This window comes from Meles meles, chromosome X (genome assembly GCF_922984935.1).
Source record: "Meles meles chromosome X, mMelMel3.1 paternal haplotype, whole genome shotgun sequence".
NCBI lineage: Eukaryota > Metazoa > Chordata > Mammalia > Carnivora > Mustelidae > Meles > Meles meles.
This window is the reverse complement of record NC_060087.1, coordinates 6,165,683-6,690,026: the sequence shown is the minus strand read 5'-3', so window position 1 is coordinate 6,690,026 and position 524,344 is coordinate 6,165,683. Positions and strand designations below refer to the sequence as shown.

Genomic DNA, 524,344 nt, shown 5'->3' with positions numbered 1-524,344 from the left:
CCAGTGAAGACAGACGGGGGACCCTCAATGAAAAAGCCTTGTCCACACACGCGCTCGTGGTCCCTCTGACTTGAGCCAGGCAGCAAGCCTAGTGCTTTTCTCTTCCCCAACTGAGCTAACTAAAGCAGAAGGCCAGAATTTGGGGCCCCCAAGGCCTGTTGACTGCACCGTTAGCCCTTTTTGACTGGTAAGATTTGCCCCCGGCAGCCTCTGGCGGTCCCTGAAGACCCGTGCCGGGAGCTGGGGCAGATGAGAGGCGGTGGGCGAGGAAGGGAAGCCGGACTCCCCAGCCCCGCCAGGAGTCGGGAGAACGGTCGGCACGTGCGGGTCGTCCGGGAGAAGAAGGCTGGTCTTCCTACGCTCGAGCGGGGCTCTCCGCGTGGGACGAAAACCAGAGGCACAGTCACGCATTCTTCATTACCTCTGTATTAAAGCCACAGCCTCGCCAAAGCCAAGCGCCAGCATTGTCATGACCTATCCTCTCCCCAAGGTTTCTGATGGAAAAGCAGCTCAGGAAAAATCCACTTAGGCTCTGGGTAAGTGAGGAGCAGATGCTTGTTCCCTGCCCCGACGTTCTGGGAAATCCCTTTTCTGAACCGGTTAAAATGCACTCGAAGCACAGCTTGCAGATTTTCCTTAGAATGCTTGCTGAGGAGTAAAAGCAGAACACCCTTTGCATGCCGGGCAAGCCTACACGGAGCTCGAAGATTTCCACTCTTCCCGTTAGAGTCTGCCTCTGTCCCCATTCCTCTTCCCAAAGGAAAGCCTTCATTTTAAAAAACAAACTGCGGAATTGCATCTAGACACATTCGATGCTTGAGAAACTTCTAGAAAAGGGAGTACCGTGAAGGCCACAATCGTCGCATCCAAAATGAGAGAAATAAATACTGCCAAAGGAGTCTTGCTTACTCGTGTAAACAATAAGTGTTCTAGGAAATGACACATTGGCTAATTCTGCACATTGTGCTGAGAGGAAACCGGAAGTGGGAAAGATTGGGTCTGAAGAAGAAACGGCTCATTGTTTGGCATTCTTTAAATGCTGGAATAATTACTCAATTATGGGCACTTCCCATATATTTAAATAATGCAAATCCACAGGCTGTGGAGGACATTAGATGGAGTTCCTGCTAATTCCTGTCTGGCGGGCTTGGGGACTGCAGAGGAAGAGACAAAATGCCAGAACTCTTAACCTGGGAACCCTCTGCGGGCTCAGGGACTGGAATGGGGACAGGGTGGGGCTATTCCCTGATGTTTTACTTTGTGGCTTTATGACTTCAACTTTAGACACTTATTTGACCTGTGATCAGAAAAGCTGTTGTTTAGATCTTGAATGTGGTCTGAGAGCCTGACAGCGCTTTTTCCGAAAGGGTAAGTGAGGCCAGTTTGGAGATTCGGGGTTTTCCCATCTCCTAATCTCCCACTCCAAAGACGTGCAGGATCTTCTGGAAAAGACAGCCGTGTGGTCAAGCCGGGCAGTCTGTGTTTGGTCCATCTTAGTGCATTATTCTGCTGTGTGCAGGCTTCTCAGCCCCAAGCAGTGTTCTTGGGATTGATCGTGGCTGTTGTGTGGACCCCATTTGTTTCTGAGTAATTAAAATTCAGATTAAAAAAAAAAGGTTAGACCGATTTCTCTCCCAAACTTGGAACGCTTGGAACCACCCACTTCCTTCCTCTCCAAGTCTCCCCTCCCAAGGCTACATTTTTACCTCTTTTCCTTCCCAGCCCGTGGGTTATGTTCAACAAAATGCTAACGAGTAAACTGAAAATGTATTCCAAGCAAACGGTAATTTTAGGAAAACACAGCCTCCGTGAGCCAGCGTACTACAGGACGCTTCCTTCTGGCTGGATTCTCCGGTTCAGGATTATGACTCCGGTCCCCTGTGTATTTGGAAAAACAGATTCTTAAACTGCAGACCTCTGCCTCGTGAGCCAAGCCAAGCAGCTTGGAAGTCTCCCGCTTACAGAAACAAGAAGGGGGATTTATGCAACACAGAAAGGAGCAGCCTCTGGGTCATGAACCATTTTTTTTTTCCATTTGACAACACTAGTGTGACGAATGAGTCTCTTCTGCAACATGAATGGAACAGTTTTGAAATATGGTTAACCTCGCTAGATCCTAGAGCGACAACCCGGCAAATCCACAAGATGGTTGTTATGTACCCGTGATTCTCAGCCAGGGACGACCGTGGCCCCCGGGGGACACGGAGCAGTGCCTGGAGACAGTTTTGGAAGGAGGTTGCCCTGCGCCCAGTGAGGAGAAACCAGGGAGGCTGCTCAGCACCCCACGGGGCACAGGACGGCCCCGCCGCAGACAGCGATCCCCACCACGTGCCACTAGTGCCGAGGCTGAGACACCCCCTGCCCCCGGCAAAGGGGTGACGTAGGACGACACTTGCACTTCCCAAGCTTTTCTGGCGTGGAAACCAAGGCTCAGAGAACGTAAGTAACGAGTCAAGTGTGACCTGACCACAGCTATAAAGCATTGCCCTGAGCCGGAAGCTCAGTGTTCCCAGCTGACCTCCGTAGTACTCGGGGCTTTCCAGAGACACGGAGAGCTAGACAAAGAGATTCATTCTAAGGAATTCGCTGATGTGATTACGGAGGCTGATGAGTCCCCGGACCGGCCATCAGCGCCTGGAGACCCAGGAGAGCCAATGGTGTAGCTGGTCCAAGGCCAGCGGGCTCCAGCCTCACGAAGAGCTGATGCTTCAGTTCAAGTCCGAAGGCAGGAAAAGCGAGGTCCCGCGCCAACGGTCAGGCAGGAGGAGTCCCCCCTTACTCACAGAGAGTCGTTCTTTCTGTATCATTCAGGCCCTCGACGAACCGTGGGAGACGCACCTACATCTGTTGACTCAAGCCTCGTCCAGAAGCAAGCTCACGGACACGCCCAGAACAACGCTTGGCCAGATATCTGGGCACCGCGTGGTCCAGTCAGGTCAACGTGGGAATGAGCAATCGTATCTGTCCACTTATGCCCAGCCGCTCGGCGTTCCCACAACTCCTTCTGCTCTCAGAGTGGTTCATAAACCGGCAGCAGCAGCATCGTGGGGAGTTCCCTGAAGCCCCCAGCCCAGAGCCGTCCGTGCGCCAAGCCCCGTGTTACACACACGGAAGGGGATGGGATGGGGAAGGGGCCGTTTCCCAGTATTGATTCCAAGAGCCATCTGGGTAATGTTTTCCTTAACTTCATAATCAATAGGGGTTTCTTTATCATTTAAGAGGTGCCAAGCCCAGGGGCACCTGCGTGACTCAGTCGGTTGAGCATCTGCCTTCTGCTCAGATCATGAACTCAAGGTTCTGGGATCGAGTCCCACATCCGGCTCCTTGCTCGTCAGAGTCCGCTTCTCCCTCTCCTCTGCCTGCCGCTCCCCTGCTTATGTGCATGCGCGCTCTCTCTGTCTCTCTCTCTCTTTCTCTCTCTCTCTGAGAAATAAATAAATCAATCTTTAAAAAGAAGAAGAAGAAGAAGAGATGCCAAGCCAAGCCCTACTCCAGTCAGTGAGCGAAGTACGATCACGGCCACGTTCACACTTTCTCCGCGCGATAAACACATTTAAGAACTGGCTCTGTTAGTCACTCAACTTCAGGCCGTGCCTCCGGGAAGTCCAGCCGGATTGCCTGGCACAGAAGGAGAAATGGGCAGGAAGCCAGCCCCAAGCCAGCCATGCTGTAAACAACGTGTGATTGTTGCCTTGCTTCCTATGCCTCTCCCTGCCACGTGTCCCTACCCAGAACTGGCCACATCCCCCGTGGTCTGGGTTCTGTCGCGCACAGCGGAAGGTGAGGCCCTGTCTTACCCCGTTCAGACTGCTTTCACAAAAGACCACAGACTGAGTGGCTTATGAACAACAGAAATTCATTTCTTACAGTTCTGGAGGCTGGGAAGTCCAAGGTCAGGATGCCAGCATGGCGGAGTGCAAGTCCTCTTCTGGGTCTCTGTGTCCTCCCATGGCAGAAGGGGTGAGGGAACTCTGGGTCTCTCTTAAAAGAACATCGATCCCATTCACGAGACTCCAATGCCATGAGCTCCGTGCCTCCCAACGATCCCACCCCCGATGCCGTCACACGGGGGGTTAGGATTCCAACATATGAATTCGGGAAGCACACAAACATTCAGACCATAGTAGATGCCTCCTTTAAAAAAAAAATACGAAGAATTCCAAGACGGCGACAGTAGAGCATTAAATCTAGCACGAGTCCTCCGGGGCACAGGGCCCTGTCCATACCTTCGAGTTGCCATGTCCTGTGAACATTCCACAGGGACACCAATTTTCGGTGATAGCACCGAAGATCGTTTGGCGGGGCGGGAAGACCTTGTCTCTGCAAATCAAACCACTTGCTCCCCAAGGCTTCTTTGCCAAGCCAAGTACCTCCCCAAGGTCAGCATGACATTGCCAGCAGGAAGAACGTCCCGTGCTCCTACGCCCTGAGCTCCCTGGTGTTGTGGGTCGAAGTATGCTCCCCAAAACATACGTTCAAGTCCTGTGCCTGGTCCTAGTGAACATCCCCTTGTTTGGAAATAGGGTCAGATGTAATTAGTTAAATTGAGATGAAATCATACCAGCAAAGGGTAAACCCTTAACCCCATATGACTGGTGTCCTTAGAAGATGAGAAAAGACGCAGACACACAAGGAGAAGGCCATGCGATGCAGGAGGCAGAGACCGGGGTGATGCGGCTGCAAGGCAATGAATGCCAAAGACTGCCGGCAACACCAGAAACTAGGAGAAAGACCTGCAACAGAGGATTCCCCCGAGAGGCTTCAGAGGAAGGGAGCGTGGCCCTGGTAACAACCTCATTTCAGACTTCCAGCCTCCAGAACAGTGAGAGAAGAAATTTCAAGTTTTTTAAGCCACCCAGTCTGTGCTATTTGGTTACTGCGGCCCCAGGAAACCAATACGCCTGCAAATTAGTCCCAGGCTCCTGCTGCTTTGGGGTGGGGACACACAGCCGTCTCTAGGACTCCGTCCACAGAGTCCCAGCCAATGCTAGGAAATCCCAGAAAACAGAAACCCACCTCGACAGCCCCCAGAAATCCCACCAAACCCAGAAGCCCCAGGTGTGTCATGCTCGACTCCAGACCCCCTTCCATAAACAGAAATGGCTGGCACGCCGTGCGGACCACGAGCAAGCGAGGCCGCAAGCGGCCCGAAGCTCACAAGTACCTTGAACCACAGGGTGCTCAACCTGTCGTTAAGAGAAGTGTCTCTTCGTGAGAACATTCAGCTGATCCTCAAGTAGGAGTGATGGAATCCGGATGTGAATGAAGCCCCCCACCCCCACGGAGGGACTGGATCCTGGCATTGAGCTGCGGTGGCTGCTATGATCCCAGACAGATAGCCAGCCGGCCCTGACGGGCTTCGGTGGAAGAACACACCACCTATGACGCAATGTTGCCAAAAAATCAAACCTGAATCTGATCAAAGCCTGCAGATCCGATTACTAGCTTCCAGGAAACGCAGACATCACAGGACCATAGTCACATCTTTGGGGGTGCTATCAGCAAAATCCCAGCTGGGCAAACTCCACCCAACCAATGACCTTGTTTCTCCAAGAAATACACTTCTGGGTGCACGAAAGTGATGGAAAGGGAGCCTACAGATGAAAAAGAGACTAGAGGGGCACCTGAGTGGCTCAGTGGGTTAAAGCCTCTGCCTTTGGTTCAGGTCATGATCTCAGGGTCCTGGGATCGAGTGAGCCTGGCATCGGGCTCTCTGCTCAGCAGGGAGCCTGCTTCCTCCTCTCTCTCTGCCTGCCTCTCTGCCTACTTATGATCTGTCTGTCAAATAAATAAAATCTTTAAAAAAAAAAAGAGAGAAAAAGAGACTATAGAGACATAGCAACTGGTAACATGGTGTGGGCTATATTTGAATCGTGATTAATAAAGCAGCTGGAGGGGCGCCTGGGTGGCTCAGTCGGTTGGATACCTGCCTTCGGCTCAGATCATGATCCCGGGGTCCTGGGATCAAGTTCCGCGTCAGGCTCTTTGCTCAGCGGGGAGCCTACTTCTGCCTCTGCCCCTCTCCTTCACTTGTGTTCTCTCTCTGGCTTTCTCTCAAATAAGTAAGTAAAATATTTAAAAAAATAAATAAATAAACTGGGAAAAAAACCCTCTGTGATATTTATGAGGCAACCGGAAATGGCAACACTCCTTGAGAGTTGATGGTATTAAGAATTCCTTTTTTTTAAATTTGGGTAGGAAAATGATATTTCAGGAGTGCCTTGGTGGCTCAGTTGTTAAGCATCTGCCTTCGGCTCGAGTCATGATCCCAGGGTCCTGGTATCGAGCCCCACATCGGGCTCCCTGCCCGGCGGGAAGCCTGCTTCTCCCTCTCCCACTCCCCCTGCTTGTGTTCCCTCTCTCACTGTGTCTCTGTCAAATAAATAAATAAAATCTTTAAAAGAAAAAAAAATGATATCTCAGTTATTTTTTAAATAGTCCATACATTTTAGAAACGCATTTGGAAATAATTATGGGAAATATGATGTATCTAGGATTTGTTTAAACATCATACGGGGGATGGAGAGCAGGAGTGAGTGGATTTGAAACAAGGTCATCGTGAGTCGATAATTGTTGAAGCTGGTGATGGGTCAAGGAGGTTCCATGCGCTGTTCTCTGTCACATATACATGCTTAAAATTTCCATCATAACAAAAAATGTTTTAATTAATTCCATCGGAACTTCATAAAAACGGCTGAGTCAGTAGAATCTGAATTTTGGATATTGGATTGGTTTTCTCTAGCTGCTGTAACAAATTACTGTAAATGTCGTGACTTGAAGGAACAGAAACTTACTATCTTACAGTTCTGAAGGTCCAAAGTCCAGAATGGGTCTCTTGTGCTACCATTAAGGTGTCAACTGGGCTGTATCCCTTCTGGGGGTTCCTGGGGAGGTTCTGTTTCCTGACCCTTTCCAGCATCTAGAGGCTGCCTGTAGCCCTTGCCTCATGGCCCCTTCCAGCAATCGGGTCCCTCTTCTGCCTTCAACTTACATCTTACCCCTCCTTCCCTGACCCTGACCTCCCGTTTCCTTCATAAGAGGACCCGTGTGATTCCATTGGGTTCACTTGGATAATCCAGAATAATCTTCCTGTCTCTTCAGATCTCTAATTTAACCACATCTGCACAGCCCCGGTTGTGTCTGGACATCTTTCGGGACCTTTCTTCTGCCCCCACGGATGTGATTCAGACCAGGTATTTCGCATTGACCGAGATGTAACACGCTTTCGTTCAAAACCGGGACACGCTGTTATGGTTCCTGCATGCCTCAGGAGGGGTGATTTTACTTCCCAGGGACATTCAGCAGTATCTGGAGACATTTTTGATTGTCAAGATGCGGAGTGGGTTGGGAGCTACTGGAATGTAGCAAGCGGAGGCCCCGCATTGTAGCACTGAGGTTGAGAAATTCTGGGCAAGAAGAAGCGGAAAGGCAAAGGGCATCTTCCGTTCTCTGTTGTACATCTACAAAGAGCAGGTAATCGATGAATATTGTTGAATGAATAATAAGTCTGCTCCGCAGACACATCACACCTTGCCGTCAAATGGCCTCAGATTTGGTGACTGCAGCTCAGACAGGGCCCTGTGAGATGCTAAAAATTGAATGTAATTCGGAATATCCGAAAAAGTATGCGTTCCTGCTGAAATCACAAAAAGAGAGGCGCCCAGACTTGATGGGCCTGTAGGGAAAAAAACACACCACCTCTTAAGCAATCTTGCCCTAGAATCCAATCCCAGTCTGATCAAAGCCTCTAGAAAGATTCCATGGATTCTCAAGGTCTTATTAGCAGATAAAAGGGTATTTACACATCTTAGGATTCCTCGAGTGCAAAGGTCTTTGGAGCTAGAGAGAAAAGTATATCGTGAGAACCACCTAAATGCAAACTCCAGTCAAGGGATAGAGCTTAAAACTAAGGAGGGGGCGCCTGGGGGCCTCATTTGGGGGATTGTGTGACTCCTGACCTCAGGGTCGTGAACTCAAGCCCCATGTGGGGTGTACAGTTTACTTAAAAATAAATTCTTAAAAAAACAACAACAACAACTAAGGGTCAGGGCCTTGAGACCACCTCCCGTGAAATACAGCAATACATAGCAATCATTAATAGCCTTCGAGTGTCCCATTAGGGGCATTGACAGGAATCTAGCTAGGGGCCAGCTCAAATCTTGGATGTATATGCAGGCTCGGGTATGGGATGGTAACTGTCGTCTGTGATGGGGATACACCTGAGCCCGAGAATTTAGAAAAAGGACAGAAATTGAAGAGAAGCAAAACTATGGGATTCGTATTTGGGGTGAAGAGGGAATCTGTGCATATTTGACATCTTATGCATTTGTAAAGTTTCCAAGATTTTCTGAGCTTTGGAAACCACTGTAAAATGCATAATTAGGTAATTAATCTAAACTTGTCGTTTTAGTTGAAAACTAATTTTATCCACAGTATTGGAACCTTTTTTTTTCTTTTTCAGTATTGGGACATTTTTTTTTTAAGATTTTATTTATTTATTTGACAGAGAGAGAGATCACAGGTAGGCAGAGAGGCAGGCAGAGAGAGAGAGAGGAGGAAGCAGACTCCTTGCTGAGCAGAGAGCCCGACGCAGGGCTTGATCCCAGGACCCTGAGATCATGACCCGAGCCGAAGGCAGAGGCTTTAACCCACTGAGCCACCCAAGAAAACATGAAAAAGGAATAATGAAGGTTCCATGGTGTAGTGGTTATCACATCTGCTTTACACACAGAAGGTCCTGGGTTCGAGCCCCAGTGGAACCAGGGATGGGAAGTTCTTTTTCTCTGGGGCACCTCAGTCCGTTGGGCATCTGCCTTCAGCTCAGGTCTTGATCCCTCCTGCATCGGGCTCCCTGCTCCACGGCGAGTCTGCTTCTCCCTCTGCTTGCCACTCACTCCTATTCAGGTTCTCTCTCTCAAATAGACAAATAAAATCTTAAAAAAAAAAAAAAGAAAGAAAACTTAAGCTTCCCTATATGTTTAATTCATTAGACTTAAAAGTTATTTGCGTACTTGGAAATGGACTTGTTAATTGAGACAGTTGAAGTGATTAAAAAGGAAACTGCAGTACACTGTTGTGTGGGGCGTTTGGGGCTTTTTTTTAGGATTTTATTTTTAAGTCATCTGCATGCCCGATGTGGGGTTCAAACTCACAACCCCGAGGTCAAGAGTCGCATGCTCCCCTGACGGAGCCAGCCGGGCGCCTCACACTGAGTTTTTGTTTTGTTTTAAAGATTTTATCTATCCATTTGACAGAGAGAGAGATCACAAGTAGGCAGAGAGGCAGGCAGAGAGAGAGGAGGAAGCAGGCTCCTCACTGAGCAGAGAGCCTGACGTGGGGCTCGATCCCAGGACCCTGAGATCATGACCTGAGCCGAAGGCAGAGGCTTTAACCCACTGAGCCACCCAGGCGCCCCTAAACAAGGCATTTAAACCTGCAACTTAAATCAACTATCAAATCTGTAAAAATGCATAAATCTTTCTTACACACACACACACACACACACCACTTTTGGGGGCTCTAATCGCCACTTCCAGAAAGCTGTACGATGGACAAATCACAAATTACTATATGCTCACATTTACAAACGCACAAGTCCGTCTGCACAAGCCTCCGGCAATAAAGTGAGCAAATATCAACATTGTTTACCAGATGAATTCCATCCGACTCAGGAACCTTACTCAGCCCTCCAGACCCTTCTTAGAGCTGATGAGGTCCAATACGAGCCAGGCTGCCTTCCTCCCGAGGCGCGGCGCTTCTGCTCCTTTGGACAGAATCTCACTTTTAATAGTCTGCCCTTGTCATGTTCTCATCCACTACAGACGTGTGTGTGTGAGATGGGCCGTCATTGGAGTCAATTATTTCCCCCCGGCCAGCTTGTTTAGGTTCCTTATAAAGCACCAGCTTAGCCCTGTACTACTTGAACTGGGGACTGTTGATCCGGTCCCAAGAACCCTGTTTGTGGCCACTGTGTGCTTTGGAAGTTCCGGATCTCTGACTGTTTGAATTCCGCCGTGGTGTGATTGTGCCCGAGCATACCGAGTCATGCCCTACGGTCCGCAGGGCAGCCCCATCACCCCGCACTCCAGACCTACGGAAGCAGGATCTGCTTCTTAACAAGATGCCCCCTCGAGTCCCATGCAGGTGACGGTTTAGGAAGCAGCCGCCTGGAGAAGAATCCAAGAAGCACTAACAGCTTTTGCCGTGATGCTGTGTTGCTTGGGTTTCTGCTCAACAGAGTACGTGGTAGTATTTGGTTTAGTTACTTATTTTTTATTTCTCTTTTTATTTTTTCTATCTTCTATTTTATTATTTTATTTTATTTTCTACTTTTATTTTTATCATTTCTATTTTTTATTTTATTATTCTCTCTTTTTATTTTTTTTTTAGATGTCAAAGGTGAAATCTTTATTTTTTCCAAATTATTTTTTAGGGACGCCTGGCTGACTCAGTCATTAGGCCTCTGCCTTGGGCTCAGGTCATGATCCCAGGGTCCTGAGATCGAGCCCCGCATCGGGCTTCCTGCTCTACGGGAAGCCTGCTTCTCCGTCTCCCATTCCCCCTTGCTTGTGTTCCCTCTCTCGCTGTGTCTCTGTTAAATAAATAAAATCTTCAAAAAAATTATTTTTTAAAATATTTTATTTATTTGACAGAGAGAAATCACAACTAGGCAGAGAGGCAGGCAGAGAGAGGAGGGAGCAGTCTCCCTGCCCAGCAGAGAACCCGATGCGGGGCTCGATCCCAGGACCCTGAGATCATGACCTGAGCTGAAGGCAGAGGCTTTAACACACTGAACCACCCAGGCGCCCCCCCAAAAATTATTTTTTTAATTAAATTCAATGAATTCACTTCTAGAGCATTCTTGGTTTCCAAGGCAGAGGTCAGCGGCGCGTCAGTCGCATAGAACAGTCCGGGCGCATCCCGTCAGGTCCGTCAGCCAGTGCCGTTTGCTGGAAATGAAACTGTCAGTTTTCTGCAAGTTTACTCTATCAGTCATTCAATTATGTGTATATTTGTTACTGAGTTAATGCGAATGGCACTCGGGGGGGTTGGAACACGCTGTTTCCACGGGAGGCTCCGGGGAGATGGAAGGGGCGGGACTTTCGGCGACTGTCATCACTGCAGTCCTGGGCCACAGGACGCGCGCTGAGCTCCAGCCAAAGCCAGTCCTATCGCTCTAGATAAAGTTCTGGGCGGATTAAAGAAGGTCACAAGCGCACTTCTGTTCCTTGTATCAGGAGGAGAGAGTTTGTTTACCCTCTTACTTTGACCAGTGTAACTGGATGGAAGCGACGGGCTAGGCCTTCCGTTCCCGGGCTTAAGAGAGAAGGGGCCCCGTTCTGCTTTGTCGCGCTGGGAAGCCAGCCACCGCGTAAGGAGTGTGGTTACTCTGAGACCGCTCTGCTCAAAGGTCGCCCAAGATAGCTCTGTGGCAAGGAACCCTGAGGAGCCGACTGACTCAGTTTAAGGCTTCTCGAACCTTCCATCTTGGCCAGCATGAATGCAGCTGAAGCCACAGACCCGGCTGACCCACAGAATCACGAACACACCCGGAAATAGTGTCGTTGAAGCCACTCATTTGGAGGTGGTTTGTCACCTGGTGGTAAGTTTCTATGACAAACGCTCAGACCTGCCCACCAGCCACCTCCTTCCTGTTGCCCACAGGACCCTCTGCGAAACCAGAGAGGAGTTTCCTCCCGCTCGAGCGGGGGACGACACGTAGGAAACGATGAAAGCTGAGAGAGAGAAGGCGAGCCGAGAAACAGAAAGTGAGCACGCACGGCAGAAACTCGGGCCTGCTTTGATTGACCCAGCGGTTCCCCGACGCGGCCCAGCACCGCCACCCCTTGTCTTCTCCGCCCAAGTCGGTGGCCGCATCACTTACTACAAGTGTGTAAATCCTAAGTGTAAACCTCAGGGACTGTTTACAGGCTGAACACAGCCACTGAGTCAGCCCCTGAGACGCCCCCGCCTGGCCTCTTCCACTCACCCAACTGTCCCTCCCGGGGACCAGCCTCCTGAGTCCTGTCCGAGTGGGTCGGCCAGGCCTGCTTTGAAATGTTCCGTCACTAGGATGCGCTCCATGTGTCCTTTTTGTATCTGGTTTCTTTTTCTCCACTTTATGTCGTGGGATTCCTTCCTGGTGTCCTGTGTCGTCTTCGCTCATTCGATCTCGAGGACGGTGAGTCTCGCTGCCGGGACAACGTGTTTGTGTGTGCGCTGATTTACTGAAGCCAAGCACCGGCAGACCTTTTCCGTAAGTGGTCAAGCTGTAAATCTTTTAGTCATTGCGGGCCGAGGGTCTGTCACAACTACTCGACCCTGCCATTGGAGCCTGAAAGCAGCCACATTACGTATTTACCTAATCCGTAAGTGGATGGATACGATCACGTACCTATAGGTCTGCCTTATTGATGCTGAAATTTGAATTTCATGTGGCTAAGTGTAGGTTTAGCCTTTTGAGAAACTGCCAAAATGTTTTCTCCAGGGGCCATACCATTTTACATTCCTACCCCTCATGCAGGACTGCTCAGGGTTGGGGCATCTAGGCAGCACAGTGGGGTACGTGCCGGACGCTTGGTTTCCGCTCAGGTCATGATCTCAGGGTCACGAGATCGAGCCCCCCATCGGTCTCCACACTCAGCACCAAGTCGGCTTAAGACTCTTTCTCCCTCTCCCTTTGTCCTTCCCTGAGCACTCTCTCCTCTTTCTCTCTCTCAAATAAATAAATAAATAAGATCTTTAAAAAAAAAAAAAAAAGGGAACAGCACAGGTTTCTCCACATCCTCATCAACATTTGGTGTGGTCACTACTGTTGCTGTTTTTACATTTTAGCCTTTCTGATAGGTGCACAGTAATATTGTGGTTTTGATTTGTATTTTCCAAATGGCTAGTCATCTTTAGCCCCTTTTCATCTGTCGTCATTTGCACAGCCTCTGTGGGGAAGCGTCTCTTCAGGTCTTTGGCTTAGTTTGTGATTGGATCGCTTGGCTTTTCCTGGTGAGTTTGACAGTTTGGTCACCTGTAGCAAAGGCTTTGGTTCGCCTGCCCAACACCCACCTACTCTCCTTTCCACCTGCGAGAATCCGAATGCTGTTCAGGGATCCACCCCTGAACTGCACAGCAGGTCTCTTGAAGGGAAAGCCGACTCCTTGTCTTGCTCCGAGAATCAACAGCGTGAGTAACCGTATTATCTCCTGCCTTGCTAGTCCTGTTTTCAGGAAAACCAGTGCGACCCGATCCTAGCCACGTGACGGGGAGTAGGCTAGGAAGGCTTCTGGGAGAAGTCTCCTCTCTTTTTAAGAAAGAGCCACAGGACGATATTATTTATTGTTATAGTTTATTTATTATATTATGCATCTCTTCCTCTCGACATGGTCAGGTTTGGATGAGGTACCCAGCACTTGCTCCCAACATGTTAATCAAACTAGTATAGTAGAGAAGAGACATGGAAAAGTCTAGATCCGAAATGACATCGCGAAGATGAAGATTCAGCCAACCTTGAAGACAGCTACATCTGCCTTTGCTCAAAGAGCTCTGAGTCTCCTCCCTGTCTGATCCCCCTGAGTCATGGTTTCTGACATCACAGCCCAGAACATTCTAAGTCACAGAAACGCCTGCCTTCTTGCTTATGGTTATTGTCGAGTATCATAGTTCCACTTTTTTTTATAAATACATCTTTAGTTAAATATGTTTTTTTAAAGATTTTCATTTATTTATTTATTTGACAGAGAGAGATCACAAGTAGGCAGAGAGGTAGGCAGGCAGAGAGAGGAGGAAGCAGGCTCCCCGCTGAGCAGAGAGCCCGATGTGTGGTTCGATCCCAGGACCCTGGGATCGTGACCTGAGCTGAAGGCAGAGGCTTAACCCACTGAGCCACCCAGGCGCCCCCATAGTTGCACTTCTTTTTTTTTTTTTCCATTTTATTTATTTTTTCAGCGTAACAGTATTCATTGTTTTTGCAAGTTTCACTTCTTTTTAACCAGCCCACAAACACACCCTGCGCCAGTTGCTTACGGGGACTGGTGTGCATCCCGAGCTCACTGGGCACACACAGAAGCAGGCATATGACATGAAGTCCATGCACGCATGGACCATTTACAAATACGGGCCCGGTAAAAGTACACAAAGCAAGTCCGAACGCATCCCCGAACTATCAATATCAGACAGACCATACTTATGGAGGGAAAGACAAGCCACAGTCCCAGAGAATACATTTGCAAGGCGCAAAAGCGTTCACTGCGCTGCGCTCCTTTCCTGGGCCCCTGGCCATTTCCCACGGGTCCCCAGTTTGCACCTCCGCCTGGAGTCCTCGCTCCCTGTGGTTTCCAGGCGGAGCCTCTGGGGGGACATCCGAAGGCAGGTGGAGTGAGCTTGTCGCCCTAGGGGCCACCCTGTGGAGGAAGCTGCCCGCGTCCCTCCAGCGGAGCTTAGCTCCGGGTAGTGCAGTCACTTTCCCAGGCCCTGTGCATTCCTATCCCGTCAGAATCCGCCAAGGCTGAGATTTTGTGCGAGCTGACAAGTCCGCCTGCCCCTGTTTCACGTACACATCTTTTTTTTTTTTTTTCCATGTACATATGTCGACAGAAAGCACCGAAGCCCTGGTCAGAGACACAGACTTTATCCCAGCAAAAAGCAGCCCGGAGCACTCCCCCGAGTGGGTACCAGCTCCCCGATTCCCACAGGGTGACGTGCACCTGCACGTGGGGGAGGGGCACCGCAAGAGAGGAATCCTGAGTTAGGACACCAAGCTGCTCTCAGGCTGCTCGCACCCTCCCCTCAGGAGAGCTGTTATCAGGCCGCTCCCACCCTCCGCTCGGGAGAGATGACCGTGTCTGGAATGCAAAACTCCCCAGGGCCGCACGGGAAGGTAAGCTCAGCGAAGGTCTCGGGATGGCAGGATAAGACTTTAGGATCCTGGAATGTCTCCGGGGAGGGCACTGTTCTTCCCTATCATCCTGATGTCCCTATCCAGCTCTCAGCGGGGGCTGCAATCCCGCCGTCCTTACCAAGCTCGCCAGTGCCGGCTGCTCGGCAGAGCTGGGCTGTGTGCAAACACCAGAAATCCAGGGAGAACTGTTGTCCGACATTTGTCTGGCCGCCCCAGGCCTGAGGTGGTGAGCAGGCCCACTGTCGCCTGCTTTGCGTGGCGTCTAGCCCTCGTCTGCTGCCCCCAGTCCGTGCATGTTTCTGTAAACAGTCCCCTTCCTCGCGCTCTCCTGAAATTACTGGATTCGCGCCTGGCCTCCGGCACCTCCTGCAGACTCCGGCTGAATCAGAAACGCGCACAAAACATACGCACATCAATAAGGGAAAGATAACACCCCCAGTGGACCGCAAGCAAAGGCTGTAGGGAGGAAACTCACAAAAGACAAAACCTGCTGGCCTATGACCACGAAAAGATGCTTAACCTGGAAGATTCTCAAAGCTGTGCGTCCTACCACACAGGGGAGGTGGAGAAATGGGGCTCTCACGCCAGACTGGCTGACCTGCGGCGCCCCGCTGGCTCGGCTAGAGGAGCGTGCGACTCTTGATTTTGGGGTTGTGAGTTCAAGCCCTACGTTGGGTGTAGAGACTACCTGAATAAATAAATTAAAAAAAAAAAAAAAAAAGACTGGCTGACCTGGAAAACGCAGTCATTTGGGAGTGTGATTCAGCGGTACCTAGTAGAGCTGAAGAGGCTCAGGCCTTTGAATCGGCCCTTCTTGGAACGCCGAGCTCCTCAGCTCAGTACGTTCGAGCCTTCTCTGGGCCTCTAGAAAAACTCCTGAGCTGCTGCCCCATCACAAAAGTAGCGATTCTCAATTATTAGAAATAACCTAACTGCTTATCAGTAGGGGGATGTGCTAGTGCATTCTATTTATAAATGACAATATCTTAGAGCAGTTAAATTAACTGGGTCTATAGCAACATGAGTAAATTTCAAAATCATATTTTTAAAAAGATTTTACTTATTTATTTGACAGAGAGAGAGACAGAGAGAGAGAGAGAGCCCAAGCAGGAGGAGCTGCAGGCAGAGGGAAAGCGAGACAGAGAAGCAGACTTGCTGCCGAGCAGGGAGCCCGATGCAGGGCTTGATCCGGCGACCTGGGGATCATGACCTGAACCGGAGGCAGATGTCCAACTGACTGAATCACCCAGGCGCCCCTCGAAATCATAATGTTAAGTGAATTAAGGGTATGCCCTCCTGATTACATTATGCGTAGAATTTTATTTTATTTTTTTTAACTTTTTTTTTAAAAGATTTTATTTTATTTATTTGACAGAGAGAGAGATCACAAGTAGGCAGAGAGGCAGGCAGAGAGAGAGGAGGAAGCAGGCTCCCCGCGGAGCAGAGAGCCCGACGCGGGGCTCGATCCCAGGACCCTGAGATCATGACCTGAGCCAAAGGCAGCAGCTTAATCCACTGAGCCACCCAGGCGCCCCGTGTGTAGAATTTTAAAACTCAGAACAATACTATGTTGTTCATGAAACATACTTTTGTAATTAAAGTGTAAGATCAAGGATAGGAAAAACAAACACCAACTTCACGTTAGAGGTGACTAACTTTTTAACTGGACAGAGGTACGTTCAACTCTACCTGTAAATTTTTCTTTCTTAAAAATATCTGAGGCAAGAGGGCGCCTGGGTGGCTCAGTGGGTTAAAGCCTCTGCCTTTGGCTCAGGTCATGATCCCAGGGTCCTGGGATCGAGCCCCACGTCAGGCTCTCTGCTCACAGGGAAACTGCTTCAGCCTCTCTCTCTCTGCCTGCTCTCTGCCTACTTGTGATCTCTGTCTGTCAAATAAATAAATAAAATATTTATTAAAAAATATATATCTGAGGCAGGGGCAGCAGTCAGGCTCAGTTGGTGGGGCATGCGACTGTTAATCTCAGGACTGTGAGTTCAAGCCTCACGTTGGGTGTAGAGATTCCTTTAAAAAAAATGTTTAAGAAATATATCCAGAGAAAAGATGACAAAAAGTTACATGTATTGGTGCTCCTGGGTGGCTCAGTGGGTTAAAGCCTCTGTCTTCGGCTCAGGTCATGATCCCAGGGTCCTGGGATTGAGCCCTGCATCGGACTCTGTGCTCAGCGGGGAGCCTGCTTCCCTTCCTCTCTCTGCCTGCCTCTCTGCCTACTTGTGATCTCTGTCTGTCAAATAAATAAATAAAATCCTTAAAAATAAATAAATAAATAAATAAAATAAAAAATAAAAACATGTATCTTCCTCTTTCATCACGCATCTATAAACATGAAGATAAACGTTAGATTGTCAATTTTGTCTCCATTTGGGGAGTGTGTCTGAAGACTATTGGTGTTTTCTCCTATATATCAATTTTTACAATGACTACATAGTTGTTTTAGCATGCAAATAAACAATTTAATGAACCTTTTTTTGGTGCAACTAACACATCAAAATGAACAACCAGGGACAATCAACTGCCCGGTTCAATTTCAGACCAAACACCTTGAAGGCATTTTTGCTATTTGTTGTACTTATGCCGCCCTCTCGTGGAGAAATGGAAGAACGCTTTATGAATGTGGAGTAAGTTATAAAATCCCAAAGTATTCTTTGCATTTTAACAAAGATACTATATATAACTTTATTATTAAAATTGATACACGCTCACTACAGAAGAACACCCAGAAAAGTGCAGAGAAAGGGAAAAAATCACACAGACTCTCGCTTCACCATTGGCTCCAGATTCTGATTCCCCAGGCAGGGGATACAGAAGGATCAGGGACGCTGTAGGTCTCTCAGTATAAAGTCTACTTTCCTGCTACTTGGGTGCTAACCTTGAAGTTGATTTCTGTATTTGATCCTTGCTTTGTTTACCTATTTTTAAAAATATTTTTTTATTTATTTGACAGAGAGAGACAGTGAGCAAGGGAGCAAAGCACCGGGAGTGGGAGAGGGAGAGGCAGGCTTTCTGCTGTGCGGGGAGCCCGATGTGGGGCTCGATCCCAGGACCCCGGTATCATGACCTGAGCTAAAAGCAGACACTTAACTGACTAGGCCACTCACGCGCCCCAGCCTCCTCGTTCTTGCAAATACCTAGCAATCTGACTCCTGTTTGGATACTTTGGTCTCTTCAAGTTCTTGGTTTTGTTTTGTTTTCTATGATAAAATATGTTGCAGTAAATATCATATACATATATAATCTTGGTGAAATAACATGAATATTTCTATAGCGTAAATTCCGCACAGGGTCGTGCTCAATGGCTACGTGCCTTTATACATTTCATCAATATCGTCAAATCGTCCTTCAGAAAGTTGCATCCCTTTGTGCTTTCACCAAGGCGTGAGGACTCATTTCCTCGACCATCCTCAATGCCACCCAGTATCACTCACCTTCTTCAATTAACTTCTGGCAATTTGCAAGCTAAGAAATTCTATTCCATTACCATTTTGGTTCGCATGCATTTTATTACCGTGTCTTTTTTTTTTTTTTTAAAGATTTTATTTATTTATTTGACAGAGAGAGATCATAAGTAGGCAGAGAGGCAGACAGAGAGAGTGAGAGGGAAGCAGGCTCCCTGCTGAGCAGAGAGCCCAATGCGGGACTCGATCCCAGGACTCTGAGATCATGACCTGAGCTGAAGGCAGCAGCTTAAACCACTGAGCCACCCAGGCGCCCCTATTACCGTGTCTTTTATTGTTGTAACTAGAGGTACAACCGTTTTCTCCTGTTGCTTGGTGACTTAGGTTTCTTTGTACCCTTTCATTTAATTCATCTTTTTTTCTATTGGGTTTTTCATTTGCTTTTCTTTGTCTTTTTTTTTTTTTGAGCTCTGCATAAATTAGCTAAATCAGCCTTTTGTTATGTATGTTTCCATTTTTTTTTTCTCAAGGATCATTTTATAATTCTTTCTTTCCCTTCCTTCTTTTCTTCCCTCCCTCCTTCCTTTCCCGTGCAGGGATTTTATATCATCACGTAGAAAAATTTGTAAATTCTTCCTTTTCAGTTTCTGGACAAAGATCATTTAAAATAAGACATTTTGAGGCACCAGGGTGGCTCAGTTGTTGAGCATTTGCCTTGGGCTCAGGTCATGATCCTGAGGTCCTGGGATGAGGCCCCCATCGGGCTCCCCGCACAGCAGGAAACCTGCCTCTCCCTTTCCCACTCTCCTTGCTTGTATTCCCTCTCTTGCTCTCTCTCTGTCAAATAAAAACATAAAATCATTTTTAAAAAATAAATAAAGTAAGACATTTTAGGGGCACCTGGGTGACTTAGTAGAGCATCCAACTCTTGATCTTGGGGTTGTAGGTTCAAGCCCCACATTGGGTGTGGGGATTACAAAAATAAAATCTTTTTTTAAAAAAGAGACACTGTAAATAACTGACAAGAAATATAGAAAGCTACTGGTATGGTTGGAAGAAATGGCTGCAGGGGGCGGAGATGAAGATGGGCGGGGCTGTGGCCTGAGAACTCAAAATAAATGAGTCAGCCATAGGTTTGGTTATCTCCTGAGAAGCCAAGGTGGTCAGATGCCTAGAGCTGTGTTTAGAGGACTCTGGGAACTCAGGAGGTGCTCAAAGTCATGGCCAGGAAGGAGTGCACCTGGGAGATGCTGCCGCCCAGTGGGCTTTTCTCGCTGGGCCAGGGGGCCAGTGGGTGGGTAGCGATACCGCTCCCGTTATGTTGAATATTGTACTCAACATGAATGCAACAATGCGCTGGGTATTGTAAAAAAAGAAAATCTGGTCATGGCATGGAATATGAAAAAACCCACATATGACTTCACCATAGTTAATATTTTAGTCCATTTCCTCCCCCTCTGTTTTCAGCTCATATTTTTAAAATTGGACTCATACTATGTAAGCATTTTTGGGTTTGTTATTCTTTGCTCCGTATTTTCCCCAACCTTTTATTATGAGCATCTCCAAATATTCAACAACGTTGAAAAAAATCGTACAGCTAACACACCAATACTTACCTCTTACGTTCTACCGTTGCCATTTTACTCGATTTCGTTATTCACGCATCTATCCTGCGTCCGTTCCTGCCTCCATCAATCAATCCATCTGATTCTTCGCTGCATTTCGCAGTAAAATGCACACACCTGTGGGCACGTGTCTCTAAGTCTGTCGCCCAGAATGCCACCTACTAGTGATCCATCTTTGTTAACAGTGGTTTTCTTGGCAATAAGCTTGACACATAGTGAATTACACCCGTTTTTGTATGTGTGGATTTTACCCATTTTTTTCTCATTCACTGTTTATCTTGAGTTTTTGCTTAGAATCACATTAAGTCAACCAATTAATCCAAAAAGGGTGAACAACTTTTTGAGATAAGACTCTCCCTCCAGGGTGCCTGGGTGGCTCAGTCATTAAGCGGCTGCCTTTGGCTCAGGTCATCCTGGGGTCCCGGGGTCCGGGGATCGAGCCCTGCATCATGCTCCCTGCTCAGCGGGAAGCCTGCTTCTCCCTCTTCCACCCCCCCTGCTTGTGTTCCCTCTCTTGCTCTCTGTCAAATAAATAAATAAACAAATTTTTTTAAATAAATTAAATCTTAAAAAAAAAAAAAAAAAAGGAGAGTCTCCATCCGGGAGCAGGGTATGCATATCATGCCTTCTCACTGGCTCTTGGGAGAGCTGAGGAATTTTCAGAAAGCCTCCTGCACTTTTTACATCAAGCTCATTGCTAGGTATTTGCGAGTTTGTTGCTTTTGTGAAAGGACTTCGTTTCAATTCTAATTTCCAAAGGACTACTGTAGGTACATAGAAAGGAGGCAGATTTTGTGTGTTTTGTGCAGAGCAGCGTAATGGAAGTTTCTGCTGGGTTGCAATGGCTTTTTCAGACATTCTCTTGGGCTTTTTTAGGTCCAGAATCCAGTTAGCCGAACAATAATTTATGCACCCCTCTAGGATAATTACACCTCATTTCTCTGTCTCTGACTTGCGTCACCATGGCCAGACCTTCCAGAACAATCTTTCGTAGCAGTGGCAATGATGAGTGTTTGAGTCTGGGAATTCCTTCAGGGAATTCTTCCAGTGAGGTGATTCCCCAGCCGGACTGCAGGGCCGCGGAGGGGTGCTTTGCAGGGGGCGGAGGGGGAGGACGGGTAGTTTGAAAACATCCCACAGGCGGTTCTAAAGAGCGCCACCTCCCCCGGGTTAGGTAAGACGACTTTCATGTTTCAGCGAAGAGTTAAGTGTTCATTTAAAATAGGCGCCGTTGGGACGCCAGGGTGCCTCAATGGGTTAAGCATCTGCCTTGCGCTCGGGTCATGCTCTCAGGGTCCTGGGATCGAGCCTGCGATGGGCTCCTTGCTCAGCGGGGAGCCTGCTTCCCCCTCTGTCTGCCCCTCCCCATGCTTGTGCTCTCTCTCGGACAAATAAATAAAAACCTTTCTAAAAAAAAATCAAATGGGTATCATCAAATGAAGTGTCTTGTGTTTCTTAGTTTACAAAGAGTGTTTATCAGCAATTCATGGTGTGATGGTGTGAATCTCTCAGATAAATAGAATCGTTTTATTGAGCTATTAGGCATATGCCATACAATTCACGCATCTGAAGCATTCAAGTCCATGATCTGTAGTACATTCACGGGGTTAAGCCTCACCACAATGCTTTTGGAACATTTCTGTCCCCGCAAAAAGAGCCCCCGTCCCTGCTCGCGGTGGCTCCCCTCCCGGGTCCCAGCCCCCACGCCCGCAGCCACCAGCCCCCTCTCTGGCCCACGCCCCGCTCTGGACAGTTCAGGCAGGTGTGGCCAGAACCCGTAGGGTCTTTTGTATCTGGCTTCTTTCACTTAATGTCTCCTTTTCAAGGTTCGTCCACGTGGTAGTAGGGGAAAAAGAGCCCTTTCCTGATTTTTTTCCGCCAAGTTCAAGGGGCTCAGCGAGGGGAGGGCACCAACAGCGTGGCAGCCAGTACCCTGATGGCCGTGGCCTTCCCCATTCCTGCTCCCGCGGGGTCCTAGCAGAGCCCCATTCATAGGCTTGGTGACTTTACAGCATCTCTGTCCCCGCTTTTGTCTTGACTCTATAAACTCGTCCTCTCCCATGTGTGGTTTGCTCGCTGCCCCGGAACTCCAGCCGGTGCGAGCAGCCAGGACAGAGCAGGCTTCGGGTGGATTTTCCAGCCGGGATCTTCGGAGCCCAGCTGTGACCAGCCTCAGCAGCCCCCCTCCCCCCAAAGCCTCTGCTGCCCAAGGGCCGTGCACGGCTGTCACCTCTAGTCAGCGCACTTGCTGGTCCTCTCTTTCCCAACAAGCCCCAGATCCGGGTCCTGCTGCGACCGTCCCCTCTTTTCCCTCCGTTCCTGCCGCCACGCCCTTGAATGGGCTGCGGCCTCTCCTGAGCTTCGCCGTCCCACCCAGTGGCCCTCTCCGCGTCGCCCCCACGGCCGCCTCCGGCGGGGCCTAGCTGGGCATCCGTCCTCTCTCTCCGCTCCGGGAAGCTTCCCTCCCACTGGGCCCCTCGCCCCCCGCCCCTGCCGACGGGCACTCCTTTCCCTGCGGGCCTTCCCCGAGCCCTTTCCAGCCCGCGGGGCCGGCCGCGCACCTCTCTGGTGCCCCTTTGGCGGCTTCTGTCTCCCCCTTGTGGCTCTTTTCGGGCTGAACTCCCTTTGCTGAGCCAGACCGTCTTCCCCGAGGCTACAAAGCCTGAGACTGACTTCCTCACCACCGCACTCCCCGCCCCTAAAGCCGGCCCTCGGTAGGTTCGCAAGAGAAGTTTCTTTAGTCTGGGGCTGCCTGACCTTGAGCTAACGACATTGGGGCCCAGAGGATGCTGGGCGGAGGGGCCAGCGAGGAGTGCTGTCCTGCGCACTGCGGGCCGCTGAACAGCATCCCTGGCTTCTACCAACCAGAGGCCAGTAGTCCCCTGTGGCCAGGACACCCTGAAATGTCCCCAGGCATCGCAACTGTCCCTTTAAGACATCAGGGAGAGGTTCTTGTTGAAATGGACTCCGCTGCTGGCGCTGATTAAACGCCAGGGGGCCACTTTGCCTTTGCTCCATCTGCTTGAGTCAGAGGAGACAGAGACCCAAGAGAGCAGGGGGAAAAAAATCAACCATTCTCTTTATTCTATTCACATCCGCACAGCTCTCGGAAACCAAACCAAGCCGGAGCCAGGGGAACTCGGGCAACTCGTTTACCTCATCTGCCCCACGGCTCCCACATCCCTCCCCGCTCTCCTCATTAGGGCTGGCAGGGGCGGTCTGCACCAGCGCTGCAAGCCGCTGAAACCATTGCCCCAGGGCCTCAGTTATCCCCGTCCTCCACCTTCTCGGCTTCTCTAACACGAGCTCTCCCCTCCGCCTTATTTGCCCCCCGCCCCGCGCACAGGCTGATCCCCCTTACTGAGCCCTCCCCATGGGCCAGGGGCTGTCGCACTGCACACCGCACCCCGAGGCGGCTCGGGCTGAAACCTTCGCAGTTGGCCCCAGGTCCCAGCGCTCCTCAGCGACAGTAGCAGAATTCGAACCCCGCTCTTTCCTGGCGTGGGCCCTTTCAAGGCTCAGTGACATGCCATTCCGAGAGAGCTTCTCACACTGGGGCACGGGCGGGGGTGGGGGTGGCGGGCTCAGGACAGCCAGCAGGTGCAGGAAGCTTCTGGCATGCCTGGTGCTGCTCCGCTTCCAGTGGCTGTGCCCCCCACCCCCCCCCCCCGTTCCCGCCTCCTCACCCCTGAAGTTGCATTCCTGGTCACCAGAAGCTTGCGACAAAAGCCCCTTCTCAACTGTGGCCAGAAGGGCCTTTCCAAACCGCTTGTCTGGCCGTCAGGCGCCCTCCCCGCTCCGGATCCTGGAAGGGGCCTTCTCTGTTTCCTCGCTGCCTCCCTCTGCTGGCCGCCTGCTGCCCGCCTTCCACCGCAACCCAGTCGAGCCCTGAGTCCCAACGCCTGCGTCCCTCTGTCCTTACTTGAGTGCTACCCTGGGTCGCTGTCCTCCGACCTCAGATCTTGACCTATTTGCCTTCCCAGTGCCTAGGACTGCACCTGGAACGCCGGAAGTCCTCAACAGATGCTAACAGCTGGAAGGCATGAATGAGTGGCTGGAGGGCTCTGGTGGGGTGTTTGGTTTTTTTTTAAAGATTTATTTATGTATTGAGGGCAGGGAGGTGCAGAGGCAGGGAGGGAATCCTGAAGCAGCTCCCCCCTGAGGCTCAATTCCAGGACACCCCCCCCCCCCCACACCGCGAGGATGCAAGCTGAAGTCAAGAGCAGGCCTGCTTAACCAACTGAGCGGCCGCGGTTTTTAAGTAGTGAACACGAGGGGCGCCTGGGTGGCTCGGGTCCTGATCCCAGGGTCCTGGAATCGAGCCCTGCATCGGGCTCTCTGCTCGGCAGGGAGACTGCTTCCTCCTCTCTCTCTCTCTCTCTCTCTGCCTACTTGTGATCTCTGTCTGTCCAATAAATAAAAAATTAAAAAAAAAATCTTTGCATAGTGAACACGATCATTTTGAACGATTCGGCTTTATGTGACAGCACTATTTCAGTCTGCCCAATGGCTTTCGAAGAGACACAGTTCGCGATTCCACCCTCATTTTTGTTACATCCATCTCTCCCCGCCCCCGCTAAAAAACCACCAGCATAATTGAAGGGCAATTTCTTGGAAAACTGGACTGAGACGGTTGCAGGTTATGAATCAGTCTTAGTCTCCTCACCTTTAAAATATGGAACAGAGTCTGACTCCTACCATGGGGCCTGCCGTTTTGTAAGTCTTGTGCATGCTGGTGCCCCATAGGAAGGAAAGGGTCCTGGAGCCTGGAATCAGCCTGCAGGGGAGGCTGTGGCAAGCGAGGCATTTTGATCCTTGCACATAAGGGAAATCGCTGGCCGGCTGACTCGTCATCATAAGAGCCCGTGGTGTGCGGCATGGTAAAATTTGGGTAAAAATCTGGGTAAAATTTGTTACTAATACTTCTGGGGCTCTTGGGTGGCTCCGTCTGCGAAGTGTCTGCCTTTGGCTCAGGTTGTGATCCTGGAGTCCTGGGATTGAGATCCCCCCAACATGTATCGGGCTCCCCGCTTGGTGGGGAGCCTGCTTCTCCCTCGCCCTCCGCCCCCCCCTTCTCGCTCTCAAATAAATCAATAAAATCTTAAGAAAATACTTTTGTGCGTCTCTGAATATAAATGTCGACGCTATTGAAAGCCTTGGAGCTGTAATTAAGCTGCCTGCGACGGCCCGGCTTACACACAGCAGCCCCAGGAGATGGCGCCCGCTCCAGCTTGCCAGGCAAGGTCAAGGAGAAGCAAGCAGGAAGACAGGAGAAGAGCCCAAATGCTTGAGACCACACACCGATTTGACACGGAAGCCGCTTGACAAGGACAACTGCCAGGGTCTTTGGTTCCTGATCCGAGCTTCTCCCAGCTCTGAATCTCGATTTGTTCCAGGTTAATATCGGGGCAGAAGGGAAACAGTGAGCTCGTGTCTACAGGGCTCAGTCTGTGGGGCAGCATTCCCGAGCAGGACATCTTCATCCTGAGGTAGGCGCATGAAGGATTTCCTGGGGGCCTTATAGGAAAAACCTACAGTTAACATCGTCCCCAACGGGGGAAAACCGAGAGCTTTCTCCCCAAGGTCAGGAGCCTGCCAAGGAGGCTCACCCTCACCACTCTCATTCCGCATGGGACTAGAGGGCAGAGCCCCAGCAATCAGACAACACAAAGAAACAAAAGATTTCCACACTGGTGAGGAAGAAGTCGAGCTGTCACTACTTGTGGATGGCGCGATACTACATACAGGAAACTACTAGAATTGGAGTATTACTCAGCCATAAAAAAGAATGAGCTCTTGCCGTTTGCAACAACATGGATGGTTCTAGACAGTGTAATGCTAAGCAAAAAAAGTCAGAGAAAGACAAATACCGTATGATTTGACTCACCTGTGGAATTTAAAAAACAAAACAAAGAAAAAAAGAGACGAACAGAAAACCCAGACCCTGGACACTAGAGAGTGCACTGACGGTGACCGGAGGGGAGCTGGGTGGGGGATGGGGGAAGCAGGTGGTGGGGATGAAGGACGGCACCTGTCACCACGAGCACTGGGTGACGGACGAAGCGTTGGCTCGCTGTATTGTACATCTGAGACTTAGTACAAGGCTGTATGTTAGCTACACTGGAATTTGAAAATAAAAATCTTAATAAAAAACAAAATGAAAACGATTCTAAGAATTAAATAAAGAGCCCCTTGGAGCAAGAGACATGGGCATCTTGCCGGAGATGCGCGGCTGTTTTGCGATCTGCTCTAACCCGCGTCGGTCCTGGGTGGGAGGCGTCGTTGGGCCATCAGAGATATGGGCCAATTAGCTCAAGGATTTTGTTGTCACGAATAATGTTGCCATTTTGGCGAGACTTGTGTTGACATGGTTTTCTCTTCTAGGAAGCGGATTAATTCTCTTTAAGAGACAAACACGGTGTGTGCAACGCCCTTGCACTGGCTGTCAAAAGCCAGGCCCTCTTGAGACTTGTCCCAGAAGAGTGAGAAAGCCACCGCGAGATGCGGGGTTCCATAAAACCATTGAATAAAAACGTCTAAGTGGGGGATTTATGTTTTTAAAAGAAGTTATTTATTCATTTGACAGAGAGAGAGCACAAGCAGAGGGAGCGGCAGGCCGAGGGAGAGGGAGAAGCAGGCTCCCTGCTGAGCAGGGAACCCGATGTGGGGCTCAATCCTAGGACCCCAGGATCATGACCTGAGCCGAAGGCAGAAGCTTCATCGACTGAGCCCCCCAGGCGCCCCAAAGCAGAGGACTGCAATCTGGGAATTCGCCCTAACGTAATCGGCTGTGACCAGCGTGGACTCTGCTTACACCAGCTCCCTGTTTGGGCTTCACCAGGGTTAGTCTCTCTGTCCTTGGCCTTGGAGCGAAGGATCGGGCCTCCCGACAAACCAGAGATCCATTCAGACCTGTGTGTCCCTTGGGCTGTAGTGACCATCCTCTAGACGGTCTGGAAACTAGGAATGGGGACCGGGTGTGGGATAATCTCACCGTCTTCCTGGCGAGATGCTCCTCCCCCCAGCAGGTCAAGGTTTTTTCTTTTCTTCTTTTCATTTCTCACAGAACAATATGCATGTGCGTGTGTGTGCTATTCCTTCAAGAGCTCGTTCTAGAAGGGGGAGAAACAGAAATCTCCTTGATTCTTGTTAGTATAGAACAACGGGAGGGCTGACTGTGTTTCTATATTTTCTCATAGTCCCATGTCTCAAGCCGGGCCAGACACAGTCGGATTTAGGGGTGGATTTCTCTTCCATTTGACAAACCTCTGTGACAGCAGAAAGGAAGGGGCAGCGTGCCAAGAGAAAATGGTGTGTCCCCAAGCCCCAGAGAAGGAGAATTCGGAAGCCCCAGGGGGGTGCGTTCTGCTGGCGGAGATGAGATGCGTGGAGAGGACAGCGCGGAGCATTTCGCGCCGAGAGGGGCACTGGAACCCAAGCATTATTTTGGAGTCAGCAGACAGACGGTGGAACATTCTTCTTTACCAGTGGTCATGAGGACTCCAACTGGGAGCTGGAGTGATAGATAATAGTCCCCCTCTCCATTGTTTTAAAAGATTTTTTACTTATTGATTTTTCAGAGAGAGAGAGAGAGCACAAGCAGGGGGAGGGCATCTTGGTTGCTTCCAAATTTTGGCCCTGATGATAAAGCTGCTGTAGGTTTTTGTGTGGACATAAGTTTTCAGCTTCTTTTTTTTTTTAAGATTTTATTTATTTTTTAAAGATTTTTATTTATTTATTTGTCAGAGAGAGAGAGAGAGCAAGAGCGAGCACAGGCAGACAGAGTGGCAGGCAGAGACAGAGAGAGAAGCAGGCTCCCCGCGGAGCACGGAGCCCGATGTGGGACTCGATCCCAGGACGCTGGGATCATGACCTGAGCCGAAGGCAGCCGCTTAACCAACTGAGCCACCCAGGCGTCCCAAGATTTTATTTATTTTTTAAAGACAGTGATCACAAGCAGGCAGAGAGGCAGGTAGAGAGAGAGGAAGGGAAGCAGGCTCCCTGTCAAGCAGAGAGCCCGACGCGGGGCTCGATCCCAGGACCCCGGGACCATGACCTGAGCTGACGGCAGAGGCTTTAACCCACTGAGCCACCCAGGCGCCCCCCCAAAAAAAGATTTTAAAAAATGTTTGTTTATATATTTGACAGAGAGAGAGAGACAGTGAGAAAGGGAACTCAAGCAGGGGGAGAGGGAGGGGGAGTAGCAGACTTCCCACTGAGCAGGGATCCCCTGGGATCATGACCTGAGCTGAAGGCAGATGCTTAACGACTGAGCCCCCAGGCACCCCAAGTTCTCAGCTTCTTTGCGCAGATGCCAGGGAGTGCAATTACTGGTCCATGAGACTCTTTTTTAACTCAGGAAGATCCCAATCTCCTGTTTTAATGGAAGGTGTGGATAATGAGAGGCTTCCTGGGAAGTTTGGTGTAGGAATGATGGAACCAGATACCAAACCTTGGAAGAGATAATATTATAGGAATTTAAACTAGTTAAAAATGAAGAAATAGTCCTTAAAAAATTTGGCCAGTGGTTGTAATGCTTCATAACTTCCGGTCCCAACTGTCTCCTTTTTGAAAATAAGACGGCTAAAGTGGGTACCGCTTACACCTGGGAAGAATTCTCCTGAGTGTGTGCACCTGTCCCCGCCTGCCTGTCCTTCCGCTCGGCTGGCAGTGGCCGCCCCTTCTCTGTCGGGCCTGTGTGCGTGACAGGTGCTCAGCTGCAGGAATTAAGGGTGAACACGGCGGCCGTTACGGAGGCACCTGACGGAATAAGCAGCTGCTTTCCGATTGGCTAATGAGGGAGTGAGGTCACCCTTGCGATCAGGTGGCACCAAGTGCTGCGGATTCTTCAAGACTGGCCTGTAACGAGGCGGCCCGGGTCTCCCAGGAGACGCGGTCTCCCCGGGGTGCTCGGGCCCGGCCAGCAAGACGAGGAGCGGAGCGCTCGGCTCGGTCAAGAACGCGGGGCTCCCGGGCTCCGTGGCCGGCCTGGCGTGCTCCCTGGGGACACTCTGCGCCCCTCGGTGGTTGACTGTGTCCTCGGGCTTGCTTGAGAGTGAGCAGCGCGTGCCGGGCCTATGGGAAACGGTGGCCGTGTGTGCCAGGCCTCCAGCGGCCTGCAGAACCCGGCCAACGACGTGCTGGTGGCCTGCGTCCTCGTGTGGGCCGCCTGGGTCGCCGCCTCTCTCGGGCTGGTGGCCGTCCTTCTGGGACTGGAGTGTCTGAGGTCCTGGGGCCGCCCGGGAGGTTCCTTGGAGAGAAGCACGAACGTGGCAGGGGGAAGCTCTGTTCTTCCTCGCTGGACTCACCACGTTAGTGCCCGTGTCCTATGTCACCCGCGCCACCGTGCGGAGCTTCTGGGGCCCTGACTTCCCGACCCATGCGCCCCGTGGGACGACGGCAACGCCATGATTTGCGGTTGGGTCAGTGGATTTTTCCTTTTGACTGGAGGTCTTCTTATCATCGTGTCGCAGCTTTATGCCAACAGATGGATTTTTCGAGAAAAGTGCCTTTTGCAAAAGTAGACTTTGTCTGAAAATGGACCATTGACCTCGAGCTTTCTTAAGAATGTTTCCAGTGGGGGCATCTGGGTGGCTCAGTCGTTAAGCATCTGCCTTCGGCTCAAGTCATGATCCCAGGATCCTGAGATCGAGCCCCGCATCGGGCTCCCTGCTCAGCCAGAGGCGTGCTTCTCCCTGTCCCACTCCCCCTGCTTGTGTTCCCTCTCTCGCTGTCTCTCTTTGTCAAACAAACAAACAAATATATATAAAATAAAATAAACCAATAATTCTGGGGTGCCGGCTGGCTCTGTCGGTGACGTGTGTGACTCCCGATGTCGGGGTTGTAAGCTTGAGCCTCACACTGGGTGTAGAGATGACTTAAAAGTAAAAAAAAAAAAATTTTAAGATTATTTATTTATTTATTTGACAGATAGAGATCCCAAGTAGGCAGAGAGGCAGGCAGAGAGAGAGGAAGGGAAGCAGGCTCCCCGCTGAGCAGAGAGCCCCATAAGGGCCTCGATCCCAGGACCCTGGGATCATGACCTGAGCCGAAGGCAGAGGCTTTAACCCACTGAGCCACCCAGGCGCCCCTTGAAAGTAAAATCTTAAAAAAAAAAAATTCTAATAACTCAACCAGGTGTTCAATACTTTGAACTTTTGGGGGAAGAGGGGAGGCTCCGGTTGGCCATGGATCCCCGCAGGGCTTCTGGGCCAATAGGGTCAGCTTTCAGAAATGCAAATTCTTAAGTCCCAACCCTGACCTACTGGGTGCAGGGAGGGGGGTGGGAGTCTAGGAACCTGTTCTACAGGCCTTCCTTGCATTTTCTGAGGCACTCAGGAGGGAGCCCAGCTTTGCAGCGACCTGAGGCCTGGCCGGAAGCGGGAAGACATCTGGTGTCCGAGGTTGCCTCCCACAGGGCTAGCCGTGGAGGGGGGTCATCAAATGTGCAGTGAGAAGTGCTGGAAACCAACTCTGCTATGTCAGTGCAGTTGAGCCAGGAAAATTCTGGACATTTCGAGGCGGAAAGATTTAATACACGGACTTAGGTGAGAATGGGCTGGCCGGAGGAGTGCAGGGCAAGAAAAACTACTCCCAGCTTTCCGGAGCTCGGGAGGCTGACATTCCAGGCAAGGGCATTTGCAGGAGGGGATTTGCAGGAGGACAACTGGACGGTGGGAGGAGAGTGGACAAGCAGAGAGGGTTGGACGTGGGTTAACACAGACGACCTTGCAGGCTGACTGTGACTGGTTCTCTGCCGGATTTCTGCCCCCTTCCCCGTAACGCTATCACGGCTCACAGGAATGGCCGCCAGCACCCATGGTCATTCATTCATACAGGAAACGCCGAAGGAGTGTCTCCCGTGTGGCCCCCCCACCCCGTTTCCACCATACAGCTGGCTGGAGCCGAACCTCCTGAGAGTGCGCTTCGACCCTTACTGGGCCAATCAAATTTTTTCCTGACAGACTGCATGTTGGGAAGGCAAGTCATACGTACAGCAGACCTTGGCAAATGGCCATGAACTTCTACCCTTCTGTTGCCCAGGTGCTCAGGATCATGGATCAGCACTGGTATATTCTTTTTTTTCTCTTTGTCTTTTTTTTGAGGCTGATTCAGCTTCTCACATTCTGCGAACTTATCCCAGGACTATTCCAATAAATTGTTTTGCTTGTTTGTTTACTTTCTGGTTTAGGTCAGGGTTTCGCAACAAGGGCTCGCAGACACTGGGGGCTGGATAATTCTCTGTGTTGGGGTTATCTTGCACCTTGTCGGTTGCCGAGCTGTATCCCTCTCCTCACCAGGTGCCAGTAGCACTCTACCTCCTAAGCTGTGACTATCAAAAATGTCCCCAGACATTGCCAGATGTCCCCTAAGGGAGAGAATCAGCCCAGCTGAGAATCGACTTAGACAAATGCATGTTTGTTTCTCTTGTTTGGGTGAAAGAGTCTTCACGTCCCTCGTATGTCCCAACATCTCTGGAAGACACGATTCTCTTACTCGGACGAGCTCAACATCGAAGCAACAACTGTAGGACGCCAGCCATATTTAGATGGCTTCTGGCCTGAGGGTAACAGTCATACCCATTCCTGTCAAGATCCAAAGGGTCATGATTCTCAAGGTAGGACGAGGGTTGCTGCCCTGAAATGAGAAACCAGTCCCGACGTGGGAGGACTTACAGTGGCAGCTTGTGTCCACAGCCAGTAGGGTCTAGAAACATGCTTGTAGCCCTGGCCTTCCCCACACCTCCCCGCAGGGCTGACTGGCCTTCCTGCCAGGCTTCTTCCCTGAAGCTCCTTTTCTGGCCCAGCTGCAGGCCTGGTGTGCAGGGTGAAGAGTTACCTCACAGAACCACCGTGTTGGCCGACCGAAGCCACCCTTTGTGACCTCACCCATACTTCCCAGCCCTTGCTCTGCCAGGACTGGACTTTCCTTCTCCTAGAGGTTCAGTCACTCACGTCCCACAATGCCTTGCAGCCCATTCTGTCTGCAAAGCCCAAATGAGGGTAACATGAGGGAAAGTGGAAATCAGACTAGTTAGATTGTTTCTAGAAGATTCGTTCTGGCCACTCAAGATCACCATCAGCCTTGGAGTTCATAAACTGTTTATCTACCATCATATCCTAATACTTTCGCAGATTGTGGAATTCAAGTTTGTTACCAGACATCAGGGGTTGCTTCTTTACCTTTCGGAAAATCAAGCTAATCCTTCCTTGCCTTCAGCTGACACACATTTTCTTCGTAATTATAAAAAGAGGTATTTTGGTCCATGCCTTGGGCTGTAACCCTGTTGGACCTGCGGAGTAAGTGCTGTGAATTACAAGTTGCTTCTGAGCCAGCCAAGATGGGAGTAAAGGGGCGCTTAGTCAGTATTGCTCGTAACAGAGAACAAGAGAAAACAATCGTTCTGAACAAAAGATTCACAACGGCGGTGTTTCGGTTTCAAAAAGGAAAGACAACTTTATTATTGTTATTATAGAAACCTAATAGAAATAGAAGAGGAAAGGACTCGACACAGAGACGAAGGTAATAGCAGGCAGTAAATGAGAATAAGGCGAGGTCACATCAGATCGGGTACTTGCGGCGTCCAACCTCGCCAGCTGGGCAAGCCGGGCGGAGACAGCCGGGCTGTGGTGCCACTGACCAGTCCCATCAGGGCCATATTTACAGGGCAAATAACAGGGCTTGAGATTAAACATTTGCTCGCCTACATGCAGTGTGGAGCCGGCCGCATCTCTACCTTATCACGTTTCTGTATTTTTAAGGAGCCCGGGCTACGGGTTCTGCCTCCCCTCCCGGCTTTCATTCCGGCGGGCCAGCCTCACCCGGAGCGCGAGGGGATGCGGGACCATGTCTGTAGCTCTTGGCATCCGGAACAGAAGGGCCGGTTCTGACCTGGAAGTCAGAGGTTACATTTAAATAACCAGGATCCCAAGGTCATTGGCACAGCATGAGTCGCACAAACAACATTCCTTAGCCTACCTGTGTCCGTGAGGGTCCAGGCGGTCCGTTAGGCGGGACACATCCCGGCCGTGGGCGCTGCTTAACCAGCCAAGGTCAGACAGTCAGCGGCCGGGACGATGCCGCATTGACGCGCTGGGTGCGCTCTGTGACCCTTTCCGCTTCCCGTGCCTGCCCGCGGGGATCGGATCAGGTCAAACCCTGGCCTGGCCCGGGGTGTGTGTGTGTGTGTGTGTGCGTGTGTGCGTGTGTGTATGCGTGTGCGTGTGTGTGTGTGTGTCTGAGGATTAGGCGAGTCCCAGAAACAGCGGTGCAGTTTCTGTAATGAGGGTCTGATGGACACGCGTCATTCGTAACACGCCCGCGTGATTTCCGTCTTCTGTCACGAACTCCAGAAAGGAACTCTGAACGTTGTTTTGTGACTTCTGAAGGAGAAGTTGATTTCCAGAAGCTAGCTCGGAACCTGGCGTGAGAGGGCTCTCCAGGAAGAAGCAATCCCGCATTGCGCGGCTCAGGAAGAGCCCGGGGACAGCAGCGCATGGAGCTTCGGGAATACCTACACGGACCCTGCTGTGTGTTCCCCGGACCCTGCTTTTCTCTCCTCCCGGCACACGGCAGGGCTCCATTTCCCAGCCACTTGGCTGGTGTGAGTCACTAGTCAACGAGCGGAGATACTGCCCCCGCTTCCGGGCCAACCTGTGAAAGGCCCCATGAGTGATGGCCCACGCTCCTGTCCCTGGATGCAGACAGGCCCAGAGTCACTGCTGTTTTATCTTTTGTCACAGCAACGAATGCTCCCCAGATGGACACAAAAGTCTTGTGGGGCTTCGGTTGGAGTTCTGTCACATGGACGAGAACGGCCAATTTACAGCACTGAGTTATCTCATTCATGAACATGGTCTACGCCTCTATTGAATAACTTGTCTTTCATGACTTTATTTTTTATTTTATCTTTTTTAAGGTTTTGTTTATTTATTTGACAGAGAGAGAGACGGAGAGGGAGGGAACACAAGCAGGGGGGAGTGGGAGAGGGAGAAGCAGGCTTCCCACCGGGACCCTGGGATCATGACCTGAGCCAAAGGCAGACGCTTATCCAACCGAGCCACCCAGGTGTCCCATTTATTGATATGTATATTTTGTAAGATTTTATTTATTTATCTGACAGACAGAGATCACAAGCAGGCAGAGAGGCAGGCAGAGAGAGAGGAGGAAGCAGGCTCCCCGCGGAGCAGAAAGCCCGATGCGGGGCTCGATCCCAGGACCCCGGGATCATAACCTGAGCCGAAGGCAGAGGCTTTAACCCACTGAGCCACCCAGGCGCCCCTACTGATATTTTAGGAAGAAGGCATATGTTTTCTGATGACTTGGATGTGTATGCTCGAGCAACAGTAGGACATCTGTGCTCTGTGGAACCAGGTTTCTGACACGAGTGCGGCCCGTCAGGAATCCAGACGGACTTCGACATTTCACAGAGAACCACACACAGTCGCACACTGCTTGCTGCTCTCCTGCTTTCCTCTGTTGGAGGAGCCTCTCTCTTAGAAGCGGAGACCAGAGAACTCTAGGAAAGACAGACGGATGGAATCTTCTAGGCTCCGGAAGTCACGCACCGTTCTCACAGAGGAAGAGCACGCGGCCTACGGCGACTATGCAGAGGACATCGCGGCGGTGTGTGGCGTCTCCGCTAAGACCCCCAAGTCACGAGAACAGTAAGCTTCCGGAGCAGGAAAACCGCTCTCCAGCGGACGATCCCGTCAGTTCTTTGACTGCTGTGTTGGAGGGACAGTGTTATTAGGCCTCGGGCTTCACGCCAGCTCTACTTCGGACCAGGGACAAGCCGCTTAGAATCTGTTTGGGAGCCCCCCCGCCCCGCACCCTTTTTTCTGCCACAGGCACTCTGCGCTTCCCCGTGCTCAAGCCAACCCAGCACGTTCTCCAGGGCTGCCACAAGGAGAAAGGTGAGAGCAATTCGTGAGCCATGAGACATCAGGTCCTGGCGTTTCCTCAGAGTCCGAGCCGGGACCGAGGGGAAGGCCGGGGAGGATGCGGGAGTTCCCAGCTCCGACCCGGGCTGCGCTCCCTCCCTCGGACAGCGAGTGCTCTCACCGCGTGTGGACTCCTTATTTCCGGGGGCTCAACAACGAATGTTCTGGCACCTTTGATTTCGTCTCCAGCCCAAATGCCATATGGCATCTCTCTGGTTCTTGGTTACCCTGGAAGGATCTCTGTGGGAGAGAAAGGAGGAAAGAAATACCTCCAGCTCTTAACAGGATCCTCTGGCACCAAGTGGAAAACACAGGATCCATCCTCTTTGTGGTTCCTGTGAAAAATAATCATTCCAACAGCTGCTGCAGGTCTTGAAATTCATTTTTTCCTTTTCTTCCTTTACCCTTCTGCCCCGAGGCAAACACTGCTGTGGTGTTCCCCTTGCCTTTTCTTTCTTTCTTTTTTCTTTAAAGATTTTATTTATTTATTTGACAGAGATCACAAGTAGGCAGAGAGAGGAGGGAGCGGGCCCTGCTGAGCAGGATCAAGCTGCGGGGCTCGATCCCAGGACCCTGGGATCATGACCTGAGCCGAAGGCAGAGGCTTTAACCCACTGAGCCACCCAGGCGCCCCAACCCCTTGCCTTTTCTATCTAAGGTCTTTATGACCCATCGCCTTGCTCTTTGTTGAGATTGAAGGCGGCAGAGGGTCACCGCCTCATTTCCCCCAAAGCCAACTCAGTCACTTCCCTCTGTGACCAACAGCTGTCAGATGTGCCGCTCTCTCCATGGTCACCGGCTCTCCTCTGAGCGCGATGGAGTAAGCCTTCCTCATAAGCTTTTCTTCTCAAGCTTCCATTTTCCAGGTAACCCATGGTTTCGATCCCAGGACCCTGGATCATGACCTGGGCGGAAGGCAGATGCTTACGACTGAGGTACCCAGACGCCCCAGGTTTTTTTTTGTTGTTGTTGTTTTATTTTGATTTTAATTAAGTAGTATGGTACAAAAGGAGCGTCATTTTTAAAAAATTTTTATTTATTTATTTGACCGAGAGAGGTTACAAGTAGGCAGAGAGGCAGGCAGAGAGAGAGGAGGAAGCAGACTCCCTGCTGAGCAGAGAGCCCGATGCGGGGCTCGATCCCAGGACCCTGAGATCACGACCTGAGCCGAAGGCAGAGGCTTAACCCACTGAGCCACCTAGGCGCCCCAAGGCGCGTCATTTTTAAAAGGTAAATTTGGCCCAATATCTCACGCTGTACGTCAGGATAAAGTCTAAATGAATACAGTAAAAATGAAGTATTAGGGAAAAATTGAACAAATGCCTTCAGGACATGGGGGTGGAAAAAATATGCCTAAATTATGACTCCAATACCAGAAGCATAAAAGATTAGTAATTGGAGAATATGTAAACTTCACCAAGATCATTTGCACAACAAAAAAATGCAGGAAGCAAAGTTTGAAAATAAAGGACAAATTAAGAGAGGATTAGGAAGGTATTAGTCAGTGAAGGCGGAGAGGGCCAAGGGGAGTATGCTTACTGTACTAAGATCCCCTAAACGTCAAGAACATCGACAAACTCAGTAGAATGGGCTAGAAATATGAGTAGGTTAGCGGTAGGCATCTGTGAGGTGGACTCTAAGGACCCCCACCTTCCTCATATTTGTGACCTTGATCTTCTCCCCTTGACCGTGAGCTGGACCCAGCAACTTGCTTCTAATGAATCGAAAATGGCGAAAGTGATGGGCTTGTGACTTCCGCGATTAGCTTGTAACAAAAAAGCACGACTTCCATCCTGCTGGCGCTCTCTCTCTCTCTCTCTCTCTCTCGCTCGCTCTCTCGCTCTCCCCCTTCTTTGCTCGGATGGAGGCCTCTGTCATGTCCTGAGAAGCTCTCCGGAGAGGCCCGTCCGGCAGGGAACGGAAGACAAAGGCCAAGAGCTGACGGGCAGCTCGTGCAATGAATCCTGCCGCCAACGACGTGTGAACCATGGTTGGGGGGGTCGCAGCGAGCCTTCCAGTGACGGCAGTGGCCGGGCTGGCATTTGGGTTGCAGCTTTGTGACGGACCACGAAGCAGACGACCCAGCTCAGTTACGCTCGAACTACTGATTCATAGAAGCTGGCAGACAGTAAGCGTGGGGCGCCTCACTGCACAGCTGCAGACAACTGGCAGCACCGGTGGAATGAAAAGTTGCCTTGAGTGTTTGAAAAAACGCTCCTCCTCACTAACAAGAGAAATACACGTTGGAAACGATATGGAGATACCGCTTGTCACCTGTCGCACGGAAGAAAAATTAGAAGTTTTACAGTCTTGGGGCACTGCGTGGCTCCGTGGGTTAAAGCCTCTGCCTTTGGCTTAGGTCATGATCCCAGGGGATCGAGCCCTGCATCGGGCTCTCTGCTCAGCAGGGCGTCTGCTTCCCCCTCTCTCTGCCTGCTTCTCTGCCTGCTTGTTATCTCTGTCAAATAAATAAATGAAAAAAATCTTAAAAAAATTAAAAAAGGGGCGCCTGGGTGGCTCAGTGGGTTAAAGTCTGTCTCCAGCTCAGGTCATGATCCCAGGGTCCCGGGATCGAGCCCCGCGTCGGGTTCTCTGCTCAGCGGGGAGCCTGCTTCTCCCTCTCCCTCTACCTGCCTCTCTGCCTAGTTGTGATCTCTGTCTGTCAAATAAACAATAAAATCTTTTTTTTTTAAAAGATTTTATTTATTTATTTGACAGAGAGAGAGATCACAAGTAGGCAGAGAGGCAGGCAGAGAGAGAGGAGGAAGCAGGCTCCCTGCGGAGCAGAGAGCCCGACGCAGGGCTCGATCCCAGGACCCCGAGATCATGACCCGAGCCGAAGGCAGCGGCCCAATCCACTGAGCCACCCAGGCGCCCTAAACAATAAAATCTTTAAAAATTTTTTTAAAATTCTTAAAAACAAAAAGGTTTACCGTCTTTTTTTTCTTCTTCTTTTTTTTTTTGACAAGGCTGTGAGGAAGCAGGTGTTCTCATCGATCACTCATGGGAATGCAAACCGTATGATCCTGTGTGCACGGACCCTGTGCTCCAGGAGTCCTAGGAATCTATCCTAAAGATACACCGGCAGAAAGACAAACATATTCGCCCAGAGTCATAACACATACACACCCGCATGCAGAGACACGCAACGGGCTGAACAAACCAGAGTCCAGCGACACGAGGGCAAGTACTATGCAGCCGTAACACGGTGAGGACCATTTGTGTACTGATAAATTTATCGTCCAGCGAAAAAGCCAGATATATACATACACACCGGGTAATACATGTACTATGGTTGCATTTTGAAAAAGATGTAATAAATACGAGCATACAACATCCATATTTGCAAAAGAAAATATTAGAAAATAAACCAAAAATTAAGAAGTTACCTAAGATGGGGGGTGCCTGGGTGGCTCAGTGGGTTAAGCGTCTGCCTTCAGCTCAGGTCATGATCTCAGGGTCCTGGGATCGAGTCTCTAATCAGGCTCTCTGCTCAGCGGGGAACCTGCTTCTCCCTCTCCCACTCCCCCTGCTTGTGCTCTCTGTCAACTAACTAACTAACTAACTAAATATTTTTTTAAAAGTTATCTGAGATGGGAAAGAATAGAATGGGGATGGAACAGAAGTTTAGAGACTAAGTCTGGTTAAGCACCTTTGACTTGAATTAAGCATTTCACATATTTAAAAAATAAGACTATGTCAAAAACACAAAAGTAAAAACAGAACACAAGATGAAACGAATAAAGTGAATTGCTTACCAACGTGGCATATAACTCATGTCAACAAATGTGACTATTTTGACTATATACACCTAACACAGTGCATTTTAGAGACAAACCAGGGCCTAAAAGAAACCTTACTTAAGCTTTATTCAGTAGTCTTACGGCTGCTAGTGATATCAGTAATATTTAAAAACTTTTATATATCACAGAATAAATACATTAATATTGTTGTGTTTTGGGGGGGCCTGGTTAAGGGCTTGACTTTTGATTTGGGCTCAGGTCGTGATCTCAGGGTCGTGAGATCGAGCCCTGCATCTGGCTCCCTGCTCAGTGGGGCGTCAGCTTCTCTTCTCTCTCTCTCCCTCTGCCCCCTCCCCGCCTTCACACGTGTGCTCTCTCTCTCAAACAAATAAACAGATCTTTAAAAAAAATTGGTGGGGGGCACCTGGGTGGTTCAGTGGGTTAAGCCTCTGCCTTCAGCTCGGGTCATGATCCCAGGGTCCTGGGATCGAGCCCCGCATCGGGCTCTCCGCTCAGCAGGGAGCGTGCTTCCCCCACTCTCTCTCTCTGCCTGCCTCTCTGCCTACTTGTGATCTCTGTCGAATAAATAAATCTTAAAAAAAAATAAAATTAAAATAAAAAAAAACTGGTGGGTTTTCAATCTGGGAGAAAGAAATGTAATCAAATTGTAGCTAAAGATTCTACATGTTTGAAGTGAAAGAAGTTTTATATTTTTTCCTCTTAAAAATTCATACATCCTAGTTCTGTCCACTAAAACACCTAGCTATCAAGACAACCAAAGAATGAGCACACCAGTGCCTAAATTGCTCATCTCTAAATACCGTCTCCATGTGCTGGGCTCACTGAAGGACCGGCATGCCGGTTCAAGGTCTTGGGCCTGAAATGTACATGATGCACCTGGGTCATCTTGTTGAGACCCAGAAAAGCCTCAAAGACTAATGGGGACTGCTGGTGGGGTTTCTTTTTGGAGTGACGAAGTGTTCTGTCATTAGGTAAGCGGTACTGGCTGTATAGTTACGTGAATATACTAAAAACCTCCTTTGTACTTGTGGTTTTTTTATGGTATGTGATTTATACTTTAATAAATTGTTATTAAAATGTTAAAGTATTTTTAATAACAAAAATGGGATGGGAACCATCATCACGACCACTGGGCAGCCCACAGGAATCATGATTGACTGTGAGACATCGGAAGTTTCTGTCAGTTGATGGGGATAGAGACTCAGCTAGTAGATTTTCTAGTGCAGCTCTGGAGTCCAGGAGCAGGGGTATGGCTAATCCCAGCGTGTACCGACCCCACCGTCATAGTGAGGGTTTTCAATGGGCAAAACCTTGCTGGTGTATAATGTAAATCTCAGAAAACTGGAAAATTACAAAAAGAAATTCACTAAGACAGAACGGAACATCTCTGAAGAACATGAAAAAAGTGCTGAATGCAAAAAGCAGATTTTTCAAGCAAAACGCGTATGGAAGAAATATTCCAGAATCCAGTGTTTTTTGCAAAAGTATTCTATCTTCCAAACAGGCGTGAGCCATAAAAGAGCTACATGCTCTGGGAAAAGACTTTTTTTTTTTTCCCCAAATAGACTGGAAAACATGCTGAAGGAGTTGAGACGAAAATATCATGTCCATGGACTTCAGCAACCTTTATCAAAATGACGGCAAGCTCTCCGAGGCGGAGAAGGTTCAAACAGGCGAGCACATGGACTGCAGGTGTAATTACCGACAGGCTGATGTCTCAAGATCCTGGAGACTATGAGCGTGCCATGATTTTACTGCGTTCACAATCTGCTTTGTTCCTGGGGCACCTGGGTGGTTCAGTCAGTTAAGTGGTGCATTCTTGATTTTGGCTCAGGTCATGATCTCAGAGTCCTGGGTTCGAGCCCCGCATCAGGCTCTGGGCTCAGTGGGGGGTCTGCTTGAGATTCTTCCTCTCCCTCTCCCTGTGCCCCTCTCCCCATCATGCATGCTCACTCTCTAAAATAAATAAATCTTTTTTTAAACTTTATTTTTTCAGTGTTCCAGAGTTCATTGTTTGTGCACCACACCCAGTGCTCCATGCAATCCGTGCCCTCCTTAATATTCACCACCTGGCTCCCCCAACCGCCCAACCCCCGCCCTTCAAAACCCTCAGTTTGTATCTCAGAGTCCACAGTCTCTCATAGTTCGTCTCCCCTTCCAATTTCCCTCAACTCCCTTCTCCTCTCCATCTCCCCATGTCCTCTGTGTTATTCCTTATGCTCCACAAATAAGTGAAACCACATGATAACTGACTCTCTCTGCTTGACTTATTTCGCTCAGCATAATCTCCTCCAGTCCCGTCCATGTTGCTACAAAAGTTGGGTATTCGTCCTTTCTGATGGAGGCATAATACTCCATCGTGTATATGGACCACATCTTCCTTATCCATTCATCCGCTGAAGGGCATCTTGGTTCTTTCCACAGTTTGGTGACTGTAGCCATTGCTGCAATAAACATTGGGGTACAAATGGCCCTTCTTTTCACTACATCTGTATCTTTGGGGTAAATACCCAGCAGTGCAATTGCAGGGTCATAGGGAAGCTCTATTCTTAATTTCTTGAGGAACCTCCACACTGTTCTCCAAAGTGGCTGCACCAACTTGCATTCCCACCAACAGTGTAAGAGGGTTCCCCTTTCTCCACATCCTCTCCAACACACGTTGTTTCCTGTCTTGTTAATTTTGGCCATTCTAACTGGTGCGAGGTGGGATCTTAGCGTGGTTTTGATTTGAATCTCCCTGATGGCTAAAGATGATGAACATTTTTTCATGTGTCCGTTAGCCATAAAATAAATAAATCTTAATTTTTTTTTTGGCTTTGTTCCTGGATAGTGTCTGCAGAAAAACTCTTCCCTTTGAAATATTGACATTTTTCTAGTCATGTTTCTTGGAGGGGGAAATAAAAAACAAAAAAAGAAAACAGACAATGGTTTCAGTAAGGATTTGATTTTACTAAAAAAAAATTTTTTTTTTTTAGAGTGCCTGGATGGCTCAATTGCTTGAGCATCAGACTCATTGTTTCGGTTCAGGTCGTGATCTGAGGGCTGTGGGGTCGAGCCCTGCTTTGGGCTCTGGGCTCTGTGGGGCGTCTGCTTGAGATTTTCTCCCTCTCTCTGCCCCTCCCCCAGCTTGTGTGCTCTCTCTCTAAAATAAACCTTTTTCAGAAATGCTTTTTTTCTTCTGGGGTGCCTGGCTGACTCAGCCAGTAGAGCCTGTGATTCTTGATATTGGGGCCATGAGTTCAAGCCCCACATTGGTGCAGAGATTACTTAAAAAAACACTTTTTTTTCTTAAACTTTAAACATAGGAACCATCACTGAAAAATGTTTAATGAAATGATTTTAAGCAGGGTATATCTGTACTCGTTAATATTGTAGGTAGGTTTTTAGCTGGTAAAGTTAATTTGTTTTAAAAATAAGCTGAAGGGGCACCTGGGTAGCTCAGTGTGTTAAAGCCTCTGCCTTCAGCTCAGGTCATGATCTCAGAGTCCTGGGATCGAGCCCTGCATTGGGCTCCCTGCTCAGCGGGGAGCCTGCTTCTCCCTCTGCTGCTCCCCGTTTGTGCTCTCTTGCTCTTGCTGTATCGCAAATAAATAAATAAATAAATAATCTTTATAAAAATAAATAAAATAAGCTGAAGATTATGAGAAGGGGGAGTTTCTAGCATGCCCATAAAACAATAAATCAATTTTTAAAAACTGTCACTTAAATGTTGAAAATGAGATCCACGAATAGGTTTCAAGAGATCTGTGAACTGGTACAAAATTTTTTGTGTGTGGGAATTATACTGCGGAGAATTTCCACGAGGTTAAGGACCACTGGTGTTAAAAGAAATTAGACACAGAGTAAATAAATATACTTTAATTTCAACATTTAACATTTGATGAATGCAGTTGTTAACTCTATTACTGATATATTCTTCTCTCTACTATTTTGTTCTTTAGGAAAATCATCTTATTACAATGAATTTTATTGATAAAGAGTTGTTTGAGGTAAAGAGTAGGTTATGCTTGTCTTGAATAGTTTTTTTTTTTAATCTTAAAATAATCCTGAGAGAGACATGTCAAAGGTCACAGGTTGGGGCGCCTGGTTGGCTCAGTGGGTTAAAGCCTCTGCCTTCAGCTCAGGTCATGATCTCAGGGTCCTGGGATCGAGCCCCGCATCGGGCTCTCTGCTCAGCGGGGTGCCTGCTTCCCTTCCTCTCTCTCTGCCTACTTGTGATCTCTCTCTGTCAAATACATAAATAAAATCTTTAAAAAAAAAGTATTTGATGACAAGGAAAAACTCTTAAATTTTTAAAGGTATAATATGGTATGCAAGGAAATGTCTGGGGTTTCCTTTAAAATACTTTGAAAAAAGTAGGTTAAAAGCAAGGAGCTATAAAGCTAATATGACAGAATCTTGATTGATTGTTGAGTCTGAGAAGGGGTGTGTGGTGATTCCTCCTTTTATTCTACTTCTGCATATTTTGGGGAATTTTATGTGAGAGAGCAATGCTGGGCACCATACCACAGGAAATAAAGTGGGTTGTTTCTAGTGGAAGCTTAAGAGGGAAACATGAGAAACACAGAAAATCTCATTTCGACACACCAGGTTTACAGTACTGCTTATTTATTCAACAATAATTGAAATACAGATCCAATAAGACCAAAAAGCAGGTGAGGAAGATTTTTTTTTTAAATGAAATTTCCTCGATTCAATCAAAGAGCTGGTGAATCAACGAAACAAAAGATACAGAAGGTAAAAGAAAGAGTTGGCCACCTTCTGCCCCAAGCTACCTTTGCCATGGTCTGGAATTTCTGTGAATATCTGATGGGATACTCTGCTAATATTTCTCATCAACTCTTGGCCATTCTGGATTTGCAAAGCCGACAAAACCGGGAATTTCACATGTCGGAAGTCTGAGGATGCACTTGGGTAGCCGCGGAGAACTTGTGGGACAGGAAAATCAACCCGCTCAGCAACATCATGAAGGCGGCCAGACACGCCACCAGAAAGGCACTGCCGATCTCCTGAGTGTTGGGCTTGAAGGGAATCGACAGCGACGGGGGGAAGGAAATGCCCTGCTCGCTCATCACCGAGTGGTAATTCCAGACGACGGCGATGGAGATGCAGACGCCAGAGGCCAGGTTCAGGATTCCCGAGGTGACGAGTGGGTTGAAGTTGGTGTTCCCCCGCACAACTCCCAGATAGGCGTTCCTGAGCGCGAAGATGATGGAGGCTCGCCCCAGGAGGCCCAGGATGCTGGCGATCAGGAGGAGGCTTTGGGAGACGCGAATATCAAGCGGGAGATACGCGGTGCGGTAGCCGTAGCGTTGACACAGGGTGGCTTTGCTGTGGTCGCTGACCTGGTGGTACACGCAGACCTTCCACATGCCCACGCACACCAGGCCCGGGGGCAAGAGGGCGCTGTTCTCGACGTACCACACTCTCCACTCCACGAGGCCCATGGACGTGGTGGTCAGGATCCAGCCCACCGTGGCCACCACAAAGCCGGCCACCTGGCAGTTGGCGCTGTTGATGAGCGGCACCATGGCCGCCGCGCGCCGCGGGAAGCTGCGGACAAACACGGGGTGAGCGGCCACCGCGGGCTGGGACGCGCCCCTGCGCGCCCCGCGCGAGACCGAGGGTGGGGACCCGAGACATTCGCGCTCTGCGGGCGGGACACAGGGCGGGCCGGCTTCGGGAAGGGCCGGTGGCCCTTGTCATCGGAGGCCCGACAGGGCACCGACTTTCAAACAGGCACCTCCACTTCTGGGCACTCGTCCCCAAAATGAGACCGGCCACAGACAGAAAGTGGTCATCACGGCGCTGCGCCTACTGAAAAATGGGACGCGCTCAGGCCCCGCGACCGAGCTCGGCTGAGCCGTCGGTCGGTGCCGTGTCCGTGCCACCAGGCTAGTACGCGCCGTGGCTCAGCGCGGGGCTGGCATCGCGCAACGGGCCGGGTGTCACGTTTGGCTGTTTTCAAGCTCCAGCCCCGCAGGGATGCTCTGCTGCCCCTCACTGGGCCCCAGGCAGCGGCGGGCACGGGCCATCGGCTCGGTGTTTGGACACCGGGACGGGTTGCATGTTTGGGCCGTTAGGAGTAGCGCGGCTCTACGCATCTCCGGGCGGTGTTTCTGTGCGCGTGTGTTCTCGTGTCCCCCGGGTAGATGCCTCAGGCCGGGCCAGGGGCGCGGAACAGACGGCAAGTGTGCGCTCAACCCTTCAGAGTGCGCTACCTGCTACCCGCTACCCGCCGGCCCCGCCATTCTGCGTTCCCACTGGCAGCGCCCGAACGTTCCACGTCCCCATCTCTGCTCCCGCAGGTGTTGGTTTTGTCTCTCGGGTGACATCCGTTCTAATTGCCACGGAGACATGATGTAACCAAAAAGATGGCCACAACGTACCAAGGACAGGCGGTAAGCTACAAACTGGGGCATCTCATCGTGGCTCTGAGAACTGGAAGTCTGTATGCTAAGTTAGTAAGAGACATTTTTAACCGGGTTAGAGGGATTATGAGTTTTAAAATACATATATATAATATATTATTATATTATCTTATAATATTTCAATATACTTGATATATAATTATAATACATATTATATAAACAAAGTATAATATATGAATATATATTTTATAGTTATAATATATAGTATATCATAAAACATATATTATAAAATGTATATACTTATAGCACACAAATCTAAGTGTACAGCTCAATAAATTGTCACGGGACAAATAACCACAGACACGCCTCTTGGTTTAAGATATGTAACATTATCTCTTCCTTACTAGTCTTTACCGATTTTTCACCTCTCAGCATGCACCCGTGAAGCATCTCAGTTCAACTCTGCCTGTTTTCCAAAACAGGGATCATGCAGTCGGCATGCTTTCACTCGACCCTGTTTACAACCTTGGATTGTGATTTTTTTAAATGATGCCCGGCTGTTCAAGCCTTTTAAGGCATTTCTGCCATGAGCATGATTTTTAAAAATAGGAACAATAACTAAGGCTTCACTGACGTTATGAAGCAACGGAGGATGAATTATATCTGGTACGTAACTACACTGTAGGAGGTTATTGGTCGTTCGTTTGCCATGAGACTCAGCAGATGTCACAGTAGAAGAGGATTTCGTAATGCGGGAAAACACCCGTGGTATGTGAATTTAAAGCAGATAAAACTCCCAAGTTTGTAGTGTGATCTTATTTTTGCCCACCCTAAATAAGCAAAACAACATGCCTCTATTGGGATTACTAGTGATTTTTTTCATTTTTTTAAAAGATTTTATTAATTTGATAGCACAAGCAGGGGGAGCAGCAGAGGGACAGGGAGAAGCAGGCCCCCCACTGAGCAGGGAACCCAATGCGGGACTCGATTCCAGGACCCTGGGATCATGACCGGAGCCGAAGGCAGTCGCTTAACGGGCTCAGCCACCCAGGCGGCCCATTGTTTCACGTTTTAAGAGTCTATTACTTTTCCAAATGGGGAAAAACAGGGGCACAGGCCGGGATGCGAGCATAGTGATGAGTATGAGCGGGAGCGGAAGGCGCTTCATGGAGAGCATGGAGGCTCCGGACCTCCCGTGGGGGCTCCCACACTGGCATGTATTTATTTACCACTCACGCGAGGTTTGCGTGCAAGCAAGAGGTGTGTATCTGCAGGGCCAGCCGTTAGAAGTATCTCGCTCAGTGAAAATGCATGTTGCAGAAGCATGTGTATAGAAATGGCTTGGTTGGGGCCTGGGGCATATGGTCGGTTATGTCCGACTCTTGGCTTTGGCTGGGGTCGTGATCTCAGGGTCATGAGATCCAGCCCGCGTCAGGCTCTGTGCTCAGTGCGGAGTCTGCCTGGATTCTCTCTCTCTCTCTCCCTCTGCCCCTGCTCTCCCCTCTCCGCCGCCCCCCCCCCCCCGCCCCGTCCTGTGCTCACTCTCTCTAAAATAAATCAATGGCTCCATTTCAGTGAAAACGAGGGCGAACATCTAACACGTTTAAATATATATAAACACAATATATACAAATAGGAAACATGTTTGCATATGAACAGAGAATTCCTGGGTGGGGGAAATGTTTAAGAGTTGTGACCTCTGGGAAGGAGGACGGGGTAAGGGCCCTGGAGGTCCAGCCTTCCCTCTTGCCCAGCATCCTCTCTGCCACGGTCTCAGTTTTCGGCCAGAAAGACGTAATGCTCTTAAAAGGTAAATGATTAGGTAGTTAACAGAGAAGCAGGACAGAGGCAGGTCACAACACCGCGGACGGAGGTGAGTGTTGCTGGGCCCCGGGCTGAGCTGGACCTCGGGGGAGCAGGGAGAGGGAGGGGAGGGCACGGGAGGACTTCGTGGGGAGCAGCCCGGCCTCCCGAAGCACTTCTGAGCCCCGGAAGGAGCTCAGCAGTTCCTAAACTTCTTGGTCTCAGGACCAAAAAGGTCTCTGCACTTTGCACTTGGAAGCGGGAGAGGCAGGCAGTTACTGGGTCAAAAGTTCTGGAGACCTGTACCCTTAAAAATGGTTAAAATGGTCAATAATTTGGTCATTAAATGGTCAAAAATATTTTCCTGCGATAAGAAACAAACAAAAAAAATGTATTGACTCCAAAGAGTTTTTGTTCCCACAGTTTGCATCCATCCATACTTACCGGATTAGGAATTAAAAGTGAGAAATATAAGATTGCTTATTAATTTATGTAATAAATATTATAGATTAACAAGCAAGTATCAGCAGAAGCACGGTTCAGGAGAGATGCGGACAACCGAAACCACCACCTACAGTAGAAGGGACACAGGAATTGCGGGGTCACCCGTATGATGGAACACTAGCCACTTGCACAAACGGTTATGATAGCATTTGTGGTGCTTGTCCTAAGTACTCGGGGACACACGCCCTCCAGCTGGGCAGGAAACAGTGTCTCACTTACTCATAATTCACTTAGCAGGAGGCCGGAACCCAGGCGGCATGGGGACTTTGTTGCGTGCGCCAGATGGGTCCCCGGAGGCCTCCTCCAGAAAACTCCTGCTCAAACCTGAGCTCGTCTGTAGGATGGAGACCCAGCCCAGCGCTGACGGCCTGTTGAGTCAGAAACTCCTAACAGAACCCCCAGGCTCTCTGTAACCCTGCCAGGAGGCCAAGAGGAACATGAACACATTCTTGCTCTCACGTAACTGTTACAAAGCTCCACGACCTACTGGGAAAAGTGGACACACTGACCCGTTTGTCTTTGGCTCCGGGGGAGATCTGCTTCTCGCCATCGGTCTGGGGTCACTTACCTTCTGCGGTTGCTTGTTATCCCCTTTGCCATCAGGCAGCTGACGCCTTCTCTCCTAACGGGCCACTTCCAACCCACCATTGGATGAGACCACTGGGACTTTGAAGGATGCTGTCAGGACAGTCTGGATCTCAGGACAGTCTGGATCTCATCTCATCAAAGTCCTCTGGCCCCACTTATGAACCACTGGCAAACCTACATCAGCACTTATCCAACATTCTAAAACCTTGGGAGAGAATTCTGGAATAATGGCGCCATTGTGATATGGGAGTTGAGTGGAAAGGACAGCCATTTTAGGGTTGGTCTACTGTTTGCTAAAAGGAGGACTCCCTAAGAGAATCATAAAGGCAATGCTGTGCTCCTTAGGGAGAGGAGTTCCTCCTTACTTCCTGCTCTGCCCCGCCCCGGCCCCTGGTTCTTACAGATTCGCCTGTTCTGGGTAGCTCCCATAAACCGAGTCCTACTGTGTGCGGCCTGTGTGTCTGGCTTTTTCTGGACATCATGTTTTGGGGCTCATCTATAGATGCGTGGGGACTCTGTTCCTTTTCATGGCCCAGTAATATTCCACTGTACAGCTACACTACCGTTTACTGAGCAGAAGGTGGGCACTCGGGTGGTTTTCCTTTTTGGGCTGTTAGGAAGGATGCTGCTGTGAACGGTAGTGTCTAAGTGTGTGTGTGTGGATATGGTTTCATTTCTCTTGGGTATGTACCTAGGAGCGGAACTGCTGGGTCACAGGCTAACTCTATGTCTACATTTTGGGGGACCACCAAATTGTTTCCCTAAGTGGCCGCACCATTTGTTCATCCCACCAGCAAGGTAGGAGGGCTCTACTTTCCCCGCCTCCTTGTAAGGCTTGCTGTGGCTCGCCTATCTGGGTTTGACGACTGTGTATATAGAATCACCACGGGCTCTGCATGTAAAGGACCCTTAGGGACAAGAGGCAGTTTAAGACTGAGCCTCATTGTAGTTTTCTGGTTATCTCCTGGCCCCGGGAAGTTTAAAACAGAGATATTCTTACCAGACTCTGGCTCATAACCTGAACGTAGTTTCCAGCCTTCGAATTTAACAGAGCTTTGTGAACTCTGAAATGCTTTCTCCAAGATGGGAAACCTTTCAGTGGAGTGTTCTAGCAGGTGCTAGTGTTCACTAACATTTGTAACGTACACCTCACACTTTGCCTGACTTCTGACGCGTCTTTGGTTCAGATTGGAAAGTCTCTAGGTCTAAGGGGGAACGACGGCCTGTCCCAGAGACGGTCACGTTTTTTGTTTGTTTGTTTCACTAGCCAAGGAGACCCAATTGGAGGGCTGCATATATCGGGTAATCGGAGAATATGAAAGAGAAACGGGGGAAGCAGAGGGTGAGGACACGTGCAGAGAAGCAGTTTCAGCAGAGGTGGGCCTTGTGGAGGCTGAAAGACGGACCTGAAACCGGGCAATGAAATACCAACAAAATAAGCGGCGGTGACCTACAAAACCCCCGTGAGGCTGTCTCACGACGACGTGCCTGTGGCGTCACAGCACGAAGGCTATGGAAGGGAGAGAAGTGGGATCAGGCCACGCCGAGCCGTGTGCTGGTCAGCCCCGTCCACCGCCCTCGGTCTGCCCCGGTGGGCGACGCTGATGTGCTGCCGCTCGAATCCACGCCAGGAGAGACCAGGAAGGGGCGTCCGGATGGGAGAGCGCGGAACAGCAAGTTCATCTTTGAGAGCGACTGAGACGAACCCTTGTAGGATGATGAAGGAGTCCAAACACAATGGAGGAGGACAGGAGACCCAATAACTCGAAAAATTCAACGTGAAATTACCCCGAGGTCCAGCAAGGCCGGCTCCTGGTGCAGACCCCACGGAAGAGAAAGCAGACACCCCTCCCCCAAGCCCCGACCTTCACAGCCAAGAGGCGGAAACCCGAGCGCCCAGCATGCATGGCTGGATAGACGAAACGGGGTCTCTACACCCCCCCAGTCCCCACCAGCTGAAAGGGAAGGGACCCTCGCGCTGGCTCCGACTCGGACGAGCCGTGAAGACAGCGCAGGGGAACCAGCCAGTGCCCGAGACAAAGCGCGGGACTCGCTTCCACGCAGCACCTAGAGCAGCGGGGGTCCTAGACACGGGAAGCAGGACACGGTGGCCGGGGCAGGGGACAGAGGAATGTGGCGGGTGGCGCTCCCCGGGGACAGGGTTTCCGTTTGGGAAGAGGAAGGGGTCCCGGCCGGGGATGGTGGTGGCGGCAGAGGGCCGTCGTACACGTGCCCCGAACCGCACACTTAGTGGGGTCAAGCGACCCATCTGTGTTCTCCTCCCCACCCGTGTGCGTGTCACACACACAGCGAGAAGGGCCGTACCTCCTCTGAGCAGGGACGCGGCCTCCCGGCGAGCGAGAGTCTGGCAAGAGGGCGGTCAGCTACCCGGCGGGACGCGCAGAAGCCCACGCCGCTCCTCTAAGGACACCCTAGTCGCTTCTCCGAGGCGGCCCTTCCGCAGGGCCCGCAGGAGAGCTCTGCCGCCGGACCCGCCAGCCGCTCGCTTTTAAGGCCGTCGCCCCCGCCTTCCGTGGTCCCCACATTCTGGCCCCCATTGTCCTCGCCTTCCAAGTTCTCGGTTGCTAGGTACGGGGGACGCCCGGGGCGGGGCTCAGGCGGTTACATGGCGGCCTCTGGATGGCAGCTTGGGCCTTGGTCTCTGGGCCTTAGTCTTAGGGTCATGAGTTCGTGCCCCTGTTGGGTCCACTCAAAAGAGAGTAAGAGAACACAAAAATAAAAGCAAATAAAAAAATAAAACAAACCCTTGGTTGTTCGGTCCCCAACGCCAGGACGCACTGTTCTTTTCATTGATCTGCACACCCCTTTGCTTTCTTTTCTTCGTCACATTTCCTCTCCATTAGGTTTTCTTTGAGGGGTAGGTAAGGCTTACCAGTGGACCATCAGAGACCGCTTTTTTTTTTTTTTTAAGATTTTTATTTGACAGAGAGGCAGGCAGAGAGAGAGAGGGAAGCAGGCTCCCTGCTGAGCAGAGAGCCCGATGCGGGGCTCGATCCCAGGACCCTGAGATCATGACCTGAGCTGAAGGCAGAGACTTTAACCCACGGAGCCACCCAGGCGCCCAGAGCCTGCTTTTAAGATATATCGCAGTCAGACCTGTCTCCTACTCGCTGCTTCTCTTGTCCCCGGCACGGCACTAACCCACATCTTCAGAAGGACGGACTGTTTTTTTTTTTAATAGGCTGCAGCAATGCGTGTGGGCAGGTGTAGGCAGAAATGGCGCCCACCAGGCCACGCTGCGCGGTGAAAGACCGCGGGCAGCTAACACTACAGAGGATGCCCTTAGTTCGGGGGCAGCGCCTCCTTTTCTCTGGGCCTGGACTCCGGCCTTGTTGACACACCCCACACACGGGGGAGACTGTCCGGACTATGCGTAATCGTTCCTCATCTGTGAGAAACCGACCTACGACTGGGAACAGCTTCCAATGGGGCTTCTGTAGACATGAGGTGACTGGAAAGTCCCATCAGGTCAGCTGACCGGCACCTAGGACTAGATCTATACAGAAGCCCAGGTTCCTCCAGAACTGCTTAGTGTTTCCACGATAAGGTATTTATCCCAAGAAAATGAGTAGAGATATGTACAAAGATGTAAGTGAAACACACACCCAGTGACCTTTATAGCCAAGGTCACAACTGGGGAGGAACAGGAAAAAACCCCATTCCGAGAATACTTTGGGTGAACCATTTATATCCTTCAAGTGCAATATTACCCAGCAATTCAACACTATGTTGAATAGTTAAGGGAAAAGTTCTCAACACTTTTCTTTGAAAGATTTTATTTATTTGAGAGAGAGAGAGACAGCAAAGAGGTGTGCTGATCAATGAAAAAACCATGTGTCCTGGCATTGGGACTTAACAACCAAGGGTTTGTTTCACTTTTTAATTTCTGTGTTACCTTATTCTCTTTTGACTGGGCCCCATGTGGAGCTCAACTGGTAAGGCTTGGCCTTGTTTTTAAAGAACTTCCCGCACTTTGGGACGCAAACTGCATCCTTCTTAAGAGCCCTCCAGGGACGGCATCTGTGTCCCCCTCCTGGTGCCATCAGTCTCGTGAACACCCCTTGACATGGTCTTCGCCAGGGTGGAGAGCGCTATCTGGCAGGCCTCGACTTTGAATCTGATGACCAGCTGGAAGCCAGCAGAGCTCTACGCTTTGGTCGAATCTGCGAAAGACACTGTCCCTGCGCTGTTCTACCATCTCCGTCCTCTCCGCCCGCCTGTCTCAGGTGGCACTGGCATGGCCACGAGCGTTTGGGGGGCATCTGGTGGAGAGGCAGAGACTGGGACTACACAGTTTGGGCTTCGTGGGATGCTCACATGGATCACCATGACTCAAGACGCACCACGCACAAGAGTGAACACACCGTGCGTCGTGCGCTTTCTTCTCTTCAGTGGGAGATGCAGAAAACACGCTTCCAGAATGCCTGTCTTGTAGGGCACAGACGTGCGACAGAACAGCAGACAGGTCTGAAAATGGAGTGAACATTGGGGTCCCCACGTCCCAGACCGTGTGTCGGGGCACCCCAGGGCGCTCACCCTCAAGACGTCTGACAGGCCTGCAGCAAAGACCACACGGTCGCCAGCGTGGTTCACCAGCCTGAGCACGCAAGGGCGCACTTCGTCACCCGTGGGTCATGGGACACGGCGGTGGGATCGCAGCCTCGCAGCAGAGCGGTAACCCACGGCCGCATCTGAATTGTTCTGTTACTCCTCTCCTGACCAATTCAGAACTCAGATGCCACGACCTGAAGTAGCCCGGGCAGAGGCCAGAAGTGAAAACCAAATGGGCGGTATTCTTCCACTTTTATAAAAGCCGAACTTGTGCGTTTTTTCCCATTCTCAGTAAGTATGAGCTCTAACTCTGAGAAGTTTTATTCAACAGACCCTCCCCTTCCTGTCTAGCCTACAGGTCCCACAAACCTCCAGAACAGAACCTTTCTGACCCCCCCAAGCGGAGGAAGTGCTCTGCTCCCGGATGGTTCTGGCAGGTCGGCTCTGGGAAGGCGCTCCCCTCTGGGTGCAGACGGGACGCGGGACGCCCCAGAGCCGCACTGCCACAGCACTCTCCTGAACCCGGCCCGACGGCTCAGCCTGTGAGCATGGGTGAGCTCGGCTGAGCTCCGCAGCCCTCCCCCAGTTCCAGAGGACGACCCTCGGAGGCTCGGAGAGGCCAAGTGCTTTGCTCACGGCCACCAGGCTAGGGAGCGGCAGAGGGGGCCTTGCTCGGGGAACCTGACTTCTGGGTCCAGGACGCTGGTGTGGGAGATGGAGGCCAGCGGTGATTCATTACATCCTTACCCACCCTCTGGCACATGACTTCACGGTTCCTCCCGCCCAAGCAAGGGGACAGACCCCACCCCCCCAACTCCGTGTTCAGCTGGGGGACTCGCTTTGACAGTGGACTCGCTTTGACGCAAGCGTGACAGAACCAGGTACGTGGGAAAACAACTTTGCGACCACACTGGTTCTCTCACGCACCTGCCCTGGATGTCCCCAGGCCAGACTGCCGGTCCCAGGAGCATGATGCCAGACACGCGGAGCAGAGGGCATCAGGATTTACGAATTCATGAGCTCCAGAGAGGCATTTGCGCAAATGAATTTTCACAGCTGCTTGTTACACAGCATCACGGCGGCAACAGCTAACTGATCCAGCCGGGGTCCCCGGCTTTGTCCTGACTGCAAACGGATGAGCCTGTGCTAGACTGGCACATGGTGACACACAGACAAATCCCCAGCCCCCCAGGTTATCAGAATCTGACCTACGGTGAGGACGGTCTGGTTACTTACAACAGACGGAACACAGGTACATCGGAGACATGCTGCATTCACTCCAAGACACCATTTATTTTGTTAAAGTCAAGCAGAACGATGTGCTGAGAGGTGGTGAGTGTCGAGCATGAAGTACGTACACATTTTCCACAGTGGAAGCGGATAAAAGCCACGGGCAGCGGCCCTGACTGAAATCGCGAGGTGCAGGGCACTGCAGCGCCGAGCTAGGGCGGGGGAGGAGTCAGCCAGCTCCTACGAACGCCAAGGGCAGAACGTTAGCACCAGGTTGTTCTCGTATGCAATACCATGGTCTTCACAAAGTGACGGCCACCGACTCACTGGACTCTCTGGGCCCCCACTGACCAGACGTCTAAGAGGCCAACGGGAAGGGCACAGGACCGTAACGGTGACATGTGCTTTGCTGAAAGCGCAGTGGAGCGTTCCATGTTGCCACGTACAAGAGAACGTCCTCCAGAGACCTCAAAAGGCTGGACACAGACACATAAATTCCATTATTCACATTTTACATATTTATCATCAAAATGGTTCACAATACTGTGTTTGAGGGGAAAGGATCACAGATAAAAGCTTTGTGTAAATTGAAAGCAAAACACAGTCAAATTACTGTGGTTGTCCCCGTGGGGGAGAGTGACAGAGGTCCGGGGACAGCCGGCCTCACCTTTTCTGAAGTGACCAGTTTTCACAGCAAGGGACTACACCAGGAGGCAAGGAGGACACTTCATTGGCAGAATGGGCATTCTTCAAGTCAGAAATAGCTTAACTCGATAGGAATGACAACTTGGGAAAAGGCATCTGTCTCTTTGGCATGGCTGGGTTGCCAGGAAGAGTGTTTATTGCCTGCATGACTGAAGCCTGCCAGTTTGGACCCCTCTGTGCGGGGGCGCACAGACATCCGTGCCGTGGCTCAGGAGTCCAGCTCACCCCGCGGCGCAGGAAGTACAGACATCGGTCAGGTAAGACACTCGTGTGTACGTGCGTTTCGGGAAGGGAACACTCTGCTGACAAAGGGACGTCCCCCCATCTGGCGGAAAACTTGCACAGCAACACAGGGAAACGAGGATCCAAGTGATCCTTTTATCAGACAAATATCTGGATATCACCCCAACACGAAGTCATCACGGGGTTCCCCTGCCATTTACCAGGCACCGAATCAGAGGAGTGGCTGGGAAGCGGCACGGCGGGTCTGCAGCGACGCAGACGCAACACCGGTGGCAACCAGGCCGTCGGCGGGTGGACGTCGCTCCACGTGCCGGTTTGCCGCATGCCCGCGCCCTGTGCGGGGGAGCGCCAAGTCCGGTCTCTTGCCCACGGGCTAACGGGGCTGTGTGCGCTCTTGCTGTGGAGTTCTGAAAGTTCTCTGCATGGTCCCGACACAGATCCTTTGTCACAGACGTGACCGGCAAATCTTTTCTCCCAGTCTGTGACTTCTCCACCGGAAATGGACAGCATGACAGTGTTTCGTGAGTGAACAGACTCGTCAAAATCTTGTCATTTCAACCAATGAAAAGGGCACAGAACCTCTAGAATCTGTGGCCAAAGGTCAGGTTTAGGGCTTGTAGAGTCCATGGGCCTCTGAAAAACCAGAGAAAAGTTCTTACACGTAAATGGAACGGAACCCTTACACGGCATGGTAGCGGATTTAAAGAGGCAAAAGGGGACAAGAAGCCAATTATCGTTAATGACCCAGTGCACACAAAGGAAGCGTTCTGGGGAAAAAGGAACTTGAGAAATCTGCTGCCGGTCTCAGGAAACAGACGTCTAGCGAGCACATCGCACTACGGGACATACTATGAACTGAGTAATTTCTCTTTGCAAGGAAAAAGCCCTTGCACCGGGATACCAGGACTGAAACTCTCTGCTCTGGGCCTGTGTTTTACAGCATGCACGCTATTTCTCTAAGTGGCGAGTTCAGAATGAGTGAACCCAACACGTCGGTGACTTGTTCCACGGTTGGTTTTTAACCACTTGGAAATGATTCACCTTTCCAAAATGTTAATGCATGAGCATCACAGATCACGGATTTTGCTGGGGCCAAGGAAGGAGGACAATGAATGGTCCACACCACCTGACGAACAGGGAAGACACGTGGCAGCCCATGCTTTGGATGAATCACAGGACAAGACGTGCGCCACGGTCTCCCCTCTCATGTACCTTACGGACTCGCTCGGCTTGCTTCCCGAGCGGCTGCTTCCCGACGTGAAGATGGGAGGAAGGGCAGACCCACCCGTGGAATGACCCCTTGCATGCACCGCGCGGCAGGAGCCCACAGTCTGGACTGCACCCAGTCGCCATCCGCTGGAGCCCGCTGCCACGAGTGCTGACTTGCAAAGGAAAGACGGCTAATGGGGAGACATTCTGCGGCGCATCAAAAGGGAAACCAAAAAATTAAATAGACCATCGCAAACACACACAGAGTTATTGCTTTCTTAACAGCTGTTTTGCTACTGGAGGATTTGCGCTACAAGAGAGAGAGACAGGCTGGGGTTCCTACTCGCCTCCTCGGGAACGGAGCGCCCGGCGCCAGCTTCCGTCCTCCGCCAGGGAGGGCTCCCCTTATTTGGCTCTTTCGGGCTGAAGGCTGTCGAACAGGCACTTCAGCTGCTCCTCCCCCAGGTGGATCTTGTCCTCCAGTTCCCGCTGCTCGATGATGAGAGCCGACTTCATCTTCACAAAGTGCTCGTAGTCGGCCAGGCTCTCCTCGCTCAGGTAGCTGGCCAGGATGTCGAGCACGACGCGCTCCCGGCGGTCCAGGTTCTCCTTCAGCTCCTTGGCATCCTCGTGCTGCTGGATGAGCATCCGCTGCTTCTCGAGCAGTGACTGCTGTGGAGAGAGAGAAACGAGCCCGCTGAGGAGCGGGGCTAGAGCCGGGCTCTGGGACACCCAAGTCAGCGACTGGAGATTGCACGGGGGCTGGGACACACAGGCTAGGGACTGGAGACCGCGCCCACGTGGGGATCCGCGGGACGGGGGCGAACGCACTGGGAGGCCACGGCCGGCCCCAGGCCCGGCCGGCCCGTAAGCACCCCTGGGCCTGTCCATCCCACTTCCACTTCTTCCCACCAGCCGTGGCCTTGACTGACTCAGAGAAACAGCCGGGATGAGAAGAGCGGTCCAGACACAGACAGCTACAGAATTCCGGGAAGCTCGAGAGGTCTGACGGACTTAGGAGACGCCGGGTGGGCCACAGGCCTGTCTGTGACAAGACTGTGGGGAAGTCGGCAAAAGGAAGAGATTCTGAAGAACTCCCAGAGCAGGATCCTGCACACTTCGGCAGGAGGAGCCTCTGTGCAAACTTGCTGAACGACGCGGTGACGGAGCGAGGACAGGCAGAAGAGACAGGGTGACGGGGGACACTCCCTGGGGGGCACAGACAACCCCATTCCCAAAACGTGGACCTCACAGTCACTCTCTGCTTATAAGACACACACGAACCAACCCGACCCCCTTCGAGATTAATGAAAACTAAGAAGGGAAGCGCTGGGCACATTCTGCAGTGTCTCCCCGCGTCCGCCGAGGGAGGCGGGGATTCAACGCCCTGGAGTGACCGTCATGTGGCCACCAGGACAGCCCCTTCAGTATTCCGCCACTTGGCATCTTGGCCACGGACCGTTCCCGACAGCGGCGCACGAGCGTGTGGGACGTGGCAGCACTTTGCAAAATGCCCGGACACAGGGACAGCGCTGGGACGCAGCCCAGACCCCGCTGTGTGCAGGGCCTCCCGCCCACTCCTGTGGGACACCTCCACCTCCAGGTCAAACTAACGTTCGCAGTTTTCACGGAAAGAGGAAGGCAAAGCAACTGGTCCCAAGGCAAAGGAAAACAGACGTCAAGCGGTTCTAGAAGTCCGCTTGGGCAGTTAACGCCATCTGGGCTGACCGGTGACAGGAAGCTGCAGAGGTTTCGGGGGGAGGACCCGACGTGTTTGCGTTGACCCACGTATTCCATTTCTCACTGCAAAGATGGAGGGAGACTTGTAAAACCTGCCTCCGTGTCTTCTAACTGGTTACCATGTCCGTCTCTGAAAACCGTGGCTTCCCCAAGCTGCAGCTGCCTGACAGGCTCTCCTCCGCTGGCGGCGTGGCTGGACACTGGGGCGCTGCACCGCACCCGGCCGGGCAACGAGACCCTGCGTCGGAAGACCCCCGCGACGCAGCGAGGGCTGCTGACGCTCGCTCCCTACAGAGCCTGGTATCCGGGAAGACCACGGCCACGGTCCTTGGTGCTGTGACTCTTTCTAGCATCCGCTCAACTTTTTTAAAGAAGACTTTTTAAATTCATTTGAGACAGCACAAGCAGAGGGAGAGGCAGAGGGGGAAGCAGACTCCCCACTGAGCACGAGCCCGACTCGGGGCTCGATCCCAGGACCCTGGGATCATGACCTGAGCCAAAGGCAGAGGCTTAACCCACTGAGCCCCCCAGGCACCTCTATCATCCCTGAATTCTAAATGAAGTCTCTGTCCGTTGCACACAGAGAGGGAAAGATGGATTAAAACGGGCTGAGCTGCGAAGACCACACTACCTTTTCCCTCAAATTAATACCCGAGAACATTCCAATTACATATAAATAAATCTGTTTCCTATTTATGTTACTTTCCTGTTTCTAGATAGACCTGGCGAAGATGGGCAAGAGAGCAACACAGAATCTGAACACCACCCAAGGGTCTCCGTTGTTTAAATGCTCCTGTAGCACGTTCAAATGGTGGTTACTAATGACTCAGCGAGGCCCAGAACTACAACAGTCTGAAAGCCACACTCCAGAAGATCTACGTGGCCGACCCCACTCTCACGGGGAGGAAGGGGAGAGGGCTGCCTCTTCTGCCTCCCTTTCAGAGAAGTTATGGCGTCTTATTAATATTCAAGATGACCATATGAGGACCTACCAAAGAATCGAACTCAATGTTTTACTGGTGTTGGACCCAGGAAGGAAAGGCAGCAAAGCACACATGACTTCCCGTGTCTTGCATGTCAGAAACGGACACAGGAACCTGCTAACAGACATGCTCCAAGCTACACACCTCGAGCAAGGGAGGCAAGGCAGACAAGGCTGCTGGCTCTTTCCAGACTGCCGTGTGCACTCCCGTTAAAAGCAGCAACGACAGCGAATTCCATGAGCACCGAGTGCTTGTAATTTGTCAGAGCTGCTGAGCTCCACTTCCGTGTGGTCAAGCGGAAAAGATAATGTCCAAGAAAAAGACCGTGATCAGGAAGGATCCCTGGGAGCGGACGGAAAGGCGTCACAAAGAAGCCACAGTTCTTCCCCAACAGCACGGCAGCCCTGCCGTCCAGCGACAGCGGCGCTCAAGGCCCCGTGAGCCCCGGCAGCCCCCGTCGGTGGCATGTCTACGGAAAGAGAGGGAGAGCCCTGGGCACGCTGCCTAGGAACTGCGCGAGGCTTCCCGGCGGGAACTCCCGGCACCCCACACACGACCTGCCCACGGGCCCCCCGACGTCCAGCTCAGACACGCCGCACCTACCCGGTCACCAGGAGAAGTGCTGTCGTCCAAATTATTGAGGGCGTTTTCCACGCGGGCCAGGCGGCCGGACAGCGACAGCAGAAGGTTCACCACTTTGTCCAGATCCCCGATGAACATCCGGAACTTGTCGAACTCGTTGGGTTTGCAGACATCTTTGGCAATGGCCTCCACCTCGTCCCCAAGTGCACTGTTGGCCTGGATGTCCTCCAGCAGGCTCTCCCGGGCCTCCCGCAGCACCTGCAGCTTGCGACTGATGCTCTCGATGAGCTCCTGCTGTGGGGACAGGGGTGGCGTGCAAGCGCTCACCAGGGTGGTCCCGACCCAGCCCCTGGCCACAGCGGCAGTCCGTGGTCTCACCTAAGCGGCCTGTGTGTAATTCAGCCTAACTTGGTAAGAGTTCATTTTGCATCAAATGAGAGAGGATTTATGAGGCCAGGAGAAAGGTGACAGCTCCTGGTGATGTCCCCGGCATTTCATCGAGAACGGAGATGAACTACCTGCTCTCATGCTGTGGCTGTCCTCAGAGACCCAGCAGGCGGCCCCCCGGGGCTCCTCATGGTTCCCCTCGTTTCACCCTTTACCTCTGCCAGCAGTCTTGGGGCCCACGTGACACTCTGGGCTTCATACTTTGGAACTTTGCAATTCACTTATTTATTTTTAACGATCTCCTTTTTTTATTTCAGAAAGAGACAGACAGAGAGGGAGAGAAGCAGATTCCCCACGGAGCAGGGAGCCCGATGCAGGGCTTGATACCAGGACCCTGGGATCATGACCTGAGGTGAAGGCAGCAGCTTAACCCGCTGAGCCACCCAGGCATCCCTGGAGTTTTCCAATTTAAAGACTCGCATGTACAGAAGTTACTGAGTCTCACACCCAGTACTAAATTGCATGATTAAAAAGTATGTTCTAGGGGTGCCTGGGTGGCTCAGTGGATTAAAGCCTCTGCCTTTGGCTCAGGTCATGATCCCAGGGTCTTGCGATCAAGCCCCACATCGGGCTCTCTGCTCAGCAGGGAGCCTGCTTCCTCTTTTCTCTCTGCCTGCCTCTCTGCCTACTTGTGATCTCTGTGTGTGAAATAAATAAAAAATCTTAAAAGATTCTTTAAAAAAAAAAGTATATTCTACGTGGAATAAGCAATTTAAAATTAAAACAAATAAAGGGCTGTCAGTAAAATTCAAAGTCCTTTAGAGACACCTGAGTTGAATATGACCAAAGTGCAAATAAACTACTCATTTTTTTTCGTATGGCGAAATCCACGTAACACGATTTGCCCTTTTACCCATTTTGAAGCGTGCCGCTGTATGGCCCGAAGTACGTCCACATGCTTGGATGGCCATGGCCACAACTTTCTCGTGTTGCCCAACTGAAGCTCGGACCCTTCAACACCAACCCAAACGACAAACATAAAAAAACATCTACCTGGGCCGCCCTCCCAAGATGAAGCACCCTGTGGTCTGCCGTGAGCGGCAAAGGTGATCTGCCTCCTGCCCTACCTGGGGAGAATCCCAGGGATGGCTCTCCAGGAGCCCTGACTGGGAAAAACCACGTTGTGACGATCACGGGCATCTCTCTGTCACCAGGTCCACTGAGAGCCGGACCCGGTGAGTTCCGAGAGCCACCGTACCAGCAGCATGCTGCCAGGCTGACCCCGAGAGAGTCTGAGAACCAAAGCAACGGTCAAGGGCACGAACCCAACTGAAGACAGTATCATCTGAACACTCAAGTACAGTCAGGATTTTTAGCACACTCTGCTGTCACGAGCGACACTATGTGCACAAAGCAGACCTGTGGAAGTCACCTGAGCCGCCGTACCTCGTCCTGGGGCCATTTACCAACTGCGACCCCAGAAGGAGCCTGCAGAGTGCGGGAAAGAAGTCTCCCCAGCCCCATGTCCACGGCTCCACGAGAACAGGCGCCCCCGCCTGGAGGGCTGACGTGAAGGCCGAGTGAATTCCCCGCCCATGACGCAGCCATCGGCAGCCCCTGGCGGTGGCCCACACTCAGCAGGTGTCAGCGACTCCCGGGGTGCACCGAACACATGACAGGCAGGCCCAAAGCGCCTGTCCCGATGACTGTTCCGGTGGGAAAAGTCCACACACATGTATAAAAATTAGTGCCCGGATCCGAAAGCCATGGCCTTTCGTCAGAGCTGCCCACGATGCTAAGGCATTTTCGTCCCTCGGGCAGTTAAAACCGTACGCGTCTACACATGGTCGATGCTCCGAGTGTGGGCGTCTAAGCGTGCCCCGGCTTGCGTCTCCGCGCACCTAGCTATCTGGGGACGTGCTTTATGTGGACCTGGAATCCCACGGCTAAGATGGCTTTTTGGCAGATACCCATGACTTGAGGGAAAAGCACAAAATAAATTACGGGGATTATGGGGAAGAACTTTCCAAATTCTTGCCTGAAGCCAGTGCGAACCGGAATGAATACCTCCGGAAATGTGGAGGGCTGCGCGTGGGTGAGGAGGCCTGGCCGCTGTGACCGGTCGTTCCCAGTGTCACTGTTCTTCAGCAACTATCGTACTGCAGATCTCATGCTGATGCACGGAAACGTGCCTTCGAACCTGCAGTACCAGCTGAGCTAACGTGGAACTGGGCATTCTGGAAGGAGCCCAAATTCCTCTAATTCTCTTGTATGTCTTGCATAAGGTTTTATTAGAAACTCCCTCCCCTTCCTCCTTAAAGGGCCACCAGAAGCAGCACAGACAGCGACTTTCAAAGACCTTGGACGAGGCCTGGTGCAGGCAGCATGGGAACCACTCACTCAGCACCGGCCCGGGTGCGGCAGGCCTCACCTGCCACACCAGCCGAGCCTCCCGCCGGCCCCTCGGCTCACGTTCCGCAGCCCGCGGCACTCAGGGAGCCTGGGAGGAGAGCGGCACGGCAGAGGCCAGTCCCCAGGGCTCACAGCAGGGGCAACGCTGCCTCTCACCTCTATTCGGATGGCCCCAGACACCTAACTGTGGTCCCACTCCGCGGAAAAATGAGGCCTTTTCTCTCTGGGCATTGCACCCACCTCTTGGGTCCAGGGAAAAACCCTCAGAGAGGCTTGACGTTGACCCATGGGTTTGTGTGGTTCTCCTGAAGAACCCCGCGAGTCTACCAGGGCACCCTCGGGAAGTCGGCCTCAGCTGCCCCACGTACAAAAATGTATTTATTAGCCTTGCCGGGGTCCTGCTTTCAGCCGGACACGGAATTCTCCCCTGCCTGCCTGCGTGGGGTCCTCTGTTCTCTCCTGCCTGTGTCCTCAGTCTTCCCCTACAATACGGGGATCCCCGCTCTGGCACTCGGTTCTGGGAGCACGCAGTGATGCCGTGATCATGGCAGCCGAGGTCCCTCTGGTGATATCTGGCACACGGGGGACTCGGGGTCTTGCTGTTCTACCGTCATGGCCCATCAGGCACGCGCGCACAGCTCTCCGCTCCTCCTCTCCCCCGGGCAGAACCACGCTGCCAAAGCAGGGGACACAGTGTATGTGTGGGTGCTGGGAGGAGGGTGCAAAGACAGGGCAGCAGCTGGCTTTCTCGACTCAAGCCGAAAAGCCGGATTCCTGAGCTGCAACGCTGCACAGAACTGTGATTTCTAGTCCTGGTCGTTCAGGGTGGAACCGCCTGATGGGTGCACACGGAACCCAACAGATCGACCCACTGCAGAGTTCAATCACGGTGGGGCAGGCTGTCAGGAGGCAAGTTCACAGGGATTCCTCTTTCTCTCTCTTTTAAAATTAGTTTTTATTTATTCTTTTGAGAGAGACAGCCAGCGAGAGCGCAAGTAGGAGAGAGGGGCAGAGGGAGAAGCAGGCTCTCTGCTAGGAGGGAGCTTGATGCGGGGCTCGATCTTGGGATCCTGGGATCATGACCTGAGCTGAAGGCAGATGCTCAACCGACGGAGTCACCCAGGAGCCCCACAGGGATGTACCTCAATCCCAAAGCAGCCACCTGTGGGAAGGCGGCGCCCCAGCGTCTCGCGCCTCCCAAGAGCAAAATGAGAAAGCGCCACAGAGACGAGGGGAGCAGGACACAGCACGCCGTGCCGCACCCCGCATCGGCATAGCACGACAAACAAGGGCATGTCGTGGACCACACTGTCCTTCACATCCAGCTCCAGGACTGAATCAGAATCGGGTAAAGTGTACATTTTTCTCCAGTTTCATGAGCATGAAAAACATTTTTGGTTCTTTATTTAAAAACAACAATAGAAAATGCAACCCTAAGCCTGATACGGGGCCTCTAAAAGGCACCTCTGAAAGGAAAATGCTTATCTTTCATTTCCCTCAACTCGTTGAACCAAAAAGCGACCGTTTCCCAAACTGAAAGTAATTTTCTTTTGTGCGTGGACCACGATATTTCTTTTATTGTATCTGAAATCGACCTGTGGTATTTTTAAACCATTAACGATACAAGCAGACTTCAAGCAAAATCTTTTGCAAAGACTAAAAAAAAAAAAAGGCGTTTTTTTATGAAAGCTCTTTTCCAAAACGGTAAGCATAGAGAAAACGTTCGCAGAATGCTGGTCCTCCCCTTTTCTTACGATGACTGACACAGGTTCCAGCCCCTGGAAGAAACAGTACATGGTCTCCTCCGAGGCAGACCTTTGGCACTTCCCTGTCCCCCTTAATGCGGAGGCCTTCCTAACAAGAAGCCAGGTCATCCCCTGGATGGCACAGGTCTGGCATGCCGACACACCACGAGGAATTAAGGCTAATACAGTGGTGCTGACGTTGACCCTGACGGCAGTAATTCTGTCCCTAGCATGACCTCATGGGCACTCACTCGTCCCCGACCTCACCCCGACGTCATCTCCAATCCTCCATTCCCTGTCCACACGGTGCCCGCCACTGGCCCCTGCTGCTTCTCCAACATGTCTGAGGCTCCCGCTCAGGACTCAGCACTGCAGGCCCCTCGCCCCCCAGGGCACGCAGCCGTCCACACGGCTCTCCCGCACACGCCACCCAGGTCACTGTCCAGGCCTCACCTCGGGCCCGCTCTGGAACCGCATTCCTTTGTTCGCTCCATCCCTCCAGCCCACCGAACTCTCCCACCGTCCAACGTACTACGCGACAGCCTGGCGGAGTCCTTCCGTAAGGGGCCGAACAGCGAAGACCTCCGCCTCTACAGGCCGCGCAGTCGGGGCAACCACTCACGTCTGCGGCTCCGGGTGGTGTGGAGGCCAGCGGAGCGCAGAGCCCGACAGCTCGGTGCGGCCGTGTCTCCGTGAAACGGGTCTTATTGAAGCAGGAGGTGGGCCGCGTGTGGTGTGCAGCCGATGGTGTGCTGAGCCCGGACCGCATGCGTGTTTTTGTGCGGATCGTAAGCTCCCCCTCAGGGAAGGCGGGGCTCTGTTCTGTTTCGTCTACGGTTGTATCCCCAAGTGCCTGAGGGGTTCTCTGATTTAACAAGTGATGCTTTTGGCCTGACAAAGCACTTGCCACCTACTGCTGGGATATTCCGATCAGCTGGTTAGGACACCGGAGCTGGATGTTCCCACAGTACGTGTGACTCACGGCACGACACACAGCGAAGTCCCTAGATAGTATTTTTACTTATTATTTTTTGAAGATTTTATTTAAGAAAGGGAGAGAATGCACAAGGAGGGAGAGCAGCAGAGGGAGACGCAGATCCCCCACTGACTAACGTGCCTGACGCAGGACTCGATTCTAGGACCCTGGGATCATGACCTGAGCCACACGCAGATGCGGAACCGAATGAGCCCCCCAGGAGCTCCAAGTCCTTAGATTTTAAACGGGAGAGAAGAGACGTACCGACTGAACTTTCACTGAGTGGTACCCACTTAACGTGACTACATCTTACTACGCAGGATGGTGATGGGCGCCCGGGTGGCTGAGCGAGTGATACGTCTGCCTTTGGCTCAGGTCATGATCCCAGAGTCCCAGGACCAAATCCTGCATCCGGCTCCCTGCGTACTGGGAAGTCTGCTTCTCCCTCTGCCCCTCTTCTCTCTCCTGCTCTAAGTAAATAAATAAAATCTTAAAAAAAAAATGGTAAAGAAACTGTGAGGAATTTTAGACGAGACCCACTTAGCCAGGAAGGGCTTAATACTATTGCCCCGAATGTCACCGTCCCACACAGAAACGGACCACACACGGCCGTGGACACGCGGCGCAGGGCCCACGCCACGCGGTCACTGACGACGGGCTCTCCTACCTTCTTCACGGCCAGGTCGTGGTCCACGTCACTCCCTGCGTCGTCCTCCGGCTCCTGCTGCTGCTGCAGGTCCTTCATCTTAATCAGCAGCTCCGCCTTGGGGGCCGACGTACTGTAGTAGGTGGAGTTGGTGGCTAGGGACGTGGCCGCGGGCGCGCCCGGCTCCTCTCTCCTGGGGAACAAGGTCCGAACTTCAGTCGGCTGTGACTCACGCCGGATGTCCCCCTGCCAGTCCATAGTCTGCTCTGTGACAAGCAAACGGTGCTGCCAGCGCGAGGACCATGGCCAGGGGCACGAGACTGCTAAAGGGGGCCGGCAGTAGGCGACAATGTTAGAACTAAACCATACGTCGCCAGAGGGCTACTCCAAGTCTACACAACGCCATTTTTTTAAAAAGGGGAAAAGTCCAATAAGCAGGGATGTCTAAAAATCTCCACCCAGGAGGGAAGGGAGCAGCGGGAGACTTCTGGCCGGGGGCCTGAGCTCTACGGGGAGCACGTGCATGCAGCTGTCAGCAGGGCCCCAAGGTCCCCAGCGCAACCTGCGCCTCTCCGCCTGCCGCCGTGTCCCAGTCCCCACCTCAGGCCTGCCTCATCCGCTCTGTCCTTCTGTCCTGCGTTTCCCCGCAGTGCCCAGCTACTGTCCGTGCAGGGTGCTTACGGAGACAGCGGACACGAGCAGGACAGGTGCGACCACACACGCCCATGCAGGCGGCCTGTAAATGAGGTTGGCTGCAAAGGACAGTGTCCCAATGCCATGGCAACGCACCCGCTCGCCGCGCTCCGTAACCAGGAGCACAAAGCCTCCTCCGTCACCACGGACGTCCAGAGCCTCCAGGATGGACATGTGGGGCCTTCTCTGCTACGGGGGAGCCCTGGACACGGCGGGGGGGGCAGCCTCCCCGGTTTCCACCCACAGGATGCCGGCAGGACCTCCCGGGTGTGACAAGTAAACACGTTGTGGACACTGCCACCTGTCCCCTGGAGGGAGAAAGCGTCCCAGCTGAGAGGCGCTGTCCTCACAGAGAGGAGCCTGTGGACCTCACCCCGAAGCCCGCGGGCCTGAAGTCAGGAATGCCCGGGGGCTGTGGCAATGTCTCAGCTTTGCCGGCCCTCCGGCTGGCACCCCCAGAGACGGGCCTCTGGGGCTCTTCGAGGAGGGTCACCCAGCAGCCAACGTGGGCTGCAGCACGGGGCGGTGCTTCTGAAAATGCGCCCCTGGAAGGCCACCGCGAGAACAGATGCACGGGGCAGCCCCGGCCCCCTGTAGCCCGGAGCCACGAAGACGGCGGAAGCTGGGAGGGAAGAGGCCCGCCGCCGTCCCCCGCAGCCACACTCACTTCTCGTCCGCGCCTCTCGGAGACGGGACTTTGGGCAGCAGCTTGCGGCGCTGCTGGGCTTCCTCCAGCAGGTGCTCGTCTTTGGGGAAGATGCCCTCCATGAGGTCCATGGTGGTCCTCATCTTCACACCGGGGTCCAGGATCTCGGCCAGGGACCGGTCCTTCCCCACGATCTCCCGGGCCAGCTCCTCCGACTTCAGGTCCTCGGCCGTCCTCTCTTTGGCCCTCATGTAGCTGAGGCCGGAGGGGGAGGCCCCGCCGTCCTTGGCGCCGGGCGCGGGGGCACTGGGGCGCGGGGGCTCAGGCTCGGCGTCCTCCCGGCTGTAGAGGCAGAAGCGCGAGTAGGACTGCTCGGACGTGCGGAGCGTCTTGATCTGGTCCTTCTCCAGTCCGCTGGGCAGCGCAGGCAGCTCGGCGGCGCGGGCCAGGCCCTGGCGGCTCTCCTTCTCGGGCCGGCTCTCCGAGTGCACGATCTTGACGGGCACCCTCTTCACCGTGCTGTTGCCGTCTGCCATCCGCTCGATCCTGGAAAGAGAAGAGCCGCGTGCTGACGACACCAGGTGAGCCCCCGCATGGCCGGCTACGTGGGGCCGAAACCGGCGGGCCCCTTGCCTGCCCGGACGGCTGGGGGACATGCGGCCACCGTGGGGACGGGAGCCTCTGTGATCCCCCGACCCAGGACTGGGAGTGGAGGCTGCGGAGGTCCCGATTCCTGACCCCCAAGCGTCAGGGCACCTTCCACTTTCCAACCACGCAAACACCTGCAGACGCCTGGCGCCGGAGCCCGGGGCGGACTCACTGAGGCGGGTGGCAGACCGCTCTTCGCGGCCGGTCAGCGCCGTCCACTAGCCCCGCGCAGGTGCGTCTTCCGTGGGCGGGGAAGCCTGCGACAGGCAGCCTTCCCGACGGGGCAGCTACGTTTGGAGCGGACACTGAGTGCCCGCCGCCACCAGCCCCAGCGTGAGCCTCCTCCCGGGCCGTGCGCTTGCACTGCCGCCCCCCACCGACCTCCCACCGCTCCGCGCTGCAAGCTGCCCCTCATGTGGCTTCTCAAACAGACACACGAGCATCCGGCTGGAAACACAGGGCACACGGCTTTGGCATTATTTTAAGTGACTCACTGAGGACACACTCTTCCTTGGGGGGAAAAAAAAAAAACGTCAGGAGCTGGCGCCTGGGGGACTCAGTTGAGCATCTGACCCTTGATCTCTGCGCAGTGAGTTCAAGTCCGACACTGGGCTCCCTATTGGGTGTGCAGCTTACTTTAAAAAAAAAAGGGGGGGGCACCTGGGTGGCTCAGTTGGTTAAGCGTCTGACTCTTGATTCGGTTCAGGGCAGGATCGATCTCAGGGTTGTGAGACCGAGCCCCGCATGGAGTTCCGCACTGGGTGTGGAGCCTGCTTAAGATTTTCTCTCTCCCTCTCCCTCTTCTGCCCATGTACATGCTCTCTTAAAAAAAAAAAAAAGAAAGAAAAAAATTAATAAAGAAGGTTTTGCAGTGAAAGAAGCTGTGGGGGCCCCCACACCAAAGGGAGAGAACATGGAATGGGTCAGTGCGACGGGCCTTCACGCAGGGCTCCCCAAATGCCACTTCGTGCCCTCAGCTACACCTCGCTGGACCACACCCAGGGACCCCGTGGACCAGGGTCACAGGGACAAACCTGTTTCAACTGTTTTTAAAGGACGTACTGGAGAGAGAGAGCCATCTGCTGGTGCCCCCAACGGAAGGAAAACACAAGTCAAAATCACAGAGCCAAAGTTCCACACTTGTCTCTAACTTAGTGGGCCAAGATCACTTCTACAGTGTGACCCTGATGGACCGAATTTTGTGTAGCACAAGGATCATTCCAATGCTCTCAAGTCAGTCCTTTTTTTCACCTTCTGACTGGTGGCTGAGAACGTAGTATTTTTTTCCCCTGTTTACTGCAGTGTATGGGCTAAAATAATTTTGTATTCTCTTCTCTCCTCTAAGTAGAAATTCTTAGATGTTTTACCTAGGTATTCATGTACAGTCACCCCCAATGCCCTCTTTGTGAATAAATTTTAAAAGACTGGCTCTGCGGAAAATACCGCTTAAATGTGCTAAACTGCAGAAGGAAGCTTCTGGCATCTTATCCAGGCAAAGACAGAGACACAAGAACCCCCCCTTCCCCTTTTCATTCCTTTCATTCCACACTTAGAAACCCAGACCACCTATTACTGAAAAAAATTTTTTTTTTTTTAAAGTCAGCTCTATGCCCCAGGTGGGGCTTGAACTCATGACCCTGAGATCAAGAGTCCCATGCTCTCCCGACTTAACCAGCCAGGCGCTGCCCTCCTACTGACTGCTAAGTTGGCCTCTATTAATATCTTCACCGACTTGTAGAGAAACTGGATTTCCAGGGCAGGAAGACAGAAAAAAGAACACAATGAGAACACGTCCTTTGCATGCTGACCTATCACTTCCCAGCAAAGCATCTCTTCCTGGTGTTTTCTAGCCATACATGGTCTCTCCTCGTGAAAACTGTCCAGACCTCCACATTTGACAAGCCTGATGAACTTTTACTCCAAAGTCAGGACAGAACACAGAAGAGACCTTAACGCAACCAGATCTCATCAATTCCTAATCGAAAGGCAAGAGCAGAGAGATGGAGAAGGTAGGGTACGTTGAGCCGTTCTCCAGCTCTTTGTCCCAGGGCCCCTCTCAAAGCGCCGGCTGCCCACGGGAGCCCGGCCCCACAGCAAGCACCCCACGTGGCTCTGCTCGTGCCCGCCGCCCACAGGAGCCCGTCAGCTGCACGCCGCTCTGGCTGGGATGAGCTACAGGACCCACTCCGGAGATCCTCACACAGAGGCTCAAGGTGCACAGATGCTGTGCACATGGCCACGAAGGAGGCCTCCCGGCACTCCATGGTCATACGCGCCCAAATGGAAACAGACTCTCCGGAAACTCCCCTGAGAGCGCTTCTAGGACGGACCACGTGTCTGTTACTGGCCGAGACCCAAGAGGCTGCTGGCCAGCATCTCCACTTTGTAGTTAAAAACAAAAAACCTGCCGAGAACTTTTAAAGATTCGAAAGTAAGCTACCTAGCTAGAGGACAGGAGCTGATGCATTTTCGGGGGGAGCACGAGTGCCCATTCCGAACCCCCCCGGGGAAGCGACGCTGCACCCTGCCCTCGGCATCGGCTGCAGCCCCACGCCGGCCGCGGCACCTGCTTAGCAGGCGCGTGGGTGCGAGCACACCGGTGGGCGGCCGGCACATGCACACACGGGACCGGGGAATACCGGAAGGAGGGAGACACCAGACACAAAGGGAGGGGAGGGGAGCGGCTCAAGCTCTGGAACCCCGAGTCTGCAGAGGGCCAGGTAAGGACAGCAGCCCTGGGCCGAGCTCTGGCAATAGGCAGCGTGGGCAGCCCCGCCGCGGCACGCTTTCCTTGCTGACCCGCCGCCAGTAGCCAACTGTGGACACCGACCCTGGGCTCTGGCTTCTCCTTTGTCTCTTTGGTCCCTGGGATTGCACATGTTCCTACCAGGTCTGACCCGCAACACACACTGTGGGGAATGTAATTCGGGACCCTATGAGCGACTCCCTCAATAGCAACTTCCAGAGGCCGCACGGGCCCCTGCCTCACCGCGCTTCCTGAGACAAACAGAGAGGACGTATTTGGGTGTATGGGTCCTGATGGCGACCAGAGTTCGGCTCTCTATGAGCACTGGTACAACAAGAGACGTGGGCCCAAGACGGCCACCAGCCGTACAGGGCTCCAACTGACATGTGGAATTTATTTTATTTCTCACTAACGGACGTGCGCATGGCCACAGGTGACTGCTGGCGACAGTGTGAGACAGCTGGGGACATTCTGAGTGCTCCTGGCTGCAGGGCGGACCTGGGGACGTGGAGAAGTACCGCTCACGTCTGCCCATGAGATGCCAGGAGCAACACGCCCTCTTCAGCGGTGACACCCAAAATCTTTCCCAACACAGCTCGATGTGCCCTGGGGACAGACCGGCCCTCTCCCAGGTTGAGAGCCACTGCTCTAGAGAACAAGAGGAAAATTCTCCACTTCTGCCACTTCTCAGTTCTTCACAGGCCCTCAGAGAGGAGGGGGAAAGGAAAACAGTCCGTGCTCTGGACTTGTGAGTCCCCGGCCTGACACGCACCGACGTCTCAGTGGGCACGGCGGACACCCCACGCCTGAAATTCTCACCGCAGCTCCGTGCACCGTGACAGACAGTTCCTCTGCTGTAACGACAGGTGTACAGCAGGTGGGCTCTTCACGTAAGATACAGGAAAAATCACTGTGGAGGGGCGCCTCCGTGGTACAGTCAGTTAAGTGGCCGACTCTGTGGCTCAGGTCACTACCTCAGGGTCCTGGGATCGAGCCCCACGTCGGGCTCCACAATCAGCAGACTCTGCTCTAGTCTCTCTCCCTGCCTCTCTCTTTGCTCCTCCCTACCCCGTGCCTGCTCTCTCCAAATAAAGAAAATCTTAAAAGAAAAAGGAAAAACAGTGTGGAAACACTGGACATTATGAAAAACACCAATTTCTCCTGCAAGTCTCCTGCTTAGTTTAAACCGGATTCTAGTTACAAACAGGTGCTTAGGGAAAACACAGGCCTGATGCGCAGCTGCCTGTGCGGAAGGCGCACATCCACACCCACCTTGGGTGAAAGGGGCAGGGGACGGTCCCCCACCTCCGTCACATCCCCCTCACTCCTGCGGAACAAGACAGTCCCCCCACCTAGCTCAAGATTCGAGTGACCACTGCAGCTGTGCATTCCCCCATTGTCAGTCGCCAGGAGCAACTGAAAACCCCACATGCGGAGGCAAAGCAGGGCCCCCGGCGTCCAGCACCCAGGGGAGACGTGCCGGCAGCCTCCTGCGGGAGCCCAGGAAAGGGAAGAGCACACGCCCGCCGGCCCAGAACAGTACCGTGCGCAATTCTCGTCCTGGATCAGCAGGGGTGGTTTGTCGGTCAGCTTCTGGGGCGCGAACTGAGGAGAAGGGGAGCGAGAAGTCTCCATGGCGGAAGTCTGCAGGGGCCGGAACCTGGAAGGGAGCTGGGCCTCACGCTTCGGACAGGTTGTGTGCTCATCTACATGCCGCTCGCCATGCTCGCCAGCCGCCCTCACGCCGTCTTCGGGCTGCACGCTGCTCAGCTTCTCCACCAAGGGACAGGGGCTGTGGGACAGGGACAGACGGTCCACACACGCCTCGAGGGCTTCCGGGGACAGAGGGGCAAGGGACCGGCTGGGGGCACCTAGGTGAGCGGCCCCAGGCAGGCCACCGGCCAGGCCCTTGAGTTGCCTGGGTTCACGTTTGGGCGGCGGCGGCCTCTGTGGGGCTGGCTTCTTGGGGAGCGCTGCAGTGTTCACAGGCCTTGGGTCCTGCCCCCAAGTGTGCAGGGCCGAAGGGGTGTCCGGCACGTGTGGTGCTGGGCCGAGTGTTTCCTCTGGGTATCTGTAATCTCGAGGTAGGGTCCCCGCTCGGCAGCGGGCCTCCTGGGACGGCTCTGGAAGGTCCTGCTGTGCCGCCGAACCGACCTCTGGACACTGGGCATCTGCTTGTCTAGAGGGAGAAAGTATACAAATGAGCAAACGATTGTAAGTAATATCTTCCCTTCAAATGGGACTAGAACCCAGATCTGCATAATCTGCAACTGTCTGAAGGAATTAAACCCGTGTACGTTTTCCCATACATGTGCACACACAAGTTGCATTCTGGGGCAAAAAAATGCACACAAACATTTTAAAAAACCACACTGATGAAAATTCTCCTACGGCTAGATTCAGAAATCCTTATTTCATGTCACAACAGTATATTTATGTGGCTTACTTTGGGAAATTGCCACATACAAAGGGCTAGAACTTTCAAACATGAGCCACAAATCCATTTATTAATAATAACCTTAAAAAACAAACTCTTTAAAATCAGTCATGTGTTACTAAAAAGGAGAAAAACAGACTTTTGGGCACCGCGAGTAGTTCACTGATGTTTCCATCCTGTGATCTGTTTCCAGTTCTGTCTTCACTTTCTGGGCACATCTGTGTGTGTTTAGTATGTGCAGACACACCCCCCCATGGAAAGACCCTCCCCAACACTCCCACCGCAGGCTTCCCGGGTGCGCATCTGCGCTCTAGCCAACTCTCATGGGCTAACAACGACCAAGCCTGAAACAAAGCAGGGGCACACCTTTGCCGACACCTGGTTTCTTTCCACCGGAGTCACAAAGTGAGCTTCCGACGGGATCTCCGGTTCAGGGAAGAGCAGTTTTGCACTGAGGAGACAACTGTGCTGTTAAAGGAAACTCTACGAAGGGCAGCGATGGGGGAACCAGGACACGGAGCACCAGCGCTCAGAAGCGACGGACCCTCCTAGGTAACAGTCAGATAAGGCTTTCCCTTGACACGCTGGGCAGGAGCCTTGGGACCCAGGAGTGAGCCGGCCCCTGGGACAGGATGCCTGGCCTGAGTGTCACAGACGTCCCAACCATCCCCACCCCCGGCTGCCGTCCTGCAAGTCCAGTGTCCTGCGCATGTCCCTCTGACCATGTCCTCGGGAGAAGTGGAAACCCACACCATGCCCAATTCCCTCCCCTTCCCCATGGTCCGCCAGCTGGGGCCAGCCCCCCAACCCTGCGCTGTGGGGGACACAGCCAGACCCTGCCCCACCTAGAAGCTAGAGGCTCTCCGTATCTGGAAGAAGGCACAGGAACTCAAGTCCCAGCAGGGCCCAGAGAGAGACAGGGCAGCACTGATGTCTGCGGGCAAGACGCTAACACACCGCCTCAGCTTAGAAGACACACGGCAAAAGAGCCAAGCACAAGAGCTTAAAATATTAACCCAGTTCCCGGAAGTCAGCTATTTCAGAAAAAACAAAACAAAACAAAACAAAAAAAAACATGATCAGGTACACACTAAAAGAAACTAGAAGTTTTCAAAATAACTTGAACACAGCAATGAATGTTTGCGGAACAGAGTGGAGCAGCTGTTTGGCTACCGAGTCACACTGAAACCCCGTGGCGCTGAGAACGCAGTGCGAGACGCGCAACTCACGGTTCAGGCGTGCGCGAGGGGGTCTGACCCGCTGCGGGCGCGGAATGCCTATGTCTCCCTGCCATTCAGCCACTGGCCTCTGAAGACCATAAAACGTTAATTCACGACAATTCACAAATGCCTCCCCAATATTTCGTTTCAAAGCGCTGAGCCACCTTTGCATCTTTTCTCCTCTCCTACCAACATGCTTGGAATACAGCATCCACAGACCTGCAGGAAAGCACCAGGTGCTCCCAGACACACACAATTTAGCTACAATGTACTGCTTCAATCTAAGTGCTTTCGGGCATGTGGATTCACATTTAACATGTTATCCATATAGGGATCTATCTGTAGCGTGGGTTCTGGACAGAAGGGACGAGGTCTTTGCAGAAACACGAGAGAACTCGCAGATGCGGAAATAAGGACTCAGAGAGAAAGATCGGCTGCACAGAGTGTGCCCAAGGGCTGTGTCCCGGCTTCTGTCAGGCACAAGGTCCCACGGGCTCCATCCTGTGTCCCCGGTGGGGCATCCTTTGCCGTGCTCTCACTTCAAGTATAAAGTCAATGGTGATAGTAAGAGCCACAGATAAAGTAAGGATGTCTGAAGGATCTGTCAGCGAAAGCATGGAAGCCTTTTGCTCCCAGACATTCCCAGAGCAGTGCGTCAAGCCATACAAAGGCACACTGAGAAGGCAGCTGCATTCTAGCGTCCCAGGAATTAACATGCAGCATCGGTTGCTCACTGTCATATAGATCATGCTAATGACACGTTACGAAGGGGAACGCTGCTCCCGCGGGTCCAGGACGAGGGAGGCCTGGCGGGTTCCACGTACCGGAGACTCCCCAAGCCCTGCCGCCCGCTCTGGGGCTGGACCCTGCCTGCGCCGTCCTTTCTCCTGGGCCCGGCCGCTGTGGAGGCAAGTGGAGCTGAAGCGTCTGCAACAGGGCAGCGACGGAAACAAATCCGAGGAGGAAAACGCCCGAGGAAAGGCCACGGTGAACACCGCTCAGTGGCCCACATACCCTGTGACAGGGCAGAGAGAACCAAAGGGCCAAAAGGAAAAAGATAATGTAATATGCATCCAGACACACACACAGCCAATGCTCTGGAAATCCCACCCCCACGGCTCTCACATGGGCAGTTTTTGATCTGGGTATGGAGAGGGCCAGGCTCACGTCTAAATGCCGTTTCCATATCAGAGAGGTAGCCGCTTTACTTCCAGACTCCACCTGCTCATGATGAGCCCTGTGGCAGCCCTGGATTTGTCCCTCTGGGTCCCAGTTTTCTGCTCCCCATCACACAGGCCCTTGGTTCCTGGCCGCCCCCAGCACGGGACAGGTCTCACTCTCCAGTGACTCGTGGTTCACAGTCTCTGCTCTTCACTGGGCTTGTGCTCTCACTCTTTCTCTCCCTCAAATAAATAAATGAATAAAATGTTAAAAAACAAAACAAAACACAGCTTGTCTGCCCTGTATCTGTGCAGAACACAACCAGCCAGGCTCTCTGAGGAACAACAACGCCACCAGGGAAGCAGACGAGCCAGGGCTGGGCACGCACGGGACGCTCACAGCACAAGTCCAAGTCTCCCGAAGGAATCCCTGGCATCCCCGCTGATCTTCCCGTCCCCCCACGGAAATCCCAACAGACGCACATCACCTTGGGGAAGCACAGGCAGAAAGGTCTTCTGTCTACACAGCACCGCACAAAGGCCGAATGATGTGGGAAAAGATGATGGGCAAGGCATGGGAACGCTGGGAGCGCCAGGGAGGTAATCAACCGATCAACTGACTGATTCACTAATGACCAGACAGAAACACTCTAGAAACGTCTCACACCGCACGAACACCCAGCAATGATGGCACCACCCGCTCTTTCCTGGGAGACGCCAGATGGGAATAGGACTTCGCACACGGTGAACCCCTGTAGGTCAGAGGCTGTCTGGTTGTCCTATCCCAGTTTCCAAGCATGCAAACAGTATCTGCCAGACGAGCGGACAGATACGCTCGTGACGATGGGGACAGCAGTTTCCCTACGTCCTGTTCCCACTCTGTGTCTTGGAGAATCATGTTGTGGGAGGACAGGAACCCTGAAGTCATTTTCGATTCAGTCCTTTCTTCACTGTAACATCTCCACTGAAGTTTTTCTCTCCGCACCAACCCCAAATAGGCTCTCTCTTCGTGATTCTAAAGCCATGTGGGGAAAGCAATCACTTTAGAATGAAGACCAATACGTCATCTGTAGTTGAGTGGAGAACGGATTCATAGAGAGATTCCACTCGCAGAAGATCCAAAACCAAGTGTACAAGCACAGACTTCAGGAAGGGCTGGTGTCCAAGCAGAGAAAACACCTATATGTAGCGATTACAATCTGCGACGGCCCAGCAAGTATCCAGCTCTGTTTTCAGAACACGTGTTTTGAATCTATTCCAGGCCGCTTTCGGTTTTTTTTTTAAATGGCTAGAGACCCTCATTCCTGGTTCCAAGATGTGACACTTGGGAAAAATCATGTAAATTCCTTCTGCCAATCAAAGCTCCAGGCCAGTGAGAATCACAGGCTCCGACAGATGGAATAAAAATGACATTTGCATGTGATTTGTTAGCTGTGTTTTCTTCTGGCATTCTGTTTTTGGCTGTCCTAAAAATATGTTTTGCGCAAAGTTCAAAGTGTGGGCAAGCCTGATACCAACTGCGATTTTTTTTTTAGAAGTGGCCGAACTGATGAAATCAGGATTGCAGGGGCGAGTGGGGCTCGCCAATGACGTCACTCAGCGGCCGGCCACAGACTGCACTCAGCCTGCGCTGCAAGTTTGACCTGGTGACTCAGCGGGACGCCACTAGTCTTCTGTGTCCTCGGGAAATGCCACCAGTTCCCCCATGGCCCAGTGGAGACCGGTCATCTCTTCTGATGGGGGTTCGGGTGCTCTGGTTAGGCCACACGTGGAGCACCCAGGACTCCCCTCTCAGCATGGGTCAACCAACGTCGGACCAGAACATAACGGAAGCAGGATACGAAATGCAAACTACGAGAGACACAGGGTAAAGAAAAAGTCCCCTCTGACTTCTGATGCCCTGAATAGCTCTTTCCACAGGGCATGGGACGCTATTACCAATTTGAAGACGATCTAAAGAAAACGGGGAAAAGGTCCTCAATATTCCAGGCTTTTGATCCTCCCAGGCGTGATGCTACTCTATCCATATTTATTTCTGGGGTTTGTAAAGAGGAGTGTAATGCTGCAGGTACATGCAGCCTGCTGAGACTCTATCTGAGCCCAACCTCTCATTCCCCTCTCACCCAGAATAAACCCTGTCCCGATGGACGAGAGCAGGGCAGTGTTTTCGTCTGATATTTTGGTTTTAAAGCTTTTTTAAGGAAGACCATTTCCACCAGATACTGGAGGGCACATCCAGTCAACCCCCAGTATCCACCCCCTAGGCTCATCCACTTTGCACTCCTGGTTCATGTTATTTCCTGAACCCAGCCCTCCAATTCTCCAGAGCATTCTAAAGGAGTGTAGGGGATGACTTCAGACATACAAATCTAAGCTCTCCTCAACCTCACCTTGCAAGAAGCCAGGCCTGGCAGAGGTAGGGGCTGATGAGGACGCGCATGCCTGTGAATCTGTATCTGAGTGAAAGCCTTCCAGCAATCTGGATTTTCTGTCAGCGTGGAGAATCTCGGCTCCATGGGACCCTCCCTTCCCCAATTCTGTATCTCCCATTTTTCTTTTCTTCCCCTCCCTTTTTAAAAAAGAGTTTACTTATTTATTTGACAGAGAGAGACACAGCGAGAGAGGGAACACAAGCAGGGGGAGTGGGAGAGGGAGAAGCAGGCTTCCTGAAGAACAGGGAGCCAGATGTGGGGCTCGATCCTAGGACCCTGGGATCATGACCTGAGCTGAAGGCAGACGACTAATGACGGAGTCACCCAGGCACCCCCATATCTCCCATTTTTCTAACCACTTGATATGAATATTAAAAATTACTCCTGAGCCTAATCCTTGGCTTGGCATGTCGCTCTAAAACTAGATTATCATCATCTGAAAAAACAGCAACATTAAGTGCCCCTGGCTACCAGCCTCGGAGGAACCAATCCTTCCTTGATCCTTAATCCTCCACCCAGAAAGAGTTCTCAAACCCTGGGCCCAGGGGATTTGGCTCTCGGGCTGTAGTTCACCAAACCCTGGTCTAGAAGGCAAGGCAGATATTAATTCCTTAAAAATTCAAGCTCATTTTGAAAAGTACTATGAAGAACGTATGAGGAGAAAGGAATGCCAAAGGGGAGAAGAGCTCTTTACACCAAGAGCAAGGTCTGCTGGGTTCTTTTAAACTGGGCATTTTTTAGCTACTGGTGGGAGCAACGGTCTCTTGTGACCAACCTCATGTGAACCAGAGAGGAGTGTGTCACAAACTGTCACTTGAAATCATTAGAAGCAGTGAGAAGGAAAAATCGGATCAGATCAATATTTTATGATGGCAGACATTCCATTCATCTCAATAGTAGTTTTGGGAACATCTCCGGTGCTTAAGCTTTTATTAGGTATGATCTGTTGTTAATAAGAACTTAAATGCTACTACAAGCGTTACGGCACAGGTAACAAGCAATAAATGAATTTGAGTTCACCTTAATTCTTGCCCCTAGATCTACATGCTTTTCTTCTGACCCACTAAGTTTTTAAAACCACGTGTTTGAATTCCTAGAATCTCGCTATGGATCTGGGAGTTCTTCACGTTACAAAACATGTTCACCTCTTTTCTTCCCCACACCTACCATAATTTTATTAAGGTATTGTTTATATATGATAAAATTCAAGCCATCGGAGGTCTGAGTAAATGTGCAGCGCTGTGTGTTCCCCACCACAGTCGAGTCTAAATACAACTGCACTGTCCCAGAAAGTTCCCGCTTGTTCTCAGGCAGTCATCTGGGCCTGGCTTGAAACTACTGTAAGTTGCTCAGTGTTCTTATCTGGCAGGAGAGCCTACTTCAGGCAAATGTAGATTTAAATTCCTTAGAACTACCAACCAACCCCCCACTAAAATGACAGGGAAATGCCCCATTTCAACAAATTGGAGAGGGGAATCTAACCACCACTTTCACAAATTAAATTTTCTGAAAGCAAAGCCATCTTGCAGTAACTTTTCCAGATTGTTAAAGTATTCCATGTGACAGATCCCCCATGATGGGCATTTCCAACCTTCTTCTTTCCTCCATTTACCACATTTTCCCAACACGCACACATTTTTGTCATGATTAGCATGGAAACTAGAGAGCTTGATCCTCTCCCCCGGAAACCTCCAGTGTCTCCTCTCACCATCACCAAATCAAGGCCAGACTGCAGGCTTGATCTTCTAGGCTCCCCCTCTCATCCTTCCCAAGCCACCTACGAGTCCTCAGGGACTCCTGCAACATACATTTTGGACAGAGGCCCTTCCCTGCCATGGATGCCTTGTGGTTTCCAGATCTCTGCTTTGATCCACACTGTTCAGGAGATGTCCTAGAGACACCATTCCTGTTTTCTTTAAGATCCAAATGAAGCGTAACATTTTCCATGGAGCATTTCCCAGACCTGTTGACAAAGATAACCCTTTCTCCTGCTGAACCCCCATAAGGACTTAATGTGTTTGTCCCCAAACTGTTATTTCATCTGTGTTATTTTCATTTACTATCGATCCTCCTGGGTACATTGCTAGCACCCATCTCTGTCCCTGGCACAAAGCAGCCTTCAGCAAAGACTCAGTGAGGTAACAGGGAGAAACGGAGGCAGGAAGGGAGGGAGTGGGGAGAGGAAGACAACAGTGGCAGGCTGATTTTCTTGCGCCTTCTGACTACCCTGCATCACAGCACTTACATTTATTTCTGGGTCCCTCCAAAATGCATGTGTTAGATGCTAACACCCACCCCCAACAGGAAGGTGTGAGGTGGCGGGCGGGGCCTTTGGGAGGTCATGATATGACGATTGAGTCCTCAGCCATGGGACAGTGAGCTTCTGCGGGAGACAGGAGAACACCTGCTGCCTTGCTCTCCGCTCTCCCCCACCTAAGGACAGAGCGGACAGAGCGAGAACACAGCCGTCTACAAGCCAGGAGGCGGGTCTCAGCAGGCAGCGAATCAGCTGCACTCCCGTCTTGGACTTCCAGCCTCTGGAACCGTGAGCAATCACGGTCGGCCCACGGCAGTCTGTTACGGATTATTCTCCCCAAGAAGAGAGGAGAAGAGCTTTTGAGGGAGAATCTCTCTGAGCCTGATTCAATTTTATAGGCTCTCCGGTGCCTGACCACAGAAATACAGATCCGTTACCAGAAACACATTTGTCCCCTGAAGACTCTGCGGGAAACCGCGCTGCTTCCGGTCTCGTGGTAATGAAAACATAGGCGCAAACGCGCCCACGCATGCGCATGCACGGGCACGCACACCCACGCATGCGCATGCACGGGCATGCACGCACGCATACCAGCGTGCGGGAACGGTGAGACCTGGGAGAGCATCTTCCGCTGCCCCCGGTCTGAAAGGAGAGGAGGACCGCATGCGTCGGCTGTCCTCCGTAGGGCTCCTGCCTCCTTCCAATTTCACGTTACACCGCCGTGAATGGGGCAGAAACAGAAGCGGCTCACGGATTCAGTTACGGTTACTTGTCTGTGAAAGGCCACTGGAAGTCACTCGATTTTTCAACAAAGTGGAGACCGTAATAAAAAATATGAACTCGCGGGGCGCCTGGGTTGGCTCAGTGGGTTAAAGCCTCTGCCTTCAGCTCAGGTCATGATCCCAGGGTCTTGGGATCGAGCCCTGCATCGGGCTCTCTGCTCTGTAGACAGCCTGCTTCCTCCTCTCTCTCTCTGCCTGCCTCTCTGCCTGCTTGTGATCTGTCTGTCAAATAAATAAAATCTTTAAAAAAAAAAACAAAAAAACTCGCGACTGAGTAGCCCTTCGCTGTTTCCAATGTATTTATATCTATAGTTATATGGCTTCTAATTATTTTATTTTGACATACACCACCCCAAAACATTTGACCACTCGGGGTTTAAGTATCAAAGGAAAACACACAACAGGAACATATTAAAATGAACATAAACGCATCACAACGAGAGGAAACAGAAGGGAGAAACACACAAGCATGGACAAATGCTCAAATGAGCAGATGCTAGAATACCCGGAGGTCTGGTGGTTGTGCCTCCACAGACCTGGGGCACTGCGAAGCCAAGCACGTCTCCATTCTTCAGCAGAGACGACCCTATTACTAACCTCCATTTGCAGAAAGCGAGCACGACGGACACAACTCAGCATTTCCAGGACACTGAAGCCCCAAGAGCTTGTTTTCTAACCTGAGCTAGGGTGGAGACTTCATTTCTGACTCCTGCTTTCTCTCCGCAACACCACGTTAGACGTTCTCCTAAAACACTGGGGTTCTTCTCTGCCTGAGCAGTTTTATCTTTGCAAAGCTACTAGAGAATATTGCAGCTGGCAGTCTACAGCTCATAGGAAATTCATGCCCACAGAGCCCCACATGGTTATGCTTTCTACAGCAGGAAGGCAAATGCCAGCACACAACTGCCAGGAGCCAGGAGCTAGCAGAATGGGAATGGATTGCACGCAGCCACCAGCGAGGGGCAACAACATGATCACCACTAGTACATGGAAAAGGAAAAAAAAAAAAAAACTACTGTAACCAACCATAAATGTTTGAAAAGCACACAGCAGATCTTTTGCAACCTAAATAACAATAATCAAGAAGAAAAGTCCCCACGCCCAACAGGAAAACGAACACAAGATGTGAGCAGTAACGAACAAGAGAAAAAAATACAAACAGCTAGGCAACACACAAGGTTTAACTTCGCTCCTTCCTGAGAAAATGCAAGCTAAAAATGAAATAACCAGGAGGTGCCCTGGTGGCTCAGTCGGTTAAGTGTCTGACTCTTGATTTCAGCTCAGGTCTTGATGTCAGGGGCATGGAGCCTACTGGAAGGCAAGAAGGAAGGACGGACGAATGAACTTTTTTGCCTATCGAGTCACAGAATTTTTTAAACATCCACTATGGACAACGTTTTGGGAAGGGCAGGACTGTCCTAGGCTGTTGGGTGGCTGGATGTAAATAGTACACACGTCATGGAAGGCTTCTTGGGCATACTTCCCAAAAGCCTGCCTTGCGATTCCCGATCTAGAATTTTACTCTGAGGAAATCAGCTTGCCGGAACAAGAATATTTTACAAGATGTTTGCTACAGTATTACTTATAACTGTGAAACACTAGAGACAACCCGAAAAGTCCAGAGGACCTCTACTGGCCACTCATATCTCAGAATGCCATGCATCATATAAAGAACTTCCTTCAATTTTTACTAAGAATGTTTTAATTAGCAAAGCAGATTTTAAAATATGTCCTTAAAAAAGAAAAACAACAACAACAACAACAACAACAAACTGTAAGGGTGCCTGAGTGGCTCAGTTCGTTGAGTGTCTGCCTTCAGGTCAGGTATGATCCCAGGGTCCTGGGATCCAGTCCTGCATCAGGCTCTTTGCTCTGCAGGGAGCCTGCTTCTCCCTCTCCTTCTGCCTGCTGCTCCCCCTGCTTGTGCACTCTCTCTCTCTCAAATAAATAAATAAAATATTTTAATATATATACACAACCTAGGGGAGCCATAATCCTCAAACTAGTAAAAAATTTTTTTAAAAAAAGATTTTATTTATTTATTTGACAGAGGGAGAAAGAGTACAAGTAGGCAGAGAGGCAGGCAGAGGGAGAGGGGGAAGCAGGCTCCCCGCTGAGCAGGGATCCCGATGTGGAACTCGATCCCAGGACCTTGGGATTATGACCTGAACTGAAGGCAGTCGCTTAACAAACTGAGCCACCCAGGCGCCCCAAACTAGTAAAAATTCTGACTCTCAAAAATATACGTCAAGCTCATGAAATTAAGGAGCCATTCTGAATGTGGGGTAATTATTTGGTAAAAGATGAAAATAGGGGGTGCCTGGGTGGCTCAGTGGGTTAAAGCCTCTGCCTTCAGCTCGGGTCATGATCCTGGGGTCCTGGGATCAAGGCCTGCATCCTGCTCTCTGCTCAGCAGGGAGCCTACTTCCCTCTCTGTCTCTCTGCCTGCCTCTCTGCCTACTTGTGATCTCTGTCTGTCAAATAAATAAATAAAATCTTAAAAAAAAAAAGATGAGGGCACCTGGGTGGCTCAGTGGATTAAGCCGCTGCCTTCAGCTCAGGTCATGATCTCAGGGTCCTGGGATCGAGCCCCGCATCGGGCTCTCTGCTCCGCAGGGAGCCTGCTTCCTCCTCTCTCTCTGCCTGCCTCTCTGTCTACTTGTGATCTCTCTCTCTGTCAAATAAATAAATAAAATCTTAAAAAAAAAAAGATGAAAATAGAATTATAATAATAGTATATTCTTCCCATAATTGAAGAGAAAATCATTTGCTTTGGTTGTCCTCCTCCCACGACAACTAAATGTGATCCAAAATTCTACAATCTCACACCCAAGGAGAGCGTCTACTTATTGCTACTCGGCTGAACCATATTTGGAAATGGGTGATTTACCCAGTAGGCTTTAGATATATTTATTGTACGTAACAGTTGACCTTCTAGACTGTATTCCTCTATGAAATGTCTCACACATGAGTGCATGTGTATTGCACATATATACACACACATGCATGTGTATATCCGTGTTAAACACCTTCCTAGAATTTCTAATTACTCCACCTTTCGTGGCCTAAGTGTGTTTCAGGGCCCACTGTCTAGACTCTGTAACAGTCATTCAGTAACACACGGTATGCATGTGACCCCGCAGAGCACCTTGCTTATCAGCTGCTGACTTTGTGGGGTGCTGGCGCCCAGCCCCGAGGCAGGTCTAGCTGTTGGGGGCGCCCGTTACGTGTACATGGACCGCAGAGCTACTCCACACATGTGTCTCCTCTCCATGTCTAGGTCCTTCTTTCACAAGTGTTGGTGGCACGGGAGTCAGACAATGTGACCTATGGGCCTGGAGGGTGACCTTAAGGGGAATTCAAGTCCCTGGCTTCTCTCCCTGAGAATGAAACGCTGTTACGGCTTAACGTGACCTTAGAAATCAGTGGCTCTAAATGCCTGCTGTTATGGACAAAGGAATGGAGGGTCAGAAAGGCCGTGTGACCTGCAAATTTACACCCACGTGGGGTTGGGACACGCGTCCCCAGTCTCTCTGTCTGGTGAGGGGTTCTTGGTACTACACACCCCCCATGGGAGACCACACTGGGATTCCTTCTCACTGCACCTTCAGCATAGGGGATGTGGGCCTCGAAAGGTCATAGGAGGCTGGGTTTGGCAACATGCACCACCACCATCCCCACTCAGCCCGTACTCACCTGTAGGACCTTTCCAACATCAGAGGCAGGGGGTATTGATCAGCAGGAACCCACAAGGTGAAAAACCAGCCCTACTGCATATATGGGCTCTCCACTAACCGGCTCTGTGAACCCAGTCACTTAAGGCCCACTTTGTTTATGTAGAATGAACACGGTATGCGATGTGGTAAGACCCAAGATATATGTGGGGAGGGATGCTCTGTGAACTTTAAAAATTAACAGAAGAGATTCCACAATTTTTTTTTTTTAAGGCAAAAAACTCAGTAACTCTAAGATCTTTTCAGACATCCAGTTATGTGTATAAGCCTCCCAGAACGGACCTGACGATCTAGGAAAAGCCAACTAGAAAGCACTAGTGGCCACTAACCAGGAAAAGACAGACGGACCCAGTGGCCACAAAACAGCGGCCCTTGGTTCTGCTACTTCACCACCTTAATCTTCTGAAATTTTAAGGCAGAGACGAGGCAAAGAATTACAAGCATTAAAAGTAGAACAAATGCATTCTAAAGGCCACATGAAATATTTGCTGCCAATACACCTCTGAAATTCAAAGGCGGACCCTGGGGAAGGAGCCAGTCCGTGCAGAACAAGAGCAGCAAGCACGCGCTTCCCAGGGTCACGTCTCTCCGGCTGGGCAGGAGATGCCGAACCCAACCCAGACGGTTCATACCAACATACGCGGTTATTTCGGGCACTACTCGAAACAACTGCTGCTGTGTGTATTCTGTTCACGCATCTATGAGGATACCCTGCACATTTTTCTTTAAGGGGTGTGTGTTAGTGTGGGTGTGAGTGTGTGTGCACACGTGAGAGAAAAAGACGGAATGTTTTTTCTACCATGCATGACAAAAAGCCAGTGTAGAGATGTACCTCTCCCTACCATCTGTGGAATACTTTTCTGCAATGTAACCATAAACAATATTCAGACAATAGCCCCTCAAAGATTCTGCTTTGCAAGGAAAACAGGCCAGCCAGCCAGCCAGCCAATCCGTACCAAATTTTCCAATATTTTATGTGACATGTTTCATTCATTCATTCTCTAAGTCTTCAACGTGTAAGGCTCTCTAATTATTTAATTATAAATGCTGCCAGGCAGATTTCTCAAAACCTTTTTTCCAACCCCTTTTCCTTTTTCCTTCTCACCAGCATGACTGCAAACACATGCATTTTAAAATAACTACTACCCATGTGAGTCCGTAAATGCAGACCGGTCAGTAGATGCAGGTGTGTGCGTGTGTATGCACACACAGACACACACACACACACATATGCAGCAATTTCTCGGAAAATGGCATCCTCCCTCCACACACAAAAGCCTCCATCAGTAAAGGCAAAGCATTTCCATCAATCAGAAATACGGCCACAGATGTTTCTTTTACAATACAAAAGGTCAAAAAAAAAAAGATTCATAGCACATGTCTGCTGAAACCTGTAAAGAGACGACATGCCTCTCAGCTGTCACTATCACACCAGAGAGCAAAATCTAAGAACTGGAAAATACGCAGAGCCACACTAATTCCATTTTCTCCAGTGAGATGTTTTCACTGCAATTAGCAAGCAGGCTATGTGTGAATTTACCCACAGAGCATTTTTTTCATGACTCAACATGCACACCTGATTTTGTCCCCCCCACCCCGCAACCGCCCCTTTTCCATGTGGCTGACTCACCATTTCCTTTCAATATCTGCAGTCAGAGTCTCAGTCATGAAAATGCTAATTTCTTACTGGCATGGAAAAAAAGAAAAGGCCAGACAAGGACCACGGATCCTCGTGCAATGCTGGCCTTCCGCAGGGAAGGCAGAGGTCTGCAGCTCTGACGGGGAACAAGGCTCCCACATGCCACGGCTACCGGTCACACCTGCACGAGGGCTTGCAGCCCGGAACGCCGGACTGAAAGGCACTGCTTTCTAGTTTCAGCGCGCCTTTAGCCGACTGCAGAGACCAAAGCTGCAAAATGTGCATGTATCTATCTGCACACGAGCAGCACACGCGCAACATGCCCACACACATATGTGCACGCGTGCAGGGCTTGAGCTGGGAACTGGACCCCGATTTGCATTCTTTTTCATTTTCAGGCAGAACAATAAACAAGGGAGATATCTGCAGACCTCCCCAGAGCTGACCCACTGCACTGCGAGCTGACAACCTGCTTTTAAAGACAGGAGAACAAAAGAAACACTCTAACTACAAACGCTGGCCAACAGTCCCATCCTGGGCGAGCTGCCTTACCCACAAATGCGGGAGGCGCTTACCGGCTCCCCGCTCACTGCCGTCTGGGTGGTGGTGGGCTGTGAACGCCGCGGTATCCCTCCTCCAGGGACCGGCAGCCGTGCTCTGCCGCAGCCCCTGGGTCTAGCTGCCTCCGGCACAGAGGAGTCTCAAAGCCACACTCACAACAGCTGGCCTGTCTGTGCCTGCCGCCTCGTGATGGACAAGTTCACGCAGGCTCCGTCAACTCTAACCCCCGAGACTCAAACAACCTCAGGGTGAACATTCCCAAGGCTTCTATGCTTAGACCCCTGAAAGACTTGCCCTTTTTAAAACCCCAAAAGCCTTGGGTGTCTTCCTCCTTATAATTTAAAAAGGGGGAAAATACAGGAAAGCCCACGGAACATATTTCATGCAGCTTTACTATTTAACTATGCAAATCACAGAGCATGTGTGATACACGGTTCAATTCAACCGTTATAAAATCAGATGGAACAATGAAAGAAAAAAAATCCCACTGAATAGCCTAATTTATATCTATTTGTATCCTATTTGTCCTCTTGGGTTTATTACACACTCACTGGGAACGTAATCCAGCAAACAACTAACAAAGTATTTCCGGAAGTTTTACTGTGTGCAAAGCATTCAGTGAGGAAGACAAAGAAGTCACAGGCTGACTGTGACTTACCAGCCTGTCACCTCACAATGACCCGTATTTAAAGTCCCTGCCCTCCACCTCCCTTCCTAAAGCAGCCCAAGACCCCAGTGCCACCCCCAAGCGGAAAGCACCCCCCTACCGCTGTCCCTAATAGCCCCTTCCCGTGCTGAGAGCCCCGAGCCCTCCCCGGTCTTGTGCGTACCCTTCAGAACCAGTTTTCTCTTTTCAACCTTCTTCCGTCAGCATCTTCTGAATTCATGATTTCCGAGCCTTGCTCATTTAATCAAGTGACCCCCGCTGCCCTGCAGTATGTCCTAGATTACGGCTCTCTTCGTAGGAGCGACTTGTCCTTTTCTTCCTCACCTGCTCGATCTGAAGCACCGTGCCGATGCATGAACGTTATACCAGTCAGCACTTAGACCGGTCTGCAAGGAAGGTTGCTATGGTACCTCATCAGCCGGGGACATGAGGTTATTAACTTAGGTAGCCTGATGCAATTGCAATGAAAAGGAGAATGAGAATTTGAATCTGTGTCTTCAACCCCAAAGCTTACATTCTTCCTACGACTTCTCATCTCCACTGATTGCTCCACTAAGGACACGATCCCCATCCTGAGAGAGGACACCATCTGCCCGGGGCCATCTCCGTGACCTTAACCCTCAGTGCAGGGTGCATGGCCATCCACATAACACATATCTAGTAAGAATCTGGCAGCTGATTAGGTACTTCACCATACTCACTGCTCAAAAGGCATGTTCCTAATATTTACAGACTGAATAACTCAAAATGCATTGTAAGAATATGATTTTAGGGGTGCCTGGCGGGCTCATTCAGTAGAACATGCGACTCTTGATCTCAGGGTTCTGAGTTTAAGCCCCACATTAGGTGTAGAAATTATTTAAAAATAAAATCTCAAAAAATTACAATTTTATTTTATTTATTTATTTATTTATTTATTTATTTGACAGAGAGAGAGAGATCACAAGTAGGCAGAGAGGCAGATGGAGGCAGAAGCAGGCTCCCTGCTGAGCAGAAAGCCCGATGCGGGGCTCGATCCCAGGACCCTGGGATCATGATCTGAGCCAAAGGCAGAGGCTGAACCCACTGAGCCACCTAGGTGCCCCCCCCCCCAAAATTACAATTTTAAATAAACACTTCATTTTAGAATGTTTTCAGATTTGCAGAAAAATTACAAGAAGAAGAGAGGTCTGATTATCTGCAACACCTGGTCCCCCGACAGTAAACATCTTACACATTAGTGTGGTAACATTTGTTACCATTAATGAGCCAATCTGGGGATATTGATATTCACTAAAGTCCACACTTGATTCAGATGTCTTTTTTACTTAATGTCCTTCTTCTGTTCCAGGATCCTGTCAAGGGAACATTACATTTAGTTGTCACGTCTCCTTGGCTTCCCCTAAGGAACAGCTTCCCAGAATTTCCTTCTTCTTGATGCCCTTGACAATTCTGAGGAGCACTGTCGGGCATTGTAGAGTGTCTCTCAACTGGGATTTGTCTGATGTTCTGGTCAGGATCATAGATTTGGTCAGATTATAGATTTATAACCATGTATCTATGTGATTATAGATTGGGGGAAAATCACAAAGGTACAAAGTGCCATTCTCACAGAAGCTCAACGGTCAGGCTGTCAACGCAGCTACTCTCCGTGCGCCACCTGGCAGGGGTTAGCCTCGGTCAGTTTCTCCATCATCAGCTCCTTCTCTCCCTCCACCTGGCCACTCTGCCCTCTTTGGAAGGAGGTTACCCATACACCTCCATGAACGCAGAGGATCTACAGAGATCATCTGCGATTTTTTTTGTCTCTTCTCTCTCCACTTATTTACTCGATCATATATGTAGACCAGTATGGACTCCGGAATATTTAATTTATACACTGGCTTACAATCTAACACTACTTCATTTCATTGTTTCACCTGTTTCAACTCTGGTCACAGAAAGCTCTGTGTCCCTTTGACATATCCTTATTGTTGGGCTCATTTGGTTTAGTTCTCGCTTACTTTTTGGCATTACAAGATGTTCCAGGCTCATTCTGTATATCCTCCACCCAGGCCTAAACCCAGCCATCCCCTGCACGCAGCACTGGGTGCTTTGATTATAGAAGGGTACTGGGAAACAAGACCTCGATGCTGCCCATGTTGAGGACTTTCTAAAGAATGCCCTCAGCATATTATTTCCAAAGAGAAAGCACTTTTACAACACTCAGATTTGTAATTTGGGTTTTCATACACCCATGTTTACTATAGTAGGCATAATTATCAGGGGATCTAAGACACTCACGTCTTTACATCGCTCATGCTATGTTAGTGCTTTGGAGACTTTACGTTAGAAATACTTGTCATAGGGGTGCCTGGGTGGCTCAGTGGGTTAAAGCCTCTGCCTTCAACTCAGGTTATGGTCCTGGGGTCGTGGCATAGAGCCCTGCATCGGGCTCTCTACACAGCAGGGAACCTGTTTCCCCCTTTCTCTCTGTCTGCCTACTTGTGATCTCTCTCTCTCTCTCTCTGCCTGCCTCTCTGCCTACTTGTGATCTCTCTCTCTGTGTCAAATAAATAAATAAAATCTTTAAAAATAAATAAAAATTTAAAAAAGAACAGCTTTATTAAAAAAAAAAAGTGAACTTTTTAAAGAAAGCTATGTTTAGGGGCGCCTGGGTGGCTCAGCGGGTTAAAGCCTCTGCCTGCGGCTCAGTTCATGGTACCGGGGTCTTGGGATCGAGCCCCGCCTTGGGCTCTCTGTTCAGCAGGAAGCCTGCTTCTGCTTGCCTCTCTGCCTACTTGTGATCTCTGTCTGTCAAATAAAAAAATAAATATTAAAAAAATAAAAGAAATACTTGTTAAGTATATCTATTTATTTGACAGACAGAGATCACAAATAGTCAGAGAGGCAGGCAGAGAGAGGGGGGGAAGCAGGCTCCTTGCTGAGCAGAGAGCCCAATGCGGGGCTTGATCCCAGGACCCCGGGATCATGACCTGAGCTGAAGGCAGAGGGTTTAACTCACTGAGTCACCCAGGCACCCCCTATACCAGTTTTTTAAAAAAAATCTGTGAACACTAGGATGCCACAGGAAAAAAAGTTAATTTAAAACGAGTCTGCGCATTAGTCAGGTCTGAGCAATGCGGCTGTACCTCGGAGATCTACAAAGTTTGTAAAGGGTCAGACTGAATATTCTTGACTTTGGGGGACAGACTGTTCTTGTTATGATGACTCAAGTCTTGTAGCGTGGCGGCAGCCATGAACATATGGGAGTTTGTGGAGCTCGGCTCCAGGAAGACTGGACGAGTTTGCCAGCCTGTGGGTTTGGTCAAGGGACGGCTGTCCGTGAGTGGGCATTCAGGGATGGAAAGGTGGGACCTGGATGTCTAGACATTTCAGAAACTTTTTTTTTTGAAGACTTTATTTACTTATTGGACAGACAGAGATCACAAGTAGTCAGAGAGGCAGGCAGAGAGAGAGGAAGGGAAGCAGGCTCCCTGTTGAGCAGAGAGCCCGATGTGGGGCTCGATCCCAGGACCCCGGGATCACGACGTGAGCCGAAGGCAGAGGTTTTAACCCACTGAGCCACCTGGGCGCCCCCCAAAAACAAGATTTTATGATTCTCTTGCAAGAATAAGATCCATTTCTCTTGTCTTCATTTTACTTGTCTCCAGGGTGGAAGTCGGACTTCAGGAGTTTACACTGTCCACCCAACTAGGCGTGGCCGTGGCTCCTTCACAGCGTGGGAGTAGAGAGTTCGGGATGCTCTGACCACAGCTCCTTTGTGATGTTCTGCCTTGCAGTGGTGGCGTGGGGTAGGGAGGGCACCCTCAGGCTATAAAGTCTGACATGCCGCGTTAGGTGAAGTGACTTGGGAAGGGCTTAAGGTTTCACCAAGACTACCTCAGAGGCTGGGGGGGCAGAGATCTTCTGGAATCAAAGTGCTAGGGTGCTTATCTTGCTCTGTTCCCTTTTTATTTGTGGAATTCTTCAAGCGCACAAATAGTCCATGTCAAGGACAGGGATATGTGTTTCTGTCTGTCAAATAAACAAATAAAAATCTTTAAGAGACGCTTGGGTGGCTCAGTGGGTTAGAACCTCTGCCTTCGGCTCAGGTCATGGTCCCAGGGTCCTGGGATAGAGCCCCGCATCGGGCTCTCTGCTTGGGGGAGGGGAGCCTGCTTTCTCCTCTCTGTCTACTTGTGATCTCTAATAAATAAATAAAATCTTTTTTTTTTTTTAAGTTTTTTTTTTTAATTTTTCATTTTATTTACTTGACAGAGAGAGAGAGAGGCAGAGAGGCAGGCAGAGAGAGGAGGAAGCAGGCTCCCTGCGGAGCAGAGAGCCCGACACGGGGCTCGATCCCAGGACCCTGAGATCATGACCTGAGCCGAAGGCAGCGGCTTAATCCACTGAGCCACCCAGGCAAAAAAAACCTGGTATAGTCTGCATACCATAACATTACTGTATGAAAGTAAACAAAATTCAGTAATTTTAGTATATTCACCAGTTATGCGACCATCAGTACTATCTAATTCCAGAATATTTTCATCACCCCCCCCCAAAGAAACTCCGTACCTACTCCAGCAGGCATTCCCATTCCCCCCCATCCTTAATTCCTGGCAAATGAATCTGCTTTCTGTCTCTATAGATTCTGCCTATACATACGGAATCATGCAGCGTATGGCTTTATTTTTTACTGTATTGTGTAATGTCTAAATGTAAAACATTTTATTTTCCTTATTTTCACAGCTCTTAGGCTAGGAAATACAAAACAAACTTACAATTATATGAGAATAAAACCATAAAGCAAATGTTTAACGTGACAAGTGACGGGGTTTTCCTGGGAACGAGCTGTTTCTGTTGCGGGCCCCCGATCTCAGCTACTGCAGTTTCCCAGATGCCACAGAAGGACTCATTTCACCCATCCCTTTTCTTCTGACAGACAGGACACAGAGCTCCGAGGCGCTGGCACCTGGCTGTCTCTCCCCTCATCTAGAGACAGAGCTTGGTTTCCATGAGAGTGTGGACAGATTCTTTGCTCTCAGCCGGGGACAGTGATGTTATTAGCACTGGCAATGAGACACTGCCACACGTACCAGGTGTGGTCCTGCAAACCATCATAATATTCTGTTATAAACTTAAGGGTTAATATGGAAACAAATACGGAAAATTACACTCACGAGGACAACATGCATATTCCCAAGAATATGCCGCAAATGCTGTTTCAGAAAACTTGAACTAGAGAGAATTCTCAGGCTACCACCGTCGCAATCCATGCCCGCGTCCTCCTTCATCTTCCCTTCCTCTGAATCCTGGTGGAGGTGGTGATGATTTCTGTACTGGGAGGGGGAGGAAACAGGGCTACTAGGGATGGGGGTGCGGGCACAGACATAAAACATGCTCCTGGCTCTGTGTTGTCTTCTATGAATTCTTGGGGGACGTGGGGGTTTAACAGAGATTTAGAAATATTTGGATGCAGGGTGCCTGGGTGGCTCAGTGGGCTAAGCCTCTGCCTTTGGCTCAGGTCATGATCCCAGGGTCCTTGGATCGAGCCCCGCATCGGGCTCTCTGCTCAGCAGGGAACCTGCTTCCCCCTCTCTTTCTGCCTGCTGCTCTGCCTACTTGTGATCTCTGTCTGTCAAATAAATAAATAAAATCCTTAAAAAAAAAAAAAGAAATATTTGGATGCACTTTAGATCACTTAAGGGCAACAAGTGACTCGCAAACCTGTTTTCCTTTTTTCATTCAGATGTGTGGACTGTCAGCAAATTTATGAGTTAAACTGATTTGAAACTAGCTGCAAGAATCTGACAACCACTTAATACTCTGAGTCTGTGGGAAATGAGTTCTGACAGCCAAGCGTCCATCTCCCATCCAACTGATGGTGACCGTGTTCGAGTAAGACACATTCTTGCTGCATAGAAAGGACCACTTCAAGTTATCTTTCAAGTTAAAGAAAGTAAAGTCAGTTCAAGAGTGACTGCTCAGTGGGTAGGTGGTTTTCTTTTGAGGTGACAAAATGTTCTGGAACTACATAGTAGTGATGGCTGCCTAACACGAATATACTAAGTGTCACTAAATGATACACATTCAAATAGTAAATTTTAGGTTATGTGAGTCTTACTATTAAATAAATCATTACAATCCCATAAAAAAAGGCAAAGAATTTAGAGTAACCTCACAGACAAAGACCAGCCACAGTAGCCCTATGTACAGGTACCTACACGCCTGTTGGTCTTAAGTGGGAAGAGGTAGAACGGAGAACCAGGTGGCTGTCCAGTCCTCACAGGCATCTCGTGAGGGACCTCAACATCGGTGGGCCTGACACTCCCTGATGGTCTTCAGCACACACAATGATTTCAGAGTTCTAACATAAAAATAAACGCCAACAAAGGAAAAAGAGCAAAGGAAAAACTTGCTGCAATTAAGCTGCCTTCCCTGGCCCCAAAGTAGCTGCCTGCATTTGGTGCCTCCTTTCCACAGTTTCTAAAAAAGGAAAAATACTGAAGGTGGCCTTGGGGGTAGGCAAGTGTAGAAGGAATGCATTGACTCAGCCGCCTACTGGGTCATCCCTGATGACCTTGCTTGCCCAAACCTTGCCCTTCTCTGTGAAGCAGGTCTGCAGTCTACCTTTATTCTAGAATGTCCACTTTTGCACAATGCTTAGTCTCATTACCATCCTAGGAGGACACTGCCATGCCCTTTCACAGGCTGTACCTTCTACAAGGAAGGGAACACAGTTTATGGATGAGATGTACGTATGTTTAAGATTCATTTATTTATTTGAGAGAGACAGAGCACAAGCAGGAGGAGCAGAGACAGAAGGAGAATCTCAAGCAGACTCCACACTGAGTGTGAGCCCAGGATGGGGGCTGGATCTCAGGACTCTGAGATCACACCCTGAGCAGAAATCAAGAGTTGGAAGCTTAAGGGACAGTTCCACTTAGGCACCCTGAGATGTGCATATATTTCAAACATGGGTTGATCACTCAGGTTTAGCACATTTGGCTTCACCCATTCATGTTAGGAAAGCCAACAATAAAGAGTCGGTAGAGCGCCACATCAGTCCCAGTAGAACAGGAACTGGAGGCCGGATACTTCACTGCCTGGTTCCTGAGTCAAGATGGAAAGCACCTTAACTAGACTACCAACCAGAAGAGCACACAAAAGTTAAAAGGCAACAAAGATGATCTTCAAAGCAGGCAGAGCGGACTTAGCCAATGCTTTAGACGTTACGAACAGCAACAATTTAAGGAGCGTGGAAAGCCGTATGGCTGTCCGAGTGGGTGCTTCCCGGGCCATCTCGGCCCTCGAACGCAGCCTAGAAGAGAGCGGCACGGCTGGAAAGATGGAGAGGAGACGGGTCTCGGTGTGTTTAGATGGATTTCTGGAGAAAGGCAAAAACACGGATGAGCCCCTTTACGTGCAAACTCAACCAAAGCCGGCTGACAAGGGTCTGAGTTCTGAAGAGAGCTGTGAAGTGGACAGGGGAGACAAAAGGGTAAACGTGCAGAGGGTTAATGCATTAGGAGAGCTGTGGAGGGCTCTCCATCTGGGAAGCGGCAGCGTGGCCTGCTGTCCGGTCCGGAGCTGACCGGCCAGCTCGGACTTCCACCGGGCGCGCAGGCGCAGCTGCCCACGGGGCTGCACGGTCTGGCTGGGCGAGTGCCGGAAATTACGCGAGCGCCGCAGTTGCAGCCGCAGCGAGGCCGTCCCACTGTGGCTCCGCGGAGGCCGGAACCCGGAACCGGAACCCGGAAGTCGGGTCTGCGGTCCCTCTGCGTCTCTGTCCCTCCCCCGGGGCCTCCGCCCAGCGCCCAGCGCAGGGAGTGCCGCCTGCCCTCTGCCGGCACGCCTCTTCCTGCAGCGCCGGCTCCGGCTCCCTCCCGCCGCCCCAGCCACAAACCCTGTAACCCACACACGCTAGTTTCCAAATAACGTGTAGCCGCCAGGCCAGAGCAGCCTGGAAGCCAATGTGTGCTCGCGCTCTAGCCCCGACCCCGGGGTTGCCAAAGCCACGTGGCTCTCCCTGCCTCAGGGAGAACTGCAGTTACACCCCCTCCCTCCGCGGCCCCCACCACCCCTGCCCGGTCTGGCGGAGGGAGGGCCCGGGCACGTCGGCTAGCACTCCGCCCACTAAGACCACCGCCCAGGGAAGAAGCTGCGGGGCCGCTCTGCCCCAGGCCCGCTCTGCCCTGCATTACGTCCCAGCTGGAGTGTGCCCTTGTCTACGCCCCCACTGGCGCTCGCTTCGTAATTTCCCGGCGCAGCAGTTCAGAATGGAAAGCTGCAATTGTCCCTTAGCTAATTAAGGGCCAGGAAAAGCGAATGTCTTCCTGAAAGCCGCAAATGAGGGGCAGAGCCTCTCTTACTTTTAAATCTGTCTAAGACGCTTGTCTGTAACTGACAAATCCGTCTTTGCATTTACCTCTGCACACCCAGTCACCTCTGAGGGAAAACATACAGGAAGGTGACCCCCATGGTTTAGCTTGTTTATGAATTTTATACTGAAGCACATTTTCCCTAACGAGCTCCATTCCATCCGGATTCAATTTTACATGTTGTTGGGGTTCGGGATATATTCTCACTCTCCTCCCCCTCGCTCATCTGTCCCAACAACATACAAGCCTGCAGGTCAGTGCCAGCCCGCTGGCAGCAGCTCCTAAAGGCGGAGGCGGAAATGCCCGCAAGGCAGCTATGAAGACGGAGCGTGCCAGCGCCCACAGCCGCCGTGGTCCACCCCCAGATTTGACTTCTTCCTTGGTCTACCGGAGCCTCCCTGAACAAGTACTCACTGAACTCTCAAACTCGAGAGCAAGAACTGACCACAGCACAACTTGGCTTTCTTGCAAGCTTTAAAATAGGATACTACCAAATAAATGTATGTTGAGATGTTTGTCTTGATTCTGAATTTAGGCCAGGACAGAAAGACAAGCCCATTTCCCTTGCTGTTCTGTTAACTAAACTGTTACATAAAATTTCAGCACACGGATTGTACCAACACGGATCATTATTCGCCAAAACCAAGGACTAAACCAAGGGCTGTTAGGTGGATACCCATCCATCCTCATCTACCCACCACCACCCACCAATATCTCCATTCACCCACTTGCCAACTGGTCCATCCATCTTCCTGTCATTGTGCTTACACAAGGTCCCCTCCCCCAGCTGAGCAAGAACACCCAGTTGCCATTTGCTAGGTAGACATCCCGAGGTAGGCTTGTGGTATTTCAAGAACAGCCTTTTAATAACCACCAGGCCTCGAGGGAGAAAGGAACTTGGCTTGTTCAAGGGATAGAAAGATGGCAGTGAGTCCTGAGACTGGATGGGAAAAGAAAAGTCTGATAAAGGCTGCTCCGAAAAGAAGAGGGCCAGAAAGGGCCTTGTAGGTCATGGTCAGGCACTTGCGTTTTATTCCAAGTCCAACCAGAAGCCGTTGCATTGTTTGGGAATGGGGGCAATTATCATTTAATTTCTATTCCAAGACCAGCAAGGAAGTATCAGACATGGTCCAGCCTGGAGATGATGAAAGCTTGGACAAAGGCTTTAGCTTGATCTCAGAGAGTCAAAGCAGAGCTCCTCAGAGAGCAATGTGTTGCCCAGGGGGAGGTGAGCTGTGCCCTGTGCAGCAAGGTGACCAGGGGAAGTGCGGCTCAGATCGGAGCTCCTGCACGGGGGGGTGCCGGAGCGGCAAAGACAGGATGGCCATCTCCGCTCTGTTCGGAGGCACTAGCAGCCATCCAGGCAGGGAGACCAGCAGACCACGTAGGGGTGGCTCTGTGAGAAGCTGGAGAGGTGCACGCACACATCTCCCAGGTGACTGTCCGAGTCCCCACCTCCTCACACCATGGCCACATACTCGGAAGGTCAACGCTTAACAGTGTAATCACTGAATCACAAGGTGCCTGCAATAGCAAGGCTTCGGTTACGTGCCCCCCAAAAACCCTCGAGAGGTTTAGCTGAACTCCCCTCTTCACCAGCCATACTCGAGCATGGCAGCCTCCCTCTTCCTTTTGTTTTAAATGCCCCCACATCAGGTGTGACCTCAGCAGCTCGATGACAGGATGACACTTCCCAAAAGCACGGAGGCAGCTGACACACTGGTTCCAAGGTATAGGGCAGAAAGGAGATTTCCCTCAGGGTTATGGAGTCACTGTATCCCCCCAAAATTTCTAAGTTGAAGTCCTAACCCCCAGGACCTCAGAATGTGACTATTTGGAGACAGGGTTATTAATGAGGTAAGTAAGGTAGAATGAAGTCATCAGGGTGAATCCTCATCCAGTCTCAATGGTGTCCTTACAAGAGACTGGGCAGAGACACACCAAGGGAAGACCACACGAGGACACCGGGAGGAGGTGGCTATGTGCCACCTCCTGTGAAGAGAAGCCCTGGAAGAAACTAAAGCTGCTGACCCCTTGCCCCTTGATCTTGGGCTTCTGGCCTCCCGAAGACTGAGAAAATAAGTTTCTATTGTCGACGCTGCCTAGTCTGTGGCAGTTAGTTAGGACAGCCCGAGCAAGCGGCTCTATCCAGCTTATGAGGTACCCCAGTTGGGGGGTGGGGGGGGCCGGGATTGGCAGGAAGCAGACTCCAGCCGGTCGTAATGACTAAGCTCAGAGAGCTGGTGCAAAACCTGTGGGAAAACAGGAGAAGCTGGGGGTGAGGCCAGTGGGGGTGGGTAAAGGGGGCTGCTCGCCACAGAAAAAGCTAGAAGTAAGCAAACGCAGTGGGATCTGCTCTCCTGGCTTTGGCTTTTTCTCAGCTCAGACACCACCTGTCTTCCCTATGACTCAGGCAGAAGTCACCTCACTGTCTTTCCTCCAAGATTCTGAAGCACCACATGATTTTTTTACAAAAATTCTAATTAACGTGTCATCACTTCCACGGTAAATACTGGTGTCTCGCCTTCCCTCCGACACGGTGAGGTCCTTTGGGAGCAGAACCTTTGTCCTCCATATCTTTACACAGGACAGAATCTTTAATCTCACAAAAATGTTCTCCATGTGATCTGAATGGACAAGTAACTCTTATCTCCATGCTATTCTGTTGTCTCAGCAGAATACAATGAAAAACATTCACTGGGGCGCTGGGTGGCTCAGTGGGTTAAAGCCTCTGCCTTTCGCTCAGGTCATGATCCCAGGGTCCTGGGATCAAGCCCCGCATCGGGCTCTCTGCTCAGCAGGGAGCCTGCTTCCCCCTCTCTCTGCCTACTTGTGATCTCTGTCTGTCAAATAAATAAATAAATCCTTCAAAAAAAAAAAATTCACTATCCTGTACCAGTCATCAGATCAATAATCCTTTTCTTTTTTTTTTTTTAAAGATTTTATTTTTTAGTAATCTCTGTGTCCAGCATGGGGCTCAAACTCATAACCTGGAGATTAAGAGTCGCATGCCGTACGGACTGAGTTGACTAGGTGCCTCAGTAATTCCAATTTTTTTATACACGTTTATATTGTTTTAAATTTATGCAAAACATCAGGCATCTTTAAATCTTGGCATTATAGGATTTTGGTTGCGGTGGCCAAAGAGACAGTCCTTGACCTGAATTTTCACTTCTTTTATCACCAGATTTCACGTTTTAAGTACAGGATTTCTTACTGATACTTGAGAAATCAAACATTCTCCGAGAAAAGAGGAAAACGGCTTTCTGTTCTGGAATTTCAAGGAGCCTCGCCACCCTCTGAACGCACACGCAATTCTACAGATTGCCAGCTGTGCAGTGTGAAAGCAGAAGGCTCCGGTCCTAATTTCCTCGGAGTGCTTGTGCACGCGCTGGGATACAGGAAGCCTGTGGTCCCCCTGCTGTTGCTCGTGAGTCTCTCGCTATGGACAGTGCCGCTGACAGCACGCGCACACACGCGCACATGCACACACACGCACCCACGGTGCTGCTGCCAGCTGCCCGGGAGGTCCCCATTCACAGCAGGGGCTACGCCGCCCGTGGCGGCAGGACTGTGCCCAGGGCAGGTGCGCAGGCACACGCGGCGTCCACACGAGCGAGCGGGCTCTGAGCCGCCTCGTGACAGCGGCAGCACCGGGCAACGGGAGAGACGGGGACAGCTGGGGCCCGGCGCGGACTCACGCAGCAGCTCTGGGAATAAAGCGCCGATTGTGTTTCTCAGGAACGGCTGCGTGCTGTAGGTGCGTTATTCGCCCGGCGTTCGTTCTTAGCCGGGGAGGCTTGGTCTCAGCCACGCAGACCGTGAACTGCAGGGACCTCCTACACAAAATGCCACTCTTGTCCCCGCGGAGCCGCACAAAGATTGGATACTCTCGCTTACAGTTAACAGCACTCGAGTTTACAGCCCAACGAAACGAAAGCACATTCTAGAAGGCCCTTAAAAGCAAACATTTAAATTGGTTATTTCTGCACCCGAACCTTATGAGGTTCTGAATATCACACCAATCACCAGACATTCTCCCAAACAACTGAAAAATCTGCATTCACTGACCCAACTGTGTACACTTATTTCCATGCTTCTACCGGTCCTTTTAAAATAAGGTGACCCCACAGGTCCTAGAGCAATCTACAGTTTTCCCTCCCTCCCTCCTCATGAGTATCAAGGGCGAAACGACAGTCTGTCCATCTACGTACACATCCACGTATCCATCCACGTACCCATCCATCCTCACTACAGCTGAACAGCCACACTGGCCGCGTTTTAGAACTAGGTATTGCACACGGCCCGGAAGCACCCTGCTCTCGAGCATCCGCCGTTCCGTGAGATGCTCTGACCCTCCGAGGGCCCCACGGAATTGGTTTCTATTTTCAGGCTGAAAAGAAGCCCCGTTGAGAAAACCTGGCTTGTTCCTTCCTGACAACCCGTTCAGGCGACTCCGACGTGGACGCGTCGCCCGAGCGGCCCAGCACAGCTCCGATCCCGTGGTCTGCAGGAAGCGTTCCCCATTCCCGCACGTGGCAAGGAGTTCTCATCGTCTCCGCATAAAGAAGCTCGCCGTCCAGGAAACCCAACAGCCATTCTGTGCCCCAAGGATGCCCCGATGGCGTTCGGGCCCGGGGAGCCTGATCCCGGCAGCGGTGCTGGCCCTCGGGCTCTGCCTAGGACACGCTGCCCGCACCGGACGCGCCGCAATCCACAGCTGCTGGCGGCCACTCCGGCTCTGGCAGCAAACAGACGCCCTAGCACGCTCACTGGGCACCCACCGGCCACAAAGAAGGCCACCCCGACACGTCCTCTTTGCAACCCCACACCCAAACTTCACCTACCTCGGACGGGGCTGTCCCTCCTCGGCCCAGACTGCGGAGGAACGTTCTCTGCGCTCACCAGGGTCCCCCACGGGCTGCTGCGGTCCGATGGCAGCTTCCTGCCAAGAGCAGCACAGTGAGACACCGAGTCATCGAGCCGCCTTCTGTACGACATCTGTTATTACGAACCCCCTCATTGTGGGTTTGCCCCGCGGGCCCGGACCACGAAGGCAGTGACGCGGCCTGCCGTCCCGTGCTGACACTCGGCCACCGGGCTGGCCCGCTCAGCTCTCCAAACCGGTCTGTCAAAACAAACGCACCAGACCGTGAGTCCACGTCTGTCCCGGGCAGGGGGCGAGAGGCCGGAGGGAGGCCCGTGGAGCCAGGCAACACAACCGGCCCAAGCAGAAACGAGACAGAAACCAGCCCACACACAGCCGGTGACAGCTCGCTACGGCAAAGCCTCAGGCCCTAGCGCTTGTCAGAGTCCGGGGCTCTTCTCTCCGGCCTGAGCAAGCGTGGAAGGCTCCAAGGTCAGGCCGCGGGTCCCAGCCACGACAGAGCTACATGGGCGGTGGCCGCAGGCCTGTCAGCTTGGGGGCGCCACGGACAAACAGGCCGCCCTCCTTACACGCACAGACACACTGTCGTGTCCCGAGTCCGCGACTCGTTCTTGGGAAAAGAAACCGCATCGCGTCCTGTAAGCCTTTTCTCCGAAACACACAGAGGCAGGTTTAAGAGGCGGAACAGGCAGAGAGAGGGAGGGTGAGCGTGGCACTGACTTTGACCATGGCTCTGAGCACCCCGCTTTTCCAGCAGGCTTAACGCCACCCTTGACTGCCACGACTCTCACCTGACGAGAAGTGCATCGGTTTAATGCACTGCGTGCTGACCTACATCGGCCCTGGAGCAACCTCTAAAAATATTTCGGAAAAAAAAAAGCTGAAAAAATGAAAAGAACAAACACTAAAAATTGTAAGTGGCCCGAAGGCTTGAAGACAGGCCACCCTACACTGTCTCACCCCTTTCCCCAAAGTACCGCTTTCCGGTTCAGAGGAGAAGCAGCCATTTTCTAGCCCTCTCCCCCCCAAATTCTCTGCGTGGTGTTAAGGCTGGGGCACGCTCGTCTTGGGGAAAGACAGCTGTAGTGAGACAGGAGGAGATGGCTGCGGACTCGAGAGTTGCACACTGAGATGGCCCTTCAGTGGTCACGAATGTCCCGATTTGTCCCCAGGAACCTTTCCCACAGGGCCACGCCGGAAGAGCTACAGCACACGGGTTTCAAGCCGCTGGGCACACGTCACACTGACTCGGCTGTTCTATTTCGGGGCCTCTCTCTGAGTGGGGGCGGGGGGGGCGGTCAGCGCCCTTGCTTGTGGCCCCAGGCTTACCTGTGTGTACAGGTCTGTGGATGGCGATGACCGGGACCTTCCGTGAACGTACTGAGGTCTCTCGTGTTGCTCCAGACCCACGTCCAGGATGTCGTCGGCTGAGTGGTACCGCCCGGAGCTCCTGCCTTCTAGAGCTGTCCTCTGTTCCCGCCAAGAGGCCTGATACTCGGCAAACGTCCCAAGTCTCTGGGGCGGTTCCCTTTTTCCGACCTGCCCCGCTTTTCCGTGACCTCTGGGATGCTCTCCAAAGGAGGCAGTGCGGGCCCGCTTCTGGAACCAAGGCTCCGCACCCTCGTACCCGCGGCCCGCCGTCTGCGGCCTCTCCAGCCTCTCCTTCGGGAAACCACAGAGCGCTGGGCTTGGCCCTGGCCTCTGGTGAAGGGGTCTGCTGGTTTCCTCAAAGAACTTCCACCTGTCGGCGAACGTGCCCAGAGTCTCGTCGGACGTCCCGGGGTGCTGCGGAGGGCGCTCGTGCCCGGACAGCCCCACCTCGTTCATCTTCTCTGGTTCGGAGTAGGATTTCAGCTTCTGCTCCAGCGTGAACCGCTTGCGGCCTCCGATGCGGGCAACGTGAGGCCCGCCTGCTCCCGACGGGGACGGCTTGGCCGGGCCCCCCTCCCAGACGTGGGGGACGGGGTCCAGACTGGTGCCGTGGTTCTCAGCCCGGTGCTCCGGCGACCCTGCGTAAGGATCGGCTGGGCTGGGCTCCAAGTCACGGCGCTTGAACGACGTGGCCCTGAGCACCCGGGCCTGGGCCTCCTTCACGTGGTCTCTATAGGTGCCCGTGAAGGCCCCTGCTGGGGTGGCGCTGGCGGCAGAACCGCGCTGCGTCCCCCAGCCAGCGGCCTCCCCCGCCGCATCCCCCGCCCCGGCCAGCGCCACCGCGCTCTTGCTCTGCTGCAGCCTGGCCCGTCGCATCTGGATCTCGTTCCTCAGGGTGGTGGCGAACCGGTCGCTCCTCCGCGTCGGTTTGCCCCCTGCGGCATCTGTCGGGGGCGGCCTCTCCGCGTGGGCTTCCTGCCCATCCTCGGGCCGCCGCGTGCCCTCCCGCGTCAGCGAGTGCAGCATGGGGGTCTTCTGACGGGAGATCTGGCTGCTCTCGCCATCGGCCCACGCGAAGCCGTCCGCAGAGCCCCTCGCGCTGCCCTTCGCCACGGGCCTGGCTCCCCGCGCGTCCTCACGTGCTGCGGAACGGCCCTCTGCCCCTCGGTCCCCCGGGTCACTCCCGTCTCTCTCGGGGGGGCCTGCGGCCACCTCGGGCTGCAGCAGGGAACACTGGGGCCTCTGGCCCGTCGGGTGGGGGGTAGGGTACTCGGGGGTGCCCGGGGCCACGTCCGGATGCCAGGCCTCCTCGTGCAGCCACGCTGCCTGCGTGCCCCCCTGCAGGCACTGTCTGCTGGTCACACAGTAGTAGCGGCTCTGCCCGCCGCCATCCCCCTTCTGGTTGGTGGCACCAGGCCACCTGACCTGAGGGGGGCTGTCGTCGTGGAAACGGCCAGCAGGCGGCTCCTGGCGGCCCCCGGGGACAGCCAGGCGGGGCTGTTCCCTCAGCGTGGTGGACCTGGGGCCCTCGTCACTGCACTGGCGTGGGTGCTGGCCACCGTGGGAAGCCGGCGGGAAGCGCACGTCCGTGCTGGACAGAGAGACCTGCAGCCAGCTGGGGGCCCCTGGGAGGCCGCCGGCGCCGTGCTCAGAGGGCAGCACCCCGCCGCCCAGGGGGACGTCCGGCGTGCAGCCCGAGCTCCCGCCTGCTCTCCCGCCGCTGGGATGCACCGGCCTCCACTGGTCGGCAGCTTCTGTTCTCCAGTCGCTGCGGGGCTGGGCCCGGGTCAGGCCCAGAAAGTGCTGCACATTGGCCACCTCTGAGAACGGAGGGCCCTGGGGCTTCTCGTGGCTCTTGGTGGCCGCGAAGCTGTCACTGCGGAGAGGGGGAGGGGGCGGAGGAGGGGACGAAGGTGCTTTTTTCTTCTCAGGGACATACCAGACAGGCCCAAAATTTGACCTCCCAGCGGTGGCCAGCTTGGCCTCAGCACTGTCCTCCGGCCTGGGGCTTCTGCGGCTGTCACAGGGGACCCGGGCTGGGAAGCACCCGAACCTCTCCTCCAGGCCTGGGGCATCGCTGGCAGCCTGGCCCTGCCGGCTGCCGCCCAGCTTGGAGGCCTCCCACAGGCCCACTTTGTAGATGATGTTCTCTGCGGAGGAGGCGTCGGCCTTGGGCAGGGTGTGGTCAGGCGTGCTGGAGCTGGTGGAGAACGAGCCATAGGCCGAGTCCCGCTTGCTCTGGCCACCCAGGTGTTCGATGCTGCTGTTGGACTTGGCTGCGGAGAGGCGTCCGGAGGGGTAGTGCTGGGTAGGCTGGTCCAGGCTGTCGACACTCCCGAGCGAGCTGAAATGGTCTGAGGTTCGTTGGAGATTCGAGTGCTCCCACGGGCCCGACAGGTCGTGAGACGAAGAGCTAGAGGGGAAGGAGCACAGGGAAGCATCCGCTTTAGAATCGACGAGCAGCGACAGGGACGATCAGGGCAACCGCGCAGTGAAAGCCGCCGGCCCGCACGAGACATCCAGACGCCCAGAACTCTTCCCAGAACAGGGTCATGGGACCTAACATGGGACCTCAGCACAGCATTTTATTATTTTTTTAATTAATTTAAAAAAGATATTATTTATTTGACAGAAAAAGAGAGAGAGAGAGAGAGAGCACAAGCAGGGGGAGCGGCAGGCAGAGGGAGAGGGAGAAGCAGGCTCCCCGCTGAGCAGAGAGCCTGATATGACACTCGACCCTAGGACCCTGGGATCGTGACCTGAGCTGAAGGCAGACGCCTCACCGACTGAACCACCCAGGCACCCAGGAGTGAGAGAGGGAGAAGCAGACTCCCCGCTGAACAGAGAGCCCGATGCGGGGCTCGATCCCAGGACCCTGAGATCATGACCTGAGCTGAAGGCAGAGGCTTAACTCACTGAGCCACCCAGGTCCCCTTTTCAGATTTTTTTTCTTAATTTTTTTTTTTTTTACAGATTTTATTTATTTATTTGACAGATAGAGATCACAAGTAGGGAGAGAGGCAGGCAGAGAGAGAGAGAGGAGGAAGCAGGCTCCCTGCCAAGCAGAGAGCTTGATGTGGGGCTCGATTCCAGGACCCTGGGATCATGACCTGAGCGAAACGCAGAGGCTTTAACCCAGTGAGCCACCCAGACGCCCCTGTTTTTCTTAATTTAACCGAGAGAGAGATCACAAGTAGGCAGAGAGGCAGAGGCAGAGGCAGCAGCACGGCATTTTAGAGTAACTCTGACAACAGGCTCAAAAGACCCAGACCGACCCGCTGGATGCTCTTTCCCCAAACCCGTGCCTTCACGTGCTAGCTGTGCACACTCCTGCCCTCAGGGTCGCCGGAACCACAGCGGTCAGCAGCGGGGAGACTCTGCCCACGGGAGCGCTTTCATCCTCCGTCACGAAGTACGGCAGCTGGCAGGCCACAGCCCGTGAGTACGGGGTTAGGCAGTTAAAGGGTTGGGGGCACATGGATCAAAAGACCATTTTGGGACCCATGAGAATGACAAGAATTCAAATGTCACTGCTCACAGATAAAGTGTGATTAGAACCCAGTTGGGGCCATCCGTGTACACACTGTTTGTGACTACTTCTCAGCTGGGGAACCGGCAACAGACACGGGTCCATGGAACCTAAAATATTTCCTACATGGCCCTTTCTAGGGCAGGTCTGTGGACCCCCGCGGGTTGCGCGTGTGAAAGGGTTTTTGCTCGGATGACTAACAGAGAAGAACTGATCGAACGACAACAGCTTTCACATTGAAAGGGGATATCCAGGGGCCCTTGGGGGTCTCAGTCGGTGAAGCGTCTGCCTTTGGCTCAGGTCATGATCCCGGGGTCCTGGGACTGAGCCCCACATGGGGCCCCCTGCTCTGTGAGGAGCCGGCTTCTCCCTCTGCCTGCCACGCCCCCTGCGGTGCTCACTCTTCCTCTGACAATATCTAAACAATAACAAATACTTTTTTTTTTTTTTAAGATTTTATTTATTTATTTGACAGAGAGAGATCGCAAGTAGATAGAGAGGCAGGCAGAGAGAGAGAGGGAAGCAGGCTCCCTGCTGAGCAGAGCGCCCAATGCGGGACTCGATCCCAGGACCCTGAGATCATGACCTGAGCCAAAGGCAGTGGCTCAACCCACTGAGCCATCCAGGTGCCCTAACAAATACATTTTTTAAAATGCAGGGGGTGCAGGGATGATGTGACTTTTCCACACCTCAACACGCAAGCACCATCAATCCTTTCACCTGTCAGTGAAGGCAACATGCAATCGAGAACTCCAGCGACAGGCGTTTTCAGCAAAACCCGACACCGCGGGGCCAGGGGCCTCATTACACCTGGCAGAGTTCATCGGAGCTGTACCCGGACACCACACATTCCGGTTCGCAAGTAGCACGGGGTCCAGGAGGAGGAAATGCAGAAGCCAGGCTTACTGCTACAAGCTGGGCGATGCGCTCATCACGGAAGTCCGCGTTCTGCCAGGCAGTCACAGCGTACAGCGGAGCCTAACAGCCCTCCGTGGCGAGCTCTTTATCCAGCGATGTTGAAAACACTTTCATGAAAGCTCAACAGAGCTGGAACCTTCAGGCTTCGAGGTCAGAAAAACAAAAAACAAAACCTACTGCCCACATCTGTTGCTACTTTAGGTCTGGGGAGAACGAGGATAAGAAAGCAAGCCGTGTCAGCACTGCGAGGAGACTGAACCGGCTAAATCACTCTTAACTACAGCAGCAACAAGACAAATGAAAACCCAGGGAGAAGGACTATACCCACATGCTCTGAAGGTCTCATGGCTCCCGGGGACGGTGAGGTTTTCCTGAAGGGAGGGGACTGTGGGGGTTTTACACCCTTCTCTGGACGGACACGGCAGGTGCCCCTCAGACACGGAGCAGCGTCCGCTCCGTCCTCCCCCAGTGCCCTGAGGGTGCTCTCCCCATGCGGACTTCAGTCCCGGCGGATAGGAACAAGGCTCCGCACCGCTTCCACACAGATGTGGGCAGTGTATGTGCGTCCTTCATCAAGAAACCACCAAGGACGGGCGCCTGGGCGGCTCCGTGGGGTTAAAGCCTCTGCCTTCAGCTCAGGTCATGATCCCAGGGTCCTGGAATTGAGCCCCGCATTGGGCTCTGCTCAGCGGGAGCCCGCTTCCCCCTCTCTCTCTGCCTGCCTCTCTGCCTACTTGTGATCTCTCTCTGTCAAATAAGTAAATAAGATCTTTAAAAAATATATTGATTTTGAGGTGGTTACATGACCTCCACACACACAGGCACAAATGCACTTACAGAATAGGTGTGTCCGCACGCTCGCAAACACACGCACACACGTGCACACACATGGGCACACATCCTAGGTATGCACCGATGCACCTACACACACAGAGATACACATACACACTCATACGTGCACTCACACACACCGAAACCCACACTAGTGCTCAGCGTCATCCTTTTAATAGGAGACTTGTGACGACGCTGGAGGCTGACCCAAGAGGACGTGTGTGTAGCTGGAGTTTCCTCAAGCGAACACCGCTGTGGGGCTGTCACGCGCGTACCTCATCCAGGAGCACTTCTGCACCTGATATATGGACGCCAGGTCGACCAGAACGCCCCCTCCTTTTGCCGACCTACAGCTCCCACCATCTTGGTCTCACACTTAGTGGGAACCACCACTGGGCCCTCAAGGCTGGCTGCCAGCCTGGCGTGTAGGCCGTGAAGCCCTGGTTTCCTCTATCCCCAGCCACAGGAGAGCCTGGGCGTTGGGGACAGGGTGCTGATGCTTCCCAGGACTGTCTGGGAGCCTCTGTGAACTACACTTGCCGAACCCGTAGGTAGCGCCTGTCTTCCAATCTAGGCACAAAAATCTCAAAAGAATGGCGGTGGCTGAGGGCAAGTGGGTGGCATGGTGGCTGTCCCAGTCAGGTCGGCAGCTGGCCCCAAGGAGTTCAGCCAAGAAGCCCAGCTCCCAGGCTGCCGACGGACTGAGCACCGGAAGGAGAAACACACGTACTCATCCTTGCTCCTGATATTTCAGTTTTTGTTCCCAAAGGCTGGACACGTCCCTCCTCTGAAAAATTTGGGAAGTTTTACCCGTCATGGTGTGCTCGTGGCTTTTCCTCATCAGAAAAACAAAACTGTTCTGAAGTGAACAGAGGTGCTCTCGTGGCAGGGCTGGGAAGCGACGGACACCGCCCATCCCGGTGGGAAACGCGTGCCTACCTGGTGTGGTGTCGGCTGTGCCAAGAAGGGCAGGCGCTGGTGGGGGGGAACGGCGATGCTGACGTCTCGGGGTGGCTGTCGGAGAACTTGGTGGCATGCCAGGAGTGAGGCCTCCAGCTCACCTCGTTCTTCCTGAAAAAGAACGCAGACGGCTCAGGGACTCTGAACAAAGGACACCTCCGTGCCAAGACAGAAGCGCGACGTGGAAAGAAGTCACAGTGACTTCCGCACGGTTCAGAGCATCGCTTCCAGGTGCTTCCCGCTGGATCTGGACATGAACATGGGGTGTGAAATGTTTCTTAATACAGAACTCACGCTAACGCAAAGACAATCTCAAGCTTCCGAATGTGAATTAACCCTTATTCTCCAACATCTATTCACAGTAGTAAATCAATCTTGCTGTCCCCTGGGCCACCAGCATGACCACAGACAGACTTCCATCTCTGTTCCTGCACCGCCGTGCACACAACCCTCGGCCTCCTTGCGGAACACGGACCGCTGGAGAGAAGCTCCAGAGTGCCCAGCTGCGCCGGGTCGCACGGAGTTTAGGCCGCCGCGACTTACTCACTTAACCCAGGAAACACAGACACTGACGTGAACGGAGACATGCAGACGTGTGTTTGCTCCCCTGGGCCCCTCGGAGCGTCTGCGAAGTCAGCTAAGGGTCCCCATTCCGGGAACGTGAGGTCCTCCACCCACAGGCGGCAGCCCACCCTGCCCGGGCTCTCGCCCTGCGGTCCCCACCGCCCCGCGGCGGGCGCACTGGTGTTTTGGCTGCACTGCATGGGCGTGGGAAGGGAACCGCAGTCGGAAGTCTGCAGGGCTGCCGTGGAGACCTCACAGCCTCCGAGAGAAGGCTGCAGCGTGAGCAGGCGCCCACCGGCCTGCTGCTCCCACTCTCCGCTTCTCCCGTGTGCGACAGAACTTGCTCACTCTGGACAGCCTACGTCCCCTTCAAGAACACAGAGAGACCTCAAACTGTGCCTCGCTGGTTACGGACATGTGGAATGTGTTGACTTCAGGAGTTTCCCCGTGAACAAAACCACAGAAGAGACAAATTCATCACACCGCAGAAGTAAAGGGACTGAAAACCAAACTGTACCTCATAGAGTTCCTCAGAATCCTCGTAAGAAAGGTTCTGGCCATGTGAATTTCGTTTTCAGATGTCTTTTGTTGTGCTATCTTATCCACAATTTCTTTCATCTTCTTTTATAGTTAACTAATGAAGGAAAGAAACTAGACGGAGAGTGGAGGCAAAGGGAAACAAATAAAAAAAGGAGGCTAGGAAAGGAAAATGCCTCGTGCTTTCTGGCAACATCTTCCAACCCTGCAACTGGCAAGACTGGGGTACGGGCTGGCTTACTGGGGCAGCAGCGTTCCAAGCGTAAGCATGTTTCCTCCTTTTTAAAAGAATAACCCACACAGATGCAAATGTATTTCAAGAAGACATAGTCAACAGTTGTAGTATGAATTAAGGGCTAAAAAAAAAAAGGAACAGGGGCGCCTGGGTGGCTCAGTCGGTTAAGCATCTGCCTTCAGCTCAGGTCACGATTCTCAGGGTCCTGGGATCAAGTCGTACATTGGGCTCCTCGTTGAGTGGGGAGCCTGCTTCTCCCTCTGCCTCTGCCCCTTCCCCCTGCTCAGGCTTGTTCTCTCTCACGTGCAAATAAAATCTTAAAAAAATTTTTTAAAAAGATTTTACTTATTTATTTGACAGACAGAGATCACAAGCAGGCAGAGAGAGAGGAAGGGAAGCAGTCTCCCTGCTGAGCAGAGAGCCTGATGTGGGGCTCGATCCCAGGACCCTGGGATCATGACCTGAGCCTAAGGCAGAGGCTTTAACCCACTGAGCCACCCAGGAGCCCCACCCTAGGTGTTTTTATAAACTGCTTTCAAAGGGTGGGGATTCAGTTTCCTCTCACCTTCTTGGCTCTCACCCAGGCGCCCCTCATTTGTTCTTTTAAAAAAAATTTTTTTTTGGAAGCCTGGGTGGCTCAGTGGGTTAAAGCCGCTGCCTTCGGCTCAGGTCATGATCTTAGGATCCTGGAATCGAGCCCCGCACTGGGCTCTCTGCTCAGCAGGGAGCCTGCTCCCCCCCCCCCCCCCCCCCCCCCCCCGCCTGCTGCTCTACTTGTGATCTCTCTGTCAAACAAATAAAATCTTTTAAAAAAATAAAAAGAACAAGTGATAGCACAGTGAGGAGGTTACACCTATCAGCTATAAACAAGAATCTCACGGATCTGGGCACAGTGATGTTTTCCTAAAACACAGGCGCTTGCAGCAGGTCTTCTGAACTTCTTAGAGCATAATGAACGTATTTAGCAAGGTTCCAGCTCCTTCCTGCTTGTCAGCCCCTCTCCTGGCTCCTGGCGGGATCCGTGTTGATAAGAGAGGGGAGGATCTTGGGCACCCGCGTGTGCATCCATCCCAATCCTGGGCGGATGCCGGACAGGCAGGCTCTGGGGACCGAGCGCTCTGGCGCCACCCAGTGTGCACACACAGTCACTGCGCCGCTTCAACCAGACCCAGGGGCAACAGAACTGCAAGCAGATTTAAGATCCTCCTTTTCGCTGGATCATGGGGTTTCTTTTCACACAGACACACACTCAGGTGGCTTTATTTATTTACTTATTTGTTTATTTTTAAAAGATTTTACTTCTTTATTTGACGGAGAGAGGGAGTGAGCAAGCACAAGCAGGCTCCCCGCTGAGCAGGGAGCCCGACACCGGGCTCCGTCCCAGGACCCTGAGATCATGACCTGAGCCGAAGGCGGATGCTTCGCCGACAGAGCAAGCCACCCCGGCGCCCCTCGGGTGGCTTTAAATCATCCAGTTGCTCGAGATGATGGGGCCGCGAGTACACAGGCCACACGAGATGGCAGGACAGAGGAGCACAACGCCCCAGCCCGAGCACCCCGCTGAAACCACCCCACCACCTCCGGTTCCTGGCTGTCCCACCCTGGCCCCCGAGCAGAGCCGCGAGCACCGAGTAAGTGCACCGCGGGCACGCGCTGAGCCACCCGGGGATCACTCCCTCACACTGGACGTGGACTGTCGTCGGGACGGCTGTGTGGCAGGGACAGTTCTGGCCTTGGAACGAGCCAGGAGGGGCAGGCGGGCATGCAGCTCACCAGAGCCACGAAGGCCTGGGAAGCCTGTCCCAGTGGCACTCGAGGTCCTGCTTCTGTGCAGGGTGGCGGGGGCTGGGTGCCCCAGACCAAGACGAACAACGCCCCACACTGTGCATCGGGCCCCATAATCCCAGGACTACCAGAAATGGGTCCAGTCCACAGGGACCCCGGACTATGGTCATCCCAGTGTACATGGAAGAAACTCTTTCTATTCAAAGGGCTACTGACATTTGTAATCCTTACGGTGCATGCTTACTGTAGAAAACATGGAACACAGGACGCCTGGGGGGCTTAGTCGGTGAAGAGTCTGCCTTCGGTTCAGGTCACGATCCTGGGGTCCTGAGATCGAGCCCCGCGTCGGGCTCCCTGCTCAGCGGGGAGTTTGCTTCTCTCTCTGCCTCAGCCCCCTGCTTGTGCTCTCTCTGTCTCTTGCTCTATCTCAAATAAATAAATCTTAAAGAAAAGAAAATATGGAACATTTAAAAATGAAGAAGCCACTAAGACAAGAGGAAAGTGGGCCACGACCTACAGAAGACCACAGGCGCCGTGTGTGCATTCTGCCCCATCTCCTTCTAGACGACCTGGAGAATCCTGCAGACAGCAGGTCCGTTCCTTCTGCAGCCTGCCGGCTTCTGTGCACTCCCCCATGCTGCTGTCCCTCTTCCAAAACGTAATCTCTCTTCAGTGCTTAATATTCCTCTCATCTACATACTGAAAAGCCACAGTACTGACATGAATATTTTTTGGTACTCCAGATAAAATTATTCACCCTAATGACGGTTCCCCTAATGCCTTTCCCACAAATTACACAGCAAGATTAATCAAAATTTATGTTAAGTTTTAAAATGATTTTATATGCTAGGTAGTCTCTGAGGGGTGTTGGAAGGACAGGATTTAGATCACAGATATGAAAAATGCTAGGCTATCACTGAAAATTAAGAACAAATCTAGACATCAGAAATCCTTTAGAAAAAAGGAAATATTAAAATAAATGCTTCAATAAAATGTTCAGCATTGCCATAAAGCACAATACCCGCCCCCCACCCAAAAAGAAAAGTCCCGTGAGTGCTGGGTTACTTCCATACGAGCAGCCACCAGGCACTGCCCCACAAGACAAACACAGTCTGCGCCTAGTCACCACGAGCTCCATCAGCCTGACGGGACCAGACCCATCGGCGGGGAGGCCAGGGGCCCTGGCTCTGGGTGCACACTGTGATGGGCCCGTGCATGGGGCGTGAGGGCTTCCAGGCAACACTGGGCTCAGAGAAGGCTCCTGGGGGGAGAAAAGGCAACAGCGCTGCGTGGAAGCATCTCACAGAAAAGCATCAGGGGGCCTGGACTGGGAAAGACCTAGATTCCAGAGAAAGGGTGAGCTGGACAGTGCTGCAGGTGGTCCTCAGGGAGCCCCTGAGTGCACGGGACCGGCCCTATGCAGACAGCCCCCGGAATTCAAAATTCAAGGAGGGGAGCGGGTCCAGGCCAGCACAGGAGGTGCCGGTGGGGGGTGAGAGGTCTCTGCTAGAGGAGGAGTGCCGGCATCCTTCTTACTCCTCCCAAAAGAAACAAAGAAAAAGCACCACTCTACAAACATGAAAGCGACCTTGCTCTGACCCTGCCGCTTCCTGTCTCTGCCAAGCCTAGGGAAGGCCATGTCCTGACTAGCCCCTCCCTCTGCTGGTCTACCTAGCTCCTGCCAGCTCTGCTCCGGACAGCTCTTGCTCTCACTCCAGAACCTTCAACGGCTCCCAGTGGCCACAGAAGGAAGCCCAAGCCCCCACATTCCCAGGCGTCCAGCCAAGCTGTCGTGTGGCGTGTATCCCAGGGCCAGCAGCATGGGCATCGGCTGGGCACAGCCCCGGGCGGGCTGATGCGTTTGTGCTCGCCTTCCTGGCACGGTCAGATGCGGGCTCGGGTCCCACGCTCTCTGACTCTGGCTCCCTTTCCCTGCACTCCTTTGGGTGCCATCTCTTGGGGAGGCTCTGGTATGGCTGACGTGGGACCAGACTGGCGGCTCAGCCCTGGCTCAGCCTTCCAAGGACGGACCAGCGGCCTCTGCTCTAGAAAGACTCTGCTGAGATCCGCTTCCATTCCTCTTGACGTCTTCCGGCTCAGCGCCTGCTCGAGCTTTCCCCGGTCCATGCCTATGAGCATACTCAGCGGCCGGCTAGCTCCCGGAGGGCTGGACCTCATGCGGTGACCTTCACCTCTGCCTGGAGCGCTTCTACCCCCGCTGCGGGAACACACACAGCACTCCATACATGGCACATGGCACAGCACTCTGCCAGTGGCGCGACAACGCGACCGTGTGCTGGGGATGGCATGCTGGCTCACGTCTACTGTGGGGTACGGGGCAGACAGTCCCTGCTTTTAAACAGGACGAGAATTCAGATAAAAATTCCCTAGGGGTCTAAGCAGCCGAAATGGACACCAGACATCAAAGCCGCACTTCGCATAGAGGCCGGGCTCAGAAGCGGCCTTCCCACGGCATGAAAGCACCAGGGTTTCGGTCACGGGGCCGGGCGCCTCGGGTCCTTCCCCCCACAAGGGCGAGTCCTCGTTTCTGTCTCAGCCTCTGGTGCTGCCCCTGCGTGTGTCCGCTCAAAACACCGTGTAGGAAGGTCACGCCATGGACATGCCCAGAACTGAAACAGACCCAAACAACTGGCTTTTTCTAGTAACTTCTATCATCTTCACATCAATAAACCTATTCGTGTCAGAAAAGAGAAAAAAAGAAAGACGATCTCACCCGCCTACGGTCACTGTGCTTACCGCCCAACTGACGAACACACAAGTAAGCCCAAGTCAGGGCTTTAAAAGGGCGCCAACCCAACTTCCTGGTTACGTTTCAAGAGAATGGATTTTTTTGTCCAAAGACATTCAGGACACTCAAATGTGCAGCCATTAATAAAACTGATTACAAACAGCTCTCAGCATCAGCAACAGGGCTGAGGAGTCATATATAAAAGAAACGAAAATAAGTAAAACATTCTCTGCATATTATTAAAACATCTCTGCATAACCTATTAGAAACCTTCAAAGTTTTCACACTAAGTTTTATAAACATCACTTATATGCTTTGCAATGAAAAAAATCTAAACTTTTTTTTTTTTAACCACTTCCTACTTGACTTAGAATATGAAATGTCTCATGTAAATGGAAATTCACGTGATCAAATTGCTCCGGCCATAAGCTGAGCCTACATTTGAAGAGAAACACCTCTTCTCTTTTCCTCCGGATTTTACTTAATAAAAACAACAATGGAAAAGAGCCCAAAGACTCAGGGTATCTGTGCAGGTTAATTTCTGGGTCTCCTCTGTTTAACAAGAAATAGGCATGGAGCAAACAGCCATGATCCCCAAAACGCTCGAAACAGAAGCTTTTCCCCCAACACTGCAGCCAACACCTGCAGACTGGCCTCCGAGAGCACGAGGTTCCACAGACCCCCGCCAACACCCCCACTAAGGCCCCCAGCCTGCAACAACACACAAACACAGAGATTCCGTCCCAGGAAGAGCTCTCAGGAGGGGAAGGGAGGACCGACACACCTGCGGACACGCTGGCCATCCCCGTGCTCCCGCCGCATGGCTGCAGGAAGCTGCTTCCAGAACATCTGTCACTCCACGTCAGGGCCACGCACAGAGCCACCTGCTCCAGGACAGCTCCAAGCAGCCAGGAGCAGAGGGAGCCGGCGCAACACAGGCTCGCTGTGAGATTCGCTGCAACTGAGCGACTTCCAGAGAACAACGCATGTTGCAAGAAATTTGCTCACGGCCAGCATGGCTGCACACACGAGATCTGGAACCCCCCTTCTTCATGTATGTAGCCATTCCACAGCCCGGCCAACCCGTACAACCGCCCGCAGAGAACCGCTACCCCTGGGCGTTTGTCTGCTCCCGGACGCAAGCTTAGTGCAAGCTTAGTGCAAGCTTAGTGGACGTAGTCAGAGTCACAGCCGGCGTCAGGCCGCCAGCTAAGAGGCAGAAGAGTCCACAAAACCCTATCGATACCTCGGCCCTGCTCAAACTGCTCACGACAGTGCTGAGTCTTGGCTGAGGGCTGGGTTAACGATGAGGCAGGCAGCTGGACTCCGTTGCAAGCAAAACTAGGATTGCCATAAGGATTGGAAAGAAAAGCCAAAAGGGCGATTGCAAGCTTTCTAAAATAACAAACGGCATGACATTGAAAAGAAACGTTCCGCAGGCTACTGGAGGTTATCCGAGCTTGTGAGGAGCTGGCCCGGGGCTAGTCCGCCTGGGAAGCAAGAAGGATGGAGGACTGTCCCGGCACTCGTCATGCCCAGCTTGCAGCCCACACTTTATCTAATCTCACGGCAACAGCCCCCCGCTCTGAGCGAGATGCTTGCCCTCCCCGACGCACCCCGTGTGCCCCGGGCAGAGCCGCACACCTCTCCCACCGCGAAGCCCTGTCGTCTTGGCTACGGGGATCAGGGAAACGCCACCTGTGACCCAGTTTCTGGTCTTACTTCACCTTCCCCAAGCACATTTGCTTAAGCCCCTGGTGCTGCCCAGCAAGAGCGCCCGGGGCTGTCTGTGCAGACGCCTGCAGGGGACCCACGGTAGAGCCGCCGGTCAGCCCTTGCTGACCCAGCGCGGGCCCTGGGCAGATGACAAGCCTGCGGACACACATCAGAAATGGTTCCCGTCTCCGCGCGGCACCTTCCTGCGAGCAGCACTTCTGGGTCAAGTAGGAGTAGGACCACAGAGGACCTGGGAGGGAAGGACCAGGCAATGCCGTCCCGCTCGGGCTCTCCTCAGGGTCCTGCAGTCCATCTGCTCCCCCACCCCCGCCCCGGGCCGGTGCCCCCGTCACGCCTCCACGACTGACAGGCGGCGCACACCACCTGGGCCCCGCGCACAGGGACATGTGTGCACCTGCTGGGGATCCCACTTACAGCCCTTTGTTCGCAGCCGACACCCCTCGGGCAGAAGGGAAGCGCTCGCTCCCGTCTGTCTGGGAAAGAAACGTCACCAGGGACGCAGATAGGGATCTGCGCACGGCTCTGGCTCTGATGCGTCACCTCCCCAGACCTGGCTTCCCATCCGCGCTGCCCATGCCCCCTGAAACAGGATGCCGCCGCTTTGTCCCACCGGCCCATGGCGATGCCTTCCTGGCTGCTGGATCCCCTGATCGCCTCACACACTGAAATAAAGCCAACCGAGCCAGCAGCAGGGCGCCTGGGGGGTGCGGTCACCTGGGAGTCTGGGGTTTCCGCTCAGGTCGTGGTCCTGGGGCTGTGGTACCAAACCCCGCGTCGGGCTCCGAGTCCGCTTGGGACGCCGCTCTCCCTCTCCCCCTGCCCGTCCCACGAAAATAAATAAGTCTTTAAAAAAAAAGCCTGGATGGCTCCATTGGTTCAACATCAGAGTCTTGAGCTCCGGGTCCTGAGTTCAAGCCCCACGTTGGGCTCCATGTGGGTGTGGACCCTGCTTAACACAAAAACAAAACAAAAAACCCCCCAAAACTCTGGGTCAGGATTTGACACGGAGGTTCATACTCCCATCCCCGTAACCTCCCAGAAGCACCAAACCCGCGCTGGCCACTCTCAGTCTTTATTACAAATGCCGCCCTTTCTCAGGGCACCTGGGGAAGCGGCAGGTAGTAGCAGAATGAAATCAAACAAAGGTCAGACAAGCTCACTGGTCATTCGGCCACACTCCTGGGGAGGGCGACACAGGGCACTTGCGTGTTTCGGGTTCGGTCTAGGAATAATTTACAGGGCGCCTTTTTATAAACTGGGCACTTTTTTCTTCTTTTTTTCTTTTTTTTTGAACAGCACACGATCTCTTTTGGAGCGCTATCAAACGCTAGACAAGGCTAACGGATGTGTAGGGACAGATGCGTGACTGGCGGCTGCCCGCGGATGGACAAAGAGGAGAATGGCGGGGTTTAGGCATAGATTTAATTTTAGAGAAGAATACATGTTACCCATTTCAGAGAAATTATTTTTATTATTTTTATTTTTTTTAAGATTTTATTTATTTGACAGAGACACAGTGAAAGAGGGAACACTAGCAGGGGAAGTGGGAGAAGGAGAAGCAGGCTCCCTGCGAGCCCGATATGGGGCTTGATCCCAGGACCCTGGGATCATGACCTGAGCCGAAGGCAGACGCTGAACGATTGAGCCACCCAGGCGCCCCAGAGAAATTATTTTGAAAAGTACATTGGGGCCTCTGTAATAAGGAAAATCTAGAAACTCAGTGTGAGGTTTCACTGCCCCTTACTCTGCACCTGCAGGATTTTATAGCAGTAATTCACCATGTGCTGGGTGAGAGCTGCGGGCCCTAATATTAACTAATTAACCAGGTTAGAAAATTTCATTCATGTTTCTCAACAAAGCACCATTTCACACTTTTTTCTATTAGGCAAAAGTAATATGCACATAGAGTATTAAAAATTAATCCAAGGGCACCTGGGTGGCTCAGTCAGTTAAGCACCTGCCTTCGGCTCAGGTCATGATCCCAGGGTCCTGGGATCGAGCCCCCCATGGGGCTCCTTGCTCTGCGGGGAGTCTGCTTTTCTCTCTCCTTTTGCCGCTGCTCCCCCTGCTTGTGTTCCTTCTCTTGTTGTGTCTGTCAAATAAATATATAAAATCTTAAAAAAAGAACAAAACATCATTTCACACTTTTTTCTACTAAGCAGAAGTAATACCCACGTCGAGTACTACAAATGAATCCAGGGGCGCCTGGGGGGCTCAGTCGGTTCAGCATCTGCCTCCGGCTCAGGTCATGACCTCAGGTCGGGGTCCTGACACCGAGCCCTACTCCCTGCTCAGTGGTTAGTCTGCTTCTCCCCCTGCGCCTCTCCCCTCTCGTGCTCTCTTTCTCAAATAAATAAATAGGGGCCTGGGTGGCTCTGTCGTGAGGCCTCTGCCTCCGGCTCAGGTCATGATCGCAGGGTCCTGGGATGGAGCCCCGCATCACGTTACCTGCTCAACGTGGAGCCTGCTTCTCCCTCTGCCACTCCCCCTGCTTGTGCTCCTTCTCTCACTGCATCTCTGTCTGTCAAATGAATGAATCTTAAAAAAATACATAAAAAATAAGGAAAACTAGATGTACAGAATACAAAAGGGGTCCTACACAGTGCTTCCCATAAATCGTTTAAGGCAGAGGTGTGAGCCATGTCCCCAAGAGTCTTTTAGCTACGTGGTCAGCCCCAGCAGCTACGGGCCCCGAGGGCCTTCTCCCTGACCCTCTGTGGACCAGGTCTCTGTGGCACAGATGCTTTGCTTTGGACCGAATTCAGTTTACTTTTATATCCTTGAAGACGTTCCCCTGGCGCGAAAATAGCTTCGATGCGTACGGAACGATGCCAGCTTCAGTCGCAATGACAAAGGCCCGCTGCAGCACCGAGGCCGCGTTTCACCTGTCACACGACAAAGAACAGAACCAACTGAAAGTCCTTCTGCTGGAGCGGCCGTGGGCCGTGGACGCGGTCCCAGGACCGCGGGGGTGGCTTCGCAGCTCACTCTGCACAGACCTCCTGCCCAGGTGCCCCCGGGCTGGAGTGGGCCGTGCCGCTCAGACAGCCCGCCCACGCTGCGGCCCAGCGTGTGACAGGTCCTCCCTGCAAGCTCCAGGAACGTCCGTCTCTAGAGGAGCTGCGACACAGCCGGGGGTCCAGACCGTGTAGCACCGGGGGTCACTAGCAGGAAACGAGGAGGCAGACCTCGGTGCACTCGGCGCACAGCAGCCCGCACGGGTACAGGGGTGTCACCATGTGCGCACGCACCTAACTCGCAGCGGCAGCCCAAGCGATGGGAGGGACGACACTGCTCTCTGGAGAGGCAAAACGTGGCTGGGAGTTACCCATTCCAGCCAGCGCCCTCCTGGACATGGGCCCGCCATGAACTATGCCCAGATACGGCTGTGAGAACTACACTGGGGCGCCTGGTGTGCTCAGTCGTTAAGCCTCTGCTTTCAGCTCATGTTGTGATCCCAGGGTCCTGGGATCGAGTCCCACGTGGGGCTCCCTGCTCAGCGGGGAGCCTGCTTCCCCCTCGGTGATCTCTCTCACTCTTGCTCTCTCGCAAATAAATAAATTAAATCTTAAAAAATAAAAGAACTAAATAAATCAAGAATAAAAGCTTAGCCTTAGAGGCTACTATAGCCAGCGTGCAAACACCCACCCTTTCCAGGGTCATTCTTTTTGTCTTGATCACAGAGTAATACATAAACGCCCTTTGGGGCTTGGCCTGGAACAGAACACGATGCCACATCTGACGGTGTTCTGGGGACCAGACCTCCTGCTGACTTCTAGGAACACAGGCACACAGAACCCCCAAGGCTTCTCCTCTTTAAAAATGCAACAAGCTCAATGGTTCTTATTGTTATAGAAGTAATATGCTACTTTAAGTTACACTTAAAAAACGGTTAAGATACTAACTTTTATGCTATGTGTATCATACCACAATATTTTTAAAAATTCAAACTGTAGGAACGGGTAGCACCTAGGTGGCTCAGGCAGTTCGGAGGCTGACTGCTGACTTTTGTCTGAGGTCGTGGCCTCAGGGTCCCGGGATCGAGCCCCGTGTGGGGCTCTCCACTCAGCAGGGAGTCTGGTTCAGGATTCTCTCTCGTGCTGTGCCGCGCACCCCACGCTCACTTGCTCTAAGAAATACATAAACCTTTTAAAAACACCTGGAGGAATAAGACATACACGGTTCTCTGACTGCTCGGATGCACTGCGCGCAGCTGGACCCCGTGGGGCACCTTCCGTGTCAGCAAACGCTGACGGCACTGGGAACGGCAGCACTTTACACGGCAGGTGGTCTCCCATTCACGTGATTTCCCTTTGCTGAGTATGTGGGGTCCCAGAAACGAACACTGTGCGTCCAAGATACGCCTCCCGAAACACGCTGCCAAACCATCCACCAGAAAGCCTGTCTAATCCGTATCCTAACGGGCAGTATATCAGGTCTGTGCTTGGTTCCCGCAATCTCACCAGCGCCTGGCTACTCTACTCTCTGCCCGCTCGACAGTGAGGTAAAGCTGCAGATTTGTAGGGGAGACATGGAGGGCAACCCCAGTCATCCCAGGGGCCGGTGAGGAAGCCCAGGGATAGTGGATAACGCCTAGCTCACCTCTGCGGACCAAGCTTCCGCTCCCACCGTCATCACTGTGCTGTCTCCGCGGACTACCTTGAGAACACACACTCTGCCTTAGAAAGGTCACTAACACGACCCCAGACGAGTCATTTACAATACGACAGCATCTCTCCTACCTCATCCTCTCCAAATGGCTCCCAAACTGCTACCTTAGTTTATCTTTCTGACTCACAAAGAGGACAGCCTGTACCACTTAGAAATGAGATTGCGAATTCAGTGCGGCAACAGATTAAGAGTTTTGTTTTTTCTTCCTTGTTTTTGAGCCTCCTCCTTCGATATGGTTTGAGTCCAAAAAAAAAAAAAAAGTAAAATCCTTTGGGAACAGGGCCTCCAATTGGTATTAAAAACTGAAGTAAATGCCTGAGTCCACTTAGTTTTGAAAAAATTTATAGTCAGGAGGGGCGCCTGGGTGGCTCAGTGGGTTAAAGCCTCTGCCTTTGGCTCAGGTCATGATCCCAGGGTCCTGGGATCAAGCCCCGCATCGGGCTCTCTGCTCCGCAGGGAGTCTGCTTCCCCTTCTCTCTCTGCCTGCCTCTCTGCCTAGTTGTGATTTCTCTCTGTCAAATAAATAAAATATTTAAAAAAAAATTTATAGTCAGGAGGCGCCTGGATGGCTCAGTCGGTTAAGTGTCTGCCTTTGGCTTAGGTCATGATCCCGGGGTCCCAGGATCGAGTCCTGTGTCAGGCTCCCTGCTCTGTGGCCCCTCTCTGCTCCCTCTCCCTCTGCCTTTGCCTGCTGCTCCCCCTTGTGCACGCTCTGTCAAATAAATAAGTAAATCTTAAAAAAAATATTTACAGCCAAGCTTAGAAAGACTGCACTAATTCTGCTAAAATTAAAAAAAAAAATGAATAAGAGGAGGGTGCAGGGGGCATGCAAACACTTTACTATGAATCAGCCAACTCAGAAAATGCAAGACGGAGAAACAATTCTTTACGAAGACCACAAATCCCAAGTTACGGAGGTCCAAGAGTACTGTTGGAGCTCCCATGTCTGAAAGCATCACATTCCTAATTCCGCATTTCCACCCTCTTTTTTATTTTTTTAAGGAAGATTACCAATTTTTTCTTTTTTTAAGACTTTATTTATTTGACAGAGAGACACAGCGAGAGAGGGAACACAAGCAGAGGGAGTGGGAGAAGAAGCAGCATGCCTCCCGCCGAGCAGACAGACTGATGCGGGGCTCGAACCCAGGACCCTGGGATCATGACCTGAGCCAAAGGCAGCGGCTTAACGACTGAGCCCCCCAGGCACCCCGCTTTTCCACCCTCTTCAAGTCCTGCAAACTTCCATCGCCATCTGATTTGTAGGAACAGGCACCCCCCAGACCTCAGCCCAGCGCTGGCAACTCCTCTGTGTACCGTCAGGCTTTATGTTAGCATAAAAAACGAAAACGCAGCAGCCTGCCACCTTGTGGAAACGACAGGAACAACACTTCGTCTGGAACACAGGCGTGGCGCTCTGCTGCTCTACATATTGTGGAAGAAAAGATAAAAGCCTTCAAAATTCACTTCATAAATCAGATGAACAATCCCTAGGAATACAAGAGGGCATCTTTTGAGATTCTGACGCTGGGTTCATCCTTGGCCAAGAGATGTAATTCTAGGTACACACACACACACACACACACACATACACGCAATCAAGCCCAAGCAGGGACTGCGTGCGGGGATATGGACCCGCCACGCCGGCTGCACAGGCCGCTCCTTCATCCACTTCTGTCTATAAAGACGGCACGAGGCGCGGGTCTTACCTTTTCACTACGAGTTTCAGGGTTTTATGAGAGCCCTTCACCAGGCAAATCGCCTCCTGTCTAAAGCCCGAGAGAGCGATGTCGTTGATGCCGACGATCTCGTCCCCCGCCAGCAGCTTGTCCACCGCCGCCGCGTTACTTCCTTCTTCGATCTGTGGCAGAGAAGCGCGTCTGGTGAGCTTCCAAATGTGCAAACCGAGCGCCCAGAACTCAGCCAGAAACAACACAGAGGCGACGCAGGGGACCCACAGGATCTATGATGGGCATTGGGATCAGCCCGGACCCATCCTGGACGGATTCCTACCTGGGGAAGAAGGGACACACCCCTCGCCCGGGGCTACCATTCGCAGGGGAACGGGAAAGAGTCCGCGTGCTCAGGAACACTCATAGCCTGGAACAGCAGACCCAGAGACACCGGTTCGACCCCTGGATCTCTTGTATCCAAGCAGAAAAGATGGATTATTTTTATTATTTATTATTTCTCGTACGTTAATCCCACACCTAGATTTCTGTGACTGCTTGAGAAAGAACTGAAAAACCACAAAGCTCACCCACATAAATATACAAGTCAACAGATATTAGTTTATTCAGAGAACTGTACAAGCATCCCATTTTAGAACACTTCCCTAAGCCTAGAAGAAACCTGGCAGCCGTGGGCAGTCACTTCCTGACCCTTCTGGCCCTGGCACCCACCAACCTACCACCCATCTCTGTGCATTTGCCTGTATAGACAGCTCATATAGAAAGAATCCTACAGGGCGCCTGGGTGGCTCAGTCGGTTAAGCATCAGCCTTCGGCTCAGTTCATGATCTCAGGGTCCTGGGATCGAGTCCTGTGTGGTTCCCTCATGCTAGCCCGCTGTCTCTTGCAGAAATAAATTAAATAATAAAAAAGACTCCCACAACATGTGGCATTTGTGCCTGGCTTCTTTCACTTAGCACAGAGCTTCAAGGCTCATCCACGTGCCAGCAGTGGTCAGGACTTGACTCCTTTCTGTGGCTGCACGACATCCCGTTCTACGGAATGCCACGTCTGACTTATCCGCTCGTCAGCAGCTGGACACTGTAGTTTTTCCTTTCTGGCTATTACGCTGCTGTGAACAGGGTGCTCTAGCTTCTGGGTGAGCGTGCGTCTTCACTTCCCGTGGGTCTGCACGCAGGAATGAAGCCGCTGGCTCCTAGGGCGCGCATGATGAGCTCTGCAGGAGCGGTCAGGCCGTCCACTAGCGCTGCACAATTTTACCCGCCGTCTGCGTCTGAACGTTCCAATTCCTCCACATCCCTACTAACACATAGCCATCAATTACAGTCCTCATGAGATCATGTCACGCTCTGCATGACTCCGTGCTAAACACGTATGTATGAACATGTAGTGACTCATGCAAAACTTCAATGTTGCCCGTTTGAGAACTTTAATCCTGAGAAATCAGGATTTTCCTTTTTTTTTTTTTTTAAGATTTTATTTATTTGACAGAGAGAATGAGCACAAGCAGGGGGAGCAACAGGCAGAGCAAGAGGGAGAAGCAGGCTTCCCGCTGAGCAGGGAGCCTGATGTGGGGCTCGATCCCAGGACCCTGGGATCATGACCTGAGCCGAAGACAGACACGAAACGACTGAGCCACCCAGGCACTCCAATCCTAGCTGTTCCTATACAGTAATCATCAACTCAGCAACAACGAACCCAGCACGCCTTCTGCACTAGCACTTGGCAAACCAGGGCCCATGAGCTAAACCCAGCCAGTTGCCTTTTTTTTCCCCCAGTAAATAAAATTTTACTGGAATACCACCACACCCACTTGTTTACATACTGTGACAGGACAGAATTGAGTGTTTTGGCCCACAAAGCCTAAAGTATTTACTACTTGGCTTGTTTAAAAAAAGAGAGAAGTTTGCCAACCCCGGCTTTAGACCAAAAAACTATTCTCTTTACAAACTGCTAGGAAAACTAGTGAAGACAGTTCATGGTTGCGAGCCTATCTGTGTACAGCCCGACAGCTCACTGGTCGACGGCTGGCCGCGCCTAAGCTAAGACTGACCTCCACGGCCTCCGCATGTGCTGGAGCGGAGCATTTTCCCTGTGCGGCTGAACCGCGGGGTACGGCGGCCCACAATGCCTCATTTCTGCAAGTGCACGGCATTTTCCTAAAACCTCACCTGCGCGCAAGGTCAGCCGAACCCTTCGGTTCACCAAGCAATTACTCGTTGCAAGTCAACACCACAAACAAACTTAAATGGCTACTGTTCACCGAATGGGCTGCTTCATATTTTTGTTAATAACTGGTTTCAAGAGTCTAGACGATGTTATCCCAAGGTAGTCACAGATTGTAAGGAAGTTTCCACCCACCCAAGATTACAGCCCCTGCCGTGCACCGGCAAGGTGCAGGTGACACGCAGTGGAGAGCCTGGGTTTTGACACGTCCCCTGGGAGACGCCAAGGGGCCATCCAGGTGCAGGGTGCAGCGGGCAGCTGGTGGCGGGAGGAGGGCTCCCAGGGACAGGGGGCGCACACATGGAGAGACTCCCAGCAGAAGGTATTTAAGGACGGGAGGGGTGGGGAGACTGAAGGACATTGCTTAGACAGAGACAGAACCACGGACAGAGAACCACATGGAAGGAAACCCTGGGGCCCAAGTAATTAGAACTTTGGCAGAAAAGGGGCCACGTCAAAGGGCAGGAGATACAGGAGGAAAAGTGAGCGTCCCGGAAGCCGCTGCCACCAGCACCGCCAGAGTCCTAGTGGGGGGACCCCTCAGGGGGCGCTTACCAGCTGGGGTCCCTACCTGGGCCAGCAGCACCGGTCCCCCACACTGGGACCCGCGGGCTCAGACTCTGTCCAAGTAGAGCCTAGATCCCTTTCATCTGCTCCCACCCTGCCTGCCAAGCACCAGGCATGTGACGGGTAAGGGAACATCTAGAATATAAAGAGAAGACATTCCGAGAGTCACTTGGGTCTGTCCGTACTAACTGGTGCCTAAACACTAGCAGCTACATGCTTTGGTGGGGTGAATGCAGAAAGGCCATCACGTGGGTGAGTTCAGACTCAGTATTTATTCTTCTACTAACGATCTAGAGAGTAAGTCCTCCGCACAAGCAACAGGGCTAGATGGGGCGGGGCGGGGGTGGGGGGAAGGTCTTGCAAGATGGGGTTCCTGCCTGGAAGACCTTTCCAGGCTTCAGAGACCAACACTTCTCAAACTATAATGTGCAGACGCATCTCCCAGGGTTGAAAATGCAGATCGGATTCAGCGGGTCCAGGGTAGAGGCTGAGCTTTTGCAATTTTTAAAAAGATTTTATTTGAGAGAAAGAGAGAGCATGCAGCGGGGGGTGGGAGCAGGCTTTTCACTGAGCAGAGAACCTGATGACCTGATGTGGGGCTCGATCCCAGGACATCACAACCTGAGCCGAAGGCAGATCTTTCACCGACTGGGCCGCCCAGGCATCGTGGCCTGTATTTTGAGTGGTTTTCAGAAATGCACATTTACAATGTACAATTCATTCTGTCCCCAATTTGTCAGGACACAATTTTGTCTTGCCCTTTCAACACTCAGGCACTCCAAGTGGAAACCACTCGAGGGTGCATGAGGAAGTGAATGCGTAATGAAAATGCAGTCCAGCCACACGAGGGAAGGTCGGTGAGCCTTAAAAAGGAAGGACGTCCCGACACGTGCTACCACACGGATGGGCCTCGAGGACATGACGCGCCGTGAAACACGCCACCACAGAAAGGCGCTGCGTGAGCCCGCTCAGAGGGACCCAGAAGAGGCCAGTTCACAGAGACAGCACACAGGGCAAAGGTCCGCAGGGGCTAGGGCACTGGGAGTCATGGTTTGGCGGGAAGATGAAAAAGTCCCAACGATGCTTAAGGGTCGTGGTATACGAATGTCGTCAACATCACGGAGTCACACACTTAAAAGTGGTGAAAACGGTTGTTTTGTGTTCCGTACTCTTAGCATCATCACCCCACCCTGAGTCTCAAACAAGGTCTCTGACCCGCTGGAGGAGCGACCCGAAGTGCCCTCCCTACAGGGACTGCTCCGAATCCGAGTGTTACGAGAAAGTCTGGAGGCAAAACCACTATGATGAACGCCCTGCAGGGTCCAAGGGGGGACAGGTACCGGGGTCTGGCTCGGCTACCACGTGGTGGGTTTCTCGGTCTCACCCCCACGAACCCTCCTAGGAAGCAGTTCCGTGGGACTCTCTGAAGCACGGTAGTCTCCGGTGGCCTCGCCACGAAGATCTTGTGACTTCTCGTCTGTAAATGAAGACTGCGTTGCAAAGCGCCCTTCCGCCTCGTCCTGACCACGCTCCACCCACGCTTCCCAGAAAACACAGGTCTGGGTTGGCACATAGAGCAGCTGGGTTCTTAGCCCCTGGCCGGCTTCTTCGCCAAGAGAAAGCTTCTCTTGGGTGTTGACTGTGCTTACCGGGAAAGCAGCTGTAAGACAAACAGCAGCCGTGAAAACTTCCATTCTGTGCTCCTCCGCCACCGCCGAAACAGCTATTAGGTAGGATTCAATAGGCTTGAACTTCGTGAAAAATAAACCCAACGTCTGTGCTCGCCGCGGAGAATAAGGACGCCGCCTGCCTGCACCTGACAGCAAACCACACGTGCGACACGTCTGCAGACAAATCCTTCTGCACCCTCAGTGCACGCCCACGTGCCACGCTCTGCACACGTCCAGAACGGAAGCCCCAAGTGCCCACGGCAGGCCACGCAGGCTGCACCCTGAGTGACCGACCGGCATTCCAGATGGAGGACTGGCGCCCGCCGTCCCCGGGGAGGCTTTCAGAAATGAATATATGCACGCGCACGGTCTGGAACTAAAATCCAACTGAACGAGTGACGAGGCGATGACGAGAGCGCGGTGGGGTCCAACTGGCTGGGATCCGGCCATGACAAGGCATGAAGTGCGGACTCCCGCTGCCCCCCACGCCACACCCCGTGGACCTCGTGCAAAGTGTGACGAGCCGGCGGCAGAAGATCACGGACTGCCTGCGCTCATTCACACGAATTAACTGAAGCGTCTGTAATATGCAAATCCATAGAGACAGGTGGGGGACCCGTGGCTACCTGGGGCTGGGAGGGAGGGGGACTTCCGTGGGGGGCAGGGATGATGTAAGGGTCCAGGGCATGTTCTAAGGGGGATGGAGATTTCTAGACCAACTTTGGGAATACAGTAAGAATCACTTGCATCCACTGCGTACTTTGTATACAGTTTGTGTATCAATTGTACACTTTGAAGCGTAAAGAGTAGAGTGTGTGAGTCAGATCTCAGGAGAGCTGCCCTATATATTTTCAAGTGAGCTGAGGCTCCTGCTCATGTTACCGGGGGCAGGGGCCGGACTGGGGAATCGATCCTGATCCTGACTCGTTCTAAGGGATTCGAGATGAAACGTGCGGGTGTCCCACAACATGCAGAATGTCTCATTGTTCTCGCGGCACTGTTCTGGCCGGAAATGGTAGGGAGAGAACGAGCTCCCGAGAGCCTTCTTGGAACAAAGTTTCTGGACCTGGGGGAAGGGGCGTCACAGATGGTCACGAGCGAAGGCCCACGAAGGCAAAAAAGAATCTAGTCCGGTAGCGGGCTGAGGGGCGCCTCACCCACGGCAGCGGGAATGCCTTCCCCTCCACCTTGGGGAAGGAAATGAGGTTTCGCGCACCAGAAGGGCCCTGGACACAGCCTGAAAGGAGAAGCGTGGGCGGGGGGGGGGGGGGGGGGGGGGGGGCACAGTCCCGGGTGAGGTCTTGACATGGAGATAGGGGCAGAGGCAGGAAGCCTCGGTGCAACCAAGGAATGTCAGTCTGGCCGGGTGTGAGGCTTTCACGAGGGAGTGTTTGAAGATAAGGGCAGAAGGGGGAAGATTAGGAACTTGACCTTGAAACAGAACCTGGACAATATCCTGTAGGCCGCTTCGCCCAGAGAAGGTAGGGCGTGGAAACAGGGCAGTGACATTATTCAAGCAAATCCTTCTGGAAGATTACTCCTGCAGGCAGAAACAAGATGAATTTCTCCTGCCCAAGAACAAAATGGCAAGGAAGAAGATCATTTCTTTTTTTAAAGGATTTTATTTATTTATTTGACAGAGAGATCACAAGTAGGCAGAGAAGCAGGCAGACAGAGAGGGAGAAACAGGCTCCCCGCCGAGCAGAAAGGCTGATGGAGGGCTCGATCCCAGGACCCTGAGACCATGACCTAAGCTGAAGGCAGAGGCTTAACCCACTACTGAGCCACCCAGGCGCCCCAAGGAAGAAGATCCTTGATTCCATCTTGGCACCAGACAGAAACGAGGGCTCACAGCAACATAGGGCAGAGAACGAGTGTGAGCAAGGACTCCAGAATCCGTGAGGGAAGGCCTCACCGTGTGGTCAGAGATGACGCCACCCACCAAAACAAAGAGGCCAGAGGTGCCGAGGTGTTGAGCTCCAATGAGTCAGAAAATCACAATGACCAGAGAGCAAAATGAAAGAAGAAGGGCACGGAGTCCAATATCCTATTTCAAAGGCCATGAATCACACCTGCGATTTTATCAGTTCTCTCGAGAATGCTTCACCGTCCAGACAATAGGCCCTCCGTGACAAAGCAAGGCCTTTCGTTAGACAGGAAAATCCCCGAGTTATTGCATCAGTTTGCTTAATTTGAATATTTTACTCATTCTCCTCAAGCCCGGTCGGTCGCTGCAGAAAGGAAAGCTGACTCACCCAAGGGAAGTATCACGTTGTGAAATAATCTGAGTGTGTATCTCTCTAATAGAGAAGCCCACTGAAAACTGGAAACTTCCACCGAGATGTGTGAAGACTTTCACAGGTAATCATTACCCGCCCCTGTGGTGGGAAGAGCCCCACCAGCCAGGCAGCCCAGCTTCCAGAAGGCTCTCTCTCTCCAGCATCTCGGCACCTGACTGTCACCCTCTCCACCGCCCAAGATGATGCCCAACAGAAAGGTCAACTCAGGCAGACGGGCGGGGAGGGAGGCCCAGAGGAGATCCACAAGTTGTCGGCTACAACCTGCTCCCGCAGAAGAGGGAATGAAGCAAAAAGTCTTCAAAGAAAAAAGTGCCAACATGAGGGAATACAGGCAGAAGGGGCTAACCAAGAAATAGAGATCTGCCTGCAGAAAACAGAGAAACGAAAGCTTGAGCAGAGCCCGGCCTCCAGAAAAGTCGAGACGGAGGAAGACCTGTCTAAGATCATACTCTGTGTTTTACCGGCGGGCCCTGTCTCCCAGTACAATGCAGAAGATTTCATTCCTATTTCAGAAATGTAAGCCTTTTAGTAGCTCTAGGAATATTTCTCTTGAAGACTTATTTATTTGGGAGACGGAGAGAGAACGTGGGCCCGTACAAGCAGGGGAAGGGGCAGAGGGAGAGGAAGAGGGAATCTCGAGCAAGCTCCATGTAGAGCACAGACCCCCTACACGGGGCTCAAGCTCACGACCCTGAGATCATGACCTGGGATGAAACCAAGAGTCAGGCGCTCAACCAACAGAGGCACCCAGGGGCTCCCAGCAGCTCTACGCATATTTTTAAGGAGGGAATCCCACCTCATCCAAGTTAGGTTTAAGTGTGTGTTTTAAGAGGTAAACTCATGTGCTGGTTATTTTCTGGTACAACCAGACAAGAGCGGGATACTGAATCCGGGGAGGCTCTGGCTGTCTGGGGGTCAGTGTGGGGCCACACGTGGGGCCGGTACAAAGCACACAGCATGGCAATTTGGAGTCATGGTGGAATAGTTAACGTTTCCCGAACACTGGAAGTTCCTGCTATCCCCACCGCCTAAACAAAACCATTCCCTGATCCTGGCTCTCCGGGTCCCTAAGCATGTGGGTCCAGTTTCCCTACACACTCTGTCACCGCGCCTTGAAAACCTGACAATCCGAACACGCGTTCAGGACAGTAAATGGTGAATTGTGAGTGAGTGCGATCTGTGACTGAGCACACTATTCACACAGAACACACTGGCCATTGATATCTTCTCAAGGAAAACTTGCCTCCACGTTTTAAGCTGGAAAGTCACCGGAGTAACAGTTTAGGAAAGGACCACGGATGACATCTTCATCTTTTTTTCTTTTTCTTTTTTTAATATTTTATTTGACAGAGAGAAATCACAACTAGGCAGAGAGGAAGGCAGAGAGAGAGGAGGAAGCAGGCTCCCCGTGGAGCAGAGAGCCCGATGCGGGGCTCAATCCCAGGACCCTGGGATCATGACCTGAGCCGAAGGCAGAGGCTTTAACCCACTGAGCCACCCAGGTGCCCCGACATCTTCATCTCTTTTTTTTTTTTTTTAAGATTTTATTTATTTATTTGACAGAGAGAGATCACAAGTAGGCAGAGAGGCAAGCAGAGAGTGAGAGGGAAGCAGGCTCCCTGCCGAGCAGAGAGCCCGATGCGGGACTCGATCCCAGGACCCTGAGATCATGACCTGAGCCGAAGGCAGTGGCCTAAACCACTGAGCCACCCAGGCGCCCCGATCTTCATCTTTTTAGATCTGTGGTATCTGTGTTAAAAACCATACAAAATGAAATGTCCACATACAGATCATCAAAACCACCAACCGAATCCCAGTGGTGACAGAAAAAACTCTTTTCCTCCATAGAGGAGAACCAACATCAAAAAGCCAGAGAAAAGATAAAACAATGCCCCCCTCAAAACTAACCAAATAAATCACAACCCGCCTCACAGGCTTCCGACACTAGATAAGCAAGCTGGGGTTTAGTCCAAGGCTTTTAGGAATACGAAGAGGTGCACACACTCCTTTCAGCTTCTGGACAGGAATGCTCATCCCACGAGGCCCTGCCACAGAGAAAAGCCAATGTGTCCCGGAGAAAGGGACTGCGGCAGCTAAATGGACAGAGCCAGGCTGATGAGATGCACGGAAGAAGAGAGGCCTGGGTGACGAGCCCGTGTGCAAAGGGGGCGCATGGCCAACACAGACGTCAAAGGAAAGTCCATCAGAAGAGGAGGACGAGATCTGGAGGCTGCACAGAGCAGCCCGAGGTCTAGACAGAAAAAGGGAGGAGCGCTCAGCGGGGCATGGGGCAGAGAGGGGCTTTGCACCCAGCAGGCCAGTTGGATGGGAACGGAGAAGCCTTCCTTCTGAGCCCGCTCCGGTGCTCGCCTGGGGCAGGGTCAGGCCTGGGGTACGGGCCTCCTCCAGACTGGGCAAAGGTCTACGGCACAAGGCCGGCATCTGATCACGGCCTCATCACTGCGCTGCAGGGGACACAGCCTGTCTGTGAAAGGGACGGAGTCTGCAAAGCAACACTCAGGGAGCTTCCTGAACACCACGGTGCGGCGGGGAGGGGACAAGCCGGGAGGAGAGACAAGGCTTTGTCGGGGACTGTTCCAACAGTGCCGGGCCGCCGGCCGACTTGCTGTCTTGGGTCCAGACCTGCCCTTCACCACCCGGGCAGCATCCCAAGTCACCGTCGGCGGGGAGGGGTGCGCAGCTCCCTGAGCTCCTCCTTCCCCAGTCCTGCGGGTAACGTCTGCTTCTCACAGCCCCTGCTGGGCCTTCTTGAAGGTCCCCTTCACCTGGGACAGGAAGCTGTGACCACTGGGGAACCGGAAGACTTCTCCGTGACCAGTTAATCACCTTCCGCCCTGGGGACAAACAAAAACCCATGTCCACATCAGGCACCTTCCGCCCTGGGGGCCCACAAACCACGCCGAGTAGAGCCCCACCACGGTAACAGCGTTCAAGGGCTCACCGGCTCCACCTCGCCCGACCAACATGACCACGTAGACACAGTGTGGGGCCGCCGTCTGGCCGGGGTGCCGAACCCCGCTGCAGAGGGAGCGTTTCCTGCTCAAGTTATTTACTGCACGGTCTGTCTCCGAACCCCACCTTGACGCGGATGAATTCCGAGTGGTCAGTGCAGGAACACACACCCCAGCCAAGCACCAAAACGATACTGTGGTGGAGGCAGGGAAAGTTTCAAAGACGGGAGGGCTGAGGGGCGCCGGGCCAGCTCCGTGGGTGGAGCGTATGACTCTGGGTCTCAGGGTTGTGAGTTCGAGCCCCACACCGGCTGTAGAGAGGACTTAAAAATAAAATCTTACAAAAACAAACAAACAAAAAAAGAGGAGGTGTGAGATCTAGTATGAGTCTTGCCTCTGCTACTTAACTACCTGATTTAGAGAAAGTTACTTCTTTTTGTCTGTTTTGTCACCTAAAATAATTTTTTTTTCCAAAACACTTTGTAAGCTCTAGAGCGTTATACAAGCATATTCACAAACTGTTTCACTTCTAATTTGTTGGTGTACAAGGTGGGACGAGCTGGCTAGGCTTCTGGATTCTCAAGTTCAGGGACAAAGGATCCTCTTCTCGGTCTTCCCATCAGGAAGCAAAGCTGAAGCGGTCGGGAGAGCGCGTCATCTACAGCGCTCCATGCTAGTTATGGCGGTAGAATTGTTTCTAAGTCCTTTAATAAGGACGTTTGGGGGAAAAAAATCCCGAAGCTCAGTTCACCAACATGTTATCGTTTCCATTAAACCCAACTTGAAGTTTCCTTTCCCGTCTGTTTAGCGATCATGGCGTTACAGAACACTTTTGAAGTAGAGAAAGTTGTAATTATTAAGTGGGGTGTTTTACAAAAATTTAGCCTAAGTGGATCAGGCAGAAACCAGGCCACATTTCCCCCATTTAAAAAAGAGCCTTATTTCCGTAGCAGTTAAATGCTCAGGGTAAGACCCAAACGCCTCCAGAAATGACTCGTGCTTTAAAGGCTGCCGATCTGTCATGAAGCCAACGGAGCGAAAGGAACACGGATGTCCCCAGGTGGCCCTTCGAACAGAGATGGTAAGTCCAAGTCTGTGTGGTGTTTGTCGCGAAGGCATCAGTCATGGGTCCTCCTGGCTGAAACGGGAACCACATTTTCTAGAATCTCTATCTGAACAGCGCTCCATTCCCCTCCTCCCCCGTCCCCGGCAACCACCAGTCTTTCTTTCTTCCACGACTCGGATCACTCCAGACACTAGTGTAAGTGTAACCATGCGGTGTTTGTCATCTTGTCTGCTCATAGGACTTCAGGTCCATCCGTGTTACAGCGTGGGATGCTCGGCGGCCTTCCCTCCTCAATGCCGTCGTACGCACGTGCTGCCTTCTGTCCACACTCCCGTCTCTCAGCGGACACTCGGCTGCTTCCAGCTCCGGCAACCCCCGCAGACCGGGTGGGTGTTCGAGCCCACACGACCACCCGCGCAACAGGCTGCACCAGCCTAGGTAGCTCAGCCACGTGTCCGTACGGCACCCAGAGACCCACAGAAGGACGACCATGCCCGCGCCATCCGTAACAGCGCAAACCCGGGACGACCCAGATGTCAAGAACGTAAAATACGGGAGAACCGAACGGTCTTGTCACATTGTCTCCGCCTCAGCACTGCCGACGTTTGGGGCTGGAAGATTCCCTACCCGGGGGGCCGTGTTGGGCACAGAACGTTTATCAGCCGCATCCCTGATCCTCTCGTTCGAGATGCCGGTAGCATCTGGCACCCCAAACTGTCATACCCAAAAATGTCCCCAGATATGACTCAATGTCTGGTAGGGGACCCAAAAAACCCAGTCCTTTCTGCAGAAAGGATTAAGTATCCGAGAAGACCATTACCGTTCTCACTCAAAGTGAGCCCCTCCCAAATCTCATTTCAGTGTCCTGCCGCACGAAACGCATTGGGCATGGCAAGAAGCCGGCAGCCCCGCACAGAGAGGTCTCTGTGGTCGCTGGCAGCCCCACAGAAGGCCCGTCAGGCCGGACGGAACCACCGTGTCCAATAAGCCCATCATCACCATGCAAAACAGGCCTTGTTGTTCCGGGTGCCACAAGTCCCACCCTGACATCACACCCCCCGACTAAGAAGCCTTTGTTCTTTCTCCCCAGAAAAAACAGTCCTTCTTGTCCACGGGCCGTGTTGGCCGGGTCCCCAGCAATTCACACCCCTAGCCCCGCCAGCCACATGGACACACACAGCCTGGCTTGATCCCACACAAGGCCCGGACCTCCTCTAGCCCCAGACCACATGCCCTCCCTGGAGCCTCCCGACTGTCCTGGGTGTGTCGTTGAGCACTGCCCCGGACCCTCTCGATGGTCCCCAGTGTAGGCTCCTGGTTTGGCAGCAGGCCCAGCGCGTCTGCAAGAACAGGCCCAGACGGATCTGCGCTCCTTCCCTATTCCAGTTTCTGTTCCAAGGCCGCAGGCAACCTTGCTGGGAAGGGTGAGCAGGGAGGAAGGCGATCCCGATCGCAAGGTTTTTGCCTAAGGCCCTGCCCTTGTCCTAGTGTCACAGGAGGAGAAGCCCACACCACAGTCCTGGTCTTTCCAGGAGCGCTTGGAGCAAGAGCACAGCCGGCAGGCTTCCCCCCACCAAGCCGCCCAGGCTCTCACCCTGTTCCCAGCATGGCCGAAAACCAACGGCGGGATCCTGGCCACGCCGCCTGCAGCCATGGCTGGGAGGACTGCGTTTCACACTTTTCAAAGCAGAAAAGCCATCTGAAAGGGCTGATAGGCAATCACGAAGCAGGAAAAGGAACTGCTGGACACGAGAACAAAGTGTCCCCGCTTTTCAGAGCACACGGCTGTTTATTTTACACGGACGTGCCCAGCCTAGTGCTCTTTCAAAGACGCAGTGCTTGCTGCTGCCAATGAGGCCGTGGCCTGGCCGGGCGAGGGGGGCCGCCCAAACTAGCTCACCTTTCCTTCGGGGACACCCCGAGCGCCCCGCAAGCCTCTGTCTCTTTCCTGGGAAACGACGGATGACCTCAGCCAACGCAAGGGCTTTCTTTTGGAAGAAATCTCTGTGACCTTCCCATGGAGGGTCTTCGTCCTGCCCGAATGCACTGGGGACACCTAATTCCCAGAGGGATCCTGCAAAGTGGGGCCTTTGGGGGACGGCATCAGGTCACGGAGGTGGAGCCCCGAGGAAAGGAATGGCTGCTCTAACAAGAGACCCCACAGAGCTCCGACAGCCCTCCCGCCCTGGGAGGACGCCGTGGGAGGACAGCCGTCCACCCTGCAGCAGGGGGGCTCTCCCCAGCGGCCAGCACCTTGATCTCCGACTTCTGGCCTCCAGAACTGTGAGGAGTAACTTCTCGGATAAGCCGCCCGGCCTGCGCTATCTCTGTTCCAGCAGCCCGGAAAACCCCAGACGGACGGCAGAGGCGCAGGCCAGGGCCCAGCGCAGCGGGTGGGGGGTCGGGAGTGCTGTGCCCCACCACGCAGGAACTCGGCACACTCGGTGCTTGCCCGGGCCCCTGCGGGTGTGCCCACCTGCACGCCGTCTGTCAGCCTCTGTCAACTCCCAAGTCCCGCAGGCCTGACTGCGTCTTTCGGGGTGATGCACCCTTCCCCCTGCTCGCCTGCAGGAGTCCTCCCCAGAGTCGGAATCACCCCAGGAGGGGACAACCATGACATTTCCCGGCAGGGACAGAGGGGATGGGAGCAGGGGACAGCAGGAGGCCGCAGCAGGGGGCAGAAGCGGCTGGTGCTCCCGGACGCTGCAGCTGCTGGGCAAGCGGCAGAGAAGGACCCGGAGAGTCCCGGCCAGGGCTCCAGGGGCGGACAGCCGGGACTGGGGCACAGCATGCAGGACAGCAGACTCAACGGCCTTGGTTGTCCGCTCCCGTCCAGTGCCCGGGGCAAAGTCCTTAGAAAACCAGAACAATCCATTCAGCAGTGACACGGTCACTTTCAAATGAGCCAGAATTCTTTATAAATCCGGATCATTTATCTTTCTTGTAATTTGAAAATCAACATACAGAATACTTCTAAAGAGCAAAAAAAATTTTAATTACAAAAGCAAACAAGGTATGTAGAGGCAGAATTTATTATGTCTAAGAAACAGGCTAAAAAACCCTATAATGTCTTGCTTATTAAGACATATTGCATCTGCCCTAAAAAAAAAAAAATCTAGCAGGAATGGGGAGTCATTACATTTCTCCTCATCTAAGGCTTGTATCCCTTGCTGACAAAGAAAAATGGTATAAAACACTGTAACACAAAAAAACCTTGGAGCGTCTAAAATCTGACTGTTCAAACGCAATGGGACTGCGCGAAAGCAGGTTTTCCTGACACTACACACATTCCTCACCTCATCAGTAATATTATTTCTCCACAGTGAACTGAAGTCAGACTCAAACCCAAATAGCCAAATGATTATCTAACTTGGAACTCTTCTCTGTCACGAAAAAGAACAACACTGAAGGTTTAAGCTACTCTGACCATAAGGAGAGGGCACAAAAAAATCTGAAACGCTTTGCTGACTTTTTCCAACAGCCAACTTGTACAGGCTGAATCTTCGATCCTTAATGTTATTTATTTCTCCCGAGTTCATTCACAGCTTTGCAGCGAGAAAGGGGAAACACTCTTAGGTCTTAAGAAAAAAAAAAGTCAAAATAAAAGGACTTCATTTCCCTAACACAGCAGAGCCATAGCCCACAGCCAAGCTGGGCAAATTCGAAGCTTTGTGTTGTGGTTTGAGGGCGTGCAACCTTTTCCCAGATCACAGAACTGGCTTAGTAGCCCACCTCCTCTTTTTCCCAGGTTAAAGACGGAATTATTCACCAGTTAACTACAAACATGGAGTTACTCTTATGTGCTTAGTTTACGATAGGCAGAGTGTGGAGACGCAAGGCACAGACATGCCAAGAACCCCACCACATCCCCGGGGTTGTGCACGTTGGGGGTGAATGGAATCACCATTTCTTCCTGGTCCTGGGTTTAACACAACGTGGCCAAGCTCAGCAAAGTCATTTTTTTTTTTTAAAGATTTTATTTATTTATTTGACAGACAGAGATCACAAATAGGCAGAGAGGCAGGCAGAGAGAGAGAGGGGAAAGCAGGCTCCCTGCCGAGCAGAGAGCCCGATGCGGGACTCGATCCCAGGACCCTGGGACCATGACCCGAGCCGAAGGCAGAGGAATTAACCCACTGAGCCACCCAGGCGCCCCAGCAAAGTCATTTTTTAAAAATTATTTTTGTTATTTATTTGTCAGAGAGAGAGAGCGAGAGACTACACACACAAACAGGGGGAGCAGCAGAAAGAGGGAGAGGGAGAAGCAGGCTCTTCACTGATGTGGGACTTGATCCCAGGACCCTGGGATTATGACCTGAACTGAAGGCAGACGCTTCACCAACAGAGCCCCCCGCCCACCCCAGGCATCCCAGCAAAGTCATTTCTTAAAAGCTAGCTGCAGCCAGGCTTAATTTTTTTTTAAAGATTTTTTATATCTTTATTTAGCAGAGAGAGAGATCACAAGCAGGCAGAGAGAGGCAGGCAGAGAGAGAGGGGGAAGCAGGCTCCCCGCTGAGCAGAGAGCCCAATGTGGGACTCTATCCTAGGACCCTGAGATCATGACCTGAGCCGAAGGCAGAGGCTTAACCCACTGAGCCACCCAGGCACGCAGCCTGGCTTAATTTTGTCTCTCATGCTTTATGCAGTCCTGTAAGGTCAAAATTAGATGTGTAATATGTATTTGTCTGTTAGGACTGATATAGGACTACTTGGGATTTTTAAATCACTATTCAAAGAAGTAGGGAGGCAACTGTCTCCCATGACAGACTATAAAGAAATTCTATCCAAGGGCCTGGAAAATAGAGTCAGCACAGTAACAGCGACAGATTCCAAATACAGCTCAAATATCCGACACAACCGGCAAAGGTCCTCTTCACTGTGTGTGACATTCAGAACGTAAGAAGTGCATTTTTTTTTCTCTTTACAAGAGTGGACATTTTATAATTAAGATTTTTTAAAAGCCAGATTTAAAACGTAAGTGACAAAAGAAAAAGCAAACAATGTTCTTGGTCTCTTCATTTAAAGAAAGGTCCTTGAGGGGCGCCTGACTGACTTGGTCGGTGGAGCGTGTGACTCTTGATCTTGGGGTTGTTGGTTCGAGTCCCACACTGGGTGTAAAGCTTAGTTAAAAAAAAAAAAAAAGAAAAATCTTTGAAAAAAAGAAAAAGGAGAAAAAGAAGAGTCCTTGAATAGCTCTGTATCATGTATAACAGTCTTTGACGTGGTTTTGACATGAAATGTCATAAAATTATTGGTGCCAATCAAAATCACTGAGGAGGATTTTATAGTAAGACCAGAACCCCGTGTTCCTATTCATTCTGACTCTTCTCAATTTAGTATAATCCGACAATTTAAGAATGGCCATCCCGGGGGGTCTGGCTGACTCAGTCGGTGGAGTGCGCAACTCCTGATCTCGAGGTTGTGAGCTCGAGCCCCACACTGGGTGTAGAGATTACTTAAAAATAATACCTTTAAATAAAATAAATAAATAGGAACGCAAATGGCCTTGCCTCCGTGCTTCAAGTTCGTTTCTCTTCCCCTGCTTGGTTCCTGCAGAACCCAAACTGTTCATCTGCCGGCTTCTACTTCCACTCCTAAAAACAAGGAGCACCTGCGTGGCTCAGTATTAAACGTCTCAGGTCATGATCCCAGGGTCCTGGGATGGAGTCCCACATCGAGCTCCCTGCTCAGCCGGGAGCCTGCTTCTCCTGCTTGTGTGCTCTCTCTCTATCTCTGACAAATAAGCAAATTAATTAATCAACAAAAGAAAGAAACAATTGCAGGGAGGCCAGGCAAGTTTGCCCTCCCTCCAGCTGTCTAGAAAAGCACACCAAAGGCCACAAAGAGAGAGGTGTCGTGCCAGTCACTAGGAGAGGGAGGAATGAGTGGGCACCTTTACTCAGAGAGAAACTCAGAAGAGAGAACAGCCACCCCCGTCCGGTGCTTCGGGCAGCTCGGCCCGCTCTGGCCTCGGCACTCACGCCACGATAGAGGCTAGGTCTGGAGGTGGGCAGCAGCCCGGACCACCCCTCAAGGAGGAGAATCCTCTCCCCTCAGAGATCAGAGACTCAGAAGGGGAATGCACAGCAGCCCGACGTAGGACTCAGCAGCCTTCCAAACTGGCAAAGCAATGCGAGGTTATAGTGGGGGATATGCTTTAGCGTGGCATGGGTCCTACCTGAAATGTAATGAATTTATATTCCCCTGCCCCCCAGCTCGAATTTAAATACGATTACTGCTACTGAGACTAACCGTTTTATACCTATTCCTTGCAACAGAGTTCTCAGGAAGCTACTGCAGACAAAAGGTGAACCTGTTCAGTCTGAGGTTTCCTTAAATAAAAACAAACATATAAATATACCTACCACGCAAGCATTAGGTGAATTCCTAACGCCTGTCATCAGGTGTTTTATTACAGTATATCCGGCCTGAAGTGTCGGCAACATACAAAATTCAAAAGCACAAACGAAACTAAAGAGAACGTGGGCACAGCCACGCAGGGGAGAAGACCGCATGAAGACGGAGCCGGAGACTGGAGCGCTGCAACCACAAGCCCAGGAACGCCACCGGTTGCCTGGAACCACCAGAAGCTGGAAGAAAGCAAGGAAGGATCGTCCCCAGAGTCTTGCTGACGCCTGCTTTCTACCAACCAGCTTCCAGAACTGTGAGACAGTAAACTTGAGTGGCCACTATGCAGTCCTGGGTTATGACAGCCCTGGGGAACTTCTGCATCACATTTTGCCGCAAAGACAAGGCTACGATGAAAATGGACACAAGACCTTCTGGCACAGCGACTTAAAGGTTCCAGGATAAGACCATGTTTGGAGCAAGGGCGTTCTGAAGACCCCGCAGCAGCACCCCTACTAGCCACCTGCCTTCTGGAGACCCGGCAGGAGGAGGGCAACACCCTGCCCCTCCGAGCCATAAGGGATCTCCCCCGACCCAACCAAGGACAGGCTGGGGGGCTCCCTTATGAGCGGGTGGTGCCAGGTCTGATAAGCACCCAAGAAGCAATCACATGAAGATAGGCTTTTTTCTCTTTCTTTTTTAAGGGGTTTACTTATCCATTTGAGAGAGACACAGAGCACACAAGCAGCAGGGAAAGGCAGAGGGAGAGGGAGAAGTAGGCTTCCTGCTGAGCCAGCCAGGAGCCTGACTTGGGGCTCGATCCCAGAACCTGGAGATCAAGACCGGAGCCAAAAGCAGGCACCCAACCATCTGAGCCACCCAGGCGTCCCAGTTTTCTTTTTCTCTTAAAGGAAATCATCTACAAAGCCCAAGAGGTACATTCACAAACCTTTAAAGATGTTTTCTGGATTGTTTTATATTGTATGCGGGGGGAGGAGGGACAGGAAGGGTGCAGGGTAACGCAGACACAGAGGACTACATCATCCTTTGTTGAAAACTCACAGGCTGGGTGCCAGGGACTGAAGAAAGAGCTTAAATGTCCAGCTTTCCCCAGAGATACAAACACACACTTGGGTCAAACCACTGTTCTTTTCTGGGCCTTTGTTTCCTTACCCATCAAAATCAGCAATTCCACCCTGAGTGGATTTCTTTCGGCTTTCCAATCTGGAAACTCCGGTTCTACAATCATTCTTGCGGTGGGGTCTAATTCGACAGTTCGTGAGGATCTGTGCATGACTGAGGGGTGAATTGTGCTCCCAGGGGAGACTGGGGTAACAGAAAGCAACCCTTTGACGACCCAGCTCAAAGAGAAATTCAAGGAGGTGGTAGGAAGAATGAAGCCCCAGATGTTAAGAAAAGCCAGCAAGCAGTGAGACAGATCCTTACAGGATAATTGCACCAGGGGTTGGGGCAGCGGAAGGGAATACGTTTGGTACCACCTAAGCTGCCAAGGCACGGTGGGGGGAGGTCCTTCTTAAAAGCAGAACATGGGGGGGGGTGCATGGGGGGGGCTCTGGTCATGATCCCAGGGTCCTGAGATGGAGTCCCTCATCAGACTCCCTGCTCAGCGGGGAGTCTGCCTCTCCCTCTCCCTCTCCCCCTGCTTGTGCTCTCACTCTCTCTCATGCTCTCTCTGTCATAAATAAATAAAATCTTAAAAAAAAAAAAAAAAAGAAGCAAGTAGAGCGTGGAAAACTGTGCTGTTAAGTGAATACTGCAATCAGTCATCTTTAGTGGAATGTGCTGTCGGGCGCTAACGCGGGGTTTGTGCAGACTGCCACAGAGCCTTTTCATGGACACTAACCTCCCCAAAGGTCTGAATGGCCCAGCCAGCTGATAGTGATGCCCTGCCTTCCCACAGATGTCTATCTTCACGAGAGACTGCCTTTAATGAGCAGGCCCTTTCTACTGGGCGGTAACTCTTGAAAGAAGCAGAAGAAGCCTGTCACTGCCTCTTTCTCTAATTCAGTGAACGCCTGTTAATCCACAACCAGAAGTTGAAGGGATCAAACACACTCTAGTCACTTGGGGAACGTCCTGGGTTCTAACTCCAAGCTGAACAGTCAATAATTAACAGAGGGAAAAGAAAATTTAACAGAGAGTTTCTACAGAGTAAGATTTTCAGCTTTTTATCCTTATAAAGGCAGGACAGAGCAGAAGCTAAAAGCATACACCGTAAGCAAAACGTGAAAGCAGCAGTGTGGACAGGGCACGCTGAAATTCTGTACCTTTCCCCATTTCGGTTTTTTAAGATTTTATTTATCTGACAGACAGAGATCACAAGTAAGCAGAAAGACAGGCAGAGAGAGAGAGGGGGAAGCAGGGTCCCTGCTGAGCAGAGAGCCCGATGCGGGGCTTGATCCCAGGACCCTGAGATCATGACCTGAGCCGAAGGCAGAGGCTTTAACCCACTGAGCCACCCCCACCCAGGTGCCTCTACCTTTCCGCATTTCTACACACGCACCTGAATGACAGCACTGTCTCCACAGAGACACTGCAGGAAAGTTCTGTCCGCATGCCTAGGCGAGGAGCTCAAACATCCGGGTGGCAGGCACGGCGCTGCTGGTTTGAGCCCCAGCCTGCGGGACGGCCAGTAAGCACAAGAGGCGCGGATGTGACCAGGTAACCCTGCGCTCCCCATCACTCCGGGCTCCCACAGAGATACTCCGGCTCTCGATAGCAAAGTGGCATCTATTTCAAGGATCTAGGAAATCACGGAAATCCCAGGACTGAGAACGGCCCCAAAGGTTCCAGAGAGCGAAAAGAGCAGGAAAGCAGGAAGTCAGCAAAGGCCTCAGGGCAGACACCTACTGGTCACGATGTAATGTGTGAACATGTACTATGTAGATGAACGGATACTACGATGTATGCGAAGGAGCCAGGACTACTACTCAGCAATGCGGTGAACTCTTGATCCAGTACCCTGGATGAATCTCCAGAGAATTAAGCTCTGTGAAAACTGCCAGTCCCGAGGGTATAGGATTAGGTACTATTCTTAAAATCCAGTTGTAGAAACGGTGGCTAGGGCTTCAGGGTGGGATGGGGCTGGCGTGAACTGGCATGGATCCTCGTGGTGAGGGAAAGGTGCTGTATCTTGACTACCCACATCAATATCCCGGCTGGGACGCTGCTACTAGAGTTTTGCAAGGCATAACCACCAGGGGAACCTCTATCTTTTTACGTTGGCAACTGAATCTACAGTTATTGCATTAAGTAAGTGCTTAATTTGCGGTGGGGGGAGACGGGCAAAAACATCATGAGGCTACCAGGCTTCAACCAGGGGCAGGAGGCAAAGAGATTTCGTTGACCCGTAGACGGTCATGGTGACAAGTAGGGGGTCCTCCTGACGAAGCCTAACAATGGGGAGATTTTTATAAGGAAATGGGGGTGCCATGAGGAAGGGGAAATGTGAGCCATGAAACCCAACAGTACGGACATCCACTACGCACTGTGGAGGAGATGGGGAACTCTCTGTAGCTGAAAAGCAGGTGAGTAACGAACTGTATGACTTGAAGCTACTTTTACAAGTATTGCCGGAGCACCTGGGTGGCTCAGTCGGTTAAGTGTCTGCCTTTGGCTCAGGTCACCATCCAGGGTCCTGGGATCAACCCTGCATCGGGCTCCCTGCTCAGCATGGAGTCTGCATCTCTTTGTCCCTCTCAGCACTTGTGTTCTCTCACCCCCTTGCTCGCTCTGTCTCAAATAAATAAAATCTTAAAAAAAAAAAAAGTATTTCCAAAAAGACTCTACCAAAGTTCCATAAACACCACTTATTGTCACAGACACTCAGGAGGCTGTCAGCAAGTCAGCCATAGAAAAAATTAACCGGAAGTTACAGAGATCAAAGGAACCCCAGGGGGCGGGGGTCTATAGCACAGGGCACACAGCCCCCTTCTCTCATTCTCACCACAGTGTTAGGTTTCAACAGCATTAAAGGCACTCAGTTTTTATAATAAAGTATATTTTCCAAATTAATTGACAGCTGCACACTAGTATCAGTAATAGTTTACCGATGTGAGTATGTCTAATTCAACGAAACACAAGACCCTGGGATTTAGATGTGGTGTCCCTCTGAGCTTAATAAGAGGTCTTCTTAGTAACATTATATACGTGTGTGTGTATATGTGTGTGTGTGTGCATACACACACACACACACATTTTTTAAGCAGGCTCCAATGCAGACCGTGAACTCAGGATCCGGAAATCCAGACCCGAGCCGAGATGAAGAGCCGGACCCTCAACTGACTGAGCCACCCAGGTGCCCATTTAGTAAGAGATTTTTAACTACATGCTCATTCGAGTACATATTGGGCAGTTTCTAAAGGAACAGGCCTTTGAAGTTGAGAAAGTAGTCCTGCCTTATTTTGGGTCGACTGCTAGTAGGACTTGTGAACAGATGATCAAAAGGCTGAAATAATAACACATTGCTGGAGTTCGGGACAATTATGAAACTGTCACGTGACAAATCCAAATCAGACCCAACTCCTCTCCCTGGAAGTCTTCATGTAGTACACTGCCGAGTACAGAGCCTAGCTAATGGTAAGCACTCAGACACTTTCTGGACCAAAAAAAAAAAAAGAATGCGTGAAAACAACCCAAGACTTGCCTCTCTCCTACAATCCATTCCTTCTCCCACCATTCCTCATATCTCCCATAAACCATTTCTTCTCCCACCGTGCCCAACGGCTCCCACAATCCGTTTCTTCTGCCACCATGCTTCACATTCCCCATAAACCATTTCTTCTTCCATCATTCTTCACTTCTCCCACAATCCATTCCCGTTCCCACAATCCCCTGCCTCTCTCACAGTCTATTCCTTCAGCCGCCATGTCTCCCATCTCCCATAAACCATTCCTTCTCCCACCATGCCCCACATCTCCCACAATCCTCTACTTTTCCCACCATGCTTGAGGTATCCCACAAATCATTGCTTCTCCCACCTTTCCTCACTTCTCCCACAGGCGGGGCATAAAAAAAAAAGCACGAAAAAATAATGCCGCACTTGTATAATGAGTGCTCCCTTGTCATTTACCCTCACCTTATTAAAAAACCAAAGGGCAATACCATGCATAAAGTATTCATAAATGTTTGGAAAATCTTTTTTTTTTAAGATTTATTTATTTGGGGTGCCTGGATGGCTTAGTAGGTTAAGCGTCTACCTTGGGCTCAGGTCATGATCCCAGGACCCTGGGATCAAGCTCCACATCGGGCTCCCTGCTCAGTGGGGAGCCTGCTTTTCCCTCTGCCTACGGTTCTTCCTGCTTGTGCTCTTGCTCTGTCTCAAATAAATAAGTAAAATCTCAAAAAAAGATCTGAGAGGGAGTAAGAGAGAGAACGCGCACGCACAAGCAGGAGCATGGCGGGGGGGCAACGGAAGGGGAAAGAGAATCTCAAGCAGACTGTGCACTGATTGTGCACTCACAACCCTGAGATCAACCCTGAGCAGAAATCAAGCGTCGGATGCCTAACTCTCCATAATGGAAGGAACAAGGTCAACAAGATGAAGGAGAGACGGTGAGTGAGTAGCGTCCAAGTAGCGGCCTCCACCAGGCCCCGTTCCTGCCGGTGGCACGTCCAGGCTGTCCCACGGTGAGCATGTAAGTACAGAGGACGTGACCTGTTTCCTGAGCCCTCACATGGCTGTAGCCTTTAGCATTCTTGCACCAGTTGCCAAAAAAAGCCACCCCGGGATGGTTTAGCGCTGCCGATGGGCCGTGCTTATGGGGCAGGGACAGAGGCTGCATGGTGATCCCATGCTCTGTATTTCTCTCTCTCTCACACACACACACGTGGACGGACAGATGGCCAAGTCTGGATGTACTGTTAGCTGTACTATTGGGTAAACGTTCTTGCCCTGAGGATGGTTCTAAGTGGATGGTCCTTTGCTCTAGCTCTTTAGGTGATCAAGGCAGATGCATGGACCAGAACGTGTGTGTTCCAGGAACAGCAACACAAGACCCTTCACTGAACAGCTCACTTGGTGACGCTGGGCTGGGTTCCTGGCATGCACTATGAAACCTTTCCCCATTGGAAATGTACCTAGGAACACCCCTATCTTGGAGATAAAACAGATTCATGAGGCTAAAAAGTTGGCCAAAGGGCAGTTTATTCAGCTCAGAGATATGAAGTCACTCATTCAAGGTCATATATCCAATTAGTGGTGAAACATAAAACATATCCTATAGTTTCCCTCTCCTGGTAACCCTGTAGCGAAAGATTTTTATCTCCTAGGACTTGCCTCTCAGTAGGCTCCAAGGCATGGGGGGTATTAACTCCCTGATTACATCAGATCCTCGCATCCCTCCCCTACACCATGTGTAAGGAGAAATGCAGCCACAGGTGCGAAGGAGGAAAGAAAAACCATTTTTTAAAAGTTAATTCCACTAGGACATGATAAAAGCAAAGGGGAGAAATCCTTAGAATCAGCCAGCACCCAATGAGACTGGGGAATGCAGTGCACGGAAGGCAGCACAAGCGTGTTGGCAGGACATCAGAACGCAGGCTGCGAACTCACTCGTGAGGACAAGAATACAGAGTGAATCACATCCCAAGTAGCATTCATCCGTCCAGAGCGGCCGAGGCGCCCCCCACCGACTTCGTAGGAACCGCACAGCTGACAGCGCTGGTCGCCGGTCACTTATTCTCTCTAGACCCCCTGGTTCCTCGGCTAGCCCCTCCCTTCCACCCTTCCTCAAACGCCCGCGTGTCTGGACGCCCACTCACCACCGCCCCTCTCGTGCTCACCTGCGAGTACCTGGGTACGTTGGCGTTTTGCACTGGTATCTGGATTCACGCAGCTTTTAGGACAAGATCAATCAATCCCACCTTCCTTTGGAGCACACTGCATTCCAACATGCTGTGGTCACTCACTGCAGGAGCCTTTGTGACAGCATCTCATGCAGAGACCAGGACAGGCCCTGAAAGTCCCTAAGATGAGTATCACTCCCTAAGCACGTTATCTTATGCTTCAGAATGAAGCCCCAACCCGCGGAGGGCCCAACTCCTTGCCCCCAGGTTTGATGGCTATCATGGCAGTATGCCAGGCTTACTCCACGAGGAGAGGCGCCTGGTTTCGTGAATACTGAGCTGAAGCCAATTCAAGCACAGAACAATAAGAGCAGTTAACAGCTTTAGCAAACCTAAAAGACAAAACCCAACAGATCAAAGGCGATATTCTAGCAGTTGGATTATCCTCTTAAAAATGGGAAGTTGAGGGGCACCTGGGTGGCTCAGTGGGTTAAGCCTCTACCTTAGGCTCAGGTCACGGTTTCGGGGTCCTGGGATCGAGCCCCGCATCGGGCTCTCTGCTCAGCAGGGAGCCTGCTTCCCCTCTCTCTCTGCCTATTTTGTGATCTCTCTTTCTCTCTGCCAAATAAATAAATAAAATCTTAAAAAAAAAAAAAGGGAAGTTGATGTGTCTTGGAGTCCAGATTCCATGGATGAAATTCCAGGAAAGGAAATGAAACCCAGAAGCAGCTAGCATGAATCTCAATGCTGTAGTGAACTGGTTACAAAGCGCCTGTGGGAAAACGGAATCTTCTGGAAGGCAGATCCCAACCACAGAGTAGCCAGGATAAGCTCTGAGGCAAGAGATCTCAAATCTGTGTTCAAGATGGCTGATCTCTGGGGAAGGATGAAAAGGGACCACAAAGAGGTCAAGCCACAAAGAATTTTCAAAAGTACCCTGAAACATACACACGTACACACACATACACCCCTGCAGTTCAGGAGACAAACTGAGTGACCTCCTCTAGCCCCAAGCAAGAACACACATACATCTGCTACACGAAGAGTGAAAAACCTAGACCCAGATGTACATGCGCAGTCCGTGTACAAGAACGACCAGCAGAGACCAAAGTAATCTACGGTGTGAAAATTTAAGATTTAGTATCTTTAGGGGCAAGGCCCAATGGTGCTCTGGGGCCTAGTACATGTAGACAGGAAGGTTCTCTCTCTCTTTCTTTTTAATAAATCAATCTTTTTCCCCCCGGAGATTTTATTTATTTGAGAAAGAGTGAGAGCACGCAAGCAGGAGGCTCAGCGGGAGGGGCAGAAGGAGAAGCAGACTTGCTGCCGACACGGACCCTGATGCAGGGCTTGATCCCAGGACTCTGAGCCCACGACCTGAAGTGGTCAGACGCTCAACCGACTGAGCCACCCAGGCGCCCCAGGAATGTTCTGCTTCTTGATGTGGACAACGAATTACACACCCGTGTTTGCTCCGTGAAGATTCACGTGGCTGTCCTAGCCGCCTGGTCACTTTTCTGAATGCAGCTATGTTTCACTCTCAAAATACATCTATTAACAAATGAAGGGAACCCACCATTCCCAACAAATCCTAACAGCAACGACATTCAGAGGACACGCAGCAGCCCGTCCCCGAGAGCTCCTTTCCAGACGGAACCAACTCTTCTTTGGGGTGCGGAGTGGCACCTCCTTAGGCCACAGACATCGGAACACTGGCGTCAGGGAGCTCCCGTCCGAGAGCTGTATCCAGCAACAGGCCAGCTCCTTCCCTGCTGAGAGGCCTAGGGCCCCTAGAGTCAAGGTTATGCTGACGGATAAAAGGCATCTTGGCAGAAGCATCAGGAAACCAGGATGTGGTCTCCAGTTGTGGCCAGGGAGAAGAATGCCATACACCAAGGCATCTGGGTAAGGCACAGGGTCCAGACCAGCAGCCCTGGTCATCCCCCTTCCCCGAGGCCGGACTGCAGCCGCCAAGCATGATGTCCAACCCCCGGGGCAGTGAGTCTGCAGCAGAGGGAGAGACCGAGACTCAGGAGGGCAGAGTAAGGTAGAAAGGCGGGCCGCCAGGAGCCAGGAAGGGCTAAGCATCCAGACAAAGTTCACCCCTGGGCTCTGAGCCCTTTCAACTCTGGAAGCTTCCACCCCCTCATCCTTCCCGACAACTAGAGACAATAAAAGCCTTTGTTTTCAAGAGAAAAAACATCTGGGAGGAGGGGATGCTAGCTTGAAGTGAAACCCTGCCCTTTCAGCAGCAGGCTCTGGGGGAGACACTCCGGAGAACTGTGACCTGGTCTGGTGGCTCAGGCCTGCCCCTCCGTCAGCACTGGCGCGTGGCTCCAGGATCTCGGAAACCGTCAAGAGCCACAGAGACCCCTGGTAAGCAGCCCGGCAGATGCCAGGTGCCTGGCAAACACCTGCACATGAACACACCGGACTGTTACCCAGAGAGGGACTCACCTAGAAAAAAAAGCCTGGGTGGCTCAGTGGATTAAGCCACTGCCTTCGGCTCAGGTCATGATCTCAGGGTCGTGGGATCGAGCCCCGCATCGGGCTCTCTGCTCTGCAGGGAGCCTGCTTCCTCTCTCTCTGCCTGCCTCTCTGCCTACTTGTGATCTCTCTCTCTGTCAAATAAATAAATAAAATCTTTATAAAAAAAAAAAAAAAAAAAAAGCCGAGAAACGAAAGCAAAAATAACTACAAAGCACAAGGAAGAGGCATGGCTCTATGTACTGCCGGAGCTGCGCCAGGGGCGGCACCGACCCGCTGCCACGGCGGCCACGGGGCCCGCCACACCTGGAACGGCAAAGTCCGCTCTTCGAGATGATGCGCCGACTCCCACGCCGCAGAGGGAGCATCCTCTGTCGGCCCCACAGGACGAGATCTGCCCCAACGAGGGCCCCTGCCGACGTGGGGGTAAGAGGTTCTCGGCAGCATGTGCACTCCCGAGATGCCCAACACTACCTGGGAGCTTGAAATCTTTCAGTGTGAAATGAAGGATGAAGGACAGGACGAACACCACAAACACGGGACACGCGCGGCAGGCTCTCCCGCCCCAAACGGTCAGCTCTACCGACACAGGACGGCACAGCAGCACTGATCCCCGGTCCCCCCCAAACCCCAGCCCCCAATACGCGTCCGTTGGGGCTGCCATAACAAATTCTGCACACAGGGTGGCTTAAACAACAGCAATTTATTTCCGCACAGTTCGAGGCTGGATGTCCAAGAACAAGGAGTCAGCAAGACTGCTTTCGCCCGAAGTCGCTCTCCTTGGCTTGAAGACAGCCACTTTTTGGCTGTGTCCTCCCACGGTCTTTCCTTTGTCCGTGCCAGAATCCCTGGTGTCTCTCCCTCTCCCCAGGAGGACAGCAGTCAGGCTGGGCTAGAGCCTCATTTAATTTTGCTACCTCTTCAAAGGCCCTATCTGCAAGCATGGTCACATTCTGAGGGACTGGGGATTAGGGTTTCAATATATGAATTCTGGGGGACAAAATTCAGCCTATACCACCACCCCAGCTGGACCATTCCAGTGAGAAAAGTTTCTTTGCCAGAAAGCTTCCAAAGTTAATTCATTGATTTTCCTCCCCTAAAAGTGTCAAGATTTCCAAAGCACGGAGGTTGTGAAAAATCTTTATTTCTAGAATTAAGAAAACTTGGAAAAATCCAGTAAAAAACATCACACTTAATAGGAATGGTGCTTTAGGGGCGCCTGGGTGGCTCAGTGGGTTAAAGCCTCTGCCTTCAGCTCAGGTCACGATCCCAGGGTCCTGGGATTGAGCCTGGCATCGGGCTCTCTGCTCGGCAGGGAGCCTGTTCCTCTCTCTCTCTGCCTGCCTCTCTGCCTACTGGTGATCTCTGTCTGTCAAATAAATTAAAATTTTTTAAAAAATTAAAAAAAAAAAGAATGGTGCTTTACGTCTGTGGTCTTCCTCCCAGAAAAGCAGAACGTTGGGCTCACCATGACAGAAAGATCAGACAAATCCCTGTCGGTAGAGCAGTGCTGACGACAGCCAACCAGCCCTGCCCCACATGGTCAAGGTCAGCCAGACAAGGGCAGTCTGAGAACAGGTCTCTGTCAAGGAGAGCCCAAGGCAAGAAGAGGACGGGACGTCATGTACCACCTTGGAGGAAATCCCACAACAGAAAAGGACATCAGGGGGAAACTAAGGAGATCTGACCAGAGAACGAGCTTATTGATCATTACCAATACCGGCTCCTGGACTGGGGAAACTTACTGTCATGACATAAAATCCTGACCGCAGGGAAGCTGGGTGTCCCGTATCTGGGAATGCTCTGGGCCAGCGGTGAAATGTCTCTGTACATCACAAACTCTTCCCCAAATCCAGCTTTTATTTAAAGCAGCCACAGTGCACTGTGTGTGCCTAGGCCATGAGCAACCGGCCCCAGGAGTGACCAGCACTCTTCTCCTGTCTGGAGACCCCAGGAGCTCCTGTGTTCCTGAGAAAGGGGCGACAACAGGCCACGGATGTTCTCCAGGGCACATGGGGTTATGGGCTCCCGCCAGGCGGACAGAGGGCACCCTGCATCGCTGACAGGCAGGACAGAGCCAGAAAAGGTCACAGAATCACTGGGGACAGATCTCAAGGTTTCTCTCCCTCCCTTCCAAGAAAAGCCCCATCCACCCCTAGGACAGGGAGCAGGGAAGGGACAGGAAAAGAGAGGCAGGGCAGGCTCATCTAACCAAAGGGCAGGCCTGAAACGTGTCAGCTCCCCTGGCCTTCATGTGGTGGGAGGGGAAGTGGAAGAGATCCCTAAGAAAACCCTGAACCACAGGCATCTGGCCATCAGATTAGGTGCTCGCTTTAGACTCAAGGACAGTAGGTGGGGAGGGGTCTTTCTTCTGATTCGCTCTAAAGAGCCCACCATGTTTATGACTTAGGGTTCAAAGTCATCCAGCCACCATGCACAGGGCCGTGTGAATTCTCTCACAAGGACCTTAGGACAGGCCAAGTGCCTACCGTGGTTCAAAGGAAAAATAAGAACACTTCAGAGAAATCCCTCTGAGTCCCACATGGACCCTCAGAAATTTCTCTAAATAACAAAATCTATTACTAAGTATAATAGGTTAAAAGGGAAACGGTCCAAACTCCCTAAGTTTACATTAACTTTAAGAGGAACTGAGAGAAAGAACTCTCAGGAAGTCATAAATAAGAGAAATTTACAACACAGAACGCTCCTGCCGCCAGATTACAGAAGCCCAAGGACACACACACCCCACACCCACCCCAGCATCAGAACATTTGAACGTGAAGATCGCATTCTGCGGCCTGGTAGAGAAAACAGACCATGTTTGCACACAGCACCTTCTGAGTGATCACTGGAGAGTGCCCAGCGATGCTGGGAAGAAAGAGCCGACAGACGCAGACTCGATTCTCGCGGCTGCCCAGGACAGGAGGCAGGGGGACCCGGAGCCGTCCGGGTGAGGAACGATGCAGCCAGCATCCCCCGTGGGGCACACAGCAACACACTGCTGCTCTCCTACCCTGGCCTCCGGGATATTCTCTCCAGCCCCCTCCCCTCTTGCTCTTTCTGGGGATTCAAGATGGCCTGAATCGAAAACCCCACGGGGCTTTCTCTGGTCTTCACAGAAGCCAGAGGGACGAGGCATGAGTCTTAGCAGAAGGTAGTGCGGTCACTTAGACACTGTTTTATGCCTCATACAAAGCCTTGCACGTGAACTATTTTATCATACTCACTGCAATGGAGGCTACAAAGAATTTCTAAAAGAAATAAATCTTTAAATCTTCAAAGAACCCTACTTGGAAAAGCCAAGTTCTGCAAAGTTGTATACAACATTCATTTTCTTTTTTAAAAATACTCAGTACAAAGGAGTTTTACGTTGTATAAAAGCATGAAGAAGTGTATGTGTGGCGGTGGGAAAACACTCACCCGCATTCCCTAACTAAAAAAATGTAACATCTTGATGTCTTCAATTTTTTCTCTATGTTGTGTAAGCAACTTTAAATTATAAGCATTTGCCCTCCTATAAACTCCCCAAATAGCAGCTTGAATTGCTGTAGGATATTCACCGTTTGAATAATTTCAGAGAACACTGAATCTGTTTTCAGTTAGTGACTGTGGAAAACAGCAGCAACAGATGTTAAGCCTGAGGTTAAACTGAACTTCTTGTCGTCTCACCTGTGCACAAGAATGCAGGATAGAAAGCAACGCCACATGGGAGTTCAATTCATAGAATATTCTGTAGAAAAGTTGATACGATTTTCTGTATAAAAGTAATATACATCCCTTCAAATTTAAAAATTAGCATAGCAAGGGGGCTTAGAAATGATACGTGGGAATTAAGGTGTGCCAGGTTCGTGGAGAGCGGAGTTCTCTTTCCAACGTGACATCATACCCCGTCATCACCAGCCACCTTCCCCTGTCCTCTTGGTGATGATAAAACCAAGGCCTCCAAGGACCTCAAATCTGGCAGAAAAAAGGTCTTATCTCAACTGGGAAAGTCAAGTGAAGGTTGAAGTTAGAGCTCCGTGGCATGTGATGTAAATACGGGAGTCAGAAAAGGCACAAGCCCCCGCTCCCAACCCATCAGCCTGGAGAGGTACATTGGCAGACAAGGGAAAGGGTCTGTTCTCCTGTGGGCTCTCCTTTCAGTGATTTCCTGAAACTGAGCCTCTGAGAGCAAGAAAAAGAAAGAAGCCCACCAGCATCTAACACATGACCTGCCAATGCAACACGACGCAGGGAGACAGGTGTGATGCGTATTCGACAACACGTCACTCACTCTGAGCAGGAGCCGCCAGCCAGACACACGTGCTCCCTGCCACCTGCCCCCCCGGACTCCGTTCCTAGGGGATTGCAGACCACGCACACGGCCCCGCAGTGACAGCAGGTCGGGGGCGCGGCTGGGGAGGTGGTGGAAGGAGACGTGACAAAGCAGGAGGAGGACACTTCCGCAGCGATGGCTGGTGTCCTTCCCTCCATCACGCGGAGTTTCACACATACACACATACGTCAAAACCTACTGAACTGTTCAACTCAACTTTATTCCTTAGAGGCTCAAAAAAAAAAAAAAAATCCCTCTCGAACAACTGTGCAAGAGCTCACGGTTTGGTTCTAAGCAGTTAAGCACTGCATGGGGGGGAGCGCGCACCTGGGTGGTGCAGCGGGCTGAGTGTCCGACCCTGGTTTCGGCTCAGGTCGTGATCTCAGGGTCCGGAGATCGAGCCCCGCGCTGGGTTCCATGGTCAGCATTGAGTCTGCTTGAGATTCTCCCCCCACCCAAAAAAAGATTCTCCCTCCCTCTCCTGTTCACCATCACTCTCAAATAAGTAAACAAATCTTTAAAAAAAATCACCTAAGGCTGCTAAGAAGTTCAGTTAATAGTTTTCAAAAGCTCTCAGTCACTTGTTTTCTGGAGGGCTGGGGGTGCCAAGCCGCTCTTCAACTTCAGGACCCGCCATACTAACGAACAACGTTTTCCCCCAGACTGGGTAAGGACATGTGGGTGACAAGAGAAGGCCACCAACCACTCGAATAGGCCACACCCAGAGCACAGGTGCCCCGTGGAGCCCGTCCTCCTCTTCCGCACACCACCCGGTATGGAAACCCAACAGCTCTTGGCTCGCAGAACACACAGCACACACAGAGGTTGCTGGGGCCAGTACGCCAGTTAGGAAGGGACCGAGAACATTCGGCATATACTGGACACTGCTCCAGGATGTCTATCAACAGCAAGAGCCACGTGGTGAAATTTCAGTCCAGAAAACGATGCCACGATTTAACGCATCCAGCCCCGTCGTCAGGTGTCCGATCTCCTTCCCTGGAAGGCTGATCATGACACCTTAGTGGGGACCGCTTGGGCCCCCGTATGACAAAGCAGAGCCTGGTTCAGGGCAAAGCGCCGGCCCTTTGACCACTGGATGCAAATGCTTTCCAAATTAAGTCGGTATCAAGGGGAGGTTCTCTTCAAGTTTTCTTAACCCTCTCGTTTCCTTCTGGCCCGTTTAGCTGCAGAGGGCTTCCGGCTGTAAGTCTGAGAAGAAACAAAGGATCTACCATGAGGCACTGCTTGCCATTCTAGATGCTTCTGTGCAAATTACTTCGACTCCTAGGAGTGAAGACTTAATGTATGTTGTGGGTGTGTGGATCCCCAGGCTCCCGCTGAGACCTGCAGACCGCAGGAAGACACATTGCTCCTGCGGCGCCGCCCGAAGGCCGCCCTGCATGAAGCCCTGCCCTTTCGCCAAGCCCTGCTCTAAGCAGGTGCAAACGGGTCAGTCCTTAGGGGCCCTGCCGTATCCGGGACCCTGCGAGGAAGGAGCCGGAGCCCCAGGGGCACAGGGCGGCAAGCGTCTGACCCCCTCATTCCAGCTGCACACCACGAAGTAAACAGGGCACCGCAAATCGCAGAGCTCGGCACGGGGACGCGGCCCAGCAGCACACAGAGCCCGAAGGCCTGTCCCCACCGCAACAGAGCTTCCCTCGCTCGGGTCAGTACACATTCCACGCTTTCACGAGGGCAAGACGAGGCATGTGCACACCACACATTTTCAGAAAAAACGACATAGAGAATATGTCTCCTGAAGCCGCTCTCCATTTAGCTGTCAGTTTGATAAAGCTGGGGATTTTTCTCCACATGACAAGAATTTAGAGTTACTTCCTGAGGTCAGCGAGAAAAGACATGAGACACATTTTTCAGATATTTGGTTTATTAGATTTTCTAACAACCCTGATATATTAGGAGAAAACCCCCACCCCTGCTTACAAGGGACGGAATGGCTATTCCAAGGACTCAAGTGGCCCATCCCCCCAGGACACAGAGCCGGACCACCTCCCTCAAGTGCCTGGAAAGGGGGGGGTCCACCTGCACCAGAGCACAGGTAACCAGCAGCATGCCCGTCAGGGGAACAGACACACAAGTGTCGTCTGGCCACACAACGGACCGGGACTGGGCAGGAAAAGGAATGCAGTACCGAGACAAGCCGAGGGTCGGGGTGAGCCTTCACAGGGTATCCTGGGTGAAGGAAGCCAGATACAGAAGGCCAGAGCCGGGCAGGACTACCATTGACAGGAAATCCCCAGAACAGGCCAATCTATTATTGGAGACAGAAGATTCGAGGTCCCCTGAGGCAGAGGTGGGAACAGGGAGGTACAGAGGGCACAAAGGATCTTCCACGGGTGATGGAAATGGTGGAAAATCGCCAACGTCTGAGTTTACTAAGTCCCTGAGACACACAGTCCCAACGCGTGAATTCAGACACTTGCCGAAAACTACGACAACCGGGCGGGGATAGCGAGCGGGGACGGAGAGAGGAACAAAGGGAGCAGACAGCACAGAGGAGCGCGTGGAGACGCAGACTTCTGGGTCATTCCCAGCCCCCTCCGCAGAGCTCCGGCCGCCCCTCAGGCCCTCGGATCCGGGAGCAGTGCTGCAAGGCAGGGCTTCCCAGCCCGGTTCCTGGATGAGGAACCGCAGGCCAACAGCGGCTGGATTTTACCTGAACCACCAGCCAAGAAACAGATACAGGGGATGGAGGAAGTGGGGCGCCCAGGGAGGAGGGACAGCAGCACGGACGGAACAGGGGAGGCAGGACTCCCAGACACCGTGGGCCACACCCCCGCCACGTATGCCTGTACACAGCCCCCCTCCTTCCTACCAGCTGTGCGCCTCTCCTCCAAGCCACAAGGAAGCACAGGTTACAGGTCAAGAAAAAAAAGTGGCAGTTCAAGTCAAATTTCCCGACACCCAGCTCAAGAACAGAATATGAGGTCACCATGTTTACAGTAAATATTGCTGTTGTGTTTTCCAGGGTTAACGGGATGTGACCTACTTTCCGGAACAGAGACGACCTTGACTAGACGACCTTGACTGGCCAATCAGGGAGCAGGAGCGGCACCTGCTAGAGCAGCCACCGGGTGCGACCGGCTGGCAAGTGCCCCTCAATGTCCGAATGGATCTAGCTCGATCTAGCTCGAAGCCACCTGTCCGTCAGCTCTACCCGAGGAGGAGCAGGGAGGGCCTGGCTCCTGGACCTCCCCAGGCTGCGCAGCCTGGCCGAGTGTCTGCGGGTGGCATGCTGGAGCTGGCGATATCCGCTCGTCCCTAGCGGGGAAACCAAGCACACCTGCGCCCTCTGTCCCCGGGCTCCCTTTTCTTCGCGGATGGTCGCCATCGAAACCCCCCCCCCCCCCAAAGAGGCTCCGAAGGCCGTTTCAGGCAAACCACCCACATCACCTTGTGCAGGGGCAAGGAGTCCCACGGAAGGCAAGGTCCAAGGATGTCGCCAGCACGGAGGGAAGAGATTCCTCTCGGACCCTTCCCACACAAGGGCTGTACCACGGTCTGTCCTCCGTGTCTCATTTCCACTCTCCTTTGGCTGCTTCTCCAGTCTTCATCACCTGTTCCTCTCCCCGCTGTTGCCTCCTTCCCCTCTCTGCTGTCCCTCCGCCATCTTCTCCAATCCAGCATCTTTTTGTTTTTTGTTTTTTAAAGATTTTGTTTATTTATTTGACACAGATCACAAGTAGGCAGACAAGCAGGCACAGAGAGAGGGGGAAGGAGGCTCCCCACAGAGCAGAGAGCCAATGCAGACTTACTTGATCCCAGGACCCCGAGATCATGACCTGAGCTGAAGACAGAGGCTTAACACACTGAGCCACCCAGGCGCCCCAGTAATCCAGCATCTTTAAGCAGCAACTTACCACCTGACTGGACCTCCAGCCCTTGCCACGCCCCCTAACCCTGACACCTCCTAGGTGGGCATTTCACAGAGATTTCGCAGGCAATGCTGTCCTACCAGATGTGGGAATGCAAAGCATATCACCACAGCCCAGTCCAGTCCCGGCCCCGCGCTACGGTGTGGGGGTCCGAATCACAAGGAAATGGCACAACAGGTAGAGCCGAGGGGCAGGAGCACCTGGCAGGTACCTCGGGCCCAGGCGGGACTGAGAGCACAGACCGGAGGGTTCCACGGGACAAAGATAAAGACAGACGAACAAGACACAACGATGCACCGCGGACAAGAGAATCGACCTGGAGAGGAGGTGCTGGATGGGGCGCTGGAGAACAGAGCTGTCAAGGCAAGGGGTAATTTAACGAACACAGAAAACACACAGTGAAAGGACGGGAGTAGGTTTTGCATCTCAGGTAGAAACAGAGTTGGTTAAAACCTCTAACGCATTTATGAGAGTGGCTTCTGGAGTGATCCTTGTTCAATCCTGACAGCAACTCTCACGGTTGTGCAAGTGGTCCAGACCATCACAGGGGAGCCTCGGAGATCTACAGCCCGCGCCCTGCCCTCCAGAATGCCCACATTACAGCGTTAGAACCATCGGTGAGCACGGCGGGCCGGTCCGAAGGGCACAGGATCGGGGATGCGAGAGCCTGGATTTGCATCTGGCAGGGACCAGCTTACAGCCTTGGCTCAGCTCCAGCTTCCTGGTTTGTAAACCGAATGACACTACCTAACTAGGGGTTGCTGTGGGATTCAGTGGATAACTGAGGTCCTACACTTGGCAAGGAATCTGGAACATAAAATTCACCGTGTGATACTATTTAGGGGTCATCATTGTCAGAGATCGTGTGCAGGACCAAGCGTAGACTGTAGAGAAGCCACTCACCATTCCGGGAAGGAGAGCAAAAAACCGTCACATAAAAAAAAATATATATCAAAATTTCATGCCGTAGGTAGTAACATAAAACCTTCTTTCAGCACTGAAGAGAACGGAACTCTCAAACCACGAAAAGACATGAAGGAACCTTCCTGCAGAGCGCCCACTAAGTCGGTCTGAGGAAGCCACACACGGCACGTCTGCAGCTCCACGACATTCTGGAAAAGGCGGAACTAGGAAGACAGGGAAAAGGCCAGCGCTTGCCAGGAAGACAGGAGAGGGACGAAGACAGAGCCCGGAGGGTTTTGAGGGCCCTGGGAATACGCGGTACTGCATCCCCACGACGGATACAGGCCGTTACGTGTTTGTCTAAATGCACAGAAGGCGCAAGCCCAGAGGGAATCCTGAGGTAAACCGGGGACTCCAGGTGATGATGAGGGGTCCGGCCGCCACAAATGTCCCACTCCATTAAGTGTCGGTGGTCGTGGGGGAGGCTGCGCGTGTGTGGGCGCAGGAGGGATGGAAAATCACTCGACTTTCCTCTCCATTTTATTAGAAACCTAAAACTGCACGTCAAAAAGTCTTAAAAAATGTTAGCCCTACAGGGGCACCTGGGTGGCTCTGCAGTTAAGCATTTGCCTTCCGCTCAGGCTCAGGTCATGATCCCAGAGTCCTGGGATCGAGCCCCGCACTGGGCTCCCTGCTCAGCAGGGAACCTGCTTCTCCCTCTCCCACTCCCCCTGCTTGTGATCTCTCACTGTGTCCCTGTCAAATAAATAAATAAAATCTTAAAATTTTTTACCCCTGTGATTCACATTATCAGCCCATAAAACTTCTAATTGGAAAAAATACCATGTGATAAGGAAAGAGGCCTGGATTTATTTTGCATTGATCACTGGAAGTCTGGCCGGAATGACTGTAAAACTCAGTATTCATTGCCCTTGTTTTTATGACTCTTAAGATGTAGTAATTTCATAATCATTCATAGTAAGTGTTTTTAAAGACACAGCCCGAAACAGACTTTAAGGCCCTGAGGGTCAGTTAGATATCATCGGGTCTTAGACGAACTGTGTGACCTTGGGGAGCGTCCACCGTGTCCATGGACTTCAGTGTTTTCTCGCTCGCAGGAGGGGGTGTGACAGGAAGTCCCTGCTGGCTGTGACGTCAGGCTCTGCAGAGGACATGAAGACAGTCAGGGCTGTAAGCTCCAGAAAGGAGACCTACTCCCAGGGAAAGAGAAGGAGCGCCAGCACAGTGACAGGAGGAGGGAAAAGGTTTGCACAAGCCAAAGCCAGGCGGAGAGAGGGAGCTGGGAGCCATGCTCATGCACAAGGAGCAGCGGACGCAGGACCCCAGTCAGCAAGGGCTGCACTCCCCCTGCCTGATCTCCTCTAAGCTCCGGGCTACAGCCAGAAACGCTGGGTGAGCCCTCCCTGTTTTCAGGGCCAGACGCCTGGAGGGCTCGCAAACCTGTCAGCAAGCACGGATGGGACACCCCTGTGACTAGTCATCCCTGTAACTGGTCCGGGGAGCAGACACCAGGTGCCTCCAGGGGCCCACACCTAGTGTCTAAGTCGTAAGGACGCTTGTCTGCCGGCATTCCTTCTTCTTGAGGAAACCAGCTCTCCCTGGCAGGTTTCCCCACCGCTCTCCTGCTTCCTCTGCCCCACCTCCCAGCACCCAGGCCACACCACCAAACCCGTTCCGGGGACCCCGGTCCCTGCAAACAGGGATGGTTCCAGGGCCACCGCTGTCTGCGTGGCATTATGGACGTGGGGCGGATCGTTCTCCGTGCTAGGGCGTCCTGTCCGCTGCAGGGTGCTGAGCCCTCCCTGGTATCCACCCCCGAGATGCCAGAAGCCACCTACCCCTGCAGCTAGAGCAACCGAAATGTCTCTAGACATTGCCAGCTATCTGGAGGCAAACTCACGCCCAGCGGCAGTAAAGAGGACGTCTGCGAGGCTGCCAGAAGGCGGGCCTGTGGAACCTAAACCCAGGGCCAACCTTTCAGGTCGCCAGGGGGAAACGTGCTGGAGAATTCAGCAGCAGGGAAGAGGCGGATAGACCGGCCTGCCCCATCTGCATGAGCGCCCCCCCCGCCCCCCGCCTTACACCGGACGCATCTGCGGACTCAGCAGTCTGTTGTGCACGGAGGCTGCTCGTCCGAGCGCCCGAAATGGACTGGGCTCTCTCCCGCTCTCTGCTCCGATAACCGCACACAGAGGAGCATGGGGCGGGGGGAGGGGGGTGTCAGTTCATTGCAAGTAATCCTTGGTATTTAAGTTCTTAGGAAACATGTGTTCAGTTAGGATGTTTGCAGTAAGCTCCCTGGGGAGGCACGGGGGGGGGGGGGCGGGGGTAAGAACTAAAAATGAACAGAGGTTCACAATGAAGTGAAGCAAAGTAATTTGCAGGGGCACCTGGGTGGCTCAGTCTTTGGGCGTCTGCCTTCGGTTCAGGTCATGATCCCAGGGGAACGAGCCCCCCATCAGGATCCCTCCTTGGCGGGAAGTCTGCTTCTCCCTCTCCCGCTCCCCCTGCTTGTGCTCCCTCTCTTATTATCTGTCCAATAAATAAATAAAATCTTCAAAAAAAATAATAACTTGCGGATCATCACCCAACATTTTGACCTAGGAGTGGGGAATTTCAGAAGGGTTAGGAAAAGAGGGAATGGAAGTCTCAGACTTACAGAGGCAAGGCCAAGCCGTGCTTAGGGGGAAAGCCAGAGAGTCGTCCCCAGGGCACCTAGAAACCCCTAGCAGCACGCCCGCCGCCCCCCACCCCCAAGAAGGTCCCGCTTAGGCACAGGAGAACTTGCTGGCACCCAAAGACCATGAGGGGTGTGACGTGACGCTTTCTCTAGGGTGGCTGTGAGCACAGGCGTCCTTTCTCAGCACACAACAGGGTAAGGATGGGCCGCAGGTCTGCTCTGTCAGGACGATGGCAGAACACGTGTGTGAGTGAGCAGGAAGAAGCCAGCCCCAGTGTTCCCGACAAGTCCTTCCTGTCCCTGTGCACAAGCACAGCCCCCGGAAGCCGTCCCATCTGGCCACCTGCTGCTGCAGAAACCAGGACAGTAGGTCCTCACCCTCCCTCTGAACCCATTACGAGGCGGGTTTCTGCGAAGCCTCAACACGAGACATCGAACAGTGGCCGTCCGGACCTTGGCCAGGGGAACGAGCACCCAATATAGATGCAAGCCGGGAGCTGCCGGCTCAAAGCGGGTGACCTGGCCCCCAGTGCCCCGCGCGTCCCGTGACAAGCTGCGGAGCCGGGCCAGTGACAAGCTGCGGAGCCGGGTCAGTCCGGCCGCCGCACATGAGTCTGTGCGGCGTGGATCCCACGTCTGCTCCGGCTCCTGCCGGCCCCTCCAGGGGCCACGCAGGCCCCCCACCCCCCCACCCCTGGCTCGAGCTGCGCCCACCGGTGACCAAAGGATCCCGCCCAGCTCAGATAGCCTTCGAGGGCAGGCTCGCTAACACGGCCAGCGGGTGGTAAGGGACCCGCACAGGTGTTTTGTGCTACAGTGTTCCTAACCCCGGGGTCTGGGATTCTCCCCCCCCCCCGGCCCCCGTCATGCTCACTCGACCACGGGCACAAAGCGGCTACCTTGCCTCTCCCAGGTGCGAACCCTCAGAAGGAGCTGGACCTGCCCCTGGAAAAAGAGCTGGCGATTTTCTGGAGCCGGTAACCCGTGATCTTCAGCAATGCACGGCGGACCTGTTCTCGAGGCTGAAGCCGCCACCTGAATCCTACCGCACGAGCTCTGAGTCCCTGGTCGGCTCACCCCGAAAACCTGCGCCGTAACCAGCCTACCCCAGTGAGACGGGCGTGATAAGCCCATTCTGGTCCCCATGCTGGGGCAGGTGTGCACGGTTTCTCCAATCTGAATCATACTTTCTATCTCAGATGCTAACTTCAGAACATACCTTCATGATTCATCTTCCGCCAAAGGCAATTTCTCAACCCTGAAATTTTTGGCGGGGTTTTCACAGAGGAAAAAAGGTTTCTCGTACTAGGACTGGCTCCCCATCATCCAGCCCTAAAGCCTGCAGGGCGTTCTTGTCCCCCTGAGGCCTGGAGGGGAAGCCGAGTGCGCAGCTACCTGCGGTCTGGAGACAGTGATCCTGTTGCTCCATCTTGGACACGGCATCCCTGGGATTCCACGGCCAAAGGATGCCTCCGGCCACTGCCATCACTCACCCGCGGCATCAGCCACCTGCATCAAACCCACGGCACCCAGTATAAGGACACCCACCCGCTGGGGGGGACTCAGACTAGTGCTGTTTGTAATACCATCAGCAACAGGCACAGATTGCTTAAACATACACGGAACACTCTACCCATTACATAAAGCTCCCTGTTAGCCTCCCAAGTTTACACTAGGGAAAACCACGCAGAGTTCCAAAGACGGTTGGAGGTCAATGCACCAGGAGCCGTCAGCATCCGCTTTCCTGACTCCCACACAATTCTACAGCCTTCACACCTTGCTGAGGTTTTTTGTTTTCCTGTTCACATGGAAACGAGTACTGCTCTGCCGTTTGTAGAACTGTGTCTGAGTAACACACAGACATGATTTTAAGAAAAACCGAAGCACCACAGTCCTGCGTAAGGTAGACAGGAACCCCTCCCCGGCCCACCCCTAAGTCTAGATAAGCACTTACTTAAAAGCTAAACATCTATTAAAACTAATTGCTAGCCCTGCACTTATACACCTTCTATCTCATCTCGTCGGTTCTGGAAAGAGACGCATAGGGGTGAACAGATTGGAGTCAGGGGCTTCCAAAGGAGAAGCCCCGAGTCCCGGAGCCTACCTCCAGAGCCGCGGGGCGCCTGGCCGAGCCCCGTTCACAGCTCTACCATCCGCCAACTCTGCCACTTTAAACGGAGATGCCCAAACTTCAGTTTTCAACACCAGAGCATATAAAAAGCAGGAAGCACTCCCTCAGAGTAGATCTAAGGAGCCAATCAGATGACGCACACAAAGCTGAGGTTCCCACAAAGCGGCCTACGAGCTGGATACCACGGGCTTAAAACAGCTTGCTGGGCCGGGGGGCAAGGCCGACAGTCTGCATTGTGACAAGCTCCTCGAGGAGGCTGATGAGAGACCCCACTCAGACGATCCTGGCAGCAAAGCATTTGGCGTACCACCTGGCAGGTCCCCTACTGGCAGCCGTACCCCATAAAACAGGTGCTCGCCCCACATCTTTGGCTTTAAAACCCCTCAGCTCCAGCTTGACCCTGTCCCCTTACGCTGGCACAAAGGGAACCCATGTGCCTTCCTTGGGTTCGGAAAACACACTTGTGCAGGGCACCCACGGAGCCCTCCGGCCAGGTGGACTGAATTTCATTCGAGCTCTGCAGACAACTCTTGGTCCCTGATTGTAAACCTGCCCGCAAGAGTTAAGGCCAAAAGGTAAGACTGTGATTCTCCACCTTGAGTACACATCTGAATCTCCGGGTGGGCTTTAACATCACTGATTCCGGGGCACCTGGGGGGCTCAGTCCGTGAAGCGTCTGCCTGTGGCTCAGGTCATGATCCCAGGGTCCTGGGATCGAGTCCCACATCATCTGTCTCCCTGCTCAGTGGGGAGCCATCTGCCGCTCCTCCTGCTTGTGCGCTGTCTCTCTCTCTGACAAATAAAATCTTTAAATAAAATAAAGTCACTGACACCTGGGCCCACCCTGTGACCCTGACTGGTCTGGGGTATACCCTGGACATCAATAGTTTCCAAAACTCCCCTAGGTGACTCAAATACACAGCCTGGAATTCAATCCATTGTGTCTGGGGAAATGTGAAGTCATCCCCCTTCTTCCATCTACACAAAACCTGCTGTAACATTTCCAAGAACCAGTTTTCAGCGGAGTTTTAAGGCTCAGTAGAGGTCCAAAGGCTCGGGATGGTTCACGACTGAACACCTTTTCAAAAGCATTTACGCCTCTCGCAAAGTTCCCCCAAATCCTGCCCCTCCTGGGCAAGGAACGATTGCATAGAGTGACTTTTCTTATTGCTGATACTGGTTTTTCAGTAACCAAGAGCTGAAACTACAGTTACTCTTAGAAACAGATCTTTAAGACAACAACACCTATCAAAGAAGGGTGTGCAATCCTACCTAGATGTCACACCAACTTCGTACCATTCCCGTCTGCACGGTCTGGGTCACCCAAGTTCAGCACGGATGGAGAAGGCTATGACTTATGAGAGACATGGCTTGGATGACCATGCTGAAAACCCAACAGGCCAAAATAAATAAATGAATAAAGTTCCGTTGAACCTGACAAAGTTCAGTTGAACCTGACAAATAAAGAAACGAATGAAGTTCCATTGAACCTTGCACATTCGCCGTGGGCTTATCATGCATGAGGCGCCGGACAGTGCTGTGCGGATGCTGATCCCTGGGGAACCCGGGCCCTCGGCGTCAAGCCCTGCAGTTGCTGGTGTGGGAAGCTTGCGCTAAAGGGACCAGTGCAGCCCCAAGAACGTAAAGGCCAAGGTCGAATCACCCGGGAGCTTACACTACAACCAGGGGTTCTGACGGAAAGGCCGCCCGGGCACCCGCCCTTCCGAGGTCCCCAGGTGTGTGGCATGCACGGGGCGGGGGGGGGGGGGGGGGGGGGGGAGTGGTGCTGGCTGCGCCAAGCAGCTTTTTCTCTCTCTATCTCACACACACTCTCACACACACATGCACAAATACCGGGCCTCGTGCCTCGCACCCAGCTTGAGCACGGTGTCTAAAAGAAGACAAGTGTTTCGGAATGCCTGTTTCCCAACGACTGCGCACAATGTCCTTTCATCCACGATCCTGGAGGAGGAGCGGGGCCAGAGAGCATTTTAGCAGCATGCATATAAACACAGGAAGAGTACCGGAAGTTAACGCACATAACCTTCTCGAAGATGCCAGCTCGTTCATTTTCTCATCCCCAGTCCGGTTTATGGGAACAGAACACTGAAAGATTCTCACCATTGTATGAGAACCAAAAAGCTTTAAAAGTTAAAGGAAAAGTTCATGCTGTCATGGGATTATGTACAAATACTGTTTCTGGATGCAAGGATTAATTATACTATGAGCATGGCTTCTACTAGGGAGAAAAAGCCACGTGGCAATTACCCCAGCAAACAAAGTAGGCTTAACACACACTGCCTGCAATTCCTTCCCTCTTTTTTTTTTTTTAATACAGAGCAAAGGGAATTTTTTTTAAAAGTTGGAATTTTCTAGAGTCCTTCAAAACAGTATCCTAAGTACACATTATTCCATAACCATTGTATTTTGATATTAGGGCTTCTTTGTCCAATGCTCCCTATGTAAGAATAGTCAACTCTTCTCCAGGAGAAATCTTTTCTGCCATTACCCCATCAAAGAGACAGCCCTCTAAAAGCAGTGAAACACTCCTCTCACTGAGGCAATCCTGAGAATCTCGGGAAGGTGGCGGTCCCGGTGTGTGTCTGCCCATGCTGGCCCCAGGGGAGACTTCTGGGAACGTTTGGCTTGGAATGTCTCTTGCCTGCACTTCCCAGGTTCTGAACCATAATGCAGGCATCCTAACCGGGGAAATCCGCCACACTGACTGGGCCCGCTCAGTGAGACCCTGCACAGTTCAAAAGGGCAGAATTCTTGTGCACTGGGATCACAGAAGCACAGCAGGGGTATTGATCCACTCGCTGGCATTCCAATACCCAGAATGTTCCTCCGGCTTTCCATCATTGTTCCCCTGCTTGAGCTCTGAATTCCCCGAGCTAGCTGCAAAAAGGGCTCATGCAATTACTTTTGTCCAAATACATTATTCCTGGGGGTGGGGGGATCAATGGAAGATTTCTAGGCTTATGTATCCCAACTCAGATGTTCCTTTCTCTTACTAGAAATCAATCATCTTTTAATGTTTAAACAGCTGAACTAAAAAGATGGGAGGGAAAACTCAGAATGTAACTAGCCTCAATTACCTAAAACCTGAATGTTGCTTCTCCATTAAAATCTGAAACATGATTTCATAGTAATCATGTAGTAATCACGTCATCAGTAATTTTTTTTTTTTGGTGGTGGTGGGGAATGTGAAACCAGGTCCTACTAGGAAAGAGTCATGGAGCAAGAGTCCACACCCTCCCCACCGGGCTCATACAGGGTCTGCTCCCCTCGAATCCTTCGCCTTACAGATCCTGCCTCTGAGAAAATAATGAAGAAGTTGTTGCAGCATGCTATATACTCTACAGGAACCGAAGTCGTATCTACAAATACAAAATCTCATTACTTATGAGGATAATTTGAATACAATCTTATGATGATTAAGAACTTTTTGGGGGGGTAAGATTTTATTTATTTGAGAGAGAACGAGAGAGTGCGCCCAAGCAGGGGAGGGGCACAAGGACAGGGAGAAGCAGGCTCCCCGCTGAGCAGGGAGCCCTACGGGGGACTCTATCCCAAGACCCTGGGATCATGACCTGAGCCATAGGCAGACGCTTAACTGAGTGAGCCACTCAGACACCCCAAGACCACATTTTTAAGAAAGCACTGAGAAGATTCATTCGATCATATCACCAATTTTTACGCTACAGTACAATTAATTTGGCAGTAGTCCCATAACCAGAATGGTTATTAATCTATGCAAAATCAGACAGATGATTCATCTGATGAATTACAGTTTCGTGGTGATTAATACTATTTATTAATAGCTACAGCTTGGGGCTGAATTACAAGGGCAGGTCTGGCTTTAAATGCTACTACTGAAATCGGGTCCCCAAAGTTGAGGCAGCTCAGCCTAGAGCTCCACTCTAAGCGCAGAGCCAGACACGGGGGAGCTCCATCTCACGACCCCGAGATCATGACCTCAGCAGCAATCACGAGTCAGACGGTTAACTGAATGAGCCACCCAGGTGTCCGCAGGGCTGTCTGATATTCACTGTATCTCCCCGTGAAACTTAAATTTCAAAATACCTTCTTCTCGGGGCGCCTGGGTGGCTTTTGATTTCCGCTCAGATCATGATCTCAGAGTCATGAGATCAAGCCCTACATCAGGCTCAGCACAACACGGAGTCGGCTTGAAGTTCTTTCCTTCTCTCCCTCTCCCCCTTTTCCCGCTTGTGTTTTCTCTCTCTGTATTAGATAAAATCTTTAATAAAAAAATGAAATAAAGGGGCGCCTGGGTGGCTCAGTGGGTTAAAGCCTCTGCCTTCAGTTCAGGTCATGATCTCAGGGTCCTGGGATCGAGCCCTGCATCAGGCTCTCTGCTCGGCGGGGAGCCTGCTTCCCCCTCTCTTTGCCTGCCTCTCTGCCTACTTGTGATCTCTCTTTCTCTCTGTCAAAAAAAAAAAAAAAAAAAAAAAAAAGAAAGAAACAAAGACTCTGATCCTGCTTTCCAGAGAAGCCAATCCCATCTTTCCCGAATGTTTATAACATCCTTATTTTGACCCGTGTTTCATTAAACGGAGTAAATTTAAGTTAAAGTAACTCAAATGATGGAGCCAGACAACTTTTTTTTTTAAGATTTTATTTATTTATTTGACAGAGAGAGAGATCACAAGTAGGCAGAGAGGCAGGCAGAGAGAGAGGGGGAAGCAGGCTTCCTGCTGAGCAGAGAACCTGATGCGGGGCTTGATCCCAGGACCCTGAGATCATGACCTGAGCCGAAGGCGGAGGCATTAACCCACTGAGCCACCCAGGCGACCCCAGACAACTACTTTTTAATAATTCTTATTCTTAAAAGGGAATTTTTTCCAACCAGCTGCTCCTTTCCTCCAGAAGCAGGGCAGTGCATGGAAAACACACTTAGGAGCAAGGCAAGCTAAATGCTTGTTGGGAAGTGCTGGGAGACGACAGCGGCCTGTGTGGACGGCCCCTGAGCACACCTGCTCATGGCTCCAATCACACCTGGACAAAGAGAAGGGCCAGGTCCACCCTGGCCCCACCTGTTCCCTCACAGAGTTTCTGGAGGCCTCTCCACTTTTAGGCGCTGGGACTCGCAGACTCACAGCCCTGCTCAGCCCCAGCCGCCAGTGAATGGGCTGGGGAGAGGGGAGATCACCTGCACGCGCAGTCTTAGCTCAGGGGCTATATCCAGCAACCTCCCTCCAAGCACCAGTTCCAGGTGGGACCCCCTGTGCCTTGGGGGTACCTCTCAGATCCCCCGACTTCTCCCTATTGCCACCAGTAGCTGAAAGCTTCCTCCCCACACACGTGAACCCACTTGCCCTTCTGCGGCCAGTGACTCCTGCCACCCCAGCTGCTCTAACACCTTCCATGGCTCCCACCGCTCTTGGAGCAAGGCCTGGGCTCCTGCCTGCCTCGCCTCCCACGCAGCCTTCCCCACTTCCTCTAACTTGCAGGAAGAGACTCTCCCAGCCCAGGAGCCTCCCGGCTGTCAGGAGTGAGTCTCCCTGAAGAGCAAATACTGATGCTCTCCCCGGGCTGTCTGCTCACGGGCCAGACCCAGTACCAACAGAGGAATCCGGTGACAAGCACAATGTGCGGCTCTACCTCTACGGAACTGCCCAGAGGATGGGACTTTCCCAGTTGGCCTCCTGGCAATAAGTTTTTGCCATTCAAGAAGATGCCTGAATGCCCCAATCTATTTCCTTTTATTCAATAACAGCTTTATTGAGCTATAGCTCACATTCCATAAAATTCACCTTTCTAAAGTTTACAATTTGGTGGTTTTTACTACACTCAGTAGACTTGTGTAAACACCACTATTCTGTAATTCCAAAACATTTTCATCACTGCCCAAAAGAAACCTCGAGCCCATTAGCAACCACCCCCATCCGCTCTCTGTCTCTATGCATTTGCCTACGCTGGACATTTCCATCAATGGAATCAGACAGTATGTTCTCAACCGGCTTTTATTTCAAACACTAAATACGCATTAGCAAATGTGGTCGGGTATGCGGCAGTTCTGCTCAGAAGGTCTGAGTCTGAATTCCAGAAATGCCTGGCTTCGGGATACACACGAGGTGTTAGAAATAAATCCACTTCCTGGGGCCACCTGCTGCTCCCTGCTGGCTCCCCATCTCCTCTACTGATCCGGAGAAGTGCTGTTTTAGAAATCCGTTTGTTTTCAAAGATTTTATTTATTTGAAAGAGAAAGAGCAAGAGAGAAGCAGACTCCCCGCTGGGCAGGGAGCCCGACGCAGGGCTTTATCCTCCAACCCTGAGATCATGACTGGAGCCCAAGGCAGACGCTTCACCAACCGAGCCACCCAGGCACCTCAAGACCCTGCATTTCTAACAGGTTTCCAGGTGATACTGATAGGGCTAGTCTGAGGGCCACACTTGCTGGGGGGAGGCAATCCCTCAACCAGCATGCCAAATCCCGCACACCACCTGCTCTTATAGATAAAGTTTATTGGCACCCAGCCCTTTCATTTATGTATTGTCCATGGCTGTTTTCATGCTGTAACTGCAGAGAATAGCAGTTCGGGCCACAAAACCAAAAATGTTTACTCTGGCCCTGTGCAGAAAAAGTTTGCTAACCTCTAGCTTGTGGAGAAAGATCTAAATATTAGAACTATGAACAGTTCTATCACCAAGTTGAGATTCTAGTATTTTATATAGGTTTCAGAGAATGAGGGCACATAACTTTATAAAAATCCTAAGGATTCTTACACTTTATTTTTTTTTAAGATTTTATTTATTTATTTGACACAGAAAGAGAGATCACAAGTAGTCAGAAAGAGAAGGGGAAGCAGGCTCCCTGCTGAGCAGAGAGCCTGATGCAGGGCTGGATCCCAGGACCCTGAGATCATGACCTGAGCCAAAGGCTGAGGCTTAACCCACTGAGCCATGCAGGCGCCCCAGGATTCTTTTTTTTTTTTTTTAAGATTTTATTTATTTATTTGACAGACAGAGATCACAAGTAGGCAGAGCAGCAGGCAGAGAGAGAGGAGGAAGCAGGCTCCCTGCTGAGCAGAGAGCCCGATGCGGGGCTCGATCCCAGGACTCTGGGATCATGACCTGAGCTGAAAGCAGAGGCTTTAACCCACTGAGCCACCCAGGCGCCCCGCCCCAGGATTCTTACACTTTAAAAATTAATCTCAGAATGCCTGGGTGGCTCAGTGTGTTTAGGGTCTGGCTTTTCTTCCCCCTGGCTTTTTTTTTTTTTTTCCTTAAGATTTTATTTGAGAGAGCAAGTGCGAGAGCGCAGAAGTGGGATGTGGGGGGAGATACACATCCAAAGACTCTGGATTTCGGCTCAGGTCATGATCTCAGGGTCAGGGTCAGCCAAGAGTCTGCTTGAGATCCTCCCTCTCCTTTTCCTCTGCTCCCCCACCTCTGCCCTGCACTCCTGCGAGCCTACTTTCTCCTGCAAATAAATAAATAAGTCTTTAAAAAAAAAATCTCAAAAAGTTTTTTAAAAAAGTCTCACAGAAAGGGGTATCTGGGTGGCTCAACTGGTTGAGGGTCTGACTCTTGGTTTCGGCTGAGGTCAGGACTTGACTTGGGATTCTCTCCCTCACCCTCTGTCCCCTCTCATGTGTGCTCGCTCAAGCTCTCTCAAATTAAAAAGAAAGAGAAAAAGTCAGAGAAAAAAGGGCTGTTTAGTTGTGCGTGAAAGGCCCCGGCGGGCTGGAGCCCTGGGTCTCCCAGCCAGCTCACAGGACGGGTGGCAGGGAACCCAGGGCCTTGCCTTCTCAGCCGAGAGCACACACAGCCCTGCGAACCTCCGGCAGGCTTGTTACAAAGCAAGGGGCAAAAGAAAAGTGAAATAAAATAGTTAACAGAATATGTCCTAAACCCTACGATGCTATATGAAGATAGTTTCAATGTCCCCAGCCCTGGAAGTTACGTTTATTGAGGGATTCCCCTACAGTCTGGGTTCAAGAATGGAGGTTTTCGTTTTCGTTGGAAGCTGTGCTCCTACAAAGAGGAGAGCGGATCAGGACCATTTCCCGCAGGAGCGATGCCTCAGGGATCTGTTATGCCCGTGGCCATGGAGGGACCCTGCGGGGGGTCTGCACAGCAGAATCAGCCCAGCAGCAAGGCGCACAGCACCCTCAAATGAATTCTGCAGCAGAATGGAGGTGGCCATGGCGTCGTGAAGGAGGGATGCTCCCTCGACCCCCAGAAGGTCTGTCTGCAGCCACCAAGCACTTGGCTCACAGGCTGCAGCCCCTCCCCCCGCCAGGGCTCTGCACACCCAGGTCGCAGCTCCCCAGGCAGCGGCTCGTGCGGTGGGTGCAGTCCTCCGTTTAGGCAAATCTCTACCCTTGGCTGCAAGATGGGAAGTAACAGTGTCCACTTGACGGGGCCGCTCGAGATGCGCACGCTCAGATGGCGACAGCAGCAGCACCCGTGAGCTGCCATCCTCAGGGCAGAGAGGGCGCCAGGAGGCCTGCACATTGTGTCGCGGCTGTTCTAAGGGCCCAGGTGAGACCGCATGATTCCCACAGCAGGGATCCACATTCCCTCTCGTGTCATTAAGGCAGAAGCCTGTCATGAGTTTCCAAAACTATTCATCTGAAGCTTTTATAAAATTGTAAGATGCGGGGCACCTGGGTGGTTCAGTGGGTTAAGCCTCTGCCTTTGGCTCAGGTCATGATCTTGGGGTCCTGGGATCCAGCCCCGTGTTGGGCTCTCTGCTCCGCGGGGAGCCTGCTCCGCCCCCGCCTGCCTCTCTGCCTACTTGTGATCTCTCGCTCTCTCTCAAATAAATAATCTTTAAAAATAAATAAAATTGTAAGATTCAGGGGCACCTGGGTGGCTCAGTCAGTTAAGCGTTCATCAGACTCGATTTCTGCTCAAGTCAGTCGGTGGCCGCCAGGTGAGTGCCCAGGACAACCCTGCCTGTGGCGTCAGGCCTGTGCTCATTCAGGTCCGCCTGTCACCCACACTGCTCTCGCGCTCTTTAGTTGGGCTCCTGCCTGGTCTGCTCTTGCCAGGCCACCCCCTCCCTAACCTCCTGGCTTACAAAGGGACGCAGCAGTTAAGATAGGAAAACGCAGCCCAGGAGGGCAGGGAAGGAAACTCAGGGCAGGGCTTCCTTTAAACGTGTGAGTGTGCCTTTCAGGACAAAGCGCACCCACCACGTCAGAAGCGATCTGGAAGAGAGGAAAGAACGGGTCACTGTCGGCTCCGGATTCTAACACAACCTTGTAGTCCCTGGCGTATACCTCTCTTGGCGGGCCGGGGGCATGCTCTTCACCCCTGCGGCCAGGAACCCTCGCGGCTGGGTATCCTGACTCTCTGTCCTCTGCAGAGGGCCCAATCTGAGTGATCCCACACTGTGAGAGGCCGAGGCGGCGTCCTTCTGTAGCACCTTTTACCGACACGCACGGTCCTGTTCTTTAGAAACACTGACATGGGCGCCTGGGTGGCTCAGTTGGTTGAGTGACTGCCTTTGGCTCAGGTCATGATCCCGGACTTCCAGGATCGAGTCCCGCATCGGACTCCCAGCTCCTTAGGGAGCCTGCTTCTCCCTCTGACCTTCTCCTCTCTCGTGCTCTCTCTCACTCATTCTCTCTCAAATGAATAAATAAATAAAAAAAATCTTAAAAAAAAAACAAACCACTGATGGTCTGCGTGGTCTCCCCAGACCTGCAGCCTCCCCACGGGCCCCAGGCCCTGGCTCATGGAAATGGGGCCCCGTGGGACCTGTTCGGTCCTGGGCGTACTCTGACCTTCACTGCCAAGGCCGACACCAGGAGTAGCAAGACGATGCTGGCCTGGTTCCAGGCACGAGCTCCTGACCAGCGCGTCCTTACCACGTGGGGGCCGATGGACTGGGCTACCTGGACGAGGGACATCCAGTCTCCAGTCTCAGGGAGGTCCCAGTCGATTGGGCTCAAGGAGGCCACAAGGTCCTTGCTCGCCCAGGGGCCATGAAGAGCCCTGTGGGCAGCCGTGCCCGGTGGGGAGGATTACACAGGGGCCACTTTGCAGGGGAGGGGCCGTCTGAGCAATGGCAGGGGGAGGGGGAGTAAAGGGAGGGAAGGTCTGGAGACTGGACCCCACAGCTGGAGATGGGAGAGGCCTCCGCACGCACCGGATCTGGCAGGGACGCGCTTGAGCTCACCGAGACCAGAGAGGAGACACGAGGCAGAACCTTCCAGCCAAACCAGCATCGCAGCTGACGGCAAAGGACAAGAGCCGGTCAAGGCTGTTTGCGCAATGGACACAAAGAAAGGCAGACACAGCGTGTTCCTGTGAATAAGACACCTCTGTCAGATGACAACTGCGCCCTGGGAATGCTGAGGACTGAACTCTGAAAAGCTGACCAAGCTCCCCGGGCACGGGAAGGGCACCCTCAGTCAGCAGCGGCGAGTGCAGCATGCACGGCGGTGGCTTGTCAGGTTGCGATTCTTTTCTCCTAAACACCAGTCACTGAAGATGCGAAGGAGGACGGAAACAGCACCCCTCCCAAACCCTGGAGGCTATCAGCTGTGACATCCTGGGATCAGACTGGCACAAAGTCAGTACGATTAGAGCAGCAGCAGGCCTGCCCTTCCAAGTCGAGGTTTCCTTCCCAAACTTTCATTCAAGATTTAGGACATCACGATTCAGGCTCAGTCAGTTAACCGTCCAACTCTGGCTCTCAGCTCAGGTCATGAGTTCAAGCCCCACTTTGGCCCCGATGCTGAGCCAGCGTGGAGCCTACTTTAAAAAAACAAAAGGTCCATGGGGGGCCTGGGTGGTGCAGTGGGTTAACCCACTGCCTTCGGCTCAGGCCCTGATCTCAGGGTCCTGGGATGGAGTCGAGCTCTCTGCTCGGCAGGGAGGCTGTGTCCCCCTCTCTCTCTGCCTACTTGTGATCTCTGTCTGTCAAATAAATAAATAAAATCTTAAAAAAAAAAAAAAAAGGTCCAGAACATCTAAACATGAAGGAAAATTAAAAGAAGGGACGCCTGGGTGGCTAGGTCAGTCAAGCACCTGCCTTTGGCTCAGGTCATGATCTCAGGGTCCTGGGATTGAGTCCGGCATCGAGCTCCTTGCTCAGGGCGGAGTCTGCTTCTCCCTCTGTCCCTCATCCCCAGCTTGTACTTGCTTTCTCTCTGGCAAGTAAGTAAATACAATTAAAAAGAAAAAAAAGAAAAGAAAATTAAAAGAAAAGCTTACACGTACCAAAAAAACCCCACACAGTTGTTTTTTATTTTTTTTTTAAAGATTTTATTTATTTATTTGACAGAGAGAGATCACAAGTAGACAGAGAGGCAGGCAGAGAGAGAGAGAGGGAAGCAGGCTCGCTGCTGAGCAGAGAGCCCGATGCGGGACTCGATCCCAGGACCCTGAGATCATGACCTGAGCTGAAGGCAGCGGCTTAACCCGCTGAGCCACCTAGGCGCCCCCACACAGTTGTTTTAAAGAGTGACATATTTGACCAATATAGTCAGTTTCCCAGAAGTTAGGGCTTTGGAAAAAATATGCTGTTTAGAAAAAAACTAAAAAACTCAATATATTCCACAATAACAAAACATGTCACTTTCAAAATTCCAAGTGGCATACACAAAACCAAGCTTCCTTTAAGCTTCCCCTGATTCCTAAGATTGACGACAGTGCAATTCTTAGGAGAATTACCTTCAAGCAATGAATAAGTAGATTACATGGAGCCAAGCAAAGAACTCCAGAGACAGGGAAAATGAATCAGTACAGCCACGCCACCAGAAATAAGATTACTATATGTTTTGGGCTACTGATCAATCATTTCCTTCATTTTCACTTTTTTCAATGATTTTAAGGTTTCTGCACCAAATAGAAATCACTATACTGAAAAATTTACAAGCATGCGTACAAAGAGCACAGATAAACATCTGTGCGCTTGAAAACCTACAAACCCGCACAATTACCCTATGCAGATGTGGCTTCGGTGTCTGCCAGCCACAGGCAAGGAAGCACCTTCCCCTCCCTGGAAAGTCACGGGGGGCTACCCACCTCGAGGCTCTGGTCCCCGTCCTGCCCACCACGCTCCCTGGCTTTCCTGGCCCCCAAGCAGAAGCGACCCTTCTCCTGTCCCTCAGATCTGCATTGCAACGGCACCTTCCTCCTGACACCGCTGGCGGGGACTCTGCACGCATCCTGACCTCCTTTTCTTCTGGGCTAACTCAGGAGTTTAAGTCCCGTCCCCTCTAGGGGACAACCAGTCTGCCGAACGAGATTATAATTCATCAATTTGATAAGGGCAGCCCTGCTAATGAAGACTTAATGTGTAACCCTCCCGGCCAACGTCTCCTGCACCTGAAGCTTGGCGGTTTAGGAAAGGGCGATTCCAGTAGGAGGAAGGTCGCAGCCCTGACATCACACCAGCAGCCGGCCCCCCGCCCTGTCCTCCGGCCAGCCCTACCCGAGCGCTAATTACCTAGACTGGGGATTCTCCTGCCTCTGCCCTACCTCTCCCTGGCTTCCAGGCAATCATCGGCAGCGAGGAGAAGGCAAACCAAGGCATGGTGAAAATTAAATTATCATCTGAGAGGAAAAGCTGAGGTGGAAGGAAGCCAAAACGATGGCACGATGGCACACAGGTCTCACTGTATGTAACAAGGGTGTGGGGAAGAAGCTCATGCTAAATGGATGCCCGCAGTGATGCTTTCTGCAAGGTCAATCACCATTCCCTCCCGTGCGCATGGAAGCTGTCACATACTCGATCTCCTACAGCCAGGTGTACTTGTGAGAAGGAGAACTGTGATTTCAGTTGTTAGAATGGCCTCTGACAGAGGGCACGATCCCAGAAATTCGTAACAGCTCACGCGCAGCACAGGCTCGCTGCTCACATGAGTCCCTGTGTCCCCGGGGGCAATCCTGCTGCAGGCAGCTGCCTCCTCCGCCATCCAGGGACCTGTGCTGACCGGGATCTGCCCTAGGCCCACCTTCACTCCGGACAGCCAGAAGAGGGGACAGGAGGGCAGGCTACAAGGCAGACACCCCCCCACCCCTGTCTGATGGGGCAGAACCATCACAAGGTCACGCCCAGCAGCGTGAAGCTGGGAACCGTAGTCCCGCCGCCAGGCGTGCACACGGAGGAGAACTGGACCCCATGCGGCGAGCAGACTGCGCCCAGGCAAGCCTTCCGGTCCGGTCCAGCTCTGTGCCCCGAAAGGCCTCCTACTGCCGCAGACCGGAGCAGTCCCAAAACAGAGCCTCCTGTTGTAGGGACACTCAGCCTTCATCGTTCCTACTACTTTCATTTCCCAAGGCACTTTTCTGAAATCCTGTTCTTCTGAATATCACATTGATCTGAAAGAGCTACCCTTCGTTAGTATTAGGAAAATGAGAAACACTATTAATAAAAAAAAAAAACAACCAAACACAGAAAAACCCCTGATAGATGGGGCACCTGGCTGGCTCAGTCAGTGAAGCGTGAGAATCTTGATCTTGGGCTCCTGAGTTCGAGCCCCACACTAGGTATAGGATTACTTAAAAATTAAATCTTAAAAACAATTATGGAAAAGAAGAAATAATCGCTTCCAGTGTGGTGTAAAGAGCACAACCAATGTATCATTGTTGGGCAATCGATGTGCATTTTAATTAAATGCTTTCCTTCAAACACCATACCGAACTACCAAAATCAGTAACAGAATCTTCACGAGACAATTAACATGTTGCCACACAAAATCTAGATTAAAGTCTTTCCACAGTGAATTGGTGGTTCAATGCATTAACATTATATTTTTACATTTTTCACATTTTTTTAAAGATTTTATTTTCAAGTAACTTCTATACCCAACACAGGGCTCGAACTCACAACCCTGAGATCAGGAGTTACATGCTCTACTGACTGAGCAATCCAGGCCCCCCAGTTTTCCAATTCCCCCCTCTTTTCCTAAGGATTTTATTTATTTGTCAGAGATTGTGAGAGAGGGTGTCAGGGAGCACAAGCAGGGGAAGGGGCAGAGGGAGAAGCAGGCTCCCTGCTGAACAGGGACCATCATGACCTGAGCCAAAGGCAGCCCCTTACACAATGGAGCCACTCAGGGGCCCCGCAGTTGTCCAATTCTTTTTTTTTTTTTTTTTTATTTGACAGACAGAGATCACAAGTAGGCAGAGAGGCAGGCAGAGAGAGAGAGGAGGAAGCAGGTTCCCTGCTGCACAGAGAGCTGGATGCGGAACTAGATCCCAGGACCCTGAGATCATGACCTGAGCCGAAGGCAGAGGCTTAACCCACTGAGCCACCCAGGCGCCCCTAGTTGTCCAATTCTTAATGAAACAGAATTAAATAGTGCAAGGGGAGGAAGGGGAGAAGATAAGGAATTTACATTTCCCACAGCTAGTTTTCTACTTCACCTCCTGTAATTCCTGTGATACTGTAACAGAATGGTAATGACCCTGGTTTGACAGGCTGAGGATTGGAGACTGAAAAGGGTAACGACAGAGTCAAGATCCAGCCTGAAACGCAAGCACTGCCGCTTAACCCCAGTGACAACCTTCCCCACAAACTGGAACCACGGCAGCCACGTGGTGGGCAGCGGCGACCACTCCCACTGGGCTGATCACAGCAGACATCCCTGGAACTGGCATCCATCACAGCAGCCTTCAAATCTGCCCTATACTGGAAACTCACTTCCAGTTGTGGTAAGAGTTACTGTCTGACAAGGACAAGATGGTCCCAGAAAGAAACCTCGAAGCTATGGCCTTATAGGACTCCCTAGGGAGGCGCCTCAGTGTCCCTCAGCCACAGGCACGCAGCTCCCAAAGAACACTTGGGTCACCTACTCTTAAGTACTGCCAATGACAAGGGTCACGAAACATTCAAGGACAGCCTTCAACAGGGAAGAGAGAAGCCCGAACAAAAAAGCAGCAGAGCTCAGAAACTCAATCTATGCAGAAAGGGACTTTAAAAAAAAAAAAAAAGGGCAGCTTAATTATCCTCAATTATCCTATCTTCTTTAAAATAAGAACCATGAAATAAGATCAGTAAGAGATAAAAAAGGAACATTTGGAACAACAAAAACTTTGGAATTTGAAAAAAAACAGCATAAATTTAAAACTCCATGTAAGGTCTGAAAGCTAAGGCTTTAGAAAACTCCCCAAAAGAACAAAAATGTGGGGCGCCTGGGTGGCTCCGTCGGTTAAGCATCTGACTTCAGCTCAGATCGTGATCCCGGGGTCCTGGGATTGAGCCCCGCTTCCAGCCCTGAAGTGTCCAAGGTGGAGCCCCACGTGCTCAGGGGGGAGTCTGCTTCTTCCTCTCCCTCTGCCCTTCTCCCTGCTTACGTTCTCTCTCAAATAAATAAAATCTTTAAAAGAAGGAAAAAAATATAAAGAAATGAAATATAAATCAGAAAAAATTAGTACCAGTCCAAAGAGCAACAAACACGGAGGCCTGCTCCCCCCACAGCAATCCTGAGCATCGATGGGGAATGAACGGCGTCTGCAAAGCGCCAAGGGAGAACTAGCTCAACAGTACTTCTCTACCGAACGATCCGTTCACTGCGCAGATAAAAAGCCATTTTCAGAGAGAGAAGGTCGTTAAAGCCTACCCCCTGTGTGTTGAAATATATGAAAAGATTTTTCACAATTGGGGAGGATTTGGAGGCTGAATCAATGAGAAGTGTGGAAGAAATCAAGCAAAGAAACAAGAACCTTGGTGACTGTGAAAACTTGTACCGGAAAAATAACCGCGTTTGTACCGCCAGGTTCAGCATCGATAGCACTGGCCGTCAAAATAATGCAAACACCGAATACTGTTAACTGCGTGGTTCTCAAAGGGGGTGATTTTGCACCCCCCCCCAAGAGACAGGTGGTAATGTCCAGAGACAGGTTTGGTTGTCACAACTGGGGTGAGAGGAGCTACGGGCTCTAGTGGGTAGAGGCCAGGGAAGCTGTTCATCTTACAACGCACAGGGAAGCCCCCAAAACAAAGAGTTGCACTTGACCCTTAACACAGGGGTTAGGGGCACTGATGCCTCATGTAGTCAGAAATAAGCGCGTAACTTTCTACTCCCTTGAAGCTTAACTACTAATAGGTGACCATTGGTTGGAGGTCTGTTAACAAGACCTCGGCATGCTTCACGTATTATTACATACTATATTCTTACAATGAAGATAGCTAGAAAAAAGAAAGTGTGATTAAGAAAATCATAAAGAGGAGCTCCTGGCCGGCTCAGTCAGTAGAGTGGGCGACTCTTGACCAGAGGGTCGTTGAGTTTGAGCCCTGCGCTGAGTGTAGAGATTACTTAAAAATAAAATGGGGGGGCACCTGGGTGGCTCAGTGGGTTAAAGCCTCTGCCTTCGGCTCAGGTCATGGTCCTGGGATCGAGCCCCGCATCGGGCTCTCTGCTCAGCAGAGAGCCTGCTTCCCTTCCTCTCTCTCTGCCTGCCTCTCTGCTTACTTGTGATCTCTGTCTGTCAAATAAATAAATAAAATCTTTTAAAATAAAAATAATAAATAAATAAATAAAATGGGGGGGGCTGGGTGGCTCAGTGGGTTAGGCCTCTTCCTTCGGCTCAGGTCATGTCTCAGGGTCCTGGGATCGAGCCCCACATCGGGCTCTCTGCTCAGCGGGAAGCCTGCTTCCCCCACTCTCTCTGCCTGCCTCTCTGCCTACTTGTGATCTCTGTCTGTCAAATAAATAATTAAAATCTTTAAAATAAAGTAAAATTAGAAAAACATAAAGAAAATCATAAGGAAAAGATATCTACAGTACTTTATTGTATTCATTGAAAAAAAATACATGCATAAATGGACCTGCGTAGTTCAAACCCATGTTGTTCAAGGCTAAACTGTATTTGACCCAAAATGTCAGTGGAGCTCAAGTTGAAAAAGCCTCTTCTAACCAAAGATTCTAACTTCAGATCTGAAGTGTGGGGTGGATGGTGGGCAGGTGGTGTGCAGAAAAAGGCTAAGTCCTCCTTTCCCGTGTGGCGGCAAGGCAACAGTCAGGAACAGAAGTAGCAGCAGTAGAGAATGTATGCAAATGCCAGAAGACAGCAGCTAAAAAGCTTCAGTCGCTGTCTCCAGGGAAGGGGAAATGGCAGTGGGGAGCTGCTGGTATGATAACAGGCCCTGAAGAACTATCTGATTATTTACACTGTGCCAGAACCACTTTGATATAAATGAAAACAAAACTCAAAGATACACTAATATTTTGTTCCTTTCCTTCCACGAGAAAGTAAAAATGTTGCCTTGACAGCACACAGAATCCACCAGGCCTGGGATATTATTTGCCTTCGATGTGAACGTGTTAGTCTCTCTTGGCCAGAGAGAGATAATCCCAACCCTGCCCAGCGGGTCTGGAGCACAGTTCTCCCTTCCCCATCTCAGACATGGATAACGGTCCCTAACAATGCCCTCGGGATTTAAAAAGAACCACCCAAGTTAAAAAATGTTACTGTTCTGCTGCAACTCAGAAAATCCTGCCCAGAACCATCATATTTGTTTGAACCTGAAACTAGATTAGTCCAATTATTTTTTTACCCTATTGTCTAAGGCACATTCCCCAAAGAGAAGCCATAACATTCGCATCAGTAAACAGAAAAGGCTCCATCTACCGCAAGACAATGCAGACATTTGTTCCAACAAGGTAACAGAAAAACAATTCTTCCCGAACACAGCCGTGTTAGACGCTGCCTCTGTTTTAATAAGACCAAAGAGAGTAACATGGGACCCTCAGCTCTTTCAAAGTCCTTCATGTGAGCGAAAGTTTTTAGCTTGGAAGAGTGCAGCTGGCAGAATTTCTCCTCCAAGCGCTGCCCACTCCTGACCACAGTGTTTCCAAGTAAAAGAAGACCTGAATAAAAAGCCCATTTAGCCTTTCAATCCTTAAATTATCTTGTCGAATGTTTACAGGGCTCCCTGTGTACAAGAAGAAAAGCCCCAAAGAGGCCCTAAGGAATCCACAAAGCCAGGTGTATTTGCATGCTGACACAAAACAGCTTTGGCAAGAGGGCAACTCCAAGCTGCTTTCCAAATAGACAAACCAGCCCTTTCCCAGCAGGGGGCCCAGCTCCTGTGGCCTTGGCCATGGCCATGGCCATGAGAGAGAAAGGTAAGTTAAGGAATCCCAGTTCACGGGACGAGGTGAAAACGACTATTTTTAAGAACACTTCATTATCCTGCTATGCTACATTTAGCTCTCGGGCAAACCAGCTTTCTTTTTCCAGAAGAGTAAAGTCGGGACGCGTCAGGCGATACTCACAACCGCTTCAGGAAGTGCGAGTCCGACACGGCGTGAAGTGTGGCGCACCGCTCACGTTCACAGCTTGGTACCGCACAGAAGCCCACGGTGGGTTTACAGATGACGATCCGGCTCAACTAACGTCTGGAATAATCCTCAACCACCGAAGCGCGCAGCCACCAAACCCTGCGGGGTCATGTCACGCTGCCCGACCTCCCACGGCCGCCCCCGGTGCACCTGCGGAGGACCAAGGAAGAAGCGGGCCGCCTGTGGGAGGCAGAGACTGGGACAGGGTGACACAGACACGCCGGAGCGACAGCTGGCAGGCCAACGGAAAGGGGTTTCAGCACACGCGAAAGAAAACGCACCTCTTTTTGGTTTTTGCTTAACTGTACTAATGATTCTTAATACACAAATGAGCCTTCAGAATTACAGTCATCCCAACAACGCCGGTCGGCCGCGGGCCTCAGCACGCGTCGGGGCTCTCCCTGCCGGGAGCCGCCGCAGCCCCCAGTGCACCCGCGGCCCGCGGGGCCCAGCCTGGGCCCCGGTGGGCTGTCAGACGCCCAGGATCCTGGAGTGCACGCACTGCCGGGCTCTCACACAGAGATGGAGCAAGAGCCACAGCCAAGGGCACATCTGTCAGCTCCAAATCCCCTGCTGAATTCATCACATCCTCGTCTGCGAAACCTTTACTGATCTCCGACAAAGAACTCGGCTCGGCTCGTGGGGACAAATAACAACAGGTGAGGACAATGACATGTCCTGACCAAGGCTGCGACTAGCTCCAGGCTCTGAGGTCACCTATGACAGCGACTCATTCAGGTCCTGTAAAGTGGAGCCCCTGTTTGGGCCATTAAGGAAGGGACCTCTGGTGCCCGGTGCCTCCCACCCCCTCCCACCACCAACAGTCAGTCTCTGCGCTGGGCCTTGGCTGCCAGGAGCTCTGGCTAATGGTTACACAGGACATTTGCCACCTGGCTGTGTAACCTCCATTCAAAATATGAGCCCTCATCCCATTCCACCCCACCCGCAGTATCCAACTAGAAAGGACATTTAAGGACTTTGTCTCGTATCCAGAGCAACGTTTAAACGGCCCAAAGGCCCCCAAGCCAGAGAGTCAGGCTGGGCGCATCTCAAGCCACAGCTCCGCCGTCCTGCTCTAGGACAGCAGTGTTCCTCACAGGCAACCCAAAAGTCAGCGGCTTCCCCAAGGAGCCACCCATGCGACCACACCAGGCCTAAAGTAACCTCTTCCTTGGCGCTGCTGGTGAGGCTCTGGCATTCTTCAGGGAGGGACTTGGCGAAAAGGAGGATCTGGAGCTTCATTCCTTCCCTCTTTAAGAAACATTCCTGGGACTGCAGGGGGCCTACTGACACCCAGCCAGTGCACAGAATGCTCCCTAGCAAATCCCGAAGGGCTCCTTTGAAATTTTAGGCCCTCCAGGGACATTTTAGAGATCAGGCCCCTCCCTTCCCCTCACTGGGGCTTCAGGTTTGCTGAATCAATGGAGAAAGGAACAGGCCAAAACAGCGACCACATCCGTCCATCGCATCTGATTATCCGGGTCCCCGGACCAAACCCACATCAAAATGAGGCCTTGGAAATACTAAGGAGTCAAAATCTTTGTGGCTTCTTAGGACACCGACATCCCTTCAGCTCGCTCTGGGACAGGAGCATGGAGAAAGAGCAACATTGTGTGTTTTGTAGCCCCAGTAAAATGTCAAGCGAGAAGCCAGCGTCAAGGTGCTGAGCAGATAGAAATCTGGGTGCCACGTCTCAGCAGAGGTCTGGTGGGACTTCACACATGCACTCCAAATTCCAGGAATGCCACTCCTGGGAGGGTAAGTATCCCTTTTGACTTCAAAACTAGACCCAAAGAAAAGACCGTCCTTACCCAACGGCCCCACTGGAGGCTCATAAAACACAGTGCTCGGGACTTCCAGCTTCATTTCCTTTCTCCAGCAACAAAAATGCAGATGAAGCAAGTATTTGTTTGAGTTTTACTATGTAAATAAAGCCTATTATCAGGGTCAGCACTTGGGAAGAAAACAACCCCTCAGGAAAACCTTTCAAAAGGCCAGTGTCTTCACAAAGAAAAATGAACTTGAGTTTTAAAAGCTAAAATCCTTTGAAAAACTGCAGTGCTAACACTGTTCATCTGACAAGGCCGATGTGGCCGCAAGTAACACCTGACAGGTTCCGGAGACTTTTGTTGGCTGTCACAGCTGGTGTGGGGTACCGGGGCGTCAAGGGAGTGAGTGGCTTTAGGGAATGCTTCCAGGATCCTACAAAGCACAAAACAGCCCCCGCAGAGAGGATGATGCAGACGAGCAGATCAGCAGTGACAAAACTGAGAAATCTTCCCGATGGATGTGACGAAGTTACTTCACACGGCACTGCAAGTGTTTGCAGGGGACAGCAGATGGAACCGAGTAGAGGGGCAGTGAGGACATCTGGGATCAGGAGCTGGTCCTTGCAAGCCTTCTCATGACCTGCCAGGTTTGTGACCTCCCCACACGCCATTTCACTTCCCTTTGCTTTAGCTGTTGCAGCTATAAAACGAGCTGATAAAATTTCTTGATCTGCAGATCACGGGTTAAATCAACCTTGCTCTTGGCATTGCTTACAGTTCTAAGATGCGCACCCCATGACGCTTCCAAGTCAGACCCCTATTATCACAAAAAGTGTGTCACCTTACAGCTATTCAAGCTACCCCACATCAGATTCTGTTACATAGAAAACAAGTTGTATAATTTTCCAGGGGTCTTATATACAAAATATTTAATTACAAGTTTTTTTTTAAGCCCAAAAAAAGCCCAATTTTTTAACCCCCCCAAAGTCCTATTGGAACAATTATAATTTGAGTTCCAAATAACAACAACTGTTACAATGAGCCCCAAATATTTTTCAGTAGCTACCAAGGGATAGTCAAAACTTGGATTAATCCAAATTCTGCAGGTGGAACAATTTTTCCTAGCCTCTATTCCAAAAGCGTATGCCCACTCTTTAAGCGATTCTAAATGGACACACTTTCCTTCACCCTTTTCTAATAATGTGGCAGTTAATTACCAGCTGTTGGAGTGTAAGCAAGCATAATTGATGACTTAATCCAAGAGAAAAGACAGGCATGTGAAATAGTGCCAATTCCGTGCAACGCGGAGTTCAAAATCTTTAATACACACGTGCACGAGCACTGATCTCTGCACACATATACAAGTGTACATGGAAACTCAGTACAGAAGGCCCAAACTCCCCCGAGTCCTTTGGGCCTCTCAGAGAGGAACCCCAAACATTTTTATTCCTGCAAAATTCTACAACACCACCTGGAAAGGCAGAGCACTTACGCTGGTACTAGCCTACCCATAAGAAACTTTTCCAAAGAGAAACAAAACAAAACAAAACAAAAAACCAGACCAAAACACCTTAGTAAGTACCATGAAAGCCAACCAGCAGGCCAAATCAGGAGGCGAAGGGCCTCACATGCCCCAAAAGGCCCTGGTACATGTTTTCTGGGTTTTACTGCCCACCTACCACACTCTAGACTGGGAAGTCTTGGACAGAGTGAACAGGGGGCCACTAGGATGTTTAGAACCCGGAGTACCCACAGAAAGGAGGAGGTGCTCTGAGATCTACCTTTCCAGCCTCTGGCTAAACAACTGAATTTCAGAGTTTAAAGTGACCTCCAACTTTCTTATACGGAGTAAAGACAGAAGGCAAGATTTCACCTTAACTAATGTTTTGCAACTTATTCCCTCATTTGTAATAACAAGTCTGAGCAAGGTACGTTGAATTGTGTGTAAACCTCTTTAAAAGAAATACATGAAATGCTAAGGGCGTTAGTAATTTACCTGCTATCTTTTAAACTTTTACTATCGGAATGTCCTCTAAAACCTTTATTAAAAAGGCACAGGGTAATACACTTTAGTACACATACACGCAGAAAACTAACCTCTCTGGGCAAGCTGGACACACTTTGCTCACCATCTTTTCAAAGAACCCAATTCGTTAATGGGTTACACATTAAATTTATAGCAACGACAGCCTCTTTCCCCAGTTGAACATAAATTCAGTGCACATCTAAACAAGCCTCCCCTCAGAGTCTCTGGTTTTGAATACAAAAATGAGAGAAAATACAGAACAGAAAAGTTTGGTGTCTCATTCGCTACCTTGCACAACAAAGCCACACCACTTCCCAAATTCACGGGTGGGGTCAGTAAGGAGTGATCTTACACTTTCCTCCCGGTAGTGAAGCAGGAAAGTAGGAAAAAAACCCAGCAAGTCACCTTCAAACTCCTGTAGTCCCCAAGAATTTTTGCATTTTAAAGGGAACTTTGTCCCTAGGAAAAGCCTGGCCCAACCCTCCCCAGAGAAACGGAGGCTTTTCACCAGAAGAAAACAGGATGGTAGGTTTGTTGTTTTGTTTTCACAGCTCTGTACAAGTTCAGCTGGTCAATTTCAAGATCGATCTCTGTTTATAGAATTCAAAGTCTAAAGCACCCACCTTCCCCTACCACAGACAACGCAAAACATTTCCTGATGAGACACATTAGAAACTTATTATTGGAGCTCAAATCCCACTTTGAAAAAGGACACTGAAAGTTTCGGTACGTGTCTGCAGGTCCCACAGCGCCATGGATCTAGGGCTGGAAGCCGAAAGTCAGTAAATATTGATGGGCTGATGGGAATTGAGAAGCTGAGTTGGCGACAGCTGCTCGTCTGGGTTTCCTAGTGATAAGGGAACGGACTGGTTCAAGGGGGTGCAGAACCAAGGGCCTACGGTGACAAACACAGGTGTGGACGGTTCTGTCCACCCCCCTGGCACGTGGGACTGTTCCTTGGGCAGCCCCCGGTCAGTCCCACAGGTGCAGGCCGCCGCTGGAGAAGCCGGGAGTGACAGGGGACCCAGCCAGGCCCCTTCTCGAAGGGGGAGGGGAGGGGACCCGGAACAGGAGCCATTTAAACTCTGCGCGGCGCTGGGAATCAGCAGCGCTGGGAGCCGCCGCAGAGCAGCCGGAATCACGCACCTTTGCGTGTCCCGGTGATCCCGTCCCCGCAGGTGACCCAGACACACTAGCGCCCCCGGGTTGGGGACACGATTGGCCCGCCCCTCCGGCGCCCCCCCCACCCCCGACGGGACCCCCCGCCCGGCGCCGACCTCTGGGCTGTCATCGTGAGGGTCCCGCGGCCGCCTCACCTTAGTGATGACCAGCGGCTCGCCGTGCTCGCGGCCGCCCTTCAGGGTGAAGCCCCACGGGGCGCCGCCGCTCAGCTGCACCTCCACCAAGCGCCCGCCGTCGGGCGCCCGCGCCTCGGCCTCGGCCAGGCGCTCGGGCCGCGCGCGGGGCTCGGCGCCCTCCATGGCGCGGGACGCGGAGCGCGGAGGCGGCGCGGCCGCTCAACCTCCAGGGTCCGTCCGGCCTGCGCCCATGCACTCGGGGAGCCCGGGCCGGCCGAGGGCGAGGGAAGGTCGGGGCGCTCCTGCCGCCGCCGGCCACCAGCAAACTTGCGCGGCAACTTGGGAGGAAAGTGCCGGCCGGGGCCAGGGAGGGAGTTGGGCGCGGGCGCCGCGGCGCGCGGGGGAGGGCGGGCCGGGCAGGGGCGGGGCCGGCGCGCTCAGGGGCTTGGGCTGCACTTTGGGCAGGGGGCGGGGCGCGCGCTGGGCTCCCGGGGCTGCCCGGAGGCTGCCCAGAAGCTGGGAGGGGCCGGAGGAGGCGCGCGCTCCGGGACCCGCGCGGCCGCCGGGGGATAGAGCGGCGAGAGGGCTTCGGGGCAGGGGCGTGCGCTCGGGGGTCTCATCCGCGGGGCCCGGAGGGTGCGAGTGGACGAGGGCGGGCACGCACTCGGCACCCGTGCGGCGGGCCGGGGATGGGCGTGCGCGCTCGGGACTGCCCCACTGGTCACCCAGAAGGTGGGAGGGGGCGAGGGCCGGCGCGCACACGAACCTGTGCGCCTCGCCGGATGCGGGAGCGCGCTCAGCCCCCCTCCTCCTTCCCCGGCCCCCGCCTCCGCCCCTGTTGCCCCGAGGGTGGGAGTGGGCGGGGCGCGCGCTGGGACCACCGGCTGCGCTGCGGAGTCTGGGGCCCGTGGGCGACTGCGACGCGACGTCCGGCCCTTTCACCCGTGCCAGCGCCGGGCGGCCTTGGGAGGCTCGGGACGCGCCAACCCTCCGCTCTGGGAGGCCGAGTCCCGGCAGGTGAGGTGGCGGAAGCGCCCGCGCGGGGCGGGTAGGGGCGGGGCGGGCGGCGGGCCGAGTCCCCGGCGCCCTCCATCTTGGCGCGCGCGACCGGCCCGGCGCCCCCGCCTTTGTTCGCGCGGACCGCGGGCTGCCGGTGGCCGCCCAGGTGAGACCGGAAGCGCGAGCCGCCAGCCTGTTCCGGCACCGACGCGCTTTGCCCCCAGGCCCGGGCTTGGGGTGGGGAGGGGGTGTCCCGGGTACCCTCCACGCACCCGCACTGCCCCGGCCCCCCGCGGGTGCTCTGAAAGTCGCGGCAGAGGGGACGGCGCCGGACCTGTTCCATGAAAGACTAACCGTCTTCCTACCAATTCCCTGCGGCGGCGCGCCCCGCAGATGAGGAATGGGCTGCTTCTCGGCTCTTCCTATAGTTCCGGTGCAGGGAGTGCTCGCGTTCAGGCCGGATTCTCACTTTGGTGGCGCGGTGCCACGAGGTCTTCCTGTCCCACGTCTGCGTTGCCTGCAAAGGAGAGGTGGGGGTCCGGGATTACTGAAAGGGGGTGCCACCTATGCCTGCCCCTTTTCGGTTTCTGTAAACGTTCGGTGTGAAGAAATATCCGCACTGCTGGGTATAAGCACGCTTTGCCCCCAAACCACAATCTTTTATTTCGTTTGTAGTTAACGAGGCTGGATGCTGGTGATCGCCAGGACTGCCTCCCGGGACTTGGATCAGGTGAATGGGCCGCATGAGAAAGCTCGGAGACCACTGGACAGGAAGAGTGCGGGCTTCCTGTCCTCGTTGAGGAGGGACAAGGAGTCTCAACTCTAGTCTCTCTGTCTTCAGTGGTCAGGTGAGGGATTTCCATTCTGTGGTCTGAATCGTTTGTGCCTCACCCAGGGTGCAAACTTCACTGGGCACTTGTCACGGCTCTGAGCGGTGGTGACTGCCCCATGAGTAATTCCAAGCTGTGGTGCCCACAGTGTTTCCCGTCGGGGAATGACGTGATTTTTTTTCTTCCTAAACGGAGACTGAAGGAGGGTGCCTGTTAAAATCCACCTCAAGTGTATCTTGACTGTCGTGGGCGTGCGGATCTGCACACATTGATTAAATGGCACAGACTTGCGCGCAAAATGAGGAAATGGAGATAAGCTTCGTAGATGGTGTCAGTGTTAATATTCTGACTGTGAGATGCAGGTGCAGAGGATGTCCCTATGTTCTTTTTTAAAACCACATTGTTCTAACTATCTTGATAAAAGTTGAATTAAAAAACTGGACAGACGAGGCGCCTGGGTGGCTCAGTGGGTTAAGACTCTGCCTTCGGCTCAGGTCATGATCCCAGGGTCCTGGGATCGAGCCCCACATCGGACTCTCTGCTCAGCAGGGAGCCTGCTTCCCTTCCTCTCTCTCTCTCTCTGCCTGCCTCTCTGCCTGCTTGTGATCTCTGTCTGTCAAATAAATAAATAAAATCTTAAAAAAAAACAAAACAAAACTGGACAGACATGAGAAACCCAAAGGGAAAGGACCATACAAATGCACCTAGAATTTTTGGAAGTTCCCTGCTTCCAAAACAGCTTCCCACCCCGGCCCGGTGGTATTAACTGAAATCTCAGCTCTTAACTGGGGCTGAAATTCAGACCAGGAGTCACCAAAGCGTTGTCTCCTTAAATCACAGCTAGAGTCATCCTTAGCGTTTTTATGTTGGTTATACGAGATTAGCTATCTGCCACTTGAAGGAGTTCTAGTGTTCATTCCTTAAACATAGGCGCAGGTTTACATTTCTCCTTACTAGATTATCATTTTCCTGCGTTTTTTCTTCATCTTCACTTTAGACATCTCTCCCAGCTTAGCATTATTTGAATATTCATAAGGCTGTTTGTGTGGATGTTAATAAATACACCGGAAGGGACTGGACCAAATCTGTGTGCTCTGCTTTGAGATAGATGCCCTCCTCTCAGACCCTGTCAAATTCTTTCACTGACACTCTTGGGTTTATGTAGCTGAGCGTACCTACTATCACACCTAGACTTCTGTATCATATCCATTATATCCCTATTAGACACAGTCCTATATCTTGGAAAATATCGTTATCTTGTGACCGAAAGGCATTGCCTGAGTATATTAACCCTGCTCCCCTTTTGAAAGTGTTCAGAAAGATTCCGAACCAGTGTGGACTTACAGTGGCGATAGCTTTCCTTTCTGAGAACTCCACTCAGCCAGATTTTCCACGGATATATATTTGTGAACATCTAGCTTTTTCTTTTGGAAAGCCAGGGCCAGATGCTTCTGGATAGTCTCAGCTTCTCATATGTTGGGCATTCAGCTTCATTGCTGTGAAGACCCCAGGGTGAGCATATTCTCTTTAGGACCTGCAGAGCACGACCCTGTGACCATCTGTATCTAGGCATTCAGTAGCCTTGCGTACATACACCACATTTTCAGATCTGAGGCTTGCTTCCCTTGATAGAGAGGAGATAGGTGAAATTAAAGGGAGCTCGTTCACCTGGTTGGCCCAGTCCATAGAGCGGGTGACTCTTTATCTCGGGGTTGTAAGTTCAAGCCCCATGTTGGGTGTGGAGATTACTTAAAAATAAAGGTAGTTCTTTCACTTTACCAATGGTGAATGAATCCATCAATGAATAGAAAGCAGATTGAACGAACTTTCAGAGATTTAATCAGTGGCTAATCCTTTTTATGAAATAGAGTTCAAATTACCTTTGTTTTTTGTTCTAAGGAGAAAAGGGATTTATAATTAGAAAATGTCCTGGAGGGGCGCCTGGGTGGCTCAGTGGGTTAAAGTCTCTGCTTTCGGCTCTGGTCATGATCCCAGGGTCCTGGGATTGAGCCCGGCGTCGGGTTCTCTGCTCCGCGGGGAGCTTGCTTCCTCCTTTCTCTCTGCCTGTCTCTCTGCCTACTTGTGATCTCTGTCCATCAAATAAATAAATAAAATCTTAAAAAGAAATAAAATAAAACCATGAAAAAGAAAAGAAAATGTCCTGGAGGATGGGGTTCCAAAATTTTGCCTTCACCTTTCAAACTAGTAGCTCAGGATATTCAAGCTTTCTAGGACATCCGTGGCAATTTTTTAAAAGGCAGATTTAGCCATTTTCTGCTTAAGCCTCTGCGTATGTGAGTTGGCGTCCCTATGAATTTAGATGGTGGAGAGTGCGTCCAGGTGAGAGCGCAGCGAGGCCCACTAAAGAGAAACATGGACTGAGTGACTTTCTGCTTCACCGTCGTCGCCATTGCCTTCATCTTGGTTTCTCCAGGTGACTCCTGGAAACGGGGGCATTTCATTAGCTGCAGATCTGGGCCCAGTGACAGAAGCTGAATGCCTCACAGGTGCGCCCCCTTCCCCTCCCGCTCTCACCTCAGGGGGATTTTACCCTGGCCGTTAGGATATTTACAGATCTCTGGGGGAGAGACTTCTCTCTGTGCAAGAACGGGAGGCTGCGGGGTCTTTCCTCACAGCCGGCCCCGTTGTCCTGCTCGTGGACTGTGCGGTGCGAGTCTGCATCCGAGCACCCAGCCTTTAGTTGAGAACAAGGAGTAGCGACCAGATAGATAGTCACCACATTCAGGGAACCTGCTTCGGACCAAGCACATGACGTAAATGGACTCAGGTCCTAAGCTTCTTGCAGCATGCGTCACCCCATCTTCCAGAGGAAGAGACTGAGTGCCAGAGGGGCTTAACACCCTGCTGGAGGTGGCTGAGCTCCGTCTTAAGAAGGACTCCTCTTCCTCCCTTACAGGGACCAGTGCCAGACTGGATGTGGTGGGACAGTTGTCACTGAGCCCGTGAGTTGACTTTCCTCTGTAGGACATTGAGACAGTGAGCCTCCTTTTGAGGTTCCCTTGATCTCCAAACAAAGAGGCTAAAGCCTCCTATGTGGAAACTTTGCCTATAAAACTGGATGCTAATTTAGGTTTGGTTGAGTTCCAGTCCTGTTTCCTTGGAGACCTGTCTTTAAATTATACGTAGGGGCACCTGGGTTGCTCAGTAGGTTGAGCTTCTGACTCTTGATCTCATGTCAGGTCTTAATCTTAAAGAAATATATATGTATATAATAATAATACTTTTCAAATTGGGAATACTTAGCCACTACTTTAAAAGTGTTTCTATTTTAGGGGCACCTGGGTGGCTCAGTGGGTTAAGCCGCTGCCTTCGGCTCAGGTCATGATCTCAGGGTCCTGAGATCGAGTCCCGCATCGGGCTCTGCTCAGCAGGGAGCCAGCCTGCTTCCCTCTCTCTCTCTCTGCCTGCCTCTCTATCTACTTGTGATCTCTCTCTGTCAAATAAATAAATAAAATCTTTAAAAAAAAAAAAAAGTGTTTCTATTTTAAAATGCAGTTTGAAGGGCGCCTGGGTGGCTCAGTTGGTTAAGCATCCAACTCTTGATTTTGGCTCAGGTTGTGATCTCAGGGTCATGAGATCGAGACCGGTGTTGGGCTCTGTGCTCAGTGCAGAGTCGGCTTGAGATTCTCCTTCCCTCCTCCCTCCCTCCCCTCTTCCCCTCTGCTGCCTCCTGCCCCTTGTGCTCTCTCTCAAATTAACAAAATCTTTAAAATGTAGCTTTAGAAAGCCACTGGCTATTTTTCATTTTTTATTTTTTAATAAAGTAGCCAACAAGTACTTCTTGAGCACTTTTAACTTGCTCAGTACTGGGGAGTGGTCGCTAAGGAATGTTAGGATGCAGGAAATATGAAACATCAAGTCCAGCCAGTGAAGAAACTAGAATAGGAAGAAAAAACAATTAGAGTACAATTACGTGCAAAATGACTTTAACTGCAAAAGTTCCAGCAGGAGAGAAACCAAAGTGGAGAAGAAAATAAAAACAAGTGATCACAACCATAGGTGAACTTTCTAAATTTTTCTTTTCTTTCTTTTTTCTTTTTTTTTTTTTAATGGTGGAAATTTCAAATGGACACAAAAGCAAGAAGTCTTGTTTCATCCCCGCCCCCTGCCCCCCCAAGTATTTCAAAACACATCCAGGATCTAATGTCTGAGCTGTCTTGGAGGCTGAGAGGAAGTGGAGCCCAGAGTTCGCTGGGTGGGGATCCTGTGAGCGGAGGAATGTTCTTTATAGGGAAGTTGAAAGCATCAGGATAAAAAGGCTGAAACCTTGTTAAGGAGTGCCCCAGTCCGGCTCCTTGGGAATCTGTGCTCTGGGCCTTCACTCCCCCATCCCGGGGCGTGTGCACCCCGTAGGAGGTGGGGGAGTGACTGGGGGCGGGGGCTGCTGTGTGGAGATTGTGGCTGGACAGCAGATGAGAGGCAGTAATGAGGGCAGGTTGAAATGGGAAATGCCTGTGGGATACCCTATGAATTTTCTAAGACTCTTGTAACAAATCAACATAAGCTGCTTAAGACCCATTTTTTTCCTTCCCAGAGGCCAGAAGTCTGAAATCAAGGTGTCAGCAGGGCCATACCCCCTCAGAGGCTCTAGGGGAGAGTGTGTTTCCTGCCCCTTCCAGGGTCTGGTGGCCACTGGCACTCCTGGGTTTGTGATCCGATCAGTCCAACCTTTGCCTCTGTGGTCACCGGGCCTTCTCTTCTGCCTGGGTCCTGTCTCCCTCTGTCGCCTTCCGTGTCACTCCTGTGTCGCCTCCCGTGTCAGTCCCGTGTCGCTCTCTTATAAGGTCACTGTGATTGCCTTCAGGGATTGCCTTTAGGACTTCCTTTAGGAAAACAAGGATGCTCTCTTCATCTCAGAATCCTTCATCTAATCCTGTGTGCAAAGACCCCTTCCCAAGTAAGGTCCCATTTGCAGGTTCCAGGCATTAGGACCTATTATCTTTGGCGCGTGTTAGTCATCTTACTACAGATAGGCCGGTGGAAATCACTGGGGTGTCGCAGGGTGGTGAATGGGACTCCTGTCCTTCGTTTGGAAGCATTGTGGCTAAAGTGCCACTGTTCCTGCTGGTAGTTTAAGTGCTCATGGGAGCCGCAGATCTGCCTGTCCCGAGGTGGGGGCAGGGGGAGAAGGCTTGTCCCACCCTCAAGCCAAGTGAGAACTCCCAGAGAGTCCCTCGTAAAGATTTGGGGTACCTACAGGACAGAGGGTGGAATCTCGCGCTTGGGTGGCACTTCCGGAAGTGCCGTTGATTACTGTGCCTTGTGCAGACACGCACAGAGGGCAGCGGGGGGACAGAGGGCTCAGGAGCATGTGCGTGCGCCCTCCCCGTCCACCGGGGGAATGTCCCCACATATCCGATTTTCCCGAAATTGACCAGCTTACAGGGGCAAACTCCGGCCTGACCCGGGACTACTGCTTAGGCTGACAGGTCCCATTTGCCCAGATCCAAGCAGGGATTTTGAATGGTGACTTCTTTGCAAGAGACAGCAGTTTTACTCAGGGAGTGGGTAGTGGGGGTATAAACCATCTGTTATTGTAGTTTGGGAGATGAAGTCAACGTCTCGAGATCTGAGTGGCTCCCTCAGTCATGCAGGTGTGTAGGCCCCCAAGTCTGCTCTCATTTCTCTCTCCCTGGGGTCCCTGTATGGGGTGGGGGATCTTGCTTTCTGAGAAGCCCGGGGTTCCTGGGAAGGTAGAGACTAACTGGTTAACCCCTGTTTCAAAACTCAATAAGGAGAGTTGATGAGAGGAGGAAAAGCGGGGTAAAAAAGCAGCCCCATGCGTGGGCGGTGTCCGCCACCCTCCATGGGAGCGGAGGTCAGAGGCGGAGCGCGGGCCATGGAAGATCAGAGCTCAGAGCAGGGACTGGCATGCGCTGAGGGGATGGGAGTTTCGACAGCAGCCCGGCAACCTCACCTTCATTTAAAACATTGTATCTGGGAAAGATTCTTTTCAAATCTCAAACACCTTCCCTGACCCAGCCTTCTTGTAATTTGCCAACGAAATCGCAGGATAGAAATATGAGACCTGAGTCCCAGATACTGTCTGAGTGGTTCTAGTGAAAGCCAACAGCAATTTTTAAGCAGCAAAAAATAAGTCTGTGTATGAGATTTCAAGACATCCTTGGATATACTCTTTCCAAATACAGCATAAACCTCCCTTGCTATGATATCGTTTGTGTGATTGTGGAATGCCTTTTTATTTTGTACTCCACATTTTGAGAGAGAAAAACCCAGAGTAGGGACGCCTGGGTGACTCAGTCTGTTAAGCATCTACCTTTGGCTCAGATCACGATCCCAGGGTCCTGGGATCGAGCCCTGTGTGGGACTCCTGTTCAGTGGGGAGCCTGCTTCTCCCTCTGCCTCTGCCACTCCCCCTGCTTGTGTTCTCTCTCTCTCTCAAATAAATAAAATCTTTAAAAAAAGAAAAACACCCATTACTTCTGTGAGGCTCTCAGAGAAAGCACAGGGGACTTGGATTTTTTTTTTTTTTAATTTTTAAAAAAATATTTATTTATTTGACAGATCACAAGTAGGCAGGAGGCAGGCAGAGAGACAGAAGGAAGCAGGCTCCCCACGGAACAGAGAGCCCTATGTGGGGCTCTATCCCAGGACTCTGGGATCATGACCCAAACCGAAGGCAGAGGCTTTAACCCACTGAGTGACCCGGGCACACTGGCACTTGGATTTTTGTAACAAGGGCCTCCACAGGGGCACCTAGGTGGCTCAGTGGCTTAAAGCCTCTGCCTTTGGCTCAGGTCATGATCCCAGGTCCTGGGATCGAGCCCTCTGCTCAGCAGGGAGCCTGCGTCCCCCCCCCCCCCTGCCTGCCTCTCTGCCTACTTGTGATCTCTGTCTGTCAAATGAATAAAATCTTAAAAAAATAAAAAACAAGGTCCTTCGCAACGCCTAGGCGGGCCCTCCAGGAGCACACTTGGGGGGCTGTGGCATAAAATAACAGCAGCCAGGGAAGTCACGCTGCGGAGCTCGGTAAATGTTCCTGCGTTCCCTCCCTCTCACCCGCCAACACGGCCACAGACACACAGACACGGAGAAAGGGGCCATCTGTGCTTCCTTAGCGCTGGGATAGTTCAGATGTCCTGTGGGAAGGAGGGGCCCTGGAAACGGAAGCCACTGCGTCTTTGGTGTTGGAGGGACTGTTGATTCGGATGCGGGAAATTCCGTCGCTGGCCATGGGCCAGAATACTTGTTTCAATTGAATCTTTTCACCTGAACTTCAAGGAATGTAGACGTCTTTGACCAGCAGCAGAAATAACAGGAAGGACCAGCAGCCGGCTGGCTGAAGGGCGGCAGAGTTTTTACTACAATGCGCAGATGTCTTCCAGGCAGACAGGGGAAGTTTCTAAACACTTAACGGGTCGGGATGGTTCCTCTTGCATAATTATACATGTTGGAAGGGCCACAGGAAATACTGTGTGATTAACTTTAAAAGTAAATTCTTCTGTTGGAACAATTTGAGGTTTACAGAGAGGTTGCAAAGGTACTGAATGGAGCCCCTGCGTCCCCTTGTGCCGGTCTGTTCCTGGTCGCTGAACTCCTGTTTGGATTTCCCCAGCTGGCACGTGAGTGTCCTCTTTCGGTCCCCAGGGCTCCACTGTGCGCCTTGTTGTCATGTCCCCTTTGGTCTCCATCATCCCTTTGTTTTTGTGACTCAGAAGTTTTGAGGACTGGCCGGGTGTTTTGTAGAATGTCCCCCAATTTAGGCTTGTCTGATGTTTTCTCATGACTAGACTGGGTTATGGGTTTGGGGGAAGACACGTACACAGATGATGTGGCCTTCTCCGCACACCGTGTCATGGACTCCTGGACGTCTACATGGCTTGTCCCTTGTGACTGTCACCTTATTACATGGGTAAGGAGGTGGCTGCCAGGTTTCTCACTGTCAAGTTACAGCAAGAATTTTCCCTTTCCTGGTTCACTCTTTTAACAATTTGGGTTTGGGGCACCTGGTGGCTCAGTCCGTTAGCGCCTGCCTTTGGCTCAGGTCATGATCCCCGCTGGCATGGAGCCCCACACCAGGCTTCTTGCTCAGCAGGGAGTGTGCTTCTCCCTCTTCCCTGCATTCATGCTCTCACGCTCGCTGTCTCTCAAAAATAAATAAAATCTTAAAAAACAAAAACCCAAGAACTTGGGTTTGACAATGCATAGGTGTTCTGCGGGAAGTCACACTGATTCCATGGTATCCACAAGTTCAGACCTGGACAGGCTATCCTTAAGACCAAATAAAGACGCTTGATTAAGTCAACGTAAAGCACCTTGAGAGAAATGGAATAATTGTGAAAGAGACCTTGTAGCTTGCAAAGGCAAAAATATGTACTGTTTGGGCCGCTAAGAATCAATTTCTGATTCCTGTGATGGACTAAAGACGTGTCCTAAGTTTGGGAAACTCGGGTTATACACATGGTTTCCGCTGGATGTTCAACTAGGGGGAATGCAGTGAGACCCAAAAATACGGCAGGGGAGAGCCATTGCATTTAAATGATCAGAGTCCCTTCAGAGGACTGGCGGACCCCCGTTTTCTGTGTTAACGCCTTTCAGCCCTTCTGAAACAGACACGTGCTGTAGCGTGGGTACCAGACAGATGTTTCCGCAGCGTTCACGGCCAGGTTGACGTAAGGGTATATTATCTCCCAGCACGCTGTGTTTCTAACCACAGACCAAACCCTTGAGGTTAATGTGGGTTTCCTATTCCCTACCCGTGGCCACTCGAGTACCAGCGAAGCAGTCATTTCAAAATTAGCCCACATCTGAGTGTGTTTCTTTCTTTTCATTCGCTATCTGCCGTTTGACACTCTCATGTAGATGAAAGCCGCGGAGTGTATAACAGTCCTCCCAGAAATGACAGTCCTCTCGTTTCACCGTATCAGTATAGTGTGCCGCGAAAGAAACGTCAGATTTGATCCAAGTTTGAAATAGGTGACACGTACCCTACGTGTACCTCCTCAGCTCCCCCCGCCCCCGGCCATACTTCCTTGCGAAGTGCAGTTCCGGTCACACGGCTTCCAATTTGGCCACCCGTGACCTGCCTCCAGCTTCTCCAACGCCGACTCCTTGCTTCAGCGTGGTGGCGTGAGAAGACGCATTTCCGTGGTCCGACTGGTTTGTAGCCGTCCGTGGCCGACCTTCATTCAGGTGCTTTTGGTGTAGCCTGCCTGGATTGGATTCTCACCTCTGCCGCGCCCTGACCTCGGACGCGTTTCCTCACCTCCTCTGTGCCTTCCGGGTGAAACGAGGTAAAAAGCGGAGCCACAGGGTGGAGGGGAGAGTTCAGCAAGACCTTGACTTAATGCTGCCGGCTGGGGAAGGCGGGCAGGTAGCGCCAGGGCCGGATGACTTCTCTCAGGGCACACAGCCCACCGCCGGCTCCCTCCCACGGCCCCGTCTGGTCTCCGTCAGGCCGAGACCACGTAGCTCACGGACTCCTAGTCTGCCTGTTGCAGAACTGGAGATGTGCTCTTAGACACTCTTTCTCAATCTGTGAATTCCCGTGTCTCTGTCAGAGGAAAGGGCAAGGTTCCTTCAAGCCAAGACTCTCCCAGTTCCGTCCGGGGAGGTCCGTACTCCACCCGGCAGCAACCGCAGAGCGGCTCTTTGAGCGCCAAGCCTGGGTTCGAAACCCGCGCACTGTGTGGCCTGTTGCAAAGCTCCTCAGCGCCCCACGGACGGAGGAAGGGCTTCCGCGGCAAGGTGTAAGCCACTGCAGCTCGTTTTACTCTCTTAAAGCTTTATAGCCAACCCTGAGCATTTTTGTCTGTTCTCCAGGGTCACACCGAGCAAATGCAGTTGGGGATGGCGGGCGAGGTCATCCTTCCCGCCCGCTGACACGTTCCGTGAGCTCCAGCGGGCAGCCTTGCGGCTCTCTGAGGAAGGAAGCCCTCGGGGCCGCCGCTCTGGGAGCGCCCGGGCAACCAGACGTTCTAGGATCTGAGGTGCCCCCCCCCCCCCCCCGGGAGCGCCCTTCCCGGTTGACGGACAGGAGTGGGCGCTCCGGCGTTCTTGTGTGGTGGACACACGTGAGGATGCCCTCCCAGGGCACCCGCCTGCAGGCAGCCACTCTGTGTTCCTCCCGCTGGGTGCGAGCGCGACCCATGACCCTCTTCTAAGCCGTAGGGTGCGGCCGAGGGGACGGGACACCCGCTCGGCGATCCTGTTGCCAGACATTGTGACTCTCACTTGCTGGCTTGGACGGACGAAGCCGCCTTCCTGGAAGCTGCCTCGTGGAGAGACTCGTGCGCCAAGGGACGGAAGGTGGCCCCCAGCCAACAGCCATGAAGAGTGAAAAGGCGTCACTGAACATGTAAGCACGCACTTGGAAGCAAACGTTTCCCCGCTTGAGCCTTCGGGTGAGACTAGCCTAGTCAGCGTCTTAACTGTAGCCGTTGAGAGACCCCAAAAGGGGAAGCCCAGCTAAGCCACGCCTGGACTCCTAAGCCACACAAGCTGGGAGGGAGGGAGTGTGTGTTGTTGGTTTCCCGTCTGGCACGGAAGGAGCTTGCGCTCACCGCTTCAGCCTAACAACCGAAACCTCGACGAGCCAAAAAACCGTCTCTTCGTACATCTGTCAGAGAAGTGAGGTCACGGAACAAACTGGAACCCCCCCCCCCCCCCCCCCCCGCCAACTGAAAGGACAGGCAGATGCGGACAGCCACAGCTTCCCGGAGCTGCCACCCATGGGCAGAAGCTTCTACAGGAATCGCTGCCGAGGTAGGAAAGTGCAAACTGTGACTGACCGGTTTGCTGGAGGCTCAGTGTAGACGGTCCCCGCGCTTTTGTGAGTTTCGCCTCGTGGGGCTCCACCAGGTTCTCACAGTGAGGACCGGAGACAAGACGGCTTGTGCGTCCTGCAGCGGGAGGGCAGAAGGGGCCATTTTGAAGTCTGCCAGAGCGTTCTGTCGTTCTGAGCAAGACCTGCCCTCGGGAGAAACTTGACCCTGACAGAGGGGGGTTGCTGGAACCTAACCACCCTGGGGAAAGGAAATCCCCAACCTCAGTCTCCTGAGGCCCTGGTGGGGGCCGCAATGAAGAGTCGTTCACAGCCAAGGGCTACAGGCTAACTACAAGACTGAGACCAATCCCAGAACTGCCTCTCCTCCCCGTCGCCTGACGACACCACTAATGGCCTGTTTATCCCGATTCTTTTTACCTAGCGCGTTATGACATCATGTCCAGCCTCCCCCCCCCCCTTTTTTTTTCTTTTTAAGGGAGTGAGGGGCAGGCGCGGGGGAGAGAGTCTTAAGCGGTCTCCACAGCCAGCACGGAGCCCGGGGTGGGCCTCAGTCTCACAACCCGAAGATGATGACCTGAGCCAAAACCAAGAGTCAGCCCCTTGAGCCGTCCAGGCGCCCCCACATCCAGCTTTAAACAAAGAGCCGCAAGGCATGCTAAAAGACAAACAGTTTGAAAGGACAAAGCAAGCATCTGCTCTGTACTCGGGGATGTTCAATAAATGTCTGTTGCTTTCGGCCGCTGAATTCGGGTCATTTGGTAAGTAGTGTGGATTACTACCATGGCCGAACCAATTCTGCAAGTCCTGTGGGTTGGAACCCAAGTCACCCCTCACGGGACTTCCCTTGACAGCAAATCTGTGCTGGGTCTCCCTTTCAGGATCACATGGTTCTGCTCCTTCCTGCCTTTCCCTGCAAACTTCCCGTGCGTCCTCGCCTCGGGGTCTGCGCGACGGGCTCCAGCCGCTCCCACAGACGCCTGCTGCCGTGTTTGTGCGCGTGTACGATGTCAAATCTTTCTTTGCAGCTCGCATCCTTAGTCACTAAGACTGAACTTCAGAAACCGTCCCTCCTGGCTTCTCACCAGCTAGGCTTTAGACTGGCCTTTTTTCCGGTTTTGGGGGGGTTTTAAAAATGGTTTTATTTATGCATTTGAGGGAAAGTGAGAGAGCACAAGCAGGGGGAGGAGCTGAGGGAGAAGCAGGCTCCCCGCTGAGCAGGGAGCCCGACGTCGGGATGGATCCCAGGACTTTGGGATCATGACCTGGGCCGAAGGCAGACACATAACTGACGGAGCTACCCGGGCGCCCCACTGTCGTCGTCTTTTTTACTTTAGTGGAGATAAGACATTCAAGAACGTAAGACATTCAAGAACATGTATACAGTCAAGACATAATTTCAAATTGGAATGAATTTACTAACTTTTGATTGGATAAGTCATTTCCATCATCCATGATTTTAAAAGCACAAACACAACATTTTTGAAGTCCAATCTGGCTGCCAGTCAAGGGTATGTAATGCTTTTGCAATTGTTAAGAGATTAAGAGATAATCTTGTCTGTGCCTTTAATGTATGTATGTGTGTACTTTGAAAGCCACTCCAAAGACAGATTTATGTAAAAGAATTTGCCCTTAATTGTCCTCGTGTGTTTGTCAATTGAATTCAAATACACAGCTGAGCACTGGGCCTCAAATTTATTACATTCTTTTTTTGGGCATTAGAAATAGTCATTAAAAAGAATTTTCTCTTTTTAAGCTGAAAGGTCCGAATGTCAGCATCTAGAATCTGGTGAATTGAACTGAAAAGCTGGTATTCTGTGGGAAGCCGCGATAAGGCTTGAGACGAGGACCAAACCAGGCCCTGACTTGTGTCTCCTTTAAAGTCCGAGTAGCCTAACAAAAGGCTTAGGACGGAGAAGTTGAGTAGCACTGAGAAAGGGTCTGTGCTACGTGTTGTGTGTTGTGCGCTCGCCCACGTGACTTCCCACAGGTTTACTAGTTAGATGAGAGCAATTTGATTGGGGTCATAAACACTTAACTGATCCTTGCTGTTCCAGCACGGCTCATAGATCACTCTCAGGTTTGTTGTTACTTTTTGTATCAATACGGGACAATTGTACTAACATCAGCCATTGCCTGCGGTGCACCTTGTTTGTTTCTCACTAGTTCTCACAGGAAACCAGAGGGTCTGCAGTTAGACCTTGAGAAGTAGGTAATGGGGAAGTCCGGAGGTTTTTTGTGCATGTAGCAAATTCTTTTGTAACCAGTTGAAAATTGTTACTTTGGCTAAATAATGCCTCTCTGCCCTGAATAAAGTCGGCTCTGCTGGACGTCCTCCTCAGTGCTCCTCCTGCCCCCATCTCTGTCTCTCAAGTCTTCTTCTTTCACCATCCTCTTACCCTCACGTTCCTGGTCGATTCGCTGCACTGGCCGCGTCAGTATTCCTCATCATAAAGAATGATACAGAAATGTCTTCAGACATGTAAACGCAAGGATAATTGTTTCTTACATGAAGAATTGTAGAATTACTTCTGCTTGCATGCACATCCCAAAGAAGCATATAAAATGCTGATATGGATGGAAAACACTGCCCTTGACTTAACTCACCACTGAACTGTCCTTACTAGTTCATGCCTGTCCATTTGCCTGTGGCTCCATTCTTTCAGTTACTAAAACTTTTAAGATTTTATTTATTTATTTGAAAGAGAAAACACAAGCAGGGAGAGTGGCAGAGGGAGAAGGAGAAGCAGACTCCCCGCTGAGCGCGGAGCCTAACATGGGGCTCTATCCCAGGACCCTGAGATCGTGACCTGAACCAAAGGCTGTCAGCCAGCTGAGCCACCCAGCTGCTCCTAAATATTTACTTTAAAATCATAGTGTTCGCTACTCATCTCACAACAGATTCACATACATTTTGTTTTCCTTTTTCCTCCGTGTTCAATCATCAGTGTGAGTTACAACTTTCTCTACAGTTGCAACAATTCTCTACAATTGCTTTTGGTACCTTTAAGGCATCACACTGTTAACTGTTGTATTTTCTTTGCGGAATGGCTGCGCTCCAGCACATCTAGCTGTGAATTGAAAAGTCAGGGACGCTTGGGGGCTCCGTTGGTTGAGCGTCTGCCTTTGGCTTGGATCAGGATCCCAGAGCCCTGGGATCGAGTCCCACATTGGGCGCCCTGCTCAGCGGGGAGTCTGCTTCTCCCTCTCCTGCTCTCCCTGCTTGTGCTCCCTTTCTCGGTCTCTGTGTCAAATACGTAAACTCTTAAGGAAGAAAAAGAATAATCCAGTATCTGTGAAGCAAATCCTGTTTGCCTTCTACTTGAGGCTTACTTGACAGCCAGTTAGTAGGCTTTCAGGAAGACCGCATTTTAGATGGTGTCTGAGGAGGTGGGATCGTTTGCGATAAGATAGGCGGTCTGAAGACACTGAACCACTCACCTAAGCAAAACGAGCTTCGAGCTAGACCCTCGGTAGGAGTTGTCAGAACCCTGGTCTCCAGACCAGGGTGGAAAGTCTCTCTAAGCTACCTGAGAACCTTGTCAGGCCATTCTCCCTTCCTCAACAAAAAATCACTTTTGTTTGTCTCTCGCCGTCCTTAGGCATCGTCTTCCTTTCCCGTTTGCTTCCCTGTCCCCCCAGCATCCTGCCTTCTGTTCCAGGTGAGTCCCAAACATTTCTCAGCCACTGGGGCTTTGGGAACCAGAAGGACAGCGGCAGCTTCTCAGTGTGCACCCTGCGCTTCCGTCCCTGACTGGCCATTTGCATTCAGAATGCTCTTCAGCATCATTGGATGTTGATAGTTTTTCTGCCATTTTGAACCAAGTCCTCCCCACATTTAAATGTGGCCTGGTGGTTCCTGTTTTTAGGTTGAGATACAAGCTCTAGGACCTTGCTGCTCAAGTAAGAGCCACTGAGCAGCAGCATCCACATCTCTGGACACTTGCTAGAAACAGTTTCATGAAACTTGTGGCCTCGCCCAGCCATCCCGACAGGCAGAGTCAGGTTTTCCAGGAGATCTGCAGCAGGATGCACACTGCACTCGATGCATTTTATTCTCAGCTCTGAAATCATTTAAATTTTTTTTTAAGGGGCGCCTGGGTGGCTCAGTGGGTTAAAGCCTCTGCCTTTCGCTCAGGTCATGATCCCAGGGTCCTGGGATCGAGCCCCGCATCGGGCTCTCTGCTTGGCAGGGAGCCCGCTTCCTCCTCTCTCTCTCTCTGCCTGCCTCTCTCCCTACTTGTGATCTCTCTCTGTCAAATAAATAAATAAAATCTTTAAAAAAAAAAACTTATCCTACATCCACATTTAAAAAAAAATTTTTTTTAAGATTTTATTGATTTATTTGAAAGAGAGATAGAGATCACAAGTAGGCAGAGAGGCAGGCAGAGGGAGAGGGGGAAGCAGGCTCCCCGCTGAGCTGAGAGCCTGATGCGGGGCTCGATCCCAGGACGCTAAGATCATATCCTGAGTGGATGGCAGAGGCTTAACCCACTGAGCCACCCAGGCTCACCCAGGCGCCTCATTAATTTTTTCTTTTTCTTTTTCTTTTTTTTTTTTTGAGTACAGTTCCATTTTAAACCATACTCAATCCCTATCTCTTTCCACCCTACACCACTTACATCTTTCATTAGTTCATGAGGCATCGACAATGCCTTTGTCCTCTTGATTAAGGCCTGATAACACCCTTATTCAGTGGACAAAGCCTGTCTCTTGAGCTGTCCAGTTTGCACGTGGCACTCAGTCAATTTCTGTTGAACTGAAATGAATTGGAAGGCCAAGATGCTGCTGGTCACCAGACGGACCCCAAGCAGGGCTCTGGCTGCAGCAGCCGAGATCCTTCCATCAGGAGAGCAGATTCTTAGCCTGGTTTCCTTAGAAAGCAGAGCTTGAAGCAAATTGTGTTCTACGGGAGAACATCCTGGGATCCCTGGACAAAAGGGCAGGAAAACAGGAAAGGAGGAAGAGCAAATTAAAGGTGGTGCATTTCTGGGGCACCTGGGTGGCTCAGTGGGTTAAAGCCACTGCCTTCGGCTTGGGTCATGATCCCAGGGTCTTGGGATCGAGCCCCGCATCAGGCTCTCTGCTCAGCAGTGAGTCTGCTTTCCTTCCTCTCTCTCTGCCTGCCTCTCTGCCTACTTGTGATCTCTGTCACAATAAATAAATAAAATCTTAAAAAAAAAAAAAAGGTTGTGCATTTCTGAGTAGACCATAAATTCCTAAGAAACACAGCTGGTTGCTAAGGGCTGTATGTAGTCTCTGCTCAGAAACTTCCACAGGGAGGGAGGAAGTAAGACCAGTTTCTCTGCCTGTAGCTTCTTGCTTCCCATCCCTCATTGGCTTGTTTGCCTGCCCCACTAGGTGTTAACCTTCCTGCATTTTGGGCTTAGGAACCCATCCTTGTGTGGGGCAACTGCTGAATAAGCCAGAGCCCCTGTGGGTAGACCTACAGGAGCCGAGATGTCTAGGTTTTCACTGGTTTTGTAAATAAAGTTTTATTGGAACACAGCCATCCCCATTAATTTACATACTGTCCACAATCAGTTTAAGGATCAGTAAAACCCACCCGAAAGGCTCATTCTGTATATTAAATAAGACAATGGGGGCACCTGGGTGGCTCAGTGGGTTAAAGCCTTGGGTCATGATCTCAGGGTCCTGGGATCGAGCCCCGCATAGGGCTCTCTGCTCAGCAGGGAGCCTACCTCCCCCCCCCCCCCCGCCTGCCTCTGCCTACTTGTGATCTCTCTCTGTCAAATAAATAAATAACAAATAAATAAATAAGACAATGAACGCAGAATGCGGAGCATAGAGCCTAACCACTGATGGGCTCTGAAGACAGTGGGGTTTTGTGAATTGCCCCCTCCTCACTAGTGCTGCTGCTCCCGGTACATCTCGGTGGACCCTCCATTCTGTGGCAGACCTGAGGTTTTCCCCCAAAATCAGTCCTTTAAATTCAGAGCTCTAGGTGTCAGGGGGTTTGCCGGGAGAAGCAGGTTGTACAAGAAAGCCCCGGAGCCGCCTCCAGCCGTTAGTGTGCGTGATCAAGTGTGATGGCAGGCAAGGTGTAAGCTGCGGCAAAGGACGGTCAGGACAGTGGAGCATTTCCTGGGCAGCCCAGGGTGAAGGTGAGAGATGGAATCTGGCTGGTAAACTGCGGAGGGCGGAAGGGCGTGCACACATCAAAGTTCCCGAGGGTCGTGACACAGATCCTCCCCGTTCGGGCTTGGCTCACTGGCTTGGCAGTAGCACTGCGTTTCTCACATCTGCATATTTCCAGATGTTTCCACCTCCCGTGTGTGTGTTTTACCTGTCTACCTTTTCATACTGTAGTTGCACTCCAGCACAAGTTTGTTATTTTTCCATTTTTATTTTATTTATTTACAGTTTATTAATTTTTAAATTTATATTTATTTAAATTTATATTATTTTTTATTTTATTTTTTAAAGTTTTATTTAAAATCGGTTAATTAACATACAGGGTGTTATGAGTTTCAGGGGCAGAACTCAGTGATCCATCAGTGGCGTATGACACCGGTGTGAGTCACATCCCGTGCCCTCCTTCGTGCCCGTCACCCAGTTACCTCATCACCCCACACTGCACCCCTCCGGCAACCCTTAGCTTGTTTCCTAGGGTTAAAACTCTCTTCCAGTTTGTCTCCCTCTGATTTCGTCTTGCTTTATTTTTCCCTCCGTTCCCCTATGTTCATCTGTTTTGTTTCTGGAATTCCGCATATGAGTGAAATCATACGGTAATTGTCTGTCTCTGATTGACTTGCTTCACCCGGCGTCATATCCTCTAGTTCCATCCGGTCAGTTTTTATTTCTTAGACGCGTTGCAAGTTCCTTCCTCACAGCTGAAGTTTAGTCTCTCATCCAGCCTTCCTTAGGTTTGCTCTGAAGTCCATCTGTCCATAATCATCTGAGCCCATCTGGCCTGGGACTCTTCGTCTGTAGTAATCCCCCCCCACCCCTGCACCCCCCGGGAGCCTCAGCCTTGACTCCTTGGCACCCGAGCCATCCAGAGCCCTCAGGTTTGCACGTGGGTGCAGGGAGGCGGGCTTTGTGCACTTTGGGTGCAAAGCAGAGATGGAAATGCTGTCGCACTTGTGTGTGGGTTGGCCACTCAGACCCTGGGCATCAGGGCCAGGGTACAGACCCCCCATTGTCATTTTTCTCTTTGAAAGCACATTTCACACACTGTCCCCCAGAAGCCATCTCTGCTTTCCAAGAGCAAAGGAAGGTGGGGATCCACAGTCCAAAACCAGCAGGATTCATGCTTTCTGAGGATGTGTGGGGAGAACTCCCATGATGTTTTGCAAGCAAGTGCGTAATCCCCAAGAGCAGTTAAGGTTTTGACTATGTCTGTTCCAGAATCCTATCAAAGCAGCTGCCCCTGCTAATAGACGTGCCAAGTCGGATCCTTTTGAAGTGCTGGGTTCCGCAGCTGCCCATCTGGCAGTGTGTCCCTATATGAAATCTGACAGGGAAGCCCAGACCTGTGGTAGCTGAGCCCAAGTCTTGCCTTACTTAAAATTGCAAAGCTGGGGGTGGGAATGTATTGAGCAGCTGGGTGGGAGGGCATGTGTTTGCATTTAAGTGTCTCATGAGCTGGGGGGTGGGAACAGTGGGAGGTTGCCTTCCCTTTGGTTGATTGGAGAAAACCTGGAGAGGGGCCCACTTATTGGGGTCAGAGATCAAAGGGTGGCTGCTTGGGCTTTGCCAGTGGGCCTGTTAATTTATTAGATGATAAATCTGATAGGGTTTGGGTGGGTTGTTTTATTTTTTTACTTTTTAAAAAAAAGTTAGATTTTATTTATGTATTTGATAGACAGAGATTACAAGTAGGCAGAGAGGCAGGCAGGGAGAGAGGAGGAAGCAGGCTCTTCGCTGAGCAGAGCGCCTGATGCGGGACTCGATCCCAGGACCCTGAGACCATGACCTGAGCTGAAGGCAGAGGCTTTAACCCACTGAGCCACCCAGGTTCCCGGGGTTGGGGGGTGGGGGTTGTTTTAAATAAAGCTTTGGTTAGTGAAGTCATAACCTAGATGGGTTTTTTTTCAACCTTGAAGAGTTTTTGTTTTTTAACTTCACCAGTATGTTTACTGTTGTCATTAGTGATCATGTAATTTTTAAATTTAATTAATTTTTTTTAAGTAATGTCTGCACCCGGTGTGGGGCCGGAGCTCACAAGTCCTTGACCCACAGCCCCATGCCCCACGGACTGAGCCAGCCAGGAGCCCAGTGAGGATATAATTTTGAAACTTCTGTGCGTGCAAAAGAAAGCTTGATTTTCAGTGCGTAGTGAAACACACAGAAACAGTTAAGAAATCGGAATCAACTTGAATACGTTTTTACAAAAACCGTAATTACTCTTGAAAGCTTATTTGGAATGCCCAAACCTATGTTGAAGCTGAGTGAAAACGGAACACCGAACAGTCAGGTGCAAAACAGGTCTGTTTCGTTAGTCGAAGCGTCCCCGTCTTTGTCCAAGGTTCGAATTTCCACGCAGACCCTGCGGCTGCGGGATTGTTTCCGTGGCGCCGGAGCTCGAAAGGGCGCCGTTTGAAGGCCTCGCCTCAGGGTTGACGAACGTGTTCCGGTGCCCGTATCGCCCGGAATGAGGGAGGTCGGCTCCAACCAGGGAGAGGCTGGCAACTGAGGCACGTTTCTCTGGTCAGGTCAGTTACGGCGAGAGGGCCGGTTTGGCGAAGGCTCGGGGGAAGTGGACAGAGCTTGAGCCGCCCGGCCTGGGGCGCTTCTCCTTCCCGCAGCGCCTCCTCTTCCCCCTTCTTCCCCCTCTCCTCCCCCTCCTCCTCCGCCCCCAGCCCCCCCCTCACCCTCGTGAGACCTCGTGGCGTTTGCGGAGGGCGCACAGCCCCCGCCGAGGCCCGCGCCTTCTCCGCACGCGCGGGCAGGGGGAGCGGCGCGGGCACATGATCCCCCCCGCCCCCGCCCCCCGGCCCGCCCAGCACCTCACTCCGGCGGGCCGCTAGGGGTCCGGGCAGACCCGAGCCGCGGCCCCGAGCACGGCCCATGGCCTCCCCACGCCTCGGGACTTTCTGCTGCCCCACGCGGGACGCCGCCACACAGCTGGTGCTGAGCTTCCAGCCGCGGGCGTTCCACGCGCTGTGCCTGGGCAGCGGCGCCTGCAGTCTGGCGCTCGGCCTCCTGCAGCTGCTGCCCCGGCGCCGGCCCGCGGGCCTCGGGGCCCCCTCCCCAGCCCCGCCGGCCTCCGTCCGCATCCTGCGCGCCATCGCCGTCTGCGACCTGCTCGGCTGCCTGGGTAAGGCGCGCGGCCCGCGGGTTGGGACCTGCTGCTCAGCGCCCGGGTGAGGGAGCACTGCCCGCGGGTTGGGACCTGCTGGGTGCCCGGGTTAGCGCGCGCCGCCCCCTGCTCGGTGCCAAGGTGAGCGCGCGCAGCCGGCGGGTTGGGACTTGCTCGGTGCCCGGGTGAGGGAGCATTGCCCGCAGGTTGGGACCTGCTCGGTGCCCGGGTGAGCGCGTGTGGCCTGCGGAATGGGACCCGCTAGGTGTCCGGGTGAGGCGCGCACGGCCCGCGGGTTGGGACCTGCTTTGCGGCCCGGTGAGGGAGCACTGCCCGCGGATTGGGACCTGCTGGGATCCGAGTGAGGGAGCATTGCCCGCGGGTTGGGACCCGCTCGGTGCCCAGGTGCGCGCGTGTGGCCCGCGGGATGGGACCGGCAGGCTGTCCAGGTGAGCGCTCGCGGCCCGCGGGTTGGGACCTGCTGGGTGCCCAGATGAGGGAGCATGGCCAGTGGGTTGGGACCTACTCGGTGCGCACGTTGGGCGGGGTGTCAGCCGCGTGCTAGAAGGGTAGACGTCGAAACGGGAGGGGGCTCTGTAGCGACAGGACAGGATGGCCAGGGGACTCAGCAAAACAGGATAAGCAGTTAAATTACGCCCGGGGGACATTTGGTGAAGGGAATATACCAGTTTCTCATGTTTGTTATTGCAAACGTACTAGGGAAACTTTAGAAGGGGTGGTTAAGAAAAACCCAGATATTGTGAGGGATCCATGGTTATTCTGCTACTGAAACTAGTATTTGTGTATACACACAGAATCGTTTCCAAAACGATTTCGCAGAATCAGGAAGAACACTTGATGTATGTATCTCTAATATATATAAATAGATATATTTTGTCAGGCTTGGGTTTCATCCCACAGGTGGCCAGCTGCAACCCCTGTGCCAAACCCTGCCTGCTGCCTGCCCCTTTCTGAGGCCCAAAAGTTGTTGTTGTTCTTTTTAATCAAAAGAAAAATATTTCCTGGTTTATAAATATTCCGTGAAATGTAAATGCCTGTGTCCTTCAGGACAGTTTGATGGGAGCATAGCCGTGTGTGGCACCTGCTGGATGTCCGCGGAGGTGGATGTCCGCAGAGAAATTGTGGCCCATAAAGCCTAAAATATTTTTTATCTGGCACTTTACAGAAACTTTGCCATCCCCTGCTTTAAACATGCATGACAGTTTTTACAGACTTCTAAGCTAGATAGCGCTGAGCATTTGTTTAAGGGTTTATTTTGGATAATTTCTAACAAACACAAATCACACAGACTATATAATGAACCCCTGGACCCGTGACCTCACTTTATCTACACTCCATCCTGTATCAAACTCTTCACTGCATTAGTTTGAAGCAAATCCCAGGACGTATGTACTTTTGTCTATACGGATCTCGGTATATAGCTGTGAAAGTAAGAAGGAAGTGTGTATGTGTACACACATATGTCACAGGTGGTATTATCACCTTAAAATAATGAAAATCAGTTTTTTTTTTAAAGATTTTATTTATTTATTAGAGAGAGAGCACGCGCGTGCAAGCACAAGCTAGGGGAGAGGGAGAAGCAGACTCCCCACCGAGCAGGGAGCACAATGGTGGGCTCGGTCCCAGGACCCTGAGATCATGATTTGACCCAAAGGCAGATGCTTAACTGGCCGAGCCCCCCAGGGGGGGTTTGAATCAGACCCTGGTTTGAATCAGGATCCAGATACAGCCCACGCTTTGCAGTTGGCTGACAGGTGCTAACCATTTTGGAATTGTATTTTTTGGTAAGTTTGCTTTTTTTTTTTTACGATTTTTATTTATTTATTTGACAGACAGAGATCACAAGTAGGCAGAGGCAGGCAGAGAAAGAGGGGGAAGCAGACTCCCTGCTGAGCAGAGAGCCTGACAGAGGGCTCGATCCCAGGACGCTGGGATCATGACCTGAGCCGAAGGCAGAGGCTCCAACCCACTGAGCCACGCAGGCGCCCAGTTTGCTTTTGAAGCAAAAGCTGTTGTTGGCTTTCGGCCCTGAGGGGATGGCAGCAGCTTATTCCACACCTTGAGCACATAGCAGTACAGGTCACTGTGTCTCAGGGCCCCGTTCTCCAGTCTGTGCTCTTGTGACTGGAGACCCTCAAGGACGTTGACTTCCAGTCAGTGCTGTGGATCTCTAGTCACTTTCTCAGACTCGAGGAGTCAGACAGGAAGCAGTACTTCCTTTCTCTGATGGATAAAATCATCTTGGTGCTCGTTAATTCAATCAGATTGGTTTTCTTCCTGATGATGCTAAAACATTTTGGGAAAGCATCTTTGTTTGTTTGTTTATACGTGGGGCTCGAACCCACAACCCGAAGAGTCACATACCCTGAGGACCAAGCCGCCCAGGCACCCCTAGAAAAGCATTTTTTTAAAGATTTTATTTATTTGAAAGAGAACACAGAGTGAGAGTAAGAGAGCAGAAGCAGGGCCAGAGGCAGAGGGAGAAGCAGACTCCCCACCAAGCAGGGAACCCCACTTGGGGCTTGATCCCGGGACCCAGGGATCATGACCTGAGTCGAAGGCAGACACTTAACCGCAGAGCCACCCAGGCGCCCCTGGAAAAGCATCTTAATAGCAATTTAGGATCCGAGGAATGATATTTGTATATACTCTTGCTTTTAGAAGGGACAACCATGACGTTGACAAGTGAGCAGAGGCAGAATTAAGGGCAAGGCTTGGTGACTGACACCTCCCTGAAAAATAAATACTTAAAATGCCTACCTCATAGGGCAGAGGTTTTTTTCAGTTTTATTTAGATGTAGTTGACATACAGCCCAGGAAAATTTAAGATCTAGAGCATAATGACTCAACATACATGTGTGGTGAGATGTTTACCACAGTAAGTAGAAGCATTCCTGATACAGCGTTCTGCAGAAGAAAAGCATTATTTGTGAGCAGTGCTGGTAACGAGAAGATAGAGCGCGAGTTTTTTGGTGTCCATAGTTCCTCTTTAGTGGTATGTGGCATGATACAGACTTGGTATTGTACTTCACGATGTGTATTTGGTCATACACCGCACATTATGTAGAGGTATTTTTTAAAAGATTTTGTTTGAGAGCGACAGAAAGGACAAGCGGAGGGGGGCGGATAGTGGGCAGAGGCACAGGGGAAGCAGACTCCCCAGAGAGCAGGGAGCCTGATGCAAGCCCCCTGGGATCATGACCTGCGCCGAAGGCAGATCCTCAGCCGACCCCGCTGGCCAGGCGCCCAGTGTGTGCCGGTGGATCAGACAGTGTGTATCGGGCGCTAGAGTGTGCAGGGCGAGCTTGCCGGTGGGTTACAGTGTCTAGTAACGTATCGTGAATTGTGTATTTAATAGCGTCTTACACACGGTGTACGTGTGCACAAGGACACAGTGTGTAACTTCGTAGTGTTTACAGTTACCCTTTAGTATCGGCTCTCGGACCCTGTGCTTCCACAAAGCAAATCACTCACCTGACGAGCAGCCTTCGCATAGACCTTACGGGTGTGTTATGCTATTTTGAGAATTAGCTATTTGGGTCCAGTAGCAAAGAAAACTTAACAAAAAAAGATAAATGTCAAGAGCAAGTCGCCGAGAGCTACTTTGTGAAAATCTTAAATGCATTTTTTCAGGGAATGAAAGAATTATCTTTTCACATTTCAGAATTGTGCTTTTTCAGTCATTTTTTTCCTGTGAGGAGTAGTTAATATGGACATTAAAAATAGCCAAGAGGGGTGCCTGGGTGGCTCAGTGGGTTAAAGCCTCTGCCTTTGGCTCGGGTCATGATCCCAGGATCCTGGGATCAAGCCCCGCATCCGACTCTGCTCAGCAGGGAGCCTGCTTCCTGCTCTCTCTCTGCCTACTTGTGATCTCTGTCTGTCAAATAAATTAAAAAAAAATCTTTAAAAAATAGCCAAGAAATAGATTTTTATCCACATAATGGCTGCTTCGTGTGGAAGAAACAAACAGCAACATTCGGTTAGGACTGCGGCTGATGATGGTTCAAGCTGAAATCCAAGTGCCTGGGCTTGCTCTGTGGCCGAAGTAATTGCTCCCTGGGTCTTCCGTGTTTCTCCGTCTCTCTGCACACACTCGTGTGTGTGTGTTTCTCTCCTCCCTCATTTCTCTGTCCCTTCCTAGCTGTTCATCCCTCCGTCCGTCTGCTTTCCGCTCCCGAGCCGGGGTACCGGGCCAGCTGCCCGCGTGGATTCGGACAGCCACGAAGCGCCGTAGTTCGCCGGCAGCCGCCGCCCGGCTCTCCGCGGGCTTGGTTGCCCCGGGGCACTGCGGTCGGGAAACAGGCGCTCTTCTTCCCCGGTGCTGGGAGGTCGGTGGTGGGCTCCCAGCATGTCACGATGCCCGCGTCCTTCTCTGCACGGGGTCTCGTCACGCAGGCCCCTGGTCCCATCACGCCGTCACAAGAAGTGTGAGGACAGGGCGGTACGATGTTGGGACAGAGGCCCATGACGATGTTGGTCCGTGACCGTCCGGTGTTCCACTTCTATTTTACTGTCATTGCTAGTGTCTTACGGTGTCTAATAAACTGCTCTGTCCCAGGAGCACACGTCGCGGAGAAACGTGGATGGGATTCAGTACGGTCTGCGGTGCCAGCCTCCACTGGGCGGCCTGGAACGCGTGCCCCGCGGGATGACCGTATCCGCTCTTTGTCTCGTAGGTATTGTATTCCGGTCTGCGGTGTGGCTGGGCTTCCCAGACTTCGTTGAAAACCGCTCCGACGGGAATGGGACGGACGTCTGGCCGGCTGCGTTCTGTGTGGGGAGCGCGGTGAGTGCACCTTCCTCTCGCTCGCCGTCTCTGTGCTCCTCTTAGGCTGCCATCCTCAAAGTGTGGTCCCCAGCCACTGGGGTTTGTTAGGAATGCAAGTTCTCAGAGCCCGCTGCTCAGGCTCCCTGCCGCGGGGGTGGGGCGGTCCTCTGCCAGGTACTGAACCCTGCAGGGTCTTGTGTACGGGGCCGGCTGACGAGAGAGAGATCTCTAGTTTTGCAGGGTCCCGAGGTCCTCTTGGCTCCTCTTCAGGGGAGTGTGCTGCACGATTACGGGGGTGCTGCACCCGCTTCCTTCCGAGGACCCTGGAGTGTGGCTGCTCTGTGCCCCCTTCTAAGCACACGTAGGCCGTCCTTACCTTAGTCTGAGCTGCAGCTCAAGCCAGCTGGCCAAAAAGAGAGAGAGAAGGCAGGTACTGATGTATTGGGTGTGCTCTGCTTGATAAAACCTGCGTGGGAATGGACGTCTGTGTCCTGCTCTGTGCACCGCGCCGGAGCAGAGTTCTCCGCTCCTCCCTCCTGCCCGCACGGCTTCCCAGCCGCGTACGGGGCCGCCTGGGTCTCGCTGCAGCGTAGCCCAGCAGACACACCGGCCTGTGCTGCCCGTAGCGCACCGAGCCCCTTCCTGGCCGTTCCTGGGAAGCACTTTCTGGCCGCTACCCCTTCCTTCTCAGCGAACAGCTGCTCCTTCGCAGGTGCTATGAGCCCTCAGGCCAGCGTGGGCCTCCCAGCAGAGGCCTTCATCGCCCTGGCCTGCAAGTGTCCCGCAAGGCAGGCCTGGCCTGTGCATAGAGGGACATCCCACCCTTGCGTCTCCAGACTGTGCACGTGTCTACGGATGGCTTTCCTGTCCCACTTCCCGACGTCACAAGAAAGAGGCGTCTGCCGGCTCATCTCACGGACGGGGCAATCCGCTGCCCGTTTCTGGAGCTTTGATGCAGGCTCTTCCTGATTACAGATGTGGGTCCAGCTGCTGTATAGTGCCTGCTTCTGGTGGCTGTTCTGCTATGCGGTTGACGCCTACCTCGTGATCCGGAGATCGGCTGGACACAGGTACGTGCAGAGGGAACAAGGAAAACTCTATGCCCAGGTTCTGTCATGTGTGGAAGGGCCGGGGGCACCCCGAGGGCTCTGGAATGTTCTTCGGTATGGCAGACACAGAATGTCCGCCCGCCCCTATGTGAGACACCTCTCTGGCCCCTCATTGGTACGAAAGGCTGAAGACAGATTCACTATGATGATGTTTAGACCATGACCAGTCATCCATAAGTTACATGTTGGCATTCTGGACACATGCTACAGAAGAATTGGCAGGAATCCAGGCAGTTTTTGACGATGCAAAGGTTTGAGGAGACAGGTCTTTGCGGTGCGTATTGACATGTTATGCCAAACTTGGGACCGGAGTGCCACAGCTGCCAGGGGCTGCTTGCGGAGAAGGACCCCTGGGTGCGGCCCGTGCATTTGTCACCGGCTGGGGAACTGTGAGCAAGTCGCTTGACCTCTCTAGACGTCCGTAGTGCCGGCCATGAAACGGTAGCCCCCATCGGGTCCCGGGAGACGCTGTGCGATGCTGCGTGTGAATGGTTGAGAACCGGGCCTGGCACGTCGTGGGCTCTTGGGAACTGTGCGCTGGGATGTGCGTGCGTGTTGGGGGACACAGATACAGAGAACCTAAGTGAGCAGGGGAAGCCGCGTGGCAGGGTGGGGTGAGCGCCCAGGTCCCCTGACTCCTGGTCCAGGAAGCATGTGTCCCCCACTTTCCCATGGAACCCTTGTTTGCTTACTTCTTTTTTCTTTTTAAGTTTTATGAAGTTCACCCATTTAAGTGTGTAAAATCCGTTGTTTCTTAGTTGAGTTACAAAGTCGTGCAACCATCACACCAACTAATTCCGTGACAGTAGTCATCACCCCCCCCATCTCTACCAGTGATGAATTCCTCCCCCCAGCGCCTGGCAACTGCCAGTCTGTTTGCTGTCTCTAGCTTTGCCTACTCTGGGCATTGCCTGAAAGTGAAATCATTGAACATGTGACCGTTTCTGGCTTTTAAACTTAGTGGGCCGTGTTCAAGCTTTCCCTGTGTTGCAGCACCGTCTGTTCTGTGAGCTTCTGAATACTGCTCTGTTGTATGGATGGACTACCTTTTATTTAATTTTGAGACACCAAGCATGTGAGCAGGGGAGTGGGGCGGTGGAGGAGAGAGAGAGAGAGAAGGAACAGGGAGAGCGGGAGAATGTCAGGCAGGCTCCATTCTCAGCACAGAACCTGACATGGGGCTCAATCTCATGATGCTGAGATCATGACTTGAGGGGAAATTAAGAGTCAGATGCTTAACCAACTGAGCCACCCGGCTGCCCTTGGGTATACTGCATTTAAAAAATGAGTGTGTGGGGCGCCTGGGTGGCTCAGTGGGTTAAAGCCTCTGCCTTTCGCTCAGGTCAGGATTCCAGGGTCCTGGGATCGAGCCCCGCATCGGGCTCTCTGCTTGGCAGGGAGCCTGCTTCCTCCTCTCTCTCTCTCTGCCTGCCTCTCTGTCTGCTTGTGATCTCTGTCAAATAAATAAATAAATAAAATCTTAAAAAAAAAAAAGAGTGTATGTGAGTGTGTATGTGTATGTATGTTTATACATATTTTTTTAAGATTTTATTTATTCATGTGACAGAGCAGCAGAGGGGGAAGCAGGCTCCCCGCTGAGCAGGGCGCACCTTACAGGGCTGCATCCCAGGACCCCGGATCATGACCTGAGCCGAAGGCAGCCGCTTAACCCACTGAGCCCCCCCAGGCGCCCTTGAAATATATTTTTTAAGACTTTATTTTTTAATTTTTTAAAAAAGATTTTATTTATTTATTTGACGGAGGGAGACAGAGAGGGAGCACAAGCAGGGGGAGTGGGCGAGGGAGAAGGAGGCTTCCCGCTGGGCAGGGAGCCCCGGGGTGAAGCCCAGTCCCAGGACTCTGGGATGGTGACCTGAGCCGAAGGCAGCTGCTCAACTGACTGAGCTACCCACACACCCTTAAAGATTTTATTTTAAAGATTTCCTTATTTATTTGAGAGCGTGCACGTGTAAGTAGGGGAAACAGCAGAGGGAGAGAATTTCAAGTGGATTCCCACGGAGCTCAGAGCTGGTCTTAGGGCTCCACATGGGACGTGATCACAGGACCCATGAAATCACGACCTGAACCGAAACCAATAGTCCGATGCTTAACCAGCTGAGCCACCCGGCGTCCCTAAGGTGCCTTTTCCCAAACTGCACGTGAGAGTCTCACCGAAGGATGTCAGAAGAACAGTCTGTGGTTGTGTGTAGTCGCGAACAGCAAAGACGCTTATGAACTGTTACTTCCAGATTAACCGGCGTGAGGAAGGGCAGGAAGATCAGGCTTAATCTGGAATGTTTTGTTCCAAGTTGAAAAAAACTTGGGAACCAAGCAGAAAAGAAGAGAGTTTCAACACCGTAATTTAGCTCTGTGATCCATTTAAAAAATTTTCTTTTTAACTAATGTCCATAACACCCAGTGTGGGGCTTGAACTCACAACCCCAAGATCAAATGGTCTGTGATCCATTATAATTATTTTTAAGATGTTGTGTATTTATTTTACTGTGAGGGGGAGAGCAGAGGGAGAGAGACTCTCAAACAGACTCTGTACTGAGCATGGGGACTGATGTGGGCTCGATCCTGCAACCCTGAGGTCATGAGCTGAGCTCAAACCAAGAGTTTGATGTTTAACTGCCTGAGCCACCCAGGAGCCCCAGTGATCCATTTTAAGTTAATTTTTATGTAGGTGAGGAAAGGGCCAATGTTCATGCCTTTGCATAGGGATGGCCACTTGTCCCAGCACTATTTGTTGAATAAATTTTACTTTTTTAAATTACTTTTTAAAGTTTTTATTCAAAGATTTTATTTATTTGAGAGAGAGAACGAACCGGGGGCATGACAGAAGGAGAGGGAGAAGCAGGCTCCCTGCTTGATGTGGGGCTTAATCCCAAGGTCCTGGGATCCAGCCATGTGTGGGGCTCCCTGCCCAGTGGGGAGACTGCTGTTCCCTCTCCCTCTGCTGCCCCCCCTGCTTGTGCTGTCTTGCTCCGTCAGATAAATAAATACAGTCTTAAAAGGAAATGATCTTGGGGAGGGTATGTGCTATGGTGAGTGCTGTGAAGTGTGTAAACCTGGCGATTCACAGACCTGTACCCTGGGGATAAAAATACATTATATGTTTATAAAAAATAAGAAATAAATTAAAAATTAAAAAAAAAGGGAAATGATTGTTGGTGTTCCTCGTGTGTCCTCATCATTAACTTGGGTCTCTCTGGCTTGAAGTTTAGTGTTTATTTTTGTGCTTGTTCCTTCCACCTTTTTACTTTAGCTCATAAACTTTTATTCATCTGAACAGAACCTGTATACTCGTGGTTTTGAAAATTCTCCAGGGAAGGCAGTGAAGGTCAAAGGCAGCCAACTAGATACATCTGTGAAGATTAGCTTTGGCTATATAAAATACAGAAAATAATAGTGACTTAAAATAATCTTTCTTCTACTCTAAAGGAGGCCAGAGTGGGGCACATGAGTGGCTCAGTGGTTAGGAATCTGCCTTCAGCTCAGGTCATGATCCCAGGGTCCTGGGATCCCAGCCCACATCAGGCTCCCTGCTCAGCGGGAACCCTGCTTTTCCCTCTCCTATTCCCCCTGCTTGTGTTCCCTCCCTTGCTGTGTTTCTCTGTGTCAAATAAATAAGTAAATCTTTTTAAAAAAACTAAATAAAAGAGGCCAGAGGTAGGCAATACAGGGCCCTTACGATGGACATCAGGGACCCAAGTTCCTCCTATCTTCTTGCTCCATCGTCCTGTTGTGTGACTTCCAACTTCAAGGTGTCATGGCCCAACAGAGCTGCTGGAGCTCTAGCCATCACATCTGCATTCCAGGAAGGAGGAGGAGGCCAATGCATAAAGGTCTGTTTTCCTCTGAGCCACCTCCCTTTAAGCAGCCTCCCTGGGGATTTGACACAACAATTCCACTTCCGTATTATTGGCCAGAATTTAGTTTCATGGCCACACTTAGCTGCAAGAGGAGGTTGGAAGTATAGTCCGTTTGTAAAGCATGCTGCTGCTGGGCATGACATCCAGGGTATGGTACTAAGGAAAAAGGGAAGATGACTTTGCGTAGGCAGCTAGCTGCAATGAGAAGTCTTCGACCCGGAAGCCCAGTGTAAGTGTGTGTTCCCATCTGAGACCTCTCTCACTCAGGTTTGGAGGGATTGGAGTTAGGACACACTAGAGGTGTCACAGACAGCCGGTTGTGGAAATAAGAGGAGCGGTGGAGCGGGAAACGAGGCTGGAAGAAGAATGTGCCTCCTGCTCTCACAGGGTGTGCACTGCTCTGCCCCGGGCCATGGGTGGCTGTGGTCAGACGGGGCAGCCAGAGAGCTTTCTGGACGTAGAAGACAGGTGGGGCCCTTGGAAGCCAGGGCAGGCAATCAGGAGGCCTTCCTCATGCCCAGAAGAGTGTTTGCGGTTCATCATGCAGAGATAAGCGGATGCCGGCGGAGCACAGCTTCCAAGAACCTGCCAATCAAGCAGGAGGCAGACGTCCAAAGATGTGAACCGTCCAGATGCTTCCTAAGGACAAGAGCAAGGGCAGGGGTCCAGCAATAGGAAGACCATTGAGAGTGAAACAGGGTCTCGCATCACAAAGGAGTAGCAATGGGGTGCCTGGGTGGCTCAGTCGGTTAAGCCTCTGCCTTCGGCTCAGGTCATGATCCCAGGGTCCTGGGATCGAGCCCCGCATCAGGCTCTCTGCTCGATGGGAGCCTGTTTCTCCCTCTCCAACCTGCTTCTCCCCCTGCTTGTACTTTCTCTCTCTCCGTCAAATAAATAAATAAAATCTTTAAAAAAGGGGAGGGGGGCTACCTGGGACAGATCCAAGGCAGGGCTCAGACATTGCAGGTAGGGCTGGACTAAATGCCACGTTCCCTTCGAGATCCTTCTAGTCCTCAGCTGTTTCTTTGGCACTGGAGAATCTTTTTAAATCCTAGTCCTAAGAAATGTCATTAAGACTGATTTAGAGTTAAAATTTAAACGGCTATGTTGATTCCTGATGTGGGATGTACAAGTTGTGAACAATAACAGTAACAGAAGGCGCTTGAGGTTGTGGGCAAAGCCCTAAATTGAGTTTTTTGTTTTTTGTTGTTGTTGTTTTTTTTTTTAAAGATTTTATTTATTTATTTGACAGACAGAGATCACAAGTAGGCAGAGAGACAAGCAGAGAGAGAGGGGGAGGCAGGCTCCCTGCAGAGCAGAGAGCCCGATGTGGGGCTTGATCCCAGGACCCTGAGATCATGACCCGAGCTGAAGGCAGAGGCTTAAACCACTGAGCCACCCAGGCACCCCTTTGGTTTTTTTTTTTTTTTTTTTAAGAATTGTATTCATTTATTTGACAGAGACAGCGAGAGAGGGAACACAAGCAGGGAGAGTGGAAAGCCCATCAGGGAGCCCGATTCGGGGCTCGATCCCAGGACTCTGGGATCATGACCTGAGCTAAAGGCAGATGGTTAACGACTGAGCCACCCAGGTGCCCCTAAATTGAAGTCTCTACTTGCTCTGTGGACATGAGTGTGAGAGGAAGGGGGCCTGGGGAGGGCCCTTGCGTGCCTGCACCCGGATACTGTCTGGTGGTCAGATAAAGGGACGGGGATCTGCAGCCGCCCGCTGCCCTTCACTGTGGGTGCCCGGGGGCTCAGACTCATCCCGGGTGCGGGTTTGGGGTTGTATCTGTTACTAAATTGCCTGCCGTCCACGCAGCCTGGCCAGACTGACTAGAGCACCATTGCCCAGTCTGGCCACGTCCAGCCCTGCCTCGCTTGGCCAAGCCCCCTGGCTCCCTCCTGCCCACCTCTCAGTACCCGTGGCTCCCTCCCGCCCACGTGAGGGTCTGGAATGAAGACCTTCTACACTGTTCAACCACCTAGGCCCTCGCAGAGAGCTGCCCCTTTTTCCCTCTGTTCCATGTAGAGCCTCTGACTTCTGGACCAGACACGCCCCACCTGCTCCCAAACCCGGACAGATGGGGCAGGGCCGCTCCAGGACTGGGAGGAGCATACGCTGGAATCGTTTCCTTGCGGCCTTCTGGAGAGTGGGCTGTGGAAGGTTCTTCTTCCTGAAGCTCACCCGTGTGCCGTCTTTCTCCTGTCTCCGAGGAGGGCATTCCTGCGCGCGGATCCTGCCCTGTTCCTTGTCTGCGCAGCTGATCTTCAGAGTTAAAGTCCCGATGGGTTGGGGGTTGCAGTTGGCCAGGCGGCTGGCAGAGTCTCGGGTTGTGGCTGGCGCGTCCCATGGATCGCTGCAGCCCTGTCCCGTGGCACGGGGAGGCACAATAAAGGCTGCGGGCACAGTCCGATCTCGCCGGACCCCAGCTGTGGGGCTGGCTGCCTCCGGTGTGCAGGGAAAAGGGCGCGGTGTGGGGCGGAGGAAGAGGGAGGCTGGCAGTGGTCGGGGAATGGGAAGTGCGCCCTGCATGGTGGGGCGAGGGGGAGGAAGGGAAGCTCCCCAGGCTCCCAGAACAGCCAATGCGCGCGTTTCTTCAGAGACCTTGGTTTGGACTGAGCACGGAGACGCTCGAGTTGTAGGGACCCGGTGCCTCTGGGCAGGTTTGGGGATAGGAGCTCCTCTCTTAGCGGGTGAGCTGCGTCCTTAGGAGGACTGGTGAGGTGTCCGTGCCTTGTTTGCTCACCCTGGCAAGCCTCATGGTGGGAAAGAAGGCAGACGCAGACGGCTGATGCTGTGCGACTCCATTTGCCTGCCTCCTGCCGAACGGGAAAAGTGCAGAGACACAGAGGTGGCCGGGGCTTGCTGGGGGCTGCGAGCATGGGGAACGGGGGAGGCCGCCCGATGCGCGTGGGCTTTCCTGCCAGGATGACGAGGTTTCCGAGCGGGATGGGGAGATGGTTGCGCAGCGTCGTGAGTGTGCCCAGTGCTCCCGGTCTGCTCGCTGGAAAACGGTTACTCCGTGTTCTGTTTCTTTCGTCTCAATTAAACAAAAGCCCAGAGGCGTGGTAAGGCAAGTCTCCGCCAAGGGTTTGCTGGGCGTGCTTTTTCCTGACTCTTGGGATGGCTGGGAGTGGGTCTGGTACTTGCTGTGGCTGGACTTGCCCATCCCTCCTCTGAGGCAAGGCCCCGTCTGCTTCCCCCCAGCACCATGCTGCTCTACCGCCTTGCGGCCTGGGGCCTGGCCGCCCTGCTCTGCGTGGAGGGCGCTGTCCTGCTCTACTCCCCTTCCGTGTCCAGGTAAGCCGGGGCTCCTGCTCCCGGGCCCCGCGGGACCCTGCGGACGGGGCGTGGGCGCGGAGCCAGAGTGGGCCCCTCGCAGGCCCTCGTGCGCACAGCCGCCAGCGGCCCCCGGCGGGGTGGGGGGGCCCACGACTGTGCTCTGCGGCCCACGTCCCGGCCTCTGTGCTTCGTGTCCGGGCGGGCGCCGGGCGCTTGTGCCCGCAAGCACGTGTGCAGAGCTCCAGGGGCGTCTCCTTCGGGGATGGGTGTGCACACAGCCCTAGGTGTGTCCTCCGCCTGGAGGCGAAGCCCCTCCAGGGCTCCTGAGGGGGCTTTCACAGGTACACGCTGTATTCTCCACACCAGCTGCCTCTGCACGAGCAAGGGCAGCGACCATCCTGAGGAGGAGTTCGCATCGTTGGGGAGAATCCCAGCGTTGCTCTTGGGAGACCTAGTTCTGAGCCTCCGCCAGCCTCACCGTGTCACTTCTCTCCCAGCTGTCAGCTCTCCTGAACACAGACACTGGGAGAGAGTGGTCTGAAATGGTCTCAGCTTCTTCTTCAACCTAATGTCTCATCCGTGCAGGGGCGCTGGGGTGGCTCAGTCGGTGAGGCATCTGCCCTCCGCTCAGGTCCTGGGATAGAGCCCCGTGTCTGAGCAGGGAGCCTGCTTCTCTCTCTCCCTCTGCTGCTCCGTTGCTTGCACATGCTCACGCGCTCTCTGTCAAATAGATAAAGTCTTAAAAAAATAAAACAGTAAGTCTCATCGATGCAATCATTTGGAAGGCCTTACGGTTCCTCTAAGTATGTATATTCTAACTGCCAATGGAAAACTGAAAAACAGGTTGGACATTGTTGTCTCTTTGTGATTTTAGGGCACTGTAGACAAGGATCCATAGAGCACAGCCCTGAGGACAAATCCGGCCCTCTGCTTGGTTTTGTAAATAAAGTTTTATTGGAACACAGTCATGGCCATTTGTTTATGCCTGATTTATAGCTGCTTTCATACTGTAGTGTCAGTTCCTACAGGCTGCGTGGTCCACGGAGCAAAAAATACTTCTGTCAGTGTTCCCTGACAGAGAAAGTTTGCTGACTCATGCTTTTCCATTTTTCCCGTCTTTTTTTTTTTTTTTAAAGATTTTATTTATTTATTTGACAGAGATCACAAGTAGTCAGAGAGGCAGGCAGAAAGAGAAGGAAGCAGGCTTCCTGCTGAGCAGAGATCCCCATGCAGGGCTTGATCCCAGGACCCTGGGATCATGACCTGAGCTGAAGGCAGAGGCTTAACCCACTGAGCCTTTTTTTTCTTTTACTTCTCGCAGCTACTTAGTTAGATGTCTCCAGATTGGTGTTGCCTAGTTGAAGGTCGGTGCTCCCAGAGTTGTGGGTCTGTCCACCCACACAGCTGCTCTCCTGAGGAACTTTAAAAGGTCAAGTACAGCCAGGGGCTGTCATAATGGATGCCCTTCCTTGGAAAGGGAGTTACTGTCCATCAGCTTCACCCGTGGGCTCTGGGAGCCTCCTGGGAAGGTTGCATCTGAGCGTGAGGGAGCCAGTGGCGCAGGGCTCACGAGGGGCTCTGGGACGCCCCCACGGTCCTGAAGAGGCCGCTCCTGGGCCAGTGTCAAGCTCTCATCCTCACCCTCTCATTCGTTGCTCACTTTTTTGCACTTTCTGTCATTTCCCCCTTCCGCGTCAACCGCGCCTTGCCTGTTAAAACAAGGGTGCCTGCATCTTTATCCCTCCACCTGGCGTGGCTGCAGGGGCTGTCCCTCAGCTGGTTTTCCACCTCCTGTGTGCCTGGGGCAGTCCTCTCTCCCCTTTGCCTTCGATTCTCACTTCCTCTTGGCCCTTTTTTCTCTTACATGATGCATTTCTTCGCTGATGGTTCTGATCTTGGTAAACTCACACCTGTGTGTGCATTCCCCTGCATCACGGGCTGACCGGCGCGTCCCACGATCCCTCAGAAGGAATTCCTGTCCTTGGGGACTCCCGTCTGCGTCGCTCCAGGTGGTTAAACCCTTCCCTCCTGCTTGTGATCTCTTTCTCTCTCTCTCTCTCTCATGCTCTAACAAATAAATTTTTTAAAAAGACTTTATTCATTCATGGGGGGGTGGGATAGAGGGAGAAGCAGGCTCCCCATCACACAGGGAGCCCCCACGGGGCTCAATCCCAAGACCTGGGATCATGACCTGAGCCGAAGGCAGACGCTTCCCCGACTGAGCCACCGAGGGGCTCAAAATAAATCAAGTCTTAAAAAAAAAAATTCCAGTCCTTCTTCCTGAAAAGCACCCATGAAACGATTATAAGGCACAACCGTGGCACACATTTGTTCTGGAACATGAAGCTTGGGTATTTCGGGGTGCTCTGGGGGTGGGACTGGATCTTCTTCCCAGGACTGGCCAGGCACGGTGCAGAGCGGGTTCCTAAAACCTCACTACTGCACGGAGTGCCTCTGTGTCTACTTGAACGTCTTTTTCTCCTTGAAGAGACCCAGGGTGGGGACTCCCCCATTCCAGTGTGTCTGTTTCTGTCTTTCCCGGCAGGGCCCTTTAACAGGTCCCCCAGTGGAAAGCCTGAGAGGCCCTCCCGTCTTCAGGACCGATGGGCCCTGACTGAGCCACCTTTCTCTCAGGGCTCCCTTGCTTACTGGCAGACAGGAGCTACGGCCGTATTTCCTTTGGGCCGGCTCTGAAGTGGACTTATGCATTTCCCTTGCCACTCTCCTGCTCTTATCTTGGCTTCCAGAGAAGTCTGTATGTTCCAGCAAAGTGCTGTTTTCCAGAACGACTTGTTTCCTCCCACAGGTGTGAGCGGGACCTGGAGCACGCCGTCCCCCACTACGTCACCACGTACTTGCCGCTGCTGCTGGTCTTCGTGGCCAACCCCATCCTGTTCCAGAAGACGGTGACCGCGGGTGAGTGACAGGGAGCGCTCCGGGGGCGGAACCATGGGCGTACGGGGGCGGGACCATGGGGGTACGGCTCCGTGCCTTGGGCTCACGTGGTGGCAGGTGTCGTGGTTCTGGAATCCCCGGGACAGTTGCCCTCATCGGTCCCCCTCCAGAGACGGAAGCACACATCGCTTCTCGGCCTTTTGGCTAAGATCAAGTGCAGAGACGGAAGCACAGGACACGTGGGGAACGTGAGCGTGTGTGGTAACGGCGATGAGCAGGCCCCTTCAGGGCTGGGCTCCGTCTCTGCCAGCGTTGAACAGCTCCAGGCCGGAACCAGTGGACTTTCCGTTTCTGTCGGGGCTCATCGTGGGTCTGCACTCGCTGTGCCTTGCATGCCCCGGGCGCGCCCCTGGAAAACTGTGGAGTTCCCAGGGCGCTGGGGGATGAGTCTGGGCTGAGAGTGGTGAGCCTGGCCACTCCCAAGATACGCTTGGCTTGTGTCTTTCCTCGGTGGGGCAGGAGACAGGAAGCAGAGCACAGGAAGTGAGTCAAGTGCAGTGGTAAGAACTGGATAAGAAGGAGGTTGTGAGCCAGCAGAAGGCGCTGGAAGGCTGAGACTGGGGACTTGGCATTCTGGTCCCCACCGTGTCCTCATGGAAGCGTGACCGGGAGCAACCTCCAGGCTTAAGCCCCGGCGGTCCCTCAGGTGCGGATTAAGAATGAGGACGTGCGGGACGCCTGGGTGGTCAGTCCGTTAAGCCTCCTGGGATCCAGCCTTGCGTCATCTTGGGGTCCAGGGATCCGGCCCTGCATCATCAGGGTCCCCGCTTGGGGGGGCGTTCTCCTCCTCCCTCTGCCGCTCCCCCGGTGTGTGCACGTTTTCTCATTCTCAAATAAATGCGATCTTTGACAAAAAAAAGAAAAACGTGCATCTTAACAGGAGATCGATTGAAGATGAGCCGTTGACTGTAGAACCTTAAAACGTTCAAAGGACTCTGCCGGAAGGAATAGGAAATCATTGCGGGTCTTTGGATCCCTTTTTTGTCCCCCACGTCTGCATTTAAAAACAGTATGTTAAATACAGCAACTTTTTTTTATATAAACATATAATGTGTTATTAGCCCCAGGGGTACAGGTCTGTGAATCACCAGGTTTACACACTTCACAGCACTCACCACAGCACACACCCTCCCCAGTGTCCGTTACCTGGACATCTCATCCCTCCCTACCACCTCCCAGCAACCCTCAGTTTGTTTCCTGAATCTCATGGTTTCTCTCCCTTCCGATCTCATCTTGTTTCATTTTTTTTTCCTACCCCCCAAACTCCCCGCCCTGCCTCTCAACTTCCTCATGTCAGGGAGATCATATGATAATTGTCTTTCTCTGATTGACTTATTTCACTCAGCATAATACCCTCTAGTTCCATCCATGTCATCACAAATGGCAAGATTTCATTTCTTTTGATGGCTGCATAGTATTCCATTGTGTATATATACCACATCTTCTTTATCCATTCATCTGCTGATGGACATCTAGGTTCTTTCCATAGTTTGGCTATTGTAGACATTGCTGCTATAAACAGTCGGGTACACGTGCCCCTTCGGATCACTGCATTTGTATCTGTGGTAGTAGTATCAATTTGTAAATACCCAGTAGTGGGATTGCTGGGTCATAGGGTAGTTCTATTTTCAACATTTTGAGGAACCTCCATGCTGTTTTCCAGAGTGGTTGCACCAGCTTGCATTCCCACCAACAGTGTAGGAGGGTTCCCCTTTCTCCGCATCCTGCCAGCATCTGTCATTTCCTGACTTGTTAATTTTAGCCATTCTGACTGGTGTGAGGTGATATCTCATTATGGTTTTGATTTGTATTTCCCTGATGCCGAGTGATGTGGAGCACTTTTTCATGTGTCTGTTGGCCATCTGGATGTCTTCTTTGCAGAAATGTTTGTTCATGTCCTCTGCCCATTTCTTGATTAGATTATTTGTTCTTTGGGTGTTGAGTTTGATAAGTTCTTTATAGATTTTGGATAGTAGCCCTTTATCTGTACTGTCATTTGCGAATATCTTCTCCCATTCTGTCAGTTGGCTTTTGGTTTTGTTGACAATACAGCAACTTTTTAAGCAGATTTGCATGGAAGCGCTGAGTTAGTTACATCAAACAAATGAAAACCACTTATAGGAAAAGACCTGGAAAGAAATGCATGAAGATGTGCACAGTGCTGGTTTGAGGGTGCATGATGGCTCATTAATTTTCCTCTAACATTTTTAATATTTTCCAACTTGTGTATAAAGAGAAATTTTTGATCTTTCAATGTTCCAAAACAGCAAGTGTGCATTATTATTATCATTTTTTAAAGATTTTGTTTGTTTATTTGAGAGGGAGAGAGACCTTAAGCAGGGGAAACTGCAGAGGGAGAAACAGGCTCCCCACTCAGCTTGATCCTGGGATCCCAAGATGTGGGAGTGAGACTCGATGTGGGACTCGATCCCGGGATTCCGGGATCCCGGGATCATGACCTGAGCTGAAGGCAGATGCTTAACCGACTGAGCCATCCAGGCGCCCCAAGTGTGCATTATTTTTAAAATAGAAAATACAAACCTTCAAGAATATAGTTCTTAAAAAATAGATATAGTTCTTGAACTCAAAATATCGAAATAAAATCTGGAGCTGAACTGATAGCAAAGCAGTATTGCTAATCTCTTCCTCATGACGTATATGTGTGTGTCCGGTGCTGGCATGGAAAGAATCCAGGTACGTGTTCGTAGAAACTCTCTGTGCTGTCTTTGCCACTCTTATGTAAGTCTACAGTGATTTGAAAGTGTAAGTTGTAGGTGCGCCTGAGTGGCTCGTTTGGCTGAACATCTGCCTTCGGCTCGGGTCATGGTCCTGAGGTCCTGGGATGGAGCCGTGCATCAGGCTCCCTGCTCAGCGGGGAGCCTCCTTCCCCCACTCCCCTCTGCCCGTCCACCTTTACCTTGCTTGTGTTCTCTCTCAGTCACTCGCTCATTCTCTCCCTCTCTCAAATAAGCTGAAAAGGAAAGAAAAAGAAAATTTGACAGACTCTACATCCCCTGGAGTCTGTGTGAACCGCAGCTTGCAAGCTGGGAGGGAAGAAAGGCGGTGTCGCGCCTACACGCTCCGCCGCCTTGGCTTACGGGCTGCCGTCTTCGCGGATTCCCTTCCTTGTCCCTCTGGAAATGCAGGTCGTGAACCTTACATGAAGTTCCACTCTGGTTTTTTGCAGTGGCCTCTCTCCTAAAAGGAAGACAAGGCATTTACACAGAGAACGAGCGGCGGATGGGTGCGATGATCAAGATCCGGTTTTTCAAAATAATGCTGGTTTTCATCATTTGGTAAACTTTCTTCTATTTTTTTTAAATTGCTGCTGGGAAGGGATATGCAGTCACACTTTTCCAAGTGTGACCCAGAAGTTTTTTGCAAAGGGAAGAGTCTTTGGAAAGGAAGTCTTGGACACTGCGCTGGACACTTAGAGGAAATGCGTGTGAGCAAGAAGGCCAGTCCCCAGCGTGTGAACTCCTGGGAAGACATGCACGTCTGCTCAGGTCATACGTAAAGCCCTTCAAGCAGAAAAAGTCCCGTGTTTAGTTTTGTTACAACCCAGAAGTGTGTCCAGTGTTTACTGCCGCTGCTAGTTCTAACTCCAATATAAAGCATTCGACCACGCTTTTAAAATTTACCCGTTGAGGATTCCTGTATCTGACAAGAAACAAGGGCAAGGGTACGTTTTTTGGTGTGAGGGCTCCGGGGCGGTCAGGAAGTGTAGAGAGCAATTTCTCTCTGCTCAGTTTGCCTCACCACTAGCACTCTGCCCCGAGTTTCAGGAGGAGGCTTTGAGCATGGATCTGTGACCGATGCAAAACAGGTAGGAATCCGAAAGGCTCTTGAACGGGTGAATCAGTAGTTTGAGCACAGGGTGCGTCTTTGTGCTGTTCATAATGTACCTGCGAGGACGAGGTTGGTTTGGACATTCTCCTAGGAGAGATGGAGACTATCTCTCTCTAAAAATACACTCAGCCCATCATTTTCAAGTGCGTTGGCCTGCCAGCAATAGTAACGTTAGAAAGTTTAAACATAAGATAGCGAGATTTTAGGGGCACCTGGGTGGCTCAGTGGGTTAAGCCTCTGCCTTTGGCTCAGGTCATGATCTCAGGGTCCTGGGATTGAGCCCTGTGTTGGGCTCTCTGCTCAGCCGGGAGCCTGCTTCTCCCCATCTCTCTGCTTCTCTGCTACTTGTGGTCTCTGTCTGTCAAATGGATAGATAAAATCTTTAAAAAAAAAAAATATAGCGAGATTTTAGGAGGTCTCCCTAAAAAAGTTTCAGTACCCTTCCAGCGAAACACTAGTTCTGGGTCAGTTTCACATTGGGTCAGTGTATTTCATAGGCTGCTTAGATCCACTCCTGCTGATGTGGGGCGAGTGTTCCCCTTGGAAACATTTGTCGCTCTCTGCTGTAGACGTGAGGAAAGGAGTTACAGCTCTTAAGTTCTGCATGCACTGGTTTCTGCTGATCGAGGCCCCCCCCCCAGGACATACGGTGTTAGAAGACACATTCCCTGACCCCCTGCATTTTCAATTAGCAGTAATCGCGCCTCGGATAAACCTCATTGGCGACGATGCTGCCGCTGCGCAAAGCTTGACCCCCTGCATTTTCGAGTAAATCTTGTAACGTGGGCTTGTTTTCCTTCCGACAGTTGGCTGCCCAACGTCATCAACGAGAGCCTTCTCTTCTACCTTGAAATGCAAGCAGATATCAGCGGCAGCTCTTTGAAACCTGTCAGAAATGCGGCCAAGACCACGTGGTTTATTATGGTAGGTCAGGCTTGATTTTACACTTTCTTTCTTGAAAAGCCAAAGTCTGAAGGACAAGAACCGCTCAGAAGTACGGTGAGTGAGTTTGTCGGGTTCCCCGTCCCTCCATCGGCTTTGGCCCGCGAGCTCGCTCGTGCCGTTCGTTGTTGGGACCGTTGATTACATGCGCACGACTCCCGTCCGCCGGTGAGGTGCAGCGCATCGGACCTTTCCGGCAGACTCAAAATTGCAGGGATTTAGCTTGAAGAACGGTTTCCGCCTGTAAAAAAAGCCGCAGGCGTGAAGGTATCCTTGTAGCAGGATCTGTCGTGAGAAAGCAGGGCAGGCCGCCGCAGTAAAACAAACATGGGGGAATGGCTACGTCAATTCCTTTTTCCCTCTTGACGGAATGTCCTGCGGGGGTGACATCCTGAGAGCTCTAGCATTCTGGGGAAATGCAAGATAGGACAATGAGGCTGGTTACAACACCAGACTAACGTGTGCGAGAAGACGTCGGGTAGAAATGCACAGCACGGGCGAGAGGTGCAGACGGCGCGAGCTCGTGCCCCCGGCGATCCCGTCGAGTTGCATCGTAACGGGAAGACCAGGCGGAGCGGGCAGGTACCGCATGTCCTGTGCGGAACTGGTATTCCTGTTGCTTCAGAACCGGGGGAATGAGACGCACGAAGACGGTACAGGAGGGCTGTGCCCCTCCCCCAGCCCTTCTCCTTGGAGTCTCCCTGGGTTCCATCGGTTCGCTTCAGGGCTGCTCCTCGCACCAAGTGGAGGAGTGTTCTCTACGCTCGTTTTCGGCCTCGGGTACCTTCGTTAAATCCTGCTCTGACTCGTGAGCACAAGTCGGTAGGCGCCTCCCTGTCGGAGGGCCAAGGCCGTGCTGGCAGAGACGGCAGGATTCGTTCCACTGCCCGGCTTTGCGCCCCTGCACTCTCTTCCTCCCCGTCCCCTGCCCCCTCTTCTCCCCATTCACTGCCCCCCCCCAGTCCCCTGCCGCCTCCTTCCCCGTCCCCTGCCTCCTCCTTCCCCGTCCCCTGCCTCCATCTTCCTCCGAGTCCCCTCCCCCACCTCCTCTGTTTTCAGGCTCCCTGGAAGGGGCAGTGCCTGAAGCCAGTCTTTGCCCGCCCCGGACCAGCCCGGCGGCTCCCTTCCCCACGACGCAGCCCAGCGGGCGTGCGAGCCGCGGAGCTGGTGCTCTGATTCCCACTCCACAGTGCTGACTGACCCATGTCGTTCTCTCCTGCCTCCCAGGGGATACTGAATCCGGCCCAAGGGTTTCTCTTGTCCTTGGCCTTCTATGGCTGGACGGGCTGCAGCCTGGAGTTTCGGTCCCCCAGGAAGGAGATCCAGTGGGAGTCCGTGGTGACGTCCACTTGCGAGCGGACCTGCCTGTCCCCGGAGGGCTCCCGCGTGGCCTGTGAGCATCGGACCTGCGGGAAGGTGGCAGGGGTCGGCGGGCACACGTCGGACGAGGCGCTGAGCATGCTGTCTGAAGGTAAGCCCTGTCCGCCGAGGCGGGTGTGTCCTGGAGTCCTTGGGCCAGCTTGCAAGTCCTGTGTCCGATGGGGGGGTTGGCCCTGCGGTGACGAGCTTCAAGGACAGCAGCCGACGCCGATGCGAACCTGGCACGTTACCACCCACCTCTCTCTCTCTCATGTTTTAATGCCACCTCCGCTCAGTGCAGTGGGGTTTGCCCGGGTCACACGCAGCCGCTGCAGGTGAAAAGCCGGAGCACCCCGCACGGCCTCTTGGGATCTGTCCTTCCACCTAACGACACGAGTGCCGTGCCCTCCGGACTGCTCTGCGGTCATCAGACCGGCCTCTCAGAACCCGAATGTGGTCCTTTAGACATCGAGGAAGTGATTCCATCCCGAGACGTACGCGAAAACCTGTGGGAGGAGCCGTGTGTGCTGAAACGCGTGAGCGGTCGAAGGCTCCTAACCTGCCCGGGGCTGGCGGCTGCTAACGCGTCCGGCTGGCCTAGCGTGCGTGCGTGGGGCTGAGTGCCCTCGCCCTGCCCTCCCGGTTTGAGCGAGAACTACCCAGACGTGGGACGATGAGCTGCCTTAAAACCGTACGTTTTCAGCTCCCTAGCCCTGTGAAACTGAATTTCCTGGATCAGATGCGATGAAACCAAAACACGGGGGCAAAGACACACACACCCACACCGGAAAAGGTAACTGTTCAAGTGACGGAGCTTTGCCGGCAGCCCTCAGTGTTTGGTTCCAGAATTTTGTGTTGACAGGAGCATCCTTATTCTGATGACGGTAGTTTTTGTACAGTCTGAATTGGAAGTTATGAAATGACTTTTTGCTAATGTACCGGTCTCCTTCCTGTTGAGGTTCCTTGTATGCCTTGGTTTTAGCCCCATTGTAGCTCTTGATGAGGACGGGTTTGGAAATCACCACTCTGACCTCTGCAAAGCTTTAGCTGACCTGATCGTTTGTAACCTACACGCAGATTGATCCGTAGGAGCAGATCTTTGGTAGTGATAATGTTTTGCTAGCCCACTGGTAGTTTCACAAAGAGCCAGAGAGAATGTTGAAGAAGGTCGACGACTGAGCGTGTTCTGGGACATACAGGCTCCATGGTCTTTCCTCAGCTGACGCTGGGGCTGGCAGAAATGCACCTGCCTCGTCCATCAGCCTCTCGCCCCATCTACCGCGTCAGTGTTCCAAGCGGGTCTCTCATTCCCAGCACTGCTGGCATCTAGCTCGGTGGGATTCTTTGTGCCAAGGGTGCTGTGGGCCCTGTAGGATGCGGGGCAGCCTCCCTGGCCTTTGCCCGCTCACTGCCAGGAGCACCCATCCCGACTGTGACCACCAGCACGGTTTCCAGACATCAGCAAATCCCCTGGACGCACAGTGAGCCCAGTTCAGAACGACTGTCTCGGAATAATGACGTTGTCCAAAAGGTGGGATCCAAAAATTTGCTTTCTCCAGTGTGTTGTCTGAGCTAAGTGCACACACACACACACACACACACACACACACTCACTCACGCGTGAAGCCACAGCAGAAGGCAAACACCACACGATCCAGACGACTTTGGAAGGCAATAATGTTGAAATTGGAGAGAAGGGAAGGTACACTGAGGCTATTTGGAAATGACGTTAGCGTTTGTTTGTTTCCATTCCTGCACTTAACTACAGTGAAGGAGGGTTTGGTTTCAGATGACCAGGTCGGTTTATTCTCGGGGCCAAAACATCTAGATGAACTGATAGATCGACTCCGTGAGACAGGTATTGTCTGGTTGTTATCAGAAGCCTTGAAGGAAAACTGTTTCTGGCTAAAGCGAAAAGGCAGGGACTGTGTGTTTGTTGATTTTCTCTCTGGTGCAGATCCTTCCTCAAGGTGAGAGAACACCGAGGGGAGTTGCTGTTAGCGTGGTATCTCCGGTGGAATGAGCCAGAAAGTTTGATCTGGATCCGTTCTGTTTTGCTCGATTCCCATCCTGGTGTTTCAGAGGGGTCGACCCGTCTGTGGAAGTCAACTAAAACATGAGAAATGACAATAAAAACCATCCCAACGTGCCCTCTGCCCCAGTCACCACCAAGGAACAAGACCAGTCAGTCTCTCCCAGCTTTCTTTCTCTCAGCAAGCTGTGGCTGAAAGTCAAAAGTGTTCACACAGAGCTTTTTGAGAAAGCTGACAGAGCCCGTAGAAACAGGACGTGCGTTCCTTCTGGCAGCTCTCTCTGGAAGCTTCTGTCCCTTCCCTCCTCTTCTGTGCAAGCCCTCAGCAAGGCTGACGGAGTGATTCACGGCCATGCTGTCACGTGTGACGGAGAGTTTGTCTTTGAAATCTGAACTCCACTGGTTAGGGAATTTGTATTTTATAGCACAGTAAGAAAAGATCTTAAAAATCTTGGCGTTTAGATAGTTACGCAGGCACCGATGTTCGCGTTCCCTCGTTCAGTGCCTCGGGCTTGTCGCTTCAGAGAAGGTTGGCCTTAGTCCTATGTTGTTTTTGCCTCCCTCCTGAGCCTTTGTTAGAAGTTGAGCTCTAATTCACATACCATAAAAGTCACCTTCTTAAAGTGTACGTTCAGCTTCAGTGGGTTTTCGTTTATTCACAGAGTTGTCTAGAACGTTGTTGTCACTCCAAGAACAAACCCTGTACCTGTGTTCAGCCGCTTCCCCTTCCTTCCTCCCCTCAACCACGGGTCTGCTTTCTGTCTTCTGGACATTTCATCCAAATGGGCAAATATTTGTCCTTTTGTGTTTGCCGCCTTTCACTCAGCATCATGTTAGCATCATGTGTTCAGGATTCACCCACATGGCGGCTTGAGTCAGCTCTTTTTTCATCTCTGATCTTCTTATGGCGGAATGATATTCCGTTGTATGGGTAGAGCCATACTTGGTTCTGGTAATAATGACCGATGACCTCCCCCAGTTCTGCTAGGCCTTGTGCTGGGAGCTGTGTGGTGTGTGCGCCGGAGACTGCCAGCCTGGCGCCCGAGGATCTCAGTCTATAGGATAGAATGAAAAAGCGAAGGGAAGGGCGCCTGATTTCAGCTCAGGGCACGGTCTCCGGTAGTGGGTCAAGCCCTGCGTATGTCTCTGTGCTGGGCGGAGGAGCCTGCTTGGGATTCTCCCTTTGCCCTTCCCTGCTCGTGCTCTCTCTAATAATAATAATAATAATAGTAGTAGTAATGATAAAGTTAGGAATAGAATAACTAATGGGAATACCAGTTGGGAGAAAATTTTGAAGGAAAAAGCATATGAGGAACGCTTTTTGGGAAATACGAGGAATGCAGTTGGTATTTTTCATTGTGGAAAGAACATGTGTAAAAATAGGAGCTATTGACTTAAAGCCAAGTAACGTGTTGTTAATGTCTGTTGGGTCGGGCTTTTTGAGGGATGTTGAACCAGAGAGTAACTGCAAAGTTAACCACCAACATCAGCAAGAGTATGCCATAGGGGTGCGACGGAAGGGGCGGGCTGTGCGACGGTAGGGGAGGGGCCGGATGGAATGGGTGGGGCGTGTGATGGAAGAAGCCAGGCCCGAGGGGGCGGGATGTGTGACGGAAGGGGAGGGGTATGTGATGGAAGGGGCGTGGTGCGTGGTGGAAGAGGTGGGGCCTGAAGGGGCGGGGTGTGAGGCGGAAGGGGTGGGGCCCGAAATCAGAGGTGGGTGTATGATGGAAGGGGTGGGGCCGGATGGAATGGGTGGAGCATGTGATGGAAGGGGCGGGGCCCGAGGGGGCGGTGTGTGTGACGGAAGGGGCATAGTGCGAGGCAGAAGAGGTGGGGCCTGAAAGAAGGCGGGGTGTGTGACAGAAGGGGAGTGGCCGGATGGAATGGGCGGGGTGTGTGACGGAAGAGGCGGGGCCTGAAGGGGAGGGGTGTGTGACAGAAGGGGAGGGGTCTGGTGGAAGGGGTGGGGCCCTACGGAAGGGGAGGAGTATGTGACGGAAGGGGCATGGCGCGTGGTGGGTGAGGTGGTGGGTGAGGTGGGATCCGAAAGAAGGCGTGGTGTGTGATGGAAGGGGTGGGGTGCATGGCGGAAGGGGCAGGGTGTGCGATGGAAGAGGTGGAGCCCTAAAGAAGGGGCGGGGCCGGCTGGATGGGGCGGGGTGTATGACAGAAGGGGCGGGGCACGATGGGAGGGGAGGGGCTAGGTGAAAGGGGCGGGGTCCGAGCGAGGGGTGGGTGGAGTTTCCCTGTTGTAGCCTCTTTTGGGGATCTTTAAACACTGTTCCTACTCTGCGGTCTAGTACTTTGTGTAGTCGTGCTGTGCAGGAGTTGGCTAAGAAGAGTGCACAAGAACTTTATTCAGAAATTAAAGCATTCAAATCCTTCGTGTCCTAGGGCTCTTCGGGCCATTTGTGAAAATCCATGCATCTGATTTGGGCTGTGTGTCACGACCATGGCCCTGGGGACAATTTCAGGATTCTAACTGCCCTGGTCAGGGTGTCCCTGGGGCTACCCGCGTAGTCCTTCTAGAGGCTTCACCGGCTCGCAGTATGTTGTGTCTCCCCGTCCGGCGCGGGCTCTCTGGGGCGAGCTGGCCACGAGATGGTGGGATGATGTCATCCGCCCCTTCCTCCGCACCTGACCTCCCCATCCCCCCTCCCCTCCTCTCACTCCTCCTCCCTCCCCTCCTCCAACCCCCCCCACACCACTCCTCCACCCCCGCCGAACACAGCTGAGTCTCAGTAAGGTCTATGCACCAGGCGTGCACCTGGGTGCATGAAGTCCCGGGAAAGGCGTTGCGAGGGCGGTTTTCTCACCGACGGGACTGGAGCGCGGTGCCCGAGCGGGGACAGAGAGAACTCGTACCTGTGTTGCGCCTGCCAACTCGGTACACCCCGGAGGCGTCTTCAAGTCGTGATGGCCGCGCGTCGCACACTGAGTGCCCAGCGTCTCCGATGAGCTAGGTCCAGAGCTGCTTCCAGAGCTCTCCGTCTGGACTGCGGTGCAGCTGTTGGAGCAGAATGCGAGTTCGCTTCTGACCTGGCCCTGTGCAGGTGCGGACGAGGAGCGGGGCCTTTTCTCTTTGTTTCCTTTCTTATTTTTTAAAACTGCGGTTCGGTTACTGCGTGGTGTTCTGTTAGTGGCACGCGTGCAAGGTAGTGACTCCACAACACTGTGCATGCGCAGTGCTCCTCCGGGAAACGGTGCTGTTCATCCCGGTCACCTACACACCCTCTTCCCTCCCACCTCCCCTCTTCTCACCTCCAGCCTGTTCTCTAGGATTGGGAGTGCTTTTTGGTTTGTTTCTTTTGTCTTGAGTGAAATCATACAGTATGTGTCTTCCTCTGAGTGTATTTCACTCCGCATTATATCTTTACATCCACGCTGTTGCCCATGGCAAGGTGTCATTCTTTTTCATGGCTGAGAGACATTCCATGTGTTTGTGGCTGTGTTCACTCCCCGTGTTCTTTATCCCTGCCAGTGCGCACTTGGCTGCTTCCGTAATTTATCACGAATGATGCTGCGGTAAACAGACGGACGCATGTGTTTTTGTGAGTTCGTGTTTTCATAATCTTCGGGTAAATTCTCAGTAGTGGAATTACCAAATCCTAGGATAATTCTAAATTTTTGAGGCCCCTCCCTACCGTCTCGCCACAGTGGCTCCCCTCATCTGTGTTCCCACCAGGAGTGCCGGAGGGTCCCTTTTGTTCCACGTCCTCAGCAACACTTGGTTTTTGCGTGTTCTTCACTTTAGCCATTCTGACCCGTGTGACGGGTTATCTCCTTGTGGCTTTGATTTGCATTTTTCTGATGATGAATGATGTTCAGCATCTTTTCACGTGTCTGTTGGCCACCTGGATGGCTTCTTTGGGAAAGTGTCTGTTTATGTCTCCTGCCCATTGTTTTTAGTTGGATTGTTCTTGCTTTTGCTGTTGTTCTGTAAGTTCTTCATATATTTTGGATACTAACCCCTTACTGGATATGTCCTGTGTGCATATCTTCTCTCACTCAGTAGGGTGTCTTTCAGTTTTGCTGGTTGTTTCTGTCACTGTGCAGAAACCTTTTATTGTGATGAAGTCCAAATAGTTTATTTTTGCTTTTGTTTCCCTTGCCTCTTGACACAGATCCACAAAAGTGTTGTTATGGCCGATGTCAGAGAAATTATTGCCGGTGCTTTCTTGCAGGATTTTTATGGTTTTAGGGCTCACGTTTAGGGCTTTAATCCACTTGGAGCTTAGTTTTGTGTCTGGTGTGAGGAAGTGGTCCCGTGTCATTCGTTGGCGTGTGGCCATCCAGCTTCCCCAGTGCCGTTTGTCGAAGAGACTGTGTCTTGCTTATTGTGCATCTTTTCTCCTTTGTCAAATACTACTTGGCCTTACGGTCATGGGTTTATTTCTGGGTTCTCTATTCTGTTCTGTTGATCTGTGTGTCTGTTTTTCTGCCATATTGTTTTGATACTAGGAAGATATCTTGACAGCTGGGATCGCGATAGCTCAAGATTGCTTTGGCTATTCGAGGTCTTGTGTGGTTCCATACAGGTTTTAGGATTATTTGTTCTAGGTCTGTAAAAAAGCTGTTGGTATTTTTTTTTTAAAGATTTCATTTATTTATTTGACAGAGATCACAAGTAGGCAAAGAGGCAGGCAGAAAGAGAGGGGGTAGCAGGCTCCCTGCCGAGCAGAGAGCCCGATGCAGGGCTCTATCCCAGGACCCTGGGATCATGACCTGAGCCAAAGGCAGAGGCTTTAACCCACGGAGTCACCCAGGCGCCCCAAAAGCTGTTGGTATTTTGATAGGCATTGCATTAAATCTATAGATTGTTTGGGCTGTATGGACATTTTAATGACACTCTTCCAGTCCGCAGACTTGGGCTGTCTTTCCGTCTGTAGGTGTCATCTTTCATGAGTATTTTATAGTTTCCACAGTACAGATCTTTTACTCCTTTGGTTAAGTTATTCCTAGGTATTTTATTGCTTTTGGTGCAATCGTAAATGGGATTGTTTTCTTTTTAAAAAAGATTTTATGTATTTGACAAAGAGTGAGAGAACACAAGAGGAGGCAGGGAGGTGTGGAGGGAAAAGGAGAGAAGCAGGCTCCCCGCTGAGCAGGGAGCCCCATGCGGGGGGGCTCCATCCCAGGACCCTGAGATCATGACCTGAGCCGAATGCAGACGCTTCACCGACGAAGCCACCCAGGTGCCCTGGGATTGTTTGCTTAATTTCTCTTTCTGCTTCTTAGTGTTAGAAATGCAGTGGATTTCTCTGTATGGATTTTGTAGCCTACAGCCTTACTGGATTCATTTATGAGTTCCAGTAGGTTTTTTTGGAGTCTGGCAGGTTTCTTGTGTCATCTGCAAATAGCGAAAGCTTTACTTCTTCCTTACTGCTATAGACGCCATTTACTTGTTCTTTCTTCCGTGATGCTATGGCTGGACTTGCACTACGGTTTTGACTGACTGTGGTGAGACTGCACGTCCTCGTCGTGCTCCTCATCGTCAGGGGAAAGGCCTCTGTGTATCACCACTGAGTGTGAGGTTAGCTCTGGACTTTCCTTATGCGGCCTTTATTATGTTGATGCTTGTTCCCTGTAAACCTACTTCGTTTAGGGCTTTTTCCCCCCAATATCTTATTTATTTGACACAGAGAGAGAGCGCACAGGCAGGGGGAGAAGCGGAGGGAGAATCGGGCTCCCCGCGGAGCAGGGAGCCAATAGTGGGGCTCAGTCCCAGGACCCTGAGATCAGGTCCTGAGCCGGAGGCAGAGGCTTAACTGACTGAGCCACCCAGGCACCCCTGTTGAGGGCTTTTATCATGAAGGCATGTTGTACTGTGTCAAACACTTTTTCTCCATCTGTTGAAATAATCATATGGTTTTTATCCTTTCTCTTGTTTGTTTTTTTAATCCTTTCTCTTGTTGATGTGATATATCCTGTTGATTGATTTGCAAATATTGAACCAATCTTGCATCCAGGAATAAATCTCACTTCCTTGTGGTGAGTGATTTCCCTAATACATTGTTAGACTCTGTTGGCCGGTATTTTTTGAGGATTTTTGCCTCTATATTCATCAGAGATATTGGCCTGCAGCTCTTTCTCCTTTTCTCTCTCTCTACCCTTTTTTTTTTAATTTTAATTTTTTTTTAAAGATTTTATTTATTTATTTGACAGAGAGATCACAAGTAGGCAGAGAGGCAGGCAGAGAGAGATGAGGACGCTGGCTCCCTGCTGAGCAGAGAGCCCAATGCGGGACTCGATCCCAGGACCCTGAGATCATGACCTGAGCTGAAGGCAGAGGCTTAACCCACTGAGCCACCCAAGTGCCCCATATGTGGTGTAGTTAATACATAACCCGACGTGTTCGTAGTTTGAGGGGAAATGAGGCAGATGTTCGTCTGAGGAGTGGAATTCAGAAGCGAAACAGGAGTGAAAACGTCTAAGCCACATCTGAAATACCAGGGCGGTTCAGTGGGGGCGGTACAAGGTGGGAGCGATCCCAGGGCAGGGTCCCCCGCAGCAGCCCGGGCTTATGCCGCTGCAGCTGTCCGACCCCTCTTCGAAGTGGTCGCCCTGGGACTGAGACCTGGCTGGGCCTTGGGCTGTCTTCTTCCTCCCTTTTTCCAGCTCCTTTGCTATTGTTTTTTCCAGTAACAGGGAGCTATCCATAAAGCAGAAAATACTGTTCCGTGGGGGAGAGAAGACCCGCAGACACAGTTCCAGGCAGTTAGCACGGTTAGGCTTCTCTGTACTGTTGTGCTGAAGTGACTTATCCGTCATGTTCTGAAGCATGTGGGACTTTAGGATTCGCTAGGCTCACCTTGAACCTCCATGAGTAAGTAAGTGACATGGGCTCAGGCACTTTCTTGGCACTTAACATGAGTGAACTGAATTTGATCTTCAGCACATGTGTTTTGAGCATCTGCTATATTGTCAGCACCGTTTCAGTTGGGGGAGGGGCGTGTCCATGAGAAGTACAATGTACGAAATTTATAGGTAAGTAAAGACAGTGCTGCTTCTACTTTTTAAAAAAATGTGACTTGTTCGGGCGCCTGGGTGGCTCAGTGGGTTAAAGCCTCTGCCTTTGGCTCAGGTCATGATCCCGGGGTTCTGGGGTCGAGCCCTGTGTCAGATTCTCTGCTCTGCAGGGAGCCTGATTCCCCCCCTCTCTCTGCCTGCCTCTCTGCCTACTTGTGATCTCTGTCAAATAAATAAAATCTTTGGGGGAAAAAATGTGACTTGTCAGAGAAATACAGAAAATGCAAGGACTATGTTGGTTTGGGGATCGAGGGTGAGAGTTTCTGGACGAGGTGATGTTCAGACCGGGTGTCGCACAGCAGACCCGCGGGGGAGACGAGAAGGATAACCAGACAGCCAAGACCCGGTGCGGAGACAGGGGAGCGTCCGGGTGTGCGCGTTGGGGATGGCCACAGTGTGGGATGGTGTGACTGGTTGTTGGAGGCCAGAGAGGCAGGTGCGGAACTGCTGGTGAAGGGTTTGCAGATCCTGCTAAAGGCCGGCGAAAGGCCAGGTAAGGTTTGTACGTAAAGAGAGACTTGGATTTGCTGGCGGAGGACCGAGTGCATCCTGGGAGAATTGCTTTCATGATCCGGTTTTGTGGCCGCGGCAGGTTTCCGCTGGGGCGTCTGCATTGTGGCACTGGCATGTGAAGTGCGTCTTTATAAGCAACTGGAATTGTCCTCAGAACTACAAGTCAAGAAAAAGGGTACTTCTCACCAACAGAAACTTGGTTAGCTTTTATCTTACGGACTCCAGAAAAACTTAAAGTATTACTTCCTCTTTCTAGGAGCGTTAAGGACTTTAGTGCCACATTTCTGACGCTCCACCAACAGGGTCGCTTCTCGGGAGGGAAGAATTCCTAAGTCCGCCACTGATCTTATCACCGCCTCCAGGGTGGCGCGGGTGCGAGAAGGTGTGTATTTTTCAGGCGCTGCCTTCCCCACGCCTCCGAGGTCCCCGTGGGAGAGGGGACGAGGGGGGTGTGTTCCAGTGGGAGGCTGGGGGCGGGGCCGGCGGGAGGGGCGGGGCTAGGACCGCCCTTGAGAGAGTGCCCTGTGCGGGTGGGGGCGTGGCCAGAGCGGAGCTCCGGGCAGGCTGGCCCAGGCTAAGTGGTGGGGTGCCGCGCAAACGGGTGTGTCTTGGAGGGCTGGGGGGGGACAGGTGTTGCACCGTGTCGGCTGTTCCTGACTGCGTCCAGAGAGAGGGACGTGGCCACGGAGGTCGAAATGCGGCCATACAACAGCTGCATCAGGAGGATGGTGGCTGGTGGGCAGAGCGGAGGCACAGGGCACCAGGGGAGACGTAAGGGTTCGTGGTTAGAAACGTGAGTACGTCCCCAGGCAGGACGCTCGTGGCATGTTGAGAACATAGTAGGCAGGGGTGAGGGGAATCGTTGCATCTTACAGTGCCTCTGTACTGCCATCCCACAGTCCGTCTCCCACAGCCCATTCCTTCTGCCGCCATGTCCCCCATCTCCTAAACCATTTCTTCTCGTGCCATGCCCCACATCTCCCGCAATCCTCTACTTTTCCTGCTATGCCTGAAGTGTCCCATCCGCCACTGGTTCTTCCACTATTCTCCACCCCTCCCACAATCCCCTTGTTGTCCCACCATGCTTTACTTTTCCCACAGTCCTTTGTCTCTCCCAGAGCCCATTCCTTCTTCCACCATGCCTCATTGTCTCCCATAAACCATTGCTTCTGCCACCATTTTCCACCCCTCCCAAAATCCCTCTGTTGTCCCACCATACTTCACTTCTCCCACAGTCCCTTGCCTCACCCACAATCCATTCCTTCTCCCACCATTCGTCACATCTCCCATAATCCATTTCTTCTCCCGCCATGCCCCACATCTCCCACAATCCATTTCTATCACCACGCCTCTCATTCCCCATAAACCATTTCTTCTCTCACCATGCCCCACATCACCCACAATCCATTTCTTCTGTTGCCACACCCCTCATTTCCTATAAACCATTTATTCTCCCACCGTTCCTCACTTCTCTCATAATCCCTTGCCTCTCCCATTGTCATTTGTCTCTCCCACAGTGCATTCCTTCTCCCACTATTCCTCATGTCCGCCATAAGCCATTTCTTCTCCCAACATTCCTCACTTCTCCCAAAATCCCTTGCCTCTCCCACAGTACCGTGCCTCTCCCACAATCCACTTCTTCTCTCACATGCCCCATATCTCCCACAGTCTATTTCTTCTGTCACGCCCCTCATTTCCCATAATCTGTTTAGTCTCCCACCATGCCCATCTCCCATAATCCATTTCTTCTGTTGCCATGCCTCTCATTTCCCATAAACCATTTCTTCTCCCACCATTCCTCACTTCTCCTATAATCCGTTTCTTCTGTCGCCATGCCTCTCATGTCCCATAATCCATTTCTTCTGTCGCCACGCCCATTTCCCATAAGCTATTTCTTCTCCCACCATTCTTCACTTCTTTCATAATCCCTTGCCTCTCTCACAGTCACTTGTTTCTCCCACAATGCATTCCTTTTCCCACTATGCCTCCTCATGTCTCCCATAATCCATTCATTCTTCCACCATGCCCCACATCTCCCACAATCCGTTTCTTCTGTGGCCACACCCATTTCCCATAATCCATTTCTATTCCCACCATGCCCCACATCTCCCACAATCCATTTCTTCTATCGCCACGCCTCTCATTTCCCATAATCCATTTCTTCTCCCACTGTGCTTCATCTCTCCCATAAACCTTTTCTCCTGTTGCCACGCCCCTCATTTCCCATAATCCATTTCTTCTCCCACTGTGCTTCATCTCTCCCATAAACCTTTTTTCCTGTTGCCACGCCCCTCATTTCCCATAATCCATTTCTTCTCCCACCATGCCCCACATCTCCCACAATCCATTTCTTCTGTCGCCACGCCCCTCATTTCCCATAATCCATTTCTTCTCCCACCATGCACCACATCTCCCACAACCCATTTCTTTTATCGCCACGCCTCTCATTTCCCATAAACCATTTCTTCTCCCACCAGGCCTCACATCTCCCATAATTCGTTTCTTCTGTTGCCACGCCCCTCCTTTCCCATAATCCATTTCTTCTCCCACCATGCACCACATCTCCCACAACCCATTTCTTCTATCGCCACGCCCCTCATTTCCCATAATCCATTTCTTCTTCCATCATGCCTCACATCTCCCATAAACCTTTTTTTCTGTCGCCACGCTCCTCATTTCCCATAAGCCATTTCTCCCACCATTTCTTACCTATCCTACAATCCCGTCTCGCACAGTCCATTGCTTGTCCTGCCATTCTCCGTCCTTCCCGTGATCCATTCCTTCTACCATTGTCCGCCGTTCCCACAGTCCATTTCTCCTCCCCCATTCCTTACGTCTCCCACATTCCCGTGTCTCCTCCGTAATCTGTTCCTTCTCCCACAAGGCACTCCTCCCCCAGTTCCTTATCTCTGCCACAGCCCCCTGCCTGTCCCACTCCCCGTTTCTTCTCCCGCAGCTCCCCTTACCCATGCTGCTCATGATTTCCCCACTTTCTTTTCTGTCCCACAGTTTTCCGTCTGTTCTGTAATCCCTTGTTCTCCCTGCTGCCCTGTTGCTCTCAGTTATTTCTTTCTAGTAATTGCCCATTTTGTCCCAGAGGTTTTGATGCTTTATTTATTTATTTATTTATTTTTAAATTTTTTGCAAGTCTTCACATTCTCTGGACAGGCACAGTTAGTACCCCGCCCCAGAATGTACTCCCCCATAATTCCTGTCCCTTACCATGCCCGGTTCAAGCCCATGGTCTCTTGTCTTTCCCACAAGGCCCTCTCCCAGAATTCCCCTTTCTCTGCCATCGCCCAGTGTTCCCACCATGTCACTCTTTCCAAATATTCTTTTCTTTTTTTTTTTTTTTAGATTTTATTTATTTATTTGACAGAGATCACAAGCAGGCAGAGAAGCAGGCAGAGAGAGAGGAGGAAGCAGGATCCCTGCTGAGCGTAGAGCCGGATGTGGGGCTCGATTCCAGGATCCCAAGATCATGGCCTAAGCCAAAGGCAGAGGCTTAACCCACTGAGCCACCCAGGCGCCCCGAATATTCTCTTTCTAGTAATTCTTTGTGTTGTGCACGGTGCCCTTTCTCTGCCATAATTTCTCTCTTTTTTTTTTAAGATTTTATTCATTTGACAGAGATGACAAACAGGCAGAGAGGCAGACAGAGAGTGGGGAAGCAGGCTCCCCGCAGAGCAGAGAGCTTGATGTGGGGCTTGATCCCAGGAGACTGGGACCATGAGCTGAGTAGAAGGCAGAGGCTTAACCCACTGAGCCACCCAGGCGCCCCGAATATTCTCTTTCTAGTAATTCTTTGTGTTGTGCACGGTGCCCTTTCTCTGCCATAATTTCTCTCTTTTTTTTTTAAGATTTTATTCATTTGACAGAGATGACAAACAGGCAGAGAGGCAGACAGAGAGTGGGGAAGCAGGCTCCCCGCAGAGCAGAGAGCTTGATGTGGGGCTTGATCCCAGGAGACTGGGACCATGAGCTGAGTAGAAGGCAGAGGCTTAGCCCACTAAGCCACCCAGACACCCCCAAAGTTCCTCTTCTATCCCGAAATTCTGTCCTTCAGTTTCTTGTTGTTCCCCCACAGCTCTGTCTCCCACAATTCTCTGTAGTTTCCTTTAATTCTGTTCCCTTTTCTCACACGATGCTCGTGCTCCCATAACCCTTTTTGTTTCCATGATGTACTGTTTCCTTCCACAGTTGTTTTGTTTAATGCTTTTATTACTTTGAAACAGGCAGCGTAAGGAGCAGCATTAGCTTCAGGCTACAATCCAGGGATCCGGCGGTTTTATTCTTTACCACTCACGAGTGCGTTCTTAATCCCCTCCCCCTCCTCCTCCCATCCCCCACCTGCCTCACCTCGTTTTTGTTGATCTCTTCTTTTTCTTCTTTTGTTTCTTAAATTCCACAATGAATGAAATGGTATAGTACTTGTCTTTCTCTGACTCGTTTCAGTTAGCATCATACTCTCTAGATCCATCTGTGTATTACAAATGGCCAGTTGTTATTCTTTTTCGTGGCTCAGTAATGTTCCATTGCACGTATATACCGTATGTTCTTGACCCATTCACGTACTGATGGATAGTTGGGCGGCTTCCATGGTTTAACTGTTGTAAATAGTGTTACGGTAAACATAGGGGTGTGTGTATCTTTGAAAGTTAGTCTTTTTTCTAAATCACTTTTTTAGAAGTCTTTTTTATAAATGACTTTTTTATAAGGCATCTCAGGATGGTCTCCCAAAAGTTAGAAATAGACCTGCCCTATAATCCAGCAACTGCACAAAGTACACAGAAAAACTAAGTCCGAGGGATGCCGGCACCGTGACGTTTAGAACAGCATTGTCTGCCACAGGCAAACTACAGAAACAGCCCAAGTGTCCGCTGGCTCATGAATGCATGAAGAAGATCCCATGGAATATTATGCAGCTGTAAAGAGCAATGAAACCTTTCTATTTGCAGGGACGTGGATGGAGCGAGAGTATTATGCTAAATGAAATAAATCCGAGAAAGACAAATATCATATGGTTTGCTCATATATGGAATTTAAGAAACAAAAGAATGAACAAAAGTGGAAAGTAGAAATCCAGAGAGTCTTAACTATACAGAACGAACTGATGGGTTCAGAGGGGAGGTGGAGGGAAATGGGGTTCAATCAGCGATGGCGGGGAGGAGGGCCCTTACGAGGCGCAGCTGGGGTCGTGTGCACGCGTCGACACTAGACTGCACGCTTGAAGCTGCTATTGTGCTGTGTGTTAGCTCACGGGAATTTTAAGTGAAAACTTAAACATTAGCACGGCTCCTGGGTGGCTCAGCGGGTCATGGTCTCAGGGTCCTGGGTTGGAGCCCTGAGTTGGGCTCCCTGCTCAGCAGGGAGCCTGCTTCTCCCTCTCTCTCTGCTGCTCCCCCTGCTTTATTGTTTGCTTGTTTTTTGAAGATTTTATTTATTTATTTGACAGAGAGAGATGACAAGTAGGCAGAGAGGCAGGCAGAGAGAAAAGGGGATGCCAGTTCCCCACTGAGCAGGGATCCCAATGTGGGGCTCCATCTCAGGACTCTGGGATCATAACCCGAGCCGAAGGCAGAGGCTTAACCCAGGGAGCCACCCAGGGGCCCTGCTCCCCCGCTTATATGCATGTGTTGTCTCTCTCTCCCTGTGTCACATAAATAAAGTCGTTTAAAAAGATAAAAAGAGGGGCGCCTGGGTGGCTCAGTGGTTTAAGTCTCTGCCTTCGGCTCGGGTCATGATCTCAGGGTCCTGGGATCAAGCCCCGCATCGGGCTCTCTGCTCAGTGGGGAGCCTGTTTCTCCCTCTCTCTCTGCCTGCCTCTCTGCCTACTTGTGATCTCTCTCTGTCAAATAAATAAATAAAATCCTTAAAAAAAAAAACAAATAAAAAGATAAAAAGAACATTAGCAGATAAGAGAAAAAATAGTGTCTATCCCACAGTTCTCATTCTCCCCCAGTTGTTCTTTCTCAGTGGTCTCTGCGTCTCCCGTAATACATTTTGCCGTTTCCTCGGTTCTCCCTCATCCCCTTGCCTGTTACCGTTTCTCATTCCCACAGGCCCCCCCACTGCCGTGATCTTCTCTCCCGCGTGCCCGGTTGCTCTCCCCGCGCCCTTTCCCCGCAGTGCTCTTTCCCACAGCTCCCTTCTCCCCTGGGTCATCCCTTTGCTCACATCATTCCATTTCCGTCCCACATTTCTCCTCTTTTCCCCGTAATCCCGTGTCTCACCCACAGTCTCCCGTCTCCGGTGCAGTTCCTTCTGCCCTGGTTCTTTCTGTCCCACGGTCCCGTTGTCCTGCGGCGCCTTGTGCCTCCCCCACTGTCCCCGGCCCTCCGCAGCCCGGTGCTGGGGCTGCTTTCCCGCCGCTTCCCTCGCGCTGGCGCGATTCGGATTCTTCATGGTCCCTCCGCGCTCGGTCTCCTGCGGTGCTGCTTTCCTCCATGCTCTGTCTTCCCGAAAGTTCTGTTTCTTCTCGAGTCCTCTGACCTTCCCCACAGTTCCTTCTCGCAGCCGCCCGTCTCCCTTCGTTCTGTTCTTCCCCGCAGTTCTGCGTCTTTGCCACATCCTCTCCCCGGTGTGTCGCGGCCTTTCGAGTCCGGCTCTCCCTGGACTCCGCTTCTCTCCACAGCTCCCCATTCTCCAGAATTCGCGTCTCTCCCACAGGTCTTTTCCGTCCTGAATTCGCTCGTGTCCTCCACAGTTTTCGCTCAACAATTGCCTGCCCCTCTCGGGAGTCCTTATCCTCGCCTTCATTCCCTGTTGTCACCGCCCTCCTCAGTGTGACACCAGGTGGCCCCGCATGGCGGCTGCCAGGGAAGTGTGGAGGAGAACATGCCCCGGGCTCTGACTCTGGTGCATTTTCTAGATCAAACTCAGTGCCCTGAAAGCGATCCAGGCCCCGGTGTCGTATGATCTCTGTGGCTCGGGGGTGCCCCCAGACCGGGCTTTCGGGGAGTCCAGGCGTGACAGGTGACGGTGCGGGAGACATCCAGTGTGACTTCAGAAATGTGCATCTGCGTGGGGCCGGGAAGTTCCCAAGAACCTGGCAGGGCTCGCGAAAGCAGGGGTCCAGGAGGGGGGGCTGGCCCTTGGGCCCCAGGAGCTTGCGGGCATCTGCACAGCCCGCAGGGACACGCGTCAGGGGCTCACACTGCACCAGCTGAGGATCAGTGCACATCCCCCAGCGGCCCCGCTGGACTGCCTTCTCCGAGGCTCGCGCAGCCAGCACGCTCTGTCTTGGCGGAGACCTTTACGGCCGGAAGACAAAGCCCACGGAAGCGCAGGCCCCCCGGGACGCGGGCCGGGCCGCGGCAGCGCTGGCGTCTGGGAAGCCGTCGGGGCACAGATGCGTCTTCTCCACGGAGCCCCCCGGGGGAGGATGAAAGAACCAGGAACTCTTCAAAAGCCACAGGATCCAGAGCAGGCCCTGAAGTGTGAGGCCCCAGGGGAGTGTCCGCAGCCCAGACCTCGATCACGAGTCAGCACGTGATGTCCCCCCGGAAGTCCCCACCGGTTCCCATGAGCTCAGGACGCCCTCCCCAGCAGCGCGTGACCCTGGGAAAACCGAGTCTCTTTGAAGTGCCACCAGCTCCCCCAGCCGCAGTGCGGTCGCAGGTCGCAGCCGGGGCTTCGGGAAGGCTTCCCCGCTGCCGCCGCTCTCCTGGCAGGGCAGGCTCCCCGCCCCAGCTGCCGCTCTCCCACCGCCCTCGCGGGCCGTCCAGATCTCCGCGGGGTCCGTGAGCGGGTCCCTGCCTCTGCCCGTCTTCTGCGTCCCCCGTCTTTGTGGGGCTCGTGAGACGGAGTCTGGCGCGTTCAGACCGCGGCTCTCCCGGACTCCTAACCTGGGCCCGGGAGGGAGCCCTGACCGCTGTGCCCCAAGCAGGCGTGTCTGTGGGGGGGCAGGGGGGCCCCCGAGGTGCCATGCTTGGGGTGTTTCGGTCGGTCATCGTCTTTCCCTGTAGCTCAGGCTTTGCTGGACCTTCCGCAGACACCGCTCCTGCTGTCTGCTCGTCTCCGCAGAGCACGGACGTCCTCTTCCCCGTGCGGTTCCCCGCGGCTCCGCGCGCGTCCCTTGGGAAACGGTGCTCGCCTGTCCCTCCTTCTGCTCCTCGGTCCCACTCAGCGCTCCGCGTCCTAGCGCGGCCGCCCGCTGCCGTCAAGGCCCTCACTCCGCCGTGCGCACCCACGCAACCGTGTGTGTGCAGCACCTTCTGCGTGCCTGTGTCCCGGACGCGCTGCCGGTAGCCGTGCTGACTGCAGCAGGCCGCTTTCTCGTCCGCGGGGACCGTCAGTGCAGCGGCAGAGATGGATGACAAATGCAAACGATTATACGGTATCCCGGGTAGCCCAGAGGTGTCGTGAAGAAACACAGACCTGTAAGGGCAGGAGCATGGTTCTAGATAGGGTGTCCTACATTTGTCCCTGAGGATGAGGGAACCCTTGAGGTGAGATCTGGAAGGCGACAGTCCTGCTGCTGAACAGCCGATGCCATTTAAATTGAGATCTGAGTGAGGTGTAGAAGGGAGCCATGAGAAAAGCCGGAAACGAGCTTTATGGGCAGAAGTGATGTGCAAAGGCCCTGTGGCAGAACTGGGCTAGATGTGTGAGAGAGGCCAGTGTGCCTGAGTTTGTGAATCAACAGAGAGTGTGACATGAGTGGAGACTACAGTGACCAGCAAGGCCCCTTGGTGGATGGAGTTTGGGATTTGGAGACACGAAGGACAGTCACTTGCCCTTGCACACTTGAAAGGGCCACACTTCTTCATGTCTTCTGTCTGGGTGCTCCCCACACACAACCTAGAACCGGGCGCAGAGCAGGCACACCAGGACACTTGTGGAATGAAAGAACGATTCCGATGTCCGTTCCAACGGACCCGCTCGGGTTCTGACGGAAGGCGTGTCACTGGCATGTTCGAACAGACCTTCAGAACGACGCTGTTGGCAGGAGTAATTCCCTTGATTGGTTCCCACTTTCCCCCTGAAACCACGTGGCATCAGCCATGAAAAGACAATTTTTTTTAAAGATTTTTATTTGACAGAGATCACAAGTAGGCGGGGAAGCAGGCAGAGAGAGAGAGGAGGAAGCAGGCTCCCCGCTGAGCAGAGAGCCCGATGCGGGGCTCCATCCCAGGACTCTGGGATCATGACCTGAGGCTTAACTCACTGAGCCACCGAGGCACCCGGTGAAAAGACGATGTAGAGGTGTTTTTGTCTGGCAGGGGCTGGTGGTCTCCACCCAGCTGGACCCTTCCTGAACTTGAGTGCAGGTGGCCTGGTGGCCGTGGGGTCCTGTTGGCCAAGGCAGCGCCCCCTGCGGCAGCTGCCCCCATGGTCACAGCGGGCCGCGATCCCGCGCTCTCCCGTCCGACAGCACAGGGCTCCGAAGCGGCGCCGTGTGCACCGCTGGTGCGCATTCGGGCCACAGGCTGCCCTGAGGTCTGGCCCAGGCACACACGGTGCGGAGGCCTGGCAGAAAGGACACGAGGGCTGAAGGTGCCCGCGGGTCGTGCACCGGTGGCCGACCAGAGCCACTCCGAGACGGCGGCACCGTCACAGGCTTTTCTCTTTTCCTCCCCAGGTTCTGAGGCCAGCACAGTTGAAATCCATGTCGCCCGCGAGCCCCGCCACGAAAGGGAAGTTGAGTCCGTTCCCCAGCCCCGGGGAGACCTGTGAGGGGTGGGACGGGCGTGCAGAGGGCACGCTCTCAGCCCGTTTCTCGGTCTTCAGAACTGTGTCCTGCCCCCAGATCTGCTGTTCCCACCCCGTCCGGGTTTCCTCCCGAGAAGTCTCTGCCGAGAGGATCCACGAACATGGTCGGGAGCGCAAGGGGAGCGGCTTCCCCGGACGCTCGTGGCCCTTCGCTGTCCCGAGGGGGCCGCCGGCGACGGGCGCGCAGATCCGGGCTTCGGAACTCGAGTGAATAAACGAGCGCAGCTGAAACCGAGCCCCCCGCCTGCTCGCGTGCTCCTGTCCGATCCCCTGTGCGTGGTGCTCTCCAGCCCAGTGTGGACATGGCCGGGTGGGGGGTGCCGGGGGGCTGCAGGAGGACTGCGGCGGCTGCGCTCGCGCCATTCAGGCTCCAGGTCTGTGTCCCCCGCGCAGCCATCGGTCCTGTGCGCACGGCACAGGACCGATGGCTGCGCGGGGACATGGTCTGAGCAACCCTGGGAACCCGCCGTCGATTGCCGCGTGGGCAGAAATCTTTCCGTCAGCAGGAATCTGTGCACGCTTCGAAGCGTTAAGCACATTTTTATTTCTGGGCGAAAGTGTCTAGCGCGCCCGGGAGTGGCCAGCCGGTGGGTCCCTGTGCACGAAACCCAGACGCCGATGCCTCCGGACGCCGCAGGCAGCTCCGCCACGTGACCCCTCCCTTCGTGCCCGCCGACTCCCAGTTGCTTTAGAAAAGCTTCTAGAAGCTTCTAGAGTTGTACTGTCGGAGAGTCGCTTGCTGGCAGAGGGGACTCCGGGCACGGCTGGACTGTGGTCAGGTGCCCAGGGCCGTGCGCTCCTAGGGGCGGACCGACCGTGACCCGAAGCATCTCGGAGCTTCCCATGTCCACGTGCGGCTGCCTTCTTACTCCGTGTTCACATCCCGTCTCCGCCGGCGTCCGCAGCCCCCCTTCTGCGAGAGGCCTCCCCCGCCCCGGCCTGAGGCCAGCCCACCCCCACCGCGGACGCCGAGATGCCCGCTGCTCGCTCCCCTGGCCTCCGCACGCCTGCAGCAGGACAGGGGACCCGGCCGCCGCGCCCCCCGCGACAGGCCAGGGCAGAACCAGGGCGGGGAGCAGCGACAGCAGCGTGTCTGGGAGGCCGGCCGCGGGCCGCTGTGAGCCGTGGGCAGCTCCCCGCATGCGACCCGGCCCGTAGCCGCTGCTTGCCCGTGTGGCCGCCAGGTCTGGCTGCGACAGCCCTCGGAGGGCCCGTGTCCTGCTTCGTTCCTTCTGGCTGGCCGCGGCGCAGTCGGGCTCAGGAGCGCGCCAGACGGCGGGGCCGCGGGTCTGCTTCACAGCTGGGGCGGCGGGTGGGGGCCAGAAGGCGCGTCCCTCCTCACACCCCAGTGGCGGGCACCGAGCGAGCCCTGGACGCTCCGGGGACGCGTGCGGAGCCCGAGCGGCTCCGCTGTGAGGAGAGGCGCCCGCAGACAGAGGACGAGACGAGATGGCGGTGGGCGGCCCGGTTCGAAGCACTTCCCCGGCCGGCCGGGGCTGGAGACCTCGGGGGGCGCGAGGGGCCGCGATCCAGGGCCGGGAAAGCCGGGACGGCGCGGGGAGGGAGGTTTTCAGAAAGGCGCGGCGGGGCCGGGGAACCCCGAGCCTGGCTGGGCTGGACGTGTGGCGGCGCCCGTGGCTGGGGCTGCGGTTTGGGCGGGAACGTGCGGCGGCTCCTGCGTGACTCGAGCTCCCTGGCAGCGCAGGAGGCCTCTGGCTCGTCACACTTCCAGGTCCCTCTGAGGACCCTGCTCACACCCCCTCCCCTTCGTCTACGGGTCTCATCTGCGTGGACTCCCCCCGCCCCCGGCTGTCGGCCTGGGCGCTCTCGGAAACCGCGGGTTCCTCGTCTGAGCCCTTCTCCGGAGCGTCCGAGTGTCCGCGGCAGGTGACAGTGCGCAGAGCAGCGCCCCGCCCTCTCCCCGGCCTGTCCCCGTCCTGCTGCGCGTGGAAACACGTCCCCCGGCGGGGCTTACCTTGTCGTGGATGAGACGTTCAGAGGAGCGGGAGCGGGACTGGGAAAAAGCAACATCCCGCCACGCCCCCAGCGCTCCGCGGGTTCCCCCGTCCCGCTCTCCGTCAGCGGCACCCGCAGCCCCCGGCGCCCGGACGCCTTCCCCACGACACGAGGAGCGCGGTAGGAGCCGTGGGCAGCCGCGTCAGGGTGTGACGCACGTGAATTTCGGTCGGGTGACCGCGAGGTGCAGCTGCCTGACACAGGATGAGGGCATGTCCCGTCCGGTGTGAACTGCCCCGTCTAAGGCTGTGGCTTCCCCCAAAGCCACACGTCACGCCACCTCCATCCCCGGGATCCCGACGTGCCCTGTGCTCTTCCCACGGCCGTGCTTGGCACCGGGCCGAGCTGTGTGCTGCGATCCGGCGCAGGGGCACGCTGCAGTTGGCGGGAAGGGCGCCGTGACCTTCTCGGAGACTGGGCCGGCAGAGAAGTGCTTGAACAGCTCTGCGCCGCCCCTCCCCACCCGTCTCCTTTGTAATCGTGGCGACAGCAATGCCCCGTCATTCTGCAGCGCCCGCCGACCGACCGAAGTCACGTCAGCAGCTGTCGGCGCGTGGCACAGACCAGATGGTCAGCCTCTGCCGGAGGTTTGTGTGCATCGTGCAGTCCCCCGCGTGCTGTGACTCGGGGTTCTCCGCGTGGCTCGAAGCCATTCCCTGGAACTCAGACCCCACCAGACCCACTGCCGAGACCCTTCTGCTGGGACGGTTTCTAGCCGCCAGCCCCAGGTGACACAGTGAAGGCGGGACCCGTGGAAACGTGCCCGCACGGCAGAGCTCTTGGCTGTGGCCAGGCTGCGGTTCCTCCCGCACCGGGCGCTTGTTCCCACGGTCCCATCCACCAGAGGGACCCTGGAGGGACGCAGGCGACTTGTTTCCTTGGGAAAACGCAGAATCTGGTCTCTGTGCGTCCGTGTCAACCTGGGCCTAGGGTCCACCCCGCGAGAGCAAGAAAGCACACCCACCAGGTTCTCTAATATCAAAATAGAGCAATTTATTCAAGACACTGAGTATGATCGGTTGATTCTCTCTGGAAACAAAAGAGCTACGATGCACACGGTGACTCTCAGCGCGTGAGGGTGAGTGGGCCGGAGGACAGGACGGGCGGATGCGATGGGACGGGACCGAGAAGACGCAGACAGGGGACCACATCTGGCTGTACGTCTGACACAGACAATAAAAACCGCAGAAGCCAGAATTCAAAACCTCAGTGAGTGGCGGAAGGAACATTTCTGCGTTTGACAAGAAACACGATTTAAAAAAGAAAAAGGTGGAACAGAAAGTTAAAAATAACTACAAAGCAGACCCTTACATCTGACAAAGTGCACTTCACTTGGCTCCGTGATCTCGGTTCAGAAAGACAAGACAAACGTCACGTCCCGGGTGCCGTGTGGGGTCAGCGGCTGCACGCCCTGTCCCGGCTGGCTCTCCCAGCCCCCGCCGCAGGGCAGCATCCCCTTGCCGGGTGGGCCTGTGGAACGCGCTCTTGGTCACTTGAAACCCAACCACGGATGCTGGGCAGCAGCGCCGTGTTACTGTGATTGCAGAACCAAGGTTCCATCTGGTCTCAGAGACAGAAGCATTTACCCGCGTCTCAGCGCCGTCAGCAAGGACCAACAGTGCGTTGTCCCACGGGCCATCCCGTGAGGACAGAGGGGGCTCTACCGGCTTCCTGGCCACAGGGCGAACGTGGGAGGCTCCACGGATGGTGGTCGTCGTGCCGAGGGCGGGGCTGGACGGAAGGGGCCGCGCGCTCACGGTTGGTCCCTGTTCAGGCCCGTGGGGAGCCTGTGCCGTGGCGGCTCGGGGCAGCCGGGGATGCGGACCGTTGGCCTCCGTCCTCTCCAGCTTCGTTCCTTCCTGCACACAGGGGTCAAGCCTGTGGCGTACGAGGCCTTGTAGCCCTTGGCTCCTACGTCCTGGTTCCCAAGTGGCTGAGTGTCCTCCGGAGGCTGACGCCCGGGCTCCCGACCTCCCTGTGAAGATTACCTAGTGAACCCCTTCCAGGATGTCCCGACCACGGGGCTCCTCTCAACAACGTACTCTCTGTACAGGTGCACGGCACCTTGCACAGGGAGTCGAGACGGTGTTGGTCTGGACCCCCAGCGAACCGCGTCCCAAACCCAAGGACGGACGCCTTGGGGCCAGCAAGTCCCCGTCTGCTCTCTCCAAAGAGGGGAGTGAGGAGTGTGCAGGACTTGGAGCCCTAGGCTAAGCACTGAGGCACCAGAGCCTGAATGAAATCCCCACGTCGTCCACAGAGCACTTTCTGGGTCTCGCGCAGCCGGGGTGCGTGGAACTCCGCTGTCCAAGCCAGTTAGTGAGCCGGGAAGGCTGAGCACTCTCCGGTCTCGTAGCCGGGCCCGGCCCATTGCAAGCTGCGCAGGGAGCGCGGGCCCTCCCTGCCCGTGGGGCTTCCGCGGCGTGGATGGGTGCCACCCTCTGACGGACTTCCCGTGTCACTGCTGCGACACGCGACCCACAGACGCCTGCCCACGACAGGACCCCTTCCTCATCCCTTCCTGTGCCCGCCGGGAAACAGGTGGCGAAGGGCCTTCTCTTCCACTCCTTCCCCGCTGCTCACTGAAAAACTAGGTCCGTGTCCGGTTATGACAAGAGTACAAAGGTCACCTGATCCAATGAAAGGAAACTCCTCTAGGAACACAAAGCCATGTTTAATTTTTTAAAAACAGTAAAAAGACTCATTAAAAAAAAATCTTTCTCCTATTCTCTTGCGGGAGAAAGAAATTATGAAGACAGCAGAAATCATTAGTGACGTTTCTACCTATGTAATTCACCTCCAGGACCAAGCATCTGCCTTCCCCGTTCGTTTCTGTCACTGGGAGACCAGGGGAGATCCTGGAGCCTTTTATGTCCGCGTGGCAAGGACGGGCCACCCTGCTCTCGGTTTCTGTAGCGCCGCCCACGAGCTGGTGAGGGGACGCTGGGCCCAGCTGCAAGCTGGGATGGCGTCTTCGATGCCATCTGGTTTGGGGAATGCTTCTTGGGGTCAGAGGGCGCTGCCGTCCCGCTCTCCCGCCGGCTTTGGGGGCCTGCGCCCCGGCGAGGTGCAGGGCTCGTGTCCAAACCAGGAGGCGCTGGGCTTTCTCTCTCCGGCGGGAGGGCGAGCTCGCCACCCACACACGGGACCGAACTTTCCCACCCACACTTCTAACCACCGTTCACAAAGCTGAAGGGAAAGGAAAAAGCGACCTCAGACCCTGCCTGTGTCTTCCTAGAATTTGTTTAAAATATGAATCACACAAAGCTCTCTATGTCTGATGGCCATTTTTAGGATTTTAAAATTGTTTTAACATAAAAATATTTTTTTTTCCAAAAATACTCCAGGCTCTCTCTCTTATAAGTATTTTTTTCTCCTGTAAAAAGTCCCCCTGCCCCGCCTGCTTACATAAAGCACTTAGTATGCGCCGAAAGTGCCCTTGAGACCGAAGATCCGAAGCAACTGTGGAACGGGACAGAGAGAGAGTGAGCGAGGGGCGGGGGGCGGGGGGGGACAGCCGTCCGTCCAAGATTCCGTCGCGGCGTCCGCAAGGCGGCCCGTGCAAGGCTGGATGGCACACCAAGACCACACGGAGCTGGGGAAGGGGTGCGGGGGTGGGGGCGAACAACGGGAAAGAAGCAACAAACCAGACAGTTTCCACCTCAGACCGAAGGCCCTCAGACGACGGGATTCCAGCCAATAGAAAAACCACCGGACAAAGAAGGTTCTAGAAAATAGAAAGTGTTGGGATTACAAAGTCGCGCATTTCATCGGTACAAACTGGTCTTTGAACATCCTGTGTGAGAACTGTAGTGTCCAAATTCTTAGGGAAAAACCCACCACGTGGGGGAGAGTCCCCTCCCCCCCTTTTGGTTTATCACAGCATTTTTCTCGTTTTTCCTTTTTTTTGGCACAGCTTTTTGTTTTTTTCCTTTTCCTTTCTTCCCTCCTCCTTTTCTCCTCTCGGCCATCAGAGCCTGTTCTGGATGGAAACCAAACCACACGCCGTTGAGCTGGTGGCTTCGTGCTTCCCAGGCTGAGTGCTGTGGGTGGAAACCGTTCTTTCCCCCTTCGATAGGACTGTGTGTTTCTGTCTTAAACGTCTTGATGAAGGTTACGAAAAAATAGAGACTCCCGTGGGCAGGGATGAGCTGATTTCCAAGTACACTCTAATGCAAGTCAAGTTCGTCCAGCTTCGGAGTGGGTAGACTGTGTCTGGCGAGCGCTGCGACCTCACACGTTCACTGCTGGTCCGTGAGATTTCTTTTCTGAAATAGTTTGTGTTTATTTCCGAAGATCTAAAACACACACCTAAAGGAAACAGAAGTGCCTGTTATTTTCACAGACAACACCGGGATGCCTTTTGAGCCCTTGGACCGAATGTGGCCCGGCATCTGTGTTTTGTAAATAAAGTTTAATTGGCACACAGTCACGAAGATTCAGAGAACTTGAGTAAGAGGCCGATGTCTGAGCACGTGACCTACCAATCCCCAGCAAACAGCACTGCACGGAAAAGTCAGGTCAAGGGCAGTGCTGGGAACAAATGGCAGTGGACGCTTATGTAATGGGGCAGATGAGAAGCCTGAGCACACGCACGCTGGGAGCAGTGGGGGCCCACGCTGACACTCGGAAAGCCTGTCCCCTGCTGCCCCCCTGCCTCGGAGCTGAAGTGCAGGAATGACTCAAAACGCGAGCCATCTCATGGGACCAGAACAGGACCACTGGGAGCCAGGAGACCTGGGGAAGGAAAGGCCATGCCTTTACCACCCCAGGGCCCAGGTCAGGGGCACCAGGATGGAACTGAGGCAGGAGTTTCTCAGCTTCAGCCCCAGCGCCACGGAGGGCCAGCCGCTTCCCTGCGGTGGGGGCCGTCGCCCAGCGTCCTCAAGGGGACAGAACGCCCACAGCTGAGAATCGCCAATTTCCCTGAGAATGTGAAGCAGAGTGACGACCCGGGAGGGAGGAGGAGTGGGCCGTGCTCACACGGGGCCCGCCCTGTGGGTTCCAGCCCAGAAGCTTCCTTCACCCCAGACACATTCCTTCCACACCCGCTGTGTGCCAGGCCACCCCGATCACAGCCCCCGGCCACTGCAGGCAGCTGTCCACCGCCCACCACCCAGCTTTTCCATTTGCCACCCTCGCCCCGCCCTGCCCACCAGCCGCGGGGGCCGCTTACAGAGCCGTCGGACGCGCTGGCGCCCACTTTGTCCCCGCGCGCGTTCCAGCACACCTCGAAGATGCCGCCGGTGCCTCGGTAGCTGTGCACGAGACTCCCGGTCTGCAAAGCAAAGCCGCCGTTACTAGCGGGCAGGCGCGTGTGGTGCACGGGCACGCCAGCACGAGCCACTGCTCTGGGCGCACCCCGAGCCGCTGCTGCACCGTGACATCACGCACAGCCGGTCCCTCCAGACACACACAAGTCCCAACATTTTTCACGGAACTTTCTAGTGGCTGCAGATCCTGCCTCTCAGACATCCTACCCCTGGGAGTGTACATGATGTACGGCGGCCCTGGCCTCGCCCAGACAGAGCAGGCCATGCGACCCTGGTGCCTCATAGACGGGGGCAGCTGTTCCTGGGAGACGGGAACCAGGAAGGGAGAAGTCAACAGTGTTCCAGGTTTGTGTTTAGAGGGGACCCATCTCATGGAGAATTAAAGTGAGCTTTAAAATGTCTCAAAGAGGGCGCCTGGGTGACTCAGGTCAGGGTCCCAGGGTCCTGGGATGGCACCCCGCATTGGGCTCCCCACTCAGTTGGGAACCTGCTTCTCCCTCTGCCCTTCCCCCCACTGTACTCTCTCCAGCTCTCTCTCTAAAACAGAAGTCTGAGAGGGGGTGCCTGTCTGGCTCAGCCAGCGGACAATATGACCGATGACCATGGGGTCGTAAGTTCAAGCTCTATGTTGGGTGGAGAGTTTAATTAAAAAAAGTAAACGGAAGCGCCTGGGTGCCTCAACTCTGTTCAGCATGTGCCTCTGGCTCAGGTCATGATCTCAGGGTCCTGGGATCAAGCCCCATATCGGGCTCCCCTCTCAGTGGGGGTCTGCTTTTCCCTCTCCGTCTGTCTTTCCCCACCACTTCGGCTCTCTTGCTCGCTCTTTTCCTCTCGTTCTCTCTCTCTCTCGAAAAAAAATCTATTAGACTATTTAATAAAATCTTTACAAAAATAAAATGTCTCCAAGAGTGTTGTGATTTATACAGAGGGGAGGATTGGATCTGACGAGTTTCTGACAGCAGACAGCACCTAAGGACTGATGTCACTTTACAGATCCGTCCAGCAGGACTTCTGGGAAGTGTTTCATGAAGGGGCTCTGGCACGCTGGCCCTGGGATGTGTTCTCCAGGAGGCCTATCCAACCAAGGCTGCAAGGCTCGGCTTGGCGTCAGGCTGACTCCACAAAGGGCCCACTGTCGCCTCTCCTTCCATAAGAGAGTGTGGCTTACATAAGGCAGTCCCCGGGAAGCCTGGGGTCTCATTATGCTCATTACCTTGGCCCATCCACCACTTCCTCCTCCTGCCCCAAGGGGGAGAGACATGGACTTGAGACACCCGAATGTCAGCTGAGCCCAGGGAAGCAAGAGGGTAGGGCACACAAAAAGGGGAGCAAGGAAGCCATCGGATCCATCCTGAGATCCAACAAAATGGACTGCAGCCTATTTTCAAGGACTCCCACCATACCACCGTCTCCTTCCAGGAGGAGAACCAAGAGCTGACTGCCCAAAACAGTACTCTGTACTCTGCGAGTTCCTGTCCATTCTAGTGTCTGTGTTCAGATCTCGCTGTCCTCAGGCATGGCCAGAGAGACCTCCAGTGGCTACACTGAATCAAATACCGTCTCCTTTCCGTTCTGAGAATGAGACAACCCATTACTGGCCTGTGCTTTGCTACCCAAACACAATGGCACAAACACAGCACACCGGCGCTCCTTCAGACTCCTTCGTCTGCTCCGGGGGCCACGGGATGTGGTGCGGTGCAGGGGAGGTCAGGGCTGGCCTCGGCCCAGCTCGCTGGCTCCCGGAAACCTCGGATGGGGACGCCCCTTTACCCCCCAACCTCAGCATCCGCAGGGCTGCGTCTCTGCACCTGCCCGTGCCCGAGACAAGGATGAGGCGGGCCGTGTTTGATGCCAGGAAGCTGAACAAGTAGAAGATGGGGGTAACCCTTGGGGAGAAGACCTGCAGCCCCCACGGAGCACAGGGCACGTGGCCCGGAGCCGGGGGTCTGCCCGCGGAGGGAGGGCTGGCTCCACGCCTTCGCCCGCGGCAACTCATCCTTACTAAGCTCCAACTCCCCAGCTGCTGCCCCCAGCCCGGGTCCCCGGAAATGCTGTCTAGGCCCTCCGTTCGGCAAGGCCGGGGTCACAGGAATCGCGTTACCTGAGTACTCCAGATGTGCACACACTTGTCAAAGGAGCCGCTGGCCAGGTACTTGCCATCGGGGCTGAAGGCCACACTGTAGACGGGCTCCTGGTGCTTGGTCAGCGTGTGGGTGCACACCCCCCGCTCCACGTCCCACAGCCGCACCGTGGAGTCGAACGAAGCACTGCGGGCGGGAGACAGCACGTCACCGCGGAGACGCCCGGTGGACTTTCCGCCTCCCTGAGACGTTTGACGGGGAGCACGAGCTCCTCCTTCAAGCTCTTATGTGTCTGGAGACAACGAACGGGCACGACTCCCCCAAAACCTGAGTCAGATGTGTTGAAAACAAGGCCATGGTTCTCAAACACATCTTTCCTTCCTTCCTTCCTCCCTCCCTTCCGTTACTAGGGACACAAGCTGATACCCACACGAATTTCTCACTGCATTTCCTACAGATACAAATGATAAATACTTCTATAGCATAATTACCGTATTTTCTAAAATGCTCTCGTAATATTTCCACCGTGAAAGGACAACACAGGCCATGGCTGTTCCCTGGCATCGTGTCTCTCCGCAGGTACCTTCCCCTCCTACCCGTTCCCTAAAAGGACCATTTATGCTGGTCCTCGGTACCGCGTAACATGGAAGTAGCTTCCGGGCCATCAACACCGATGGCGGTGTGTTCTTTCGCACCGCATTTAGGACACTGACCAGAAATAAAGGAATTATGGCTGTCGTGTTCTTGTGGTCCTAGGATCTCCGCGGATGTAGGACTCCCTTCCAGGACTTTCTAAGCGATGGTCCTGGGTCAAGCACTTGCAGCAAATGGGAGTCCTCACTGCTCGGCGAGGCTGCGCACCCCACTGCTACATCGCAAATGTGTACCTTCTCCCTGATTGCCACCCGTTCCCTGTGCCCACAAGTCCCCTCCCCACCACAGCCTGAGCAAGCCCCAGGCTGCTGCAGGTCCCGGAACATCCCCGCCAAGTCGCCTCTCTCCCACACTGCTTCCGACTGCGGTCTCCAGACGCCCGGTGACCCTGGCATAAAGTCTCAGAATCTCTTCAGTTCGTCTCCTAAATGCTCCTTTGAAAACACAGCACCTAGAGTTCAACGTTCCCTCCTGCCTCTCGAGCGAGCCCCAGTTCTGGCCATGTCAGTCCTCCCAGTGCTGCGGCCCTACGGCCATCACTCTATCAGGCTGGTCAGGTCTGGCTGGAGCTGGGGAGCCCTGTATCCTTGCTCCCGGTGCTCCCCTCCTGCTGCTGGAAGGGGAACCAAGGAACCACGCCCGATGTCCACACTGAGCTCCGTTTCCTTGCTCTGTCTTAACAAGAACCTTCACCAAAGCCCAGAGTTCGGAGCCTGGACATCGGCGCCTCCTGCCAGCCTCATGGTTCAAACGGTCCCTACCTCAAGTCAGGTGTCACCTCCGTGTTCTGGGCACGTTCAAAGCGAGCTCACCGTGTCCCTTAGCTTGGAAGGGCACCCACGAATTGGCCATACACCTCAGCAAAATCTCCCGTTCTCTCTGCATACGACTGGCTCTGCCTTTAGGAACAGCACCCGGGGCTGGGGGCCGGCTGTCCTTTACCTTGCTAGCATGATGTTGGAATTTGGGTTGCTGGTAGCGGGCCCGGTGGGACTCCACTTTATGGTGTAGATCTCTTTGCTGTGAGCCTGAAGGTCATGGACGCACGTGTCCTGCTTCATACTCCAGATCTGGAGAACGGGAGAGGGACCGTGTGAGCAAATGCCGTCTCTCCGGCCAGGTGCCATTGGCCATCACTCACGCCACGGGCTCCTGTGACACGGCCGCGCCTATGAGCAAGGCCATGGGGAAGGGAAGGCGTGTCCGCAGGACCCTCAACACATCAACAGGAGTTAGCTGCAGGCCAGTGACGTCCAGTCAGAAACAGGGACAGAGCACAGAGGCAGAGAGAGGGCCGGGCACAGGGTCATCCGCGGAAAAGCAGGGAACGCGAGCTCAGTACCGAGTGTGCGCGGCTGTCCCGGATCAGACACCTGTCCTCTTGGACTGCGTTACCTTTAACGTCATGTCGTCAGAGCAGGACGCCAGCAGCATTCCGGAAGGGTCCCATTTGATGGCATTGACCTCGTTCTGAAAGAGCGAGGGGTTTGAGAGAAAAAGGCGTGTGAGCAAGTACCAGGACCTTCCAGCAGGGGGCAGCAGGGCCTCGTCTGTGCCACAAAGAGCCTGCATTCAGGCCCCGTCTCAAAGGAGCCCACGGGAAACCACGGACTTGCTGCTTTTCCCGTCAGTTTCCTTTCTCTCGCTGCCTTCCACGTTTCCATACGAGCACAGCGGGACACCAAAGGCGCCCTCAGCTACGTTTCTCTAAGAAAAGAAAATCACTCCTAGGGAGTCCGATGAATTTACATTCAATGCACGGCAGTGCAGAAAACGAGTTAAGACCCTGGTTACCCTAAATGGAACTTTGAAAATCGCTTTCCTACATGCTTTCATTTTTTTAAAAAGATTTCATTTATTTTGGGGGCGCCTGGGTGGCTCAGCAGGTTAAAGCCTCTGCCTTCGGCTTGGGTCATGATCTCGGGGTCCTGGGATCGAGCCCCGCATCAGGCTCCCTGCTTCCCCCCCTCTCTCTGCCTGCCTCTCTGCCTACTTGTGATCTCTGTCAAATAAATACATCTTTAAAACAAAAGATTTTATTTATCTGACAGATCACAAGTAGGCAGAGCAGCAGGCACATGGAGAGAGGGAAGCAAGCTCCCCGCTGAGCAGGGAGTCTGGCACAGGTCTCAGATCCCAGGACCCTGAGATCATAACCCGAGCCGAAGGCAGAGGCGTAACCCCCTAAGCCACCCAGGCGCCCCTACACAGTTTAATACCGCAGCTGCCTCCTGTCTGAATCCATTACAAGACCCCTCTCTTCGTGCTGGGACAGCGGGCGGTGGAAGGCAAAGGTTTAAGAGCTCAGCTACACAGGAGGGTTTCTTTCATCCAGGGTGAAGACGGGATCGACATGAACCAGGGGTAACTGTTAGGAATACACCCGTAAACAAAATCTCTGAGGGGGGGGGGCAAGGGGCTAGAAATCAAGAGCAAACAGCAAGTAAGCCTGGTGCCACAGCCCGGCACGGGCAGAAAGTTCCAGAGAGCAGCTGCAGCGCGCTGTGGGGGACAGAAAGCAAAGAGGCTGCAGCCAGCCTGCCAGTCCTGGGGACCGGATGACCCCGAGGCCGAATCCCGCAGGGTGCAGGCCCAGGCCCCCCGAGGCAGGGCTGTTTCTAAAGGACCCGGCTGTGCCTCCGTACGGAGGTGGCGGTGAGGCGCCGGGCCTGGAGTGGGCGCCGTGGCGAGGGCTGGTGGGAGCAAGACCATGGGTCTCGTTGCTTTCCAGCAGCATCACTACAGCCCGTGTAGGGTCCCACTCATGCCTGTCATCCCAGCCTGACAAATGCCTGATTTCAGACCCACAATTAATAATTTCCCACTCTGAAGTCCTCTGATCTGGATAAATTTTATGGTCATATTACTTGTTAAGGACACTGAGCTTTGAACGGCATGACGTGGAAAAGCGACAAGGCCATGTCTGTTCCACACAGTATGGACCGTGGACGGCGTGGGGAAAAGGGAGGAAGGACACCCAGGAGGCCCAGGAGCAGCCTCCTGGGTGGGCGAAGGGCGGACGGAGCCGCTGGACTAGAGACGGGTGTGTGTACGTGTGTGCTCACACGTATGCACGAGAACGTGCATGCCGGACCCCACGGGAACCCGGGGCCCAAGGAAGGCACTGTCCCGGGGACGGGCTCAGCCAGCACAGGCGGCCTTGGGGGCTCTGGCCACAGCCACTGAGGAGACCCTATGGATTCATCTCTCTGTGCCCAGGAGTGTGGAGCCAGGCCCACTGACTGGCCCCAGCTAGACCCCTCGAGGTGGGCCCCAGCTCCGCCCACGGTGGCGTTTTCTCTCTGCACTTCTGCAACTCAAGCCACGATTCCCAGGAGGCACCCAGGGATGGCTCACATCCAGGGATGTCCCACGCGGTCTCGGGAGGAAAAACTACATTTAGCTTGTGTCTCATGCGAGATGGAGAGCGGCGAGAAGCCCCATTTACAAATGTTATGGGGGTGAGTCCTATGAGGGACAACGGGAAGCCACGAAGACCTCTACTGAAAGTTTGGAGAGAGTGTAGCGTCAGGGGAGAGAGGGAGAGACAGGAAACATGAAGAGGGGGCGTCAGTTTAGAGACACGAGATGGTAACGGGATTGCTGAGGCCTGCGCTCCAGAAGCGTGACCTTGGGGGGCAGACGCTGGAAGAGGGGGTGCTGAGGACACCGGTGTTTGTCAGGCAGGTCTCCCAGGAGGGCTGGGGGCGGGGTGGGGGGGTGGTTCAGAGGCTCCAGGGATCTGGTCCAGAAAAGCGACCAGGATCCGCTGTGCCCCACACCAAGGAATTCGATGAGCCTCGGAGCTTCCTGGATCAGGTGCGGGTGTTTTCCACCACATTTAGGAAAAGTGGCCGTTAAGGCTTCAGACGATTTGTGTGTTCTCTCTCTCCCCTCTCTCCACTGCACATACCAGCTTCGTATAGCCCATGGGTCACGAAGCCTTTCTGAGAAAGTCCGCTCGGGCTTCTAGCCATTCTATAAATCAGCTCATTTCTGGGAGCCCCGCAGTCTCCCACCTGCTGCCAGTGCTCCCCATCCACTCGCCCATTACAGGCACCGTTTCCCTTACGTCTCTGCACGTTTTCAGAGCAGCCACTTTAAAAAGTCCTCCCAGCAGAATCGAGCCCCTGCCTCGTCTCAGGGTCGGTCCTGGGGCTGCTGCCTGCCCACAGTGGGGTGAATCCAGCCCCCAGCAATGCCAAAAGGCAGCCTCTCAGGAAGCGGGGGCCCGTCGCCAGGAGTCACACTCACTGTGTGTCCTTGGAAGGTTTTGACCGGGCGGTCGCAGCCGAGTCTGCAGACGTGAATGCACATGTCGGTGCTGCAGGAGGCGAAGGTCGTGTTGTTCTGCCAGTCCACATCCAGGGCGGGCGCTGCGGGGCAGGGGACAGGGGGACACCTGCGCTGACCACGGGTGCACACAGCTCAGCTGACCGAACACCACCAGCAGCGGAGTCAAGAAGCCTTGGCTGCTGACACGATACGAGAATGTGCCCAGAGCGCGAAGACCTCTCCGTGCACGTCTGGGGCACCGGGCAGATGGCTCTGGGAGACACCACGACAGCTGCTGTGCCCTGTGGCCTCCAGAGTCTCTGGATGCCCAACATGGGGAGAAGGGGTTCCTCAGAACGCGCACTGCCTGCTCTTAGACCTTGCTACTTCCAGAAATATCCTAGCGGTGGGCTGACGGGATTTGTTGTAGATGGGAAGAAGAGACGACGAGATCAAAAACATTTCCTATGTTCAAGATATCCTGATTTTTAAAAATCTCCTGCAACCCATTAATGCAGCCCACGATTCCCAGCACACTCCCTGGCCCGGCATAGCAGAAGGAAGGAACCGATCCCACTTGGTCCGAGGAATGAGGCCCCGAGCCAGACGGAGAGCTAAGGCCGCAGCGGCTCTTGCCGACAACACCGCACCCGCGCTTTCCCAATTCCTGGGCTGCCCTCTGCATTCAGGGCATGCAACCTACGCTCGTGGAAACGGGACGATCTGGGGGGCAGTTCTGGGAGTGTCTAGCACTTGCTCATAAGGATGAGCACCCGCTAACCCTTGCGCCTGCCGGCAAGACCCCCGGGGCTCCCAGGATGATCTCACCATTCAGCATGTGTAAGTGACGGGAAACAAGGCATCTGGGGTCCGCGTGCACTCCGCCCCCCCCCCCCACAAGGGCCAGTGAGGTTCAGCAGCCGGCCTACTCCAGGCACAACCTGGCTGTCTTCGCTTTTTTTTTTAAGTCTAATTCTGAAACATTACTGTTCATGCCAGCTCCCCAGTGGCTGTATTTTCTGGCTCACAAGACAGCAGCGTAACAGAAAGCTGATGCCGGGACAATGTGGGTGGGGGAGGGGCGTGCGGGGGTGGGGGGCTGGGCCCTTTTCTCACACGGGAACTCTGAGCGACCACGGCCACAGTCCGATCTAGAACCTGCCATCGCCACCAACAGCGCCCTCGTGCCGCTTCACACTCCCAGCGCGCCCTCCCGGCCCCACCCCTACAGTCTGGCTGCACACCAGCACTCTCCAAGGTCATCACCTGCAGAAGGGCGTGTGAGATGGACTCACAGCAGGCGAGCTCCGCACACAGGCCTCTGCCCCTCCGCCGCATGCCCATGAGCCCTGCCCAGCCGTTGGGGGCCACCACCGTGCACTGATAACCGTTCTTTCTGACTGCTTAGTGGTCGTCTGCCGTTAGGCTCCAAGCTGACGCTCCCCGCTGGGGGCGACGCATGGCGGCCCTACCGGGTGTTCAGGGGGAAACCTAGTAAGGCAAAGCCATTTCTCAGGTCAACCCATCAAATCCGGACTTTCCAAATGCTGACTAAGCGTCCTCCTCAGAAGCCTGAACTACCTGTGTTTTGCTCTGAGAAGGAGCACACTTCCTTTTTCCTTTCATCTTCCCATCTCGAACAGTCTCTAGCACTCTCCTTGACACTGCCGTGCGGGGGAGAGCAAACCACACCTGCATCTTACTGAACCGGCCCGGGGCCGTACCCCATGACGGGGAGAACTATGGGGGAGGAGTCTCTCGACACATAAGGAACACATGGGTGGTGTTCCTGGGCCGGTGGGAGAGAACCGGCCCTTCCACGGAGAGCCCTTTCAGGAAATCTTCAAAATGCTCTCGGAAATGTTACGTTCTGCTGAAAAACCGTAAAGATTTATTTACTATATTGGGGAGGAAGGCAGAGGGAGCGAGGGAACGTGCTGGCAGACTCTGCTGAGCGTAGAACCCGACGTGGGGCCCGATCTCACGACCCTGGGGTCAGGGCCTGAGCCGAAAGCAAGAGTCGGACGCTTTACCGCAGAGCCAGCCAGGCGCCCCGCACACCGATTCTCAGAGGTGTGAGGGGAATCCTACTGACGTTCACTGGGGCGAAGGTTCCCCTGGAGAGTGGAAGCCGGAGCTGGATTCAGGTATTCCCTCCAAGCACGGGGGTCAGCGCCCCTGCTCTTCTACAAGCCCGAGCCCATTACTGTGTCGCCCCAGACAACAGGAGACGGGACACGTTCGGCATTTATGCCAGCACAGCGCCAGGCCCCCGTGAAGGACACGGTCACTCGCTCCCTGCCCTCGGGAGTAGAGGTGCGACCTGGCGACACACACAGACCCGGGCAGACTGGATTACCAGAGGTGGGCTTGTAGGGACACTGACTTCTTAAAGAGAAGGGATTTCCTGCTGGGGTGGTGGGCATGTTCTGGACTGTAGTAATGGTTCACGAGTAGTAGCTTTTACTGATGGAACCTGTCATGTGACCTGCACACCCTCCCTCGCCCCGCACCACGTAGGCTGGACTTCCAGGCTGCGTGCGTCTGGAGCCGCGCCCCCGGCGAGAATGTACACCCTGAATCCATTCAGCCACTTCTGCATCATGAGCGGTGTTGGATTATGGCCACACTAACAGCAGAATGCACCTGCTCCCTGGAAACCCGGTGTGGACCCTGGGCTACGAGGACCCACAGGAGGGATGTGCTAGGTCTGCAAAAGGCAGGGTGTCAGCTGCAACCCCAGGGGCCCCCCAATCGGAGAAAGCACGGCTGAGGCACCGCGGGCAGTCACAGGAGACTGGAGTCCGTGCTCCAGAACCCGGTCCTGCCTCACGGAGTCTTTGGCTCCGTCGGCTCCCTGGACGCCCCACGGCCCCTGCCTGGAGCCCCTCGCTGGGTACAGAGATGGGCGGTGCCATCCAGGGGAGTCCTTGGGGCCCGTGCCTGGAGGCAGACCAGCACCAGCACGCCAGGCTCCCCGTCAAGATGCCCAGAGAGAACAGTAAACACTCCCTCTGCACACCGCGATTCCCTCAAAAAGGAACAGACATTTCCTGTCGAGGGAAGGGGCGTCCACTCCCTTTTGTCCAGCCTGAGCTGGTCTTTCCAACGGTCTCTTTCTTCTGGGAGGGGGTGGTCTGTCTTCATCTCGAGAGGCCGCATCTAACAATAAGACTGCGCTACACACGGCGTGAACTAACAGGCGCCAATCTGGCCAACTAGAACTCTCTAGACCCCTAGCTGCCCTGCGCAGCCTGCTAGGAGCCTGACACACGAAGGCAGCGCGAGGGTCCGAGCAGGGGTGACACATCTCTGTGGGGCAGACGGACCCCCACGGGCCTGACGCTGTCGCCGTGGGAGCGCCCACGGGCAAGGCTGGACCTTGGCCCGAGACTGGGACTCTGGACCTCCGGGGATTTCTCACTGCTGCCTAAAGGCCAAGAATGGTGTTCTGTGCCTAAACTGGGCAAACAGTGGTGTGTGTGTGGAAGCCCTGCTTCCCCTCCGGGAGTCTGCCATGAGGACACAGGCCAGGCAGGGCTGCCTATGGGGCCAGCCCCAACGACCAGCCTCAGGTAGAGTCCCTGTGAGTTTTCCTGGTAGCTGACCCTCCGTGTGTTGTCATAACATGTTTCTGGGGGGCATGAGATGTGGACTGACTGATTTGTTAAGGAGAAGACCGTCGGGAGCCCTGGCGGTCCCCCCCGCACCCCTGGCCTGCAGCTTCTGCTCTTTGTCCTTCCGTGCTGATCCATCAGCCCAAGGACCGCGCTCCTCTGAGTCTGGGGAGCCCTCCCTGGGAGCCTCCGAGCCCGGGCACAGTCGCAGGGAAGCCCAACGCAGCACCCGCCTCGGGACAGCAGGAGGAAGGCGTCCACACTGGCTCTGTGGCTGGTTCACTGCTGTGTGTTTTACCTTCCGAGCGAGCAGGCATGTGTCGAGGACACTGTACCTCGCAGAGCTTAAAAGCAAGGCCTCCTGGGAAATATATCTTCTTCCCAGCTACACTCCACGGACGTCTTCCTGCCGCCTTTCACGATTATTTTATTGGACATTTCTAGGTCTACGAATTACTACTTTGAATTAAAGAAAAAAAGGAAAGAAAGGAAGAAAGAAACCCACAGAAACTCACCGGAATGAAAAGGAAACTGTTGTTTGGCTTCTCCTGTGTGGGCATCCCAAATGATGGTTGTCTGTGCTCCGCAAACAAAAAGACAGAAGTTAGGAACTATTCTTCACAGAAAGATTTCTCTAGAAAAGACTGTGAACAGCCCCCCTTCCTTCTAAAGCAGCACTGACCAAGAGAGACAATGTGAGCCACAAAAGTCATTTTTAATTTTTTCAAAATTACATTAATGAAAAATAGAAAAAAGGGCGCCTGGGCAGCTCAGTTGCTTAAGTGTCTGACTCTTAGTGTCGGCTCAGGTTGTGATCTTGGGCTCTGCACTCAGTAGGGAACCTGCTTGAAGATTCTCTCTCTCCCTCTGCCCCTCCCCTCATATATACATGCTCTCGGCCCCCCCCCCAACAAATAAATAAATCTTTTTTTTTTTTTTTTAAAGATTTTATTTATTTATTTGACGGAGAGAGAGATCACAAGTACGCAGAGAGGCAGGCAGAGAGAGAGGGAGAGGAGAAAGCAGGCTCCCCGCTGAGCAGAGAGCCCGATGCGGGGCTCGATCCCAGGACCCTGGGATCATGACCTGAGCCGAAGGCAGAGGTTTAACCCACTGAGCCACCCAGGCACCCCCAAATAAATAAGTCTTAAAAGGAAAAAGAAATCGTTAAAATTGATTTTAACAATATAGTTTAGTTCAATGTGGCCAAAATATTGTTCCAACGCGGAATCGGTATGTGAACGTTCGTGAGCTATCTGGCGTCCGGTCTCTGGTCTAGATTTTTGGGATCCAGTGTGGGGTTTACGCTACACAGTCCGGATGATCACATTTTACGAACCCAACAGCCGTGTGTGCTGGTGACTAGTTTTGGAAAACTGCCCAACTGGTGGGGTTCTCCCTCCCCCCAACACAGAGTCCTGCTGAAAAACCTGCAACAAAGCACCTCAAGATAGCTTTCTAGCACTTTCTAAACGCCGGCCTAGAGAAAACGTCGACTGTGACACGGGCTCTGAACATCAGCCCCGCGATGCGACACGACATACAGCACAGCAGTGTGTCACACCGGGCTCGGCCACCGACTCGCCGCTCTACAGAGATGGAGGGAAAATGATCTCCACCTTGCAAAGCGAAGTAAATCCTGAAGCCTTAGGAACTCTCTGATGGCAGAAAGACAGGGAAACGACGAGACACAGCTCAGTGACCACCACCAGAATTAGGTCTTTTTTTTTTTCTTCAAGATTTTGAGAGCGAGCATGAGAGAGAGGGAGAAGCGGATTCGCCACTGAGCAGGGAGCCCGATACAGGGCTCGATCCCAGGACCTGAGCTGAAGGCAGACGCTTAACGACTGAGCTACCCAGGCGCCCCGCAGGAATTACATCTTCATCAGCTGGAACTCCTACCTTCGCTGGAACCTGTCCACAGCACTTGAAATTCTGCTGCAAGAAGAACTGCTTATGTTTCCCACCACCTGCAGATGGGGTCCTCAGAGCACCAACCTTCTTTGAAATCCGGCTCTCTAAGTCTCGGGTCAGCTCTAAACCAATTAACTTTTTTTTTTTTTTTTTTTAAGATTCTAAGTCATCTCTACACCCAATGTGGGGCTCGAACTCACAACCGCAAGATCAAGAGCCCCAGCGACTGAGCCAGCCCGGCGCCCCCAGACAAATAAACTTTGCTGTGCGGTGGAATGTCCCGCTCTTCTTCCTGCAGCCGCTCACAAACGTGGCAATGGAGAGAGAGAATATCCATAAGCCGCCCGGTCCTTCTCTCGGAGACAACGTCACGCACCGCAGCAGTCACCCCATCTCCCGTTGGTGTTTCCACTCAATACACAACATCAAGCACACGAAGCCTCTTCAAGATGGGATGTAGCCTCCCGCCACCACTCCCAGGTTAACCACGGAGTGAAGGCCAACACCAGCATCCCTGTCCGTGGCCCTTCCTCCCTAGGTCTTGCTTTCGAGAACATTCTTACTATTCCCGCTGTGGGCAACGCGCAGGGGCAGAGAGTGCAGGGCCCACAGACGAAGCGCACTCCCAAGTGTGCGTTTTCACTGGCTGCCCAGTTCATCACCTCGCAGAGTCACAGCTGAGAGCAAGGCGGGAAATCAGATACGGAATATAAAAAGGAGCCCCAGCACCGGCGTGAGGCTGCAAAGAACTGTTTACAAGGGTGTGGAGGTCAAGAGGCAGAAGTTCCAGCCGTCCAGGGCCCAGACCCTGGACCCGAGTGTCCGTGGGCAAGCGAGCGAGCGCGGGTGTCTGTGAAGCGGGGCTGCTGGCATGGGGGCCGCCGCCGCCGCTCTCGGGAGCTCCGAAGGGGCCACCGTGTACAGTGACGTGCTGGAGAAGGACCGCCAATCGTTTGCACGATCACTTCAACAACGCGCTCAGCAGTGGGACCAGCCGCGGACCTGACAATTGTGTGTGTGCGTGGCACCCGACCTAGCCCACCTCGCAGACGATCGGGTGGGAGTTCCAGGAGAACAGTGAGTGTTTCAAGCACGGCCCTCAGCTTGTTTCAACATTAGCACAAGGCGACCAGGTGTGAAAGAAAGGTTTCCCGGCTTAGAGCGCGAGCGAGAGAACGATGGTACTCTTCGCGGACCTAGAGGGCGACCCCTGGTCTGGGGTCGGCACATGCCGTCTGTCACCGGCCAGGGAGTACAGGCTGCAGCCCAGCCCTTGGCCGTGTGGACAGGTGGCGGCGACTACCGTCCGTTCACGGCAGCACCCGGAGGCGCACCCCGCAGCGTCACAGGTTTCCAAATGATCCCGACGTCAGCAGGAAAAAGTGACGCCCTCTGGAAGCCACACGCCAGTCTAGTCCTCGGACCCGGTCGACAGCTGCAGGAACACGAAGTGCTTCTGTTCCCCTTTGGCTTCGTTTCTCGCAAATACTTTTCCAAAGCAAGAACTTCCAGTCCCTGCTGAGTCCCGGGAATGACACACCCACTCTGTCCACGGTCTTGGGGGGGTCCTGATTCCTGGCTCTTGGCAACTGAGGAGGCAGGCCCAGAGAGCGCGGCCCTCACTCAGAGCCAGATGACGCCTACACCTGCTCACTCCTCGCCCGCCCATGGCTTCTGGAGGCCCCCCGGCTGCTCACGGCCACTCGGACCTGATCCCGTCACACCCAGCCAGGAACCCTGCCCGGGCCCCGTTTCTGTCCCTAGTGTGCCCTGTTGTGGGCAGGCCTGCTTTCCTTCAGCTCTCAGAGAAGCCTGCAGCCCACGATGGGAAGTCACAACTCATCAAATTAGGGAAACAGAAGCCAGGCGGGAGAAAACGGTTTGTGTTTCCAAAACTGCTCAGTGGGGGAAAGGTTTCTGTCTCGGGCATTCCACGCCACTTTGCTTCTCAAGCATTGGATACAGCCAACTGGGGGATTTCCTCTTTCCGTCACTGCAGGACGGCCGTCACAGCAAGGGGGGAGGGGCTGTGCACAGAGGTCTGTGGAACAGCATGATACGCACAGAGTGCACATTATCAAGGGACAGTGGAACCCAAACCACACCAACCAACCCGAAAGCAGTTCTTCTGCCTTCCTGAGAAGCAGGCCGCCTCAGAATTAAACACAAAAACAAAAAACCCCCGGATGTTATTCAGAGATTAAAAATACACCAGCAGCTATGGATCAAAGCGACTTTTTTTAAGATCTATTTTGAGCGAATACTCACTTTGTCTACACCAGCACTCAAAATGTAATTCCCCTTTTTGTTCCATTTCAAGGCGAAGATGGGGCCTTTATGTTGCCCTAAGGTGCTGGCCAGGTTGCCTGTGAGGTAAAGGAACAACAAACAGGTAGACTTCAAGGTCACGGCCTACTCCCGTCCGATGACACCGCACGGCCCGTCTTCTCCCAGTGCGTGATGAGGCACGGCTTACCGTCTTCGGTCCATATTCTCGCAAAGCCATCGTACGAACCCGTGGCCAACAGTGTCCCGTCGCTCTGCGGGCCAGAAACACACATGCCACACAGCTCAGGACACGCAGAGCCGGCCTCTCCCCCTGCCCCAGGGCTAGAACCGTCTCACACCCATCACTGGCTGCCAGTGACGACTAGCGGCCCCCTGGGACGACCTCAGCCCACACTGCTCTGGCCGGACACGGCGCGGTATCCTAATGGCAGACGGGGGAGCGAGGAAAATGCACCGCGACCCGTCTGCCTGGTGACATCCCACACGCACCACACTGAGAGGCCCAGGGAGACCTGGCGAGACTGGAGGAAGCTGTCGGAAACGCGTGTGCACACACGGGGGTTTGGGATGCAGGGAGAGCGCAGGAAAGTTCCAGAGAGCCATGGGCTTCCCGCGTGTACATGCGTGTGACGCACAGGGCAGGAGCAGCGAGCCAGACGGTCCCCCTTCCCGAGCCGCACGACACCTCTCGCCAGCAGAGCAGGCTCCCCTGGGGAACCAGCAGGCTCACCGCGCCCAGGGAGGCCCGCTGAGCACCCAGCTCGCTGTCTGCCCAGTGCAGCCTTGCTAGACGCTCCCGGCAATGTGAGAGCAGCCCCGGGGTTGGGGGCTCGCAGGCAGCATGGCCCGTGGCCCCGTGTTCATGCCCCGTGGGGCCCCAACAAGGCATGGGCCGGGTCAGAGCTGAGGACGCTTCCGGGCGGCAGCAGGTGCTTACGTTCCAGTCCAGCGAGGTCACATCTTTGTTGCTCGGGACATCGTGTCCTCCTTCCCGTATGCAGTGCCGCAGCACGAGCTGCGTGGAGCCCCCGTTGCTGTTCTCATTCAGGTTCCATATTCTCGCCGTCGAGTCTCCGGATCTATAGGAGGAAAACGCACAGCATTCAGCTTCCGGTTCAGGCCCGGACAGCGCCTGCCAGACTGGGCTGCCTGAGTCAGGTATCTCTGGCATGTGGCTCTGTGTCTTCTTAATTCCGCTCACTGGCTGGCTTTTTTGCCTCATCATTTTTGTTGCTCTTCGTTATTTTAACTATTTTTTTCCAGTAGGCTCCACGCCCAGCGAGGCTTCCAGCTCACACCCCTGGGATCAAGCGTCGTCAGCGCTACTGACGGAGCCAGCCAGGCGCCCCTCCGCAATTTCAAACATCTTTGCGTTGCTCCCCGCCCCATGGAGGATGCAGGACGCAGCAAGGACTTCCTCACGACCTGGGAAGGAGCGCAGCACCGAGGGCCCGAGGTTGCCGTCTGCCGCCAATGAGAGGGGAACATGCACTCCTGAAAGGAGAGAACAGCCCCAGGGCACCCCCGTCCCAGCATCCTTACCCCGAAGCGAGAAGATCACTGACAGGGTTCCAGGCACAGATGAACACCTCCGACTCGTGGCCCCGAAGGACTGTGGCTTTGTTGGGCGGGATCTCAACGTCCCCATCTATTTCCATTGGTTTCGAATGATTATCTGTCACAGGAAACAAGAAAAGTCATGTGGCTAACCGGTAGAGAAAAGAAATTTCCCGGCATTCTTGGGGCACTTGAGTGTTAGAGACACCTTCTTTTTATTATTTTATTTTATTTTACTTTATTTAAATTCAGTTAGTCAACGGAGAGTACATCACCAGTCTCAGGTGCTCAATAAATTATCAGTGGCCTGTAACACCCAGTGCCACTCTCATCGCCTGCCCTCCTTAATGCCCATCCCCCCACCGGCTCCCTTTCACAACCCTCAGTTTGTCTCCGAGAGTTAAGGGTTTCTCGTGGTTTTTCTCCCTCACCAACGACTTCCCCTTCAGTGTTCCCTCCCTCCCCCTATGATCCTCTGCACGGTTTCTTATAGTCCACATGAGTGAGACCGGGTAATTGTCTTGTGCTGATAGACACGCCTTCTTTCTATGGACTAGGTAACATGACTTCTGACAGACTGTAACGGTATCATGACTACTTCTGTGTAATTCAGTAAATGTATTACGTTTCTTTACTTCAACAGTCTCCAAACCTGACAGACAAAAATAAAGTTATTTACTCTGCATAACTAGGGCCATGCTACGGTCTAACGAACACCACCACCACGAGACTGGGGAGGGATGACGAGAGAGATGGGTCAAGCCCGAAGGCTGCTGTTCTCCGGAAGGGATGAGACATTTTATCTGCGAGCACCTGTCTGCGGGATCACCTCTTTATCTGTGAGCTCCCACTGGGAAAGACCATCACCTTTCCAGAGCGCCCGCCACCCTGCACCGCCTGCCTGCAAACAACCTCGGGTTCTTGGGACTGAAGTGCTGGGGTTTTTTTCCTGGTTGGAGCCACCTCTGTATCAGACCAGAGCTGCCAGGCCTTCTATCCGAACAAGCCCGGCCTGGAGGACTCCTGGGTTCTGGGTTCTGATTTCCCAGGCAGGCCTGGTGCCCATGGAGACAAGCATGCTAAACACCTCCCTCAAAAGCACTGTCCTGGAAGGCGGCTGTTTTTCTCCCACGTGGCAGGACACAGAAGATTCTTGAAGGTCAGGATGAACGGTCCCTTGCAACACCACAGTCTGGCCTCAGCCTGCCTTGGAGCCAGACGACTGCAAATGGTAGGTGGCCCCGGCTTCAGGAAACAAAGGGAAAGTGAGGACGATGTGCCTGGGAGGAGGGCCAGCGGGCCCTCGGGTGTGCTCCCTGGAGACTGAGAGGCAAGCCCCAGGCACCCAGGAAATGGAGGCTGTGGGGGGGGGCCAGCGTGCTCTAAGGCGAGTCCCTGTCTCTGCTCGGCTATGTCCTGTGAGACTCTCTTCTTTTTTTAAGGAGGCTCCTTGCCCAGCGCAGGACGTGAATTCACAGTCCTGGGATCACAAGTCAGATGGCTAAACGACGGAGGCACCCAGGTGCCCCAACCAGTAGGATCCACCCTCCAACCCACTGTCCCACTAGATTTTTCTCAAGATTGAAAAGAAAGCCATACGATTTAAAAGCTTGCAATATTTCTATCTTGGCAAACATACAGACTTCTTGAAGCTCACCAATTAGAAATTCGTTTCAGTGACAGAAGACTAACAAAACAATAACCGTTAGTTTTCTCCAGCTTCGTTCCTGAAAACCCGAGGGCCGCGTCCCTCCTGAGGGGACAGGCACTAAGTGATCTGCGGCACGAGCCACGTGCTGTCTTCTTCCTGCCCTGCCCCACAGTTCGGGACCTGCGTCCCAGTGAGGATGGGGGGCTACATGTGGGAAGTCCTTCCAGGTCTGTGCTAGACTTGTGGCCTTAAGTCATCCCGCTTGTTCTCGTCTGCACTACAGCCGCTCTGGGCTCTCCATCTGATGCCTAGTCTGATTCTGCAGCTCACAGGATAATCGGTTACCCTGTGACCGTGGACGAGAACATGTCATAGGGCTTGACTGCAAGCGGCAGCGTCCTCTGAGACAGGGGCCAGCGAGGCACAGGTATGCAAGCCACACGGGCACACGCAGAACATGCACACGCATCTACACACAGCTGCATGACACACACGTACTGCGTGCACACACACACACACGTACCGCGTGGAAACACAGCTGTGTGACACACGCATGTACTGCATGGACACACACACGTACTGCGTGGACACACAGCTGCCTGACACACACATATTGCATGTGCACACACACACAATACACGGGCATGCTCTGAACTCAGACCCTGAAGTGCTCTTCAGTTTCCAAGCCACATAACAGAGTCAGGCGCTCTGATCGGCCGCGTCCTTTAGGGCAACTACCCGAGAGAGACAAGTGCCTAGCATTTTGAGAGGAGCCCGCAGGGCCACACCCGCTGTCTGGGGCCCGCTGCCCTCTCTAGAACCATGAACTTGACTAGCACAGCAAATGTTGGCCCGACACGCTCAACACGGAAGGCTGGACAGAGGACCTGGGGCCTCCACAAACGAAACCGTCCGATGTCAAACAGTAATCACACGGCGCTTCTCGCTGTCACAGTTCTCCGAGCCGCACAACCTTCTAGAATCGAGGATGTGTGCACCAAAACCGTCAGGTCTAAGGATTTCCATGAGAACACAGCCTGTGCAGCTCTTCCGAGCCCACACGCCGGCAGCGGAGCTGGCAGAGCCCGTGACCCCCTCAGACTCGGGAGAGAAATTGCCAGAAGCTCACCCCTGCCCAGAGCCCCACACGTACTTATTGCATGTGCTCCGTTCTCCTCGCCGTTCACGGTGGCCTCTCCGTTCTTTGGTGGGTGCTGCTGGGCCACGGCCGCCGGGGCTGCCGTGGCCGCTGTCGTCGCCGCCGCTGCTGCCGCCGCCGCCGCCGCACTGGCCTGCTGCTGCTGGGCGAGCTTCTCCCGGAAAGCCTGCTGCCGCGTCTGCACCACGTCCGGCATCACCGCGTCGATCAGGGACAGGGACTCTATGGGGCGGCCGTCGAACACCGTGCCATCCTGGGGAGCGAGCCAGAGGGGGCAGCCATCAGCTCCTTGCGCTCCGGCCCAGCATGGTGGGACCCAGAGCGGCGCCCAGGGAGTCTGGGCGGGTGAGGCGCAGGGGGACGGGGTGACCGGGGACATGGCACGCCCTCCTACGGGGTCCAGGCCGCCCGGCTGCGAGGAATCATCCGGCCCCCACAAGTGGAGAAGCTGTGCCTGGACACCTTGTGAGTACAGGAAGTCTGTGAACAGCCACCCTCTTCTCAGGGAGAGGCGGCTCTCTGGGAGCCTCAAGCCCGCATCGGAGATTTCGGCACCGTTCGGGTTGGATCCCTAGTACACCTGTCCATCTGACTTAGTGAAATATTCATCTGCTGTCACGGGGCTCAGAGTGTCGACTAAAGATAGCTGCGGGACTCGGGCGACAGCACTGTCTGGTTCCCACGCGTGTGTTTTCAACTTGTTTTGATTCTCAGGCTTCTATCTGCAATGAAAAAATTCCCATACCCACTTAAAAACCCAGGAGGCCATTTTTGCCTTTGAAATTGCTCCAAATATTAGAGTCGGACAAGAAGTCGGTGCTTCTGGGTTGTGGCTGCTCAATTTGCATATTCTGAACTTGAATAACCTCAGAAATTAGGAAGAAGTGAACCACCTGAGTTTCCGCTAGACGCGATCGAAAAGGACACTTGGCCCCAGCTGACGTCTGGCCAACATAAAATTGTACAATGTTACATCTGAAAACAGCATTACACTTGAAAACAAGAAAATGAGGAAAGCCTAGAAAACGTCTAAACAAGGAACCGGTCACCCCGTCAGCCACCCTCAGACTTCACGGTGTGGCCAACACTGACCAAGCGGTCAGCATGCTTCCGTGTCACCGTCTTTAGAGTCACACCTCAAATGCACAAAGACTTGGTAAAATGCAGGAACTACCCAGGGTAATGAAAACACCTCGTAATGTAAACTCTGAAAGTATGCTCTCCCACGGCTTAGTGACCGCAAGTCAAGTCACAAATGAGACGCCTTTTTATTTCCTTTCCGGCACGCTGGAATGTGGAAAGGAGGAAGAGAAGTCACCAGGGCCTCCCAACACACTGAAGACATGGAAACCGGTGGACAAAGGCATCTAGTTGCAGCCTCGCATGATCTGAGAGCTCACGGGGGGGTCTCTGGGGTCACACGCTCCTAGCCCCCAAACTCCTTTTTGTGGGAAAAAGAGACCAGGCGGGGCCTCAAGGGGCTAGTGGAACACCACCCCTGGACACCCATTCTGAGGAGGAAGGAGGAGTGGGCCACGGTCAGGGAAGAATGTGCGCAGGACAGGCAGAAATCCGGGGGTTTCCCAAGATGTGGGTTTCTGGAAACGGATGGATGAACACAGGTGACCGAGTACAGGACATATTACTTTTGTCCTTTTGAAAAGCTAAAGAGAAAGCAGAGTGAGGCAGGCTTGTAAGGAGGAAGTCCACTCAAGGAGAGGGAGTGGGGAAGGAATCCAGCGGACTGGCCATGGGTGGCGTGGCCGTGGCTGGTTTCCGAGCTGTCCCACGGTCCCCAGGCTCTGCGGGCTAGGGCTGGGGCCAGGACACCGCCCCGCGCCCGGGAGCGCACGTACCTCATTGATGCTGATCTCGGCCTCCACATACTGCAGGCCCTTCTGCAGGATGGAGATGAGGGCAGCAGGTGGCACCAGTGTCCCGTTGATGTTGGACTGGCTGATGTGGCTCTCGATACCAAACGTGAACGCCGAGTGGGAAAAACCTGCAGCGAGAGAGAGCAAGGAGCAAAGGGTTTCGCGAGGCCCGAAATGAAGGGTTGCAGGAGGCGCAGCCATGGAGATCCAAAGGTGGCCCCACTGGCCGCAGATGCTCCTGATTAGCCGCGGGAGGGGGTGGGGGGTAGGGGCTGCAGGCGTGGCTGCGGGACGCCCAGCTCTAGGTGTGCGGTGAAGGGGAGATAACGGGCAGGGGGATGGGAAGAGACACAGCGGCCCAAGGCCCGTGTGCAGGGGACGGAGACACAGCTTTGGAGGTTGAACTGTTTCGGTGTTATTAACAGCACAGTTTGCCCTGCAGAAATGTTTCTTTACTTTATGCTTTTTTTGTTTTTTGAGTATTTTATTTATTTGACAGAAAGAGAAAGAGAGCACAAGAGTAGGGGGAACGTCAGAGGGAGAAGCAGACTCCCCGCCGAGCAGGGAACCCGACGCAGGGCTCGATCTCAGGACCCTGGGGTCATAACCTGAGCTGAAGGCAGGCGCTTCACCGACTGTGCTACCCAAGTGCCCCGGGGAAATGTTTCTGTTGCAGAAACGCCACTCTGGGCTTTCTCCCTGTGTTGCCATTACTCCTTCAAGAGCTCCCTGCTTCGGTCTCCGACTGTCCCCCTGCCCAGCTGGAGTGCACACCTTTCTGGGCGCCTTGCCATAGCCGGGCTCATAGCGGTCACGGCAGGCAGGGGCCAAAGCACTGCAAGACCTAACACCCGAAGAAAAAGAGACCGTTTTGGACCCACTGGGGTGGCTTGAGTCATTTTATCTAATAATCGGTAGCTTCCCCTGGGCTCTGGGGTGCTCTTTCCTGTCCTTCCCTCTGCACTCATACAAAACAACACCTACTTCAAGAAAGGAAGGCTGGGGGCGCCTGGGTGGGCTCAGTGCGTTAAGCCTCTGCCTTCGGCTCAGGTCATGATCTCAGGGATCTCTTGGGATCGAGTCCCACATCGGGCTCTCTGCTCAGTAGGGAGCCTGCTTCCTTCTCTCTCTCTCTCTCTCTGCCTGCCTCTCTACCTACTTGTGATCTCTGTCTGTCAAATAAATAAATAAAATCTTTAAAACAAAAAAAAAGAAAGGAAGGTGGCAGCACAGGGCAGGGCGGAGGAGGTGCTGGGGACCCATGTGGGGTCCGAGGGTGACCAGGAACCAGCAGTGGCCGCCACTTCCTCAAGCAGAGTGGATCAGGGTGGGGGCATCCTACAGCTGGAGCTCCTGGCTGCTGCAGGCCCGCCCTGTAAGGTGGCAGCCCAGTCTGCTGGGAGTACCAGCCCCTCCGTCCATTTGGGGCGGCCTGGGAGCCGGGGAGCTGGGAAGCCTTGTGGGGTGCTGGCCTTGTGAGTAACTGGGACCCCTAGGCTTGGCTCCTGGCTAGAGGTGGAGTGAGGCAAAAGGCACTCCCCCTTGCTTGTGCAGGGGGTCCCTCGGATCCCGCTCGCCGGGGATCTGCTCCGCAAGCACCTCCCCATCACAACTGGCTCATCTTACATGCTGGTGGGCTGCGGGGGGCTCCTGGGGTGTCCCCGTGGCCGGCCTCCAAGGCCTCGTGCACGGCCTCCCAGGCACGCGGCTAGCACCCCGCCTTCAGAAGCCAGACTGACAGGGGCATCGCGTGGGTCCCGCCTTCCAGCTGATTCCACATGGGCTCTCTGCCCTCCCGGAGCAAAATACAGCCAGCCGCTGCAATAAACGCCGAGCTCAGCAGATGGGAATGTTCCTCCGTGAAAGGAACTTTCTGGGGTTGCATTCTTTGCTCCCTTTCTCCATCAACTTCCTGCTCCTCCGCAGCCCGCCCATCCATCCCCCAGTGCCTGGTTCTAAGGACTACAGAAAACATGTCCTCTCTTTCTTTCCTTGAGTCCTGGGCCAGCCATGGTGACCGGCAGGCTTGGCTGTACTAGGGCCGCGGACTCCCTCACCAGACCACACGTGCCAACGACGGGTGCAGGCCCGCCCTCCGAGGGCCAGAAGCCAAGGCCCTCTACGCCCGCCTCCCCTCTGCCTTTGACCTTGCCCTCCGGCTCCTACCTTTCCCCACCCCGCAGGCCAAGATGGACCCAGCAGCCTGTGCTGACCGGCGACTCTTCCCGGGGCCCATGCCGTGCCAGAAGTCTCATCACCAAGCTTTCCTCGATCAGGTTTCCAGCGCGATGCAGATGCGGAAAGCCCCAGGTCAGGGGGGAGCAGGACTCCTTAGACCCTGGCCTGACTCCCCGTTGTCTGGAACTGTCACCACTGCTCAGGGCCACAGTGATGTCCTCCTATTAGGAACTACGAATTCATTCTGGCTGCTGACCCCACTCCTGGGGCCCCTGCCTCCTCTCCATCTGTGTCCCCTGGCGAACTGGGCAGAACCGTGGACTCCGACAGCTGCTCGCTCTTCTCCTGGCATCTCTCAAGCGTCTACGGCAGGGCCACACCCACACGGGCCTCAGAACAGTAACAGGCAGCCCTTCCCGGGCCTGCTCCAGGCCAGGCACAGCCCCAAGCCCTCACCACGACCTTCCTTAAGCCTCCAGTCACCCGTGCCTTTGCCACCCCAAGTGCAGCAGCCCCTTCTACCGGGCAGATCTCGAGCTCCTGCCGGGGTCCCCAACAGACCAGACCCCCAGCACTCGGCCGAAGGGCTGCAGCTGACATCCAAAGCCAGGCAGTGCGATGCCACTCTCGGCCCATCAGGCAAGCCCACCGAGAAACGTCTACCGAAGCCACCTGCGGGGCCTGGCGTCCCTCTCGGTGACTAATGGCGCCAGTGGGGAGGAGAGCTCAAGCCTCCACTCTATGTCTTTGTGCGGCCTGTCGGCAGGTGTACGTAAACTCCACAGGCCGGGGGACTCACACTTACTTCTCACAGTTCTGGATGCCGGAAATGCACGATCAAGGTGCAAGATTTGGTGGTTTGGGGAGGGCCGACGGCTGGTACACAGACAGAAGGACGCGAATCCCATTCATGACAATTGTATCCTCACACCCGCATCACCTACCAAAGGCCCCGCCCCCGAGGACTATCACCCGAGGGCTAGGATCCCAACAGAAGAACCTGGGGGACACTCAAAAAGCAGTCTAGTGGAACGTTTCCTTCCTCCTCCCTTTCCTGCTTCATCCTCTCCGATACCGGCCGCAGAGCTGCTACGACACAGAATAGCAGATTTTGACCCTATTGCTGCCGTGAAGCAAATCTGGGCCCTCGGAGTCCATGACCTTCAAGGTGGCTGTTCCGTCGGTGCTGTTACAGGCTTACACACAAGGACGGTAAAGACTGGAGAAGTTAGGGAACGGGTCCAATGCCCATGTGTGTGATGAGAGGCAGACGCAGAATTTCAACTCTAGCTGTAGGTTTCCTCTGACCCTGACACGCACAGGCACAGGAACCGGAAGCCTCCAATTCCCTGCATGGATGCCAACTGCGTCCCCCAGCCGGACCACGCTGGCTCCCGTCGGCCACAGTGGCCACAGCCACGGACGCAGTGCAGGCAACTTGCAAAGGACAAGCTGCAAGCCCACTTCTCCCGCCATGTCCTCGATTTCCTTCTGCATCCGGTTTTAAAGGCTGCGTGTAAGGTCTGGCTGCCTCCGTTTCGGATCCCTGTGCGTGACCGTGCTCTGCGACAGACCCCACTCCGAGAGCACGGTGGTGACTACGCTCAGGGAGGCCAGCTGCACGATGGGGACGGAGCTGGGCAGATGACCCGAGGGTGGGAGAGGACTGGCCAGAACGAGCGTCCCCCGCCAGAGCAAGATGACGACCGAGCAGCTCGGTACACGGCGGTGCCTCGACCGCGAACATCTGCGATGAGCACTTGCTCCCCACTGGGGGGAACGGAAAATCATGACTGGAAACCAGGTGTCTTCAGAAACACGCGGGAATGTTCCATGTCACCTCCAAAACCAGTCCTCCTACGCGCTTATGAACTCGAGCTACAATTTCGCTAGGCCACCTATGCACAGCCTCAAACCAACGGTTTTCTCATCCACCTGTTCTGAAGGCTTTCTTCCCGACTTCTGGCCACCCCGCCTTCATCGAGGCAAGCGGGAGGGCCAGATGCACAGAATGTCAGAGCGGTCCGGAGCGCTGGGGTCGGCCCTGACTTCCCACGGCGTGCCTGGGTCTGGTCATTTGGCCGGGCCTCTCTTTCCCGTTCTACGCTGTGGGGATACAATGTACCTCAAGGAGCGGACGGGAGAACCCGGCGTGAGAGCGGCAGGCGGGCGTACGTTCTTGAATCCGGGGAAGACCAGGAACTGGGGGAAACATTCCTTCTCCACTTTCCTCGTCTGTACAGGGAGGACACTGGGGGAACCCGTCCCTCCGACACTTTGCCATCCTGACGCTTGCTCATCGTGGAACGGGGGCTGTCCACAGACCATGTGGGCAAGGCCTGCTGGAGTACTTTCTCTCAGGCCCCGGTCACTGGGGCTCTGCTGTGCACCAGTGAGGCGTGCCAGGCACCATGCCGGCAGACAGGCCCCTCAGGCCGGAGGCTTCTCCCCGGGGGCGGGCCGCACGGGACTCCGCGGCTAGGGTGCCTATGCAGCGGCAGTCTGCCGGAGCGGCGGGGTTCCCGGGCCCCGTACCCCTTCAGCCTTCAGTGCTTCTCTTCCGTCCAAGGGGACAGCAGTAGCAACAAAGCGCGTCATGTCACTGACGAAGACAGAGACAGGCGGGACTGGCCCAATGGCAGGTGTGGAAGTCGTGGAAAAGGAGGGGAGTAAAGGGCTTGGGGGCACCTCGATGGAAGGCCTGTGTGAGGGCTCTGCGTGGGCGGCCCCGGGGTCTGACACCCGGCCAGCCTGGAGCCATCACCGAAGCAGCAGGCCGGCCACCTACTTAGGAAGAGGCTCCCCCGCGCCAGCTGCCGACAGCAGGATTTCTGAGCTGCGGCATGACCCACACCGGGCCAGATCCTTCTCTGCTGCGGGTACCACGGTCCTGTGTGTCGCAGAGTGCCGAGCAGCACCTCTGGCTTCTCCCGGAGGGATGCCCATGGCACCGCCACTCAGTCGTGACCACCCTGAGTGTTCCAGATACTGCCTACTCGACCCTGCCGTGGCTGACAGCCGGTAGCCTAGAGAAACGAGACCCCTGAAGGACACGCAGTCTACTCACACTTCTGCTTGACTTACGAACACAATGGGGGGGGGGGTACTTGCCCCTGAAGGCAAGACAGCGTCTTCATGCCCTTGGCCACAGACTTCGGGTAACACATGGTAACGGGAAACCACCAGAGAAGGTGGGAATACTTCCAAGGAGAAGGGTGTGATCATGACCAACTGGGAAAGGCTTAAAACAAACACGACATTTTATATAAAACGTGGCAAGACTTTCAAGAGTAAAATCCTTTGTTTTCCTCAGGAGAGAGGAAAAGAGCCTGTACATGCATTTGTCTCACACAACGAGGCAGTAAGAACAGATTTGAAACAAACCCAGTACATGTTCGCAGTTTCCTATGAGGACCACACCGCTGCACCACGGCCTGCACAGACTACGTCCGTCAGGTGTACGACTGAACTGTTCTGCCCAGTTAATGCCGGCCTGATTCATCAGCAAAACCTGCTAAATTATCGCCCTGTGGCCCTTCAAAATCCTGCTTATCTGGCAGAGAAAGCAGACATGTAATACTCAGGGCAGCCGTGTGGGTGGTTTTGCGTCTTCGGCTGAAACAAAAGCCGAGGGCACCAGCTGGGGCATCTTCCGCAGAATGTTGACTACAAATTTCACGAACCTGCCAGTCTGCGTACAGACAGCCGCCCAGAGCCACGTTTAATTCTAATTGTCTAGATCGGGGAAGGCAAAGGGTGGCCCACAGGCCAAGTCTGGCCCACTGCTTATATGTGCAAATAAAGTTTTATCAGAACTGTGAGCAGGAAGCGTCTGCTATCTCTAGGCCCCTCCTTCTAGGGGATTTTACGACAGGAGCGCAGAGACACAAGAGGCTCTTCTACTCTGCCTGACAGTGTGAGGATGACAACGGGAGGGACGTTTAGTGACAGCCTCCTCTGTGTCACGCTGCTGCGTGCCCTATTTACACATGCTACGGAAGACACACAAAACCGTCACATTATCTTCCCTGATTCAGCACGCAGGGTCGGGGGTTCTCCTTCTCAAGAGCCATCAGGAGCCTGCAGGCCCGGGCAAGACCCCTCACCTGAGGCTGGAAGCCCCCCGTACCCGACCGTGAGCCAGGGCACCTCTTAGGGGCTCCCCAGGAGCCTCTGCTCGCCTGCTCCCTGCTTCCCTAGAGGGACTCTGCTTATGCCGGTCTCCTGATCTAGAACAGGGGTTCATGGTTGTCAAGGGAGGGCAAGTCCATCCCCTTGGGGCAGATGCAATGTCTGCACACATTTTTGGTTGTCACAGGCATGTGCTTGTGGGGGAGGGGGTGCTACGGACATCTAATAGGGACAGACCAGGGATGCTCAGCGTCCTACAGTGCAGAGAACAGCGCCCCATAACAAAGAGGGGGCCGGGCCGTTTCCACAGTCAGAGATCGAGAATGCCGGCTCCCAAATGGCCATCTGTCACCACCGTGGACACCTGCTCCGTCGTCATGGCAGTGGCCAGGTGGCCTCGCTCCGTGAAGGCCCCTCTTGTCCTCTCAGGCGGGAATGACGGCCGTCTGTCCTGAGCTCCCCCAGGGCCTGGCACTCTCCATCCTTCTTTCTGCACCTCCCAGCTCCTGAGAAGACAGAAGCTTCTTGAAGGGAGGAAGCCCATCTGGATTCCCTTCTCGACACACAGGGCACCCACCTCGGGGCAGCTGGGGCCGAAGAGGGAGGCACAGGAAGGAAACTCGAGGAAGGCTGAGAGGAACCGCTCAGGCTGACGGGAGAAGAGGGCAGTAAGCAACGGAACGAAACGGACTCCTTCTATTTTCAGAATCAGAGACGTGAAGGCAAAGGACAGGAATGAAGGATTTAGGACCAACAGTGTGAGAGAAGGAAAACCGTCTTTAAACAATCTGACTGCCATACGAGTTCATAGTTCAAAAAAGTACCAAAGATGACTCCTGGTTATACGTATACCTGAATTTTATGACAATTTTGGTATCTGAGAGTAAGAACAAAAGTAATGCTATTCAGTGAATATGTGCACTAGCCCTTTTCCTGAATTAGCTCAGGGTCATAAGAACGGTGTGTTACCGATGGGGAAACTGAGTCAGAGAGCAGTTAAGGGATTCCCCTAAGGGCACACAGCTCAGAAGTGGCCATCTGACCCCCCGAGTCCATGCTCTTAATCCACACAAAGGACACTCCAGGAATGTCTTTAGAAACCTCTGAATGATTCAAAATGGAGCCTTTTTTAAAAAGAGGAAGAAGATCATCTTACCAGTAACACCGCGTTTCTATTACATTTTTTGGCCAAGCAAGCTGCAAACAAGGTCTGCATTGCAAAAACGAGGCTGAATGCTTTCTGTGTTACACAGAGCAAACGAAGATGAACTGTATCTTCCAACGACACTCCCCTAAAGACGGCGGCGTTCGGAGAGGAGACTGCAAATGGACAGAATCAGAAGCGGCGATGGAGGAATTCGGGTTTCTCTCTGCTGACAAAGACAGCAGCCGTCACTAAGCACTCCAAGGCCTGGGTCTATCCCCATCTGCTTCCTTGGCTTCCTTTTCTGACAACTGTAGGTGGAATTAAACAATTTCCAAGGTCCCTTTCAATTCTAAAATTCCATGCCGAGGTTAAAAATGACCTCGGTGTGCCCTCAAACTGAGAGGATTTTAATTTGGAGAGGTGACAGAGGGGCCACACAGAGGCAGGGTGCACACCATCGAAAGAACAGATGACTCCCGAGAGACAGGGCCGTGCCACCGCACGCAGGGCCAGCCGCAGAGACGGAGGACAGAACTGGGCGTGGCTTTTAGGAGGACCACAGAGGGGCAGTAACTAGGTGGGGATGTCCCTTATAGGAAAAAAGTGAAAACACACACTTTAGGGTCCGTTGCTGGGAGGTTTGTAATCTGATTTTGGCGCTCCGGCAGCAGCCACCCTAGTGAGGGAGAGAGGGGCACAGCCCTGGCCGTCGGTAAGGCCCTGGGGTTCCTGGGCTCCCAGTGCCCTGGTGGACACCCTGCTCCAATCTCCCAGGCCCCGTGGACTGCTCATTTATGATGCAGCACTTCCTTTTGTTTCTCTGAACATCGATGTTCCTGTAACGTCCTGCTTCATGACAGAGTCCGTGTTTCCTGGCTCGGCAAGGTCTCCGCACCCGGGCTGCAGCTGCCTGGCCAGTGGCCCGCCTACCTATCCGCGGGGACAGCGGGGATTCAGGGTGGTGGGGTCGGTCCAAATAAAGATGGGAGGGAGGCCAAGGGCAAGGGCACGGGAGCGGGGCCAGGTAGATCAGAGCAACATACACACACACACACAGCTGCAAGCTGTCCACACGGAACACATACCACCGTGGTCCCAGGCAGCTAGTGGGCTGTGGGCTCACGTCTCCTTTTCGGAAGTGACGGATTTGTCTCGCCAGAGGATTACATTTTCTGCCCAAGAAGCACTTCCTGTCACACGGAAACTCGACGTCTACCCGCGGTGAGAAGCATAAACCACGTGGAGAATGCTTTCTGATACTGCGCTCAATCACTGCACATGTGTGTATCAGTTTTACGATTCTTTATCTTAGGAAAAAAAAAAAAAGTCCTCAAGACCCAGCCGTCACTTTCCCACCTAATTCTCTGACCTTCGGCCGCAAAACGCTGAGTGCGGCGAGAACGTTTTTATGGGCTGCAGACCTGTTCTAGATGGCCCGCCATAACACGGAATTTGGTGTAAAATGGAACTGCCTTGGACGGCGCCCAAAAGAAATACCAGAAGGACCTCGTTAAAATAGGGTTTCACTTAGAACATCTGGCCTGGACCCCAAGGGTGGCGGCTGAGTACAACACAGTCCTCTGACTGTAGCAGACCGTGCACCCTGCCAAGATTTTAATATCCTCTCAACATGGGAAACATCCAGGAGGGGAAAACATTAGTCAGGTTATAAGCCAAGGTTGCAACTTCCTCCCGAGCCAACAACCGGCCCTGGGAGAGGCGGCCTGGTGAGGGAGGCCGCTGTCCTTGTTTGGTTCGTGGAGCTCCGCGGCGCCCACATGCGAGGCACACACGCGCCACTTGTTGGCACCACACCCCGCCACCAGCCTGAGCCCTAGCGGACTCGAGGTTCGGGGACAGGCAAACACGAGCCCTGAGGCCACACCGCAGGCTCATCACCGAGGGCACTCTTAACAACTCAAGAAATGTGCAAATTAACTTCTGAGCCTGGGAAAAACAGAGCAAGCAATCTGGAAGAAAGGAAATAACGCACACACTGCGACACGTGATTCAACTGCTGTGCACACGTGGGGGACGTCTTCCAGCCCCTTTCTCTGTGCCGAGGAGTGTCTGCACGAATTCGGACGATCACACGATTGATTCTGGGCCCCTGCCTCTTGAGCGGACATGATACAGGCACGTCCGCTGCCTGCTGAGCGGTCTCGACAGCCAGCATTCCGGCGGACTGTCCGTGTTCGCAACTCCTGTCCTCCTGCTACCTCCGGATGCGGTTTCAGAAGGAATCGCGGCTTCCGAACGCACACAGCCCAAGCGTTTCCACCTGCCGATGACCTGCACACAGCACAGCTTCCCGGTATCTCGTTGCTCCTCTCATTCCGCGTCCTCTGACCCCCATCTCCCACCCCCAGCAAGCTGGCTCCTTGTCCCTGAACCCTCTGCCGCCTTTGCCGAGCCTCACGGCCTTCCTCAAGCCAGGACCTTGATTTTGTTTGACATGGTCTTCCCCTCGCCTTGCTTACAAAATTCTAGCTCAGACACCCCTTCCCCCCCATGCCCTGTCGCGGGCGCTGGGCTCCCTCTGCACACACGTCCAAGGTAATACATTCATCAGCCTCTGACAGGTGACCCTGGATGTCTGTGCTCCTCCCTAGGTGGGGACAAGTAAGACTCCCTCCTCTGCACTGTCCTGCGCACCCCACCACCTAGAGCCATGCCACCATGCGAAGGACACGCCCTCACGGGACTCCTGTTGAGGTAATGATGGTGACAGCTGGTCCCTTCTGGGACACTGAGGTCTCGCTGCTGGCACCCAAACCTCTCACAGCACCCCATATAGGTTTGCGTAGCACAGGAGCAAACATCTGAAAATCTTCATTATTTATTTTAACGTGCACCATGGCAAATGTAGCTAACAGACCAGCACATCTCAGAACTGCTTCGAGTGAAGGAAAATATTAACAAGTATTCATAAAATGTGGCGACATGCTGCAGATGGGCCTCCAACAGCTGAGGCTGTTTTGACACGGGAGGGCCACAGAGGTCTGCCAAGGGAAAGGAAATCCGGAACACATGGGTTGTAGGTAATGGAGGAAGGAATGCCCACATTCTGTTACAAGTCTTGCACAGAAGCCTGCAAACTAGATCCTGGGTCATGGCTGCTTCCGTGCTTCAAAGAGGACACGGAGAGCTGGGACAGACACTCAAGTGTCTAAACGTGACAGGAAGTTCTCTGCGGCCTGCTCTCTGGGAGAGACCTGGATTAGGCGGCGGGGCCAATGGGTTCCCAGAAAAGCATTTTTTGGATCCCTCCACTTGTTTTCTGAGGCCAACAGAGCCCAATACCCACACCTGACAAGGACATCCAAAAAGGAATGGGACACCCCAGTTTCTCCCAGTAAGATAAACGCGAATACACCACCCATGGTATTAACCAACCAAACTGGGCCATGTGTAAAAAAGGACAAAATGTCCAGGCCAGGCAGAGTCCGTTCCCGGAACGCAGGGTTTAACGTCAGAAACTGAATCGATGATTGCACCACATCGACAGGATCAGGAAAGATCGTTTAAAAGAGGAAGATTCTGGAGCCCGACGGCCCGCTCCGGACCCTAGCTGTAGCATTTCCGGCGATGAGACGCAGGCACGTCGCCGCGGGCTCGGCGCCTGGGCTTTCCCGCCCGGACATGAAACACATCTGTCTCGGAGGGGCTGGAGACAAGGGACAGGGCTGGGTCCCACAGTCCAGCTGACTTGCTTGTCCGTCTGGAAGGAAGGACGGGAAAGGGAGGAAGCCGGCAGGTTACAGAACACAGGAGCGCTGGACACGAAGGTGATGCCCGAGCTGCAGAGCAGACAGGCCTTAATGTCACCGTGCGTGACCTCTGCAGACAGACACCAGGGCGAGGTGCTGCTCCGTCTCCGCTGAGAGAGGAAATGGGAACCGCCTTAGACCTCCTCATGCCGTCCACGGTGCTGAAGTGGGACGTGAGAACATCCACCTCACCGCACCTTGCCCGGGGTCTCCGGCTGTTTCGACGTTAACACCAGCGCGCACGGTGGGGCTGCGCGGAGCAAGGCCGCATTTAGACACCGTAAGCGACAAACCACGAAGGCATTCTCACTCTAATTGCTTCCCCTTCTAACGGACTGAAAAACACGTGAGTGGCACATCGGGGCTCTCGGCGTTTACACAGACACATGGCAACAGCCAACTCAGAGAAGCTGGTACGAAGTCGCCTGGGAACCCGGGATGAAGTCGCCTGGGAACCCGGGTGGTCGCGGTGGCTGTGAACACGGGGGACACAGGAAACAGCAGCGTCAGCACTCCACGCGGCCACTCTAAGGGGCTTTATCACCAAACCCAAAGAGCGGTTCGGGACGAAAACAGACCGGCTCCGAATGAAGAGGAGCCCGTTTGCAACTAGCGCCACTTCAAGACGGTCTGTAAGGGAACAACGCACGTGCAGGGCGTGTCGGCTGGTGACGGCACCCCACGGACCACACGGCACAAAGGGAACGTGGGTGTGCTTCTGCGCTGGAGGAGTGTGAACCAGTGATGCCACAGAGGGAGCGAGGGGCGGTTTATTCTTCTCCAGAGGAAAGGAAGGGGCATCACACCCTTCAGCTACTTACCCCACTCTACGACATTTCTGTTATTTTCTCAGTTGAAGTACGACACACACACAAAGGCGCAGATGACAGATACGCACCCACAGCCCAGACTTAAACTTGGGGACTGCGGCAGGGGCGATCACAGAGCTCCCCCAAGTTCTCCTTCTGTCCCCGCTCAGCGGACACTGCATGCCCTATAGGACGGACACCCAAGCTCGGGTGGTTAGAGCATTGTCCGTGCATCCCTGTACGTGCTGCTTAGGGGAATGAAGGACCGTCAGGAGTCTACGGCAACAATACACCTGTCCGCACGTGCTTAGCTCCCCCTTGACCAGGCCTCATGAAGCCTACGTGCACTGATGCTCCCCCGTTTCTCCCTCCCCTTGGCTTTATGCAGACAGGCACGCCCTCCAACACCACATCCGTCCCAGCTGCGGACCGTGAAGATGTGAGAGCCACACGCATCACGAAAGGACCACCACGATCATGTTAGTTAAGACCTCCACCACCTCCCAGAGTTCTGGGTTGAGCCACATCACATTTATCTGATGCGGCAAGAACACCAACAATTCACTCTCTTAGCAACTTTCAAATAGACCACACAGGACTGGAAACCATAAAGTCAATGTGGGGACGCCTGGGTGGCTCCGTCGGTGAAGCCTCTGCCTTCAGCTTGGGTCATCATCTCAGGGTCCTGGGATCGAGCCCTGCAAGGGGCTCCCTGCTCAGTAGGGAGTCTGCTTCTCCCTCGCCGTCCGCCCCCTTCCCCATCCATGCTTCCTCACTCTCAAATGAAATCTTAAAAAAAAAATAAAGTCAATGTGCTGTCCTTTATAATCTAGATCTTTCTGCTGTAATTAACTGAGAATAACTGCTCCTAAGACCCGTGACTCCCCCCGGAGCGGATGGTAGGGTCTAGGGTGGTGTAGGGGAGCGCAGATGCCCCATCAGGAGCGCGCGGCTCACACCCGTGGGGACAGGAAGGCCCCACAGGACGGCAGCAATCCTTCCACCGGACAGTAACATGGGTGCGCTAGCCACGTCTTCCTTACCTGTCATGTGACGGAACGAATGCTTTCCTTTATTATTTCTAAAGCAAAGGCGACCACGATCTCCAAGAAATGCTTGCCTTTCCTGTTCCATAAAGATCCTCTCTTTAACCAGGGACACACATTAGCAATGGAGAAGAGCCAGTGCAGTCAAAACATATTTTTAGAGACTCGGCTGAACAATAAGCCCTGAACTTTGGTTTAAATGAAGATAGCTGAGCCATTTTAAAATGATTTCCCGAATCTGTGGAAACGTGTCTTGCATAAGAAGGCATTCCACGGTCCCGGGAAACACAGCGCAGCTGACTGGGTGATTTGTCTGCTGCTGGGATTACAGTGGGCAAACCTGCTTCATCATTTTTGTAGACACAACTATTCACGAATATTAAGAATAGTGCCCTTCTCCTGATTATCCAAACTCCTAACCGGGAACAACAACAACAACAAAATAATAATAATAATAATACTATTTTATTATCTGCTGGAGAATGCTTTGGCAGACTTCCGCCTTCCTCGAGGGGAAAAAAAAATACCCTGGAAAAATTTAATAAAAACGAGGAAAGCATTTTGCTCATTGTTGAAGTCTACTTGAGTTCTGCAGCAAAAGGAATCAAAATAGAGCCCAAGAAGATAAAGTGTGTAGAAACAGAATCCCATTAAAACCCCATTTACTAATAAAAACCAGCTGGAACGAAAGCACCCTGGAACTAAAGGCTGTGCATCAGTGGTCGTCCACCGGGGGTGAGTTCACGTTCAAGGGTCCATCTGGCAGGTCCAGGACACCCCTGGTGGGGACAACATGGGGTGGGGGGATGTTGCTGGCATTCAGTGGACGGAGGCCAGGGGGCTGCTCAAGACCCTCTAACACTGGACAGAGACGGAGCCGGCCCCACATGCCAAGAGTGAGCTGAGAATGTGGACCGCCGTGAAGGGGCTGAAAGCCTCTGGGTAATGCGTGACGTGTGGTCAGAGTACTGCGGAGGTCAAGACCCTCAGATCTGCCCACCTGTCTTAGGTGGACCACAGACGCATTACAGAATCCTTTGAGCTAAAGTTCCTAAGGGAGTGGGGTTTTTTCTTGCCCCTCCCCCAATTTTGTATTTTTTCAAGGATTTTATTCGGACGTAATCTCTACAGCCACTGTGGGGTCGAACTCACAACCCCAAGATCAAGAGTGCCACGCTCCACTGACTGAACCAGTCAGACACTCCCTACAGAGGTATTTCAAAAACACATTAGGACTCGCTTGAAAAGGAGAGGGAGAAGCCGTGCACGGACCAGACGTTTATCCCTTACTCCCCCCTCTGCCTGCAGCAGCCCAGGGGTCTGCGGCCCCAGGCAAACGCAGCCTTCCTTCTCCTGGTAATTCCCAAGGAGGCGGCAGCAGCACACAATGTCCACCTGCACTTGCCCACATTCCCAGGGAGGCTACGCACCCAGCTCTCGAGGCGACAAGTGCTGTTCACCTCCACGTGATTCTTCACTCTTCTCCTGCTTCCAGGAGGCTCAGAAGGTCTGCGTGGCCAACCCGTTTCAAAGGAGCACGGCGGTTACTCGAATCCATTATACAAAAGAACGTCCCCGTCAAACCGTGGGCCCACAGGATGGCTAATGACCTGCAAAATTCACTTAAGACGTCTTGACTGTCTTTGTGTTACTGACCCACACACAAAACTGCAGTAATGGAAGTGCAAAATTGTGTTTGCGGTTTATCTTTTATAATTAGGAAATTATACAGACTCATCACTGACAGGTCACCAGACTGCAGACCTTCTGACCTGCGTGCGTGCGTGTGTGCATCTAATCCACACACGTATGATTTTATCCTATGTAGCCACATGCCATGATCATCGCCACGGTCCAGACACAGAGCTGTTCCATCGGCACGGAAGAACTCCCCCAAATGACCCTTCTGCACTTAGAGCCACCCCAACCCCAGCGGCCCTGCCTCCGGTCTTATCATTGTAAGCTCAGCAGGTGGGACCGTCCGGGATGCCGTGTTCTGACGCTGGCCTGTGTGAGCCGGCACAATTCTGCGGACACACACCCAGGTTGTGGCTTGTACCCAGAGTGCGTCCCTTTTCACCGTGGAGAGACCCCAGGGTCCGCAACCACAGTCTACGGAGCCCATCGCCCACCAAGGCACATGGGGGGGGGGGGTTTCCAGTAAACAGCCATTGCATTACCAGTGAAACTGCTGTTTCCGGTTTCCTTTTTTTACATAACTGGAATTCACCGGACGGCAATTTAACTTACAAGTGCCACTGTGTGCACTAAGGACTTGCCCCGAACACCTACTGAAAAGCCCTTGAATGTAACAACGTCAATGTGGAATTCAGGTGCTTCCTCTCTTCCTTCTGAGACCCCAAACTCTGAAATCATCTCTCCGTGAAACTTCCTACCTGTAACACTGTGACTTATTGTGGAAAAACACACGGAACACAGAATGGACCATTTTAGCCCTTTCTGAGCACACAGGTCAGGGGCATAAAGCCCGTTTCCACTGCTGTGCAAATAGCCCACCATGCCTCTCCAGAACTCTGTCATCTGCCCAAGAAGAAACTGTCCCCACCCAACACTAAGCCTCCAGCCCACCCTCTGGGCCCCCAGTCACCTCTGTGCTTTCTCAGGTTCCTGGGATGGGGTCCCACATGGGACTCCCTGCTCAGCGGGGAGCCTGCTTCTCACTCTCACTCACTTGCCCAAATAAATAAAATCTTTTAAAAAATTAAATTAAATTAGAAAGTACCGTTTCAAAGGCCCTACATCACCTGGTGTTGTATCTGAGGAGAGCGCTGTAGCCTCATACTGCTTCCGAGGAAAGAGCCAGGCATCTGCTGAGGGCGCCCCTTCCCCCCCAGGAAAGAGGAGACCCGCTCCCTCAGCCCCGCTCCACCCTTCAGGGGCCTCGGCTAGGTCCCCCCGCACAGCCTGCCTCTCTCGCTTAACCAAACAGGCTCCTTCCTCAACCTGGCCCCAGGAAGCCGCTGTGCACACAGGCATGATTTTGAAACCGCTCCGTAATCTTTCCAGAAAGTAAAAGCTCTCTGTGTGTTTAGAACAGAACGACCTTTAGCTTTGTCCTGGGGCTTGCTGTGGCGACAAAATGCCGCCTAAGCCTCGCTCGCTCTCCTCTTAGGTCCTAACCACGCTGACCTCATGCATACTGGGGCATCGCAGGGCATGAAAGGGTGCTTGGCAGCAGGCAAGGAAATCTTTACCTCTGTCTTGGCCTAGAAGCCCCACAAAATGAATGAGAAATGGCACCTAAGTTCTGCTGTAAACCTGGAAACTCCAAGCACTCGTATTTCACTATCCTCCCCGGATGACATGTAATCTAGAACAATCCAAGGATGACACGTAATCCAGAACTATGTGTACATTATGTAAATCCAAGGAAACGTGCCCAGTTCTACGTAGTGAGTCAACACGTGTGTAGACACGGCTCTTTCAGAAAACAGACCCCGTCTAACAAGCAGATTTTCATGTTAGAGAACAGCCAGCACTTCTCTGTGAATAATGCATGCATTGTGACGTTAACGGGAATGATAAACGGGTTTCATAAATTGGTCTCTTGACGACAAATCATGACAAATCAGAGAAGCAGCTCTGTTCAAGGAGTTCTCAATCACACTTGAAACCCTTCCCAACGAAGAAAGAAGTTCATCATCCTGGCGATTTGTGAGATAGGATAAATCAGTTTTTCCCATCGCCTGTAACGATAACCTCCTTTTACTACCTGAAATCTTTAAAATGACAGCGCTCGGGGCCGCACAGCCTGGTAACATACCCACCACCCGACAAAACATTCCTCACGGGTGTTGCCTTTGTCGCCAGCAGAACCACCAACAACTATCACATGGTTGGTTCTATGAAGCCTCCACCTCTTCTTCGGGGGCTGTGGCTGTCAGTCCCAAAACTCGAGGTGGGGCGACGCCGGAGCCCTGCAGTGTGTGAGCAAGGCAGTGGGCAAGCTCCCGCAGCCGCTCTGCAGACGGGGGCTGGGCTTCGGGAATTGCGCTCTCAGCCTGGAAGCCCACGCAGAGGGATGTGCGGCCGGTCCTGGTGCCCCGTCGTGTCCCCGGGCTGCGGAGCAAGGAGACAGGGTGCGTCTGTGGATGCTCCATCACTCAGCAGCTCCAGATGGAAGTCAGCAGTGGAAACCGTGACCCCGGACAGGTCGCAAAGGCTAATTTTAAACCCAAAGAGGAAGCGGAAAGCGTCACCAGTATCCTGCTGACCTGCCTGCTGGGCTGCCGCCCTTCCGCCCACTTCCCAACGCAGCCCCGAGACACAGGCACAGATCAGCGTTGCTCCCCCAGTCGCAGCAACAAACCCCTGCCCTCTCTCAGGGGCCTCGCTGCCCGGGCCCACGGAGAAGCCTGCAGTGGCTTCTGATAACCTTCAGCCCACACGGGCCACACCAGCCAGCAACCCCACGCCCAGATGCTTCCCCAGGAGCAACAGAAACCTACGCTCACATGGAAACACTGTTCGCAGATGTTTCTAGGAGCTTTAGCCATGATCGTCAAAACCTGGAAACAACTCCAATCTTCTTCCACAGGAGAACGGACAAGTCCACGGAGAACCGGCTGCGGGCGCCTCTGACAGCGTGAACGCCTCTCCAGTTCACAACGCCGCACGAGAGCCCGCGGAGACAGAGTCTGGTCACCGCTTAACCGCTGTGGAAAATCTGGCTCCAACCCCCCGGCCCGTGTCTCCTCTCCAGTCGCAACCATGACCATGACCCAGCTGCACGGACCATCTCTCCCCCCAGCAGACACGGACTGGCCTGGCAGACGTGACGTGACCCAGACACTCCCCTCCCTGAGAGACCCGCCAAACCCGAGCATTTCGACTCCTTCACCGGCAGGGTCTGGGCAACCCCAGGCGGCCGCCCTCCCTGCTTGTGGCAGGGCCGCCTTCCAGCAGCGCTTTGTGCCCACTGACTCCCTCGCCAGCTGGGTCTGGGAGGAACTCTGTCCCTCGTGGTCTGGCTCTGGCGACGAAGTCCTGGAGGAAACACTCAGACTCACAGGCACTCACGGACGCTCCCCCTTCCTCACGCGGAGCTGGAAGGGGTGTCAGCCCCCCACGCTACATTCAGAGAAAAGCCGGACAAGCAACTGGCCACTCACCCAGTCTTTGCAGCAGCTGCTCACACCAGCCTGCGCAGGCTGGAGCCCGTTCCTCCGCCTTGCTCCCTGCGATGGGGAGGCGGGCTGGGTGGGGGGCGCCCTGTAAGGCAGAGGCCAGCCAAGCCTGAGCCCTCGAGGCTGACTGCCACAGCTCCGAAGGAGGCCACCTCGGCCGCTCTGGTGCCAGAGCCGGCACTTCCAGGTTCTTCCCGCCTGGCTGCCAAGCCTCGCCTGCCGACGGGCAGTGTCTTCTTCCAGAACGCCGTGACTCCAGGACCGGGCGGGCTCACAAGTCCATGGCAGCCGGCAAGCGCGTGTAGGGGCAAGGCCCCGGCTTCACACAACTCACAACGGTCCCAAGAGAAACGCCTTCCCTGCAGGCTGCGGGGTTCACGTCCAGGTGTGCCGCCTACCGCCGCGCTTCCGGGGGAGGCCGGAGAAGAACCTACGATGATCTCGAGGCTGCCGCTTGCGGGCAGAGTAAGGAGCAAACCCACTTTTGAGGCTCCTTCCCCAGTCTGTAGACGTGTGACCTGGATTTTCCCACCTGGGAAGGTGTCCTCTTCAACACACGGCTTCCCGCTCTTGAGGAGAGAAAGTTCCTGTGGGGACTCCCGGCATCCGCACCGATAGAGGATATGGGAACGGGATGAGGATGGAAGGTGCTGGAGACAGGTCGGCCAGGGATGGCATCTGCGGCCCAGCAGGGAGCAGGCAGGCTCTCGCCTCTAGCTCGGGTGGCCAGACCAGGAACACCCGGGGTTCTAGGGAACTTGCTCCTCACTGCCCACGAGCAGGTGGGCTGGAACTTTCTGGGGCTGTCCCCGACCACCAAGGCAAAGAGCCCATGAACCAGAGAACCAGCTGTCTGCCTCCCACAAGGCCATCCCCAGCCCACCGCCCGCCCCCTCCCTCTCTCCTCCGCACCACACAAGGCATACGGATGGGGCCTGCTGCACAAGCCTTGCCAAGAGAGAACCTCCTGGTGCCTTCTGGCAGAGAAAGCCAGATGGGGAGGCGCTGAAGAATGAGTCACCTACGGGGACACTGGGCTTATTTCGGATGAGCAGCTGCAGGTATGCGGGGGAGAGCAGAGATGCCTGCAGGGGAGGCCCGACGGAGGAATGCGTGTCTTCTCCGCACCCCCGCCCCAACCCCCGGAGGTAGAAAGGAGACAGGTAGAGAAAGGCTGAGAGATGCTCTTTGCACTGGGCGGCCACTCAAGAGAGATGTGCCAAACGGAAACTTGAAGGTTTGAGAAAAACACAGACAATGACCCCAAAAAGACCTCTTGGTACACGTCGTCGTGGGGGCCCCAGTCCACTCCAGGACTCACGCGCTCCTCAGAGGCAAGGGCAGGCCTGGCTTTCTGGAAGACGCACACCACACGTGTATGAAAGGACTTGGACCGATGGGACCGGGACAGGAGTTCGCACATCTAAAACCCACACCGGTGAAATCCTATCCTGTCCCCAGACTCCCCTCCTCAGCTGCCTGGTGACAGAGGAGACAAGCATCAACAAACAGGACAAAAGGAAGTGTGGCCTTTCTGGTGGAGGGAGGGTCTCCGTATTTATTGGAAGAGGCCTGCGGTGCCCTTGCCCTGGGCCTCAAGCCCCAGGGACCGCCTGCCCCCGCCCCCTCCCCCCAGGGTAGACACACAGTTTTCACATCACTCATTCATCCTGACATTCAGCCTGTGAGTTCCACACACATTCTGACCGTGTTTTTGCCTCTGTCCTATCTTCGCACTGAAGGGTGGACACAGAGAGGGCTCTCGAATTCAATGCTCAAAGTCCACAGGACGGCGGGCAGTTCCCCCGACTCCTCAGGGTGAGTGACAGGTGCCAGGGACTCCCCAGATCCACAGGACTGGGGTCATACACGTTTTATCAGTTTCTCTCATACTATGTCGGGCAACAGCCGAGCCGAGTGACCTAATACATACGGAGGAAGAACACACACTTCCCATGAAAAATGCTAGCTGGGGTCCCCGGGGACAGAGATTCCGGATCGGACAGGGAGACGTGTTTCTCTATAACACGCCACATGTCCGGTGCTCGTGACTTTTGCCCAGGATAACCGTTTTATTTTTTTATTTGCAGGGAAGGAGAGGCTCCAGTGGGGTCAAGAGCTTGTTCAAGGGTCTGAGCCTGAACCGTGTGGTCTGGACGGAACACCTGCCCTGCTAAGCCTTCCAGGCAGACTCTGGAAGAGCCCAGACCCAGGGGCTCACAAGCTGGTTTCCCTTCAGTCTTGTCCGTGTGTCTCCGGGAGGTGGAAAGGCCCAGGAACTGGTTCCCTTCTTGAAAAATCAAGTTGCAGAACATAAACAATAGGATACCAAGCGTAGAAAGTTTAAACAACGCACAAGACCAATGGCTGTGGGTTGAACTCTGTCCTGCCCCAAATCCCTAAGTCCTAGGCCCCCAGCACAGCTCAGAAAGTGGCTTCATTTGGAAACGGGGTCTCAAGTGCAGATCTAACACGTTAAAACCAGGTTATACCAGAGTCTGGGGAGGCCCTAATCCAGGAGGGCTATTTCCAAAGGGAAAGGATCCTGAAGGAGAAACGGGACACGTTTGGATAGAGTAGAAGCAGACGCACGTGGGGAGGAGGCCGTGTGGCAATGAGGGCAGACACAGGCGTGATGCCTCCACACGCCAAGGAACAGCAGAGACGGCGGGCAACATACCAGAAGCCGGGAGACAGGCAAGGGACAGACCCCTTCCTGGCCTCAGACACCACCCACACTGCCCACACCTGGAATCTGGGCGTCAGTCCTCCCGCACGGTGAGACAACCCATCTCCGTCTGGGCTGCCCGGTCTGCCCACTTTGCTACAGTGCCGTGGTGAACTGACACCCCAGGGCCTGCCCGGCTCAGGAAGACACCGTGTGCGCAGGAAGTATGTGGGGACAACAAACACCGAATCCGGGCAGGCAGTCAGCGCTGGAAAGAGGGGACGGCGCCGCAGAGTCGAACACGGGCGTCCCGCGGGCCCTGGAAGTGGGGTAGTTCTTAGCTTGCGTGGGTCGGTGGTGACAACCGTGTTTCTCATCGTCATTTCGTGCAGCTCAAAAGAAATATTTTAAAGCTTTCCAAGTTGAGAGACAATATTCACTTTAGAAATTAATTAAAAATCTAACAACGTTCATTTGAAAAGAACTCAGAGTCTTGTGAATTGAAGAAAGCACCCACAAGCAGTCCACTCAACTGTGTGGAGGCCGGGCCGCGGGGGGCAGCTGCAACACTGTCTAACACACGAATCCGGGCTCGCAGGCGTCCAAGGACTCCTCAGAGGGCTGCCTCTGTCCTGTGACAAAGCCCGGCCAGACCCTGGGCCTCAGGCTCTCGTCAGCTCCGTCCCCCAGCCCCTGAGGGTGCCAGCTGCTACTCACAAGGTCCGTAATGTTGACGGAGAGCACAGGTCTGGCCTGTACATTGCTTACTGTAAAGTGACGTCTTGGTCATAATCAGAAGTGTCGGAGGAGACCAGAACTACTGCTATGTTTCGGGAAATGGCCATGGGCCCGTGGTCTAGGGTGTGGTTTAGGAGCTCAAAAGATCCGTGGTCTTCAGTCTGAGAGGTTCACATAAACACAACACCACGAAGACACACCAGCCCCTCCGTTAATGCCCTTTCCATGTTTATGCCGACTGTTCTTGACCTTAACTGCCATCTGACCTCAACTGGGCAGAGAGATCAAGGGAAGAAAGAACACACGCCCCATCCCACCCCAGGAGTAGGGCAGCCCCAGAACCTTCTCTCCTCCAGCTCTCTTAGTGAGAATGCCGCCTGCTCTTCTCCTGCTCTAGCCTGGCTTCTCCATCCACGGTGGGCGCTTCTGCACGCACCATGCTGCAGGTGCGCTTGCTACTGACAGAAACTCAAGCGTCTTACCTGACTCCTGGAGGTAGCGATACACCAGGAAGTTCACCTCGTCACTGGTTATGCTCATCTTAGCCTCACCTCGCGGCGATGAGGTCTGTATGATGCGGGGGCCACCCTCTGTGAGACGACAAGAAAAAGTGGGAAGACAGTTTTGAAACACTGCCTGTATTCTGCATTCTTTCTTTTGAGACGACTGAAAAAATCATGCCATGATGGTATAACCATGAAAGTAATCATAAGTTTGTAATACATACATATATATGCATTTTTCTCATGTATATGAAAATAGATCCAGGAGAAAAATTTCAAAAAAATAAGAAGAGGAAAAGGCATTGGTGTATTTTATAAGACTGAGATCGGGTCAAGGATAAACCAGACTAATGACAAACTCAGGAACAACGGAAAATGGAAACAAAGCCCAACCTTTTATTCAATAAAAATCACGGAGGCACCGGATTACAACATACTTGGTAATGAGCACGAACGAATCCTGAGGTGCGCTCTGACGGGCTTGGGGGGATACGGCACTAAGCACTTCCCAGACAGAGAAGATTCGTGAGTAGACCAGAGGTCACATCGACACCCCTAGGGGAGGTGATTACACGGACCAGACTGCATGTGCTGCTCGGGAAAATGATGAATCACGGTACCTTTCACTCATGAAGTTTCAACGATAAACCTGATGGTCACTGTACCTATAGGCTGTAGGCAGCACCGAGGAAGAAAACCCACGAGGGAGAAGTGTGCGCGTGACGGCGACATCATTTCCATAAAGAAGCCAGGTCTCAGAAAGACGGAGCATGGACAAGGAGCAACCGAAGAGAGAACCTGATTTTCTCCCCAACGATCCCCGTTAGCATCTGAGCAAGCGAGCCCAGAGAGGAGAGAAGTCAACCAAGCGGCAGAGCTCTTCTCAGAGCACTCACACTAAGAGCCAAAGCCAAGAAAGGCCAGGACCCCTTTCAGTGAGGTCACCAACCTCAAACGGCCTTGGCTGTTGGGGAACGGTCTTCACAGTCCACACCATACATTTCCAGTGTGTGAAATTTCATACATTTCCACATCATACACTTTACTGGTGCCCAACTTTTATCATTAAATGAGAACTAACTTTGTGTTTATTTAGAATAAAGATGAAAGGGCAAGGAAGACCTTCAAGAATGCACCCTAAAGGCTGTTGTAAGGGACACACGCAGTGAGCCCAACCCTGCTAAGATCCCCTCCCCACATGTGGGCAATACCTGTGACTCACTTCTACCCCCACGGAACACATCAAAGGACAGGGATGTCACTCTACTCCTTAGGCTATGTCGTAGGCAAGGGTGACCACATGTCACTCTCCTAACTCTTGTTACAGCATATAAAACTCTTGGTGGCCTGGAGGGAGACACTCTGCTGCGGGCTTCGTAGATGAAGGCTGTCATCGTGTGAACTGTCCGCAGAACTGGGGACAGCCTGCAGGGAGCTCTTTGCACGTCAGTCCTACAAGCACTGTGTAGAAAAAGTAGAGCTCCTGGTCTCTCTGCCGAGTGAGGGCACAATGCGCAGACGCCCGTCTAGGAAACAGGAAGCAGATCCTCACCAGACACCACGTCCGCAGCGCCCTGATCTCAGACGTCCAGCCTCCAGGGCTGCGAGAAGGACACGTCTATTGGTGAATGCGCCCGGTCCGTGCTGTGCTGTCCCAGCAGCCTGAAATGCCTCAGACACCACCCCTCGCTCCGTTCTCCGTATTCGCTCATGTGGGGTGCTTGGAGAGAAGGAAAATCTAACAGGCTCTTAGCGTCGGCACTTCTGATGCTGGGGCCCAGATGATCCTCTGTTCTGGGCCACCCCGGGCACTGGAGGACGCTCGGCAGCCTTCCTGCCACAGCCTCCCTGGCCTCCCCCCATCAGAGGCCAGCACCACCTCGCACACCCCCTGGAGTTGTGACGATCAAAAACGTCTCCAGATGTCGCCAAATATTCTGAATTGCAAAACTGCTGGTTTTTCTCTGGAGAAAAGAAAAATCAGCATTCTGTGTCTGACAGGAACTGCACTCACAAAGATGTGGGGCAAGGTGGGGCCGTCTGGCAGGTGATGCTTAATGACACAGCCATGCAAGCCATTGCTGAAAATGCACCGCGAGAGGCGGGCTTTTGCACAGAGCCTATGTAAACTCTTTCCACAAAGTTGTCAGGAGTTTCATTAGAAAATAAAATCCAGATTTCTTCTCTCAGCTTCCAGATCTTTTTTTTTTTTTTTTAAGACTTTATTCATTTATTTGGGAAAGAGAGAGCGCGAGATCAAGAGCATGAGAGAAGGTCAGAGGGAGAAGCAGACTCCCCGCAGAGCTGGGAGCCCAATGTGGGACTTGATCCCGGGATCATGACCTGAGCCGAAGGTAGTTCCTTAACCAACTGAGCCACCCTGGGGTCCCCTTTTTTGTCTTCTAAGAAGAAATCGTCCCAGCACCCGAAGAGCCTGGTTCTCACTCGCCACCCACAAGAACGTGTCACAAACAGGTGACATGTTCGCAGAGGACTCTGGAGCCAGAGACGACCACATCCTTGAGACACCAGGGGCTGTGGACCAGTTCTGTTAGGCTGACGTGCCTCCCTTCCTTTACACACCCTCTTTTACTCCAAGTAGGAAAACTACTACTTCAGGTCTGGCTCTCCCGCTTTCTGATCGTGGATCGAATTTCTCTCCAAAATTTGTAAGTCAGCATAAGCTTTTGCCAGCACAGTGTTACCTTTTTTTTTTTTTGTAAATTTATTTGACAGCGATCACAAGTAGGCAGAGAGAGGGGGGAAAAGTAGGCTCCCCGTGGAGCAGAGAGCCCAATGCGGGGCTCTGTCTCAGGACCCCGGGATCATGACCCGAGCCATAGGCAGAGGCTCCAACCCACCGAGCCACCGAGGCACCCCACAGTGTTACCTTTTTAAAGGCTTTTTGATTTGTAAGCATCAGAGAGAAGAGCACAGAAACCAGCGCCGGCCTGCAAGAGAGCCACGTGAAATGTCTGGGCAACACGCCTTGTCCTGCTGTCCCCGACTCCTCCCCCTCAGCCGCGCGGTTCAATCTCTGAAGACGCGGTGAGTGGACCGCACCTCCCCCACAGCTGAGTAACTTCCTCACTAGTCTTTACACCACCACTTCTTTTAGAACCTAATTCCGGCAGTGTTTGGCTGGCTCAGTCGGTGGAGTGTCCGACTCTTGATTTCAGCTCCAGTCATGACCTCAGGGTCGTGAGATCGAGCCCCACGTACAGCTCGTGCTCGGCAGACAGTCTGCTTCAGCCTCTCTCCCTCTCCCCTCGGCCCCTCCTCATGCACACGTGCACGAGTGCTCTAAAAATACAAATAAATCTTTTAGAAAAAGAATAAAGGGGCGCCTGGGTGGCTCAGTCGGTTAAAGCACCTGCCTTCAGCTCGGGTCATGATCCCGGGGTCCTTGGATGGAGCCCCGCATTGGGCTCTCTGCTCCGCGGGGAGTAAGTCCACTTCTCCCTCTGCCTGTGCTCTCTCTCGCTCTCTGTCTCAAACAAATAAAATCTTTAAAAAAGAAGTAAATAAAAAAATAAAAAACTTCGCTGCAAAAAAAAAAAAAAGACCACAGGAAGTACAACATACATATAGATTTTCAGACCGTTCAATACAGACATGAGAACAGTCTCTGAACGGACTGTAAATCTTACAGCACTAATTGGTCCACTTTAACTCCGTGGGTTGGCTGGTGGTTTTTAAGACTGGGCGTATTTATCTGAGAGAGAGAGCACGAGCAGGGGCCCGACGCGGGGCTCGATCCCTGGGCCCCAGGAGCATGACGTGAGCGGAAGGCAGCCGTTGGCCGACCGGGCCCGGCGCCCCGCAGCCGAGCGGGCGTCCACGCGGCCACGCAGACTCGCCGACCCTCAGCAGGGCGTACAGCTGCGCTGCGTCAGCAGCTGCTCGGGGGCGGCCGTGATGCTGGTGCTCGCACGTGCGATTTACTTTTTGATGCCAACGAGTGAAACGGCTTCGCTTCTGACCGCCCTCACCAACACCCACTCGCCAACGCCGACGTGGGCTCCCTCTCCTGCCGCAGGCGCAGACCGGAATCCCACAGGGCGCCGGGAGGGCGGCGCCGCTTTCCGCCCGGGGCTCCCGGGCGGCGGCACGTGAGGAAACGCCTGGGGGGGAGGTGGTGTGTGTCCCCCGCGGCAGGCGTGGTGTGAGCCTCGTGGAGGACACTCCGCCTCCCCGGTCGTCTGCCGCCTTCTGAGGCTGTCCCCAAGCACTGACCACGTTCCGTCAGGGGAACGGCCGGAGGCACCACGCGCACAGGAGGAGCCCTGCCGGCAGCGTCCCCGCGTCTGGGGCCCCCACGCCCGCCCTGGCTCCAAGAGGAAACGGCGCTTCTGGCAGGAAAAGAAAAGTTGGGCGAGGCTGCGAGTCCCTGAGCGCGGGCGGCCGTCCGTCGGTCCGCACTCTCCGGAGCAGGACAGCGCTCTGCGCTGCAGACAAGCAAGTCAAACCGACACGACGGCTCCGTCCACCTCCCGTCTTCCGTCGTCGGTGCGCAGAACTGAACGCATCACTTCCTACCGCAACCTCCGCGGTGGACCACTCACTCGGGACGCTCGCAGCCTTGGGAAACTGCCCACCATTCATCTCCAGAACCTTCTCACCTTCCCACACTGAAACCGCACTGAACACTAACTCCCGCCGCCCCCCCAGCACCCACTCTTCGACTTTTCGTCTATGTGAACTGGGATTCCTCCAGGGAACCCGGAAGTGTGATTTTTAGTTTATATGCTTCATGTCACGAAAATGGAACAATCTGAAAAGACCAACAGTTCGATTTGAAGGGGAAGCAACAGTGTAACGGGGCCACAGGACATTTCTCTTGGGTCCTCACGACCCCATCCCGTCCCCTTTCCAGAGGGAAGCATCCCTGAGCCGCAGAGCCACTCAGCAACCGCCCCGCTCCGAGGAGGTCCCGGCCTTCACACTCGTCAGGCTGGTCACCGCGGCCCCTGCTTTGCCCGTCCCTGTCTCCAAGGCCCTCCTCACAACTCCACACCTCGGCCAAAACCACCACCCCACCAGTGAGCGAGCCCCCTGACTTCACCTCGCCCTGCTTTCCCCCGCCAAAGACGCAGGTATCTGAGATGAGAACACAGGTAAGACACACGGAGCCCGGGGAGGCCGAGCGGTGGCTGTTCAGCGGCGCTGGAAGGTCGCCGAGCCCATCGCAGCCCTCACGCCGGCAGGTCCGCGATGAAGCTGTCAGCGCCGCGGCTCATTTCCAACCAACTCCTCTTCGGAAAGAGCCGTCGAAGCCATGAGAAGCTTTCCCGCTGAAAAGCAGCAGCTGCCTCGGTCAGATAAGCCTCATCGGATCCTATCGCCGCCCGTACGGAAGACCTACTGCAAATAACAGACTCACGGGTTTTGCCCGGCCCTCTCTGTGCTGAAGGAGAATGACGTCTGAGGAGATGACAGAGAAGTTTCTGCCCAACTCCGGTATTCAAGGCACGGTGTTTTGGCAATTCTAGGTATTAAACCATTCAAGTTCACACACTATTCCCACACGGACGGACACACACACACACATACACACACACACACTTCTCTTCCTCTACACAAATAAGGGAACACTCCAGCAGTTTAGTGCCCCACAAAGTCTTACGGGGGTGGCCGAGTTCCAAAGAGGAAAGCTTTGGAAGGCGAGAGGGTAAATTCCCGCTGATGAAGACAGCATCTGGGGAGGAAGACGGGAACAGGAAGAGAGAAAAGCAGTACAAGAGGCCTTGTGTCTGTACGTGTGTCTGTGTGCGGCAGGAGGGGGAAGGCTGCCATGTAAGAACATTCTGGACCTTGCATGATGTACCACACGCTCTCCTGGACCCAGGACAGGAAGAACGCTGAGAACTCCAACAGGTGCCTTCCCGCCTCTCCAGTTCCAGGATAAAAGACAGTTCCGGTGGCATTGGGACACCCTCACTGGCCTCAAACGGAAGGGAAACAACAACAAAAAAACAAAACCAAACACCAAACGGGTTTGGTTTCTTCATGAGTGCATTTCCTTGCCTGGCCCAGGGGTGATCTGAGACCCCTCCCATCAGGCTGATCCGAGGTCTCCAGTGCGCAGAAAGGGGAGAAGCACCTCACCTCGGCCGGTGAGGGAAAGCCGGGCTGTCCCCTCCTGGAGCTGCCTGAAGACGAGGGGGCAGCGTGCCAGGGGCCGAGGGCATGTGCGCAGCAGCCCCAGCGAACACAAGCGTGCCAGCACACTCGGTCACCTGGGGTCGATGCCACAGAGAAATGGAAGGGGAGTTACTTACAGCACTGCTTTTTGCGACTGCATCTCAAGGTGGCAGAAACGGCTGTTAATCGTGGTTTCCTTCACAAATTAGTGCACAGTGCAGGTGCAGGAGAAATGTCACTGGGGAGTTTCATTTTAGTTAGCACGTACTTAAACGGTTTTCAAGGCTAGCATTCTCAGGAAGGGAGGGGATCACCCCAAAACAACACAGTCTGCAGGGCCATGTCATTCTCTTCAACATCATAACCTCAGGAGACTACTTGGGAGTTGGCGCTGAACTGGACGGCAGGAAGGGCCAGCGCCTTGCCAGCAGGAGGGGGCTCTCAGAGCAGTGAGCCAAGTGCACACGGACTGAGGGAGGGAAAGAGTGTAATCCGTATCCCTAGAGGGGAAGGCTTCTCTTCTGACCATCTGCCCCATTGCGAAATATTCTCCTGAACTCTTTTAAAACTGCCCTTTTCCTCCAGACATGGAAGAAAGTTTGTCTCCTTTCTTGTCGCTCCTAGCCTGCTGGCATGGACACCAGAAGACTCCATGGCTTAAAGTAATCTTCTGGAAAAGGCTCCGCTCTCTGGGACTTGTCTCCATGCAAGCCTGAGAACCGAGAGCCAGAGCAGCTGGAAAATCTGCTTGAAATGACCTCATCCTACAAAAGGCACTTTTTCTGCGTTTCTCCGTGGACATTCCGACTCGAGTGTCGCGGGTCCTGCCCTCCCCTGTTCGCGCCCCTCACAATGCGTTTCTCGCTTTCAGTGGGAGCTAGGGTTATTTTCATTACACAGTAAGCAGTCCGCTGAAGATGGTATTTTTCACGCAGGTAACACCATTTATACAGCATCCTTTTCTAAAATCTGCTTGGGGACCAGCTTACGCTGGAGGTGAAAGGGGTCTGCTTTACCGTTTTGCATTATCTCTTCCTGCTACAGAATTGTCAGTCCGACACCATGTAGCTCTTCAAACACTTTGCTCTTCTATGATGATATGATTCCACAAATTATGGCATTTACAGTTTGACCCCAGTTACAGGAAAATACACACATGGAATATAGTGGGGGGAACATGCATGCTCTTTGCTTACTTTCCTGGACTTCTCTTCATTTACCAATGAGTAGACGTCTTTTATTTTATAGTAAGAAAAGATGCCCCACAAAGGCAACATTTCCCACTAAGCTTACAGTTCTTTACTCACTTGCAGTAAGATGGCCCAAAATTACAAATATAATCAAACTATAATTTTATTACTAAACATCTCACTATTACTTTATTACTGGAGTCCTAACAACAGTACTACCATTTAAAATATGGGAATCAACCAGGAGAATAAGGTGAAGTCCTTAAAAGAATATTTCATGACCAGGGGCAACGTCCGTGATACGACGTTATGTAGGAGAAAAGTAGTTTTCAAGATGGAACGTGCATGGTACCAAATTTTGTTCTGCGTGCATGCGTGTGTGTGCACACACACACACAGATGGAAGATAACCCTCCCAAAACGTCTCGCATCTACTTCTGGGGGTGGAATGTTCTCTGTGTGTGCTTTTCCTATTTTCCAAATCTCCTATGAGCGGAACTGTTTTCACTTCATTAAAATGTAATTAAAACCTGGCAGTGTCTCCAGAAATAATCTGCATGACAACAACTCAGCGCTAAGTAGGAAATGAGGCTACAGGGCTGGGAGGGCAGAGGAGGGGCTCCCCTGTTAGGAAAATAATGCCGCTCTTCATAGAAGAAAAAACATCCCTGGGGTGAGGCATTCAGAAAAGGTCCTTTCTGCGCTTGGCCGCCCTTCTGGGTTAATTCATGGCTGGCTGGGGCCTGCGTCCAAGGCCCATGCACACATCAATGGCAGATGCTGACGGGACAGGAAAGGCGTCCAGTCCCTGGGGTTACTTCCAGAACCATCTGCGTGCCTCCCAAGTGGCCCAGAGTCCTCTCTCCAACTCTGCAAACTTGCCACCCTATTTACTGATAGGTCTCTGCCTGTCCAGGGCAAGACTCAGAAGGAAGCCTTCCTAGAAGTGCTCAACCTAGTAACAGCAAACCACCGCTCAGCCTGTGTCCCAAGAGCCAGACGACGTACACACGACGGGCAGCACAGCTGTCCTTTCCTTGTCCCCCTCCTCTGTATACGCTATGATGCAAACTCAGGCACCGCTGCCAGAAACGGCCTCCATGTAAGAGTTCTGCTTTTCCCATGATGTTGCTTTAAGCCAATCCTTCCGATGAGTGTGTAAATCGGCGTACAGACTGAACTATCTTCAAGACTGAAAAATCGGAAGCGGCTTCTCTACAGTGTGCAAGAGGCCCTCCCATAAATTTTAGGAAGACACGCGGCCCGGCGATGAAGCCTCTGAGACACTGTGATTCTCACCCACACATGCAGGATTCTGGCCTCGACGGTTCCCTCTCCTGCGTCAGGGAGTCATGAGTGAGGTCATGTGCTCACAGAACGCGGCCTCTGGAGTTTCAAGAAATAAACCGTGCGGCTTTCTCTAGGAGATACAAAAGCAGGTGATGCCGCACGCAGTCTGCCATGGACTCTTTGAGTCTTCACAGAACATTTTTTGGTTCTTCTATTTTTATGAATAATGAAAATATTTTTTAAAAAACACTTACACGGGCGCCGGGTGGCAGTTTCTGTTAAGCACCTGCCTTCGGCTCAGGTCACGATCTCAGGGTCCTGGGATCAAGTCCTGCATCAGGCTCCCTGCTCAGCCGGGAGTCTGCTTCTCCCTCTGCCCTGTTCATGTGTGCTCCCTCTCTTGCTCACTCTCTCTCAAATAAATAAACTCTTAAAAAAAAAAAAAGCTTAAATATTATGAACTTAAGTATTAGATGAGAGTCCAACAATCCTCCTATTTATGTCAGCGAATGTAGGAAGTCGGGTTTTTTTAAGACTTTACTGGTTTGACAGCGAGCAATTGAGAGAGCAAGCACCAGCCGAGGAAGAGGGAGAAGCAGGCTCCCCACTGAGCAGAGAGCCTGATGTGGGATGCGATCCCAGGACTCTGGGATCATGACCCCAACTGAAGGCAGACACGTCACCGAATGAGCCACCAGGTGTCCCCAGACTGGTCGGATTAAATACCCCAAGTACAGTACTGACAGCAGTAGGGAGTAGGCTTTGCCAGTCTTGGTACTACTGACGCTTGGGACATCTGAACCCCAGTGGTGGGGCGTCTCGTGCGCCGCACGGAGCTAAGCAGCATCCCTGGCCTCTACTCACCACAGTCAGCAGCACCCGTCCCCTGAAAGCCGTCTTCAGACAGGGCCGAATGTCCCCTGGGCAGGGGTGAGGCCGTGCTCTGACTGAGAACTCTTAGGGCTGATACATGGGTCCAGAACCACGCCTCATGACAGAGTCCAGCGGCCCCCAAATTCCTAGAAGTCGCAGCTCCCTGAACATCCGCAGGACCTTTGCTGCGACCGCGGTACGGATTCCGTCTTTGCCACAGCACGGGCCTCACAGAGCTGTACCTCCAGATGCCTCCGAGTCCCAAAGCAGACATTCGAAGGGGCAGAAACAAACCGGCTGGGCTCCTCGAGGTAGGAGTCAGCGGACTGGGGCCTGGGGCCGTATCGCACCTGTCGCTCCCCCTTGCCAGGCCTGTGAGCTGGGACTAGTTTTTACATTTCTAAACCATTGAAAAAAAAAAAAATCAAAAGATTCCTGTGTTGTGACTCCTGAAATTGAGCTGACATTCAAATTCCAGTGTCCATAAATCACCACGTTGTACTGACATGCACCCCTGGCTATTCATTCACGTGCCCTCGACGGCTGTTCCTACGCCGCAGCAGCAGAGCCGAGCCACCGTGAACAGCGCCCGGCGGGCCCACGGGGCCTCAACTACTTCCCCTCTGGCCCTAGGCAGAAAAGGCTGCCCTTGATCTGGCTTCTCAGCTCTACTGAAAAGGTTCCTGTCTACACTGTTGTCTACACTGGACGACAAGCGCCTGCTTTGTCCGTTCGGGACTTGAAAGCGGCCACCTGCGGACCTGCAGGGGATGCCCCACAACACAGAAGCTCCTCAGGAACAAACCAGCAGTGTTAGCAGTGAGAGCAGGGAACACCACCGCCACGGTGTGCTGTGGTTCCCGAAAAACCAAAAATCCGAAGTCATCCCTTTAGGGATAATTCACGCACGCTCAATACCAGTGCCTCACACACGGGAGGAATTCAACGTACACTCCATTCAATGGAACCCTAAGTGCGTTCCCTAAGCACGCAGTTAGCTCCCAGTCAAAACACCGGTAACCGACAGACCTCTGCCATCTCCCCTGACGTGCAGAAGACGGTTCGACTACAGTTCCAAAACCACCGACGGATGGAAAGTCTGGCGGTTCATCGAAATGTTAAACACAGTCACCATACAACCTATTAATTGTACTCCGTGACATGCACCCAAGAGAAATGGAGACCCGTGTCTACACAAAAACTTGCACACCAATGTTCAGAACAGCAGTAATACGAATAATGATGATTCCTAATAACTGCAAGGAACTACAACTCAAATGCCCATCAGCTGATGAAGAGATCGACAAAACGTGGTGGAACCACACAATGAAATATTATTGGGCCATAAAAAAGACTCACGGTGCAAGAAGGATGACTCCTGACCATATTACATTAAAGCTAGTCACAAACTCAACATAATTAACATTTTACAAATTTTTCTTTTGTTTTAGCAAACTACATTCTTCAAATATTTATTTATTTTAAGGAGTTCACTTATTTACTTGACAGATAGAGAGACACAGGGAAAGAGCACAAGAAGGGGGAGCAGCAGACTTCCCCCTAAGCACAGAGCCCAACTCAAGGCTTAATCCCAGGACCCCAGATCACGACCTGAGCCCAATGCAGATGCCCAACTGACTGAGCCACCCAGATGCCCTTATTTTTCAAATATTTAAGTAAAATATCAGGATTCTTTTTTTTTTAAGATTTTTATTTATTTATTTGAGAGAGAGCATGAGCAAGGAGAAGGTCAGAGGGAGAAGCAGACTCCCCGTGGAGCTGGGAGTCCGATGCGGGACTCGATCCCGAGACTCCGGGATCATGACCTGAGCCGAAGGCAGTCGTCCAACCAACTGAGCCACCCAGGTGTCCCGATATCAGGATTCTTATACATCGACTTTGTTATTTTTCCGTACTTGGGTCTTGGGAGGGGGGCAGACGGAGAGTCTTCAGTTTGGCTCCACACCCAGTGCAGGGCTCGATCTCACAACCCTGAGATCATGACCTGAGCCAAAAGCAAGAGTCCAATGCTTGACTGAGCCACCCAGGTGCCCCTTTACATACTTGGTTCTAAACAAAAATACCTCGATAAGATTCTTACTGCAGTTAGATTTACGACCATCACTTTAGTTCTGATTGAATTTTTTAAAGCAATAGTCAAAATTCTTCCCCAGATTTCCAGCTTTATGTTTTTAAAATTAGGAAAGTTTCTGTGGGCCTTTTTTTTGTTTTTGGAAAAAGAAATTAAAGACAAAAATAGGAAACAAACTGAGGGTGCTGGAGGGGAGGTGGGTAGGGTCGTGGGGTCACTGAGTGATGGACATTAAGGAGGGCATGTGATGTAAGGAGCACGGGTGTTACGTAAGACTGATGAATCAATCACCAACCTACACCTCTGAAACCAGTAATACTTCACATGCTAATTAACTGAATTAAAATTAAAAAAAAAAAAACTTAAAAAAAGGCAACCAAACTGATAAAGAAAATGCAAATACAAACAGTAAACAGCACAGCAAAAGTAAACAATAAAATCAAACCCTAAAATCCCATCTACCAAAAGACAGCAACTGTTATAGAACTGGCGGTCAGTTTCAGCTTGCATATGGGCTTCAACTCTTAGAACCTGATTTGTTCTTCTGGAAACTTTATCATCTCCTAGATCTGTAGGTACTGATCTACATTTTGTTCCAGTAAGTTTCAAGGTTAACTACAAATCAGTTTGCAGATACACACAAACTGCGTTAAGAAACTCATAAAGTACAGGGGCACCTGGCTGGCTTAGCCAACAGAGCATGCAACTCTTGCTCTCAGGGCTTTAAGTTCGAGCCCCATGCTGCAAAAGAGATTACTTTAAAAAAAAAAAAATCTTTAAAAGAAAAAAAACCTAGACTTGGTTTTAGAAGGTGTCATCCTCTCCTGGTAAGACCCCAAGAAAGTTTGTAATAGCTGGTTCAGTATCCAAAATTCTTGGAAGGCAGTAAAAGGGAAGTTCATCATTTAAAGTTAACTATACATAAGCCCACAATGATTTCCTGGTGTTCTATCTACTATCTGCAGCTTCAGCAAGGAGACAGAAAGGAGACAGACCTGCAACTTGAAAAAAGTCCCTTTAAAACAGAAGATGCTCAGTTTGGGCAGAATGCACTTCCACTTCTCCAAGGGATTTCAGCTCAAGGACAAGTAGGCAACAGCAAGTGGGTTGCTTACCTTTATGGTGACTTCATGTGTAGACCTCTGGACCAGTGAGCTCCCCAGCATCCGCTCATATAAACTGCAAAGTGTCTGCCAGGAGCTGCCTGGTGAGAAACAAGGAGAGATGAAGAAAAAACTTGAAATTCTTTGCAAAGGATTCACCTCTGGCCTCTCCCACTTTCTGGTTTTTCCTTTTTCCAAGCGTGGCATTGGTTCCCTTTTCCATCTCAACACAAACTTTTATGTCACATTCTCTTACACTTGCACACAGATATGCAAAATGAAGGACGAGAAACGGAAGTGGCCAGTCCATATTATCGCATGTGCAGAAATCCCAAGAGTCTCAAAGCAAATAAAATTAATTTTAGTATAGATATTGCTGCTGTTGGCCTTTAATGATCATCAATGCCTGCCTGACATGCTCTTGCTTTGCGGACTGTGTCTTACGCAACCAGGAAACTAGACTATACCCACCTCTGAGAGTAGAAAATATGCTTTAAAGAAGCTTTACAGACATCACTTAGACGAACGTTTATAAGAGCCTTGCCTGCAAGTCCATGTGTATAGCTACACGCTTACAAACACACAGACACAACATTAGAATCTTTTTTTCCCCTTTTGGATTCCCTAAAATAAAGCCAAAGAAAGGCACTGACTCACTCTGGCTCAACCTATCCATTATTGTTATCATACATTTCAATTTCACAAGCGTTCCACCATTCGCACTTCTGAACAAGCCAGGTTTGTAAGCTCCCAAGTTAACCTTCATATGGAAAACATGTTTCTACTTTTCGGTCAATATAAACACTGTGCAATTAACCAGCATTGACTTAACAGTGTTTACCTTCTTCCTCATAAACTGCTTGCCATCTTCTCTTAAATTCTTGTTCAAGTTAAGTGATAAAAAGGAACCAGGGTTAATAGAATTCAAATTCACCAGTGAAGCTTATGAGTAAAGGTCTTTCTTATTATTAAATACAGAACATCATGAAATGTTTTAAGGAAATTCAAGTAAATTATTCCCAATGAGTCATTTTTATAGCTATGCTGTGCAAAGAAAGGCAGCTAAAAAAATTTTACAGGTGGGTTCATAGGCCCTTAAGTTTCATTACAGTACATTTTTCTAAAAACACCATAAGGATATGTAAGATAAAAGTAATAAACAGGGCAACTTTAAAAAATCTAGCACTGAAGAAAAATAAGATTCAAACAAAACTTCCCTACAAGTCTTTCAGTAGAAATTACTCACCAGAGTGAAGCAGGCATAAAGGAATATTTAATTTGCTCATAAAACAAAAATACACTTCGTAATAAAAAAATTTCTGTGGTAGAGATAAAGTAAGACAATAAACTTATAGGACCTGAAGAAGAAAGCAGATTACTATTTTCAGGACTGAGCTGTAACTTACCACAGGGGGAAAAAAATAGCCTTATAATGAAATCACTAAATACCATAAAGTATCAAAATATGAGCAGATGTCACCACAATAAGCCCCAAATTGCTTGGAAATTAAAACACTAAAATCCATAATAATTCAATAAGTAATTAATATATAAACAGCTCTTATGACAAGCTGTTCAGCAAAACCTTTAGAATCAAATTCATATTCTTTGGTCCAAAACAGATGGTAACTCACAAATGAGAGTCTTGGAATGGAAGATTATCTTTCATATATGTTGTTAAACTCCGTAAGTGTAATTAACATCATCTGCGTGTTATAAACACACCAAAACGGGAAAATAGGACTGGTTAGCGACGTTCTTCTGCTTATACAACATGTCAAAATTAATTAGTTTACTGATAGAAACAATACATTAAAAATGATAAATCTGCTCTTCTAATACCTAACTGTCACTGATTCTCCCGTGATCAGGGCCCAGACAGAACACCACCAAGGCGCAGTACCGGCAAAAAGGTTCACGTACCGCAAAGTGTTGGTGTGAAGTGCCAACTACTTCAACAAACCCAACATATTCTGTATTTCACAGGTGGTCACACTCATAGAAAGGACTGCACAATCTTCCGGTTGCTCGTCAGCTCCAGGCAAAGCACGCTGCGGACCTATCCAGGCAGTCCTTCCACGTGGGAGGTACAGAGCCCTTAGAACACTGCCATGTTGGGCAAACATCCACTCCTCAGGCCCCAAAACATTTCCATCACTCCAAAAGGAAACCGTGTACCCAATTAGGCAGTCCCTGCTCATTCCCTCTCCCAGCCCTGGCAACTACCAGTCTACTCTTGTCTCTTTGGATCAGCCTATTCTGAACGTGTCGCATCAGTGGAAACACACAATACCTTCTGTGTCTGGCTCCTTTCTCTGAGCAAAAAGCTTCCGAGGGTCAGCCGTGAGGAGGCGTGTATCAGCACTCCGTTCCCTGTTGCGGCTGACTGCTACTCTGCCGTGGGGCTGGACTACACTTGGCTCATCCATCCGCCCTCAGATGCCGGCATTCCGGCTGGAGTTCACTTTCCGGCTATTGTGATTACTGCTGCCATGAATATTCAGGCACAGGCCTGTGTCTGAGCCCCAGTTTTCCATCCTGTGGGGCATACACCCTTGGAAGGGAACTGCCCTTATCAGTTTGCCTTGATCCTCCTTTGTGGAAGCCCCCAGCTCTCCAAGACTGACCAATGCAAACGGGACGGCCACAGACGGCTGCACAGAAAACGGACGTACCGGAGGGAGCCAGGGAAACCCGGGGCCTCCGCACTCCCGCCTGCAAACGGCAGATGGACGGCTAGCGCTCTGCACGGCAAGCAGCAAGATGAAGAATGCTCTCTCTGCTTGCAGCAAAGCAAACTACCCTCCCACGCAGGCGCTCCTCAAGTGCATCAGGCAACCAGAGAAACTGGATCGGCTTTGCCCTTGCCCCCCTTTCCCACCTCCCCAGTTTAGCACCACATTCAGAGGTCACGGCTGCTCACGTTACCGCTCCGGTTCATCAGCGACACTTGAGTTTGACAATGGTTGTCGAGGGACCTTCTCAAATGCAATACTGAAATCTGATATCGATCCACACACATGACACCTCATAAAAGCATGCGATTATGATAGCGCACCCACATCCTAACAGTCGTTTCCACCAGGGCCGCTGGGCCTCCACCCCAGGATACAGCAGGAGCGCTCTGGAGACACTGTCCGCTGTCACGCCTGCAGAAAGGGGTCCAACAGCAACGCGTGGAGAGAGACCAGGGAGGCCACGGGACATCCTGCACCTCACAGGGCAGTCTCCCCACAAGAAAGACTGATTCGCCCAAAAATGGCAATAATGCTACGGCTGAGAAACTTTACTAGAACAGGTTTTAGACTAGGGTCTTCTCTTCATGACTTCTGATTCTTACTGTGAAATAACGCTGTCACGCAGGTCTTCGATTCCGAAGGCAGCGTCTGGGGGTACTTCCGCCAACTGCCATAAAGCTTCCTTCGTCACTGCCCAAATTTTCAACACAAATAACCCACTTGGATCTCTAGGTCAAAGGGACAAACATACCTTTTCACCGGTCATAAATTAAATGCATAGCATAAAAATATTAATTCTATTTCTTGGTAGACTACAATCCAATATGCACCGTAAAGGGTTTTTTTTCTCTGCCTACGGAGAAGCCAGCATGGCACAGAACTGAGGCCTCCTACAGCCAGCCAGCGCCACCCCCCAGCCACATGAGGAAACCAGCCCGGCAGAGGTCATCCAGCCCCGGTCAAACCGTCCGATGACTGCAGCCCCGGCTGACCTCTTGGCTGCCATTTCTGAGAGGCCCCGGCCAGAACCACCCTGCTGAGTCACGCCAGCATGCCTCCCCCTCAGTATCCAATACATGGGGAAGGGCCGCTGGGAAAGATACACGGGGGGGGGGGGGGGGGGGGGGGGGGGGGGCAGAGCCCCCCCCTCCAGCAAACGCTTCCACTATCCACAGTCGGGACAGGATGACGTGCACAGCTGCTGCCAGGAAAACCAAGAACCAGATGAACTGGGAAGCCAAGCGGCCCAGGGTTTAAGATAAGCAAGCAAGAGTTTGCCAAAGCGGGTTCCTCAGAACGAGGCTGTCTAGGTGGTTAGCGTGCGTTTGGTCTGCACTACCTGAAGAATGGTTCCATGGTCCCAGAGCACTGGAAACACTGGGTTTTGTGAAGCTATTAAAAAGCAACAATAGGGGCGCCTGGGTGACTCACTGAGTGAAGCCTCTGCCTTCGGCTCAGGTCATGATCCCAGGGTCCTGGGATCGAGCCCTGCATCAGGCTCTCTGCTCAGCGAGGAGCCTGCTTCCTCCCCTCTCTCTGCCTACCTCTCTGCCTACTTGTGATCTCTGTCAGATAAATAAAATCTTCAAATAAAATAAAATAAAAAGCCAACAATAGTAAAAACAAGCAAAACAATAGTGGTTAACACGAAACTGTACCTATTGTCTGCCCAAGTGTGTTCGACATGCTTTAAACTCATGCCATCCTTTATGAAATAATGAAAGAAGCCTGCCTCCCCGGACGTCATGCCGCGTTCTCACTGCTGTACCCCAGGCCCTAGCAACAACCATGACACGCCAGGCGATCACACACAGCAGTTCTGGTGTCAGGACCTGCTCACCGCTGGGAGCCACAGGCAGCAGGAATTCTGCGAGGCACCTTCTGCATCGAGCCGCACTTCTAGCGGGTCCTCCAAGGACCCTGGCATCCCATGGGTGAGGACGCCTCAGGGTCACTATGCTGTGGTTTGCCTGATGCTCCCCAAGTCCTCTCTGAATGGCTTTCCAACACTGTGTTGAAACTCAAAAGACAATTTTCTGATTGACTGAACACATCACTCCCTAGACATTCCAATTAATTGAAGTTTTGCTATTGGAAGATGGTGTTCTCCAAGAGAAAACTGAAAACACACTTTTTTAGACCTTGGAAGCTTGAAATCTAAAGATGATGGTACTTAACTAAAATGAACACAAGATGGTAATGCCTTATAAAAATGCCAAGATGGTAATGACTTATAAAAATAAACGTGAATTTTAATACTATAATAGTATCAAGAAATAGGGCAATTCTAGATAAGCCTTTATCCACTGGGAATTAATCAGGCCATCATCTTCTTTTCTCTCTTTACTCAATGAACTAGGAAAATGGGTACCACAAAGTGAAAAGTCACAATGCCTGAATTATTTCCTCATACCTTATCTCATCTTTAAAAAAATAAAAAATAAACTTACTTTTGGGAGACCCTTAAATTAGGTGGACTAATTCCTGCCCCTGTAGTAGATAGATGCCTTTGTCTATTTATATGTTAACACCAAAGACACAACACCAAAGTGACCCCTTCCCTTTAAAGTTATACTATGATCCAGGAAAAATGTTTTTGTATTGTTAGTGGTAAAAGATGCTAATTTGGTACACTAATTCCAAGGCCCTAACCTTTGATGTTCTTTAAAAATAAGCTTATGTGCCATAAACACATAAATTAAAAACAAGGAACACCTTAAAGCACTTTTCTTTTAAACACAGTCTGCATAGTCAGGGCGCCTGGGTGGCTCAGTCGGTTAAGTATCTGCCTTTGGCTCAGGTCATGATCCCGGGGTCCTGGGATCAAGTCCTGAGTCAGGCTCCCTTCTCAGCGGGGAGGCTGCTTTTCCCTACTCCTATGCTCCTCCCCCCACTCATTCTCGTTCTTTCTCTCTCTCTCAGATGAATAAAAAAAAAATTTTTTTTTGAAAAAGAAGTCTGCATGGTCAATGACAATATATGTTGTCCGATGCCTACGGAAAACATTTAGACTGGATGTTTTTGGAACTAACATTTTACTACTGTTAGCGGCAGGCAGTAATCCTGGGTGTGCCATATTCTCCTTTAGGGAACAGAACTAGGCAAGGGATCATTACTGTCCAGACATGAGAAAGCTTGAAAAATGGCTACTAGTAAAGTGTGCCCGTACAGCTGGCAGTCACACACAGACAGTTATGGCTGACACCGTTTTTGCAAGCCCTGTTTGTACACTCTGCACACGACCAGGGACGTGTCCAAGAGCTTTCTCTATCACCCCATTCTCTATGGTCCAAGTACACAGTACGGAGTTACAAAGCATGCAGAACTAGTAAACACTGATTTTCATGGTGCCCAAACATGGGGAAGGGTTCATGTTAGCGTCTGTTCATAGAACACCAGTCTTCAGATATGATAACACGTATTACTTAAAGCAAAGCTTCCCAGATCAAGTAAGTTTGGGAAATTCTAAGTTAAAAAAAAGTAAAACAGATCCATAAAGCAGATCCATAAAGCTGAATCAAAACCCCAAGCAGGATAAACACCAGAGAAAACCCTAACAAGATACAATCAATTTCCTGAAAATTGGCAGTAAAAAGAAACTGTTAAAAGCAGCCAGAGAAAAAACACAAATTACACCCAGAGGGGAAGATAACAAAACTCACAAACTTCTTGTCAAAAACGATGTAAGCCAGAAGACAATGGAATGAAATCTTCAGAGAACTCAAAGAATGTGTCAATTTAAAATTCTACTCTCAGACAGAACAGCTTTCAAAAATGAAGACAAAATAAAGACTCTTTAAGACAAACAAATGCGGAGAGAATTCAGTGCCAGGACGCCTGTCGTACAAGAAAAATTGATTAAGTTCTTTAAGGGGAAGAATAATGAGCTCAGATGAACCTCTGGATTTCTGCAAAGGAACGATGAGCAGCAGAAAGGGTAAACACGGGATAAATACGAAAACATTTTCGTCCCACTTTAAAATTTCTTTTATATATAATTAAGTGCTTAATGCAGAATGAGTAACTGTACTGTGGTTTCTTAAACATATGAAAGTAAAAGGTTTGACAAGAGTAGTACCAAGAAGTAGGAATGGAAGAAAGATGTACACCGTTGTTAGGTCCTTACACAGGACGTGGTAAGAGAGACCAATGCAGACTGTGACAAGCTAAAGACCGTTACCGCAAACATGAGAGAAACGCTAAAAATTGGGGCTCCTGGGTGGCTTAGTTGGTTGAGCATCCAATTCTTGATTCCAACTCAGGTCATGATCCCAGAGGCCTGGGATGGAGCCCTGGGTTGGGCACCCTGCTCAGCGGGCAGTCTGCTTCTGTCCCTCTCTCTCTGCCCCTCCCCACTCTCAGCCTGTGGGCCTGCTCTCTCCAATAAGTACACAAAATCTTACAAAAAAAAAAAACACTAAATATTAAACCAAAGAGATATAGCTAATAAATTAACAGTAAAGTAGAAGCAGAAGAAAAAATTCTTAATTTATGCAAACATACGCAGAACAAAAGAAAACAGAAACACAGAATGGTACAAATAGAAACAAAGAGCCAGTGGTCAACGGTATTACCACTCTGATTAAAAGACTGATTGTGGGACTGTATAAAAAAGCTAGATCAAAGTCTGCTGTCACTGACCAAGCCACTCCGGATAAGTATGTATTCCGTCTCTGAATGCAGCTGTGCGTGTGTGTCTATCCCTTATCCGCCACTGGCCATGTCACTGACACGCAGTGTCTTTGACAGTATGTACCCTGCTCCATTTAGCATTCTCCTTCGTGATTTCTTCCACTTCTCACCTGCCTCACGCGTCTGGGGAAGACGCATCAGAGGTGAAGAAAATACAAAGAGGAAGATAAGACAAAGACGGATTCCTGGACATCGAGGGCAATCTGCCTTCCGTAACGGGTTCCCACGTGACGGACGCGCGACACAGCGGCCCTGGTCCGCTGCAGACTGCAGAGAGCCCGACCATCTGCTCCTTAAGACGTCTGAGCGTGAGCACACAGACACTGTCTGCGGTTCACCCAGAACCCACGCCTCGCGGTCATGGATTAAGGAACGTAGTGGTGAGAGGTCACATCTCTGCTCTTGAAGACAAGTTCAAGCTAAAGACCACTTTGACCGGGGTGTTAGGCTTAGAGGCTTGGGGCAGAAGTGGCTTTCCCGAAGGCACGGCAGCTTCAACGCTGCCAACGAGTCCTGCTCGCCACTGTCCTGCAGGTGTTGGCGTGTAACCCCAACGAACCTCCTGCTTCCTGAGAAACGGTCTCCGCACCCTGGCCGCATGAGCAGCCGGCACAGTGCGGCACGCGACAAGGGCCTGGGCTGTCAAGTGCCTCGCTCACCAAAGCCACTAACTCTTCTTTTCAAAATCACAGAACGTGCTGTTTTGTATCTAGGGAAAGAGCGTACAAGCCAGGCGTTTTAATAAATGCACACCGGTGCCCCTTCTGGGACTCTGACACGTAGAGGAACCCCCAGGAACTCCCCAAAGTACTCAGATGAAATGCTCTCGGTGTTCTCTACCATTTGTCTTCATCAGGCTCCTCTTGTCGCTCCCCTCCCCTTTTCGGAAGTTGAGCTTACGAGCTGGGAAACGTACCTGGACATGGCAACGCAGGGCCATGAGCAGGGCTGTGCATGCACTTTCTTTCCAGGGCCAAAGAGTAAGTAAGTGTCTTGGACTCTGCAGCCGTACCCTGTTACAACTAGTCACCTCCGGCCGGAAGCTCAAATGCAGGAACTGACAAGAGGCGAGCAGATGGGTGCGGGGCTACTTCCATAAAACTTGATCTACAAGAACAGGCTGTGGGCTGGGGTGGCCTCTGGGCGGTAGTGTGCCCACCCCTGCCCTGGGGGCACTACGCTGTTGGATGTATTAAGCTGTGCACCCACAACTCATTACTAACTTTAAACAGACAACCTAAAATTGCATCTGGGTGACTTGAGACAGTGAACGCGCAAAGAAAGCAGTGCTTTGTTCCAGAAGTCAAGCGGGTGTGCGCTTTGTTACGGAGAATGAGCACAGCGAAGGGGAAATGGCAGGACGGGCTTCTGGTCCTGGGGACTTTCACGCAGCTGCTCCCAGGAGTCGTCCGGACAGTCGTGCAAATGTCACATCAAGTTACCACGCTGCTTTCAGGACCCAAGTGCAGAAAGTTTCATTAGAGCTTCTCAGTTCTTTCAGGGGTCACAGAAGGGTGAAATTAAACAGAACTGAATCAGTTTGCAAACGACATCCTTCATTTGTTTTGCCTTTAAAAATTATTATATTTAAGGGGTGCCTGAGTGGCTCAGTCTGTGAAGCCTCTGCCTTCAGCTCAGGTCATGTTCTCAGGGTCCTGTGACCGGAGTCCCACACTCAGCTCCCTGCTCTGCGGGGAGTCTGCTCCTCCCCCTCCTTCTGCCTCTCCCCCCGCTTCTGCATGCGTGCTCTCTCTCTCTCACTCCATCTCTGAAAAGAATAAATAAAATCTTTTTAAAAAATTATATTTAAACAGACTTCAGTTTTTAGAACAGTGTTAGGTTCGCAGCAAAAGCGAGCAGAAGGTCCAGAGACCTCCCACGCGTTCCCGTACAGCCTCCCTCGCTCTCCACATCCCCCACCAGAGCGGCCGTGCGTTCACGTTGACGAGCCTACACGGACACGTCACCACCACCCAAAGCCCACAGTTTACTTCAAGGGTTCACTCTGGGTGCTGCTCACTCCGTGGACTGAAACAAATGCACACGCATCCCTCCCTACAGTATAATCCCTAAAAAATCCTGTGTTGTCTCAACATCTTTTCCTGCCCCAATCCCTGGCAACCACTGATCTTTTCACACTGTTTCTGGTTTTTGCTTTTCCAGAACAGCCCAGTGTTGGAGTCATAGGGTCATTCAGAGTCGTTCAGACTGACCTCTTTTCACTTAGTACTGGGCATTCGAGGTTCTTCCATACTTTTTCATGGCCCGATTCAAGCCCATTTCTCTTTAGTGCTGAATAATATTCTGTCGTTTGGACGGACCATTTATTGATCTGTTCACTTCCTGAATGTCATCTCATCTTGGTTGCTTCCAGGTTTTGGCAATGATGAATAAAGCTGCTGTCAACAACTGTGTGCAGGCTTCTGTATGGATATGTTATAACTCCACCGGGTAAATGTCATGCTTGTAAATGCCATTAAAGGGGCACCTGGGTGGCTCAGTCGGTAAAGTGCCCGCCTTCAGCTCAAGTCAAGATCCCAGAGTCCTGGGATCGAGTCCTGCATCAGGCTCATTGCTCAGCAGGAAGCCTGCTTCTCCCTCTCCCTCTGTCCGCCACTCTCCCTGCCTGGGCGCCTGCTCTCTCTGTCAAATAAATAAATAAAATCTTTAAAAATTAAAAAAAATAGTAAATATCGTTAAAATGATGTAAGTAACACATGTTCATGGGAGAGATTTTCAGTGGTTCTCAGCTGCAGGTCGTTATGATCGCTGAAGGTCGTCATCTGCCCCAAAGGCAATGTCTGGAGAGCCTCTTGTTTGTCACAAGGTCAGGGGGAGGTACCACCAGCATCTAATGGGCAGAGGCCACAGACACTGCTCAACGTCCTACAGCACAGAAGACATCTCCCCTCCAAGAAAGGATTATCTGGTCGCCAACGTCAACAGAGCTGAGGCTGGGCAATCCTGGTACGAAGGTAAAATGTCACAAGTCTTCCAAGTCACTCTGGGTTGCTGGCTCTCAGTGTGGAGGGCCTCTACCGTAAGCTTCTGATTTTTAACAGAAATACAGCCTAAGAAGTATAGACTCCTCATTCCTCCTTTTGTTCTACTAGTCATTCTCTCATGTTTTTAAAGATGGGGGGAAACCGTGAATGTAAAAATACTTCATTCAGTAACGGGAGGCACTGGTCAGCTGTCTCCACCAGGAAAGCCCCTGAGCGGCAAGGCTATGCCTTCACCTGTACGCGATCACGCCCCGCGCCCGCCCCCACGTGCGGAGGACGTGTATCTTCTGTTAAAGCCCCTTCATGTCCATTCTGGAACACGGAGACCCTCTTCGTGATGCCCATTTTGTAGGTAAAAAGGCCGACTTCTTAAGAGTTTCAGGGAATGGTCTAGACTAGTTCCGCAGCTTCTAAGTGGCAGGATTTGAATCCCAAAGTTCTGGCTTTGATGTATGCTCGCATCACTTCACATCACACCCATTCACACCTTCCGGTCATCTGGATGGAGGGGAGGGAAGAATTTATTCTGCACGACGGAAACAAACAGGAACTTGCAGCCGCTAACGTAACTTATTGAAGGGAAGTGTCCCAAACGCTCTGAGACGCAATGCGCTCCATGCACTTCACTCGGCTCCTCTCTAACACTCTCAGCTGATCTGAAATGGACTCAGCCATTTACACTGTACCATCGAGCAACTGGGTTCAATTCATTTTTGGATTTTCTGTGAGCTTTTGTTTTTTCTGGCCAATTCACATCAGGCTCTGCCAGCCAGGGAAGCTCTGACAGTCGGTCAGGTGTCTAGACCCCGGCAGCTGGAACGAGAGGGAGCTATCTTAGGCTCTGCATTTTGCTTGCTCTGTCTTGTTAGCCAAAATCTAGACTGACTGGAGTCTTCGACCGACATCGAATATCTTATTTACGGAAATCATTCATTCGCGGACGAGGTCATCAGCTCACCAAGAAAGAGGCAGGATGTTGAGGAAGTTGGACCGTGGAAGACAAGACTGCGTTCTGATCCATGAATCCCAATCTTCAGCAGTGAGCACCATGTAGAATTGTCTACACGCCGCCACTCCTGCGAACACTTTCGCTCTGCTGCTCCATCTGTCTTTAAGATGCAACGCCTCCCTTATTCCATCCCTGGTCCTGGACAGTTGGGAGGCCACAAGAAGCACCGGTCATTAGAAGCAAGGATTGTAAAGTCAAGTGCAACACACACAACGGACCCCTAAAGTGTGCGTTCACACCAGGCCCAATGTCACGGGTCTGTAGCTACCGAGTAGGAGCACCTCCCCATCCGTAAATGACTGACTGTCGCTACCTCTGCAAGAACGGCGACCTGTCGATCCACTTTCCTTTCTCACGCTCTGATGTTGCTCCCTGGAACCCACTGCTGGGGCGGGTGCCGCTCAGTCGGACCGGGGAACACTGGGACTCACAAGGCCACACAATTTGGCTCTCTTGGTCCCAAGGACCAAACAGTTACATCTTCTTCTTCCTGGATGTAATAGGACCGAATCGCAGGGACACCGGTTTACTCCCGTGTGAGATGGCTGCAAAGGGCTGGGTGCAGTATTCAATCCTTTGGGAAAACAAATAGTTGAGGCAATTGGCTTGCAGGACCAAAAATTTGACCCTCTCACTAAAAGGCACGCTGCCGTAAATCGTGGGAGGCAGGCAGGCACTACCTGTCCTTTGTAAATGAAGGACACAGACACTGAAAGGAAACATACCTCGTGCCCAGAGCAGGGCCTAGCATGACACCTGCCAGAAAACTCGGGGTTTCCGGGGCACCTGGCTGGCGGGCTCAGCTGGCCGAGCATGCAACTCTTGATCCTGGGGTCAGGAGTTTGCAGCCCATGCTGAGCACAGAGATTACTTAAGAACAACAACAGCAACAACAACAAAAACCCAGAAGACGATGACAACAACGATGCGTGTTTCCCTACAAAAGGTGACTGAGGGACGCCTGGCTGGTTCAGTCAGTAGAACATGCAACCCTTGATCTCAGGCTCCTGGGTTTGAGCTCCACGTTGGGTGCAGAGATTACTTAAAAATAAAACCTTAAAAATATAAAAATAAATACCAAAAAATACAAGGGCAATAGACTCTTGTGACAGAGAAAAGAACACACGATTTAAAGCCTTTTGAACTTTCTGTGAGTCAAACAGCTCAGCGGATGGGTCATCAGAATCCCCAGGTTCCCAAGGGCTTCTGATGGTCGCACTGGCTCTGGAGTCTGGGCTGGGATGGTGATGCCATAAAGCAGAGAGGAATCTCGTCTTGCCCCGTCAGGAATTCGCCGGCCAAAATGTCCATGTGTGGTGCAAAGAGAAACACCCAGCATCTGTGCGAAGCTTCGAGGCTACAGGAAGGCGAGTTCAGGGCGCCGCTGTCCCCCCACACTGTCACCGCCCACCCCACCCCCGCCAGCAGCCCAGAGACTTTGCAAGTGTGCTGTCAGGAAGGTGTGAACCTGGAGGCAATCCCAGGCCAGCTGGCCCTAAACCCCATCGCCCTCCCCAACAATGTCTGTGTTCAGGGTGCATTTTTAAGGGACTCTTTGCAACAAAAGACAGAAAGTTCCGTTGTGTCGTTCTAGTGGTCTCCATTTCCCCTGAAGGTCAAACTCTGGCCTCAATTCTGCTTGCCCTTGTGCATCACACTGTGCTTTTACCCAGTCTTAGCTGGCTTCCTCCTCCCTGGATTCCAGTGTGGTCTGCTTCCCAGAAGTTACACTCCGTGCCAGGAAAGGGTCATGTCTCCTTTACAAGGCAATCTGGCAGACTTCTGCAGAAGCATCACGGCCCCAGAGTGAGGCCGGCCGTGGCGAAACCCTAGAACCCCTGACGGGAGCTGTGTGTCTCCTGACGAACACCGTAACCTCTCTGCGCCACACAGCAAAGCGCTGGACACTTACACTGCACAGATGCGCATATCCAAATATATGTAAAGCCAGGCACGCAGGCGGGTAACAACGAAGTTATGATCATAACCACAGCATAGCCACAGCCGTGAAACCCTGGCCACTAGAATGCCCCGCTCCTTCTGGTCTACTAATCATTCTCTTGTGTTTTTAAAGGTGGGGGGAAAACCGTGAACCTGAAAATACAAAACCAGATGAACCTTGTTTGTATTTTACCGCCATGAGAAATGTTTTAAATAAATAAAAATTTAAAAGCCAAGATGAACCTAAAAACATGTGCGCCACTCACTACTCAAAAAGAACACGTTTCAGGAGGTTTCTTTAAAGGGGCTAAAACTGTCACACCAGTAAACGTGTGAGGGAATCGAGTTTTCCTTTCAACTGGAACATAATCCTGTTTATCTGTGGTTTTCTTATATGGAAACATACTAGTTGATTCTCGAACAACTGAATTTTTAAATGAGCAAGTGTGTTTGAGAAAGAAAGTGAGCATAGTCGGATGAGAAAACAAACCAGCTCAGACCAACAGCAGATCAGACCAGCCGCGGGCACTCGACTCCGGAGCAGCGTCGCAGGCACGGCCGTCGCGCTCTGCTCACGGAAGGATTTCACCTGCCTGCCTCCTCGCTTTCACCGAGTCATCTCACCAGCGAGTGGGCAACACTCTTGTTCATGCAAACACAATTTCAAACACAATCGCCAAAAAAAGAAAAAGCCAATGCTCCATTTCCTTTAGAAAGGAAATACAGGGAAAGTAAAATTTCAGGGTACTTTCTAGATTAAACTTAGCCTGTTTTCCTTTGAGCCTGTTCCAACTTCTGTGAGGTCCTAAGATCATGTTCGTGAGGGACAGAAAATCCTATGGGGATGCACCGACAGGGCATTATGCTAAGTGAAGTCAGAGAAAGACAAATACTATGATTTCACGGATACGAAAACAAACTGAAGGCTTCTTCCCCGGGGTGTGGGGCAGCGGACATGGGACATGGGGGTAAATACGGTCACCGTCTAAGTGTATCCGTCCCTGTGGTACAGCTGTCTGGGTCCATTAGGAAGCTCTGGCGGCTTTGTGTCTCACCACAAATTAAACTCTGAGCAAAGTGTTACCCTAAAATGATATTCTGAAGATTTCACTAAAATGAAAGATGTTAAATGGTGGAAACGGATGCTATTTCAGATTTCCGGTTGTGTGAATGGAACTTCTCACAACCCGTACACAGTCCTTGCTGCAGAGAAAAGCTCTTTACAAAAAAAAAAAAAAAAGTCGAAAACACCCTACAGTTCCAAGTATGACATTTACATGGTTTTATGGAAATATCACAGATTAAAAATAGAACACTGCCTTTTAGTAGGGCACAGACCTTATCCAAAAAAGCAGAGAGGGGAAAAAAAGTGAATTTTGAGAAATCATCCTCAAATTTGGTTCCTTCATTAGTAACAGATTTCTTATTCGCCGGGAAGAGAGAATTCCTTAAAAGACAGGACAGAGAAGCAAATTTTGGAACTGGGAATGGAAAAGGACACGTATCTGAAACGCGCAGTCTTGAAACTCGGCTGGGGCTAGTTAGGGCGCCGGCTGGCTCGCTCAGTAGAGCCCGCAACACTCTTGATCTCAGGGCTGTGAGTCTGAGCCCCACACTGGGTGTAGAAATTACTTAAAAATAAAACCTTAGGGAGAAAAAAAAAAAATCGACTCGGCTGGGGTTTTAAACTCTACACCTCTGCGGGGCCTCGGCAACGCGCACTGGAGGCTTCCACGTGAGAAAGGGATGGAAGTGAGGTTTAGAACCGGGTGATGAATGAGGAGGACGCGCCATGCACCTACAAAGACCCGTGGACAAGTCCGTGCTCCGCAGGCGCGGTGGTCAACAGACGTAAATACGCTTATCTGACTTCTCATGAGCCTAACCTGTTAGCCCAAAGGCTGGCAAACTCGTCCTTTAAGCGTATGAGGGTAATGAGTTTCCGCTTCTCAGCCCACAGGACCTCTCTGTCACAATCGTCTACCTTCGGCATGCCCCACGCGCAAACCAACAGGGGTAGCCGCGTTCCAATGCAACTTTAATGATGTACAATAAAATCTGAATTTCACAGAAGTTCACGTATCAAGACACTATTCTTCTTCTGATATGTAAAAATGTAAAAACCACCCTGAGCTCGCTGCGGGTAGGAAAGGAGGCACTGGGCTAATCCTGGCCTGTGGGCGTGCGCGAGCTCCGCTGCTGGAGCCCGGGAGTCATGGCCGGATGCCGTTTCCATCGCATCTCCCGAAGATGACTTCGAAATGAACCCGCAGGAGAACAGCGTGATGGCTCCCAAAACATTAAACACAGAATCACCACGTGACCCAGCGATGCCTCTTCCAGGTACAGAACCGAAAGAACTGAAAGGAGGCAGCTGAGGAGATATTTGGACCCTGGTGTTCGTAGAGCGGCAACATTTCCCAACAGCGAAGAGAGGAAAACAACCCACATGCCCACCGACGGACGACCGGATCCACCAAGCTCGTATAAATTATACACACACACGACGGAGTCCTAGTCGGCCTCTGAAGAGAACAAAATTCTGATACGCGCCACGCTGTGGGTGGACGACAAGGATGTCACCTTAAGGAAAATGAGCCGGACACCAAAGGGCAAGAGTGTGTGACGCCACCCGTGTGCGGCAGCTGGCGGCGTCACAGAGACAAAAGGCGGAGCGGGGGCTGCCGGGAGCGGGCAGGTGGGCGGGAGGAAAAGGAGTTACGGCCCTAACAGCTCCGGAGTTTGGACGTGGGAAGACGAAACAGTCTGCGGATGGACAGTGAAATCTGCATAATGCCACTAAACTGTATACTTAAAACTGACCATTTTGACCACGCTTTCTTTTTAATTTTTTTAAAGATTTGTTTATTTAAGAGTGAGCATGGCTGGGAGAGGGGCACAGACAGAGGGAGCGAGAAATCTCCAGCTGACTCGGCACATCAGTCAAACCCGTAAATTCTCAGGCCAGTTTCTGTCCTTGGGGAATTTAGCTACATGGTAGCAGAATGACACATTTTGGTTAATTAAATTTGTATTAATCTTTGCAGCTGGGAAATGGGATGGAAGTTCTTGTTCAATCAAGACCATAAAAGCCATTCAAAAAAAAGTTGAACACACTATGCTGTTCAATGACGTTCAGCACCGTCCTTGTGATTACTGGCAAAAGTTCTACAAGCCTGAGAAAAACAAGAGGTATTCAGATTTAATTAATCTCAGCCAAATCATTTCTCCCTACCTCAGATGAAAGCTTCAGGGAAAAAAGGAAATTTCGGCATAATTCTTAGTGCAAGCTGTTCCCCTTACTTTGAAACAAGAAAGGAGCTAGTAAGAGGATGACATTAACAAATTCCTCTCAGGAGGTTTCCAGATGGCGGTTGACTCAACTCTGATCTTCTACAAGCCTGTGTCAATCTTTACGAAAATACAACGGGTTATCAAATGACTGTGGCACGTTAATGAAGCTTCTGAAAGGCATCGTTTCTGACCTCTGGGCCCCTCCCCCGACTGTGCCTACAGTGCCTCGGGCAGGCCTGAACCGCCATTCACCTCCCCCCAGAGAACCCACCCTGTCCCTGGCTCCAGCCCCCAGATGCATTTCTGGTCCAGGCCCTCCCAGCTCCACACTCGTCCCACATGACGTGTCCTCATGGAAGTCCAACCAGCGACCCAAATGCTGCCTGTCCACGAGGGGCCCTGCACCCACCTCCCACACCAACGCCAACGCCACCCTCCTCCCACCTGCTGTCGCAGCGGATGATACCTCCCTCCCGGCCTCCTGTACCCAGGACATCTGCGGTGATCTCTGCTCAAGTATCCCAAATCTGGGCTTTCCCTCCTGGCCCCATGGAGCTCCGCTAGTGGAAAATGAGACAGTCTTCTGCCTGGGAGCGGCCTACAGCCACGACAGTCCCTCCCCGACACAGGAGCCAGCCACCAGCTGGTGCCGTGGGAAGACACTGGAGGGTTTCCAGTCCGAACTCACCACCATTACAACTACTGATGCTTGTTCCCTGCACACAGCTCTGATCCCATCCCCTTGTCAGATGCTTACTCCCATCACATCAGACCTGCCCGGTCTGGCTTTTCACCTCTCAAGTTCTTGAAGCTCGGTCCTACTGCCTGGTCTTTGCAAGTGCTGTTCCCGAACTCTCTTCTGGCTCTTCCCAGGTGCATCCTCATGACTTCAACTCAGCCATCTCCTCATCAAAAGGCCTTTTTTTTTTTTCTTTTTTAAAGATTTTATTTATTTGATAGACAGAAATTACAAGTAGGGAAGAGAGGCAGGCAGGGAGAGAGAGGAGGAAGCAGGCTCTCCGCAGAGCAGAGAGCCCAATGTGGGGCTCCGTCCCAGGACCCTGGGATCATGACCTGAGCCGAAAGCAGAGGCTTTAACCCACTGAGCCACCCAGGCACCTCAGGAGGTCTTCTTACGTCTACCATGGAACCCCTTCTACCCAAGTCACTCGGACACATGACCCTGCTCCTGACCTTCCCAGCCCGTGTCGTTACCCAAGACCTTGTCTGTTTTTCCACTCACTGCCTGTCCAGTTGCAGCAGGCCGGGGCATCAGCACCTGCACCCCTCAGCTCACAAGGCATCTGGCTCAGCACCTGCAAACCCACAAAGCTTAGCTTTGTGCTTTAAACAAGAATGAAACTTAACAGACAAGCACCAAAAAAAAAACAAAACAAACAAAACAAAACAAACAAAACACAAAAAACAACAACCAAAAAAACACAACACCTTCCGAATACAGTAAGATGTACTTAACACCAAACTCCACTGAATATTGCATCTTCCTTCTTGATGACTCATGCACCATTTTTAGGTCCTGGAGGGCTTTATAGTAAGCGGCAATGATAATCATATAGTAAGGGTAGAAGCAGAAGTTGGGTGAGATCACAGCCATCCAAATTTATACCCTTATGAGCAGACGGCGGGGCCTCCCCGTTGTTACTTACATGTGAGAGTTTAATATCATTATCACATAAACCTTACAAGCAAGTTAGTCCAACACATACGTCATGCCTAGACTGCACCCTTCACTGCACGGTCTAACAATCAGAAGATAAATCGCGGCCAGTTCTTGTGAAGGATTCTGCTACTCCCAGTGGCCGGATGGCCGGAATATCCTTCAGACACACAGTGTCCCCAAACCCATCCAGGGTTGCTCAGCTGCATTCGGCTGGCCTCGCTCCTGTTAACTACAAACTACGGAGACATCGCCCAAACGCAAGAAGTACGAGTGCGCACGGAACCTGTTACTAGCTCTTCCCAGAAATGAACCTGAAGTCCCTTTAGACGGATTCGGTGCAGGCAAGACAACCAAGCAGGCTGGGGATACGAGGGAAATCTGGTGAGATGCAGACAAGAGATTTCTGTGCTGCTTTCATGTGGGAGGACCAGAAGCTAGAAACCCTGTAAAAGGCTGGAGTCTCTTGGGGGAGTTCTAGCTGGGACTCCTTGGAGCAAAGGGCAAGCTGGCCCTCCGAGTACTCACAGATGACTGGGCATTCACATGCTTTAGGGGAAAACAACAGAACGCAGAAGATGTGTATGCCTCCTTTTTTAGGATTCCCAGCTTTTACTGACTTTTTCTTTTTTTTTTTTTAAGATTTTTATTTATTTATTTGACAGACAGAGACCACAAGTAAACAGGCAGGCAGAGAGAGAGGAGGAAGCAGGCTCCCCACTGAGCAGAGAGCCCGACGTAGGGCTTGATCCCAGGACCCTGAGCTGAAGGCAGAGGCTTTAACCCAGTGAGCCACCGAGGCACCCCTGACTTTTTCAATAAACATGGCAATGCTCAGGCCAGATTTTGGGTGAAGGGAATAACGGCCGACTCTGTCTTTTCACACAAAACTCCCTATAATATCTCTGGGTGATGAATATGCGTTTATCATGGGCATAAATCAAGAAGTCATTTGTGCTTACACCATGAAATTCTACATAGCTAGCAGTGACTGCCTACTTTCTGGAGTCCAGAGAAAGCCCAAGCTTCTATGGCTAGAGCTTCACTATGTGAAATTATACAGTAAAATCACTACAATATTCCAGATACCACCCCCCAAATCCTCTGAAGCTCCTTTACAAAATGTGTCCAAGTGCCTAATATGTAACATAAATTACAGTTATTTTCAGTAAAACTGAAATAAGTTAATTCAAACTGGAATGTTTTCCACATTGTGAAATGTTAGCTTATAAAAACTCATTTCACGAACATTCTGTCCTAAATGCAGCTATCTGCAAAGGGAAATGTGTGCCTACAAAACAGAATAAATTTTAAAAAGAAGTCAAAATGCTCATCTTTGATCTAGTCCCTCAGCCTCTTCCCTCCACCTTCAAAGGATGCTTAAAACTGATTTCTTCCAAACGTCGGTGAGGTAGAGCCTTCCTGACCCCAAGAGGAATGGTTTGCTCACGGCTGCCTTGGGCTCAGGGATCCCGTGTGTAGCGAGTGGAAGGACCAACTGCAATCGCTGGGATGGCTTCCTTGTATGTCTCACGCCTCCTCCAGATGCCAGACCTAAGACCCTTATACCTGTTTGCAGTTACGTATCTATTCCAGCGGTTCTCATCAGCAGGGTGATGATGTTCCCCTAGGGGACACTGGGCTTTCTCTGGACACAGTTTGCGTTGCTCTAACTGTTGCGGGGAGAGTTACTGGTACCTGTGGGTGGGGCCCAGGGCTGCAGCTCAACACCCCACAACGCAGAGGACAGCCCCCCCAACCGAGAACTATCCAGCCCCATATGTGAATAATGCCCAGGCTCAGAAACCCGTTCTGTCCCCTTATGGGAATCTATGTGGTTTTCCCGCAGCCCGTGTTCATGTTCTATACAAGTTTAACTTCTCTCCTTGCTCCTAAGTTGTCTGCCAGACACCTTCACTCTTTTGGTCGGACTCCATCTCGCTTTATCTTTCCAGCGTTCGAGGACTGTTCACATAGGTTCTGGGCATCACTGTAGGGAGGCCAGCGATCCACCAAGTGTTAATGTTTCTATCTTCTAAAGCTACTGTCCTTAGAAGATAATGGTTCAATATATTTGTTCCAAACAAATACAGTCTGCCTACATTTAACAGAATCAAACGCTTATCACATGGCACTCAGCGTTATTAATCAGCAGGTCAGGTGACGCCGCCAGCGACGTACGTAATTACCACAGCTGACTTGTATTTAGGGCATCTTCCTCATCAAGATGGGAAAACACACACACACACACAAGAAAAGATCCCCAAGGATGGTCTGAGTCCCAGGATCTCAATGAACCTCAACTTCCATTCTGCCTAGAAGGCACTCTGTACACTGGCCCACAGCCTTCGGCTACGACCCAACGGTGTCCGCCCTCCGCGCAGAGACGGACAGGGAAGCGAGGGAAATAAGAGAGAAATGACCAGGTACAAACAGGCTCAGGATGTCCCAGGTGTTTATTAAAATGCAGGAGAAAAATCATTACGAACATCAGTCCATCATCACGCCTACCTCACAAGGCAGTACCTGCCGACACCAAAACTTTAGCCAATGAGGCCAAAAATGACAGGTCGAATTAAAACCAAATTAAAAACGCAGGCGCTGTACCTCCCGTCTCCCCCGTTACACCGCTCCTACTGGATGTCAGTGGCTCGATGACTCCGGACACTGCCACGTGGATGAAGCCCGCATGCAGGCCCTTGTCGCCACCCGCTCAGCTGCCACGTGCACACCGGGGTGTCCGAGTCACCACAAATGTAAGGAAGCAATCCACATGCACCGGACCCTCAAACGGCATGGTCTAACTGCGTTCATCTCTTCTCGAGTCTAGGGGCCGTAAACCTCCATTTAACGAGACCGCTCTCAGCGAGTGGAAATTCAGCGCAGCAGGGCAGGGGGGCACTTAGAACCAGTGTACCAGGGAAACGTGAGAGGATTCACGAAGCCTCTCAGAAAGCAAAATACTTTACCAAAGGCTTGGTATTAATAAAAAGTGCTCCGCTGGCACACATTGTAACGGCATCGCCACTGTAAGAAAAGCAGCCTGGGTTCTCTTTACTGGGTCAGAAGATGCTACTGGAACAAAACCGGGCCTTCTGACTTGTCAGCTCGCCTCACTCCACCTGCCTGATCACAAGCCTCTCAGTAGTTGAAACAAGATCCTGCTCAGGGAAAAGCATTATGTTTGCTAATTTCTGCACAAACCCCAAGAGAAATCAATTTCACTTTACAATTTTTCTAATTGGCAAAGGTACATTAAAAAATGTGCGAGTTTTTTTTTCTCAACCAAGTGCTGTTATACAACAGAAAACGGTGTTTTACCTATCTTTCGAGAGCCGGTCCCTGAAATCCATAAAATGCAGTGTAACCGACAGCGAAGAGACTTCCCCGGCTCTCGTTTGTGGCACCACATCTACTGTGTCACACAGAGCACTCACTTCTCGGCCCACGAGACAGAAGATCTTTGTCGGCTTTGTTCACTGCTATATTCCCTGCATCTAACATGGCTCCGGATGTCCACACAGTAGGTGCTCAATAAACGCAGACTGGCTGGCCGAATGTTTGAGTGAATGCAAATGACTGAAGAGCAGAAAGTTCCTGGAGAGCTTAATGGGTGCAAATACTCTGCCGCGAGCTGTGCGGATGGAGGCGGTACTAGTGGGAAGACCACAAAGACGGAAGATCAAGTCCTTTCCTGTGCCAGGTGGCCATGACACACAGTCCACGCACTCATGTCAACAGAAACTCCCAACACTGGGTTCCACCTTGTCTGACCTAGGATAGGAAAGAAAAAGAAAGCCTCCCTTTGGTCTTGGCTACTCCAGTTAGCCCTCAGAACACAGGGGAGATCCTCGTGGACAGAGAGAGAGGTCTCTGCACACGGGGCAGAAACTCACAAGACAGAACGGGGCCTCGAGCCCAGTCGGCCAGTCTCCCCTCACCCATGTCCCCCTCCATCCTTGGAGAACAGGACAGCTGGACTTCCTGTGGGCACACGGCCACACCCTCCCCACAGGACCTGTTTTCCATGCGACCCAGTTCTGGCCGATGACTAGAAGTCAAACTCGCAGCTTCCTGAGCGCGCTCTTCACATCGCACTGCCGCCGTCAGCAAGTACCACCGGCTCCTCTCCTCCGTTTGGGAACTTCCCTCTTCCGCATGTGGCACCAGATTTTCTTTCTTTAGAGCCCTGGGGTGCGGCGCTGCCTAAACAAAGCTTGAAAAAAACCGCCTTTGTGGGGCGCCTGGGTGGTTCAGTGGATTAAAGCCTCTGTCTTCGGCTCAGGTCATGATCCCAGGGTCCTGGGATTGAGCCCCCCATTGGGCTCTCTGCTCTGCAGACAGCCTGCTTCCTCCTCTCTCTCTCTCTGCCTGCCTCTCTGCCTACTTGTGATCTCTGTCTGTCAAATAAATAAAATCTTAAATAAAAAAAAAAAGTTCTGTCTTCATGTTAGTCTCTGTCTCTGTGTTTAAAAACAAAACAAAACAAAACAAAAAAACCGCCTTTGTCAGAGGAAGCATCCCTGGGCTCCATCCCAGACTCTGAACCTGAAAGTTTCCTTTGTCAGGGCCCATGATGCAACCAGTTGGACGCCCTTCATCTTGAGTGTACAATGGGATTCGCCTTTTTTATCTCATAGAGATGCTGTAGGGATAAGAAAGAGTGCAGACGGAGGGCCTGATCCCTTTCCAGTGAGACGAGCCCTGCCTTCTCGGGGCTAACTCCCGATACCAGGGAGCTTGGCAGGGGTAAGCTAAGGTGGCCATGCTTGAAAACGGCCCAACGCGGAGACGGACAAACCATCAAGATGACTCAGTGGAATGTACAGAATGCTTTTCAAAGGGAAGGTGAAAGCACGGTCTGGGATGTGATCATTAACCAGGAGCCTGTAATTCTGAGCATTACTTCCTTTGTTACAGGCGAACTTGGAGGGAGACCTGCACCGTCCAAAAGAAACAGGTCAGCTTTGTACAGCTTTAAATTTCAAACTGCTGTGACCTGTAGAGTTATTTTTCATAATACACTGAGATTTAATATATACGCAAAATAGCATCATTTCAACATGTACTCCATATCGAAAATTAATTGAGATCTTTTAGGTTCCTTTTTCCAACTCAATCTCCGAAATCTTCAATGTGTACTTTTCACTATGACACATCTCGATCAGGAAATTAAATTTTCACTGGAAATACATAACTGCTATCATAGTTCAGGAAATGTAGACGTGAAATCACAGATCACATTATCTACGTGACTCCCAACATACTTAAATGTTTTCCAATAACTAAGCCAAGTACTGACGTTTAAAGTCAAATCAATTAAAAGGAAATGCAATTTTAAAGTCCCCCCCTCAGTGACACTAGCCACATCTCAGGTACCACAGCTCCACATGGCTAGTGGCTACCTGACTGGACACAGCAGGTCACGACAGCTACTAAGAAAAATCCTTGACTGTGGTCTGCAGGACGGAGGCATATGGGGACTTCCCAGGCCAGATGATTCCTCCGTAACGGGTGCTCATGCAGATTTTTAAAGGACATGCCCACAACACTTTTTGTCTTAACCAACACCACACATTAGTACATTATCAAAGTTTGAAACTATCTCCTCCTAAAAACAGTATTAAGTTCCTTCTTCAAAATTACTTTCCATTATCATGAGCTAGTTCTCACAGTTCTAGATAATGGACCTCAGAGTCTCCGACTGGACTGACCTAGGAGTCCACGTTTACAGCAGGGGCTGTAAATGCAAATTACACACTGAATTTCACAGACAAAATGGTAGAAAAAAGAAAGACATAAAATATCTTTATATATATATCTTTTAAATATATCGATAATTTTTCACAGAGATCACTTGTTGAAATGGAATGACAGTGAAACAGAATGTATTAATATATCATAATGTATCAATGTATTTAATATGTATCATTACATATTAAATTATGCTCTGCAATATTAACCTGATGTATATTAAGATATGTTGCAATATTAATTTCACTGGTTTCTTTGGACTCTGTATTGTGGCCACCAGAAAATCACATTCTAGTTCTACCGCACAGCACCCATGGAGATCGCTTCTAGGTGCCTGTAGGCTCCGACATGCTGATGGTGGTCACCAGATGAAAGCAGACAGTCTGTTTTAGCCACAGGATTCAGGCTTTAATTGTGACAACTGCCAATTTTTAATTATATGCCGTAACATCTTCTTTATTCCTGGACCAATCTGAAACACATTAATCATCACAAACCATTCCAGTTGAAGACTAGCTTTCTCTCGGAAAAAAAGAAATTTTGTGTTTGAAGTTACGTTTTAATATTGTGAATCACTAGAAGTTCCATCAGACACCTGAGCAGGGTGCAGGTGAAAGAAAGCCTGAGTCTCAGAATGCCAAGGTCATCGGCAGGTCACCCCTGGGGTGAGCAAAGAGCCCCAGGCTCAGCAGGTGGCACAGGTCTCATTTCCAGGTAAGGACGCAGGTTAGCTGAAGCTCCCTCATCTCCAAAATGAGGGTGACCTCACGATACCTCACGATACCCACTTCCTCACACGTGGCCACAGGAACACAAAAGCAACGATGCTAAATAACTGGCTTTGTGCAGGAGACAAAACAGCAGAGCTCAGGTCCCACTGGGCCACTAATTAAGAACAAAACACCTTCTCCAGGACTACCCTTTGTCACTCTTGTTATGAGCATTACATTCAAGTCTTCTTTCAGGTCTGACATTCTCTGCCCCCAACTTTCAGGGAACACTTCCCGATTCTAATGACTGAAGCCCCGCCCTTTACCCACAATGGAGAATCATCGCCTACAGGGCTGGAGCCTGGGGGCGAGGGGGGCCCACCCATGCCCGTCCTCAGGGACCACAGACGGCGACTCAACGGTCCTTGTTTTAGCAACGGGAGTATCACCGCAGCCTGTGGTTCACGTGGAACCACTACCACCACACCGCCCGGTGATGGAGCGGGAGGAAGAAGGAATCCGCTCTGGCGGATGCCGGCGCTGTGTGTGCGCACCTGTACACCCTGTGAAACTGAGTTCAAATTCAAAGTCATCGACCCTGACCCACATTCCGGAGAGGCACGCAGAGAAGGCTGCTGCTCCCCGCTCTCGACTTCTGGGCCTACTGCACACCGCAGAACTAAGAAAACTCTGAGTCTGGGGTAGGAAAACAGACAGGAAATGGAATCTTGAGTCGTGAGGAAATGCCCGACATTGGAGAAAATGGCCATTTCCCCGTGGATTATCTCACCTACTGACACTCGGCAGGAAATGACTCATTCAAGCCCTGGATAGCCTCTTCCCCAATCAATGTACTTTTGAGCAACAATGCCCAGACACCACTACGGCACTCCACCTGCAATGCTGTAAAAGGACAGGGATCTCACCCCCATAGTATCACAGCTCAGTTCCTCTGAGTAAGAGCTTCAGAGAGCTTTAGAAAATTCCGTGCCCAATCGTCTGATAAAATGGTTCCCTGCTTCACGTGCGACACAGAGCCTGTCGCAAAGTCGATACTCGATTAACTCATTTGTATGAGAAGACATATGTCACCCACATACACACACTCACGCGTATCTACACAGAAACACTGAACTTCGGCTAATGACGAGTGGAAACAAATTTGACAAGTTTGCCAATTTATAATTATATTTTAAAGATCTTTTATTGGCTAACATAAGAATCTGTGCTTTTCCTACAGCTGTCATTCTATAAAAATACTGACTTTTGATTAGCATTCTAGGAAATAGGAGATGAGTGGAATGCACGTGTCTCTGTGACTTCTGAACACATCAACTTACATGATAACTGCCGGTCTTAACCTCTGGTGCACACAGACTCCTTGAAGGAGAGGGGTAGCACCAATGACATTAGAAACACATGTGTAGGTATAACCTTAGTAAATTAATCACTAACGTCCTGCTTTTGGACATAGATCCTGTTTAAAAATGTAGCCTTCATATGTAAATTCAGTTTGGCTCAACTCAGAGGACTAATGTGCCAGCAAACATCAGAAATGACCCATTTAGCTCAAACTGACACTGCAAATCCTTAAAGCAACTGGCCTTCAAGGAAAATCCAGAAAGCGTCAAGTTCAAAGAATGAACCTGAGGTATGCCTTTTAAAAGGGCTTTTGTCCAAATCACAGGGAAAAAAAAAAAATGCAAATGGCTGACCAACAAGATAAAATAGTCCACCTCATTAGTAATCAAAGAAATGCAAATATATACATATACACATATATAAAGATATAGAATATAATAATATATTTTATATATATATATATATAATATACATATATACCTATATAAAGATGCCACGCATTCGCAGCTCAGCTGACCACCATCGTGGGAGCTGAGAGGGCTGTCTCCCCCGCCCCCAGTACTATACAACTGGAACGACCTTTCAGGAAAACAATTCGGTCATCAGTCTCAAGAGCCCTACAATTCTACTTCAAGCAAGCTATTCTAAAGCACAAACTGGAAGCGATGTCAATCTCCAACTACGTGTGTTCCGTAAACTACAGCACACGAACGTGACAGGAGAGGGGCACACAAATGCGTTCATTAAATGCTGGCAGACGAGCCATGCTTCCTCCGGAAGCTTAAGTGGAGATGAGCGTGAGACAGCACAACATGCAGACTGCTACACACGCCCATGTACAGACATTTGGGAGCAAATACACCGGAACACTGAAGGGGAACTTCCACGGGTGGGTTTAGAGGAGTCTAGTTTCTTTCCATGCTATTTTATTTTTTCAAACTGCTCACATTATTTTTTAAAATCAGAACAGAGTTATGAAAACCCTGGCACGCAAAGAATAATTACTAGGTTCCACATCTGGTATTAACAAGACACATAAGATAGCTATTCACCTATTTCTTCCTTTCCTAAGAACATCAATGAGGCTTTTCCTTCTATCACGCGATGTGTCGGGGCAATTCTTTTCTTCCCTAGGAAGACACGCACCGACCTCCTCTCAGTCACCTTTTTGGAGTTTTATGATGCTAAAGTCTCTAAACACTACATTAAATATTTATGATTGATATTCACTGCTTCTAAAAATACACAGAGGAGAAGGTCTCTTAACAAGGCCTCCACTTTGATTTTCTCGCTATTAAACCGGCACCGTGCACCCCCAGACGTGCTGACAGCTGCCCACAGGTCTGGAACTCACCGCGTTGGGGTCCCCTTCCTTCCCCGCGGGCCCAGGGGCCTCTCTGCCAGAGCCCGAACCTGCACGTCCCACGAAGACCCCGCGTCCACCGGGCCCAAACCTGCTCGTGCCAGCCGGACCAGGTAAGTACATTTGTGAAAAGTAATTCAACATTGTATCAACCTCCAAACTGGGCGCACAAAACTCTCTTCTCCCAGAACGACATCAGATGCCGCGTTGCAGTGAGGCCAACCCAAGGCAGACGGCGAGACACAAATGTGTCAAGACAGCTGTAGGGTGGACAAGAGGGAACAGGTGTGGGAAGAGGCCACAAATTCGTGGGTGGATTCTGCACAGAAATGCTTCCAGAAGTCTCTCCCAGTTCCCACTTCCCCCTTAAAGAAGCCAACACCGGAGATGGCAGAGGACAAACCGCAGGCTTGGCTGATGACAAGAGTTGACCCGGATGGGCAGTTAGGAAAAAGCTCTATCCCCTTCTGTGGAGAGGCTGGTGAATGAGCCGCACGTGGTGTACTTTAACCTAAAGCACAAACAACGCCCAGAGAAGCTTAACACGCGTGCCCCGAGTGTGGGCTTGGGAAGAACGGCCCACGGAAAGGAAGAACAGTAACTGCGGAGTCGCGAGCCCCGGCACCCACCACCGGCAAGCGACCGGGGCGGTGCATCAGACGTACTGCATGAGGACGCCACACACCCCTGACAGCACGTGAGTGGAGGGCACTTGACCTCTGTGGGTCTTTGTCCCCAACACTCACTACCCGAATCTGACCCAGTGAAAAACATCAGCCAAACCCAGACTGGAGAACGTTCTACAAGATCCATGACCAGCTTTCCTCAAAATGATCAGGGTCATCAAAAAAAAAACAAAAAACAAAACAAAGTCTGAGAACCTGTCACAGCCCAGAGAACCAGAGAACGTAAGGAGAAAGCACGACTAAACTCGATATGCTGTCCGGGCTGGGATACTGGTCCAGAAAAAGGACATGAATGAAAAAATGGGTGAGACCTAAAAAGAAAAGTCTGAGACCACATTCCACATTTTATTTACATTTTAAGATTAACTATAATCTCAAAATCACATATCCATACACCTATTTCCTTTCTGTTGATTTTACTTAGATGCATGGTTTCTCAAACAAAGACTGTAAACAAATATTTACCATGTCTGTTACATGTAACACACCGGAACGGCTTTTAACAGAACTTATCAACCTCTCCACCCCGCCTCGGCAACATTTTTTTATTATAAATACGGGTATCAAAACAATCCTGAACATCTTTTTGCTATTACTAGGAGTCAGCACCCACACTGCTTCAAAAATTAACAGAATTTGTGACAGTATTTATTGTACCTGCTACTTCAGGCAATTTCAGCTGAAGCTCTTTCATTCAGCAAGACAGACGAAGCACGCCACTTCTGTTTTTCCTTCTCGAGATGTGTTTTTACTTTTCAGAAGCACACATGCTTCCACAGCATCTGACTCGCCTCTCCATGCTTTCATCTTGTAAACCTGAATTCCATTTTGAGTACTCCAGGTTTATGCTTAAATGATAGTCCCCCTTAACAGAGGAAAAAGAATCGTGCTGCATTTTTCCTCCTGGAACCTGAAAACGTAATGGTGTACACATATTAAATACATTCTTACGAATGTCCAGGTCATGTTTTCCATGAATTCATGGAATTCTTTCACTTATGTGTGGGTGTTTTTGCATTGTGATATTTAATCAAGACATTAACATGAGTAGAAGGTGGCTGATGTAAGCCAAGTTTGAGATCCACTCAAATCAACTGCCGTATGTTTGTCCTTCTGGTGGCTGTGGAAGCTGCGTATTTTCTTTGGACATCATTAGACGTCTTGGCTCTCGAAGTACAGCTTTAATGCTATATGAATTGTGCCATTTTGCTAACACTGCTATGCTCCAGGCATCCACCATTCCACTGGAATTATTAATTCCATTCATATTCATTCTGGTTACAAATCTATGTGATGCAGGAGTTTCTGGGTATTTAGCTCCACATTCTACTTTAGGGCTATGTATTATTTTCATAATTTGTCCTGGTGGCCCAAGAATCATGCCTGTCCACCTTTCAGTGTCACATCTTCATCATCTTCAAGGCCCCAGCTAACCACACCATCACCTCCTTTTTGTCCTTCTCTGAGTTCTTCCAACAAGCGAAAATTACGAGGAACATTATCTCCTGTGGGGACCACCATCTTCTCCCACAGTCCCGATAAAAAAGTTTTATAATAATGTATAGGAGCAGCATTCCTTGTGATCCCCTGGTTTACCCAATGCTCTCTGATACCGGCCAGCTCTGGGTGTCCAGCCCGCAGGTGAGATGGCTCGTCCGTGCCTGCAAGAAACCGTCACAGAAGCAATGGCGCCTGTGAGCCACAGCGTGCCTGATTTTACCAGGGAGAGAACCTGCACACACACGAACCAACCAGCCCAACCTGGGTCAACGGATTGTTACCGAGGGCTGCCACCAAGAACTCGTTCCTAGTGATGCATCAGAGTCACCGCAAATCCTCAACACATCAAAGAGCGCTAGCCTTTCCCAGAGGAAACACCTACCCACTCTTACCAAGTTACAAGTCTTACACAGGTCTCCCATTTCCACCATTCAAAACGCCCTTCTCTTTATTATTCTCTTTTTATTTCCAACTTCCCCAGCCCCCACCTTAACCTTCTGGATTATTCCCGTTATTATTCCCTGAATAACAGGGATGAAAATCCTTCAAGGATAAAGCGTAGAGCAAAAAGGAGGAAATGCCCTTCGAGAGCCGGACTAACAGTAAAGTCGGGCACCCCCAAGCTTCAGGCCAAAGCAACTGGCCACACTTAGGGCAAGGTCAGGCCTTCCCATCTGGCACCAGAACTCAAAAGTGCAGGTGAATACATCACCTGGAAGTTTCTGACCTTCCCGATGCTGACAGACACCATGGGACCTGGCTCCTGCCTATGATGTCCTGGGGCTCAGAGCACTGGGTCTGGAGCTGTCCACTCAGGAAAGGCACTCCCCTCTCTGCACTGCAGCTGCCTTGTCCAGAAAACACAGGAGCCAGACGAGAATCTTAAGAGCCCTTCTCAACTCGAAAATTAGGATCCTATGAAATGTTCATTGACTCATTCTGAGTGTCCTAATTTGTAAAATGGAACTCCTACTTATCACCAGGTTCATTTCTCTACATCTGATGTGCCTTAAATTACTGTTCAAAACTGCCTTTATTACTCTATTCCGTCCTCTACAGCCACATCTCCAGAGTGTTGCCCAATGCCTGGTGCACAGTTCTCAATCAGTATCTCCCGAAGGTATGAATGAATGAATGATTCTAGTGCTGCATGAGCAAAGAGCAACAGACATGCTATCATCTTCGAAATCACAAGTAAGAGAGAAGATTTTGTACAGTATGGTACTGTCACAAAAATAGATACACACAGATCAATGGAACAGAATGGAAAGCCCAGAAATGAGCCCATGAGTCTAGTCAAGTCATCTGTAACAAAGGAGGCAAGAATATGCAGTGGGAAAAAGACAGTCTCTTCAAGAAATGTGGTTGGGAAAACTGAACCACTACGTGCAAAAAAGAAAGAAACTGGACCACTTTCTCACCATACCCCAAAACAAACTCTACCTGGATTAAAGACCGAGATGTGAGAACTGAAACCATAAAACTCTTCAAAGAAAACAGGCAGTAATCTCCTGTACACTGGCCTTAGCAATATTTTTCTGAATATGTCTCCCCAGGCAAGGGAGATAAAAGCAAAAATAAACAATCGAGACCACATCAAACTAAAAAGCTTTTTTATACGGCAAAGAAAACCATCAACAAAATGAAAAGGCAAAACAAAACCTACCGAAAGGGAGAAAATATTTGCAAGTGATATATCCGAAATGGGCTCAATCCAAAATACGTAAAAAACTCACACAACACCAAAAAGACAAATAATCCAATTAAAAATGGGCAGACGACATGAACAGACATCTCTCCACAGCGGACATCCAGTTGGCCAACAGACACGTGGAAAAATGCTCCACTTCACCGACCAAGAAAATTCAAATCAAAACCACAATGAGATACCATCGCCTCACACAAGCTGGAATGGCTAGAATGAAAAAGACAAGAAACAGCAAGTGCTGGCGAGGATGTGGAGAAAAAGGAACCCTCGTGCACTGTGGTGGGAATGCAAACCAGTGTGACCACTGTGCAAAACAGTATGGAGGTTCCTCGAGAAACTAGAAACAGAAGTACCATGTGGTCCAGTAATTCTACTCTGGGTATTTAGCTGAAGAATCCAAAAACACTAATTCGGAAAAGATACAAGCACCCCTGTGTTTATTACAATAACCAAGATAGGAAGCAGCCCAGGGGTCCACCAACAGACAGAGAAGATGTGGGATCTGCACACAATGCAACACTACTGAGGCACGAAAGAGTGAAATCCTGACATTTGGGACAACATGGCTGGACTAAGAGCGGACTAAGTTACGTGAAACCAGCCAGTCAGAGAGACAAACACCACATGATTTCGCTTCCTTGCGGAATCTAAAAAACAAAATGAACAAACAAAAAACAGCAATAAAAAAAGAGGAGACTCACAAATACAGAGAACCAACCAGTAATCAGCCAGAGGGCAGGGGGTTGGGGGTACAGACGCAATAGGTAAAGGGGATTAAGAGCCACCAACTTCCAAAGTACAGCACGAATAAGGCACAGGGATGATCCGTGCAGCACAGGGAATACGGTCAATAACACTACAACAGCTTTGCCTGGTGACAGACCGTACCTACACTGATCGCAGTAGTTCCTAACGTGTGGAACTGCTGATCGCTATGGTGTACACCTGAAACTAATATATGTCAACCACACTTGAATTAGCAATAAAACTTTTAAAGAATTTTCGGAAGAGATAAAATTCCGTAAACTTTGGGAACGTTTGGGGGGCAAAAAAAATTTCATGAACTTTTCTTTCATTAACTCTGCATGAAGACAGCAAGGAAGGTAATTCAATTTCAGTGTCTTGAAAGCGAAAGATCCACATTCCTAAATGTCCTGGGGCAGCAAGAGCATGTGGACGGGCAGCAATCCTGACAGCAACTGGAAGACTAACAGGGACACACAGTGAAGATGGGCACTGACAAGGCTCACTCAACAAATGCTTCCATTCGACTGGAGGGAAAAAGATTTGTCTCTCCAAGAATACAGTTAAGAGCACAAAATAAGCACATAGTCATTGTTCTTTAACGGACTGCCATGTAGTAAAGTGAGAGTCTTTATAAGGTTCTAATGGTTCCAAAGCTCATGCCATGGGCATGGCTAAATAGAAAAAGATTTATTTATTTATTTGGGGGGGGGTGGCAGAGGGAGAGAGAAAGAGAATCTCCAGCAGACTCCCCACTGACTGCAAAGCCCAGCGGGGGACTCGATTCCACAACCCTGAGATCATGACCGAGCTAAAATCAAGTCTGACACTTACCCAACTGAGCCACGCAGGTACCCCTCCAGAATTTTCTGATAATCTGTGATGTACTCAAAGGAGTCATCTCTAACCAAGACGCCAATTTATGGTATAAAAGGCAGAGTGCTGTGGTAGGCAGCCTCCTCGATGGCACCCAATGTGCCGACCTCCTGGTATTCAAATCCTGCCCTATCCCAACCCACACCTGGCAAGGTGGGTCCGCGTGACCAACAGAATGCGGCGGAATTGATGATATGTATATCGCTTCTGCAATTAGGTATGAAATGACTATGGTTTTTAGCACTTTCTTTATCTCTTTCTCTCCAATCCCTCTTCCCCACTCTGTCCATTTTTCTCATATGGATCACTCACTCTGTGCGGAAGCCAGGAAATGAGCGGCCCTACAGAGGAACGGAAGCTTCCTGCCAACTTGCACATCCAGGAATGTGCTTGGAATGGATCCTCCAGCTGGGAGAATTTTCACAGATCACAGCCAGAGCCGACAATGGGACTACAACTCACGAGACACCCTGGACCAGACCATCGGGCTCATCTGTACTTGGATTCCTGACTCTCAGAACCAGTACCAGATACTAAGCGTTGGTAACTTTCAGCTGTAGACCGCGGGATTATTTGTTACACAGCAACTGATAATGAATACGGGGGCTGAAACCCAATATACTAGGAGAAATGAATGAACATGGCCTAGAAACTAACCCCATCAATCCACTCCCTATCCACCCCCTCCAAGCCAATAATTACTATTTAATTGTACTTGTTTGCCTTCAGGAAAGCATACAAAGACCCAAACTAAATGGATCTATCTTGCGGCCATCAATTAGTTTTTTGTTTTTTTTTTTTTGAGATTGAGAGACAGCAGTGAATGGGGGTGTGGGAGAACGCCGTGTGATACAGAAGGAGAGGGAGAAAGAGAATCTCAAGCAGGCTCCACACCTCGTGCTGAGCCCAAGATGGGCATCCATCTCATGACCTAAGATGCTTAACCCACTGAGCCACTCAGGCACCCCTCCAACAGCTTTTTTTTTTTTTTAATTTTTTATTCATTTGAGAGAGAGACAGAGTGAGAGAGCATGAGAGGGGAGGTCAGAGGGAGAAGCAGACTCCCCATGGAGCTGGGAGCCCGATGTGGGACTCGATCCCAGGACCCTGGGATCATGACCTGAGCTGAAGGCAGTCACTCAACCAACTGAGCCACCCAGGTGCCCCCCCAACAGCTCTCTTTTAAGAGTAAATTCTGTGCCTACTGGGTAAGTCACTTCCCTCCCAGATGCATGCAGCCTTAGAAACCAGACAGATATTTCCTCCCCCTAAGTCCCCAGCAAATACCTTGCTCCCCTCAGCTCAGCATCCCCACGTCCAAACGGTACAAGCAGTAGTTCTTCTTCTCAGATCCGAGGACAAGTTCCTGCAGCAAGTTCTCGGTTTCCTACGAGGTAAATCCTAAACTCGGCTGATTTAGTTGAGCAGATTCCTGACAGGAAGACTCAAGCAGCTGGGTTGCATTTTGCAGCAGCAAAGAACAGCACCTTTACCCGAAAGGTAAAGTGGCTTTAAGCTACTTATGTTACCTCGTGTAACAGAATTGAGACTTTTTACCTCCAGAGCAGAACTCTAGTTTGTTTGGCTGCCTTTTCCATGAGTCGGACACTAATGGCCGGCATGGACAGAACGGACAGATGCGTACGCGCTCTAACTGGGACTTAATTACGAAGCAGGATCTTGTTTGGGGAGCATAATTATGATGCAGAATCTGATTCCCTGCTGAGAAAACTGCTACTGGAAGCCGATCCTCCAGGGCCCCCGTCCATGTCCCAGGGCTGAATTCGGGGACAGATCACCCGGGTCACCTCCTCCTGTTTACTATCTGAAGCCACCAACGCTGCAGAGAGGGGGAAAGTCCCAGGTCCAGGTTTCACCTTCCACGCTCTGAAACTTGCAAACACAGAGCATTCTTGTGCGGACGTGTCGTTCAAGACGCTTCCCTCAGAAGAGCCAGAGAGTCCTCAGAGATGTCTGACTCTGCATCCGAGACTCACCCACCGTGTCATTTCTTTCAGAGAAAACTGGCCAAGACATCACGGACATGCTTCCGGATTCCAGGTACCAAGACCCCATGGGCACTGTCCCTCTTCCTGCCCCACTCTGGCTAGAACAGGAGCGGGGGGCTGCGCTCTGAACTCCCAGGCTCTGCCCCCAACCCCCCAAGCCAGGGGCCTTGAAGAGTCCTTGCTGTGTGGCTGGATCATGCAGTATTCCAAGGGACAAGGCGAGTGGGCCCACTGAGGACACTGTCACCAGGACCCGGGCTCATTCCTCCTGTTCGGTCGCCTGAAGAAAGATGCGTCACGCAGCGTGACTGAGCGGGTTCCCAGGCTGAAGGTCCGAGTCAGTGCGTGCAGCCGTGAAGCGCACACATCAGAAACGCCACCCCGAGCCTCTGGGAATGCTGATCATCCAAACCTCCCCTCCTGAGGGACAGACTGCTGGAATCTGTGGACCCCTGGCAGGGAAACACGAAATAAAAAGTCCCCCGAGTCCATTCTAGCCTCTGCCTGGCTTTTGACCTCATCGCTTGACTATGCTCCTGGGTACAAAGACTGAGTGGCCTTGACCCTTCAGGGAACACTGCACTTGGAGCACTGTCAGATTGACAGGCTGATTTTATTAAAGACAAAGAATTTTTAATTGGACCTCTTCGCTTGCCTTGTAAAAACATCCAATGGCCGCGGGCATGCATCAGGTGTGGCTGGGTGGCCGGCTGGGGGTCGGGGGTGGGGAGGGGGTCCGGGAGAGGAAGGGCATGGTGGGATGCAGTGTGGGGGGTGACCACTACTGCGGGTTGAACTGTGTCTTCCCCAAACAGAGGTTGCAGTTCCAACCCCCCTGCACTGCAGAATGAGATCGTATTTGGAAATGCGGTCATCGCAGATGGAATTCATCAAGATGAGTCATACAGGAGTGGGGTGTGCCCCTGACCCACGCGGCTGCTGTGAAGACAGAGACACACAGAGAAGGCAGAGGAGGGAGCGCTGTGTCTGCAAGGCCAGGAGCGCCCAGGGTTCCTGGCAGCCACAGGAAGCCAGCAGAGAGAGAAATGGAAGGATCCTCTCCCCCAGGGCCTCCTTCATTCTGAGGGTGGGTGGCTTCGGTGACACCCTGATGTCAGACTTCAGTGCTCCAGAACCGAGACAGAGTAAGTCTCTTCTGTTTTAGGCCACGCAGCATGGCACGCTGTTACGGCAGTCCTGGGAGACTGACGCAACCACTAACCGTGGGTGTGGCTCTTACTCTCTCGGCAAACCTCTGGGAGACAAAGGCACCTCTGGCTTTGGTCCTACATGGGACCTCGGCTGTCCCCACTCGGAGAGACGCCCCAGCTCAACAGCACTGACATGGGCCTCCACCTTTCCCTTCCTGTGCGGGGACACACCTCGGGTTCAGGTGGGTCTGGAGAGAGAGGACGTACCAGATGTCAAACGACAGACTTCATACACTAGGGCTTCCAAATGTTGTCCACAAATACACACACACAGGCATGTTTTACGTGACTGGTTTCCATATATGTGTCCACACATACAGCTTCCGCTTTTGTAAAACAGTGTGATCTCTACCGTATTTATAAAAATCACTAGATAATTATTCTGAAAACAAAGATGGTGCTGTGGGTTCCAGACCAGTAAGAGAGACACACTGGAACTGCGGCTTAGCCTGGCCCCCAGGGTCTGTGACAGCAACCACAGAACGGATGAGAAACCATGACCATAATGAGCTCTTTCTCCAGTCCCAGTAATGAGTCCGCTTGAAGAATTAATTAGAAATTCTGAAATGGCCTCCCTTCAAGGAGAAAGATTGGTTTGTCTGGAAGAACAGTAAGCAGCGTGAGTCTGTAGGCACGCATTTCCACCCGCTCACTCTCACCGCTCAGGACGGCTGAAAGAAAGGCATCTTCATTTACTCCGAGGTCTCTCCGGTGTGTCATTCCACAACTCACGCAGCGAGCCTGCTCGTTTACAGTGACTGCTGGCAGGTGCACAACAAACGTTCCAGGATCTAATCAAGAACTAAGTTTGCCTTCAGAACCTCTGAATCTACAGTTCCTCACGCAGCCAACTGCAACTGGTTATTAGGAACCGTAAGAGACGAGGGGCGCCTGGCCCGCTCCGTGGGTGGAGCGTGACTCTTGGTATCGGGGTTGTGAGTTCGAGCCTCATGTTGTGGGTGTAGATGTTACTTAAAAATGAAAGCTTTAAAAAAAAAAAAAGGAAGAAAGGAAAAAAAAGCCTTAAATTACCTACAATCCTCACCTCTACAAAAAGAAAAAATAAGGTCTAATATCATTAAATGGCAGCTACCTTATAAAAACTGAAATTCAGTGAGTTTGTATATAACTGTAATCAACTCTACCCAATACTTAGCATCCATTTAGTGTGAAAGAAATCACCTTTTAACTATCCAGTTCGTCTGCTGTCATTTAAAAATATGCTGACGTCTAATTTCAGGGCGATACATTCAAAGCAGAGGAGCCCCATGTCCAGGACCAGTCACTGGCTTTCACCACAAAGCTTCGTGAGCCAGGGGGATCAAGAAGAAGGGCTTGTGAGATAGACAACAGGTTGCTGGAAATCGCTCTGCTTGCTCAGAGAACCAGCGGCAAGAGGGTATCCAAACACAGTAACGGAAGAGGAACTTGAAGACGTATCCAGAATTTGTATTTCATGGCTATGAATACTCTGCCTCACAGTCCTGAAGTTACCTAACGTAACTTCAGCGCCAGTGTGAGGCATTCTAGAAAGTTCTATATATGGGAACCACACAGAGCACCAAATACCACTGTGCTCCCTCAGAAAGGTAACACGTGTGAAATAATAAAAGGAAAAGAAGAAAATCGCCTGCTCATCATGCCTTTGACCGCCTGTACACATATTCTGTATTTGTGTCTAACACAGGCACAAACGTGGAGGCCGGGCTTCAATCCCAGTGCCCTGTTGACTGCGATTTCATCCCCGAGCTACACTTCTGGGAGCTGTGACTAGGTCTGCCTTGACCACCTGCCTCCAGAAACAAGCTCGGTCCTTACAGAGGCTGTCGCCTCACCTTTGCTATTCATGGAATGAAGGGAAAAACAAGACTCTCACGTGTACCCTGCCCGGGGAGGACATTCCCGACAACCGTTGCCCACCACACCCCCCTCCTGAACAGCTCCACAGAGACGGCATGGGGCTGCGAATCCTGGCCCTATTTGACCCAGATGTCCACACTGGCCCAACCGAGAGCACGGAGGTTCACTGAATGCAAATGTTTACAGCATGGTTATCGCCCTCCAGGCCCTGAACACCACCCCCCACGTTTGTGCGACAGTCATCACTAATGTGCTCTCCCAGAGACTCGGACTCATATCGCCAGAAGTAACGCCCCAAAACACAGATTTATGACATCATCCTCTACTGAGCAAAACGTCCAGCGATCCCCCACGCACACGTAATTGAGTCCACATGTCCTGGTTTGTTCCCTCCATCAAGAAGGAGCTTTGCTTTCTCCTCTGGAGAAAATTCCATTCTGGAAAGGTCCAGCGGGAATACCAGCGCGTTCCTAAAGCCTGTCACCCTCTAGAGCAGACTCAGACCTCCGCTCTGCTCGCACAACAGTCAGTGTTCAGGCCTGTCCTGGCCAATCCAATCCCATAAAAAACTAAGTTCCCTTTACTGGTGTGACCGTGCATGCATGATAAACACGAGAGCCTCAGCAAGTGTTGGTTGCACGGAGTCAAAACCCGACGTCATTATTTCATTACCACTCCAGGAAGAAGCATGGCTTTCCACGGATCTAAGCCCAACACAGCTAGGCTTGTGGGCCTCTTGGGTTTAAGGACTCAGTACGTGTCAACAAGTATTTCCATCTGGGGTCAGAAAGGATCGTCAACATTACCTATGTGGCGAGGAGAGTCTCCTTGTGTTACAAAGGAGGATACCACTGCCTGTAGTATTTTTTCCAACGTCCTGCTCGGCCTCCACTATAGGTAGTTAAAAGCAGATGAAATCCTAGTGAGCTTGCCTGATCCAACTGAAAGAGACAGAGCACAGCCTGCTCTTGACTTCCCATCACGGACGGGGTTTCGTGCGTCCACCGACAGCGGAGAGTCACAGAGCGCCCTGGGGTCTCTCCTCTCCCCTGCGCTTCTCTGGGGTGCGTACGTGATCGCTACTGCCAGCGAGATGAGTGCCGCTCCTTTTAGGGATTCCCTCACAAGGGAAGCGCCAGCCATGCCCCGAGAAGGCCAGCGCCCATGACCTTTCCTTAAAGGAGACCACTCCTGGCAGCTGCTCCCCGCAGCTACTCCCGCACTGCGGCTTGCGCGGTGCTCCACGGAGCAGGTGCAGGCGAGCTGGTCCTCGCGTGCTCGTTCTTCACCGGCATTCGGGCAAAACCGGCTCTGAGCAGCTAGAGGACAGTCAGCAAAGACAAGCTTGATTTTCCAGTAACAACTACTGCTTTCCTGGGAACCCAAGAGGGTTGAGGTTGCCCCAACAGGAAAAGGAAAGAGGAACAAGGTCCGTGCCAAGGCTCCTGCATATTGTCTACAGGAAGACCACTGGCCATCAACTGCACTCCTCCTGAAAAGATACGCTGAAAACTGAACTCCCAGGACCTCACAGCGTCCCCTGATCTGGACATGGGGTCTCTGCAGAAGGCATCAAGCGAAGGGAAGAGCAATGTTCCTGTTCCTCTCCATTGCCATAGACTAGAGGGCTGCCCCCCAAATCCTGGTTACCCTTCATGCACTAGAAGACACGGAAAGGCTAGAACCAGTGTCCTAGTTTCACAGGGCGACCAGACCCAAGGGACACAAGCTGGGATGCTGAACAGAAATGTCTCCCGTCGCGTTCTGGAGTCCGGAAGTCGGAGGTCGAGCTTGCGAGAATCTGCTGCAGGCCTCCCATCTTGGCTCCTGGAGTCTGGGAGTCCGAGATCAAGCTGTCGGCAGGGTCGGTGCCCTCGGAGGGGGAGGGAGGGAGGACCCGTTGCAGGCCTTCTTCACCCGTGGACGGCTATCTCCGTGCGCACATGCACCTGTGTCCAAATGGCCTTCTTTTATAAGGCCCAGTCGTACTGGATCAGGGCCCGCCCCAATGGCCTCACTAACTTGAGTCCTCCTGTAAGACCCTATCTCCAAAAAGGTGACATTCTGAGGGGCTGGCAGTTGGGACTCCAAAGTATTTTCAGGGTGTGTGGTTGGGGGGGAGGATACAGTTCCATCCACACTGAACGGCGACACAAACTATTTGATTTCTAGAGCCCTATTAGTGGCGATAATTAATAGCATACACCCAGGAGACCACTGTTTAGAGACAGGATTAGGGCTGCCTTGTAATTCCTTCCCTGGCTTGCTCTTCAGGAAAACCTCTGGGCCTACATCTCTAGGATCCAGGCTATGCCAATGGCTATCCCACCAGACAACTCCTGAAGGACACTTTTAACTCAAGGACTGCTCGACTGAAACACTTTCCATAAATGTTGGGCATATCATGCATTTCTTTCTTTTAAAAAACACATTCTGTCAGGGTCTGTGGCTTCTGGCATTCAGAATATCTGGTGGTCTGTGGGCAGCTGAGTATGCGTGTGGGCTGGAGGACTGTGAGAGAGTGGGCCCTTGCCGTTGTTCCCAATTAACATCTTTGGGAGGAAAAATGTGTACACAGTTTCATAAAGAAGTTAAAAGTGGAGAATTCCATAGGGTCTTAAGAACATCAGTGGTAGAGGCCCTTGATTCTCTGAACAGATAATAAAACTCACATTCTAAAATAATGCCTAGAGTCCAAGTCTTGGAAAAGATGGGTCTTCCTTTCCTACGGACACTGAGTCTTTCTACCTTGCTTTTCCCTGACTCTCCCGTCCACTTAGGCCTCAGCTCTCCTCCCTAACAATTACTCTCGTATGACTTTTTCCTTATGAGTATTTGAGAACCAGTGTTAATAATTTATAGCCTCCACCCAGCTACTTATAACGAGGTACTGTGGCCCCGATTACGGTCACAGGAAACCACAGGCCACGAGGCCTCACGGTCCCGCAGCACATTCCTACATCTTCCCCAAAGGGTGGTGGGTGGGAACTGCACGAAGACAGGCGAGCATTACATCAGCTCTCCCTGCTCGCGTGGACGTCTGCACCACGTGTAGCTTTAAGTGCGAGCAAACAGGACCGCAGGACCCCGTGGGGCACGGCACGGATTATGACACATGCGTCGGAGAGAACCATCCGCACCTGGAGTTACATCAGGCAAGTTCTGGGCTGGGAGGAGTCTTTTGATGACTTTCCGTTCTTCCGCACATCTCATGGACACGTGATTCACATGACCACCAGCCTCCATGAGCAACTTCAAAGTGACACCTAAAATAATATAAAATCTACACCCCTCACTGGCCTCATCGATCCAAGAGTGTGCAGAAACGATCCACCTGTTCCAGAGACGACGACGGAGGTCCAGGGCTGTGTCCGTGGGTGGCACTCTGGGAGAGCGAGGATGGAGAACCGCAGGGTTCGACTTCTGCCTTCAGCCCCGCCATCTCTAGGAGCCATCTACGCGCCCCTGAACTCCACAGACCAAGAAGAGAGGGGAGGGCATTCAACAGGGGACGACGTCAGAGCCTCAGAGTTTAGGGCAATGGTTCCCAACCAGGGTGATTATGGGGCCGGAGGACGTTCGGCAATGTCTGCCAACGTTCTGGGTTGTCCCAAGCAGAGGGATCAGTGCCCCCGGCACACACTGGAGGAATTTCGATCTGTGCTGAGGCCGTCATTTCCACTGGAGGGCTGAGCACCTTTCTCGGGCTCCACCCAGCAGAGGTCAGAAGCATCCTCCCTGGTCCCCTTAACAACCAAAGTCTGTCCAGAGACCACCAATCCGGCCCGAGGAGGTTCAATCCGCCCTGCTGAGAACTTAGTCTAGAGGAATGGCTGACTTCCTCGACCTTCTGTTTGCTTGTTTTCAAAGATTTATTGATTTGAGAGTGGGGGAGGGGCAGAAAAAGGGAGGAAGAGAAGCAGACTCCACACTCAGCACAGAGCCTGACGTGGGGCTCGATCTCACGACCCCGAGATCACGAGCTGAGCCGAAATCAAGAGCCCGATGCTGCCCAGCTGCCCCATGACCCGTTGTTTTCTATGGATGCTCAGATTCAGAGGGTCGGCTTGTCGCATAATTAATTATACAAATTTCTTGTCTTCCCTACTCATCACAAACAACTCAAGAGAAGGAAACAGTGACACCACCTCTAGTTGTTTTAAAGTTCTTGGGTTTTTCCCCCAAACGTCACATCTATTGTTCAATAACGAAGGCACACATTTGCCTGCAACACTCTCCCAGGCTGATGAATGCACAGTTTGTTCCCTTCCATAGGCTACAGTGTCTCCTTGTGGTTTTGTTCACAAAATAATATTTCACTTAGCGCAGGTGAATGGTTAAATGTCACCAAATCTTCAGAGGGAAAACCCCCACAGGTGCAGGGTTTCTGCATAATTTGATTTTTAGCTCTCAAGATTAAGAGAATGGCTTATGTAAACAGTTTATTTTTTTTAAAGATCTTATTTATCTGACAGAGAGAGCACAAGCAGGGACTGTGGGAGACGGAGAAGCAGAGCAAGGAGCCCGATGCGGGGCTCGATCCCAGGACCCTGGGCTCACAACCTGAGCTGAAGGCAGATGCTTAACTGAGCCCCCCCCCCCCCCGGTGCCCCGATGCAAACAGTTTCAAAATTAAAACAAAACTCCCTAGAACTCCAGGCACCACATGTTGCACACGTCCTGCATGACCTCTTGGTGCATTCTTTCCAACCGCGTCACACGTCCTCAGCTGTGAGGTGGCCATCGGCATGCACGGGCCACCACAGCTGAACATCAGCTGTGAGACTCTGGCGCCCCTGCAAACACGTGCTGGTAACCACCCACCGGGAGGCCGCTGCGCGCACAAAGAAAAGTAACCTTAATTTATAAGCTGTGCTCGTTTGCACCGAGGACTTTCAATTCTTAAAATGCCCTAGGGATCCAAGTCGTGATTAAGAATTTTCTTTCATCTGCAACTCCCTCTTCCTAAAAGCCGGCAGGACCGTGAACAGAAGGACACCTCACTCGTCATGGTGAGGAGCGATGCAATCAGGGACTCTATTAAGGGAATTATTTATAATATGAACCCTCTAAATTGAGAAACTGAAACAAGATTAACATTTGGGCAAAAAGGTATTTACATTTCAAACACGAAATAATGAGTTCCCTCTTATCAGCACAGCTGTTAGGCACCATGCCGTCACCAAATGGAATCACCACGTAATTCAATGGCTTCACCTTATTACTGACGAGCAAACGGTCACCACGGGAGTCACTGGATCGTCTGCCCGGCCAACGTGGCCTTGGGCGAGCCGCCTGTGGGAGCGAGTCAGGCCGGGATGAGAATCGGTGCCGATGTCACGGGCCGGTCACAGGCCGGAGGGGAGAACCCAGCTCACTGCCAGGAGACCTTGCCGACAGCACGTGCACAAGGCCCCCTCGCCATTCGGGGGCTCCCAGAGTGATTCTGATGCTCGCTCCAAAGCACAATTTCTATAGCCTCCTTCACAGAAGAGCACAGCTCTGCAAATATGCAGGAGAGAAGAGAAAGGTAAACAACTCAGAGGTGAGACACGGATCAAAGAGGGGGAATTCCCCTTGGTTCTGTCTGCTCTTGAGGTGTCTCCATCTTACAATCGCCAAATGGATTTGATGGGGTGGTAACTTTGCTCTGGAAACCTTTGAAGCCAGGACCCTGCCATTCTGGTAGCCAACACTGTGGTCAGAAAAAAGTCAAGTTTTGAAACCTCTTGGATTACTACTTAAAGGTGAGCCCTCAGATGTACTAAAAGCCAAGCAGGGAGGGATAGAAGAAAGCCCGGAAGGAGACCAAGAGATGCTAATAATTGGAAGCGGGAAAATAAAATCACCCCAGCAAGCACAACTTAGTGATTCTGAGGAAAGATCTTTTCTGTCCTAAATCAGGATGCGGGCTGACGAAAATGCTTAAACAATAGTTTGATATACCAGCATCCTATCTTCCTTGACATATTTGGCTCCAAAACGTGCATTCTGCTGGAAGCTCTTCGCTCACAGAAGACCAATGCAAGGACCCCTCGAGGCGGAAATCTGTTTCTCATGGATTCTTAAGACATTAGCTTCCAAAACGATCCGCTCCTATCTACACACTCACCACAGAGACGGCTACGGATAAATTCCTCTAAATCCCAGAGTCGATCAGAACAGGCAGAGCAGCTTCAGTAAGAAACATGTTCATAGAGAAACTTCCCTGAGACCAAGTACCATGAGTACACCACCATCAAATCACTGCCTCTTTATCCTCCTAGGAGCCCCGAAAACTAAAATGCACCGCTCTCTGCCTAAAAACGTGGCCACACATGCCACCCTGTTCCTTTTAAAATAAAGATCCCTAGAGCCGGTTATTGGAGGGTGTTTCTTGGAATCTCAGACAGGCTCCTACCGGGAACGTGCCCTGTTTCGCTAACTGTCGTCTCACTCACTCTGCTGCTTGTAGGCCCTGAATGTGCGACGCACAGTGAGGAGCGCCTTTTGGAAAGCCACACCCTAAGAAATACACTGCCTGGAGTAAGTGCACACCGATGGCCCCCTGAATCCCACTTTTGGGTTGGCTTGGAGGTTTTTTGTGTTTGTTTTGGAGGGAAAGCATGTTCGCAAGCAAGCAGGGGATGAAGGGGGCAGAAGGAGAGAGAGAATTCCAGACAGACTCAGTGCTCAATGCGGAGCCCGCCGTGGGGCACGATCTCACGACCCTGAGATCCTGACCTGAGCTGAAACCGAGAGTGGGACGCTCAACCGACCAAGCTCATACCAGGCACACTCACCCCCTGTCCCCGGAACCCTTCTGCATCTTTTTAAAATTTTTTATTATTTTTTTTAATTTCTTTTCAGTGTTCCAGAATTCATTGTTTATGCACCACACTCAGTGTTCCATGCACTACGTGCATCCTGTTTTAAAAACCACTTCCCTGCTGATCCCATCCCAGTAACATCCCAACTTGGGAGCACTTTCTGCTCCATGTGGCAAGGGCAGCCCAGGGGTTGGTGGGAAATTCCTGGGCGGAAGCCAAGGTGATGGACGGGCTTCATGCCACAGCCTGTGTCCCCCTCAGGGTGTGGGAGGGCAACGTGTATGAGGGGACAGAGGGGTACTCTAGGCATGAGCTCCAGGTGCGGTGTGGGCAGGGGAGGAGGGGAAGCAACGATGGGGGCTGGCGGCTGGGAGATGAAGGAGGGGAAGGAGATGGGCGTAGGGCAGAAGATGGGCCTGGGCAGAGGGTGGGCTTGGGAAGGGGCTGGGTACGGTAGGGAGATACAGGCACGGGATGCAGGAAGGGTGGAAGGGGAATGTGAGGTGGGAAATGGGTGCCAGCAGGGGAGACAGGTGGCGGGAAGGGGGGCGGGGGAGGGAGTAAGCCACACTTCTGAGCCTGGATACCCAGGACTCACCCCTAGAACAGATGAGGGCAAGCCTTTCCCATGGCCCCCATGGGGTCTTAGACCTCTTCCCACCAGATCTCACGATCTCACCGGCAGATCAAGGTCGGAGCTACCTGGGGTGGTCTTCAGTTCCAAAAGATGAGCCCGAGTACCCACCACCCCTCTGTCCCGTCTTCCAGTCGACTGGATGCTGTATCAGAAGAGCTCATGTGAAAACAACACGCAGTGCTCGAGAGGGTTTTCAAAGCCTCTGGGGGAGGCAGCCATGCTAAGCCCCGAGTGCACACTGCCCAGCCCACGGAGACATCCCTGGGCCTCACAGAGGTTTGTGGCTTGGGTGTCAGACAATGAGCAGGACTGAGGACGGGGCCAAAACAGGAGGAAGGTCTGGCCCTCCTCCGGTCCGTCCCGAACCTTCACTTGTCACCGTGCGCCCTATTTCGTCACCATTTCGAGTGTGACGATGTGCCCCATTTGTCTACGACACAGAGCACAGAAAAATCACAGCCTCCTCTGCCCCCCAACCTTCACGCCCACGTGCCCGGATTTCCTAGTGATACGTAAACACCAACTGAGGCAGCTACGGATCCCTTAACCCGGAAGGAGCCCATCCACTCTCACCGCGAACTCATGCACTTCTTTTCCCCTCAAGGCCAGGAAATTCCGGCTGCTGCGTGACAACTTCCAGAGAACCAGAAACACCGTCCCTTGGAAACCAGGTACAAACGGTCACAGAGATTCACTCTCAAAGTCATCCTTTTTCATGGCAGGGGAGTTCTCATACAAAAGAGAAACGGGGGCGCCTGAGTGGCTCAGTGGGTTAAGCCTCTGCCTTCGGCTCAGGTCATGATCCCGGAGTCCTGGGATCGAGCCCCACATCGGGCTCTCTGCTCAGCAGGGAGCCTGCTTCCTCCTCTCTCTCTGCCTGCCTCTCTGGCTGTGATCTCTGTCTGTCAAATAGATAGATAAAATCTTAAAAAAAAAAAAAAAAAAAAAAAAAAAAAAAAGAGAGAAACGGGTTTAAAAGGCATTGGATCATATATACGGAGGCAGTATGAACCCCTTTTCCTGAAGTTACAAAGTACGAACTCCTTGAGAAGAAAAGGTAATGACGGATGGAGGGAAGGGACGTCGCTGAGTCCGGCACGTGCTGACGCTCACAAACTCCCACCAGGAGGCGGTTCCAGGAGGCTCGGTCGGCAAGCCGGCACCTGGGCCGCCACGACGCCCAACCTGTAGTACAAGTTCAGTGAACGCTGGCTGCGTGAATGAATGAATGAATGAATGAATGAATGAATGAAAGTCTTTAGCTGGTCTGACTTAGTCAGACAAGAGCAATTCCATCACCAGAACTTCCTACATTTATTTCAGAGAGAGTGTGTGCACGTGTGTGCGTGTGGCGGGGAGGGGGGGTCAGAGTGAGAGAGAGAGAGTGAGAATCTCAAGCAGACTCCACACTGAGCACAGTACCTGAGGACATGGGGCTCGATCCCAGGACCTGAGATCATGACCTGAGCCAGAATCAAGACTCAGATGCTCAAGCCACTGACCCACCCAGGCGTGCCCCCGTTACCAGAATTTCAAAGAGATGATGGACCACATCCCCCCATCGACGACCTGTTCAGAGGTTGGGCGTGAAAACAAGCCCCCGACACGGAAACTTGGGAAACGTCTTTCCCACGAAGCATGAGACAAGAGTAAGTCGGACAGGCCCGTGAGCACTGTGCCCGTGCCCCCACACCCCGGACCCTAAGGTGGGCAGTGTGCCAACCGTTCTTCTAAATGCAAGGTGCCCATACGGCGGCATCTTCGCCGTATTAAGGACTGAAATGTTGATATGAGCTCTAACGCAGACAGACCTTAAAAACGTTACACTCTGGGAGACACACCAGCCACAGAAGGACAAATACTGCAGGATTTCACTTAGATGAGGGACCTCGAAGAGGCAAGCTCATGGAGACAGAAGAGAGGTTCTGCGGGCTGTGGGGAGGGAGACACGGGAAGGGTGAGCGGCTGCACAGTGAGTCCAGTGTTCTGGGAGGAAGCTGCAACACTCTCAGGTCGAGATGGTGGACTGCACAAGAACACGAGCGGACGTGAGTGCCGCTGAACTACACGCTTATGGATAATGAAAATGACATTACAGGCGCCTGGCTGCCTCAGTAGGTTAAGCGTCTGCCTCTGGCTCTGGCCATGAGCCGGGAGTGCCAGGATCGAGCCCCACGTGGGGCTCCCTGCTCCAGAAGGAGTCTGCTTCTCCCTCTGCCCTTCACCCAACTCGTGCTCTCTCTCTCAAATAAATTGTTTAAATAAACAAAAGAAAATGACATTATATACATTTTATCACATATAGACTAGTGACCAGACATGAACCTTTTTATGATTTAGTAGCTTCTTTGATCTGCTACAGAATAAATGGCCCATGGTTTAAGATTTCTCTATCAGCAACCGAAGGGGGTGAGAAGTCTCAGCTACAGAAAGTCCCCGTTAGACCACTAGGAGCTGTGACATCACGTTGCTTCTTTAAATGCCATTTAGTAAGCGCTGGGCAAAAAAGGCCAACAACTCGGGCAGTGAACAAAGTGGACACAAGGAAATGAATGAAGGAAGGAGGAGGCTATGGGGCCAGCGGTAATAGTAAACGTCTGCATCAACAGACAGAAACTTTAAAGATCTTTAAGGGAATGAACAGTTAAAAAACACATTCGGTTCATGGAAAATTTATTTTATACTCCTATCCAAGAGACTTTAGAATTCCAGGATAAACTCAAAGCTGTTCTTCTGGGGAGCAAGAGGTTTGCTTTAGTCATTCATAACTGAGCGGGCAGATTCCCAGCCCCTGGGCCCGTGGCATTTCCCCGAGTCCCACCTCCAACCAAACGACCCATTTCCCACACAAGTCCCAGGAGGTCACGCTGTCCTCTTCCTGAAAGATGCCTTCGGCTGGATTCCAGCAACATCGTCCTGGTCACCCCTGGCCTCACTCCACTGCCCCTCTCTACCCTCCCGCGGGCAAGGGCAGCCCCACAGACACACCGTTGCGGAGCCGGACGATGCCCCATCATGGCCCTCCCCGGAGGCGGAAGGCGCAGCTTTGCTTCCCATCGGGCAACTCTGCACTCCCGAAGATGTTTGATGATGAGCTGCCCTGTGCACCCCCCACCACTTAACTGCCCCCCACCACTTCACGGCAACCAGCACAAAGCAAGCAGTGAGTTTCCTTGGGTGAAAACGTTCAGAATAACAAAGATCTTAAACATATTAAGTATGTCAACATGCAGAGACAGCTTCAATTAGCTGAGACAAGGGAAAGCAGTCAATTCGGGCGCAGAGCACGGCATCTGAGGAGAGACAGACAGACAGCAGACCGAGCAAGTCCACAGTGTCTTCCGCATTAGAACACGACGACGGAAGAGAGCACCGTCAGCCGGGCCCGGCGTTCGCAGCACCAGGGGCTGGTACCGTGCTGACTGCTTTCCACGGAGAACTCCACTTAATGCCGATACGTCAGGGGAAAGATTATTCTTTGGCAGAGCACAGAAACGAGGCTTAAAACTTGGATGAGCTTCCGGTCAAGGGCACAGGGAGTGAGCAGGAGTCCCCAGCAGCAGAGTCCTAGCAGGGACGGCAGACCCCAGGCTGGACCCATTCCCGCCTCTGCCATCTGTCCTGCGTCTTCTGTGCCGGGTCACTGCGGGCCCCGACCCAGCTTTCCCACCACGCCCCTCCTCCAACCCCCAACACACACACACACACACACACACACACACACACACACACACACACGTGCGCGTACACCCACCCACCCACCCCATCGTAACTAGGGGGCAGCCGCCTAGTCTCTGAGGGGGGCACAGCCCCTCTTGCCCTGCGGGTTATGCCAACCAACATTCAAAAGCTCCATCTTCTCATTGGTGTCTTTCAGATTTCTAAGAATGGCAAAGAGGGGCCCCTTCAGTGACGTTGAAGACAACACTACGGATCAAACAGAACGGTACAAGGGCAGTGATTTAAAGGCTAGATTCAGAATACCCCCAAAAAGTCCTTCTCATGAAAAAGCAAAATAAAAAGAGAGAGAGAGAAAGGAAAAAAAGAAAAATCTTCTAAAATTCAAATGTCTTTAGAAGATCCTATGTTTTGACCATGAATAGCCTTTCTTCTAATGAAACACGATACAACAAATTTTCTTACAAAACAAGTCAATGTTCAGAATTCCAATGCGAACCCAGTCCTAGAGACACAGCATTTCGTTTAAACGAAGGACAGTCTCAGCTGCTACTGTCAAAGGAAGATAACACCGATGTACATTCTTTGGCAAGAACCGGAACTACACACAGTTATGGTGATGCCAACTAAAACGTGAGTCATATAAAGACATATCTAAAATGATTCTTTACAACAAAAATTTCTTCACTTTGAAAGAGGTTTAGATGCACAAAAGGCTGCAAAAATAATACAACGTTCGGTATATCCTCCCCCCGGCATCCCATCGTGTTCATATCTGATATAAACACAGCAATGACCCAGAGAGAGAACCAACACGCACAGGATACGATGAAGCAAACGACATTTAGTCCCTGAGATGCTCGGTTGTCCTTCCTTGGCCAGTCACGACCAGACACGGGGCACAAGTGCAAGAAGCGGTCTTGTGGAATGCGTCCCAATCTGGGGGTCCAGTTCCTCTCCTGGTCAGGTGCATCTGGGGCAGGAAGACCACAGGACGGATGCCGTGTCCTTCTCTGGGCAACATGGTGTCCTGCGCCTTGCTCCTGGGTAACGTGGCCCCCACGGTGCCAGCTGCTGGGTTTCTTCCCCGTTAATCAATCACTGCCCTTGTCCCTTTAGTACCTGGTAAGTACCTGGGGAGAGCTACTTTAAGCCCACACGAAGCTTAGCCAACGATTCTTCAATGTTATGGACACGAAAATTAATATACGGCTCACTGTGTCTAGTTCAAAGGGCTGCCTCATTGGTATCCTCTCCTGAAGGAGAAATTCCCAAGAAGAAATAGTTTTAAATGCAATTTTTTATTAAAAAGAACGCTCAAGCTCCATCACAGATGAGGAGTGAGACAAGAGCACAGAGAATACTTACAATGTGAAGGGATGTGTGTGTGAGCAGGAGTCCAGGCAACTCACCAGGCAGAAAGAAAACCCCAGCAACTCATCCCAAGTGGAAGGGCTCGGTCTCCTTGCCAGTGATCCAAACGATGAGCCTCGTCATGGCTTAATTCAGGGTAATTCTTATCCTGACTGTAGCAAAAGTTCTATTTCAAAATGGTACTGTCAATATAATGAAGCTGATAGCTAAGTTCATTGCCAATAAACACATCCATTAAAAAAAAATGATTTCTGTAAACCTAAAGCTGCTTCTTAAAATAAAGTGTCATTAATTAAAAAACAAAAAGCTATAATGAAAAATTTAAAAATCCAAAGGACCTGAAGTTATGAACAAACACATTCTCAACCCATCACTAAGACCTAGGCACGCTAACCCAGCAGATTCATTTACCTGCAAGCATCAGTTTGCGATCACAATGGGAGAAAAGAAGTACCAAGTCAGAGGTTCTCAGTGGGCAGTGTACAAAAGAGAAGAATGGCTGAGGGTAGCATATTTAAAAAACAAAGGCACTAAAGACATACTTAGGTGAAGTCTTAAAATATATGTAAAACCCTCCCTGAAAACTACTACAGGTCGGCAGGTCGGTCCCCCTTATCTGCAAGGAATACATTCCCAGAGCCCCAGCAGGTGGCCGCAAGTGCAGAGCACCGGGCCCTGTACACACAACATGGTTTGTGCTCTGCATACAGGTCGGGCAGAGGAAGAGGCTCACAACAGTCCTTTAAAAAGAACAATGACAGGTGCTTGGGTGGCTCAGTCTTTAAGCATCGGCCTTCAGCTCGGCTCATGATCCCAGGATCCTGGGATCAAGTCCTGCATCAGGCTCCTGCTCCGCGGGAAGCCTGCTTCTCCCCCGCCTACCCCCTGCTTGTGTTGCCTCTCTCACTGGGTCTCTGTCAAATAAATAAATAAAATCTTTAAAAAGATGATGAGAAGATACTGCGATAAAACTTATGGGAATGTGGTATCTCTCTCAGAATGCTTCACTGTATTGTACTCATCCCTCCCGTGACGACGGGAGGTGACAAAATGCCCGCGGTGACTCCAGCTGAGATGGATGACGCAGCATCAGGAGACGGCTGACCTTCCGACCTACTGTCAGACCATCTGCTCTTATTTTTTTAGTTTTTTTTTAAAGATTTTATTTATTTATTTGACAGAGAGAGACCCGGCGAGAGAGGGAACACAAGCAGGGGGAGAGGAAGAGGGAGAAGCAGGCTTCCCGCTGAGCAGGGAGCCTGATGCGGGACTCGATCCTGGGACCCTGGATTCATGAGCTGAGCCGAAGGCAGATGCCTGACTGAGCCCCCCAGACACGCAGACCATCTGCTTTTAGAGCGCAGTCGACCACAGGTAAATGCAACTGTGGAAAGCAAAATCACAGATTGGGGGGCAGGGGGGCTTCTGTATTTTTAAAGCAGCAACAACTTGCTTAAGTATACATAAAGGAGTGACTATAAGGCCTTACGAAAAGGCACAATCAGCCAGTACATAGTTGATGTTCTAAAAACTCAAGCAAACGTTTCTCATGAACCTGCAATGCAAACCATGACCAGTGTCCTTGGACTTGCAGCCAGCCAGGCCCCGTGGTTCACAAGAGTATGACCCAGAGAAAAAACAATCGCTTCCCTCCCGGGCATGGAGTGGGAGTAAAAGCACCTCTCAGAGGGAACCATCTGGGGTGGACCTACCACACCCCACACCCCCGCGGAGATTTCGGGGAGCTGATGTCCACAAGGAACACGTCAGTGCCGGCGGGTCAGGGGAGCAAACACGACATCACCACAGTGGGCTGAACCGTGTCCCCTGAAAACTCAGGTTGAGGTTTTAACCCCCAGGACTGCGAATGTGACCACAGATGGAAAGCAAGTCTTCTGCAGATGGAACTAAAAGCAAGCGGAGGTCATCCTGGATTAGGGCAAGCCCTGAATCTAGTGACTAGTGTCTTTGGAAAGAAAGAGGGCTCTGGAGACAGCCGCAGGGAAGAAGGCCACAGCAGGAGAGGAGAAGCAGAGCCTGGATGACGCGGCCATCTGCCAAGAACACGTGAAGCCACCAAAAGTGGGGAGGGGGCATGGGAGAGATTCCTCCTCGGAGCCTCCAGAAAGAACCAACTTTTCCAACACTTGATTTTGGACTTCTGACCTCCTGGGCTATGAGGGAATAAATTCCACTAGTTTAAGCCATTCAGTCGTGGTTATCCATTAGGGTGACCAGAGGAAACTCACCCAGGGTAAGAACGGTATCATGGGGAGAGAGAGAGAGAGAGAGTGTCTGTGTGTGTGTGTGTATGAATAACATTCTTCTGTAACAGAGGCACATTCTGATATACTGACGGGTGACGCGATGTGGTGTCTGAGATTTACTTTAAATATCCCTACCAAAAATAACAAAACAGGGAAGGACAGGTGTTGACGGTGGCTACAACCAAGTGATAGATACATGGGAAAATACAGGAAATATTCTGTACGCTTCGAGTATGTTTGACGTTTCCACATTAATAAGCTGAGAGTGTATCCGTTGGGAACTAGCAGGCAAGCATGTAAATAAACTGCCTATGCAACACCTGTCCCAATCTTTAACCAACGCAATCAACTTTTTTATCGATTTTATTCCCTACCCTCTCTGAAAGAGAAACAACAAAAGCACAGGGTCCCCATTCACTGGAGCTGCCACTGCACACTGCCGTCCAGCCATCCCGCCAAGCGACCTTCCCGCCAAGCAAACACCCCAACAAGCGACCTTCCCACCAAGCAAACACCAAGATTCTCAAAATAAATCTTAAGTTCACAAAGGTCCCCTCCCTCTATGCTCGTTCAGATGAAGACCATCACCAGGGTGAGGGACATACACCCACATCTGTACGAAAATAAGGGACTCTTGCATGTGGTCCGCCGACAGCACTTGAACAGAAAGGAGGGAATCCACCTCTGCTACGGTGGCCACTTCAGGAATGTGACTCCCCATGGGACGCATCAGCAGGCTGCGTGCAAAGCAGCTCACAGGCCTCATTAATGTAATGTAGGCCAAGGCCAACGAGAGGACTGTAACATGGGGGGATCCCACTTAAAGCTACCACGAGCACGCTCTTTAAACACAGGCTCGTAGTTCTGAAGCAGCTTCATTAAGGACGTGTCTGGAAGGGCGGGGACCTTTGCAACACTCCATCTGTCCAAGGGAAGCTACGGCCGTCTGCTGCCCAGCCTCCCACTCTGACCATGCTGTGGGAAATGGTCAGCCACGTTCTCATAAAGATGCTCGAGTTTCCTGATACATTTATTTAGCAAAGGCCGGGCCTGATTCCCCTAATCCCTCCTCAGGGAACAGTCTGCTCCAGCTTCACCTCAATTGCACTGGGAAGAAATGAAATCAGAGGGGCAGCCTCGAGTCCGCAGCCTTCAGGAGAAACTTCGGCAGAATCTAAATGAACAAGGGAAGGAGAAACAGGACTCAGCTGCGCTGGGAGGCCCGCCTCCGCCAGCCCTCTGGTCCTCTCATTTGTTCTGCGGACGGTAGGTTTCCTTGGGTGTGACCCTCACATTTCCCATTTCCTTTCAGAATTCGGAGACCTGCACATCTGGACGGCACAGGGACTTGGCCCTCTCCAAGGAGACAAGCTGTGGGCGGAGAACACTTCCCGCAGTGCCGAGCAAATGAGAAGCACCGCAGAGCAGGGTTTCTCCTCGGGGCACCACTGCCAGGCGGGATGGGGTCCCTCCCTGCAGTGGGGTGTCCTGGGCGTGGCAGGGTGCTGAGCAGCCTCCCTGGCCTCCACCCACGAGATGTCAGCAGCACCTCCCCAATCTGGACAACCAAAAGTATCTTCTGACACTGCCCAGTGCTACAGCAGAACGGGAAAACTCCCCTCCCGTGAAAATCCACGATCCTGGAAAGCTCCTCCCTGGGAAGCCGAATCCCCGAAACGTTCTGGGGCAAAGCATGAATTCCGACCCTCCTGAGTTAGCCTGGGGGACAAGAAACGGTAGAACCAGGCCTCATTACCAAAGAGACCAAGAAAAAGGAACTGTGGAGATGCACGCTGAATCAGACTTACTCAGATGGCCTTCCAGAAGGTTAAAAAAAATAAAATGAACATTCTTTTCAATAATTACCATGTCAGACCTCACAGGAAAGAGGGCTTTAAAATTTTAACTTAACTGTGTTGCAATTTCTAGGCACTCAAGACGGATGGTGCCATCATTTTCCCAGCACTAAGGAGAACCCTAACACCCTGAGGACCGGCGGTAGTTTGAGGACAGATGGGATGTTACCGCCCATCAGAGCCGGCTCCCAGCCCCGCCCGCTCTGGCTTCCCGAACCCAGGTAAGATGCCCTCAGCCATGTCTGTCTGTGCGTGTTGCGCACCTGACATTCTTGAAGATGCTCCTGATCCCACTGAGAGCCTGGCTCCATGCTCTTGCTCCGTTCTCCTCCCGGGAAAAGACCGGAGCAGGGGTACCACGCTGCAGCGACCAGGCGGGCGTGCGGGGAGAACGCAGAGCTGTACCTGAGCCTCCATTCCCAAACCGCCCGCTTCTCATCCACGCCAGTTGTGCACGTCTGTCTCCCACGGGGCTCACTGGGAACAAAGATTTTCCCCAAGACTGGCCACGTGGAGATCCCCACATCCATCCCCCGCATCCAGAATCCTCACACGCCGAGGCATCGTGGGCTGTGTCATGGGACAACCGTCTCCAGCGGTTTGCTTCCCTGTGCCTTCCTCCTGGAGCCTGGCAGGAGGGCATGCTTCTGAATGTCGCCTCGGCTCACACGGGCCAGCAGAGAGCCCATGTAACGATCCCTGTTCCGAATGCCAGTTCCATCAGGAAGCGCCCATGCAAGAAATGGGAAGGCCGGTCAGTCACACAGGTACAATCAACACCCTCGAAGCAGTGCATCTGCTTAGCCCCCTTTCCCCCAGTCAGGGGCAGAAAGTTCCCATCATAACCAGACTGAAGGTCAGGGCTCGTGGAACGCCTTGAGCGTCTGCCAGGGCCCTGGGCGGGGACGCGTCGGGCCCATTTCAGATCTGTTACAGCCGCCTGCACCACACTGTCCAGAAGGATCCTGCTCTACCAAGATGCTTCCACTCTCGACTGAAGAGGAATGTAGCCGGCACTCCCTCCCCCGCCTGTGGTTTTACTTCCGTGGTTAGCACACGGACTCATTTGCACATTCACAAATATTGGGGGGGGGGGGGGGGGGGGAGAAACACAATAAACTGCCTGGAACCATAACAAAATGCCTGCAGTCTTTGCTTCAAGGAATTTTACATTAAATAGGATCCAAAATGCCCCTGGGGCTTCCGTGGGAGTGCCAGAGAGCTTACTGCTCTGAGTGACTGCCATTTAACTCGGGCGACGGGCTTCCAAGCCGCTGACACATCTGTCCTACCTCCATCTCTGCGTTTTGGAAATAGGGTAAAAATCATCTTCAGGGAAGAGAAGCATCATGGGTTCACTTTCTTTTTTTTTTTTTAACCATCAATATTACCTGCTTGGCAAGCCGTCCAAGCTTCCTCAGGACGATAGATGCCGCAAGCATTTCCAGGATCCCGAAAAGAAACGGCCAATTCAAGTCCCATTATGCCCGGCGCGGTCTCGCTGCCAAGGCCGCCCCTGTATCCCATCACAGGCGACCCATCTGTACTCGGACACAGGACGGCTCCTGTGTGAACGGCAGCACCTCCGCCCACGCTGCCCCGCCAACAGAGCCCCATTTCAGCCCTCCATCTCCGGGGCTTCCTCCTGCCTGCCCCCCAGCCCGGCAGCGACTGACTTTCCACTGCAACGCTTAAACACGTGTCACTAATCACAACGCTGAGTCTCCACAGCGGGGCCACCTCTAGCCGCAGCCCTTTGGTTGGGGGGGCGGGGCCTTGGGGAGCCGGGGAAGTGGGGGACCACCTCCAAAGGTGTGTGCGCTGGGGACAGCTATACTGGGAGCACTCCCACTGATTTCATCACCCACCGAACGGGAAGTTAGAGTGGCCCTGCGATTATCCAATGAATGGTTTCGGCCTTTGCCCAACAGTGCCAAGACTGGTTTGTAAAAGAGGACCTTTCCAAATGCTTTCTGGGTCTCTCGGAGAGGTGAGTATGCGTACCCGGAAGTGAGAAGGGCGTCTTTGGGCACCGCAGCCCCCTCTCATGATGCTGGGGAGCAGGGCTGTGCGGAGCTGGGGCTCAGGGCTCCCTGTACTGGCTCTGAGGGAACACAGTGCAGAGGCAGAGAGCTCCGCCTGCCCCTCATTTAACGACTAAAGCCAGGACCCACTGAAACTCGTAAGACTGCCGCTGTTACTGGTCTGCCTGCTAGTGAACACGGACTTTCCATTTATTCCCACACTCGATGTCCAAGCCACGCGGAGGTGGAGGCCTGGCTCACTGGCCTCGCCTCGGCCCCACCAGACCCCATGAGCAAGCCGCGTCTGCACGCACGAGCCGGGGCTGCATCCCCGAGGACCACTCTGGCCCTGTGAGTCTGAAGCAGGCTTCTCCACCACGGCGCTGTAAATGCTGGGGTCCAAATCACCCTGTCGGTCACCGTCCCCCGCCCTGCAGGCTGTTGAGCACCACCCCAGCTCTCCGCTCCCTAGATGCCACGGGCACAGTCCTCAGGTCAGGACAATCACAAAGGCCTCCAGACAGTGCTAGATGTCCGGGGAGGGGGAGGAGCGGCAAATGCAAAATCACCCAAGCAGAGAGGCCCTATTCTAAAGGGTTAGTTCCGACACTGGTTTCCAGGTCTCCAGCTATGTGATCTTTAATGAATTAAAATGAAATGAAACCTATAATTGAGCTCCTCAGGCCCACGAGGCTCATTTCAAGTGATGGAGAGACCCTTGGGCTCGTGGCTCCCCCACCGGCAACACAGATATGAGCAGCCCCCTCTGCACACAGAAAGTTCTGCTGGAGGGGACTCCGGGTTATCCAAGGTCTTCACTGGGCTAACACCCCCGCGTGCTTCCTGAAGACCTCAGCGGAAGAGTAACTACCTGGTGGGCACATTCAAACTAACACCGGGACATCTGAGGTTCTGTGCTCAGGAAAATAGGAAAAACTTCCTTTTTTTTTTTCAGTGTCATGCTATTCAAGGAGTTAAAAACAACAACAACAAAACCCTGGAATTTCTACAAACTGACTACTTGACCTTAACTTTTAATTTTACTTAGTAGTTAACGTCGGCTTTTTTTTTTTTTTTTTTTAAGTCTAATGAACACACGATGTTAAGTCCGTTTCCAGTGTACCCCTACCCAAGGGAGAAGACCTTTACTCTAAATCTACATGTAATAAATGAAAAAGCTACGAGCCTGGAAGGCAATCAGATTGGCCTACACTTTCAAATTTGGGTAAAAGGAAAATGGCTGACAGCTACTTCAGTTACTGATCCCAGCAAGATCCGTGGAGCCCGCTAGATGGCCAGCCTCACCGATCACAGTGCCATGATACCTCACCAGGGACTCCTGGTGTCCGCCCAAATATGGAGACACAGACCAGCCTGACTCGCAGAGAGCCCACTCATGCATGAGAATCTGAACAGTTACTAACTGACGGGCTGGCTGGGGGAGGGGGGGACAAAAAGATCCCAATGCATTTAAAGTACACTTATCTCCCCGAGAACCTATAGTAATAAAAAATAAAAATAATAAATCACTTTTTTTTAAGGTTTGTTTATTTTAGAAAGAGAGCGAGCAGGGTAAGGGGACAGAGGGAGGGGGAATCCTAAGTAGACTCCGTGCTGAGTGCAGAGCCCAATGCAGGACTCAATCTCACAACTCTTGAGATCATGACCTGAGCAGAAACCAAGGATTGGCGCTTAACTGACTGGGCCACCCCGGTACCCCAATAAACATAACTTTTAAAATGTACATTTGAGGGGATGCCTGGCTGGGTCAGTCCTTAGGCATCTGCCTTTGGCTCGGGTCATGATCCCAGGGTCCTGGTATTGAGCCCCATGTCGGGCTCCCTGCTCAGCGGGAATCCTGCTTCTCCCTCTGCCTCTGTGCTTTCTCTCTCTCCCCATCTCTCTCTCAAATAAATAAATAAGCCTTTAAAAAAATGTACATCTGCATCCTAAAAACCTTCCTATATTGTCCTGATAGGCAACAGCTCATTGGGTCCGTTAGAGCTTCATTTGCAGGCATCCCCATCAACACTGGTACCGGCTTGTTCACGGTAGCATCATTCACGTGATCAAAGAGCAGAAACCACCCAAGTCTCTGTCAGCTGAGGAATGGGGAGAGAGCCGGGGATCATTCCATACGATGGAGTGGCATCATCTGGCTGAAAAGGAACACAGCTTTGACATGTGCTACAACACGGCTGGGCCTCGAAGACACCATGCAGAGCGAGAAGCAAGTCATGAAAGGCCACATATTCTCTGCTTCCATTTAACGAAATACCCCAAACTGGGAAATCCAGAGGGACAGTGAGCAGACTAGTAGCTGCCAGGGGCCAGGTAGGAAGACCGGAGAGTTGCTGTTACGGAGTGCGGCGTTTCTTTTTGGCGCATTGAAATTAAGATCGTGGGGACGGTTGTGAAACTCTGTGAATATACCAAACACCATGGAATCAGATACTCTGAATGAATGAATGAATGGATGGATGGGATGGTAGGTGAATTATGTCTCCATGAAGCGGTTCAAAACATACCTTTGGTGAAAGCTGCTCTCGCCCACCTAGCACGGGCTGTGAATGATGTACGCGCTCAGAACACACAAGTCCTTCTCCAGGACGGTTCACACAGCCAAGCACGGGCCACTTCCACTCCGATGAAGTGAAGTGCGGGTCAAGGCAGTCTGGGGGTACTCACCTACTTGACTGTAGCAACACAGGGGTTACCTTTTCAAAACTGCTTTTGCGGGGTGCCTGGGTGGCGTAGTTAGTTAAGCGACTGTCTTCAGCTAAGGTCATTCCTGGAGTCCTGGGATCAAGTCCTGCATCCCGTTCCCTGCCCAGCAGGGAGTCTGCTTCTCCTTCTGATCCTCCTTCTCAAGCTCTCTCCCTCTCATATAAATAAATAAAATCGTTTTTTAAAAAACAAAACTGCTTTTGCACCCTCTAGACAGGACACTTTTTCTTGCTGGAGACTCTCCGACATACGGGGCGACGAGATGCTCCCTGCTCACCTGAGCCCCCTCCTCCATAGTCCTACACGAAGTGTGTCCTAGCCACAGTGCTGGGAGGCAAGTCACCGACCAGAGCGCCTCGTGTCTAAGCATCTGACACGTTCAGTGGTACGCTCGGCCGTCAGCTCTGGTCCCGCAGAACGGTGTCACTGCCATTCCCCAAATCCCCGCACGGCCCAGTGCAGCCCGCCACGACTTGCACATGCTTTCGTCCTCTTGAAGAAGTCATACTGCAGGTTTACTAAGACGCCCGGGAAGGTCCCCTCCATGCTGGAGCTGGGCCTCTCGTGCACCGGTCCCTGCCCGACACGGGTGCGCTGTGCTCTCCCCAGCCTCTGGAGACGAAAGACCTGGGAACTTGTTTTGGCCCCTGGCACCCCCACAGCTCCTGGGATGCGGGGCAGCTCTGCCTGCAGCTGGGGAGGCTCGTGTGGAGTACACGACTCGGCACTCCTTCTTGGCCGGGCGGAAGCCCAGAGCGCGACAGGACAGCAGTAAGCCCAAACCCGAGAAGACGTGGCAGCAGACGTCTGTCCCCGACAAGGTGATGGATTGTGTGCCCATCGGGTCACGCCAGCCCTTGCGAGCCACGGTCCAGAATTTCCTTATTCACAGGTTAACGACTCAGCACAGCTGCAGAGTTTAGAGGTTTCCAGAGCCATAAATCCATCCGCTCCCTGCTTATCTGAATTTCATACAAGATTAATATCTACCCTGCATCCTCTGACAAAGATAAACAGCTACAGAGCACGAAATGACAGTATTCTTGGAGGCAAACACTGGGAAAAGGACTCAGCGGCAAACGTGCCGTCTGCAACTGAAACTTAGGGGTTTAGGGGAATCCATATTTTGTAAACCCAATCGCATGTGGTCACACAGAAAAATGTCTTTAAAGCAAACGGAGAAGATACTAAAGGCCAAATACGGTGCTTCCGACGGGGAGGTTTTTTTTAATGAAATAATGAACACACCCAATAATGTAATTAATTTTAAAAAGAAATCATAAATTAAAATTTAAAATCGTACTTAAAATTAATCAGCAATATATAATAGAGATTAAATGCAGCCCGCTGTCTAAGCCGGACAAATCCTCCTGCTGGGGGGACCTGCCCTACAAAGAAAGCTTTTCTTCAGATTTACAAAACGACAAGTGGGTGAGAGTGTCTTATTTCATTAGTTTGAAATAAAAAAGCAGACGTCATTCTGAGGAACTTAAAATGCCACGAGAGCACTTTGTGAAGGAAGATAAACCACTCCACCGGCTCTGGCTCCTGCAACAGGCTTTCAACTGCTTCAGCGAGCTCTGCGCTGGCTCTCCACCTGTCTTCCCACCAGCAACCGCAAAGCCCATCTCAGCTGCCGCAGCCCTCTCCATGCCCCGCTCCATCCCTAGCCCCCAGCGCTCGGAAAGCACTCATTATCTGCACACACAAATGAGCGCAGAAAGCCTCATCAATTCTGTCCTACTTCGCACCAAAACGTCAAAGAAATGCACTCTGACTGGGGCGTGTGATTAGTCAGACACCGAGGGTGGCTCTGAGACCACGCCCGTAAGGGGAGAGCACTGGGATGAGTCCTGGGGGAGTGCTGGGATAGGTAACCGGCCGGACAAAGTCAGAGCCCAGTGCTAAGCCCTGTGCCATGACAGACATCGTGTGTCAGAATAACCAAACACCTTCTCACGTAAAGATCTCAGCATGCTGGCTGCAAAGATGCTTCCACAGAGCATCCACGCACAGCCCAAGTGAGGTCCCAGGAGGTGGGAAGAAGAAAGCCCGTTCAAGGACAGGTGCGGGATGGTCCAGTCAGAGAGAGGAAGGAGGGAGGAAGGAGATCCCACTGCAAGAGCGCATGGTGGGAAGTGGGAGGCAGGGGTGCCTTTCTGGAAGCTTCTGCGCCTGCTTTCAATACTTCCACTGCTCCTGCGTTGGAAGCTAAGCAGGAGAAACATATAAAGCTCATCTCAGAAGAGTACAGTTGATTCCTGAACAATTCAGGGCCTAAGGACCCCCACGCCCCACACAGCTGAAACCCTGCGTCAAACTTCCAGCTGCCCCAGAATGACCGGGAGCCTTACAGACAACATGAACAGTCAGTTCACGCATGTGTAGCACGTGACCTGTATTACACACTGTGTTCTCATGATAAAGTCGGCTTTTATTAGTCGGAGAAAAGAAAACGCCATCAAGAAAATCGTATGGAAGGGCGCCTGGGTGGCTCAGTGGGCGAAGCGTGCGACTCTCGATTTCAGCTGGGGTCCTGACCCCAGGGTTGTGAGGTGGAGCCCTGCACTGGGTTCCGCGTTCAGCAGGGAGCCCGCCTGAGACGGTTTCCTCTCCCCGTCCACCTGCTCACACTGGCCTGTGCACGCTCTCTCGCTCTCTGAAATAAACACATCTCTTTAAAAAGAGAGAGAGAGAGAAAGGAAATCATACGGAAGAGAAAATAAATTTACAGAACTGCACTACATTTACCCAAAAACCCCTGCATCTCCATGGACAACCCCGTCAATCAAGGGCCACCTGTGGTTCCGAAGACAGCAGAAGGCTGTGTTAAGAGCACTTGAGGGCGTGCCGCAGGAACGGTCTGGCAGTTTCTGTGTGGGCACAGCACAATTTCAGCACGCGAATCCACAGTCCTTGGCTAGCTCTGTCTAAACAGCAGTGACGAGCCGGTCACAGGGGATCCCACTTGAAATTATTTCGCTGTAAACCACTCAACCATCCACCAGTGGACGAACAGATAAACTAAACGTGGTCTCTACACAGAACGGAGCATTACTCAGCGCCAAAAAGGAAGGGCATTCTGACGCATGCTACCACGGGGATGAGCTTGGGACATACGATGCTAACGGACATAAACCAGGTGCAAAAGACAAATACGGGGCTCCTGGGTGGCTCAGTTGGTTGAGCGACTGCCTAGCTCAGGTCATGGTCCTGGAGTCCGGGATCCAGTCCCGCATCGGGCTCCCTGCTCAGTGGGGACCCTGCTTCTCCCTCTCCCACTCCCCTCTCATGCTCTGTCTCTCTTGCTCTCTCTCAAGTAAATAAATAAAATCTTAAAAAAAAAAAAAAGACAAATATTGTATGATGGCACCTATAGAGATACCTAGAACAGGCAAATCCAGAGACAGAAAGGGGAATGGTGCGTGCCAGAGGCTGGAGGACGGGAATCCATGTTAATGGGGCAGAGTTTCCACTTGGGAAGATGACAGAAAGTTGCACAAAAATGTGAACGTAATGACAGTGAGGCGAAACTCTAAAGTGTAACGTTAAGGTAGTGTATTACATGATATGTGTATTTCAGCACAATAAAAAACTATTTTTTAATACAAAGAAACACATAAATTAGGAATAGAAATCCAGGCCTAGAGCCTCATTCTTTTCCAAATTTACAGTCACACTGAGCGTTGGAGTCACTGTAGGAGGCCCAAGGCGTGTAACTGGCCACCGCGGTGCTTCAGACCCATGCCAGGGCCGACAGTCAGTACTAGGACAGGGACAGAGGGCTGGAGTTTACACACGCAAAGTTGTGAGCCATGTCCCAAACCAGGTGACCTCAACACGACTGACACTTGGGCCAGGTGACTCTCGGGTGTGGGAGGGCGTGAGGGAGGCCGTCCCGGGCCCTGGTAGGTGCTTGTCAGCCTCCCGCCTCCAGGCCTAGATGTCAGTGTCCCGTCCCCACACACCCCCCGCGGCTTGAAAAGCAGGGCTCCAGACTTTGCCACGTATCCCCTGGGGGAAAAAACACCCCCCGCTGACAACCATGTCCTGAACTGAGAGACACCTGGGAACCACCCCTGTTTACAAAGCAAATACTAGGGGAAACAACATCCTGGTTTATTACAAGAGACAGTACTGAAAAACGTCAGAAACCAAAGAACTGTCTCATCATGTTGAGGCCCCTTCCTGGCTGTGTCACGACCAGCACCTAAAGCCAATTTCAAGAGTTTATCCTTGAGTTTAATTCATCAAGAACTTAATTAATGTCCGTGTGAGTCCAACTGCAACGTGAAGAAAGTCACTTGACTCTCAGTCCGTCAGGTAGGAAGAGGGCGCACTCCTCCCGGCTTGCCTGGGCTCCGGAGAAAAGCAATACCAGCTTCCCACAAGGAGCCGCTCTCCTGATCACCTGGAGGCCACGTCTGCGCGGTCCCACGTGCACGTCTGGGCCTTTGCAAAAGCAGGTGAAGCACAAACGGAGTCTGAAAGAAAACAACACCGAGTACATGCGAGCGGCACACTGACAGGGAGCGCCTTTACAAAGCTGGGTTGTGTTCTCCAACAGCACTCGCCAAGGACCTTTCACCCGCGGAGACCACAAAATGCAATTGTGCTCTTGGATTATCCACAGGGAACTGACACCTTTAAGTGAAGAAGCGATGGTTCCAAGGTCACCTCTGAGGCTTAACTGCTTTGGGTAAGACAGTAAGACCAGCTCAGCCACACCCCGCTCCACCCCCACCGCGCACTCTGAGCCTGCTGGAAGGCCCCTCTGGGGCGCCACCTTTACTAAGTTAGAATGAAACCCCCTCAACGGGGCTGGTCTGCAACACGACGCAACAGCCAGCTGACACCAACCAGAGTCCCCGTCTTGTCCCTATTACAATGCACGGTCCTTTTTTTTTTTTTTTTTAATTTGACAGAGAGAGAGACACCGCGAGAGAGGGAACACAAGCAGGGGGAGTGGGAGAGGGAGAAGCAGGCTCCCCACTGAGCAGGGAGCATGATGTGGGGCTCTATCCCAGGACCCTGGGATCATGACGTGAGCCAAAGGCAGACGCTTAACTGACTGAGCCCCCCAGCGCCCCACAGTCCTAATCAACTCCAACACGATCCAACCCTCCAGGCTCCACTGCACCAGTGCTCTGAGCTGCGGCTCCCTCTGGTCACAAGCACCTGGGTCTTTCGTGCCCTTCCTGGACTGTACGAATGAAGAGGAACCGGTGAGAAGTGGTCACCCATCCTGTGACTTAGACGGCAAGAAGGACAGCAGTAGGAGATAAATGAGAAAGCAGACATCAAATGTTTAGAATAAGACACACACAAACACATCCCCTCCACGCCGAGCAAACGGCATACAGCCCAGAAGAAAACACTGAGTATCTCAGTGAACGCTGGTGAGATGCAGAGAAGGTCTGCATCTGGTCCACGGGGCCAGCTCTGTGATCCACCCATTTGTGACCAAATGCCGCCATCTACCCCTGTGAGAGCACAGGTCTCGGATGGTGATCCCCCATTACAGGAAGGTGGGGGGGGCTGTTCTGGACCTCCCAGCTCTGTCTCTGCCACTTCCTGTGAGTCTAACATCAACTTGGAACAGCAGCGTTCAAAGTGACTGTGTGACTGATGAGCACACAGTCCACGAACCCAGCCAAGAGCGCCCCAGCACACGTCCCCTCCGCGAACTGTCTCAGGGAAGGTGTGACCAAATGCCGCCGACATCTGTCACACATGTGTTTTGGGGCCATCTTGTCACAACTGCTGTTCTTTCTGCCCCGTGCGGGCTGGTTCTGAGCGACCCTCCAGTGCCCTTTCAGTCTACAGGCTGTCCCTGCGATACCGACGCGCTTGCAGTCCCCGGGGCCGTCCAGGTCGATGACACCCTGCGGCCCTAGCACTAAGAGTCAAAGTCTCCTTCGAACACGGCGTAGGCACCGTCCAGTCACAGTGCTCACCCTTCCCGCGCCCTCTCTGCTCCCCCATCACCCGTCACCAACCCCCAACCCCCAGGCTGCTTTATCAACTTTCCCTATTAAACAAAAAGGAGTGGGGCGCCCTGGGGCCTCAGTCAGTGAAGCGGCTGCCTTGGGCTCAGGTCACGACCCCAGGGTTCTGAGTTCAAGCGCCTCGCATCAGGCTCCTGCTCCACGGGGTGTCTGCTTCTCCTTCTGCCTGCTGCTCCCCTCCTTGTGTTCGCTAGTTCTCCGTCAGATAAATAAAATAAAATCTTTAAAAAAAAAAGCTTTGCTGTTCCAGACTCCTCTCCTTTGCCCACAATGTCAGCCCCCGCCTACCCGCCTAGAACGAACTTCCTCCGCACACATCCGTACTCCGTCCACCCGCACACCCATCGGGAGTCTTGCCTCCAGGAGGAACGTCCAGCCTCCTCAGCGGCTTGGCCACGTGCTGTTCAGCGCCCTGACCAGAACTCAGGGCGGTCTGGGTGGCGCAGCTGCGCAAGTGTCCGCTTCCGCTCAGGTCACCATCCCGGAATCCCAGGATCCAGCCCCCCACCCCCAGCCCCACTCTGGCTCCCTGCTCTGCAGGGGGTCTGCTTCTCCCTCTGCCTCCGCCCTTCCCCTGCCCCTGCACACACATGCTCTTTCAGAGAATATATAAAACCTTTAAAGAAATAAAATAAATAAAACTTTTGAAAAGAGCACTGCTCAGAATTCCCTCGGCACAGATCGTCTACACCATGCATGGGACACCCATTTCCACTGCAGCTGTCTGCCACGCCCCCCACTTCATGGGTACACAAGGCCTCGCCCCCCCAAAACAAGACACATTTCCCACATCTCTGTATACGCCCCAGTGCTCCAGAGGCAAAAGACTGAACCAATGGTCATCCCAGAGACTGAAGATCTTTCATACCAAGCGCTCTGAAGAGGACGTCCTTGATCTGAGGGCTCCCGGCCTCTTCGTAGACCGGGCGGACGCGGCTGCCACGAGAGCACTCCAGGCCCCCGAAGGCCTGTTCTCCGGGACTCTGGACTGTTTCTGCTCTAAGGACAGCCCAGGAGGGACTGAGAACGAGGGAAAACACAGCTGTAGGGGCCGCCGTCACAGGCCGTGCCGACAAGGTGGTTCTGAAGGACCCTGGCTGGTCCACAAGCGGTTATGTGGTGCCCATTAGTCCGCACACACATACCGAGAAGAACAAGAACGGGGCGCGTGGCGGACCAAGAGTCAGAAGCCCTTGCTGGTCACGAGTCACCTTCTAAAGACAGAGAATGCCTCAAACGCATCTGGGAAAGAAGAGCAGGAACGATACTTCTCTGCAAAGCTGCAGATTGTGCCAGCCATCTCCATTTCTCTTTCCTGAAGTCTCGGACTTCCAGAAGCTCAACAGAAAGAAGCATGTCAGGCAGACACACAGCATTTTCTGGCTAGCAAAACTACCTGTTACAAGAAATCTTGAGAAATCACCATTTCCAGGACTTAGAGCCAATACAGTAACATTTAATTTTTAAGCCCAGAAAATATGAAGAGGTTGACAGGATATTTATTACATAATAAGAAATCCATTTTTACAATTTCACTTACTCAGAGCCAAGTGTAGGCAAATCCCTTCTTCCTTCGAGGGTTTATTTCGAGGCCTGTTTTCTGTCCTCAGTCACCTGTTGATGACAAATAACCAAGTAAGGCAAAAGCAACCATGAAAACATCTTGAAGTACACCGCTGTCCATGCCACAGGCCCGCAGATATCTGAATCAGGGAATGACAAAACCGGACGAATCCCTATGTCAGAAGTCACACAACCACCACCGCGGACTCCTCAGCGTGCTCCCCCAGTGAAGGCACACAAATCTGGTCGGTTTTATTATCGCGCGAGCAATTAGGAGCCTATTACTAGGGAATGTCGAGAACTGAAAAAATCCACTCCGCTCTTACCAGACACATCTTGTCCTACCCCTCCTAAAAAACGCTACATGAAAACACAGGTATTTCTACATTCAACCCAACTCAGCAAGTTTCTACTGACGACGGCGCATTCAGTCTTGCGGAAAATGCAAACGATGCTCGTTGCGGTTCCGGGTATTAGGGACACACGGTGCCTGGCCTTGCGGAATGTTCCCATGTCGGCAGGGAGCAGCGGGGCAACCTGGTGATGGAAGAGCAGGGACGATAAACTAGAAAGCAAACGCCAAGCGAGGGCACGTTGGGTGACAGAACTGCAACTCCAGCTGGTGGGAGAAGACACGGTGACCAGGGCAAGGAGTTTACTCACTTTGGGGCCTGGGGCAGCATTCTTTAAGGAGGGAGCAAGAATGGGGGCGAGAGGCCACCATGCAGACACAGCAAGTGCAAGGGTCCTGTGGTGAGGCTCCCCGTGGCAAGAAGGAGGGAGGCGGGCTAGTGGGCTGGGCACCAGAAGTCAGTAATGGCTGGTCCGGGTCACAGAGGACCTCGCAGCCCACGGAATGGAGTCGGATCCTGCACAGGCCCCTCTACACCTTATGCTTCACCCAGCACCAGAGTTAATGAGAAAAGAAGACGTGATCGTCCGGCTATTTTAAAAAACCCTTCAGGGGCTCCTGTCGTGCTTAGAACAAAATCCAGAGAGTCTCTTGCTCAACGGAGAGCCACCAGTGACTCACAGGGTGCTGGCATGAAACGCGGTGTACAGGGCTGTGGGGGGAAGCACGTGGAGAGGAGAGGGGAGGGGAGAGGAGAACCCAGCATGACTTCTAGCTTCGGGCTTGAGCAACAGTTTGGAAGGTGGTGCCATTTCCGGAGATGCAGGTGGACGGAAGAGAAGAACAGCAAGACTTTCTCGCGTGTTCACTCTGAAACGCCCATGCTAGCTATCAGTGGACTACTGACGAGGTCACGAAGGACCCCAGTCTGAGCCCTCAGGAGAGGGCACGGCTGCAGAGTTAATTCTGGATGTCATCCTGTAACCAGGATTTCAAACGCTCCGCACCTGAACGGGAATGCCCAAAGTCGGGTTTCTCACCCCGGGCACGGTTGTCACCGGGGATCAGATAACTCCACTGGGGAGGGACTGCGCTGCGCACTGAGTGGCAGCCGTGGGCTCCCCCCACTAGATGCTGGTAGCAACCCACACATCCGTTCCCTTTGTTGTGATCACCCAAACTGACCCCAGACGTTACCAGCCGTCCCCTGGGGGGCACAAGCGCCCTGCAGAGAACCCCTGGTCTAAAGACGGCTAGCCGAGGATGAAACGCTGAAGGGAGGCGCTGTCGATGAGACACGGGTGTGCAGAGGGGTAGGAGGAAATCCAGGGGGTTGTGGGATCCTTGGCATCTAGGGACAGATATCTCTCAGAAATCATGGAACGACGAGCAAATAACAGCCACTGATACAGATGACGAGGACAGCAGATGACAGGATGACAAGAAACCAGTCTTCTCTGCGCATGCTCACTACAGGGAAGAAATCTAGAGAGGCTTCACAGAGGCGGCAGCATTCCCGTTGGCCCACGAAGTCAGGCGACAAGGCAGAAAAGGGGAGCTGCAGCTTGAGTGGTTCCAGAGGCAACAAAGGCAGGCAAGAGGGCACTGAGGATTCTAAAAACATCAGGTGACACTCTCGGGGTAGTCAGGAGAGGCGACGGGTGCAGCACAGTCCCAGGGCGCTGGGCAGGGGACAGCACGAGTGCCCCACCCGGCAGAGGTAAGAGGAGGCCACCCAGGCAAGTTCGCCCTGCAGACAGCCCACTCCCAGCAGGGGCGACTCCAAAACACCAGACAACCCACAAAGTTCCTCCCGAGCGCGAGCCCGGGACCCCCTAGCTGAGCCAGCCGCGATCTTTCTCTTTTTCTCTAAGCTTACACGGGCTCATGCCCCTGGCACACAACGCTCAGAGTCCCGAACTGTGTGAAAATGCTGACACAACTTGCCAGACGCCTGACCCACTGCCTGACCCCCTTCCGTCTCCATGACGCAGGAGTATTATCACTTTTAACACTGTTGTATCAAAAGAGAAAAAATAAAAGTTATGGGGGAAAAAAAGAAGGGCAGATCTACACGCCTCACTTTGCTCCCAATTAATTATAAGAAACTCTCTCCGGATCAGAGAGTCCTCAGCTGTGAAATGAGGGTATTAAATTATTTATGAGGTTTCATCCACATCAAAAAATCCGAGGAACCATTTTCCTGTCGACTTCCTTTGTAAATTCTAAGGGAAAACACTTGCAAAAAACTGAACCAAGAACTTGCACAAGGATGCTGGGTGGGGGGAGGGAGAAGAATGTATACATCTATGTGTCCCACAGCCAACCAACCACGGAAATATATCTAAAGGCTGCAGTATTTTCCCCAAGTTGCCGTAATGATTAACATTGGCACCCCAGAGAAACTCAAGTTGGACCATCATGAAAACAATGCAAAAAATCCAAAATATGTTTTCAGAAGCCACTGAGCATAACAGAGAAGCTGCAATTTCCTCCTGAGTCCTTTCTTTTTTTAGTGAGCCCTGAATTACCCGGGCCAAGAGCCAGGGGCTAAGCCACATACTGGCAAGGGGAACCAGAGAATGCTGAACACTTCATCCGCCATGAGGTTCAAGTTCTGTGTAATGAAGCCGTTGTTTCCTGCATTACACCAATACTGAATAGCATTTTTATGTATGGCAATGATTCATTCAGTAACCGATTTTAAATCCGTTGTATCAGTGGTTCTCAAATGCGGCTGTCTCCCGGGGGACAGTGGGCGATGTCTGGGGACATTTTTAGATGTCAGGACTGGAGGAAGAACGCGGCTGGCATCTGGCAAAGCCAGGGATGCAGCCCATAGCAGAGCCCTTCTTAGGCAAAAAATTATCTGGCCCAAGTATCAATTCTGCCAAGGGCGACCACTAAAATATCAAAGTAATACACGTGTGTTGTTTTAAAAAGCAAAACAATGAGGCGAGGCAAAAGGTGAGGCAAAAGACTCCTCTTTTTACGTAGAAGCTTTTTGTAACGCCATCTATCCCCAATTCTACTTCTCAAAGCCACCATTTTTAATTTAATTTTATTTTTTAGATTTTTCTTATTTTCAAAGCAACCATTTTCAAATCCCAGAACTGTCTGTTCTACTGGCAGTGATCCCCGGTATGGCTTCCATGTTTCCGAAAAACCTCAAAATATGCCCTATCAGCTTTGGATATCACTTAGTTGATTTTCTCACACATAGGTGAGGATTTTGGTTTTTTCAATTCCATCCTCAATCCTACGCTAACCTACCGCTTTTCCCAATAGCATAACCGTCTCTGATCAAATCGATACTTGACACATATCATTACAACAACGGCGTGGACACTGGCGAGCAAGCAATATAGTACGATGATGACTCCTTTCTTATGCAACCTTTTTGTTTTCCTTGGGTTACTAAGTGCATCTGTTTTTACTTCCTTCATTTTCGTTTCTGGCTTTATATCCTTTGGTAATTCTTCCAGCAGGGTCCACAATCCTTTGTTTCAGTTTTTCACATGATCAGAATTCTCAGATAATCTGTCAGCTCTATGGGTTTCCCCCCGTTCACTCCTACATCTCCCAAACACACACACATCAGACCTTCCGAAATTTCTTGCCTCCGTTTTGGTCTGTACTTGACAGCATTAAGCCTGTTTAAGAGTCCGTGCCGCCTTGAAACCACAACATCTTGAGAATACATTTTCTTTGTTTCTAGGATCCCAAATCTCCCCCTTTCTTGGTTTACTCTCTCATTTCAGTGGGACACTTTCCCTAGTAGATTTCTGAGAACTGATATATAAAAGCTAAATTTTACTGATATCCTGAATACGTACAAACATCTCCATTCTACTCTGAGTTAACAACTAGTCAGAAGAAAGACTTTAAGTTCCGAGGGAAGATTATCTGCACAGAATTCTAACTCAGTCTCTTTTCCAACTTCCAATGCTGCCATTAAGAAACCTGGTATCCTTCTGATTTCAGATTCTTTACGTGACTTTTAAATCCAGGATACTGCTTAGATACTGCCTTTATCTCTAATATTCGAAAATGACATGATGAGCTTTCACGTAGTAATTTCCATGTGCTTTTTATCCCCTGTTCTAGTCACCTGGTATGAGATTCCTCTCTTCTTCAGACTTAAGATTTTTTCCAGCGTCTCTTCCTTAGAATACCTATTAGGCAAAAAATCGGAATAACCATCTCTCATCTATATAGTAAAACTCTCTGCACTTCGTCTTCACTGACCACTAAGGTACCCATTAGCTGCATGTGGTTACTAAGCACTTGAAATGTCTGGCGAGGGCAACTGAGGAACTGGCTTTTAACTTCTGTTTAATTTTGTTTAATTTAAGTGTAAGCAGTCACGTGTGGCCAGCGGTTACCATATTAATGCAAATCGAAAGACTATGACTAACAGGAAAAAAGCAACAGCAAAGGAGAGGCAGCACCTATAGCACCGCTCTCACAACGATATCAAAGAGGAGATGTTCAGATGCTCTGAAGAAAAAATGTTCAGAAGAAGAAATGGAAAGTAATTTCGAACTCCTCACCACTACTATTTTCAGTATGAGGTCCTGGGACTTCACTCCTTACGGCTTCCTTCCTCCTAAGAACCTGAAGACCCTCTACTTCTGTTCAGGGGGTTCTCTAGGGGGTGGACACTACAGGGGCACACCAGGGCAGTCTCTGGGTCTCCATGCACTCCTTGAAATCTCATTCAACAAACATCACGAACACAACAAATGGTTATCCAGACATTCTATGAACAATGACCATGACAGAAAACAGAACCGCAAAAACCAAAACTGCAAAAACAAACACAAAATTGCAAAAGTTCTGTGCGCCCAAGACAAAGCCAATGAGTCTAGTGTTTCATCCCAATCCCTGGGAGACACTTCCTTTAAAGCCTGGTGCCCACCATACAGCAGGCAGGTAACAGGTGTGCCCTGAAAACAAACTAAGGGCAGGCTCAAAACCAAAAGGAAGTCATTACTGGTTTTTTTCCGACTCAGAAAAGAAACGTATCAGCACTGTGGGAACAAGGAAATAAATGTTTGGGAGAAATCATTTTTTATTTAAGGATCAATGGGGAAATACATTTTCTTCATCTATCATTCATGTAAGTCATTTAATTAATTAATTAACTAATATCGATTCGTTCCTGCAAAACGTTGACATTTCATTATATATGTAGGTGTTGCAAAGTCAGCCGGAACGTATGAACTACTCAAAAAGCAAACGGTCACCAAACAAGATCCTCGTATAAACTTGATTTCTTTTTAAAACTCTTATGATGCTAATAACAAGATTTCCAGGCTTCTATCACCAGCAAAACCAATGCTTCTGATGATGCATCTGAAAGCATGTGGTCAGACACATGCATCATTTACCCGCCACCCCACACCACTAGATCCAACCGTACGCCACTCCCAGCAAATGAAAAATGGGTCCCTGGCTCACACGATGATATACCAAACAGACTCTAGACAGAAAGACCAAGCTATGGTTTGTCATGTGAAAATCTGATGTGGGATTAAGGTAATGACATGACCCAACTGGGCTTGTAAGTACATAATCCCTCCAGACCCAACACCAACGGTTGGGGAGATGGGGGAAGAAAACAAACCCACAGCAAATTTTAATAAGCTATCTTCTGCACAATATTTGTTTCTAAGGATTTATTATTATTTAAATTAGAATGATAAATCTCATTTAAGGGCAGGAAATAATCTTTAGTGAGAAAAAGAACCACATTTAAAGAAGACACATGAACGTATTAGGATAACATCTTTCTTATTCATCAAACTGTCGGTCAAAAGTGATTGGAGTCTCTGCCCACAGGTACACAAGCAGACTGGATGCAGATAATCCTCACAGGACGGTACTCAGTTCTTTGTTTACAGATGACACAGCGCACGGAGAGGTAGAACAGAATCTCAATTAATCTCTTCCTCGTCTCCCAGAGCACCGTCTCCACACTGTGTAGTGAGCATTAAGCATAATTTTCAATGTAAGTGTCAAGCACATTGTCTATTCACGGAAATTATGATAAAAGTTTCCGAACGCCATATGGTCCTGGGGCTCACATTTCAGTTTCTATCCTTGCCCAAACACACGCCTTCCCCTGCTCACCTGGAAAGGTCAATTATACTGCCTTGGGTTTCAGTTAACAGTGCTGCAAGCAAATCCCTTTTGTAAAACAATTAAATTCAATTATTTGCTTACATAAACACCTCAAAACTTGGGACACCAATGTCCATGATGAGCCAATGAAGAACTATTAAGACACACACGCTTGCACACACAGTCACACACACACCCCTCTTCCCATTCACCAAGCACAACTCCCCAAGAGTCACCTCCATGTTCAGGCCATCAGGAGGATGTCCTAAATAAAAACTCAAATGCAAAACTAAGACTAAAAACAGCCAACACTCTTACACAAACACACCGCAGTCTCCCCCATATTGAAAGAAGTTGAAGAACCCCTGTAAAGGCAAACCTGCAAACATCCAGCTTTCCAAACCATACCCATCTGGAAACAGATGCCTTCCAAATGACTTTTAAACCCTGGACTTTTCCAAAAATGCAATTTTTAAAGGTTTTTGTTTTTGTTTTTTTTTTTAAGGTAATCTGTCCTACCCACACCAAGGGCCTGAAGTCACGAGCCTGAGGCCGTGTTGCTAGCAAGCCGTAGGAGAGACTGGGGTGCTGCTACACATCCTCCAAATTCCAGGTCAGCGCCTACTACAAGCACCTCAAAAAGAACACCCCACCCCAACTTCTGCCCAGGTGACGCACAACTGTTCGCATTCCCCAGCCTTGCACCCTTTCAAAGGACCCACATGTCCAAACCCTGCGTTGTTACCATCTCTGTGTCACCCGTCCACAGCCCCCTCTCCGCAAGCTCCCCATGGACCCGCGCCGGGCCACCAGAGGCGCTTCCGTCGGGCACACTGCTCTGGTTGCACAGTGAACACAGAGCCACGGCACCGACCGCACAGACGCTGGGGCCACAGGGCTCTGCGAGAAGGGCGGCCCCCCTGCCAGCCAGGTGTGTGACCCAGGCCCGCGATGCTCGGGCCTCCGGGTCCTCCTCCGGGCAGCGGGGTAACTAACCAAAGCCTCACAACGACGCGAGGAGGACACGCCACCATTCATACGTGGGCAGAGCGGAGAACGCTCCCTGGCACACAGCAGACACCGGGCAAGTGTTGCCCAAAACTGCTTCTGTCCCTGCAGTCCGTCTGTGAGGCAATCACCTCACAGCCTTGTCACTAAGGACATGTGCGCTCCCGGACCTTGACCTCTGGCCCTTCACACAGAATACCCAGCCCAGCCCCGGCTGCCGGAGGCCATCAGTATTCGCGGTTAGTGACAGAGAGCAGCTGAGGCTCGGAACTGATCCCAAGACGAGACGTCGTGCCCAATCTCTCCTTCCCATAAATCAGGAAACAGCTCTAATCTCTGCACTAATTTTTTTTTAAGACTTACTTCTTTGTGAGAGAGAGAGAGGGAGCATGCACAGGCGGGACTCGATCTCACGACCCTGAGATCATGACCTGAGCAGAAATCGGGGTCAGGCGCTTAACCGACGGAGACACCCAGGAATCCCCCCCCCCCCCGGCGCACTAATTCTTTACACTTGTTTGGTGGGAGACATTTAGGAACTTTGACTTCTGTAACCTCTTTTTCACTTCCTGCTTTTCAACAAGTTGGGAGCCTATTCAGGGCTCCAAGGTCCCACTTCCAGCGGAGCGTTGAGGGAACTGCTCCGCCACACTGCCCGAGACAGAAAAAGAATTTCTGCTCCATTAGATGGACCTGCAAGCCAAAGAAGGTATTTTGTACAACGGTGTAAGCTTTTTATTTTCCCCCAGGAAAATCAAGTGAGTCCAGAGCGTTGCTAACTGTTTTATCTTTCTTTCATAAACTGATACGACAGAACTTTAATTTTCAGACGAGAAAGACCAGAAAGCTTCACCTAGGGTCTGCGCACCAGCTGCTTTTGCCCCAGTCTCCACCATGCTAAATTTAGAAACATACTCTGTCCTGATGTACTTCAGCAGGAAGCAGCCAGATTAAAATAAGATGCCGCTAACACACGAGAATTCGAAAGCTGCTGTGAGCCAACAACCTGCAAGAAACCACAATGCGCTCGTTCACTAAAAGACGCCGCCGTCCTCCACCGGGAGAGAGGAAAAGGGACTTGGATGATGATTCCAGACATACACGCACGCGCACGCGCATACACACACACACGATCCACAGCGGGGAACGCAAACGGAAGGGGATGGCACCAAGGACGGGCTGGGAGATGAGGACCACAGGCAAAGCCCGGAAGCGGACACAAAGTTTAGCTGCAAGGGAACCGAACTTGGATGCTGAGTTTCCTAGCCATATAGTCAGAGAAACAAACAGGAGTAGATGTTCCTATCCAGAAAGTGAAGCAGCTCATTAACAGCACAGCTTGTGGAGCGGATACACATACATCATTTCTCCCACGGGCCCCGGAGGGGAAACTCTGCATTCTCAGTCAATGGGGTCAAGGACACATTTCATGGGGTCGCTCCTTACAGTAATTCTTAACATGCAGCGACCGCACAACCCCGCAGCACAGGTAAACAAATCAAGTCTGTGCGGATAAACAGCACGGCGGCAGCGTGCACGACTCCCCCAGGCCTGCGGGACTCCAAGGAGACCTCTCAGATGCGCTCAGAGTCCCAGCCGGGCTGCGGGTCTCCTGGGGTCACCGCGACACGCAGCATTATCTTGTAAACATACTTCAGTGCCAATAAATATACCACTTGTATAATATCATTTTAAACAGTTGCCTAGTAACTCACTCTCAGGGCTAAATAAACTTTTGTACCACTGTACTCAGCGCCTTGCTATTTTCAGCAGAGCCTCCATAAATAAGGAGAACCATCTCTGAAGGGTCAGGAAACTGCAGGCCACCCACGTAGAAAGAGAAAGCTGCGCTCTCATTCCCTCACGTTTAAGGAAGAGATACCGCACGGCAAGACTACGTAAGGGCAGTAAGTGCAACGACGCCCCTCCAGTGACCTGCGCGTCCATCCCTCACCATGGGGTCCGCGCACCTGCAGGCCAGCAGCACGCATGGCACGACCGACCGCAGCCCTAACCAACACCCGGAGTGAGCGTGTACGAACACACTTCCGTGTGACCCGGGAAACAACTACAAAACACCGGGCATTAAAACATTTTCACAAATTTAAGTTGAGAATTTCAGGAAATTAAATAGGACTTACTTTAGGACAGCAAAGTGACTTTAGTCACCCGTCTTTGTGCTCGAGAGGATGCCGGTTGATCCCTGTAGTTTCAAGGTTAACTGCAAACAGCACTCTCACACACGTCCCAATGTGGACCTTATGGGACGACCCTAGATATCAGAGACAAGTCAGCACTGAACATGGCTGAGGCTCCAGAATGACAAACCAGGAATGCCAAAGTCCCAGTTGTCTAAAGAAACAGAGATTTATTGGGCGCCTGGGTGGCTCAGTGGGTTAAAGCCTCTGCCTTCGGCTCAGGTCATGATCCCAGGGTCCTGGGATCGAGTCCCGCATCGGGCTCTCTGCTCAGTGGGGAACCTGCTTCCCCCCCTGCCCCGCCTGCCTCTCTGCCTACTTGTGATCTCTATCAAATAAATAAATAAAATCTTTAAAAAAAAAAACAGACTTATTAAATCTGGAGGTTCTAATGTGGCTAAGAGGGTGGGAAGGGCCCTTGGTTAGAACCACATGAATGACCAAAGGAAGCGTCCTCCATCCGCTATCTTGAAATAACAACATCCACCAAGTTGACAACGTAAAGCCCACACTTTGCCGGTCCCACTCCCCAGGAACGTTCGGCAGTGCTCCTCCTCCCTCACTGGCTAACGTAATGGCCACACATCCCGGTGGGTGGGGTCAGCGCCATCAAGATAGACACTGAACCAACTGAGCCACCAAGTCACCCCCCAACTTTTTGTTTTTCTAAGACTTTTTGCAGGTAATTCTAAAGCTCTATTTCAAGGCAGTATTTCTTCTGCCTACGTTCAGTCTGCAGTTGGGTCCCTGTCTAGCATCTGGAGGTCACCATTTCAGATGCAGTCTTCGCTTTCTTCCCAGCCTCACACTATTGTGTCTGTAACCCACCCTTTGCTGCCCTTTACTCCCAGACCCAAAACTCTGCTGCTCCCACCGTAGACTCATTCCTCTCTCTGCCATCCCCCTCGCAAAATCCCATCCATCAGACGCCAAGTCATCTAACCAACGCTACGGAGTCTCCTCTAACATTGCATCTCTCCACGGTCACTGCTGGTCTCCTACTTGATAGCCTGAATGATTGCACACAACTTCCCTCCTCCTGACCTCTCCCCCTGCACATCCACAAAACCCCATGAATCTTCCTAAAGCAGAGGTCTGATGTATCTCATTCCTCAAAAAGGCGTCACGGGTGACTACAATGACTCAGAAAAGAAACCCAAGCTCCTTACACCACCTGCCAAAAGTGCTGGTTTCTCCACAGCTAGAAAGGCAGCGGCCAGGGCAAATAGCACCGTGGAGAGTCAGTTATCACCACACTGGAAGCAGACACCACCTATGGAAAGCAGAGTACCGCCCCTGTCACCCAGGCTGTGCACGTCCTGACCTCCAGAACGGTGAGCACATCAGATTACATGACGTCTGGGAATCAAGGCTGCTGATGGAATTCAGGCTAGGCTCACCTTAAAAAAATAAAAGACTGTACCCTGTTTTATACAGGTGCACCCAGTGCAGTCAGGGAAGTCCTTGAAATGGAGAAGAGGGGGCGCGTGGGCGGCTCAGTGGGTTAAAGCCTCTGCCTTCAGATCAGGTCATGATCTCAGGGTCCTGGGATAGAGCCCCGCATCGGGCTCTCTGCTCAGCGGGGAGCCTGCTTCCCCTCTCCCTCTGCCTGCCTCTGCCTACTTGTGATCTCTCTCTGTCAAATAAATAAATAAAATCTTTTAAAAAGTTTTAAAAGAAATGGGGAAGAGGGTTGCAAAACAAGCATCAGAGTGATGGAATGTGACAAAACCTCAACTGTTGTTGGCTCTGAAGGCGAACAAGGGAGTCATGAGCCAAGGATTGGAGGCAGCCTCTGGAAGCTGGAAAAGGCAATTAAAAACAAACAAGAACAAAAAACAAAAACTTTCCCCTAGAGGCTCCAGAAAACCACAGGGCCCTGCAGACACTTCCATTTCAGTCTGAAACCCATTTTGGACTCGCGACCTCCAGAACCGTAGGAAACTGCGTTTGTGTTGTTTCAAGCCACAACGGCTGTCACTGTTACAGCAGCAACAGGAAACTCATACACCCTTCTTCCTGCCGCCGAGATCCCACTATACAATATTCACACCGTGTTATAGCATTTAGCACCCTGTACTAGACAGCTGACTGTATACCTTGTAATCGGTGCAAGAGACAGCCCTAGGGACACCTGGGAGCTCAGTTCAGGTCATGATCTCGGGGTCCTGGGATGGAGCAGCTCGTCCACTCCGGGCTCAGCAAGGAGTCTGATTCTCCCTCTCCCTCTCATCCCTCCACTCTCAAATAAATCAATGAAATGCTCTCTTCCTCTCAAATAAATCAACAAAATCTTTAAAAAACACAACAAAACAAAAAAAAACAGAGAGAGTTCTAGGTCTCCGAGCGTTGACGTGACAACCAAGTGTGGTCTCTGTGGCGCCTCCCACCGGAGGCTGTCAGACTCACCACAGTGTCACTGAACCTGTACCCCCTCCGTTAGAGCTGCCGTGTAAAAACCCGCCTTCCCTCCAAATGCTTGAAACTTCAGCCCGGCCCTGAAAAATGGAAGCACGTCTTCCAGTAACATCTTCAAAAGTACAGAGTGAAGGTTAATGACCCTGAAAAGTGCTTCACTCCGTCTGGGAATTTATCTCCTGGGACAAATGGCACAAAACCAGCACTCATCGGTCCACACTCATCTTCTGGGCCCAAGCCCTGGCTCCAAGGGACCTTGGACAAGTGGTGCCCCACCATTCCTTTCTCTGTGGGGAACCATGCGTTAATTACTTTATTGTCTCAGCCACTGAGACCAACCTTTAGGAGAGGCTCGCCACAAGGCACAGATGCAGAGGACCAGCCCGGTTCCTTCACTTTAAGAAGCCTGTGGTCCCAGAAGCAGGTAATGAAAATCCCTGATTTCCTAATAACCCAACAGGTGACACTGTAGGCATTCTAACAGCAGCTCAAAAATTTCTTTGAGAAATGATAACAAGCCTTGGTGAGGATCCGGAGAAACTGGAATGCTCGCAGAGCAGGGCTGGGATTGGAAACTGTAGCAGCCATTTTGGAAAATGGTCTGGCAGTTCCTCAAAAAGTTAAACACAGAATTCATATGGCCAAGCAATTCCACTCAAATGAAAACAAAAGTTCATCCAAAAACCTGCGAACAAACTTTCACGGTAGCTTATTCATAACGGCCAAAGGGTGGAAGCAACCCACATGTCCATCAAATGATGAGCGGATATGCAAAATACGGTCTATTTGTAACAAGACCACTGTTCAACAATAAAAAAGAGGGAAATACGGACTCGTGCTACAACATGGATGAACTCTGGAAGCACTAAACTAAATGAAAGATCAGACACAACACAGATCCATTCTGCACGATTCCATTTATTTGAAATGTCCAGAATAGGCAAATCCACAGAGACACAAAGATTAGCGGTTCTAGGGCCTGGCAAGGAGGGGAGCACTGTCCTTGGGCACAGGGTGTCTTTGTGGGCTGGCAAATGTTCTAGAACTATATTGAGATAGTATCTGTACAACTCTGAATTTACTAAAAATCACTGAATTCTACACAACACGTGAACTTTGTAGTTATGTAAATTATTTCTCAGTAAAACTGTTTCTTTAAAAGAACTCTGAGATCCTTGAAGCAAAGATTACCTCTGTAAGTGAGTACTAATACTAGATAAAACGTATTGCTACCATATGACCAAAAAACTAGAGACCACTTCCAGTTTTTAAAAAATGGAAACTGCATTTGCTGTGATATTGAGGATTTTAAATAGTGCATTTCCGCTAATGTCAAAAGCATAATTGCATAATTTACCTGGGTAAGAGGCATATAGAAGGGCTTTCTAATTCAAATTAAACCTGAACAATAAAATTTATTGAATCAAGTCACCTTTAGACATGATGTGATTTTCCGCTGCTTTGCGATGAAAACCACAACACATAAAACGCTTCTCGTCACAGTCACAACAGAATCTGGAAGATGAAACTCACTACAATATCTGCTTATTAGAGGTCAAGAACATGAACACCTGAAGCCCAAGTTTAAGTGGATCTTACATTCAATGGAAGCAGATTAAGAAATTCAATTTTCTGTTGTGACACATGACAAAAACTTCAAGAATAGCTCACGAGACCGCTGTAGACCGCTGTAGAATTTCCCAGGCCAATGGGAAGTTCAGCGGTGCTACAAAGACGTCTGTAACTCACCCCCTTCCATTTCTTCTACTTCATGCTGAGGGAGCGCTGTAACATCAGCCTTGTTTACAGCCATTGTTTCCCCCACGTTCTTCCAAAGAACCTGTTCCACCCTGGTCAGTCCTGGCAGCGCATGTCCCACCAATGGGGCCAATGGGAAGGATAATACACAGCCGAGCCCTCTCACTGCCAGGCTGTGTTTCTCACTGAAAAGAGGAAGAGGTCATCGAGGAGCCCACGGAAGTCCTGGACCCTGACCTGCCGCCCCTTCTCGGGTCCCTGGTCCCCATGTATTCAAGTCTGGCCTGTAATCCCGGCAGACTCAGCCAGGGTATGAGCTTCGTGTGGCTCCAGTTAACAAACTTAGTAGCTTGGAGCAACACAGACTTGTTCTCTGGGTTCTGGAGGCTAGATGCCTAAAGCGGGTTAGCGGGTTCCTTCTGGAGGCCCCACAGCAGAATCCATATCCTCACCATGTCCAGCTTCTAAAGGCCTCTTGCATCCCGCAGCCCGTGGAAGCCCATCCCTCTGATCGCTGCTTCGGTGGACACACTTCCTCTCTGCTTCTGACACTCCCGCTGCTCCCGTCTGAGGAGCACCTCTGGGAGGACTGTGGCCTCATGGGATGGTCGTCCCATCTCAAGATCCTGGAGACATACTCCCAGGTTCCAGGACAAGGACGGGGACTACTGCTCTGTCTGCCACAACCATCTTAAGAAATGGGAGGAGTGGGGCGCTTGGGTGGCTCAGTGGGTTAAGCCTCTGACTTTGGCTTAGGTCATCTCAGGGTCCTGGGATCGAGTCCCACTTTGGGCTCCCTGCTCAGCAGACAGCATGCTCCCCCCTCTCTCTGCCTGCCTCTCCGCCTACTTGTCATCTCTGTCTGTCAAATAAATAAATAATATGTTAAAAAGAAAGAAAGAAAGATAGAAAGAAAGAAAGACGAAGAGCACCCAGAACAGGGGCTGGAGACGGGAGTGCTGGTTTTGTGACTCTGACCAGCGGTCACAGCCATTCTTTGCTAGACAGCTGTGGTCTGGGGGGTGGGCACGTGTGGGCTCTGCCTTGCACACTTAATAATTTCGGTTGGCCTGATACCAAGAAGCAGAGGCGCGTGCCAGTCTGGCCAGCTCCACTTAGGAGCTGACATCTTAGTCACTGAGGCCCCACATGCACGACTGCCCCAAATCACAGTTAAATGGCCTGAGGCCGGATGATTTTCCCAAGAGCACAGAGCTGCACGGCTGGGAGGCTGGCACCTGAATTCCAGACCTCTCCCTCTTCTGCTGCCCAGAAAGGCTGTCTTCCCCAAAGCCTACAGCGTAAGCTCAGTCCGCAAACACCTCCACCCACTTCTCCCTGAAACACCAACCTAGAAACGTATGATCTCAAAGCCAGAAGAAATGCAGCCACAGATCTAGGCCAACGCAGGCCCACTGGAGGACTCGTGGGCAAGTGGGGCCGTGCAACGCAGGACATGGTCCTACCCACGCCAGGCCGCAGCTCCTCCGCCTCATCTAAGGGCCTGGCACCCACACGAACAGCAGGTCCTCACCGGGCACCCCGGGACAACCACACCTGCCTCGCAGCTCTGCCCCAGCAGTGGGGGCCACTGGTAAGCGCCAGCCCCTCTGACCAGATCAGAGGTTCTCAGGGGAGGGAGACTACGCTCTCCCCCTCCAGCAGCTGCTGATCGCCTGGCGTCATGTGCTTGGGAAGCAGCTGCACCAGGAACCCATTATCCTCTTTTTCCTGACGGCCCTACGCAAAGCTCAACATAGAGAGATCCTCTCCACACACACCCTGGAAACACAAGCGCTCCCAAAACCGCCATGTGCCAATACACGTCTTCCCCCACGGTTACGGGGCTCTATGTTTGCGGAGCAGTCCCCATTTCTTTACCCATCACGGCTTCTGTAGCAGGAAGCTGTAAAGGGAAACCTCAGAACATAACCAATTTACAGGCACAGAAGAAAGTTTTGTTGAAATATGCTATTCTAGGGGCGGCTGGGTACCTCAGTCGGTTAAGCATTTGCCTTCGGCTCAGGTCATAACCCTGGGGTCCTGGGATCGAGCCCCACGTCGGGCTCCCTGTTCAGCAGGGAGCCTCCTTTCCATCTGCCCTTCTTCCCACTCATGCTCCTGCTAAGTCTTTAAAAAAAGAAAAGAACTAAAAATCAGAACATTATAAACTCCATCTTGAAAATATGAAATCCACTCTACTTTGGACCCTCGGGCAGAGCAGAAGCTCTGTGGTCCCAATATCACTATCACCAACGTCATCAACATGGTATACGCAACACTGCCCCCAAATTACCACACCCTGGGCAAGGGTGGGCACCAGGGGACACGCCGTCCCATGGCACACGTCACGTGTGCAGAGTGAGCAGTGTGCACAGGCACATGTGTGTATGCTTATGTGTGTCTACGTACATATTTTACATTTCAAAACTTGGGAAATGAGGCTCTAAGACACCCTCCAATCCAGAGTGTTTAAACCTCGGCACTATTTGCGTTTGGGGCCAGGTCATTCTTTGGGGTGGCGGCTGTCGTGTGTACTCCAGGACCCCCAGCAACATCCCTGCGTCTCTCCCCATGAGATGCCAGGAACATTCTCCCACTCTCCAGCTGCGGCAACCACAAGTGTCTCCAGACACTGCCAGATGTCCCCCGGAGAACACAACGGCCCCCGCTGAGGACCGCAGCGCTGAGATGCCCCAAGTCCCAGATGGAGTGTGGCCTGACGCTGTTTAAGGCACACACAGTCCCTGACACGAGAACAATCTGCTCGCCCAGATTACTGTGAGTTACAACCAGAATTATCTTCTTTGAGAGGTCTTAAAAAGGCAATAAATTCTGCATTACACTTTCCTGACCTACATTCCATTAAAACGACTCAACTATAAGCTCTTATGAAAAAAATGTTTTTCCACGCAAAAAATAAGAAAGTTCGTATTTTACCACGATGATTCTGAAGAGCCTAACAAAACCCGAAATTGCTTCCTTTCATTAGCTTTACACCAGAGCCCGCAATCAGGGAGAAAAGGCTCAGGAGGTGGTCTTGCATTAACCCAGAACCCATCTTCCCAGCTGACCGACATTTTTCTAGCTTACATAAATACTGCCTGTAAATTACTGTTTATTTTCCTCCTGCTTGTGGACCAAGAATCAAATGGATTGCTGGAAACAGAGTCAATATCAAAGCTCTCATTTTCTCCTCTGCACTGTGACTCCAAAAAGGATTTTCATGCTTTCGTCTAACCGACTCTCTCTCCCTCCGACGACGAGGGCACGGCACCCCGGGGCCGAACCCCAGAGGACTGTCACTGGGACCCCAGCCCCGTTTGAAAGCGACTGCGATCAGAAGTGAAGGGGGCTCTGAGTGATTCCTGAGAGCACGAGTCTAGGCCGGGCACAGTGAGGGAACGCGCCACGTCTGTCCCTTTTGCCCTGCCTTCTCAGAGCGCTGTTTGATCTGTTTCTGCCATCCTCCGGGGCGTTCTCCCCCACCTGGAAGCTCCGAGAAAAATAAAAGCGTCCTTCACGCTGCTCTTAGGACCCGAGCAGAGGGGAGCCAACGCAGTGCTCTTTTTCTCCAAAATCCCAAAGCGAACTAGCTGTTGCACGTTACAAAGTCTAGACCGTGAGGTGCCTGAGTCCTACCGGACCCCCGCATACATGCTCACAAACGACAGGCAGCCGAAGGAACCCCAAGAATTCTGCACAGCGAGCCCAAGGCACAATGGAGCATAGCTATGTCCGGGGGGGCTGTGCGGTACACAAGGGAGCGAACGACGCCCCTCATGTGGACTCACGGAACGTAAGAATTTGAGCGTCTTTTACATGAGCCTGGGACGCACGATTCCGGACATCTGTCTGGAAGGTCTCATTCTACGGAGCTGGCGCTGGCGGACGATTTCTGGAAAAGGCCAGACAGGAAGTACACTAGGCTTTCAGCCAAAAGGCCAAAAGGCATCACACCTGTTCCTTGTGCAGAGATTACGTAACAAGAAAAAACTCCCTCCCCAGCTTTCATTGACAACATCCGACACCTTATGAACATGACTTCGTATTTTCCCGTGTCAGGAAACATTCATCTTTTGATGTTTTTCTCCCAACCATTTAAAAATGTCCAAACCGTTCTCAGTCTGAAGGGTGTATAAACTCAGGCAGTGAGCAGGGTCTGGCTGGGGGCTGCTACTGGAGACCCCAGACGTGGGGGAGCAGAGGCGACAGTGCAAACGCAGACGGGAGCACAGAAGAGCAGGAAGCAATGGCAGTGGACGGGGGAGAGCCTGGGCAGCTCAGTCAGTTGGGCATCTGACTCCTGCTTTCTGCTCATCAAGTCACCATCGCCGGGTCATGAGACCCAGCCCCGCCACCTGTTGAGCTCCATCCCTCCCTCTCCCTCTGCCCCTCCCCCTGCTACTGTAAGCATGCACACGCTCTCTCTCAGCTAAATCTTAAAAAAACAAAAGAAAGAAAATCACTTAGGACGTGAGTAGGAATGGGACTTTGGAGAACACTTCTTAATAGAGTTTGGGTTTGTGCACCATGGAAGTGTTTTCACATTCAAAACAGTCTCGCTCTCCGAAGGTTGGGGGGGGGGGTGTGTGTGCAAGAGACAAAAAACAGAAGGGAAAGGGACAAAATCAGCATGCGATAAAGACAAAGCCAGTTTGGCAGAATGCTAACAACCCATGAAAGCATGAGTTAATTTTTCTGTAGGCTCAAAATTTTTAAACTTTCAAGTCAGGAGCACAAAAAATGCATAAACTTTGGGCACCCCCAAGCTACTCTGCTCTCTGCCACCAGCTCCGCTTGGCTATTACTTGTCTTTGACAAAACACCTCACTTAGTCTTCCTACAGAAATGGTTCAAAATGCTCGCTTAGAAAAATGAAACAAACGTACTGAGCTTACATCTAAAAATGAAACAAACGTACTGAGCTTACATCTGTGTTGACCTTGACGCCCACTGCACACTAACACAAGTCCGTCTGGACCTTCCCCGCCCAGGGCTGGACGGGATGACCGCCCTCCCCCATCGCAGACTCAGGAAAGCCGGGCATTGTGCGGTCGACCTCCAGAAAATCCAAACAAAAACCGGGCCAGAGCTTCCACACACAGAACCCGTTCCACAAGCTGCCCAACCACACCACCTCCGCAGAGAGCATCACAGATCCCATGGCAGGAGCGTGGGGTCTGTGACAGTCATACTTACGGGGCTCTCAGCTAAGCAAGTTCCTAACAATGAGCAGGAGTTTGGAATGCTGCAGAAAAACTCACAACAGCCTTTACGAGCATCCGTTACGCGAGGTGGTGGGACCCACATGAGTCATATGGAGAACATTCGTCTCTGTCCTCACCGGGATCTACATGCAGAGGCTGGGGGGGAGCGGGGCGGCAATTTGGATTTTTATTGTTGTTTTTAAAAACAATAGGTTACCTTTTAAACCCCAGTGAAGTCTGCAGAGAAACTTTCTGTCTCTAGCTATTCGCAGTCAAGGTCAATGACCTGCTCCTTAGCAAGACCCTCACCACTGGGATTTCCTGGAGGCCACGTGAAGAGTGACTACCTGCCATTTTCCGCTCCTGAGGTAGAGCCTTCCTCCAGGGAAACCCCAGTTAACACCTCGAAGTGGTGCGAGACCCACAGCCCCAACGGAAGACGAGACTTTTGTAAGAACGCCACCCAGCCCACCCCACCCCCTCCGCACCCCGCAAGCCTCGGGCTTACTGAAAATGCCATTTTCCATGGCACGAACCGCACAGCTTCCAGGAGAGCCCCCTGGGGGCACGGAGAGCTCACTCGGAGGCTGTGCACTCCTGTGGCTTCCCTCCCGCTGCCTTCGCCCTCGCGGGGCACCTGTGCTGTTCGGGCAGCCCTACATTTCGCTCGACGAGATTTCCCTTCTCAGGCTTCACCTTCAAGGGGCTGGATGTCCCCCCAAGTACTTGGTTAAATGAGCGAGCACTTCAACGACCTTTTAGCTTGGATGTTGGGAGATCAAAAGCCGTTCCTCGGCTGTAACCGAGGAGACCGTGTGGCCATCAGTCTGAGCAATACTGGAATGTTATGACTGTGTGGGACTCCTCTCTCCCCACTGCTACATACCACGCCTGGCACCTGGAAGACTTCAGGTAAGTTCCGTCAAATAGGTCGTTCAGAAATACTCGCCCTTTAGACTTCATCAAGATCAAAATCTTGTGCACAGCAAAGGAAACCGTCAACAAAACTAAAAGGCAACCCATGGAATGACAGAAGTTATTTGCAAATGACCTGCCAGATAAAGGGCTGGTATCCAAGACCTAGAAAGAACTTAACCAAACTCAACATCCAAAAAAAAAACAAATAATCCAGTAAGAAATGGGCGGAAGACATGAACAGACATTTCTCCAAAGACATACAAATGGCCAACACACTCATGAAAAAAATGCTTCACGTTGCTTGGCGTCAGGGAAATACAGATCAAAGCCACAATGAGATACCACCTCAGACGAAGCTGGAATGGCTAAAATGAACAAGTCAGGAAAGGACAGATGTTGGAGCGGATGTGGAGAAAGGGGAACCCTCCTACACACTGTTGGTGGGAATGCAAGCTGGTGCGGCCACCCTGGAAAACAGTATGGAGGTTCCCCAAGACGTTAAAAACAGAGCTACCCTACAACCCAGTGACTGCACGACTGGGTATTTACCCCAAAGATACAGACGTAGTGAAAAGAAGGGGCACGTGCACCCCAGTGTTCACAGCAGCAATGGCCACAATAGCCAAACTGGGGAAGAAACCGAGATGTCCTTCGACAGGTGAATGGGTAAAGAAGATGTGGTCCATACGTAGAATGGAGTATCACTCAGCCATCAGAAAGGATGAATATTTACCATTTACGTCGACGTGGAAAGAACTGGAAATTATTATTTTAGGTGAAAGAAGTCAGAGAGAGAAACTTACCACATGGTCTCACTCATACGGCTGAGAGAGGGAGACAAACCACAAGAGACCCTCAACTGTAGGAAAGACACTGAAGGTTGCGGGAGGGGCGGGCACCGGGGGAACGGGGTCACTGGGGCGACGGGCATTCGGGGGGGCATGTGATGGGATGAGCACTGGATTTACATACAAGTGACAGATCACGGAGCACTATGTCTGAGACTAAGGTACTATGTGTTGCCGAACTGAATTCACATTTAAGGGGAAAAAAAGAAAAACAACAACAAAACAGAAACTTGCCCTTCGTAAGCACGGACACCCGGGAGAGTCGCTAGGGCTCCAGGGCAACGTGGCACAGGCAAGGCCCAGAGGCGGGCGGCACGTGTGCACACCTCGGGTCCCCCTCCACCATCCTGGCCTCCAGGGGTTTGCTTTCAATCAACAGAGAAGTCTGACTCGCCCACCCAGACCCAACGTGCAAGCAGGTAGGTCGGAGAAAAGCAGGAGGAGTGGGAAGAGGAAGGAGCCAAGCCCGAGCTCTTACTCAAAACCAGGAAGACATGTGGTCACAGTCACCCAGCACAGCTGCCGCCCTCAGAAGGGAGACACTCAGGGGCTTACATGTGGCCAAGATCGTAGGGCAGAAGGCCACCGCGCCCAGATCCCAGAACCCCCTTCCAGCCTGCCTGCTCACTTCCTGCCCCTCCCCCACCCCCACAACACCCGCACACACTCACACGAGCACCCAGGAGCGTCAGCCAGGCAAGCCCAGGAATGCACTGGGGGCGACCCACAGGCACATTCGACCAGAACCCTCGGGTACGGACTCGGGTCCCCGTGTCACCAGGGCTGCTAACTTCATGACTCCCAGCCGCACTGCCCTTGCCCCTCAGATGGCAGGATAACGAAACCTGTCACGCCCATCGCACAAGGCCGCGTGCAGAACGGGTGAGACGCAGCCATGAGAACCGCAAAACAAACACGACAGACGACCATGGTCTGGGAGACGGGCCGAGGGCAGGCACCGCACTCCTCTTGGGACTACACAGCACAGCTGTCACAGCACAGGGTAAGTGACAGCTGCTGAGGACACCACCGTTTTCGGGGAGATCCCACTTATGACGTCCCTGCGACCCTGGACTCTTCCAAACACCAAAGACACAGAGTTGCATGCAGTTCCATTCCGATTCCAGCACGTCTCCTACAGTCTGGCTCAGCGAACACCGACGAGCTTTTAACCGCCCCTTGTCTGTCCCGCTTCCTACCGGCACCCCCATTCCTTTACGGGGGACGCCCTTCCTTCTCCATGTGGCAGCCGCTCCTGAGAACAGAGGGGAACGGACGATGCATAATGAAGTCCCAGCCCCCCTTGCTCTGGCCTCTTCCAAGGTCTTAGGAACAAAGTGTTTACAAGCTCCCATGACTACGAAAATGTGCATCAGCAATACAAGATGACAGCAGTCCGCAGTTCAGTCCACTTCCTCCACTGTGTACCCCACGGAAGGGGACAAAGGGAAACAGAGCTGTCGTGACGCACTCCGTTCTGGCTTCGTGGGGTTCAGCGACGAGACCCCTCGCACCCGGTACAGCTGTGTCGTCATGAGCTGTGCGGGCCCAAGAATGCCTTCCAGGAACGCTCTCGTCCAGGACAAACCACCCAACGTCAGGACACCATGGCCAGCGCCAGACGGCACATGAGCACGGGATATGAGCCATGTGAGGGCGAGGACAATCACGGTGAGCGATGAGCCAGGGTGTGGAAAAGCCTCCCACGGAAATTTTATCAGCTCTTAATGCATTCGTCAATTTTCAATATTTGTCAAATAAAATACTAGGGGTTCTCCAAAATGTAACAAGCCCAAAGTCCACATGCCATTCCCCGTAACAGGTTGTAAAGCACCGTAACAACGGCAAGAAGAGGTCGCCAGGCCACGTGAAACCCTTGCTGACCCATTTCCTCCACAGAAAATGACCTCACAAAACCTCAGTCACAGAAACGGGTGACCGAAGAACGGCTTAGGGAAAAGGGAAGAACTATGGGGGCATGCCGGGCAATTCTTTCCTTCATAAATGTTGTTCTCCCAGAGTGTGAGGCTGGTGATACGCGCTTACTTTTTAAAATTTATTTATTTATGTCAGAGAGAGACTGTGAGCATGCACCTGGGGAAAGGACAGAGAGAGGGAGCGAATCCCCACGCAGATTCCCCACCGAGCAAGGAGCCCAACACGGGGCTCGATCCCACAACCGATGGGGCCACCCAGGCACCCGGCTGATACCCGCTAACTTCAGAAGTTACAGCTAGCTGCTCCCTCAAAACCTGGAAACAGACACCCAGGAAGCAAACACACAGCCGGTGAGGGCCGTTCCCACAAGGAAGACACTCACCACAGTGACCAGACTCCTCTCTCGTTGGCCCCTGCTCTGGCGCACAGGTGGGCACGTGGGTTCGGTTCAGCCCAGTGGCCACACGCACCTGTCACGTGCACACACGTCTGCGCCCACTCTGAATCTCCAGGTACTGACACAAGGGCAGAGACGTAGCTGGCGTTTCCTTCAGGGTCTCGATCACACCGCTGTGACGGGATCCAGGCCACGCTCTTCCTGCCACAGTGATCGCTACTGTGCGACCTGCTTCCTGCTTCCTTGATTCCTGCTGCTCCCCAACCTCCAACCGTTCCAACGAGCTCTGTCGGCTCAAGTCAGCCAGAAACTGCTTCTGTTTACAAGCAAGAACCTGGGGCGCCTGGGGGCCTCAGTGGGTGAAGCATCTGCTTCGGCTCAAGTCATGACTCCGGGATCCTGGGATTGAGCCCCGCATTGGGCTCCCTCTCGGCGGGGAGTCTGCTTCTCCCTCTGCCCCTCCCCCAGCATGCATGCATGCAAGTACGCTCGCTTGCTCACTCTCAAAACTAAGTAAAAATTAAAAAAATAAAGAGATTCTGATGTACCAAGAAGAGAATTATAAATAAGTAGATTAAAAAAAAAAAAAAAACCAAGAACCCCAACGGACACTCGCCTGATCTACACACGGATGAGCGCCTACTGGTAAACCAAAGTGTCCAAGACGTGTGTGTGCGCACGCGCACGGCATTGTATCTACAGCCTTCCGTTTCAGAGCCTAGCTGTACAGAACGTGCATGTGCACACGCACACGCACTCACACGCACACCCGTGCCTCCAACTGCATGTAAAACACCTGGAAAACCGCACACCAGACTCTCAACAGTGGTTACTCTGCAAGTGAAGAGAGACGGAGGGCTGTGCTTCTTACTCATACCCTCTGCTACTCTCGTTAAGAATTTTTTACAATCTAAACGCATGTACTACAACAAAATAAACGCACTAAACGCAGCTAAACGGAGGCTCAGACCCAGAGAACAAATGCTGCACCTCCTTCCAGACTTGTCGTCCCTCCTCCTAAGGCGACGGCCTCGCACAATACTGACCCCTGGGCGCATCTCCATCTGTGGGCCACATGCGATCTCCTCTCCAGTGAGCAAAGCGGCAGAAATCTGGCTCTCTCACCAGAGAACAAGAACTGAATTGCCAAATCCAGCCCCAGGAGCTGAAGCCCGACGCCCCGACTTTCCCACACTAGGTGCTCCCCGTCTCATGACTGAAGAATTCATGAATGGATGGGTTGCACCATACCGGCCTTCTGATCATTTGTTTCCACAATATTGAATTAATACACTTAATTATAGCTAAATTCCACCAAACACATTTTTGCTTTTGTTTGGTTTTGCTTTGTTCTTATGTTGCCTGATTCCCAGGCTCCTTCTTTATGAGGGTGAGTGGAATGCCCTTTGTTTGCCGCGAGCGCCTATGGCAAAAAGCACATTCTGCCTTTATTGGGGACTAGAGAGAAAAAGCAGCATTAGAAACTGGGAAGAGGGGCGCCAGGGTGGCTCAGTGGGTTAAAGCCGCTGCCTTCGGCTCAGGTCATGATCCTAGGTTCCTGGGATGGAGCCCCCCGTCAGGCTCTCTGCTTGGTGGGGAGCCTGATTCTCTTCCTCTCTCTCTCTGCCTGCCTCTGCCTACTTGTGATCTCTGTCAAATAAATAAATAAAATCTTAAAAAAAAAAAAAAAAAAGAAAGAAACTGGGAAGAGACTAATGCCCCACTCACACTTAATTCAACGGACAGAAAAAGCATGTTATGTCCTTGAACTCACAATGAGAGAGGCCTATAGAGGAGGAGCCCAACAGCAACTCTCCCGGGGGCTTGACACTAAATCGTAGGATTTTCCAAAAGAACACCCAAGCGTTCGTGAATGCAGGAGCATCTCCATCCCAACTTCGTCCTTAATAAAAAATTGTGGGAAAAACAACACAGCTTAGTCCATTAACTTAGACTCTGATTAACTCAGTCTTTGAGGGTTTAATATGAAACAGTTTGCTGTTTCTGGAAGAGCACGTCTTTGAAAGGAACACAAATCGCCTTTGATGTCCCCTCCCTCTGTGGCTCCAAGCTTCTCTGAATGAGCCCCAAGTGTCACAGTCTGACCACCATGAAAGGTGCACTCCGCTTTACGAAAACAGCAGGAAGATTTCCACCTCCGAGGCGAGAAGAGGCCAGCGCCAGAGCTGGGCCTCCCCGGCTCACCCCTGCTCTCTGGCTCACCTTCACCCTCCAGATGACTGCGTCTCTCCCGCCCAGAGAACAAATTCCAACGTGGCCCAAGGGCATCAGGAAGCCTGGTTGGCAGGACGGGGCAGGCTCCAGCACGCCTCGCTCCCATGACCCCCGGGCCAACCCGGGTACCGCTTCCTGTATGGTTCACTCCAGGCCTGGTTCTCACTCGTGCTTGTCCACCCCATACGCCAGGCCCTGTGGACCCCACATGCTGCCTGGCACCAAGGACGCGCCCAGTGCTGCTCTGACACAGTGAAGACGATGACGAGCTACCATGACCTCTGCCGGGAAGGTCACCAGGATGTCTCCGTGCCTCAGACAAGCACACGTGTGTCCAGACGCTCCTTTTCACCCCAAACAAAACTGACCCCTTTCCTCCTGGCAGCCACTGGAACATACACCGCAGGAGAGAAGTCAGGAAGGTCGCTGCATCCTCCGAGTCTCTCAGCCCCTTGACCCTCACCTGTCAGCCACTCCTCGAGCGTCCTGGTGCCGGAGCACCGTGTTCCCCTGCGACTCTGGCTGACAACGAAGGGCTCCACCCGGGCCACTGTCCTGGCCCTGGCCTGGGGCCAAGGGCAAGTGTCCTGGCCCTGCTTCTCCCCAAGCCCAGCAACCTTTTCCCGCCATCTTTATCTACAGGCCAGTCACGTAGACCTCAGGCTCACTCGTGGCAAATAAAGGCACTCAGGGCTCTGCACATGCGACACCCTGCAAACAGAAAAACATAAACACAAACACCATCCCAGAGACACAGAAGTGGAGCCTTGCTCCCATCAACGCTTTGCTGCAAGAAAAGTTACATAAACCAGGCTGAAATGATCACAACCGAGAGAGCAGCATGAACGCCGGCCCGACCTCTGAGGGAGGGGAAACCAACAACAACAAGAAATCAGACAGATTAAATCTCATCTCCAGTCTCCATGAATCATTATGTTTCAGCCATTAACGGGACCGCCGGACATCAAACAGCGCAAATATCCCCAGCGGTGAACAGTTAACGAAGTCCTCGAGTCTGCATCCTGTCCCCTCCATGGGCCCCAACGCCTGTGACCCTGAACTCAGACGCACTGACCACCTCCAAACAGCATCTTGGTCATGGTCACAGAGGATCACTTTCCTTCCCAAGCCTCCAAGGCTCAACGTCCCCCCGTGCCACCCACGTCTCCCAGTGGCCTCACGAGCCGCCACCGTCCTCTGCAAACCAACGTCGGCTCCAAGCATATGTACACCCGCGTTCGCGCCGCGGCGTTATTCAGAGCTGCTGAAAGCTGCACAGAATCCAAGTGTGTTTCGAGGGATGAATGGAGACCAAGCGGCAGATACACTCAACGGAGTGGCACGTGTCCTCAAAGAGCAAGAAATTCCGACACCTGCTCCAACACAGAACGGCCCACCGGGACGTCGCGCCAAGGGAGACAGGCCCGTCGCGAGTGCACGGCTCCTCTCCCAGGAGCCACCCGGAGTCGTCAGTCAGAGACGGCCGGAGAGATGACCGGGGGCTGGGGGAGGGGAGAGCAGGGACCGGTTTCAGTGTGGAAAGAGAAGGTTCTGGAGATGGACGGTGGTGAGGGCTGCACAGCACTGTGAAGGCACAGCGAGAGCCTTCTAGAGTGAACTCTAACAATTTAAACGAGTTAAAATGGCAAACTGTTGCCTGTACATATTTTAGCACAATGAAAAAAAAAGGTGAATAAAATCTGTAATTCAGATCTTCCACCCTACGTGCCGCACCGATCTCAAGTGTTCACTGGCCACACCTGAGGCCCACCGCACTGGGTAGCACAGAAGGTCCCTACCGAAAGTCCCAGTGGACAGCGCTGGCCTGGTGGCCGCTCACGGAGGTCCCCGCGGCTGACGAACGGGGCCGCGAGGCACGGCTGGAAGGTAAGTCCCCGTGCTGAACCGGCCGACCCGGCTACCCAGTACTCACTCGTCCACTCAGCAATATTCCTCAACACCACTCGTCTCCGTGCCCGGCACTGGCTTTAGGCGAGGCACTGGCTTTTAGGCGAGGCACCCCCAGGACGGTGCAGACAAACCACAACACGGCACACGACATTCCACCCACAGAATCCAAACACTGCGCGTCCCTGGATTCTGTTCTTCACAGAACCCGCTCCAGCGTGTTCTACCCTGCTCAAGGGCGACCCCACACCCGGCGCGGAACTCTCTGGAACGGTCTCTCCTCTCCTCTTCCACCTACCGGCTAGTTTCCTATGCCTGTTTTCCTCCTCATCACCTCGAAGGAAGAAATGGCCTTTTTGTTACCTTCCCGAAGTCAATCCCGCCGACATCTTCTCTCGGTCCCGTCCTCTCTCCCGCCTGTTCTGGGCTCTGCATCATGCGGCCTGTCATCCTCCTCTCGTCTCTCACGCCTGTAACCCGAGCATCCTCACTCTGCAAACGGAGCGCTCCCTCGCCCCTGCCACCGCATGAGGACACAAGCAGAAGACGGTCGTCTATGACCCAGGAAGCCGGCTCAGCAGACGCCGAAATCTGCCTGTGCCACGAGACTGGGCGTCGGGACTCCAGAAATGGGAGAAAATACCTTCTCTTGCTCCTAAGCCCTCTCCCGCCCATGCCAGTTTCTGGTTCTTCGTCTCAGCAGCCCAAACCCACGAAGACGACCACTCCTAAAAGGAATCCAAACGCCTCGGTATTTGGGAAATCGTCACCGGCCGCCCCCACTGACAAAACGTCAGGGATGAAGGATCCTCGACAGAGCCACAGCGTTTCCTGTCGCAGCCACGGATCACGGTCACGCCCGTGTCACCCCTGCACGCACTCAAGGACCTGGGAGGTGCCCGCTCTGTGCCGACACAGCACGGGGAGTGACCCGCCTGGCGAGCCGAATCGACCAGTAACAGCCAGCTCTTCCGGACGCGAGCAGCGGGGCCAGGACGTACCTGTCGCTGTACCTGACACGCGCAGACTCGTCCGGACAGCAGGTGCCTCCGGGGGGACGACCAAGATCCCTCAGGCCCCCCCCCACCCGACATCTGCGCGCTGCTCGAGGTAAGAACTCGGTAAACGTTAGCTACTGGAATCACGTTCCAAATGATCACACGGAAGGTCGGTGGTGACTCTGGAAGGAATTAGCGGACCGACCTCTCGGTAATTGCTTCAAGACCCAAAGAGAAACAACAGTAACTTACAGTCTCGAAACCGTCCTAGAAATATTTAAAATAACACAAAGTCTTTGGCGGAACAACCTCTGCACGTCGGTTTCCGTTCGAAGGACACACGTGGCTCTCGTCCGGCCACCAGAAGAGAAAGTTAAAGTCACTGCTTCAAGCCAACGGCGGGAACATGCCGTCTGTGTCACCAAAACCCAGCCAGGAGTCGCTGACCTCCACGTCACGTCACCGTTAGCGCCGTTCCCTTTCTGGGGAGGTTAGTGAGACGCTCTGCAGCGGCGGGACGGCGTCTGGAGGACGGGCGTGCCCTCACCTCACGAGGATTCGCGGTGCTCGGATTTGACGGCCGAGCTCAGGACGCTGCTGGCCGACACCGACAGGCGCATTCCGTGGAAGCTCCCCGGGATCACCACCTGTGCGTACCACGTGCAACTTCTTTAGCTCCACAGCGCGTTGCTGCCCGACAGAGCTGCTCCGCGCCGACGCCCGGCCGAACACAAACCGTGCCCTCCGCCCACGGTGCGACAGCTTCACGCGCCGCCTCGCCATCAGCGCCTAAGACTTGCTTACAAGCTGCCTGAAAAACACGAAACTGTGGACTTCGGTCCTCACAGGACAGAAGAATCCCATGACCTGTGTGCTCCGGTCACCGGTTTCTAACAGCAACAGGCAACGGCGTGTTAGCGGCGGGACGCGTGAGCCGGCAGCGCCTACGCTGCCCACGTCGGGCCGATCCCTTTCCAGCCACTGCACGGCAAGGAGCGACGCTCGGAGGAGTGCCCGGGGGACACACAGCGTGACCTTCAACGCCCACGTGTCCCCCCCTCGCTCCCCCGATCTCGGTCGCCGAGACTCTCCCGCCACTGTGTCTAGTGGGCCTCGGACGACATCGCGATGACCCTCCGCGGCCCGAGACACCGCTCCGGACACGTTCCCTCACGGGAACCGGCACAGAGGCGCGCCCGGAGACAGAACGGTCGAGGCGGGCTGCTCACAGCCAAACAGAATACACGAAGTGCTTGACACCAAACACAAATCACCGCCTCACACACGTCCCATACAAAAAACACTGTCCTGCCCTATTAATTCTCACGAGACGTCAGACCGAGTCACACCACTGGGGCAAAATCAAACAATACACGGTGACTTTCCCAAAACCGGAACCATTTCTCAGAGCTGCATGCCCTGTCTCTCCGGGTCCCTGTGACTCCTGTGGGAGGGCCCTGGTGGCTTAAATACCCAAAGACCTCGCGGCGATCAGGTGCACGGGCAGCCCTGAGGCTGTGTGTGCCCACGGGGAACGCACACTTCTTCGCAAATGCCCGCAGGCACACGTGCACGTCCCCGGGCACATTCCCAGGAAGGCAGGTCGTGCACACCCTTCGCTCGCCTCCTTCGCTCTCAGAACAGAACAGAACAGAGCTCTATCCGCGCGGGGTGGCCCTGCTTCCTCACGGAGGACTGGGAGGCTCCTCCATCTCCCAGAGACTAACACAGACCAGCGCAGCTCGCACGGCACAGCGCACCAAGCAAAGCCCTTTCACGAGTGGTGGCCCTATAGCGCCGGAGACCACCAGGGTTTCGGAGGTCCCGCAGCTGGGAGCAGAGCTAAGAACTCAAGTGCGATGCCGTCTGGAGGCAGGTCGGCGTCACCAGTGAGCTGGGAAAAGACACAAACTCGTGCCCCGCCTCTGAAAACGGGAGTCCTAGAAACAGGGGACGACAGCGTGCAAGCAAGCACCAAGCCCTCTGCCGAGCACTGAGCATGAAACAGCTTAAAATGTACAACCAAGTGCTGTGAAGGCAGGAACCGGGGACCCCACTCAGGGATGGCCGCCGGAGTTCGTGCGACACCGACTTGGGTGTCACAACGCCTCATGGACGTTAGCGACAAAGGAGAAGAAAACAAAGCAAAACGAACAAAAACATTAAAAACCGTTGAGTCGCGCACTTTAGATGAATGGACTGCACGGTCCGTGACCCCCATCTCAAAGACCTGTTTCTCTCAAAGCCCAGAAGAGCTAAGAGTAAGTGCATCTCACTGTGTGACTCATGCAACAGCGCGACCCGGACTGAAACCAACACCGTTTTGCACAAAACACGTAAGGGAACTGTGTGATAACGCGTGGCCAGTAAGTAACTGTGCTGATTAACAAAACACGTAAGTGATTTTAAACGAGAGAAGCACGACCCAACAACGAAGGGTGTGTGACGACCTTAGGAGGACCATGACTTCACAGACTTTGGTTCTGCTACGGGAAACCCACCGTCAGCACAAAGAACAAGAACCGTCACCCGCCCTGTCTGCCTCGGCGTCTCCCAGGCCAGTGTTTAGCGCGACGAGACAGCTGAGCAGAAAAGACAGTCTGAGAAAACCCCGGCGCAGGCCACCAGGCTCCCGCACAGATTCTCCTGCTCACGTCCCCGAGACTCACTGCCGGCACCCACCGCAGTCCCCTGGCCCAGCCACACACCCCCTCTACGTCCCCAGCATGGGGCGCATCGGCACTCAGTAGAACACACGACCCGACCTGACTGCTGGGTGCTTCTCCTGTCGAAGCGGGCCGGGCAGGACAGCCACAGGCAGAGCTACCGTCCCCATCTGAACCCCTGCCCCCTCCATCGTTCTGACCTGGTAACTCTGCATCCCTGACCTTCACGGCTCCAAACTATCATGTAAAAACCAAACTGTCACTTGTCTTTATTTTGGGTCTTCTGTGTGCGAGACTGTCCGTATTTGCCTTACAAATCACCCTGACCATGGGGCGCCTGGGTGGCTCAATGGGTTAAGCGTCTGCCTTCGGCTCAGGTCAGGATCTCAGGGTTCTGGGATCGAGCCACGCATCGGGCTCTCTGCTCAGCAGGGAACCTGCTTCCTCCTCTCTCTCTGCCTGCCTCTCTGCCTACTTGTCATCTCTGTCTATCAAATAAATAAATAAAATCTTAAAGAAAAAAAAAATCACCCTGACCTTAAGGTCTCCCCTCCCCCCAATAACTGGTTAGAAGGTCCACAGACGATCCCAGACAATCGGAGGATTCTTTGCGGTCAGAACGTGAAAGCAGCATTTTCTCAACATCTGGTAAAAGGGGAGTGTATCTTTTCACTGAAGATTTTCACTCAGAAGGAAACGAAAGGTCCCGAAAGCTGTCGTCCTAATGCATCTCCCTCATATAAGAACATCTCTAAGCTGTAGCATTTCCGTCCCTAGAATTCCATTTGTACGCACTTAAGGACCAGAGGGAAAGGTTTTCGAAACGCTGGAGGGGAGAGGAAAGACCGTAGGATGATGAAAGCAGGGAAGAAGTAAAACCACCAAAGGCTGCGAACAGAGACCACACTCACATATTCAACATTACTGTTAAGCGTTTTACGCTGCGAGGAGCTGCCCGTGTCCCCTCCGCTGCGGACAAGAAGCCCTGACCCCCAGGCCCTCAGAGTGCGACCGTACTTAGTGCCGTCAACAGGGTAATTACGTTTCAAAGGAGGTCATCGGGGGTAGGTCCTAACCCAGCATGACCGGTGTCTTCGTTAAGTGGAGACTCCGACAAACGGAGAGAAGACACACAACCGAGGAGACAGGCCTCAACAGGAAACGCCACCACCGCCACCACCCCCGCTGACACCCGGGTCCCAGATTCCCAGCCTCCAGGGCCGTGTTTGGGCCACGCAGGCTGTGGCACACTCTCGGGCACCCCAAGCCGGTACCGCACACTCGGCCACGTTCTGTGCCTGGACCAGGACAGGGCGCGGGCATCCTTCTCTCCCGTTCCTGAACCCGAAAAGCAGAAGGCAAGGAGGCTCCTGATCGATCCTGCCCCCTCCCCTCAGAGCCTCTGGGCCCTGTTGAATGAGGAAATCGGACGTGTTTGGACACGGCGCCTCTTTTCCGTGCAGGCCTGTTTCCACGTGCATGAGGGCACCCTGCAGCACGAGCTCCCTGGGAGGCCCGGAGTGAGTGAACACGCAGCTCCCCACGAAACCCTCCTATGCCGCAAGCGTTCAGTAAACGTGATCATTTTTTGAAACTGGGAGGGGGGACCCCCCTAGGCCAATTAACCTGCCCCTATGGAGGTAAGGATCAGGAACCAGGAAGTCTGTAAAGCTCCTAAGAAACTCTGGCTGACAGCCTGGTTGAGAAGTGACCCCCAGAGAGCCGTGTGCGGCCCCGAGCGAAAGAAAGGAGAGTTATGGGCCGGTCAGGTCCTGCCCTTTAACTGCTGGCGGGCGACAGGTGGGCGTGCTGATGGAGAAGCCTACAGAGGCAGAACAGCACGGTGACGATCCGGAACCCCACTGAGGCCCAGACCCTTGCATCCTGACTGTCCGAACGCACCCCTGCAAAATGCGCACTATTACTACTCCCACGCCAGTGGCAGAGGCTACAGGCCTCGTCCTTCTAGCAGGGGACAGAAGGGAAGGGAACAGAGAACCCCTCAGGTATAGCTGGGCCTACCTGGACGTTGAGGGACAGTAGGTGACACGGCCCCATGCCCTGCAGGGAGGGGAAGATTCTGAGAAGAGGACACAGGACATCTGCATTCAGGACACGGCACCAGCTCAGACATGGGGATCCACGGACCTGGCGTCCGGAAATCGGGGAAGACCAGGAAAAGGATGTCTGGCTGCCTCAGCAGGATCCTGACCCCCTCGTGGCTCTCCTGTACCTCACGTCCTCGGCCCTGACACGGGGACACGTCCCCGCACAAACACAGCCATCGCTGCTTCAGGATTACCTGCCGCTGACCTGGTAGCGCCTGACAAACAGCCCCAGGGAAACGCTTTCACCGCCAGTGACGTTCAGATCCTTACCGGGGCTCCTCCGCTCCGGAAGGAGAGCCCGTTCTTACCGAACAGGTCCCAAAATGTAACGAAAGAGGGGAGTTAAAGCAAAAGATAAACTGTGTCATTCAAACGTATGTACTTTGGGGGAAAAAAACAGAAACGTCTTCCTCCTGTTACATTTTAAGATTCCACAGGTTCAAGTCAATCCAGACAAGTGACAATTTACAATGGAAAGACAAATGCAATCCCTTCAAGTTGACAGGCCAAAAGGATTTTCTCACCTTACTTAGAAAGAGAAATGTAAATATTTTTGAAGAGACAGGAAAAAAAAATTTAAAAAGAAACACGCAGTACTTTTTAAAAAAAGAACCCAGTTTTTCCGTTAAAGCTGTAGATAATTTAAGAACATAAAAATGTGTGATGTGGTCTGTTCATTAAAGTGCAGGATTCGGTATAAATTAAATTTTAAACTACAAATTACCCAGACAATAATCTCGAATGTAATAACCGAATTTGCTTTAATTGCTTTCAAATTGTGCTGGCAAAATTTTAAGGAAACTCCCAATTCCTGCCAGTATCTGAGAAGCAGTCGAACTCAAGCAGAAAAAAAAAACCATCATAAAAGCAAGTCTTCCGGGCTTCGGTGTCCCGCACGAGGCCACGCAGACCCAGGGGCCGCTTCCTTCAACTGGAGGGAACGGGAAATGAGAGCAGAGCCTGCGCTCGGTGAAAATAACGTCCGGCGCATGAACACACGATCCCTGCGAAACGCGTCGCCACAACCGGACACGTGCGCCAGCGGCTCTTTAAACTGCCTTGCTCGCTGCGGAAGGAGGAAGTCATACACGCTCCCCCACACGCACGACGTCTTCTGCTGTCCGAGTTGTGCTCACTCCTCACGCGGTGCGCTGGGAGACCCGCTGCGGTCTCCCGTGCTTGGACAATTGGGCGTCCCTGGCAGGCGGATTCTCTGCCGGGTTCACACTCCGAGCCTCCTCCCCGCTTCCCGCTACTCGCGAACGGCCACAGAGGGCACAGCAGGGGGCTGCCCCGCGAACCAGGGGGGGCTCTGGCGGAGGCACACGGAGACCTGGCTAGAACCGCGGGGCAGCACCGCGCCGCCGACCTGCAGGCCTCCGGCCAGCCTCTCCGACAGGGTCCCTACGCCGCGCACTCCCCTATGGGCGTCCCGCCAGGGTCCCACGTACTGTCACATGCAGTGACCCCACTCCCCACCCGCCACCTGCGGACGTCACACAGCATCCCCGCTCGCCGTGCGCCACCTGTACACGTCACATGCAGCGACCCCACTCCGCGTGCAGGACCTGTGGACGGCACATGCAGCGACCCCATCTGCACAAGCGCCACCAGAGAACGTCACACACAGCGTCCCCACTCAGCGTACCACCTGCGGTCGTCACAAGCAGCGTCCCCACTCCAAACGTCACACGCAGCGTTCCAACTCTGCAGGCGCCACCTGCTGACGTCACACACAGCGACCCCACTGCGTGTGCGCCACCTACAGACGTCACACGCAGCGACCCCATCCACGTGACACCTGTTGACGTCAGACGCAGTGTCCCCACTCTACGGGCACCACCTGAGAATGTCACACGCAGTGAAGCCTCTCCACCTGCGGACGTCACATGCAGCAACCCAACTCCGCATGCGCCACCTGCAGACGTCACGCACAGCAACCCACTCCACGTGCCACCTGCTGGCGTCAGACGCAGCGTCCCCACTCCACGGGCACCACCTGAGAACGTCACACGCAGTGACGCTCCTCCATGCGGGCCACCTGAAGATGTCACATGCAATGACCCCACTCCACGGGCGCCACCTAAGGACGTCACACGCAGTGACACCACTCTGCATGTGTCACCTGAAGATGTCACACAGAGCATCTGCACGACGCAGGCACCACCAAGGGACGTCACACACAATGGTGCCACCTGAGGACGTCACTCGCAGCGACCCCACTATGGGTGTGCCACCTGTACACATCACAGGCAGCAACCACACTCCCCACGCACCAGCTATGAACATCACACACAGCATCTCCACTCTGCATGCTCCACCTGTGGACTTCACAGGCAGTGACGCCACTCCGCATGCGCTACCTGCTTACATTAGACGTCCCCACAACGTGGGCGCCACCTGCAGACGTGACACGCAGTGACCCTCAAACACGTGCCACCTGCTGACGTCAGACGCAGTGTCCCCACTCCGCAGGCACCACCTGAGGACGTCACATTCAGTGACGCCATTCCCTGCGCGCCACATGTGGACGTCACTCGTAGCGACCCCACTACGCGGGCGCCACCTGCTGACGTCAGTGGGAGCGATCCGCTCCAAGTCAGACGCAGCGTCCCCACGCCATGGGCGCCCACTCTTGACGTCAGACGCAGTGACGCCACTCCATGTGTGCCACCTGGTGACGTCACACGAAGCGTCCCCACTCCTCGGGCGCCACCTAAGGACGTCACACGTAGTGACGCCACTCGTGCGCCACCTACAGACATCACTCGCAGTGATCTTCCATGTGCCTACTGACGTCACACTAAGTGTTCCCACTCCCCGGGCGCTATATGTGGACGTCACTCGTAGGGACTCCACATACACCACCTGCAGACGTCAGACGCAGCAACCCATTCCACGTGCCACCTGCTGAGGTTAGATGCAGCGTCCCCACTCCGCGGGCGCCACCTTAGTACGTCACACCCAGTAACGCCACTCCCTGTGCCCCACCTGCAGACATCACTTGCAGCAACCCACTGACATGCCACGTACTAACCTAACACTAGGTGTCCCCACTCCGCGGGCGCCACCTGAGGATGTCACTCGTAGTGACCCCAATACATGGGCACCACCTGCAGAGCGATCCGCTCCACATCAGACGCAGCATCCACACACCATGGGCGCCCCCTCCTGACGTCAGACGCAGTGACGCCAATCCACATGCGCCACCTGAGGACGTCACACACAGCGACCCCACCTTGCAGCCGCCATCTGCAGACGTCAGACGCAGTGACGCCAATCCACGTACCACGTGCTGACGTCACACGCAGCAACCCCACTCCACGGGCGCCACCTAAAGACGTCACACGCAGCGTCCCCACTACACGGGGCCACCTGAGGACGTCACTCGCAGCGACCCCACTACAGGTATGCCACCTGTACACATCACAGGCAGCAACCCCACTCCCCACGCACCACCTGTGAACATCACACACAGTGCCTCCACTCCGCATGCTCCACCTGCGGACTTCACACGGAGTGACACCACTCTGCATGTGTTACCCGCATACGTTAGATGCAGCGTCCCCTCTCGCCGTGCGCCACCTGTACACATCACAAGCAGCGACCCCACTCCGCGCGCAGGACCTGTGGACGGCACATGCAGCAAACCCATCCAGAGGTTTGCACATGCAGCAAACTGCCACCAGAGGACGTCACACACAGCGTCCCCACTCTGAACGTCACACGCAGAGTTCCAACTATGCGGCCGCCGCCTACAGACGTCACACGCAGCGACCCACTCCGCGTGCCACCTGCTGACGTCAGACGCAGTGTCCCCACTCTGCGGGCACCACCGGAGAACGTCACAAGCAGCGAACCACTCCACGTACTACGTGTTGACGTCACACGCAGCGACGCCACTTTGTGGGCGCCCCCTGCAGACGCCACTCGCAGCGACCCCACTCCACGGGCGCCACCTAAGGACGTCACACGCAGTGACGCCACTCCGCATGCGCCACCTGAGGACGTCACACAGAGCGTCCCCACGATGCGGGCACCACCAAGGGACGTCACACACAATGGCGCCACCTGAGGACGTCAGTCGCAGCGACCCCACTATGGGTGTGCCACCTGTACACATCACAGGCAGCAACCGCACTCCCCGCGCACCACCTGTGAACATCACACACAGCATCTCCACTCCGCATGCGCCACCTGTGGACTTCACAGGCAGTGACGCCACTCCGCATGCGCCACCTACCGACATCACTCACAGCGACCCCACTACGTGGGTGCCATCCAGACATCACACGCAGTGACCCTCAAACACGTGCCACCTGCTGACGTCAGACGGAGTGTCCCCACTCCGCGGGCACCACCTGAGGACGTCACACTCAGTGACGCCACTCCCTGTGCGCCACATGCGGACGTCACTCGTAGCGACCCCACTACGCGGGCGCCACCTGCAGACGTCACTTGGAGCAATCTGCTCCACATCAGACGCAGCGTCCCCACTCCGCGGGCACCACCTGAGGACGTCACACATAGTGACACCACTCCCCGTGCGCCACCTACTGAAATCACTCGCAACGACCCTCCACGTGCCACCTGACGTTACACTAAGCGTCCCCACTCTGCGGGTGGGGGCTACCTGCAGACGTCAGTCACAGCCACCCCACTACACAGGTGCCACCTGCAGACCGCAGACGAAGCAACCCATTCCACATGCCACCTGCTGACGTTAGATGCAGCGTCCCCACTCCGCGGGCGCCACCTGAGGACGTCAGACACAGTGACGCGACTCCACCTGCGCCTCCTGCAGACATCCCTCGCAGCGACCGGCTCCACGTGCCACCTACTAACGTTAACACTAAGTGTCGCCCCTCCACGGGGGCCACCTGAGGACGTCAGACGCAGTGACGCCACTCTGCATGCGCCACCTGCAAACGTCACACGCAGCGTCCCTGCTCCACTGCGCGCGTCCCGCGAGCATTCCGCGCAGCGCCCCGGCCTCTACGCTCTACCTGCACGCATCCCCGAAGCATCACACGCTCGCATCCAGGAGCACGAGCTCCAGCACCGCAGTTTGGCAAACGCAGAGCAGCCGTCACCGTGAAAGGCCTCCGACGTCCGGACGCATGAAGCCTGCGGCCACCAGAGAGCAGAGGGCCTGACGCGTCGGGGAGTAAATGGCTCCGACTCTGTGGGGCGCCCCGTCTCCGACTGCCTGGCGGGGCGCGGCCGGCGCCCCGGGAGAAAACGGGGTGTGGCTGCTTCCCAACACCGGACTTTCAAAAACCGCGGCGGCAGAGCTTTGCCCCGACCCGGAGCGGGACCCAATCTTGTCCGGCGCCGCCGTGGTGACTAGTTGTAAACACTCGCACACGCACATAAACCGTGAAACCATCAGGAAACACTCCATTCTGCCGCGCCACTTTCCGGGACGGTCAGCAACCCGCTTCATCGCGGACCGTGCCGTCCTGCCCCGCCAAGACCCCTCTTCCGACCCTTCTCCCACCCCCCAAGTGCCAGAAGCTCGGTTCCCCTGAAGCGTGGCCCCAGTGGGGGTAGGGCTGAGAAAGGCCCGGAGACTTGAGTCAGGACAGCTGCGGAGCCATCCCTGGGCTCTGTTCCTTCAAGGCAGCCCGGCTTCTCCCGCCCACTCTGGCCTCCCCGCAGCCCAGCAGGTGCTGACCCCAAGAGCCGCTGCCGGCGCTTCCTGCGAGCTTCTCCTCGTTCCCAAGAGTCTCTGCGGGACCCACTCAGAACCGGGTCGGTTCCCACCGGCCAGGGCTAGGCTAGGACTGGACTGCCCAAGGCTGGAGGGGCGGCTTGCACCGTGTTCTCAAGCCTCCGTCTTCTTGCCCCAGGCAGACACCCCCCTTCGCCCAAGATGCGGACGCCCGTCCCTTTGTATTTCATGATCTCATGAAGTCCAGGCCTCAGGACAACCCCTCGCTCTTCATAAGAGAAACCCTGTGTGCCCCCAGGATGGCCTTCAACGAGGAAAACTCCTGGCCAAATAACCCAAGAAAATTTACTTTCCAAATACTTCCCCACCGGTCTCTACATGCCTCGGAGCAGGGTTCAGCCTCCGGGAGCAAGGAAGTCCCGAAACCCGCTCCAACGAGGAGGATCCTTGCCGACTCGAGGAAGAGGGAAAGAGGCCAGTCGTGAAGGCCAGACACTGTGTGGTTCCCCTCCCTGCAAGGCCCTGGAGTCATCAAAGTCACGGAGGGCAGAGTGGGGGTCGCCAGGGGCTGTAGGGAGGGACGGGGAGGATGTCGTTCGAGGTATACACAGCCTCACTGGGCAAGACCGGAAGGGCTGGGTGATCGGCGGCACAAACGTGTGAATGTATTTACACGAAATCAATGACCGCTCTGCCCATACGGTGTCCACATCCCATACGGTCCTGGAAGACCAAACGACAGACCATCTCGCCCTTTATATAAAAGTTTGCTGACCCGGACAAAGATGAACCAACATATCCAAAAAAAATTTTAATGCAGAGTTAGGTTCAGCGACTAAATACGGGCTAAACGTGTCTCTGGTCCTTTTTGGTAACTAATCCCTCTCCCCCAAGAAAAATAAATGATGGTTTATCTCAGGAAAGGGACCGCGTCTTCAGAGGGGGTGCTGAACTGGTCACTCTTCAAAAACCTGAGCTTTGGCTAAGATTCCACCCGAACCATGGAGATCACACGGGGAAGCACGGGCCCCCCCACCCCTTCTCAATCAGGGACTGCCTGGGATGGCTCGCTGGCTCCTGGCCCATGATAAGCCACCCCCAATCTCCAGGTCTCAGCTCTCTGTGGGTCCATCCCCTGGAAGGGCCCTTGTAACCTGCAGAGCAGGGCAGCTCCCCCAACGCCAGGAAACTACCTGGGTCTGCAAACGTTACCGGCCTGCGAACATCACAGATCTGCAAACATCCTTCAGTACCTACCGCCCACTGGTCTACCAGCTGCAGGAGGACAGGAAGCAACTCTCATTGGCCCCATTACTCACCACCACCGAGCAGGGGGCCTGCACAGATTTAGCTACAAAGCAGCGGTCACTGAACAAACTAATCCAAGGACCAAGAGAGACACAGAACCCCACAGAAATGCCACAGCGCTCCCACAACATGAGTGAAAGCAAACCCACCAACTCTGGACAAGGTCAGGGAATGCAACGCACGTCTAGGAAACACAGAGAGAGAGAGAGAGAGAGAAAATGCTATGAGAAAGAACCAGGACCCACGTACACTATTTTTATTATTGTTGTTATTTTTAAAGATTTTCTTTATCTACTTGACAGAGAGACGCAGCGAGACAGGGAACACAAGAGAGCGGGAGAGGGGAAGCAGGCTCCCCGCTGGGCAGAGAGCCCGATACACATTGTCAGTGTAGCTTTTTAAGATTTTTTAATTTATTTATTTGACAGAAATCACAAGTAGGCAGAGAGGCAGGCAGAGAGAGGAAGGGAAGCAGGCTCCCCACGGAGGAGAGAGCCCGATGCGGGGCTCGATCCCAGGACCGTGGGATCATGACCTGAGCCGAAGGCAGACGCTTAACAGTCTGAGCCCCCCAGACGGCCCTGCCACGTGCCCTCTCAAGAACTCGGATCTGTACAGTCCACACGCTGCAGACCAGAGGGCAGGACACTACGGCCCATGGGGCAGATCCAGCTCACAGGCTATGGTGGCTTTGTGTTGCTGTTTTGTTTTTTAGTTTTTTAAAAGGTTGGTGAGGGAACAAATACGGCAGCTACCATCCGGCCCTCCGCATGCAAGAGCTGCCCAGCAGTGCAGACGAGTCAGCTCCGGGCTCCGAACCCCGGACTGCCATCCTGGCCACGCTCTGCGTCCAGCGACGACCCCCTCCCCCGCCGCGCTCCCTCCTGCAGTTTGCACATCAAGGAAAGGCAGAGACCTGACCCCACCGTCCGCAATATCTCCCCCAGCTCCATACTCTGATCCCTTCTGAGGCGGGCCTCCGGCGTGGGCGGATTCAAAAACACCAGGGAAAATGCAGACTCCCATCTCCGGGAGACACGCTGTTGACTCTGCTGTTTCTGTTTGCTTGTTTCGAGCTCCCGTCCGCCTCCTGCCCCAAAATGAGGGGAGAGACGTTCACTCCGGCCACGGAACCGGACTTCTGGCCGGGGGATGAGCAGGTCTGACAAAGAGACCGTATTCGCGCGCTCTCTCTCTCTCTCTCTCTCTCTCTCTCTCTCTCTCTCTCTCTCTCTCGGGGCATCTGCTGGCGATTCTCTCCCTCTGCCCCGCCCCAGCCTGGCCGCAAGCATCAGGGTCCCTGCCGTGCTCTTTGTTGTCTCGGAAGTAAAGGAAGAAACCGCAGAAAGATTCACGTAAGGACGTGTTTGCAGCCCAAGCGGGTCTGGTCTTATGTGTCACGTACACTTTTGCCACCAAACACACGCTTTTCTCACAGACAAAACAGGATTTTCTCCAGTTCCCAATCGCCTCTTCAACGGGACAGAACCGGAGGCCAAACCCCACGCGGGAGTCTCTACGACTTTCCCATGAAAATGCAGAGAATTTCCTTTTTAAAAGCAAAACCCCGTAATGTCAACCTCAGCAAAACGGTCGCCTTCTTGAGCCGTCGCACACTGTCTGGGGACGCGGGGGAAGGCCCAGGAACCGCGGCGGGCGGTGGAGACGGTCCCGCACGGCATCCGCGGTCACGACGCAGATGTGCGCTTACGGGGACAGGTACTTACCGCGCAAGCTGCTCCCACACCTCGCAGCGCAGGACACAGCACACACACGCTCATCTCGGCAGCCCGGGGGGAACGTTGTCAACAGTCAAAGCAACCAAGTTCCGTTTGTGACGTCCGTCTAACAGACACTCCGGAAGAGCCCAGAAACAAGTGCAGATTACGGTGGGAACAGAAAGGTGTTATAAGGACACGCAACGTCACGAGTTTCCACGGAACGAGAGAGGAGGCAAGGGAAGGACCTCCCCAGTGATAGAAATCATGAAACCCCACAAACACACGGGGAGTTTTGTCCGTAATGAACGCCGTCCTCTACCAGGCTCGGATGTCCCACTGCCGTCGTTGACCCCCTCCCGGTCACCGTGCACGGAGCAGCCACCGCCTGCCGCGACGGACAGATGGGCCGTTCCTCTCGACCAACGCCACCTGCTACTCGGAGGACGAGCTCTGACTTCCGGACAGACACAGCCCAGAGTCCTGGCCCCGCTCTGTCTGCCTCCACTCATCGACGCTGCAGCTCTGCACATGCTGGTCCTTGGGCAGGCACCCCCTCCTCCTGACCCTTCAGGTCCCGTCTTCAATGTCCCGGGACACGAGTGAACTGGGAGGGCCGGCCACAACCTTACCACCACGAACCTTTACTGCAGTCCCCGAGGAAGGCCGGGGACAGGCCTCCATGGAATCCGCAGACCTGGAGACGTTCAAGTACCGCGACCCTCCCCACGACAGCGAAGTGGCAGGCGTGAAAGCCACTGCTCCACGGCGTTACTGAAAACTTCTGAAAAGATATTTCAGAATCTTTCAGAATTCGTATTACAGAATGGCAAACGGATCTCGCAGAGACGCGGGCCCTCCCGCATGCACAGCAGCATGACAAGCGGTGGCGAAACGTAAGCAAGTCCGGCGTCTCCGCACAGACGGACGGACGGACAGACGGGATGCGGTCTGCACACACGCGCACTCTCGGCTTCAGACAGGAAGGACCTGCCAACACCTGCCGTGACGTGGGTGAACCTGGAGAACGTTCTGCCCGTGAAAGCGAGGACCCATGAAAGCGAGGACAGACGCCGTCACTTCCGGGAGGAGACGCGTCCGTAGAGACAGAACGGTGGGTGCCGGCAGCCAGGGAGAGCAGGGGAGGAGACGGCTCCTGGGGGGTGTTTCCACGGGCGAAGACGCAACGTTCTGGACGTGGGCCGTGCGGAGCTTGACAACAATGAGAACGGACTTGCTGCTGCTGAACCAGACCTGTGAGGACGGTGAAGACGGTCCATTCTAGTTGCTTTATAATTTACCACGATGAGCAAAGGAACGGGGGTAAAAACTTTCCCATTAAACGAATAAATTTTGGTTTTAATATTGTGTTGACTTTTAATCACTTCCTCTGCAAGCCGAGTTTTTGAAATGCACGTGAAAACGTGATTCTCGGGCACTTGTTGGCTCAGTGGGTTAAGCCTCTGCCTTCGGCTCAGGTCACGATCCCAGGGTCCTCAGATCAAGCCCCACATCAGGCTCTCTGCTCAGCAGGGAACCTGCTTCCTACTCTCTCTCTGCCTGTCTCTCTGCCTACTTGTGATCTCTGTCAAATAAATAAAATCTTAAAAAAAATAAAATGAATAAAAAAGTAAAACCATTCTTAGCTCACAGGCTGTCCAAAACGAGGTGATTGGCCAAACACAGCCCGGGCCTGAGCAAGCCTGTCCCAAGCTTGGGCTCAGAGAAGCTTCTGGAATCCAATGTGGTCATCTTCTGCGTTCCAAGGCACTCAGCCCCAGCCTCGGTTGGGGGGGAGGGGTCCTGTGGATCTTAAGACCAGGTAAGTGCCAGGAATCCGGGGAAACCCTCCAGGGTGTGGAAATGCAGGGGCGCCCCGCAGAGAACATGGGCTCTGAAACCACCGTGCCCCGGCCTGCTGCTGCCCACCACTGCGTTCCCCTATTCAGAGCCGCAGAACAGGACCGTAGCACCCTGGGCTCAGCTTCCCGACTGGACCAGAGAGTCTTTCCACCCCTCTCCATCCCCCCTGCAGGAAGTGCATACAGTGTTGAGGTCACGGCCCCATGGAGGGCAGACCCTGAACCACGGACGGGCCAGGGGCTCCCCTGGGCTCCCCTCAGGGCTCCCGGAATTTCCTCCTCCCACCCCGAAGTTCAGGCCCGGGTGTCCACTCGGGGATGGGCCCCCGGCGCTGGGAACACAGCAGGACACGTGGACCAAGCCACGAAGCAGGACATGTGGACCAAGCCACAGCTGAGACAGCCGACGTCAGAAGCAGGACAGGCCATGCGGGTTTCGGCATGGGAAGTCACCAAGAAATCTCCCCCCACAAATTGGATTCACACCCCAAGGGCAGCGGGCCCTCCTTCCCACGCTCCGCAGCCGGCATCTCCATCCCCGGTCCCTCTGCTTCTGCCCGCCCTGGCAACGGTCCGTCGTGTTCCCGGCTCACGGCCGAACTGTGTTCCCGGCTCACGGCCGAACTGTGTCCCACGCAGGTGGAAGACTCGACCCCTGAGAGCTGTCATTTAACCAGAGCGGCAACGGCCGTCACTGCCTTCTCAGCATAAGCAGAGCCATGAGACAGAGCTCACGGCACCGGTGCGGACCGGGTGTGACCGCTGAGTGACCACCGGGGTATGGAAGCTTGTTTTGGGAACAGATTTTCCACCAGAAGCTGCTGCTTGTTTAGCTCAGGGTACGGACGGAGAAAGAGTTTGCCGTGTTCGAGACCAGGGGCCTCCGGTCGTTTCCGACCAGAGTCACCGACAGCAACACAGAGGTCATCGCTGGGGAAGCACGTCTGCGGCGGATTTCCCGGGCAGCCTTCCTGAACCTCCTGCCTCTGTGTCATCGAAGATCCTCAGCGTGATCCGAGGTACTAGACGGGTCAAGTTTTTCCCGCACTCTGGCCCATCCCATGGAGGCCTTACGGGGTCTGTCCGCGGCCAGGTCCACCCGAACGCTGGCTGTCAGGAAAGGGTGGGGGGCTGAGCGCGGGTCTACTTCCCTCCCGCACACGCCCGGCTCGTCTCAAAAGCCGGGGGCACCCTCAGCCGGGCTCCACGGGTGTCCTGCGTTCTCTGTTTCTCGCCAGTTCGTTGGTTTGTGGGAGGCGGCCGGGCAGAGGAGAGCAGGAAAGCAGATCGGAACAACACAGAGAAGACGGCCCCACTTTCTCTGCAACCAGCCTCGTCTTCACCACTCCCCGTGGACAGCAGGCTCTGGGAACCAGTCACTGAACACCACGTTCTCTCCACGCTGAAACCTACACCAGGGCACGAGAATGAGCTCCGGCCACAGGAGACCACAGCGGGTGTTTGAGGGGCACTATCACAAGTTCAAAAGCAGAGGACAAAAACCTCCTCCGGTTTTGTTGAGACAGGACGCACGCTCCTTGCAATCCCCTCAAGGGAAGCGCACGATTCACCTGCTTCGAGCAACCACCTCCGGGAAGTCGTCCTAGAACACGCTCACTGTTCCCAGAAGGAGCCCCACAACCCCTCTGGAAGTAACCATAGCAGGCACCGCCCCAACCCCAGTCCTAGGCAACCACTAATCCACTTTCTTTCAACAGATGAGTCTTTTTTTTTTTTTTAAGATCGATTTGAGAGAGAGAGCGCACAAGCAGGGATCAGAGGCAGAGAGACGGGGACTCCCATCTCACTGGTGCGAGCCAGTAAACCAGCCTGTCGCAGGGGTCCGCCCACCACAAAGGCTCTCCCGCAAGCCCTCTGACATGCCGCACTCAGGAGAGCCTCTCCAGCCTCACACCGAAGGCTCCTGGGCTGAACTCTTGACCAGCCTGCGTCCGAACCCTGGAAGGGGGGCTTGCCGTCATGCGGCTCTTGGAGATAAAGTGCACCTGCCCCCACTTCATGGAGAGTTACTCAACTCAGGGGCGCTCGACCACGGTCAGTGACCACCTCCAATCGCACTCCCTTCACAGCACGAGAGGCAGGAAGGGAAGCCAGCCCGCCACGTTCCGCGTCACGGAGCCTGCGGTCCACTGTGCGGCTCCACTCTCCCAACAAGACCAGCGGCAATCCGCCCAAGCAGAGGAAAACAGGCACTCCGAGGTGAGGTCCCAAACCAGCGGATCATCCCCAACACCACACTGCCGTCACGGAAGTAGGGATGAGACGCCACGTCATCCCTTTACGAAGTAAGGACTCTGTGAACTCAGCCGTGAATCCACGGCCAAGGAGTCCACGTTGTGACACGTGTGTGTGACACGCTGCGTTGTCTCCTTCCCCACAGCAACAACCTCTTCCGGAGCCAGTAAGAAAGAGGGTCTCCTGCACCATTAAAATTTAATATTCCACATCCGTCTGCCTGGAGCGTAAAGGGGAAATGGTTGGTCTGATTCCAGCCCCAAAACCAAAAAGGAGGGTGCCCCACACCCAGCGCGGGCAGCCCACCACCTGGCTTTTCACCACCAGAAGCCTCTCCTGCGTCCCCGGGTGCTGTCGCCGGTCCCATCCACATGGGCCACCATCAGAGTCAACGTAACCTTTAGTGGGTACCTAGAGCCCCGAGCCATGATTCCATCCCCGTCTGCTATCACTTATCTTTAAAAGGTTAACTCTCCGGTGCCTCCACGCGAACCCAGGTGAACCCCCGTAAGTACTGAGGACGAGGGTCGTGGGTTGTGCCAGGCTGACATCCTGCTGACAGTGTCCTAAGGTCACAGAAGATGCCACCGGGGGGGGGGGGGGGAGCGCGGTGATGACACACACAGCCTCTCCCGGTTTTCCGGCTTCTTGTGAGTCTGTGATTAACCGAAATAAACCTCACATCGTCGCTGCTACTGAGGCACCCTCCTGGTGCTCAGAGAAGTAAAAATAAGCACCCAGGGGACATAAGCGAGCCCCGTAAGGGTCCTCCGAGTCAATAAAAACTAATTGCAGCGAACAAAGGCAGTGAACCAGAAAAACCTCTTCCTGTAACTCTGAAGAAAAAGGCTCTTGTACTGCATAAAAACGTAACATTCTGCAAACCCTAGAAACGAACAAGGTGGGAATGAAATTAGGGAAACGGCACTCACGAGACCACCCAGAAAGAACACATCTCACGCTCGGAAACCTGGACCGCAGAGCGGGGCCTCGCGCCCCACCGCCATCCGCGAGGTTCCGACAACCCTGAATCCCGCTCCGGCTCGCGGACCAACAGGGTCCTGCAGGAAGGAACGGCGGTTGTCCTTCAGCACCCGGACGTACAGAAGACCGCAGGACCACACCCAGCGGCTCCCAAGCGCGGTTTTAGAAAGGAATGATCATTAAGAAGTCCTTTCGGGATAGTTCCTTGCCTGCGTCTCGCGGTTAAACACACCCCCTTACCGTCCCCCACCCATGCCGTCAATCCCTTATGTAGGAACTCAACGAGAAGAGCAACTCGGTTGTGGCATCCTCCCACGGGAACATTAGCCATTTCAGAGATGACCAACATCAGAGGAGGGTCTGATTCCGTAAACCCCGCCCAGACTCCCTGCACTCAAGACCAGATCTTTTAAGGTCTTTCTAACACGCTCTTACCGAGATACCCCACGGCCCCCTCGCTGCGGGCGGTCAGCAACCCGCACCTGGTTCCCGCACCTCGTCCAACCACAGCGTGTGCATTCCTGCCGGTCACTGCCTGAAGGCCTGGACCAAATGCCTTTCCAGACATGAGCCTCGCAATGTGTGTCACAGGAAACAGAAAACGATCCGAGCGCTTCCAGAACTTCTCTCTACCAACAGCAGATAACAAAGCCCTTCCCTTCCAATTTTTTAAAATAGACTTCATCACCACTGGAAACCACTCATCCTTGATCAGTGCGTATTTCGGATGAGATGAACCGTATCTACTTGGTTTTAGGGCCAACTCGAGAAGCTTTTTACCTCATACCCTGCTACGTGACGTGTTCAACCAAACAGTATCTAATATTCCCATCACTTCGGAAGGGGCTGTCGTAAGCGCTCGTCGTCCGTCCTTAGAACGTCTATTCGGTAACGGCATTCTAGTATGGGACTTCAGTGTTCGACACCCACAAAACCTGAAGGAAAAGGAGGGGCTGCCCAGAAAGGACCTCATGTTCCCAGACTACGACCTCCTTCAATACACACCAACAGCACTTACTCACAGACCCCATGGGTTTTGTAATACCTCACTTCCCTTTCCACTGGAAGGTGGAGGAAGGGGTCGTCCTGATGAAACCCGCCGTGCAAGAATCATCGGGAGGCCCCAAAGCCACTGACTGCGGTCCCCCGGGGATGGAATCATGGTTCAGACGAGGCACGCCGGCGTCTCCCACTCCCGTACGACGTCCGTGCCCCCTTCTTTCGAACAGCGTCGTCGCACCTTACAAAGACTCTACTGAGCTATCCCATTCGACGTGCCAGTCCTGGACAACTTTTGCTCAGAAACAGCAATATTGTTCGGTTCCATCTCACGTGGGTGCAAAATAATTGCTTACACATAAAACCGCCGTCAAAAGTTTGGTTTCAGAGTAACCGTGGGAATAACCGTGGAAATGGGGTTGTTGAAACTACAGAAATGCCAACCTCCTGCCTCCTTTCACCAAAGACTAAGCCAGTTCTCCCGGGCTTTGCTCTTCTCGGGTGCCCCCCACCCCCGAGGGACCGAGGCCGTTTCTCTCCAGCTAAGGGGCGTCTGTGTTCTGGAGCCGCCAGGTTACATCACACAGGCTCTGCGCTCCCAACGCTTTCTACTCCATCCTGCCGCCCGCCCCCTCCCCGCCATACATGCCTTTCCCTTGCCTTCTGGAACGTCTTTTACAACACCGGCAGCTCCAAGTCCATCTCCAGAGGGTCGAAGAGACACGGTGTGACATGCTGATGGCTTTCGGGCTGTGAAAATCTCATTCCGAGCATGAATACGTTTTTGTGTGGCTGCAAGGCACAAGGATATATATAGGACGTGTATCTTCGCCTCAGCCGATCCGCTACAATTTACCTGTAGCCCCGAAATCAATACCCACGGTGCTTGACGGTCACGCAAGGACACTCGCGAGTGGGGGAAAAGGTCCCCCCAGGGACACGTGTGTCCATCTGAGGGCGAACAAGGCAAAGTTCGACCTTCTCGTTTCGAAAACCCCGACGGTCAACAAGGGTGTAGTTAGTGCCCAAGTTTTTCACCTTTCTGTGCACATTTCCCCCCTTCTCTGCTTTTGTTCCGTCTCTCACTGTCTCTGTCAAATAAATAAAATGTTTAAGGGGACAAAAAAGCTTCTATAGAGTTCCAGTAGCTTCAGAGACTGTAACTACCGTTGAGTAAGGAGCGTCTCCCCCAGCCACGTGTGGCATCAAGACAGAGCTGTTGGCGTCCTCTCTGCTCCACCTAACACCGACCTCACACCATCTGACCGTGTTTTCCCATTGCACAGACCTCCCTCCGTGAGACACGGGGTGTCCCCTGGTCCCCACTCCTCCCTCCTCTGGCCTCTCCACACACAAGAGCTGGCTAAGCGAACCCAGCCGCAGCCCTCTGCGGAGGTGAGACACGGTTCACGTGAACACCGAGGGCAGCTATGGAAGGAAAAAGCCAGGGCCAAAGAGAACGGAATGACAGAGCACGGGCACAGCAATGTCCCTCTGCTGGCGGATGTCTCTCGAGTTCATCTGTCACAGCAGGTGCCCACCCCTGAACATCCCCCCTTCCTGGAGACCATCGTGACCTCAATTCTGAAAGGACCAAGCACATCAAGCAGGAAAGGATCCTCCTAAAACGTACCAAAGGGCACGTACACTGGCAAATGATTACCAAGATTCGATAAAGGCTCTCAAGCTAAATGTTTAAATACCAAAAAATTCCCTTTTTGTTTGTTTGTTTTGCACTTCTTCCTTCTCTTAAAAAGTTGAGGAGTCCCTAAGCGGACTCTCCAAGGACTTTTCAGGAGCCGGCGTCCACCAGCTGCTGACGTCGTCTGTGATCTACGGCACTTGCTCCCAGAAGAACCATGTCGTTGACAAAAGGAAGAAAGTCCCTCCGTGTGTCATGTCTGCTACCACGGGACAAGCTTCAGTGTGTTCCAAACAGCAGATGATGGGAAAAGGTAGCCGTCTTCCTTACTTCTACAACGTGCCTGATTTTTATTTTCTCGGAGAGTCCAAAGCGGCCTCTAATTCTGTCACATCTGCTCGGCCAGATCATCAAGCAGTGCTCTCAGACCTCGGTGTTCGACAGCCCTACCAAGACGCAACTCGCTGGAAGGCAGCCCCTTCCCGGCTCCGGCTCAAGGCAGTCCTGTCTGCACAAGTTCCAATAAAGATCATTACTACTACGGAGCACTCCTGATCAGGAGATCAGAACCTGAAGACAGCTTTCTCACCACTGGGTTCCTCCATATGCAATTTTGACCATGAGCGGCAGAGCGATGACCTACAATTGCACTAATTCCAACGACGGGCCGCAAACACTCTTGAGATCGATCATGCTGTGACACCAGATGACCTCAGGGACACGTGGCCCGAGCCCTCCGTTGGCAGGGGCAATGTGACAATTCCTTTATCTTCTTGGGGATAATAGTGTCATGTCGGTGCTGAATGAGCACAATAGGCCTAAAATGCAGTCATTCTGTTCCCACGTCGGGGCTCTTCGCAGGGAAACATTACTCTGTATACTGGACTAGAACACTCGTAGAATCCACAACTACATGGTTCTTCTTGGACTCAATGCAGTAAACCATGGACAGAGTCCGGGACTGACTCTCATGGCTCCCATCACCCCGGTCTCCACACTGGAGAGTCAACCTGGCTGCAGAAGCCGCTTCCCAGCGTACACGCTGCGCAGGTGGGCTGCGAGGACAGGAACGCCGCGAGAACTCACAGCCGGCACGAGAACCGTGGGCATCTCACCAGGGGGAAAGGACAGAGCCATCAAAGGGACCTGGAGGTAGCTTATCAGATCCTATCGGTTCCTGGTTCCTTCAAAACACAGGAAGCAAGGGGAAAACACCACCTCCACAGAGCACTGTGGGAGGAGAAACCCAGACCCTGCCCTGTGGCCCCGATAAACAGCAGGAAGGGGTCAATGACCAGTGGAACCTCCCTCAATCGCACACGGTCTGAATCGTGGGTCAGGAACCCAGACTACTGCCAAAATTTCCGTTTGTCCTCAAAAGCGTGTCTTCTAATGTATTCCCTGCACTCCCAACAGCCTTGTCATTGTGTTCCTTTCTCCGCGTCATACCCACGTGCATGCACACACACACACACACACACACCCCGACTCCCAACCTCAGCGACACTCCACTCTCCCTGTCCCACAACGGGAAGCCTCTTCTGCTGGGCGCGAGACAGGATTTAACACCCAAGACGTCTCGACGCGGGCACGAACACTGGAAAGACAAGGTCCGTTTCCCCCCAACACGCCAGACAGCTACTGTCTTTCAGCACAAGTGAGGTTCTGGTGTCTCGAAGAGGCTCAGGCCTTTCGCAGCGGGGGTGCCTTTCCCCAAAACCGACACAGCTTTTCTAACGGGTAAATTTCAACTTCCAAGAGGTCAGCTCGTTTTGATGGAAATTTTGTTTTGTTTTAAAGATTTTATTTATTTATTGACAGATAGTGAGACAGAGAGAGATGAGCAGGGGAGAGAGGGAGAAGCAGACTCTCACCGTGCGGACAGCCCGATGCAGGACCGATCCCAGGACTCCGGGATCATGACCCGAGCGGCGTAACAACATGTGACTCCGAATGGGGCTGTGACGGGTCTTTCTCATGGTTTAGCGACTCTGAGCCCCCCTCCTGAGCCCGTTCACGTACCTCTGCTTTCACCTCCTCTCCTACCCCACGTGCAGGTCTAGGTCATCTGCTTGTCAGACACAGCAACCTGGTGCCCCAGCAGTCCAGGAGAGGCAGAGCAACGAAAGGAGGTCAAACACGGAAGCACCGGACACTCACGGGATGGGGGGTGGGAGGAAGGGCAGGAAAACGCTGAAGGGCGTCAGAAGGCGCAAGCTCCCGGCCGTGCGACGCGTAAGCCCGGGGACAGGAAGCAAGCACCGTCACGAGAGAGAGCAGCCTTAGTGCTGTATCCGAACACTGCCAAGACGCTCCGTCCCAGACGCTCTCAACACGAGAAAAAAGAAACTTGTAAGTGTGGGGTGACGCATGACAACCCCCTCAGCATGGTGAGCATTTCACAGGAAGGCTGCACATCATGTCGTCGTACACCTGAAACACACACACGCCGTCAATTCTATTTCAGTCCTTAAAAAGAAGGGGCGCTGGGCGGCTCAGTGGGTTGAGATTCCAACTGCTGTTTTCAGCTCAGGTCCTGATCGCGGCGGCGTGAGGTCGAGCCCCGCGTCGCGCTCTAGACTCAGCTGGGAGTCTGCTGGAGATAGCCGTCTCCCTCTCCCTCTGCCCCTTCCGCTCCTGCTCTCTCAAATAAATCTTTAAAAAGTAAATTTTAAAAATAAAAATAAAAAACATCAACTAGAGGACAGAACAGCCATAGCGGGCCCTGACCCTCTGTGCCCCCCTCCCCCCAACGAGCCAGGAAAGGCCTCTTCCCACGCAGGGAATCAGGAAGAACAAAAGATCCACCTTCCCAACCACCGCACCGCGATACATACCAACAGAGCCACTCTGATCACGCCCGTAACTTGCTGGTACCCCAAGGGGCAAAACCTAATTGATCAGGTCATGGCAAATTCTACATGATCCCAACACTCTGCACGCCAAATCCTTCCCCAACTGGCTTTTCCAAAGAAAATACGTATTTGCGCTTGCTGTGCACAATGGAGGTGAGAAGCTGAGAAGCTGAAACTCACCGCCTTACACTGCGGTTATCCTGCCAGCAAGCAATTCCCAATTTCTTTTTCACACCTGCAACATTTCAGTCACCAAAATAAAAGCAACGTGAGCGTAGGAGGAAGAATGAGGCGGTCAGCTTCTCCGTGACACGCCGCCTCCTGTTAATGAGGTCCAAGTTTTCCTTCTGCCACACAGCGAGCAAAAGACCCACATGCCAACCGTCGGCCCCTGCGGACTGGAGACGGATTTATAGCAAGGTATAAAAGGCTCGTCTGTGGAAACTGGATAAATGGCCCAGAACCGCAGCGTGTAACTTGCATCACAACGGACACCACTGGCAACTGACCAGTAACTATCAGACGTCACTACTGTGCAGAGCAAAAGACACTGAAGGCTCCATCTTTGCTGTCAAGAACTTGGCAGTCCTGCCGGTGAGGAAAAAGAAAATACGCAACAGAAACAGTTGACAAAGGGCCACCGGGACAAATAAACAAAAAAAAATACTAGGCTCACAGTGGAAATCTCCTAATAAAAAACAGATTTTTCAACACCAAATAAACGTCCGTTTATTCGCTGCGCAACAGTAAAGAACTAACACAACATAAAGGACGAATACGGCACGAAGCGAATGGTCCAACGTCACAGATATCACAGAGACCCAGTGGAGACCCATGAGCCTTCATCTGGTTCTGCACAGCCGTCGGTGAGAGCTCAAACACCGCACGTGGCTCCTGGGGAGGTCTTTCCATGGGAAGGATCGCCAATTCCCTTCCTGGTGGGGACAGGCCTGCAAGACAAGGCACGCAACCTCCCCAGCACACGAGAATCGCCAGGAAGACACCTGTCTGTGCTCTGAACGTGGACCATCCGGGCCCAGGGCACACAATGCCTCGCAGGGGGCGGTCTTGTTCATTACCACGCGGTGCGGCCCCATCGCTGGCCTCCACCCACTGGGTGCCAGGAGCACCCTCTCCCCTAGTCACTCTCCACAGCCCAGCATGCCTGCAGATGTTCCCTGGGGGCCCAAGGGTGCCCCCCAGCCCCGTCTGGGCGGCTCTAAGACAGACCCAAAGAATCACCACGACAACATGCCCCAGGGATCCAACGGCCAACCTACAAGCTTGTCCCCAAGCTGCTCCCACAATCCAGGTTCTTGTCCAAAATGGAAAATAACCCCTCCTCGTGCTCTAAGGGAAACCAAGGCTGAGCGAGTGGGCTGCAGGCAAGCAAACGGTTTCGTGCTACCCTGTTTGTCGAGAAACAAACAGCAGGTACGGAACAAACACGTGACTCCTGCAGGCTTCAGAGGAAAAAACTGAGACAGAAACCAAGGGCATCAGCAAAGTGGGGAGGAGGAGGACCACACCCTGACCCGTGACACGTCTGGCACGGAAAACGAGCCCTGCGGATGCGGTCCAACGGAGGACCGTGGGACAGACGGGGAGGCGAGCTGGATGACCCAGGTGGCCCAAGGTCATCGCACGTGGAGAACCTGTCCACGCTGTGGCCAGAGGGGGATGTAACTATGGAAAAACACAGAGACACTGCTCTGCTCCGCGGCTCGGACGACGAAGACGCCACTGCCAGGGAACGCAGCGGGCCTCCAGAAGCTGGAGAGCCAAGGAAATGGACCTTCTCAAGGGCTTCTGGAAAAGCAGGCAGGCCTGTCAACATCTTCATCCTCACACAGAGAGAGTCCTGTCAGACTTCTCACACCTCTCCAACTGTTAAGACAGTACATTGGTGTCCTTCCAGCCACCAAGCCTGTGCTTATCTGTCACCGCGGCAGCAAGAAGCTACAACAGTCGGTTAAAAGCAGATCCACCGGAAAATACGCGTGACCTTCCCCGTAGGCTCTCTGCTGGAGGGACGCGTAACCCAGAAAGCGCCGGCCCGTGGCTGGCTTGAGAAAAACCAACCTCCGTAGTGTCCCACTCGACGCCGGAATGGTAATGATTGTCCTGCACAGAGAGCCTGCAAGCTCAGGAGAGTCGACAAATCGACAATTCCATTAGGGTGTAAGTCAGGGTTGTGGCTTCGGGGAGGCCCTAGAAAGAAGCCAAAGTCTGGCTGGATGGAATCCCATGACCTCAGAGGGGGAAGGAACCGCACGCCACACCCTCAGAAAATTCAAGCTTCCTATGCTTTATCCCCAGAAAGGGCTTTTGAAAACCCCACCCAGCAAGGCGGCCCAAGGGAGAGGTCAGCAGGTGCCACGTTCATCAACCACAACTGTCTGCTACGCTCGTCTCTACGGGACAAGAGGGAAGAATGCAAGATGAAGAGAAGGAAGACGATATGGTTACACCAGGCTGGAAGCCGGAGGGGAAAGAGACGGTGAAATCTCTTCCACTTTGCACACAGTCAGAGACGGGGGCATCTCAGGTTCACTCAGCCCTCACGTGCTTCCAGCTCGAGCCCACACCCCAACCCGGGCTACCCAGAGTGTCCGCAAAACGTGTCCTGAGACAGTGCACAGAGGTGCCACAGCCCAGAGGGACCTCAAAAACCCGAAGGGAAAGGTGCCGGACATCAAAGACCGCGGATCGCAGGATTCCACTTAAAAGACGTGTCCGGAACACGTAAGCCCAGAGACAGAGACAAGAGGCAGCCAGAGGCTGGGGCTGAGAGTGTGGGGATACGGGCAGTGACGGCGGACCGGGCAGGTGGCTTCTTCTGGGGAGATGAAGATGTTCTGGAATCAGGCAGCGGCGGTGGGTGCCCAACGTTGTCTATGCCAGGAAAGCCCTGACATACACCTCTGACGGGGGTAAGTGCCACAGGATGTGAATTACAGCTCCGTAAAGCTAGCATGTTAAGAGGAAGAGGAGGAGGAGGAAGAAAAAGAAGAAGAAGAAACTAAGACGAGCTCATGATGACGAGTCACAGAAAACTGTTTAAAAGCTGTAAGCTTCCCAGTGAGATGAGCCTACTTAAGCAGTCTGGAATCCAGTCCACAGCAGGTCCCGGGTCAGGATTCTCAGACGGCGAGCTAAGGTCAGCCACCAAAGGTGTGAAGCCGGGACCCGAGACGACACGGGACAGATTCAGGAGCAGAGACGGAGACCTGGGCTCGGGGAGCAAGGACAGAAAGAGGCTTCCACAGAAAAAGACTGCAAAAAGCATCTGAAGCTGCTTTCCAAAACAAAGCAAGCATCTCCCCCCACCACCACCACCACAGAAATTGTTTTACTGTAACACGAGCATCGGCTGCGGTAGTGAACACCTACTGATAACATCCAGCTGCTCCAAATCAGTGACTGCAGATCAGACTCCGGAATGGGAAATTAAAAATACAATACACACCGAAAATAAACTAGGGTTACTGGTTTGGGGCCGGTGGCTTTCAGTGACAAGGGGTGCGATGCACAAGGGCCAGATCTGGTCGCCGTGGGAGAGGAGAGGCAGGTGAGGCTTGCTTCACCCCAAGGCCCCAGGGGACAGCAGCACCACCGGGCCCGGGCACAGCGCCTGGGTCCACGCCAGCCCCATGTGGCTGGGTGCTGACCACAACAGCGGGCTGTCTCCTCACAACGTAAGAAGACATCAGTCACGTCCCCAAAGAGCCCAGTAAGGGCAGACCCTGCGGACGGACAAGGCTCTCATGGCTGGTGTTGGGGAGACATGAGCACCCCAAGCCAGCAACCCTGAGTTTTTCTTCCTATTGGTTACCTTGGACAGAAGGAGGTAAAACCCAGGAGCCAAGAGGGATACACGGGATACCAATAACCACACAGAAATGGAAAGCCTGCTGATTAAAACCACAAGCGCCATTACAGGACAAGAACAGTCCAATGTCTGGGACAAAGAACAATCCAGAAGAACCAAAGTATCTGAAGACGACCCCTGAGGCAGCGGCTCACAGCGCCCACGTGGTCTAACACCACCGGCTGGGAACTTGCTAGAAATGCAGTGTCTCAGGCCCCATCCCCATCGACCACATCACAAGGTGTGCGGATGGGACCTGGCAATCCGTTTTCACGAGCTTTCCACGGGGTTCCACCACACGGTGAAGTCTGAGAACCCCTCGCAGGGCAACAACAGTATTTACAGCGGCTTCATTCTCACGGGCCAAAGAAACGTCAGCCCCCAAATGCCCAACGGCTGGCAAATGGATACACAGAACCGTGGTACGTCCACACACCCCCCTCCGAAGATTCCCACCCGAGTACCCGAAGGCATGAAATCGTGATACGGGCTTCAACACGGGTGAACCCGAGTCATTATGCCGAGTGGAACACGTCAGGCAACGTCAAGGGCTCAAACCGTGTGGTTTCACGGACATGAAATTCTAGAAAACGCAAACAACCCGACGTAGTCATAGAAAGCCGACCCACGCGCGACCTGGGAGGCAGAGATCCCAGAAAGACACTAAGAGATGTGGAAAGCCACAGAAGTATTTGTTCCAACACCTGTAAGGAGACAGACAGGGAAGGTGACCCAGCGGAGGGTCCGTGGAACCAGCACCGCGAGCGAGAGAACGAGACTCCGGATTAAAGGCGCCGCGTCCGTACGCCTCGCTTACTGCACTGCGGCTGCCTTGAGTCCATCCGTAAGAAGGGGGCAGATGCGGCGAAGGACAACAGGACGCCACCTGGACAGAAACCAAGACTACACGTTCGCGCGTGGACGGCCACACACGCTCGGGGCGGCTCTTCCCGGCTGCAGTCACCAGCGCCTCCCCATCCTTCTGGGAGAAGAGGAGGAAGCAGCTGCAGTCCGCGGCGCCTGAAGTCCTGGAAATCAGCACAGCACCATGTCTGGGGGGGGCAGGGACCCTGAGCTCAGAACACGCAAAACAACAAAACACCCAGAAAGGGGATGCCAGGAGATGCTGCACCCTGGAAGGCGCCAAGGACGGCGGGCTGGGTGCAGGGGGGAGGAAGAGGCCCCGCTGGGCACAGACCAGAGCTGGAGGAAAGGGGAAGCTGTCGAAGCCAGGTGCGACGCAGAGGACACAGGTGTGCAGGACGGACGCCCAGGCAGGGGCCCCGAACTTCTCAGGGGACTCCGGGGCACGTGGGCCGCAGGAAACGAGAAGGGGACGGTGCTGGCACAGGACCAGGGACGAAGGCTGTATCCGTGTCAGGGGAGCGACGGAAATCCTCGAGAACCAGCAGAAACCACAAGGCCCACAGGCAGAGGCCCACAGCCAGTCTAGAAACGCTTCCATGACACGGTGACTGCTGGAAGCAGCCCCTTCCCTTTGCGCAGGGAGAATTTTCAGAGCCCTTGGGCAGGGTCTGGATCTTGTCTGGGTTCTTAGGGAAACATAAGCGTGGCGTGTGAGTCCCAGATCCAAGCCAGAGGGTGGCTCCAGATTCCTCCCTCCACGCTGCCACTTCCTTTGTGAACACTTCTGAAGGGACTGGAAGTCATTTCCCTCGAAACGTAACTCCAAAACTCTCGTTTATCCTTTCCCTTATAAAAATCCCCATTTCCCTGGAGTGCACGGAGACTGAAAGGCGCCTCTGTCCCTTCCGTAAGCCTCGGGTACCTTTCCTCCTTCAACATCCCCAAGACTTCAGTGAGGACCTAAGCACCACGTTTGAAACTGACCCCAGGGTCAAAGCCACGGAGGCAGGCTTTGTTGGCCTCCACACACTCAGCTCTTGGGCTGGGGAACTGTTACCGGTTCAGGGGGACAACCTCTGGCTGGTAGGACGTATGAGAGCACATCTGGCCTCTCCCCACCGGGGCACCTCGTCCCCACCTGTAACCAGCAGAAGGGTCTCCAGACACTGCCCAGCGTCCCCGAGAAGCGACACTATCCCTGGCGGAGGAAGATGGAGCTAAGGGACGTCCCGGGCCAGGCTCGAACTTCCCTCAGAGCCTCACAGTCAAGGGCTTGAAACCAACAAGAGGGTCATGCGGGAAGGCAGAGGAGGTTCCGCCCTGTGGTTGTGGACTGGGTTCACCCGGGACGGAGCCCATCACCAGAGAGGTCCCCCGTCCCATGGGCCCTTTCTAAGCAAACTACGTCCCACACGGCAGTACCTGAGACCCTGCAAACATTCCATCAGCACCCTGACCGTGCGGAAGAGGGAACGGAGGCAGGATGCCCATTATCTCGCTTCCCTCCGCTTCGCCCTCCCCCGGGGAAGGGCAGGGAAGCCCACTGAATGCGGCCTCAGCACCCACCACCCGGTGAGCTCAACCTCGCACAGAAGTCCTTGTTCTGAGAAAAGGGAAATCTGCAGAGACAGAAAGGAGATTCAATGGCTGCCGGGGGCTGGGAGGCAGGAGCCAGGATGGATGGCAAACGGACACGAACGACCGTACTGAGGAATGAAAATCGATGATGACGATAGCTGCACGACTCCGTAAATTTACTAAAAATCACTGAGTCGTACACTTAAAATGGGTGCTTTTTATGGTATGTAATTTATACCGCAATAAAGTGGTTTCAGAAAATCAACTTGATAAGTCAGATTTAGAGTTCCGTACTAAATTAAACACCACCGCAAGCGGGCATCTGCCGCAAATTCAAAGGCAAAGCAAACACCTAAGGCAAACCCAAGCCGAACAGTAACCCATAGCTCACGGCAACCCACCTGAGTCTACGTGTCCAACTCAATCCCATGAACTAAATAAGGCGGAACCCTACCAACTGCCCAACGCAGTGGTGTGAACGGAGAAATTCCACGCCACCGGACGTCAGGGCCGTCAGAAACCCACACCAAAAAACACACTTGTTGTCCAAATGCAGAACATTCACTGGAAAAGCAAGCAGGACAGGAAACGGACGAGGCTGAACGTGGGCTCTGAGATAACCCATCTCCCCCAAACTTCCCTGAAGGCAAACGTCAGGCCAAAAAAAAAGGGGACCCCTAGCTTGTCCCTGCATTGGGCCAGGCACGGAACACAGAGGCCACGAAGAAAATCAAAATTCACAAAGGACAGCTTATTCTGTGTGCCATTTCATAGTCAAACAAGAACCGGGACATAAAAACACACAGCCTCATTTCAAGTAACTTTCCGGAAAACATGTCCAGGATAATTAAAAAAAAAAAAAAAAGGGGGGGCGCCTGGCTCAGTGGATTAAGCCGCTGCCTTCGGCTCAGGTCATGATCTCGGGATCCTGGGATGAGCCCCGCATCGGGCTCTCTGCTCCGCGGGGGGCCTGCTTCCTCCTCTCTCTCTGCCTGCCTCTCTGCCTACTTGTGATCTTCTCTCTGTCAAATAAATAAATAAAATCTTAAAAAAAAAAAAAAAATTACAAAATGAAACTAGGAACTATTACACGAATGTTCACTGTACTGCCGGAGATAAAAATGAAATATTTCCATGAGCTAATCTTATTCTATATTTAGTTTGACTATACGAATGTAATTAACCAAGGTTATAGAATTTTGCTAACATCAAATTTCCAATTACAAAGCTTCACATACAATGATTTGAACCACAATTGATTTTTTTTTATTTCTGTGGAAAAATGAAGATAGCTAATTTTAATAGCCCAATCTTCCTAAGGAAAAGGAACTGCCTTCTCTGATACAAATTATGTAAACGGTACTTCAACAAAGCTATAAACTAATTTGTTTCTAGATTCTCTTTCAAAGATTAGCATACTCAAAAATTTCACGTTCCGAGAGCTTCCAGCACTGGCCGTGGTTCGCGGCACTCCTGCTCCGCACACCTACGTACGCCTCATTCTCAGAAATTATACACAGACATCTGCACGCCGACGACTCCCTAAGGGACGCATTTAGGAAATGCAATCGACTTTTGTCCGGGCTTCTAAGAAGTGTCTCCTCTGAGGGCTATTTTCCGAGACACATAGCTCGCTGGGTAATTTTGGCAGGCAAATAATCAAATGAATAATATTAGTGTTTCACCCAAAAGCAAAAATAGAAGAGGATCCCGGCTCAGGACTGAAGTGATTCACAGGTGTCTGCCTGACCTAGTTGCAACCTGAGGTCATGATCTGGACCCAGCCAGAGGCATTTGGCTAAAAGTACGTGACCTGCTGTAACTTCTCTTCCTTCTTAAAGGGGCAGGGGAGGGGCCGATCAAGCGCACTCCCAGAGATGCAAATTCTAACTCATCCACTACTGAAACCCACATGTATTGATCTCTGGAAAGGAGAGGCGAAGGTTCATGACACGACAGTTAAAAAATAAAAATAAAAAAATTCTTCCTGTTTCTCCTCTTTACAGTAGCTGTCTTGTACTGCCATAAAGGAAACCAATTTTTCTTTTCAAGTAGGAGATAAATATTTCCACTCGCCAACAGACAAATGAATGTCTGTTTACATCCTGATGAGTTAATGACGTTTGGCACTAGGTGTCCTGTGGGCACGCGGAAGGGAACCAGAATTGCTCACCTACAGGCCTCTGAATTCACTTGCAAATCTCTGGGCTTTGTTTTAGTACAAAGTTACACTGCAAATTCAATACTCACAAAGGGAAAAATGGATGTGAACACCGAGAAAATGACAGAAAAACCGAGGCTAACCGATCAATCATTTCAAGTTAAACAAACAAACAGACTGTCGTGGAAATCCTGGAAAGACTCACAGCGGACACCGAGTCTCACCAAAACCAAACCTTGGGCCATTCTCAGCAGATGAGGTCAGACAAAAGGCCTCACATTTGTGGAGGTCAGTTCCTATCCTCACCTCCGCAGACCACAACGTGGTCTGAATCATGGATTTCATTGTTCTATTTATTTGCTCTCTGGAATACCAATAACAAATACAGCACTGACTGAGTTTTCTCTTTATTCTATTTACGTAGCTCTAGGGGGGTTCCCGTCCAGGGTGGAGCCCAGCGAGGGGCTTAAGCCCACCACCCGTAGATTGAGACCAACAGTGGGACGCTTAACTGACCAAACCCCCAGCCGAACCCCCAGCCGTGCCCTGAGTAGTCTTCTCTTAAAAGAAAACAAAACAAACAAACAACAACAACAAAAGAAAGAAAAACTCTAATGTGAAATAGCTTTTTTTTTTTTTAATGTAAAAAAAGCATCCATGACCACGGAAATAGGCCTATGGAAAAAGACCCAACAAATCAACAGCCAGACTGAAGTAAGGCAAAGCCTTTCAGGACAGTCAGTCTGTTCGCACACCCTCTCGGGCCGTTGTCTTCCGAAGTCTGAATGGCTTCCATCAGTCTGTTTCTCAGGAGCCCTGAGGGCAACCATCAATGAAGGTGGCTGATTTATAAACGGAATTAAGTGATTATGAAAACACTGCCGTGTCGCGAAAGGCGGGACAAGCACGGCGCCCATCCGAAACCTCATCCCGCACCTGCAGCACAGCTACGTCCTCTGCCTCTGCACCACCAGGATTTTTCCGCTTTCAAACTCACAAAACCAGCAGATCAGCACAGACACACACACACACACAGGCGTTGGCAGCTGAAGCCAGGGGAAAGGGGAGCACATCCCTGTCCCACTTGCATTCACGTACTTCAAAACTGCCCCCCTCTGCCCGCCACCTCTGGGGACCCATTCGGTGACGTCTGTTCATTGCATATCCTCATCAGTGAAGAAGTTTCCAGCCCGTGCCCCCAACCCAGTTAATTTATTAACTAAACACGACCCTCGGCGAACATTACAGGCATCTTTCACAAACCACAAAAACAGACCTAAGAAGGAGACACAGAGGGAGCGGACAGTTTACCTTTCTTCCCTCGCTCTGACAAACCTGCAAGAGGAGGTGGTATGGCCCTGGGAGACCAGTCTGGGAATTAAAACCTGACACCAGGCACTTTGGTTCCCCCGCCCCACCGCCCAAAACATGGAGTCTATCGGTTTAAAGGAAATGTACTGAGAAGCCCATGAAATTTATCCGAGAGTCCCATGAAATTTATAAGGCAACTCTAATTTCCAAGGGCCTCTTGCCTTGTTCTCCTCTGGTCTACAATAATTTCTGCCATGACCTGGACACATTGAGATCATTAATTCTTATTTTCTCCCACTTCTGAGCTGTTGCTTCTTCTGGTGAGGCTTTTTAATGCATTTCAGCATCCCTGGAAATGGTTGAAACTGGCAAAGGATCACCTGTGCATCTTAGAAATAAAAACCTAATGCGGTATCTTTTTCATAACCAAGCTAAAAGTTAAACCAAACCCGGACTGATCTGCCTGTGCCCAGAAGTGGCAATCACTGCTTGCAAGTTGGTAATTGTGAATACTTGAGTCTTTACCAACCCCAAGCTGGACGCTACGTGCCTGAGGAGGACTGTGCTGGAAAAAGAACCTCCGGCAGGGACCCAAGTTTAATCCGTTCCCCAAATGACCCAAATGGTAGAGACCTCAAATTTCAGCTCAGCTGTTTTTATCAAACACAACCTACAACTCCACAACCACCTGGAACTTTTATTATTATTATTATTATCATCATCATCATTTTGCAGCCACGCAGAACTTTATAGATGGCAGGCATTAGGTGTGTCTGCTGGTGCAACTGATTTCTGCATGACACGCCGTCAGTGACCGACTGCTGCTCCCCTCTCCCATTTCTCATCTTCAAACGGATGTCAAATCACAAGGATAACTAGAAGACAGAGGCTGACCTTGTCATAACCAAGCAGCCCCTGCCCTCAAAACAGAAACCGCCACTCCGGTATGCTGAATCATTCTCCCACTTAGGATGACTTACACAGTCTTACTGAATTAAAGCATTGGTTATTTCTGACGTAAGAACGAAAACGGCAGCACAGACAGTAAGCTTCCTTGGGTCGTCCTCTCCACCTGTTGGGATCTCCGAACAAGCAGAGACGCGTGCAGAACTCAACAATGGCTCACGTGCCAGGGCCCTGAGGCCCGATGACGACCAGCAAGCAGGCTGATCGCAGGAAAGAATCCCGCTCTGAGAAGGGAACAGTGTCCTCCCAAGCCCACTCCAACATGGGTGACGGTGGGGACCTCGTTCTCAGTGGACTTCAGCAAAGTTTTCGGTTTCTTAGAAAGTGGGAAGGTCTGCATTCTCCCTGGGGGCTGGTGCCAAGTGTTCCAGAAAGTGCACGGGCTCTGTGCTGGCTAGTTAGGGTCACGGGTTCTAGGTTCTGGGGAAGCAAGTGAAGAAAACTCTCCTTGTCTTTTAAGCCTCCAGGCAACATCCACCCAGGTAGGGGAAGGAAAAAACAAAAACCAGAACGTCAGAGGAATTCAGAAGATGCTGTCGCAAGAGTAAACACTGGGAAGCGCACTGTAAGGCCGCGTGTACCTACCTCGCAGGCTCTCGTGAGACGGGGAAACTCGGACACTCACAGAAATGATCCCGAGGCCCTCAACACCCCGAAACGTCTTCGGAATTGCTTGATTGTGTTTTGTGTTTGCGTTTTAGGCACAACATGCAACGAATCAACAGATCAAGTCACAGATCGCCCTATTCTAATGGTGGGTAAAGTGGCAGTCCACGCGTGCGGTAAAAATAACCACCGGTTTTCCCTAAACTTTTCACTGGCAAAAAAAGCCGACCCAACAATTAAGGAGCATCCCCTTTGGAAATGAAAATCCTCACGCCAGAGAGAAGAAAAGCCTCAAGACTAGCTCACCTACCCTCTGACTCGGGCAGACGCACCCAGGTTTTCACCGACCTCATACAAGCTGGGGGCCACCCAGGGCGGGACCACAGTAGCAAAAATCCGAAACACCAAGTCAATTCTTCTAGAAAAGATGCCATTTCCTAGGAGATCACAAAAAGTGAAACGATGGTCCGAAGTAAAATGCAGGCCAACACCTAGATGGACACACAGACCCAGGAATTCCCTTTTTCCTCCAACAAAGTAACGCAAACACAAGTTCATACCTTCCGTTTGTGGTATCGCCCCACTGGCAAGACTGTGACACCTGCTCGTGTGGGTCCTGTTTCTTTTTTTTTTTTTTAAGATTTTATTTATTTATTTGACAGAGAGAGATCACAAGTAGATAGAGAGGCAGGCAGAGAGAGAGAGGGAAGCAGGCTCCCCGCGGAGCAGAGAGCCCAATGCGGGACTCGATCCCAGGACCCGAGATCATGACCTGAGCCGAAGGCAGCGGCTTTAACCCACTGAGCCACCCAGGCGCCCGTGGGTCCTGTTTCTGAAACCAAAGACAGGACTTCATAACCTGACACGTTTCACACAGTATATGTCTCTCGGGGACTACGGCGGAAACATTCAGGAAACATTTCTCTGAAAATGCATCAGAAAACATCCATTTCGACTCATTCGGCAGCGAGAATGACCTGGCATCAAAAAGACATCTTGGGGCGCCTGGGTGGCTCAGTGGATTAAGCCGCTGCCTTCGGCTCAGGTCATGATCTCAGGGTCCTGGGATCGAGCCCCGCGTCGGGCTCTCTGCTCCGCAGGAAGCCTGCTTCCTCCTCTCTCTCTGCCTGCCTCTCTGCCTACTTGTGATCTCTCTCTCTGTCAAATAAATAAATAAAATTTAAAAAAAAAAAAAAAAGGACATCTTTGGCAGCCCCAACAAGACACCTGACCTTCTTTCTCCACGGCTCCTTACGAAGTCTATTAGGAAGAGTAAGGTTTTCTTCTCCTTCCTTTTGAGAACACCCACAGTGCAAACCCTGCTGTTCGGAGGCAAACACACAAGCTCAAGTGTGCAAAAGTGTGAAGTTCAAGTGTCATCAGAGAGAAACACAGAGGAGGGTACTGGGAGGGTGGAGGGGTTCCCCTAAAGGCATCTGAGGCTGAGCTGAAATGCAATTACGAGGACGTGGAGGGCAGAGCTGACGGGAGGGAAGGGAGTGCCCATGGAGGATGCCTTTGGGGTGATGGACTTGTTCTGTATCCCCATTTTGGTGCTGGTTACACACACCCATGCGTGCGCACACTCATAAAAGTGTACACTGAAGAGATGACTGTCCATCTATTCACACAGTAATTTGGAAAATTATACACACGCATGCATGTTTATGAACCAGCCCTGAAACTGAACTTAAGGGCGGGCGGGGGGTGGGGGGGGATAAGGAAAGGAAGGCAGCCAGTTCCGGAGACCATCATAACCATCATACAGCACCTGCACACCCAATTCCCAACCTCGGCGTGGAGGAAGGCACCAGCATGCGGGGCTCCGAGCATACTAGCCCTACCTCCTTTCAAGGCTGAGAAAGGAATTCTACTTTCTCTCTCTCTTTCTCAATGAGAAAATGAGTGACAGAGAAAGACACTGATCTGCCCAAAGATGCATCAGGGCAGGCGAGCTGCCTCCAAAACAACTTTCCCCCGCAACCATGTCATCTGCCCCGGGGCCACCAGGAGCCCGAGAAGGACCCCCTCGCATGCTGAAAGTAAGAGCGAGCCAGTGTGCGACACAGCGACAGAACCAAAAGAGGAAAGTCGAGAAACACGCCCCCAACACGTGCTGGTCTTGCTTCTATTCCTTCCCCCAAGCCCCTTCACTCCTGCTTTCTCCTTCCCGCTCCTGCTGCGGGATCAGAAACTTCCTTTCTCAACCTGCGGTGTGATGTGACTGACTTCCTAACAGATTCCCGAAAAGCACAGGTGTGCCAGGAGAACTCCACACAGAGCTTTGGCTTGGCACCCGCCTCCCCCAGCTTCTGTCCCACACACGGTCGTGTATACAGTCTTGAATTCAGGATGGGCACCCCCCCCACCGGCCCCGGCAGCCCTGGCATCTGGCTCCAGATCATGCTTTGCAGTGGGGACTGTCCTCTGCAATGCAGGCTATCTGGCAGCTTCCACAGACCCCCAGGACGCCAGGAGCACCACCATTCCCCTCCCCCATGCCGTGACCACTGAAAACGTTCTTAGATGTTTCCTTGAAGGTACTGGGCAAAAACGCCCCCACTGAGAACGCTTAGCCGACTGCCAGATTCTGGAGTTCACTACCCCAAGCACAACTGCCATAAACCCCCATCTCCCTTGTCCTCATCTCTGAAGACGTCCCCTTCCTTTGGAAGCCAAGCGTCACCCCCATCTCCAGCTTCTCAGCAAACCTCTTTTCCAGTGTCTTCCCTTTACAGGTGCCCAATCCCGTTTTTCACCGGCTTTCAGCTCAAGTCTACAGTCTTCCATCACGGGGCGGGTTGTCAACCAGGATTTCAGAGCCACACGGGAACAAACGGGCCCACAGGGCACACGACCATCTTTAGTCAAGTTGCCCGCACCCGGGTCCAGAAGCCATCCGGGGAGCAAATTCCGCAGTGACGGCACTTTTCCCTTGAGGTTTGCAATGCATTTTCTCAGACTAGGCCCTCCGGGCCGTACAAACACGTTGACTTTGCAAGGCCCTTCCCACATCCAGCTCTTATCCTGGCTTTGCTGGGCCTCATTTTGCCAATCTGGCCAGTGTTGTGGGTTTGGCCAGGCCCTATGGAAAGGATGGGGAGGGGGGAGAGGCCATGGAGGGCAAGACCCAAGGGGAAAGCTCACACTTCCTTCATCCTAAAAATAGTTGGGGGGGAGGGGGATATCATTCCAAGTTTAAAAAAAAGAAGTGTTTACAAAATGACTTCAGTCTTGCTTCCTGAATGAAACTATTTTTTCAATGTTTTTAAGAGTGAAAAATTATCTTATTGGATTAGCACATTATAGGAAGGGGGCACACTTGTAAGGTATCAGGAAACCTGAGACAGCATCACAGTGGACACAGAGCCTCTGTTGACTGTCACCTAGGCCGGGCGCTGGACCTGGCAGAACCATGCGCGCAGGGCCAGGAAATCGGGATGGCTTTTCTGGGCCCGGCCTCCCGTGGCAGAGGCCCCCTCCCTCCTCTGGAAAATAATGGGGGAGAACTTCGGTGTTTAATAAGTACTTCCAGCCAAACGCTGACCGTCACAGCAGAGCCCTGAGGAAGCAACAGTGAGTGAGAACAGAGGGCAGAAAGGTCATCTGGGAGGTTACCACTCTGACACCCACGATATTGGGTCCCCCCCAAACTGGGTCCCAGCCCTCATTTACAAATAAAATTTCTAACCCCTTACTGTAAAAAATACAAAGAACTGTGAAAAGGACACATCAACTAAGTAGTAAAAATAACACCCTGACTTTGACGATTGTGGAATCTCACTTTGCTGGAAAGATTTCCTATCGGCCTTTTTAATTCAGAAGATTCTGACCTCAAGATTCAAGATTCAAACTTCACGGGGGCAGGGGTGTTGAAAGCCCCGCGGTATGCACTGTAAGCGAGGGTTACAAGCCCGCCATCACCCACACAGGGCCTCCCTGAGACTGACAGCGTGGGCTCCCCAAGCCCAGGAGATGCTCACCACACTCTGGTTAGGTAGGCATCGTGGGGACCGGTCAACAACTCTGCCTTCTTTCCGATGGAGAAACCAATGCTGAGATACAAACCCGCTAAGGGCTCAGGGCTCAGGGAGGGGCTCTGACCTAGAGTCCTGGTTTTCTAATTCAAAACTGATTCAAAGCACCCCAGTCCAAAACCACAGCTCTCAACTGCAAGTTAAGAATCCATTCACTGGGGGCGGGCTGGCTCCGTGAGTAAAGCACGCGACTCTTGATCTCAGAGTCATGAGTTCAAGCCCCACATTCGGGCCTGAACACTGGAGCCTACTTAAGAGGGGAAAAAAAAAAAAAAAAAGGAACCCACTCACTGAAATCACTTTCCTGGGTCAATCACCAGCGGAAATGGGTCCTTTTTGTTTTTCTTAAGTTTACCTGTGAATTATTTCAAACCTGTATAGCTTCTCCCCTCCCCCCACAAAAGTACACTAATTACTAAGATTTCATTGCGGTAATTACAGACCAGCACCCTCTAACATAACTTTCTGTGTGGACTGTACTAATTAATACGGTGGCCACTGAGTACGTAAATTACGGCTTCAGAAACTGAAAGAACCGTTAATTTTACGGAGTTTTAGTTAACTTGAATCTCCATGTTCACATGTGGCCAGTGGTTACCCTACCGAACAACGAAATTAGGAAAGCAATTTCTCCACTGTGGCCAAAGTCTCTTGATTCCGTGCAGCTACCTCTGTATCTGTTCACAGATTTCACTGTAGATCGTTTGTGAATGTGTGTATGTAATCTGGAGCCCTTTAGCTGCCCGAACGTGAAAACTCATGCCAGGCAGACACGAAAACAGAAACAGCAAGCGTTAAGAGCTGGGCTTCGGGAATCAGACAATCCTCACTCCACCCTGCGTTAGCAAGTCAGTGTTCTCTCCGCAGAATAAAAATAGTAATTGCTACGCACGCAGCATTAAGTGCACGGCACTCAAATAGCGTAAAGACAATTATTCAATTTGCGCAACAGCAAAACTAACATGTACAGGCCGCTTTACGGTTTTAGGAAAACTTACACATTCTTTCTGTCTGCACCAGACACAGTGAGGACCACGATTTCAATTCCCTTTTTTTATTTTTACATACCTAGAAATGATGTTCAGAAAAGCTGCAGGCCTTCACCAGTTGAGGCCAAATAGGGACAAAGGTTGGGTTTCTAGCCAAGCAGTACGTCTCAAGACAGAGTTGGATTCAAGGGCTCTGTCCACCTCTTTGAAGAACTACTGATCCCCCTCCTGACAGTGGGTTCAGGGAGACTCCTGATGCTTCGTCCAGGTGAGGAGCCTAGAGCTCCCACCGGTGAAGGTCAGATTAAGTCCAACGAAGACCTCTGAGTCGCTCCATCCCTACTCAGCCCATTAAAACATTCAAACATTCAGGGGGCACCTGGGTGGCTCAGTGGGTTAAAGCCTCTGCCTTCAGCTCGGGTCATGATCTCAGGGTCCTGGGATCGAGCCCCACGTCGGGCTCTCTGCTCCGCAGGGAGCCTGCTTCCTCCTCTCTCTCTGCCTGCCTCTCTGCCTACTTGTGATCTCTGTCTGTCAAATAAATAAAATATTGAAAAAAAAAAAAACCTTAAAAAAAAAAAAACAAACATTCAAACATTCAGGAAGGGTGCGGAACCGTGGGTGTGGGTAACTGCCCGACTGATGAAGCCCTGTATACCAGCAAAAGGAAAAGCCAGCCCCAGAGGATCCAGCTAATACTACTTGTCCCAAAGTGCACCCACCCAGTAAAATACCTAAAAACCTCGGATTTTGTCCCCCAGGTGTGTGTTCACTTAAGGACTGGAATCCCCTTAAGGGCCATTTTAATAAGTGGGTCAAATCATGAACCTCAACTTTTATCCCCGGATTAGTCATCCATCCAGCTGGGTGCTTTTCTGCAGAATCTGCAGCCCACTTGAACCACTAAGATCGCGTAAAATAAGAGTGTAAAATAAGATCGTGTAAAATAAGAGTGTAAAATAAGAGTGTCATCTTAATGTCCTCCTGTGCCTACTCAGCATTCCGGCCCCCCACTCTCATCGCCTCTTCTCTAGGAATGACAAGTTGGAAACTTTTTATACAATCGGGGAGAGCAACTGCCACCCGGAAGCCGCCGCTCGGGACCTCCGCAGGGCTCTCCCCGCGCCCCCGCCCCTCCCCCTCCCCTCCGGAGTCCCGCTCCTCCCCTTCCAGGTTCCAGCAGGGGCCGGGGCGGCGCGTCGGGAGAGAAAAACAGCCAGAAGTCGGGTCGAGCCCCATGTGACCGTGCCAACCAGAAACGGCTGCCGGAGCAGCAGGCGGTGGGATTCTGTTTCTCTGGGGGTTCTGCTCCACAACATCCCCGACTGGGGGGACTACGAGGAAACCGCCTCCGCCTCTAACTTTGTGGAATTTCCAGCGCACTTGGCTCGGAGAAGGCCAGGCCGCGCAGCGAGCCGGGACCGAGGCCTGACCGCGCGCTCGGGCGGCGCACGTGAAGCCCAGGCCCTTACCCCCGCGCGGGCGGACCTCTAGCGACCCCAAACTGTCATACACCAGGCGGGCACCCACACCCGAAGGCGCACCCCACGCCGCTCCCGGCATCGCCCCCCCCCGCAGGGATGGTGCCCCTGGGGAGCACAGCACAAGACACCGACGCGGGGGCACCCGTCCCCGAGCCCCAGGAGCAACAGGTCTGCACCCTGTTCAGGCCGCGCTCGGCAGACCCGGCCTCACCAGGGGCTGCCCCCCCCACCGCCACACACACACACACACACACACACACGCGGATGTCGCCCTCCGCCGGGTCCCCTCGCTCCGGCCGGGAGCCCCGGACTTCCTTGACAGTTTCTGCGTCTCGGACACGGAGCAGCCGCCGGGCCGCGCCGCCTCGCCCGCCCCTCACTCCGCCGCGCGCCGCCGCGCTGCCAGCCGGTCCCGGTCCCGGGGATGAATGGGCGCCCCTCCCCCACGGGGGGGATCCCGCGGCGGCGCAGGTCCGCCCCGCCGGCCCCAGACCCGGCAGACAAAGGGACCCCGGGGGCCGGGCCGGGCGCTCCCCGAAACTTACCCGCCGCCTCCCCTTCCCCACACAGCCCCCCCGCCCCCGCCCCCGGCGCGCCGGCACTTCGGGGAGCGGCCGCGGCCGGGTATTGTTCAGCCTGCAGGGAGCGCGCCGCACCCCAGCCCGAAGCCCGGGCACACTTGGGGACCCGTCCCTCCAGAGCCCCGGCGGCCGGCGCCGCGCGCGGGCGTCCCACGCCGCCTGCCCGCCGCCCCCCACCCTCGCGGGAGAAGTTTGCGCCCCCTGCCCCGCGCCCGGCCGCCGGAGCCCCGCGCACTCACCTCGCCGCCGGCAGCGCAACTTGTGGCGGCGCCGCCGCGCTCCGAGCCTCCCTGCCGCCGGCCGTCGCCGAGCCCGGGCCGTGCTGCGGCCGAGGAGGGCCCGGCGCCCCGGAGCAGCCGCGCGCCGCCCCCGGGCCGCCCCCGCCCCGCCGCCGCGAGTCCCCGAGAGGCGCGGGCGCTGGAAAGTTTCGGGTGCCGAATGGCGGCCGAGGGCGCTGCGGCGGCGGCGGGGCGGGGGCGCTGGCGGCTCCTCGCTCCCGAGAGCGGAGAGTGGGGGGGGCTGGGGCGGGAGCGGCGGCGGCGGCGGGAGAGGGCGGGACGGCGGGAGGGACCGGCACGGGCAGTGACCTCCGGCTTGGGGGTGGGGGGGAAGCGGCCGCCAGCGGGCCGACCCCGGCCGGGAGGACTTCCAGGGGGGCCGCCGCCGCCGCTGCCCGGGCCGGCCCCTCCCCCACGGCCGGGACGGTGGGGGGGGGGAAGCGCTCCCCAACCCCCAACCCGTCCCCTCCCCCACGGTCGGGGGAGGGGAATGCGAGTCCACTTGGCCCGGCCCCTGCGCGGGGGTGGGGGCGCGTCCTAATCCTGCCCCTCCCCCACGTCGGGGGAGGGGACGCTAGGCCTGCCCCTCCCCCCACGGCGAAGGAAGGGGTGAGAATCCGCACCCCCCACGGCTTCTGGGGAGGCCCCGCGTCCCAATCCAGCCCCTACCCTACCCCACGGTGGGGGAACCTGCGACCCTACTCAGCCCTTCACCCCGGGCTCTCCCCTGGCCCCCACGCCTAGCGTGGGTGAGGGGAACTCGGACCTCTCCCTTTCCCGGTGGCCTCCAAGGGGGATGAAGTGAACAAGGGCCTACCCCCACGCAGTCCCATTCCCAAACCATGCCTTTCCCCCTACTGCCAAGAGGGGACAGGAACCCGGGCCACCACCCCCGCGGTCTGGGGCGGGGGGGGGGGGACCCGAACCACAGCTAGAGTGTTACCCTCCCCCACCTCAAAAAAGAAGCTCCTCGGCGGCCCTAACAACCCCCTGCAAGCTGCCCGAGGGTGCATCTCTCTCAAAATGGGCGGCTTAGAGGACACCCCAAAGGCCTCTTCCCCCCTCCCAAAAAAGTGGGGACTAACCCTTTGCAAAACACCTCCCGGAAAGAGCCAGAAATGCTTGGGGAGAAAAACTCGGGCACACAGAAGAGGAAGCCAGGAGCTCCTTAGAGGAGGGGGCTGGGCCTCTGGAGTTGGGGGTACCTGGGCCTTCGGGCCTCCCCACGCCCGACCCCAACCCCACCCACAGGCTTTGCAAAGGGTTTTATGTTGCAATGGCTTATTTAGCTCGGCCCTAGCGCACCAAAGTCCCCGGAGCTTCGTCCTCCTCCCGGGTTTGGAGACCCCGGCCCACCACTCGCGGTATTAATTCAATTAAACAGACACCGCGCCCACCACCCTGCACTTCAGCGTTTGCTTTGTTGAATATTTTAAGATAACTTTGCCCCTCCCTTTGGTGTATAATGAGCTTTGCGCGCAGAGCCCCGTACACTCAGCATTTTAAACTGTAACCTCACTTGCTCCTTCCTGGGACACTAGACCATTTGTGGTTCAGGTTGTTGGGGGGAGGGAGGGGCCCGAGGTGAGTTTTTAAGGGGCTGGTCCTCCCTCAAGGCGGACCTAAAAATATTGCAGTAAAACGTCAATGATGTAAAAACGACTGTTGCTACACCATTATTAGAGCACATCAATAAAAAATACACACTTACACAGTCTCCATAATTGTGAATCAGCAGAATAGATTGTGTCTTAATATGTATCAGTTGCCATTCAAGGGTCCCCAAAAGGACGTGGGGGGGCCTTCCCTTGAGCCTGCCTTTCGTTGCTCCCCGGCTCCCTGGGCTTGTGCGGACTGATGGTGAGGTATTACATGCAATCGAAAAACCGAGGGTGCAACTGAGAGCCGGAGCGAGCTCATGATGCAACCCTGCCCCGGTTACACGTGCTTCCCCTCCCCCACCGCCGGCTGGTGGGAGCGCTGCGTTTTTTCCGCCTGTAGGGTCACATTGTGGTTGATTGATTCTCCTTTCGCCTTGCTCAGTCATTCAGATTTGGAAAGTAAATAACAAGTTGACATCATTACAGCTCTTGGCTTTACTGGGACGCGGCCCTCGGCTACCGCACACTCTCGAGTAGCCGCGCAGCCGAACCGGCCCTCTGGCTTGCCAGCCCTGCCTGTCGTTGGCTGCTTGGAAATGCCTAGCTGAACTTGCTGGAAAGGCCTCTTTGTATGTTGTGATTACCTGGCAGGTGCCAATCATTTAAAGTATAGGAAAGTGGTGGAAATCCTCACTCCAAACTAGGACGGCTGTGACCAATTTTTACAGCTGGTCTTCGGTCACTAACATTGCAAGTGAGCTCAGAATCCATCCTGTCTCTTTGGTAACGTCCCTACAATCCCAAAGCTCTTCTTGCAAGTCAGGAACAGAGCTTATCCTAGGAACCCTAAGGGACTTTGTAAGACCCCAGACAGGAAAATAGACCGCCTACGTTTATCGTGATGTCGCTGAAATTCCTCTTTCTTAAATGCTAGGTGGCTGGTAGGTAGGGGGTAAATGAGACTATTCTATCCTCTCGCATGTGTTTTGCAGATTTCTCAAACATCTGTCCTATAAGGTGGGAGAAGACAAGGAAAACGGGAAATAAAGTAGAGCAGGAAAGGAGCACTGTGAAAGGAGTAAAGGTTAATATGGAGAGTGAGCAGCAATGATTTCCGCTCTTATCCACCGCAGGAGCTCTATATGCCAAACAATTCTTTTTTGGTTGCTGACTGGAGGGACTTGACAAGAGTCTGCTTGCAACGAATGCTATCAGTATTTCCCCCTAAACAGTAGCCAAATTTTTAATTAAAAGGCAGAAGGAGCCCACGCAAATATACTCAACTAATTTGAGAAAAGGAGCAAAGGCATTTTAATGCCTTTTAACAAATGGTTCTCGAAAAATTGGACCTCCATAGGCAAAAAATAAGAATCTAGCTATAGACCGTATGCTTTTCATAAAAACTGACTCAAAATGAATCAGAGGTCTAAAGGTAAAAGGCAAAACTATAAAACTTCTAGAAGGTAACACAGGAGAAAATCTAAATGACCTCAGGTTTAGCAGTGAGTTTTTAGATAGAACACCCAAAGTATGATCCATTAAAGAAAAAAAAAATGTTAAGTTGAACTTCATCAAAATTAAAAACACCTGATCTGCAAAAGACACCGTTAGGAGAATGAAAAGACAAGCCACAGACTGGGAGAAAATATTTGCAAAATCCATATCTGATAAAGGATTGTATCCGAAATATACAAAGAACTTTTAAAACTCAATAAGAAAACAACCACATTTAAAAATGGGCAAAAGATCTAGAAATCGCTCACCAAAGAGATATACAAATGGCAAATAAGCATATGAAAATATGCTGAACACCATCTGTCACTAGGAAATTGCACATTAGAACCAAATACACGGGGCACCTGGCTGGCTCACTGGGAGGAGTGCATGACTCTTGATCTCAGGGTTGTGAGTTCAAGCCCCCACACTGGGCATGGAGATTACTTAAATAAATAACCTTTTAAAAATAAATAAAACAAAACACCATCTCACACCTGTTAAAATGGCCCCTCTCCGCCCCCCCCCCCACCGAGCCCCCACCAAATGCTACCAGGATGTCCAGCAACAGGAACTTTCATACATAGCCCATGGAATACAAAATCGTATGGCCACTTTGGAAGACAGCATTTTCCAAATGCTAGACCTACTCTTACCATATAACCCAGCAATTGGGCTCCTAGGTATTTACCCAACTAAGTTGAAAACATGTCTACACAAAACCCACACAGTAATGTTTCTCGCAGCTTTACTCATAATGGCCAAACACAGTAAGCCGCCAAGATGTGCCCTTCAATAGGTGAATGGAGAACGTGTGGCCCATCCATAAGACAGAATATCATTCAGCCATAAAAAGAAATGAGCTATCAAGCCCTGAAAAGACAGGGAGGAACTTTCAATGCATATCACTAAGGGAAAGTAGCTAATCTGAAAAGGCTATCTGCTACATGCTTCCAACCCTGTGATACTCTAGAAAAGGCGAAAATAAAAAGATCGGTGGAAGCCATGAGTTGTGGAGATGGGAGACAAGTGATGGACAGAGGAAGCACAGGGCATTTTCAGGGCAATAAAATTATTCCAAATGGTCCCGTAACAGCGGACGCAGGCCTTTTTTCACTGTCCAAACGCTTAGAACTGCACGCACGGCAGTGAACTCTAACCTAAACTCTGGATTTTATCGATATTGATTCATTAATTGTAACAAATGCACCACACTTGGGAAAGATGTTAGCACTGGAAACTGTATGTGAAAGGCAGATAATTCTGTACTATATGCTACGTTGTTTTCTAGATTTAAAACTGCTCTTTAAAAAAAAAAAAAAGTCCATTCTTTTGGGGGAAAAAAAAAGGAGTAGGAACAGGTATCAAACTTCTCATGAGACTTACTGTCCGGTTTTCATTGACTCCACTATCTAATTTCCCCTGGGCTCATCTGACCTTCAGAGATTCCAGACACGAAGGCCAATATTTGTTTCCATGAGTGGCCCACGCAGAGAGCCCTGTGATTCCCCGGACTGATCGGCTGGGTGTGGGCAAGGATCCTTCCTTGACATTCCCAAAGCACATCTCAGCTTTCAGTGAGCGCCCACCTGGATCTTTCCTTAGGAACGGAGGAGGGGGCCTGTGTGCTTCCCCACTTCACTCTGGGGACCTCAAGCCTTTCTTTGCTCCGGGGCTTTGCCTCCAATTTTCCTTAGAGAGACGGGAAACAGACTGTGCAAGGAGCTGGAGGTCACAGGCGGTCACCCCTGAGATGTTCCTCAGAGAAGTAAGCACGACAGGACAAAGAGGTCCATCACGCGCCGCGGATGTGAGGACAGCCCCCCTGGTTCTCCTCGACCTGGATCGGCACCAGTCCTTTTGTTAATACGATGATGTGTGACTGGTCATATGATAATACGACGATGATATGATATTGTACCCTCTACCCCCCCAAAAAATCATAAAAGGAAACCGTAGGCCCCAGTTCCTTGAAATGTGACTATATTTGGAGACACAGCCTTTAAAGTGGTAAAGTCATTAAATGCAGTCATTAGGGTAGGCTGCTATCCACCATGACTGGTGTCCTTATAAGAAAATTTGTTACGACATAGACACGCACAGAGGAAAGACAAGGTGAGGACGTCGAGGAGAGAGACCCCAGGAGAAATCACTCCAGCCGACATGTTGGTGTTGAACTTCCAGCATCCAGGATTGTGAGAAAATAAAATTCTATTTAAACTACCCAGGCTGTGGTGCTTTCTTATGTCGGCTAGAGCAGACAAATGCATGTGAGTCGTCGCTTTCTTGCTTTCTCTCATTCTTTCCATTTGGAATGTCACATTCAGTTCACATCATTTGAGCTCTGAGAACAATTGCATTTCGTATGGGGTGTTTCTGCAGGGTATCAGATCAGATCCTCCCAGTAATATTGGAGGGCAGGGATTTTTACCTCCAATATTAAGAGGAGAGGACCAACCCTGAGAGGTTAAAGAATCAAGGCAGGGTACGGCTGTAACCATTTCTGTGCCTTAGACCTTCTTTAGTAATTCAGTGACTCTTGTTTCTAAACGCATAAAATACATAAAAGAATACACAGGATTAGGAAGAAACCCAATTGTGTCAGAATATACTTATCGAATATATTTTAGAATTCTCATATCATAATCCAAGTGCCTCCTTCTCAATCCTTCCAACAGCGAGCTCTAGAAGTAGCCCTAATAACTTCTGTCATTTCAGAATAGTGATACGTAGAAACCAAATCTGCGTCAACTGCAACCTGCTCTAAAAATAGATCAGACTTCTCTGGTTGACAAATCGGCAACAAATTAAAAATACTGTTAATGCTCCTGTCATTCACCCAAGAGGAATATAGATATTCTGAGTTGTCTGAAACGCTGAATTTCAGTCAGTGATTAGGGATCCTAAAGTGGCAGCGTTTCCACCCGTGTTCGTACACAGACCTCTTGAAAGCTCTGCCTGCAGTCTTCCCGCCCGGGGAGAAAGGGTAAGCCGGAATCCTTGCTCCTCTCTGACCCTGCCACGAAAGGACTCGTTCATCCCGCCGCCACCACCACGGGCCCCTCCCACGGGACCTGGACCGTGACGTTAAGGTGAGGTGAGTTTAAGGGAACACCAAAACCATACTCAGGTTAATTAATATTACAACACCAATTCTAAAACTCACAATTAATGCAAAACAAACAAAACAAAAAAACACAACACCCTCCCTGATGAACAAAATATCCATAGAGAAGACAGAGACGGGATCTGAACCCGGCAGGCAGACGGTGCCGGGCCCTGGGAAGGAGGGATCACAGATTCAACTCCCTACCTTGATGGAGCATCTGTTCTAGAACAGGAATGGCTCCTATACCTGTGCCCATACAACCCACAAGCTAAGGATATATTTTTTAATTTTTTTTTTATGATTTTATTCATTTATTTGACAAAGATAGAGCACAAGTAGGGAGAAGGGCAGGCAGAGGGAGAAGGAGAAGCAGGCTCCCCGTGGAGCAGAAAGCCAGACGCATGCTGGGCTCGATTCTAGGATGCTGGAATCATGACCGGAGCCAAAGGCAGGCACTTAACCCACTGAGCCACCCAGGTGTCCCTAAGGATACATTTTTAAAAGACTGTGGGGGGACAGGAATCAATAGAAGACTGATACCTGGGGACATGTGAAAATTATCTGAAACTTGAATTTCAATGCCCATCAGTAAAGTTCCATTGTAACACAAAAATGCCCAATCCTTTACTGCTTCTGGCTCTTGACTGCAGATTTCGTGGCTGATACATACCTTATGGCCCACAAAACATATATAACGTGTGCTGTCTGGCAGGCTCCGGAAAGTTTGCCGACCCTTGTTTCTGAGAGACTGAGGGCCTCAACGTTCTTCACATAACTTGTTAACTTTTCCTACAAACTTTTTTTTATCTCCATTAGGGTGCCTTTTTTTTTTTTTTTCCAAAAAAATTTTCAGATTAAGTTAAATTAAGAAGCACCTTTTTTGGGGGGGGGGGCGTCTGGGTGGCTTAGCTGGTTAAACATCTGACTCTTGATTTTGGCTCAGGTCTTGATCTCAGGGTCATGGGTTCAAGTCCTGTGTTGGGGTCCACACACACAATTTTTCATATTTAAGAAAAAGGAAGAGGACAATGATGGTAGGAAAAAAGCACATATTGTCTTTAGGAAGCAGCCTCATCCTGTTGGTGGATGTTGATGGATTCTGGAAGAGAGAAAGGCCTACAGCTATAGCACGGCAACGCACTCGGGGAGAGTAAAGGTCATCAGAAAGACTCAACAAAATGAATCGCATCCTGATAGGCGCACACAATGGTGGGCAAAGAGAGCACCTAGATTATGGAAATCTACATTTTTCCCCTACCTCACAGAGTTTTCTCAGTTTTCTAAACATTTTCAAGATGACCTCACCAATCATCATCAGAGCCTATGAAATGGTGGGGGAGATACAATTATGAACATACCCATTTCACAGAGGTGGCAGGTTGAGTCTCAGGTTAGTGGGTGTATGGGTTTCCTATCACTGCAGCCACAAATTACCACACGCCTAGTGGCTTCAAAGCAACGTTATCATCTGACCCATTCTGGAGGTGGGAAGTCCCACTTGGGTACCACGTGGCTAACTAGTATCAAGGTGCTGGCAGGGCTGGGGTTCTCCCACAGGCCCTGGGGACATTCAATGACCAGAGCCCATGTTCCGTGGCATGGGACACATCGCATAATTCCCACCTGCTGTTCTCTTGCCTTCCTCTTCTAATTCCAAAGTTTCCGGGGATTAGATTGGGCCAACCTCTATCAGCCATCATGATCTCTCCTTGGCAAGGTCCCTTTTTTTTTTCTCCCAGAGATTTCATTTATTTATTGACAGAGCGACAGCGAAAGAGAGAACACAAGCAGAGACAGAGGGAGAAAGGGAAGCAGACTCCCTGCTGAGCAGAGAGCCCAACAGGGGGCTGAATCCCAGGACACTGGGATCATGACCAGAGCCAAGGGCAGTCACTTAACCACCTGAATCCCCCAGGCGCCCCACGCATGGTCTTTCTGATGCGAATTCTTGTTGCCTATCAGTCAGTGAGTCATTTCACAGCCCGCCCACCCGGCACCCGGAGAACACACGAACAGAACACACAGCCCGGATCGACTCCAAGTGCCCAGGACAGGCGAGAGTTCCAGTGCGGCCCAGATAACACCCAGCTGTCAGGGCTACAAAACACCAGGAGATTATAATTCTCAGAAGGCCGATCCTCCTCCTCTCCTCCTTTGGTAAGCATATTTTGTTATAAGAAGTGACGTGCTTTTTTTTTCTTCTCCTTTTGTTTCCACGTGTGCCTTCCGTGTTTAAAACTGGCTGGAGAGAAGGAGCAGAAGAGGCTGGTTTTATAAATAGTTGCCGCCCAAAGCTCGTCTCCCACATAGCAAAGTACAAGGCCACACTGACAAAGAAAATCCAGCAGTTTCGAGAAAGGCACAGGTGAAGCCACAGAGAGGAGGAACGTTTGCCCCCCCGCATCCCCCCCACCCCCTGCCTTTGTCATAAAGCCTTTTTGATGTTGTTTTTACAAAATGAACAGCCACCTGATAAGATCAGACGTGTGTCAAACGCCTATAGGCCCCGGCAAGCCTATCCTCATCATAAACCCAAGAGAAAGGAAAACTTAGGTTCACACGCAAAAAAAATCCGTACGCAGATCGCTTTCTCAGAGTTGCCAGAATCTGGAAACAACCCAGCTGTCCTTTGACAGAGGACTGGGTAAGTGAACTAAGTGTCTCCGTATGGCGAGGCAGTAATGAGCCCTAACGAGGACCCAGCTTCATGCCCCTGCGTGACTGACGCCAGTCGCTAATTGGAATAACTACTGTCTCAAAGCCCAGCATTCTCCATGATTCCATTTATAGGATATGGCTTTCTAGAATGGGCACAACTCCACAGATAATCGTTTCCAGGGGTGGGCATCAGGAGAGACATGGACTACAGCGGGGCAATTTGGGGAGAGGGGGCGGGAGCAGGTAACCAAGTTGTCCTATGTCTTGATTTCGGTGCTGGTTACATCACAGTAAATGTTGGCCCAAACTCATAGGACTGTACTTGGAAAGGTAGACTTTATTGTATGTAAATTATGCCTCAGTAAAACCAACCTCAAAAACAAAAAAACAAAACAAAAAAAACAAAAAAGGAAGGAAGGAAGGCAGGCAGGCAGGCAGCTTGGGTGGCTCAGTGGGTTAGGCGTCTGCCTCTGGCTCAGATCATGATCTCAGGGTTGTGGGGTCAAGTCCCACACCCGACTCCCTGCTCAGTTGGAGTCTGCTTCTCCCTCTGCTCCTCACCCTGCCCTGGTGCTCTCTCTCTTTTTCTCTATTTCAGATGAATAAATAAAATATTAAAGAAAGGAAGGACGGAAGGAAACCTAGAAGTTTGGAGGAAAACACTGTATAACTCGAGGAAATTATACCCTGGGGCTGTTTTCTGCCATACCTGCTTGAAGGCTGTCCTTTTGTTTGTTGTTCTTTTGACCACATCACAGCCACTTGATAAGACCAGAAATCTGTCAGGTAAAATTCTTAAAATGTTCCTAACGCAGTGGGGAAGGCAGAGATCATTTTAATGTGCTTTTGAGATAACAGTGAGAAAGAGTCATGTTTCCATAATCCCCCACAAAACCCCTACACACACTCACGGATGGCCGCACCAGCACGCGGCCGTCAGTCACTCAGGTGGGGGCCTGACTTGACCAGACAGAGGCTTTCCCAGGAAGTCTGAGCCGTGGCTGAGAGCACAGAAGTAAGGAATGCTTTCTGGAATGGGGGAACAAAAAGTATGCTCCCCAAAGGGTAGTTTGCCTTCGCACGGCTCCCCTTGGATGACTAAAATAGCTTTTTCAAATGAGTAGATAATCCCAAGGTGGTTTGAATTTTTAGATATTAAAGTTCTACCCAGAATGGTAAAAGTCTAAAATGGAAAGATTTCATACACAAGCTAAGAGTATGAAATGATGGCTGCCCCTCCCCTAGCTTCTGTAGTTTCATACAAGATGGACAAAGATAAGCGTGACAGCTATCACATGACGTATACGGTTCTAGTTTGAAGATATCCTCATGTTTATCGGAACATTATGCGGTGAAATGTAAATAGAAACTTAAGAATGTCCAACAACCTGGGGCACCTGGGTGGCTCAGTCGGGTAAGCCTCTGCCTTTGGCTCAGGTCATGGTCCCAGGGTCCTGGGATCGCGTTCCGCGTCCGGCTCCCTGCTCAGCAGAGAGTCAGCTTCTCCCTCTCCTTCTTCCCCTCCCTCTGCTCATGCTCTCCCACTGTCTCTGGCAAATAAATAAATAAAATCTTAAAACAAACAAACAAACAGCTGACCCACATTCCTCAAAACTGTCAAGGTCATCAAAAACAAGGAAGAGAGACAGCTTCTCACAGCCCAGAGGAGCCTAAGTCACGGTGAGTAAATGCAATGTGGTATCCTGGGTGGGACCTAGGACAGATAAAGGACACTCGGGGAAACAGTGAGGACATCCAGTTCGAGTCTGGAGTCTGATAGAAACAGTGAGGACATCCAGTTCGAGTCTGGAGTCTGATAGGTAGCGTTGGAGCACGGCCGACCGGTGAGTTGTGACACCAGTACCGTGGGGCTATAAGGTGTTGTCAGTAGGGGAGACTGGACGGCAGGTAAACAGAACTCTCAGCCCTAATTTTCTGTAACTCTAAAAGTAGTCTAAAATCTAAATTTTTGCTTAAACAAGTTAGAAAGCTTTCAGTTGACTTGAGAGAATTATCTCTCAAGGTAAATCATGTCTGGATCAACACACACACACACACACACACACACACACCCCCACAATTCCATGTGTAAGAAACTGAAAATGACGTCCCTTGAGAAGAGTTGCAGAGAGGGGGTCTTGGGCAGGAACCAGGAAAGCAGGTCCCTGGGAGAGTGGGAGAGCCCCTCCTCCCACGCCGCCTGCACTCACTTCCACACGGGGCCTCACCTCCCAGGCCCATGTTGTTCCGGTCACGTCTCCTGCTGGCTCCTGACTCCTTCGCTTACTGTGTTTCCTGGGGGTCCATTCCTCGCCCTGCTTGCTCCTGACCCCTCAGGGCTCTCAAGCTTCTGTTGGGATCAAGGTGCCTCCCCTCCCTTCTCCATCACTGCCTTTCCTGGGCCAATGTGCTTGAGTTCTTTTGTCCATTTGTTTGCACGGTCTTTTCTACCAACTCAAACATGAGCTCAGTGCAGGAGAGGAGGGTTTGGATGGAGGGATGGGAAGGGAAGACACCCGTCATGCTCTCTTGATGAGCCCAGTAAATAACTCAAACACTGTGTCCGGTTCCTAGGGTTGCTGGAAAAGTACAAAGTACCACCAACTGGGGGAGCTTAAAACAATACAACTTCACTTTCTCACAGTTCTGGAGGCCAGAAGTCTGAAATCGAGATGTCAGGAGGATGGCATTCCCATTGATGGCTCTGGGAAGAATCCTTCTTTACTTTTTTTTTTTTTTTAAGTAGGCTCCACACCTAGTATCAAGCCCAAGGTGGGGCTTGAAATCACAACCATGAGATCAAGACCTGAGCCGAGATCAAGAGTCGGAAGTTCAACCAATGGAGTCACCCAGGTACCCCAAGAATCCTTCTTTACTTCTTCCAGCTACTGGTGGTGACCGGCAATCCCTGGTTATAATAACCTTATATAATCCCTAAGGTTATAGCTTCCTCGTTCCCATCTCACCTCTGTCTTCCCGTGGACTTCTTCTACCTATGTGGACTTCTTCTTCCTTGTGTGTGTGTGTGTGTGTGTCCAAATCTCTGTCTCTTTTCCCTAGAACAACACCAGTCCCTGGATTTAAGACTTGCCCTAAACTAGAGCGACCTCGCCTTAACTTGACCCCATTGGCAAAGACCCTCTTTCCAAAGACTCACTTTCACAGGTACCAGGAGTTGGGATTTTTTTGAAGGGGACACAATTCAGCCCATTAGAAACATGAGTCTAAATGTTGTGGAGATGTTTTCTGGATGTGATTGCGGTCCCTAATCAGTTGACTTGAAGCAGGGGCAATCATGCTGGGTGATCTGGGTGGGCCTCATGCAGTCTGGTAAGAGGCCTTCAGAGCAGGGCTGAGGTCTCCCTGAAAAAGAAGAAATTTCTCCTGGGATACGCAATTTCAATGAATTTCTGAGATAATTCCAGCCCCCTTGTCCTAATTTCAAGCATGCCCAGCCAGCCCCCACCGTGGCAGAAGCCCGTTCCTTGGAATAAATCTCTTAGCACATATCCTCTATTGGTTTTTCTCAGGGTGAATCCTGACTGCTGTATCCAGATCCAAGAATTACCTCGAATTTACCAGTTCCAGACACATAGGATCGCAAGCCCTATTGCTGCTACAAACCAAGGAACATGACTTCTTTATTTGCAACAGTAAATTGCACGAACGGGCTTATGATATGCCATGAATATAACCCAAAATACCGTGGGTGAAAATATCATTGATAAGAAGAACTAGAAAACAATAATCTTCACAGCTAACCCGTGAACGTGGTAAGTCAATGAGTTCGCGAGTGCCCGGACTTACATTCCTGAGACGCTGGGCTTGGATCAGGTATAACCTTACATCTCAGAAATCAAGTTAGCATCTCGGGTCTGCCTCCACAGTAGTGAAGGTTTTCCCTACGGCTTTAAGGTGAGTGGCCATGGGACTGGTTGTCAGCAGCGGACAGGAGCTGGAGCTTCCCAAAGAGGAGAGTTGATGAGACCCCAAGAGCGGGAAGGGGGGGGAAGGTGATGGGGGTCGGATGGAGCTGGACAGAAAGGGAGGGAAGGCCGGCCGAGAAGCCACAAGCCACAGGATTCTATTTATATCGCGGATTAGTCTGCAACGCTCTGGGACCAAAGCCCCACAGACCCCGAGACTCAACCAGAGCGGATTCTGTCCCCGCTGGGGACGCTGGAATTCGAATTCACAGTGTCGGCAGGGCTGGTTCCTCCCAAGGCCTCCCTCCTTGGCGTGGAGACGCCTCCTTCTCCCCCTCCCCGCGCCCTCCCGGGGTCACCTGTCCGCGTTCATCTGTGTCTTAATCCCGCGTTCTCACACAGACACCAGCCCTGTGGGATCGGGGCCCTCCCTACGGACCTCAGTGCACTTTAATCTCCGCTTTAAAGAGCTTGCGCTCACAGTCAGTCCCATCCTGGGCTTCCGTGGGTGACTCTCGGGGGGACACGATCCAGCCTGTCACGACGGAATGCCCCGAGCCCGGCAGATCCACAGAGACAGAAAACAGATTAGTGGTGGCCCGGGCCGGGGCAGGAGGGGACGTGGACCGACTGCCCTGGGCCCGCGTGTCCTTGGGAAATGAGAAAAACGTCCTGTGGCCGGGTAACAGGGGGGCACCGCCCGACAAAGGATGGTCGTCTTTTGACAGTCGACTTTGAAAGGATGAATTTCACGGCGAGTGAATTATACGTCAGTACAGCTGTTGAACACCAGCCCCCAAAGCTGACAGACAAGAAACGGGAGAGGAAGACGTCGCGGAAGGTGGAAACACAGCTCTGACTTGGAGTGGGGCTCCCTGTCCTCCACACCACTGTCCTCCTCTTGCCCCCCACACCGCTGTCATCTAGGGCAGGCTCGTGTTTTGGGGTGCGGACGCATTCCGGGCACCGCAGGGGATCAGTAGCATCCCTCCAGCCCTTATGATGACCAGAGTTGTCTGCGGTGGACGCTAGATGCCACCAGGGGCACCGCTGCCCTCCACCTGTGGTGGTTGTGGGACCTGCCTTGTTGCTTCCCGTCCCCCCCCGTGCATGCGTCCTCAGCTCCCACCCCCCTGTGAGTGGAACAGAGAGCCCAGGTGGAACAGAGCGCACGCCTTGCTTCCATGTCTTCCACTCACTGTCACGTGGGCTCCCCAATTCCCTGTCCTTGGCCACCAGGAAAATGGTCTCTCTTTGATTTTGTGGCCTCCAACGGCGACCTTGTTACACATATCTGTTCGATCGTCACTTGAGACCAAGCCACCAGAGAAACCGGCATCATCACAGCCCTTGGAGCTGGGCATGCCAGCACATACGTGTCTTGGAGGCTGTCCTCAGCCACGGACCTGTCCGAGCCTCCAGTCCACAGCTCCCAGTGGCAGTGGCTACTCACGGTCCTCTACTGGTCTCCATTTTCCTTCTTGAAGCAGCTCCACGCAGATGGGTGTGTGTGGGGGGGGGGTGGCTACTGGCTATGGGCAACGGAGCATCCTTGGAGGTTTGCGTTCCTGGTACAATCATTATGGTCCAGCCGTGTCTTGGCAGGAATGACCCACAGGTCTCTCCACTGGAAACACCCCCAAGCTGACGGTGCCGTCCACACCGAGGCCGGGGTCCTGACATGGCCCCTCGCAGACCTGCAGCACATTTGCAAGGGTAGTTAAGCTCTTACATCTGATCTCGCCTGTCATGTGTGGCTCCACTCTTGTTGGGAAATCAAACCAACCAAGAAATCCTGAGCTCGTGGGCTGCCCGCGTGCCCAAACTGTCCGCAGGCGGTCTGCGGAGCAAACGCCGTGATAAGATTTGGCTCCGGTGAGTCGCTCTCCTGGAACAAAGTCTCCAACAGGGGCCCACGGAGCAGACGACCTCTCGCAAACCTGGCGGAGACGTTTTGCGTGACGTTTGTGGAGACGCCAGTTCCCACAGGGAGACGGACGGACAGCCTGGTGTCCTGGGCCGCCTCCTCCCTCCTCCAAGGCCACCTCGTGTGCAGCGTAGACGACCTCCGAAGGACTTCCAGTTTCCCTCACGACCCCCTCTGCCTCCCTCAGAGCGGACCCCACGTGGGCTTTACGACCAGGCTTCACCGTGGGCCCTTGGCAGCGCGCGGCAGCCCAAGACAGACAAACACAGCCAGGTCCCGGCTCTGCTCCTGGGAGCCGTGTGGCCTTCAGCCAGTCATGTCCCCCGAGTCGAGCAAGGTCATAGCCCAGTGGCTGTCCTGGGGCTGCTCCCTCAAACTCCCCAGCCTCCTGCGTCGGGGTGAAGGGCTGTGTGTCCTGCACTCTTCCCGGACGGCAGGAGGGAGTCCTGCAGGGTGGACGGCAGGCCCCGAGAGTCCATGCAGGGAAGCGGCCTCCTCCCCTGGCTGCTCAGCACACGGGCCGGCCGGCCAGTCGCCTGAGCGCCCCGGCCCCTGGGTCCCCTTTGCAGGCCACAGTCCACAGCACAGGCTTGGGTTTTGCCCCATTACTCCCCTTTCGGTATTGGGCGGGACGGACGCCGGCGAGGCTTCTGAGGATGGTCCCCGGGCCTGCCCTCCTTGCACAGCAGTCCTGTCCCCCGGGAGAAGGGCCCCTGAGGGAGGAAACAGTTGATTCCACCATGGCCGGTGTCCCGGGCGGTCCTGACACAGCTACACGTTAGCCAAGTCCACGTTCTCAGCCGTGAAGCATTGCCCTCGCTGGCCGAGGGGAAGGACTGCCGGACAGAACAGGAGGCCGCGGGGACCCAGGTCTCCGCCCTGGCTGGCCTCGGCCGGGCCTCGGCTCCCATCTGTGCTGTGAGGTGGTGAGACTCCAGGAACGCCAGGCAGGCTTGGGCCAATGTCACCTGTTCTGAGCCTGACTGTCGTCCGAGCCGAGGTAATGGTCGACAGGGAGGGAACGGGCTGCGTGTGCTGTTCGGGAAAACACGCCAACAGCTTCTCTCCTTCGGTGGAGGGAGGGAAACTCTGCGGGTGCACACGTGAGCTCCGAGTGGGGATGGGGCCACGGACAGGGTCGCACTGTGCGGCTGAGTCGAGCGTCCCTCCCCTCCTCTCTCTGTCTCCTCCTCTGTCTCCCTCTCCCTCCCTCAGGAACGTGGCCCCTAAGCCCCTCTGTCTGGCTTGTAACGACTTCTTTGCCTCAAATGTGTGCACTTGCGCAGACGGTCTGAGAACCATCCCAGGCAGCCTAGAACTCCCTTCCCCAGCTGGGATGTGTGTGCGGTCCCCAGGCGGCCACCACGGCACAGAGGACCGCGGGGGTGCAGGGCCTGGAGCCAGCTCCTGTGCTCCCCCTGGACTGTCCGCGGGAGCTCCCACGGGCCAGCCCGTGCAGGCACCTGGGCACGACCGCAGGGCCTGACCACGGGGATGCAGGCTCGGCCCTGAGCCCTGAGTACCATGGTGCCGGGACCACAGCGTCCTCACGCCGGATGGCGGGGTCGCAGGGGCTGGGGGACAGCAGGTCTCTGGTGGACCGGCAGTAGGGCCTGCAGAAATCGTGTCCAGTCAGGAGCAGTGCTGCTGGCGGGGGAGGGACCCTCTGCATGGGGAGCGGCCTCGGAGGCACGCCACTGGCTGGGCAGTGTCCACTGTGCCCCACCCCTCACCGCCAGGAACTGGCCCTGTAGCATCTGCAGGGACCCGAGGACGGCCCACAGAGCCGTCTGCACCACCTCGTCCTCTCGCCGTCCTTCTGTTTCCTTCAGCCTTTCTCTCCTGCGTGGTCCCCGGGCCATGCTCAGCGGGAACAGGGCACCGACCCTCCCCGCTGGACTCAGGCGTCCTGCTAGGGGGCTCGGCCGACAGGGACAGGGACAGGGACAGGGAGCTGGTGCCCAACAAACCCACGCCCGCCATCCAGCCCCAGAAAACACCAAGCCGGGGGGGACCAGAGGCTACTGACTCAAAAGCGGGAGCTGAGAAACGCTGCATGGGAACAGATACTAAACAGGCTGCAATGGCCAAGCGAGTGAACTCTCAGTTTCGTGCCGTCTCCCCCCCCCCCCCCCCCCCCCCCCCCCCCCCCCCCCCCCGTTCAGGGAAGAGGAGGGAGAGAAAGAGAGAGAGGATTGCACAGCAAGGACAGAAGGAGGCAAAGGAATTCCAAGGCGGCACCCGGAGAAGTACCCAAGGCCAGTTCAGGCGGCAGTGGCTGCTGGGTGCCCTTGAACCCCTGGTCCCGGTGTGCCCAGTCATCCGTGATTGTGGACTCCCGCGGCGGGGCAGGCCCCGGACCTCAGCACCGCCGGCATGCTGCGGGAGCCACGCGAGGTCTTTCCAGCCGCCCAGCGCCTGGCCACAGTTTCCAGGGCTTCCTTTGGAGCCGGGTGGCCCCGTGCTGCTTTCGAGCTGGGCACACACAGTCGAGCACCCCTGGGCCGTGCAGGATCCCGGTTTAGTGTTTTACAAAGGCCCACAGCCGTCGCGGTCCAGACCCCTGGCTTTGCTACTGCGGAGCGGGGCGGGCCGAGCCAGTCCCTCAGTGCCCTCTGAGCTCCGAGCTCCGGGTGCCCTTTGAGAACAGGGAGGACATGACAGGAACAGTACGAACAACAGTCCTGATGATAACCGGCCACTGAGAATACTGCGGGAGACGCGAGAGACAACATTCCTGCCGTTCACAGACCCACTCGTGCAGGGGCACCTGGCTGGCTCCGTGGACAGAGCCCTGGCCTCGGGATCCGGGTGGCGATCGTGAGCTTGAGACCTATGGGACCTGTGGAACCTACTTAAAAAAAAATTGTACGGGGCTCCTGGGTGGCTCAGTGGGTTAAGGCCTCTGCCTTAGGCTCAGGTCATGATCCCAGGGTCCTGGGATTGAGCCCCACATCGGGCTCTCTGCTCGGCAGGGAACCTGCTTCCTCCTCTCTCTCTCTCTGCCTGCCTCTCTGCCTGCTTGGGATCTCTGTCTGTCGGGTGAATAAATAAAATCTTTTAAAAAAAATATACATGTGCTGATGTATACTTCCCTTCGAAATGAGATTTTGTGTCAGAGTCAACACAAGTGGACAAGATAAGGATTTTCTCCTCCTTCTTCCTCTTTTCCTCCTCCTCCTCCTCCTCCTTCCTCTTCTTCTACAAGGGGATCTTTCTGCTACAACCTCGAAAAATCATTCAGGTTTAAACACCTTAGATTTTTTGAGCTGTCCCTTTGGTCGGTGTGATGCAAACAGCATTGCCGGAACCCTTGTTCAGAGTCCAGAGGTGGCGTCTACAAGACCACGGGAACGGGGTTACAGGCATGAAGGCGTGTGTTTTATCTGCCCTGCAAAATACTTTGGAAACACCAGTTGGATAAATACATTTAAAAGGCAGGTAAAGTTTTTCCCAAGGGATGTTTATACTAAAATCATTGAAAACCGAAACTTATATGAAAAAGAAGGCCCAGCTTTTCCTTTCAAATTGCATTTCCTTGTGCTCGCCCCGGCAGCACATACACAAATTGCATTTCCTTGCTGGATCCGGATGCTTGTAAGAAGTTAACTTCACTTCGTGCAACTGTAACCTTCTGAGCAGCGGGCATGCATCTGGCAAAAATAAACAAACTGAAAACAAAAACTCAGTAAATGTAATTCTGTTACGACCGACATTTACTGAGTTCATTTTATGCATCCTAGGAGAAGAAACAAAACAGTACAACACAGCCCTGCCTTCTGGAAGCTTATCCTCTAGTAGAAGACAGACTTACCTCTACTAAAAGTTGTGAGTGACAAATGGTAGAAATGAGTGACTGTATATGTGAGGGATGGGTGATTATCCCGTAAGAATTCATCTATTTTCCTAAAAAAAAAAAAAAAAAGAATTCATCTATTGTCAGAGTTTACCTAGTGAGTGTTCTAAGAGCTCACACGCTGTATCCCTTACTTTCTGAAATTGCTCTACTTAAAATTTCATTCAGTGAAGTGCACAAATACTGAAATAAAATTTTCTAAAAACCTAGTTTTTAAAAGCTCATCTTCTTTTTTTTTCCTTTTCCTACGAACATTTCTTTCTTTTTTTAATTAATTATTTTTATGAACATAGAATGTATTATTTGCCCCAGGGGGACAGGTCTGTGAATCGTCAGGCTTACACACTTCACAGCACTCACCATAGCATGTAACCCTTTTCAATGTCCACACACCCTCCCCAATGTCCATATCCCAACCACCCTATCCCTAACCCCCTCCACCCCAGCAACCCTCAGTTTGTTTTGTGAGATTAAGAGTCTCATGGTTTGTCTCCCTCCCGACCCCATCTTGTTTCATTTTTTCCTTTAAAGGCTCATCTTCTATGTGACTTTATGACATTCCGCATTTCAGATAATTGAGAAAATTATGTGCACCGAAAAAAAAATTATGTGCACCAAAACACTGAAGCTGGCAAATTAAACAATCCCTATTACAGTGTTGTCCAAAAAAAAAAAAAAATCAATAGAGACATAAATCTGTAGTATAACATAAAACTTTCTCTGTGTTGTTTTCCCTCCAGCCTGGTTGAATCGGTTGGCTGGTGTTCTGGAATGTTCCATCCGGGATGGCTTGGTTTCTGTTCACTGTGTACCAGGAAGGACCCAGGCCCCACCCTTCTCCAAGAACAAAAAGCCAAGAAATCCTTCCTGGCTGCGGTGTTGCAGGGAGTGGATTTCAGTGCTCGCATCGTTGACCCTGTGTCGTGGCTGCAGGAGGAGGACATCCCACGACACTGGAGACCCTCGTGAGAAGCCCAGCGGGTCCGGCAATGGGGTTCTCGCTGTGCGGAGCTGCCGGAACGAGAGCTCGAGGGAGCTCTGGGTTTGGCTGCTGGGAGCTGTCTGGTGGAGGCTAATGCATTATTTAACCTATTCACAGAAGCTTGTAACATCTGGGGTGTGTGGTGATGTACACGCTTCAGTCTCTGGGGACACCAAGAACTAAGCATTCCATAAACAAATGTGACAGGTGTCATGCTTCATGCCTAGCAAAAGGCCATAAAGCTTGCGTGTGTCACATTGCTGTCATTGTCCCCAGCGCCCAAGGAGGGTGAGTCAGCCTTGAGGGACGTGGGGCTGTAGCCATTGGCTCCAAGTAAAGATCCGGCCCTAATGATGCCCTTTACCCAAAGAGGAAATGCTGTCCCCATTTCTGAATTTCTTTTTTTTTTTTTAAAGATTTTATTTATTTGACAGACAGAGATTTCAAGTAGGCAGAGAGGCAGGCAGAGAGAGAGAGAGGAGGGAGCAGGCTCCCTGCTGAGCAGAGAACCCGATGCAGGGCTCGATCCCAGGACCCTGGGATCATGACCTGAGCCGAAGGCAGAGGCTTTCACCCACTGAGCCACCCAGGTGCCCCCATTTCTGAATTTCTGCCAGAGCACAATCTCCCAGTCACTCTGACTCCATCCTTCTAACCATCTGCCGCCACTTCTCCCCGAGACCCCCAGCAAATCGCGTCCAGCTGTGTCTTCCGTCCTTCTGCCTTTCTGGCCAGTCTACCAGCTGGCCTCTCCTTTCAGTCTCCGCCCCACCCCCGGACCTCATTACCCACCTCCGGACTCTTGCATTTGTCTCTTAATCCCCCGTGCCCGTGCTCTCCTCGGGCTTTCATTGCAGCCTGTCTTCATTCTCCTACTGCTCCGTCATGACCTCCTGCTTCCCACACCTCCTTCATTCCCTGTTGGCTCTTCAGACAGATTTCCACCTCCTCCAGCTCCCTGGAACTCTGAGGGGCTCTGGCAGCGGGTGCTAACTTGCCAATCTCCGCCTTGGATGCCGACTGAGGTTTCCACTTGACGTGTTGGGCTCTCCGGCTGAGTTGGAAGGTCCACGAGGCTCAGGCAGCACCTGCAACGCCTCTCGTTGGGCAGAGGGACGATGTTTTCTTGGACTGCACCACTGTTCCAACAGTAAGATACCCTCGATGGGAATATAAATGGAGAGAGCTCCTCCACCTGGGACTTGAAGGGGCGGAGCTGGGAAAGTGGAGAAGAGCTTGACCCAGGGGCGCGTGGAGGAAGGAAGGAACCTCCAAAAGCAAAGCGTCGGGGCACGAGACCTGTTGGGAGAGCCACAGCGGCCTGCTCTGCAGGATGGGAAGAGAGGCATGATGGGAAATTCCTTGGGCGCCGTGGCAGAAGCCAGGTCATGCTTCCTTGGATGCAGAAAGACCTTTCAGTTGTCATCTGGGATCACTGCCTCTCGAGCTAGAGCAGCCTGGAAATCAGACGGTGGCTGTGGGAGGTAAAGAAAGAAATGAAATGGGATGGAAAGAGAAGGGAAGGAAAAGAAAGAGAAGGGATTCCTTTACTTCCCTTTCACACCAGTTTTGCTCATTTCCAAACAAATATTTGACTCTGAACAAAAGGGCATCTGCCTTGTGTTGCAGCCACGTCTTGGCTCAGATCTTCCCTTTGGCCTCGAGGTCATCACCCTGAGTTCTCTGAGCCCCCCTTTCCGCTGAGTCGGACTGTTCCTGCAAGGCTACAGTGGGGTCAGATGCCCACGCCGGACTTTTCCCAGCTGCGAGCCCGACAGGCCGCCCTCCCTAGCCAGGGCCAGCTTGTCCGTCTTTGCTCAGAGCTGCTGTTTCCATTTTGCTTGCGTGTCCTCTGTCCCCAGCCAGTGTGTAGGGCTCCTAAGTGCTGACTCTCCTTCGTGACACTCACAGGGCTCTCTCCCTTCGGTTCCGGACATATCATGACTTTAAGTGACAATTCTAAAATGATATCTGAAAAAAATAAAATAAAATGATGTCTGTCGTTTCAGGGAAAATGGACATTGCTGTCAAGAAAGGTGGGAAGGGAAGGGGAACGAATTCCCCAAAGATGACCGTCTTTGAGTCACAAGAATTGGGCTGCCTTGGGGACACAGCTGTACTAGTTTTATGTCAGAGCCTGTGGTGTGGGTGGGGAGACACTCATTTACTTTCGTCCCAACCCGGGCTGGCGTGTTGCAGGGAGAACAGGAACTTTCACAGCATGCTGACCACAGTGCAGTGCACGCGCGTACACAGTTGGTGCTCAATAAATAAGTGTCCAACGTGCGTTTCAAATTATTATGTTTTCATCTTAAATTATTTTCATTTAAAATAAACGTCATCTAAAAAATTAAAAATAAAAAAAAAATAAAATAAACATCATGAATTACCGAGACACGCGGCAATGTGGACAAGCCTCAGAAACATGCCGAGTGAGAGAAGCCAGAGACAGAAGGTCACGTATCGCATGATTTCATGTCTATGAAATGTCCAGAATAGGTAAATCATGAGAGACAGAAAGCAGATTAATGGTTGCCTGGGGCTCGAGCAAAGGGGGAATGGAATGAAGAGTGATTATTTAGTGGGTACGAGGTTTCTTCGGCAATGATGAAACATGTGTTTCACGTCTCCGTAGTGGTGAAGGTTTGTACAAATCTGTGAATATACTAAACATCACTGAGTCATACACTTAAAAAAAAAAACACGTGTCATTAGGGTTACTAAAATGTAAAGTTTTCTTTTTTGTTTTTCAAAATCAAACTTATTTAGTATGTGAAGAAAGTAAGCCAAAGTGATTTCCCTACTAAACGGCAGAAGAAACACAAAAAGCCCCTCGCACTTGGTGTTTGGCTTCCCTTTCACTTCAGCCGTAGCAAGACAGCGAAGAGAAACACGTGTGCCATGAGACCCGGCACAGATACGCGTCCTTGCGTGGGTGTGCTCAGATCCCAGCAGACATCTGCCACCTCTGTCCCCGGAGCCACCCGGAGTGAAACCCCCGCACTCGCTGCTCCAGCTTCTTGGGGCAAAGAACTGTTATTTTTTTCCTTAACAGGACGGTAAATAAAATCAGCTGCCCTAAAAGGAGAAAGATCGGCAACGCTCGCGTCATTTGTAGCACCTGAAAGCTACGAGTGCCTCCTGGTTGTCCTGTTCCCAGAAATACAGGTCCCCTGTTGACAAGGATCCTGCTGGGCGAGACCAAGGAGAAGAGATACATTTTGTACTTTTTTTTCCTCTACAGGGAAGGATAGAAGTAGAAAACATTCAAGAAGGAAATAGGACTAATCTGATAGTCAGCTCTTAAAACGCTACATCTTTGTGCCAGAGGCTGCTTGAAGAAAAATAAAGTCACATGTCACAGAATATCTGGTGTAGGGACAAGAGGAAGAGGGCGCCTGGCAGGGGCGTGGCGAGGAAGGGGAGGGGAGGGACGCTGAAAACCCAGTAACACCACGTGTGTTTTCCCCGTGTGCGCACCTGTCGCATCAGGACGCAGAACTTTTCTAGAGAAGGCCCGCATTCTCCATCTTACTCAATGCTCCCACAGAAGTTTGCTCACGCCTTTGAGTTTTCTTGCTGTACCTTAGTTTATTTTTTTAAAAATATTTTATTTATTGGACACAGAGAGATACAACGAGAGAGGGAACAGAAACAGAGGGAGTGGGAGAGGGAGAAGCAGGCTCCCCGCTGAGCAGCGAGCCCAATGCGGGACTCGATCCCAGGACTCTGGGATCATGACCTGGGCCGAAGGCAGACCCTTAACGACTGAGCCACCCAGGCGCCCCTCGCCGTACCTTAGTTTTACCTGCACTCGGGGTTTTAATGAGGGCTTATGATTTCCGATGACTCTCTGGCAACACGTTTACCGAGGCTTACGCAGTCGCTCTGCGGTCTTGCAGACACATCCTTTGAAAACGGATGCTTCGGGAGTGTGAAATGAGCAGGTGTGAAAAGAACCCGTAGCCCGGAAGGCAGATGGTAGAAGCGGGCAGAATCTGTAGGTGTATTTTTCCCTGGCCTGAATGTACCTTTCTCTCTGCGTCTCTGCTTCAACAGCTCTAGATCAACAAAGGAAAAAAAACGGCAACCACCACCACAACAAACAAAAAAAAAAACAATTGATGTGCGCCCTCCAAGGGTGGTATTTCCTCTCTTCCGGGACGTTTTCTAGTTATGTAAAAACATCAGCCCTGAAAAGCGTAATGCATTCACTCCCACCAAAAATAGTGCGTTAGGGTTTATTAGCGTTTGGGAACTTCAAGTAATGGAAAAACTGAGCCACGTAAAAAGAGACACATGATGAGATCTGAATTTAGCACAATTTTATTAAGAACCCCCTTCAGCCCGTTGTCAAATCAGCCAGACACGTGGACCTGCTTTACCTTCCCTAAAAGCTTCCATGGAAACAAAAAGTTCCCTAAGAGGACAAAAATAGCTACAAAAATAAATACAATATCTTGCTCCAGGTTCCATGAGCTCTAATAGGGCTTCAGAAGATATCAAATATTTTAAACAGAAACGCAGTTAAAAATAGAGAGCAAATGTAAATAACCAAGGATTTTTTTTTTTTTTTCTGAGTTATTTTGGGGCTGAAATTTGCAGGTGGAGGAGGATGACTGAGTAATACTTGAAACCAATCTTTCCCTCAATCTTGTGTCCTTGCAGGCTTTTAAAAAAAATTATGTATCTATTTATTGATGTAATCTCTACACCCAACATGGGGCTCAAACTCGTGACCCCAAGTTTAAGAGTCCCATGCTCTCCAGCGGGACCCGGCCAGGCGCCCTGGTTCCATTGTAGTCTTAATCAGAAGCTCTCAGAACACACCATGCGGTGTTGGAGTGACAGGTCTGATTGTCCATGGCTCAGGTTTGGTGAGTGAATTCAGTCCAACTGAGGCCAACAGAAGAAAAGCAAAATGCCCCTTTGCCGGCTTCCATGGCTGTTTCTACCCTCACTGCTTGTACGCTGTCGGACAGACAGTACGATGGCCGCCCATGAGGCCCACCGCTTGCTGTTCACACCTTTGCAGTGCTAAGCTTTTATTGTATTTCTATAGGGGTGTCTGGGTGGCTCAGGCGGTTGGGTGTCTGCCTCTGGGTTTCAGCTCAGGTCATGATCTCGGGGTCCTGGGCTAGAGCCCCATCCGTCTCCACGCTCAGGGCAAAGCCTGCTTGTCCCTCTCCCTTCCTCTCTGTTCCTCTCCTCCCTCATGCTCTCTCGGTCTCAAATAAATAAACACATAAACATTAAAATTAAAAAAAAAAAGAACTTAATGTCACTGGCCATTGGCCAATTCCATTTACCACAATCCACTCTTTGTTCCCACACCCAACATTGTCTTCCTGGTTCAAAAAATAATATGATACAGACAGAAAAAAGCAAATACCACGTGACTCTTCCTATGAGGTACCTAGAAAAAATAAACTCATGGAAACAGAAAGTCGGAGAGCAGTTACCAGGGCCTGGGGGAGTTAGGGATGGAGACTTATTGCTTAATGAGAACAGAATCTCTCTTGGGAACGATGAAAAAGTTCTGGAAAGGGATAGTGGCAATAAACACAAATAATGCCATGAAAGTGTGCTCCTTAAAATGATTAAAACGGCACATTTTATGTTATGTATGTTTTTTAATGATTTTATTTATTCGAGAGAGAGAGGGAGAGCTCACAAGCAGGGGGAAGGGGCAGAGGGAGAGGGAGACGCAGACTCCTGGCCGAGCAGGGAGCCTGAGGCGGGACTCGATCCCAGCACCCTGGGATCATGACCTGAGTCGAAGGCAGACGCTTCACCGACTGCACCACCCAGTCGCCCATGTCCTGCATATTTTTGCACAATGACAAATGTGACCAATATGCCAACGACTTATGGCTTTACTCTCTTTTCTCGGGTGAGCCACGAACATGGAATGTTGGAAGGCCCCAAAGGGAGCAGTTGCTGAGGTGAGAACCTCAGAGGAGGAAGAAAGGTGGGCGCCAGTGACTTAATTCCCTTCTCCCAGTTTTCACTGTGCGCAGGCACTAGGGTACGGCGCTTATCAGCACAGGCTGAAGAGGACCAGGAGGCAGGAACGGGAACGGCCAGTGGTTGTCTGGGGCTTTGCTTAAGAACCCCAAAATATGGGGCACCTGTGTGGGTCAGTCCGTTGAGCGCCTGCTTTTGGCTCAGGTCATGGTCCCAGGGTCCTGGGTTCGAGCCGCATGTCAGGCTCTCTGCTCGGTAGGGAGCCTGCTTCTCCTTCTCCTCCCCACCTGTGCACTCTCTTTCACTATCTCTGCCCTGTCTCTGTCTCTCAAATAAATCAAATCTTTAATAAAAAGAGAACCCCGAAATGTAATCATGGTGCCACACGCAGCATCAGAGATGGATGGTGCGTACCTCACATGCCGTGGCGGCCAGAAGTGGAAGGGAAGGGTCCGTGGAAACCCCTGGGAAGGGGGAGGCCGGAGGGGGGCACGATGGCTCAAAGGCAGCAGTGCGAGCTGCTTTCAGGGGCAGCTGGACGGGGCAGGGAGCTCGGCGCCCGGGAGCGAGGCAGAGGGCCTTCCGCACACGCCACGTCCACGGCCCCGAGGAGAGCTCTGTGTGCCGTTGGCGTGGTCGGCTCTGCTCCTGATAGAGCTGCTTGTGCCCTCTGGAGAAACAGAATAAGCCCGGCCCATTCGCCTGTAGGACAAACGTGTCGCGTGTTAACGGACGCCACGATGTCACGGGAAGGGGCTGGTTGCAGACGGTGCCCTCCGGACCTCCCCCACTGGCGCTGCAGCAGGCTGCTTTCTGGGGCCAGGTATCTGGGGGCAAGAAACAGGTGGTGCTTTTTAAAAGTCAGAGTCAAGGGTTCTGAGACTAGATAGCCTGGGATGATAAGCGCTGATTTTAAAGCGACACGCCCTGACTTTGAATTTCGAGTCCCGCCCCACTGGCTGTGGGGATGTGGTGCCCGAGTTCCTGGTAAGGGCTGTGCTCCAGGTTCTGCCTCTGAAACGTGGGGTCGGTGCTGTCTTTCCTCCAGGGGCCAGTTTGAGAGGAAGATAGTCTCCGCATTCTGCACCGTGTTTAACCCCCAGTAACCGCTCGGCAAATAGAAGATGATTCCACGAAAGTCTGTAAGAACGTGAGCACACACAATATCAGTGATCTGACCGTGAGGACTTCAGCGCAAAGTCCAAAATAAAACAGCTACAGAAACATGGCGGTGGGGCGGTGGTCAGGGACCTGGGAATGAGGAAGGGGCCGATTCCCTGAAAATATAAAACATCAGACTAGAGCAGGGCTTCTCCAACTTGAAAGCAAGAAGAACCTGTGGGAGAACTTGTCAACTACAGATGGCTGGGCTGGGCTCCTACCCTTGAGTTTCTCATTCAGCAGGTTGGACTCAAGAACGATTTCGAACAAGTTCCCAGCAGGTGCAGATTCTGTTCTGAGGAACACGCTTCAAGAATGCTGTGCTGGGGAAACTCAGGGTTGGGATGGGATGACTAGCTCAGGCCTTTAGCCAGCATTTGGGGGATCGCAAGGGCACATTTGGTGATATGCTTGGAAACACCTGAAGACTGGAGACGTGATTCCTGCCTGGAAGGGTGGGAAGCCCAGGGAAGGACATAGCCATCCCCCTACTACACTGAGCACTCTAATGGGGGCCCGCAGGGGTTCTGGCCAGTGCCCCTTCCTGGGGAGGACAGTGGACCTGCTGGAAACCTGGGGTTTGGATTCAGGCAAGCGAAGGGCTTAGGATGGCTGTTGTCCATGTCAGAAAAAAAAAAAACGGCCCCCGGTTATGCAGGAAAGGGATGGTAAAAGACCTTCTGCAAGGAATGTGCCTGATTTCTCTCCTCTTCACTGAAGTGGCAGGGGTACCCTACAAAGGGAATGGGACTCCTTTGTTCTGTTCATCCCAGCACCTTTAAAAAAATGTACAATATAGTGCAGTACTAAGGATATATATTCTCTGGTGAATTGTCTTTCCACTGCTGTATCACAAATTACCCCAAATTTAGAGGCTTTGAACAACACATATTTGTGAGCTCATGCTTTCCTGGGACAGGAGTCAGGGCATGGCATAATTGGGTCCTCAGGTCAGGGTCTTACCAGCCTGTAATCAGGATGACTGAGGCCCTCAACTGCAGGATAGGCTTTTTCAGAGGCAGTTCACGAGCAGCTGTTTGCTTTGTCTTTGAGTCCAGCAGGAGATTCTTTCCACTTTTATAAAGGTCATCTGATTAGGTCAGGCCCACCTTTCATAAAGTTCACCTGACTAGACCAGGCCCACCCACGACGTCTCCCTTTTGATTGACTCAGAGTCAAGTAAGTAGTTACCTAGTCCCCAGCATTGCATCTCGTATTCACAGCTCACACACGCAATCAAGGGAAGAAGAGTTTGTGAGCTTTCTCTGTTGCTGCTTCAGCAACCCTTCCTTGCTCACGATGCATGCAAACCTCTGCCGAGCTAGACTTGGCTCAGCTCCACACGTCTTGCCATACCTGGAGCCAGATCCTATCTGGAACCTGTTCTCCTCAAGGCCAAGGGCAGACGCCCAAGTGTGTGTCAACCACACCAATGCCTTTAAAGTTTCTGTTTAGATCTGGTGTACGCCACATCTGCTCACATTCCATTGGCCAAAGCTAAGTCATTTAATGAAGCCCAGGATCAAAAGGACAGGGAGTGCGTTCCACCTACAGGAGCATAAGACACGGGCGGGGAGAAATGGTTAATTGCGGGGTAAAATGCAATTTCCCACCTCCTGCCCTCTCCCCCTCCAGCTTCCCTCTGGATTCCCTTGACCCTACCTACCACAGCCCCTTCATTTAAATCCTCCATTGACACTTCTGTGCATGCTCTCTGTTTCCCGCGGGGGCGCTGGCTGACACACCAGCACCGAATCCCACCCAAGTGCACGTGGGAATCTGTCTACCATCTTGACTCTTAATCCAAAGCTTATAGTCAAAGCTCACAATTAAACCACCGCCACTTTCCTGCAATGAAGCACGGCCGCCAGAGCAGGAGCACGCACAGAAATCATTCTTTGGTGGTAGAGGCCTCCTCTTTCTCCTAGCCGTGTCCTCAGAGTTTTAGTGTCGGTGATCATCCCTGGTTTCGGTTAGAATCTTTACGACAATCCCCAGCTCGGTTTCTGATGCAATCTGATAACGTAGTTATCTTAATACCGAAGGAGAGAGAATTTCCGTTGGGTACCGATGTTATTAACAAGTTAGAACAATGAGAAATTCTCATAAGTAATCCGCGGTCAGAGATGTTGGACAAGCTTATAATACCTAACAGGTATGAGCGTTAGCAGAGTTCTTGACGGAAAGGAGCTGTGCACAATGTTCCTAATAAACTCCGTCAACGTGGGTGATTCTCCTGTGTGCTCAGTGGCTGTGTCAGAATGGAAAGAAGAACCACAGTCAAGATCCATTTTGTCGGAAGCTTTCCTTGAAACGGCTTGATTGAGGTATCACGGACATATTAACAGAGCAAACTGGCATTTGGTGTTTTCACAGCTCGCAAAGTCACCACCATGCTCGAAATAATGAACATGGCCGCACGTGTTTCCTGTGGCTGCGATTTCAAAGCACAACCAACCTAGTGGCTTAAAACAACACAGATTTAGTATCTTACTATTGTGGAGGTCAGAAACGTTACATCATTTGCACCGGGCTAAGAATCAAGGTGCCACCAAAGCTGTGGTCCTTTCTGGGGCTTCAGAGCGAATCCATTTCCTTGCCTTTCCCAGCTGCCAGAGCCGCCCACATTCCTTGGCTCAAAGCCCCCTGCGCCATCTTCAAAGCCCATGAAGCTGCATCTCCATAGTGACATCTCCTTCTCCGACTCTGGGCTCTCCCACTTCCCTCTTCTGCTTTTGAGGACGGTTGTCTTGATACTGGGTCCACTCAGATAATCAGCATAAAAATTTCCCTATCTTAAATTCAGAGAATCCCAGCATCCAGAATTCCAAGGCAACCACATTTCCCGTCGGCCATGTAGAGTGACATACTCACGGGTTCTGGGACTTAGGACAGGGACATCATTGGTGAGAGGGGCATTATTTTGCTTATCACAATAATCGTCACCCTCAAGACTTTCCATCTGTCCGTTGTATGCCCTTCGTCAGGCCTCTGCCCATTCTTTTATTCCCAGGGAACCACTGATCTGCTTTCTGTCCCATTTTTTAGAGTTTCTAGAAATGGAGTATGCAATGTATATTCTTTTTCATCTGACTTCTGTCCTTCTGTCAGCATAATAATTCTGAGATTCATCCATGCTGCTCAGTGTACTGATCTTGGGGTCGTGAGTTCAAGACCCACATTGGGATTAGAGATTACTTAAGTAAATAAAACTTTAAAAAAAATAATTCATTCCTTTTATTGCCTTGTAGTATTACTCTGTGTGTGTACTGTGGTTTCTTTATCCATTCATTCGTTGATGGACATTTGAGTCCAATATTGATGGGTTGTTCACAGTTTGGGCCTATTACCAATAAAGATGCTCTGAGCATTTATTATTTACAAGTTTTTGTATGGGCTTATGTTTTCACTTCTCTTGGATTAAAACAGAACTGGAATAGCTGCCTCCCATATGGTAGGTATATGTTGAACTTTTTAAGAAGCAAACTTTGGGGGCACCTGGGTGGCTCAGTGGGTTTAAGCCTCTGCCTTCGGCTCAGGTCATGATCTCAGGGTCCTGGGATCGAGTCCCGCATCAGGCTCTCTGCTCCGCAGGGAGCCTGCTTCCTCCTCTCTCTCTACCTGCCTCTCTGTCTACTTGTGATCTCTCTCTCTGTCAAATAAATAAATAAAATCTTTAAAAAAAAAAAAGAAGCAAACTTTGTTTAAAAAAAAAACACAAAAGAAATCACAAAGTGGTCGTACCATCTTACATTCCAACAGCAGGGAGAGAGCGTTCGGTTCCTCCACATCCTCACCAACTCTTGGTGTGATTAATCGCTTTAATGTTAGTGACACCAAGTGACACCAAGATCACGCACTGCTTCTTACCAACTGGGCGATGGTAGACAAGTCAGCGGCCACTTGGAGCCTCAGGTGGACTATCTTTATATGACGAAAAGGAGATCTTCCTTTTTCCTACGAAACTCACTTGCTTACCGGAGGCAATATTATTTTTATTTCTGTTAATTCCTGTTAATATCAGGATTCTTGGTAAGCCACATGATCGAGGACTGAAATGTGATCTCTCCCACAAAATGCCACACATCCGGGAAGTTGTTCTCCCTTTTGAGGGGAACAGGAGGCTTTGTTAGAGTCCTGGGCAGTGTGCAAGAGAGAACGTGAGCCCGCAGGAGGGTCACAGCCTGCCCCTGGGGAGTCTCAGCCTGCATGGACCCGTGGGGGATGATTGCTGGCTCTGCAGGTGGGCCCACTCCCTTCATATTTCAGGAGCTTCGCAAGAACGTCTCTTCGCTTTACACTCACCTCTGGTCGCTTTACACTCACCTCTGGTCGGGGAACGATTCCACGCCTCCCTTAACGAGACTTTCAGAAGTTGTACTAAATATAAACGTGAAAATGAAAGGCCCACCTGGTGCAACAAAGACTCCCTAGCGCGGAGGAGACGCTCTTTTCACGCGGCGTTCAATCACCCGCTCTCTGCTTTCCCTGCCCGGCAGGAAGCCGGCCCTCGAGGACCTGGCTCTCCTCCTTCCTTTCTGCCCTGCAAAATCCCAAATAAGCTTCACGAAGTGGACAAGACTGAGTGACAAGGGCTCTTTTAGAATTTCCATCCTCAAGAGCAGAGGATAGACCCTGAAACTCTCTGACAGTTACCCCCAGATTAACATCCGTTCCTTAGTTGCAATCCAGGAATCAGGTTATGGCCTCCCAGCAGCACTGAGCTAAGTGGTGGTTGGGCACTGGGGGAGGGGGGGATTCCACTGTGGCCTTCAAATGCTGAGTCCTAGCTGTTAAATGTGGCCTAACGTGACAGAGCTAAGGGGAAGGGTTGACCTTCTCACTCAGGCCGGCTGGCTTGCCTGCGCGTCTGTCTGCCTCCCTCCCTCCTTTCTATTCCTACCTTCTATTCTATTCTATTCTAATCTATTCCTACCTTCTTCCTGCCTTTCTTTCTTTTCTTTTTTTCTTTCCGTCTTCTCGCCCTTTTTCTTTCTCTTTTCCTTTTTAATTCTTTTCCACCTCGAGGATGTTCGAGTACTGAGCTCGTTTAGGCTCATTTAGGCTGACAAGTCAGGACAGAGTTTCCCCTTGGGGAGGGTGCTAAAAGGGCTTCTTGGGTCTGGTCATGTCTTTTTCCTCATCAGGAACGTGGGTTACACAAGTGCCTTCCATTTAAGAAAATTCATCAAGGGGCGCCTGGGTGGCTCAGTGGGTTAAGCCTCTGCCTTCGGCTCAGGTCATGATCTCAGGTCCTGGGATCGAGCCCCACATCAGGCTCTCTGCTCAGCGGGAAGCCTGCTTCCTCCTCTCTCTCTCTCTGCCTGCCTCTCTGCCTACTTGTGGTCTGTCTCTGTCCGTCAAATAAAGAAAATAAAATAAATCTCTAAAAATTAAAAAAAAAAAGAATTCGTCGAGCGGTATGCTTAAGGTTTTTGTACTTTCCCGTGTGTGTTCTTCCATAATACGTTAAAAAAATAGCCTCATAAAAACTGTAAATGAGGCACACAGGGAGCTAGAAAAGTTTCCTCCAATGCACTACCCCTGCTGTACAAATACAATTTGTCAGTTGGCCTTTGTACCATCCATTTCGTCGTGCGGTAGTCCGAAGACAGAATTCTGGGATGACCAGCAATCCCTCTTCAAAAGAATTGAAAGCAGGGTCTCCGAGAGATATTTACACACCTAAGCTCATAGCAGAATTTTTCATAATAGCCCAAAAGGCGGAAACAACCCAGATGCCTATCCACGGATGAAAGAAATGGGGGTAGTACACACAGGGGAATATTATTTCAGCCTTAGAAGATAAGGACATTCTGTCATATGCTACGGTGTGGATTAACCTTAAGTTCTGTGGCATGGCCCGTTCACAAAAAGGCAGATACTACAAGACTCCACGTCTAGAAGGTATATAAAACACCCAAAGGTATAGAAGTAGGAAATAGAACAGGGGTTAGCAGAGGTCAGGGGAGGGAGAAAAAGGGAGTTGTTTCTTGGTATGAAGTCAGTTTTGCAAGACAAAAACCTCCTGGAGATCTGTTCCACAGTAATGGGAACAGCCTTCACCTTAGGAAACTAGACAGTTAAAAATGAGTAGGACGGTACGTTTTATGGGACGTGCTTGGTTTTTTTTTTTTTCTTCCACCGCAATTAAAGATAACTGTGAAAACATCCAAGTCCTGCTGACTTTTCTCTAGTTGTATCTTTTAAAAACATAAAATGGCGTTTCATTTCATGGTCTGTTATGGCCACAAAGGAAAGAGACCACGAGGCACACGTCCTCAGCGGCCCACGTCGTGGGTGGCCGTGTCCGACAGGCAGCGGCGCCCATCTACCCCCGTTTTCTGTCTTGGACGTTCCTTCAGAAATGGTGTTGCCAGGACAGGAGCTCTCTTGGGTGGTTGTGTGACGGCCTCTTGATTCCGCACCTGCACGTCACAGCTCCCCAGTCACAAACAGATCGGGTTTGGGGGGAGTTTTCTTTAAAATTTTAAGATTTTATTCATTTATGGCAGGGAGGAGCAGTGGGAGAGAGAGAATCACTCCTTGCGAAGCACAGAGCCCGACGTGGGGCTCGATCTCACGACCGTGAGATCACGACTTGACCCGAAACCAAGATTTGGCTGCTTCACTCAGCCCTCCGGCCACCCCAATGCCGTGTTTTTCCATCAAGAGTGAGTGCTGTGCCCGCTCACTAGGATGGATGTAGTCAGACACGCAAACACGCAAACAGGAAACAACAACTCGGCAGAAGACACAGAGAAACGCTGCCACATGGCCGACGGGGTGTGACACCCGGCAGCCCCCGCGGCAAACGGCGTGGTGGTTCCTCGAGAAAGAAAACAGACTTCCTTTGATCCGATAATTCAGCTTCTGGGTCTACTCCGCCAAGAGCTGAAAGCAGGAACCCGGACAGCTGGTTGTTCCCCAGCGTTCATGACAACATCATTCACAAGAGCCAAAGGGATCCCAAAGCAGCCCGAGTGACCGTCACCAGACGCGGAACCAATACACAAGCGTGGTCCATCCACAGGACGGACGGTTATCTGCCCTAAGCAGGGAACGACGTTGCTACTACATGCTTGGACCTTGAAAGTCCTACGCCGGGTGAGATAAGTCGGTGGCAAGAGGACAGACGGGGCATGACCCCACTTGAACGAACTCTCTGCAACGGGCAGCTTCAGGAACACAAGATCGATTCGAGGTAACCAGGGGACTGACGGCTACCCCGTTCGCAATTTCAGTTCGGACGGGCCCAAACATTCTAGTGATGGATACTGCCACTGTTTGCACAACAGTGTGAATGTCCTTGTGGCCACTAAACTGTGCTGGAAAATAGTCCAAATGGCAAACTGTAGGTTGTGTAAATTTCACCAGAATAAAAAACTTTTTTTTTTTTAAAAAGAGTGTGCAGTGAGAACAGTGGCAGGTCCCAAGGGCCGTGGCAAAAGCCACCAGGAGAGGATAGGGTGCACGGGGGAGGCTGGGGGTAAGAGAGAGAGATCTCCTCTCCTCAGTGTGTGTCCTTTGAGGTTCTGCACCAGCGCAGAGGGCAGGGGGACAGAAAGGGACGGGAGGGGACACGAGGGAAGAATGCCCTTCACCTCTCCCTGCCATTCCCAACCTTCCCCACTATCCGCTGCTGATCCCTGTAGCTGCCGGAAATAATTATCCGAGTGGCTTGAAACAACACTGTGTTATTCCCTTACAGTTCTGGAGCCCAGAGGTCTGTGATGGGTCAGTAGGGCTGGTCCCTCCTTGGGGTTCTATAGGAGAATTCATTTTTGTGCCTCCTCCAGCTTCCTGCATTCCTGGGCTCCCGGCCCTTCCCTCCATCCTCCCAGCCAGCGGACGACATTGTCAAACCTCTGACTCTGACTATGGCTTCCATGGCTTCAAGACCATGGCTTTCCTCCTCTGACCGTCCCGTCTCCTTCTTAGAAAGACCCTCGTGATGCTATCAAGCTGCCCCAGATAATCCAGGATCGCCGCCCCCCCCACCCAGTCTCCAGATCTGTAACTTACACCTCCATTCCTGCCACATAACAGGTCACAAGCTCCAGACTCTGCTGATTACGAGGTGGACATCTTCGTGTGTGTTCGGGGGGTGTTTATTCTACTCACGACACTCCTCCTCTCCCTCCACTCGAGCTTGTCTTTCTCCCAGGGGTCCTGTCTCCCGAGCTAACTCATCATGTAAAGTGCCCATCCCAGTTCGCGGTTTCCAGACCTCTGAACCCCGCCCTCCGATTGCCGCTGCTCACACCTTATCCGGAACCCGGTGGACACCAGGAGAGTGAAGCTTCTGTCGTTCATTGAGAGATTCCTTGCTCCCAGGCCCTCGGTCGCACCGATACAGAATCGGGGTACACGTAGATCTGAAATTCCCCATTGACTCACCCACCGAAGGCATTTCTCCAGGAAAGCCCTGAGACGGGGGATGGAGCTCCAAATGATCACCATGACTTCAGGAGAGTGTGGCCATGAGGGGTTTCCTTTGTCTGGCCTGGGAAGCCCACCATTTTAGAACATTCATCTTGTGGGAAAATACGTTTTGCAATCCAAGCAAATCACTTCCAAAAGGCAGTGTCGGAAGGCAGACTGGGTGTCTAAGAATGCTCAGCTGACATTCGGTGTCATACGTCCAACCACCTGAAGTCAATCCATAAAATAACTAAGCAAATATTAAATGCACAAGGAAAACCAGGGAGAGGTCAACCGAGCCGCCTGCAGAAACCCAACATCCATTTAGAGAAGCAGTTCGTGCAGTCAAAACAGACAAAATCATTCAGAACGGCAAATTATGTAACGAACCAAACACTTCCTCTGACTTGCCTGGTCCTGTCTTTCGGCAGATGTCACCTGAGAGGCCAAGCTTCCCAGAGTCAACTGTAAGTCACCCTTCTCGTGGCGGCTCACCTATACTGAAGGTCTACTCCGACCAGCCAGCTTGCGAGGCACAGAGATTTACTCTCTAGCTGTCCTCTGTTCCTTTCTGGAGCACTTGCTTTTCCCTGGGGCTAACGTCTCCTTATTCTGGAGTCTGCTGGCTCAAAACCGTATGTTCTCTGCTCGAACATCCCTGTCCAATCAAGGAGACTCTCGAATTCCAGAACCTTCTGACAAGTTTTCCCTCCATCTTTAAGATCCACCTGTACCATGCTGTTTGCTACTGCAATTAAAAAAAAAAAAAAATCAGCGTTAACAGCGGCCAGATGGGCAGGAAACACAGGGTTCCTCACACTGGGCTCGTTTATACAATTATGGACATGGCTTGGGGCCAGGCTTCTCCAGCTTGTCCCCAAAATGTGTCCCCCACAGAGAAGCCCTGAGTCCCTTTTTGGGTTGAGGCAGGGTTTCTCAGTCTCAACCCTACTGGCCTTCTGGGTTGGGTGGATCTTGGCGGTGGGGGCCGCCATTTGCACTATGAGGTATTGAGCTGTATCCCTGAGTAGATTTCGGACCCTAGAGCTAAAGGGTGACCTTTAAATTGTGAAGACCGACGAGAGATCGTTGGCTGCCTGCACCAGTAGAACGAAACTCAAGTAGCAAGGTGTTTTCTGTGAGTGGCAGCCACGCAGCTAACCGTGATGGAGAAGCTTCTGTCCTCCATCTCGGGCTGCTCCAGGATCGGAGCCAAGGGAGACGGGTCCAACCCCACGGGCCGTATCCTCGGGATAGGGGAGAGGGCCCGTCAGGCTCCTGCTTGTCTGTGCCCTTTGAAAAAGGATGGGTCAGGAAGAAGGATAAAATGGCAATGAGTCCGATTATTTGGGAGGTGGCCTTGAATTCACAGGAAAGTTCTGAATTTAAAATATTTTACAACAATTACACTTTTGTTATAGTCAAGAACACAGAATAACCTGGTTTAGGTTAATAAGTTGTCATCTTAAAGATGTCCGTTGAGGGCTTGCTTTAATGAACAAATGAAAATAATTCATAATTCATGCGGCACTTTTGGGGAGCTTGAGGGGAAAAGAACCCAGTGAAGTTAGGTGCTACTTACCAAGCCAGAATCTGGGAGTATGTCTGGAATAGCCAATGTCACATTTTTTGAATGCCCGCTAAAAATATCAGCACTACAATGGGGAAAACTCAATTTCTAGTTATCTAATATTTATTAAATGCATGGAAAATAATTCATTAGTTTTGTTAAAAGGAGAATTCAGAAGGACCCGTGCCAATTAATTTACCAGGGCTATATTTTAATAGGCTTTTAAAAACACTTGTCCTGAATTAATTACTCCTAGACCGTTATTGAAAAATCACATTAAAACTCAAAAGCTACCTTCCCGTACTCATTCACTTCCTGATAATGAACTCGAAGGTAATTTCAGTGTTGCCGGCATGCACGCTCGCTTGTCAGAGTTCACATACAGAATCACAAAGTCCAGTTCCCTTTCTCAGGCTAGAATATATACCCCTGGCCCTTCATCGTCTCCAGAACCAGCAGGCTTTATCTCCAATGTCTCTGTTTCCAACTTTGGAATATTTCTTTCTTTCTTTTTAAGGTTTTATTTATTTATTTGACAGAAAGAGAGACAGTGAGAGAGGACATACAAGGAGGGGGGAATAAGGAGAAGGAGACTCCCCGCTGAGAAGGGAGCCCAAGGTGGGGCTTGATCCAGGACCCTGGGACCATGACCAGAGCTGAAGGCAGACCCCCAATGACTGAGCCATCCAGGTGCCCCTCAAGTTTGGGATTTCTTGATTCCCATCAATTCCATTTTGAGGAAATTCACAGCACTTGACTCAGAAAACCTTTCCTCTCCTTCACTTGTCTCTCCACCTAGGATTGGTTATTAGGTAAAGAATGCAGCATCCCAGAACTGATAGGGGAGATGCCTAGGATATTAGGACATGAAAATGTACATACCCATTCTCAGGTCCAGGTGGGCTCCAAGAGGCTCGGGAGACAGGGCAAACCCAAATGCTACAACAAAGTGAAAAATAAATACATAAATAAAAAATGAAAAATGAACGAGCAAACCAATAAATGAATAAAACAAGAGGGCACTTGTATTACCCAATGACATAGTAAAACTGACAGTCTTAAACACTAAAGATGCACTACATGCATGAGACGGCACACAACACATGGTACGTGCCATTTATATGTGTGTAAATAGTCGTCATAGCTCCACAACCTGAAAAATGTATTTATCTGGTCCCTGCAATGTTTGCACCATGAAAATGATTAGCCAGCCTTTCCCTCATGGGCTGAAGTTCACTCCCACCCAGCTTCTGTCAAAGCCATCATGGAATGCAAATTAGTGCTGTCCAAACTCATTAAATCTTACTAATTATGAGCTTGCTGGCTCCTAGCGAGACACGTATGAGGGATTTGAAATTCACCAACATGTTGTAAACTCTGGAAGCAGGAAGGTTGAATAAGGTAGAGAGGAAAAAGTAGAACACATGTTCACAGTTGAAAATCAGTATGGACAAAAATTTAGCTGATTTCCAGATGCAAAGGTCCTACTAGACAGCTGGCTAGGTCCACTGGTCTTCAGCTGGCTTTCCCAACAACTGGGGTCCTGGCAGAGTACGGGTGAGTGAGGGAACGCTGCGCAGGTGACAGGCAGAGGTCTCAGCTTGAGGATGGAAGTTCAGGGAGCATTTAGAACTGAGAACTTGCTCTGAGGTCAGGCTTGGCATCGGAGTTAAGCCCACTCTGCAGAGTAGACCATTTCACGGCAAGACACCCAAACATTTCCTATCCTCCACTAAATTATGCAGGAACCCTTCAGAGACAGGGAGCCGCCACCCATGGCTGGGAGCCCGCAGATTGGAGCTACTGCCTGGGGACACACTGTCGTACAAACTGACCCTCCCTGGGTTTCAGTCTATAAAATGGAGATAGAAACAGTACCTTCCTCAGGGGTTGTTAGGATTAAATGAGGTCATATTTGCAGAAGGGTTTAGAACAGGGGCAGGCTGATAGTAAGAGGTATGTAGACGTCTGACAAACAAATTAGGAGGCGTGCTCCCGTCTCTTTAAGGATGACAGACACAGGTTAGGAATCTGGCCACCTAAGCGAGCTTAAAGGATTATATTCTGCTTATGTATGGTGGGAACCTCTGGGTTTTGTCTGCCATGGGGACCTGGGGAGAGGCAGGGGAAAGGGGGAGGGGGCGGGGGAGAGGAAGCTAGAAAGAGGGAAGGAGGGAGGGTGGGCATGAGCAGGGGGACGCCTGGCATCCTTGATGTTCCAACCACATGGGAAAAAGAAGAGATGTGTCCTGTATTCGTCCCTCCCTGCCCCTCTTCCGGTCCTGAGAGCCCCATGGGCAGGGGCTTGCCCTCTGCTGGCTGTACCTGGTTGCTTGTTACCCAGTAAGGCTGAAGTCATTCCTTCCAAGAACTGCTGGTTCATTCCCAGGAAATGTTGAAAACCTCTTACAGAGTCCTCGAGGATTCCAAGAACACTTTACAGATCACAGGCCATAGAGCAGGAGAAATCCCGAGGCACTGACCTGACCGGCCTTGTGATAGCCAACCACCAGAAAGTTTGGCCAGCTCTGTATCTAAAAACACTATCTTCTCCACCCAAATGCTTGAGCGCGGGAGGGTCTCGAATGTTCCTGAGTGACTAGGCATGTAGGGTTCCAGAACAACCATGGCATGAAGCAGCCAAGGCACTGACCGTAGGATCTACAGTGTTAGCAGAACACTGTAGCATCAATGGCGTAAGGAGGTATGGTTCCAGAAGGCTTCTGGAAGGACAGAGAGCAGAGCCCAGAGAATGAAATCGCAAGGCATGCTGGAAATGTAAAATGCACACCCGAATTCAGATACACAGAAACATCTCATCGATCATTCTTATATCGATTATAGGGTGAAATGATTACATTTTAAAAATACTGAATTAAATAAAATGCGTTCTTAAAATTCATTCTACTTTTTTCTTTTCAATGCTGGCTACTGGAAAATCAACTCTGGGGCTCATGTCCTCTTTCCAGTCGACAGCGCTGAGTTGCAAGTTTCTGCAGAGAACAGGTCACCGCCCAAGAGCCAGAGACCAAGGGCAAGCCAAGTTTCCCTCAGAGGGCAGAACCAGAGAGCAAGTGCAGAGAGAAGGACAATCTGAGGGACGGTCCAACGCAGGCAGCTCTCACTCAGGTAGAACAAAGAGGACTGAACGAGCAAATTATTTATCACTTTGGGATGAAAAATAGGTACCTGGCACGGCTCTCCTGGGAAGCTCCAGGAAAATGTGTTGCACAACGCAAAGTCGCAAACCAGGGAGAGACGAGATCCAGCCTGGAGAGAGGTTATGGAGCGGAAGGGTCGTTTCAGGATCATAGCTGTGTGCCCGTTTCAAGATCAAACTAGCGTGTTCGGAGGGAGGAGGGGGCAGGGCGGGCACAGGTGCGCTCTGGGTGGCGAGATGGGGAGGGTAAGGTGTCTCTGTGAGCCCAAACACTTGGCAGAAGCCCCCGCAGACACTGAAACACAGGTGGAAACCATCGGCATATGTCCCTACAAAGCCAAGCAATGGCGCAGGACAGTTACTAATTCCAGACCGTGTTCAGAGTGGTACAGGAAAGGAAATGTGGCCATCGCTTGCAGAGAACGTAGGAAGCCATAATGTAAAGACTCTAAACAATAATCATAATCTCTAGATTGAAGGGAGAGGGAGGAATTTAACTGGGGTATTAGCCAGCCAAATCCTCAGCCACCATAATCGAAGTGGACAGATGACTAAAATGAAGTAATGAAGAAATAACAGTACACGCTTATTTTTTAGAAATATGCACATAAATCACATAAGAAATAGGTAAGAGTGGAAAGTTGTTGCTTTGTGGGTGAGTGGGATGGGATGGGGGTTTAGAGGGATGGAGCAGAGTATTTTGATAGTAATTTTATTATTTTTATTAACATATAATGTATTCTGTTCCCCAGGGGTACAGGTCTGTGAATCGCCAGGTTTACACACTTCACAGCACTCACCATAGCACATACCGTCCCCAATGTCCATAACCCCACCACCCTCTCCCTCCCCCCCTCCCCCCAGCAACCTTCAGTTTGTTTTGTGAGATTTATTTAGAGTCTCTTATGGCTTGTCTCCCTCCCGATCCCATCCTGTGTCATTTTTTCCTTCTCTACCCCACAAGCCCCTCACCCTGCCTCTCAAATTCCTCATATCAGGGACATCATATGATACTTGTCTTTCCCTGATTGATTTATTTCGCTCAGCTTAATACCCTCTAGTTCCATCCACATCTTTGCAAATGGCAAGATGTCATTTCTTTTGACGGCTCCACAGTATTCCATTGTATATATGAGCCACACCTTCTTTATCCATTCATCTGTTGGTGGACATCTAGATTCTTTCCATAGTTTGGCTATTGTGGACGTTGCTGCTATAAATATTCGGGTGCACATGCCCCTTCAGATCACTACATTTATATCTTTAGGGTAAATACCCAGTAGTGCAATTGCTGGGTCATAGGGTAGCTCTATTTTCAACTTTTTGAGGATCCCCCATGCTGTTTTCCAGAGTGGTTGCACCAGCTTGCATTCCCACCAACAGTGTGGGAGGGTTCCCCTTTCTCTGCATCCTCTCCAACATCTGTCATTTTGTGATTTGTTAAATTTAGCCATTCTGACTGGTGTGAGGTGGTATCTCATTGAGGTTTTGATTTGTATTTCCCTGATGCCGAGTGATGTTGAGCATTTCTTCATGTGTCTGTTGGCCATCTGGATGTCTTCTTTGCAGAAATATCTGTTCATTTCCTCTGCCTATTTCTTGATCAGATTATTTTTTGGGTATAGAGTTTGATAAGTTCTTTATAGATTTGGATACTAGCCCTTTATCTGATATGTCATTTGTGAATATATTCTCCAATTTTGTCAGTTGTGTTTTGGTTATGTTGACTGTTTCCTTTGCTGTCCAAAACTTTTGATCTTGATGAAGTCCAGTTCATTTTTGCCCTTGCTTCCCTTGTCTTTGGCAATGTTTCTAGGAAGAAGTTGCTGCAGGTGAGGTTGAAGAGATTGCTGCCTGTGTTCTCCTCAACGATTTTGATGGATTCCTGTCTCACATTGAAGTCTTTCATGCGTTTTGAGTCTATTTTTGTGTGTGGTGTAAAGAAATGGTCCAGTTCCATTTTTCTGCATGTGGCTGTCCAGTTTTCCCAACACCATTTGTTGAAGAGACTTTTTTCCATTGGACATTCTTTCCTGCTTTGTCGAAGGTTAGTTGACCATAGAGTTGAGGGTCTATTTTTGGGCTCTCTATTCTGTTCCATTGATCTATGTGTCTGTTTTTTTGCCAGCACCATGCTGTCTTGATGATGACAGCTTTGTAATAGAGCTTGAAGTCTGGAATGATGATGCCGCCAACTTTGGCTTTCTTTTTCAACATTTCTCTGGCTATTCGGGGTCTTTTCTGGTTCTATATAAATTTTAGGATTATTTGTTCCATTTCTGTGAAAAAAGTTGATGGTATTTTGATAAGGGTTGTATTATATGTGTAAATTGCTTTAGGTAGCATAGACATTTTCACAATATTTATTCTTCAAATACAGGAGCATGGAACATTTTTCCATTTCTTTGTGTCTTCCTCAACTTCTTTCATGAATACTTTATAGTTTTCTGAGTACAGATTCTTTGCCTCTTTGGTTAGGTTTATTCCTAGGTATCTTATGGTTTTGGGTGCAATTGTAAATGGGATTGACTCCTTAATTTCTCCTTCTTCTGTCTTGCTGTTGGTGTATAGAAATGCAACTGATTTCTGTGCATTGATTTTATATCCTGACACTTTACTGAATTCCTGTGTGAGTTCTAGCAGATTTGGAGTGGAGTCTCTTGGGTTTTCCACATAAAGTATCATATCATCTGCAAAGAGTGATAGTTTGACTTCTTCTTTGCCAATTTGGATGCCTTTAATTTCTTTTTGTTGTCTGATTGCTGAGGCTAGGACTTCTAGCACTATGTTGAATAGCAGTGGTGATAATGGACATCCCTGCCATGTTCCTGACCTTAGTGGAAAAGCTCTCAGTTTTTCCTCATTGGGAATGATATTCATGGTGGGTTTTTCATAGATGGCTTTGAAGATATTGAGGAATGTACCTTCTATCCCTACACTTTGAAGAGTTTTGATCAAGAAAGGATGCTGTACTTTGTCAAATGCTTTTTCAGCATCTATTAAGAGTATCATATGGTTCTTGTTCTTTCTTTTATTAATGTTTTGTATCACATTGATTGATTTGTGGATGTTGAACCAACCTTGCAGCCCTGGAATAAATCTCACTTGGTCGTGGTGAATAATCCTTTTAATGTACTGTTGGATCCTATTGGCTAGTATTTTGATGAGAATTTTCGCATCTGTGTTCATCAAGGTTATTGGTCTGTAATTCTTCTTTTTGGTGAAGGATCTTTGTCTGGTTTTGAGATCAAGGTAATGGTGGCCTCATAAAATGAGTTTGGAAGTTTTCTTTCCATTTCTATTTTTTTGGAACAGTTTCAGGAGAATGGGTATTAATTCTTCCTTAAATGTTTGGTAGAATTCCCTGGGTTGCCGTCCGGCCCTGGGCTCTTGTTTGTTGGGAGATTTTTGATGACTGTTTCACCCTCCTTACTGGTTATGGGTCTGTCCAGGTTTTCTATTTCTTCCTAGTTCAGTTTTGGTAGTTTATACATCTCTAGGAGTGCATCCATTTCTTCCAGATTGTCAAATTTCCTCACGTATATTTACTCATAATATGTTCTCACAATTGTTTGTATTTCTTTGGTGTTGGTTGTGATCTCTCCTCTATCATTCATGATTTTATTTATTGGGGTCCTTTCTCTTTTCTTTTTGGTAAGTCTGGCCAGGGGTTTATCAATCTTACTAATTCTTTCAAAGAACCAGCTCCTAGTTTCATTGATTTGTTCTACTGTTCTTTTGGTTTCCATTTCATTGATTTCTGCTCTGATCTTTATGATTTCTCTTCTCCTGCTGGGTTTAGGCTTTCTTTGCTGTACTTTCTCCAGCTTCTCTAGGTGTAGGGCTATGTTTTGTACTTGAGACCTTTCTTGTTTCTTGAGAAAGGGTTGTATAGCTATGTACTTTCCTCTCAGGACCGTTTTTGCTGTGTCCCACAGATTTTGAACAGTTGTGTTTTCATTCTCATTTGTTTCCATGAATTTTTTCAATTCTTCTTTAATTTCCAGTTGACCCATTCATTCTTTAGAAGGATGATCTGTAGCCTCCATGTATTTGAGTTCTGTCCAACTTTCCTCTTGTGATTGAGTTCTAGCTTCAGAGCATTGTGGTCTGAAAATATGCAGGGAATGATCCCAATCTTTTGGTACTGCTTGAGACCTGATTCGTGACCCAGGATGTGATCTATTCTGGAGAATGTTCCATGTGCACTAGAGAAGAATGTGTATTCTGTTGTATTTTGGGGTGGAATGTTCTAAATATATCTGTGATGTCCATCTGGTCCAGTGTGTCTTTTAAGGCCTTTATTTCCTTGTTGATCTTTTGCTTGGATAATCTGTCCATTTCAGTGAGGGGGGTCTTAAAGTCCCCTACTATTATTGTGTTATTGTTGATGTGTTTCTTTGATTTTATCATTAATTGGTTTATATAGTTGGCTGCTCCCTTGTTAGGGGCATAGATATTTAAAATTGTTAGATCTTCTTGTTGGACAGACCCTTTGAGTATGATATAGTATCCTTCCTCATCTCTCATTATAGTCTTTGTCTTAAAATCTAATTTATCTGATATAAGGTTGCCATCCCAGCTTTCTTTTGATGTCTATTAGCATGGTAAGCTTTTTCCACCCCCTCACTTTATTTTTTTTTAAATTATTTTATTTATTTGACAGAGAGAAATCACAACTAGGCAGAGAGGCAGGCAGAGAGAGAGGAGGAAGCAGGCTCCCCACGGAGCAGAGAGCCCGATGTGGGGCTCGACCCCAGGACCCCGAGATCATGACCCGAGCCAAAGGCAGAGGCCCTAACCCACTGAGCCACCCAGGCGCCCCCCACCCCCTCACTTTAAATCTAGAGGTGTCTTCGGGTCTAAAATGAGTTTCTTGCAGACAGCATATTGATGGGTTTTGTTTTCTTATCCATTCTGATACACTGTGTCTTTTAATTGGGACATTTAGCCCATTTACATTCAGGGTAACTATTGAGAGATTTGAATTTACTGCCTTTGTATTGCCTGTAAGGTGACTGTCACTGTATATTGTCTCTGTTCCTTTCTGGTCTACTACTTCTAGGCTTTCTCTTTGCTTAGAGGACCCCTTTCAATATTTCCTGCAGGGCTGGTTTGGTGTTTGCAAATTCTTTTAATTTTTGTTTGTCCTGAAAGTTTTTTTTAATCTCTCCTTCTATTTTCAATGACAGCCTAACTGGATATAGTATTCTTGGTTGCATGTTTTTCTCATTTAGTGCTCTGAATATATCATGCCAGTTCTTTTTGGCCTGCTAGGTCTCTGTGGATAAGTCTGCTGCCAGTCTAATATTTTTACCATTGTGTGTTACAGACTTCTTGTGCCAAGCTGCTTTCAGGCTTTTCTCTTTGTCCCTAAGACTAATAAGTTTTACTATTTGATAATGAGGTGTGGACCTATTTTTACTGATTTTGAGGAGGGTTCTCTGTGTCTCCTGGATTTTGATGCTTGTTCTCTTTCCCATATTGGGGAAATTCTCTACAATAATTCTCTCCAATATACCTTCTGCTCCCCCCCCCTTCTTCTTTTGGAATCCCAATTATTCTAATATTGTTTCATCTTATGGTATCATTTACCTCTCGAATTCTCCCCTTGTGGTCCAGTAGTTATTTGTCTCTCTTTTGCTCAGCTTTTTTCTTCTCTGTCATTTGGTCTTCTATATCACTAATTCTCTCTTCTGCCTCATTTATCCTAGCAGTGAGAGCCTCCATTCTTGATTGCACCTCATTAATTCCTTTTTAGATTTCAGCTTGGTTAGATTTTAGTTCTTTTATTTCTCCAGAAAGGGATTTTATTTCTCCACACAGGGTTTCTCTAATATCCTCCATGCCTTTTTCGAGCCCAGCTAGCACTTTAAGAATCATCATTGTGAACTCTAGATCTGACATATTACCAATGTCTGTATTGATTAGGACCCTAGCCTTCGGTACTACTTCTTGTTCATTTTTTTGTGGTGAGTTTTTCCCGCCTTGTCATTTTATCCAGATAAGAATATATGAATGAGAGAATAAACTACTAAAAGGTGGCAAAGACCCCAGAAAAATGTATGCTAACATAATCAGAGGAGACCCCAAAACAGAAGAAAGGGGGTAAAAAGAAATTTTAAAAATATTTAAAATATTAAATAAAATATCTAATATTTAATAAAAATATTTAATATTTAATAAAAATATTAAATAAAATAAAAATATTATATATTACATATATGATATATATTATATATCATTATACATATTATACATTATACATATTATAGATATACATATGTATGTATACATACATATTATATATGTATATATATTATATACATATACATATATATACATGTATATATATACATCATATATACATATATAGTATATATGTGTGTATATATATACAGTCTAATATATATATATGTGAATAGAACAGAGCCATCCAATTGATTTTGAGCGTATTTTGGTGTCTTAGAAGAAACTACCTTCCAAAATTTTAAAGAAAGAAACACACATACACAGACACATATATACACACAAAAATAAGGGTAAACATGATGAAAGGGTGGAATATGACTGTAAAGATGAAAATTAAAAAAAAAATTCTAGAAAAGGAATTGATAAGCTGGTTGGAAAAAGAAAGAAGAAAAAAAAGCGGGGGAGGTAGAATGTGCCCAGGCTGGAAACTAGAACAAAGCTCTGTGCTAGATTTAGGGTATATTTTGATTTATTAGAAGAAATTTTATCCTAAAGTTTTTTAGACAAAAAAAAACCCCCTATGTATACCCAAAAAAGGTTAAATATAGTGAAGGATAAAATATGACTATAATAATGAAGGTTTAAAAAGATTTTTTTTAGAAAAATATTGTTAAGATAAACTAGTTAAAAAACATTAAAGGAGGAAAGAGGAAACATTAAAAAAATTAGAATAAGGAAAAGATAAAATTAAGAAAATTTAATTAACTTTGCAAGACTAAAGAACCATGGGGAAAAAAGCCATGAATTCCACGCTTTGCTTTCTCCTCTGGAATTCTGCTGTTCTCCTTGACCCGTGAGCTTGGTCTTGCCTGGATTTCTTGCTGATCTTCTGCAGGTTCTGAAGCATCTTTACCGAGGCAGAGCGGCACCGCACTTGCCAGGGGTCGGGCTAAGTACTCTGCTTGGGCTCGGGGTTCGCGCTCGGAGCTTTTGTTCCCTGAGCGCTCTCCGTAGAGCTCTGGAGGACGGCAGTGAAGATGGCGGCCGCCTAGTCTCCCCCGGGAGGAGCCGAGGGCTCGGCCCTCTCAGTGCGCCCTCGGGGAAAATCGCTGTCACTCCGGTCTCCCTGGCCTCCAGCGGCGCTCCGAGCTCACCCGGCCTGTGACCCAGCGTCTCTGTCTCTGGAGCACAGCCCCACCTGGAGTCTCCAAACCCGGCAGATTCCTTCTCCAGAGAAGGGAGGTGAGTGTCCCCGGGTCTGCCCCTTGTGGGGTCCCCGCTCACAGAGCAGTGTCCTGCCTGTGCAGTGGATCCCGGTTCAGGTGACCCCGAGCCGAGAGCTCACTCCTCGGCTCCGTCTCTGTAGCCGGCTTCCCCGCTGCGACACCGGCGAGCTCTGCCGCACTCAGACCCCCGGTCTTTCTGCGACCCCCGCGGGACCGGAGGCCACGCTGTCCCCGTGAGGGCTGCACCCCGCCTAGCCTCGGAGCGCCGGCGGCCGTGGAGCAGAGTCTAGAGGTTCCGACGTTGTGCTCCGCCGCTTGCCGGGAGCCGGCCCCTCCCCCCGCGGTCTGTCTTCCCGTCGCTTCGGAGTCGCTTCTCCGCGCGTCCTGCCTTCCGGACAGCGGCCGGTTTTCTGTCCCTCGAGCTGCTGCTCTTCTCTGCCACCTCCTGCTGGGTGTGTAGGTGTTCGGGATGGCTTGATGACTGTCTCGCTGATCCCCTGCGCCCTGATGTCGTCTCAGTCGGCTGCCCCCCCGCCATCTTGCCTCTCTACCCTGGTAGTAATTTGTTTTTAAAAATTTTATTTATTTATATGACAGATAGAGATCTCAAGTAGACAGAGAGGCAGGCAGAGAGAGAGAGGGAAGCAAGCTCCCTGCTGGGCAGAGAGCCGGATGTGGGGCTCGATCCCAGGACCCTGAGATCATGACCTGAGCTGAAAGCAGAGGTTTAACCCACTGAGCAACCCAGACCTCAAACCTTACAGTAATTTTTGACTGATCTATGTGCATGCTTTTGTTTGACTTAATACATCTTTTTAATTCCAGGGGCTTCCTGGCTAGGTAACCTTCCTTGTATGAAATGAAATTTTGCCAGAATTTGGGTCTTTATCATCTCTTTTTCCTTGTATCATGTAAAGAAGCAAATTTCAAAATAGTTGTCCTTGCCAACCAATTCCCCACGTCACTGGGTTCATGGCATCATCGGTGGGTCACTTCAGTCTTCTCTGTTTCTTGTCCTTCCTGCTCAGAGACGACACCAGGTTCCTGCCCCTCGCCACAAAGGCAGCAAACTTTGCCGCCCCCCCAGCTCCTCTTGCCATGAATTCTTTCTGTATCCTTCCTCATCCTTGCATCACCCGGCTATTGAGGTCACCCTCGGTGATTTAAAGGTAGAGGACAAGTGCTAATGCATCCTTGGGATAACATTTGTTAAGAATAGAATTTCAGCGTGCATGTTTTAAAAGGACTCAGCGTGGATCTGAAAATATTCATGGAGACGGGGAAAACCCACGAGGGGATCTCTTGTCTCTCTTTCTCCTACTCAAGGAAACTTGGTTTTCAAGGTGGCTACTTCTCCACCTAATCGCTTGACTTTCCCCCCAGCTACGTTTCCAGAGAAACCAGTCTCTCCTGTTGGATTTCATCACTGGTGGGATTTGCCATGTATTACCTAGGGAAAAAAAAATTGTTTTTTTCCATAGAGATTCGAACACTTGAAAAAAAAAATTCTGACAGTCTAATAGATTCTTTGGATCACCATTTTGAAGGGCTCAAATTAAGGTCTCCTGTTTCTAGTCTCTGTCTCTATCTGTGTCTCCCTGTGTTCCTCTCTCTTTTCCTAATTTGCAGGTTCATGTAGCCTCGTACAGATACACCCCAGCCGTGGAGACAGTCACTGCTGGAGTGCAGGTGTCCCGGGAAATGAACGATATTGGAATACCGTGGGGAAAATATGGTAACAGAATCATGGATGCCATTTTGGAGAAGTAGAATATTTGGTGGCTATTCCTCTGGGCAGAATTGTTTCGTGAACGTCAAGGCAGTAGAAATGAAACAAAGTCTTGTTTGTCTGGCAAACGTTTGTCTCTAGCGAGCCAATGACTGAACTCATTGGAAAATGCATCAGAAGAATTTCAGGCAAGCAAAGGCTCGAAGTGACCACCCTTCCCTACAGGGGAGGCATTTGGAAAGGGACACTTCTTGTTATGTCTGTTCGTGGAATGCTTTTGCTGGTGGATATAACAACCTCTTTCTCAACGGCCGTCCTGAATTTTTTTTTTTTTACTTTGCCATATCATGGGACTGTTTTCCATCCACTAGAAGGAACGTTGGTGGTGGTTTTCCATCAGCATGCGTCAGGCGGCTTCATTGTTTGTGACAGCTGCGTTTTATGGCTCAAGTCTCACCCTGTCTCACTGGTGGGACATTCCTGTTTTTCCCAAAGGTTCCCTTTGGGAACACTTTACCCCTGACTTTTGGCACTTCTGCACGGCCTAAGGAATATTCTGGCCAGCAACAGATGTCTTTGAGCCCAACTCGTTTGATTCCTGAGTTCATAACCATTTTGCTCTATTGATTTGATAACCGGTAGACTCACACGGGACTGTGATGTTATATTTTTGTAGCACTCCAATGACTGCGGACAAGTAAGCTTTGAAGAAAGCTTTCTGCAAACGCTGGTTGAACATCTACTTCCGTTACAGCCCCTTTCTGGTTGGTCAGGGCAGCAGGGAGCCCCGCTGTCTGTGCCTTTGCAGAAAAGAATGAGAGAACACCTGCTCAGTTCTTAACACAGGGCCCTCCGTCACCTTCCGGCCCTGCAGTGGGGAGAGGCAGAGTGGTGTGTGAATGGCCCTTGCCGGGACATCCACGCCTTCGGCAATTAGGGCCAGGCTGGCCTCCTTCTTGCCTTGGTGAATGTAGGACCCAGCGTCTCCTAGTGAGAACAAAATAATTGAAAACTTGCTTTCTTACTCAGCATGATTTCCCCTGGAGCATGAAAAGCATTGCTAAGTGTCTACCGTGGGCAATGCACACCAGCATTGCCATCAAAGTGTGTTGTAGAATTATTCTGGCAGCGTAGGGCCTGCATTCGTTTTTTTTAATCTACTCATCATAAAAGAGTCGGTTTCAAAACCACCCAGACCGAACGACTACAGGCATGGGAGAGGGGCTTGGCGGGCAGGGAGGCCCGGTCTTTGACCGGTCTCAACAGATGTCAGGTCCCAACCACAAGTCTCAGATCTCCGTCCAAGATGAAGCAGTTGGAAAGGAACCGGTGCTCTCCATGTGACTGTTGATTCTCTTCTGCAGTGCTCGGCGGGGGGGGGGGTGGGGGGGTGGGTGGGGGTGGGGGGGGGAGTAGGCACTGCAAAGCCACGCGTGCCATTGTTATGCACGTCTGCGTAAGCATTCTCCTTCACGTGAGCCCGGTGAATGAAAGATGACATTGTTTGCTACACTTCTTTGGCCCTTGACAGATACCCATTGGAAGTCCTCTTTTTTCCTTTGGTTGTTCTCAGAGCCACTTTTGGAACCAACCACCTGTTTCCAGACAAAGTCTGTTTCCGCCTCCCATCCCTGCTGGATGGGGAAAGCTTATCCCTAATGCAGGCTTCTTGTATAAACCAAAGGGACTGACTCATGCTCCGTCACCAAAGCCGGGGTGTTCTGTGACTTTTGGGGTTCACGGAGGGTTGCATCACGAACTTGAATGGTTTTCACGAACTGGAATGTGGGGACAAAAATAAAAGCATTGTCAGTTCGTTGGGTGCCCTCTGGAAATCTGGAAAACAGCCATCACTCCTGGGCATTTATTGCAGAGAAATGAAAACCTAGGTTCCCACAGACACCTGTCCACAGCTGCTGAATTTGTAGCTGTCAAAACCCGACGTCAGTCCCGATGTCCTTCAGTGGGTGAATAGTGGTACATCAAAGCACAAAATACAACCCAGCGGCAACATGCAAGTTACGGATACACATTGCAACTTGCATGAATGTCCAGGAAATTAAGCTGACTGTAAAAAGCCCATCTCAGAAGGTCACATATTGGGGAGCGCCTGGGTAGCTCAGTTGGTTAAGCTTCTGGCTCTCGATTTTGACTGGCGTCATGATCTCAGGGTGGAGAGATGGAGCCCCCCATTGGGCTCCGAGCTCAGCAGGGAATCTGCTTCTCTCCCTCTGCCGCTCCCCCTGCTTGCTCTCTCTTGCAAATAGATAAATGAATCTTTAAAAAAGAAAAAAAGTCGCATATTGTATGACCCACTATGAAGCATCCTCACGCTAACACAATGTGTAGAGATGCGGACCGGATCCCTGGTTGCCAGGGGTTGGGAGTGGAGGGGGTCGATGTCATTGTAAAAGGTTACTTGCCTTGTGGTGATGTCTGTGTCTTGATAGGAGTGGGTTACAGGAATCCCCAGAAATGGTACAGTTGCCTAAGATTATACACAATGACATGCACATTTCACAAGTACACGAAAAAATGTGAGATCCAAGTAGGGATTGTGGACAAATTCGTTGTATTACACTTGTGTCAATTTCCCGGTTTTGATCACAGACTACGGCTCTGTAAACTGCCACTCTTGGCAGGAAACGGGAGGCGGGAATAAGAGATTTTCTGCACATTTTTGCAAACTTCCTGTGAGTCTATAATTACTTCAAACTACGAAGCTAGACAATCTTTGGTGGAAAAATATCGGCTCCTAGGAACATCATCTGTGAAATCTGTCGGATTAGTTCATTCATACGCCTGGTAAAAAAGTTCACGCTGGGATGGCTCTCATGTTCTGTCCCTGAGCAGGCACTGTGAGGAGAACCCAATGCCTACCTACAGTACCTGTGTCTAAAAATCATATTTTCTCCAAGTATCTGCTATTACAGAAACAAGAAATGCCAGACATAGGATAAGTTGATCACTCTGTCCTGGTTGGCTAACCGAGAGAGACGTATATGTTAAGATCATTTACGCATTTATGTCCACACCTTTTTCTCAGCGAAGCACACGGTCCTCCTTAGGGGGGACCGTGCTCTACGCCCCATGCCCGTAGCGGCCTGTTTGGCTCATCCACTCCCAGACGCAACCAGCATCAGAAAGCTCACACTCCTGCTTCATTGCCCCTGAATTCTGTAGTCGAAATGTGGCCTGCTTTTTCCGCTGACTGCATGGCCGGAGATGTGTCTTGGGAACTCTCATTGAATAATTAATTTTTAGCTTTAAATAATTCACTAGTCCTGGCCTGCATAATTGCTGGGGACCAAAGAATTAATTAGTTGGATGGTTTTTCTTTCTTCTCCTTTGCTTGGAGGGAGGGCTAGGCATCTCAGAGCCGAACCTGACGGCGTAGCCTCTAACTAGGCCATTACCATCGCAATATCGGAGACCGTCCTGGCCAAAGGACAGTAATGATCTTGACCCCACACCGGCCTCAAGCAGACACTGCACTTTCAACTCTCCCATAGTCTTGTCCTTGGTAGCCCACACAACACTCCCTGATTATTTGGCAATAAGGACCAAGGAAATAAAAACATGATCCCAAATCCTTACTTTAGAACACGGGTTGGGCAAACTATGGCCCAGGAGCCAAACCTGGCCTGTTGCCTGATTTTGCAAACAAAGCTTTATTGGTGTTCACCCTTGCCCATTCACAAACATATTGTCCATGGCGGCTTTGAGCTACCATGTCAGAGTTGAACGGCTGTGGCAGAGACCATACGGACAGCAAACTCTAAAATATTTATTCTCTGGCCCTTACAGACAACCTTTGCTGACCTCCGGTTTAAAAAGCCATTCAAGGGGTGCCTGGGTGGCTCAGTTGGTTAAGCAGCTGCCTTCAGCTCAGGTCATGATCCCAGGGTCCTGGGATCAAGCCCCACATTGGGATCCCTGCTCTGCAGAGAGCCTGCTTCTCCCTCTCCCTCTGCCTGTTGCTCTGTCTACTTGTGCTCTCTCTATCTCTCTATCAGATAAATAAATAAAATCTTAAAAAAAAAAAAAAAAGCCATTCAAGCCACCAGGGTCCAGTTGATTCAAAGTGGCTTTGCTGGATGGTCGACGCTGTGGAAACCCACGCTCCAATAGGGTGTCTCCCTGCTCTTGATTCCTGAAGGAGGGAAGAAAAATGGAAACAAGAACCCAAAGCCCTAGATAATCTATAACTGGGCTCTAGGCCTTGGAATATTTAGGATTAGGGCCTCACTGAGGAGATCCCAGCTCCTCCAATCTCATCACTTTTAATCTGTCTTCTCCTCTGGAGAGCAAGGAGGTGCGGAGCTTTGGCGAGAGAAGTAAGTTCAAATCCCCGTCCCCTCTGAGGCTGTGTTATGTCAGAACCTTTTGGTTTCCTCAGCTGGTGGCAGATAATAGTCTCCCTTTGCCACGGGGTCCTCCGAGGGTCATGGACACTCATGGATGGAAAGCATTTATCCTGGTGCCCGACAGAACTACATAGAATAATGAGCCTTGGTTGATTCTATCATTCTAACGACTCTTTGCCCAAGATACCTTGTATCTCTCGGCGATCGGTTGATCCGATAACATGCAGAGTTCTCTGTATCTGTAGCTTGAAACAGAAATTGCAACCCCAAACATCTGCAGAGCTGGAAAAGCTCATTTGGAGCCAGCGTCATCCTAGAAATGGACGGGACATCCAAAGGATAGCCTAGCTTTCTGGACAGGCTGAGAGCCGTTTCTCTGCAGGGACCTGGGCCCCAGGGCCATCGGCTGAAAGCCACAGTGCTTTGGCATAAACAGAGCTCCGTATAAAATGGAAACCGTGACAACGCGTGATCCAGGCTTAAAGACAGAGACGGCAATTGGGAACAGAGCAAAGTATTTCGGAGATGTCGTCCCCAATGACCTTGCGGCTCAAACCAGGATCCTGCACTTCCTTCTGGAGTTCTCGGCATTCCCGGTCCCCGGAAGCTAGGTCACCAAGCCTGGTCTTCCCATCCATGACCTTCCTGCCGCCGCTGCCGTCTCCTCCTCCCCCATCTCTTGTTTCCTGAATTACACAGTTTTTCTTGGTCTCTGCCACTCCAGTCTTGTTCGTCCAATTTGCAGTCATCCCGGTCTTCCTAAAACAAATCCCGACCATCACATTCCCTTTGGAAACGGCTGCCGTAACACACACACACGGCAGGAAACTGAGTCCTAGTGACCCTTTAGGACACTAAGGGGGTGGTGCCACCATTGCACCCCGAAAGGAAACCCCATCCCCTTGGGGAGCCCGGGTGGCTCCGTCGGTTAAGCATCTGCCATTTAGCTCAGGTCATGATCCCGGGATCCTGGAATCGAGTCCCGCATCGGGCTCCCTGCCCTGTGGGGAGTCTGCTTCTCCCTCTCAGCCACAGTGCAGTCTGTCCTCGCTCATTCTCTTTAGTACCAGAGTAACATTCCAGTTCAGCTCCACATTTATCCGTCCATGGGTCCATTCACCAACACTTGGATCATTTCCCATCTGGGGCTGCTGGAAGTAGCTCCCATGGGGAACACTGGTGAGCACCGTTTGGTTTGAGGACCTCTGTCCAGCTCTTGGGGTAGACACCCAGGAGTGGGGCGGCTGGGTCGTAGGGAATCGTACGCTGAACTTACCGAGGACATTCCTGCAGTGCCATGACCTCACACCCCATTCTCAGCACGGCGCTGGGGCTCAGCAGATATTTGAAGGAACGAAGTTGCCAGCGGCAACCATCACCCTGGGACTAAATCAGGCCCATCGAGGATGATGAAGAGACAGGTGGATATTCATCGTGGATGTTCGTGGCCTCCTTTCTGGTCTCCGCCTGAACCCTCACCTCACACACCCCCGTTTCTGTTTATTCATTACCAGCACGTGTCCTAGCCATTCTTCGTCTTACGATGGCACACTCAGAGGCCATGCTGCACTCGCTCGATAAGCTCCACTCATTTGAAACAGAACTACGTAAAAATGGCATGTCGTCAGGTGGGTCCTTGGGTTAAGAGCTGGTTTCACATTGGGTTTGCCGGGGTGGCTCAGCCGGTTAAGCAGCCAACTCTTGGTTTCAGCTCAGGTCATGGTCTCGGCGTCCTGGGATCGAGCCCCACGTTGGGCTCTGTGCTCAACACAGAGGTCACCTCATTCCCTCTCTCCCTCTCCCTCTGCCCCTCCTGCTTGTGCTCTCTCTGTAAAATAAATAAATCTTGAAAAAAAATTAGATTCCTATTGCTTCTGATTTAATTGTTTCCAAAATGTTAAACTGGCCGCTTGCATACTGAGCCTTCCTTACCCCGGGTTGTTATGGTTTAGGAAGACATGTGTTGTTCAACCCTCGCATGCAAAGAAAACCTTTAAAAACGAGTGACGTCGGCTGCAATGAAACACCAGTATCCACGCACTGGAACAGCTGACGTTATGAAAACATTCAGGGAGGAAAAGGCTAACCACAATTCTCAGAAAGTGCTGGTTGGTGGGCGTTTAAAATAGTGCCACCGCTGGGTGCCTGGTTGGCTCACTTGGTAGACCATGCGACTCTGGGTCTTGAGACTGTGACTTTGAGTCCCATAGAGGGTGTAGCGTTCACTTAAACACCACGGCAGCTGGGTGGCTCAGTTGGTTAAGTGTCTGCCTTCAGCCCAGGTCATGATCTTGGGGTCCTGGGATCGGGCCCTGCATTGGGCTCTCTGCTAAGTAGGGAGTCTGCTTCTTTCTTTCCTTCTCCCTCTGTACTCTCTATCTCAAATAAATAAATAAAATCTTAAAAAAAAAACCCACAAAAAACTAGCGCTACTGCCTCGGGAAAACATTTAGCATGTATTGGGGTGTCTGGGTGGCTCAGTTGGTTGGCTGACTGCCTCTTGACTTTGGCTCTGGTCGTGATCTCAGGGAGATCAGGTTCACTTAGAGCCCGCACTCATCGGGAGTCTTCTTCTCTCCCTCTCCTTCTGACCCTCTCCCCCTCCCACTCATAAGCACGAGTGTGCTCTCTCTCATAAATAAATAAATCTTAAAAAAAGAAAAAGACATTTAGCACGTATCTCTCTTGTGCTTAGCAATCTCACCTCTAGATAATTACCTAGGAGAACGTGAACGATACAGTTACGAAAACCTTGTACAAGAAGCTGTCTGAGGTACAGCCACCGAAACCTGCAAGCGATGCAGGAGTCCACGCCCAGCAGAATGGCAAAGGAATCAGTGGCGTAGCCATCGGACGGACTACCGCTCGCTCATAAAAAGGAATGGCCTGTCGCTACCCACGACAACACACAGACAATTTCCCACCCATCACGCCAACTGGAAGAAGCCAGTCACGGAGGAGTAGAAACGACAGGGTTATGCCAAGTTCTAGGAAGGACAAATCTGATTTGCAGTGACAGACAGCAGATCTGCGGCTGCTTCTAGGTAGAGAAGGGGTAACTAGGAAGAAGCACGAAGGAAACATCTGGATGGGGGGCATGTTCTGTGTTCCGCTGGGTTACAGGATTCGCGCATCACCAAGACCGACCCAAGCACCCATGTAGACCTACGCATTTCACTGCTTGTCAGCTAAACGTCAATGTTAAAATGATGACATCAAAGCCAGGCTGCTGCTTCGGGCCAGGAAGACAATTTACATAAATACCTCGTTGCTTACTGTTCCATCTGAGCAATAACTGAATCCCATGAGGCCTGTCCCCGCCTTTTATTTTTTTTTTAAGATTTTATTTATTTATTTGACAGACAGAGATCCAAGTAGGCAGAGGTAGGCAGAGAGAGAGAGAAAAGGAAGCAGGCTCCCTGCTGAGCAGAGAGCCCAATGTGGGGCTCGATCCCAGGACCCTGAGATCATGACCTGAGCTGAAGGCAGAGGCTTTAACCCACTGAGCCACCCAGGCGCCCCTGTCCCCGCATTTTAGATGGTGGCGTTCGTTCGTCCTCCTTGCTTGGTACTCTTAGGATCACTTCGTTTTTAAAAAATTGCTTTTAGGCTCTGAATTGTTTTCATCATCGAAAACGTTGGTGTTTTTGAGTAGTTGGGATATCATTTTCACATCAACATCCTCGTATACTTATTAGACTAAGAAAAAAAAGAATCTTTTAAAGTATTTGTATCCATCGGCTTTTGCTATTTTAAATCGACAAACAGTTCCAAAATATAATGGCTTCAAGTAGTTCCATTCATTCGGCCCGCAGCTCACGGGTCAGCCTTTAGGGTCGGGCTCAGCCAGGGGAGTCTTGTGGTCGAGAAAGGGCTCCCTTGTGAATCAGCCATTACCCTTTCTCCTACACGCCGAGTTATCGGAACATGTCATCGCCCGTGGCCGTAGTGCCCGACGAGAGGTCAGGGTTGTGGGTCTGTTGTCATTTTCGAGAGGGACGCAAGCTGAGTTAGGATCTACAGTAAGTCCGTCTGGGAGGCAGCAGCCGGGAGAAGCTGACTTCACGGTCCTCCCCAGCCCCCACGCTTCCGGCCTTGTAAAGGGTTCCCTTCTCAATTTGGCTTCCTCTGCGAAGCAGGATTGGAAATTCTCCTGATAGTAAAATCTAGCTGCTTTGTCCTCCTTGGCACTGATGAAGAGCCGAAAAGCAAGCTTGCTATATTTCTGCAAATACCCAACAAAATCGCCGGGAGCTTCATGCCTGGCGCTGAAAACTCAGATAAAACAATCCGTGCGTATTTTTAGCACGCAAACGAATCCGGGCGTGATCATCCCCGAGCAGAAGAGAGTGCAGTGATTAAAATGGTTGAAATGAACCATCATGACTTGTGTCAAATGTAAAGCAGTCACACCAAGAATTTGTTATGCTTCCTAATTAAAATTGGAAATTATCCGCCTGAACGCACAGAAGGATGACACAAAGCAGATTTTTGAAGGATCTTTCTGAGTCTAGTGGGTGTGTTCTGTTATGTGCAATACTAACTTCCCTGTCTGTTAACAATAGAAGCAAATTGAGCCTAAAAAAAAATCTGGGCCCACGAGAGATGGTAAAGAGCCATTTCCACCTTACGCTTCTGCATTAACTTTTCATGCTAATAGCTAATCGTTCTGACATGCCATTGCACGTATGTAAAGTTCTATTTTCTCTGTGTGTTGGGGGGCTTCATAATTATTTCAGGGACAATGATGGCCAATGACGATTCTCCCCCAAATCATTTATCCTATAAAAGGCGGGATATCGTCCTGGATGTGGAGGCGGACCTGCCAGATCCCCCACAGAGGGGCTGAAGACGCAGACACAGGGAGTAGGGACGGGGAAACAAAGACCCTCTTTTGCTGCCTCCACTGAGGATCAATATTTCATCTTTTCTGCTCGAGAACTCTGATCCAGTTAGTAATTGAGGCTGGACTGTGCTACCCCACACATGCCCTCCTCTTGTCATTCTTTGGGCCACAAAGACATTCCTCTGTGAAGGGTCAGGTTTCTGCTTTGTAGAGCAGTTCATTTTGCTTTCACATACTACGTTTATGAACCAAACACACACAAAAGCTTAATTACATTTAATCTGGTGCCTGGATTTGACCGTCCAGAGTCTGTGTGTGCTTGTTAATGGGGTTACCTATTTTCAGGCCATGGGGGACCCCTGTGTGTTCCCGTCCCCAGCTCCGAACTGGACACTCTATGCTCTGCCTTGCTGCATTGCCGTTATTTAAAAATATTAATTGATCTGTGTTGCTTTCATGCCTCGATCTGGGCTTTTACGTTATAAGACTTTCCAGATTTGGGACCTGCCCCCTCAAAGCAGAGCCCGAGACAGTTGCGGTGTGGGCAGTTGACGTGTGCGCAAATCCCGGAAGGCAGCAGTCGACGGAGCAGGCTCAGCTGGTTTCCGAGCACCCTGGGCGGCTGGAGCCCACGTACGGGCGCCTGGGCCACTGTGGAACATGCCTCAGAGGCATCCTGCCCGAGGGCTGAGGGTTATTTGCTCAGCGTTGCTTCCAGAAGCCCCAACTGTGGCTTGTGTGGCACTCGGGCTAACATGGTCCTTTGCATGTGACGGGGAGCAGGGAGGAAACAAGTGGGATCCAACAGCAGGAAGACTGCCCTCCCCAAACCAGGCAGCAGGCCCTCCCCAGCTGGGCTGTCCCCAGCCCCTGACCCTGGACTTCACGGCCGCCAGCCCGGTGAGCTATACGTGTGCGTTGCTGGTACGGTCTGTGCTGGCAAGGACAGGGCACATGCCCTGAGCCGCGCACACCATGCCTGTCCGTAACCCAATGGCTGGCACTTAGTCCCGGGGCCGCTCTTTGCTGTAAATAGGGCCCTAGAAAGTGATCCTTATTTTGGGGTGGCCAGTGAGAAACAGCAGGTTTGATTCTGCGGGGCACCGTTTCTCGACCCCTGCCTGATGGACGTTTTGGGCAGGGTGATTCTTCGTGGCGGGAGACTGTCCTGTGCCTCGCGGGGTGTTTGGCATCCCTGGCCCCCACCCGCCAGAAGCCGGTAACATCATTCCCACTGCCCCCCACCCCCCAAAAGAGCGATGACCAGTAAAAATGTCTCCAGACATTGCCCGATGGCCCCCATGGGTCAAGTTGCTTGGGAATGACAATGGCTGTGAAAGGGATGGGAGAATTACATTGTAAGAGATGCCTTGCCGGCAAGATGGGTCTCTTTCCTGTATCTAGGCACCCCTAGGCTCCCAAGGGAGGTCAGGCGGCCGTTTTGTTTCCAGGTTTATGGGCAGGTTGTGCTTTGCTGGAGCTGTTTGGTGGTGTTTCAGCCCCGTTGCTGACCTTGTCTCCTCCAAGTCTGATGCACAGCCTCTTGGAGATTTTGCGAGCTGCTTTAATATTACTCAATACATTCATTTTCCATTGAGAGGAGCCGGAGTTAAGTCCTACTGTTTACAACGAGGAATCCGGGCTGATACAATTGGCCTCATTAAAATTCCGCCACGATCCCCCTTTCAGACCTTGGTCTTTTGTTCCTGCGGTTAAGAAGCCAGGCAAATATTCTAGGAATAACTCACAAAAGCAAATTCCCATGCTCGAGACCCATGGGAACATGCTAGTTTCCACACGAGTTTATAGGTTAAATTCTGTCTCCATTATCTGTTTTTCCCCCCTCCTCCTTTCAGGACTCGTTGAGAAACTTTGTTGGAATCCAAATTCCCTCCAGATCGCTATACGTTGACTTATGCTTTCTTGTCCTTCTACGTTCCAACGCGACTCGTGTGATTCCGTCCTCCTGTCTTTTCCTTTCTTTTCCATGGCAGTGAGTCATTTTGCTTTCCTGCGTCTCCATGTTCTTCTGCGGATCTCTTCCCCACTGAATCGTACCTGCTTTTAGTCTTGCTGTATCTTTTTCTCATCCCTCCTCATCACTGGCTTAAACCCCTTCTGCCTCTGACGTGTTCTATTTTCTGGGCAGTAGGAAAGCTCTCTCTGGAAAGGGAGTGTGTTCATCCTGGAATTGGTAGGAAAGTAGGAAGAATGGTGGGGGAGACAGTGTGGCTGGAGACCCTTGTCACAGAGGCCACCTGCGGGAGGGACAGAGGCCAGCCCTGGGGCAAGGGAATGAGAGCTAGATAGACCCTGGGGCTGCTCCTGCAGGGGTGAGGCCAGTCTCATCATATGAGTGTGCCCATCCGAGTTCTGTAGCACCCGAGGCGTTTGCTGTGGTGGGGAAGAAGCTCGGTTGCGGGCGTCCCTGGGCTTTGGTGATGCAGGACCTTGATTCTGGGACCCACCAAGACTCTGGGAAGCTGACTAGGCATTCTCAAGGTGTCATTATGAGTCGGAGCTCAGAGCAGGTCACAGCGTTCCTGGAGCTGAGCACAAAATAGAGAAACCAAGCGGAAGCCTGGGCGGGCTTCTAACCCGGACCATGAGAAGGAAGCGGGCTGAGAGGTGGGTGCCCCTCCCGCAAGGCCAAGGCCCTGCACAGGTGCCGAGCTCCATCTTAGCGAGCCTGGCCCAGTGCCATGGGGGTGACAGATTGCACGCGGTCAGGGCCGAGGTGGGCAGAGCCTGGGACAGCTGAACGGAACTAGGACCAGCCACCTCTAGCAGTGATTTGAACCCTTGAAATGTGCCTCAGAATCACCTGGGGGTCCAGAGTAAGCACAGACTGAGGGGCTCAGAGCTCCTCCTCAAACCGTCTCATGGTGACTTTTGCTACTGGTCAGGGATGGGCTTTTGCTTCCATCCCAACAACCAGAATGAAATGGGCAAATCACGCACATTTTTAGGAGCCCCAGAGAGACGTGGAAACAGAGAGAAAGAAGTAGAAGTAAGATTCCAGAGAAGGGAGAGGCCTTCCTGGGTGAGATGAGAGCTTTTCTACCCATCCTGGCTCCTCACAGCAGCCCCACATCGGACAGAGGAAAGCAGATGCTGGACGGTGGGGTCCGGCCTCAGCATTACAGCTCTGGGTAAGGATTCCTGGGTTATTCCAGGGGACAGCGGGGCAGAAAAAAACACGCTCTTCTATGGAGAACTGGCCTCAGGGTCCACACTGGACGGCTCCGGGGTCTTCTGGGCTGAGAGGGACTCCGATTTGCCGGGGATAAATCCATTGACAGGGAGACGGAAAAGGATGCGAGGCTTGCTTCCCCGGCGGGAATCGCTGTCAGAGGAAAGGAGGAAGCGCGGGGTGCTGGGACACCAATGCCCATTCTGGCTTTTGGGATACACAGAGCTCATGATTCTGACTGTACCACCTGCCTCCCCACTTAGGTCTGGGGCCATAAGTACATGACACTAGGACTCCTCATCTACCGGTCTTTGTCCTTCTCTCATCCCCGCAATCCCGTATCCCCGCACCGTGACTGGCAAGTGAGAGGAGTGTGGGGACTGCCTGCTGAGCAAAGGCAAGCGTCAACAGTCCAGCATTCTCAGCTGGACGAGACTTAGCACCCAGGGGCAGGGGACGTTTGGCAATATCTATAGACATTTTCGGTTGTCACGACTGGGGGTGGACAGGTGCTCCTGGCTTCTGGCGGGCAGAAGTCAGAGATGCCACGTGACACCCTACACTGTGCAGGGCAGGCCTCGCCAGGGAAGGAACCAGACCCAGATGTGTGCAGTGCCCACGCTGAAAAACGCTGCTCGGGCTAGACCATGTGCGCCCTCGCCCAGGGCGTCCCACCCCTGCTGTGAGCTCTGATGGGGATGATGGAGACTCCCAGAGATGAGGCCAGGCAGGGCTTACCCGTCCCACCCACCTCCCGCTGCTGGGACAGCATTTGCAGCACCAGCTCCCGTGCTCAGCAGTGAGCATCTGCATGCCCGGGTGGGGGCCGTTGGCCCCGAGCGTAGGTGGAGGGCTTGGGAGGACGTGAATGGGACCTGTGTGTTCTGAGGGCCCAGGCTGCCTCAGGGCTCCAGCTGCTTCAGAGCAGCTGTCCTCACTTTCCAGCAGTCCTCCTCTGCCTCCCGGCCTGAAGCAGCCTGCCCATCCCGCACCCTTCTCTGAATTGTTCGCCGTGACTCATTGCTCATGGGGAGACAAAAGAAGCCCTCAACTCCAATAAATGTTTAAAACAAACAGAAATAACAGATCACGGATTCCCAGGAAGGTAGGAAGAATATTTTCCCACCCTTGTACTGACATGGCTTAATTAGACGCCCCATGGGCTGCTTACCACCTGCCAAGGTGTGGAAAGGGGTGAGAAGGGGAAGCAGAGTTCAGGGCAGGACAAGGAGGACTCGAGCAAGTGAAACATGTGCACCAGGAAGAGAGGGCCCAGGGCGGCAGACGGGATGTGGGGGCAACCTGCACGCTGAGAGGTGGGCGGGAGGCTCTGAGGAAGGCTTGGCGGCAGACCTCTACCGGGATCATCTCATGCAATCCTCCTGTCCCCATGTGATGGACTGTCATCGCCTTCTGTATCGGTCGGCCATGGCCTCAGCAATACCGTGTAACAAACATCCCCACGAAACTTCTGCGGCTTAACGCACCGATCGTTTAATCTCTCCTACTGTGTCCGCCGCCCACGGTTCAGCAGGGACTCAAGGGATCCAGTCTGGGCACAGCTGGAGGTAGCCCCAAGCTGCAGACGGGGTTCACTCACCCAGGCATGCCTCTTTCTCTAGGCACCAGGGATGTGACTGGAGTATGTGTTTCCTACAACGGTGGGAGATAGGCAAGCGGACCGCAAAACTGTGCAAACCCGTCTCAAGCCTCTTCTGTGTCACGTCTCGCGTCGGCACAGCGAGGCACAGGGCTGAGCCTGAGGTCAAGAGGTAGGGAACGGTGCTCTGCCCACAGTGAGTTCAAAGCCAGTCATAGAGCCAAGCCCAGACACTGTGAACTAAGTTCACATTCCTTGACGGACCTCATTGTCGTCGCTACCAGGTAGTACAGACATCAGCATACGTACCCGCAGGAAAAGCTTCCCAGGGCCACACAACCAATAAAAGGCATAGCGGGAACGTACCCTGAAAACAGCCCAGCACCAACCCGCGTTCTCCCACACTGCTCACCAGCCCCTTTGGGAGCCATACACGCGTGCACACTTGCATGACGCCTTAAAATGCGTCGCCGTGAATGTGTCTCGACTCGATCTTGCATGAGTCATTTGCAAATGACAGTTCCTGCCTCTCCTTCTGGCAGTTTTATTTCCAGGATGTTTATTCTTCAAAACTCAGATCCAGTATCACCGCCCATGAGCTTTCCCCCGACCACAGCCAGGACCCTGCCTTGCCCTTTATAATCCACACCTTATATATCTGCCTATTGTTGGACTTTTTTTTTTTTGGTATTTGTTTGCCTGTATGGGTTTCATTAGGGCAGCACTAAGTCTCTCTTCCTTCGTCTGCTGGAAATTGTAAAGTCGTTCTAAAAACGTTTTTTTATGGAGGTATTATTAATATGCAATAAAACACATAGCTCTTATTTGTGCCACTGAGGGGGCAGGGTTCAAATGTTCGCACCTCTGTGCCCAGCAAGGCAATCAAGGTGCAGAATTTTTTTTAAAAGATTTTATTTATTTATTTGACAGAGATCACAAGTAGGCAGAGAGGCAGGCAGAGAGAGAGGAAGGGAAGCAGGCTCCCTCGTGAGCAGAGAGCCCAATGCGGGGCTCGATCCCAGGACCCTGAGATCATGACCTGAGCCGAAGGCAGAAGCTTAACCCATGGAGCCACCCAGGCACCCCAAGGTGCAGAATATTTCTATCACTGCTTCTGCCCCTTTTGCAGTCCATGCCCTTCAAGCAACCGCATATTGGAACCTCCCTCTGAATATTGTAAAAACACTTCAGACTCCTCTGGCTTCTTTAGTCTAGTTAAGGCTCCTGGAATCCTTCCGGCTTCTCAAGTTATAAATCCCAGAGCCTTTTTTTCTTGTCATACCCTTTCCCCCGTCTTGAACACATAGTTCCTCATCTAGCAAATTCCGCAGAGTGTCTAGATTCCAAGCCAAGGATCGTTGCCCAGGATGGAGTCATGAGCGAAACCAGTCAATGCCACCTTCCCATGGTTCTTTCTTCTATCCTCCTCAGTAACCCCATCCACTGTCCGTGTCCTCCTCATCTTTACAATGTTACTCCCTAGCAGTGGGTTGGGTCTTACCACCTCCTCTTCTTCTAACCCATCAACCTCAGGGCTCCTGGCTGCTGTCAGAAACTTCCCAGGCCTCCCCATTCCATGCAAAACACTACATCTAAAATAATGTCTCATCTCAACCCCTCAGGTCGCCTTCAGGAAATTTCACAATCTGGCTTCACCCTGACTTTCTAGCTTATCTCCCTTCACCGATGGCCCTGAGATTTACACTCAAGCCAGCTTGTATGTTTCCAAACACGTTCTGTTTCCTTCAAACTCTGAGTCTTGGCTTCAGCTGTGCTCTCTGCTTGCAGTGTTGGGCTTCCTCGTTCTGGGTATCTTACTCACCTCCAGAGCCCGTTCCTGAGGTCTTTTGAGGTGTCCTTTTTCTAGATTCTTCCATGGTGGGCCATGGCTGTTCATCCACGTGCTACCCTTGAACCCTCTGGCATGCGTGCCTAGGGACTTTGTTTCCCTCTGTGTCTTTCAGGTACATCACTAGCGTCTCACCATGGATGAGTCCATGTTATGAGAATGAGAGAGAAAACGTTCTTTCTGGAAGAGTAGAAGTGTTCTCATGTCTTTTCTCTGCTTGTTTTTATACTGGGGATACACGGGTGATCACGTTTCTCTCTTCACTTGGCTGCTGTGAAGCTTAGAGCTAAACATGGCACCCTTCCCCCGATCACAGAGAAATTCTGTGTGCTCTCGTCCCCCTGATCTCATGTCATGTGTCTTAGTTTCCCGGATACCCATATGTCGTACCTGTTTTTCTCCTCTGGGTGGGTTTCCCTGTGTTTCTGCTCAGAGCAGGCACTCAGTTAATCGTCTCACTGAACCAGCCCATTGGTTTCACTGGCACGCGGCAGAGAAAAACGACAAAAGCTCTTCAAGAGAGGATGGGTGTTTGACTCCGCTTTAAACCCACCCCCTTCCCAACAGTACAGAATGCGGCCCTGCCTGGAAACTCAATAAATGTTAAATTTTGCTGAATTGGAAAAAAAAAAAAAAAGAGAGAGAGAGAGAGAGATGGGGCCCATGAGAGCTCAAAACCATCACAAAAGGGTTATGGTAAAATCCGTGAGGCTCAAGTCGTTTCTATCAAAGGATTATTGTAAAACTAGGGGCATCAAATTAACATCAAGAAAGGAAGAGCGGCGCCCGTTGGCTTAGTCGGTAGAGCGTGTGACTCGATCTGGGGGTTGTGAGTTCGGGCCCCACCTTGGGGACAGAGACTTTAAAGAAAAGAAAAGGAAGACAATGATTTTGGGCTTTATCACTGCCGTGTCATGCAGAACGTTCTGGAGCAAGGGAAGGAGAAGCGGCAGCCACCTCACGGGGCAAGTAGACGTGGGATGAAGGAGTGTCTGGGGAAGCCATCCGAAGGCTGGTTGCTTCTGCCACAGCAGAGGGAAAAAAGAGGATGAAATAGATAATTCTTTACATGCCACTTCAAGTGCTTCCTTCAGTCCTGTTGCATAGAAACCGAAGATTTACGCACTCCTGGACAAGGCAGGTAAGAAGGAAAGCCAGAAAGAGTGCAGACATGGAATCGTACGATGGGAGGGAACTGTGTCTCTGCACTGTGGCACTGGTTTCCGTGTCCTACCTCCCACTGGAAGCAGACCCTGACCATCATCTGCCCGTGAGCCACGTGTCCTGTGCATCTGGGAAGCCACTTAGGGAAAGAGCGTGTGTTGGCTGGAACCTTAATGGCCAGCCCATGTCTGCTGTCTTCCATCCTGCTGTCCGCTCATCCCTGCTGCTAATATCCCTTCTTCTGTAGAACATCCTAGAAAGCCTGGGGATGCCCAGTTCTGGGACCTAAACCGGCTTGGCCTTGTATCCATCCTGCAAACATCACCCAGGTCAGTGAGATGCCTGCAGCCCTAGGAGGCCCAGAACAGCCGCCGAGAAGAGGCGTGTCACCGAGAATCCTTGGGGCGCAGCTCTAGGGGCAGGTGCCAACACTGCCTTGCAGCTTTCGGTGCTCTTTTCACTCACGACTACTCTGTGCGCAGCTCAACAGCTCCATCATCACGCACTTTTCATGGCCGTCATTTTTTTTTAACCTGAGAAATAATGGTGCTTTTCTCTTTTCTGCCGGAAAACATCAACTGTTCCAAACACAGAAACCTGCCCATGGGAGGTTGGTTTCCATCACTCCCCGTGCTGTCTTTGGTCTTCAATCCTTGCCCACCAAAGGTGGCACATCAGAGTTTCTCCACCTCGGCACTGTTGACATTGGGGGCTGGCTATCCTTTGTTGGGGGGCTGTCCTGCACACTGAGGGATATTAACCACGATCTCTCGTCTGTGCAGTGGTGCCCGAACCCCTGTCCTCCACCCATTTCTGCAGCTTCTGCTGTGCTGTGAGCTACCAAGCAGCAAGCTTCAAGAGGGAGACAGGCTTTTTCTTTCTTTTTTTTTTAAACGTAGACTTGTGTTGATGGATCCTCAGGGAATTTTCCCACACCTGAGGTCTCAAGGCAGGGCAAGGAAGAGCTGGGAGAAGAGAAAAATGGGGAAAGGAAGGTTCGTTTTCACCTTCCCGTAGGCCAGTCAGAGAATACTAGAGTGACCTGTAGGAAGGCCTTTTGCCCCTGCGTGAAGAGCCATTCCCCCAAGAAGTCACATTTGAAAACGTCCATCTGGTATCTCAGAAATAATAAAAATAATACAAACTGTGCAGTTGCCCAAACCAGGTTTTCATTCACAGTCCAGAGTAACCGAACTTTCTTTCTCTCTTATTATGACGTACACATGGCTAATGTCCTCAGAGTCTCTTTCTTGCTACCTGCGACCCCTCCTCAGTTTGCTTTCAAGCCCGGTGCTCCTCATGGGCTCTTACCTCGGCCCTATCCCTCTGTCCCTCTCCCCCTTCATCCCCTGGGCATGGTGTGGCCACGCTCTCTGCTCAGATCTCACCAGACTACCCTAGAGGGTTGGGCCTCACCTGCTCGCTGTGGCTGTGGTTCTCATCCGAAGGTCTGGTCCTTTTCCAGGCTCGTGTGATTGGGGCAGAACGCGGTTCTCTGCAACTGTAGAGCTGAGGTCCCTGGTTCCTCACCGGCTATCAGCTGGAAGTTGCCTTCAGCTTGCGGAAACCACCCACGTTCTTTGCCACATGGCTTCACCTTTAAACCCAGCAAAAGAGACTCTGCCTCACCCAGTCCCCCCTTACCTTTCATATCTCTTTCCAGAAGAAATCCTGTCACCTTTGAGTCTCTAATTAGGTCAGACCCACCACGGATAATCTCTCCTTCTTAAGGTCAGTTGATTTGGGATTTAAGTGCTCCTGCAAACTCCTTTTGTGGAAACACCTAAGTTAGTGTGTAACTGAATAACTTGGAGAAGGTATGTATACGCCAGGGTTCAGGGATATCAGGGACATCTCAGAATTCTGCAGATTGCAATTTCTAATATGAAAATGGTGATCTCTGCCACCTGAAAGCTACCATGTTATCAAAGAATCACTGATTGATTAATTGATTGATTGATTCATTCATTCATTCAGCTTAAACCAGCACAGAACATGCAATATGACCTTAATCAATATTCACTGGGCTCGTGTTTTTGAGAAATAAATGAACTCATTCAACAAATATTTATTGACTCTCAACGCTATTTCAGACTCTCCTCCAGGTGTGGAAGACGCAATGTTGAACTGTCAGATGAGTCCCTAGTTCCAGTGGGTTCCTGCATGAAAGAACACTGGAGACTTCCCAGACGGTCAGATCCTCACGAGACGGTCTTTGCATTGAACAGACACTGGTGGCCAACTTCTCATGATAAGGCTGAACCCTTAATCACTGATTCCTTCATTGAAACACAGTTGTTCAAGACAAGCGATGAGACATAATCTGTCTTAATCTGTCAACTTGCAGTTTCCTTTGCTGTGTTATCCTTAAGTTAAGCGGAAGCCAGTCTAGGTGGCGGATATTAAATCCCCTTGCCTTGAGTGCGAGTGCAAGTAAGACCAGGATGGTGGAGATACGGGAGTGGTTGGTGAGGCTCTCAGGTTCCTGGGCTGATGCCTACCGGAGACCCCAGTGCAGGGACTGGAGACCTGGACTAAAGGGCTGAGTGAGGGGGTCAGAAGTAGGTGTCATTCATATCCAGGACTGGAGATAGGAATCCAAGAGCCAATCTTCTTCTTTGCAGAAGAATGGCAGCTGGGTGTACTATTGGGAGGTGCAGCCATTACAACCGTTTTCTAGGGCAGGAGGAGCAGGTCGTCAGGTGGCTGGCTGGGCTTGAAGATGAGATCTGGGTAGGCAGGGCCACATTGCTATTTCCAGACCCAGTGACTCCCTGGGGAGGGATTGTTGTCTCCACACACTCTCTGGGAACACTTGGCAACGTCTGGATACATTTTGGGGTGTCACAACATGGGTGAGAGTACGCATCAGCATCTAAAGGGTAGAGGCCAGTGCCCAGGGCAGCCCCCGGCAATCATTACCTATCTGCCTCCAAATGTCAAGTGCGAACCCTGCCTGTTATAACCAGATCCACATCTTGGGGTCAGTGGCTAAGCAACTGTGAATGACAAAGGCCGTTACATTCAGTGACTCATGTTGGCAACTGATGCCCTTCCAGGGCTCTGCACCCAACCAGTCGTATGACCTCAGACACAAACTGGACCCCGGGATGTGGTCGTGGCGATGCCTCATTCACAACAGGGTGAGCAGAAATTAGAGACTTTTGACTTCCCACTAGCCAAATCATGACTCCTGGTCTATGTCATTGGAATACTTCATTTTCATTTTTTTTCTTATTTGATTAGCTTTTATTTATATCTACCTTTATTGTGAAGAAGGCATCATGTTAGACTTCAAAGCATAGTTAAACTTTCCGGAGTGGGTTATGGGCCTGAAGTGAATTTCCTGGTTTCCTTAGGTCTTGTCTTGTTGCAACCATCTCAGATATGTTTTCGTCCTCCCCCTTCGGAAGTAAGTTCAGCATACTGAGCCTAGTTTCATCGTCCTTTGACTCTGGCGCATGCATCGCCCAGGGGCTGGCATTCGGGTGGGCTAACAAGTACCCTACCATCCTTTGAGGGCTGATTGCTGTCTATCGGCCCCAAGATACCCTCTGGAAGTTGTATGTTCAGGGAAGTTCCAGACACTTTCTCCTTCATCATCATTTACTTCTTTTTTGAAATCAGGTTTTATAAAAGGTAATTTTGATTTGGGTACGTTCTGGCTCATTGAGAATGTACAGTATCTTAAATATTTCTTAACTTTAGGGCACACGTTATCTTTTATTGCATGGGAGTATCAGAATGAAACGCAGACGCTCAGCCAGTCTGGTGAGAACTTAGGCAGAAGCACAACCTTCTTCAGCAATAGAGAGAACAATGGCCGATGTAGACTCCTTGATGGGTTTTCTTTTGCTTTTTGCACTTCCTCTAATTAATCCTTCCTCTTGGACGTGATACCTGAAAAGTGGTTTAGAAGTGGTTTCTCAGGCTTTCAGAGAAGGTCATGTGGTCCCACGCGGTGTGATGGTGGACGTTGGAAGGCTGCACGGCCAGAGCAGATAAGTGTTGGGGCCTCAGAGGTAATTTTTCCAATAGGAAAAAAAAAGCACTTCTCATAATCAGCCTCCTATTTTCCTTTTCTTTTTCTGCTTTTATCCATGGTCTGTTTGGCAGTTACCCAAATTATAAGACTTGACAATCATTTCTGTTCAATAATCTTGCTTTGAAACCCAAGTAGTACCCTGCGTGCAGCCCTGTCCACAGGGAATCATTAAGGCTGAGCAGACCAGACATGTATACTTAATTGTTTTTATTGAAATAAACGCCCTGCGTACCCCCTGCTACTTAACGAAGATGAGGGCGCCCGTTATAGCTGCCATCTTGGATTACTCGCTTTTGCACTGGAAAGTAAGAAAGAGGCTTGTTTTTATATGAGAAAAAGAATTTCACCTTTTTTATTTTGTTCCCCATCCCTACCCTAGGCTGTTTGTCAAAGGGGGAATGAATGGGATGAACGGAGGAAGAATGAGGACATAAAATCTCCTCCGTGGGCATCTATTTACTCCCGACTGGACGACTGGTGTTTCGAGCAAAGCTAAGACACTTGCAGCACTTTTGAGTGTTCTATTAGAATTTCAGTCAGGCTGTGGTACGTTCGTGTTCTGTAGGAAAAACTGGCAATCACATTTATACAGAGCGCAGAAGCCTGCTTCCAAGCACCTGCTATACTCTGTGAGAAGACAAAAAAGTCAGCCAATTTGTTAATAAATACCTTACATTTCACTGCCTAAGGCCAGTCTTCCCTCCCTCCCTTTCCTTGTCCCTCCCTACCACCCTCCCTCCTTCCCTTTTCTTGGCGCTTCACTTAAGAACCAAGAGGATTATAGCCCCGTTTCCAGACTCTTGCTTCTGAGATGGCAGGTTTCAGAGGCTACCTCGTGGTAGCATGAGGCGATCAGTTCTCCACCAAAATCACCCCTGCTTATGAAGCTTCTCGGACTCTACAGACCACAAACGGAGCTCAGTATCTTCCCCACCCAACTCTGCCCCTTTTCCATCTTGTGTATCCAAATGGATCCGTCCTCCGACCACTCTGCCTGCCTAAACCCTTTAAATCACTCGTTCACGAACTCGTCAGCCAATAAGCATACTGGTAAGTTAATGGCTCCCGATTTTCACAACCGAAATTCCCCCACGGAACCAGCACCAGATGGAGAAGCAAAGATACCACCAGCACCTGCACTTTTAGGAGTTGACTCCTTGCAGATGTCACCAACGTTCTCTGTTTCCTCCCGGAACACGCCCCCGCTTTGGTCCATCTCCCCATTGCTCTCCCAGGCTCCAGCTACGCCCCTGCCCCTCTGTTCCTTCTCCCATGCCTTCCCCTTCCCCCAGAGCACAACCTGTCACATCTGTTCCCTGTGGAAAAACGTAGTCTTGGTCCCTACTGCTCTGCAGATTTCGTCATCTGGAACCCACCGTCCTTGGGACCTGACAGGGATGTGCACGTGCAGTGTTGCTTCCCGCAGTTCCGCCTCATGTTGCCTTATGACGGAGCCCTATGGAAATAGCCTCTGTCCCAGGAACATAAAGAGTAACGACACCCACAGCTGACTTGTTCTAAATGTTTAACAACCATGAGGCTCTTGGCGGAGGCTCTTGAGGAAGACGTAACAGATTTGTAAAAAAAAATTTATTTATTATTTATTCACTTTTAAAGTATTTTATTTATTTATATGGACAGAGAGCAAGAACGCATAAGTGGCGTGGGGGGGGAGCAGCAGAGGGAGAGGGAGAAACAGACTCCCTGCTGAGCAGGGAGCCCAAGGCGGGGCTCGATCCCATTACCCTTAACCAACTGAGCCACCCACTTGCCCCAAGATGTAACAGATTTTAACGCCCATGGCAGCCTATGAGATAGATACTATTCTTTTTTTTTTTTTTAAAGATTTTATTTATTTATTTGACAGAGAGAGATCACAAGTAGGCAGAGAGGCAAGCAGAGAGAGTGAGAGGGAAGCAGGCTCCCCGCTGAGCAGAGAGCCCGATGCGGGACTCGATCCCAGGACCCCGAGATCATGACCCGAGCCGAAGGCAGTGGCCCAAACCACTGAGCCACCCAGGCGCCCCTGAGATAGATACTATTCTTAACCTGCTTCTCTGGAAACTAAGTAACTTCACTGAGCTCATACCCTGCACCCCATAAGTCACAGAACTGCAATTCTAAGACCTGGGGACTTGTGCTCTTAAGCAGGACAAGCAGCAACGTTTTCCACATCAATGGTTTTGCTCATGCTGTTCCACTCTGCTGAGTGTGCACCAGCAAGTCCGTTTCTCCACACCTGACCGAATCAGCTCCCTTGTGTCCTCTTCCAATGAATTCCTCCCCTTTCCTTCAACTGGAAGTTGTCTCTGAACATTCAGAGCATTTCAGCTATCCCTCTTGTGACTCCTCATTCACTCATTCATTCATTCATTCATTCAGGAAATATAGTTGGTTCTCATTATTTGCAGTATTGTGTTCTATACAGTCTTCATGAACACTGAATTAGCAAATATTGAACCTTTGCTCCTAGGGGATTTGTGGGGTCGGGTTCCTGTACTCCTCTGGTCATAAGACTTTCATCAACCTATTGGTACATAGACCCGAGCCGAAGGCAGATGCTTAACCAACTGAGCCACCCGGGCGCCCCAAGGCATCTTACTTCATAAATATTATTGATTCATTCCCATTGAACTGATGGCCAACGGCATTATAACTGATGCCTGGAGGAAGGTATCTAAAATGTATTTCCCCTGTAAGGCACCGTTCAGCCTTCTTGTGCTTTGGAGCACGAGACAGCGTTTCTTCATGAGGCAGCATTTTAAACAATGAGATCACCAACCGAAAACACAAAAATAATAAGCAAAAAAAAATAAAAAAGACAGTAGGCAGGTTGGGGAAAGGAAGCCTGTTTACAGTCTCAGAGCTGAAACAAGAAGGGAGAGCGTCACCTTGTTTCAGCTCAGCGGGGACAGTACACGTCAAGAGACACAAAAGTTATCACTGCAGCGTAGGTGTCCTTGAATGGCTTCAAAACCACCAGGCGTATTGATTTCAGGGCGACAGATAAATTTCAGCGAGTGGGCAAATTTGCAAATTCAGAATCCATGGATCGTGAGGGTTGACTGTATTTATTTCCACCTGGTATTCCTGTTTTTTGGAAGTGCTTCTCTTTCCTGATAAATTACAATTTTCTTGAAAGAAGGAGCCGAAGTTTGACTAATCTGTTCCCCACTACTAGCCCAATGCCTTTGTTCCTATTAAGTGCTCAATGAATTATTTGTTACATTAATTAAAGGGAAGAGCAGAAGCACCTACAGGTTCGGAGGTCCATAACGTTATTTCTTCCTTGAATTTGTCTTTCCTTGAGATATTTTTAGTCCACTCGATGGGCTGTATTTTCAGTATATGTTCAGTAATGTACAATTGTCATTCCCATCATCAAAAGCAATTCTTCTTATTTTCTTATTTCTTTTTCTTATTTTAACACCAAAGATATGGGGCAATGGATAATTTTATCTTTTGAAAATGTGCTCCAAATATTAACAGCCTGGTAAGGACGTAATTTGGTGCAGCTCTCTCATTTAGGTTTAGAAACTCATGCCGTGTGTGTGTGTGTGTGTGTGTGTGTGTGTGTGTGTGTGTGTATAGTGGATCCATGATCCTGTGAAGTACGGGGAATGGAGCAGTAGGGTGGGAGTTGGGCAGAGTCCGGGTCACAGGCTGTGAGCCATGGGGCATTTTTAGTTGTGGCCAAAGTGTGGTTTTTACCAGGGAGGATGCGGCTGGTCACCTTTTTCTTTATTCCTTGTTAGTGCTCCTTACTCATGAATAGGAAATTAACGATTCTTTCCAATTTTTTTTCCCATTTAATAAGCTTGCCTTGCTCTCCTTCCTCACGACCCTTTGCATTTTGAATGGAAGGCAAAAATAATGAGGCTGTTTTGTTCAACGTCAATGAGCTTTAGCTATATAAAACTTATATCAAATCAAATTTTTCTCCATTGCCATAACAGCATTATCTCTGTAAAGACCATGTGATTTTCCACTCCCGCGGGAGGCAGGTAATTATTCCACCAACCACAAAACAGAGAGCTTTGGGAGTCATGGAAGAATCAGATGTTCAAGATTATATTTTGAGGACAGATA

At 51.9% G+C, this 524,344-nt stretch overlaps 4 protein-coding genes, 1 non-coding gene and 2 pseudogenes across 23 annotated transcripts; 2 read left to right on the top strand and 5 right to left on the bottom strand.

Annotated features, from left to right (window-relative positions):
- Nucleotides 1-8,689: 8,689 nt before the first annotated feature.
- On the top strand, nt 8,690-8,762 carry TRNAV-UAC. The gene has a single exon. It is a non-coding gene; the product is annotated as a tRNA-Val (tRNA).
- Nucleotides 8,763-43,243: 34,481 nt separating this feature from the next.
- CLDN34 (claudin 34) lies at nt 43,244-65,421 on the bottom strand. 4 transcript variants are annotated; one of them, XM_045996479.1, is made up of 3 exons: nt 53,709-55,181; nt 52,458-52,666; nt 43,244-44,187 (listed from the first exon to the last, which is right to left on the bottom strand). In XM_045996479.1, the coding sequence occupies exon 3, from the start codon at nt 44,163-44,165 to the stop codon at nt 43,518-43,520; it is 648 nt and encodes a 215-aa protein (XP_045852435.1). In that variant the 5' UTR covers nt 44,166-44,187; nt 52,458-52,666; nt 53,709-55,181; the 3' UTR covers nt 43,244-43,517. The 4 variants fall into 4 exon arrangements, with proteins under 4 accessions (XP_045852435.1, XP_045852437.1, XP_045852434.1 ...); XM_045996481.1 differs by lacking the exons at nt 52,458-52,666; nt 53,709-55,181 and adding an exon at nt 65,352-65,421; XM_045996478.1 differs by lacking the exon at nt 52,458-52,666.
- On the bottom strand, nt 55,191-185,850 carry SHROOM2 (shroom family member 2). 3 transcript variants are annotated; one of them, XM_045996460.1, is made up of 10 exons: nt 185,530-185,850; nt 121,776-121,927; nt 107,771-107,902; nt 101,512-103,966; nt 100,142-100,239; nt 71,607-72,242; nt 66,691-67,215; nt 65,352-65,523; nt 59,186-59,458; nt 55,191-56,531 (listed from the first exon to the last, which is right to left on the bottom strand). In XM_045996460.1, exons 1-10 carry the CDS (start codon nt 185,692-185,694, stop codon nt 56,265-56,267), a joined length of 4,875 nt encoding a protein of 1,624 aa, XP_045852416.1. In that variant the 5' UTR covers nt 185,695-185,850; the 3' UTR covers nt 55,191-56,264. The 3 variants fall into 3 exon arrangements, with proteins under 3 accessions (XP_045852416.1, XP_045852415.1, XP_045852414.1); XM_045996459.1 differs by lacking the exon at nt 185,530-185,850 and adding an exon at nt 141,431-141,633 and having other exon boundaries at nt 59,186-59,455; XM_045996458.1 differs by lacking the exon at nt 185,530-185,850 and adding an exon at nt 141,431-141,632.
- A 569-nt stretch (nt 185,851-186,419) lies between these two features.
- GPR143 (G protein-coupled receptor 143) lies at nt 186,420-254,501 on the top strand. 7 transcript variants are annotated; one of them, XM_045996476.1, is made up of 12 exons: nt 186,435-186,528; nt 187,186-187,358; nt 196,329-196,615; nt 197,145-198,086; nt 212,068-212,177; nt 213,135-213,229; nt 220,354-220,446; nt 223,235-223,344; nt 226,571-226,679; nt 228,039-228,156; nt 229,402-229,645; nt 248,694-254,501. In XM_045996476.1, exons 4-12 carry the CDS (start codon nt 198,053-198,055, stop codon nt 248,786-248,788), a joined length of 1,008 nt encoding a protein of 335 aa, XP_045852432.1. In that variant the 5' UTR covers nt 186,435-186,528; nt 187,186-187,358; nt 196,329-196,615; nt 197,145-198,052; the 3' UTR covers nt 248,789-254,501. The 7 variants fall into 7 exon arrangements, with proteins under 7 accessions (XP_045852428.1, XP_045852432.1, XP_045852427.1 ...); XM_045996475.1 differs by lacking the exon at nt 186,435-186,528 and adding an exon at nt 186,578-186,676 and having other exon boundaries at nt 196,329-196,514; XM_045996473.1 differs by lacking the exon at nt 186,435-186,528 and adding an exon at nt 186,578-186,676.
- Nucleotides 227,760-227,981, bottom strand: LOC123935632 (annotated as a pseudogene).
- A 286-nt stretch (nt 254,502-254,787) lies between the features above and the next one.
- Nucleotides 254,788-452,004, bottom strand: TBL1X (transducin beta like 1 X-linked). Of its 8 annotated transcripts, XM_045996465.1 has the most exons (18): nt 450,171-450,484; nt 379,074-379,147; nt 312,026-312,114; nt 307,955-308,075; nt 299,301-299,408; nt 277,167-277,312; nt 275,305-275,563; nt 272,486-272,618; nt 271,881-272,022; nt 271,131-271,194; nt 270,923-271,020; nt 267,256-267,316; nt 263,103-263,224; nt 260,244-260,318; nt 259,791-259,918; nt 258,215-258,380; nt 256,017-256,118; nt 254,788-255,151 (listed from the first exon to the last, which is right to left on the bottom strand). In XM_045996465.1, exons 5-18 carry the CDS (start codon nt 299,356-299,358, stop codon nt 255,125-255,127), a joined length of 1,581 nt encoding a protein of 526 aa, XP_045852421.1. In that variant the 5' UTR covers nt 299,359-299,408; nt 307,955-308,075; nt 312,026-312,114; nt 379,074-379,147; nt 450,171-450,484; the 3' UTR covers nt 254,788-255,124. The 8 variants fall into 8 exon arrangements, with proteins under 8 accessions (XP_045852421.1, XP_045852419.1, XP_045852417.1 ...); XM_045996463.1 differs by lacking the exons at nt 307,955-308,075; nt 450,171-450,484 and adding an exon at nt 451,921-452,004; XM_045996461.1 differs by lacking the exon at nt 307,955-308,075 and having other exon boundaries at nt 450,171-450,482.
- On the bottom strand, nt 341,336-341,766 carry LOC123935549 (annotated as a pseudogene).
- Nucleotides 452,005-524,344: the final 72,340 nt, after the last annotated feature.

Coding starts and splice junctions, on each gene's coding strand:
- CLDN34 (XM_045996478.1), bottom strand. CDS start 53,746: ATGCAGCATGTCTCCGATGTACCTGTGTTCCGTCTGTT. Junction 44,188..53,708: donor GTACCTGTGTTCCGTCTGTT/GTAAGTAACCAG, acceptor GTTTGTCCGCAG/CTTCCCGCGGCGCGCGGCGG.
- TBL1X (XM_045996463.1), bottom strand. CDS start 299,358: ATGAGCATAACCAGTGACGAGGTGAACTTCCTGGTGTATCGCTACCTC. Junction 275,564..277,166: donor CCGAGATCAGCATCAATGAG/GTACGTGCGCTC, acceptor CTCGCTCCCCAG/GATGGCACGGTGTTCGACGG. Junction 263,225..267,255: donor ACAGTTTCCTTTTCATTCCG/GTGAGTTTCTGT, acceptor CCTGCCCCGCAG/CGCCCGCCCTGGATGTGGAC.
- GPR143 (XM_045996470.1), top strand. CDS start 207,139: ATGGCCTCCCCACGCCTCGGGACTTTCTGCTGCCCCACGCGGGACGCC. Junction 207,389..212,067: donor CGACCTGCTCGGCTGCCTGG/GTAAGGCGCGCG, acceptor TTTGTCTCGTAG/GTATTGTATTCCGGTCTGCG. Junction 212,178..213,134: donor CGTTCTGTGTGGGGAGCGCG/GTGAGTGCACCT, acceptor TCCTGATTACAG/ATGTGGGTCCAGCTGCTGTA.
- SHROOM2 (XM_045996458.1), bottom strand. CDS start 141,607: ATGGGGAGCGCAGGGTTACCTGGTCACATCCGCGCCTCTTGTGCTTAC. Junction 100,240..101,511: donor CCACAGACCTGTACACACAG/GTAAGCCTGGGG, acceptor TGCTCTTGGCAG/GAAGCTGCCATCGGACCGCA. Junction 72,243..100,141: donor GAGGGACAGCCCCGTCCGAG/GTAGGTGAAGTT, acceptor TTCTCCCTCTAG/ACAAGCAGATGCCCAGTGTC.